The sequence below is a fragment of the Prinia subflava genome, chromosome 14 (assembly GCF_021018805.1).
Source record: "Prinia subflava isolate CZ2003 ecotype Zambia chromosome 14, Cam_Psub_1.2, whole genome shotgun sequence".
NCBI lineage: Eukaryota > Metazoa > Chordata > Aves > Passeriformes > Cisticolidae > Prinia > Prinia subflava.
In genome coordinates this window covers 12,924,647-13,498,193 of record NC_086260.1, presented here as the reverse complement: position 1 = coordinate 13,498,193, position 573,547 = coordinate 12,924,647, and the positions used below count along the sequence as shown (strand labels likewise).

The following is a 573,547-nucleotide window of genomic DNA, read 5'->3' as shown; positions in this document are numbered from 1 at the left end:
ATCAGCAGAGGTGACAGAAGCTTCTGTGGCTGTTGAGTTACAGGTGTGGCTGCAGGGAGGACTTTCCCAGCTCCTTTGGTGGATACTGCACACAAGCCCAGCTCCCATGGCAGGGGTGAGTAGTGTGTCCCTGCTGACCCCACGGGCTGAGCCCTGCTTTTGTGGGATCCATGCCTGGGAAATGGAAACACTTTCTCTTAAGGTCCTCTGAGAAGGGAGGAAAAACCTATATGAGACAGTAAGTCCATGGAAAAATCCAGATATCTGGATCAGTTGTTCAATGAACTGGACAGACACCATGGTGGGTGCCTGTCCCTCAGCCTTGTCCTGACACTCAGCAGCCGGGGCCTTTCCCTGCACATCTGGACACGCCGTGCCCGGCACAGCAGGAAGGGATCCATGGCAGCCTGGCTGCCCCGCTGCTGCTTTCCCGCCCTGCAGGGCTGTTTGCCAGCCTGGCCTGGCTGCAGCTTCTCCCCAGGCTCTGCAGGAAGGCATTTGGCATCAGCTGGCAGGGAGCCCAACCTGCACCACGGGCCATGCACACCCTCAGATCCCGGCAATTTCCCATTCTATGGGTAGATCCAGAGAGGCAGCACATTGGAGGAGGGTGGGCCCTGGAGCAGTTCCAACACCCTGGGCTTTTTCCTTATCCCCGTTTCTTTGACAAGTATTGCCTGGAGAAGTCCAGTACAGCATAGAGGAATTATGCCATGCAGTCTCAGGGGTTTGGGTACTGAGCAGTCCTGTGCCAAGGGGCCCCAAGGTGCCTGCAGGCCCAGCTCTGGGGAAACAGAGCCCGTCCTGGCCGTCCCCACCGTGCTGCAGCTCAGCAGTGCAGCACAGCACGGGCTCACGCTCCCACTGCTCCCACAGGTGCAGCCGGCACCACAACACCTGATGAAGAGTTGTGGAAAAGAATGAGAAGAGCTTTCTGCTGGGGACCACACTGCTTGATTAAGTTAATGGCCATTGTGGCTGGTGGGGCACTTTCCCTGACAATGTGCTATGCCGGAATCTGGTATTGCTGGAAGAGAAAACGGTGAGTGTTTTGCTGATCTCTGCCTCAAACAGCTTCCTGTAAAGTCTACTGTAGGCAGGGAGTATTGGCAGTGAGGCTGCTGTGCAGCTGGGGACAGTCAGTGGCTGTCCAAAGAGCTCTGCTGAAGGTTCTGCTGCTGCCCAATGCTTTCCTTGGGCTCTGAATTGCTGCGCCTTGTCCTGGGGAGCCGCTGGGGCTGCAGCCAGGGCTGGCTCCCACGGAGGCTGCCTGGCCAAGAGCAGCCCCAGGAGCAGCGGGCAGGGGCACAGCAAGGTGGGGAGGAGAAGGAGCAGGGAGCAGAGGGCCCTTGCAAGGCAGAGGCGCTGCGGGGCCGCTCGTGGCCAGGGACCCTGCCCAGAGCCAGGCCCTGCTGGCCGGGGCCTTGAGGGGCAGCTGTGCAGCTGGGCCAAGGTGTGCCAGCAGCTCCAGCCCTGCTGGGCAGCCGTGCCAGCTCTGGGCCCTGCTGTGCAGGAGGGTCCCTGTGTGCCACCGCCAGCTGGGGCCTCAGACACCTCCTCTCTCCACAGGAGCGCTTCTGGAGCTTCACCAGAGGAGCCAAACACCTCAGGCAGTGAGAACCTGCCCTATCATCGCAGCTCTTCCCGTCTGTCCCCGTCTGCTCTGGCGAGGCTGCACAAACGTCTGGAGCCCAATTTGACACACCCACGTCCTAAACGAGACCCTCTGCCCCAGAGCCCCCTCGTGCTGTTCTCTGGACAGAACTGAAGGGGGGCAGCCCCTGACCGCCTAGACAGGAGTTGGGCCATGTTTCCTGTTCAAATAAAGAAATTGAGTTGTCACAGCTATGTCTGAGTGTTTACCCTCAGCAGAGGCCCCAGGGCAGCAGCACTGGCTGAGCTCCGTGTGCGGGAGCAGCCGTGGATGCCCACGGTGTGGGCAGGAGGAGCCAGGCAGGGGCTGCTGTGAGCAGCGGCGGGGCCCCGAGGGGCTGGGGGAGCCCACGCTGAGCGTCCCTGGGCTGAGGGCACATTTCCCTCAGGGCCACCATCTGGGCCTGGCCCTCCTCCAGTGGCACGGCCCGAAAAGAGGGAAGCCATCAACTTAGTGCTTGCCTTGAGAAAAATGGAATGAGGCTGCACTGTGCACCAGCACAGAAGGAAGTCCACCATAGCCTGAGAGATGAGCTCAGATCCCAACAGAGACTGGGCCTGTGGCACCCTGGGATCCTTTACGAGCAGAGTGAGGATTTGGTCCCCAGGCCGTATCTGTTCACCCAGGGACACGTGGTGAACACACACAGGGAGCAGGCTCAGCCCCATTGCTCCTCCCTGAGTGTCATGTCTGGGCCCCCTAGAGCCATGCACAGGGTTTGGGTCACCTCTCGGTTGTGCAGGGGCCTGGGGACACCCATCAGTTTTGCAGGGAATTTGGGCATCTCCAGAGGTGTGCAGGGGGTGAGGGACACCAGTAAGTTGAGAAGGGGTCTGGTGTTTCCCATGGAGCCCAGAGGATTTTAGGGTGACTGAGGACGCCCCTAAGAGGTGCAGCGGGTTTGGGTCTCCCCTAAAGCATGCAGCTACCCTGATGCCTGTGTTGCATTATTTTAATAATTTATGGCATCAACACCTTAACTTTTTCAATATGGGCCAAAGGCCAGCACAGCGCACAGCACAGACTTGGTGACAGCGCAGCAGGGCCAGTGCTGCCTCCAATAGAATTTTGGACTTGTCATTGCTAGTGCAGGGAGAACCCTCAAATGTCTCACTTGTCCAATGTCATATAACTCAGTTCTTGTGAAAAAAACCCAGATTCCCCAAAGCTGCCTGGAGGGACATACTCCCCTCATTGGAAGACCACCTCTTGAGATCCATTCCAACCTCAGCCTTGAGGTCACAGCAGGCTCTGAGGTCACAGCAGGCTGTGAGGTGACAGCAGGCTGAGGTCACAGCAGGCTCTGAGGTCACAGCAGGCTGTGAGGTGACAGCAGGCTGAGGTCACAGCAGGCTCTGAGCTCACAGAGGGCCCAGAGCCCCGTGGTTGCACAGCACCACAGCGACCGAGCACTCGGTGCCTGAGCACAGCTGCAGCGGCAGCAGCGGCGGCGGCAGCAGCGGTGCTGACCTTGGGACAGCGGTGTCGGGACAGCGGTGGCAGCAAGAGCTGCGGGACTGGCAGAGGGCAAGGCACCATGGCCCGTGCTCTGCGCCTCTTCCTCCTGCTCCTGCTGGCAGTGGCCCTGCCTGCCAGGGCTGCCCAGGCTGCTCCGTGGCCAGCGCGGGGAGCAGGTGAGCCGGCGGCCCGGCTCCCCTTTCCCGGGACAGCGCTCCCTTCTCCCCGGGAAGCCTTGGGGATGCTTTTCCCCAGGGCTGTGGGCAGGGTTTCCTCTGTGGGAGCGAGGGAGCCCCTGGGGCCCTGGGCTGCTCCAGCTGCCCCTCCAGGGATGCTGCACAGGGCCTGCAAAGAGTGTGGAGAGTGACCAGAGGCAGCCCAGAGCTCCCCAGGCCCCTCTGCACCTTTGGCCATGTCCATTCACATCTGGCTGCCACGGCCTTACCCGACCCCCTTGCAGTGCCCAGTTCCCTAAGGCAGAAGGGGATCCCAGCACAGCATGAAAATGGTTCTCATCTCTGCTCCCTTTTAGACTGGGATGCTGGAAAGGCTTCTCCAGCACCTTGGCTGCATGAGGATTTGCAGCCCTGGAAGCCTCCTGCAGGTATGTTACCAATGTTCCTAAATGAATGATCATTGACAACCTGGCAGGAACCAGGTGACAAAAGCGTCTGTGGATGTTGAGTTACAGGTGTGCCTGCAGGGAGGAATTCTCCAGATCCTTTGTTTGTTCCTGCACAGAAGCTGAGCTCCCATGGCAGGGGTGAGTAGTGTATCCCTGCGGACCCCACAGGCTGAGCCCTAAATTTCTGCGATACATTCCTGGGATAATGCAAATACTTTGCATTAAGGCCCTCCAACAGGGAGGAACAAACCTACAAGACTCAAAAGGTCCCCAAAGACATACAAATACCTGCGCCAGATGCTGAGTGATCTGGAGAGACGTCGTGGTGGGTGCCTGTCCCTCAGCCTTGTCCTGACACTCAGCAGCCGGGGCCTTTCCCTGCACATCTGGACACGCCGTGCCCGGCACAGCAGGAAGGGATCCATGGCAGCCTGGCTGCCCCACTGCTGCTTTCCCGCCCTGCAGGGCTGTTTGCCAGCCTGGCCTGGCTGCAGCTTCTCCCAGGCTCTGCAGGAAGGCATTTGGCATCAGCTGGCAGGGAGCCCAACCTGCACCACGGGCCATGCACACCCTCAGATCCCAGCAATTTCCCAGTCTCTGGGTAGATCCAGTGTAGGGGCTGTTTCAATGAGGGAGGGAGGCCCTGTCCAGGCTCCAAAGCTTAGATGACTTCCTGAACCTTACCATGACTTGGACAGGCACTGCCTCCTGAAGATTCCACCTTCCCATTGGGGAACAGCCAAATCTGATCCATCTGTCCTCCTTACTTTCTCCAGAGATGCAAGCAGAGGATGTGCTGAAGGCGAGGTTTCCCGGAGGAAGCAGAGGCTCTGTTCCAGCCTCTGCTGCAGGAAGGGAGGCCATGCCAGGCACAGCCACAGGAGGTAATTGCTGTGCCTCTGGGCCTGGGCCCTGCTGAGGCTTGAGCTGCCATCTCTGCTGCTTGGCAGTGCCTGCCCTGCAGGGATGCTGCACAGGGCCTGCAAAGAGTGTGGAGAGTGACCAGAGGCAGCCCAGAGCTCCCCAGGCCCCTCTGCACCTTTGGCCATGTCCATTCACATCTGGCTGCCACGGCCTTACCCAACCCCCTTGCAGTGCCCAGTTCCCTAAGGCAGAAGGGGATCCCAGCACTCCATGGAAATGGTTCTGATCTCTGCTCCCTTCTAGATTGGGAACGTGACATGGACTATTTGGAAATGCTGGCGAACGGTGGTTTGAAGACCTTGCCAGATGCTGGAGGCAAGTTTGCAATGCACCTTCCTTGACAGAATCATAAGTGCCAGTGTGGCAAGAGCACATTTATATTAAGTTTCCCTTAGGTTCCTCTGAAGGTTGATGGATTCTGGAAACATTTCCCTTCTCCCTTGTGCAGCCCTGGGTGATCCCACAGGATCGCTGTCAGGGGCAGGAAGGAGCATTGAGCTGTCAATCCTCTTCCCGTGGGCAATGCCAGGGTGTCCTTGCGAGTGCTCTGTGCAGCCACGGAGAAGAGCAGGGAGGGAAGGGGTCGGGCCCAGGGCTGTGCCCCGGGGCTGTGCCTTGCCCAGCTCCTTTGGCAGCCCCAGGGAGCCTGAGGATCTCCTACAGTGCCACGGGAGCTCTTCTGTCCTGCCTTTCTTTGCAGCCAAACCTGTTGGTGAAGGGGATCTGGCGTCCCAACCCACGTTCAGGATTTTCTCTCTGGGAGATGGTGAGGGTAGGTGAAGGCCTTTCCCCCTGGCAGAGCTGCCAGCTCAGAGCCCACAGCTCGGCCAGGGGGGCATCGCTGCAGGTGCCAGGACAGAGCCGTGCCCGTGTGTGCCCTCGCCCTGCACCATCCCCTCAGTGCTCCTGTGCCTCAGTGCTGCCCGTGCAGATCAGCAGAGGTGACAGAAGCTTCTGTGGCTGTTGAGTTACAGGTGTGGCTGCAGGGAGGACTTTCCCAGCTCCTTTGGTGGATACTGCACACAAGCCCAGCTCCCATCGCAGGGGTGAGTAGTGTGTCCCTGCTGACCCCATGGCCTGAGCCCTGCTTTTGCGGGATCCATTCCTGGGAAATGGAAATTCTTTGCTCTAAGGTCCTCCAACTGGGAAGTACAAAGCTGCAGGACGCAAGAAACCCCATGAGCCATCGGCAGTCATGAGGCAAACGGTGAAGGACGTGCTGCAGGCAGGACAAGGTGGGTCTGTGTCCCTCAGCCTTGTCCTGACACTCAGCAGCCGAGGCCTTTCCCTGCACATCTGGACACGCCGTGCCCGGCACAGCAGGAAGGGATCCATGGCAGCCTGGCTGCCCCGCTGCTGCTTTCCCGCCCTGCAGGGCTGTTTGCCAGCCTGGCCTGGCTGCAGCTTCTCCCCAGGCTCTGCAGGAAGGCATTTGGCATCAGCTGGCAGGGAACCCAACCTGCACCAGGGGCCATGCACACCCTCAGATCCCGGCAATTTCCCATTCCAGCAGCTCAAGTGGGGCACCAGTTTTGAGGGAGGGAGGGAGACCCCTGGTCCACGCCAAGAACCTGAGTGTTTTCTTGATCCTTATCAATGTTTATGACAAGTATTGACTCCTGTAAAAGCCACCTTCAAAAACAAGGTTGGTTCCATCTGATCCAAGTCTTTCTTTTTCCAGAAATGAAAGGAGAGACTGTGCTGAAGACGGAACTTCCCGGAGGAAGCAGAGGCTCTGTTCCAGCCTCTGCTGCAGGAAGGGAGGCCATGCCAGGCACAGTCACAGGAGGTAATTGCTGTGCCCCTGGGCCTTGGTGAGGCTTGAGCTGCCATCTCTGCTGCTTGGCAGTGCCTGCCCTGCAGGGATGTTGCACAGGGCCTGCAAAGAGTGTGGAGAGTGACCAGAGGCAGCCCAGAGCTCCCCAGGCCCCTCGGCACCTTTGGCCATGTCCATTCACATCTGGCTGCCACGGCCTTACCCGACCCCCTTGCAGTGCCCAGTTCCCTAAGGCAGAAGGGGATCCCAGCACAGCATGGAAATGGTTCTGATCTCTGCTCCCTTCTAGACTGGGATGCTGGAAAGGCTTCTCCAGCACCTTGGCTCCATGAGGATTTGCAGCCTCGGAAGCCTCCTGCAGGTATGTTATCAATGTTCCTAAATGAATGATCATTGACAACCTGGCAGGAACCAGGTGACAGAAGCTTCTGTGGCTGTTGAGTTACAGGTGTGCCTGCAGGGAGGCCTTTTCAGGCTCCTTTGCTGGTTCCTGCACACAAGCCCAGCTCCCATCGCAGGGGTGAGTAGTGTGTCCCTGCTGACCCCACGGGCTGAGCCCTGCTTTTGTGGGATCCATTCCTGGTAAACTGAAAAACTTTCTGTTCAGGTCCTCCAACTGGGAAGTACAAACATACAAGAGGCAACAAGTCCGCAGGGGCATCCAAACACACCAAGAAGATGCTGAGTGATCTGGAGAGACGCCGAGGTGGGTGCCTGTCCCTCAGCCTTGTCCTGACACTCAGCAGCCGGGGCCTTTCCCTGCACATCTGGACACGCCGTGCCCGGCACAGCAGGAAGGGATCCATGGCAGCCTGGCTGCCCTGCTGCTGCTTTCCCGCCCTGCAGGGCTGTTTGCCAGCCTGGCCTGGCTGCAGCTTCTCCCCAGGCTCTGCAGGAAGGCATTTGGCATCAGCTGGCAGGGAGCCCAACCTGCACCACGGGCCATGCACACCCTCAGATCCCGGCAATTTCCCATTCTAGGAACACATCTGGAGGGGCAGCTGTTTCAAAGAGGGAGGGAGGCCCAGCCCAAATAACCTGGCCTTTCTCTTGAACTTTTTCCATGACTTAGACAAGCATTGCTTCGAAGATGCCACTTCCCCCATGGTAAAGGTTCCATCTGATCCAGATGTCCCTTTTTCTTTCTCCAGAACTGGACAGAGTGGCAGTGCAGAAGGAGGCATTTCCCGGAGGAAGCAGAGGCTCTGTTCCAGCCTCTGCTGCAGGAAGGGAGGCCATGCCACGCACAGCCACAGGAGGTAATTGCTGTGCCTCTGGGCCTGGGCCCTGCTGAGGCTTGAGCTGCCATCTCTGCTGCTTGGCAGTGCAGCAACACAGCATTACTTGACCCCCTTTCAGTGCTCATTTCCCTGTAGAAGGGTCTCCTAGCACAATATGGAATGGTTCCCATCTGTGCTTCCTTCTAGACCGGCATCGTAACTTGCATAATTTGGAAACACTGGTAAACCGTGGTATAAGGATCTTGGAGCTTGGTGAAGGTAAGTTATCAGCAACCCTTTCCTAACACAGTAATCACTGTTCAAGTGTAATCACCGTCAAGAATAATGTTCATGAGCCATGTGCCTTAAGATCCTCTGAAGTTTGATGGATCCTGGAAGTCTTAGCCTGGAAATTTCTACTCTGGTGCCCAACAGTGATCCCACAGGATCGCTGGCAGTGGCAGGAAGGAGCATTGAGCTGTCAATCCTCTTCCCGTGGGCAATGCCAGGATGTCCTTGCGAGTGCTCTGTGCAGCCACGGAGAAGAGCAGGGAGGGAAGGGGCCGGGCCCAGGGCTGTGCCCCGGGGCTGTGCCTTGCCCAGCTCCTTTGGCAGCCCCAGGGAGCCTGAGCTGCTCCCTCTGCCCCTGCCAAGCCCTGGCCCTGCCTGGGGCTGAGTTCAGAGCTGCTGGCAACTCCAGGGAGCCTTTCACCCCAGACTGCCCCACAAGGGACTCCTTCCACCTCTGTGTGGGGCCACAGCCAGCACGAGCTGCCCCTGCCCCTGCTCGTGAGTGGAAATCAGAGATGAGGGAGTGGCTGGGAGGGCACCAATCACCCAGGTGCACTCACTGCCACTGCGGCCTGAAGGAGATTCTTCAGCAGAGCCATGGGAGCTGTTCTGTCCTGCCTGTTTTTGCAGATGAACTTGTTGATGAAGATGATGATGAAGATTATCCTGTTGGTGAAGATGATTCTGTTGGTGAAGATGATCCTGATGATGAGGATTATCCTAACGATGAAGATGATCTGGATTCCCAAACCCAATCCATTACTGAGCCTCTGGGAGATGGTGAGGGTAGGTGAAGGCCTTTCCCCCTGGCAGAGCTGCCAGCTCAGAGCCCACAGCTCGGCCAGGGTGGCATCGCTGCAGGTGCCAGGACAGAGCCGTGCCCGTGTGTGCCCTCGCCCTGCACCATCCCCTCAGTGCTCCTGTGCCTCAGTGCTGCCCGTGCAGATCAGCAGAGGTGACAGAAGCTTCTGTGGCTGTTGAGTTACAGGTGTGGCTGCAGGGAGGACTTTCCCAGCTCCTTTGCTGGATACTGCACACAAGCCCAGCTCCCATGGCAGGGGTGAGTAGTGTGTCCCTGCTGACCCCACGGCCTGAGCCCTGCTTTTGCGGGATCCATTCCTGGGAAATGGAAATTCTTTGCTCTAAGGTCCTCCAACTGGGAAGTACAAAGCTGCAGGACGCAAGAAACCCCATGAGCCATCGGCAGTCATGAGGCAAACGGTGAAGGACGTGCTGCAGGCAGGACAAGGTGGGTCTGTGTCCCTCAGCCTTGTCCTGACACTCAGCAGCCGAGGCCTTTCCCTGCACATCTGGACACGCCGTGCCCGGCACAGCAGGAAGGGATCCATGGCAGCCTGGCTGCCCCGCTGCTGCTTTCCCGCCCTGCAGGGCTGTTTGCCAGCCTGGCCTGGCTGCAGCTTCTCCCCAGGCTCTGCAGGAAGGCATTTGGCATCAGCTGGCAGGGAGCCCAACCTGCACCATGGGCCATGCACACCCTCAGATCCCGGCAATTTCCCAGTCTCTGAGTAGATCCAGAGAGGCGGCACATTGGAGGAGGGTGGGCCCTGGAGCAGTTCCAACACCCTGGGCTTTTTCCTTATCCCCGTTTCTTTGACAAGTATTGCCTGGAGAAGACCTGTACAGCATAGAGGAATTATGCCATGCAGTCTCAGGGGTTTGGGTACTGAGCAGTCCTGTGCCAAGGGGCCCCAAGGTGCCTGCAGGCCCAGCTCTGGGGAAACAGAGCCCGTCCTGGCCATACCCACCGTGCTGCAGCTCAGCAGTGCAGCACAGCACGGGCTCACGCTCCCACTGCTCCCACAGGTGCAGCCGGCACCACAACACCTGATGAAGAGTTGTGGAAAAGAATGAGAAGAGCTTTCTGCTGGGGACCACACTGCTTGATTAAGTTAATGGCCATTGTGGCTGGTGGGGCACTTTCCCTGACAATGTGCTATGCCGGAATCTGGTATTGCTGGAAGAGAAAACGGTGAGTGTTTTGCTGATCTCTGCCTCAAACAGCTTCCTGTAAAGTCTACTGTAGGCAGGGAGTATTGGCAGTGAGGCTGCTGTGCAGCTGGGGACAGTCAGTGGCTGTCCAAAGAGCTCTGCTGAGGGTTCTGCTGCTGCCCAGTGCTTTCCTTGGGCTCTGAATTGCTGCGCCTTGTCCTGGGGAGCCGCTGGGGCTGCAGCCAGGGCTGGCTCCCACGGAGGCTGCCTGGCCAAGAGCAGCCCCAGGAGCAGCGGGCAGGGGCACAGCAAGGTGGGGAGGAGAAGGAGCAGGGAGCAGAGGGCCCTTGCAAGGCAGAGGCGCTGCGGGGCCGCTCGTGGCCAGGGACCCTGCCCAGAGCCAGGCCCTGCTGGCCGGGGCCTTGAGGGGCAGCTGTGCAGCTGGGCCAAGGTGTGCCAGCAGCTCCAGCCCTGCTGGGCAGCCGTGCCAGCTCTGGGCCCTGCTGTGCAGGAGGGTCCCTGTGTGCCACCGCCAGCTGGGGCCTCACACACCTCCTCTCTCCACAGGAGCGCTTCTGGAGCTTCACCACTGGAGCCAAACACCTCAGGCAGTGAGAACCTGCCCTATCATCGCAGCTCTTCACATCTGTCCCCGTCTGCTCTGGCGAGGCTGCACAAACGTCTGGAGCCCAATTTGACACACCCGCCTCCGAAACGAGACCCTCTGCCCCAGAGTCCCCTCGTGCTGTTCTCTGGATAGAACTGAAGAGGGGAAGCCCCTGACCGCCTAGGCGGAAGTTTTATGTTCAAATAAAGAAATTGAGTTTTCACAGCTATGTTTGAGTGTTTACCCCCAGCACAGGCCCCAGGGCAGCAGCACTGGCTGAGCTCCGTGTGCGGGAGCAGCCGTGGATGCCCACGGTGTGGGCAGGAGGAGCCAGGCAGGGGCTGCTGTGAGCAGCGGCGGGGCCCCGAGGGGCTGGGGGAGCCCACGCTGAGCGTCCCTGGGCTGAGGGCACATTTCCCTCAGGGCCACACCTGGGCCTGGCCCTCCTCCAGTGGCACGGCCCCAAAAAGAGGGAAGCCATCAACTTAGTGCTTGCCTTGAGAAAAATGGAATGAGGCTGCACTGTGCACCAGCACAGAAGGAAGTCCACCATAGCCTGAGAGATGAGCTCAGATCCCAACAGAGACTGGGCCTGTGGCACCCTGGGATCCTTTACGAGCAGAGTGAGGATTTGGTCCCCAGGCCGTATCTGTTCACCCAGGGACACGTGGTGAACACACACAGGGAGCAGGCTCAGCCCCATTGCTCCTCCCTGAGTGTCATGTCTGGGCCCCCTAGAGCCATGCACAGGGTTTGGGTCACCTCTCGGTTGTGCAGGGGCCTGGGGACACCCATCAGTTTTGCAGGGAATTTGGGCATCTCCAGAGGTGTGCAGGGGGTGAGGGACACCAGTAAGTTGAGAAGGGGTCTGGTGTTTCCCATGGAGCCCAGAGGATTTTAGGGTGACAGGACACCCCTAAGAGGTGCAGCGGGTTTGGGTCTCCCCTAAAGCACGCAGCTACCCTGATGCCTGTGTTGCATTATTTTAATAATTTATGGCATCAACACCTTAACTTTTTCAATATGGGCCAAAGGCCAGCACAGCGCACAGCACAGACTTGGTGACAGCGCAGCAGGGCCAGTGCTACCTCCAGTAGAATTTTGGACTTGTCATTGCTAGTGCAGGGAGAACCCTCAAATGTCTCACTTGTCCAATGTCATATAACTCAGTTCTTGTGAAAAAAACCCAGATTCCCCAAAGCTGCCTGGAGGGACATACTCCCCTCATTGGAAGACCACCTCTTGAGATCCATTCCAACCTCAGCCTTGAGGTCACAGCAGGCTCTGAGGTCACAGCAGGGTGTGAGGTGACAGCAGGCTGAGGTCACAGCAGGCTGAGGTCACAGCAGGCTGTGAGGTGACAGCAGGCTGAGGTCACAGCAGGCTGTGAGGTCACAGAGGGCCCAGAGCCCCGTGGTTGCACAGCACCACAGCGACCGAGCACTCGGTGCCTGAGCACAGCTGCAGCGGCAGCAGCGGCGGCGGCAGCAGCGGTGCTGACCTTGGGACAGCGGTGTCGGGACAGCGGTGGCAGCAAGAGCTGCAGGACTGGCAGAGGGCAAGGCACCATGGCCCGTGCTCTGCGCCTCTTCCTCCTGCTCCTGCTGGCAGTGGCCCTGCGTGCCAGGGCTGCCCAGGCTGCTCCGTGGCCAGCGTGGGGAGCAGGTGAGCCGGCGGCCTGGCTCCCCTTTCCCGGGACAGCCCTCCCTTCTCCCCGGGAAGCCTTGGGGATGCTTTTCCCCAGGGCTGTGGGCAGGGTTTCCTCTGTGGGAGGGAGGGAGCCCCCTGGGGCCCTGGGCAGCTCCAGCTGCCCCTCCAGGGATGCTGCACAGGGCCTGCAAAGAGTGTAGAGAGTGACCAGAGGCAGCCCAGAGCTCCCCAGGGCCCTCTGCACCTTTGGCCATGTCCATTCACATCTGGCTGCCACGGCCTTACCTGAATCCCTTGCAGTGCCCAGTTCTCTAAGGCAGAAGGGGATCCCAGCACAGCTTGGAAATGGTTCTCATCTCTGCTCTCTTCTAGACTGGGATGCTGGAAAGGCTTCTCCAGCACCTTGGCTCCATGAGGATTTGCAGCCCTGGAAGCCTCCTGCAGGTATGTTATCAATGTTCCTAAATGAATGATCATTGACAACCTGGCAGGAACCAGGTGACAAAAGCTTCTGTGGATGTTGAGTTACAGGTGTGCCTGCAGGGAGGAATTCTCCAGAGCCTTTGTTGGTTCCTGCACAGAAGCTGAGCTCCCATGGCAGGGGTGAGTAGTGTGTCCCTGCGGACCCCACAGGCTGAGCCCTAAATTTCTGCGATACATTCCTGGGATAATGCAAATACTTTGCATTAAGGCCCTCCAACAGGGAGGAACAAACCTACAAGACTCAAAAGGTCCCCGAAGACATACAAATACCTGGGCCAGATGCTGAGTGATCTGGAGAGACGCCGTGGTGGGTGCCTGTCCCTCAGCCTTGTCCTGACACTCAGCAGCCGGGGCCTTTCCCTGCACATCTGGACACGCCGTGCCCGGCACAGCAGGAAGGGATCCATGGCAGCCTGGCTGCCCCGCTGCTGCTTTCCCGCCCTGCAGGGCTGTTTGCCAGCCTGGCCTGGCTGCAGCTTCTCCCCAGGCTCTGCAGGAAGGCATTTGGCATCAGCTGGCAGGGAGCCCAACCTGCACCACGGGCCATGCACGCCCTCAGATCCCGGCAATTTCCCAGTCTCTGGGTAGATCCAGTGTAGGGGCTGTTTCAATGAGGGAGGGACGCCCTGTCCAGGCTCCAAAGCTTAGATGACTTCGTGAACCTTACCATGACTTGGACAGGCACTGCCTCCTGAAGATTCCACCTTCCCATTGGGGAACAGCCAAATCTGATCCATCTGTCCTCCTTACTTTCTCCAGAGATCCAAGCAGAGGATGTGCTGAAGGCGAGGTTTCCCGGAGGAAGCAGAGGCTCTGTTCCAGCCTCTGCTGCAGGAAGGGAGGCCATGCCAGGCACAGCCACAGGAGGTAACTGCTGTGCCTCTGGGCCCTGCTGAGGCTTGAGCTGCCATCTCTGCTGCTTGCCAGTGCCTGCCCTGCAGGGATGCTGCACAGGGCCTGCAAAGAGTGTGGAGAGTGACCAGAGGCAGCCCAGAGCTCCCCAGGCCCCTCGGCACCTTTGGCCATGTCCATTCACATCTGGCTGCCACGGCCTTACCCGACCCCCTTGCAGTGCCCAGTTCCCTAAGGCAGAAGGGAGTCCCAGCACTCCATGGAAATGGTTCTGATCTCTGCTCCCTTCTAGATTGGGAACGTGACATGGACTATTTGGAAATGCTGGCGAATGGTGGTTTGAAGACCTTGCCAGATGCTGGAGGCAAGTTTGCAATGCACCTTCCTTGACAGAATCATATGTGCCAGTGTGGCAAGAGCACATTTCTATTAAGTTTCCCTTAAGTTCCTCTGAAGGTTGATGGTTCTGGAAACCTTTCCCTGCTCCCTTGTGCAGCCCTGGGTGATCCCACAGGATCGCTGGCAGTGGCAGGAAGGAGCATTGAGCTGTCAATCCTCTTCCCGTGGGCAATGCCAGGGTGTCCTTGCGAGTGCTCTGTGCAGCCACGGAGAAGAGCAGGGAGGGAAGGGGCCGGGCCCAGGGCTGTGCCCCGGGGCTGTGCCTTGCCCAGCTCCTTTGGCAGCCCCAGGGAGCCTGAGGATCTCCTACAGTGCCACGGGAGCTCTTCTGTCCTGCCTTTCTTTGCAGCCAAGCCTGTTGGTGAAGGAGATCTGGCGTCCCAACCCACGTTCAGGATTTCTTCTCTGGGAGATGGTGAGGGTAGGTGAAGGCCTTTCCCCCTGGCAGAGCTGCCAGCCCAGAACCCACAGCTCGGCCAGGGGGGCATCGCTGCAGGTGCCAGGACAGAGCCGTGCCCGTGTGTGCCCTCGCCCTGCACCATCCCCTCAGTGCTCCTGTGCCTCAGTGCTGCCCGTGCAGATCAGCAGAGGTGACAGAAGCTTCTGTGGCTGTTGAGTTACAGGTGTGGCTGCAGGGAGGACTTTCCCAGCTCCTTTGGTGGATACTGCACACAAGCCCAGCTCCCATCGCAGGGGTGAGTAGTGTGTCCCTGCTGACCCCACAGGATGAGCCCTGCTTTTGTGGGATCCATTCCTGGGAAATGGAAATTCTTTGCTCTAAGGTCCTCCAACTGGGAAGTACAAAGCTGCAGGACGCAAGAAACCCCATGAGCCATCGGAAGTCATGAGGCAAACGGTGAAGGACGTGCTGCAGGCAGGACAAGGTGGGTCTGTGTCCCTCAGCCTTGTCCTGACACTCAGCAGCCGAGGCCTTTCCCTGCACATCTGGACACGCCGTGCCCGGCACAGCAGGAAGGGATCCATGGCAGCCTGGCTGCCCCGCTGCTGCTTTCCCGCCCTGCAGGGCTGTTTGCCAGCCTGGCCTGGCTGCAGCTTCTCCCCAGGCTCTGCAGGAAGGCATTTGGCATCAGCTGGCAGGGAACCCAACCTGCACCACGGGCCATGCACACCCTCAGATCCCGGCAATTTCCCATTCCAGCAGCTCAAGTGGGGCACCAGTTTTGAGGGAGGGAGGGAGACCCCTGGTCCACGCCAAGAACCTGAGTGTTTTCTTGATCCTTATCAATGTTTATGACAAGTATTGACTCCTGTAAAAGCCACCTTCAAAAACAAGGTTGGTTCCATCTGATCCAAGTCTTTCTTTTTCCAGAAATGAAAGGAGAGACTGTGCTGAAGACGGAACTTCCCGGAGGAAGCAGAGGCTCTGTTCCAGCCTCTGCTGCAGGAAGGGAGGCCATGCCAGGCACAGCCACAGGAGGTAATTGCTGTGCCCCTGGGCCTTGGTGAGGCTTGAGCTGCCATCTCTGCTGCTTGCCAGTGCCTGCCCTGCAGGGATGTTGCACAGGGCCTGCAAAGAGTGTGGAGAGTGACCAGAGGCAGCCCAGAGCTCCCCAGGCCCCTCGGCACCTTTGGCCATGTCCATTCACATCTGGCTGCCACGGCCTTACCCGACCCCCTTGCAGTGCCCAGTTCCCTAAGGCAGAAGGGGATCCCAGCACAGCATGGAAATGGTTCTCATCTCTGCTCCCTTCTAGACTGGGATGCTGGAAAGGCTTCTCCAGCACCTTGGCTCCATGAGGATTTGCAGCCTCGGAAGCCTCCTGCAGGTATGTTATCAATGTTCCTAAATGAATGATCATTGACAACCTGGCAGGAACCAGGTGACAGAAGCTTCTGTGGCTGTTGAGTTACAGGTGTGCCTGCAGGGAGGCCTTTTCAGGCTCCTTTGCTGGTTCCTGCACACAAGCCCAGCTCCCATCGCAGGGGTGAGTAGTGTGTCCCTGCTGACCCCACGGGCTGAGCCCTGCTTTTGTGGGATCCATTCCTGGTAAACTGAAAAACTTTCTGTTCAGGTCCTCCAACTGGGAAGTACAAACATACAAGAGGCAACAAGTCCGCAGGGGCATCCAAACACACCAAGAAGATGCTGAGTGATCTGGAGAGACGCCGAGGTGGGTGCCTGTCCCTCAGCCTTGTCCTGACACTCAGCAGCCGGGGCCTTTCCCTGCACATCTGGACACGCCGTGCCCGGCACAGCAGGAAGGGATCCATGGCAGCCTGGCTGCCCCGCTGCTGCTTTCCCGCCCTGCAGGGCTGTTTGCCAGCCTGGCCTGGCTGCAGCTTCTCCCCAGGCTCTGCAGGAAGGCATTTGGCATCAGCTGGCAGGGAGCCCAACCTGCACCACGGGCCATGCACACCCTCAGATCCCGGCAATTTCCCATTCTAGGAACACATCTGGAGGGGCAGCTGTTTCAAAGAGGGAGGGAGGCCCAGCCCAAATAACCTGGCCTTTCTCTTGAACTTTTTCCATGACTTAGACAAGCATTGCTTCGAAGATGCCACTTCCCCCATGGTAAAGGTTCCATCTGATCCAGATGTCCCTTTTTCTTTCTCCAGAACTGGACAGAGTGGCAGTGCAGAAGGAGGCATTTCCCGGAGGAAGCAGAGGCTCTGTTCCAGCCTCTGCTGCAGGAAGGGAGGCCATGCCACGCACAGCCACAGGAGGTAATTGCTGTGCCTCTGGGCCTGGGCCCTGCTGAGGCTTGAGCTGCCATCTCTGCTGCTTGGCAGTGCAGCAACACAGCATTACTTGACCCCCTTTCAGTGCTCATTTCCCTGTAGAAGGGTCTCCTAGCACAATATGGAATGGTTCCCATCTGTGCTTCCTTCTAGACCGGCATCGTAACTTGCATAATTTGGAAACACTGGTAAACCGTGGTATAAGGATCTTGGAGCTTGGTGAAGGTAAGTTATCAGCAACCCTTTCCTAACACAGTAATCACTGTTCAAGTGTAATCACGGTCAAGAATAATGTTCATGAGCCATGTGCCTTAAGATCCTCTGAAGTTTGATGGATCCTGGAAGTCTTAGCCTGGAAATTTCTACTCTGGTGCCCAACAGTGATCCCACAGGATCGCTGGCAGTGGCAGGAAGGAGCATTGAGCTGTCAATCCTCTTCCCGTGGGCAATGCCAGGGTGTCCTTGCGAGTGCTCTGTGCAGCCACGGAGAAGAGCAGGGAGGGAAGGGGCCGGGCCCAGGGCTGTGCCCCGGGGCTGTGCCTTGCCCAGCTCCTTTGGCAGCCCCAGGGAGCCTGAGCTGCTCCCTCTGCCCCTGCCAAGCCCTGGCCCTGCCTGGGGCTGAGTTCAGAGCTGCTGGCAACTCCAGGGAGCCTTTCACCCCAGACTGCCCCACAAGGGACTCCTTCCACCTCTGTGTGGGGCCACAGCCAGCACGAGCTGCCCCTGCCCCTGCTCGTGAGTGGAAATCAGAGATGAGGGAGTGGCTGGGAGGGCACCAATCACCCAGGTGCACTCACTGCCACTGCGGCCTGAAGGAGATTCTTCAGCAGAGCCATGGGAGCTGTTCTGTCCTGCCTGTTTTTGCAGATGAACTTGTTGATGAAGATGATGATGAAGATTATCCTGTTGGTGAAGATGATTCTGTTGGTGAAGATGATCCTGATGATGAGGATTATCCTAACGATGAAGATGATCTGGATTCCCAAACCCAATCCATTACTGAGCCTCTGGGAGATGGTGAGGGTAGGTGAAGGCCTTTCCCCCTGGCAGAGCTGCCAGCTCAGAGCCCACAGCTCGGCCAGGGTGGCATCGCTGCAGGTGCCAGGACAGAGCCGTGCCCGTGTGTGCCCTCGCCCTGCACCATCCCCTCAGTGCTCCTGTGCCTCAGTGCTGCCCGTGCAGATCAGCAGAGGTGACAGAAGCTTCTGTGGCTGTTGAGTTACAGGTGTGGCTGCAGGGAGGACTTTCCCAGCTCCTTTGCTGGATACTGCACACAAGCCCAGCTCCCATGGCAGGGGTGAGTAGTGTGTCCCTGCTGACCCCACGGGCTGAGCCCTGCTTTTGTGGCATCCATTGCTGGGAGATGGAAATACTTTCTGTTCAGGTCCTCTGAGAAGGGAAGAAAAACCTATATGAGATAGTAAGTCCCTGGAAAAATCCAAATATCTGGACCATCTGTTCAATGAACTGGACAGACGCCGTGGTGGGTGCCTGTCCCTCAGCCTTGTCCTGACACTCAGCAGCCGGGGCCTTTCCCTGCACATCTGGACACGCCGTGCCCGGCACAGCAGGAAGGGATCCATGGCAGCCTGGCTGCCCCGCTGCTGCTTTCCCGCCCTGCAGGGCTGTTTGCCAGCCTGGCCTGGCTGCAGCTTCTCCCCAGGCTCTGCAGGAAGGCATTTGGCATCAGCTGGCAGGGAGCCCAACCTGCACCAGGGGCCATGCACACCCTCAGATCCCGGCAATTTCCCAGTCTCTGGGTAGATCCAGAGAGGCGGCACATTGGAGGAGGGTGGGCCCTGGAGCAGTTCCAACACCCTGGGCTTTTTCCTTATCCCCGTTTCTTTGACAAGTATTGCCTGGAGAAGACCTGTACAGCATAGAGGAATTATGCCATACAGTCTCAGGGGTTTGGGTACTGAGCAGTCCTGTGCCAAGGGGCCCCAAGGTGCCTGCAGGCCCAGCTCTGGGGAAACAGAGCCCGTCCTGGCCATACCCACCGTGCTGCAGCTCAGCAGTGCAGCACAGCACGGGCTCACGCTCCCACTGCTCCCACAGGTGCAGCCGGCACCACAACACCTGATGAAGAGTTGTGGAAAAGAATGAGAAGAGCTTTCTGCTGGGGACCACACTGCTTGATTAAGTTAATGGCCATTGTGGCTGGTGGGGCACTTTCCCTGACAATGTGCTATGCCGGAATCTGGTATTGCTGGAAGAGAAAACGGTGAGTGTTTTGCTGATCTCTGCCTCAAACAGCTTCCTGTAAAGTCTACTGTAGGCAGGGAGTATTGGCAGTGAGGCTGCTGTGCAGCTGGGGACAGTCAGTGGCTGTCCAAAGAGCTCTGCTGAGGGTTCTGCTGCTGCCCAGTGCTTTCCTTGGGCTCTGAATTGCTGCGCCTTGTCCTGGGGAGCCGCTGGGGCTGCAGCCAGGGCTGGCTCCCACGGAGGCTGCCTGGCCAAGAGCAGCCCCAGGAGCAGCGGGCAGGGGCACAGCAAGGTGGGGAGGAGAAGGAGCAGGGAGCAGAGGGCCCTTGCAAGGCAGAGGCGCTGCGGGGCCGCTCGTGGCCAGGGACCCTGCCCAGAGCCAGGCCCTGCTGGCCGGGGCCTTGAGGGGCAGCTGTGCAGCTGGGCCAAGGTGTGCCAGCAGCTCCAGCCCTGCTGGGCAGCCGTGCCAGCTCTGGGCCCTGCTGTGCAGGAGGGTCCCTGTGTGCCACCGCCAGCTGGGGCCTCACACACCTCCTCTCTCCACAGGAGCGCTTCTGGAGCTTCACCACTGGAGCCAAACACCTCAGGCAGTGAGAACCTGCCCTATCATCGCAGCTCTTCACATCTGTCCCCGTCTGCTCTGGCGAGGCTGCACAAACGTCTGGAGCCCAATTTGACACACCCACCTCCGAAACGAGACCCTCTGCCCCAGAGTCCCCTCGTGCTGTTCTCTGGATAGAACTGAAGAGGGGAAGCCCCTGACCGCCTAGGCGGAAGTTTTATGTTCAAATAAAGAAATTGAGTTTTCACAGCTATGTTTGAGTGTTTACCCCCAGCACAGGCCCCAGGGCAGCAGCACTGGCTGAGCTCCGTGTGCGGGAGCAGCCGTGGATGCCCACGGTGTGGGCAGGAGGAGCCAGGCAGGGGCTGCTGTGAGCAGCGGCGGGGCCCCGAGGGGCTGGGGGAGCCCACGCTGAGCGTCCCTGGGCTGAGGGCACATTTCCCTCAGGGCCACACCTGGGCCTGGCCCTCCTCCAGTGGCACGGCCCCAAAAAGAGGGAAGCCATCAACTTAGTGCTTGCCTTGAGAAAAATGGAATGAGGCTGCACTGTGCACCAGCACAGAAGGAAGTCCACCATAGCCTGAGAGATGAGCTCAGATCCCAACAGAGACTGGGCCTGTGGCACCCTGGGATCCTTTACGAGCAGAGTGAGGATTTGGTCCCCAGGCCGTATCTGTTCACCCAGGGACACGTGGTGAACACACACAGGGAGCAGGCTCAGCCCCATTGCTCCTCCCTGAGTGTCATGTCTGGGCCCCCTAGAGCCATGCACAGGGTTTGGGTCACCTCTCGGTTGTGCAGGGGCCTGGGGACACCCATCAGTTTTGCAGGGAATTTGGGCATCTCCAGAGGTGTGCAGGGGGTGAGGGACACCAGTAAGTTGAGAAGGGGTCTGGTGTTTCCCATGGAGCCCAGAGGATTTTAGGGTGACAGGACACCCCTAAGAGGTGCAGCGGGTTTGGGTCTCCCCTAAAGCACGCAGCTACCCTGATGCCTGTGTTGCATTATTTTAATAATTTATGGCATCAACACCTTAACTTTTTCAATATGGGCCAAAGGCCAGCACAGCGCACAGCACAGACTTGGTGACAGCGCAGCAGGGCCAGTGCTACCTCCAGTAGAATTTTGGACTTGTCATTGCTAGTGCAGGGAGAACCCTCAAATGTCTCACTTGTCCAATGTCATATAACTCAGTTCTTGTGAAAAAAACCCAGATTCCCCAAAGCTGCCTGGAGGGACATACTCCCCTCATTGGAAGACCACCTCTTGAGATCCATTCCAACCTCAGCCTTGAGGTCACAGCAGGCTCTGAGGTCACAGCAGGGTGTGAGGTGACAGCAGGCTGAGGTGACAGCAGGCTGAGGTCACAGCAGGCTGTGAGGTCACAGAGGGCCCAGAGCCCCGTGGTTGCACAGCACCACAGCGACCGAGCACTCGGTGCCTGAGCACAGCTGCAGCGGCAGCAGCGGCGGCGGCAGCAGCGGTGCTGACCTTGGGACAGCGGTGTCGGGACAGCGGTGGCAGCAAGAGCTGCAGGACTGGCAGAGGGCAAGGCACCATGGCCCGTGCTCTGCGCCTCTTCCTCCTGCTCCTGCTGGCAGTGGCCCTGCGTGCCAGGGCTGCCCAGGCTGCTCCGTGGCCAGCGTGGGGAGCAGGTGAGCCGGCGGCCTGGCTCCCCTTTCCCGGGACAGCCCTCCCTTCTCCCCGGGAAGCCTTGGGGATGCTTTTCCCCAGGGCTGTGGGCAGGGTTTCCTCTGTGGGAGGGAGGGAGCCCCCTGGGGCCCTGGGCAGCTCCAGCTGCCCCTCCAGGGATGCTGCACAGGGCCTGCAAAGAGTGTAGAGAGTGACCAGAGGCAGCCCAGAGCTCCCCAGGGCCCTCTGCACCTTTGGCCATGTCCATTCACATCTGGCTGCCACGGCCTTACCTGAATCCCTTGCAGTGCCCAGTTCTCTAAGGCAGAAGGGGATCCCAGCACAGCTTGGAAATGGTTCTCATCTCTGCTCTCTTCTAGACTGGGATGCTGGAAAGGCTTCTCCAGCACCTTGGCTCCATGAGGATTTGCAGCCCTGGAAGCCTCCTGCAGGTATGTTATCAATGTTCCTAAATGAATGATCATTGACAACCTGGCAGGAACCAGGTGACAAAAGCTTCTGTGGATGTTGAGTTACAGGTGTGCCTGCAGGGAGGAATTCTCCAGAGCCTTTGTTGGTTCCTGCACAGAAGCTGAGCTCCCATGGCAGGGGTGAGTAGTGTGTCCCTGCGGACCCCACAGGCTGAGCCCTAAATTTCTGCGATACATTCCTGGGATAATGCAAATACTTTGCATTAAGGCCCTCCAACAGGGAGGAACAAACCTACAAGACTCAAAAGGTCCCCGAAGACATACAAATACCTGGGCCAGATGCTGAGTGATCTGGAGAGACGCCGTGGTGGGTGCCTGTCCCTCAGCCTTGTCCTGACACTCAGCAGCCGGGGCCTTTCCCTGCACATCTGGACACGCCGTGCCCGGCACAGCAGGAAGGGATCCATGGCAGCCTGGCTGCCCCGCTGCTGCTTTCCCGCCCTGCAGGGCTGTTTGCCAGCCTGGCCTGGCTGCAGCTTCTCCCCAGGCTCTGCAGGAAGGCATTTGGCATCAGCTGGCAGGGAGCCCAACCTGCACCACGGGCCATGCACGCCCTCAGATCCCGGCAATTTCCCAGTCTCTGGGTAGATCCAGTGTAGGGGCTGTTTCAATGAGGGAGGGACGCCCTGTCCAGGCTCCAAAGCTTAGATGACTTCGTGAACCTTACCATGACTTGGACAGGCACTGCCTCCTGAAGATTCCACCTTCCCATTGGGGAACAGCCAAATCTGATCCATCTGTCCTCCTTACTTTCTCCAGAGATGCAAGCAGAGGATGTGCTGAAGGCGAGGTTTCCCGGAGGAAGCAGAGGCTCTGTTCCAGCCTCTGCTGCAGGAAGGGAGGCCATGCCAGGCACAGTCACAGGAGGTAATTGCTGTGCCTCTGGGCCCTGCTGAGGCTTGAGCTGCCATCTCTGCTGCTTGCCAGTGCCTGCCCTGCAGGGATGCTGCACAGGGCCTGCAAAGAGTGTGGAGAGTGACCAGAGGCAGCCCAGAGCTCCCCAGGCCCCTCGGCACCTTTGGCCATGTCCATTCACATCTGGCTGCCACGGCCTTACCCGACCCCCTTGCAGTGCCCAGTTCCCTAAGGCAGAAGGGAGTCCCAGCACTCCATGGAAATGGTTCTGATCTCTGCTCCCTTCTAGATTGGGAACGTGACATGGACTATTTGGAAATGCTGGCGAATGGTGGTTTGAAGACCTTGCCAGATGCTGGAGGCAAGTTTGCAATGCACCTTCCTTGACAGAATCATATGTGCCAGTGTGGCAAGAGCACATTTCTATTAAGTTTCCCTTAAGTTCCTCTGAAGGTTGATGGTTCTGGAAACCTTTCCCTGCTCCCTTGTGCAGCCCTGGGTGATCCCACAGGATCGCTGGCAGTGGCAGGAAGGAGCATTGAGCTGTCAATCCTCTTCCCGTGGGCAATGCCAGGGTGTCCTTGCGAGTGCTCTGTGCAGCCACGGAGAAGAGCAGGGAGGGAAGGGGCCGGGCCCAGGGCTGTGCCCCGGGGCTGTGCCTTGCCCAGCTCCTTTGGCAGCCCCAGGGAGCCTGAGGATCTCCTACAGTGCCACGGGAGCTCTTCTGTCCTGCCTTTCTTTGCAGCCAAGCCTGTTGGTGAAGGAGATCTGGCGTCCCAACCCATGTTCAGGATTTCTTCTCTGGGAGATGGTGAGGGTAGGTGAAGGCCTTTCCCCCTGGCAGAGCTGCCAGCCCAGAACCCACAGCTCGGCCAGGGGGGCATCGCTGCAGGTGCCAGGACAGAGCCGTGCCCGTGTGTGCCCTCGCCCTGCACCATCCCCTCAGTGCTCCTGTGCCTCAGTGCTGCCCGTGCAGATCAGCAGAGGTGACAGAAGCTTCTGTGGCTGTTGAGTTACAGGTGTGGCTGCAGGGAGGACTTTCCCAGCTCCTTTGGTGGATACTGCACACAAGCCCAGCTCCCATCGCAGGGGTCAGTAGTGTGTCCCTGCTGACCCCACAGGCTGAGCCCTGCTTTTGTGGGATCCATTCCTGGGAAATGGAAATTCTTTGCTCTAAGGTCCTCCAACTGGGAAGTACAAAGCTGCAGGACGCAAGAAACCCCATGAGCCATCGGAAGTCATGAGGCAAACGGTGAAGGACGTGCTGCAGGCAGGACAAGGTGGGTCTGTGTCCCTCAGCCTTGTCCTGACACTCAGCAGCCGAGGCCTTTCCCTGCACATCTGGACACGCCGTGCCCGGCACAGCAGGAAGGGATCCATGGCAGCCTGGCTGCCCCGCTGCTGCTTTCCCGCCCTGCAGGGCTGTTTGCCAGCCTGGCCTGGCTGCAGCTTCTCCCCAGGCTCTGCAGGAAGGCATTTGGCATCAGCTGGCAGGGAACCCAACCTGCACCAGGGGCCATGCACACCCTCAGATCCCGGCAATTTCCCATTCCAGCAGCTCAAGTGGGGCACCAGTTTTGAGGGAGGGAGGGAGACCCCTGGTCCACGCCAAGAACCTGAGTGTTTTCTTGATCCTTATCAATGTTTATGACAAGTATTGACTCCTGTAAAAGCCACCTTCAAAAACAAGGTTGGTTCCATCTGATCCAAGTCTTTCTTTTTCCAGAAATGAAAGGAGAGACTGTGCTGAAGACGGAACTTCCCGGAGGAAGCAGAGGCTCTGTTCCAGCCTCTGCTGCAGGAAGGGAGGCCATGCCAGGCACAGTCACAGGAGGTAATTGCTGTGCCCCTGGGCCTTGGTGAGGCTTGAGCTGCCATCTCTGCTGCTTGCCAGTGCCTGCCCTGCAGGGATGTTGCACAGGGCCTGCAAAGAGTGTGGAGAGTGACCAGAGGCAGCCCAGAGCTCCCCAGGCCCCTCGGCACCTTTGGCCATGTCCATTCACATCTGGCTGCCACGGCCTTACCCGACCCCCTTGCAGTGCCCAGTTCCCTAAGGCAGAAGGGGATCCCAGCACAGCATGGAAATGGTTCTCATCTCTGCTCCCTTCTAGACTGGGATGCTGGAAAGGCTTCTCCAGCACCTTGGCTCCATGAGGATTTGCAGCCTCGGAAGCCTCCTGCAGGTATGTTATCAATGTTCCTAAATGAATGATCATTGACAACCTGGCAGGAACCAGGTGACAAAAGCTTCTGTGGCTGTTGAGTTACAGGTGTGCCTGCAGGGAGGCCTTTTCAGGCTCCTTTGCTGGTTCCTGCACACAAGCCCAGCTCCCATCGCAGGGGTGAGTAGTGTGTCCCTGCTGACCCCACGGGCTGAGCCCTGCTTTTGTGGGATCCATTCCTGGTAAACTGAAATACTTTCTGTTCAGGTCCTCCAACTGGGAAGTACAAACATACAAGAGGCAACAAGTCCGCAGGGGCATCCAAACACACCAAGAAGATGCTGAGTGATCTGGAGAGACGCCGTGGTGGGTGCCTGTCCCTCAGCCTTGTCCTGACACTCAGCAGCCGGGGCCTTTCCCTGCACATCTGGACACGCCGTGCCCGGCACAGCAGGAAGGGATCCATGGCAGCCTGGCTGCCCCGCTGCTGCTTTCCCGCCCTGCAGGGCTGTTTGCCAGCCTGGCCTGGCTGCAGCTTCTCCCCAGGCTCTGCAGGAAGGCATTTGGCATCAGCTGGCAGGGAACCCAACCTGCACCAGGGGCCATGCACACCCTCAGATCCCGGCAATTTCCCATTCTAGGAACACATCTGGAGGGGCAGCTGTTTCAAAGAGGGAGGGAGGCCCAGCCCAAATAACCTGGCCTTTCTCTTGAACTTTTTCCATGACTTAGACAAGCATTGCTTCGAAGATGCCACTTCCCCCATGGTAAAGGTTCCATCTGATCCAGATGTCCCTTTTTCTTTCTCCAGAACTGGACAGAGTGGCAGTGCAGAAGGAGGCATTTCCCGGAGGAAGCAGAGGCTCTGTTCCAGCCTCTGCTGCAGGAAGGGAGGCCATGCCACGCACAGCCACAGGAGGTAATTGCTGTGCCTCTGGGCCTGGGCCCTGCTGAGGCTTGAGCTGCCATCTCTGCTGCTTGGCAGTGCAGCAACACAGCATTACTTGACCCCCTTTCAGTGCTCATTTCCCTGTAGAAGGGTCTCCTAGCACAATATGGAATGGTTCCCATCTGTGCTTCCTTCTAGACCGGCATCGTAACTTGCATAATTTGGAAACACTGGTAAACCGTGGTATAAGGATCTTGGAGCTTGGTGAAGGTAAGTTATCAGCAACCCTTTCCTAACACAGTAATCACTGTTCAAGTGTAATCACGGTCAAGAATAATGTTCATGAGCCATGTGCCTTAAGATCCTCTGAAGTTTGATGGATCCTGGAAGTCTTAGCCTGGAAATTTCTACTCTGGTGCCCAACAGTGATCCCACAGGATCGCTGGCAGTGGCAGGAAGGAGCATTGAGCTGTCAATCCTCTTCCCGTGGGCAATGCCAGGGTGTCCTTGCGAGTGCTCTGTGCAGCCACGGAGAAGAGCAGGGAGGGAAGGGGCCGGGCCCAGGGCTGTGCCCCGGGGCTGTGCCTTGCCCAGCTCCTTTGGCAGCCCCAGGGAGCCTGAGCTGCTCCCTCTGCCCCTGCCAAGCCCTGGCCCTGCCTGGGGCTGAGTTCAGAGCTGCTGGCAACTCCAGGGAGCCTTTCACCCCAGACTGCCCCACAAGGGACTCCTTCCACCTCTGTGTGGGGCCACAGCCAGCACGAGCTGCCCCTGCCCCTGCTCGTGAGTGGAAATCAGAGATGAGGGAGTGGCTGGGAGGGCACCAATCACCCAGGTGCACTCACTGCCACTGCGGCCTGAAGGAGATTCTTCAGCAGAGCCATGGGAGCTGTTCTGTCCTGCCTGTTTTTGCAGATGAACTTGTTGATGAAGATGATGATGAAGATTATCCTGTTGGTGAAGATGATTCTGTTGGTGAAGATGATCCTGATGATGAGGATTATCCTAACGATGAAGATGATCTGGATTCCCAAACCCAATCCATTACTGAGCCTCTCGGAGATGGTGAGGGTAGGTGAAGGCCTTTCCCCCTGGCAGAGCTGCCAGCTCAGAGCCCACAGCTCGGCCAGGGGGGCATCGCTGCAGGTGCCAGGACAGAGCCGTGCCCGTGTGTGCCCTCGCCCTGCACCATCCCCTCAGTGCTCCTGTGCCTCAGTGCTGCCCGTGCAGATCAGCAGAGGTGACAGAAGCTTCTGTGGCTGTTGAGTTACAGGTGTGGCTGCAGGGAGGACTTTCCCAGCTCCTTTGCTGGATACTGCACACAAGCCCAGCTCCCATCGCAGGGGTGAGTAGTGTGTCCCTGCTGACCCCACGGGCTGAGCCCTGCTTTTGTGGCATCCATTGCTGGGAGATGGAAATACTTTCTGTTCAGGTCCTCTGAGAAGGGAAGAAAAACCTATATGAGATAGTAAGTCCCTGGAAAAATCCAAATATCTGGACCATCTGTTCAATGAACTGGACAGACGCCGTGGTGGGTGCCTGTCCCTCAGCCTTGTCCTGACACTCAGCAGCCGGGGCCTTTCCCTGCACATCTGGACACGCCGTGCCCGGCACAGCAGGAAGGGATCCATGGCAGCCTGGCTGCCCCGCTGCTGCTTTCCCGCCCTGCAGGGCTGTTTGCCAGCCTGGCCTGGCTGCAGCTTCTCCCCAGGCTCTGCAGGAAGGCATTTGGCATCAGCTGGCAGGGAGCCCAACCTGCACCAGGGGCCATGCACACCCTCAGATCCCGGCAATTTCCCAGTCTCTGGGTAGATCCAGAGAGGCGGCACATTGGAGGAGGGTGGGCCCTGGAGCAGTTCCAACACCCTGGGCTTTTTCCTTATCCCCGTTTCTTTGACAAGTATTGCCTGGAGAAGACCTGTACAGCATAGAGGAATTATGCCATGCAGTCTCAGGGGTTTGGGTACTGAGCAGTCCTGTGCCAAGGGGCCCCAAGGTGCCTGCAGGCCCAGCTCTGGGGAAACAGAGCCCGTCCTGGCCGTCCCCACCGTGCTGCAGCTCAGCAGTGCAGCACAGCACGGGCTCACGCTCCCACTGCTCCCACAGGTGCAGCCGGCACCACAACACCTGATGAAGAGTTGTGGAAAAGAATGAGAAGAGCTTTCTGCTGGGGACCACACTGCTTGATTAAGTTAATGGCCATTGTGGCTGGTGGGGCACTTTCCCTGACAATGTGCTATGCCGGAATCTGGTATTGCTGGAAGAGAAAATGGTGAGTGTTTTGCTGATCTCTGCCTCAAACAGCTTCCTGTAAAGTCTACTGTAGGCAGGGAGTATTGGCAGTGAGGCTGCTGTGCAGCTGGGGACAGTCAGTGGCTGTCCAAAGAGCTCTGCTGAGGGTTCTGCTGCTGCCCAGTGCTTTCCTTGGGCTCTGAATTGCTGCGCCTTGTCCTGGGGAGCCGCTGGGGCTGCAGCCAGGGCTGGCTCCCACGGAGGCTGCCTGGCCAAGAGCAGCCCCAGGAGCAGCGGGCAGGGGCACAGCAAGGTGGGGAGGAGAAGGAGCAGGGAGCAGAGGGCCCTTGCAAGGCAGAGGCGCTGCGGGGCCGCTCGTGGCCAGGGACCCTGCCCAGAGCCAGGCCCTGCTGGCCGGGGCCTTGAGGGGCAGCTGTGCAGCTGGGCCAAGGTGTGCCAGCAGCTCCAGCCCTGCTGGGCAGCCGTGCCAGCTCTGGGCCCTGCTGTGCAGGAGGGTCCCTGTGTGCCACCGCCAGCTGGGGCCTCACACACCTCCTCTCTCCACAGGAGCGCTTCTGGAGCTTCACCACTGGAGCCAAACACCTCAGGCAGTGAGAACCTGCCCTATCATCGCAGCTCTTCACATCTGTCCCCGTCTGCTCTGGCGAGGCTGCACAAACGTCTGGAGCCCAACTTGACACACCCACCTCCGAAACGAGACCCTCTGCCCCAGAGTCCCCTCGTGCTGTTCTCTGGATAGAACTGAAGAGGGGAAGCCCCTGACCGCCTAGGCGGAAGTTTTATGTTCAAATAAAGAAATTGAGTTTTCACAGCTATGTTTGAGTGTTTACCCCCAGCACAGGCCCCAGGGCAGCAGCACTGGCTGAGCTCCGTGTGCGGGAGCAGCCGTGGATGCCCACGGTGTGGGCAGGAGGAGCCAGGCAGGGGCTGCTGTGAGCAGCGGCGGGGCCCCGAGGGGCTGGGGGAGCCCACGCTGAGCGTCCCTGGGCTGAGGGCACATTTCCCTCAGGGCCACCACCTGGGCCTGGCCCTCCTCCAGTGGCACGGCCCCAAAAAGAGGGAAGCCATCAACTTAGTGCTTGCCTTGAGAAAAATGGAATGAGGCTGCACTGTGCACCAGCACAGAAGGAAGTCCACCATAGCCTGAGAGATGAGCTCAGATCCCAACAGAGACTGGGCCTGTGGCACCCTGGGATCCTTTACGAGCAGAGTGCGGATTTGGTCCCCAGGCCGTATCTGTTCACCCAGGGACACGTGGTGAACACACACAGGGAGCAGGCTCAGCCCCATTGCTCCTCCCTGAGTGTCATGTCTGGGCCCCCTAGAGCCATGCACAGGGTTTGGGTCACCTCTCGATGGTGCAGGGGCCTGGGGACACCCATCAGTTTTGCAGGGAATTTGGGCATCTCCAGAGGTGTGCAGGGGGTGAGGGACACCAGTAAGTTGAGAAGGGGTCTGGTGTTTCCCATGGAGCCCAGAGGATTTTAGGGTGACTGAGGACACCCCTAAGAGGTGCAGCAGGTTTGGGTCTCCCCTAAAGCACGCAGCTACCCTGATGCCTGTGTTGCATTATTTTAATAATTTATGGCATCAACACCTTAACTTTTTCAATATGGGCCAAAGGCCAGCACAGCGCACAGCACAGACTTGGTGACAGCGCAGCAGGGCCAGTGCTACCTCCAGTAGAATTTTGGACTTGTCATTGCTAGTGCAGGGAGAACCCTCAAATGTCTCACTTGTCCAATGTCATATAACTCAGTTCTTGTGAAAAAAACCCAGATTCCCCAAAGCTGCCTGGAGGGACATACTCCCCTCATTGGAAGACCACCTCTTGAGATCCATTCCAACCTCAGCCTTGAGGTCACAGCAGGCTCTGAGGTCACAGCAGGCTGTGAGGTGACAGCAGGCTGAGGTCACAGCAGGCTCTGAGGTGACAGCAGGCTGTGAGGTGACAGCAGGCTGAGGTCACAGCAGGCTCTGAGCTCACAGAGGGCCCAGAGCCCCGTGGTTGCACAGCACCACAGCGACCGAGCACTCGGTGCCTGAGCACAGCTGCAGCGGCAGCAGCGGCGGCGGCAGCAGCGGTGCTGACCTTGGGACAGCGGTGTCGGGACAGCGGTGGCAGCAAGAGCTGCGGGACTGGCAGAGGGCAAGGCACCATGGCCCGTGCTCTGCGCCTCTTCCTCCTGCTCCTGCTGGCAGTGGCCCTGCGTGCCAGGGCTGCCCAGGCTGCTCCGTGGCCAGCGTGGGGAGCAGGTGAGCCGGCGGCCTGGCTCCCCTTTCCCGGGACAGCCCTCCCTTCTCCCCGGGAAGCCTTGGGGATGCTTTTCCCCAGGGCTGTGGGCAGGGTTTCCTCTGCGGGAGGGAGGGAGCCCCCTGGGGCCCTGGGCAGCTCCAGCTGCCCCTCCAGGGATGCTGCACAGGGCCTGCAAAGAGTGTAGAGAGTGACCAGAGGCAGCCCAGAGCTCCCCAGGGCCCTCTGCACCTTTGGCCATGTCCATTCACATCTGGCTGCCACGGCCTTACCTGAATCCCTTGCAGTGCCCAGTTCTCTAAGGCAGAAGGGGATCCCAGCACAGCTTGGAAATGGTTCTCATCTCTGCTCTCTTCTAGACTGGGATGCTGGAAAGGCTTCTCCAGCACCTTGGCTCCATGAGGATTTGCAGCCCTGGAAGCCTCCTGCAGGTATGTTATCAATGTTCCTAAATGAATGATCATTGACAACCTGGCAGGAACCAGGTGACAAAAGCTTCTGTGGATGTTGAGTTACAGGTGTGCCTGCAGGGAGGAATTCTCCAGAGCCTTTGTTGGTTCCTGCACAGAAGCTGAGCTCCCATGGCAGGGGTGAGTAGTGTGTCCCTGCGGACCCCACAGGCTGAGCCCTAAATTTCTGCGATACATTCCTGGGATAATGCAAATACTTTGCATTAAGGCCCTCCAACAGGGAGGAACAAACCTACAAGACTCAAAAGGTCCCCGAAGACATACAAATACCTGGGCCAGATGCTGAGTGATCTGGAGAGACGCCGTGGTGGGTGCCTGTCCCTCAGCCTTGTCCTGACACTCAGCAGCCGGGGCCTTTCCCTGCACATCTGGACACGCCGTGCCCGGCACAGCAGGAAGGGATCCATGGCAGCCTGGCTGCCCCGCTGCTGCTTTCCCGCCCTGCAGGGCTGTTTGCCAGCCTGGCCTGGCTGCAGCTTCTCCCCAGGCTCTGCAGGAAGGCATTTGGCATCAGCTGGCAGGGAGCCCAACCTGCACCACGGGCCATGCACGCCCTCAGATCCCGGCAATTTCCCAGTCTCTGGGTAGATCCAGTGTAGGGGCTGTTTCAATGAGGGAGGGACGCCCTGTCCAGGCTCCAAAGCTTAGATGACTTCGTGAACCTTACCATGACTTGGACAGGCACTGCCTCCTGAAGATTCCACCTTCCCATTGGGGAACAGCCAAATCTGATCCATCTGTCCTCCTTACTTTCTCCAGAGATGCAAGCAGAGGATGTGCTGAAGGCGAGGTTTCCCGGAGGAAGCAGAGGCTCTGTTCCAGCCTCTGCTGCAGGAAGGGAGGCCATGCCAGGCACAGCCACAGGAGGTAACTGCTGTGCCTCTGGGCCCTGCTGAGGCTTGAGCTGCCATCTCTGCTGCTTGCCAGTGCCTGCCCTGCAGGGATGCTGCACAGGGCCTGCAAAGAGTGTGGAGAGTGACCAGAGGCAGCCCAGAGCTCCCCAGGCCCCTCGGCACCTTTGGCCATGTCCATTCACATCTGGCTGCCACGGCCTTACCTGAACCCCTTGCAGTGCCCAGTTCCCTAAGGCAGAAGGGAGTCCCAGCACTCCATGGAAATGGTTCTCATCTCTGCTCCCTTCTAGATTGGGAACGTGACATGGACTATTTGGAAATGCTGGCGAATGGTGGTTTGAAGACCTTGCCAGATGCTGGAGGCAAGTTTGCAATGCACCTTCCTTGACAGAATCATATGTGCCAGTGTGGCAAGAGCACATTTCTATTAAGTTTCCCTTAAGTTCCTCTGAAGGTTGATGGATTCTGGAAACATTTCCCTGCTCCCTTGTGCAGCCCTGGGTGATCCCACAGGATCGCTGGCAGTGTCAGGAAGGAGCATTGAGCTGTCAATCCTCTTCCCGTGGGCAATGCCAGGGTGTCCTTGCGAGTGCTCTGTGCAGCCACGGAGAAGAGCAGGGAGGGAAGGGGCCGGGCCCAGGGCTGTGCCCCGGGGCTGTGCCTTGCCCAGCTCCTTTGGCAGTCCCAGGGAGCCTGAGGATCTCCTACAGTGCCACGGGAGCTCTTCTGTCCTGCCTTTCTTTGCAGCCAAGCCTGTTGGTGAAGGGGATCTGGCGTCCCAACCCACGTTCAGGATTTTCTCTCTGGGAGATGGTGAGGGTAGGTGAAGGCCTTTCCCCCTGGCAGAGCTGCCAGCTCAGAGCCCACAGCTCGGCCAGGGGGGCATCGCTGCAGGTGCCAGGACAGAGCCGTGCCCGTGTGTGCCCTCGCCCTGCACCATCCCCTCAGTGCTCCTGTGCCTCAGTGCTGCCCGTGCAGATCAGCAGAGGTGACAGAAGCTTCTGTGGCTGTTGAGTTACAGGTGTGGCTGCAGGGAGGACTTTCCCAGCTCCTTTGCTGGATACTGCACACAAGCCCAGCTCCCATCGCAGGGGTGAGTAGTGTGTCCCTGCTGAAGCCACGGCCTGAGCCCTGCTTTTGCGGGATCCATTCCTGGGAAATGGAAATTCTTTGCTCTAAGGTCCTCCAACTGGGAAGTACAAAGCTGCAGGACGCAAGAAACCCCATGAGCCATCGGCAGTCATGAGGCAAACGGTGAAGGACGTGCTGCAGGCAGGACAAGGTGGGTCTGTGTCCCTCAGCCTTGTCCTGACACTCAGCAGCCGAGGCCTTTCCCTGCACATCTGGACACGCCGTGCCCGGCACAGCAGGAAGGGATCCATGGCAGCCTGGCTGCCCCGCTGCTGCTTTCCCGCCCTGCAGGGCTGTTTGCCAGCCTGGCCTGGCTGCAGCTTCTCCCCAGGCTCTGCAGGAAGGCATTTGGCATCAGCTGGCAGGGAGCCCAACCTGCACCAGGGGCCATGCACACCCTCAGATCCCGGCAATTTCCCATTCCAGCAGCTCAAGTGGGGCACCAGTTTTGAGGGAGGGAGGGAGACCCCTGGTCCACGCCAAGAACCTGAGTGTTTTCTTGATCCTTATCAATGTTTATGACAAGTATTGACTCCTGTAAAAGCCACCTTCAAAAACAAGGTTGGTTCCATCTGATCCAAGTCTTTCTTTTTCCAGAAATGAAAGGAGAGACTGTGCTGAAGACGGAACTTCCCGGAGGAAGCAGAGGCTCTGTTCCAGCCTCTGCTGCAGGAAGGGAGGCCATGCCAGGCACAGTCACAGGAGGTAATTGCTGTGCCCCTGGGCCTTGGTGAGGCTTGAGCTGCCATCTCTGCTGCTTGCCAGTGCCTGCCCTGCAGGGATGTTGCACAGGGCCTGCAAAGAGTGTGGAGAGTGACCAGAGGCAGCCCAGAGCTCCCCAGGCCCCTCGGCACCTTTGGCCATGTCCATTCACATCTGGCTGCCACGGCCTTACCCGACCCCCTTGCAGTGCCCAGTTCCCTAAGGCAGAAGGGGATCCCAGCACAGCATGGAAATGGTTCTGATCTCTGCTCCCTTCTAGACTGGGATGCTGGAAAGGCTTCTCCAGCACCTTGGCTCCATGAGGATTTGCAGCCTCGGAAGCCTCCTGCAGGTATGTTATCAATGTTCCTAAATGAATGATCATTGACAACCTGGCAGGAACCAGGTGACAGAAGCTTCTGTGGCTGTTGAGTTACAGGTGTGCCTGCAGGGAGGCCTTTTCAGGCTCCTTTGCTGGTTCCTGCACACAAGCCCAGCTCCCATCGCAGGGGTGAGTAGTGTGTCCCTGCTGACCCCACGGGCTGAGCCCTGCTTTTGTGGGATCCATTCCTGGTAAACTGAAAAACTTTCTGTTCAGGTCCTCCAACTGGGAAGTACAAACATACAAGAGGCAACAAGTCCGCAGGGGCATCCAAACACACCAAGAAGATGCTGAGTGATCTGGAGAGACGCCGTGGTGGGTGCCTGTCCCTCAGCCTTGTCCTGACACTCAGCAGCCGGGGCCTTTCCCTGCACATCTGGACACGCCGTGCCCGGCACAGCAGGAAGGGATCCATGGCAGCCTGGCTGCCCTGCTGCTGCTTTCCCGCCCTGCAGGGCTGTTTGCCAGCCTGGCCTGGCTGCAGCTTCTCCCCAGGCTCTGCAGGAAGGCATTTGGCATCAGCTGGCAGGGAGCCCAACCTGCACCACGGGCCATGCACACCCTCAGATCCCGGCAATTTCCCATTCTAGGAACACATCTGGAGGGGCAGCTGTTTCAAAGAGGGAGGGAGGCCCAGCCCAAATAACCTGGCCTTTCTCTTGAACTTTTTCCATGACTTAGACAAGCATTGCTTCGAAGATGCCACTTCCCCCATGGTAAAGGTTCCATCTGATCCAGATGTCCCTTTTTCTTTCTCCAGAACTGGACAGAGTGGCAGTGCAGAAGGAGGCATTTCCCGGAGGAAGCAGAGGCTCTGTTCCAGCCTCTGCTGCAGGAAGGGAGGCCATGCCACGCACAGCCACAGGAGGTAATTGCTGTGCCTCTGGGCCTGGGCCCTGCTGAGGCTTGAGCTGCCATCTCTGCTGCTTGGCAGTGCAGCAACACAGCATTACTTGACCCCCTTTCAGTGCTCATTTCCCTGTAGAAGGGTCTCCTAGCACAATATGGAATGGTTCCCATCTGTGCTTCCTTCTAGACCGGCATCGTAACTTGCATAATTTGGAAACACTGGTAAACCGTGGTATAAGGATCTTGGAGCTTGGTGAAGGTAAGTTATCAGCAACCCTTTCCTAACACAGTAATCACTGTTCAAGTGTAATCACGGTCAAGAATAATGTTCATGAGCCATGTGCCTTAAGATCCTCTGAAGTTTGATGGATCCTGGAAGTCTTAGCCTGGAAATTTCTACTCTGGTGCCCAACAGTGATCCCACAGGATCGCTGGCAGTGGCAGGAAGGAGCATTGAGCTGTCAATCCTCTTCCCGTGGGCAATGCCAGGGTGTCCTTGCGAGTGCTCTGTGCAGCCACGGAGAAGAGCAGGGAGGGAAGGGGCCGGGCCCAGGGCTGTGCCCCGGGGCTGTGCCTTGCCCAGCTCCTTTGGCAGCCCCAGGGAGCCTGAGCTGCTCCCTCTGCCCCTGCCAAGCCCTGGCCCTGCCTGGGGCTGAGTTCAGAGCTGCTGGCAACTCCAGGGAGCCTTTCACCCCAGACTGCCCCACAAGGGACTCCTTCCACCTCTGTGTGGGGCCACAGCCAGCACGAGCTGCCCCTGCCCCTGCTCGTGAGTGGAAATCAGAGATGAGGGAGTGGCTGGGAGGGCACCAATCACCCAGGTGCACTCACTGCCACTGCGGCCTGAAGGAGATTCTTCAGCAGAGCCATGGGAGCTGTTCTGTCCTGCCTGTTTTTGCAGATGAACTTGTTGATGAAGATGATGATGAAGATTATCCTGTTGGTGAAGATGATTCTGTTGGTGAAGATGATCCTGATGATGAGGATTATCCTAACGATGAAGATGATCTGGATTCCCAAACCCAATCCATTACTGAGCCTCTGGGAGATGGTGAGGGTAGGTGAAGGCCTTTCCCCCTGGCAGAGCTGCCAGCTCAGAGCCCACAGCTCGGCCAGGGTGGCATCGCTGCAGGTGCCAGGACAGAGCCGTGCCCGTGTGTGCCCTCGCCCTGCACCATCCCCTCAGTGCTCCTGTGCCTCAGTGCTGCCCGTGCAGATCAGCAGAGGTGACAGAAGCTTCTGTGGCTGTTGAGTTACAGGTGTGGCTGCAGGGAGGACTTTCCCAGCTCCTTTGCTGGATACTGCACACAAGCCCAGCTCCCATGGCAGGGGTGAGTAGTGTGTCCCTGCTGACCCCACGGGCTGAGCCCTGCTTTTGTGGCATCCATTGCTGGGAGATGGAAATACTTTCTGTTCAGGTCCTCTGAGAAGGGAAGAAAAACCTATATGAGATAGTAAGTCCCTGGAAAAATCCAAATATCTGGACCATCTGTTCAATGAACTGGACAGACGCCGTGGTGGGTGCCTGTCCCTCAGCCTTGTCCTGACACTCAGCAGCCGGGGCCTTTCCCTGCACATCTGGACACGCCGTGCCCGGCACAGCAGGAAGGGATCCATGGCAGCCTGGCTGCCCCGCTGCTGCTTTCCCGCCCTGCAGGGCTGTTTGCCAGCCTGGCCTGGCTGCAGCTTCTCCCCAGGCTCTGCAGGAAGGCATTTGGCATCAGCTGGCAGGGAGCCCAACCTGCACCAGGGGCCATGCACACCCTCAGATCCCGGCAATTTCCCAGTCTCTGAGTAGATCCAGAGAGGCGGCACATTGGAGGAGGGTGGGCCCTGGAGCAGTTCCAACACCCTGGGCTTTTTCCTTATCCCCGTTTCTTTGACAAGTATTGCCTGGAGAAGACCTGTACAGCATAGAGGAATTATGCCATGCAGTCTCAGGGGTTTGGGTACTGAGCAGTCCTGTGCCAAGGGGCCCCAAGGTGCCTGCAGGCCCAGCTCTGGGGAAACAGAGCCCGTCCTGGCCATACCCACCGTGCTGCAGCTCAGCAGTGCAGCACAGCACGGGCTCACGCTCCCACTGCTCCCACAGGTGCAGCCGGCACCACAACACCTGATGAAGAGTTGTGGAAAAGAATGAGAAGAGCTTTCTGCTGGGGACCACACTGCTTGATTAAGTTAATGGCCATTGTGGCTGGTGGGGCACTTTCCCTGACAATGTGCTATGCCGGAATCTGGTATTGCTGGAAGAGAAAACGGTGAGTGTTTTGCTGATCTCTGCCTCAAACAGCTTCCTGTAAAGTCTACTGTAGGCAGGGAGTATTGGCAGTGAGGCTGCTGTGCAGCTGGGGACAGTCAGTGGCTGTCCAAAGAGCTCTGCTGAGGGTTCTGCTGCTGCCCAGTGCTTTCCTTGGGCTCTGAATTGCTGCGCCTTGTCCTGGGGAGCCGCTGGGGCTGCAGCCAGGGCTGGCTCCCACGGAGGCTGCCTGGCCAAGAGCAGCCCCAGGAGCAGCGGGCAGGGGCACAGCAAGGTGGGGAGGAGAAGGAGCAGGGAGCAGAGGGCCCTTGCAAGGCAGAGGCGCTGCGGGGCCGCTCGTGGCCAGGGACCCTGCCCAGAGCCAGGCCCTGCTGGCCGGGGCCTTGAGGGGCAGCTGTGCAGCTGGGCCAAGGTGTGCCAGCAGCTCCAGCCCTGCTGGGCAGCCGTGCCAGCTCTGGGCCCTGCTGTGCAGGAGGGTCCCTGTGTGCCACCGCCAGCTGGGGCCTCACACACCTCCTCTCTCCACAGGAGCGCTTCTGGAGCTTCACCACTGGAGCCAAACACCTCAGGCAGTGAGAACCTGCCCTATCATCGCAGCTCTTCACATCTGTCCCCGTCTGCTCTGGCGAGGCTGCACAAACGTCTGGAGCCCAATTTGACACACCCGCCTCCGAAACGAGACCCTCTGCCCCAGAGTCCCCTCGTGCTGTTCTCTGGATAGAACTGAAGAGGGGAAGCCCCTGACCGCCTAGGCGGAAGTTTTATGTTCAAATAAAGAAATTGAGTTTTCACAGCTATGTTTGAGTGTTTACCCCCCAGCACAGGCCCCAGGGCAGCAGCACTGGCTGAGCTCCGTGTGCGGGAGCAGCCGTGGATGCCCACGGTGTGGGCAGGAGGAGCCAGGCAGGGGCTGCTGTGAGCAGCGGCGGGGCCCCGAGGGGCTGGGGGAGCCCACGCTGAGCGTCCCTGGGCTGAGGGCACATTTCCCTCAGGGCCACACCTGGGCCTGGCCCTCCTCCAGTGGCACGGCCCCAAAAAGAGGGAAGCCATCAACTTAGTGCTTGCCTTGAGAAAAATGGAATGAGGCTGCACTGTGCACCAGCACAGAAGGAAGTCCACCATAGCCTGAGAGATGAGCTCAGATCCCAACAGAGACTGGGCCTGTGGCACCCTGGGATCCTTTACGAGCAGAGTGAGGATTTGGTCCCCAGGCCGTATCTGTTCACCCAGGGACACGTGGTGAACACACACAGGGAGCAGGCTCAGCCCCATTGCTCCTCCCTGAGTGTCATGTCTGGGCCCCCTAGAGCCATGCACAGGGTTTGGGTCACCTCTCGGTTGTGCAGGGGCCTGGGGACACCCATCAGTTTTGCAGGGAATTTGGGCATCTCCAGAGGTGTGCAGGGGGTGAGGGACACCAGTAAGTTGAGAAGGGGTCTGGTGTTTCCCATGGAGCCCAGAGGATTTTAGGGTGACAGGACACCCCTAAGAGGTGCAGCGGGTTTGGGTCTCCCCTAAAGCACGCAGCTACCCTGATGCCTGTGTTGCATTATTTTAATAATTTATGGCATCAACACCTTAACTTTTTCAATATGGGCCAAAGGCCAGCACAGCGCACAGCACAGACTTGGTGACAGCGCAGCAGGGCCAGTGCTACCTCCAGTAGAATTTTGGACTTGTCATTGCTAGTGCAGGGAGAACCCTCAAATGTCTCACTTGTCCAATGTCATATAACTCAGTTCTTGTGAAAAAAACCCAGATTCCCCAAAGCTGCCTGGAGGGACATACTCCCCTCATTGGAAGACCACCTCTTGAGATCCATTCCAACCTCAGCCTTGAGGTCACAGCAGGCTCTGAGGTCACAGCAGGGTGTGAGGTGACAGCAGGCTGAGGTCACAGCAGGCTGAGGTCACAGCAGGCTGTGAGGTGACAGCAGGCTGAGGTCACAGCAGGCTGTGAGGTCACAGAGGGCCCAGAGCCCCGTGGTTGCACAGCACCACAGCGACCGAGCACTCGGTGCCTGAGCACAGCTGCAGCGGCAGCAGCGGCGGCGGCAGCAGCGGTGCTGACCTTGGGACAGCGGTGTCGGGACAGCGGTGGCAGCAAGAGCTGCGGGACTGGCAGAGGGCAAGGCACCATGGCCCGTGCTCTGCGCCTCTTCCTCCTGCTCCTGCTGGCAGTGGCCCTGCGTGCCAGGGCTGCCCAGGCTGCTCCGTGGCCAGCGTGGGGAGCAGGTGAGCCGGCGGCCTGGCTCCCCTTTCCCGGGACAGCCCTCCCTTCTCCCCGGGAAGCCTTGGGGATGCTTTTCCCCAGGGCTGTGGGCAGGGTTTCCTCTGTGGGAGGGAGGGAGCCCCCTGGGGCCCTGGGCAGCTCCAGCTGCCCCTCCAGGGATGCTGCACAGGGCCTGCAAAGAGTGTAGAGAGTGACCAGAGGCAGCCCAGAGCTCCCCAGGGCCCTCTGCACCTTTGGCCATGTCCATTCACATCTGGCTGCCACGGCCTTACCTGAATCCCTTGCAGTGCCCAGTTCTCTAAGGCAGAAGGGGATCCCAGCACAGCTTGGAAATGGTTCTCATCTCTGCTCTCTTCTAGACTGGGATGCTGGAAAGGCTTCTCCAGCACCTTGGCTCCATGAGGATTTGCAGCCCTGGAAGCCTCCTGCAGGTATGTTATCAATGTTCCTAAATGAATGATCATTGACAACCTGGCAGGAACCAGGTGACAAAAGCTTCTGTGGATGTTGAGTTACAGGTGTGCCTGCAGGGAGGAATTCTCCAGAGCCTTTGTTGGTTCCTGCACAGAAGCTGAGCTCCCATGGCAGGGGTGAGTAGTGTGTCCCTGCGGACCCCACAGGCTGAGCCCTAAATTTCTGCGATACATTCCTGGGATAATGCAAATACTTTGCATTAAGGCCCTCCAACAGGGAGGAACAAACCTACAAGACTCAAAAGGTCCCCGAAGACATACAAATACCTGGGCCAGATGCTGAGTGATCTGGAGAGACGCCGTGGTGGGTGCCTGTCCCTCAGCCTTGTCCTGACACTCAGCAGCCGGGGCCTTTCCCTGCACATCTGGACACGCCGTGCCCGGCACAGCAGGAAGGGATCCATGGCAGCCTGGCTGCCCCGCTGCTGCTTTCCCCGCCCTGCAGGGCTGTTTGCCAGCCTGGCCTGGCTGCAGCTTCTCCCCAGGCTCTGCAGGAAGGCATTTGGCATCAGCTGGCAGGGAGCCCAACCTGCACCACGGGCCATGCACGCCCTCAGATCCCGGCAATTTCCCAGTCTCTGGGTAGATCCAGTGTAGGGGCTGTTTCAATGAGGGAGGGACGCCCTGTCCAGGCTCCAAAGCTTAGATGACTTCGTGAACCTTACCATGACTTGGACAGGCACTGCCTCCTGAAGATTCCACCTTCCCATTGGGGAACAGCCAAATCTGATCCATCTGTCCTCCTTACTTTCTCCAGAGATCCAAGCAGAGGATGTGCTGAAGGCGAGGTTTCCCGGAGGAAGCAGAGGCTCTGTTCCAGCCTCTGCTGCAGGAAGGGAGGCCATGCCAGGCACAGCCACAGGAGGTAACTGCTGTGCCTCTGGGCCCTGCTGAGGCTTGAGCTGCCATCTCTGCTGCTTGCCAGTGCCTGCCCTGCAGGGATGCTGCACAGGGCCTGCAAAGAGTGTGGAGAGTGACCAGAGGCAGCCCAGAGCTCCCCAGGCCCCTCGGCACCTTTGGCCATGTCCATTCACATCTGGCTGCCACGGCCTTACCCGACCCCCTTGCAGTGCCCAGTTCCCTAAGGCAGAAGGGAGTCCCAGCACTCCATGGAAATGGTTCTGATCTCTGCTCCCTTCTAGATTGGGAACGTGACATGGACTATTTGGAAATGCTGGCGAATGGTGGTTTGAAGACCTTGCCAGATGCTGGAGGCAAGTTTGCAATGCACCTTCCTTGACAGAATCATATGTGCCAGTGTGGCAAGAGCACATTTCTATTAAGTTTCCCTTAAGTTCCTCTGAAGGTTGATGGTTCTGGAAACCTTTCCCTGCTCCCTTGTGCAGCCCTGGGTGATCCCACAGGATCGCTGGCAGTGGCAGGAAGGAGCATTGAGCTGTCAATCCTCTTCCCGTGGGCAATGCCAGGGTGTCCTTGCGAGTGCTCTGTGCAGCCACGGAGAAGAGCAGGGAGGGAAGGGGCCGGGCCCAGGGCTGTGCCCCGGGGCTGTGCCTTGCCCAGCTCCTTTGGCAGCCCCAGGGAGCCTGAGGATCTCCTACAGTGCCACGGGAGCTCTTCTGTCCTGCCTTTCTTTGCAGCCAAGCCTGTTGGTGAAGGAGATCTGGCGTCCCAACCCACGTTCAGGATTTCTTCTCTGGGAGATGGTGAGGGTAGGTGAAGGCCTTTCCCCCTGGCAGAGCTGCCAGCCCAGAACCCACAGCTCGGCCAGGGGGGCATCGCTGCAGGTGCCAGGACAGAGCCGTGCCCGTGTGTGCCCTCGCCCTGCACCATCCCCTCAGTGCTCCTGTGCCTCAGTGCTGCCCGTGCAGATCAGCAGAGGTGACAGAAGCTTCTGTGGCTGTTGAGTTACAGGTGTGGCTGCAGGGAGGACTTTCCCAGCTCCTTTGCTGGATACTGCACACAAGCCCAGCTCCCATCGCAGGGGTGAGTAGTGTGTCCCTGCTGACCCCACAGGATGAGCCCTGCTTTTGTGGGATCCATTCCTGGGAAATGGAAATTCTTTGCTCTAAGGTCCTCCAACTGGGAAGTACAAAGCTGCAGGACGCAAGAAACCCCATGAGCCATCGGAAGTCATGAGGCAAACGGTGAAGGACGTGCTGCAGGCAGGACAAGGTGGGTCTGTGTCCCTCAGCCTTGTCCTGACACTCAGCAGCCGAGGCCTTTCCCTGCACATCTGGACACGCCGTGCCCGGCACAGCAGGAAGGGATCCATGGCAGCCTGGCTGCCCCGCTGCTGCTTTCCCGCCCTGCAGGGCTGTTTGCCAGCCTGGCCTGGCTGCAGCTTCTCCCCAGGCTCTGCAGGAAGGCATTTGGCATCAGCTGGCAGGGAACCCAACCTGCACCACGGGCCATGCACACCCTCAGATCCCGGCAATTTCCCATTCCAGCAGCTCAAGTGGGGCACCAGTTTTGAGGGAGGGAGGGAGACCCCTGGTCCACGCCAAGAACCTGAGTGTTTTCTTGATCCTTATCAATGTTTATGACAAGTATTGACTCCTGTAAAAGCCACCTTCAAAAACAAGGTTGGTTCCATCTGATCCAAGTCTTTCTTTTTCCAGAAATGAAAGGAGAGACTGTGCTGAAGACGGAACTTCCCGGAGGAAGCAGAGGCTCTGTTCCAGCCTCTGCTGCAGGAAGGGAGGCCATGCCAGGCACAGCCACAGGAGGTAATTGCTGTGCCCCTGGGCCTTGGTGAGGCTTGAGCTGCCATCTCTGCTGCTTGCCAGTGCCTGCCCTGCAGGGATGTTGCACAGGGCCTGCAAAGAGTGTGGAGAGTGACCAGAGGCAGCCCAGAGCTCCCCAGGCCCCTCGGCACCTTTGGCCATGTCCATTCACATCTGGCTGCCACGGCCTTACCCGACCCCCTTGCAGTGCCCAGTTCCCTAAGGCAGAAGGGGATCCCAGCACAGCATGGAAATGGTTCTCATCTCTGCTCCCTTCTAGACTGGGATGCTGGAAAGGCTTCTCCAGCACCTTGGCTCCATGAGGATTTGCAGCCTCGGAAGCCTCCTGCAGGTATGTTATCAATGTTCCTAAATGAATGATCATTGACAACCTGGCAGGAACCAGGTGACAGAAGCTTCTGTGGCTGTTGAGTTACAGGTGTGCCTGCAGGGAGGCCTTTTCAGGCTCCTTTGCTGGTTCCTGCACACAAGCCCAGCTCCCATCGCAGGGGTGAGTAGTGTGTCCCTGCTGACCCCACGGGCTGAGCCCTGCTTTTGTGGGATCCATTCCTGGTAAACTGAAATACTTTCTGTTCAGGTCCTCCAACTGGGAAGTACAAACATACAAGAGGCAACAAGTCCGCAGGGGCATCCAAACACACCAAGAAGATGCTGAGTGATCTGGAGAGACGCCGAGGTGGGTGCCTGTCCCTCAGCCTTGTCCTGACACTCAGCAGCCGGGGCCTTTCCCTGCACATCTGGACACGCCGTGCCCGGCACAGCAGGAAGGGATCCATGGCAGCCTGGCTGCCCCGCTGCTGCTTTCCCCGCCCTGCAGGGCTGTTTGCCAGCCTGGCCTGGCTGCAGCTTCTCCCCAGGCTCTGCAGGAAGGCATTTGGCATCAGCTGGCAGGGAGCCCAACCTGCACCACGGGCCATGCACACCCTCAGATCCCGGCAATTTCCCATTCTAGGAACACATCTGGAGGGGCAGCTGTTTCAAAGAGGGAGGGAGGCCCAGCCCAAATAACCTGGCCTTTCTCTTGAACTTTTTCCATGACTTAGACAAGCATTGCTTCGAAGATGCCACTTCCCCCATGGTAAAGGTTCCATCTGATCCAGATGTCCCTTTTTCTTTCTCCAGAACTGGACAGAGTGGCAGTGCAGAAGGAGGCATTTCCCGGAGGAAGCAGAGGCTCTGTTCCAGCCTCTGCTGCAGGAAGGGAGGCCATGCCACGCACAGCCACAGGAGGTAATTGCTGTGCCTCTGGGCCTGGGCCCTGCTGAGGCTTGAGCTGCCATCTCTGCTGCTTGGCAGTGCAGCAACACAGCATTACTTGACCCCCTTTCAGTGCTCATTTCCCTGTAGAAGGGTCTCCTAGCACAATATGGAATGGTTCCCATCTGTGCTTCCTTCTAGACCGGCATCGTAACTTGCATAATTTGGAAACACTGGTAAACCGTGGTATAAGGATCTTGGAGCTTGGTGAAGGTAAGTTATCAGCAACCCTTTCCTAACACAGTAATCACTGTTCAAGTGTAATCACGGTCAAGAATAATGTTCATGAGCCATGTGCCTTAAGATCCTCTGAAGTTTGATGGATCCTGGAAGTCTTAGCCTGGAAATTTCTACTCTGGTGCCCAACAGTGATCCCACAGGATCGCTGGCAGTGGCAGGAAGGAGCATTGAGCTGTCAATCCTCTTCCCGTGGGCAATGCCAGGGTGTCCTTGCGAGTGCTCTGTGCAGCCACGGAGAAGAGCAGGGAGGGAAGGGGCCGGGCCCAGGGCTGTGCCCCGGGGCTGTGCCTTGCCCAGCTCCTTTGGCAGCCCCAGGGAGCCTGAGCTGCTCCCTCTGCCCCTGCCAAGCCCTGGCCCTGCCTGGGGCTGAGTTCAGAGCTGCTGGCAACTCCAGGGAGCCTTTCACCCCAGACTGCCCCACAAGGGACTCCTTCCACCTCTGTGTGGGGCCACAGCCAGCACGAGCTGCCCCTGCCCCTGCTCGTGAGTGGAAATCAGAGATGAGGGAGTGGCTGGGAGGGCACCAATCACCCAGGTGCACTCACTGCCACTGCGGCCTGAAGGAGATTCTTCAGCAGAGCCATGGGAGCTGTTCTGTCCTGCCTGTTTTTGCAGATGAACTTGTTGATGAAGATGATGATGAAGATTATCCTGTTGGTGAAGATGATTCTGTTGGTGAAGATGATCCTGATGATGAGGATTATCCTAACGATGAAGATGATCTGGATTCCCAAACCCAATCCATTACTGAGCCTCTGGGAGATGGTGAGGGTAGGTGAAGGCCTTTCCCCCTGGCAGAGCTGCCAGCTCAGAGCCCACAGCTCGGCCAGGGTGGCATCGCTGCAGGTGCCAGGACAGAGCCGTGCCCGTGTGTGCCCTCGCCCTGCACCATCCCCTCAGTGCTCCTGTGCCTCAGTGCTGCCCGTGCAGATCAGCAGAGGTGACAGAAGCTTCTGTGGCTGTTGAGTTACAGGTGTGGCTGCAGGGAGGACTTTCCCAGCTCCTTTGCTGGATACTGCACACAAGCCCAGCTCCCATGGCAGGGGTGAGTAGTGTGTCCCTGCTGACCCCACGGGCTGAGCCCTGCTTTTGTGGCATCCATTGCTGGGAGATGGAAATACTTTCTGTTCAGGTCCTCTGAGAAGGGAAGAAAAACCTATATGAGATAGTAAGTCCCTGGAAAAATCCAAATATCTGGACCATCTGTTCAATGAACTGGACAGACGCCGTGGTGGGTGCCTGTCCCTCAGCCTTGTCCTGACACTCAGCAGCCGGGGCCTTTCCCTGCACATCTGGACACGCCGTGCCCGGCACAGCAGGAAGGGATCCATGGCAGCCTGGCTGCCCCGCTGCTGCTTTCCCCGCCCTGCAGGGCTGTTTGCCAGCCTGGCCTGGCTGCAGCTTCTCCCCAGGCTCTGCAGGAAGGCATTTGGCATCAGCTGGCAGGGAGCCCAACCTGCACCAGGGGCCATGCACACCCTCAGATCCCGGCAATTTCCCAGTCTCTGGGTAGATCCAGAGAGGCGGCACATTGGAGGAGGGTGGGCCCTGGAGCAGTTCCAACACCCTGGGCTTTTTCCTTATCCCCGTTTCTTTGACAAGTATTGCCTGGAGAAGACCTGTACAGCATAGAGGAATTATGCCATGCAGTCTCAGGGGTTTGGGTACTGAGCAGTCCTGTGCCAAGGGGCCCCAAGGTGCCTGCAGGCCCAGCTCTGGGGAAACAGAGCCCGTCCTGGCCGTCCCCACCGTGCTGCAGCTCAGCAGTGCAGCACAGCACGGGCTCACGCTCCCACTGCTCCCACAGGTGCAGCCGGCACCACAACACCTGATGAAGAGTTGTGGAAAAGAATGAGAAGAGCTTTCTGCTGGGGACCACACTGCTTGATTAAGTTAATGGCCATTGTGGCTGGTGGGGCACTTTCCCTGACAATGTGCTATGCCGGAATCTGGTATTGCTGGAAGAGAAAACGGTGAGTGTTTTGCTGATCTCTGCCTCAAACAGCTTCCTGTAAAGTCTACTGTAGGCAGGGAGTATTGGCAGTGAGGCTGCTGTGCAGCTGGGGACAGTCAGTGGCTGTCCAAAGAGCTCTGCTGAGGGTTCTGCTGCTGCCCAGTACTTTCCTTGGGCTCTGAATTGCTGCGCCTTGTCCTGGGGAGCCGCTGGGGCTGCAGCCAGGGCTGGCTCCCACGGAGGCTGCCTGGCCAAGAGCAGCCCCAGGAGCAGCGGGCAGGGGCACAGCAAGGTGGGGAGGAGAAGGAGCAGGGAGCAGAGGGCCCTTGCAAGGCAGAGGCGCTGCGGGGCCGCTCGTGGCCAGGGACCCTGCCCAGAGCCAGGCCCTGCTGGCCGGGGCCTTGAGGGGCAGCTGTGCAGCTGGGCCAAGGTGTGCCAGCAGCTCCAGCCCTGCTGGGCAGCCGTGCCAGCTCTGGGCCCTGCTGTGCAGGAGGGTCCCTGTGTGCCACCGCCAGCTGGGGCCTCACACACCTCCTCTCTCCACAGGAGCGCTTCTGGAGCTTCACCACTGGAGCCAAACACCTCAGGCAGTGAGAACCTGCCCTATCATCGCAGCTCTTCACATCTGTCCCCGTCTGCTCTGGCGAGGCTGCACAAACGTCTGGAGCCCAATTTGACACACCCACCTCCGAAACGAGACCCTCTGCCCCAGAGTCCCCTCGTGCTGTTCTCTGGATAGAACTGAAGAGGGGAAGCCCCTGACCGCCTAGGCGGAAGTTTTATGTTCAAATAAAGAAATTGAGTTTTCACAGCTATGTTTGAGTGTTTACCCCCAGCACAGGCCCCAGGGCAGCAGCACTGGCTGAGCTCCGTGTGCGGGAGCAGCCGTGGATGCCCACGGTGTGGGCAGGAGGAGCCAGGCAGGGGCTGCTGTGAGCAGCGGCGGGGCCCCGAGGGGCTGGGGGAGCCCACGCTGAGCGTCCCTGGGCTGAGGGCACATTTCCCTCAGGGCCACACCTGGGCCTGGCCCTCCTCCAGTGGCACGGCCCCAAAAAGAGGGAAGCCATCAACTTAGTGCTTGCCTTGAGAAAAATGGAATGAGGCTGCACTGTGCACCAGCACAGAAGGAAGTCCACCATAGCCTGAGAGATGAGCTCAGATCCCAACAGAGACTGGGCCTGTGGCACCCTGGGATCCTTTACGAGCAGAGTGAGGATTTGGTCCCCAGGCCGTATCTGTTCACCCAGGGACACGTGGTGAACACACACAGGGAGCAGGCTCAGCCCCATTGCTCCTCCCTGAGTGTCATGTCTGGGCCCCCTAGAGCCATGCACAGGGTTTGGGTCACCTCTCGGTTGTGCAGGGGCCTGGGGACACCCATCAGTTTTGCAGGGAATTTGGGCATCTCCAGAGGTGTGCAGGGGGTGAGGGACACCAGTAAGTTGAGAAGGGGTCTGGTGTTTCCCATGGAGCCCAGAGGATTTTAGGGTGACAGGACACCCCTAAGAGGTGCAGCGGGTTTGGGTCTCCCCTAAAGCACGCAGCTACCCTGATGCCTGTGTTGCATTATTTTAATAATTTATGGCATCAACACCTTAACTTTTTCAATATGGGCCAAAGGCCAGCACAGCGCACAGCACAGACTTGGTGACAGCGCAGCAGGGCCAGTGCTACCTCCAGTAGAATTTTGGACTTGTCATTGCTAGTGCAGGGAGAACCCTCAAATGTCTCACTTGTCCAATGTCATATAACTCAGTTCTTGTGAAAAAAACCCAGATTCCCCAAAGCTGCCTGGAGGGACATACTCCCCTCATTGGAAGACCACCTCTTGAGATCCATTCCAACCTCAGCCTTGAGGTCACAGCAGGCTCTGAGGTCACAGCAGGCTGTGAGGTGACAGCAGGCTGAGGTGACAGCAGGCTGAGGTCACAGCAGGCTGTGAGGTCACAGAGGGCCCAGAGCCCCGTGGTTGCACAGCACCACAGCGACCGAGCACTCGGTGCCTGAGCACAGCTGCAGCGGCAGCAGCGGCGGCGGCAGCAGCGGTGCTGACCTTGGGACAGCGGTGTCGGGACAGCGGTGGCAGCAAGAGCTGCAGGACTGGCAGAGGGCAAGGCACCATGGCCCGTGCTCTGCGCCTCTTCCTCCTGCTCCTGCTGGCAGTGGCCCTGCGTGCCAGGGCTGCCCAGGCTGCTCCGTGGCCAGCGTGGGGAGCAGGTGAGCCGGCGGCCTGGCTCCCCTTTCCCGGGACAGCCCTCCCTTCTCCCCGGGAAGCCTTGGGGATGCTTTTCCCCAGGGCTGTGGGCAGGGTTTCCTCTGTGGGAGGGAGGGAGCCCCCTGGGGCCCTGGGCAGCTCCAGCTGCCCCTCCAGGGATGCTGCACAGGGCCTGCAAAGAGTGTAGAGAGTGACCAGAGGCAGCCCAGAGCTCCCCAGGGCCCTCTGCACCTTTGGCCATGTCCATTCACATCTGGCTGCCACGGCCTTACCTGAATCCCTTGCAGTGCCCAGTTCTCTAAGGCAGAAGGGGATCCCAGCACAGCTTGGAAATGGTTCTCATCTCTGCTCTCTTCTAGACTGGGATGCTGGAAAGGCTTCTCCAGCACCTTGGCTCCATGAGGATTTGCAGCCCTGGAAGCCTCCTGCAGGTATGTTATCAATGTTCCTAAATGAATGATCATTGACAACCTGGCAGGAACCAGGTGACAAAAGCTTCTGTGGATGTTGAGTTACAGGTGTGCCTGCAGGGAGGAATTCTCCAGAGCCTTTGTTGGTTCCTGCACAGAAGCTGAGCTCCCATGGCAGGGGTGAGTAGTGTGTCCCTGCGGACCCCACAGGCTGAGCCCTAAATTTCTGCGATACATTCCTGGGATAATGCAAATACTTTGCATTAAGGCCCTCCAACAGGGAGGAACAAACCTACAAGACTCAAAAGGTCCCCGAAGACATACAAATACCTGGGCCAGATGCTGAGTGATCTGGAGAGACGCCGTGGTGGGTGCCTGTCCCTCAGCCTTGTCCTGACACTCAGCAGCCGGGGCCTTTCCCTGCACATCTGGACACGCCGTGCCCGGCACAGCAGGAAGGGATCCATGGCAGCCTGGCTGCCCCGCTGCTGCTTTCCCGCCCTGCAGGGCTGTTTGCCAGCCTGGCCTGGCTGCAGCTTCTCCCCAGGCTCTGCAGGAAGGCATTTGGCATCAGCTGGCAGGGAGCCCAACCTGCACCACGGGCCATGCACGCCCTCAGATCCCGGCAATTTCCCAGTCTCTGGGTAGATCCAGTGTAGGGGCTGTTTCAATGAGGGAGGGACGCCCTGTCCAGGCTCCAAAGCTTAGATGACTTCGTGAACCTTACCATGACTTGGACAGGCACTGCCTCCTGAAGATTCCACCTTCCCATTGGGGAACAGCCAAATCTGATCCATCTGTCCTCCTTACTTTCTCCAGAGATGCAAGCAGAGGATGTGCTGAAGGCGAGGTTTCCCGGAGGAAGCAGAGGCTCTGTTCCAGCCTCTGCTGCAGGAAGGGAGGCCATGCCAGGCACAGCCACAGGAGGTAACTGCTGTGCCTCTGGGCCCTGCTGAGGCTTGAGCTGCCATCTCTGCTGCTTGCCAGTGCCTGCCCTGCAGGGATGCTGCACAGGGCCTGCAAAGAGTGTGGAGAGTGACCAGAGGCAGCCCAGAGCTCCCCAGGCCCCTCGGCACCTTTGGCCATGTCCATTCACATCTGGCTGCCACGGCCTTACCCGACCCCCTTGCAGTGCCCAGTTCCCTAAGGCAGAAGGGAGTCCCAGCACTCCATGGAAATGGTTCTGATCTCTGCTCCCTTCTAGATTGGGAACGTGACATGGACTATTTGGAAATGCTGGCGAATGGTGGTTTGAAGACCTTGCCAGATGCTGGAGGCAAGTTTGCAATGCACCTTCCTTGACAGAATCATATGTGCCAGTGTGGCAAGAGCACATTTCTATTAAGTTTCCCTTAAGTTCCTCTGAAGGTTGATGGTTCTGGAAACCTTTCCCTGCTCCCTTGTGCAGCCCTGGGTGATCCCACAGGATCGCTGGCAGTGGCAGGAAGGAGCATTGAGCTGTCAATCCTCTTCCCGTGGGCAATGCCAGGGTGTCCTTGCGAGTGCTCTGTGCAGCCACGGAGAAGAGCAGGGAGGGAAGGGGCCGGGCCCAGGGCTGTGCCCCGGGGCTGTGCCTTGCCCAGCTCCTTTGGCAGCCCCAGGGAGCCTGAGGATCTCCTACAGTGCCACGGGAGCTCTTCTGTCCTGCCTTTCTTTGCAGCCAAGCCTGTTGGTGAAGGAGATCTGGCGTCCCAACCCATGTTCAGGATTTCTTCTCTGGGAGATGGTGAGGGTAGGTGAAGGCCTTTCCCCCTGGCAGAGCTGCCAGCCCAGAACCCACAGCTCGGCCAGGGGGGCATCGCTGCAGGTGCCAGGACAGAGCCGTGCCCGTGTGTGCCCTCGCCCTGCACCATCCCCTCAGTGCTCCTGTGCCTCAGTGCTGCCCGTGCAGATCAGCAGAGGTGACAGAAGCTTCTGTGGCTGTTGAGTTACAGGTGTGGCTGCAGGGAGGACTTTCCCAGCTCCTTTGGTGGATACTGCACACAAGCCCAGCTCCCATCGCAGGGGTGAGTAGTGTGTCCCTGCTGACCCCACAGGCTGAGCCCTGCTTTTGTGGGATCCATTCCTGGGAAATGGAAATTCTTTGCTCTAAGGTCCTCCAACTGGGAAGTACAAAGCTGCAGGACGCAAGAAACCCCATGAGCCATCGGAAGTCATGAGGCAAACGGTGAAGGACGTGCTGCAGGCAGGACAAGGTGGGTCTGTGTCCCTCAGCCTTGTCCTGACACTCAGCAGCCGAGGCCTTTCCCTGCACATCTGGACACGCCGTGCCCGGCACAGCAGGAAGGGATCCATGGCAGCCTGGCTGCCCCGCTGCTGCTTTCCCGCCCTGCAGGGCTGTTTGCCAGCCTGGCCTGGCTGCAGCTTCTCCCCAGGCTCTGCAGGAAGGCATTTGGCATCAGCTGGCAGGGAACCCAACCTGCACCAGGGGCCATGCACACCCTCAGATCCCGGCAATTTCCCATTCCAGCAGCTCAAGTGGGGCACCAGTTTTGAGGGAGGGAGGGAGACCCCTGGTCCACGCCAAGAACCTGAGTGTTTTCTTGATCCTTATCAATGTTTATGACAAGTATTGACTCCTGTAAAAGCCACCTTCAAAAACAAGGTTGGTTCCATCTGATCCAAGTCTTTCTTTTTCCAGAAATGAAAGGAGAGACTGTGCTGAAGACGGAACTTCCCGGAGGAAGCAGAGGCTCTGTTCCAGCCTCTGCTGCAGGAAGGGAGGCCATGCCAGGCACAGTCACAGGAGGTAATTGCTGTGCCCCTGGGCCTTGGTGAGGCTTGAGCTGCCATCTCTGCTGCTTGCCAGTGCCTGCCCTGCAGGGATGTTGCACAGGGCCTGCAAAGAGTGTGGAGAGTGACCAGAGGCAGCCCAGAGCTCCCCAGGCCCCTCGGCACCTTTGGCCATGTCCATTCACATCTGGCTGCCACGGCCTTACCCGACCCCCTTGCAGTGCCCAGTTCCCTAAGGCAGAAGGGGATCCCAGCACAGCATGGAAATGGTTCTCATCTCTGCTCCCTTCTAGACTGGGATGCTGGAAAGGCTTCTCCAGCACCTTGGCTCCATGAGGATTTGCAGCCTCGGAAGCCTCCTGCAGGTATGTTATCAATGTTCCTAAATGAATGATCATTGACAACCTGGCAGGAACCAGGTGACAAAAGCTTCTGTGGCTGTTGAGTTACAGGTGTGCCTGCAGGGAGGCCTTTTCAGGCTCCTTTGCTGGTTCCTGCACACAAGCCCAGCTCCCATCGCAGGGGTGAGTAGTGTGTCCCTGCTGACCCCACGGGCTGAGCCCTGCTTTTGTGGGATCCATTCCTGGTAAACTGAAATACTTTCTGTTCAGGTCCTCCAACTGGGAAGTACAAACATACAAGAGGCAACAAGTCCGCAGGGGCATCCAAACACACCAAGAAGATGCTGAGTGATCTGGAGAGACGCCGTGGTGGGTGCCTGTCCCTCAGCCTTGTCCTGACACTCAGCAGCCGGGGCCTTTCCCTGCACATCTGGACACGCCGTGCCCGGCACAGCAGGAAGGGATCCATGGCAGCCTGGCTGCCCCGCTGCTGCTTTCCCGCCCTGCAGGGCTGTTTGCCAGCCTGGCCTGGCTGCAGCTTCTCCCCAGGCTCTGCAGGAAGGCATTTGGCATCAGCTGGCAGGGAACCCAACCTGCACCAGGGGCCATGCACACCCTCAGATCCCGGCAATTTCCCATTCTAGGAACACATCTGGAGGGGCAGCTGTTTCAAAGAGGGAGGGAGGCCCAGCCCAAATAACCTGGCCTTTCTCTTGAACTTTTTCCATGACTTAGACAAGCATTGCTTCGAAGATGCCACTTCCCCCATGGTAAAGGTTCCATCTGATCCAGATGTCCCTTTTTCTTTCTCCAGAACTGGACAGAGTGGCAGTGCAGAAGGAGGCATTTCCCGGAGGAAGCAGAGGCTCTGTTCCAGCCTCTGCTGCAGGAAGGGAGGCCATGCCACGCACAGCCACAGGAGGTAATTGCTGTGCCTCTGGGCCTGGGCCCTGCTGAGGCTTGAGCTGCCATCTCTGCTGCTTGGCAGTGCAGCAACACAGCATTACTTGACCCCCTTTCAGTGCTCATTTCCCTGTAGAAGGGTCTCCTAGCACAATATGGAATGGTTCCCATCTGTGCTTCCTTCTAGACCGGCATCGTAACTTGCATAATTTGGAAACACTGGTAAACCGTGGTATAAGGATCTTGGAGCTTGGTGAAGGTAAGTTATCAGCAACCCTTTCCTAACACAGTAATCACTGTTCAAGTGTAATCACGGTCAAGAATAATGTTCATGAGCCATGTGCCTTAAGATCCTCTGAAGTTTGATGGATCCTGGAAGTCTTAGCCTGGAAATTTCTACTCTGGTGCCCAACAGTGATCCCACAGGATCGCTGGCAGTGGCAGGAAGGAGCATTGAGCTGTCAATCCTCTTCCCGTGGGCAATGCCAGGGTGTCCTTGCGAGTGCTCTGTGCAGCCACGGAGAAGAGCAGGGAGGGAAGGGGCCGGGCCCAGGGCTGTGCCCCGGGGCTGTGCCTTGCCCAGCTCCTTTGGCAGCCCCAGGGAGCCTGAGCTGCTCCCTCTGCCCCTGCCAAGCCCTGGCCCTGCCTGGGGCTGAGTTCAGAGCTGCTGGCAACTCCAGGGAGCCTTTCACCCCAGACTGCCCCACAAGGGACTCCTTCCACCTCTGTGTGGGGCCACAGCCAGCACGAGCTGCCCCTGCCCCTGCTCGTGAGTGGAAATCAGAGATGAGGGAGTGGCTGGGAGGGCACCAATCACCCAGGTGCACTCACTGCCACTGCGGCCTGAAGGAGATTCTTCAGCAGAGCCATGGGAGCTGTTCTGTCCTGCCTGTTTTTGCAGATGAACTTGTTGATGAAGATGATGATGAAGATTATCCTGTTGGTGAAGATGATTCTGTTGGTGAAGATGATCCTGATGATGAGGATTATCCTAACGATGAAGATGATCTGGATTCCCAAACCCAATCCATTACTGAGCCTCTCGGAGATGGTGAGGGTAGGTGAAGGCCTTTCCCCCTGGCAGAGCTGCCAGCCCAGAGCCCACAGCTCGGCCAGGGGGGCATCGCTGCAGGTGCCAGGACAGAGCCGTGCCCGTGTGTGCCCTCGCCCTGCACCATCCCCTCAGTGCTCCTGTGCCTCAGTGCTGCCCGTGCAGATCAGCAGAGGTGACAGAAGCTTCTGTGGCTGTTGAGTTACAGGTGTGGCTGCAGGGAGGACTTTCCCAGCTCCTTTGCTGGATACTGCACACAAGCCCAGCTCCCATGGCAGGGGTGAGTAGTGTGTCCCTGCTGACCCCACGGGCTGAGCCCTGCTTTTGTGGCATCCATTGCTGGGAGATGGAAATACTTTCTGTTCAGGTCCTCTGAGAAGGGAAGAAAAACCTATATGAGATAGTAAGTCCCTGGAAAAATCCAAATATCTGGACCATCTGTTCAATGAACTGGACAGACGCCGTGGTGGGTGCCTGTCCCTCAGCCTTGTCCTGACACTCAGCAGCCGGGGCCTTTCCCTGCACATCTGGACACGCCGTGCCCGGCACAGCAGGAAGGGATCCATGGCAGCCTGGCTGCCCCGCTGCTGCTTTCCCGCCCTGCAGGGCTGTTTGCCAGCCTGGCCTGGCTGCAGCTTCTCCCCAGGCTCTGCAGGAAGGCATTTGGCATCAGCTGGCAGGGAGCCCAACCTGCACCAGGGGCCATGCACACCCTCAGATCCCGGCAATTTCCCAGTCTCTGGGTAGATCCAGAGAGGCGGCACATTGGAGGAGGGTGGGCCCTGGAGCAGTTCCAACACCCTGGGCTTTTTCCTTATCCCCGTTTCTTTGACAAGTATTGCCTGGAGAAGACCTGTACAGCATAGAGGAATTATGCCATGCAGTCTCAGGGGTTTGGGTACTGAGCAGTCCTGTGCCAAGGGGCCCCAAGGTGCCTGCAGGCCCAGCTCTGGGGAAACAGAGCCCGTCCTGGCCATACCCACCGTGCTGCAGCTCAGCAGTGCAGCACAGCACGGGCTCACGCTCCCACTGCTCCCACAGGTGCAGCCGGCACCACAACACCTGATGAAGAGTTGTGGAAAAGAATGAGAAGAGCTTTCTGCTGGGGACCACACTGCTTGATTAAGTTAATGGCCATTGTGGCTGGTGGGGCACTTTCCCTGACAATGTGCTATGCCGGAATCTGGTATTGCTGGAAGAGAAAATGGTGAGTGTTTTGCTGATCTCTGCCTCAAACAGCTTCCTGTAAAGTCTACTGTAGGCAGGGAGTATTGGCAGTGAGGCTGCTGTGCAGCTGGGGACAGTCAGTGGCTGTCCAAAGAGCTCTGCTGAGGGTTCTGCTGCTGCCCAGTACTTTCCTTGGGCTCTGAATTGCTGCGCCTTGTCCTGGGGAGCCGCTGGGGCTGCAGCCAGGGCTGGCTCCCACGGAGGCTGCCTGGCCAAGAGCAGCCCCAGGAGCAGCGGGCAGGGGCACAGCAAGGTGGGGAGGAGAAGGAGCAGGGAGCAGAGGGCCCTTGCAAGGCAGAGGCGCTGCGGGGCCGCTCGTGGCCAGGGACCCTGCCCAGAGCCAGGCCCTGCTGGCCGGGGCCTTGAGGGGCAGCTGTGCAGCTGGGCCAAGGTGTGCCAGCAGCTCCAGCCCTGCTGGGCAGCCGTGCCAGCTCTGGGCCCTGCTGTGCAGGAGGGTCCCTGTGTGCCACCGCCAGCTGGGGCCTCACACACCTCCTCTCTCCACAGGAGCGCTTCTGGAGCTTCACCACTGGAGCCAAACACCTCAGGCAGTGAGAACCTGCCCTATCATCGCAGCTCTTCACATCTGTCCCCGTCTGCTCTGGCGAGGCTGCACAAACGTCTGGAGCCCAATTTGACACACCCGCCTCCGAAACGAGACCCTCTGCCCCAGAGCCCCCTCGTGCTGTTCTCTGGATAGAACTGAAGAGGGGAAGCCCCTGACCGCCTAGGCGGAAGTTTTATGTTCAAATAAAGAAATTGAGTTTTCACAGCTATGTTTGAGTGTTTACCCCCAGCACAGGCCCCAGGGCAGCAGCACTGGCTGAGCTCCGTGTGCGGGAGCAGCCGTGGATGCCCACGGTGTGGGCAGGAGGAGCCAGGCAGGGGCTGCTGTGAGCAGCGGCGGGGCCCCGAGGGGCTGGGGGAGCCCACGCTGAGCGTCCCTGGGCTGAGGGCACATTTCCCTCAGGGCCACACCTGGGCCTGGCCCTCCTCCAGTGGCACGGCCCCAAAAAGAGGGAAGCCATCAACTTAGTGCTTGCCTTGAGAAAAATGGAATGAGGCTGCACTGTGCACCAGCACAGAAGGAAGTCCACCATAGCCTGAGAGATGAGCTCAGATCCCAACAGAGACTGGGCCTGTGGCACCCTGGGATCCTTTACGAGCAGAGTGAGGATTTGGTCCCCAGGCCGTATCTGTTCACCCAGGGACACGTGGTGAACACACACAGGGAGCAGGCTCAGCCCCATTGCTCCTCCCTGAGTGTCATGTCTGGGCCCCCTAGAGCCATGCACAGGGTTTGGGTCACCTCTCGGTTGTGCAGGGGCCTGGGGACACCCATCAGTTTTGCAGGGAATTTGGGCATCTCCAGAGGTGTGCAGGGGGTGAGGGACACCAGTAAGTTGAGAAGGGGTCTGGTGTTTCCCATGGAGCCCAGAGGATTTTAGGGTGACAGGACACCCCTAAGAGGTGCAGAGGGTTTGGGTCTCCCCTAAAGCACGCAGCTACCCTGATGCCTGTGTTGCATTATTTTAATAATTTATGGCATCAACACCTTAACTTTTTCAATATGGGCCAAAGGCCAGCACAGCGCACAGCACAGACTTGGTGACAGCGCAGCAGGGCCAGTGCTACCTCCAGTAGAATTTTGGACTTGTCATTGCTAGTGCAGGGAGAACCCTCAAATGTCTCACTTGTCCAATGTCATATAACTCAGTTCTTGTGAAAAAAACCCAGATTCCCCAAAGCTGCCTGGAGGGACATACTCCCCTCATTGGAAGACCACCTCTTGAGATCCATTCCAACCTCAGCCTTGAGGTCACAGCAGGCTCTGAGGTCACAGCAGGCTGTGAGGTGACAGCAGGCTGAGGTCACAGCAGGCTCTGAGGTCACAGCAGGCTGTGAGGTGACAGCAGGCTGAGGTCACAGCAGGCTGTGAGGTCACAGAGGGCCCAGAGCCCCGTGGTTGCACAGCACCACAGCGACCGAGCACTCGGTGCCTGAGCACAGCTGCAGCGGCAGCAGCGGCGGCGGCAGCAGCGGTGCTGACCTTGGGACAGCGGTGTCGGGACAGCGGTGGCAGCAAGAGCTGCGGGACTGGCAGAGGGCAAGGCACCATGGCCCGTGCTCTGCGCCTCTTCCTCCTGCTCCTGCTGGCAGTGGTCCTGCCTGCCAGGGCTGCCCAGGCTGCTCCGTGGCCAGCGCGGGGAGCAGGTGAGCCGGCGGCCTGGCTCCCCTTTCCCGGGACAGCTCTCCCTTCTCCCCGGGAAGCCTTGGGGATGTTTTTCCCCGGGGCTGTGGGCAGGGTTTCCTCTGTGGGAGGGAAGGAGCCCTCTGGGGCCCTGGGCAGCTCCACCTGCCCCTGCAGGGATGCTGCACAGGGCCTGCAAAGAGTGTGGAGAGTGACCAGAGGCAGCCCAGAGCTCCCCAGGCCCCTCGGCACCTTTGGCCATGTCCATTCACATCTGGCTGCCACGGCCTTACCCGACCCCCTTGCAGTGCCCAGTTCCCTAAGGCAGAAGGGGATCCCAGCACAGCTTGGAAATGGTTCTCATCTCTGCTCCCTTCTAGACTGGGATGCTGGAAAGGCTTCTCCAGCACCTTGGCTCCATGAGGATTTGCAGCCCTGGAAGCCTCCTGCAGGTATGTTATCAATGTTCCTAAATGAATGATCATTGACAACCTGACAGGAACCAGGTGACAAAAGCTTCTGTGGATGTTGAGTTACAGGTGTGGCTGCAGGGAGGAATTCTCCAGATCCTTTGCTGGTTCCTGCACAGAAGCTGAGCTCCCATGGCAGGGGTGAGTAGTGTGTCCCTGCAGACCCCACAGGATGAGCCCTAAATTTCTGCGATACATTCCTGGGATAATGCAAATACTTTGCATTAAGGCCCTCCAACAGGGAGGAACAAACCTACAAGACTCAAAAGGTCCCCAAAGACATACAAATACCTGGGCCAGATGCTGAGTGATCTGGAGAGACGCCGTGGTGGGTGCCTGTCCCTCAGCCTTGTCCTGACACTCAGCAGCCGGGGCCTTTCCCTGCACATCTGGACACGCCGTGCCCGGCACAGCAGGAAGGGATCCATGGCAGCCTGGCTGCCCCGCTGCTGCTTTCCCGCCCTGCAGGGCTGTTTGCCAGCCTGGCCTGGCTGCAGCTTCTCCCCAGGCTCTGCAGGAAGGCATTTGGCATCAGCTGGCAGGGAGCCCAACCTGCACCAGGGGCCATGCACACCCTCAGATCCCGGCAATTTCCCAGTCTCTGGGTAGATCCAGAGAGGCGGCACATTGGAGGAGGGTGGGCCCTGGAGCAGTTCCAACACCCTGGGCTTTTTCCTTATCCCCGTTTCTTTGACAAGTATTGCCTGGAGAAGACCTGTACAGCATAGAGGAATTATGCCATGCAGTCTCAGGGGTTTGGGTACTGAGCAGTCCTGTGCCAAGGGGCCCCAAGGTGCCTGCAGGCCCAGCTCTGGGGAAACAGAGCCCGTCCTGGCCATACCCACCGTGCTGCAGCTCAGCAGTGCAGCACAGCACGGGCTCACGCTCCCACTGCTCCCACAGGTGCAGCCGGCACCACAACACCTGATGAAGAGTTGTGGAAAAGAATGAGAAGAGCTTTCTGCTGGGGACCACACTGCTTGATTAAGTTAATGGCCATTGTGGCTGGTGGGGCACTTTCCCTGACAATGTGCTATGCCGGAATCTGGTATTGCTGGAAGAGAAAACGGTGAGTGTTTTGCTGATCTCTGCCTCAAACAGCTTCCTGTAAAGTCTACTGTAGGCAGGGAGTATTGGCAGTGAGGCTGCTGTGCAGCTGGGGACAGTCAGTGGCTGTCCAAAGAGCTCTGCTGAGGGTTCTGCTGCTGCCCAGTGCTTTCCTTGGGCTCTGAATTGCTGCGCCTTGTCCTGGGGAGCCGCTGGGGCTGCAGCCAGGGCTGGCTCCCACGGAGGCTGCCTGGCCAAGAGCAGCCCCAGGAGCAGCGGGCAGGGGCACAGCAAGGTGGGGAGGAGAAGGAGCAGGGAGCAGAGGGCCCTTGCAAGGCAGAGGCGCTGCGGGGCCGCTCGTGGCCAGGGACCCTGCCCAGAGCCAGGCCCTGCTGGCCGGGGCCTTGAGGGGCAGCTGTGCAGCTGGGCCAAGGTGTGCCAGCAGCTCCAGCCCTGCTGGGCAGCCGTGCCAGCTCTGGGCCCTGCTGTGCAGGAGGGTCCCTGTGTGCCACCGCCAGCTGGGGCCTCACACACCTCCTCTCTCCACAGGAGCGCTTCTGGAGCTTCACCACTGGAGCCAAACACCTCAGGCAGTGAGAACCTGCCCTATCATCGCAGCTCTTCACGTCTGTCCCCGTCTGCTCTGGCGAGGCTGCACAAACGTCTGGAGCCCAACTTGACACACCCACCTCCGAAACGAGACCCTCTGCCCCAGAGCCCCCTCGTGCTGTTCTCTGGACAGAACTGAAGGGGGGCAGCCCCTGACCGCCTAGGCGGAAGTTTTATGTTCAAATAAAGAAATTGAGTTGTCACAGCTATGTTTGAGTGTTTACCCCCAGCACAGGCCCCAGGGCAGCAGCACTGGCTGAGCTCCGTGTGCGGGAGCAGCCGTGGATGCCCACGGTGTGGGCAGGAGGAGCCAGGCAGGGGCTGCTGTGAGCAGCGGCGGGGCCCCGAGGGGCTGGGGGAGCCCACGCTGAGCGTCCCTGGGCTGAGGGCACATTTCCCTCAGGGCCACCACCTGGGCCTGGCCCTCCTCCAGTGGCACGGCCCGAAAAGAGGGAAGCCATCAACTTAGTGCTTGCCTTGAGAAAAATGGAATGAGGCTGCACTGTGCACCAGCACAGAAGGAAGTCCACCATAGCCTGAGAGATGAGCTCAGATCCCAACAGAGACTGGGCCTGTGGCACCCTGGGATCCTTTACGAGCAGAGTGCGGATTTGGTCCCCAGGCCGTATCTGTTCACCCAGGGACACGTGGTGAACACACACAGGGAGCAGGCTCAGCCCCATTGCTCCTCCCTGAGTGTCATGTCTGGGCCCCCTAGAGCCATGCACAGGGTTTGGGTCACCTCTCGGTTGTGCAGGGGCCTGGGGACACCCATCAGTTTTGCAGGGAATTTGGGCATCTCCAGAGGTGTGCAGGGGGTGAGGGACACCAGTACGTTGAGAAGGGGTCTGGTGTTTCCCATGGAGCCCAGAGGATTTTACGGTGACTGAGGACACCCCTAAGAGGTGCAGCGGGTTTGGGTCTCCCCTAAAGCATGCAGCTACCCTGATGCCTGTGTTGCATTATTTTAATAATTTATGGCATCAACACGCACCCACTGCTCCCACAGGTGCAGCCGGCACCACAACACCTGATGAAGAGTTGTGGAAAAGAATGAGAAGAGCTTTCTGCTGGGGACCACACTGCTTGATTAAGTTAATGGCCATTGTGGCTGGTGGGGCACTTTCCCTGACAATGTGCTATGCCGGAATCTGGTATTGCTGGAAGAGAAAACGGTGAGTGTTTTGCTGATCTCTGCCTCAAACAGCTTCCTGTAAAGTCTACTGTAGGCAGGGAGTATTGGCAGTGAGGCTGCTGTGCAGCTGGGGACAGTCAGTGGCTGTCCAAAGAGCTCTGCTGAGGGTTCTGCTGCTGCCCAGTGCTTTCCTTGGGCTCTGAATTGCTGCGCCTTGTCCTGGGGAGCCGCTGGGGCTGCAGCCAGGGCTGGCTCCCACGGAGGCTGCCTGGCCAAGAGCAGCCCCAGGAGCAGCGGGCAGGGGCACAGCAAGGTGGGGAGGAGAAGGAGCAGGGAGCAGAGGGCCCTTGCAAGGCAGAGGCGCTGCGGGGCCGCTCGTGGCCAGGGACCCTGCCCAGAGCCAGGCCCTGCTGGCCGGGGCCTTGAGGGGCAGCTGTGCAGCTGGGCCAAGGTGTGCCAGCAGCTCCAGCCCTGCTGGGCAGCCGTGCCAGCTCTGGGCCCTGCTGTGCAGGAGGGTCCCTGTGTGCCACCGCCAGCTGGGGCCTCACACACCTCCTCTCTCCACAGGAGCGCTTCTGGAGCTTCACCACTGGAGCCAAACACCTCAGGCAGTGAGAACCTGCCCTATCATCGCAGCTCTTCACGTCTGTCCCCGTCTGCTCTGGCGAGGCTGCACAAACGTCTGGAGCCCAACTTGACACACCCACCTCCGAAACGAGACCCTCTGCCCCAGAGCCCCCTCGTGCTGTTCTCTGGACAGAACTGAAGGGGGGCAGCCCCTGACCGCCTAGGCGGAAGTTTTATGTTCAAATAAAGAAATTGAGTTGTCACAGCTATGTTTGAGTGTTTACCCCCAGCACAGGCCCCAGGGCGGCAGCACTGGCTGAGCTCCGTGTGCGGGAGCAGCCGTGGATGCCCACGGTGTGGGCAGGAGGAGCCAGGCAGGGGCTGCTGTGAGCAGCGGCGGGGCCCCGAGGGGCTGGGGGAGCCCACGCTGAGCGTCCCTGGGCTGAGGGCACATTTCCCTCAGGGCCACCACCTGGCCCTCCTCCAGTGGCACGGCCCGAAAAGAGGGAAGCCATCAACTTAGTGCTTGCCTTGAGAAAAATGGAATGAGGCTGCACTGTGCACCAGCACAGAAGGAAGTCCACCATAGCCTGAGAGATGAGCTCAGATCCCAACAGAGACTGGGCCTGTGGCACCCTGGGATCCTTTACGAGCAGAGTGCGGATTTGGTCCCCAGGCCGTATCTGTTCACCCAGGGACACGTGGTGAACACACACAGGGAGCAGGCTCAGCCCCATTGCTCCTCCCTGAGTGTCATGTCTGGGCCCCCTAGAGCCATGCACAGGGTTTGGGTAACCTCTCGGTTGTGCAGGGGCCTGGGGACACCCATCAGTTTTGCAGGGAATTTGGGCATCTCCAGAGGTGTGCAGGGGGTGAGGGACACCAGTACGTTGAGAAGGGGTCTGGTGTTTCCCATGGAGCCCAGAGGATTTTAGGGTGACTGAGGACGCCCCTAAGAGGTGCAGCGGGTTTGGGTCTCCCCTAAAGCATGCAGCTACCCTGATGCCTGTGTTGCATTATTTTAATAATTTATGGCATCAACACGCACCCACTGCTCCCACAGGTGCAGCCGGCACCACAACACCTGATGAAGAGTTGTGGAAAAGAATGAGAAGAGCTTTCTGCTGGGGACCACACTGCTTGATTAAGTTAATGGCCATTGTGGCTGGTGGGGCACTTTCCCTGACAATGTGCTATGCCGGAATCTGGTATTGCTGGAAGAGAAAACGGTGAGTGTTTTGCTGATCTCTGCCTCAAACAGCTTCCTGTAAAGTCTACTGTAGGCAGGGAGTATTGGCAGTGAGGCTGCTGTGCAGCTGGGGACAGTCAGTGGCTGTCCAAAGAGCTCTGCTGAGGGTTCTGCTGCTGCCCAGTGCTTTCCTTGGGCTCTGAATTGCTGCGCCTTGTCCTGGGGAGCCGCTGGGGCTGCAGCCAGGGCTGGCTCCCACGGAGGCTGCCTGGCCAAGAGCAGCCCCAGGAGCAGCGGGCAGGGGCACAGCAAGGTGGGGAGGAGAAGGAGCAGGGAGCAGAGGGCCCTTGCAAGGCAGAGGCGCTGCGGGGCCGCTCGTGGCCAGGGACCCTGCCCAGAGCCAGGCCCTGCTGGCCGGGGCCTTGAGGGGCAGCTGTGCAGCTGGGCCAAGGTGTGCCAGCAGCTCCAGCCCTGCTGGGCAGCCGTGCCAGCTCTGGGCCCTGCTGTGCAGGAGGGTCCCTGTGTGCCACCGCCAGCTGGGGCCTCACACACCTCCTCTCTCCACAGGAGCGCTTCTGGAGCTTCACCACTGGAGCCAAACACCTCAGGCAGTGAGAACCTGCCCTATCATCGCAGCTCTTCACGTCTGTCCCCGTCTGCTCTGGCGAGGCTGCACAAACGTCTGGAGCCCAACTTGACACACCCACCTCCGAAACGAGACCCTCTGCCCCAGAGCCCCCTCGTGCTGTTCTCTGGACAGAACTGAAGGGGGGCAGCCCCTGACCGCCTAGGCGGAAGTTTTATGTTCAAATAAAGAAATTGAGTTGTCACAGCTATGTTTGAGTGTTTACCCCCAGCACAGGCCCCAGGGCAGCAGCACTGGCTGAGCTCCGTGTGCGGGAGCAGCCGTGGATGCCCACGGTGTGGGCAGGAGGAGCCAGGCAGGGGCTGCTGTGAGCAGCGGCGGGGCCCCGAGGGGCTGGGGGAGCCCACGCTGAGCGTCCCTGGGCTGAGGGCACATTTCCCTCAGGGCCAGCACCTGGGCCTGGCCCTCCTCCAGTGGCACGGCCCGAAAAGAGGGAAGCCATCAACTTAGTGCTTGCCTTGAGAAAAATGGAATGAGGCTGCACTGTGCACCAGCACAGAAGGAAGTCCACCATAGCCTGAGAGATGAGCTCAGATCCCAACAGAGACTGGGCCTGTGGCACCCTGGGATCCTTTACGAGCAGAGTGCGGATTTGGTCCCCAGGCCGTATCTGTTCACCCAGGGACACGTGGTGAACACACACAGGGAGCAGGCTCAGCCCCATTGCTCCTCCCTGAGTGTCATGTCTGGGCCCCCTAGAGCCATGCACAGGGTTTGGGTCACCTCTCGGTTGTGCAGGGGCCTGGGGACACCCATCAGTTTTGCAGGGAATTTGGGCATCTCCAGAGGTGTGCAGGGGGTGAGGGACACCAGTACGTTGAGAAGGGGTCTGGTGTTTCCCATGGAGCCCAGAGGATTTTACGGTGACTGAGGACACCCCTAAGAGGTGCAGCGGGTTTGGGTCTCCCCTAAAGCATGCAGCTACCCTGATGCCTGTGTTGCATTATTTTAATAATTTATGGCATCAACACGCACCCACTGCTCCCACAGGTGCAGCCGGCACCACAACACCTGATGAAGAGTTGTGGAAAAGAATGAGAAGAGCTTTCTGCTGGGGACCACACTGCTTGATTAAGTTAATGGCCATTGTGGCTGGTGGGGCACTTTCCCTGACAATGTGCTATGCCGGAATCTGGTATTGCTGGAAGAGAAAACGGTGAGTGTTTTGCTGATCTCTGCCTCAAACAGCTTCCTGTAAAGTCTACTGTAGGCAGGGAGTATTGGCAGTGAGGCTGCTGTGCAGCTGGGGACAGTCAGTGGCTGTCCAAAGAGCTCTGCTGAGGGTTCTGCTGCTGCCCAGTGCTTTCCTTGGGCTCTGAATTGCTGCGCCTTGTCCTGGGGAGCCGCTGGGGCTGCAGCCAGGGCTGGCTCCCACGGAGGCTGCCTGGCCAAGAGCAGCCCCAGGAGCAGCGGGCAGGGGCACAGCAAGGTGGGGAGGAGAAGGAGCAGGGAGCAGAGGGCCCTTGCAAGGCAGAGGCGCTGCGGGGCCGCTCGTGGCCAGGGACCCTGCCCAGAGCCAGGCCCTGCTGGCCGGGGCCTTGAGGGGCAGCTGTGCAGCTGGGCCAAGGTGTGCCAGCAGCTCCAGCCCTGCTGGGCAGCCGTGCCAGCTCTGGGCCCTGCTGTGCAGGAGGGTCCCTGTGTGCCACCGCCAGCTGGGGCCTCACACACCTCCTCTCTCCACAGGAGCGCTTCTGGAGCTTCACCACTGGAGCCAAACACCTCAGGCAGTGAGAACCTGCCCTATCATCGCAGCTCTTCACGTCTGTCCCCGTCTGCTCTGGCGAGGCTGCACAAACGTCTGGAGCCCAATTTGACACACCCACGTCCTAAACGAGACCCTCTGCCCCAGAGCCCCCTCGTGCTGTTCTCTGGACAGAACTGAAGGGGGGCAGCCCCTGACCGCCTAGGCGGAAGTTTTATGTTCAAATAAAGAAATTGAGTTGTCACAGCTATGTTTGAGTGTTTACCCCCAGCACAGGCCCCAGGGCGGCAGCACTGGCTGAGCTCCGTGTGCGGGAGCAGCCGTGGATGCCCACGGTGTGGGCAGGAGGAGCCAGGCAGGGGCTGCTGTGAGCAGCGGCGGGGCCCCGAGGGGCTGGGGGAGCCCACGCTGAGCGTCCCTGGGCTGAGGGCACATTTCCCTCAGGGCCACCACCTGGCCCTCCTCCAGTGGCACGGCCCGAAAAGAGGGAAGCCATCAACTTAGTGCTTGCCTTGAGAAAAATGGAATGAGGCTGCACTGTGCACCAGCACAGAAGGAAGTCCACCATAGCCTGAGAGATGAGCTCAGATCCCAACAGAGACTGGGCCTGTGGCACCCTGGGATCCTTTACGAGCAGAGTGCAGATTTGGTCCCCAGGCCGTATCTGTTCACCCAGGGACATGTGGTGAACACACACAGGGAGCAGGCTCAGCCCCATTGCTCCTCCCTGAGTGTCATGTCTGGGCCCCCTAGAGCCATGCACAGGGTTTGGGTAACCTCTCGGTTGTGCAGGGGCCTGGGGACACCCATCAGTTTTGCAGGGAATTTGGGCATCTCCAGAGGTGTGCAGGGGGTGAGGGACACCAGTACGTTGAGAAGGGGTCTGGTGTTTCCCATGGAGCCCAGAGGATTTTAGGGTGACTGAGGACGCCCCTAAGAGGTGCAGCGGGTTTGGGTCTCCCCTAAAGCACGCAGCTACCCTGATGCCTGTGTTGCATTATTTTAATAATTTATGGCATCAACACGCACCCACTGCTCCCACAGGTGCAGCCGGCACCACAACACCTGATGAAGAGTTGTGGAAAAGAATGAGAAGAGCTTTCTGCTGGGGACCACACTGCTTGATTAAGTTAATGGCCATTGTGGCTGGTGGGGCACTTTCCCTGACAATGTGCTATGCCGGAATCTGGTATTGCTGGAAGAGAAAACGGTGAGTGTTTTGCTGATCTCTGCCTCAAACAGCTTCCTGTAAAGTCTACTGTAGGCAGGGAGTATTGGCAGTGAGGCTGCTGTGCAGCTGGGGACAGTCAGTGGCTGTCCAAAGAGCTCTGCTGAGGGTTCTGCTGCTGCCCAGTGCTTTCCTTGGGCTCTGAATTGCTGCGCCTTGTCCTAGGGAGCCGCTGGGGCTGCAGCCAGGGCTGGCTCCCACGGAGGCTGCCTGGCCAAGAGCAGCCCCAGGAGCAGCGGGCAGGGGCACAGCAAGGTGGGGAGGAGAAGGAGCAGGGAGCAGAGGGCCCTTGCAAGGCAGAGGCGCTGCGGGGCCGCTCGTGGCCAGGGACCCTGCCCAGAGCCAGGCCCTGCTGGCCGGGGCCTTGAGGGGCAGCTGTGCAGCTGGGCCAAGGTGTGCCAGCAGCTCCAGCCCTGCTGGGCAGCCGTGCCAGCTCTGGGCCCTGCTGTGCAGGAGGGTCCCTGTGTGCCACCGCCAGCTGGGGCCTCACACACCTCCTCTCTCCACAGGAGCGCTTCTGGAGCTTCACCACTGGAGCCAAACACCTCAGGCAGTGAGAACCTGCCCTATCATCGCAGCTCTTCACGTCTGTCCCCGTCTGCTCTGGCGAGGCTGCACAAACGTCTGGAGCCCAACTTGACACACCCACCTCCGAAACGAGACCCTCTGCCCCAGAGCCCCCTCGTGCTGTTCTCTGGACAGAACTGAAGGGGGGCAGCCCCTGACCGCCTAGGCGGAAGTTTTATGTTCAAATAAAGAAATTGAGTTGTCACAGCTATGTTTGAGTGTTTACCCCCAGCACAGGCCCCAGGGCGGCAGCACTGGCTGAGCTCCGTGTGCGGGAGCAGCCGTGGATGCCCACGGTGTGGGCAGGAGGAGCCAGGCAGGGGCTGCTGTGAGCAGCGGCGGGGCCCCGAGGGGCTGGGGGAGCCCACGCTGAGCGTCCCTGGGCTGAGGGCACATTTCCCTCAGGGCCACCACCTGGCCCTCCTCCAGTGGCACGGCCCGAAAAGAGGGAAGCCATCAACTTAGTGCTTGCCTTGAGAAAAATGGAATGAGGCTGCACTGTGCACCAGCACAGAAGGAAGTCCACCATAGCCTGAGAGATGAGCTCAGATCCCAACAGAGACTGGGCCTGTGGCACCCTGGGATCCTTTACGAGCAGAGTGCAGATTTGGTCCCCAGGCCGTATCTGTTCACCCAGGGACATGTGGTGAACACACACAGGGAGCAGGCTCAGCCCCATTGCTCCTCCCTGAGTGTCATGTCTGGGCCCCCTAGAGCCATGCACAGGGTTTGGGTAACCTCTCGGTTGTGCAGGGGCCTGGGGACACCCATCAGTTTTGCAGGGAATTTGGGCATCTCCAGAGGTGTGCAGGGGGTGAGGGACACCAGTACGTTGAGAAGGGGTCTGGTGTTTCCCATGGAGCCCAGAGGATTTTAGGGTGACTGAGGACGCCCCTAAGAGGTGCAGCGGGTTTGGGTCTCCCCTAAAGCACGCAGCTACCCTGATGCCTGTGTTGCATTATTTTAATAATTTATGGCATCAACACGCACCCACTGCTCCCACAGGTGCAGCCGGCACCACAACACCTGATGAAGAGTTGTGGAAAAGAATGAGAAGAGCTTTCTGCTGGGGACCACACTGCTTGATTAAGTTAATGGCCATTGTGGCTGGTGGGGCACTTTCCCTGACAATGTGCTATGCCGGAATCTGGTATTGCTGGAAGAGAAAACGGTGAGTGTTTTGCTGATCTCTGCCTCAAACAGCTTCCTGTAAAGTCTACTGTAGGCAGGGAGTATTGGCAGTGAGGCTGCTGTGCAGCTGGGGACAGTCAGTGGCTGTCCAAAGAGCTCTGCTGAGGGTTCTGCTGCTGCCCAGTGCTTTCCTTGGGCTCTGAATTGCTGCGCCTTGTCCTGGGGAGCCGCTGGGGCTGCAGCCAGGGCTGGCTCCCACGGAGGCTGCCTGGCCAAGAGCAGCCCCAGGAGCAGCGGGCAGGGGCACAGCAAGGTGGGGAGGAGAAGGAGCAGGGAGCAGAGGGCCCTTGCAAGGCAGAGGCGCTGCGGGGCCGCTCGTGGCCAGGGACCCTGCCCAGAGCCAGGCCCTGCTGGCCGGGGCCTTGAGGGGCAGCTGTGCAGCTGGGCCAAGGTGTGCCAGCAGCTCCAGCCCTGCTGGGCAGCCGTGCCAGCTCTGGGCCCTGCTGTGCAGGAGGGTCCCTGTGTGCCACCGCCAGCTGGGGCCTCACACACCTCCTCTCTCCACAGGAGCGCTTCTGGAGCTTCACCACTGGAGCCAAACACCTCAGGCAGTGAGAACCTGCCCTATCATCGCAGCTCTTCACGTCTGTCCCCGTCTGCTCTGGCGAGGCTGCACAAACGTCTGGAGCCCAACTTGACACACCCACGTCCTAAACGAGACCCTCTGCCCCAGAGCCCCCTCGTGCTGTTCTCTGGACAGAACTGAAGGGGGGCAGCCCCTGACCGCCTAGGCGGAAGTTTTATGTTCAAATAAAGAAATTGAGTTGTCACAGCTATGTTTGAGTGTTTACCCCCAGCACAGGCCCCAGGGCGGCAGCACTGGCTGAGCTCCGTGTGCGGGAGCAGCCGTGGATGCCCACGGTGTGGGCAGGAGGAGCCAGGCAGGGGCTGCTGTGAGCAGCGGCGGGGCCCCGAGGGGCTGGGGGAGCCCACGCTGAGCGTCCCTGGGCTGAGGGCACATTTCCCTCAGGGCCACCACCTGGGCCTGGCCCTCGACCTCACGAGGTACATGGGGCTATTTTGGGGTCTCTGCCAAGGTGTGCAGGAATCCCTCGTGAAGCACAAAGGAATATTTATGGTGTCTCCTAAGGTGTGCAGGGATCCCTTGGGAGGCATGCAGCGGGGTTAAACTTGAGGGGTTTTCTTACTGTTCCCAGCCCAGCAAAAGGGACACTCTTGGCCGAGGTTTTGCAAAGCTGGGAGAAAGCCTCTTGCAAAGCCTTGGGCCCATCCCTAGAGACCAGTCAGGGCTGCTGGGGCCAGGCTGGGCCAGGCCAGGGGAGGGCTCTGGTGGGGAAGGGCCATGGCTGTGGGGTCTGACGGGGCTGCTGAGCTTCGCCATGGCCCTGTGAGCAGCCAGACACACAGTTCCAGCCACGGCCATTCACCGGGGCACAGGAGACACACGGGCTGTAACCGGGGCCATCCTTCTCACACTGAAGGGAGGCTGGCTCTGCTCATTTGCAAGGCACAGCTTACATCCCAGTTACCTTTGTGAACCTGCTGGGGAAGTGTTGAGGGGCAGAGTTCCAACCCTTCTCACTGTGAACTGTGGCTGATGGTGCAGGGCTTTTTAATTTTTTTTTGCCCTCTAAATCTGTGTTCTGGCCGAAGGTTGTTTGCTACTTGTCATTAAGCACATTAGTTTTGGAAGTAAAAATATTCGTTGAAATTAGTGTTGTCAGCACTGGCTTAGTTGTGAGAAACAACCTCCCACTTTTAAAAATTTAAAGATGTATTAAACCTTAACAAAGGATTGAATAAGGAAAAACTTCAGCTCCCACTGCACGGACCGAACCCACCATGAGCTCACCCACGAAATGGCTGCGCGGCATTTCAAACCCCTGGTAGCCCTGGCCCCTCCTACCGCCTGTCAATCATCTTCTCTTCGCCGTCCATTGGTGGAGGCTGCTTTCTTGCAATGTGATTGGGGGGCAGGCGTTGCCATAGTAACAAGCCCGCCCTCCCACATGCAGAGGCACGGCCCGCCCGCCATGTCCGGGCTGGCAGGGCCGGCCCTTGACACCACACGGGGGAAAGGGGCTGTGGGGAGAGCACGGGCCGTCCTAACAGCAAATCACAACGGAAATAAAACTTCTTGTGACATACACATAACATTCATCCCTTCATTGCTAGAGCCAGCCATGGCATTACCTGTCTGTAACACTAGTCGATCTTATAAAGCTCTTTAAAAAAAATCAGCCTGGGCAAAAAATGGTTTTTTATTTCAGTTGGGGTTTTTTTGGTTGTTGTTGTTTGGGGATTTTGTTTTTGTTTGCGGGTTTTTTTTGGTTCTTTGCTTTGGTGCTGAGACATAAGGGAGGAAGGGGCAGATTTTGTATTTTGCCTGTGAGTGTGCAGGAAGTGAGAAAAGAAAAGGAGTTTTTCACCAGCTGCTTGAGGAGCTTAAAAGCAATTGTGGTGTCCCTAATGAGGGCGTGAGGGCACTGCCAACAGCCTGGATTGTCCCCACCTGTGTTCCCCTTTTCACCACACTGCTGTGTAGATCCAGAGCCTTCTACCTCGGCCTGATGGTGCAAAAACCCCCCCAACATCCCTCAGTTTGCAAAAATAAAGGCTTTGTGCTCATTAATATGAAAAGCTGTATGGGTGGCCGGCAGCTAATGTTCTTTTGTTGCCTGGACCCCAGTCAGTCCTCACATCTGAACGACTGAGGCGGCCCCGAGCTGCTCTCAAGGCTGAGTTGATCAAAGGGACTGAAGCTCTGTTGACTGCAAATTCTCTAGGAAAACAAACACAGGAACTACGAGAATGTTGGTGACAAAAGCAGAGTGCAGAGTTGAATCTTCGAGGCCACCTCACTGCCGCCTCCCCCCAGCCTTTTATTTTTAATTTCTTTAATATTCTGAGTGCCAGTCCTTGCGTGAAGCGGGCCCTCAGCAACGAGCTGCTGGGGCTCCTCTTGCATCCCTTTGTGCTCCCAGTGCTTCTGCTCTGCTTTGGCTGCCAAACGTGTCACACTCTGTGTCTGTTTGCTGTCCTCCCAATGCACAGCCCGCTCCTGCTGCTTGGCATAGAAATACTCTGATTATTTTATTGCATAACTTACATCTTGCACTTCGTGTCACTGGATTGTGTTAATCAGGAGTTTCTGGAGCACATTTTCAGGCCTTCCAGCTGTAGTCCAAGGGAAGCTGTTTGTGTCTTGCATCACAAAATGGGTGGGTTTTTTGCAAAGGCAGCCCTTTACAAAGGACTTGTTGTGTGCATTGACATCCAAAGGGCTGCTTTCAAAGACACACAAAAACCCCACGAACAAACAGTAAGCCAACCAAACAACATATTAAAAAAGTACTTTATTTTAGCTGTTGCTATTTTCCAAGCTGGCCTCCTTTTCCACAGCAGTGTTTTCCTTTGGACAGAAAGACACTCTTGCCAAATGATGTGACTTAACAAAGAAAACAGAAGTTATACACAATGGATATATTGAAGCTAAACATGCAGAGTCCTGTTATCACAATCACCATAATTTATTTGTTGTTTATTTTTATGTCAGATTTTTTTCAGAAGGGTGAGAAAGTATCTCAGATCCCCTGGTTATTGTGGCCATAGCCACTTATTACCTGTCCTTTCTTATTATCTGTCCTTTCTCTAGTTTCTCTACCCATTTGTTGCTCTTGGATCTCTGCCTCCTTCACCTGATTTCTATATTTCTCTGCATTTGTGGGGGTTTTGTGTTGGTTTTGGTTTTTGTTGGTGGTTGGGTTTTTTTGCCTGTTTTGTTGGGTCACAGTTTTTGTTTTGTTATTTGTTTTCCTTTGTTTTTTCCCCACTTAACAGTAGGAATCAGCTTGTGATTTTTATTTGTAAGTTTTGAAGCACAGGTGTTGCACATAAAGGTTGTTTTTGTTTTTAAAGTCATCTCAGACACAGATCTGAAAGCTCCTGTGACTTTGAGGACTGTGTGCTCTCAGACAGCAAATTGTGCATGAATAGGAAACTTGTAGTTTCTATCTCCACTACACACAGCAAAATGTAAAGTGCTTGGAGTGCTACTAATTCTAACCTTTATTTTGCCTTATTTTGCTGCCATGCCATAAAATTGTGTCAGATTCATCCATGAACTTGGTTCTTGCAGGATGGGGTGTGCAAGGATGATCCCTTAGCGCATGTGTGGAGCTGCTGTGCACCAAGCCAGACACAGGACTCATCCATAGGCCAGCCTCTATCTGCAAAGAGAACAGGGAGCTGCAGCTCTGAGAAACTCAGGGCTTAGTGAGCAAAGATACCAAATCCATCATTTATATCAGTTACTGGTCAGGAGTATTTGCTGCTGATGGATTTTTATATTCCAGCCCAGAGCTGGAGAAAAAAAAGAACCCTGGCAGTTTGCTTTAGCATGAAGCGAAGAGACTCTTTTAAACAGGTTTCAGCTCTGCTCCTTGTTTGAATTAAAAGCAGAGCAAAACTCTTCTGTTGGTCACATCAAACAAACATAAGACCTGTACAGCATAGAGGAATTATGCCATGCAGTCTCAGGGGTTTGGGTACTGAGCAGTCCTGTGCCAAGGGGCCCCAAGGTGCCTGCAGGCCCAGCTCTGGGGAAACAGAGCCCGTCCTGGCCGTCCCCACCGTGCTGCAGCTCAGCAGTGCAGCACAGCACGGGCTCACGCTCCCACTGCTCCCACAGGTGCAGCCGGCACCACAACACCTGATGAAGAGTTGTGGAAAAGAATGAGAAGAGCTTTCTGCTGGGGACCACACTGCTTGATTAAGTTAATGGCCATTGTGGCTGGTGGGGCACTTTCCCTGACAATGTGCTATGCCGGAATCTGGTATTGCTGGAAGAGAAAACGGTGAGTGTTTTGCTGATCTCTGCCTCAAACAGCTTCCTGTAAAGTCTACTGTAGGCAGGGAGCACTGGCAGTGAGGCTGCTGTGCAGCTGGGGACAGTCAGTGGCTGTCCAAAGAGCTCTGCTGAAGGTTCTGCTGCTGCCCAGTGCTTTCCTTGGGCTCTGAATTGCTGCGCCTTGTCCTGGGGAGCCGCTGGGGCTGCAGCCAGGGCTGGCTCCCACGGAGGCTGCCTGGCCAAGAGCAGCCCCAGGAGCAGTGGGCAGGGGCACAGCAAGGTGGGGAGGAGAAGGAGCAGGGAGCAGAGGGCCCTTGCAAGGCAGAGGCGCTGCGGGGCCGCTCGTGGCCAGGGACCCTGCCCAGAGCCAGGCCCTGCTGGCCGGGGCCTTGAGGGGCAGCTGTGCAGCTGGGCCAAGGTGTGCCAGCAGCTCCAGCCCTGCTGGGCAGCCGTGCCAGCTCTGGGCCCTGCTGTGCAGGAGGGTCCCTGTGTGCCACCGCCAGCTGGGGCCTCACACACCTCCTCTCTCCACAGGAGCGCTTCTGGAGCTTCACCAGAGGAGCCAAACACCTCAGGCAGTGAGAACCTGCCCTATCATCGCAGCTCTTCACGTCTGTCCCCGTCTGCTCTGGCGAGGCTGCACAAACGTCTGGAGCCCAATTTGACACACCCACGTCCTAAACGAGACCCTCTGCCCCAGAGCCCCCTCGTGCTGTTCTCTGGACAGAACTGAAGGGGGGCAGCCCCTGACCGCCTAGACGGGAGTTGGGCCATGTTTCCTGTTCAAATAAAGAAATTGAGTTGTCACAGCTATGTCCGCGTGCTACCCCCAGCAGAGGCCCCAGGGCAGCAGCACTGGCTGAGCTCCGTGTGCGGGAGCAGCCGTGGATGCCCACGGTGTGGGCAGGAGGAGCCAGGCAGGGGCTGCTGTGAGCAGCGGCGGGGCCCCGAGGGGCTGGGGGAGCCCACGCTGAGCGTCCCTGGGCTGAGGGCACATTTCCCTCAGGGCCACACCTGGGCCTGGCCCTCGACCTCAGGAGGTACATGGGGCTATTTTGGGGTCTCTGCCAAGGTGTGCAGGAATCCCTCGTGAAGCACAAAGGAATATTTATGGTGTCTCCTAAGGTGTGCAGGGATCCCTTGGGAGGCATGCAGCGGGGTTAAACTTGAGGGGTTTTCTTACTGTTCCCAGCCCAGCAAAAGGGACACTCTTGGCCGAGGTTTTGCAAAGCTGGAGAAAGCCTCTTGCAAAGCCTTGGGCCCATCCCTAGAGACCAGTCAGGGCTGCTGGGGCCAGGCTGGGCCAGGCCAGGGGAGGGCTCTGGTGGGGAAGGGCCATGGCTGTGGGGTCTGACGGGGCTGCTGAGCTTCGCCATGGCCCTGTGAGCAGTCAGACACACAGTTCCAGCCACGGCCATTCACCGGGGCACAGGAGACACACGGGCTGTAACCGGGGCCATCCTTCTCACACTGAAGGGAGGCTGGCTCTGCTCATTTGCAAGGCACAGCTTACATCCCAGTTACCTTTGTGAACCTGCTGGGGAAGTGTTGAGGGGCAGAGTTCCAACCCTTCTCACTGTGAACTGTGGCTGATGGTGCAGGGCTTTTTAATTTTTTTTTGCCCTCTAAATCTGTGTTCTGGCAGAAGGTTGTTTGCTACTTCTCATTAAGCACATTAGTTTTGGAAGTAAAAATATTCGTTGAAATTAGTGTTGTTAGCACTGGCTTAGTTGTGAGAAACAACCTCCCACTTTTAAAAATTTAAAGATGTATTAAAGCTTAACAAAGGATTGAATAAGGAAAAACTTCAGCTCCCACTGCCCGGACCGAACCCACCATGAGCTCACCCACGAAATGGCTGCGCGGCATTTCAAACCCCTGGTAGCCCTGGCCCCTCCTACCGCCTGTCAATCATCTTCTCTTCGCCGTCCATTGGTGGAGGCTGCTTTCTTGCAATGTGATTGGGGGCAGGCGTTGCCATAGTAACAAGCCCGCCCTCCCACATGCAGAGGCACGGCCCGCCCGCCATGTCCGGGCTGGCAGGGCCGGCCCTTGACACCACACGGGGGAAAGGGGCTGTGGGGAGAGCACGGGCCGTCCTAACAGCAAATCACAACGGAAATAAAACTTCTTGTGACATACACATAACATTCATCCCTTCATTGCTAGAGCCAGCCATGGCATTACCTGTCTGTAACACTAGTCGATCTTATAAAGCTCTTTAAAAAAAATCAGCCTGGGCAAAAAATGGTTTTTTATTTCAGTTGGGGTTTTTTTGGTTGTTGTTGTTTGGGGATTTTGTTTTTGTTTGCGGGTTTTTTTTGGTTCTTTGCTTTGGTGCTGAGACATAAGGGAGGAAGGGGCAGATTTTGTATTTTGCCTGTGAGTGTGCAGGAAGTGAGAAAAGAAAAGGAGTTTTTCACCAGCTGCTTGAGGAGCTTAAAAGCAATTGTGGTGTCCCTAATGAGGGCGTGAGGGCACTGCCAACAGCCTGGATTGTCCCCACCTGTGTTCCCCTTTTCACCACACTGCTGTGTAGATCCAGAGCCTTCTACCTCGGCCTGATGGTGCAAAAACCCCCCCAACATCCCTCAGTTTGCAAAAATAAAGGCTTTGTGCTCATTAATATGAAAAGCTGTATGGGTGGCCGGCAGCTAATGTTCTTTTGTTGCCTGGACCCCAGTCAGTCCTCACATCTGAACGACTGAGGCGGCCCCGAGCTGCTCTCAAGGCTGAGTTGATCAAAGGGACTGAAGCTCTGTTGACTGCAAATTCTCTAGGAAAACAAACACAGGAACTACGAGAATGTTGGTGACAAAAGCAGAGTGCAGAGTTGAATCTTCGAGGCCACCTCACTGCCGCCTCCCCCCAGCCTTTTATTTTTAATTTCTTTAATATTCTGAGTGCCAGTCCTTGCGTGAAGCGGGCCCTCAGCAACGAGCTGCTGGGGCTCCTCTTGCATCCCTTTGTGCTCCCAGTGCTTCTGCTCTGCTTTGGCTGCCAAACGTGTCACACTCTGTGTCTGTTTGCTGTCCTCCCAATGCACAGCCCGCTCCTGCTGCTTGGCATAGAAATACTCTGATTATTTTATTGCATAACTTACATCTTGCACTTCGTGTCACTGGATTGTGTTAATCAGGAGTTTCTGGAGCACATTTTCAGGCCTTCCAGCTGTAGTCCAAGGGAAGCTGTTTGTGTCTTGCATCACAAAATGGGTGGGTTTTTTGCAAAGGCAGCCCTTTACAAAGGACTTGTTGTGTGCATTGACATCCAAAGGGCTGCTTTCAAAGACACACAAAAACCCCACGAACAAACAGTAAGCCAACCAAACAACATATTAAAAAAGTACTTTATTTTAGCTGTTGCTATTTTCCAAGCTGGCCTCCTTTTCCACAGCAGTGTTTTCCTTTGGACAGAAAGACACTCTTGCCAAATGATGTGACTTAACAAAGAAAACAGAAGTTATACACAATGGATATATTGAAGCTAAACATGCAGAGTCCTGTTATCACAATCACCATAATTTATTTGTTGTTTATTTTTATGTCAGATTTTTTTCAGAAGGGTGAGAAAGTATCTCAGATCCCCTGGTTATTGTGGCCATAGCCACTTATTACCTGTCCTTTCTTATTATCTGTCCTTTCTCTAGTTTCTCTACCCATTTGTTGCTCTTGGATCTCTGCCTCCTTCACCTGATTTCTATATTTCTCTGCATTTGTGGGGGTTTTGTGTTGGTTTTGGTTTTTGTTGGTGGTTGGGTTTTTTTGCCTGTTTTGTTGGGTCACAGTTTTTGTTTTGTTATTTGTTTTCCTTTGTTTTTTCCCCACTTAACAGTAGGAATCAGCTTGTGATTTTTATTTGTAAGTTTTGAAGCACAGGTGTTGCACATAAAGGTTGTTTTTGTTTTTAAAGTCATCTCAGACACAGATCTGAAAGCTCCTGTGACTTTGAGGACTGTGTGCTCTCAGACAGCAAATTGTGCATGAATAGGAAACTTGTAGTTTCTATCTCCACTACACACAGCAAAATGTAAAGTGCTTGGAGTGCTACTAATTCTAACCTTTATTTTGCCTTATTTTGCTGCCATGCCATAAAATTGTGTCAGATTCATCCATGAACTTGGTTCTTGCAGGATGGGGTGTGCAAGGATGATCCCTTAGCGCATGTGTGGAGCTGCTGTGCACCAAGCCAGACACAGGACTCATCCATAGGCCAGCCTCTATCTGCAAAGAGAACAGGGAGCTGCAGCTCTGAGAAACTCAGGGCTTAGTGAGCAAAGATACCAAATCCATCATTTATATCAGTTACTGGTCAGGAGTATTTGCTGCTGATGGATTTTTATATTCCAGCCCAGAGCTGGAGAAAAAAAAGAACCCTGGCAGTTTGCTTTAGCATGAAGCGAAGAGACTCTTTTAAACAGGTTTCAGCTCTGCTCCTTGTTTGAATTAAAAGCAGAGCAAAACTCTTCTGTTGGTCACATCAAACAAACATAAGACCTGTACAGCATAGAGGAATTATGCCATGCAGTCTCAGGGGTTTGGGTACTGAGCAGTCCTGTGCCAAGGGGCCCCAAGGTGCCTGCAGGCCCAGCTCTGGGGAAACAGAGCCCGTCCTGGCCGTCCCCACCGTGCTGCAGCTCAGCAGTGCAGCACAGCACGGGCTCACGCTCCCACTGCTCCCACAGGTGCAGCCGGCACCACAACACCTGATGAAGAGTTGTGGAAAAGAATGAGAAGAGCTTTCTGCTGGGGACCACACTGCTTGATTAAGTTAATGGCCATTGTGGCTGGTGGGGCACTTTCCCTGACAATGTGCTATGCCGGAATCTGGTATTGCTGGAAGAGAAAACGGTGAGTGTTTTGCTGATCTCTGCCTCAAACAGCTTCCTGTAAAGTCTACTGTAGGCAGGGAGCACTGGCAGTGAGGCTGCTGTGCAGCTGGGGACAGTCAGTGGCTGTCCAAAGAGCTCTGCTGAAGGTTCTGCTGCTGCCCAGTGCTTTCCTTGGGCTCTGAATTGCTGCGCCTTGTCCTGGGGAGCCGCTGGGGCTGCAGCCAGGGCTGGCTCCCACGGAGGCTGCCTGGCCAAGAGCAGCCCCAGGAGCAGTGGGCAGGGGCACAGCAAGGTGGGGAGGAGAAGGAGCAGGGAGCAGAGGGCCCTTGCAAGGCAGAGGCGCTGCGGGGCCGCTCGTGGCCAGGGACCCTGCCCAGAGCCAGGCCCTGCTGGCCGGGGCCTTGAGGGGCAGCTGTGCAGCTGGGCCAAGGTGTGCCAGCAGCTCCAGCCCTGCTGGGCAGCCGTGCCAGCTCTGGGCCCTGCTGTGCAGGAGGGTCCCTGTGTGCCACCGCCAGCTGGGGCCTCACACACCTCCTCTCTCCACAGGAGCGCTTCTGGAGCTTCACCAGAGGAGCCAAACACCTCAGGCAGTGAGAACCTGCCCTATCATCGCAGCTCTTCACGTCTGTCCCCGTCTGCTCTGGCGAGGCTGCACAAACGTCTGGAGCCCAATTTGACACACCCACGTCCTAAACGAGACCCTCTGCCCCAGAGCCCCCTCGTGCTGTTCTCTGGACAGAACTGAAGGGGGGCAGCCCCTGACCGCCTAGACGGGAGTTGGGCCATGTTTCCTGTTCAAATAAAGAAATTGAGTTGTCACAGCTATGTCCGCGTGCTACCCCCAGCAGAGGCCCCAGGGCAGCAGCACTGGCTGAGCTCCGTGTGCGGGAGCAGCCGTGGATGCCCACGGTGTGGGCAGGAGGAGCCAGGCAGGGGCTGCTGTGAGCAGCGGCGGGGCCCCGAGGGGCTGGGGGAGCCCACGCTGAGCGTCCCTGGGCTGAGGGCACATTTCCCTCAGGGCCACACCTGGGCCTGGCCCTCGACCTCAGGAGGTACATGGGGCTATTTTGGGGTCTCTGCCAAGGTGTGCAGGAATCCCTCGTGAAGCACAAAGGAATATTTATGGTGTCTCCTAAGGTGTGCAGGGATCCCTTGGGAGGCATGCAGCGGGGTTAAACTTGAGGGGTTTTCTTACTGTTCCCAGCCCAGCAAAAGGGACACTCTTGGCCGAGGTTTTGCAAAGCTGGAGAAAGCCTCTTGCAAAGCCTTGGGCCCATCCCTAGAGACCAGTCAGGGCTGCTGGGGCCAGGCTGGGCCAGGCCAGGGGAGGGCTCTGGTGGGGAAGGGCCATGGCTGTGGGGTCTGACGGGGCTGCTGAGCTTCGCCATGGCCCTGTGAGCAGTCAGACACACAGTTCCAGCCACGGCCATTCACCGGGGCACAGGAGACACACGGGCTGTAACCGGGGCCATCCTTCTCACACTGAAGGGAGGCTGGCTCTGCTCATTTGCAAGGCACAGCTTACATCCCAGTTACCTTTGTGAACCTGCTGGGGAAGTGTTGAGGGGCAGAGTTCCAACCCTTCTCACTGTGAACTGTGGCTGATGGTGCAGGGCTTTTTAATTTTTTTTTGCCCTCTAAATCTGTGTTCTGGCAGAAGGTTGTTTGCTACTTCTCATTAAGCACATTAGTTTTGGAAGTAAAAATATTCGTTGAAATTAGTGTTGTTAGCACTGGCTTAGTTGTGAGAAACAACCTCCCACTTTTAAAAATTTAAAGATGTATTAAAGCTTAACAAAGGATTGAATAAGGAAAAACTTCAGCTCCCACTGCACGGACCGAACCCACCATGAGCTCACCCACGAAATGGCTGCGCGGCATTTCAAACCCCTGGTAGCCCTGGCCCCTCCTACCGCCTGTCAATCATCTTCTCTTCGCCGTCCATTGGTGGAGGCTGCTTTCTTGCAATGTGATTGGGGGCAGGCGTTGCCATAGTAACAAGCCCGCCCTCCCACATGCAGAGGCACGGCCCGCCCGCCATGTCCGGGCTGGCAGGGCCGGCCCTTGACACCACACGGGGGAAAGGGGCTGTGGGGAGAGCACGGGCCGTCCTAACAGCAAATCACAACGGAAATAAAACTTCTTGTGACATGCACATAACATTCATCCCTTCATTGCTAGAGCCAGCCATGGCATTACCTGTCTGTAACACTAGTCAATCTTGTAAAGCTCTTCAAAAAAAATCAGCCTGGGCAAAAAATGATTTTATTTCAGTTGGGGTTTTTTTTGGTTGTTGTTGTTTGGGGATTTTGTTTTTGTTTGCGGGTTTTTTTTGGTTCTTTGCTTTGGTGCTGAGACATAAGGGAGGAAGGGGCAGATTTTGTATTTTGCCTGTGAGTGTGCAGGAAGTGAGAAAAGAAAAGGAGTTTTTCACCAGCTGCTTGAGGAGCTTAAAAGCAATTGTGGTGTCCCTAATGAGGGCGTGAGGGCACTGCCAACAGCCTGGATTGTCCCACCTGTGTTCCCCTTTTCACCACACTGCTGTGTAGATCCAGCGCCTTCTACCTCGGCCTGATGGTGCAAAAACCCCCCCAACATCCCTCAGTTTGCAAAAATAAAGGTTTTGTGCTCATTAATATGAAAAGCTGTATGGGTGGCCGGCAGCTAATGTTCTTTTGTTGCCTGGACCCCAGTCAGTCCTCACATCTGAATGACTGAGCCAGCCCCGAGCTGCTCTCAAGGCTGAGTTGATCAAAGGGACTGAAGCTCTGTTGACTGCAAATTCTCTAGGAAAACAAACACAGGAACTACGAGAATGTTAGTGACAAAAGCAGAGTGCAGAGTTGAATCTTCGAGGCCACCTCACTGCCGCCTCCCTCCACCCTTTTATTTTTAATTTCTTTAATATTCTGAGTGCCAGTCCTTGCGTGAAGTGGGCCCTCAGCAACGAGCTGCTGGGGCTCCTCTTGCATCCCTTTGTGCTCCCAGTGCTTCTGCTCTGCTTTGGCTGCCAAACGTGTCACACTCTGTGTCTGTTTGCTGTCCTCCCAATGCACAGCCCGCTCCTGCTGCTTGGCATAGAAATACTCTGATTATTTTATTGCATAACTTACATCTTGCACTTCGTGTCACTGGATTGTGTTAATCAGGAGTTTCTGGAGCACATTTTCAGGCCTTCCAGCTGTAGTCCAAGGGAAGCTGTTTGTGTCTTGCATCACAAAATGGGTGGGTTTTTTGCAAAGGCAGCCCTTTACAAAGGACTTGTTGTGTGCATTGACATCCAAAGGGCTGCTTTCAAAGACACACAAAAACCCCACGAACAAACAGTAAGCCAACCAAACAACATATTAAAAAAGTACTTTATTTTAGCTGTTGCTATTTTCCAAGCTGGCCTCCTTTTCCACAGCAGTGTTTTCCTTTGGACAGAAAGACACTCTTGCCAAATGATGTGACTTAACAAAGAAAACAGAAGTTATACACAATGGATATATTGAAGCTAAACATGCAGAGTCCTGTTATCACAATCACCATAATTTATTTGTTGTTTATTTTTATGTCAGATTTTTTTCAGAAGGGTGAGAAAGTATCTCAGATCCCCTGGTTATTGTGGCCATAGCCACTTATTACCTGTCCTTTCTTATTATCTGTCCTTTCTCTAGTTTCTCTACCCATTTGTTGCCCTTGGATCTCTGCCTCCTTCACCTGATTTCTATATTTCTCTGCATTTGTGGGGGTTTTGTGTTGGTTTTGGTTTTTGTTGGTGGTTGGGTTTTTTTGCCTGTTTTGTTGGGTCACAGTTTTTGTTTTGTTATTTGTTTTCCTTTGTTTTTTCCCCACTTAACAGTAGGAATCAGCTTGTGATTTTTATTTGTAAGTTTTGAAGCACAGGTGTTGCACATAAAGGTTGTTTTTGTTTTTAAAGTCATCTCAGACACAGATCTGAAAGCTCCTGTGACTTTGAGGACTGTGTGCTCTCAGACAGCAAATTGTGCATGAATAGGAAACTTGTAGTTTCTATCTCCACTACACACAGCAAAATGTAAAGTGCTTGGAGTGCTACTAATTCTAACCTTTATTTTGCCTTATTTTGCTGCCATGTCATAAAATTGTGTCAGATTCATCCATGAACTTGGTTCTTGCAGGATGGCGTGTGCAAGGATGATCCCTTAGCTCCTGTGTGGAGCTGCTGTGCACCAAGCCAGACACAGGACTCATCCATAGGCCAGCCTCTATCTGCAAAGAGAACAGGGAGCTGCAGCTCTGAGAAACTCAGGGCTTAGTGAGCAAAGATACCAAATCCATCATTTATATCAGTTACTGGTCAGGAGTATTTGCTGCTGATGGATTTTTATATTCCAGCCCAGAGCTGGAGAAAAAAAAGAACCCTGGCAGTTTGCTTTAGCATGAAGTGAAGAGACTCTTTTAAACAGGTTTCAGCTCTGCTCCTTGTTTGAATTAAAAGCAGAGCAAAACTCTTCTGTTGGTCACATCAAACAAACATAAGTTTAATCAGTCTGTGAAAGACAGAAGACTGTAAAAATTATTTTGTAGTACTTACAGTCTTCTAATTCAGCCATGGGATAATTATGCCATAATTCACTATATCAAATGTCTGGAAAAACCACTGCAAAAGAAGTTTTTTTAAGACTAAGTTTTTAAAAAGTGAATTAATTTCATAAACAAAACCATATAGTAAAAATCTAGTAAATCAAACTTCTGAAAGCCCTTTGATAATGGAGCCCTGCACCCCAGTCAGTGCAGTGCAGCCTCAGCTGTCCCTTTGAGCCCAGAGCTGCCAAAGGGTCAGGGCTGGGATGAGCCTTCACCCAAAACTGGCTCCGAGACTGATTGGGGATCAATCCAGAACAGGGCTCACACAAAGAGCAAAGTCCCAAGGCCAAAGCCAAACCTTCATCAGGTTGGATTTGTGTTAACACTGACTTGTAGAACCTTTGCTCATCCTCTAACATAAATTCTACACTGAAATTTCACATGAGCTACTAAATAATGACTTTCCTGTCCTGCAATTCATTGCCCAAATATTGTTGTGAACTTGCTGTGCCCCTGCCCGCTGCTCCTGGGGCTGCTCTTGGCCAGGCAGCCTCCGTGGGAGCCAGCCCTGGCTGCAGCCCCAGCGGCTCCCCAGGACAAGGCGCAGCAATTCAGAGCCCAAGGAAAGCACTGGGCAGCAGCAGAACCCTCAGCAGAGCTCTTTGGACAGCCACTGACTGTCCCCAGCTGCACAGCAGCATGACTACAAGTCAGGCTACCAATGCTAGGAGCAGAGTTTTAAAAAACTCTGGACAAAAATCAACAACTTACCGTCTCTTCTCATACAGCTTCCGAATCCCAAAATAGCAGCCTATCACGACAAGTGGCACAGTGAACAGTGTCACCACTGTGCCTATCATGCAGGACCTGCGCACATCCTGGGGGCAGACAATCCTTGGGGGGCGCACTGGGTCCTGTCCATATTTTCCTGTTTCATTGAGAACGTCTGTGGGAGCAATGGGAGCGTGAGCCCGTGCTGTGCTGCACTGCTGAGCTGCAGCACGGTGGGTACGGCCAGGACGGGCTCTGTTTCCCCAGAGCTGGGCCTGCAGGCACCTTGGGGCCCCTTGGCACAGGCTGTGCCACCCAACAGAGCCCAGAGGGGCGGGAGCAGAGCCCGGGGCCAGCGCAGCTCTTTGGGCAGTAGCTGCTTTGAGGGACAGGGGCCAAACCCATCCCTGAGCAGCCACTGCCACCCCCAGCCCTCCCTGGCCCGGGACAGCTCCCCCAGTCCCTGGGGACGGAGCCAGGCCCTGCCAGGACACACTGGAGCTTTGCTCTCCCCCTGTGCCCTTTCCCCACCATGGGCACCCCTTGCAGCCCCTCCAGGATTTGGGCTGTGTCTCCCATGGAAGGGCCCAGGAGGACTGCTCAGCCTGGCTGAGCCTGGCACTGCCATCACCTTCTGTGGCACTGTCTGGCATCTCCTCCTTTTGTGCACTGGAGGTTGGAACGGAAGCATTGCTTTCTGTAGGAAGTGCTGCCTTCAGCAAAGCCCTCTGATCCATCTCTGGAGAAAGGAAGAGGCACAGCTGGATCAGATAGAACTGTTCCCCATTGGGGAGGGGGCATCTTCAAAAGTAATATTTGTGAAAGACAAGGATAAGGATCAGGAAAAGGCCAAGGCTCTTGAGGCTGCCACAGGGTCCTCCCTCCACAAAGAGCCGCCCTTCCTGATCTTCCCGGAGACTGGGAAATTGCCGGGATCTCAGGCTGTGCATGGCCCCTGGTGCAGTTTGGGCTCCAGGGAAACAGATGTGAATGGACATGGCCAAAGGTGCAGAGGGGCCTGGGGAGCTCTGGGCTGCCTCTGGTCACTCTCCACACTCTTTGCAGGCCCTGTGCAGCATCCCTGGAGGGCAGGCACTGCCAAGCAGCAGAGATGGCAGCTCAAGCCTCAGCAGGGCCCAGGCCCAGAGGCACAGCAGTTACCTCCTTTGGCTGTGCCTGGCATGGCCTCCCTTCCTGCAGCAGAGGCTGGAACAGAGCCTCTGCTTCCTCTGGAAATTGCCATTTCCAGCACAGCTTTTCGGTTCAACTCTGGAGAAAGAAGAAGCACAGCTGGATCAAATGGAGCTGTTCCCCTTTCAAGGAAGTGGAATCTTCAGGAGGCAATACCGGTCAAAGTCACCCCTAAGGATCAGGAAATCATATAAACTTTAGGGATTAGCCATGGCCCTCCCTCCTCCAAACAGTTGCCATTCCCAATCTGCTCCTAGAATGGGAAATTGCTGGGATCTGAGGGTGTGCATGGCCCATGGTGTGGTTTGGGCTCCCTGCCAGCTGATGCCAAATGCCTTCCTGCAGAGCCTGGGGAGAAGCTGCAGCCAGGAGAAGGCTGAGGGACAGGCACCCACCACGGCGTCTCTCAAGATCACTCAGCATCTGATCCAGAAGTTCAGAAGGCTTCAGAGGTCTATGTTCTCCTTTAGCTTGAGTCTTTCCTTGTGGAGGACCTTAACAGAAAGTAGTTCAGTTTCCCAGGAGTGGATGCAACAAACCCAGGGCTTCTCCTGTGGGGTCAGCAGGGACACACTACTCACCCCTACGATGGGAGCTGGGCTTGTGTGCAGGAACCAGCCCAGGAGCTGGAAATGTCTTCCCTGCAGCCACACCTGTAACTCAACAGCCACAGAAGGCTCTGTCACCTGGTTCCTGCCAGGTTGTCAATCACTGTTCTATTCAAGAACATAGATATCTTACCTGTGGGAGGTTCCACTGGATCCAAACTATCTTCCAGCAAAGGTGCTGAAAAACCATTCCCAGCATCCCAGTCTAGAAGGGAGCAGAGATGAGAACCATTTCCATGGAGTGCTGAGATCCCCTTCTGCCTTAGGGAACTGGGCACTGCAAGGGGTTCAGGTAAGGCCGTGGCAGCCAGATGTGAATGGACATGGCCAAAGGTGCCGAGGGGCCTGGGGAGCTCTGGGCTGCCTCTGGTCACTCTCCACACTCTTTGCAGGCCCTGTGCAGCATCCCTGGAGGGGCAGCTGGAGCAGCCCAGGCCCCCAGGGGGCTCCCTCCCTCCCACAGAGGAAACCCTGCCCACAGCCCTGGGGAAAAGTATCCCCAAGGCTTCCCGGGGAGAAGGGAGCGCTGTCCCGGGAAAGGGGAGCCAGGCCGCCGGCTCACCTGCTCCCCACGCTGGCCACGGAGCAGCCTGGGCAGCCCTGGCACGCAGGGCCACTGCCAGCAGGAGCAGGAGGAAGAGGCGCAGAGCACGGGCCATGGTGCCTTGCCCTCTGCCAGTCCCGCAGCTCTTGCTGCCACCGCTGTCCCGACACCGCTGTCCCAAGGTCAGCACCGCTGCTGCCGCCGCCGCTGCTGCCGCTGCAGCTGTGCTCAGGCACCGAGTGCTCGGTCGCTGTGGTGCTGTGCAACCACGGGGCTCTGGGCCCTCTGTGACCTCACAGCCTGCTGTGACCTCAGCCTGCTGTCACCTCACAGCCTGCTGTGACCTCAGAGCCTGCTGTGACCTCAGCCTGCTGTCACCTCACACCCTGCTGTGACCTCAGAGCCTGCTGTCACCTCAGCCTGCTGTCACCTCACAGCCTGCTGTGACCTCATGGCCTTGGCTGTAGCCCCAGAGTGTAGCCCCATCTGTACTAAGGGACTGCTTGGACTGCAAATGTTTGGCTTCAGCAAAGGGCCGTGGCTTAGCAAAACCTTTGTTTTGCCTGCTGCCATTGCTGGTCAGGCTGTGCCCCTGGGGATGCTCTTGATGGCTTCCCTCTTTTTGGGGCCGTGCCACTGGAGGAGGGCCAGGCCCAGGTGCTGGCCCTGAGGGAAATGTGCCCTCAGCCCAGGGACGCTCAGCGTGGGCTCCCCCAGCCCCTCGGGGCCCCGCCGCTGCTCACAGCAGCCCCTGCCTGGCTCCTCCTGCCCACACCGTGGGCATCCACGGCTGCTCCCGCACACGGAGCTCAGCCAGTGCTGCTGCCCTGGGGCCTGTGCTGGGGGTAGCACGTGGACACTGGGGTGACAGCTCCATCTCTTTATTGCAACAGCAGGGCTGATCTTGGAAGCTCTCAGTCGAGGTTCAGCTGAGCACTTCCAAATCATTTCCTGGCAGAAATAGATGGCCAAATTTGCCCTTATCACAAGCGAACAGCGTGTTCCTGACACAAAGCAGTGCCCTTCTGGGGGTCAGGCACTCGTGCAGTGGTGCCGGCTGCACCTGTGGGAGCAGTGGGAGCGTGAGCCCGTGCTGTGCTGCACTGCTGAGCTGCAGCACGGTGGGGACGGCCAGGACGGGCTCTGTTTCCCCAGAGCTGGGCCTGCAGGCACCTTGGGGCCCCTTGGCACAGGCTGTGCCACCCAACAGAGCCCAGAGGGGCGGGAGCAGAGCCCGGGGGCAGCAGGAACCTGAGAGAGCCCCCTGCCCTGGAGCAGAGGGAGTTCTTCCAGGAGCAAAGATGGTGACTTTAAGAGACTCCCACTGTGCTCAAAGTTTGCTTCTGACAACTAAGAGGGGGCTTGCCAGAAATCCCATAAAATACCTGGGAAAAGGTTTTGGGTAATTTGGTTGTGACTAGGTACAAATCTCCAGTGGGAAAAGCGCCTCTGCGGGAGGCTGGGTGTCTCAGGGTGTGTTAGTTCTTCTTAGAGTAAAGACTACCAATTAAATGCATTTTGAATTTTTATTCTAGAACTGTAAAAATTGCCTAACTTCTACAGAATCCTAAACCTACTTAGAGAAAAACAGAACTAATGTGGGGAAAGGGAAAAAACATTTGGGGATTTCTTTCTATGAAAAAAATTCCTAAATCTAGCAAAAAAAAATTATAACAGCAGCTGCTGGGCTCTGGAGCATGGCTGCTGCCTGCTCAGCCCTGGCTGTGCCCAGACAAGGAGCTCTGCCAGTGCTGGTGGCAGCACCCCGACACCAGAGCTGAAGGGCAGGGGAGGTGTTCAAGCCCTTCCCGAGCAGGAGGGGCCGCCCTTCACTCCTGCCCGGGCACCAGGGGCAGAACCTTCGGTGGCAAAAGGTCCTGCTTTGGTTGGTGGCACGTCCACAGAAACCATCTGGTATTGCACCCGTATAGTGCTTGGGCAAGCACGATGGAAGCTACACAGGTGACCAGCTGAAGGCTGTGGCTGCCCTGGTGAAGCTCCAGAAGCGCTCCTGTGGAGAGAGGAGGTGTGTGAGGCCCCAGCTGGCGGTGGCACACAGGGACCCTCCTGCACAGCAGGGCCCAGAGCTGGCACGGCTGCCCAGCAGGGCTGGAGCTGCTGGCACACCTTGGCCCAGCTGCACAGCTGCCCCTCAAGGCCCCGGCCAGCAGGGCCTGGCTCTGGGCAGGGTCCCTGGCCACGAGCGGCCCCGCAGCGCCTCTGCCTTGCAAGGGCCCTCTGCTCCCTGCTCCTTCTCCTCCCCACCTTGCTGTGCCCCTGCCCGCTGCTCCTGGGGCTGCTCTTGGCCAGGCAGCCTCCGTGGGAGCCAGCCCTGGCTGCAGCCCCAGCGGCTCCCCAGGACAAGGCGCAGCAATTCAGAGCCCAAGGAAAGCACTGGGCAGCAGCAGAACCCTCAGCAGAGCTCTTTGGACAGCCACTGACTGTCCCCAGCTGCACAGCAGCCTCACTGCCAATGCTCCCTGCCTACAGGAGACTTTCTAAAGGAGCTGTTGGAGGGAAAGATGAATAAACCCTCACCGTTTTCTCTTCCAGCAGTACCAGATTCCAACGCAGCATGAAATTAAGAGAAGCACCAAAAAAAGCAAGTCTAATACTAAGTCTAGCCAGCAGAGTGGTCCCTGACAGAAACCACTTCCAACGCCCTTCTGGGGGTCAGGCATTCGTGCAGTGGTGCCGGCTGCACCTGTGGGAGCAATGGGAGCGTGAGCCCGTGCTGTGCTGCACTGCTGAGCTGCAGCACGGTGGGGACGGCCAGGACGGGCTCTGTTTCCCCAGAGCTGGGCCTGCAGGCACCTTGGGGCCCCTTGGCACAGGCTGTGCCACCCAACAGAGCCCAGAGGGGTGGGAGCAGAGCCCGGGGCCAGCGCAGCTCTTTGGGCAGTGGCTGCTTTGAGGGACAGGGGCCAAACCCATCCCTGAGCAGCCACTGCCACCCCCGGCCCTCCCTGGCCCGGGACAGCTCCCCCAGCCCCCGGGGACGGAGCCAGGCCCTGCCAGGAGCCAGTGCAGCCCTGCCCAGCTGGAGCCAGGGCTGGCTCTGGCCCTGGGCTGGCGGCAGGGCTCCCGCTCGGGGCTGCTCCTGTGCCTGGGGCTCGGGGCGCTCAGGGCCAGCTCCGGGAGCAGCTGCAGCGGGAGGGACCTTGGGCCACCAGGCCCTTTGCCAGGGGCTCTGAACGAGCTGCAGAGGCCTCGAAGCCGAGGCGCCTCCAGCTTTGGCTGCTGCCGGGCCGTGTGAGGGCAGTGCTGGGGAAGAGCTGCTGCCACACAGCCCCAGCGAGGCCTGAGGGCAGCACAGCAATTACCTCCTGCAACTGTGCCCGTGTCTGGCATTGCATTAGCTCTTGCATCAGGGGCTGCAAATGATCCAGTGCTTCCCCCAGGAAACATCGCCTCATGCATGGTCTTTTGGTGCATCACTAGAGAAAGGAAGAGGGACAGCTTAATCAGAGGGAAGACTTCCTGATTTGAGTGCTGGCACCTTCAGGATGTCATACTTGTCAAATACAGGGATAAGGTTCAGAAAATGTCCTGGCTTTTGGGGCTGGGCCAGAGCCCTCCATCCTCCAAACAGGCACCAGGCCTGAGGCACAGGAGCACTGAGGGGATGGTGCAGGGTGAGGGCACACACGGGCACGGCTCTGTCCTGGCACCTGCAGCGATGCCCCCCTGGCCGAGCTGTGGGCTCTGAGCTGGCAGCTCTGCCAGGGGGAAAGGCCTTCACCTACCCTCACCATCTCCCAGAGGCTCAGTCCTGGACGTGGGTTGTGAAGCCAGATCTCCTTCAGCAACAGGCTTGGCTGCAAAGAAAGGCAGGACAGAAGAGCTCCCGTGGCACTGTAGGAGATCCTCAGGCTCCCTGGGGCTGCCAAAGGAGCTGGGCAAGGCACAGCCCCGGGGCACAGCCCTGGGCCCGGCCCCTTCCCTCCCTGCTCTTCTCCGTGGCTGCACAGAGCACTCGCAAGGACACCCTGGCATTGCCCACGGGAAGAGGATTGACAGCTCAATGCTCCTTCCTGCCACTGCCAGCGATCCTGTGGGATCACCCAGGGCTGCACAAGGGAGCGTGGAAAGATGTACAGACGTCATCAACCTTCAGACCCTTCAAGGAAAGTGCCCAATGAGTGAGCTTTTTCCACAGTGACACTGATTATTCTGTCAGTAAAACAGAAATTCAGAACTTGCCTGCAGCATTCTCCAAGATATTTAAAGTGTCATTCAGCTGCACTTCCAAATCATCCAAGGCACGATACAAATCTAGAAGGGAGCAGAGATCAGAACCATTTCCATGGAGTGCTGGGATCCCCTTCTGCCTTAGGGAACTGGGCACTGCAAGGGGGTCGGGTAAGGCCGTGGCAGCCAGATGTGAATGGACATGGCCAAAGGTGCAGAGGGGCCTGGGGAGCTCTGGGCTGCCTCTGGTCACTCTCCACACTCTTTGCAGGCCCTGTGCAACATCCCTGCAGGGCAGGCACTGCCAAGCAGCAGAGATGGCAGCTCAAGCCTCAGCAGGGCCCAGGCCCACAGGCCCAATTACCTCCTTTGGCTGTGCCTGGCCTGGCCTCCCTTCCTGCAGCAGAGGCTGGAACAGAGCCTCTGCTTGCTCCGGGAAATGCTTCCTTCTGCACTGCCACTCTGCCCACTTCTGAGGAAAGGAAAAGGGACAGCTGGATCAGCTGGAGCTGTTCGCCATCGGGGTAGGGGCATCTTCAGGAGGCAGTGCTTGTGAAAGACATGGATAAGGATCAGGAAAATGCTCAGGCTCCTCAGGAAGGGCCAGGACCCACTCTCATCAAAACAGCCCCTACATCTCATCTGCCCATGGAGCAGGAAATTGCCGGGATCTGAGGGTGTGCATGGCCCCTGGTGCAGGTTGGGCTCCCTGCCAGCTGATGCCAAATGCCTTCCTGCAGAGCCTGGGGAGAAGCTGCAGCCAGGAGAAGGCTGAGGGACAGGCACCCACCACGGCGTCTCTCCAGATCACTCAGCATCTGATCCAGAAGTTCAGAAGGTTTCATAGATCTATGTTCTCCTTTAGCTTGAGTCTTTCCTTGTGGAGGACCTTAACAGAAAGTAGTTCAGTTTCCCAGGAGTGGATCCCACAAACCCAGGGCTTCTCCTGTGGGGTCAGCAGGGACACACTACTCACCCCTGCGATGGGAGCTGGGCTTGTGTGCAGGAACCAGCCCAGGAGCTGGAAATGTCTTCCCTGCAGCCACACCTGTAACTCAACAGCCACAGAAAGCTCTGTCACCTGGTTCCTGCCAGGTTGTCAATCACTGTTCTATTCAAGAACATAGATATCTTACCTGTGGGAGGTTCCACTGGATCCAAACTATCTTCCAGCAAAGGTGCTGAAAAACCATTCCCAGCATCCCAGTCTAGAAGGGAGCAGAGATGAGAACCATTTCCATGGAGTGCTGAGATCCCCTTCTGCCTTAGGGAACTGGGCACTGCAAGGGGGTCGGGTAAGGCCGTGGCAGCCAGATGTGACTGGACATGGCCAAAGGTGCCGAGGGGCCTGGGGAGCTCTGGGCTGCCTCTGGTCACTCTCCACACTCTTTGCAGGCCCTGTGCAGCATCCCTGCAGGGCAGGCACTGCCAAGCAGCAGAGATGGCAGCTCAAGCCTCAGCAGGGCCCAGAGGCACAGCAATTACCTCCTGTGAATGTGCCTGGCATGGCCTCCCTTCCTGCAGCAGAGGCTGGAACAGAGCCTCTGCTTCCTCCAGGAAGTTCCGTCTTCAGCAAAGTCTCTCCTTTCATTTCTGTAAAAAGAAAAACTTGGATCAGATGGAACCATACCCTGTTTTTGGAGATGACTTGTTCAGGAGTCAATATTTGTCCAAGACAGTGATGAAGATCAAGAAAACACCCAGCTTCCTGGGGTAAACCAGGGCCCTCCCCCCCTCCCTCAAAACTGGTGTCCCACTTGAGCTGCTGGAATGGGAAATTGCCGGGATCTGAGGGTGTGCATGGCCCGTGGTGCAGGTTGGGCTCCCTGCCAGCTGATGCCAAATGCCTTCCTGCAGAGCCTGGGGAGAAGCTGCAGCCAGGCCAGGCTGGCAAACAGCCCTGCAGGGCGGGAAAGCAGCAGCGGGGCAGCCAGGCTGCCATGGATCCCTTCCTGCTGTGCCGGGCACGGCGTGTCCAGATGTGCAGGGAAAGGCCCCGGCTGCTGAGTGTCAGGACAAGGCTGAGGGACACAGACCCACCTTGTCCTGCCTGCAGCACGTCCTTCACCGTTTGCCTCATGACTGCCGATGGCTCATGGGGTTTCTTGGCTCCTGCAGCTTTGTACTTCCCAGTTGGAGGACCTAAACAGAAAGTGTTTCTGTTTCTCTGGAATGGATCCCACAAAAGCAGGGCTTCTCCTGTGGGGTCAGCAGGGACACACTACTCACCCCTGCGATGGGAGCTGGGCTTGTGTGCAGTATCCACCAAAGGAGCTGGGAAAGTCCTCCCTGCAGCCACACCTGTAACTCAACAGCCACAGAAGCTTCTGTCACCTCTGCTGATCTGCACGGGCAGCACTGAGGCACAGGAGCACTGAGGGGATGGTGCAGGGCGAGGGCACACACGGGCACGGCTCTGTCCTGGCACCTGCAGCGATGCCCCCCTGGCCGAGCTGTGGGCTCTGAGCTGGCAGCTCTGCCAGGGGGAAAGGCCTTCACCTACCCTCACCATCTCCCAGAGAAGAAATCCTGGACATGGGTTGTGAAGCCAGATCCCCTTCAGCAACAGGCTTGGCTGCAAAGAAAGGCAGGACAGAAGAGCTCCCGTGGCACTGTAGGAGATCCTCAGGCTCCCTGGGGCTGCCAAAGGAGCTGGGCAAGGCACAGCCCCGGGGCACAGCCCTGGGCCCGGCCCCTTCCCTCCCTGCTCTTCTCCGTGGCTGCACAGAGCACTCGCAAGGACACCCTGGCATTGCCCACGGGAAGAGGATTGACAGCTCAATGCTCCTTCCTGCCACTGCCAGCGATCCTGTGGGATCACCCAGGGCTGCACAAGGGAGCAGGGAAAGGTTTCCAGAATCCATCAACCTTCAGAGGAACTTAAGGGAAAGTGTACGTGAGTGAGCTCTTGCCACAGTGACACTGATTATTCTGTGAGGAAAGGTTCATTGAGAACTTGCCTCCAGCGTTCTCCAAGAGTTTCAAGCCGTCCTGTAGCAGAGCTTCCAGATAATCCATATCCTGATACCAGTCTAGAAGGGAGCAGAGATCAGAACCATTTCCATGCTGTGCTGGGATCCCCTTCTGCCTTAGGGAACTGGGCACTGCAAGGGGGTCGGGTAAGGCCGTGGCAGCCAGATGTGAATGGACATGGCCAAAGGTGCAGAGGGGCCTGGGGAGCTCTGGGCTCCTGGTCACTCTGTGCCTCTGGTCACTCTCCTGATGATTCTCCACACTCTTTGCAGGCCCTGTGCAACATCCTGGCTGGGTGGTTGGACCAGCCCAGGGCCCATTGGGGGTCTCTCAGATGAAAGCGTGCCTATATCCCTGGGGAAAACTGCAGCAGGCAGTGCCACAACCATCCCTCCTTCCTTCTTTCTGTTGGGACAGCTCCCCCAGCCCCCAGGGACGGAGCCAGGCCCTGCCAGGACACACTGGAGCTTTGCTCTCCCCCTGTGCCCTTTCCTCACCATGGGCACCCCTTGCAGCCCCTCCAGGTTTTGGGCCGTGTCTCCCATGAAGGAGCCCAGCAGGACTGCTCAGTCCCCGGGTGCCCTGAGCCTGCTCGGGATAATTCCTTTGGGCTGTGCTGCTCTTGTCCAGGCTGTGCCCCACACATGTGGGGAGACAGAGAGTGCTAAAGGCAATCTTGCCTTTGATCTATCACAGCTGTGTTAATTACTCAGGAGTGGGAACAGCCTTGCCCTCACAGCTATGGGTGTGATAAAAGAGTGAGTTAGCTGGTTGGACTCAGGGGGAATCTGCTGGCTGTGCTGTGAGGAGGAAGGGACAGGAGGGCATGCAAAGGAAAGAAAGGGTGAGATATTGTACAAGGGACAGACAGGGTTAGGTGGCCGTGCTAGGGACAGGAAAGGGTGAGCTGGAACTGCTGAAGGAAGAGAGAAGGAGAGAAAGAACCCGAGCTGTGTGGAGCTGCCTATGGGAGGCTACACAGAAAAGGTATGATAGACTTTCAGATAACTAGGAGCTGATGCTTGAAGCCTTCTGAGATTGTAGCGAAGCACTCAAGTGTCGTGGCTGTCCGTACAACCACACTGCCAAGCAGCAGAGATGGCAGTTCAAGCCTCAGCAGGGCCCAGGCCCAGAGGCACAGCAATTACCTCCTGTGACTGTGCTTGGCATGGCCTCCCTTCCTGCAGCAGAGGCTGGCACGGAGTTATTGCTTCCTTTAGGAAATGCTGCTTTCAGCACATCCTCTCCATCGAATTCTGGAAAAAAGGACAGCTCTATCAGATTGAAGTGTTCCCTATTGGAGAGAGGGCTTCTTCAGTAGGCAGTGCTTGTCAAAGACATGGATAAGGACCAGGGATTCCTATAAATATTTTGGGTAGGGCAGGGCACTCCCTCCTCCAAAGACCTGCCCTTCCCAATCTTCCTGGAGATTGGAAATTGCTGGGATCTGAGGGTGTGCATGGCCCCTGGTGCAGGTTGGGCTCCCTGCCAGCTGATGCCAAATGCCTTCCTGCAGAGCCTGGGGAGAAGCTGCAGCCAGGCCAGGCTGGCAAACAGCCCTGCAGGGCGGGAAAGCAGCAGCGGGGCAGCCAGGCTGCCATGGATCCCTTCCTGCTGTGCCGGGCACGGCGTGTCCAGATGTGCAGGGAAAGGCCCCGGCTGCTGAGTGTCAGGACAAGGCTGAGGGACACAGACCCACCTTGTCCTGCCTGCAGCACGTCCTTCACCGTTTGCCTCATGACTGCCGATGGCTCATGGGGTTTCTTGGATCCTGCAGCTTTGTACTTTCCAGTTGGAGGACCTTAGAGCAAAGAATTTCCATTTCCCAGGAATGGATCCCACAAAAGCAGGGCTCAGGCCATGGGGTCAGCAGGGACACACTACTCACCCCTGCGATGGGAGCTGGGCTTGTGTGCAGTATCCACCAAAGGAGCTGGGAAAGTCCTCCCTGCAGCCACACCTGTAACTCAACAGCCACAGAAGCTTCTGTCACCTGGTTCCTGCCAGGTTGTCAATGGTTATTGCATGGTGGGACAGGGAGAACATACCTGCAGGAGGCTGAGAGTGCTTCAAAACTTCATTCAGCCAATCTAATGGAGAAGCCTTTCCAGGAACCTCATCTAGGAAGGAGCAGAGATCAGAACCATTTCCATGGAGTGCTGGGATCCCCTTCTGCCTTAGGGAACTGGGCACTGCAAGGGGGTCGGGTAAGGCCGTGGCAGCCAGATGTGAATGGACATGGCCAAAGGTGCAGAGGGGCCTGGGGAGCTCTGGGCTGCCTCTGGTCACTCTCCACACTCTTTGCAGGCCCTGTGCAGCATTCCTGGAGAGGTGTGGGAGCAGCCCAGGGCCCCAGAGGGCTCTGTCATTTCCACAGAGGAAACCCTCCCTAAGCCCCTGAGAATCTACACCAGGCTAGGACAAAATGTTCCCTCTTTTCACCTCTCCCTGGCCCGGGACAGCTCCCCCAGCCCCCGGGGACAGAGCCAGGCCCTGCCAGGAGCCAGTGCAGCCCTGCCCAGCTGGAGCCAGGGCTGGCTCTGGCCCTGGGCTGGCGGCAGGGCTCCCGCTCGGGGCTGCTCCTGTGCCTTGGGGCTCGGGGCGCTCAGGGCCAGCTCTGGGAGCAGCTGCAGCGGGAGGGACCTTGGGCCACCAGGCCCTTTGCCAGGGGCTCTGAACGAGCTGCAGAGGCCTCGAAGCCGAGGCGCCTCCAGCTTTGGCTGCTGCCGGGCCGTGTGAGGGCAGTGCTGGGGAAGAGCTGCTGCCACACAGCCCCAGCGAGGCCTGAGGGCAGCACAGCAATTACCTCCTGCAACTGTGCCCGTGTCTGTGTCTGTGATCTCCTTCTTCACAGCATCAGGGTCTGCAAATGATCCTCCGCTTGCTTTGGGAAAATCCATCTTCAGAAAAGCTTTTTCATCCATCCCTTCATAAAGAAAAACACAATCGTATCAGATGGGGCTGTTCCCCATTGGAGAGGCCGCATGTCAAGAGCCAGTACATGTCAAAGACATGGATAAGGATCAGGAAAAGGCCCAAAGTCATGGGGCTGGCCCAGAGCACTCTCTCCACACACCGGCCCCTACACCTGATCTGCGCATGGAGCGGGAAATTGCTGGAATCTCAGGGCGTGCATGGCCACTGGTGCAGGTTGGGCTCCCTGCCAGCTGATGCCAAATGCCTTCCTGCAGAGCCTGGGGAGAAGCTGCAGCCAGGCCAGGCTGGCAAACAGCCCTGCAGGGTGGGAAAGCAGCAGCGGGGCAGCCAGGCTGCCATGGATCCCTTCCTGCTGTGCCGGGCACGGCGTGTCCAGATGTGCAGGGAAAGGCCCCGGCTGCTGAGTGTCAGGACAAGGCTGAGGGACACAGACCCACCTTGTCCTGCCTGCAGCACGTCCTTCACCGTTTGCCTCATGACTGCCGATGGCTCATGGGGTTTCTTGGCTCCTGCAGCTTTGTACTTCCCAGTTGGAGGACCTGAACAGAAAGTGTTTCTGTTTCTCTGGAATGGATCCCACAAACCCAGGGCTTCTCCTGTGGGGTCAGCAGGGACACACTACTCACCCCTGCGATGGGAGCTGGGCTTGTGTGCAGTATCCACCAAAGGAGCTGGGAAAGTCCTCCCTGCAGCCACACCTGTAACTCAACAGCCACAGCAGCTTCTGTCACCTCTGCTGATCTGCACGGGCAGCACTGAGACACAGGAGCACTGAGGGGATGGTGCAGGGCGAGGGCACACACGGGCACGGCTCTGTCCTGGCACCTGCAGTGATGCCAGGACATTGACACTGCTAGCAAAGGCACACTGAGAACTTGCCTCTACCATTGCCTCCAGCATTCTCCAAGAGTTTCAAGCCCTCATCCAGCAGGGCTCCCAGATAATGCAAGCTGTGATCCCAGTCTAAAAGAGAGCAGAGATCAGAACCATTTCCATGGTGTGCTGGCATCCCTGTCTGCCTTAGGGAACCAGGAATGGATCCCACAAAAGCAGGGTTCAGCCTGTGGGGTCAGCAGGGACACACTATTCCCCCCTGTGATGGGAGCTGGGCTTGTGTGCAGTAACCAGCAAGGAAGCTGGAGAATTCCTCCCTGCAGCCACACCTGTAACTCAACAGCCACAGAAGCTTCTGTCACCTCTGCTGATCTGCACGGGCAGCACTGAGGCACAGGAGCACTGAGGGGATGGTGCAGGGCGAGGGCACACACGGGCACGGCTCTGTCCTGGCACCTGCAGCGATGCCCCCCTGGCCGAGCTGTGGGCTCTGAGCTGGCAGCTCTGCCAGGGGGAAAGGCCTTCACCTACCCTCACCATCTCCCAGAGGCTCAGTCCTGGACGTGGGTTGGGAAGCCAGATCCCCTTCAGCAACAGGCTTGGCTGCAAAGAAAGGCAGGACAGAAGAGCTCCCGTGGCACTGTAGGAGATCCTCAGGCTCCCTGGGGCTGCCAAAGGAGCTGGGCAAGGCACAGCCCCGGGGCACAGCCCTGGGCCCGGCCCCTTCCCTCCCTGCTCTTCTCCGTGGCTGCACAGAGCACTCGCAAGGACACCCTGGCATTGCCCACGGGAAGAGGATTGACAGCTCAATGCTCCTTCCTGCCACTGCCAGCGATCCTGTGGGATCACCCAGGGCTGAATAGGGGAGCAGGGAAAGTTTCCAGAAATCAACCCTGACTTGACCTTAAGCTCTCCCAGCTTAACACTGATTATTCTGTCAGTAAACAGGGAAATTCAGTGCTTGCCTCCAGCATTCGCCAAGATTTTCAAAGTGTCATTCACCACCCCTTCCGAATAATCCAAGCTGCGATGCACATCTAGAAGGGAGCAGAGATGAGAACCATTTCCATGCTGTGCTGGGATCCCCTTCTGCCTTAGGGAACTGGGCACTGCAAGGGGGTCGGGTAAGGCCGTGGCAGCCAGATGTGAATGGACATGGCCAAAGGTGCAGAGGGGCCTGGGGAGCTCTGGGCTGCCTCTGGTCACTCTCCACACTCTTTGCAGGCCCTCTGCAGCATCCCCGGAGGGGCAGCTGGAGCAGCCCAGGGCCCCAGGGGCTCCCTCCCTCTCACAGAGGAAACCCTGCCCACAGCCCTGGGGAAAAGCATCCCCAAGGCTTCCCGGGGAGAAGGGAGCGCTGTCCCGGGAAAGGGGAGCCAGGCCGCCGGCTCACCTGCTCCCCGCGCTGGCCACGGAGCAGCCTGGGCAGCCCTGGCAGGCAGGGCCACTGCCAGCAGGAGCAGGAGGAAGAGGCGCAGAGCACGGGCCATGGTGCCTTGCCCTCTGCCAGTCCCGCAGCTCTTGCTGCCACCGCTGTCCCGACACCGCTGTCCCAAGGTCAGCACCGCTGCTGCCGCCGCCGCTGCTGCCGCTGCAGCTGTGCTCAGGCACCGAGTGCTCGGTCGCTGTGGTGCTGTGCAACCACGGGGCTCTGGGCCCTCTGTGAGCTCACAGCCTGCTGTGACCTCAGCCTGCTGTCACCTCACAGCCTGCTGTGACCTCACAGCCTGCTGTGACCTGAGCCTGCTGTGACCTCAGAGCCTGCTGTGACCTCAGCCTGGTGTCACCTCAGCCTGCTGTGACATCAGAGTGTGCTGTGACCTGACCACACAATCCCTTCCCTGGGAAGAAACATCTCCCCATGCAAACTTCACCCGTATTTATCCAGCTCCAAGGGGAACAGATGTATATATATCTAATAAAGTAACTTCAGCTTTAAATAAAATCTCTTTATTTATCATTTTCATATGAAGTTGTAGTTAGAAAGAAGTTTTATTTTATACATTTAGTATAGTTACATTTAGTGAAGACATTAAGAGATGTTTTTAAGGTGTCAAATACTGGAAGTGCAGCGAATTCCTCCCTGATTTACATTCCTCAGTGCCTGCTGTCAGGGAGGGATCAGAAGGTCCTGTCCAGGGGGTGGGAGCAGATGTATGCCCTCTTCTCCAGGACCTGCTTTGCAGCTTTTTTAATGCAATCATCCAGGTTTTCCTCAGCATCTATGGAGAAACAGAGAAAAGTCAACTAAGGTACCATAAAGAGTTGTTCTAAATTTGTTTCAAAAAGTGTTTTTGAATACAAATCTAAGTGTGTGAGTGCCAGGAAGAAACGGAGCATTCTCTTCTAGAAAAGACAGATTATTACAGACTACTTCAGACAGCCAGTGCCCAACTGGTCAGTACTTCTCAAAGAGTCCAAATCCCTAATTTCTATCAGTTACTGGTCAGGAGTATTTGCTGCTGATAGATTTTATATTCCTCAAAAAGAGAACCCTGGCAGTTTGCTTTAGCTATGAAGTGAAGAGACTCTTTTCAACAGGTTCCAGCTCTGCTCCTTGTTTGAATTAAAAGCAGAGGAAAACTCTTCTGTTGGTCACATCAAACCCACCTTCTTTTGATCACAGTTTGTGAAAGACACAAGACACTAAAAATCATTTTAGAGTACTTACATTTTTCTAATTGAGCCAGGGCATAATTATTCTTGAAATAGGCTTCTGTGCAGAAGATATTTGTAAGAAGCACCTGGAAAAGGAGTAAAACTGAGTTAAAAATGGTGAATTTCATAAACAAAACCATATAGTAAAAATCTAGTAAATCAAACTTCTGAAAGCCCTTTGATAGTGGAACCCTGCACCCCAGTCAGTGCAGTGCAGCCTCAGCTGTCCCTTTGAGCCCAGAGCTGCCAAAGGGTCAGGGCTGGGATGAGCCTTCACCCAAAACTGGCTCCAAGACTGATTGGGGATCAATCCAGAACAGGGCTCACACAAAGAGCAAAGTCCCAAGGCCAAAGCCAAACCTTCATCAGGTTGGATTTGTGTTAACACTGACTTGTAGAAACTTTGCTCATCCCATAACATAAATGCCACAGTGAAACTTTACATGAGGTACTAAATAACTGCTGTGCTGCACTGAAATACATTGCCCAAATGCCGCTGTGATTTTGTGTTATTATTGTGATTATATTACTATAATATTATATATATTATTATTGTGTTATTATTAGTGATTATATGGAAAGAGCTTGGGAAGAACTGCATGGTGTTAACAGATGTGAGAGAATGAGCAGAGTTGTGATGAGGTTCTAAATGTCTCTGTATGTTTTGAAGAAAACAAAGTTAAACATGAAGTTAAACACGTTTAGAGTGCGCAGCTCAACAAGCAGAGCCCCTGAGAGGCTCCTGCACTCCAGCAGGCTCAGGCACGTTCTGCTGCCCTTTTGTGGGAGAGTTTGCTGCAATTCCCCACAAATGCAGGCTGCCTGCTGCAGGAGCACAGCCCCAGGGGGAATGGCTGCTCTCACCTCGTGGTCGTGGTTCCGGAGGCCGATGCTGATGGAGCGGCTGGCCCGGGAGATGGCCGCGGTCATCGCGTACAAATTGATCACCACATCTGCCACTCTCTTCAGCGCCAGCTGCTCCTCCACGATTGTCTGCCAGAGTGAAAACCAGTGTCAGCTCCTGCTTTCGCAGTCTGAAACTTTAACCAAGCATCAGTGTCCACACTTTGTGTTTAGGTCCAGCTTTATTTCGCATAAACAGGTCAGAAATTATCCGTTAGTTTTGGGTTAACTCAGCTGGACTTTTTAACAGTCTGCTTGTAAAATTGCAGAATTGCCTTAAACCACTTTGCTAAATGCCTGCAGCAGCAGGGTTTGTGCTTGCACAAGGAGAAGAAAACAGCCAATTCACTGAGGGTGCTGGTGCTTTGGTTTTGGTTTTAAAAATGTAACTGTCCATGACACTGAGGTCAGAATGTCAGTGTGTGTTCCCACTCCCAGTGAGAAAGTGGCATGTGAAGGAAGGGCTGGGTCCTGCCACACTCAGTCCCCTGCAGGTCCCAGTGGGGCCCTGAGGATAAACCATTCACCAACAAAGACAACACACAAAATAAACAGTTACCTTGCCAAACCTACTTAGCAGGCCCCTGACTGTAGTTCCAAAATAGTAAACATTTTCTTCAAGTTTTTTGGCACTCTCCTATAAAACAAAACAGAAAATACAACCATTTGAGTAGTTTTGTAACAGAAAAGCAGCACACCCCCACCCCTTTTTAAGAGGACACTGGATTTTCTCTTTTTCAACATTCATCCACTTTGCTGCTGAAAGCCAGACAGGCACTATTCTTTCTCTCAAACATGCATTATAATTTTCTGGAGTTTACTCTCGGTAATTTTCAGTATAGGCTTCTGCTGACAAAAGTCACTAACAGAACATCCCATGAAAAAGATACCTTATCTTTTTTGCTGTTATAACAGAACAGTCATGTTTGGTCATAAAAACCTTTTCCTAAATGATTAAGTAACTCATGTGTAATTCACAGAAATTCTTACCTGAAACTCTGTTACAATTAAACAGGAAAAACTCCTGTGTTTTGTAACTGACCTTACAACAAAGGGCAGCTATTACAGACACTTAAATATGGTGAAGGGCTCAATTTATACAAATTACAAATGGATCTAAACCTGGATTTGCTATAAACACAGGCTCAGAGCAGCCTTCATCCTCCCTTGATACCTGGACAGTAACTGTGACTTCTTACCCTGACATGCTGCCAACATGTGCTTACACTGGAAAATCTCAGTGCTCCTAAGCACACATTGTGGTTTGCAAACAGAGGGGATGGAGCTGTGGCAAGCAGCAAAGGTGTTGGGCTCACACGAGAGACAGGACCCCTGAGAGATGTTTAAATGTGATTTATTGCCTCAGTCTCACGAAGGAGTGAGAACATCTTCACAGCAGGAGAGAGAGCTCACTGTCCGTGGTCAGTGGCCACAAGAGCACAGGTTGCAGGGGTTTTTAAAGGTGAATCAGCCAATAAACTACTGTCACAAAGATTGTTTCTACTTTCACACCAATTGCTAATTAATTTGTGTCACATGTCTTGCTGCAATGCAGACTTTCCTAACCAATCATATACTGACACACTAAACTACCTGCTACTCCTTAAAACTTTTTACTATTTCTGTAACTACTTCTATATCCAAACTTTATAACCTTAAAACTCTCCACTACCTACCTTCATATATCTCTACTACAAACTCACATTGTTGCTTAGGTCTCTAAAGCTGGAAGCCTTTTCCAAGCTCTCAGGCCAAACCCTGTATTCATTTCCATGTTTGGGCCTGCATGCACAAGGATTTGAGAATTTTCTGTGCCTGGATTTCCCCCACAAAGGGAACAAACGTGAGACCTCAGCACTGAGGCCCTTACCTGGAGGCTGGGGTGCACCACCCCACGGTCACCTGCGAGCCCCAGATCCACCTTCCTGCCCAGGGTGTCCTGAACCCTGGTCAGGAACTCCCCCAGGGCCACTCCCACGTTTCCTTTCTTGATTGCTCTGAAATGTTGGGGAAAAAAACGGCTGTTAAGGAAATTCCAGGAGGTTCAGACATAACCAGCTGGAATTCCAAGTGCTTTAGCAAAATGCCTGCAGCCTGTCCATGAATTACCAAGTCTTGATTCATTTTGCTGTGAAGTTTGGAGAACAACTGTGCAGCCTTCAGAGCCATCAGCTGCTCCCCAAGACACCCACAAGGAGTCCCAGAGACCAGTGCTCAATATGCACAATGCAGCTGTAATATTCATTACTGGCCTTGAAAGAAATAATTACAGCTTATGCAAAAGTCTAAGATAAAATGCATTAAATGCTACAACTCCTGAATCTATGAACCATCCCATTAAAAAGACAAAGTAACACTGAACTTTGACAGACAATAAATGGAAAATATTGCAGGTTTTTCCTACAGTTTCTTCTGTTATCTCTAAAGTTATCAGATTCTGTTTAGTTTATTAAAAACTATTACAATAAATAAGAACATACTTAATTTTGTCAGTTAAGATCTTCCCTGCGTGCTGCATCCCTGTCAGTGCAATGTACAGTCTCAGGATTTCATTGGTTCCCTGGAAAAAACAGAAGGGAAAGTGAGACAGGTGGGTAACGAGGATTTACAATACTGAGTGTTTTCCAAGCAGGTCTGTTGTCCCCCTGTGCCCTTCCCACTGTTCCAGAATCAGGTGATGGCTCTCCCCACCCATAAACTGCCTTTTGCCTTATCTCAGTTGTAATTCTGATTTCATGGGGTGTTGCAGAACTCAGGCCCTTTATTATTAAACACACAAATGTATCCCAATGAAAAAGAAAGCAGACTAAATGCATTTTGAGTGAAGAAAGTTCTGCACTGTTCCAGTGAAGGAACATTTCAATAGCTGTAGAACTGCTCAAAATGAGCTGAGTTAAAATCAAGTCTGGCAGTGACTCCAATGTGCACCCAATGGATCACTGACAATCCAGCTTGGAAAGAGAACAAGCTTCAGAACCACCCTTTCTTCTAATATAAATGCCCATCAATAAGTTAATTAAACTTCTGAGTTCATCTTTTGTGAGTTTCCCTACTTCACTTGCGAGAAGCACACAAGAGGAAAGGTTACTGCTGTAACTCACACTGTGGTCAGTCTATAAAAGCTTATTTTATTACAGAGAACCACTACTGATATTCCAAAGAAAACAAGGTTAGTCCTGCAGTCTTACTCTGTCACAGACTGTGCAGCTGAAGGAACAAATCCTGGTCAATCAAAGCTTTCTGCTCACCTTTCCAGCAGGTGTGAGGTGCAGCCTGCAGGGAGAAGGGGATGCTGGCACTTGCCTCAAAGATGAGCAGGATCCTGGTGTCCCGCAGGTAGCGCTCGTAGGGATAATCCTTCATGTAGCCAAGGCCCCCGAGGATCTGCAGAGCCTCACTCACACACGCCCAGGCACCCTCAGAGCTGAACACCTGCAGGACCAGGGCTCAGTCACCACTGAGCAGGGCATAAATCAGCAATAAACACAGCACGCCCTGCTCCGGGGCTGCAGGACACTGCTGCAGTATTTCCTGTGTTACACCAGTCCTGTTAACCTGCAACAGCGTCCCTGTGGCTCAGGGGGTTTGGTCAAACTCAGACAATGCCCTCACAATGCACAGGGCACTCTCCAAAAGGGCACAGCCCAGGGAAAGGGCAGAGCTGCTTGGCTGGAGCCCAGAGCAGGAGTTTCTGCAGTGACCACACCACGAGGGACACCCTGGCAGCCACAGCCTGGATATTCCACAGGGTTTGTTCTGCCACCAGCTCCCTGGGGAAGCTGGCACAGCAGCAGCTTGGTCATGCTGGCAGCTGGAGTGTCACTGAGTGTCCCTGTGCTCCTGTGAGGCCTCCTCAGACCCCAGCTCAGGAGGGCTGTGGTATTCCCAAGCTGTTCCTGCAGCTGGAGTGTCACTGAGTGTCCCTGTGCTCCTGTGAGGCCTCCTCAGACCCAGCTCACGAGGGCTGTGGTATTCCCAAGCTGTTCCTGCAGGTTTTAGGTACCAGTCTGAGCCTGTGGCACACAGACAGAGCAGCAGCTCTCCTTTCAGCTGGCTGCAGTGCTTCTCTCCCCTGTGCCAGTGCAGCCCCTGAGCTCCAAGCTCTGCACACAGAGCCCTTCCCCAGCAGTGCCCACCTTGACCATGGCAGCCTCCACGGAGCAGTCGGGGAGGCCTGGCCTGTCCATCATCCCTGCAGTCAGGTAAGCCATGCTCTCCATCACGTAGGCCTTCACTGCCATCAGACAGAACTTCTCCTGCCACACAGCAACGGAGAAATCACACACAAATTCAGATGCAAAGGCCACAGTCAACACTCAAAAACCCCTGCAGTTTTAGTATGTTTAACATCATCAATTTAATCAATCAGTAAAAAGAACCACTTCAAAACAACAATGCATCAAAAATACTTCTATACATTTTTCATTCCACACATTGAAAAGATCAGTGGACACAAGTCAGCACCAGGTTCACACAAATTTCTAGCAAATCCTTTAAACCACTACAGCCAAAATACCCCCAGTGCAATCTATGCCCTGGCACTTAGCACAGAGATTTAGGTGTTCCATTTTTTTGTTACCTGAATTAATCCAAATTGGCTGAGTTTCTTATTGAATTGTTTCCTGGTACAAGCATACTCTGATGTCAGTTCTTTAAAGAAAGAAAAACAAATCCATCTCAGAAGGGCTGTGACAGACCATTCCTGCTGCTGGTGTCTTTCCCTGGATGGTGACACTCCTGTCAATGCCCTGGAACCCCCCGGCTGTTGTGAAAATCACCCTCACACTGATGGTGTTGATCAAGTCTGGGACCAGCCTGCCAAAGGCTTTGAACCACACGTGTGAATTTTCACTCTGAGAAAAGTAATCAGTTTTGGTGCTAATTGATTTGAGAGACTTCTGTTACTGTTTTGGCTAATTATTGGCAGAAACCAGTTTTATTCCTAATTACTGTGTGTAGCTTTGTGCCAGTTATTCAGGTGGGAGGTTCTAGGGGAGATTACACCTTCCAAAAGCAGTAGTGCAGAGGTTTTTTTCTTGGGAAGAACATTTTACCTCAGGGCAGTCCAACAGAGGCAATAACCTGCCACTCTATCAACTGAACCTACAGTTTATGAAAGGAAAAGATCTTTATTTCAAAACCTCTGCAAACAGGCTCCTAATAACTATTTTTCAAAAAGATTTTAGCGTTTTAAAGATGTCAAAGCATTCACAGCTCCCACTGTGAATGCCCTGCAGTATTTGCCCCAGGCAGAGCAGGTTCTGCTGGCACCCAAGTCACCCACCTATCAACTTCTTAATCATTCCAGCAGATGCACTGCCCATGCTAAATCTTCCACTGTTGAGGATATTCATGGCAACCTGGGAAGAAACAGATGGGGTTTAAGCCACATTCTGCTCCAGAATTCCTTGGATTTCACACTTCCAGCCCTGGGAAGTGCTCTCACATCAGCCACCACAGCATCAGCATTCCCAGGAAAATGCTTCAAAACTGGGCTTTTCCTGCCACCCATTACATCCCATTTTACATCTGAAGTAGAGGATCCAGTGACTTGGAAATAATCTCTGTTCTAATTACAAGAAGGTAAAATGTAGATAAAATGTATTTATCTGCAGCTGGTAAACAACATTCCAGCTAGACAGCACTGCTCCAGTCCATCAGATGAAGAAGAAAACCACAATATTTCTCCCTGCAGCTGACCTGTGATGGCTGCTCTCTGCCTCAGATTCCTTTCAGCAGCACACCACAGAAGGGAACAAGAATGGAGGTGCAGAAATGAAATACAGACCTACAATGTCCAAAAATAGATTTTGGAGCCTGGTGTTGTTTCTCAACATGGGTTACTCAGGTCAAAGTCTGTTAGGAAAGAAGTCACTGTCCTACATTTTAACTTGTCAGGAAGACAAAATTCTTCCTTTAATCTCTACTACATTAAGGAAAATTATTTAATTTAGCATTAAGGGTATCTTTCCTGGGGTGCTGCCAGCGTTTCCTTGTGCACCAATCCAGGCCTGGAGAAGCACCTGACAGCCAGGGCACCTTGGAGCTGGGCTGGCCCCCAGCCATTCCCTGTGCCACATTCCTCTGTCTCCCTTTCCACATTCTGCTGAGGAACCAGCACAGGACATGTCCCCCGTTCAGGACAGAAGGGTGGCTGAAGTCATTCCCTTTTCTGAGGGGTCACCACGAAAAACAACCAAAAGCCCAACAAGAAGAGAAGAAACACAAAATCTGAGGTGATGGCACACTGTGCCCTGTCAGGGGACACCAGTGACCAGTGGGGGAGGTGTCCTCCAGCACTCTGCAGTGCTCACAGCACCCACGAGGAAACTTCAGGGGAAAAAAGTCTCCTTCAGGCTTTTAAAAATCACCAGCAGTTATTCTCCACTGCTTACCTTAAATCCCCCTCCAACTTCTCCAATTACATTCTCTATAGGCACTTTGGTGTTTTCAAAATGTACTTCACAGGCTGAAACACAGAATTAAGTCTTGATTAAATATGACACAGAAATATTTAAAAGACATTCTGGAACTTAAGTCACTATTTGTAGGAAGAAATGAAGTCTTCATAATGCATTGTTCATGACAGAATTACACGTGCTTAGCCAAAGAAGTGAGAATTTGGGAAAAGGCTGTAATTGACATCAATCACTGAGGTAAAATATTAAAAATGTTATGAATGTGCACTGTGTAAACAGAGAACTAGAGTTTTGTCTTTATTTTTAGTTCTAAGGAACTGACTGAAGAGTCATCAAGATGGTGAAAAGCTGCCATCATTAAAAAGCTTAGAAGAGCTGAAGAAAGTGGACTTCTAGATTAAACCTGTTGGCTACTGAATCTCCTGGGGGATTTCTTTCACTGCAAAGTGAGCAAACTCCACAAAATGCATTTCTTATTTCACACCCTGCGTCAGGAAGGACTCCTAGGAAAAACCAGCTAAAGAAACATGAAATACATACTGTAACATGGAATAGGTATTGCTGTGCCTCTGGATTCAGATGATCTAACCAAAATAAACCATTAAACCATTAAAGCATTGCTGCAAACAGTTTTAGGTGACTCTTACTGTTGGAGCCTCGGATGCCCAGTTTGTCCTCGGGCTTGCCGTGGGTGACGCCGCCGAAGTCGCGCTCCACAATGAAAGCAGTGATTTTATCCTTCACCTGCCCGTCCTTATCCACCACCTCTGTCCTGGCAAACACTGTGAAAATGCTTGCCAGGCCACCATTGGAGATCCACACCTGTCGTGAGAGAGGGAGGATGTGTAGGAAATGAACCTGCTGATTTTGTGGGCACAGTTCCCAAGGGTTTGTAATAGGCTGGGCAAAGAACAGAGTGCTGAGAAATTGCTGCTCCTTCCCTTCTAGTGAGGGTCTGCTCCCAGTGTGAGCACATTTCTGAGGAGAGCTGACCATGTGTGCTAAGTTTAGAGCAACTTTAAAACCAGAATGCATTAATTAAAATCCACAGCGCATTTGCACAAAAGCTGGTACATCCTGCTGCTGCTGGCACGTGAGGGATGCAGGGGCAATGCACACTGGACAAACCCTGTGCCCAAAAATTAACTCTGATGAGAAATTCTCTGATCAGCCTCTCCCCCAGGGCAGTTCTCTTTGCACCACAAATGGATCAACAGCTGCAGATCAAGTCTGCAATGCATCCAACACTGCTGAACTCAGGACATGTCTAATTTCTTCAAGACTGGCTTTTGTCACTTTCTTTTAGCAGAAACATTCCAAGCAGCCCTATTTCTACTTAAATATCAAGTTTTCTTTTAAAATCTAGCCTGAAGAATGAAGAGGTGTCAAAATACAGGTTTAGGTTTCCTTTTACCTGAGCTGTCGCAGAGGGGGGTGATTTACTAACTAAACCAACCCTCCTGAAGCTGAACACACAAGTGGGTGATGGAGAAGGAACTTGGGGTGGTTTTCTAATTTTCTTACCAGGGGTTTAATGCAATAATTCCCTAACTAATAATTCCCTAATAATTTTCTATTTTCTTCGTGCCTAAACCAACAAGGGTTATCTTTTTGACATCTTTTGGAGGTTGTTCTCCTTTAGCTTGGAAATCTCCCAATTCCAGTCTGATGTAAAAGACAAGGACACTTCCTACACTTTTACAAACCCTTTCCTGCTCCCAGTCTGAGTGGGTACCTTGGAGCCATTCAACACGAAGTGTTTCCCATCTTCACTCAGGGTTGCTCTGGTCTGGATGGATGCAGCATCACTCCCACTAGAAAATAAACAAGTTATTAATGTTTAAAGAAATTAACATGCATTAAAAAAACAAAACTGCATGTTCTCCCTCTTCCCATCCTTTAAAAAGGACGGGTTCTTAAATAGCAGGAGATCAGTTTTAGCTTTTAACTAACACAGAAGCTCACTGGATTGAACAGCTCTAGAAGTTACCTGAGGGGACATTTGTGTTCATTACCATTTCATCAGGGTTATGACCTGACCAGAATGTGCAGAATTACACAAAAGCAACATTTTGGAGCTCACTTTGAGCTATGTGAACAAACAATGAGCCTGTCACTTAAGTAACACCCCAAATTCTCCCTTTTAGTTTTGGTAGCTCCTTCAATACAGGCTTTTATATTTTGAATAAGAACTGAAAGCATCCTAGAACAGTCACAGCACATCATTTCTGATGTAGCACAAGGCATCCTTTCAATTCAGGGGAGAAATTAAGTAAATGAATTCCTGGGATGGGAACAACAAGAATCAGGGATTTCATGGACACTGCCAAAAGGAACATGCTGGGGAAAGACTAATACACAGTCAGGAGTGCTCCTTTAAAAACTAAAACTAAAACATAGATTTCTATACTGAGGGCACAGGCCCCAGCTGGTGAAGATTTAAGCTCTGGAGCAGTGCAGGTGCAGCAGTGCAGGTGCAGCAGTGAGCCCCTGTGGGGGCACAGGCCCCAGTTAATGAAGATTTAAGCTCTGGAGCAGTGCAGGTGCAGCAGTGCAGGTGCAGCAGTGAGCCCCTGGGGCTGTGGGGGAATAGGCCCCAGTTAATGAAGATTTAAGCTCTGGAGCAGTGCAGGTGCAGCAGTGCAGGTGCAGCAGTGAGCCCCTGGGGCTGTGGGGGAATAGGCCCCAGTTAATGAAGATTTAAGCTCTGGAGCAGTGCAGGTGCAGCAGTGAGCTCGCTGTGGGGGCACAGGCCCCAGTTAATGAAGATTTGAGCTCTGGAGCAGTGCAAGTGCAGCAGTGCAGGTGCAGCAGTGAGCCCCTGTGGGGGCACAGGCCCCAGGTAATGAAGATTTAAGCCATGGAGCAGTGCAGGTGCAGCAGTGCAGGTGAAGCAGTGTGGGGCTGTGGGGGCACAGGCCCCAGTTAATGAAGATTTAAGCCATGGAGCAGTGCAGGTGCAGCAGTGAGCCCCTGTGGGGGCACAGGCCCCAGTTAATGAAGATTTAAGCCATGGAGCAGTGCAGGTGCAGCAGTGAGCCCCTGTGGGGGCACAGGCCCCAGCTAATGAAGATTTAAGCCATGGAGCAGTGCAGGTGCAGCAGTGAGCCCCTGTGGGGGCACAGGCCCCAGTTAATGAAGATTTGAGCTCTGGAGCAGTGCAGGTGCAGCAGTGAGCCCCTGTGGGGGCACAGGCCCCAGCTAGTGAAGATTTAAGCCATGGAGCAGTGCAGGTGCAGCAGTGCGCCCCCGGGGCTGGGACAGCCCACCTGCCCGGCTCGGTGAGGCAGAAGGCGGCGATGTGCTCCCCCGAGGCCAGGCAGGGCAGGTACTTGGCCTTCTGCTCCTCGGTGCCAGCGATCAGGATCCCCTGCAGAAACAAGCACACAGAGCTGCAGCAGCACCCTGGGCAAAGAGAGAGGCAGCTGGCAAGCTCCAGCATCTTCAGAAAGCTTCGTTTGCAAGTTCTGTGGCATGGCAAGAGACAGTTTCATAAACCACAGACTATTTTTGTATTATTTATCAGACATTAAAATATTTCTCATTAGCATTGTCTGCTCAGTTCCAACAGGAATTTTCTCCTGCTGTAACAAATTTAGTGTGGTCTCAAGTTTCTTTCTGCCATCCATCCTCCACCAAAAGGTAAACACCTATGGTTGTATTAAAGTTCAAAACTGACACACACTTGCTCTCACATGAGTTTTCTCTGAGCTCCCCAACACGCAGCCCCAGCCAGCCAAAGCTGCTCTCTTCTGAATTCTTTCCTTCCTCATCCCCCCAGCCCCCCGATACTCTGTTTCATTATGTCAATTACATCATTACATCATTATTTCAATTCTATTTATTCTAGCTACTTTAAACAAGTTTGGTCAGTTAAAAATAATACAACTTGGGATCATTTAGAGTAGTTTTCCTAAGAATAAATATCCCAACAGTAACTTTCTTATGTACTTCCTATCCAGCCTCTCTGTCTTACACTGAACCCCTGCCAGAGGCTGCTGGGGACTCCAACAACCCGACTGATGCTTCCCCAGTAATTCTGATTTTTTCCCCCAGGCCCCACATTTTCCTCTTCACCTTTTCCACGCAGTGTGTGCAGGAGCACAGGACCCAGCATTACCTTCAGCCCGATGGCCTGGTGAGCTGCCAGGGTCACTGCAATGGAGCCATCCAGAGATGTGATCTCTCCCAGACGTGCGTACATGGTGTTTGACAGCCCCAGCCCACCTGCAACAGCACCAGCCTTGATCTCAGCACAGTTAACAGGCTCCTTCCCCCCCAAAAAAAATCCATTTCAAGTACAGAAATCCAGGAGTGCAACAGCTTTAGCTAGAGAGTTACAAAAGTGACACAGAATGCACCCCTAAATGCACGGGGTTGTTCTTTGTGACATTTACTCACCATATTCCTCTGGAATCTGCATGCCAAAGAGACCCAGGTCCTTCAGTCCTTGTAAGGTTTCAGGTGGGATTTTTGCATCCTGATCGATTTTCTTTGAGTCCACTACAAATACAGAAGATTTTCTCATTTAACACTGTGTTTCTTGGTGCCCAGAGCAGCTGTGACACTGCAGCATTCCCCCAGCAGGGACAAGGTCACTGGTGAGACTTCTCACCCCCAGCTTCACAAGAATTTCTTCTTTCTGGCTCCAGCCTAACTCTCCTGTTTGTCCTCATGACATATTCAGGAAAAAGACTTGGAGGTGGGAAAAATCCAGCATTTATTTCATTTTTTTGAACATTTCTACTGGTTCTGCATGTGAGCAGATTCCAAGACTGGAATAACCAAAGTATTTCCAGGATTTTCTATCTGAACCAAGTCTAAGTTGTGAATACCAGAAAAGAAAAAAGCACATAAATGAGGTAGTTAGAAAATCTTGTTCTTAGGAGATTTTAGATTCTTGGGGGATTAAGAGAGCTGTTCTGTACCATGGCAGTGAAAACAAACAGGAATCATATTTTCTCCAGACTCCATCATATGACCCTTTTATTCCTCCCCTAAACATCAGGTTGTTTACTCCATAAATTATGTTCCCCCACAGAGCAAAGAATTAAAAAATGGAATTTAAATAAATTCTTTAATTACTGTCAGTGAGCAGCACCACAGTTTTACAGTTAAAATCCCCTGGACCTCACAAATTGTGATGTGTGACAACCACTGGCCAGTCAGTTTTAGCAGAGTAGAACAGTAAAAAAGGAAAAAAAGGAAAAAAAACCCCACAATATATGAAGTGGTAAAAAGCACAATTCAGCTGAACTAAAACCAATTTCAAATCCTATCTTTATCCCAGGATGCTGTAACATCCTTGGTTTTTTCCTGGTGTGGAGATTTAATTCTTCTGATCAGCACCCAAATACTCCCCAAAAATCCTATAAATGGACATGCTACAGAATCAGCATCACCATGTGAGCAGCAAAAAATGCATAAAATAAATTGTTTTAAGTATAATAATCTTGTTTAACAGCTATAGCTAAATAATTTTGTAATCTCTAAGTCACTTGCATGGATAAAAAAACATAATAATATACCTTCTTCATTGAAGAACTTTTCGACAGGTTCCACAAACTGGTTGATCTCTGCCAGTTCTTCCTTGCTAATTTCTGGGTAAGGAAAAACTTCTTCCTGAAATAGGAGAATCATTTAATAATTTTTAATACACAAATCATGCAGTTGAAATAAAAAAATATGGTTGATATGCCTTGCAAAGACTCTAGAACACTGTGCAAATTAAAAACTGTGGAAAATGTTCTGAAACAGAAACAGAGCTCCACAGGACCCAACTTTATTACACACCAAAACCAGAGCAGAGGGTGTTACCTGAGCAACAGAAACATTAGGGAGAAACCAACAGAGTTTTAAAGAACTACGAGGATGCAAAAATCCTTCACCACCCACGAGCTTCGTCAGTGTAACCCTATTTAGGGATGGATAAAAAATAAGTTTAATTTGTGTCAAAATCAATGAGCTGTTCTGTTTCCAAAGCTCAGCCTGTGAACTCTGTCCCTTGCAAACAGCCAGCACATTTCACCTGTCACTGCCTCGAGGACAAAGGGAGGGAGTGCCACCACTCCCTGTCACCGCCAGGTGTTCTGGCCATAAACTGGGAGCAGCACGGCCTGACAGGTTTGAGTTGGTAAAAAATCCAAGCAAGGAACACAAGGAGCGGGAGGCTACGTGAGAAGCACGCTTCTAATTTTTACTGCCTTTCCCCTTTTAAACAGAATTTATCTCTGTCCACACAAATCTGCTCACGATACTCTGAGCAATGATATCAGCGTCAAAAATTCAGGACCTGGGAAATGCTAGAGGTTTTCAGAATGCTGTTGTATTGAAATTTGAGAGAAGAAACACCCCAGACATATCTGAAGAGGTGTTTAACACCGTGGAGCCTGAGTGCTGCCTGTTGTAACACTTCACCTGACAAGCTCTGTTGCAGGAAACTATTGCTCAGTTCATTTCAGTGGATTTGAGTTATTCCTCCTTTCAGTTTACTTCACCCTGAGATCTCTGATAAATGCACACTCTAAGCCGTGCATTAACAAACCCTGGTTAATTACAGCATCTTAGCTTGTCCAGTGGCATCTCAAGGCACGAGAATTCCAGTCTTTCCTATCCAAACTCTAGGCAGAAATTCTCACGAAGTCTCGTTCCTCGAAGCACAAGCCGAGAATAAAGCGATGCGGGTTTGTGGCACGCCCAGAGCAGTGGCACACGAGTTAGCAGGGGGATCGCGGGGCTGGCGGGCACGGGGGCTGCGGCTCGGCACAGCTGCCGGTGCTGCTTGTTTGGGTCATTTACGCGAATTTACATGAATTTACACGGATCGCGTGCTCTGTGTGCGAAGGGACACCCGGGACGCCTCCCGGGCACCCGGTGCAGGGCAGGGAGCTGGGCAGGGGCTCCGGCCCGGGCTGGGCACAGGGCACGGGCCGAGGGCTCGCACCGACCCTGCCGCCGCGGGCATCGGCAGCTGGGAGAGCCCCGGGGGTGCTGCCGGCCAGCCCAGCCCCGGTCTGTGCCCCCGCCGTGCCCTCCCCGCCGTCCGGCGCTGCAAGGGCACGGCAGCCCCGGGCCGGCCTCGCGGACCCACCTTGCGCAGGGTGCCCAGGAACAGCTCCTTGGCGAAGGCGCGGCGGGGCGCGGCCGTGCGCAGCCCGCGGGCGGCGGGGCCGGGCCGGGGCCGGGCCCAGCGCAGGGCCCGCAGCAGCCGCACCGCGCTCATGGCCGCGCTCGGCGCTCCGCTGACGGCAGCGCCAGCGCCCGGCCCGGCCCCGGGGCGGGGCACGGTCACACGGCCCCGGCGGGCGGTGCTTCGCTCGTGGTGACCGTGGCGATAGAGCCGGTCATGGCTTGGCTCATCCGGCCCGGGGCGGGGCACGGCCGCACAGCCCGTGCGGGCGGTGCTTCGCTCGCAGGGACCGCGGGATAGAGCCCGTCACGGCTGGGCTCACCCGGGGCGGGGCACGGTCACACAGCCCGTGCGGGCGGTGCTTCGCTCGCAGGGACCGCGGGGACAGAGCCGGTCATGGCTGGGCTCACCCGGGGCGGGGCACGGCCGCACGGCCCCGGCGGGCGGTGCTTTCGCTCGCAGGGACCGTGGGGACGGGGATAGAGCCCGTCACGGCTCGGCTCATCCGGCCCGGGGCACGGCCCCACGGCCCCACAGCCCGTGCGGGCGGTGCTTTCGCTCACAGGGACCACGGGATAGAGCCGGTCATGGCTTGGCTCATCCGGCCCCAGAGCCTCACTGGGCAGCGTTTCTCTCGCAGGGACTGTGGGGACGGGGACAGACCCGGTCACGGCTTGGCTTATTCGCCCTCACAGCCCCACAGCCTCACTGGGCAGCGCTTCGCTCGCAGGGACCGCGGGCACGGCTCCAAAGCCGCTCACGGCTTCTCTCAGCCGGGTTCTCTCCGGTGCCCTCCCCTCCCGGCCCGGCAGCTCCTGCATGAGCCGCACCGGGAAACAGCTCTTGGTGCATCCAGGGTGCCTCTAAACGCCCTCCTGAGGGGAAGGCAGCGGAGCAGCCGGGGAGCAGCCCCGCACACCGGCATCGCCGCATCCCCGCGTGGATCTGCCGGGCTGCAAAGCGAGCGCGTGGAAATCGCCCCAAAATCTCCATCCGAGCCGAGCTCCCCCTGGCCCCTGTGTCGGGAGCCGGAGCAGGGCGGTGCCGGCAGCTCCAGCCGTGCCCTGGGCGGCCCCGCACGCCTCCAGCCCTTTCCACACATCAGAAGTGCCGGAGACAGAGCACCGTGCCTGCCCTGAGCGCTGCCCTGCACCCAGCGGTCCTTTTCCCCCGCCATCCCCCGTGCAGCAGGTTTTGTCTTTTTTAAAAAACCCAAGTGCCAAACCCGTGGGAAATTACCGAGCCCGCTACCCGGCACTGAAATCTGGTTGAGAAGCCCCCACTGCTCCCCTTCTGAACCAGAAATCGCGGGCAGGTTTGTGGCATCATCGCCCCACAGCTGCTGCCTCACCTGCAGGGGGCTGGGACACACACCGACACACAAGGGATTTCTGCGAGCTAAACTTCATTTACCAAGGGTAGAATTAATTTATTTGGACTATTTCTTTCAAATAAAACAAGCCCTTTACAAGGCTGCCGCTACTCTCTCATTTTAGGCATCTCCACGTCCACCTGCCCTCGTTTTGCTTTGGTCTGTGTGGAACTGCAGAATGTGACAAAGTGGCATTTACAAAAAGGACAAGTAAACACAGGCTTGAAAGAAAGGATTAACAGAGCATGGTAAAAACTGCTGGAAGAAAATGATCCAAGCAGTGAAAACAAGGCTGGGCACTTGGGAAGCACAGGGAAAAGATGCCTCATCAGGAGGTTCAAAGGAGCTGAAGCAGCAGCCAGCACACTCCACCCTGTGTGTTCATTCAGCAGGCATGAGGATGGCACTGTGAGCGTATCCTAAATAAACATCTGGGGTTTTCCAGTCACAGGGGTGGCATCACAGCCACAGCACAAAACTGCAGGCAGGCCATCCCTGGCACAGAGAATCCTCTGTTCCTGCACAGCCTTTCAGGGCTGTGTGAACCAGAGCTGAAATCACACTCCTGGCAGCTGCAGTTCTCTGCAGAATCTCCCCATCCAGACCTGAGACATCTTCAAACTGCCCTGCACACAACTGCACAATCTACTGGGAAAAAAAAAATCTGTATTTTTGCCTTCTGCTTGAGCAGCCTGCCCAGCCTTTTCCTTTCCCCACTTTTATTTATGACTCCTCTGCTATCTGTGCCACAGGTATTCATCCACGTGTTCCCGTCATTTGAGATTCCCTTCCTGGGCCAGCTAATCCCTCAGCTGTTCCAGCTCCTCATAACTCACATTTTGTTAACAACCACAACTCCCACAGTGATGTCCATTCCAGCCCATTCCACACACAAGTGGAAGAATTCCCTCCTGAGAAGGAATTAATGCAAGAGAAGTAAAGATCAGTAAATTACTACAATAAAATTACCCTTCAGTTTTCCTTTTTATTCTTCTGTATTTTTCCAGCAGCTGTTTAAAAATTGGTGTTCGAGAATAAGATGACCTGATAACATTTAGCTCTTTGAGACATAGATATTTTATTTACTGAAAAAGTGTTACTAAATTACTTTACAGAAACATTCACCAGGCTTTGCAGCCCTTCCAGGAAAAGACATAAAATTCCTCCTCTCTTTATGCAATCACTGTTTGCTCCTTTTCAACCTGACAGACGGTATGAAAGTTTTGCACTGACATTGATAATTGTCTTTCCCACAGGCATGTGATGATGTGCTCATTGCATCACCTCCTGGCTTGGAATATTGTTTTAAAAAGCTGATTCACAAACCAAATCCTGGGAAAGGTGAGGGCAGGAACTGGTATTTCCACTCTAGCTCCCAGTTACGTGCTGTGGAAGGGATGTGAGGTGTTTGAAACACAGATGTTAACACAGTCACTGCACAAATACATAAATAATTTGTCCAAGCTGTTGTCCATCCACACTTACTGGACTGTGGCCATCTAAGAAACCTCCTGAAAAATAAAGATACATTCTGTTAACAAAAGGGATTCCTTACAACTGCAGGTGGCACTTGCAGGGAAATTGTCCATCAGCTCTGCCATGTTAGATTAAAAGGAAGCACTAAATTGCCTCATGTTTTGAAGTATTTAATATTTTATTTCACATTTTAATTTTTTTTAACAGCCAGAAAAATTTAATTTTTTTAATTTTTTTTTTTTAATTTAATTTTTCAAGCAAGGGAGAATAGGCCAAAGAATGTACTGAAATCAAGTTTGTGCTCAGAGATAACCTGAACTCAGGGCAGGAAAGAAGCTGTTGCTGTGGGATTGCACCCAAGGAGCTGCAGCCAGCCTGGAGAGAGCTGTGTCACACTCAGGTGACAGGGACAAGGGAGAGGACAGGGCTGGCTATAAAAAGACCTTGCAGTAAGTGGATAAAGCACATCTTGGCACCATTAATGAGTACAGAAGGGAGATGGGTCCAGAACCTCTTTGCCAAAATAAACTTTATTACACTCTAACGTTGGAGAGAAGGAAGGAGCTCCATGAGCTCAGGACCATTTAATTAATAATTATCAGTCCAATAACTTGCTCCATCCCAGCTGAGGCACCTGTTTCTCCCTTTTCCCATCTGGGAAGAGGAACAGATGACCCAAAATGCCTTTTCATCAGTTTTTTTGCAAAATCATTCCAAATTCCTGCAGTCAGAAGAATTGTTCAGGACACGTGCCCTGTGGTTAACTACTAATGTTTAGACAGGTGTGTGTATACATATACATATACATATACATATACATATACATATACATATACATATACATATACATATACATATACATATACATATACATATACATATACATATACATATATATATATATATATATTTGCATGAAGCTACACTGGCAGTCTGCAAATATGTGAGCAGGGTCATGGAATATTGCAACAGCCCAGAAAGCTGCATGTTGCAGCAAAAAAAATAGGAAGAGCAGAAACAAAGTTTCCTCCCCCTTCAGGCATAAAATACACAAATGGCTTTTACAAAATACACAAATACGCAATACACAAAAGCGATTTTGAAAATTTACAGACTGGCATAGCAGAGGAATTAGCACATAATCAAGGACATTTTTAAAACCTGCTGAAAAGCCACAAAAATTCAGGGCTATAAACACCTGGGATGCATAAAGTCTGAATTGGAATATTCAGCATGTTTGTCACTGGGCTGGAAAAGGTTGCTGCTCTTCCAGACTCAGGGGTTGAAAGATAGCAGAAGTATCCCCAGCTCTGGTGATTGCAGGGATGTGTTTGGTTGGTTGATTTGTTGGGGTTTGGTTGGGGTTTTTTTGGATGTTATTTTTAATTACAGCAGAGTCATCATTTTGGAGCCCAGTGTAAGAGCTGAGGCAGAAGCAGAGACTACCAGAAAGATGGCAAGGACAATATACAGGATGAATCATTAAATACAAATGTTCTCTCTTGTTGGAGATGGACATAAAGGAATATTAATTAGCCAGCAAAATGAAGAAATAATCAGCCAAGAGCACATGGGGAGCTGGTGGAAGATGCTCACAGGGGCAGGCACCTCCCTGCAGGGTCCCACACTCAGCTGAGCTCTGCTCCTATAAAAAAATCACTACAAAATCTGGCAATGATTAAATGAATTCATTTCCAGCCCTGGTTCACTCTGATCCCACTGCTGAGTCACAGAACTGCTGCACAGTCCCTGCTTTTCCCACTTCCCTGGACACAAACCCAGGGCCCATTTCCTCATCAAAGGAGGCACTGTGCTGTGGCAGAGCTGAGAAGCTGCAGAGCAAAGACATTTCCATCTTACACTCCTAATATTTCATTTGCCTTGCAATGAATTTCCCCTGCTCATCTTGTTAAAGACAGATCATTTTTGCTTTGCTCATTACACAGCCCTGTCTAAAGCACTGTGTCCAAGTATGAAAAATAAATGGAAGCTCCAGTGGTGTCATTTCCCAGCAGAGCTGATCAACTGCACTCTCCTGTGGCTGCTTTCAGCTGCTGTGTCTCATGAACCATGCTGCTAATTTCACATCTCAGTTACTGCAAAAATGCTAAATAAAGGGGATTTTAAAAAAAAATTATCCCTAAAATTATGCATTTATTCACACATGGCAAAAATGATAAATCTAAACATTTTAAAAAAGTGATGGCTTCAAGTCAGCATCACCCACACAACTTTCATCTAAGTTGCTTAGCTGAGGAAGTACTTCCAGCAGAAATATTAATTGAAGATTTTCCTGACTTTCATCACCAGCCTCATCCTGCAGTTGATTTAGCTTTGCTGAGTAATACAGGATTTGGCTTTAATTCTTGAAATAATAGGAAAGAGAAAGAATGCCTACTAAAAAATACACCTAAAATGAAATATTTGTGTCATTTAGATATTTCTATTAGACTGGTTGTGCTATGTTGTCTTCCAGGAATTTTATGTCAACAAAATACAGCAGCAAAAATCGCTAAGTAGGGTAAAAAATCCAGAAAGATTCCTTTGGGAAAGGTGCACTTAATGCAGCTGTAACACAGGGTGGAGATGAATAAAACACTGCACAACTATTAAAATAAAATAAATATACACTTAAATACTATACCTGTTTTTATGAAATTCTGAATGAAAATCAATCATTACAGCCAACCGGAAAAAACAAAGTTAAGTGGAATTCATTGATTGTTGCGTCAACAAAAATCTGAAGAAAGACATGGATGAAACATTTAAAGTTCTTTGTTTTGTTTTTCTGTCCTTTTAATCTTGCATTTCTTTATTTCAACAAAAAATACAAAAAAAAACCACTTGGAAAAGAACTTGTTGCTAAAAAGCTGCTGTCTAGAAGAGCTTGAGTTGTTTATTGCATGACAACTCATTGCTGCAATCTGTGTGTGCACTGCCATGTGCAGACCTCTTGCCTTCTCAAAATGTATTCAAATTTTACCAATCCTAATTTCTAAACCAGGAATGGAAGTCTCAGTGAAGAACAGCTCTGCAAATTCTTCTGTTTCCAGCAGAGGATGTTTCTGTGGCACAGAGGCACTGTCACCTTCCAAGGGGTCCCACAGCTCAGAGGGTGGCACAGGGGATGGTGGTAACTGTGTACTTACCTATCAACACGAGAATCATTGATGAAGATGCACATCCTGAAATTAGAGCCCTCCAGAAACAGGTCATAGTTGACTATTCCCACAAAATAATTCAAGAATCTCCTAAAATTCATAGAAAACAGAAGCAAGCACAGTATTCAGTTTAATTGCCAGCTGAGCATTTGCTTGGCCAGGCTTTACAGACACTGCAGTCCCTGAAATGCTGGAAGTGCACCAAGGTCAGAACACACTGGGATATCCCACAGGTGATTTTCCAATGTAACTGCAGGGTGTAATTCAAACCCTGGGAAGCCAAAGGATCCTTCTGGGCTGGAGACTGAGCACACCAGCACAGAGAGGAGGAGTAACTGGGCAGGACTTGCTCAGTGCTGGGGTCCAGGGCTCCCTGCCCATGCCCACAGAGGCACTGCCAGCTCCTGGGGGTCCGTGGAGCAGCCTTGGCCCTGGCCAGGACAACGGGAGCCCTCCCCAGGCAGGGCACAAAGGCCCTGGGCAGGAGCTCCTGAGGCCACCCGGGCTCAGCTGGACACAGCCCCCGGGCCACAAGGTCTCAAACCTGTCAGCACTGTCCAGGGGTTGGGAATTGTCCACCAGGGCTCTGCAGGGCCTCCCTGTCTGCACATCTGGCTGCTGGGTCACTGTCACCCTGTCTGCACATCTGGCTGCTGGGTCACTGTCCCCCTGTCTGCACATCTGGCTTCTGGGTCACTGTCCCCCTGTCTGTCTGCACATCTGGCTGCCGGGGTCACTGTCTCCCTGTCTGCACATCTGGCTGCTGGGTCACTGTCCCCCTGTCTGTCTGCACATCTGGCTGCCGGGGTCACTGTCTCCCTGTCTGCACATCTGGCTGCTGGGTCACTGTCCCCCTGTCTGTCTGCACACCTGGCTGCTGGATTCATTGCTCTTTAGCGACTCTAGAACCAAATTTATTGCAGCACCACCCCAAGCTGAGTGAGCAGGGCCCCAGACTCCACTCACCACCTCCACCACCTCATCTCCAGTCCCCAGCCCCTCGGAAGGGAGCAGGATAATTCCACTGCCTCAGTGGGGCAGGACTGGAAGGGATTTCCTTCATTTCAAACATGAAGAGTTGAAGCTCTTGGATTGCACAAAATGAGAAACGAGGAGTTTTAAATGATTTATTTGATTTCTCCACATGATCACAGTTATAGTTTTACATCAATAGGGTCTGTTACTACTTACAAACAGAATGCATATTAAAATGAAAGCACTCCTTTCTTCCCCAGAGTTACAAAAGGGGTCTCGAGCCTCCCCAGAACAGAAGCTTCTTGTAAGCATAATGATTTTTGAAGTCTTTAACAGTCTGCATTCAAGACCTAATTCTAACAGTTTAATACAACTCAAAGCTGATTTAAGTTCCTAGCAGGAGATAGGCAACCTCAAAGTGACTGCAGACTGATAGTAATGCTAATTTACACACTATGTACAATTTAGAGAATACTCTATTCCCCCTACTGGTCCCATTTTCACCACCCCCTTTTCTCTTTTCCAATTTGAATCTTGTTATTGGTTCCACTTTTCTTTGAAATATATACACGAGAATCCATTTTGCAGGCAAGAAGTGCGATGGTATTTTACAAGGGAACAGCAAAATGCATGCTTAACTGCAGAAAACACACAGCTTCATATGGAACAGCAAGTCAACATCTAGAGATTCAGTGTTTAAATATCTGCTGACTCTTTCAGCTCATTTTATCAAGAAACAAGAGGCTTCTGCTGCATGCAGTACATGATGGGAAAATCATTCTACACTGTATGTTAGACTCTTTTCTTTTTAGCAATACAAGACGCACATTATATTAGGATGAACTTTGATTTTTTGGTTTTTTTTACATTGTTTTACATTTCATTCTTAACTTAAAAAAATAAAACCCCCAAATATATATTTGATTGTTGTCCCAGAAAAGATTTTTTGTGTTGTTGCCACACCTTCGTTCTTTCCATTTCCCTTTCATTTGTTCCAATCAGCATTACTGCTTTGCCTCATTGTTTATGGGAAGAGAGAACCACGGTCACTCTCTGCAGTTCTGTACCAGTTTGGAATTGGCAATGGCATCTGAGAAAAAACCCTCACCGTTCTACTCCTGCCTGCAGGCTGAAGAACTCTTTTTAATTCATGTTTTTGAGCCCAAGTGCTGGAATTTTCCTATTCTAGGCATGACCCACGCTACTCTAAGCAACTGTTGATCAAGGACGGAGTCAGAGAGGATTTTACTACACCCTAAACAAGCAGCAAAGGTCTGGAGACTTGTGCTGACACCAAGACACCTTTGTTTGGAGAACACAGAAACACACAGTCTAAGAAACAAAACAGAACAAAACTAGGGAAAAAAAAGTCAAGTCCACTGCTTCTCCTCATTGTCTGGAAAGAAGAGTTTCCAAATGCTGTGCTCTCACGTGAGCAGTTCTGGTTTCCAACCAGCCCAAATGATCTGTGATTTCACACTCTGCGTGCCCAGGGAGGCACAGCCTCTCCCCAGTGTCCCTGGCACCACGTGGAAATGTTTCTGTGCATGCACGTTTGTGACATCTCAACATTTTGGTTCACAAACACATTGATTGAACATGGAAAATCAGTGGTCAGGCACTCAACTGTGGCTTACTGTTTAAGTACAGAATATTTAAATGTAACTCTAATTTAAATGAATGAAAAGGGTTTTTAAACATAAAGCAAATGTGGATCTGGGAGATTTAACATCTTCAGTGTTAATCAACACAGCGAGTCAGATTTTCCTCTCCACTGCTACTGCATGTTCTGCCTTTATTCCATATACAGAATTTTACTTCCATCACGTCTCTGCATCTGAAACAAGCACAGACCCCGTCACCCAGTGAAGAGGAGCTTTCTCACCTCTGTTTTAATTAAAAGATGCAGTTTCTGAGAGATGTTTGCACCTAAATGGTTCTTTATCTTTTCTGGAACAACCTATAAATTACAGTTAGACTCTACTATTGGTACAGATGTATGAAGAAAAGCCTACATATTGAAATATGTTATCACTTTACTTCAACTAATATCAACAGTAACACTGATATATTTTGCAATTATACAATATGTAGAGTGTAGCCTCACACTAATAACATTAGATGACATGCAGACAGTTCTACTTTCCCTTATAAGAACAGTATATATTTTTGAAACTGCAAGGAACAGAGCCTCAGGGGACCCTCGAGCCCTCTTAAGGTAAGAACTTAGAACAGAATGAGAGATACAGAAAAATAATAATCACTTGTTTTCTTCTCATGGAGATCATTCCGAGGAGAAGGAGCGGAAGGGGAAAACGAATTGCACGTGTGTGAAACAAAGGTGGACTGCTGGAAACAAAAGGCTAAACTCTAGATTGCTGTATTTGCTCTCCGTGGAGGTGAACAAAGTGCTCAGTTTGCAGTTTTGCTGGTATTGTGGTGTCCGTGGTGTGAAAGGGAAAAAAATGACTGAACCTCTCCCATCCTCCCCACGCCAGAGATGCCGTGGGCAAGCCAACGTGACAGGTCACTCTGTTGCTCCCACGTCCTCCTAATTTGGGACACTTTTATTACTGTTACACAGAAACCCGACTGGTTGGAGCTGAGATTATTTTACCCATCTCTTACTGGAACTTTCTGCTCATCCTCTTCAAGGTTTGCTTTTAGGCTGGTACAGTTTTGCAGTAGTGATTCCTTTGTCTCTACTGTTTAGGTGTTAAGTCCTTGCAGTGGCTCAAAGTGCTGAAACTACAAAGTAGGCGCCATGGATAACTTTGTACAGGATTTGGGGATACAAATTGTAGAGAAATTTGCAAATGGTTTGGTTACAACACATAAGCAACAACAGCACAGCCTATTGTTATGTGATGTCTTGCAGCTAACTGGACTATGGAAGTGAGGGTTTGAGCATAAACTCAGCCTGCTGAGTGCTGGGTGCTTCAAACTAACAAATGTGATGAGTAAAAATGGTAAAGCCACTTCGTTGCTAGCACATGGCTACATGGAATTACAGATTTTTAATTTTTTTTAATATATATATATAAAAACCCTATACTAAATTCTAAAACAAACCTTCAAGTTTTAGAGCACTTCCACTGGAAACACTCTGGACTAGAATTCAGCTTCGCTGGGGGTAAAAATGAGAAATTATGGAACCAAAGTAGCTGAGAAGGATGGAGGTTTGCCATTTTCATGTTTGAGATGAATGTTTTTGCAGTGTTTACATGCACCTGGCGAACTCTTCCCGTGTGCTCGTTCAATCCATATGCTTACAAAAGAAATGTGGATCATGTAAATTCACAGTTATCACAGCCTTTAAAGTGTCTAAGAACTTGTGTGACCAATGCCTGGAGGTGCCCCCTGGTAAGAGAGCACCCTCCATTGCTACGGAATAATTACTGCATCTTAACGAGTTTGCTTACCTGAAATAGCAGAGCAGCTCTAATACTGATTACGTATGATATCATCGTGTTAATAAAATAAGGATTTATACAAAGCAGTATTGGACTACGACATTTAAATGCTATGTTACTTGGCACGTTTAGTAATGATTGCTTAGAAATCTTAACAAGTCCGGGGGACTCGTGATGAAAATATTGAAATGTTTGAAATTGGTTTCTAACGTTTAATGTTTTTGGTCTACTCTTTCATATGCTATTCATCTATTATACTGTCCTATCAAGTAAGTGGAATTCCTTGTAAAGTCTATATTGCTAGTTTTGTGGACTGAAAAAATTTTCTTTCCAAGCACAAATGTTAACTATACAGTATATATATATATTTATATGTATATATTTATATTATATAAAGTTTACTTACGTACTTTCATCAACCATATCAGGTCTACTTATTTTTTTTGCCCATTGAGAATAAAAGAGCAAGAATGCAACACTTGGTTCTGTCTCACTTTTTTCCCTGTTTTTTTCCATAGGCTAACTACTTGTTATGAGTGTAAAACTGTCCGGGGGTCGGGTGTAAAAGGTGGCTTTCCTCAGATTCAGCAAGCAGCACGTTTTCAAGGCAGGTTTGGACATCTGAGCTAACCAGCCGGTGGTGAACGTCTATCCGGTGGGTAAGTAAAACCAGGGTGGCCTGGGCTAACTGCAATTCTTTTATTTAGTACCGGCAAGCCTGGAAGCTCACTGAACCTAGGTACAAACTGACGCTGTGGGTTGTTGCTTCCCGCAGGTGCCTCTGCAGCCGGGTTTAAAACCAGAGCAGCGCCGAGGAGGGCGTGCAGGCCTAGACTATGGTGCTGATGCCGCTGTGTTTGGGCTTGGTGCCGGCGGGCGGCGGCGGCGGCGCGTGGTGGTGCGGGGCGTGGTGCGCGGCGTGGTGCGGCACGAAGGCGCCGTGGCCGTGGCCGTGGCCGTGGCCGTGGTAGGGGTGCGGGTGCGGGTGCGGGTGCGGGGGCGGGTGGTAGTGGTGGTGGTGGTGGTAGGGCGGCGGGTTCTGGTGGCAGTACGGGCCGTGGTGCGGGTGCGGCGCCGCCGCGGCCTCCGCGTGGCTCTGCGAGGGGGCCTTGCCCCTCTTGCCACCGAACAGGGACCCTAGGAGTGAGGAGGAGTTGGGCATAGTCTGGTGAGGGCGAGATGGACACTCTCGGGTTGATGTCGCTCTTCGGCGCATGTGAGGACTGCTAATGATGGACCCCTAAAAAGAAATTAATAGAAAATAAAAATTAAAAAAAAAATCTTCGAAGTGTTCGAAAAGGAACAAAAAAAATAAAAAGGAAAAAAAAAAAAAGTTCACACTGACCCACAAACTCCTCCTTTAGGGTTCACATGGGTGGATTATGCCAAAGAGTTCTAGGGGAAATTTTATCTCTGCCTTCCCTAAGTTGCCAATGGGGCACTCGTGCCCTTCTCAGGGGACGTTAAACACTGAGTGATTTTCTCTCAGTACTTTGACATCCAAAGACATGACTTTAAATTTTAAAAAATGTCACGGAAGAGTAACATGATATAAAACCTACGAGTGTGTTTTTAAAGGAAAAATACATCTTAAAATACTGCAAAAAATCACATACTTGCTTTTTTACCACAAAAAAGAAAAAAAAAAAGGCGCTACATTAAATTCAACCTAAAGAGTTAAACACAGAGCAGCAAATATTACAGTTACAGCTCAGATTTTAAAATGGTATTTAATCTTTATTTATAGTAGTTTTCCACTACTACAGTGACAGTGCTGCTTCTCAGGCCTACCTCTGCTACCTCTGCATTTTGTGTTAAATGGAACCGTACCATTTTTGCCACTAAGATTTCTATGTATTAGAAATTATTGTATTATTCTGACCTGTGGTCCAACATTCTCTATTATTTAGCCTGGAATTTAGTTGTTGGAAGTTCAGGGTTTATATTTTTAACGAGTCATGGGATGCAACAGTACTTAGGCAAAGTGTGCTAGATTTAAACTGCAATCTACCTAAAGCAAACACAAAATAAACACCAAAAAAACGGAGAAAAAAAAAGAAAAAATCTGCAAGCTGAATTCAGAGACATGAACAGTATATATAAATGGTTTGAAGATGAATGAAATCTCATGAAATCCACATTGAATTCACCTATCTGAATAATTTTTTTATCCTCCCATGCCCTATCTGTGCAATTCCATGGTGTCATGACTGCATACATTTAGCAATTGAACTCGAAAATAAGCAATGGGGATGGTTGAGCATGACAGTCAATAGTTGTAGCTAAATATCAAACAGCAAGAACAGTGTACTTGGTAACAAAGAGCAAGTGGGCTTTTAAGCTGGGACCAGACTGAAATGGTGGCAAAAGGACACATCATATCCATTTAACCATGCTTGCAGGAACAAAGGGAACAAGGTTAGCTCAAACCAAAAACGGCATTGCTCTAAAACAAGCTGTCAGTGCTTTGTAAGCTGGAAGAATACAGAGTGAGTAGCCTAGGCATGCATTTTATTCGTGGCAGGCAGGTTATATATATAAATATATATATATGTTAGAAGAAAAAAGAGCAAAAAAATATGTATGTATATAAAAGAAAGGTTTGAAATGCACATCATCACATCCAGCTAGACATCAGGAGCTTCCTACTTACTTCCATATTGCTGTCTAGCGATCCTGCACTGCTGCGTCGCCCACGCTTGCCTGCCCAGGACATGCAACAGCAGAGATTAGAGACTGCGACACGACCGGCGCCAGAGCTGCGGCCCCGCACAACCCCTCAGCTTTAGGGCCAGCAGGGACTGCAACTCTCTGCACCTGCCTGGCTTCTCAGGGCTGGAGTGGCAATTTGGAGGGTGCTTGTTGTTGGGGATCGACTCGCACGAGCGGGGGGTGATTTTGGATTTTTTGGTGGATTCGCACAATTCTTGAAGTTCGCGTGTTTGAGCAGCTGGGTTAGCGCTGTGGTTGTGATGCTGGGCAGCAACGGCTTTAAATGGTTTGGTGTCCTGGAATCTAATCGGCCATGAAGGGGTTTTTTTTTCTTTAAACATTGAGATATATTGTGGGGTGGCATTAACTGAAATGCAAAATTTAATGTTGAAGTATTCTGAACTTCAGTGTGGGGCACTTTGAGGGGCATCGTTTTTATCACTTCATCGGTTTTATCACTTCATCAGTTTTATAATTTCATTGATTTTATCACTTCATCGATTTTATCATTTCACTGATTTTATCGTTTCATCGATTTTGTCACTTCATCGAGTCTATCACTTCATTGGTTCTATCACTTCATCACTTTTATCATTTCATCGATTTTATCATTGCAATTTCAGCTTTGAACCTCAGTGGATTTCATACAATCTTCTTTCATGAGGTTTAGAAAAACTAAACTTAATTTTTGATCAGTAAATCTGGAATCTGTCTTGACATTATGGCTAGATTTTGTTTGTTTAGCTGTGCAGTGCTTTATCTTTAAGCATGTTGGATTTGTACTCCAACAGTCTCAAATTGCAAAGACTTTTCCCTAAACCCCCACGTGAAACTCCAGACTGTTTGCCTAAAGAGCCAGAACACCTCAGTGGCTGTCTAGGACACAGGATCCCAGATTTTCTTTCTCACTTCACAGCAGAGAAAATAGCATCTGGCTGCAGTGGAAACAGGGATTTTTAGAAGACAGCTCGTGGAGCTTTGTTTTGCAAAGTTTCAGAATACTTTTCTGGCAGGGTGTAGGAACAAATCTGAGCTTTGAGGAGGCCTCAGGTGCTCAGAGCTTCCCTAAAATCTGCAGGGCTTTAGAAACCAAAGCTTTCTCTGCACTCTCTCCTTGCTTTCCTGCAAGGCCAAATATCAAAGACAATCTCCACCCTGCACTGGTGCCCTGCTGCCTTCAGAATCTTCTACTCTGAGAGGTGGCTTTGGGGGAGAATGTCAGGATTTGAGCATCACTGAAGCAATTAGTGACATACCCTCACCACAGACACCCCAAATGCACCTGGGATCAGAACCAGGGAGCACTGGAACTGCTCACAGGACAACTCAGACTACCCAAAGGATCAGTATGACCAAAACCTACCACCTACTGGATTTATAAGCATTACATTGACCTGGTTGGTCACAGGACACTGCCCTGAAACAAGTTTCTCGTAAAAGCTACAGTTCCAGGCTACTGGAACATTTTCCCCTCTTATGAAGGGTTGCTCCCCAGTACAAACCCCTCTGCAGTGACATTAAATTGAGGGGAAGGTGTTTGTGGTCAAGGGGTTGTGTTTGACTTGTAAAATTCATTGGGATTTGGAACAATTCCCCTGGATGGGCTCTTTGTCAAAAGCTCACTGCTTTATCTCCTGCTGCAGTTTTAGCCTCAGCCAAACCAGAGCTCAACTATCTTATGAGCCCTCCAAGAAAACCTGGGTTTGAAAATCCCTTATTTTGACTGCTAGTCAGGCTTTGATATTTTTCTGCTCTGATAACGGGATTAGTACTGATTAACACTCCAATCACTCCTGCTTGCTGATGCAAACACACTGCGGCAGCCACCTCGAACTCGGCAGTCAGGGTTGCAAATAAGACTGACACGGGGCATTAAACGTGGCCAAAAATGAAGGAGAACACAACAATCCAATGCCTTTTGCATATGGCAGGAGTCACAGTCTGATCAAATAACCACGGACACAGTAAATACGGACAGAGAGCGACAGATGGAATTTTGCTCAGAATAACTTCAGGGCAGAGTAGTACTTGCAAAGCCAAGAACAAACAGAAAAATCCTGCTTAAAATGCCTGTAATTTCCTTCAGATAGGCACTATCACTGTCCAGAGGCTTCGTTCATTTTCTTAAAAACAAACTGAACCCAATTCTGTGCTGTCATGCAGTGTGATGGGAAGGCTACTCAGTAAATCCCCTGCAGCATTCCCCCTGCCAGTTTACTGTGTTTATTCCAGACTGTTCCCTGGTCTTTGGGACGGCATCCCATCCCAGAAATGCCTCCCTAGAGCTCCAGCCTTCACATGCATCCCAGGGAAATGGTGATTCTCGACTAGAACTGCATCTAAGATGTACTGGCAGCTGTGGTATAAAGCAAGGTGGTATTTATCAAATCTGAAGATTAGTTTTGCTTAATATATTATGCTTACTTTAAGTTTTTCAGGCTGTTAAAATGGGCTTTAATTGATTTTATATAATTAAATTTCAATTAATTTAACCTTATCTGTTAGATCTGAATAATCCCTGTAGGAAATATCTTTAACTTACACAAATGTAAGTTAAAGATATTTCTTTAACTTCATACATGAACATGCATTATATGGGGCCAAGGATATTACAAATTTTTAGTAGAAATAGGAAGTGATTACAAGACTTTTACAAACTTAACCATGCCAAAAGAAAACTGAGCTTCATTAATAAAAGCCATTGCACCTTGCAGAATGGATGTGTGGTGATCTCCCAGCTCAGGCTGCAGATCAGCTCAGGACAGGGAAATATTTCTCACTGCTGCTCTGTAGTTCTTGAAACTCTTCTGGGCCAGTGAGATAATTGATAGCCAAATATTGTATTATGATCTGGCTTTGTGTGTCTTGGGGAAAAAGTTTTAAATCAAATTACTCTCTCCAATTATTAGAGAGGCCACTTTTGAGGGGGAAAAGACTCTTTGTCACCTTGACGTTTTCATCTTGTTTTCTGTGTGAAACAGGTATAGTCTTAAGATCTCACAGTGAAATAGAATTATTTTAATCCTGGAAATACTTTTTGTTCAGTTTTGAAGCAATCTTTTTTGGTCTGTGGCTGTTTTAGACAAGCCCAGCTCCCAATAAAAGGAACCACTGTACCACTCTCACTTGGGCAGTACAGCCTGGCTGTGCCAGTTGTGGGATACTGGGGCAAACAAGTAAATTGCAATTTTTAAACCAGTTCAGTGTGTAAATATTCCCACCTTACAGTTTAGGGATGTGGGAATAAAGTCTGAATTCCACTATAAACTCAGTGTAAAAGCACTGGGTCCCCCAGCAACTCAAAGTGGCTGGAATTCAAATTAAAGAACCTAAAATCAGTCTAGAAAAGTGGGAGGAATGGAATGGGAAACACAACCAATCCAATCCTTCCTGCTCTGCTTTAGTGACCAAACCATTCGTCCTGTGGAGCACTGGCCATGAGGGGACATCACACTTTTCCCATCTTTCTGTAAACTCATAAAACTCAGCTTTAGATGCATTAAAATTTGTCTGGCTTCTAATATTTTAATACAAATTAAGAATTTCAAAGTCTGGAACAAATAAATTCAGTTCTTCCTTGACTATAGCTCAAGAAAGTGCAATATAAATAATACATTTCTCTTTGGAGAAAAAATAAAGCCCTAAATATTTTTGACATAATTACATCTTGGAACACTTGGATGCCACATTCTGTTTTATATTCCATGGAAAGAACTGTCAATCCACAAGGAACAACAGCATCTCTCAGAGAAGAGATCCTCAGCACACCCTTTCCAGCTGGGAGTTGAGCTGTTGTGGCAAATTCATGGGACCACCCTCAGGAAAGGATTCCTGATGGACAAATCCTGCTTTTCTGTGCATTTCCAGCTCAGGAGGCAGAATCAGCCAGGGTGTCAGCATTTGTCAGCTCTCAGAAGCTTCTGAATCGTCACTCAGAGAAATTTAAAGTCACTTCCCACAGCCTGCATTTACTGGGATGTCTGGGGGACCGCAGTGGATTTTCTTAAATAGTTCTGTCATGTACCTGTGCAGCCAAATGCTCTTCAGTCACATTCCCAGTTAAAAATTTGGGTTTGCAATGTTCACTGGACATTTACCTGCCTTCCTGCATAAATATGCAACCAGGCCATTTTCTCATGTTATTAGATTTAGATTCTCATGTTTGTTAGATTTATTTCTGACGAAAGGTAGAAAGGGTCTCTCTAAAAATCCACTTTCCTACAGCCCACACACTCCTGTTCCTCCTTCTTGTTGATCCTGTGTTTCATCCACAAAAGGACTCGAGGCAACCTAACTGAGTCCTGTTTTAGAGAAGCAATTTGGGATAATCACTGGGGTGCAGTATCTTCCTAGCTGAAAGAGATTTCTTTCCTTTTCTATGGATCACTTCTCCCGCATTAAAAATAAAATTAGCCTCACATGGAAACTATCCCCTGAGAGGAGGCAGGAAAGATAAGCATCATCTCCCTGAAGTCACTCCACCAAATAACAAAGCAAATAACAGGCAGGTCATTTCTCAAGTCAGTTGCACTGCACAAGACCAAACAGAAGCTCTCCATAATTCTCAGCTATTTCAGGTTAAAATTAAGTTTAGTTGGGTTTAACAAACTCATTGATAAACCCTGCAGTCTGTGAGTGATTTGTACTTTTTGTCATGGAAAAAGGTTATTTTCAGTAATAAGCATGCCCGTTGTAGGCATGCCCTGTGAAATGTGTTTGTGATTACAAATGCTGGTTTGTTGAATTAAACCCATAATATGAATTCAAATACATGGCAGTGTTTGAAAGAGAGGGATGAGTAATTCTGATGGAATGAAAAAATTAGTCAGAAATCACATTTGGGGTGCAGATACCCACTGAACTCACATATTAACAATATGGTAGTTCTCATTCTAATGAAATAAAACCGAAACAGAAAAGGATGATGGAGTATCCTCAAATCTGAAAGATAAGAGTGGTGAAGACTAGGGCTTGATCTAAAATCCACTGGAGCCGAGCAAGCACCAAGATTCAACTTCAGCCTGATTTTGGATCAAGGGCCTAAGTCTTTTTAATGAAGCACATGGAGATGTGAGTATGAAAGCCTAAACAGAGAAGAAAAGAATTGAAAGAGCTCACTCTCTACATATTTGTATGCACATACACATACCCACAAAACACAGGCTATCATTTTACAACCATTTTATTTATTGCAGCATAGCTAAAATATCTTATCTAGTTCAAGAAGGGAAATGGGTAAGAGGTGTCAACTACCAAAGATATACAGAATATTGAAATTATGACTACACTGTACATCATCGCTGCAGTTGAAAGAACAAAGCAGAGTATGCAACACAGCCTATGGACTAAAAAACAAATAGTTAAAAAAAGAGAGCTGCTACTGTCCCTGGAAGTACTTTCTGAACAGTGGACATGGTGTTCAGATAAGAGTTCTTATCAGTGACAGGAATCTTTAACACTGAAAGATTACATGGCTATGCCAGGTGTGAGGCAAAGCATCAAATAAAAACATGTCCAACTTCTCTTGGCTTGCTTTGGCTAAAAAAATCACACCACCACTGCTTTCCAGTCTTTAATCAGTTAATAAAACTGAAGACACATCAGTGGCTTTGTGGGCTATCAGCACTCTTGTCCACCAGGGCTTCTTTGGTTTTACTGCCAAGAGTACTTCACAACAACCTCTTTGTGCAAGAACTAGGAGCTGTGTCTGAGTTACAAACCAAGAGCACCAGGGACACACTGAGTGCCACAGCTCTAGAGTTTAGTGGGCCTTCACTCCATTTCATTCATCCAGGTGGTAGCACAGGTACACTTGAGCACAGAACACACAGAAAGCGCTCGTGACACAGAGACCAGGAGCCTTCCTTCCCTTTCTACGCCTACTCTATCAGGAGGAAAAAGCAAAGTAGATGAAAAAAAAAGAAAGGAAAACTAAGTGAATTATTCCTAGCACAAGTCGATCGTTTCTGTTTCATTAAAAACTTAGTTTTTCCTCTGTCTTCACTGTCCTTTAAAAGTTTCTATACCAACCTACAACGGCTTAAACGCTTTCAAACAGCGGCCGCTTAACAGAACAAGGGTAAAAAACAAACCAAATTAACCACGAGAGGGGGAAAGGAGCTCTTTGGGAGTGTGAGATCCCAACCCCGCTATTTGTGGAGGCGCAGGGCGAGGCGGTGGAGCAGCGCTGCATGCGGAGGGCAGGAGGAGAGCGGCGCTTACCTGCTTCGGACAGGTCCCGCAGGGAGGAGCTGAGCGCGCTCCGCTTGAGCCCCTCGCCGCCCGCGTAGCTGTCATCCAGGCACGGCCGCGGCAGCGTCCCGTTCCCCGAGTCCTTCTTCAGGCTGGAGCACTGCGACATGCTGGGCCGGACCACCCCCTTCTGCTTCTCCAGCTCGGCTGCAACACACACGGGCGTCTTTCAGTGGGGGTTTGTCGGGATAAAAGGAGCGAGAGCATCCCTGTGGCTGCAGGGGAGGGAGAGCCAGGGGCAGCTTCACCCCTCTAGCAGGAGCTGCGTGTGGAGCAGGGGCTCTCTGGAAAAACGGGGAAAAATTCCACGGAACCACCGACAAAATAGATCAGTTTGGACCACAGTTTCCTTATTGACTACTGGAATTGCAGCATGGAAATGAAGACAGATTCAATGAAGCTTACTGGAAAGGAATTTCAGTATGAAGTAAATTACCCCTAAAATTCTTGATGTAATTTATGATACCAATCCCAGATCCATCTGTCCTCTGTCCAAATTAGCCCTAAAATCTTACTGGAATTCATACTGCCAATCACAGATCCAGCTCTCCTCTGTCCACATTATCCCTAAAATTCTTGCTGTAATTTTTACTACAAATCACAGATCCAGCTCTCCTCTGTCCACATTATCCCTAAAATTCTTGCTGTAATTTTTACTACAAATCACAGATCCAGCTCTCCTCTGTCCACATTATCCCTAAAATTCTTGCTGTAATTTATACTGCAAATCACAGACCCAGCTCTCCTCTGCCCATTGTTATTTGCAGCTTGTCCAGGATAAATTCCACTGCAGCTACACTGCAGTAAATAGGAGTCAATGAACTCAGCTGGGGCTTAAGACATTATTAGGTTTTTCCTACTCCTCAAGGCAAAGTCATGGAAAAAGCCACATTATTTTGAACTTTCAGGGAGTTATACATGTGTTATACACATATTCAGAATTTCCTTATTTTGGTTAGCTGGAAAATGCTCCATTCTATGTACCTTTGTACTTACACTCTATTCTGTGCTTTTCCATTTCTTGAACTTCTGCAATTGATTCCCTCAAATCATCTGTAAACTTCTTCCTGTCCTGAGGATTTGGTGCATTGAAATTTATGAGCACTTTGATATCTGCTCCTGGAACAGCTGACGTGAGCCGAATGCCATTGGGATAATCTGGAAGAAAAAGGCAAGAAAAACTGAGCTCTGATTATTACAATTACTTTTCTTTTAATAAAAATACCCACCAAAACGGAAAGCTTTTTATTAATATTACCACAGAGGATACAAAGTCAGAGGAATAAAAGTCTGACAGCACAAAGTTAGAATAAAAATCCCTAAGGTATACTAGAACAGCTTAACTGCCAAATACTGAACAAATACTGAGAGATATCTTTATGTAGCTGCTACCCTTAAGGTACAATATATAATAATATCAAAAGAGCAGAAAAAAATGAAAATCTAAGAGGATAATTTTTTTTCATGGAACAGATCTCATCACCTACCTTATCCACTTGTGACCAAAATTTTGCTGAGTGTAAAGGCTACTTGAAGACATTTCAAATGCTACAAATTATTTTTCACTTTTAACTCACCATTTGCAGGAAGACAAACACACAAACACAAACAGGTACAGATGTAGTATTTTCTATTGGATTGTGCTCCCTGTACATCCTACTTTCCTTTTTTTCTTTTCAATAAAGTTAAAAGTACCTGTGAAATCACACACTGAAGAAGCAAAAGGACTGATTTGCTTTTTTCACCCTTCTTTTGACCTATATTATGGACTTTATTATTAAAAGCAAGATTTTTCAGGAAACTATCCTTGCCTCTTTTCTAGGTATACTTCTGAAATTTTAACAGCTGGTCAAAACTCTCCTGGTTGGGGCAGAAGGTTTATTTACAGAAAGATACTCAGAATGAAAATATGTTCTGCTCTAGGAAACAAATCAGTCTTTGCTTGAAGCACAGACCTGGAGCAATGGGTGTCAGCAAACCCCAACGTGTGCATTTTAACTCAGTGTTTTCTTTTACTCAGCTGCCTCCCCCTCTTGGTTTGCTAAAGCTCTCAAATATTTACTTCAGTATTTGAGCCCAAGCTCAAGGGCTCCCGTGTACTGAAACCTCCCTCCTCAAGAGCCAGCAGATGAAGTGAGGCACTCCCTCCCTCAAAGCCATGAGGTTTCAACAAGACTTCAACAAAAACTATTGAGAAACCAGTGCATGTGCTTGGCTTTTTTAGGGTACCTTAACTTTGGCTTTTTTAGGCTACCTTAACTTTGGCTTTTTTAGGATACCTTAACTTTGGCTTTTTTAGGATACCTTAACTTTGGCTTTTTTAGGGTACCTTAACTTTGGCTTTTTTAGGATACCTTAACTTTGGCTTTTTTAGGGTACCTAAATTCCCAGATTAAAGCTGCAAATAAAAGTGAAGCAAGTCCATTTACAGTCTTCAGGGGAAATAGAGCACCTGCCTCGAGGCTCAAATGGTCCTGAGGGGAGGGAGGGAGGAAGGATCTGGGACTTTTGCTGGGGTTTGCTGTCAACCTGACACAGAACAGCCACGGGGTCCCAGTGCTGGGTAGGCTCAGGTGGGATGTTGGGAACACTGGCACAGGGAATGCAGCAAACAGCTCTGAACCGCTCCAGGGGAAAGAATAAAAACGGTTACAAAACCAACCAAGGAAACCTGGCAACCCCAAAGTCACCGGGGCTGCCCCCACATATGAGCCAAGAAGGAATTTCCACATGACAAACACAAATTTTCTTACCAGAGGTACTTCTCTGCACTGTATTGATCAAGGAAATACCAGGAAACCCTCCCATCAGAATTTCCTGGTTTCAGTCACACTCTCTCCTAATTGGCTCCCCCTCTATATTTTGTTAGTGATTTTGACTGAAAATGGAAAATGCACTTCCCTTATGGCCTATTTATTTACTAGAGATATGTGACATTGTTTTCCCTTTTGGAGCTCATCCATCCCTCAACATAATTGACTTCTATCATTAAACGTCAATTCTTCTATCACCAGTGCCAGTCATTTGTTCAACCTCACCAGCAGCCAGAGCAATATTTTTGTTGCTTCTGCTTTAGCCACACTGACTTTTATTCCCTTGAAACCAGGGAACAGCTGCTCCACACAGAGTTACTGATGGCTCTGGCCAAAACAGCCCAAAGCTTGCTGGGGACAGGGGAGACCAAGAATATTGAATTTTACAAATCAATACTTCTCTTTCCCAACTGGAAAATTGTGCATCCCACCTAAGAGGCACCACTAAGTAAAATCTGTTCACTGATCCACTGCAGTGAATTCAACTCAGAAGCCTTCCTGAGGTGCCTCAGTTAAAATGCCTCCACTGGAAGGAATCCGATCCTTTACCTCTTGTTTCACTACAGATATTTTTATATTTATTTGATTAGTGTTTCTACTTAGCATGATAATATTTTATAAAATATATTTTATTTAACATGCCATCAGAGAATAATAAATCCTTCTATTGTTAGTAGAATCCAGGATTGATGTATTTGGCCTTCCCCTCCAAAATAGAATTTTATTTCATATAATGTGTTCACAAGAGAGAGAGTATGCATGTGTAAGCACAGAAATAATCTGTGAGCTCCAAAGCTGCTGTGAGCTCTGCAAAACCTTCTCTTTGGAAATCTCCAGAGGCTTTGACTTAGTAACAGCAATGGATTTTTAGGGAGCACATTCTCAAGGACAAGGCAAAACTAAGAACCTTCCATGTGAGAAAAGCACAGGAACTCCTGCAGCTCACCCTGGGCTGTGCTCAGTTTATCAGGGGTGAGGGTTTGGTCACAAACCATGAATTCAGTCAGGCTGTCTCCCTATGTACCACACAAATAACTCTGCTCTGCTGTCACTACTGATGCTGTATTTGGGCTTAGAAGCAGGATTTTAGCAAATTATTTGGGTTTTGGTCTGCTAAGAAGCACTAAAGGTAAAAATAATATGGGGCTGATGCAGACTGTAAGAGACATAAACAAAAGGTGTCAGAAAATGAGAGTTTATGCTTTGTATTTAAATTTGAGGTAGCATACATTATCTAGGCAGAGTTAAGCCATAGATCAGGAAAATAAATTAAATAGTGTTTTGAATTACAGATATCATCGTAAGAGTCATTATTTATTATCACTCAGTTCCAGCTAGCTGTACCACTGACTCAGCAACAGATGTGTTTGTTTCTTGGCAATCCCTTCATTCTTTACAAGCAATCACAAACATATTTGGGGAGATTTGGCTTCTGACTACATCCAAAACACTGTTTTCTATACTGACAGCATCTTGTTTTAAACTTTAGAACTAAGTTAAATCCAGAGCAATTTTATTCCCAAACTCAGAATCAAGTCCTGTCCATCCCTTTCACTTACACCATTTTTGTTTCATTTATGAACAGAGTGTCCTCCAAAGAGAGGAAATACTTACACTGGTTCTCAAAGAGAAGAACTTGCATTCCATAGAGGGAAAAGGACTGTCGAAAACTGTATGTGACAGAGTTCTTCTTCTTCTGAAAAATCTTGGTCACCTGAAAGGTATCAGATGAACAAAGTGAAATACTCCTTCTACCAAATGTGCCTGTGGAAAATTACTGCTCTGAAGAATCAGCATAAGAAAAACATTTTATTTAAAAGAAAGTTATAGATCTGTCAGAAGAAATGCACTTGTCATTTTTTCCATTTTTAAAATGCAACTGATGTATTTAATCTCCTGCTACTGAAAAAAACAAAGCTCTGCAGCATCATCTCTCTACAGCAGAAGGGTTAATATTTTATCCAGACACAAAGCTTTTGTGTTTTCTCTCCTCCAGAACTTTGCTTCTTGAAATTCCAAAACCAACAATAACCATGCATCCTTTCTGTGCTAGCAAAAAATGAAAATATGTTTAAGTCCTCTTTAAACCCCCCAAAATTTAGGTGCTACCACACTGACAAATTTGGTCTACATTATTTCCCAAACAGTTTGATAAAACCACTGATATCTAAGTAGTAAAAAATAGCAGAAAACAATGTTCCATCAGTTTCCACTCAAGCTCCCATTTACAACTCCTAGGTTATAGTCAGAAGCAAAAGGATTAATGTATTTTATTTAATTCCTGTGTTTAAGGTCTGCAGGTATGTTAAAAAACCACACACAATAAAACTGGGTAGATGAGGTGTGTCTTTTTCCTAACAGAATATGAAATATTTAGTGTAGTTCTCAGTTCTCAGGTAACAGCCAAGTGCATTCCAAATGGAGTGCAACAAATTTCCCTATTTTTAAGAGTAAATCAACCAAATAATTCCAAGCTGTCCTGAGTTCTGCGTGTCTGCTTTTCAAAAGACTGGGTCAAGTGAAAGTCTGTGAGGGCAAGTGCACACTAAAAAGTAAAGTCAGCTGTAAAATCTATTTCAACAGATCCTATTCCTATTGCAATGCACAAACAGATCTGGTTTATAGAACATCTGGGGAATACAAAGTAGGATGTAATTCTGGTTTTCCACAAGTACCTTGAATTCATTATTCATGGAATAAATAATGTCTCTGTTTATCCTTTAGGGCAATGGGTGAACTGAAGGTGAGGGTTTTTTCTCTATACAAAAGCTACTGCACCAAACACCTTCTTACAGAGTGCAGCCATCAATAAAAGGCTTCAGTTTAAAAGCAAATTATACAGAATTAAAAAAATAAGATATACATCTCTTAATCATCCCAGGATTGTTGGAATACAGGGAACCAGATATTTACTTTTAGGAATGCTCATGGACTTCATCATCAGTGATTTCATGGAGATATGATTCTGAATACCTCATTCCCTCTGCCTGGAAATACCTACCACTAGAAGATCATTAAATAAAAAGATTTCTCGTTGGTGCAATCCAAGCTTCTGAGGTTTATTGGGATCTGGAACTTCAAACAGCCTACAGTAGCAAACAAGCCTCCGGTGGGGGAGAGAGAGCACCTGCAATAACACAAAAATTCAGAATTCATGCAACAACATTCAGCCAAGAAAGAACATTTTTTTTATACACGGAATCTTTTTTCTCTAATACTTCAAATATTTTTACCTCTAAGCCCATTAGACCTTTTCATCAAAGGACCAACAACAGGAACATAAGGAGTTTATGCCACTAAGTTGCAGGACATTGAAACTTCATCAAAGTTCTTCTCTGAAATGCTCTCTAACAGCCTGCATCCCATACAGGATGGAAGCTCTACTGGGATACAGTTTTATTTTGTGAAATGATAGAAATGTGAAAGAAATTAAGATTAACCTGAGTGGAAGCTCAAAGCAAGGGCTGATTGCTTCCATGAGCATTTTTATTATCAGAAGAAAGGATGCAAAGCAAGTTTAACTTTTGTGAGATGCTGTAGGTTACTTTTGTCAGCCACTGAGTTAATTCAATTTGTTCATTCCCTAATACCAAGAAAACGGTGACATCAGGACAAAGCAAATGCATTTTCAATCTGCCTTATTTTCTCAAGCCAGCAAGAAAATCAAGACTGAGTTTCCATTTTCTTATTGGAAAAATCTGCTGAAGATATCCCTGAAGCTGCTGAGCGAGACTTAATTTCTTTCGAATGCAAATGATGAGATCTCGTTAACAACACCAAAAAAAATCCATAAACTGGTGCATTATAAGAACAGTTTTAGCTCTATTACTGACCATGCCTGTAATTTACATCTGGAATCAATATTTCCAATGTTCATCCACCATTCAGAAGTGAACTTTAACTGGCAGTATCTTTCCAGAGTATCGTTCAATTCTCAAATGCACCAGAAAGAATAAACACACCACGGCTCAGGTGGAAAGTGAGGTGCATGATTTAATGATTTGTTTTTTCTTTACTGGTTAATTTCTACAGTGATAATAAAATTTCAAATAAATAAAAAGTGTACTAAAAAGGCCTAGAAGACCCCAATAAATTAAGCAGCCTCTGGGAAATACATTTTTAAGAAAATCTTTGTACTTTGGAGAGTTTTTACTATAACACAAAGAAAATGTTGCCTGAAAGAACATCAGTAATTTAAAATTTTAAAATGGAACAGAATGTCTCGTTTCCAGTTTAGGAAAATGCTGCCAGTTACAATGATTGTAATTTTTGAAGGAGTAGGAGAGAAATACCTACACAACCAAGTCCATGGTGCAGAGATCCGATCTACAGTAGAAAGACACATACAAGTTGATTAAACTTCAGAGAAACACAGAACTGAATCATAGCAAGTAAACATGGCACGCTCTGACTATGACTAAATGCCTATAAAGTAAAAACAAATAGAGCTATCAATAAAGACTCTTGCCTGTTTCCTAATTTCCTTGCACACAGCTAGAAAGTCTCCCACCAGAAGAATCCTCCAAGCTAGGACTCCAGCAAGGGCATTGTTTTCTTAATCCCATTTAAATTACAAGGTCAGGATTAGTTTTAGGATTTGAATTGCCACATGTCTGGATAAAAAAAGAAACATGGAAAGAAAGCATCTCCCACAGAAGACTATATATAAACCTAAACCCCAGTTACAGAAACAAAGTTTCATATTAAGTGCCTGAATACTGCCTTCAGAATATTTATTTCCCTTCTTCTCAAAAATAGCTTTTATAAAAGTTTTGCTTTCTTTCCGCTGCTTCTCCAAAAAGATCTCCTCAGCACTTTCTTTACTAGAAACAGACCAAAATTAGATTTTTGGTGGTCCCTCACCCCCTTCCCCCATCCCCTAAGGCTTGTCTGAGAAGAGATTACAATTCAAAGCCCTTTAGCAGGAACAGGGAGAATCCTGAGATCCTCGTTCTTTTCCTCAAGAATAAGTCCCCCAGCCCATCAGACCCTGCTGCAGGGAATTTCCCCATGAGCTGAAAAAAACCAGATACATGGCTTCAAAACCATGCAAGTTTAGGGGTTTTTGCCTTTGTTCTGGGCTGTCTTTGTGACTGTTGACATGAAGGTTTGAATTCAGGAAGGCTGAGCATCCACTGGTCCCTCTCCACATCAGTTACCTTTTCTAGCATGGAAAATACTGGTCTTAAAATGTTGTGCTCCTTAAAATCAGAGGCAAAATGCTGTGGCCTTTCTTTTCTCTCTCCTTTTCCAACAGATGCCTTGAGGATTCACTTATATAGCAAAATATTTCAGTAAAAAGCTTATCTTTGGATGCTCAAACCCAGCATCAGAATCTCTGGTACCTGATTTCCAGATATGTCCTGAGATAAAATGACCCCATGTCTCCTTACAAATGCCAGGGCATAGGGGCAGCTGAGCAGGTGACAAAGATGCTGATGTGAACAGAACTCCTCTGTTACTCTTTTAAATGATGGAGCTGTAACTCAGAGTGTGAATTTTGAAATGCAGTTCTCTACAGTATCACATTAAGAAAGCAATTTGTTAGGAAATAAACAAGAGAACTGCCTAAAATGCAGATATTTCAGAATAGTAAAGCTTCACAATAAAGGATTTTAAGACTCCTATCATCACGTCACCCATGACTGCAAATAACAAAATTCATCTGCATGGATACTCCAGAATTTAAGAGAACCTTATAAGGAATTATTTTGACAGTTTCTGCCCTTTGCCATTTGTGGACCAGTCTGCAGTGGGGGCAGCACAGCTCTGCTGCCCTGCCCTGCCCGTGGCCCCTGGCAGAGCAGAGGGCACTCACCGGTTTCTTGCCCACGATGAGCTTCTCCACCTTCTGCACCTGGGACACGTGGTCCTCGTTGGTCTTCAGCTCGCGCTTGCGGATGCGCTCGTAGATCCCGATCAGCATCTCCCGCGGGATGTCCTCACCATCATCCACCCCTGCAGGGCCAAGCTCTGTTAGCAGGGCCTGACTGACACAGGGAGAGGACAAAAACCTGGGCAGCCTCTGTTCCAAGCTCTGTTAGCAGGGCCTGACCCACACGGGGAGAGGATAAAAACCTGGGCAGTCTCTGTTCCAAGCCCTTAGCACAAACCTGACCCACACGGGCAGAGGATAAAAGATAAAAACCTGGGCAGCCTCTGTTCCAGGCTCTGTTAGCAGGACCTGACCCACACGGGGAGACAACAAAAACCTGGGCAGTCTCTGTTCCAGGCTGTGTTAACACAGACCTGACCCACACGGGGAGAGGATAAAAACCTGGGCAGTCTCTGTTCCAGGCTGTGTTAGCAGGACCTGACCCACACTGGCACAGGATAAAACCCTGGGCAGTCTCTGTTCCAGGCTGTGTTAGCAGGGCCTGACCCACACGGGGAGAGGATAAAAACCTGGGCAGTCTCTGTTCCAGGCTGTGTTAGCAGGGCCAGACATGACCCACATGGGCACAGGATAAAACCCTGGGCAGTCTCTGTTCCAAGTTCCAAGCCCTTAGCACAGACCTGACCCACACGGGCACAGGATAAAACCCTGGGCAGTCTCTGTTCCAGGCTGTGTTAGCAGGGCCAGACATGACCCACATGGGCACAGGATACAACCCTGGGCAGTCTCTGTTCCCTGCCCTCCCAGCACTGCCTGTCTGTGGATGTTTGTGCTGGTTTTTCCCAGCTGCCAGCCAGCTCCTCCTGTGTGTCCTTGTGCTGCCTCAGCCAGGCACAAGAAGGGGTGTGAACATGATTTAAACACTGATTTTGGTCCAGAAGCTCGCTGCCCATACACCAAGACATTGATGGGAATCATCCAGGTTTGAGGGTTTTTTGTTTTAGAACTCTCACCTAAAACTAAGATATAAAAAGGCTGATTTCCTGTATGATTTTTTTTGTTTCATATTTCCTCTGTTTGGTATTAAAGCTACAATGAGTAAAATTCCTTTTTAGACACTAAAACCTCCATATGACATTCTCCTAGGAATACACCCCTGGGAGGACACGAAAGAACTATTTCATTTTGCCTCTCTCTCAATATTACTCAATGCTGTTCATTAAATAATTTCCTATGTGAGAACCTTATGAATGCAGAAAATCAATTTAACCAATATTTCCTATAAGATTTCAACAAGAACTAGTTTACTCTGAAAAAAACAAGTCAGCAAAATAGCCCAGATCCAATATTATTGTTTAGCACTGTGAGATTATCATTGGCATGGCATTCTAACAAATGCCACACTGTCTTGAATGCCTGATCCTGAATTTTTAATAGCAGTGGAAGGAGTCCAATTTCACTAAGTGACTTAACGCTGGATTTTCTGGGGACAGGGAGATGCGTGTATCTTTTTAAAATAGGTTTTAAAGCAATAAACTCGCATCTCCCATTCAGAAGCAAAGACAGAATATTTTGTCACCCACTACAACTCCTCCCATAAAAAATACAGTGATAAAATAAAATTTGTTTGCAGATAGAAGCAGGCAAAACCACCTCTGTTCTGTGCCACATGGCCAAGCCTTCCACAGCCCACCCTTTGTGATTTACAGCTGCAGCAAGGTAGCCTGATACAGAAATGCCTGCAATAACAAGAATTGCTGGCATGCACGCTGGAGCTCAGAGAGAATGTGCTGTGTCTAATTCCACAAATGTAACTGGAGCATTATGCCAGGAGATGCATATCAGGCCTTTGGAGTATCTGTGGATTTTACAATAAAATCTCAGAGCTAACTTAAACTCTGCTAAGCTGAAACATCTGCTAAGCACAGGTTGTTCATTGCTGCCCTGTATCAATCTCAGGGAATAAAATCACCAACCAGGACTTTCAAGATCTGAAATTCCAGAACACCGCAAGTATTTTGGTTTGACTGGTCCTAAAATGAAAGGTCCTGACAACACATCCATCCTCTCAAGAAAGAGGAGATAAAAATGACGAAATATTACACAATTAGTTCTGGTTTTGTTGTAGAGAAATGACTGAAGTCTGTAGGTGACGGGAGCATGAAGTTGCTCCCAGAGGCCAGTGGCAGGGAAAAGCTTTTGGGAGCGCTGCCCTTGGTGTCTCTTACCCCTGAGGTTCTTGATGAAGTCCTCCAGCTTCATCTTGCGCTCGGGTTTGACGTTGGGGCTGTACATGTCGGTGTTGAGGAGGATGATGGCGAAGGCCAGGATGAAGATGGTGTCGGGGTTGCGGAACTGCCGCACCACGCCCGGGTTGCAGATGCAGTAACGCTGGCTGGGAACACCAGGGGAGGCTGTCAGGGCTGGGAGCTGCTGCTCACATTCACCAAAGAACTCGGCTGCTGCATTCCACAGCCTCAGCAAGCTGCTGTGCCCTTTCCAGACACAGCTTTCCATCCAAATGTTTTCATAAGGCAACACTTGAACGTGCAAGGAGTCTGTTTCTACTTCCACTGTAACTTCACTTACTAGAGTAACTTCCATATCCCGTTTTTTTTAGTGATTAATACCCCAACACCAGGTAAGAACACAGCATTGATTTTGGCTTGCTGCCACGTGGTGATTCCACCTTATCCTGCCCTGGATGCACCTCTGTCAGTACTGATCAGTGACTCCTCTTTCTCCCACTGTTGTAGTGGTTAAGGAAAAGTTAGGAGTATATCTACCCTAAAAAGTGCATGGGCTTATAATTCCACTCATATAAACTACTAAATCCAAATATATTCTTAGAGATGTTCACAAATCCTTGAGGATCTTTTCAACTGATGCCAGAAAGAACTTCTGAGAAAGTTCTATTCATACAAATGCCACACACAAACAACACCAGCAAATGAAACTTCCTATTCCACACTTAGCAACCCGCCCCCAACCAAGACATGTTTGAAAGTGCAGCTCATGAGGACACTGCAATAATCAGGAAAGTAACTTGGATAAGGCCAAGCTCCCCAGTTGTGCAGTGTGACTGCAGAGCAGCAGGTTTCTGAGGGATTTATTTCACATCCTACCTGAAAGCTTCAATGAGCCGCTCCACCTTCTGGGCTTCTCCTTGGACACGGATGTGGGCCTGAAATTTCCTGAGTGCTTCATCCAGCTCCATTGTGGAGAAGTCCATCTCATCCACCACACAGCTAGGACAAAAACAGATTCACACCGTGTCTCTTCATTTCTAACAACACACTGCCAAAAGGAAGATTTCGAAACAGAAAAGCTTTTCCATTTTCCACAGAAAATCTATTTCTGACAGAGATTCATGGAACTGTTTTTTAAACTTTCAGCAGCAATTGCAATAATTGCAGGTAAGCTGTGAAGGAAGGTTGAAAATAACAGATCAATGAGAATATGCACATGTGAGCAGACCCTCGTGTTTTTTAACAGAAGAGTTGCTGGAATGATAAATATCTGACCATTGTAAGTGATGTACCACTGCCACAAATAATTATTAGTTCTGTGCTTCCAGGCCAATCAACTATCACAATGCCCCCAGTAATAATAAATAGTTTATACTGCTCAAAATATCGTATCTCAGACAGCCTGCAGCAGGCACAATAATCTCTACCAAATGGCTCTGTGTCTAGGAACGTTCTTAAATGCAGAGAAAAAAATAACCTTGTTTGGATACTCCCTTATTATTACTGTAACTCTCATCTCCCCATCATTTGCCATGACTTTCAGTTAACATTTATGGAGAAATAATTACTGTCCTGCTCTGAAAATACAGTGCTCACAAAAAATAAAAGGGAGTAATTTTAATCAGCAACATGAACTATGTCATTCTAATACTTTGTTTGAAGACTGCTTAAAGTCAGAGGCTTATAAATTTCCTTTAAGCTTAGCTTTTAGTTTTGAAATGACCAGACATGAATCACTGCAAGTTACAGCACTGTAATGCAGAAACCACAGAAAGCACTATCCACTTTTAAAAGCTTTTTCTTAAATGTATAGATATACAATGACAAATTACAGTAGCTCATATTTTTTTCCAGTAACACTGTAGCTAATGTAGATTAACAGCAAGTAATTTATTCCCCTTGCTTTTAATATTTTTCCTTTTATGCAAAAGCACAATGAAACAACGAGCCTGGCATTCCAATCCTCACCTAAACTTTATTATCACTTCTGCAATAATGCTCACAGGCTTCCCTTCGCAGAAAGTTACACTTTCCAAAGCCCTTTTCCCATTCCAAGGTGTAAAGCTCGTGTCAAAGCAGAGTCAAAATGAAGGAATTAGCACAGTTAGGGACCCCCAGGAACAGCAGAGGATGGGGAAGGGAATGAAGCAGAGTTTCTGTGAGCCAGCAGTGCTGGCAGTGCTCAGCTCTGCCCACACCATACTCACTCGAGCACGTCCCTGTTGAACTGCTTCTGCCGATTGCCCAGGAACTCCCCGATCATCTGCCGGCTGAGCCCCTTCCTCTGCAGCAGGAAATGGGCAACCCCCACGGGGGTGTCCGGCACAAAGCCCCGCTCAATCAGGTACTGCACTCCCTTCTCAGGCTTTCTGAGGAGAAATGACACGGCAAAAATAGGAATTTAGATTCTTTCCATTCCACCTGATCACATCTGCCATTTACAGTCAATCTATTGAATCACTTTTATCCAATATCCCAGCAGGATGGGCTGGTGTACCTTCAGGAGTGTGGAGCTGAATGCATTGCTCACTGCCAAGAGCTGACAGCTTTGAGACACATCTCTGTCTGTTTTTCCACATCCCCTGCTCCAGAACCCTCCCCGTGAGAAGCTCTGGATGCAAACAGCCTCCCTCACCAGGGAAACAAAGCACAACAGCAGCTCCTGTAAACTCCTGTTGCTGAGAGAGAGGTACCTTCAGAAACTGAACTGAAATCTGCTGCTGAAAAACAAAAAATAAAGAGTTCCCCTGACATCACCCCTGCCTGTGGCAAAAGTTAAAATTAATGAATAGAAACACCTGAAGTAGTGTCACTTGCAAGCTGAGAGTACAAAAAATAAGGGGGAAAATTACAATCAGTCAAGCAAAAAGAAGCAATTAAAAATGGTGTAGCTCCCATTTAATTGAGATTTTTTAGTTCCTTCCTTTAACACACCCAGTGCCCCAGATTTCCCTCCCTCAGACAAGCACCTTCCCAGTTTCTGCAGTGTTTTACATCTCTTTACACAGCTCCAGATTTAGCTGTAACCATTTTCACTTCCCAAAACAAAGCAAACCCAAACCACTCATTTTAACTTATTAAGAAGTGTGTGCTGGGGAGGAAGGTTGGGACAGAGCTGGCAATAAAATATATTGCTTACAAAGACAGAGGCTGCTTTATTCTCAAGTGCTGCAAAATCCCCCTTACAGCACACACCATGCACTGCATCATCCAGCAGTGAAACACAGCAGAAAAACATCACTCCTTTTAAAAATATTCAAGGGGAATCTTTAGAGGAACAGTAATTCCATTATCAGCTTTATTTTTTAAGGAATTATCCCAAAATGTCCACCTGTCAGAGTGGTGGACTGTGAGGTTTGCAGCTTGCTGGATGACCTGAAAGATATTTCCTTTAAGGCAAGCAAAATCCATCTGAGAGGACAAGGTGACCGTGCTATTTTTGTACAAGGTTGATCACACAACCATAACCCTTCCCCAGGGTTTTAATTGCAAATAACATTGCTAAATACATCATCATTCAGTTCTCCTACTCTTTTACATTCCCTTATTATACACTTAATACCCTATTAAGAATTAGACAGATCAGAGAAATATATATAATTTAATCAAAAGGGAGTTCTCAAATCTCAATTTCTTTGTGGCAAAGCATCAGGCTTTGTGGCTCTTTTCATCTGGAATAAGATTACACACACGGTCATCTTCTAAAATTAATCTCCTTCACACTAAAAAGTCCCTTTTCTCTAAATAATGTAATTGCCATGTTCATATGCTTTTAAACTGTATTTCAGAATCCTTAATCTTTCTAAATTTAAATTCACAGCATCCAACAAAGGCAGGAATGGTTGTCTCTATCCCCCTTGTTAGTGAGCTACATTTGTCCACTAAATTCAGAGTGATACAAACCCAGGCAACACTCAAAACCCACAGCTTAATCCAAAAATCACCTTTAATTGACATATAGAAAATGCTGGATCATTACTTGCTGTACTAAAAATCAACTTGAATTCCTACCACCTGCAGAAGCCTGAACATTTAAAATCATCACAAAGATGAAATAAATTATTTTTCATCAGCCCCTCTCTGGTTGTATAATTTTGTGTAAGTCAGGGTCTGCGCTTTCACTTAAGAAGCTTTGTCTCTGGTTTGGTAATATGAAGTCACTTGATTTAAATACCCTTCAAACCAGGCTGGGTGAGTGTCCAAAAGAGAGTTAAAAATCCATTTACAGGACACTGGAAGCCAAGAGCTCTTTTCTCATAGATACTCCCCTCATGCTGGAGTGAATTATCAGGGAGTTTTGCTGTCTGGGGTTATTTGAAAGCAGTCTAGGATTATTTAGAAGTAGTCCAGTTTGTTATGAAAGCTGTAACCTGGCAGCAAGAATATGAAAATAACACCTGAAGCCGCCAGCTGTAAGAATGAAGGCTGCTCATTCCCTGTTTGATCAATCACCTGGTAAGTAAGGGAGGTTCAGGAGTTTATTGTGTTTTAAGCTCCTTCCCACCTCCCACCAGGTGGGACATTATCTTATTCACAGGAAAAGTACTTACCAGAAAATGATGATTCTTCCAGAGTGTTCTCAAGTGCTGCATTTCCAAGGAAATTTTACTTCAGAGGTGAAGTTAACAAAAGGTTCAGAGAAAAATGTACTCAAGGGGGCCTTCCCTTTCTGCTTTTAACATAAGCAGCATTTTATCTCCTTTTAAAGTGAGAGAAACTGAAGAACTAAACGGGATAATGGAAGTTTAAGTCATCTCCAACACCAGAAATTTCAAATACCACCAAGTCTGAAGGAGCTGCTCCCTGAAAGCACCAAGAGGATGTGCAGGTTGTGGTGCTGACCTCCTGCAAGCCACCAGAAACTCATTTACTCCCTCCCAAGGTGTTTTTTCACCAGGTATCTGCCAGGCAGGTTTGAACAACACAAGCGGCCAAGGATTCTCTGCTGGCAAACCCAGCTGTTTTAAACTGAACAAACCTTCCTTTTCAAACCAAGGAACAAAAGGAACAAACCTTCCTTTTCAGCAAACCCTGGCTTTTTCCAGGTGTCTCACTGGATGCAGCAGGGACTGGGACACGCAAGGCTCAGGACTCAGGTGGGACAGGACACCTGCACAGGTTATCCTCATTTCTGTCTGCTCACATTGGGCACTGAGCATTTTGTACTTACAACTAAGAGTCTTTTGTGATTAGGAAAATTCCCACTGATGGCTTGTTAATTACACAGACCAATAACAGACAAGATAAGAAATTTATAAATAGCAATGGAGGAAGCAGCAGAAGCAGAGCAGTTATTTTCAGATTTGAATACATTAACTAATATCAAAATAAACCTTCTAACGTTAGCACCTTGCATAGTTGATGATGTACTTATTTAGAGAACTTCTGATATTTACAAGGTTGCTTCCAAAATAAGTTTAAAAACGTCTTGTCTCAACAAAACCCAACAAAACAACCTAAAATGAAGCAACAACAACAACAACAAGAAAAAATCACAAGCATCTACTGAAACAAGAAGAAAAAATCAACACCAAAAGATGTGCAAAGTTATTTCCATAAGATTCTCAGATGCTGATTAAATGACTAAGGATCTTGCCAGAAACTAATTAATAACAAGACATTTAGGGTGCTTTAAAGTGACTTCTAAGGGGGAAAAAAGTGATGGAGGGATAAATGCAAACTTCAAAATAACAGATCAAGCCAGTATATTTTAATAAGCTCATTTCTTAGAGAGTACTGGCCATATCCAGAAGTGCCAAGACCTGCCAGGGTTTGAGAAGACAGGAAAACCAGGCAGAGACAGCTCCTCCTTTGAAGAGGGGAAGGGTAAAAGCTGATTGACTTCCTAAATGTATCCAAACTGTTCTCTTTAAACCTTTAGGAAATATTGCTTGTACAATAACACTGCAGTGATTCTGAAAAGTGAATTTGGTAGAGGAAAGGCTTTTAGTTGGATTGTGGATGGTTCAGAGGGATGAGCAGAGGCTCAGCATGCCCTGGCTCCTGGTTTGGTGGGACAGGACAAACCCAGTGTGAGCTGGGTGAGCACTCCATGGCACTGCCAGCAGTCCCCTCTCCCATTCCCATTGCTGGTTTGGGAATTCCTGACACACTGAACTAGGGTAAAAAGGTGCTTGGTGTGGATTGGGTTTCTTTTCTGTTTCTTCTTGTTGTTGTTTTGGTTTTTTAGTGGGTTTTTTTTGGCAGTGTGGTTTGGTTTGGCTTGGTTTTCCTTATTGTTTTTTAATCCAGTCAAGCTCTCCCTATAGCTGCACCCTCATTTGCAGTATCCAAGGCACAGTGAGGATGAAGTGCCTGTGTCCACAGCAGCCAAGAGGAGAGAATGAATAACAAGCACTGCCTCAAAAAGAAACCTGCCACAAAACCACAGCACAAAGGTGAACAAAGCCTTGCCCATCACTGACTTGCTAAACATGTAAAGCTTACAAACACCCCAAACCACATGAAATCTTTGTATTTCCTTTTACAGCTCACACAATGAGAGAGCTGTAAAATGAGAGCATTAATTAACAAGCAAGCACAGGAGATTTCCAATAGCCAGCAATGCCAGAAGTATCATCTGAATTGAGGCAGGGATTTATGAACAGTGTAAATAACCATGAACACACTGCTCTAAGAGCTGACTGAGGCAAGGGGGCAAAGCCAGCCTGACTGAGAGTGAAGCTGGGGGAAACCTCTAGAACTGCAGGATTTCTGAAGACACACCTGTGTTTGTTGGTTCCTTCTCTCTGCTACAGGAAAACCGAGACAATTTGAAAACGAGCAAACCAGAAGTACAAACATTTCTTAGAGGCTGTTAGAAACCCACAAACAGGAACACTTCACAAACATACAGCTGCCAAAGAAATCTTTTCATGTGAGGGGTGGAGAGTTTAATGCAGCTATGATGCCAGTTCTCTTAAAAAAAAAATAATAATCTCGCTTGCCTTTGATACCAGCGATCTCATTTTGAAAATATTTACAGCTTTCACAAAAATAAGCATTACTTCAACATTAAAAAACAGGGAGGCTTTTTAAAAGCAAGAACCTAAGACTTTTCTTAGAGTCGTTTAAGAAGTCAAATATTTTTAAATAACCAAGCTGGCAATAACAAGCTAACATTCTCCTTAGTCTGGCACACAGCTCAGTTTTGTTTCTATGGTTGTATTTCTTGCTTTGCTTTTGCTGAAGAGCCCACTGCAGCCAAGAGAATCCCTAGCTCTATTTTAAACCTTCTGGCTAAGAAGGAAAAAACCAGTATCCTTAAAATACTACCAAAACTAGTGCCAAAACAAGTCACCAGAGTTCACTCCACAGCGAGGCCAAAGGGGATTGAGAGGAGGAAAATGAGAGAAACTGAGTGGGAAGCCTGAGCTGTGCTTTCCTCAATTGCACAGCTGTTTAATGAAGAGAAAGAAAAACTGGCTGCAAATTGCATCTTCTGGTAACTACAAGAAAAAATCCCTGGGTCAGGAAAGCAAGCCTGGAAAGAGCACATTTCTCCCCTCTGCATCCCATGGAAACGGGGAAACAGTTATTCCCATGATTTGGGCAGGAGCACTCCAGTTTGCCCCCAGTGGGGATGATTTCTCCCACATTAGGATATTAATTCTCTAAAATTCACTCAAGACCCCCCACTGCAGATGGGAATGTCAGGGCACACTTGCAATCACACCAAATTACCTGGAGTAACCTCTGTTCATGAGAAGTTAACTTCTACTCATGCCACTACGGAAAGAATTCACCAGGAAGTGATCTCAGTGCCCACTTTTGTTTGGTGGGGGAGTAAAATAAAGAGAGGAAACTCTGTAGATGTGTATTTTCATTAAATTGGGCAACCAACTTAGGTGGTTCTACCATTACTTTCTGCCTCACCAACCAGTTTCTCTATGGCATCATTTCCTAACAAGGTGCTAGGAAATTATACATTGAACATTATTACTGCTACTGGATCTGAAAAGTGTTGCCTGAATCAGAGGGTAAAAAGTGTATAAAAGGGTAAAAGGAGTATCAAAGGCACCTAAAGGCCCCTGAGCAGAAAGTCTGGCTCATTCTAACAAAGAAGGGAAAATAGAGTTTAAAGCTATTCCCAAAGAAGGATTTTCCTGTGTAAGAAGCATCATTCCTGAGGAGCAGAGTGGAGAGGCACACGAGGCACACCCCAAGCATTGGCAATGCAGTAGCTGGACATGTCCTTGCTAGTGAAAACAGCCCTGAGTCATCCTGCCACAGCATTTCCTACCTCCTCATTATTCCCTCTCCCGCTAGTGGGCAGCCTGCTTTTTTGTCCCCCCATCTCTTTCCTTCCTCACAAGAAAGAAGGCCATAAAAAGGAAATGTTTTAGTTAAACAAATGGGCCAAAACACTCGCTGAGGTTGCTCTCACCTCCTCTGACCCCACTCATTTCTCACAGAGCAGGGACAGGAGTTTGTGGCTGCCAGCAGAGCGAAACACACTCCACTTTGGGACAGGACATATGGAAAACTGGCTGCCTCTCTCAGAACTGTGTGCCAGGGCTGAGTATCGCCCTTATGTTTATGCAAGTGTTGTCAGGAACGACACTTAAGGATGACTGTGTGCTTTAAATTAAGGAACAGCCTCTGTCTTTATGTCTTCTCGTGTCCCTGCCCTAAATCCTCTTTCCACACCCTCACTGCAGTTACACCAAGCAGGAGCACTTCTGCTTCAAGTTCTGCAACTCTGATGAGTAAAACTGGGAAACTCTGACAGTCCCATTCCCTTTGAAAAGGATCCCTTTTGTGCAAGTACAGTTTAAAGATCTCCCGATTTGTCATTTACGATCTACAAAACCTCAGTTGGTAGATATGAACTGTTAGACAAGAAGGAGTCAATAGGAGCTTCCCTTTTTTTTTAACTCCTTTTCCTACACAGCCTTCGCAGGTCCCTATTCCACCTGTCCCCTGCATTCCTGCAAAGGCAGCTGGTCACATTTGTCACCCTCACAATGTGACCACTGGAGCTTTTTGGGCAGAAGGAATCCCAGCTCTGGCCCCAGAGTCCCCCCAGCCGCTGTGTGGGAGCTGCTCAGGCAGTGCCATTCCCCCATCCACGGCTCATTTTGCACAGGAGGCATTGTCAGGGCTCAGCTCCCATTCCTGGCACGTAGCAGGGAGGCAGGAGTGTGCCCGGAATGTTTAAGGGCAGCCGGAGCTGGAGGCAGGGATGAGGTAATGGCTCCTGCAGGGATCCAGGGCCGCTCACACTCAGCTATTGCTGCTTCCAGCAAAGCCACATTTGCTTCCAGCATTTGGGAAGGTTTATATTGCTTTTTTATGGCAATAACAGGAATCCCCGTGCCCGTATTTGAACCCGGCGCTTTAATTTACTATTGGGTCTACATTTCAGCTGGTTTGGATGGGATATAATTTATGCTAATCAAAGCACTTGTTTTGGAAAAAAAAGGAGGAAAAATGGCTCCTCCGGGAAAAAAGATAAAACATGCACAGAACAAAGCAAAACACACAAAGCTTTTTTTTTCTTTGGGTGTTCTCACTTAGGGCTAAATGTTTTTAGAAATAATGAGAGTCATACTAAGAACATTCTTCTCCTCTTACTAAGTCCTCGGCATGTTAGAGGACAAGTTACATGGAGTGCTTTGATTTTAATTTTTGTTGGAACTGTCTGCGCCTGAATAATCTGCAGTCCAGATGTTGCAACAACAGTAAAGTCCCTCTCAGCACACACACGAGGACAGCAAATGGCTCTGTTGTGAAATCCTGGCCAAGCCTCTTCTCTCCCCCTTCCTCCTTCTATCAAATCATTCAAAAAAATCACTGAAGATATTAGGGATCAGCTGGCAAAATAAAAGAATTGGTTCAAAGGTCAAGAGAACCAACTCAGTATGATTTACACCTTCTCTCTCCTACTCAATCTGTATTTACAAAGTTTAAAATAATTAGAAATGTTTCCAACAAGCTTTCAAACTCAAATTGAAAGGAGGACAGTCCGAAAGCACATGTTTAGAGAGCAGATGTTAGAATGCTGAATGGAGGTCATGAGACTGACTGTAAGCAATGCAGGGAGCATGTTCAGCATCCTAACTGACATTCATTACCAGCATGATGGGTGTCAATTGAGAACACCAGATTAGTGCACTTATTACAGAAGATAAATTAAGGACTACTTGCAAAACTATTTTTTAAAAACCAAGTAAATAGCACTTGGTAACTTTTAAAGGATTCCAAAGAGAAACCAAGCTTGCAGCGCTTTCTGAGTGTAACAGTACACAGGAATCCATATTACCTTCAGTCTCTACCTGGAGATGGAAAATGATGGAAACCTTATACCTCTGTTGAATAGTTAAAGCTGCTTTCATGGAAAATAAATAATGTGCCTTCTCACAAATATTATTATTGTGTGCCTCAGATTTCCAACAAGAATTTATCTAAAAACTGTAATTTGTAATATTGTCTTTGGTACAATCCCACCAGCACTCAGCAAATTCCTTCCATATCTGCTTATTAAAATAAAAAACTTCTTAAATTAATATTCCAGGGAATCTAGAAATGTCAGAAAAAGTCTGCTCCTGGAATTAGTATCCAATTCATATCAACAGTGGGTTTTAAATTGGAATAAAATCATCCCCACCGGGCAATAAAGGAAGCCAGTAGGGCTTTCAGAGCTAAAGATGATACATCATTGCATATTGCAAACAGATACTCAAGCCTTTTTATCTCTGTCAATAAATCCTTTGGGAGAACTTTGGAATAGCAGGAACTTTGATAATGGCCCGTTATAAAAGAAGCTACAGCAAACCCTTCAGCACAGAGCGTTGTAAGGCACTGAGGACACACGGGGAACAGTTCTCTGTCACTGCCCTTTCCAGGGAGGAAAAGAGGACAAAAGAAGGGAGGTGGGGGGTGAAAGACATTTGGGAAAATTTATTGTAAAATTATTGCTGGCCCAGGCTCTGTTCTAGCACTGTAAAGTGGTGTCACATTCATGTACCCCCAAGAAATACATGTAGGATTAGGATGTAAAGCCTAAACTATGCCCTGGCATGACGCTGAGAGCAGCGAAACAGCCCCTGAGCTGCACTTTGCAGCCTCCCTCACCAGCAGTGTCAGCAATCAGCACCAGCAGGACTGGCTCCCATGGCAAGGAACACAATGCCACGGGAGCCCTGCCAGATGGGAGGACCATTTACAGTGCCTCCAACAGCTGATATCCCAGAGGAGACACTAAACATGACTCCAGGCTCTGCCAGATTAAAAACTGACTCTCAGCAATGCCAGCCCTTATCTCCCATCTTTTATAACACCAGGCACAGCTGCAGCAGGTTTGCAAACCTCTCTGCTGCCGTCCCGTTCTGCTGACAGTGCTTTGTTAGCACAGAAGGTGTCTGTGCCGCGTGCCCACGAGTGCTGAGCAGGCACTGCCCTGGCCCTGGCCCTGGCCCTGCCGTGGCCCTGCCAGGTGTGTCACCAGGGCAGGGGACACAGAAACCCCGGGCAGCGTTAGCAACAACACACCTGGCAGGGCAGGGACCCAGAGGTGTCACCCACACTTGGCAGGGCAGGGACCAGAGCTGTCACCCACACTTGGCAGGGCAGGGACCAGAGGTGTCACCCACACCTGGCACGGCAGGGACCCAGAGCTGTCACCCACACCTGGCAGGGCAGGGACCCAGAGGTGTCACCCACACCTGGCAGGGCAGGGACCCAGAGGTGTCCCCCACCCGTGGCACAGGGCTCAGTGGCAGCCCACGTGTGCAGAATGCCAGCCCTGCACTGCTGACCCACGGGCTCCTCACACTGCTGAGGTTCAAGACACAGCTCTAGGTAATCTCTCAGAACCATCAGTGAGTGCATCAGCAGCAGGATGGAACCTGAAAATCCTACCAGCATGGGGTGCAGTAACTGGTAAACCTGGTATTTCCAGCCTGCAGTCAAAACAAACAGGAGAATGAAATCACAGCTCTTTTTTCGTTGTTTTCTTTCTCCTTGTTTTTGTTTTTAAAGCAGCAGTCAAAAGGCCTCTTGAAGCCTTGTTTATAAGCAAACCGGTCTCGAAGGCTGGATTTGCATTGGCAGGATTTGCAGCCTGCAAAATAAACCTTTCTAGGTAGTGTTTTCCTTCTGCCTGTGAGGGAGGAATGGTTTCTAGTGCAGTTCTTCCAGTCCACATCCCCTTCCAGTTCCACTGAAGAAAATGCCTAATTCAACACAGCTGGCCTGCCCACGGCTCCCTGGGAGCCGCTGCACTCTGGGCATGCACCTGCAGCCCTTCCTTTGGGGAGGAATGAATGGGACACACACTGCCAGCCCGCTGCCAGGGGGAATCACTGCTGCCATTCAGAGCCATGGCAATGCACAGAGCTGCTCCTCAGTTGCAATTTCCTTGGCAGAAATTATTCCATTTCGGGAGATTCTTTACCTTCTAGCTTACTGGCTACTACAAGCCATCTTCAGAAAGTGTGCTTTTCAGTGAAAAAAATGATTATGAAAAGACTTTTCGATGAAAAATTCCATCATCGAGTGATAATCATGGAGTCACGGAATGGTTTGGGCTGGGAGGGACCCTGGAGATGATTTATTCCAAACCCTCTGCCGTGGGCAGGGACACCTTCCAATAGCCCTCCCAGAAAAACTATTTTCAATTACCTGTAATTTTTTCCCAGTGTCCTGTGTTCTCCATTCTCCAGGGAACTTTGTGCTACTGATGTTCTGCATCTACAGCGATTAAGTGAACTGGATCACCAGCAGTGCTCAACTTTTACCCCACCCATAACTGCCTATCCTAACAAAGCCTCTGATAAGAAAACTGCACTTTGGCTACTGAAAATTGTTATTGAAATAGAAAAGCCAGAAAAGCTAAAAACTGAAATTTCCCCTGTGATGATAGTGACTTTCCATGCTTTTAAAATCTTCATCCCTGTAGCACTCCTGCTGAACAAAACCGAAGTATTTGCTACAATTCATGCACTTCTTTAAGGTTCTCAATTCTTTGCATTTCAGCCAAGCTTCATGTACTACAAAGAAAGGACATTTGTTAATTAAGGCTTGGGATCTTAATTTGCAAGGAAGATTTCAAAGACACAGTGAAATGAACCTGAACTCCTTGTAAAAGACATCCCTAAAATTTCCTCTGGTAGATGCAGACATTTGGAAAAAAACTTGCCTTCTTGTACTAGGTAAGTTCAAAGCCACTTCTTTCAGTGCTTCCTCCAGGGTGGAGCACACATCCTCCCAGGAGCTGCTGCCAACACTCCCACTGCTCCTTCATTTTATGATGGTAAATGTGTTGTGAAGATAACGTGGTGAAAAGACAATGAAGTGACACTGCTGCATTGACCTGACCACTGCACTGACCGTTCACCTCAACGTGCAATTTGCAATCCCACCTGATGCACTCACAAGAGACTCCTGAGCTTTCACAAGAATAAAGCTTTGAAGGTTTTCCAGCTCCCTTTTCAAAACAATTCACAGATTTAGGCAGCATTACACTCTATGACAGTTCAATACCTGACACTGCACATTAAAGAAAATGTCACAATCCTCAGATATGAAGGGCCACAATCCAAACCAAAGACGTGTGGAGTATGTGGGATATTTGGAGACTGCCTGAGAAATCAATAGAATCACATCGACTCAGCAGAAAGTAATGACAGTCTTCAGTTCTCACTTTCAACGCTGGAGGTAAAATGCAGTGGGGAAAAGGAAACCACACAGAGCAAAAGATGCCACTCAGAGGTGCTGCCTGGAGTTCTGCAGAGTCCTGTCCTGCAGCACACACTGCTGAGGAGTGCACATCACCTCATAACAATGCAGAAAACAGGTTTATCTCTGTGCAAGTCCATGCAGCAAGGTCACTTCGATCTGTTTCAAACAGCTGCCTCTGTTCCTGTCTGTTCCTGATGTGGATTTTTCACTTTCAGCCTCCTACTGATGTGTCACTAGCAGCACCTGACAGCTTCCAATGCTCTCATTCACCCCTGCATGCTGCCTGAGCACTTTTCCCATTCACTTTTTCTCTACACCCTTCTGCAGCTGATTCAAAAGACTCTTACCAAGCCTGAGGCTCACTGAGCACTGACTGCTGGAAGCTTAATTGCTGTTCAAAACCCAGGCAAACACCAAGTGTTAAACATCAGCCAACAGCACCAACACCTTCCTGCCTACCCGCCCTGCCAAGGATGTTATTTTCAAATCTTCTAAAAAAGAGCTAATTGATGTATTTTCCTACACATTCAACTTCACAAGCAGCGATCCTATGACTTGAATAATTCCAATTGGTTGGAAGCTCCCAGAAGGGCATTTTCACAAAGATTCAAAGCTAAACCTGAAAGTTTCTACAGCCAAACTTGGGGCTGTACTGCACAGCTCATGTGATTGCACCAAAAAAGCTTTAATTGTCTGCAATGATACAACAAATACATGAGGAACCACCAACCTACCAAACACATCAAATTGCTACCTGAAAAGGAGGCCTGAAATCACTCAAGCCGCAGGGAAAACATAGGAAAACTATCACTCACAGGCAGAAATACAAATTTTGTGATAGTGTTATGATAAATAATAAACATTCCTTTAGTGTAAAAAATATTCAGTGCATTGGCTTTCAGCATCACAGTTACAATGAAATCTACTGAACAAATTCCAGGCCCTGCCAGTGTTAAACAGGAAACCCATCATATGCTGCACGCTGTTTCTAATTCCCATCTGATGAGTTTTACACCACCTACGTGATTAGGGCAGGAAGAAACTGGAATTTTTTATAACTTAACAGCAAAAAATGGATCAGGATCAAGCCACCATATTTTTCCCCAAGAAAGGAGCTGGATTCATCTTCGATAATTTACTACCATTCCTATACATATAATTACATTTTTTCTTTTTTCCCGAAGCTGTTAAACTATGAAGATATCAACTTTAACTTGAACAAGAACAGTCACCACAAGCACCTTGTTTATTCACTGAAAGGTCAGTACCAGACACCAGTCTTACCTTACCCGATACAAGAAAAATGTTCCTGGTTCATCCTCAGTGACACAGAGAGGGAGGCAGGAACTGCTGTACTTACTTGTTAAAAAGATTCAGCCCAATCCTATAATGGCGTTTCCTGATAACATCGTTACTGAAGGCAGGGGAATCCCAGCTGTTGCGAGTCTCTTTGTGGTAGGTTTGTTTGCTCAAGGTTTGCTCCCTTAGGCTGTCCCTAGAAGAGGATTCTGAGCTGCAGTTTATTGTATCATTGGAGTTGGAAGTGCTGTTGATGCTGTCGTTGTCTCCATCAGAATAATCAGACTCCGACTTGCTTTGCCTGTTTGCTGTGCCATTGATGGCCAAGTGACTGTCTATGGGCCTAGGCCTGTGCCTGGCCTCCTGCTCCTCCCGGGTGATGATCTTGGCAGGAATGCTGTGAGGGATATGTTTCGGGCTGCCCTGCTGGCTGGTGATGCCTCGGTCATACGCGTTCTGTCTCTTTAGTGAGCCCCTCTCCGAGCGATCGCTCAAGTCCACCGAACTGTCACTGGGAGGCTCGATGGTGAGCAGAGGGAGGTGATCCATCCTCATCCTCTGCTCCTGACATTCCAGTGATGGGGTACTCCTGCAGCTCGTATCAGTGTCTATCTTATCATCCTTGTGGGTCATGGACCAGTACTCCTGGGAAGAGTTCACGGAGCGGAGCCTCAGGTCCGACTCCGTGCTGGACGGTCTGTCCACGGACTGGGAGAGCGGCAGGGGCGGGGACAGCTCCTCCTCGTCGATGTACAACGTGACATCGCTGTAGGACGCCGTCATCTCGTCCAGCTTCCTGTGATCCACATTGTGGATGGCCGGTTTGCTCGGGGCACAGCTCTCCCTCTCCATTTCCCGGCCCCTGACCTGCTCCGCACTCTGGATCTCATCCGAATGCAGGCTGCGGCAGTTGAGCGCGTCGTCGATGGACTCCGCCAGGGATTTCACCTGCCTGGAAAAAGCATCCTCCAGTTCTGTTATGGCATCGGTGAAATCAGTGGATGCTGCCGGGGACTTCATGGTAGCCGTCTCCGCGAGCTCATCGCACTCCGACGGCACCAGGGAGCCCAGCTTTGACCCATCGTTTGTAACAGACACTTGCTTCCCTTCGAAGTAGGAGCTGTGGACTTTCTCAGGCCCTTCAAAGGAAAACTGCATTCTCATATTGGACAGGACGATGCGCCTTGACATGCGATTCTCGGACATAGAACTGCGCAGGCGCTCGAAGTTCTTGTTCATCTGATACTGGCGGAAGGCGGTCTGGATGGTGCGGGCAGCATGTCTGGTGATCAGACGGCCCCCATACTTCCGTTCTAGCATCTCCACCTGCCACGGGAACACACCAGCCCTCGTCACTCCGTGCAGCTCGGGACAAGGGGAAAGTCTCACAAGAACATTTAACTCATAGTGACTTTAATATGCTTTGTATATATTGGTTTTGAAAGTAAAAACTCAGAACTCCAGTAATGAATGGAATAGTCATCTGCAAATTCCACCATAAAATACAAAAATATATTAATTCACCTCACAGATATAAGAGAATATCAGTTGCAATAAGTTCTTCCTTCCTTTCTGTAACAACAAACCCACCCAGGTTTCAAAATGACTCATTTTCTTAGAAAAATATTTTGCACTATTACATTCTAGTACGCTCCTGGAGCACAAAACCTCAGTTCCAAGAACTGTTTTTGCTTTTAACAGCATTAACACATCTTTTACACTTTTCTCCAGGAGGTGGGGAAGGTGTAGGGGACAAAGCAAAGCCGAGTTAAAAACCCCAAAGACACCTCCCAATTCACAGACACAAACGAGGCAGCAGAGCTCAAATACCTGCTTATCCTGTAGGTCTGAAGAGAGTTCATAGCTCTCCGACAGCGATCTGGAGCGTTTGATGGCCTCCTCCTCGGCCTGTTTGCGCAGGATGGAGGTGGAGTGCTGGAGCTTGGGCCGGCGGGCTCGCTGCTGGCCCGGCGCGATGGAGTAGAGCCCGTAGGGGTGCTCGTAGTGCTCGGGGCTCAGCGCCGAGCTGTGCGTTATAGGGCCCTGCGGGTACCCGGACGGGCTATCCAGGGACGTGCCGGTCTCGCTGCTGGGAGCCTCCCCCTCAACGCTGCACAACAAAAGAGAGAGACGGCAAAAGCCTCGGTGAGTCCAGCGCACCCCAACTCGACAGCAAACAGCACAGCTCGGCCTCAGTTTCATTCTGTGTAAGCATCCCGCAAGTTCTGTTATTCGCATGCAGGTGTCACAGGTAACGCGGCTTTCATGTCAAACACCACAGGTTCTGCTGCAGTTTTTACAAGTCTCAATCTGTCATGCCTGTGATATCTTTAGAGCGTGAGTAAAGAGGAGAATGGAGGTTTCAAGCACTATTTATCTTTATACGCTAATTACTAATAACATCCTGAGTAAGTCACTCTGTAAAATGAATAGAAACGTCTAATTTTTTATAAGACTGCTCATTTCTAAGCTTTTCCATATAAATTGACAGATGCTTATTTATGTCTTTCTTTGCTTTGACAAATTAAAGCAAGATTTTCTTACCCTTACATTATAATTTGACATAAAAGTATTACTTTCATGGAGATTGGGATTTAATGGCTCTTGAGAGCTACGATGTTTCTAGAAACTAAACTCGGGAAAACGTACTTGCAGGAGAAAACTAATTTATTTCCCTGCTAGTGAAAGACTGCTCCCATGGGACACTTTTGGCAGGTTTTGGAGTACAGCATCCCAAGGGACAGTGTTTCTAGCTAATGAAGGCAACATGGTTTCAGGTGAAGAAGGCTCAATAGCACCCATCTGGCAAAGAAACTACTTTGTTTTCACACAAATGCTATTATTGGTAAGGAATAAAGGAAAGGAAAAAGACCTTTTATATTAGAAGGGTTGCACACAATAGGTAACATTTTAAAACCGAGCCCTAGGTGTATTCTAAAGTACTGATGACTAATAGCAGTTTGTATTTGGGCTCTATTTGCAGGAGGGCACTCTCACATTGCAATATATGCACTTTCACTCTTCCATCTTTTCATGTTTCACAGCACTATTTACTGTCTGTCTCATTCTGTGTACACAGAGCATTGACAGAAGAACGAAATTTTACTTTTTTTTTTTTTAATCCCTCAAAAGACTCAATAAACACTTCACAGACGCACAAATACAAGCATTTGCAGCACTTCCCCTACCTTTTGTTTTAGGAAAGGTGCATTCAAACTCCCAAGAAGTAAAATTCCACATTCCCACCACGCCCTGTATTTTTCCCTTCATTCATACGTACTTAAAAACCAAAGCCCTCCTGCTGTCTCTCAGCTGTCCCTTCGAAAAACACAGAGCAATTTCTGAAAGAATGTTCTCCACCGATTGAAGAGCTGAGGGTTAACCCCGGCCAAACTGTCCCAGCTTGAACAGTTCGTACTTTTTAAAGGGAAGGAGAAAAAAAAAGCCCCTTAGATTTCTTAAAATGCTTCTATAAACATGTAAAACTGAAAGCAAGTCCTCTCTCTTTGCCCATCAAAATATGACTCCAACCAAAAGGTATTTTCAAACATACTTAACCCAAGCTGGAAATATTTGCAGTGTGCACACATTGCTTTTTCCAAAAAGGAAGCTGACAGGAAACTAATCCCTTTCCCTCCGTGATACAGCTGGCTTTCAACTTAAAAATGATAAACTATCCAGAGTTCTGCCGGTGACATTGAAACTGTGTAACCACCCGCTAAAAACAAACAGATCATTCTCTCTGAAACATCCATTAAAGACATGCTATGATACTGAGCTGCTTCACGTTCTCTCTTTAAACACTGCAGTTCCTTCCTCTGTTCTGCCAGCTGTAAGGCTGGGCTATTTTGGACATCACATCCTAGCTGCAAGTTTATTTGTGAGTACTTTCCATACAAGCATGGCAAATTTGTTTTTAACAGGAAGGCTGGAATTATCTTCTTATGGTCTGTTGACGTTTTCAGCCTTCCTCACCCTTGCATTGTGAGCTTTTTAATAACCCTTCCACACTGATTATAACCTCCTGTTGACATTTTAGTAACGCTACCTTCGATGGGTCCCTTGACCTTTTCCTCAACAAAAAGGCTACTGCCCTAATCAGAAGTTGGAAGGACATCTGCCCAGAGTTCTGACTAAAGTTAAGGGTTTCTTCTTAATTTTTAGTTTGCCTTCTGTACTTGTCCCAGATATAAATGTGATGCTTGACTGACTGTAATGCTTGATGTCATTTTTCTCGTGGACCTATTCCCTGCCACCTGACCTTTGAAGCATGGAATTACCTTTTACAGCAGGCACAAGAGCAGCCCTTCCGAGCAAACACACGTGCACAGGCTTTAAGGCTTCCCCCGTTCAGCTCTTCCCCCTCCCCAGGAACAGCTGAAGCTCCATATGAGTTATTTCATTAAAACCAAACTTCACTGGCAAAGAAAAGCAGCTTGCTTTCTACTTCTTCTACTTTACATATGTTTGGAGAAGAAGACTATGTCAACAAATATGACTTGTGTGAAGCTGTAAGGATGACAAGTTGGATTGCTGAACGGAGGGGAGCAGCACAGAGCTGGCAGAAACGCTCACTGAGCCAACTTCCATCATTCCCAGCAGGGTAACTGGAGGTTATCAAATATAAAACACTCATCTGTGAGAGGGGTGGGAAGGGCAGCTGGGGAACTGCAGATGTGCCAGCTTGACCCCAGTGCTGGGCAGGTCACGGAGCAGGTCACCCTGAGTGTCAACACAGGCCAGCCTGCAGATCAGGCCTGGCCAGCCTGGGCCTGGGAGAGGCAGGTCCTGCCCGACCAACCCGCTCTCCTCCCGTGACAAGGTGACCTGCTTTGGGCAGTGAGGGACAGGCTGTGGGTGTTCCCTGCCAGGACTTCAGCACAGCCTCTGGCACTGCTTCTCTCAGCCCTCTCCTGGAGGAACTGGCTGCTCTGGACAGTGCTCTGCTCCCTGGGTGGGACGGTTTAAAATCCCTGTGGCTGTGGCATTTGGGGACACGAGGCAAGGGTGGCCTTGGCAGTGCTGGGGGAATGGCTGGGCTCAGTGACCTCAGAGGGCTTCTCCAACCCAACAATTCTGTAACTCCTACACAGACTCAGAACAGAGCCAGTCACTGCAGGGTTACCACGCTGGGTTTTATCTACGCACTTACTAAAACTGCCAGCACACAAAAATGTCAAGGATTCTGCTCCAGGCTTGCAGCAAGAACCAGGAGAAGTCTCCCTGGGACTGAGGGAGTAACTGAGACACCTCTCCAGCACTGCTTCACTTCCACACCCTGCACACACTGCCTCTCTCCGATGGGTGGGAAACTAGGTGTATTAAGCACACTACAAAAATGGACAATGTAATATTGTCAATTATTATTACCTAGGTTTTTATTATATATACATATATCTATTATTAAATAAATGTTAATTAAAAGTCCCAACTGGAATTAGAAACAGCTTCTTAATAAAGGTCTCCAATTTCAGGCATCTGCTACCTACCAGACATGTCCAGTACAATTACAGATAATTTCATTGTTAAAAAAAAAAAAAAAACCAGTGGATTAATTTGCTTCATCTCCCTGCAACGTGCAACTGCATATTACTAGTGAGCCCAGCAATCTGTTGAATATTCTAATTGTGTAATATTAGGAGAATGCAAACCAGCTGAAATTAACCTAGAAGTCCAACTGTTTTATTGCAATCCTGTTTCAGCAGAAAATAGACATTCATTATCTGCCAAGCCAGAAGAAGTGAAAGGTTGCTTGCAAGTATTTTACAAAGAAGCAGAGAATGGAACAGCTAAAGAATGAAAATGAAATATTTAAAAATAATTAGTATTACTAATATGACTTTGCATGAACAGAAATTTAAAACAGCCATTGAAATACTTTATACAACTAAATTACTTGTTGGAACAGTGGCCAGCACTGACTGAACCAGGATTTTATCAGAAACTGAAAATTTCTCCCTGCATAAACCTCAGCTTGTAACAGTGTTAAAAAAACCCAGGCTGACAAAAAGGGGAGGAGCTGCTGTTGCTAGGAAAAGGTCCTGATTTTACAGTCATTTCCCACAATTCAGGGATGAGTTCATTTCAAGAACTACCTAATAAGAAGAAGCTCTGTCTCCTCATCCCCCTCCAGTTGTGTGGTTAGCCATGACCAAAGCAAAAACATTTCCTCTCCAGGCATTTACGCAGCACAGACCTGGCAGGTCTTTTCTTCCCTGGCTCTCATTTTACACTTTCAGTTATTACTTCTAATCCCAAAGGCTGTAATTAGCACCAGTACACTAAATCCACCACCATATTTTAAAACAATAACATATTATTCAGGATGTTTGACTATTTACTGTCATTCTTTTTCATTTTTATATTCACACCTTACTTTTCCTTCAAATCTTGCCAAACTATTAGCAAACAAACAAACAAACAAAAAGGCACAATAAAGATAGAATATTGAAAATAAGAGAACTTGAACATTTGAGCTTAAAATGGAAATCTTAAAAAAGGTCTGAATTCCAGTAAGGAGCAAACCCCAAGCTTTTCCATGAGCATAGATTTGTCTGTTCCACTGACTCATGGCTAAATGACCAGTGGAACTGCTGGTTTGGATGCAGAGGCACAAGAATTTATCTGTCAGACAATTTATACTATGAAAAACAGACGTTTTATAACCAGAAAAGCAGAAAGTCCCTTTCTTGCTGAGGCCCAGAACCTTATCTTTAGAACTATGTGCATATTAAAAGAAAGTATATAACAATAATATCACAGGCAAGGAATGATCCAGTGCAGCCTCTCACCCCAGAAACCTCCCAGTTTACAGGCAGTCAAGTGTCCCTATGCATTTTGAGAACTAAAATATGAAGATCATGGGAACATATGCTCACAGAAATCGTCCAAATGTTCAAACCAGTTTGCTGCAGATTTACTTTGGAACAAAGAAATGAAACATGTTTCTAAATAATGCAAATGCCAAACCCAAACTGCATGCAACATTCTAAAATAGAATCAAGAAGACCCTCCCAGTAGAACAGAGCAAATGCTTGAGAAACTGTTTTAGCAATGAGCATTCTCTGAAATCAGAATTATTTTCATCACTCTTTTAGAATGGACTTTCAACAGTGTAATATAAAGACATGAAATTGAAAACAGGCCCTAACAACTGGATAGGACACTCATGAGAACCAATCAGCATTATATTAATCCTGTTAAAAATAGTTTGGGACACAAAGAGAAGTATGACAATATAATAAGTTTGTGCTATTATATCTTTAAAGATTTTTCCATAGCATTTCAGATCCCTTGAAGCATGAACACAAATTCAAGGGTACACAGAATAAATTTCTTTTCTCCTACATTGTGGAAAGCCAGCATGAGTATTACAAATACAGCAACAAAAACATGCCCAGCTTAAAATTTTAGGCAGCACAAGATGATGAAGCCACTCAGCTTGGCCATGACAATCCAAGGGCTCTGTTCTCTGGGAAGCAGGGAGGTTTTAAAGCAGGGCTGTGGTAGGGCAGCAGTAAAACTCCAGGTAGTCAGCACAGCCTGGATTCAAAGTGAGCCTAATGAAGCATCGATACTTTATTTTATTTGTTGCAACAGTGAGGCATTTGCATGAGTGGTTCTTCATAACATTCCTCAGCCAAATCCATCTTTCTCTCACTTGCCTGCTTTTTCCTGGATCCATGTAATTTATTTCCCTCTTCAGGAAAAATGCATGTAAAGCTGGTTCCCTTTAAGTCACATCTACTCACAGAACAATTCATCAAACTTATCTTCTTCCTTTGTCCCAGAAACTTTTCTGTCCATAAACACCAACATATCCACAGCTGGAGTATCCAGATACCTTCTTGGGTCTCTGCCTTAAGATTTATGAGATGGATTTAAATGCAAACCACAGAGTGAAGCTTTTTGCATTAAAATCTCATTTCATAAATATCATTTCCAGTAAAACTTCTGCCTCACTCAAAAATAAATATTCTGTATAAATAGGTCCAAATGCCCAGGGAGGAAGAATTGCTAAGCATCTGTTTTACACCAACCATCCCCTTTTAAAATGTGGAGGTTAAAACCAGTCAGACTGCGATCTTAGCTCCTAATTATAGATTTCCACTTGAAATAGATCCAAATTCTCTACCTAGCCCAGAGAATGCAGACCAGGAGTCGCCCGTGGAATAAGTGGGTAACAGAGAGAAGCAGGATGGCAGCTGCTGCAGCAGCTGGCACGGCCAGACACTTCCAACACGACGGCTGAAACAAACCACTCAAATAGCAAAAATCTTTAGGCCAAATGTGGGCATTCCACATAGGAACAAACCTCTCCAAAAGTGAATTTCTTGCACATAACTTTGCCTTTACAAGTGCAACGAAGGCCTGATTTGAATGCATAATTTTAAGTGACACTTGCAAGCAGAACTCTGCTCTCCAGAGCTGTGCCTCCCCACACGAGCACTCCCTTGGCACAGGGTACACCCCACTGCTTCAAAGCTGCCTTGTGCTTCAGTACCTGTGGTGCTCTCTGCCATAAACAAGGAGGTGCAGTTAATTAAAGCTCTGATGTGTGCATTGTATTATCTCAAATTACCCCACAAAACGTTCTCCATTAACTTCTCAAAATGCAGAACAGGCCATATGTACTTCACACAAGCCATGGTTTAGCATTTTTCTCCACCTCCCAAGACAATATTCCCCACTGGAGCGAGAACATTTGAGTAGAAGTTTATTATTAGTACAGTTTGAACTAGAGCATAGTCCTTACTGCCATGTCTGGTTTGTGCTCTCTAGTAAACAGAAGTCAATTATATTAAGAACTTACACAAATCCCCGAATTCAATAAGCACAATAACATTAACAAACCAATCTACTTTCAAATATACCCTGCCAAGAGTTCAAAGCCATTATGATGGACAACAGCATTCACAGGCAGTGACAAAAGCTTTGATCCGGGAAAGAAATATTGACCAACGTGTTTTACTTCCAATGCACTCCCAATTCAACTGTTTCTGTTCAAAACAAATGAAACCTTTGAATGCACATCAAAGTAATGTCCCAGGTAATTCATCTGACTGAAGTTAAATATCATTGCAAGAAAAATCCAGACACCATTTGCATGTGTTTCAGAAGCAAACCCGAACAAAGCCGTCACTTATTCTGTAATATTCTGTGGTGAGAGAGCCAGCAACAGCAGCCTGAATCAGACACTCTGAGAGCCACTGAGGGTGGGCAGAGCTCCCCAGGCAGGTACCCCTGAGTCCCTGCAAACCTGCAGCCGCTCCCTGCTCCAAGCCCTGACTCCAAAATCACACAACAACCCCAGCGTGCATCCCCTGCACGCGGCCGAGCTGTAATTCTCACACAGCAACCCCATAAAAGGCATTCACAGAAAGGCTTTTTAGAAAGGGCATTTTGACCCACACTCGTGGATGCCATCAGCAGCAGCAGAGAGCAGGGAGTGAAAGATGAGAGGTTATTTTCTCCCCACCGAAGCAGAATGCAGGAATGAATGCACTGTCTCTTCTGACATGGAGATGGACAGCAGCGAGATGGAAATAGAGCGAAACAACAAGCCACCCATTTTAGGCAATACCACTTACAACAGGGTTAAGAACTAAGAATATCCCTTGGGGAAGAGCTTATTTGAGACTGCCTTCAGCTTCAGGAGCACAAGGAAGGTTACCCAGCTCTCTGATCACCTTTGTCTAACCGTGGCAGCGTATTGGCCATGAGACACAGGAAGGTACAGAGGGATCCACCCACCCAACCCTCCCCTGCTACAGGCAAAGCTGTATTTTATTGCCATTATTTAGCAAAAGCAACAAGGGGACTGGCAGCACCAACAGAACCTGGTTACAGCTTACAAATGTTCGCTTCTGTCTCAGGTAAAGTCAGCCAGTGTCACTTGCTGCCAATCTGTGTTAATCATTACCCAGAATATGTTTATTCAGCAACAACTCTTTAAAAAATGGGTATTATTAAAAGATGACTATAGGGGGATAATCTGAGGCTTGTGGCTCAAACCAGCCAAGTTTTAGGATTTTTGAAGTTTTCTATGGCCAGTTCTTTTTGATGTGTCAGCATTAGACACATGAACATCAGAAAATGTCCTGTATGCTTCAAAAGGAAGTTTTGTTTCTTACATGCTAACAATTCTAATGTAACTGTGGTGCCTGTGGGATGGATCACTTAACAAAATCTATGAAGGTCTGCCTCCCACTGCAGACTTTGTCCTGTCCCTGCTATGTAAACTTTTACACAATATGATAAGCTTGAAAAATTTGTGGAGTTTCTCAATGCAGCTGTAGTAGAATTTGACCTCAGCTATTTACAATTTATTTAGATACACCATCCAGCAGCAGAAATCCTCTTAATTTGGCAAAGCCACACTATATATGACATGTACTGAAGATAGCAAGATATTAGCACACATTCCACTGCCTATGAGATGACCTTCAGACACTGCTAAGTTTAAAAAGGAAGATTTAGTGCCTGCAGCTGAAAAACCCTGATTTGCACGCACAGCTGAAGCAGCATTTGATCCAATGCAAGAATCCTTGGTGTCCTGTGCCAGCCATCCTCCTCTTTCACCTCTTCAGCTGTTGTGTCAAGGCTGTCCCAGGAAAGGGTGAGAGAATGGCACTGCTGCTGAGAAATCAGCCTGCTGGCAATCAGGTCCTGGAAGAGATGAGCACTGATTTCCTCTTCCCAGTCAGGTCTTGGTGGATAAAACTCTTCTTTCCCCTCTTATATTCCATACATGATAGAAACATGAACTGCTTTGGAGATGCTTAACAAAATCCTGTTTAATGAGTCAATGTTTCAGGCCTGGGAATTTCATACCTAGAACAAAATTATTTCATCTTAGATGAAATAAACCTGATAAAGTCTGTCACTTGATTCATTTTAAGGTTTTGCCCCTGCAGTATTTGAAATGCTTACAAGTATGACACAGTACAGAGAGCTAGGAACAACTTTTGAGCAGACCAGTCTTTCCAAGTATGTCTGTGAGGGAAATTAGGGATTATCATAAACAAAGAGCACGCAGAGGGTCCATGCAGCAGAAATGACAACAAAACCATCTTTCTGTACTGGACACTGGACAGAGCACTAACAACTGTGTTCATTTAGACCATATTTAACTTCTGTAGCAAATGAATGTTGTACAAAAAGATCTATTTAGAACAACTAAAGGATTTCATTTCAACTTCTTATAATATATTATCATCTAATGAATTGTGCTTTCAAACAATGTCACAGATGAACACGAGGTACTTTGCTGTCTCTCTAGGATTTAAGAAATAGCTGGCCAAAATTATCTTGTTTTAAAATTAGAAAGGAACAGTTCAACTTCTAGTGGTTGATTGACTTCTCTCTGTAGTTACAGATAAAACTCACAAAATTACAGAGTGACACACTTTAAAAAGCCAATCCAAAAGGAGGATGGGCTGTTACAAGTCTGATCAGAGAAACCTCTCACTGATCTTACTGAATCTGGACGTATATATAATATAAAAGTCCCACTCCATCTTAATCACTGCACAAACCCTACATTTTGACTGCCAGCTGTGCTATGCCAAGTCTAAAAAAAAAAACAAAACAACCCCAAAAGAGAATGAAACTGTCCCAGGTTTCTCTACAGGAAAACAATGTAATTTCGAAATGTTTAAGTGCAAATGGGCATGGGAAACTCTCAGCAGGTAGGAAAGAAAAGGATGAGAACATGACACTTGTTCCTGCTCCCAGGGAAGCTCAGGGTGTTGTTACCCAGCCAGTGAGAGCAGGAGCTGGCCCTGAGCACTGTGCACACTCCAGGAGAGAGGTGGTGTAACTCACTGGAACAGGAGCACTGCTCACCTCTCTGTAATCACAGGCATCCTCATAAAAGGGAGATTTTATCCTCTGCTGCACACCCAAGGTTTATATCAGGGTGTGCAGAACATAGTGTTTAAGGAAACCAAATAATAGGAGATTTGTTGTTGGAAGTATGGGGCTTGGTGGAAAGGACAGTGTTGTAGATGATGCTTAGATTCAAGGCAATGTGTTCAAACACAGAAGGTATTTGCAGACACACTCAAATACTACACATAAATCTTCACTCTTGTAGAAACGAGACCTCGAGAGATTGCTCATAACCTCTAAATCAGCTAAAGAGCTGACAGATGCTTTTTCTCATTCACAAACTTCCTTCCTTTTACATTTCCTCCCCATTATGCTGAGTCTATACATTTTACAGCTCTTTCTGTCAGAGAGGAATTAAGTGTAGGCTTTCTGACTCACCTCCCTGATGACAATAAAAGAGTAACACAGGTAGCAATTCCTGCCTTGGAAATCTTTTACTGCACACACAGAGAAGAGGAGCAGTTTCTGGGCTGTGCAGGGCATGTTGCAGCTTCCTTTGGGTGCAGCACTGCCAGCTCCCAGAGCCACCAACACTGCACTGCCTTTCACTTCAGAGCTGGACTTGAGGATCCCTGTGGGTCCCTCCCAGCCCAGGAATATTCTGTGACAGCATCTGTGATGGGGATGCAGCTTGGTTTAGCTGGGGCTGCACATAAGGCTGCTCAACCACAAGAGAATGTGAGTCTAAAATAAACAACTTGGGTAACTCTTGGTCATCTCTAGGCTCTTCATCATGGCAAAGTTCACAGATCTTTCCACTATGGAAAAGTGGCTTTTAGGACAGGGGTAGAAGCCTAGTTTCTGAAAAAAGGGTCACCATTTGTGCAATGAAAATGTGATATCATGCAAAGATAGATTTTGAAAATCTTAACCAAAGACAGTGAGAAATGGTCTTGTGTAACATGCTGCACTGTGGTAGGAACACCTGGAATACTTCTCTTCTAGGTTAACCTAATCAAAAACACCTTAATGACTTTTTAATAACAAAAAAAGAATCCAAGTTTGTACCACGTTGTCATCATTTGGGACAAGTTCCATCAAGTCCAAGTAATCCTCTGTTCTCTCTCACTTCTCAAGGCATTAATGACTAGTATTAACAGGAGACTACCAGCTGGAAAGTCCCATTCTCTCAAACCTAAGAGTATTAAAATCAGTTCCTTCAACATCACTGTTATCTTCTAAACAAGACTCACAGAGTAAAACAGAAGAAAATATCAACAAAAACAATGAACTTTCTTTCATGAATCCAAGAACAGCTAAGATTATCTAACATTTAATACCTTGCAAAAAGGTAACTTTGAAACATGAGAATCACCCCAGACACTTCTAGAATGGAAACTCAACAGCCAATTCACAGCACATTATGATAATGAAGAACCACACAGAAAGAAAAATTATTTTATTCCTGACTGAGAACATAGAGTGATGTTAGACTGAGAGAAAACCTCTCCTTAGGTTGCAACACGACCAGAAGGAAGCTCAGGGATTTCTGCAGGCGTGTTCTCTGTACTCAGATCCCTGGGAACTGCAGCTGGATCAGGAACACTGCTGTCCCTCTCATTTGAAGGACGACTTCCTGAGCACAGTCCCCAAACAAGGAGGGAAACCCTGCCTCTGGTACTATCCTTAAAGGCAGGACAGCTTCCAGCTAAATCATCTGTTCCTTCCCATGGATGCACCCTCAGAGTTCTGTGCAGGCACTGACATGGCCTGTCCCAGCCTGACCATGACCATGGCAAGGAAGGGTCTCTCCTATAACCATTCCCACTCCAGGCTACTGAAAATCATCACTGCACTCGAGTTAAATCCAGTCCAGGCTCCAGCTGCCACTGCCATTTCTAACTCTCTGTGTGATCTGAGATGGAGTTGGGCCCGTTCTGCCATAAAGGTGGGGAGTGAAAATTAAATTGAAAGCAAACTGTGACTGCTCCTGTAGTGCAGAGTCAGGGCTGGCTGCAAACAGAAACCCATCAGCTCTGCATCCTTGCTGCCCTTGCCTTGTGTGAGGACGACTGCAAAGGTCACGGATATATTAACAAACAGAGGGAAGTTGGTTTTCTTTTTCTGTGCTCATGACACATCCGTCCTTGTTACTCCGGTGAGTTCTAGGGGAGACTGGGATTTTTTGGACTAAATAATGCAAGTATCTCTCAAAACAAGCTCAGGATTCTTTTTCTATGGCCATGCCCTGTATGTAGCCACTGATGTGAATGGAAGCCAAATCATAACTGTGGCATTTTGTTTGTGCTTGCACAGCAGAAGGCAACTGGGAATTGTGTCCTTTTTTTATAAGCACAAGTTTAACTGGGATGACACTGAACTACTGAAAGAATCTGATTAACAGATATAATACATCAATTTCCTGTAGTAAAGACTATCAAAGCCATCATTCTCATTTTCTGCTTCTCTCACAAGGACTAAACGGTTTGATTTTTTTAATCATACCAAAGCTTGTATTTTTTACTTTATTTTTATTAAAGACATCTCTACAATTATTTCATGAGAACGATTCTAGTCTTTTGTCTATTGTAAGGAAGCAAAAGGATTTATTTAGCTAAATTTGCATTCCCCTTTAACGTAATACTGGGGCTTTGTGCTACAGTGGATTAAAGCAGCATCTGTTCTTCTCTGGAAACCTGGAGTCAAATCACAGCACTGCAGTGAAGTTGCCATCCCTGTCAGTACCCTAAATGGAACCTAAATAAAATTCAAATGGATTCCCAGAAGACATGAGAAGGACTATGTAAGTAAAATATTTTTGATTAATAAGTCATGCTAAAAAAGTTCATGATCAGTAACTCTTTTTGCATAACAAAGATGCATGAATTAAACAAAACCTGTATTTACATAATTTTTGACATAAAATGGTAATATACAAGATACTAAAAGTGAACTTCCAAACACAGGGCTGATTCTGCTCTTGTAACTACACAGCCTTCTGAGGCAACAGAAATAAAGCAGCAAACTCAGGAATATGAATTTGGCGTGTGGCCCATAGCCTGTTTAAATACGAATGACATCTAAACAAAGCACAGTTCACAAAAGCAATGCACCAACACACTTTTGCCTTTGTTCTGTTGATCAGGCAGTGTCTGGGCTAGGGGCACATCCTCACAAATTTAATGTAATAAACAGAGCAATCAGGGCTCCGCCTTGGTTACAGTTTCTGAGGTCTCCTGCAGTTCTGTTATTAAATAAACATAAAAAGAAATAATTGATTGACAGCTGCTGTGATTAAAATATGCCTGACGCTGAAATTAATGATAAAATTACCATCGGGTCTAACAGAGGAAGAACCATGTAAATGCTGAAAGAGCAAAAACGTTGCATCCTGAAAGACCTTTATGAATTATGGTAAATCCTTGCAATGAAAAGATACAACAATCCAGACTCAGGCTGCGTTGATTCACCATTTTTTTCAAAAATTCAATATTCAAAAATACAATACCTTTAACCCTTCCTTGCCCCTCTCAGAATCCTGCAGGAACTGGAAGCCTCATGGCTCACTCAGAAAGCAACTCCTCACTTCCAGCACTTGTGTCCCAAGGTTTTGCTGGATTTTGAAGACCAGTGGTGTTAAATACCAAGGAACACAACTGAAATATGTGAGCAGCTCTTTAATACCCACAGGTAACATCCACAGGTGCTGGCATCCACCACCAGAGCCCTACCTACCTCCAGGCCAGCTTTTATTGTTCAGCTCCTTCTCCCAGTGCTCAGGGCAGGCACAGTTTGCAGGCATCATTGGAGCAATCACCCAAGTGTGCTAATCAGCTACACCATTATGAGATTTGCCTCTTCACAGAGTTGAAGCTTTGCATTGACATCTTTAGACTCCAGGGAAAACATCATCACTACAAAGATAAACTGTTCTTTCAAAGGAGTTGTTGCACCCAAAGTCCTTGCACCGTTCTTGAGGCCCTCAAAGGCATGAAACAATCCCAGCCTCCAAGCAGTGGAAAAGTAACCCGGTATTGGGAGAAACACTTTCTACAGCCATATGAACAGATTCTCTTGAAAGAATTTTCATTTTGCAAACATGAAATGGTCACAGGGTGAGGAAACTCATGTCAGGCCATGAAATCCTAAGAAATCACTTCCCATTTCTCCAGAGGAACACCCAGCACACCACTGGTGAAGGCACCTTCCCCAGCAGGGAAGGTCTCCTTGCCCAGCAGGCACTCCCTGTGTCCAGTCCCTGCAGCCTTCCAACACAAGACTCTAACAGGAACCACAAATCAGAGTTACTGTTCAACTTGGTATTTGCGCTTTTCAGGAGAAAAACAGAATCCTTGGGTTTCCTTGTCTGAAAGCTGCAAATTATTCCACGAAACTGAACTGCAGGTTGTTTATTAACCGCACCAGGATTCCCAGAGGGCTCCTGAAGGGGCAAAGGAACTGAATGCTGTTGATACACGGAGCATTATGGTTATCATGGTTAGCTCCAGATCTTGGATTACAGTATCTTGGATGATAATGAATTGTTTCAGATTACTAGAAATAGGAAAAATAAAGGCTGATGGATGACTTCACATGGGAAACCTGAACACTGAGGTTCTATTTAACCAGGAGAAAGAAAGCCCAGCTCACTATTTTGTAACAGTACTCTCAATATTTTTCAGGAACTAGAACAGGACATCTCAACTGCAAAACCAAATCCGGTACAAAAGTAGAAGTAAAATGGAAAACAGGTCACTTTATTCAGCATGGCCTGTAGTTCTCCCAATGCACCTGATAGATGTAATGAATTCTGTGTTTATATGAAAGATATCTGCCACAAGAATAGACACAGTTAAATACAACCGTCCAAACTAAGTACTCAGCAATTCCTCTTTTAGCACATCAGGCAGAATAATCAAGTTTAACTGAAAGGAAGTGCATAGCAATGTGCAAATGGAGGAAAAAAGTCTGAAACAATGATGAATAACAGAATGTTACTGTGTAATAGGCAAATCTGTCACTAAAGTAACTGTTATGAATTATGTTTTTAGCAAGCCATGCTAAGGTAACATCACTAATGCAAACATTACCGACTCCACACAGGAAACTTACATTAGTCTTTTCCTTAAGGGTAAAAAATGGGCTGAAGGATCATTAAATGTATGACTAAACTGCGCTATGAAACACTTTTTTTTATCAAAACCCATTTTGCCTTTTCTAGAAAAGCAACTGTTGCATTCATACATAGTTCCACTGAATCCAGTCACTTCCTCCTTTTATATTTTTCCACACATGCCCACGCCCAATTTAAGATGTTTTCTATCTTTAGCTGAACTGAATATTCCTTTAACAGTCGAACAGCTCAGGATTTGGCTGAGTTACTTGGTGGAATAAACTTCCACTATGGATCGGAGATAAATTCATTTTGCAAGTGCACTGCAAGTGCAGGATAACTTTTTTAGTTTATCATAAATCTACACACAGCATCACACCAGAAAAAGCTCGTTTGTGCATGGAGTTTTCAGGCAGCTCATGAACAGAACTCCGTGTTGCTGTACTTTTGACACGCGTTATTTTGGTAGTTAACGACATCATTACAATAGGGAATATATGTGTTAACATGACAAACCCCACTCGCTGTTTCTCCTGTGTCAGTTATTCAAGCATCTGTATTTAGAGGCCTTTGAATTACACTTTTTTTCCCCTTTTATTTTATTTTCTGGCTGAGGGCATGAGTGGCAAGTGTCGATTTACCCCTCTCAGTGTCACACACCTTCCCATGTAGCCAGGACAAGGCCGGGTGTCCGGCCGGCCCCAGGCACGGGGAACAGCCTGTACCAGAGCTCTGCAGTAAAACTCACACTGCTTTGACACAAATCATGTGATTCCTTGCTCTCCCGAAAAGCAGTGTTTACACACGGGTGTCTGGAGCGGCACACGCCAGGTCAGCTCACAGCCCGCTGCCACAGCTCCCGATTTATGGCTCTGCCTGTCACCCGCAGCCAGCGCAGCGAGCGGGGCCGCCCGGGACGCGGTTACACCACGGAGATGATTTATTTAACCCTCGGTCCCCGCACGGCACACAGAGCCTCCGCCTGTCCCCGCTCCCGAGCCGGGACACAGGGAACGAGTCCCGATCGCCGCGACCCGGAGACTTCCCGGGGACAACGGGGATGACCGCAGGGACAACCCGCAGGAACAGCGGGGCGATCCCGGGGATAACCCCCAGGGACAGCCCGCAGGGACAATAGGGGTGACCCCAGGGACAATCCCCAGGGACAAAAGGGTGTCCCCAGTGCCAGCCGGACCCCCGCATCCCATCCTCCCGCACCGCCCCATAGCGAGCCCGGGCAGCGGCGGCGCCGGCGGCGCGGAGCCCTTTGTGCGGCAGCGGCGGCGCGGGGCCACCCCGCACCCCTCGGCAGCGCTCACCAGCTGTCCAGCTCCAGCTCCAGCAGCGACTGGGTCCGCTCCGAGCTGCAGTGCAGGCACCACATGGCCGGGCCGGAGTGTCGGGCGGGGAGCTCCGCGCCACCATAGCCGCCCCTCGGGCCGCCCCGCCCCGCGCCCGCTCCCGCTCCCCTCGGCCGGCGGCGGCGGGGCAGGGAAGCGGGCACAGCGCACGCGTGGAGGGCGGGATTCCGGGGAAAGAGCGGCTCCGGGGGCTCCCCTCGCACCGGCAGCCCTCACACCCCTCACCGTGCCCGGGGCCTCTCGGGCTGGGCTCCAGAGGGCACAGTTCTCCGAGGGCCCCTCACTGTGCCCGGGGGTCTGTCGGACCGGGCTCCAGCGGGCACGGTTCTCCGAGGGCTCCTCTCACTCCAGCAGTCCTCACACCCCTCACCGTGCCCGGGTTCTCTCCGACCGGGCTCCAGAGGGCACAGTTCTCCGAGGGCTGCCCTCACACCCCTCACCGTGCCCGGGTTCTCTCCAACCGGGCTCCAGAGGGCACAGTTCTCCGAGGGCCCCTAACCGTGCCCGGGGGTCTGTCGGGCTGGGCTCCAGCGAGCATCGTTCTCCGAGGGCTGCCCTCACACCCCTCACCGTGCCGGGGGCTTCTCGGGCTGGGCTCCAGCGGGCACGGTTCTCCAAGGGCTCCTCTCACTCCAGCAGCCCTCACACCCCTCACGGTGCCCGGGACCTCTCGGGCTGGGCTCCAGAGGGTACGGTTCTCCGAGGGCTTCCCTTCCCACCCCACACCGTGCCGGGGGCTTCTCGGGCTGGGCTCCAGCGGGCACGGTTCTCCAAGGGCTCCTCTCACTCCAGCAGCCCTCACAACCCTCCCCGTGCCCGGGTTCTCTCCCACCGGGCTCCAGAGGGCACGGTTCTCCGAGGGCTCCCCTCACACTCCTCACCGTGCCCAGGGGCCTCTCGGGCTGGGCTCCAGCGGGCACGCTTCTCCGAGGGCTCCTCTCACTCCAGCAGCCCTCACACCCCTCACGGTGCGCGGGACCTCTCGGGCTGGGCTCCAGTGGGCACGGTTCTCCGAGGGCTGCCCTCACACCGGCACCCCTCACACTGGCACCTCTCTCACCCCTCACCGTGCCCAGGGATCTCGGGCTGGGCTCCACCGGGCACCGTTCTGCCCTCACACCGGCACCCCTCTCACCCCTCACTGCGGCCGGGGGCCCCTCGGGCCGGCTCCGGCGGGCACCGAACGGTGCCCGCCGGAGCCCGGCCCGAGAGGCCCCCGGCCCCCGACAGCAAAATATCAACACCCTCCCCACACCTCCATACCCTGTAATAACACAACAAAGCTCCGCTGGCCGATCTCTGTAGTTTATGGAAACTTTAGTCAAGAACTGAAAATGTCACTCAAGCGAACCGGGTGCCAGGAGGAGCACGGCGCAAAGCCGTGCACACGACATACCTCGTATTTATACATCCCATGAGGGCTGATGGTGGCTTTCAGGGTGTTAAAAAGAATCGAGGCAACTTTAAACCACCCTTAAACATTTGGATGAAGCGTGCGTTGTGCATAGTTTCCTAAGGAAGCATTAGGCATAGATTCCAATGAGCCTGGGTTTAACTAGCTTTCAGTGAAACTCAAACACGTTGAGGAAGGACACACCTACACCGGCTGTTTTAATAGGAATGTCACTGCGAGACTCTAACCAGAGACTATTTATGCCTGCTTTCAACATCTCATGGTTATCCGGGCAGCCTCTTCCCCGCAGAACGTCTGGGATCCACAACAACCCCACGTTTTTCTGGTCCTGACTCAATGCCTCCTGCATCAAGCTTCATCTCTACTTGTAAACAGAGACAAATCCAAAGCAGACACCAGCAGTTCCCAAAAGTCAGCTTCTCCTTTGGAAACCAGTTTCCATTTAGGAACCAAGTGCAGACAGTTTTAGTGTGGGCTGTGAAGGAGACAGGTTGGAAAGGGCGGCTGGAAAGCTCTGACCTCAAAAGCAGTCACAGAATTTTCTGAAGAATGTGCTTTTCTGAAGCCACTTCAAACACAGCCTTCCTTCTACAGATATGATCACACTAGATCAGCAAATAACCAAGCAATACAAACACATCCCATTCCAAACACTGCGTGGATAATTGTTACAGATGGCTTTCCCCCCATCAATGTCGAGCATCCAGAATTCCCAATTTAGTCTCGACCATTCTGGTACAAAGTTCTTGTGAGATCACTTCTTGTTTGAATATGTCGTTAAAATTTAAAGTAGAGATTAAATGCCCAAATCATCTACACATTTAAGATCTCGCATGTATTCCAACGGGGGGAATTAAACACAGAAAAACAAATTCTTGCTGCAATACGCAGACAACGTTGTGGTTTCCGAGTTGAGGCAGCCTGATGTAGTTATTTTTGGAGGGATTTTCCATGAATGTTTCAGCATTCCAAAACCGTTTTAGTTCAACCATAATCAATAGTGTACATTCAATTTTCCCTCAGATAACAATAACTGTAATCCAAACCGCACAATCCACCCTGTCTCAGGTGGTGATTTAGCAGAGATCTCTAAGTCTGTGACTTCTTAGGACAATTTTTGGTGGCATGTAGCTAAGTTTCTTTGCCATCCTGATGGCAGAGGCTGAACACACAGAGCTGATGTTTCAGGCCTCGGAAGACAGGGGCAGAAGAGGCTCTTCTACCAACACAGAGCCAAATGTGGGCTTCTGTAGCACTTTATTGATCTGCACCTTGCATAGAAAGCTTGGGCAGAACCAGTGGGATGGAGATTCCCTGTTGTCCTCCTGCTGCTATTTTGACACCTAACTAGCATTAGAGTTGCCACTAAGATATTGTAGATATATGGAGTGCAGCGTAAGGAGGACAAAAAATAACTTTTCATGTCCTACTATCCTTAATCCTGGCAATTTGTTGGAGCACAACTAACAGCTCAACACAAAGTGATCTTTGCTCTGTTAAACGACTTGATTTAAGCAAAAATGAAGGAACTGGGAAATCTCTCTGAAGAGGAAGTAAACAAAGATTTTTATGGCATGATTTTACAATCTCCAGAGCTGCCCAGAAGTTTGAGGGAAATAATTGTGAAGGAAGTGGGCTGGCTGACCACGGGAAGAGCTTATTGTGACAAGCAGCTCACTCACTGCAGCTGCTGCTTCATTCATTTTGGACCACTGCAGTTCCCAGCCAGTTGCCCAACAAACAGCACTCTCAAACTACAATATCTCAGCAGTGAATGACTTCCTCAGACCATTCAATCCTGCCCGCTAAAGCCAACCCTATTTTATTTCTAATACAGAAATAGAATTAAACCTTAGATTAAACACAACACTGAAATTTTGGGTTATCCAGTAATTTACATAAATCACTGCTATTTAATGTGTTAATGGCTAAAACAAAGTTTATAAACCCCCAGAGTGCATGAGACTCAATTTGTAATTATGAGCACACAGCAATTTGTACAATATGCCATCTAAATCTGCAGTAATTATGACCCTGCTTAAAGGGTAATTCCCAACTTAATCACATTTAATACACCATTATTTCCAAGATCTGAAAAGGCTGAAAAATAAGCATTTGTCTCGCATTTTGCTTGAATAAAATCAAAGGGTTACAGAGCAAAAAACAAAACAAAAAAACAAAACAAAACAAAACAAAAAAAATCCAACCCAGAAGAAACTGCTAGGGAGTAGTTTTCTTCCTGCAGAGTATAAATACAGCCATGCAGTATTGTACAATAAACTGCATATACGGGTCAAAATACCTGTTATTCCTTTCGCAGTGGGATTTGGGGGGATATTAATGAAAAAAAAAAAGCTAACCCATGTGGATCTCCCACTTTTTGCCTCCCATGGTGAATTCTCTGTCTCTCATGCTCTCCCTCCACCCATGCTTACCTGTACACCTAAAGCGAACCAAGTATTCAATAAAAATGATTGGGATAGATCAGTTTCAAGGATGTACAGCACAATCTTCTTTCGCATCATTTTCTTTGGGTGCACAGTGAGAATTATCAGTGAACAGTAATTGATCCTCTAACCGTATAAAACATTATAATGTTCCCACATGACCTGGAATTACACGGGAATTATTAAGGATGCCAGGGAATTCTTCAAAAGCTAACATGCTCCTGTACTCATCCCAGTTTTCTGCCCCCCAAAGTGGGAGGCACCTTCTCTCATACCGCATTTTCCGTGGCTCTGTACTAGATTATTTCATTTCTCAATGCCACAAAAATTAGCATAAAAACAATAACTACAACTTCATATTTTAAACTGAACTTATAAAGCCTTTAAACAAACACATCTGGGAAAAGGCTTTATGCTGTCAGTTGCAACAGAGTAGGCAAAACAATGAATCTTTGTACTCTTTTTTGCTCTCCAAAGAACAAATCCAAAGTCTATTTAAGGCAAAGGAAATTTTCCTGATTTCAAAGTGGTACTTTTCATCCATCTATCTCAAAGGTCCTCACCTTTACAAAACCTAAACAAGATTATTGCTGTGTGAATGATGGGAGTACTGAAGCATAAAGTTTATGAACCATGGCAGAGAAAATCAGAGTAACTTCTCTCACTTGCCTTGCAGATCAGTGGGAGAACTAAAAGTGAAACAGATCTATCTACACGTTCTGCTTCTTTATCTCCTCTCACAAAACATGATGCTGTGATCTACAGAGGGAGGAAAGATCAGTGTGTGTTATTGGCCCACAAAAGAAACCTTGCCAGAGAAAGGTTGTGCTCTCCAGCAAAGTCTCTCCATACCCTGGATAAAAGATTTGGATAAGAGCAGCAATTTTGGAACAAAAAAGGAAATTCCACATGATAACAAGGCTTCAAAATGCTAAGACACACTGATTTACCAAGGCTGGAGCATGCAAAGCAGGCAACCCTGTGAACTACAGCGAGTTACGAAGCACATATACAAAATCTCAGCACTGAGAGAAACAATGCCTAAAGAGGCTTAGACTGCAGTCAAACCATGAGATCAGAGCCAGGATTCCTGACTGAAAATTCCCTGCTGTCACTACTCTGACCTGGTTTTGTCCCTCAGAGTCAGCAGTTGATCCTACAAACCCTCACTTGTGCTAGAAGTTATTGTAAACTGTATTAGTGGTGCACTATAACACTGCCTGACTATTTACATCCACGGCAACCACACTGGGAAAAGTAACATTAGGCAGAGCTTTCTTGAACATGATTTAGGTGTCTCTCAGACAGCTCTGAAATGTTGCTCACGCTGCTTCTGAGCTGATGTCTTCATCCCTCTGTCCCTGCCTCTGCTCCCCACAGTGCAGCTCACAGCAAGACACAGTTTTGGTTTTCCACAAAATGAATCCATAACTAGATAACTACATTTCATTATAACACTATCGAGGGATTTAAAATTTCTCTTAACAGATCCACAGGCACACGGAACTTTTTTTTTTTTTTAACAAATACCAAATACCTCCCTTTGAAAAGAATTTAGCAGAGACTTTTCTGTAGCTGTCCCTGTTGCTGCCACTCACCCCAGCAGTGAAACGATACCTGAGGAGCAGAAGCTGCAAGAAAGGTCAGTGGTTCTTCAAGAGGAAACATTTCCTTTTCATAAATCCATGGACAGAAGGACAGTGGATGCTTGGAAATCCCCCAAAGGCAGTACAGAGGCTAACAAGGAGCCAGAGAGCCCCCTTAGAAGTTCATCTGGAAGCCAAGAAAGCCACTCTGTCCACCAGAAATCACAGACAGAGTGAAAGGGAAAGGGAAATCTCCAATCTGAATCTGTGGGGCAATAAAGGCAGGACTCTGTACCAGGAATACAAGGTGACTGCAATTATAACTCTGCTATAAAACTCCTTTGTGCTTTCCGAGTGAAATACCCACAAGGGTGGCTCCCTCATTGTCCTCACGTGGAGTGGCACCTCCTCTGTGGAATCCAGACTTGCCACAGCCCAGCACACACCTAAACATTTGCAGGTTCCCATGGCTGCATGTTTGGTGCCACTGCTGAGCCAGGGTGGTGGGCACCGAGCCCGTGGGGGTCAGGATGGAGAAACTCAGGATGTAAAGAACATATCCCAATGCTTTAAACCATCCGACCTCACAGAGGGAAAGCTGAAACCATGGGCTCCCCTTCCAGACTGCTACTTAGCCATAATAAAAGACTGAAAAAGTTAATTGTTACTGAATAAAATATCTTGCAAGGAATTTGGACAGAAAACACACATTGAGATGATACAAAGGATGCAGGTGGCAAATACACATTGGGCTAATGCTCTTGAACACCCTGTGTAAACCAACCAAACCCAAGTCATTCTTTTAAAATATTCCATACCAGAAGATTCCTCAGAGCTTCCTCTTTTTTCCTGCTTTCATTTCATGGCAGTAATAATGTATTTTCTGCAAAAAGCATTTCTTTGGGATTAATGGCAGCTGAGATTAACAATACTTAGTTATGCTGCATGTCATCAACCTCTCAAAAGCTCTCCATACCCAAGAAAAGCACGATTATGTTTACTTGATATTTAATGTTTTAGGGTTTTTTTTCCTGTTTGAACAATTCATTTACTGAGATGAGCAAGCTTCAGTGCACACACTAAAATCAAGTAGAAAGACACATAACTGATTTTAACATTTTTTAACTAATATTTTCTACTTCTAAAAAATACAGAATTGTGTTTCTTTGAACACATATGTGAAAATAGTTACAAACCCCACAGATAGTGACTGAGAGCTTGGGAACATAATTACTATTTAGCATTAAAGCGAATACTGGAGTGTTGCTGCTTTAGATTGTGGACAGAACTGTCTCTCCAGCAGTATTTGTGACATCTGGCTCAGGATAATGTGCTGCTCCCAGAGATCACGTGTGCAGTGCATGCCATGCAGAAGGACATATTTTCCATGAGTGCCTTTCCGCAAGCACCATTCGAAACCAAGGAATTTTTCTACTTGAAGCTCAGATTGTGTTACAGTTGTTTATTTTGATAGCAACCACCAAGTTCAAACTGTCAGTAAAATGACAAGCATCACTGCAATTCACATATATAAATAATAATTTTTTAAAATTACCAAAATACAATTTTAAAGAAATCACTTTTTCACTATCTGCATATTTAAACACATGGGTAAGAAGAAGGGTATAAGGGAGGTCTTATTATTTACCTAATGAAGTTAGATTTAAAGGCATTTCATGAAAATATTTTCATCGTTTCTGTATTAGTGCATGGCTGTGCAATACAACTACTTTTAAATCCAGAAAAATATTTATGTGCACTCCCATTTTGTCAAATCCATCAGCACTGAGATGCACTGTAGTCCTCAGATAGAAGACTTGATTAAAATGCAGGAATATTTACAGACCCTTCCTTTTGGCATTGCACATCCCCTGGCTGATCCTGCAGGTGACTGTGCCACCGCCAGTGTCCCTTTCCACAAAATGCAGCAGAGTGCAAAGGGTGGTCACCATGGAAAACCAAACCACCAAACCCACATCCCCCAGCAGGGATCATGCAGCAAAATGAGTTCTGGGTAAGGTTACCCTCTACAACACAGGACAGGGAACAGCTGCGTGTGTGACACCGCTGTGCTGAGAGAGCTCAGCCTCCACTCACTGACTGCAGTCCGTGGAGCACACTCAAGAACTGTGAAAACTCAGTCCTAGCCGAAAGTAACAACAAATGTTGACCTTTTCTGTGGCAATCTTTATAGCGAATAGAAACCTTAGTGGTGTAAACATAAATTAGAGTGGAAGCAAGAACAACACACCTTGGAGAAACACTCCACACCAACATGGAATGAAGAGCATAAAAAAGGGAATATTTTTGTTCCTGTTTCCTGACTGGAGCCTGGAGGGCAGCACAGCATGTCCCAGTGCCCTCTCTATGGAACGTGCTGAGCTCTCAGATCAAGGCTGGGCAGCTCAGGCTGCCTTCACAGGGCACCTCTGCCCATCCTGCCCGGGCCCTGGGCACAGCAGGGCTCACCAGGGCACCAGTGTGTGCCACTGTCCCTCTGGCTGCTCCAGCCAGCTCCCAATCCCAATCCCAACCTGAAAATACTCCTACTGTCCATCCCTCTGAACTCGGAACAAGAGGTGAGGTGTAAAAGGGTAGAATAACACTGCATTGTTGTTCCATCCACTGTTAAAGCAGAGGCAAGAAGCGATCAGAAAATACCAAATCCAAATGGCACTGCTGCATTTGACATGCAATGCCTCAGGGACAGAGAGGCAGGGCGTTATTACTGCAGAGTGACCAATCCAAGCACAAGGGGACAGGTATTTGTGGTGTGGCACCAGTCCTGCTGGTGTGCCAGTGCAGAGCACACAGATTCACACAGTGTGACACCCTCACACTGCCTTCTCCATCACACTGACCTACACAGCGTGGGGAAAAAGGACCAGGAAAACCCCTCTGTCCAACCCTTGGTCCAGATAACTAATTACATTTGCCAATATGTTAAATGGAAGGAGAAATGTGTGTCCCCAGTGTTAGATCTATGGGGAACAGCCAGATTTGCCTTAAATCTCCCCAAGGCACCATTAGCAAAATACCAACCGAGGAAACAATTTGCACATGGGTACACACAGTAGATCTTTGTTCACAGATGAACAGGATATGTTTTGGTTCCTTTTGGAAATGCTTAACTCCTGAATTTTATAATAAGAGATATACTTTGGCACAATGCAATACTGACTAAAGACATCAGGGTGCTGAATTTTCATCTTTTAAAATTGTTACTTATTGCAGTTTTGAGTCTGGTTAAAAAAGCAAAGGATCCCTCTTTTCTTAAAGGGAAAAGAGAATGGTTTCACTGAATGGCACACAGACAGGGCAGCCTGACCCACCCTCCTTTCACCTCCTCTGAAGGGGTAGTTCCACACACCACCAACCACCACCTGCCCCACAAGGGCATAAACCAAAACATATTTTAAATCACTGCCTTCAAAAGGCAAAAATGGAAAGAAAGAAAAAAAAATCAAAATCACATTTCTCACACTTAAACCAGAAAGGTTATTTTACAATAAATTATAGCACTGAAGTGAAAATTCACTTTTAACTTTTGATTGACCTTTTGTCCTTTCACAGCAAAATGTAATGAATTAAGTCTCATCTAAATCTTAGATAAAAAGAAAATTAAAATCCATTATGTTAATTAATTACACAGTACAATTAAGGGTAGGTATCCTTTCAAATGCAAACAGTTAATTTACAACTAGAACCACCCCAGGTATCCTAGGAAAAGCTGCTAAATAATCTGGAGATTAGGAATGGGAAGTAATTTGAAATGTGAATTCATTTGCTCTACCATCACATGTGCTTTCCTCCCCCCACGCCCCGGTCTAGGTACCCATGATACGAACTCACAGTTTGTATCTTGGCAAATAAAACTACCCTGAGGCAATAAAAGAGACAAAGAATGCATTGTAAATGGATGATCTTTGGCATCCAGCAAAGATTACTCAGTGAATCAGATTATATTGATGTTACTTATCTTCATCAATAGGAAACATACTCTGGACTCAAAGGGACTCCACTCCTCCTCCTCTTCCTACTCCTCACACACAGGGCTGCAAGAGCACTGGCAATTTAATCAATTTGTATTGTGTGTTATCTGACCAGAGAGAGTTCCTCCTTCTCTAGGGTAGAATTTATCCCAGCGTGCTCAAAGCTCTGTTTGCCGAGAAGCCAGAAAACTGAATTACAAGAACCACTTTATTTTGCTGATGGGATTGCAGAGGGGTGACTGGGGGCAGAGCACGGCCAGTTCCTGGTACCACGGCAGGGGATGATGGAGAGGAGGGATGCAGTTCCAGTCAGGGCTGTTCTGTGGAAACCACAGCACAAAGCTTTCCATCCTCATCAGCCTGAGGGGCTGACAGCACAGCCGAAGATGGAACAGGTTGTTTCAGGGATGGGGAGCCATCCACAATCCTCAGGGGGTTTCTAGTATGAGCAACATTTTATGGCCTGTGGATCTGAGCTCCCATCCCAAACCAAAGTTAAAGCTAAGCTTAAGGTGTAAACTTGGCTATGGATAAGAGACCACAGCAGGGAAACCAAAGAGGTGACACAACCTAACACCCAGTCACCAAAAACCCCTTCTCAGATGCTGCAGGTATTTCTTTCTTGAACAACCACAAGGATAAATTTTAGTCTTCAAATCCTCCCCTATGAATTCTCCAGCATTTATTAGAGAACATCACCCGAGTATGATGTACAGGGAGCAGGTCCCTGTAATCCATTTACACTCCCAGAGGGACACAGAGAACACTTCATAGTATCAACCCCCCCATCACATTCACCACGAGCATTGCTTTGGGCCTGAAGCCTGTAACATAAAACCAGCACACTCAGGTTTGCAGCCCCACTGCAACAAAGGAAACACTGGAGGAGAAGCACTTCCATGTTAATTATCAACTAAAAACCCCGGTGTTTAACTCTAGGAAGAGAAGTCTGACTTGCTAGAGACAGAAGAAAAACGAAGGTAACTGCAGCTCAACAAGAAGTGTTGGAAACCTGTTCCATTTCCTTGATTGGGTCACCAGCTTGGATATTATGCCATCTTTCGTTTAAATTATGAATTGCAAAGTAATTGAAATGTGAAGTATTGCTCAATCAGTTTAAAATTTAATCTCAAGAAATTCAGTCATACTTGATTTACCATTACTTTTCTTCCTCCCAAAAATACCACCAAAATCAGAGAAATTAAGAGCTTTTAATCTTGCAACTCTGCGTATCTGATACTCTCAATGGACAACACAAAATCCTCTCGTTTTTACAGGGAAATGAGCACAAAATTTACTAAAATAATTGCCCAAGCAGTGGAGTGTGTCCAAACTGTATCAGCTGCTTGCTCTGCTGCCATTCCAGGAACTTCTCTGCCACATCACTCCACAGGCTTTTGTTACCCACCACAATGAGTTTCAACAAGTAACTCAAAACTGGCAGCAAAGATGCACCTTTATTTACATGGTTCTCCTCCCACACAGCGTAGACAAAGCATCTGCCTGTGCTCAACAGAAATGAGATCATTCATTTTGCTTTCAGCTTGCTTATAAAGCCGGCAGAGCCTGTCCTGATGTTCTTTAGTAATGTATTCTTACATTTATTTTATATTAAGTATCTACTTACAGCACATTCCAGCTGTTGGGGATGAAGGTATGGATAGCAGGAAGGCGTTTGTTGTACTGTGGGTTTTTTTAGTTATCAAATTACCTTTCACCAATGGAGAAATACTCAAAGCATCCCTTTTTCTACTGCCCCAAACCTCCCCCCAAACCCAGAAGGAATAAAACAGCCAAACAGTCCAAGCTGGAGTTATTTCCAATGGATTCTTTTTGAAATTCCCAGCAAACAAGTACATTTTGAACAGCGTGGAAAGATCACCTGATAGAAATCCTAAACTCTGATTTTTTTCCTGGAATGGATACTGCCAGTGGCACCAATGGAGGCGTTCCCAAGGGAGAAGGAGTTTGAAGTTCCTGCCATTGTCATTCAATGACACAGAGCTGAGAGCTGGGATTTGGGGTTTGGTCAAAGCACTCTCACTTTCACACACCACAGGAGCAGCGCAGTCCTGTGTTAGGGCTGTTGAGACCAAGTTCTAAGTTAGGATTGTTGAAAGGGAGAAGCACCATTAACACCGAGGAAAGGTGTTAATGGTGACATTACCACGCTGTGGCAGAATAGTCAAGGCTGCCCTTCATCTACACCTCCCCTAAAACACGACCTTGAGAGCTCTGACAAAAACCTGCCTGTCCGCAGACCTGAGTTACAAACATAAGCAGAGCAAAAAGAATCCCAAACATTCAAAATGGAGCACGCTGAATTCAAACCTCACAGGCACTCGCTGCAATATTCCATGCAGAATCAAAGGTACACTTCAGAGGAGAAATCTGCTGAAAATCCCTGCATATGCTGTCCATGGCATAATGCTACAGTGGTGATGGCACATACACCCTTCAATTATTACAATTCTAAAAATGAAGGATTAATTATTTATAACCCGATAAAGACCAGACACATCTGCAAAGTTTTCAAATAAAAATAACTTCTTGTCTGTGATGAATTTTATCACACTAAGAAAATCAGTATATAAAAATATCAGGGATTCATTCTTTACTCAGACTAAATCCAACTGCATGCCAGATTTTCTCCATCCACAATAGAAATAGTTTTCTCCCTTAGAAAACTCAGCTCTGTACTAAGAGGGCTCCACATGCCCATGTCCTCACACACTCAAACGCCACAGAAAGCATTACATGAGCTCATCTACAAGTATGAGGTATGAACAGCAAAACGGAGGCAATGAGCTTTCCAAAAAGTTGAGGGGGTTTGATTTTGGAGAAGATATCCCTGCATTTATGCTCCCAGAACATGCTGACTCACATGTACAGCTGCAGCTGGCAGAACAGCATCTCCCTCGGAGGTGACAATTCCCTCTGTTTGTGAAGGAAGCAGAGGAGATCTGACTCCGCATGAGAGGAAAAGCAGCAGAATTCGGAGCTAAAAGCAGCTAAAAGGCTGGCTGGGGTCTGGTCAGCACAGGCAGAGCTCTGAACAGCTCTGCTAGAGGAGAGCAGTTTGGCAAAATCCCAGATGGGGAACGAACGCCTGGAGCAAGTCAGACTGCGAGGGAAGCACCCGGAAACACTGAATGTTCCGAGTCTGCACCGTTCAAAACACAATTTAATCCATTTACCAAAGCCATTAGAACGTTTCCCTCTGGGTGAAAGACAAAGGCACAAACAGCATCTCCTCTTGGCTCGTTTCTGTGAAGTGTGGTCAGACGGACTCGCAGCAAGAGGCCAGACAAAAACGAGCATGAGGCTGAAATTAAGTCTTCCTGGCTGCTCTGGTAAAAGAATTGAGGATGTAATTTTTATTTTAAGTATACACTGTTAGTTGGTGCATTAGCCGTGTTTTGAAGGTCTCTCTTCTCTGCACTGTTGTCTCTTGTGGACCCTGGTGGGTTTATAAGAACCAAGCCACCCAGGCTCTCTGCTGTGCTGTCAACACTGCAGTTACATAAACCTGATCCATTTAATTTGTTGTGCTCAAAGCTACTGCAGCCAGTTTGGAAACAATACTGATATTCCATGGGCTCAAACAACAGCTCCGAGGGAGCACAGCCTGCCCAGCAGCTGCCACAGCCTGGCATGGGGAGCTGGGGGATGCTGATCTTTACCATTATTGCTCTATTTATGGCTAAAGCATAACATACACCAGGTATAAACCCTGAATCTGTGTGCAGCTCTTGGGAACTGCTCCTAAAAAGCTGTAAATCTAAAGCTCTGTAAGCAGAAAGCAATCTCAAAAATGAGTGGAGGTTTGCTGGGGGACACAACCTCTTCATCTGATTCTATTTAAATGGTACAAAATAATATGGATTTTCCAATTAATTATAGTAAAACAGATAAAGATTATGATTTCCAATAAAAGGCTCAACATGGATGTATACTTTTGGTTTGGAGAATGGAAAGGCTGCAGTATAAATAATCCAAGTGACCTTTCAGGTTGAACCAAGCAACACAGTGCCATAATTCCTCATGCAGGATAAAACCACCACAGAGCTGACAGTAAGCAGAATAACCTGAGAGGTCTGAGACAGCTGCTGGAACAAAGATTCTACTGAAATAGCTCAGTATTTATACCCAGTTCCTGTAAGAACATCAGAGATAAAACATAACCACCTCTGCTTGACAAAAGAGGAAACAATTGAGCTTTGAGAGGCACGTCTCTCTCTGCTGCTCTCTGTTCATGCAAACCTGGCACTCGGCGTTAAAATCCTGCCGCCAAGCAGACTGGTTATTATTTCACCTGACACTGCTAAAGAGCATTTAGGTCAGTCTGCACAAAGAGGCAGACCTTTCCTGATGCCAGCTTTTGGCACTGTGGGACTTTGAAGGGTCTCGTGACGGAGCTGTCATTTCCCACCTGGCAGAACTGAAGCTCAGCTGACACACCACGCATTTCGCTGACGTTGTGCTGGTTTAGAAAATTCAAAGCCTATCAATATTTGCTTTGGGAAATGTTTCTCCTCAAATCTCTCAGATGCAGCTTGCTAGAACTTCCTCCTGCTGGCAAGAGAGCATGGTACAGTCACTGCCACAATGATGAAATGAGGGCCCTTCGTGTTCACAGACAAATTTGCAGTGAAATCATCCTGCTGCAGTGTGGGGAAACACAGAGCAGCTTTCACAAAGCCTTCCCTGAACAAAAAGGTTTAAACATCTTTAGGGTCTTTGCCTCACCCTGAGATGGAGAGGCTATTCTGGCTGTATGAATACACATATGGATAAACAAGATTTTTAGGGCATGAGACCCCAAGAAGATGATTATTAGCAGCCCCATTCAGCTGGTTTTTTCCAATATGGTTTGTTTCAGAGTTGCTCTGGATAAACAGATGAATAATGAAACAGGTGTGATCCTGCTGAAGCAAAAGTAAATGAAATGAAGGCAGAAACACAGGAAAATGAGACAAAAACCACAGTAAATGCATTCAGCAATGTCCAACACTTAAAAACCTTCACAGTTCCACTGAAACTGCAATGGCTGTTATCAGCCACCAGCTGGGAATCCCAACTGATGAGAGTCAGAACCACTGTGCTATTTTGTTCATATTTTCCAAACAACAGAAGGAAAAGCGTGAATTTCAGAAGATTAAGAAACACATCACGTTGTAATTATTTTGTTCCTTCTGTGTGTAGTAAAAGCTAATGTTTTTTTTTACTGCATGTTCTAACTCAGATTTTGTATTCGCTATATCAAGGCACTCTGTAAGGAAATATAAAACCTACATTACTGTCTTATGTGCAAGTCTATTTTGTTGAAGGATTTATAAATATTAACAAGATAAAATTTACAAATGCAAAAGACACCATTTGCAGCTGTAAATGTTTAATTCTGAGGGAATAGGAATAACATTTTCATCTTCATGCAAGTCATGAGCTATATTAGGAGAATTCTGATGCACAAAGTGTTAAAATCGCAGGATAAGCCAGTCGTGATCAGAGGTAATTCAAAGTCTTTCCTGCTACCCCTTCTAGTCTCAGTTCAGTGTATGACTTTTAGGTCCAAAAAATCTGCTTGGTGTTGGTAGCAATTCTGGAAAGTAGAAGCCCAAATGATAATATTAGTTTTATTAATTCAATATCCTCTTCCTCCAGGTCAGTAGTCACTCAAAGACAACATTTTAAACGGCTAAATGGGAACTTATGCCGTAAACTACTAAAATATAAACTCCTTATGAAGAATACTTCCATCATGGCAAAGGGATAATGGAAGGCCTTTGTTATCACTGCAAAAAGGAGTGTTTGTTTTATTTATTTCTTCACTCTCACTAGCATGAGGTGTGGGGATGGTTTAGTCCCTTGCCTCTGTCACTTAACACGGGAGTTAGGGAACGACAGCACTGAAAGAGGAAAGCATTCAATATGAAAGGGAAGGAAAAAGAAAATTCTCCCGTGTAATCAACCTGCCATTCTGCCCAGGCCAACTCCTGCACCATCAGCAGTAAATACCTGCTGATTTGGCACGTCACCCAAGTGTCATATCAGCCCTGAAGAGAATTTGTTGATGAAGGTATTTTCCAGACCAGTAAATAAACAACAACATCACAACCTATTTCTCAGGTATAAACACCCAGGCAAAGGGAAGATGAGCTGCATATTGTGCTATTAAACTCCTTAAGCACAATTTACAGCTGATTGCTTTTCACAGTGGGGGAAACCCATCCCTCCCCAAACAGCTCCACGCTTGATTTTTCCATCCAGCTTCCCCAGGCTTTAATTGCCTGCTCAGACTGGGATGGGAGGCTCCAGCAGCACATTGAACAGGGGCAGCTCACAGAAATGTGCAGTTTGAGGGCTTTGCTGCAGGCCAAGACTTCCAGGGAGGGAAAGCCTCATGTGTTCTGTCCCTCACTAAATACTGGTGCACCATGGTCATTACAGAGAGGCCTGGCAGTCTTTTTCCAGGTCCAAAAGGCAGCTTTGACTTCTTAGTTCACAAACAGAAGAATTGAAATATGGTGTTCTAACACACACTATAAGGACTGCATTTATGAGGTGGTGGATGCCCAGAATCCAGTTGGCTCTTTGGCTCCAGTCATTTCACCACAACACAAAACACTGCAGTGGGGTCTAGAAACTGCTGGAATTACAGAGTCCTCTTGGCCCTGAATCGCCATGGTGTTATGCTTCAATCTTTTACAAGTAAATAACCCTTTATTGATTAAATTGCTTTTAAACCCAGTGCTTTAGTCCCTTGATTTTAAGTGCGCACATGTAGTTTTGCAGACAGACACAATATGCTTGGGATTTTTTTATCTCTACAGAATGTACTTGCACTCAAACCCCAAGGGTGAGGGCAATGAGACAGCAGTGCAGGCTAGGATGCAACAGCAGTTTTAAATTATGCTACAACTGACTTGAGAGCAGCATGTGAAGCAGTGTCCTTACAACAGCTGAAAGGTCTTTAATGAACTCCAGAGCAAAAACATTTACTCCTAAATTTTCACTTAAGCAGGTGCCCAAAATGGTGCAGTGCCCACTGTAAACAGCTCTGTCCTGTGAATGATAACAGACAGAAATCATTTACAAGATAACCAAGCTCCACAATATGTGCTGTAAAGACTGCTTGGTTATTTATGCTCACATATTCTCCTTTACCCCATGTGTACATACATTCCCAGCTCTCAACATCTCTTCACCTGCATCAATTCCCCAGAGCCCCAACGCCTGTCATTACCTCCAGGTCGTGTTTATCTTCAGGTCAAGCCTATGATAATAAGCAGCACTTTCTGCAGCAGTTTTGTATTGTTAATCTGCTCGCATTACCTTCAAAACAAGCTGTAAAAGTGCATTTAAAAGCCCTCGCCTCAAATTTATTTACACAGCATGGATATATACTGGAATAGAAACTGAGCAAGGTCTCGTCTGGCTTTCTGGAAGGAACAATAAAACTGCCCAGTCCCCGGGGTGAGATTAGGTTTTCTTTATGATCCTCTGTCTAGGAGGTACTCCTGTTTTTACAGCCCAGCACAGTGAGGACGAGATGATTTTGGATATGGGCATTGCCACACGTCAACCCATTCACAGAAGAGCCAATTTCAGTAAAACTGAAATATCTCCTATTCTTTGCCCTGACCCTCCCTCCCACCTGCACGAAATAAATTCTGTGGGAGCCAATTCATGATGTAGGGGAAGAAAAGGTCACATCTCTGTTTTGAAAGCCTTTCCTGGACCTCCTCTCTTCTCTACACATGCTGGTATTTTTCTCTGCCTTGGAGGGGCATGGGGAGAGCTCAGCTGGTCAGAGCAGGGTGCTGGTAACACCAGCTGTGCCTTCAATCCCTGGATGGGACATTCTCTTCACTTAAGGACTCAATGGTCCTTGTGGGTCCCTTCCACTCAGAATATTCTGTGTGAATCTGTGAATCTTGAGCCAGGTTTCTGTGAGGGACAGTGGCCACTTCCTCACCTCCCTCCCCAGGGCAGGCAAGTGGAACAGCTCCACGTGATCCAGGCTCCTCCATGGGGAAAGCACTTTTTCTCCACCCAGCAGAGCCTGCAGTAATTTCAGGAATCAGGAACAACAACTGGACCCCTTCTGCCTTGCAGGCATGACCCAAAGACAGGCTGAGAGCTCTGGGTGTCCAAAGCAAATCTCAGCCACGCCAAGCCCTCTGTGGGTCACTCCTGGGGGCCAGGGGCTGCTCGGGGCTCGGTGTTTGATCATCCCAGGGGGCTGCCCTGGGTGGGAGCAGCTTTCCAGGGGTGCTGGAAAGGGCTCCTCCAGCCAGGCAGTCTGCCTGAACCTGTTATGCAACAGGCCCACAAACAGTTCATTCAGCACAGCCCGAGGATTAGTCTGGTTCAGCTGGACACTCGGGGCTTAATCCTGGCCAAGCAACAGAGTGTGGCAAAGGCATTCCTCGGATTTGCTGACGGGAAGAGTCTGCGGCCAGAAGCCAACCAAATATGTGAGCTCTCAGAAAGCAGCATTTCCTCAGACACTCAGAATGTGTCTTCTCTATTACCCCTCACAGTAATCACATCAGGCAACTCCCCGTCGGGCTGTCACGGAGCGCCAGCTCGCTCCAGGAAAAACGTGGAAGGTGGCATTTCAGTCCTATTGCAAATGACAGCTCAGGGTCAGCAGCAGGCCACGGCTGAGGCGAGCTGAGAGAGGAGAATCTCTCAGTGCTGGCACTAAAAAGGGCTCTGCCTCAAATTTTACTCGCAGTCTGCTCTGAAGCAAAGCAACAGTTCTGCTTTCAGTGAGTAAGGACGGTGTTGTCTTGGCTGCCTGTCCGTGTAGGCACATTTAATTATCGCAGATCCACAAAAGAACCAATTATGTTCCAAATTAAACTCCCTCTCTTGTTCCTGCCCTTTAATGTGCTGACAAATAAAAGCATGAAATGATTTGTATTCATCATCAGGATGGCTGCGAGAGGTTCAGAGCTTGCAGATGCAACCAGGCTGGGACAAAAATGTTCGTGCTCAGGAGGGAATTTTAATTGCAGATGTTTCGCACAAGGCAACGAGGGACCTGTGTGCTGAGGCTGCAAGGAAAAAATACTCTGAGGAGTCTCTTCCAATTTAAACTAAATTTATAGAATTAAAAAAAAAATGATGCTCATTGGATTAGGATTACATCACCACCGAGCCAAGACCTCATCCCTCTTGGTGATGGTGATCTCAACCACAAAACTCACTACTCCACCCTGCTTTGGCAAATAAGAAAGCAATTGTTTGGAGCATTTTATGGATATTGAAAATATATTTCCTCATAGTCTGGCTAAAGAGTTATTTTCTCTTTTTTTTTGTGATAAAAATGAATAGAAAAAGAGCTTCAGTTATTAGAAAAATGCATTTCAAGTCCCCTAAGGATGTTTCTGGAACCTTACTGAGAGGGATCAAACCTGCATTTGTAAAGTCCTGCTTCAGATCTCTATATTAAAGAATAAACATATGCTACTCTAACCAAAAATCTCTCCCTCTAAATTTAAAGGTCCATAAAAGTGCAGTACTCTGGCAGCCAAACAAAACAGGTATTTTCACACAAAGAAACCCTTCTTGATCGTTTTCTAGAGAGCCTTGGCAGAGCTAAAATTGGTCCTGCACTGAAGGGAAATTGCCTGGTGGCTCCTCCACGCTGACAAGGCAACTGTGCCATGGGGGTGGGAGGTAAAGGCTGGTTTAAAATGAATTGTTAGCGTGGGAGTCAGCCTGCAAATGAAGTGAGCTGATGTGCCCAGGTGTAAACATCCCCTGGAGGCCCTGCTGACCAGGGCTGGCTCACACAGGGGCTGCTGGGCTCTGCAGGAACCATTCCATTCCAGCTTGGAACACAAAAATGTTCATCCAGTTAAAGCCTCTGTTCCAACAGCTGGCAGCTTTTGTGGTTTCTTCACAAAACTGGGGCCACACAGCCATGAAACCCTGTCCTTATTGCAGAGCTGCAGGCTGAGCTGAGCTGCCCCAGGTCAGGAACCATCCCACCAGTGTGCAGGGACAGAAACCTGCTCGTTCTGCACCAAAAGGCCGTGTAAAAACCTTTACATAAAATCATCTTTGCTGGCCAGGCCTGACCTCCCCAGGCTCAGCAAGGGTGTCTGACACTGGGGCTGTCAGAATTGGGCAGATGAAGGTCACACTCAGAGAAGGGAGTTAGATCCTGCACAGGCATAATTCAGTGCCACAGAAATGCCTTGCAGAGCTGCTCCACCATTCTCCAGCTAATAGGGTGGCTATTTAAAGAAAGAAGGCTCTTTGCAGTGATCCAATCATTTGGAACACGACTGCTGTGTGACCAGCTTTGGTCACACGTTTTTCTATTCTTATTTAGGGAACCGAGACCATCTAGTTATTTCTGCACAACTGAAGGGATCAATTAAAATATTCATTCCCATTACTTCTGATTCTCTAGCACACTTGCAGACAGAGCACCTGCCAGCACCAGACCACAGCCAGCAAAATGCTCAGGAAGGGCTGAATAGTTTGGTATGAAGTCTCAAGTATTTTCATTTCACTTCATGCCCACAAGCCTTTCTTTCTTTTACATTACAATACGAGGCAGTCTCTTCTCTGTGCTGTCAGGACAGTCACAAATTAGTGTCTCTATTGCTGGTGAAACAGTGCTGTGACAACTACAATCAGGCAAGGCAAGCTCTCTCATTAAATGTTCAGATGCATGAAAACAGCCAGGAATTTTTTCCTCTAGGAACTGCAGGGATTAAAACACACCAGTCTGAGACTGTGGAAGATCACATGTAAGAGCTCCAGATAAGTGTGGGAGATGCCCACAACAGCCCCTCAGAACTTCACTGGTTTTGTTGATATTCAGGCTGCAAAATAGACTGGGAAGTACAGACCACAAAGTGTCACAGAGCCAGTGCAAATCCCCCTTCTCCAGGAATGGCAGCTTCTGCATTTCCTGGCAGACTGTCTCTGGTGGCTTAAGGACATAGATGAGCTCATTATTTGACCATTATTTGTAGAGGGACCCACTGCTCCAGACAAACCCCCCAAAGCCCTTCCCCCTCTCCCAGCTTTTCCCACTGAGGTACCAGAGGTGTGTCCCAGCAGGGCAGGTTCTCTGCACACCCTGAGCAGACAGAAACCCTTGGGCAGCACCTTTCAGCATCCACCAGCCTGAGGCTTGCCCTGCTCAGCCCTTGGGACAAAGCCACAAACCAGGGTTGGATCATCCTGTGCTTGAAAACCATCAACATTTCTCCCCTCAGATACACGTCCTTGTCTTCTGTTCTGCTTTCAGCTGCCTCAAACTGCATCTCCCACCCCTCAAATTCAACGCTGTGGGGAGAGCAAAGTGTGCACTGAGGTAATGTTCTAAACAGAGCTCAGCAGGAACACCGAGCCACCCACGAGGGGGCTGCAGCATCAACCACTTGTCCCCCTCCCGCTGCCCTCTGGGGCTGCTTGAGACCACCCTTGGTACCAAAACCAGCCAAGAAACATCCTCAGGGAAGGGTCAGCCACGCTGAGCTCGATCCTGACAGTCTACAGTCAGACAAGGTATGAAGGGGTAAAGTAACAGCACAAACCTGGGGAGGAGAAAACCTCTTCCAACCCAGGAATTGATAGAAATAAATTTGAGAGAATCTCACTGGGATCTCCATTGAGGCAACTGCAGAGAGAACTGGTCCTGCACAGGAGCTACATATTAAAATATGGATTTTTTCTGATGTACCTCAGTAACATCATCACTGGCCTCTGCTTTTGCCTCCATTTCCTGATATAATCCCAAGGAATTTGCCTCAGGTGGAACTCTGGAGAGAGAAGACCAACAGCTCCTGGGCAGCTGGAGAACTGAGACCAATGAGATCATGATAATGGTACATGTGCAGGAGACCCCCACACCACCAGATCTGCTATAATTGTACATTTTTAGAAAAAAATCGTTCCATGGCATGTATTTTTTCACCCAATTAACTATGTATTTACAGTTAAAAAACCCTTCCTTTTTCAAAATTTTGAAGCATGGAAAAAGAATAAAGCCAAACTGTGCCTATAATGCACAGACTTTAGAAAAAGTGTACAGAAAGCGTTAATATTCGATTTTCCACATCTGACCTCCCATTTCACATTTCACAATTTGTTACTCCAAGTAACCCAGCTCTATTAGATACAAGCCTAAATTTAATCCAGAGCACCCAGACAATCACTACACAGCCTGTGAATCTGAGAGACAGAATTTACTCAATTCCATTTTAATTTCTATTGTGTGTAGAAGTGTTTAGAGTGTGAGCCTTGCTAAGAGATGACAGAATATCATTATACAGTAATTCAAATGCTTTCAAGACTGCTGAGAAACCTCCACTATAATGACAGGCCTTGTGAAGTGAGTAAGAAATGCTGTTTCATCCTTTCTAGAACCTCTAGGATAAGAAAATTCATATAATAAGATGATATATTTACAGCACACAGGTTAACCTTTAAACTCGCTGTAATCATATTATCCACAATGGGATCAGACCTGCAGCACTGGCATCACATGGTGCTTCTGAGCTGAGATTTTGTTTGGTTTGCTGTGAGAAGCAGAAAATTTGGGAGGACATTCTTGCAAGATGGCATCGTTCTCCTTGTCCTCCTCTCAAGGGTTCTGGAATTCTTTAGCAGGGCTGAACATCAGCTTCTTTCAAAACCACTGAGCTCAGGAAAGGGGAAACAGCTTGACTTAGTATTTTTATGCCAAGATAAATAAGAATGTCAGAGGAAGTGAACGTTTTAGAAGATTGGGTAAACATACCCTGCGAGGGTGGCTCACTTTTCCTAGAATGTTCAAACCCCCACACTTTTTTCATACAAAAATATCAGCTGGAAATGAAATCTCCTCATGGCACAATTCCACTGTGAGCACAAGCAAACAAAGGAATGCAGCCTGTGCCCAAGATCACGTTTGGCTCCCAGCAGACCCAGCTGCTTTTCCCCAGAGCCAGGTTTCTGCTCTTGCCATGTTCTTACCATGATGTGTGTGGCACCCACTGGCTGCTTTGTGCTCTCCAGCCAGCTGAAAGTGGGATTTAGCAGAGCCAATCTTCTCTGGTTCAGGCAAGAAATAAGTCAGTCCTGGCAGTAACCATTATATACAGCTTTATCTATTGAATTCTGAGCAACAGATAAGGGAGACAGAGCAGCACCATGATGATAAATCAAGGTACACAGTTCTGCAGTTTTCCTTCAGAGAATAAATGAATGAATGACCTCATCATGGATTGCCCTACTCCAGTACCAAACTGGAGACCTGAAGGATCGTGCCAGGATATCCTTCAGAAATATATATGTATCTCAAAATTGTGTTAACCTTGGGTTTGAATGCTGCTTTCCCATTTACAGACAAATAGTTTTCAAACTGAAACAAATTAATAAAACTCCACTTCCTACATATCTGCGCTGTCACACCTGCACTGTGGCTGCAGTTCCTGCCCTGAGCAATGGGAGGCTCCCAGTCCAGGCTTCCAGAACAGCTAATAATGGCAGGCTCAGGAACACTGGCACCAAGTGCCAAGAGGGGCTGGAGAAAGGGACAAACCTGCTTGTTCACAATCCAATTTAAATCTAAGGCTACATAAACAAAACAGCTCTCCTCATTTGCTGGATTCCTTGAAGAAGTCCTGTGTGTTCCACAAGGAACCAGCTCGTCCAGGCAGCAGCAGCTGGGTCTGCTTTGCTGGGTGCTGGAGCCTTTTTCAGCGGGCACAGCGATTCAGAGGAGGTATTGTGAGCAGAAGGACATGCAAGAGGATGATGTAACCGTACCCAGAGTGCTGTAGGGAAGCTGGAGGCTCACACAAATATCTGGAGCTTGCCAGAGAGGAAAGCTTGCACAGCAAACACAACACAACTGCAGGCTCAGGGGGCTCAGCCCTGCTGCTGCTCCCGACCTCCCGCACCAGCTCTGTTCTGCCTCAAAGCAAGGCAGCAAACACTTCTGCTATTGGTATGCAAACATGCACACCAGGCATTTGCTTTATTTCAGCCTTCCCACACCTGACACTGCCGTAACAAACAGCTTGTACCGGGATGCAGAGAGCTCAGCAATGTGAACTGCTCGAGTTTTGTTCCCTTTGCATACTAACACTCCGTATTCTCCTGCAGCTGACAGCTCCCTCACTCATTTCCGCTGATGGCTGAGCTCTGGAGCCAAACAGAAGCTGCACATAAATCTCCTCTGAGGTTTTCCTTATCTCTCCACAGAAACAGTGGGTGTGAAGGCTGAACTGGAAAGCTGGGCCTGGGCTTTGGTTCTGTACCCTACAGGAATGGGGACAACAGCAGAATCAGAGCTCCTGATCTGTGAAGGCTGGAGGCAGAGGGGTGCAGGCATCCAGCCAGGGATTGCTGCTGCTCAGAACTGGACTGGGACTCCAGGGGTGGAACTTCTGGGGAATACAGAATTCCAGCCCTCGTCCTGCTGTGGAGCACCTGAGTGGGCACTAGTGAGGGAAGCAGGTCCTGTGCCCTTCTGTGCCCTGCCCATCCTGCTGCCTTCTCCAGACCTGTCTGGAAGGTGAACCCTGCACTGACAGGGGCTGCTGAGGCTCTTGGACACGTCCAGCTCAGTCCTGCACAGCCACCCCGGGGAGCTCCACACCCCCATGGATCCCCCTGGATCCCCGGCTCCAGGCTGGCTCCTGCAGCACCACCTGCTCCAAAGCCTCCCTGTCCCCCCTGGGCAGCTGGGCCACCCCACAGGGCACCTTCCTGGGCCCTCAGGGCTGTGCAGGGGCAGCTGGAAGCTCCGGATGGTGCTGAGCCAACACAGCCACGGTTCCTGAACCACGGAGAGAGGAGATGAAAGCAGCAGGAGCACTGGGAAGAGGCAAAGTCCAGGGTGGGATGAAGTGACAAACAAATGGCACTTCAGAGGAGCCCCATGACAACGGGCTCACAGCAACACACAACAGGAAGGGGAGGGAGGAGGGAAGGAGAGCAGGGTGAAATTTAACCCCGCAATTATTTTCTTTGGCTCATTTCCTTTCCAGCCAGCCTTCCACACTTGGATCAGCAGGTTCATGTTACCATCACTGACCCCCCAGCAATGCTTTAGAAATTCATGTGTGCCACTGATTTAGGAGCATAATGGCCCAGATGAGCTCCTGTCTGGGATACAAATGCCTTATGCTCAGACACCTAAACCAGGGTGCTGCTCTGCCCTTCCCATCTCCCACCTCATCACTTCTGTTACTGACAACAGAATGAAGTTTTGTTTTGTTTTTTCCATTGAGCTGTTCATCATATTAATCAAGAGATACAAAGCATTATGGTTATATTAACGTGTCCCACAAATAGTATCCAACTGGTAAGGTCTGGTTACCAGGAAATATTTTGCTGTGGCCCTTTGCTGGAAAGAAACACATCAGAGGCTACCCTTCTTTGGCAGCAGCTATCAAACAAGGAAAAAGAGAGCAGTGGCTAAAAGGAAATACAATTTTTTTCCCCCTTTTGGAACTGAATCCAAGAATATTCTCTGGGTGAAGCCCCGTGGAAGGGGCACACAGCTGAACCAACAGCCCTTAGTGCACACTCTGAGTAACATAACAAACACACTCCAGGCCACTTTCTCCAGCCACACTCTTTGATCCTGCCTTCTCCTCTGCTGATTGCTGCCTTGAAGTCTGTCTCAACTGATCCAGATCTTGGCAGAAATCTTTGGGAAATACTGCTGGAGTGGCCAATGTGAGGATGAAAGCATCTGCCTCGAGCTCAAGGAGGTCTTCACACCAACCCCTCTGAAGCTGTGGGGGTTTTGTCCTTCAGTGTGACCCCACACAGCTGTGCTGCTGATGCTCTGTGCACAGTGGACTTCAGCACTGCTTGAGAAAATTGGGAGGACTGGGAGAAGTCCTTTTGCTGAGTGTCCTTTCCCTGAGTGTCTGCAGACATTGGCTGTTTCTGCTATTTTGGCTGCTGTGCTCCTTATGGAGCTCGGGGCAGGGCAGCTGTGCCCCCCTGGATTTAACAGCACCCAGGAGGAGCAGGATGCAGCCAGTGCTGCCTGAGGAACACCAGGGTACACCCCCTTCAGCCCTCCTGCCAATTCAGCACTGCCTGCAGGACACTGAGGGGAGCTCACCTCCAGAGCTGGGTGTACCCAAAAGAGCTAAAAACGTTTGCTGTGTTCTGCAGATCTCATGTGCACACACACCAAATCACACCTGTAAAAATGTATTTATCTCATTGATCAAGCCTGTGAAACTCATCCTGCTTGTGCTCCCAGGCTGCTGGGAGAGCTCAGAACTGAAATGAAGGTTTCTAAAATCCAGCTCTGCCTCTAATATCAACTTTCCCCTGCAGCTGAACAAACCGTTCTCTCCTTTCCTCTCCCTCAGTCTTTCCATCTGGAAAATGAAGACATTTGCATCTGTGCTGTGGGTGCCTGTGCTGTGCATTTCAATCAGCAAATGTTTATAAAAATCATTTCAGGAGGAAAAACTACGTAGCTCTGATTGAATACATTTATTTATATTTTTGTAGAGCAAAACAAAACCCAGCAAAGCCCACAAACCCAGGATCATTCATCAAGGACCCGATCCAGAGTCCATGGAATTAATTTTCCTTCAGGTTATGGCACAGACACCTCAGGCCTGATATTAAATATGAAGGAGTTCTTATTGCAACTCCAGATCTACCAGCTATCACAACAGACAAAATGGTAACAGGCAGCAGATTTAACTCGCCTTCCACTCCTCCAAACCACATCCCAGTCCTGGGCCTCTGAATGCCACCACACTCAGGGACTGGCAGCTCCCTCATCAGCAATTCGTGCTGGAAAAGGAACTCCCCCCCGGACAGCATCCCCTGGGTACCTGTTCCACTGCCCACATCGGAAAACTTCTAACTGAGTGCCCAAAACACTTCCTAAACTCCAGGCTGCTCAGTCCTCACGTGTACAAGGTCTGTGAAGTTTTTTTCAGAGACCTAAAGGAATGAGGAGCCTGGATTAAACTGAATTTCAGCAGGATTTTTCACTTTGGTGAATGCAGCTGTTGGAGGAAGCAGCCAGCTAAGCTGTTTCTTGCAAGAGGCACAGATATACAGTTTTGCCTTGCTGAAAAGCAATTTTTTTAAAAGTTGTTTCTTTTCCTGTCATCTCCCCCCTCACGCTTCAGGAAGTGACTTTTTTTTCACCTTCACGAGGTGAATTTTCCAATGGGCACAGCACAGCAGCCTGGCAACCCTCTGTGCTTTGCCAAATCTCAAGTTCCTGCTTCTGAAAGGGTCCCCTCTAACAAATGCAGAGGCTTCTGCCTGGGAGAAGTCTCAAAGCAAGATCCAACTTGTCTGCGTTTCTTTCCTTCCCCAATAAAAATTCTCTCCTGGAAAATGTGAATTTCCTTCCGAAGGTTTCCAGTTCCCTGCAGAGTGGGGAGGGAGTGATGTCCAAACACCGGGACCAGCAGCACCACTGCCCAATTTACCAGTTTAAACCTGCAGCTGCCTCCGTGTCACCCAGCTCCTGCTGCCCTTGCAGAGGATGCATTTCTGCTGTGACAGCCCTGCCCTTCACAGGCCAGGGTTTTAAACAACGGTGCCCACCCATGGAATCCCCCCCAGCAAAGCCCTGGGTGCCAGCAGCACCCCTCCCCTCCCTGCCCTGCCCAGCAGAGCCCCCTCTGCTCCAGCAGCAGGCAGGAGCCCCAGGGATGCTGAGCAGCCTCAGCCCTGCCCAGGAGTGCCCAGCTCTGGTGTCACACACCCCAAACAGCCCCGGGCTCGTCCCAGCCCTGCAGCAGTGCCCCAGCTGTGGCACTGCCCCCTGTGCCCTTGCCCAGCCTCCAGCAGTGTCTGCAGGGAGCTCTGGGGCTGTGCTGCCTCTCAGCTCTTCTCTTTTCCAGAGCTCCTGCAGGGCACGGCTTCACTGGGAGGGAGACCTGCCTCCAGAAATTCATCATTTCAGCAAGAAGGACCCAAAGGCCCCCAATTCCCCCCAATCTGTGTATGGAATATCAGACTTTCACACCCAGCGTGCACAGTCTTTACTGTCCAGGTTACAGGAAAGCCAAGAACATGCTCTGGATCTTCAAATACCTGATCAGGTATATAACCACAAGCACAAATACTGCAATTCTAATGATATGCATCTGTAAATGCAAGACCTCCGTTTTTCCTTAAGCTGCAGACCAGTATCTTTTAGTACCGTTTAACTGACAAAGCCTCCTGTTTTAACTTACTTATTAAAAAAAAAAATTAGAAAAAACGTGCAGATTATTGCTTTCAAATGGTACTATGTTTAAAACCAGATGATAATTTAGTGGGGGGGGGGGGGGAAAGGTCATTTTTAGTGGTATTATGCAGTATTTGTCTCCCCCTCAAGCACATAAAGAAGCACAAAGCAGAGTTTCTCTCTTGCTGGCGGGACCCCTGGATGCTGCACACGGATGAGGTGAGTGAGCCACCCCTCAGGAGCCCAGCACAGACCCTGGCAGGCCCTTCCCAAAGTCCTGCCCTGGCAGAGGAGAAGAGCAGTGCCCGCATTCCTGGGCTGCCCAAAAACACAGGAGAAGGGGAGAGTTCAGACCTGCGGGCAGCTGAGTGTCCCTGTGACCTTCTCCAAGTGGCAGTGCCTCAGCCCAGACACCCTTTAAGGCACCTGACACCTCCCAGTCTGCCTAAAGACACCCCAGATTTCCATGGCACCCCCATTCCAGCCCCAAACCTGCTGCCAGTGAACCCTCACCATGCACAGGGCCCAAATTCCGGGGCTCACACCCATCCCTGCTCCCCAGCACAGAAACTCTGCTGCCAGTGATGCCAGCGAGCACACGACAGCTCCGGGGATTTCTCTCCTGTTCCTGAAGATTCCCATAAAACAGCGCTCTGCCTATGAATCTTAACTTTAACTCAGCTTATGACTTCAGGGGGGTTTTCATCCCTTTCCTTCCAGGTGCATGTGGAAATCAGGAGGTCCATAAGATCACCATCTCCCAATCGAACTGCTGCGTAAAGCCTGACAGCATCAGCTGTGATTCCATGACTTTCTGACAAGCAGCTCCTCCAGACCTTGGTTTTTAAACGGGGATCTTGTCACTTCCTGCCCTGTGCTGAGCTCTGATTCCTGCTCCCCTTGCTCCGACCATTCCGCAGCTTTCAGGGAACACGGGCAGACCAAACCCAAAGCAGCCCCACCTAACTGGTACCTGGCAAACCCAGCAGCCATTAACACCTCATTAAAACAAAAATATATTAATCTACTATCACTAATCTAATACCTCTTAAATCCAATGACTCTGACAGGAATTAGCAGAACTGTTGTAAAAATGTATTAAACCCAAGGAATGCTTTACATATACTAAGAGCTATAAAAAAATAAACGAAGCCCCCCAAATGCCAACCCTTTCCCCTCGAGATGCCCCAGCCAGCCCTTACATAAGGACAGAACACCTATGGACACAGGCAGTGCCCGGGAACTCTGCTGAGAGTCCATCCTCACGCCTGTCCCAGGGATCCACACCTTCCCAGGGACTGCACAGCCAGGAGATCGATCTTTATCAACCTGAACCACACTCACGGTTTGCATAAACCCCTCCTTCCCCAACTGCATAGATTGCAGCGATGGAACCGAAACATTCTGCTCCCTCTGCTGTAGGACTGTTTATTGTTCCGATGATTTATTTAAAGGCAGATACACAAAGAAGGATAAATACATCCAGCAGCAAAATCAACAGAAATTCACCCGAAGGGATTCAGGGTGGGCACGGGCTTGATTGACTCAATGCAAATAAGAAACCTGAACCTCCAGCCTGGAATCAATGCGAGCAATCTACATAACACAGCACATCAGCTGCGATGATTAACACCCTTATTTTTCTGCTGAGAACTTGATATGCATTTATAAGGATGAAACACGACATTCCCTTAATTCCAGCAAGTCAAACGAGTAGCTCTGCCTCGAAAAGCCTGGCTCTCTGTCATTACCGGGGAAGCAAAACCTTTGTACTTGACTACTTCAGGCTTACCAGAAAGCCGTAGAATTAGAAATCAGAATTAGAAAATGTCATCTGCTGCACCCCGAACGCCCGCGTTCGCCTCTCCCCCAGCCCAACACACGCACAAACAGAATTTACGAACAATTCCCCCCACCGCCAGCCCGACACACATTAAATCATCCCCGTAGCGAAGCTCCTGCTGCAGCAACTTCTGCACTGCATCATTCACCTACCTCTGACTTCATTGTTCGGCGGGCCGCGAATAAATAAACCCGAACAGCCCGGCGGAGCCGAGCCCGCTGCCGCTGCCCTCCGCGGCGGATGCGCAGCGGCAGCTCCGGCGGGCGCTGCCGGGGGCTGCGGCCGGGGCCGGGCGGCGCAGGGCTGGGGGACGCAGGGCTGGGGGACGCAGGGCTGGGGGACGCAGGGCTGGGGGACGCAGGGCTGGGGGACGCAGGGCTGGGGGCTGGCCGGGCTCCTGTGCAGCTCAGCACATTTGCCGAGCATGGTGCGATGGGCCGGCCCCACCGGCAGCCGCGGCCGCAGCCCCGCGCAGCTGTGCGGGAGCAGCCGCACCGCAAGGTCAGCGCCCCGCCAGCCCTGCGGCGCCCGGCGAGGAGGGAGGGGATGAGGGATGGGGATGAGGGATGCTGCTGCCGCTCCCCGCCACCTCCCGAGCTCCCTGCTCCTTCCCAGGTGATGCTCGCCTCCTGCGCTGCGCTCAGCCCAAAATGGAGTGGTTTTATTCTTAGCAACTTGCGGCTCGGGATTTGGAACAATACCGGCGCAGGCAGGAGCGGCGAAACGCTGTGGCGTAACTTTCACGCCCAAGCAGAAAGTATTTTGTCTGCTGATTGTAATTTTATCGATGATGATTTCTCCTCTGGATCATCCTCTGAAACACCCCTGAAGGAGGCAGAATGTGTAGCAGCCCCTCCGAGCTCCCACGGTATTCGTGGACCCTGCCCATGGCCTTGGACAGCTTTGCACGGCACTGGGAGGGCTGAGGCTGTGATGAGCTCACTGGAGGAAGGCACCCATCCTCCTCCCAGCCAGACCCCCAGGCTCCAAGGCTTGTTTTACACTCTGGGAACCTCTCAAAAATGTATGGGTCAGGCTTCTCCTGCTCCCAGAGAAAACAGCTTCACCCCACCTCTTCTCTTGTGCAGAGCCACGTCCTTTAGCACTGAAATGCCTGCTCTGTGCTTGTGCTGCTGGGGCACGTCAGTGCAGCTCAAACCCAAGCCCAGAGCACAGCTCAGATCACTGATGCTTCTGGGTGCAGGCAGCCCAAAGTAATTCAGGGTTTAAAATCATGGATTTCATTAAAAGTATCTCTGTTTAGGCTATTTCTGGTCACACTTGAGTGCAGTTTTCACATGTGCTCTTTAGCACGGTCTCAGCACACACTCTTCCAGTGATGCTCACCAATTGTCATGGTTCAAACAGCAGCAAATGACACGCATGTGAAGAAAACAGTAACCCAAGATCTGCCCAACCAACTGCCAGATCTTTCCCACTTTTGCAGAAGAATCCCTTGAAAAAGGAGTTTTTTTAACAAGAATTTGCCCACCACTTTTCTGGAGCTTTGCAAATGGGGTGGCGGGTCAGGAGCTTTATGTCAGGAGTGTAATCCACAGAAATAGCATCTGAAGAACCACATGCAGCCTCTCCTACCTTCAGACATCTGTGCAGCACGTGTGGTGATGGCACCTGACTGCACAATCCTGCTGACTGCGTTGAGCCAGAGGGAGGGAAGTGCCCCTGTCCCTGTCTGGGATGGAAATATCACGAGTTCAGCTGGGCTGGACTCAGAGCCCAAGGCTTTTACAGCCCTTTTCTCAAATCTGAGAAAGGGTTTCTGTGAACTGCTTCAGTTCCTACTCCTCTGATGATAAGATCTCTGCATTTCATTCAGCTCTGTTTGTTTTCTGGGCTGGCACCTCTAATGGTGACTTGAAAAGTACCTGGAAGGGACTGGAAGCTCTTCCAAGGACTGGGAAGCAGGGCAGAAGTGTGACTCAGGATTGACAGACGAGGTGTTCCCCTCGTGGCAAACCCTCCCCAGCTCCCTGATAACCAGGGGCTGCACCAGGCTGTCAGTCCCAAACCCCTGCACCAAACCCACTGGGTCATCTGCTGGCTGCTCCCTCTCCTTCCCTGATTTTTGTCCTCCTCGGGGCCAGGAAATCTTTCCAGTTTGCTGTCTCCGGGGTGCTCCTTCCCACAGCCCCTCCTGTCACCCCGAGCTCTCGGTTCTCCTCTGCAGGGGGACACGGAGTGGATACTTTTAGGAGACACTTTTAGGGGATTTTAGGAGATGCTTTTAGGGGATTTTTCATCCCTTTGAGGAGAAATGGCATCTCATTTTAGGAGAAATATGGTGTTCCAAGGGCGTGGGAGCTGTGAGGTGTGTTTGGGACAAAGCCTTGGGCCACCAGGTGAGCTCCCTGCAGAGCCATGGCCACGAGCACCTGTGCTCCAACACAGGAATGTGGCCACACAAAAACAGGAAGGTAATTCAGCTGGGAAGGGAAGAACACAAACACAAAGGCTGCAGGAGCTCCCTGGTGTGCTGGGCTGCCGTCTCCTCCCCTCACCCTTCTCAGGTGCTCCTCTGGCACCAGCCCAGGCTCTCCAGTGCAAGCAGGATCCGTGTCCTGTCTCCCTGCGTGAGGTCTCTGCTGGATGACAGCGTGTCCAGAGAGACCCTTCTGCAGAGACAGCCTCTGGGACAGGTTCCCTTCCTCATCCTTGCCATGCAGTCTGGCACTGAGCAGCACAGACTCTCTCTTCCAGGGTTCAAGGTCAAAACACACCCTGCCCAAAATCTCAGACATCTTCCCAGTGACTGAGGCACCTCCTGCATCCTCCTGGAATGGCAAAAAAACCCCTAAAAATCTGAGTGTGCTGCCTCTCCAAAATCAGAGAGCTATCAATGCACACCAGAGGTCCTTACCAGCCTGCTTCAGCTTCCCCTGAGGAAAAACCGGAGATGATTTCCACTGCCTTCTGTTAAGCACTTCTGAGATTTTCAATGCAAAGATGCTGAATAAGTGCAAAACGTTATTGAAATACATATTGGTAAGAGCAATTTCCATCACTGTCACCATAATTAGAATAAAGCCCAAGAGTATCAAGGCTGCCTGCTTCCAGAGCAGCTGGAGCTGGAGGGAGGGAGAGCAGAGAGCTGGCTGGGCTGGCTGGATCCATCCTCCTGCTCCAGCAGCCCCCCGAGCTGCAAACCTGAGCCCGTTTCACTCTGGGAACAGCTTGGTTCCTCTGTGTTATTTTTGCTGCACTGCTGAACCTGTTTGGGGAGATGGAGGAGGTCATTGTTTCATAAGAGCTGATTCACTTCTCCTTATGTTTTCATCTTGAAGCCTCCCAGCAATTCTGTGGGCTCAGCTCCTTTGGAAGCACATCAGCTGTGATGTCACCACGAGCATTTTGACCTTCAGAGGCAGAAAACCCCCAGGGAGGAGCTCACACACCTGGGACGAGGCACAGGTCAGAGCATGAGGAGTCCAAAGGGGCTCTGTGGTCCCAGGAAAGGGAGTTTTGGCAGAAATCCTGATAAAAGTTGTGGAATGACACTGGAGTGGCTGCTTTGCTTTAAAGCCGTGTCATTTGCACCTTTTACATGAACTAAAAGTCTAGCACCTTCTCAGGAGAGTTCTCCCTCAAAATCAAAGCAGACAAAGCTCATCATCACGTAATTCTGACCTCACTTTTCTTTACCCCTGGAAACTCAGGGAAATACTAACAAGCATTTCTCAGAATTACCCCTGTCCTAAAGCAGGCCTACAGACGAGATGAAAGTGCCAGGAAGCTTTGCCATGACTGGCTGCAGGCTGCAAATTGCAGCTCAAAGGGCATCAATCTGAGCCCTGCATCCTTCCTGCTGCTGGGCTCACACAGCTCCTGTGCACAGCTCCCATCCTTGTGCCTGCCACCTCCAGGAGCGTGGCATGTGCCAGTCTGGGCTCTGTTCATGCAGCCACGGAACAAAATCCCCCACCCCAGAGCACCCAGCCTGGGCATTTTCTGTTTTAACACAGCCTGAGGAAACATTTCCAGGCTCCTCCTCAAGGAGAGGGTGCTCTGTGACAGCACTGCCCTGTCTCCAGGCAGCCTGGGAGCCGAGGCGCCTGCAGTGCCATCAGTGATCGTCGTGACAAAGCCATTCCAGCAGCCCCTCCTTCCCTGGGGAACCCCAGTCCAGGACATGGGACCGTGCTCAGACAGTGCCTTGGTTCTCCAGGACACTGACTGCAACCCAGAGCAAAACCAGCCCAGCCTGTCCAGTTCAGCACTGCAGTGCTGCCCTGGGGTCACCCTCACTGGATTTAACACCCTGCACGGGGATGTGAGGCTCCAGGGCCTGGCCAGGAGGGTTCTCCAGCCCATAAACACAACTGCCAAAGGTCTTGGCACCTTCATGAATTCATAAAACCTTCCCTACATATTCCATAAACATATTAATAAACTCCTGCAAATGTTACCTGCTGTGTGCAACAACTCTGGCCTCTGAGAGTTACAGGGGTCAAAATGAAATCACTCTTGAGTAATTCATTTTCACTACAATTTTTTCACCATAATCTCACAGGATTTAATTTTTAAGATAAATTAAAATCATGGGGTTTTTTTTTTTTCATTCTGGACTACTGACTGCCAAAACACAGCTGAAGGAGCACCTATGTGCTGTCAGCCACAGCACCATTTCAATCACCTTTAGAATAATGCCCAGGCAAGTGTTAAGAAATTACAGCCCAGAAGGCTGGGTGGAATTCCTCTGGAATTAGAGGACAGATAGCAGCTTTAGCTTTATTGCTGGCAATGATTTAGCACCAGCAATGGAGATATGCAAGAACATCAAGCCAGATGATTTCACTGCTGCTGTCTGTGGGAACAGTGATGAATCCTGTAGCTGACACCTTCCAGCTCACCTGCAAAGAGGAGAAACTGCTGGGGACTGAAACAAAGCTCAGCCAGTGCTGAAAATCTGAGAAATACAGAAATACGTTCCCTGTGTATATTTTAATTTTCACCCTGGCTATTTTAGAGGCAGAACAGTGAGTGAGGGGCTGTGGGGCAGCTGCAGCAGAGGCTGGAGCTGTGCTGGGGTCCCAAGCACGGCTGGGTGCTTGGCATTGAGCTAAGAGCACACTTATTTTCAGAGATAGCCTTTAAATATTTTTCATTACATGACTCTGTTGTATATTTATAGACTTCTATGTATATTTATATTTTTTATAAATGAGTTTATATATTTTAGAAACTATTCTGTATGGGTTTGTCTTTTTAGAGTATGCATGTTTTTTGGTTGTGGTTTTGGTCTGTTCTTTTTATTATTTCTAGTTTGGGCCTTGGTTTATACTTTTTTTAGATGGCAGATGCTGATATTTGGTATTTTAATAGCAGGGGGTTTATCATATGTTCATTGGATGTTATCTTGATTAAACAGATAGTTAACTTATAACTATATTAGCTACTACTACTATGTCTAAGCTTTTGTTAATAGTAGAAATAAAAGCAAAGTTAATCTAACATTATACATATGGCATTTACCTCAATATCTGCAAAAGGCCAACAATAAAATGTGTATTTCTAACCAGGTGCTTCCAGCAGCAGGTGAGTCAGGCAAACCCTCCCCTGTCTTGCTTAGACAGAGAGGCCACTGGCACATGACAGTTCCCCCAAGAAAATGAGGTGATTTTGATCCCTTTTCCCAGTTTCCAGTTATTTCATCTTTGCCTTTTTTCTCTCCTGCACTTCTGGTGACAAAGAGCCAAATCTTAGTTTAATTTCTAAGAGCTCTCCATATTTAACTGCAGTTGGTTAAGGCTTCCCAGCACAGACTGTTCATTTGTATCTCCTCAGAACTGGTCCAAAATGCAAGTCACAGAAAATCATCCCTGGGACCTGTAGCCCATGAAAATACAGTCGTGACTGATATAAAATTTTAATACTTGACTGTGACTAACTGAGATAAGCATATTACAAAGAAAGAGGTTCATAATAAAATTCATTTTCCAAGGTCCATTTTGCAAAAAGCAGCTCATCTCTTCCTCACAGGGAACTTGGACTTGAAAAAAGGGTTTTGAATCTGAATCATTGGGATTTGCTTTCTTTGTTATTGAGATTTTCAGCCTTTTTTTGTTCTTAGCTAATTTTTCAGAAAAAAGGAGGCTCAGATGCAGAACAGCCCAAAGGAAAAAAACGCACAAGGAAAATATTGGCCTACAATAAAAAGGAAATTGAAGTTTAACAGAAATTTTTCTACATTCTTACAAAGGGAAACAACTGGAGCAGAGGGACTGGGGGCTGGACTGTGCTCAGGTGAGAGCCTCTACAGGGTGCCTTTAATCAGTCTGTGACTTTCAATCCTGGATATGATAATTCACTTCAAATAACTTTAAATATCCATTTTCTCCCCCTCCTAAGTAAAGAAGAGCTGGTTTCTTTCCACCTTTACAAATAGGAAAAGCTGGGGAACCAGAGCTAAAGAAATGCATAGGAAGTATCAATATTTGAAATACCTTTCCTTCCCTGTACAGTGGGGGTGTCTTTGGTTATGACTGCTCAGAGCTCTGGTGAATCGAGTAGAGAGCTGGATCATGAAAAATGCTCGAGATACCCAGCAAAGAGGAATTTATCCTTTAGTTTGGAACCAGGTCAGCTCTAAAAACCCCTCCTGCTAAAATGCCAAGTGCTCAGCTGAAGGATGGAAACAGAAAGAACAGTGCTAAACTTCCTCAAAATAGTTCCTAAAAGTTCCTAAAAATAGCTGTATTTTTAGAGGGTATTTATGTGGGGATAAAGGTAAGGTTGGTCTGGTGTCCTCCCTTATGTCAGCTCCCTGCACTTTGCCACAGACCTGCACCCCAAATGCCACGAGGGATCCTTCACCCCATCCCAGCCTGTGAAGGACACGAGCACAGCTCTTCCAAAAGGCCAGGGAACATCAGGGCAGCTTTTCTATTTCTGTCTCCAAATGGTTTTCCCGTGGCCTGGGGAAAGAGCTCACTCCCAATTAACTCCCCATGACCTGCACCTTCACTTCTTACAGAAGAGGTGAAGCGTGGCAGCAGAAAACAGAACCAGACTATCACTGCAAGATGGGAGAAAAGGGAAATTAAAAAATCTTACTGAGCACGGTTGTGTGAAGAGCTGGCACAGCCTGTCCCTATCTGCAGCAAACGAGCAGCATTCATCTTCGCTCTGTGCTCCTCAGCAAGCTTTTCCACTGGGGGGTGAACTGGAAAAGCAGCACCTTGGGAATGTTTTCCCAGGAAGGAACTGTTCTGTTGGATGCACTGAGAGAGGGAATCAGCTTTAACTTGGTAGGAGCAAGCTGAGGTCATGCCCAAGGACACATCACACACACCCTGTGCATTTGGAGTGTGTGGTGCCACCAGCAGCAGGGCTCAGCACTCCCAGAGGTACCAAACTCCCCAGGACCTCCAAGGGATGGGGTTTGCCCCTTTTTACAATGACTTCCTGATGTAAACAGTAACAGCCAGCAGGGTTCAGCTCAGGGTTGAAGTAAACCAGTTATTTTTTACCATTAAGACATTCAGAATGAATGATGAGGTGTGAGAAACACACAGTGCCCGTTTTCAGTGATGGAGCCCTGTGGCACCAAAAGCTGAGGTAATGCTGGAGGAACTCCCCTGGGGAACAGGGCACTGGAATGGGAGGCTCTGAACTCTGCCCACAAACTGGGCTTTTTTTAGCCCAAAATGAGATTAGTTTGTACTTCTGGAAAGCAGGTGCACACTCTGCCCAAATCCCAGCTAAGTGATGTCATGGTGGGGCATAACATCAATTCACAGCAATATCCAGAACACGCAGAGCTCAGGTCCTTGCAGGGTGTGCCCAGCACCTCATCCTTCCAAGCCACCTGTGATGTGCAGGTCTGGGCCCTACAGAAACCCAGGAAGGTACAAACTGGACATTTGGGATTGTGCCTTTACTCTAAATGTACAAACTCCCCCGGCCCCGGGGTGTCAGCAGGTCCTTCCCCAAGGGCTGGAGCTCTGATGGCATTTACACATCTTCACTACAGCTTTATTTATTTAATGCTTTATTTATTTAATGCTTTATTTATTTACACAGGTTATTGCACTTTGACAGCTGGTGAACCCTGGCCTCGGGCAATGGAAAGGGAGAGTTTGGTTTGCCACTGGAGGAAATGAGTAGAAAGCACAAAAACCATCCCCAAACCCCCAGCCAGGGCTGACTGTGCAGCTGAAGGTGCCAGTCCCAGGACCCTGAGCCCTTTGTTTCCACCAGCAGTGGAGGATGGGGCTGCCCAACCTGTGCTCAGCCTGTCCGAGCTGAAACTGCTTCCAAAACACCCCAGCCTGTGAGTTATTAATGAGTTAATAATGAGTTATTAATGGGTTATTAACGAGACTGTCTGGACAGAACACAAACCAGCAATCTCGGCAGCAATTTGTCCTGGTACCTGACAACAAATCCTCCATACAGAGTCTCCAAAGGGAGAACCACCAAAATCCTTCAGCCTTCCCAAACGCTGGGAGACCCAGAGCAGGTCACTGTCTCCAAAGCTCCACCTGCCTCTCACCAGCTTGCTGAGCTGCACAGAACCAGTTCCTTGGGAGAGGATTCCCACTCAGGGTGGGCTCCAACCCCAGCCACAGGCTCTCTGCTTTACATCCAGCCAATACCTATTAAAATTAATATTACCTGTTAAAATCACCTATTAGCTAGCCACCTAATACCTATTAAAACACTGCTTGCTTGGACTCTCCTGACCAAACCATCCCAGAGCTGTCACCTCTGGCCCTCTGTGTCACCTACAGATTGAACAATGATTGCTGTAACAGAATATTAAAATTTATCTAGTGCAGCATCCTTAAGATTCCACTTAAACCCAGCTGCTCTGCAGTAATTCTGATTTACAGCCATGTTTGGGGAACTATCAGAATTATACCAAAAGGTTTGGAGAGCACTGCCTTGGACCCCTGGCACCCTGCACAGACCCACAGCAAGCCCTGAGGCAGAAGTTGAGTCTGTTCCAATTCAGGTCCATAAATGTCCCATCAATTACAGACCCAGGCCAGCAGAATGAAGTTGCATTCTGGCTGCTCCACACTTCTGTCAAAAATCAGTAGCAGGCTCCCACACATTAGCAATTGTCTAAATCATTCCTTTCCCCTCCAAGATGAAAATTGCATTAACTTGCACTGCTCTGGCTTCTGTTTTCCCCATCCCCATAAAACAATTAATTACATGTTGGAGAGAATTCCTTGGCCCACTCTCCTGGAAGCATTTGGATTCAGCTAATCCAGATGTGTTGCTTGGACAGGTGCTCTTTGTCTTGTGGAAAGCAGAAAAGAAAATATTACTCCATAAGAAGTGAAAACATTTCCTCACCTGGCTTCCAAATAAACGAGCTGAATTCCCCCTTTTCTGCCTTTAGTGACAAATTCACCAGCTGCAATTAATGCCATTCAAATTCTTTTTGCATCAATAATCACAATATTGCCCTGTAATTTGCAGTGCTGTGCTTATCACTGGGAGCAGGCTCGTGGATAATGCATTCCCCAGAGTCACCTGCCTCTCCTCCATGTGCTGCACTCGGGTTTTTATAGGTGCTTGCATCACCCTCAGCCCCACGAGCAGCACGGGCTTTGATTTGATCCCAAATTAATAATTAGCACTCCCTCAGCCAGGTCAAACCTAACCACAGCAGTGCAGCTCACAAAGCACCCGGCCCCTCCCTCAAAAATCTCAACTTGGGGCTCCTCAGAGGCATCAAGGCTGCAGGGCTGACTTGTGGCAGAGGAAATTAACCCCTCCTTATGCTGATAAATTGAGATTTATTTTGTTATTATTTCAGATCAGATGACAAAAGGAATCCTGGGTTAAATTTTAAGCGAATTTAAGCACTAACCGAGTCTGTTCTGGTTTAAGGCCACCACAACCTTTGTCCCTGGTTAAGGACAGAGCTGGAACTGGGTTTTTGGAGGCTGGAGGGGTTCCCTGGGTACTGGGACCACCTTCAGTGCCCCTGCCAGGCAGCTGGGCCTGAGCCCCTCCTGCTCCCACACACCCCTCCTGAAATCTGGATCAATTTATCCCTTTTGTCTCCACTGGAACACAAATTCCCTTTTTCACCAGAAATCAAAGAACACAGAACACACATTGTACTGTCCAAATGATCATCCAATTTTTTTGCATGTATGTTCCAAAATGTTGCACTTGCCTTGCACAGAACCTCCTGAATGTGTGATATAGCAGTGCCATTTCAGCTTTTCTAATTTTCCAAGTACATCAACACTAAATGGAGCCTTCTGCAAGAATGAAGCCTATTTTGTAGTACTAAATTTTCAGGTTCTCGAGGTCTCCTGAGTGGGAGTGAGGGCAGAACAGAGGATTTTCCATGAGGCCAGCAGAGCACTTTAATGGGACATTAAAAGCCTGAATAATTCCCCCAGCCAGGGACACGGGGGTACTGAGCAGGGCTGACTGTCTCCTTCAATTATCTCTTCAGCTGTGCCATTTCACACTTAATATTCCTGCTAAATAAAGAAATTCCCCTTAGATGCCACAGCATCTTCCTTTAATGGTGCAGCTGATGCACTCACTGCATTTTAAACTAAAAACAGCCCTGAACCAACCTCAGCCCTCCCCAAACCTACCAAAGGTCACACTTGGGTGCCAGTTTTGGCCTTGAAAGTTTTCAAGTTTTCCCAGGGATCTGCTCAGCAGCAGAACTGCCCTGCCCTGCCCCAGCAGGCAGTGTTAAATACACTTTTTTGTTTTATTTCAGCCCCAAAACTGCTAAAACCCACCCCAAACCCAAGAGAGCAGTAGCTGATGAGGCAGCAGCAGAATCCCAAATTTCCATTGCTGCTAAAACATCTGCAGCTTTATCACACAAAGGTTGTGAGAGCTTGCTCACCATAACATAAAGAATTTAATAGCCCAGAAATCACATAAGATATAAAATCACTGCTTCATTGTTAAACCAGTGATTTTATTTGTTTTTTTGCCTAGAAATCACGTCAGATATAAAATCACTGCTTCATTGTTAAAGCATAAACAATCTCTGCAATCCTACAATCTCTGGCTGCAGTTTGCATTTGATGATTGTTTGCACATCACATCTGGAGCTCTGGGACCAAGGAACTGAAACCCCCCGTGCTTCCAGGGTCTGACATTTCAATACTGCCTTGATAGAATTTCCAAACTGTTCTTTGGGCTCTCCAGCTGTGCTTGGGAATACTGGAGGAGGAAGGAGGGATACTTTGAAGTGGGGAACAGATATAAAATCTATTCAAGCACAGGGCAAGGGCTGGGAAAAGCAATTATCTCAATGGCTCAGTTGCAAAGCATCAGGAAATATTTTTTTTGGGGGGAAACCTATCCAGGCACTGCGTGGGTTAAAAGGAAGACTATTAAATAGCAGGAAAATTAAAGCAAAGACAAGAAAGAAACGTCTCCTGCAGGTTATCTCCAGGCACTGGAGGCACTCACACAGTGAGAGCAGCCACAGGCAGAGCTGAAATTCTGTCCTGCACTTGAGATTAGAGGGGAAGGTGTGGGAAGTGGTACAAACCCCTACAAATGCATTTTCCACAGAAGGATGAGTACCCTGTGCTGCTCAGGACTGATCCTGGCTGAGCACACTTTACACTGGGCAGGGTCATTTCCAACAAATGCCTGTCCTGGGCTGCAGAACACAACAAGAGGGGATGCCACAGCCCCTCCTGCCTGCCCTCTGCCTTTGTTCCCCACCCTGCTGCACTACACAGCTAATCAGCTGCTAAAACTGGTTTTAATTTGGCCTGCAGGACAGATTTCTGTGCGTGCAGGCTGAGGGAGCAGGGCTGAGTTTCTATTAAAATGATGGAGTGCTTCAGCAGCTGCCCAGGCAGCCCTGCAAGCAGCCAGAGTTAAACACATGCATGGCTTTTGTTTCTACAGCCAAATTAAAAAAACCAATCAACAAAGCAAGCCCCAGACCTGGAGGCACCATGTGCAGAGCAGGCAGGACCCCTTTTGGGAAGGGAATTGTCAATTCACATCACTCTGTTCACCTGCTCACAGGGCTGAGCACTGCAAAAGGCACTGAAAATCTAAAATAAGTGGAGTTCCTTGGTGTTTGAAAGGGGGAACAGGGGTGGGGGACAGGGAGAAACTGAAGGGGGGAAAAAACCAGAGATTTCTAAAACTCACCCGTTCTTCCGTGCAGATCAGCAGAAGCCAAAGTGCTCCTATGAGAGTTCTTATTTCCATTCCATTCCTCTATCAAGTTCTTAATAGATTCAAACTTCAATTTCTTTCTTTTTTTTTTTTTATTTTTAATTCTTCCTTCAAAGCTAATTTTGGGTAAATAATTTAAAAGCCTGCGAGCTGGAGGCCATGTGAGTCCAGCCAGGCTGGGAAGGCAGAGCTGGAAAGCTCTTTGGAACCTCCTGTCAGCTTTAAACATCACTCCTGAAATTAAGCACGTTAACTATAATTAAAACAGATTATCAGCCACCTGTGCTGAGGCTTTAGCAAGGTGCTTGGCCAGGGCACTGCCCCATGAGAGTGAACCCAGTCCACAGGGAGCTGTGGAGGGAGAGGGAACTCAGCTGGCAGCGGCTGGAACTGCACGAAGGGCTGGGTTTATAAAGATGTGAGAGTACCTGGGAGGAGGAACAGCACAGAACTCACCGGCCTCAGGCCCACTGCTGAACAGCTCCTCACAGGCAAAGAACTCCTTAAACACGCCAAAAAAATCTCTATATATATCTATATAATATAGATATACATATATACACACACCTGTATAAAGCGAACTACCTTATATAGGTGTGTATATATATTTATACATTACACACAATATATAATACATCTGTTACATGTTTCTATGTATTTTATACGAGTGTATCTATTCTCGTTAGCCCAGCTTTGCAGTTACCATGCCTTTGTTTCTATGCCAAGCCCAGGTGTCTCCTCAGAGCCACCTCTCCCCTCCCAGGGGCCTCCAGAGCAGGGTGGTGGCAGGGACTGAGGATCTGCTCCTAAACCTGCTTAGAGGAGCTAAGCAGCCCTGCACAAAAGGAGGTTTTGTCTGCACCAGAGCATCCAGCTTTGAGTTTGCTGGGGCATTCAGCACATCCCAAATCCAATTGCTTAAGCAGCTTTCCGTGGGATCTCGTCTGCTGCACTGGCTGTGCTCCTGCCCCTGAGCCACACAGAACAGCCAGAGCGAGCAGAGGAAAAGCTGCAGGAGCTTTCCCTTGGAACAGCCACCCCAGGAATGCTCCTCTGGGTCAGCACCCTGCTGCTGCACGCTTCTAATCGAATCCATGCCTGGAATGTCTGAAACCAAAAGAGATGTGGCAGAAATCAGCAGAGAAGAGCACAAAATTGGGCAAATGAGCCGAAATTGGTACCTGCAGACAAGAAAGAGGATTTTGTACACATCCTGTTAAACCAATTCCTCCAGCTCAGGGCAGCCCAATCTGTTTGTGGTGCCACCTCCCCAGTTCTGCACAGTCAGAGCAGACCAGGTCACAAACCCCCTCATAAAAGGAACATTTCATTGCTGCTGCAGCAAGAGCTCCAGTGTTGGCTTCATTGTGAAAACAAACACAACTGAAAACTGTAAGAAGCAGAATCATTCCAAATCCCACCATTCTCAGGGTGCATTTGGTACCATTTTCCAGGTTCACTGGTGTCCCCTGAGGGCAAATGTGAAATCCTGGCTGAGTTAGTGGGAGTTTCCCCTCTGACCCTCCATGGCATCAAAGCAGTCCCTTAAACTGCATTTTCATTCACCTGAACCACATGTGAATAACAGGTTTATTTAGAGATGGATCACAGCAGCTGCCAGGAGGAAGATTCCTCCCTGCTCCTCCTCCCATGTGCAGACACAAACAGCGAGCACAGATTGTCACAGGGCACAGCAAACGTCCTGGCAGAACCCCCAGCCTTGGCATAAACGTGCAAGCCAAGGAATTTCACACAGGTTTATGCAAGTTTCAACTTTAAAAGTGGGGATTGGTCGATTTTTGTTGGGTTTTTTTTTTTTCCTCTTTTTTTTTTTTTATGTTGGGCATTTTTCCTTGGTGCCAAAGCAGAATATTGCACCTTTCCAACACAAATCCACAAAACATCTAAACCAGCACTTCTCCAAAACATTTAACTCAGTTTCTAACCTAACTTCGAGTTTGAGCTGAGGTTTTGAAGGTATTTTGAACTCTCTGCACTGTTTGGGAATGCATCACTTTGACCTCTGCACTCCATGCAGTGTCCATCAGATGACAGAAGAGCACTGATGCAATACCCAGCTCCTGCTCAGACCTCCCTGCCAGACTTCCCAGAGTCCAGAATCTCTTTCTGTCTTGCTTTCTGCTTATAAATAAGCACTGAACCACAGTGTTTGGGGAATTGGAACCAAGAGAAACTCCTACCATGCCATCTTCCAAAACTCAGAGAGGCTCTAACATCAGGAATTAGAAATAAGTCCTCATCTCCATGAAAAAACCTCACTCTGCAATATTGAGGATGATTTTAAAAATACACAATTAAATCATGACACCACCACATCCATTACCACAGACGGGCTTGGGAGGAAGGGACCTTAAAACTCATCTTGTTCCACCCCTGCCAGGGGCAGGGACATCTTCCACTACCCCAGGTTTCTCCAAGCTCTGTCCAACCTGGCCTGGAACATTCCCAGGCTGTTTAATTGCAGAACAGAATAAAAAAACAACCCCAAAGACAGCAGCTGCATTGCTGTATTTTTATTTAGCTACCAGTGATGATAAACTTCACAGCCAGGCTGTGCTTCAGCAGTGCTGAACATCAAAACTGTTTGAAATTTCTATTGATCAACCTATAAAATCATACAGGCTTTAACTACCCACAGGAACAGTAGAAGTAAATATTAACATTTATCCTCATCGTGTGCCTTTTGTGCCTGTCCTTTTTCAGGGCACCCCTGGAAACTCCAGCTGCAGAAAAGGCTGGGAGGGGGATGCTGAACAAAGCAGTGAACAAACCCCTGCCCTGGGCAAAGCTCCCTCCCAGCTCAGCAATCCTGAGGAAAAGCCAATGGACAAACCACATAAATATTTGATAGCAACATAACAAACTGCCTTAATACCTGAGGGGTGAGGGGAAAGAATTAAAAAATCCAGGGCACATGTGAAGATCTCTGGTAGATAAAGTCATGTCCTGACATCAACCAGCTGGGATCTGCACCCTGGAGCTGCTGGACAGCATTTATTGCCTTAGCTGGTTAATTAGAAGGATCTCCAGCTTGAAGAGGAGGAAACACATGAAAAATATTGCCCAGAAGAAGCACAAGCCTCAGTCAGAGACTTTTCCAGAGCCTGTCTTCCATTCAAGAACTAACAGACTTATATTTGTTTGCACATGGATTGATTATATTAAGGCTTTCACAGCCTCTGCAAGGCATTACTTTGTGACACAGAGGTTGGAGGGGGGGAAAAAAAAGCTCCAGCAGCAGCGAATTCCCCAGACACACCACAATTTCATTCAACAGAAGTAATTACTTTAGCAAATGTTGGTGGATTTTAATGCCAGGAGGAGGATTCCAGGTATTTTTAAAGCTTGTCAGCCCAGCTGATACCCAGAAACATCTCAAGTCAGTGTGATGTAACATTGACACAGCATTAATCAGAAAAATGGGCTGTTTCTCCAACAAAAGGATTTTAACAAATGCCACATTTCGTTTTTATTAATATATTTGGAGCTGGTGTCATGTGGTCTCTAGATTTCCCCTGGAGATACAGATTTGAAAAGTCCAGAGGGAAATGATAATTCTGTGCGCTGCTTTGTTGACATATGAGCTCTGAAATTACCACTGGAAAAAAATCCCAAGGTCTGCAAAGATAATTTCACAACCCAGAGTGCTCCTAGCCCCGTGCTGAGGAGTTTTAAAAGCTTTTTGAAAGGAAAGTTATGAAGAATGTATGACCAGCACAGATTCGGGCCAGATTTGAAGGCCATTTTTTAAAGCACTGAGCAAAGTTCATCTCCCTTTTTAATGAACATCGACTGCTTGGACAAAATGTTTCCCTCCTTTCCCTCCCAGCAGAGTCAGGCACAGTGAAATCCATCTTTTGTGCTTTGACAGACATGAAAAATTAGAGACAGAGATGGAAAAGGCTGAGACTTCCTTCCAGGTCTCTTGTTTTCTTAGCAGCCCATCTGTTCCAGACACATCTGGACATCAGCACCCCAAGGACGTCCACGGCTCCTTGAAAAATGAGGGACACAGCTCCTCTTATTCATCATGGCATGGAGGGGGCAAAGAGCATGTCCTGACCCCAGCACCCCAAAATGAGAGCTCATGGCTATTGTGGGACATACTGGAGGTGAGAAGGATTTCAGGGAGCTGTGGAAGCAGAAACAGAAAGGGAAGAAGAATTTAGAATTAGCTGCAACTGCAAAGCTTGAAAGTAGGAAAAGTTACAACAGTGCAGCAAGCAAGGACATGGAACAACAGTCTGAGTCTTAGTCTGGCTGGCATAGATCTTGGGACTGCACAAAAATATGTTTAGCAAGACAGTATAAAGTTTAATAATGGAATATTGTTTATTGTTAATAGAAAGCACACAAGCAAGCAGTGTTTGAGGCAGGTGTACATGCACTTTTAGTGACTTTTTAGGCACACATTTCAGGAAGCCCACTCCTTCTAGAAAAGCTCCAGTGTTTCCCTGGTTTGGAGGAAATTGCACTGCCAGCCTGTTTTTATGTGGATTCCTTTCCTCACCAGAGATTGTCACAGTCACAAAACCAGCGTGTGGGGACCATGGGATGAGAGGACACAGGACAGCAGGGCAGGGACACAAAAGGCACTCACAAAATGTCATTTTCACCCTTTCCAGCATCACTTTTCCCTCTCCATCCCATGGTTATCCCTAGGAACACCAATAAAACAGGCATTAAAGGGATTAGTCTCCCTTCAGGCCTGGATTTGGGCTACTGTGCAAGACTCAATCACCTGAGCAACAAATCTGCTCGAGCACTTAGAACGTGCAGGTGGAATAACTGTGAAATGCAGAGGTTCCAGAGCCTGGGAAAAGGAGAAACATCTTGGGACAAGCCTTTCAAGAGGCTGCCTTGAAGGTCTGTGCTCTTCTCCGTGTGTTTGTTTTTAAGGAATCAACGCTGGACGTCTGGAAAGAAGTCAGGCATTTATCTGCATGCGCTGGCCCCTTTCCTCCACAAGTGTTTGTTACATCAACGTCAAAATATACAGACAGTGAGGCTCTGTCATCAGGTCTTTGTGTCCATGGCCAGAAAACCCCACAGCTGAGCACTCCAAGGCTCTTTGTGCTGAAATTCAGGGCTGTGTGCCCACTACAGCAGCAGGGCTAAGCTCTCCTAAATATCCAGATTAAGCAGTGTGCCTGATTTTCACTCATTCTGAAACATCAGGAGATGATTTCAAACAGATAATAAGGCATGAATAGATTGATCTGCCCCAATCTCATTGATTTGGTGGAATAGTTCATTCTTGCTGGTTTAAACATGGAAGAGGATTAAGCCATACGAGCATCTGCTGATAAGAACACCCCTTACCTGTGCAGAATCCCTGTGCAGCAGTCACAGTCCTTTTGTGACACCCAGCAGTTCCAAGGGAATTGGAACTGAGCTTTAACCCTAAGCTGAACACACAAGACTAAAAATACACAATTCAACACACAGTATCTCCTAATTTAATTGTGAAACTTCTGTTAAATCAGCCTCCATTTCTTAGGAACAGAATAAACCCTGCAATGGCAGCGTGGGGGCTGTTTTGATAAAGGGCTTTTATAAAGGCTTTTTTATAACTGGATCTGCCAATAGCTATTGCTCCTGTGCCCTTCTTCCCAAAGGCAAGCAGGGCTTGCTCTTAGATAAGAGCATCAAGGCAAAGTACAAATGTGCTTTTATCTTCCCAGAGGCATCAGAAGCTCAGCATCTCCTTCCCACAGCTCCCTCTGAAGCTGCCTGGATGCCTCGGCCGCGCTTCCCAGCTGGACCCTGAGATAATCATGGGACCATTCCCAGCCTCACACAGCCCCACGATGGCTTGGGCTGGAAGGGGCCCTAAATCTCACCGTGTCCCACCCCCTGCCAGGACAGGGACACCTTGAGCTGGGCCAGGCTGGTGGCAGGACTGGCCCCGGGCACTCACTGCCCCAGCGGCTCTGAGAAAGGGCCAGGGAATCATTTCATGGTCAGAGGAGGGACAAACATTCAAAGCACCTGAGACAAAGGGATCCTCACCCAGGGCTGCGGGCAGCAGAGGAGACTGCAGCCACACTGTCCTTTCAACAGGGAAATGTGTTATCCACAGGGCTTGGAACACATTCCAGAGCTCCCGAGCAGCACAAAGGTCGCATTTCCCTCTGCACCAGCCTGCACTGGCCCCTGCCTTTCCCTCAGAGCCTGCCCAGAGCTGGAGATGCCTCCTGCCCTGGCACAGCATGGCATCCAGGCTGCACTCCTGCCCTGGCACAGGATGGCATTCAGGCTGCACTCACTCCTGCCCTGGCACAGGATGGCATTCAGGCTGCACTCCTGCCCTGGCACAGGATGGCATCCAGGCTGCACTCACTCCTGCCCTGGCACAGGATGGCATTCAGGCTGCACTCACTCCTGCCCTGGCACAGGATGGCATTCAGGCTGCACTCCTGCCCTGGCACAGGATGGCATTCAGGCTGCACTCCTGCCCTGGCACAGGATGGCATTCAGGCTGCACTCCTGCCCTGGCACAGGATGGCATTCAGGCTGCACTCCTGCCCTGGCACAGGATGGCATTCAGGCTGCACTCCTGCCCTGGCACAGCATGGCATTCAGGCTGCAGGTGCAGGGGCAGGCTCAGCCTGTGCCCTGCCATGGCAGCACAAGGTGCTGGCACTGCCCAGCTCTGCCCCGGTGCCACTCCGGGTGCCACAGGTCCTGCAGGGCCACACGCTGCCTCAGCTCTGCCTAAACGCTCCCATTTGTTAAATCCTAATTTCTTAAACCTTAAATCCTAGGGAATCCTGATTTCCAAGGTCTCTTTGGAAAGGTGGCTTTACTTGACATCCAGCCACGGTGAGGTGGCTCTCAGGAGTGGGGACACAAGTGTGCCTGCAACTCAGCCCTGATGTGGCAAGGCAGCATCCAAGAGCACTCCTGTGTTAGAAAACCAATTTGTGTGGAAATAAATGGCTTTCAGGAGAGCTGAACAGAATGCTCCGTGTCAGGATGCAATTCCCCTGTGCAATTCCCAGCCACAGAGCTCTCCCTGCGCAGAGCAGACCGTGAAAGTGCCCCCTGATGCCATGGAGGAACATCACCCCTCGCTCTGCCATCACCAGCTGGGGAGAATTCACTGAGTGCAGAACACCACACACGCTGCTGAGACTTATCCAGAAGCCCAAGGCAGGTGTGACTGACTCAGGAGCACATTTAATTATCAATTGATCTGCAGCTCTGCACCCCAGCACAGCCAGCGTGGAAATGCAGCAGCCCTGCCTTGCCCACCGAGCTCTGCTCAGTGTCATTAACCAGCCGGGAAATACGAACGTGACGAGCTTTGGGTTTATTTTAATTTATCTGTCTGTTCCTGCAGCTGTCACGAGAGGTTCATTAAACAGCTCTGGCACCCCCCAGCAGTGGTGAGCACAGGAAAGCCCCCAAGAACCCAGCCCCACTTCAGCCTCCTCACACACTCAATACCTGTCAGGCAGTTAATTACACCCTGAATTATTGTCTCTGCTAAAGACGGCTGAACGGGTGACACTTTGCTTACTGCACGGATTCCTGCTGGTTTTATGATTACTGTCAAAGAAAATGATTAATAGGCAGATATTGCATCGAGGACAGCAAAAACACAGCAAGAATTTGAATTTATACCTGTATAGCAAAATGAATTCCTGTTAGGGAAGGAATCAAACTCTTACCAGGCATTTAAGCAAAAGACTGTTTCCTTAAAATCATTTCACACCCCACGTTTTCACACTACAATCAATCCCCAGCACAGATGTTAATGACATGATTCATAAGCTTTACATTGATCAGTACTCACCAATTCCTAAAACGTCATCTGACTCCTTCTGGAAAATGCATGATCTTGTTAAAAGCAGATAAGCTCAGAGCTTTATGTTCTCCCTACCTAATTTGCCTTACAGTCCACTGTAAAGATAATCCTGTTCCAACTGAAGAGCAGGGAATGCTCCCGTGTCATTTATTTCTTTGTACGTTCAGAACAAAAGGACCCAAGCTGATGGGCTACTTCAGGAGTTAAAAAAATACCAAAAATACAAACAACTGAGTAATTGAAGGACAACAGCAGCAGCAGCAGCCTTTCAGAGCAAACCTGAATGCAAATTTCGAGCTGTCTGAGGAGACCAGGAGCAGCAGGAGCAGCAGTGCAAGCAGCACAAAACTCAAGCTAATTCTGCCCCCAAAGCTGCCACATCTATTTTTACCATATGCCTCACCTCCAGAGAGCTTTAAAGCACCAAAAGCTGCCTTGAAGGGAATGAGACTCCTCCACCACCAGACAAACAATTCTACCAGCTCAGCAACCCATGGTTCTGCTCCAGCGAGCCCTTTGGAAAGGTCTGTGTAAATAAATAATAAAACAGGCTGTTAACTTCTCTGGGCTGCCCCGGATTAGGTTGCTGACTTCCAGGGTTTCAGAGCATGTCATTAACCCTGCACCCTGCAAGCACAGAGCCTTGGCAGAGTCCAGCCAGGGCTGCTGGCAGTTCCAGCCAGACTTTGATGCAGTAATTTTAATGCAAAGACATTAAAACTCAAAAGGGTGCTGGAAGTTGATTTGATTTTTAGCTACTTAGCTAAGCTGGCTCCTGGTCCAGCACACTCAGCCTCTCAGGGGAGCAGCAGGAGTTGGAAATGCAGCTGGTGCAGGCAGCCTGCAGCCTCACCCTGCTGCATCACTGCCACAGTCCCGGAGTCCTGCTCGGGGTGGGGACCGCTGGGGACACCCAGTCCAACCCCCTGGCCCAGAACGCCTCCTGCAATTCTCTCACCTGTCCCAAAAGGCACCCGGGGAGCTGCAGGAGCAGCAGAGCTGTGCTGACAGTGCCTGCTCAGGGCAGAACCCTCCCCTCCAGGGCCCTGTGCAAAGAAACACCGAAATACCTGCCAGTATTGCAAATTCTGGGGCTTTACACCAACCCTCGGGCAAGGATTAAACTGCAGTCACCTGCTGGCTCCACCCGGCCCTGGCTGTGTATTCTGAGCTTTTATCCACAGTAATGCAGAGTGCAAGACAAAAAGAGCCCACAGAAGTACCGAGTGGGAGCGTTTTAATGCGTGCTCCCAACACAAAGAGAGGCAGGAGAAGCTGATGGGGTTCTGGCCCTCTGCTCTGAGAGGGCTCTAACCCATAACCAGTTGCAGCTCAGTGAACTTAAACCAAAAACTTCTCATTTACATGAACCATCAGATCGGAATAATCCAGCCGTGTAAGCACCCACCCACCCCCGCTCGGCTGGAACAGGCAACATTTAAATGCAGCTAAACAACTTCTTAAAAAGAACAATTCAAAGCAGAAGCCAGCAGTGTAATTCCCCCCTTGAACAAGGTGGAGGAATTAATGCCACGGTGATTCCCTCTGCAGCTTCCCAGGCACAGCAGGGCACACACTCACCCAAATGAGTTATTTGAGGATGCAAATAAATAAAATAGTTTATTTTGGGATGTGAGGACACGCTCACAGCCCCCTGGCACAGCGTTCTGAGGACACCAAGCCCGAGCCAGCCCGGCCATGGTGTGTTCACTGGCACTGGGAGCTCAGCACACATCCCCTGAGCAGCGTGGGCTGCCAGGCTGAGCTCAGCTCCCACCAAGGCCAGGCTGGGGTACCACAGCCCCAAACACAGCACTAAAGCCCCAGAAACCAGCCCTGCCTGAGGGGCACAGCGCTGAGATGAGTAACAGTGACTGGTGCTTGGATTTGTCCTGGAGCCTCTCAGGCGCAGCCTTTGCAGATGACAAAGAAACCCACCTAGGAACTGAATGCAAAACCAGACAGCTTGTGGAGATAAATGTGCATTTACTGGGGTCGGGGTTTTCTTTTTAATCTTAGAAATTAATTTTTAGTAATTCTCATTAGTGTTTAAGCCACAAAATAGCTACGGGAAAATCACATTGGTGACAATGAAAGGTGCCAACCCCACTGCTTGCCACTGTAACAACACATAACAGATATTTTCCTCTTCCAGACAAATTTCACAAGCATTAACCCTGCAGGTGCCAGGAGGAACAGCAGGGGTGGGTGCTGGGGTTGCCATTACAGGAGAAAGCTGACAAGCACAAATTGAATATCTGATTATCCACCCCTCTCTCTGCTCACACCTTAGGTGCTGATGTTTGCCCACAAACTGCAGAGCCACCCATGGCCAGCCCTGGCTCCCAGCCCACACTCCTGCATGACCCCAGGGTGATCTAGAGCAGTCTGGATGCTCAGAGCTTTTATGAACAAGCCCCTACCCAAGTTAGATTTTATGTGCTCCAAGCTTCCAAATTTTCTGAGCTGAATGCCGAGCACCCCAGCTCCAGCAGCTGCCCCAAACGCCAGCAGAGCCCACAGGGGACCCTGTCAGTGCTCAGGGTGTTGGTTTGCTTTGATGAAATCACTGCATTGTCCCATCAGTCTTCAGGGAAAAAAAAAAAAAAAGGCCAAAGCAGACAACTAAAAATAAAGTATGATCAAACCAAAATGGAAAATGTTTGTAGCAGAAGGAAAATAAGGGAAGGAACTCCCAGACAGCTCAGACTGAGGACTAATTCTTACTTTTTCCAGATGTGTGGAGCACTAAGAAGAAACCATTGACCGTTTTCCTCCATTACTTGCACTGGAACTTGAAGATGCAAGCTGAAAACTATGTGTTACACTGCTATAAACCCTGTAATTTATTCTCTGTGGGCTGGGATGTGCTGACTCAGATGGCTCCAGGCTCCAACCACTGAGGCCATGCTGGAGCTGCCTGGGACAGGGACATCACCAGGAGCCCTTCCCCACGCAGGACCTGCTCCCATCCCTCTCTAGCACTTGTTCCTCTGCCTTGAAGCTGCCAGGACCCTACAAACACAAGGGCCAGCCTGAACACACTGACAGGCAATTTCCTGACGGGGTGTTTGCCTATCCCCACCCATGGGGGGTCACTGAAGTGCAGCTCTGACAGAAATAAACGATGGCAGAGGCTTCCCCAGGTCTGTTCCAGGCTTTGCCAGGTTTGGGGGAAGCCTGGCACCTGCAAATAGGGGAAGGGGAAGGGGAAGGGGAAGGGGAAGGGGAAGGGGAAGGGGAAGGGGAAGGGGAAGGGGAAGGGGAAGGGGAAGGGGAAGGGGAAGGGGAAGGGGAAGGGGAAGGGGAAGGGGAAGGGGAAGGGGAAGGGGAAGGGGAAGGGGAAGGGACAATCATCCTGCAGGCCACCAGTGCCGGGACAGGAATGGCAGCTCTCCCCCTGGGAACACCAGCTCTGTGTGGTGTCCTGGGGCTCAGGGATTAATGACCCTGCTCTGTGCTCTGGGGGCAGCCAGACCCTGCCTGTCCTGCCCAGAGCAGCTGTGGCTGCCCCTGGGTCCCTGGCAGTGTCCTTGGAGCAGCCTGGGACAGTGGGAGGTGTCCCTGCCCATGGAATGGGGTGGATGATTTGGGTTTTCAGGGTCCCTTCCAGCACAGACCATTCTGGGATTCTCCCCTGCTGTAACCTGGCAGCAGCGAGGCTTCACTGGCTCAGAGGAATGAGCTCTGGAAGGACACAAGCTCCACCTTAAGTGCAACAAGCTCAGCTTTGGCACAACAGCAAAGAAATCCCTTTGTCCTTTTAACTTGTGCAACTGTGCTCTAGGAGCTGGCCAACAGCAGCCCCCGAGCAGGGGAAAAAGGCACCATTATTTTTAGGCAGTGCAGTGGATTTCCACACCACCCTGTCCTGCTCTCCCTAAGCTTATTCCAGACTCCCCCAGGCCAAACCCTTTTCCTCAGCACTGGTGTTCCCTGTCCTGCACACAGCCATGACCCTGCAGCTCCAGCACACACACACGGATGTGGCCAGCTCTGCCCACAGGCCATGCAGCCCAGGCAAAACAGGCAACAAAGACTCACTCAGATATGTTTTTCTAAAGCTGCTGCAGTCCAATAGAAACAAGGCCAACCCTAAAGGCCAATTTTCCTTCAGGAGTGGGGCTGTTTTCTCAGGCAGGCATGAATCCCCCATTCATCAGGGCTGCAGGACAAGCGGCCCAGTGTGGTGGAGGCAGGGACTGGTGCCCAGTGTGGGGAGGGCAGGGAGGCTCCCACCAGGGCAGGGCAACACCAAAAAACTCACTGAGCTGCTCCAGAGCACAGCCAGGCTCACTGCAACCTCCAGCAAGGGCTGCACAGGCTCCAGAGCCTCCCACTGAAGGGAGGAGAGGCAGAGAGGGAGAAGGGCTGGGACAGCCACCCCTGGGTGGGGAAGAACGGGAGCCCCAGTGGGTGCTGGAGTCTCCCAAAACACAGGGACAGTTTCTGGGAGGTCTCTGAACTGTGTCAGAAAAGCAGCTCAGGGTGGTAGAGAACTTTTTCCACAAAGGAAAACTCGTTTTTTTAGAATTCTCTTTAACTTCTTGGCGCTGCTGCCAAAGAAAGATAGGATCTGTCAAAACAACCAAAAACATTCATTGAAAATGCTCCTGTTACTCTACATTTCGCTGGCTGTGAGAGCCACCAACAGCGCTATAAATAAGCCCTGCTGTGAATAACTCAGCTAATATTCAACCCACCCTAGGCAGGGTAAGGTCACTGATGAAATAAAGAACGGGCTGTTTACAGGACATCACAATTTGCATGTCGGACTCCGGGAAATTCACCACACCCGAGGCCTCTGAGGAACTTTTAAAGTCTGCTCTGGTAGGATCAGCCACGCTCAGGGCTGAGGGTTTGCACAGGATTTGTGTCAGAGCAGCACCGGGGCTGGGATGAACATCTGGGCTGCAAAGAGTGCACTCATGGGCTTCTTCAGGATGCCCCTCTGCTTCTAAACCCAGATCACAAATAAAATCATTTTTATCTTCATCGAATCCTCTCTTGGGCATTAGTGCCAGTTTCTGTTATATTGACTCTGCTGGGAGCTAGGGGATCTCTCAGCTTTGTTTCGGTACCCTGATGATAAAACGCCTTCCACAGTCTCATTCTGAGTTGTAATGAAAGCCCATGCAGGAATTCAGGCTCCCTAAGCGATTTCCTCAGCCCGGAATAATTATGCAGTGTGAAATGCAGTAATTACTTGGATTACATGACCTCTGCAGGGGAGCTGGCATGGCCAAAGGTACCACTCAACCCACACAGCTGTGTCCCACCAAGAAACCAAGGCCCGAGCATGGGTAACTATTTAAAAATATATTTAAAATTCGCTGTGAGGATGCACAACCATCAGGTGTCTCTCTGAGCAGCTCCATTCCTGGAATGAGCTCTGAGGAATCCTGGGCAGCCGCTCTTGGCAGGGAGCAGAGTCCAACACGCCGGGGCTGTGCCCAGCCCGGCTCAGCACCCACAGCACCACGCCAGCCTGGAGACACCAGACACTGAATCCAGGGCTTCATCCTGCCCCAAAGCCACCTTCTCTTCACCCCCTTTCCCCACAGGTGATGCTTGCAGAGCGCCAAGAACAGCTGCTCAACCCCTGGATTTGACAGCACAAACAGAAAATTACAGCAGGCAAGCACTCAGAAGAGGAGCAGAATTTTCGGATTTTCACTCGCTAAAACAAAGTTTCCTTCATATTCCTATTTTCTCCTGCCTGTAAATGAGACAGAAAACTTCACGTGCCTGGAAGATTTCTTTTGCCATAACCCTGTCATTTTCTTTTTGCACGTCCAGTGTAAGGCTGAGGAAGGGGAGCCCCATCCCACCCTGGCAGGCTGTGAGGGCTCACTCTGCAGTGAGCCCAGCAGGCAGAGCCAGGCCCTGCAAACCCCCCTGAGCCGTACCTGATGGTCCTGACAGAGATGCAGTACTTCCACATCAGGTTCCACACGGCACTGCCATCCTCCTTCATGGCTTTTCCCGGAGCAGAGGCAGCGGCTTCCAGGCTCGGCAGCACAGAACAGGGAGCACAGCCCGGGGCTCAGCCCAGCCCGGGGTGAAGCTCAGCACAGCCCGGGGTGAGGCTCAGCACAGCCCGGGCTGAAGCTCAGCACAGCCCGGGGTGAGGCTCAGCACAGCCCGGGGTGAAGCTCAGCACAGCCCGGGGCTCAGCACAGCCCGGGGTGAAGCTCAGCACAGCCGGGGCTCAGGGAGCACAGCCCGGGCTGAAGCTCAGCACAGCCCGGGGTGAGGCTCAGCACAGCCCGGGGTGAAGCTCAGCACAGCCCAGGGCTCAGCACAGCCCGGGGCTCGGGGAGCACAGCCCGGGCTGAAGCTCAGCACAGCCCGGGGCTCAGCACAGCCCGGGCTGAAGCTCAGCACAGCCCGGGGCTCAGCACAGCCCGGGGCTGAAGCTCAGCACAGCCCGGGGCTGAAGCTCAGCACAGCTCTGATTCACCGGCTCCCAGCGATCCCTCCGACCTCCACTCCAGGAACTCCGAGGGGAGGCAGCTTGCCCATCTCCAGTCTCGGGTTACTCCTTTCTCCGTGATTTATAAGATTCGCTGTTTACATTACTCGCGAGCCAGAGGAGATTACGGGACGCAGTTCGGGAAGCTCCGTGTTACACCCGCTCCAAGGCACAAACCCTACCCGGGCAGCACCTGCAGAAAGTTCTTCCCGCTTATTCCACTTTAAAAAAAAACAACAAAAAAAACCCACCCAGCGCAGTAACAGTGTCCCAGAAAATCCCTTAGCAGACCTGTGGCTGCCAACCCAGTGCTCACTCCATCAAATGCCTCGGGCTGGAGGAACCCTCAGCTGCTGGCAAAATTTTTTGTGCACTGTAATAAACTTTTTGCTGCCAAAAAAAGAGTAATGAGTCACTTTCCAAAGCTGGATTTGAAGGCATACGAAGAAGTCCTGGCTTTCAGTGGTATCAGCTGTGACACTCAGCGTGGAAGTGACAGCAACAATAAAGTGGCAAGATCTGATTAAAACAAAACTCCAAATTAACCAACCAACCAAAAAACCCCCCAAAAAACCCCCAAAAAACTCAAAAAATGCCCAAATCAACCACTCCCCCGCCCAAACAGATTATGTATGTGTAATTCTTTTGCTGTGCTGAGTAAGTTTAAACACACAGCATTTATTGCCAAAAGTTTCAATGAATTGAAGCCTCAGCACACGCTCACACGGCAAAAACCTCAGAAAAAAGGACTGTTCTTGTTGTTGCAGAGAGGAGCCCTTTAAATCCTGCCCTGGCATCCCCAGGACCACCCTGAGAGTCAGAGGGTTGCTCTGACAGACTGGAGTTCCCTCAGCCCACACTCCCTTCCCTGCAGGGTCAACAGCACCATTACCAGGGCCCTTCTGCACCAGAGCCATCACATACATGTTTATATTAGAAAACTTAATTAAGCAAGAAACCCAGTTCAGGCTGTTTCTTCACGGAGCAGGAGCATTCTGTGATTAACTGTGTGTTTGCTGCTGCACAGTTCCATTTTCTCCAGGGTCTTGTGCCTGCTCCCCCTGTTTGGAATACACTGTGCTTGGGGAGTTCTGCTAATTGTTCCTGGAGCCAGCTACTGATGGTCCTTAGGAAAAGCCACACCAAGTTCCACAGCTCTGTACATTTAAATCAGCTGGATTAATGAGGGAAAATGACATTAGAAAACTTTTATACATCTGTTCCTAACATAATCACAGAAACCCATTTCAGAGCTGGAAAAAGCTACGTAAGTTCAGGCAGCCCAGCAGAACCCTGTCCCTTCCCTTCCCTCCCTGATTTCAGAGATGGAGTGCCTACAGGAGAGATTTTCTGGGTTTTGTACCCTGTACACTTGCAAGGTTTCACCTGGCATGAATAAAGCCATTCTATAAAGAGTGTGGAAGCAGCAGTTTCTTTTCTGTGCAGCACAGAGGTATCAAACTGCACCCTCAGTTGTGTCAGCTCCCTCTCTTTGAGCTCAGTCCTGAGCCCTCCGTGTAATTGATGGATTTAGACTAAACCCTCCTTGATTCCCCTGCAGTCCCAATATTTTGACAGCACCAGCATCTGCAGCAATAGTGTTTTTATCTGTCTCTAAAGATAGATTCAGTGCATGGGATCTACAAGAGAGCAGAGTTTTCATCACCTCCTTCAGCCACGTTTCTAAACTCTGTGCACAACCAGTGACCAAAGGAACTAAAATAATGTGGGAACACCACGGGGCAGAGGTGAGATAGTGCAAGGGGACTGGGTTTTGATTTGGTTTGGTTTTTACATCATTGCTGCAGCATTTCCCATGAAAACCAGACCATTAAATAGTGTAGAGGGTATTTCAGCTCCCTAAATCAACAAATCCAGGTAGCTTCTCCTCTAAGCAAGCAGGGAACACTACTATTATTACTATTACTAATATAAATATTATTAATATTAATATTAATTGATATTAATATTAATGTTATTGTTGTTGTTATTATTATTCTTATTCTGCAGGAAATACATAGCATTTAATACACATCCAGAAAATGCTGCACACAGTGCAAATCCTATCATGAGCTAATAAAAGTCATAGTTCAGTTCTGTGGTTAGACCTCTGCTGTAAGAAAGTGCTATTTATTGTGCTGCAAATACAAAGAAGGGGTTGCTGTGAGATGCTGCTTGGGGTGATATTTGAGGGAATATTCAACCCCACAGCATCCTGGAGGGCAGGGCCTGGCTGGAAGTGCCGGCAGCACCAGGGAATAGCTGCTGATTTCTGAGAGGAACTGGCTGGTGATTAATCAAACCTGATTGTCTCTCATGCTGGGCTGCCTCCTCCAAAAACAGCTCCTCGGGAGCACAGTCACCCAGGGGCAACAGAAGGGATGGCCCAGGGAAACTCGACACATCAGCTGTTTGTTGGCAGCCAGAAACCCTCCCCGAGGACCAGAGGGGCTTTTCGAGGAGTGTGGGACAGCAGGGCCCTTCTGTGGGGCTGTGCACTGCCCTGCCCTTGTTCCAGTGCCACGCCGAGCCCCAAACAAGGCACACATCTCACGTCAAGTGATTTCACTGCTCTGAAGCCTTGTCTGCGTTCCCTTCAGGACAAGCAGGACGAGCCCCGGCAGTGCCCTGGGCATGGATTTTCCCCTGTGTGCATCCCCCAGAAGCTCCAGCCAGCGCTGCAGGGACGCTGCTGTCCCACACTCACCCTGGCTGTGGCTGAGAGCTCCGTCCCTTATCTCCTCCCCTCAATCACACAGATTCCATTCGCAGCACATCACTGCCCCCACCCCGAGCTCAGCTCCCCGCACACATTTTCTTATTTGCTGTTTTTTTCTTCTCTCTGTAAACCTTCACTAGCTCTGCCCTGCTTGCAGAGCCCACAGCAGCTCTCCCTCTCTGCAGCCCTGTGTGTCTGAGCCGGGGAACACAAGCCCTGGAGCCCTCCCAGTTTGCAGCTGGAAGGTGCCAGGAGAAGCTCCCAACACCTCTTCCCACTTCAGGACAGTTTTTCTGAGCCCAGCATCACTGGTGGCCACACCAGAAGCCTCAGACCACAGAGAAAGCGACTCTGAGCTCTGCAGAACATTTTGCATCTCTTTGAGGAGGAAATCCTGAATTCAAACAGCCGCAGCCACTCATGCAGAGATGATGCTGTGGCCTTTGGGAGCTGAGGAGCAGCTGCAGGAGCGCCCCCTGAGCTGCAGGCTCAGCAGAAAGGCTCTGCCCAGCTGCTGGGGCTGCAGGGGAGCTGCAAGTGCTGATGCAGGAGGGTTTGCACCAGGGCAGCCCGGAACACCAGGACAGACACACAGCTTTGGTTCTGCTGGCTGGGCTCAGGAGCAGCGAGCTGCTGCAGGGCAGGGAGGACAACTGGAGAATCAATATCACAGAAATGCTGGGAAAAAAGCACCAAGTTTGTCAAAGCCCTCAACTTGGCCACTGCCAAGCACATGCCACCCGTTTTGGGGACAATAATGGGATTTTCTCAATGGTTTTGGTTCCTAAGGGAACCCAGAGCAATGCAGAGCAGCTGGAAGTCCCTGAAAACCCCAGAGTTGGGGGCTGGGAAGGGAAGAAGAAGCAGAAGAGAATCACAGAATCATTTTGTTTGGAAAAGCCCTCAAAGATCATAAGTCCAACCACTCCTCACCACTGCCAAGGCCACCACTCATCCCTGTCCCCAAGTGCCACATCCACACATCTTCTAACTCCCTCCAGGGATGGGGACTCCCCTGCTGCCCTGGCAGCCTGCTCCCAGTGCCTGACCACCCCTTCAGTGAAGAAATCTTTCCTAAAATCCAACCTAAATCCTCCCCTGGCACAGCTCGAGGCCATTTTCGAGGAACGGGAGGCTTTTAATCTATTTTCTAATTTTCACACTGGAAACAAAGCTGCTGCTGGCAAAGCCACCACAAGGGACATAAATCACTCCAAGTATTTAAAAATGCTGGAGCTGGGGTTCCTTTACAAGTTGTAGGTGGTGTGTTACTTTTAAATGCTATTAATAGAAAGGCAGGGCTTAATTGGGAGTCTCACACTCCATCACTGTCCCCCCTCAGGAGATCCATTCCCGTTTGGCAGCAGGGCCTGCAGGAGGACAAGCAGAGGGCTGGGGGGTGCAGAAGGGAGAGGAGCCCGGAGAGGAGCAGAGCCAGGAGGATGGAGCTGGTTTGGTTTGGGGTAAAGCTGCTCTGGGGACTGCATCCCCTCACCCAGGGAGTGTGAGGTGAGCTGAGCCTGCCCCTGCGCCCAGGCCCAGCCTAAGGGAGCTGAGCACAGCCTAAGTGAGCTGAGCACAGCCTAAGGGAGCTGAGCACAGCCTAAGGGAGCTGAGCACAGCCTAAGGGAGCTGAGCACAGCCTAAGGGAGCTGAGCACAGCCTAAGGGAGCTCAGCACAGCCTGAGTGAGCTCAGCACAGCCTAAGGGAGCTCAGCACAGCCTAAGGGAGCTCAGCACAGCCTAAGGGAGCCCAGCACAGCCTAAGAGAGCTCAGCACAGCCTAAGGGAGTTCAGCACAGCCTAAGGGAGCCCAGCACAGCCTAAGGGAGCTGAGCACAGCCTAAGGGATCTCAGCACAGCCTGAGTGAGCTCAGCACAGCCTGAGTGAGCTCAGCACAGCCTAAGGAAGCTCAGCACAGCCTAAGGGAGCTGAGCACAGCCTAAGGGATCTCAGCACAGCCTAAGGGAGCTCAGCACAGCCTGAGTGAGCTCAGCACAACCTAAGGGAGCTCAGCACAGCCTAAGGGAGCTCAGCACAGCCTAAGGGAGCTCAGCACAGCCTAAGGGAGCCCAGCACAGCCTAAGGGAGCCCAGCACAGCCTAAGGGAGCTCAGCACAGCCTGAGTGAGCTCAGCACAGCCTAAGGGAGCCCAGCACAGCCTAAGGGAGCTGAGCACAGCCTGAGTGAGCTCAGCACAGCCTAAGGGAGCTCAGCACAGGTAAAGGGAGCTCAGCACAAGGTCCCTGCCCTGCTGCAGCCCCAGCAGAGGTGACAACAGCTCAGGTCCTGCCAGCAGCAGCCAAGGCTCTCTGTGCTACCAGGCCTTTCAAAAGTTTTCTGACCAACAGCAAATTGTGAAGAGCTTACAGACATCTGCATAAAGCAATCACTGAAACTACACGTACACCTTCTATCTAACAATAGGTGCTTGTTTTATATTTCTTATTGCTCAGGAACTTTTGATACTCTTCTATAAACAAAGCACTTGTTATTAAACTTTTCTATTATCTTGCTTAACATATTTTTCTACTTGCTAAGGCCTGACTGCACACAGCTCAAAAACAGTCTCATTGTTCTGTGTCCTTATTTTTGTATCCTTTTAACTTTAGGCCTACATCCTCAGTGCTATGCAAGCTCTCTGCTTTTTCTCTTCCCCACAGGTGAGGAACACAATTTGCCTGTTTTTCTGAAGCTGCTACCACAATGAAATGGTTCCAGACCAGGATCTGACAGCATTTCTGTGCTGATGCACGTTACATTTGTAGGTCATTTGACAAAAGGAAACTGTGACTGCTGGAGCCAGCCTGGTTTGGGTTGTCAGTGCAGTCCCAGACCTATTTTTAACTTAGGTAGCATTCCCCTTAGACAACAGCTATTACCAATTAAGGATTGCAGGGAGTCATACAAACAGATGGAGTTTAAATTTTCATCTGATAAAGCATTCTGGCTTTTTGGACAGCTCAGGGCATCTTTAAACCTCCAACCTGCAGCCAGCCAACGTTTGGACGTAGGAGGTTTTAATAAAATATCTTCACGTGTTTTCTTTGCTGCATTCTCTCCCATCCCCTTTGAAAGGTCCTTTGCTGATTTTTCAGCAGCATTCCTCAGGAAATGCAAGCCCCAGCGTTTCCTGGGAACTGACATGCACACGCCAGTCCTGCTGGGGAACAAAGGCAGCCTGGAGCTGGCATTTTGGGAAAGGGCATCTCCCCTCAGCCCCCAAAGCCTGCAGAGTCTGGGATCCTTGGCACAGCCCCTCCAGCACCCTCCAGGCTGCAGTTCTGAGAGGCTCCTGGGCTGTCTCCAGCTCCCTGTGCTGTGGCTCAGTGCTGGACAGCGATCAAAGGGAGCTCAGAGAGCTCCAGCTCCCCTCTGCAGGGCACCGAGCCAGAGGCACCATCAAATGTGAGTGCCCCAGGGGCTGCCCATCAGCTGCATCCAAATACAGGAGAGCCTGGAGGGGAAGGGAAAGCCTGGCAAGCTCTGTGTGCTCCAGGGATCCAGCTAAAGGGCAGGAACCCCAAATACAGGAGAGCCTGGAGGGAAAGGAAAGCCTGGAAAATTCTGTGTGCTCCAGGGATCCAGCTAAAGGGCAGGAACCCCCAGCACAGGCACCCCAGCTCCAAAAAATCCCAATCCAGCCTTCAAAGCTGCCTGTGGAAGGTTAAAATCTGTGCAAGAGTGAGGAAGGGAGAACCTGAGGGCTCACAGATGGCTTCTGGTGGAGAAATGGAAAGTTTTAGGAAGGCTGGAGAATTGATGTCATGGAGACTGCAGAAGGGCAAGGGAAAGGTGGGGAAAGACAGAAGAAAGGCAGGGAGGGAAAAGGCAGGGGAGAGGAAAGGAAAGGAAAGGAAAGGAAAGGAAAGGAAAGGAAAGGAAAGGAAAGGAAAGGAAAGGAAAGGAAAGGAAAGGAAAGGAAAGGAAAGGAAAGGAAAGGAAAGGAAAGGAAAGGAAAGGAAAGGAAAGGAAAGGAAAGGAAAGGAAAGGAAAGGAAAGGAAAGGAAAGGAAAGGAAAGGAAAGGAAAGGAAAGGAAAGGAAAGGAAAGGAAAGGAAAGGAAAGGAAAGATGCAGGGGAAAGGCGGGGAATAGGCAGGGAAAAGGCAGGGAAAAGGGAGGGGAAGGAAAGGGAAGGGAAAGGGTGAGGAAAAGGCAGGGGAAAGGCAGGAAAAAGGCAGGGAAAAGGCAGGGAAAAGGCAGGGAAAAGGCAGGGAAAAGGCAGGGAAAAGGCAGGGAAAAGGCAGGAAAAAGGCAGGGAAAAGGCAGGGGAAAGGCAGGCACACACCAAGAACTGTCAGGTCTGAACCCCAGCTTAAGCCAGTCCCAGCTCCAGGGGCAGGCTCAGCCCAGCAGGGTGCAGGGTTTTGCTCAGCCTGCCCAAACCCCGCGCACACCTCGGTGAGCCAGAGGTGAGGCAGGCAGAGCAGAGGCTGAATTTCGGTGTGAGCAATGAACACCTGCACAAAGGCTCCCTCAGACACACAGAACCATCAGTGACACTGCAAGGACGGCTCCCGCCAGCCTGGCAGGTATTTGGTGCATTTTCATTTCAATTTCTCCACTGGGAATCTCCTCCCTGAGCGCAGAGAAATCCTCTGATGGCTTTTAAGGCAATTCTTGCTGCTTTGTGCGCTTCTTTGAGGGTTTGCCCCTCACCATTTTTACCCTGGCTGTGGGAGCAGTGCAGTGTGTGCAGGCTGTGCTTGCAGAGGGGTGGGTTTGGGAGTGGGGGAAGCTCTCAGCTGCTCTGCAGCTGCAGCAGCATCGCCAGAGGATGCTCTGGGGAGGGAGCAGCTCCACAGGCACATGACTCAGCCCTGCTCTGGATGAAGTCACTGTCAGTGAAAGCAAACTCTGTTTGTTTCCACCAACATATATGGTGAACTCCAAAGGCAAGTTCAAGGCAAAGCTCCAGTGATTCTCCCCAGCCTGCTCTTGTTTTAAGATGCTGGGAAGGAGCTCGGTTTAAGTGTCACAAGCCCTCTGACATCACTGCCCAGCACCGAGCACACGCAGCTCCCTGCCCTCATGAGCCAGAACCTCCAGGGGTTTTCCCTTGCTCCCTGTTCCTGAGGTTTGGGATTAGTGTGCAGCCATCACCCCCAGGAATATGGGACCACAGGAGGGCATGTAAGTCTATCCCCCTTTATTCCATCTGTTTTAAAAGAATGAATTTCATTATGTAATGACACACGACCAGGGAGCTCTTTACAGCTTTTTTTTATGCTGCTTTTCCCTTAAAGGGAGCAGCAGCACTGCTGTGTGCAGTTACTCAACACATCTGAAGCCACCTCAGAGCCCCAGAGCACAGCCCACGCTGGCAACACCAGAAATGAGGAACAAAGCCCCTCAAAGCACATTCTTTTTAACAAAGAGTTAACCTAAAGGATGGCCCTGACACAGATCATTTCCAGCCCCTGTGCTGCTGTCTTTGAAACAGCATCTAAATTAAGGCTGGCCCTTCCTTTCATGGCTTCAAATGCTACACATTTTTCTAGGATAAGAGAGTGGGAGAGAGGATGAGCACAGAGCTGCAGGTGCAGTGTCAGAGAGGCTTTGAGGGGCTTTGCCACTCAGATACTCTGATATCCCAGGGTGGCAGCAATAGGCTGCTCCTAACAAGCCAATTCATGAAAGCATTCTCATTTATAATCAACACTGAAACATCCTCATGGGAACGAATCATACACCAAAATACAGACCTCTTCTGCCCAGAGATGGGCTCAAGCACATGATTCAACCTACCCTGAAGCACGGTGCTGGAACTGTGGGTCCCAGCTGAGGGGTGGCAGAAACAATTCCAGCTAATCCCTGCCTTCAAAGGGCCAGCCACCTCTCCCTTTGCTCATTCCACTGGGGTGGCTCCTAACAAATGGCCCTAATTGTTCTGGAAGGGACTCGTGCCTCCTTTAGAGACACCAAACTGATGAAGGAAAAATTGAAAATGACAAGAAATTATTTAAAACCTGTTTTGTTTGCCAAACAAGGCATTCCAATAAACCAGCCTCCACAAGCTTGGCACTTGCTTTATGTTTTTTTGAAATGCTCCTGTTTTAGCCAGAAGAGAAAAGACATTCAGGGAGGGGGAAATCTGCAGATTACAGCTGCCCTCGGTGCCAGTCACACATTTCCTCACCTTCTGCTTGATCTTTAATGCAATGCTAATGGTAACAATTTCTTGCCTGGGCTATTACCCACCAGCTGGCAGCAGCACAGCACGAAGCTTCCCCCCAGGCTAAGGAAAATCTCCACTTTCACAAGCTAAACCTGGAGTCACAGGGGTTTACAATAATCCTGCAAGTAAAGCATGAGGCGTTCACCCTGCAAAGCCCACGGAAACCTGGCAGTGATTTGCTCATTTTACACTTTAATCTGCCACAGAAACACATCCCAGCACCCTCAGTGTTTGTTTTCAGAGGGTACCAGGGGTTCTGACCAAAATGCACTCGGTGTTATTGGCAACTGAGGAGCACTGAAATCTCATTTTCATCCATCATTGAATCACCAGACATTTCTTGGAGCAGGTTTCTACCCCAGCCCTCCCAGTTTCCTTTATGCACTGTGCTGCCACTTGGACAGATCAGGCTGCTGGTTCAGGAACACCTGGCTGGAGGCATCAGCACCTTGCAGTAACTTTGTTTTGTGAACTCACCTGGGATGGGCAAAGCCCTGGTTGCTGCAGGTGCTGCCAAATTCAAGGAACAGACTGAAAGGGGTTGGTGGATCTCTCCCAATCTCCCCCTGCCCTGGCTGTGTTAAAGAACAAACTCCAGAGAAGCTCTCTCTGTGCTCGTGGTGGCTGCCCTTACCTGGCATCTCTTTAGCAGTGCCACATGCCCAGCTTGCTATTTTGGAGCTGGATTTTTTACCCTGTGTACATAAATAAACTTGAAAACCTGTCCTAGTTTTCCTTCCTGCCATCACCCAGGCTGTTTCCTCACAGTGCCCCAGCTGGCACTGCAGCCACAGCAGGGAGGGGGAATGGCTCATTGTCCTTGTCCTGCACCTCTCCCAGCCCCACAGCTCCGGGCAGCGGGGCCACCACCAACCCAGCACACCCTGCATGGAGTTCTCTTCAAGCCCAGGGGTTTCACTCTCGTGGAAGTGGAGCCCAGAGCAGGATAAAATCACACCAAAAATCAGGATTGTCCAGGCAGCAGAGCCAGAATCACTGAATCATTAAGGCTGGAAAAGCCTCGAAGATCATCCAGTCCAACCATTCACCCAGCCCTGCCAAGGCCACCCCTGCCCCACGTCCCCAAGTGCCACATCCCTGGGTTTTCTGAACATTTCCAGCAATGGGAACTCCATCACTGCCCTGTTCCAATGCTTGGCAACTCCTTCCATGAAGAAATTGTTCCCAATATCCACCCTGAGCCTCCCCTGGCCCAGCCTGAGGCCATTCCTTGTCCTGTCCCTGTTCCCAGAGCCCGACCCCCCCTGGCTGTCCCCTCCTGTCAGGAGCTGTGCAGAGCCAGGAGATCCCTCCTGAGCCTCCTTTGCTCCAGCCTGAGCCCCTTTCCAGCTCCCTCAGCCCCTCCTGGGGCTCCAGACCCTTCCCAGCTCCTTTCCCTTCTCTGGACACAAACTCAAGAATTCCCTGGATATTAAAACTGGAAACAGAGCTGGACATCCCACCACGGAGCAGCAAGTCACAGCTTCCACAGCAACCAGGAACATTTTCCACAGCTCTGAGCACTGACTGCAGCTGAAAACCAGAGCCAGGCAGTGCACAGAAGGAAAGAGCACGGTCACTCCATGGAAATGTTACCCAAGGCCTGTTTTGGTTATCTGTTACCTCATTTTGGTACATAAAAATAACAAATATATACACAGGGCACACACAGAACCTCCCCATTGCCCCTGGGCTCTTTTCCAAGAGCATTTTAAACAATTTACAATCAGTAATAAAAAGCAATTGAAAGTCTCCAGAAAGTTTCTTTCTTTCTTTTTCAGATGAACTTCCTTGCATTTAAGGTTTGTTATTCTGCAGCACCTGCTTTTCGCACTTGTTTGTGCTTTAACCAAGAAATTATTTTGTTTCCAACGTGAGGAAGTCGCAACTTTCCTTCAATTTTCTTTTCTTCTCAAGCAGATGAGAACAAAGTGCTCTGTGTGACACTGAAGTGCTTAAGGCCTGGTTTCAGTGCTGCTCATGCACACAGAAGACTCGAGCACATCCAGGTTTTGATGGCAAGTAAATTAATTCCCTGGAAGGAAATAAATGGGCAGCCCTATTGCAAGGGTTTCCATTAGGAGATGTAGAATAACCCCCCAGCAATTCATTTGCCACAAAGCTGGGATTTTGCCAGGAGCCCAAGACAGAAAGCTCGAGCCTTGTATTTATTTGTGTCAAAACAGTCTGGCTACATTTCTATTATTTTATATGGTTTCTCAGCAAGGAAAGCATCACAATGGGCTGGGACTGGGTTGGGAAATTTTTGGCTTGGCAGTGGAATCTGTGAAAAGCTGCAAGGAGAGGAGGATAAAGCTGTCTTTTGAAACTTCCCAAGCCCATGGTCACAGATGAGGGTCCCGTGCTACTCAAGGCAGGAAGTGGGGGGCACCCCTGAAACCCTGAAAAAGATTGGAGCAGCTCCCTTTTCCAGCCTCAGTCGCTGCATGAAAAATTCAAGTGCAATTAGCATTTCGTACAAAGCACTTTCTGTAGGCTGACAATAGGTAGCCAGGGCAGAAAGTGTACGTAACAAGAACGGAATCCTGGTTTGGAGAATGGCACGGGGGTTGCTCACAGCCAAGGGATCCCCACCTTCCCCCCAGCAGATTCAAACCCACCCGATTCCCTCTGCTCAGCAGCGTAAATCAAGAGCAGGGAAAACGAAGTTCAGATTAAAAAGCACCAGGGTAAGTTCAGGGACGTGCTAAATGGAATTGCTTATTTTGCTGTTCCATTAAATAGGCAAGCTCAATGCATCTGACACCCAGACCTATTCTTCACCATCACCATTCACCATCAATCACTGAAGCTGGTGCCAGAGCTGCCTGAGTGGAGTGCCCACTGCTCTGAACCACTCTGATGTGCACTCTGTGCCGCCAGGGAGAGGAAAGATCAACTATTATATTGCTAAATATCTCTGGAAAATAAAGGGTCTGCTCTGCATTACATAAATTCCCACGACATTTCAATTAATCTGCCAGCGTTGTGTGCAGTGTGGGCACTACAGCACGAGCTGCTGTGCCCAAGGATCAAATAGCAGGGCAGGAAAAGTCCTGAGTCTGAGGTGATGTGACCTAAAGCAGAGGTTAAACCCAAACAGCGCCTTCACCTTCACATCTGCATGCACAGAGACAACAGCAGCTGATAATTAATGCAATTAAAAAAACAAAACAAAACAAAGCAGCGTTACGATCTTTGTCACAAGTTCTCACTAATTGCCTACCACTCCCTTCTCTCCTCTCCCAGGGAGCCCAAGAGCGAGGAAAAGCCCTGGTGGCATCATGTGCTGAAGAGCACCGCAGAGCGAAGGTTTTTCTTACCTTTTATAGAAACCATGGAGAGGCTGGAGACACAGAAACTGCCAGTAATCCAAGCAGAAGGCCTTCAGCTTCAGCATTTTCCAGCCCTCCGCCGCCGCGCTCCGCAGCGGGCTTTTGGCGACACGGGACGCGTTTGGTCAGGGCTTGAATGGCCCGGGGGCGGCGCGGCTGCCGGGTGTCCGCATCCCGGGCTGGGCTGGGGGCCGGGCACCCCGGGCACCCCCGGGCACCTCCGGACACCCCGGGCACCTCCGGACACCCCGGGCACCTCCGGACACCCCGGGCACCCCGCACCCCGCCGGGCCGGCCCCGGCTCCCAGCACCGCACAAAGGATCCGCGCCCGGAGCCCGCTGCCGCTTATCGCTTATCGCTTATCGCTTATCGCTTATCCCCCGTGCTGCGGGATCTCCGCTATCACACACAAACCCCGCTACTCCTCTCGGCTGCTCTAGGCCATTCTGAACGCCCCCCGGATGAGCAGCGTGGGGAAATTCCAGCTGCGGGCTCTGACGGAGCCGTGGAAAGCATCCCCAGAGCTCGCAGAAGTTCGGAAGATGCAGGCAGCTATCGCGATGGGCTCTGACACCCCTGCCCGGCACCCAGAGCAGGGCTGTGATCTCTCAGCACAGGGGGCTGCTGGCGCTCGCCCTTTTCCCTTTCCCCCCCGTGAATCAGCTCCTCCTGCAGCAGCACATCAGCTCCATTGTCTGCGGCACCTCGGGAGCGGGGGGCTTCTGTCAGGGGAGGGGAGAGGAGCGGAAAAAAGGGAAAAAGGAAAGAAAGAAAAAAAAAAAAGGCGGCAGGCAGGAGCGCAGAGCCTCCCGCTCACACAGCAGATTGTGCTTATCTGGTTCCCCCCGCGCTCTGCCAGCGAGCGCAGGGGGGAGGATGAACCAACCCCGAAGAGCGGGGCGGCAGCGGGACAGCCCCCGGGCACGGACGGACAGACGGACAGCGGGATGGAGAGACAGCCGGCCGGACAGAGGGACAGCCGGCCGGACAGAGGGACAGCCGGCCGGACAGAGGGACAGCCGGCGGAGCATCCCGGGGGATGCTGCAGCCGCAGCCGCTCCGGAGCCACCCCCGAGCCGCGGGCAGCGGGCCGGGAGCTGCTGGGGCTGTGGGTGGCAGAACCGGCAGCGTTCGCCATCGGAACCTCTGCTAAGCACCATAAAAGCGGGCTGCTTTTGTTCTGAGAAGACAGGAGCACAACATTTTTTAAAATTTTCCATCTTTTACCGTGGCCCAATTCTACCAACTCCCTCCCCTCCTCCTCCTCCTTCCTCTCTATCCCAACGTGAACGCCAAGGGTGAGAATCCTGGGATAGAATCACACAGGGAAGGGTTCGATTAGAGATTAGGTGGGAATTCCTCCCTGGCAGGGTGGGCAGGCCCTGGCACAGGGTGCCCAGAGCAGCTGTGGCTGTCCCTGGATCCCTGGCAGTGCCCAAGGCCAGGTTGGACACCGGGGCTGGAGCAGCCTGGGACAGTGGGAGGTGTCCCTGCCATGGCACGGGTGGGATGGGCTGGGATTTAAGGTCCTTCCCAACCCAAATCAGTCTGGGATTCCATAAATCTCCTGGGATGGAAGCGACCTACAAGAATCATCCAGTCCAAACCCTGGCCCTGGACATGCCAAAATCCCACCCTGGGCATCCCTGGGAGCTCCTGGAGCTGTGGCAGCCTCGGGGCCATCCCTGGGGAGCTGGGCAGTGCCAGCACCCTCTGGGGTAGAACCTTCCCTGAGATCCAGCCTGAGCCTGCCCTGGCCCAGCCCAGCCCTCCCCTGGGTGCTGTCCCTGGGCAGACAGGGGAGATCTGTGCCCACCCCTCCCCTTCCCCAGCCTCACAGGATACCCGGAGTTAACAACAGCACAGAACTGCTCCATTGCAACAAACAGGACTGGCACACGAGAACTGCAACAGCAATTTATCTTAAAAAAAATTATATATATAAAATTTTAAAAGTTGCTGTTGTTAAGTAAGAAGTGTCCTGAGGGAGACCAATTCCAGTGTCCAGTTTGCTCCAAGTTTACTCTTCCAGCAGCTACAATTTGGCTGTTTCTCATTCTGTTTCCTTTCTGAAAATCACCCCCAGTGAACATCTAGGCTACAGCTTGCACTGCTCTCCAACAGGTACAGAAGAACTCAGGAGTTCAACAGTCACAGCAAGAAAACCAAAAGCAGAATCTGATGAAATGCTTCAGAACCACTGTGGCACTTGGACAAGTGTTTAGAACAAAGCCAACCAAACAAAAACCCAAACAAACAAACCATAAACACCCCCCACAATCCCCTCCCCAAAAAGCCACAAGAATTTTAGTGCTGTTTAAAAAATACACAAAGAAAATCAACCCCCTAAGCCTCAACCTGAGGCTCTTGTCCATGTGCACCTATCTAGTCCCCAAGTGCCTGGATAATAAGCTATATTTAGGGATCTATAGAAGCTATATTTAGGGGTTCTGGTTTTACTCATTGTCACTGTGCAGCTACAGAAGTGCCTTGCATCTTCTTAGAAAACTGCCTCGTGTAAGTTTAATTAAATGAAATTATGTTTGAGTAAGAACTGGCAGTTTCTTTGTAAAGTAAAGAAATCAGTGGGTTATGCTTAAACAGGGTCACACTTTGTGTGGTATTTCCCTAAAAAAGCCTTGTACAGGACAGGAGGTGGGAATGATCAGATCATGAGAGAAGCAACTTGCAGGAAACAAAAGTGTTGGATTTGGGCCTTTAAGAAAATAATTCCTTGTACAGATTCTCTTTCAAGTACCCCTTTCCTTGTGCTGCCTGCACTTTTTTGCTGGGATTTCTTTCAGAGCAGCAGCAGAGCAGCAAACACAACTGGATATCTGTGAGAAGCAACATCAGCCCCCAACACCAAACGCTGCCAAATTCAAGCCTGTTTTTCTTACTGCACTCGTATTCCCTTGGGCTTCGTTAGCTTGGCAATTTTCAAGTCACTGATGCCATCACGGGGAGGATATTTAGATTTTCTTATCAACAATCTTTCATCCCTGCTTTTCATCCCCAGTTCTCCAGGGTGGTTTTAGCTCAGAGGAACTGAGGGAAGGCCCTGGGGACCCAGTGGCTGCTGGTGAGCCCCAAGCCCTGGCACTGCCTCCTGCCTTGGGTTTGGTGCTGCCAAGGTGGTAACAGGGAATCCTTTTTCCTTTGTTTCCACAAAAAACAAAAGAAAAAGAAAAAAATAAAAGAAAAAAAGAAAAAAACACAGGGAAAAAAGGAAGAAAAGAAATCGAGCTTTCTCCATTGTAACATTTTTGTATCTGAATTTTTTGACATTCCAAGAAAAAAAGAAGGATAAAAGAAAGGAAAAAATGGTTACATCCCATAACCAAGGCCAGCTATTCCCAGGATCACAGAAAAAGGGGAAAGGCAGCCCAAGACAGGCAAGCTCAGGAGACGCCAGCCAAAGACTTGATCCTGAAATGAGACTTTTCAGAAACTTCCCCTTTGTCTGTTCACGTTGCAAAGCAATTTCTTTCTCAGCATCATACCCTTTCCAGAAAACAACAACAAAAATCCTATTTATCACCTTAATGATCTCTCTCTGAGCAGTGGCTGGGAGCACAGGAGCCCTGTACCCATGGATTTCCTGACAGCATCCAACGCTGATTATCCCACCCTGCTGCAGAGAAAATGCTAATGAGCACTTTGCAAATGAAAAGCCCCACGCTCTCAACACGTTCTTGGTTTTCGCTTGTCTTCCAGAGGAAAACAACAAAGGAAATTAAGCTTCATCTCACGCTCAGCCGGGACATAGAACCGGTTCTTTCAGAAAGGCATTTACGGAAACCTTTGACTTGGAATTCCCAGGCCTGGCACAAGCAGGGATTTTGGGATGTGCTGCAGCTCCAGCGCTGGAGCCGTGAGCAGTTTGCTGAGAATTTCTGCAGCCTCTCAAGAGTTCAGCCTCTGACGAGGCTTTCAAAAACAGCCACTAAAAAAGGGGCCAAGTGGAAATCGAAGGTTGCACCACCTCCTTTTTTAGGGGTGGTTTTCTTGCCAGCCCCTGGAGCTCTGAGGCTGCAGGAAAACAATCCACTGAGGGATAAAATAACCCCAGCATGGAGCCAGTGCCTGCTGGTTCCTGGTGTACTGCCTTCAAAAGCAGAGCAGGAAAATTGACTTGTCTGGTGACAGTCCTTCACAAAACACTAATACTGAACTGCTGTTATTTACTCAGTTAAACTTTCGGAGTGATTTTCCAGGAACATTCCTGAAAAACATTTCACTTCCCCAGAAAAACAGCGTATCCCTCTGTTTAGGTGGAGCACAGAAACTGCAGTAGTTAAATTGTTTTCCACAAGTCTTTCAAGACTGCAGGGTGAAATACTCCCACAAAAATTCAGGGTAGCCATTCGTGTATTGTGGAGCTGAGGAATTTCACATTCAGGAATACGGGACAATGTGGAGATTCCACATTCATCCACGACCCCCTGCACACACCACGTTACACAGTGGAGGAGCAGGGCTGCAAACCAAGGGTTTGGGCAAGCAGAGAGATGCTGCCCCTCCTCCTGGGAGGTTTGGGGCCTGGCTGCCCAGGGGACACCCAGCACACAACGCCCCTGGCACCGGGTGCTGGGCGGGCAGTCAGTGACCTCCACATCAAAGCTGGGGGGAATTCCTGGGCTGCTCGAAGAGTAAGGCAAATGTTGATGTTCAAGGCTCTGGCAAAGCTGCAGTCCCTCCCTGCCCCTCGCAGGCAGCCCTGGGTGCCACCCCTGGAGCATCCCTGCCCCACCAGGGCAGGTGGAGGAGCTCACACAGAGCCCTCGGCCTTGGGGACACCCTGGGGACACCCCAAGGTGCTGGTGACAAGCCCTGCAGAGATGCCCAGAGAGTCAAGACAGAAATCAAGGTCTCTTCCTTCCATATGGGCTGGAAGGGAGCTCTGCTGCCTAGAAACCTTCCAGAAACTCAAAACAAAGCTCTGGCTTCAGACAGCTCTCAGAGCCCTGCACACCCCCACAGATGAACTCTAACCACCACTGATCCCACCCTTTATTTCTGGTTATTAAAGCCACTCAGCTGCCAAAGTATCCGTGGAGAAGGGCAGGAAGAGCTTTGCTGTTCTCCTAACGCTGACTGTCCTTTCTGCACATCTGTTCCCTGGGCTCACACAACCCCTGGCTGATCCATTTGCCACAGAAAATGACAAAACCCCCCCAGATATCTGCAGAGCTCCAACATTTAAATGTCCAGCTCATTTAGAACAGGCCTGGCAGTTCAACCCTCCAGAAGGGCCACATTAAAATCGAGATATTAGGGAACAAAATCTTTCCAGATGCCAGCTGAAAGCTGACAGAGGCCAACTCAAAATATCCAGAATAAATCCTGTGCAGGCTATGAGAGAAATTGTGCCAACCAATATACACACACATAAAAAATGCCAATTTTTACATGTTTTCCTCTTTATATTGGACAGAACCAAATTTTTCACATTAACCTTTACTCTTCCCAGCACTGAGGGGAAATGTCCCTTGTGATGGGGACAGGAAATTTGTGAGCAAAAGGCAAAAAAGAGTACCCTGACTAGGAAATACTTGACAGGACCCTGAGTGTGGCCATGTTAATTGGTGCATCCCATTTTCTGACTTGTTCAAAGGCCAATTTGCTCAATGGGTTCATGAGAACACATCCAGTAACAAGAAGTCTTCCATTACCTTCCATTGTACTTCAAAATAATGGCCTTAATTCTGTCTAATTACAGCTCCAGAACAGAATTATTTGACCTGCTGCAGTGGGCTAGACAGCAAATGCTCTTCCCTCTATAAGTATTTAACACTAAGAAAAAAAATCACATTTTTATCTGATAAAGTCTCAGCAGTTTCCTTCCGTTTCTCCTCTGTCATTGTTTCGCTCCAGATTTTTAAACTTCATCAAATTATTCAATTTGTAGTTAAGGAGTGGCATTTTTACATCCCAGTCTGGTAACCCCCAGGTATTATTTCAAGCCCACTCCTCAGCATTCAGAATTATTTACTGCATGCATCTAATTCTTCCATATTCTTCACTGATACCCTCCTCCCATGGCAAAAATACTCAGTGGAAGAAAAAACAGTGTAATAAAATCAATTTCCAGCCTGCAGTAAAGGTGGCAGCAACACCTGGCTCTGGTAAATCACACACCAGCATCACAATGCTCTTGTTAAAACAAATTTGCAGAGGAGCAGAGCAGGGGGAAGTTGGGATTTTTCCTGCATTGTGCTGCCAGACAAAGGCCCAGTGTTCCCATCGCACTGGGAATGGGACAGAAGTACAGTGGGGACAGAGCCTGGCCCAGGGCTGAGGACAAAGGAATATCACAGCAGAGGGGGCTGCTAGGAAATGGTACCAAGGCAGATGCTTCACTTTCAGAGGACTTTACACTGGATAACAACGGAAGATTAATTACAGAGGGGCCTTAATTTGAATAAGGTTAAACAGAACAGCTCCCACCGTTGTGTTCAGGCAAGGTTCAAACGATAGCACGTGGGAAAAAGTCACATCCCCAGCCCAGATCTCCAGAGGAAGACTTGTACCCAGCCAGCCGAGAGGGAGGGACCCTGCCCCAGCCTCATCAAAGGCTCTCTGTGCCTTTGATGCACTTTCAGTGTGCAGGATGAGAATAAAAGATGCAAGGATTTGATATTCAGTGTTAACAGGGCCAAGCATTTCTTTCTAAATGGAGCGATCAAAGTCAAACCCCAGTCCTGGCAGTGCCTCCTGTGGCAGAGCTCTCTGAAGGGTGGGTGCTCTCACCAAAATGCTGAGCTGAAACACGAGTGACACCTCCAGAGCAGCCCAGCCCTGCCAGGACAGGAGGACAGGCCAAATACTGGCAGCAGGAAGGTTATAAAAACCTGAGACAGAGGTGTTTGTGCACAGACACACCCTTCTGTCCCTCCCCTTTGTGTTCCTCCCAGAACAAACCCAGGGGTTGAAGCCAGAACTCAATTTCATTTGGAAATCCCTTAAAAAAGCCATTTATCCTCTCTTAGGAGTATCCAGCTCTGAGGCCAGTGCCTCTGCTGGCTGTGCACTGCAGGACAGAGCTGTGTGAGGAGCAGCTGATGCAGAACAGGACATTTCTGACACTTCAAACCCACAGCTCTGGTTACAGTACCTGAGTGGGTCAGTGGAGACGCTGCTTCCCGTTTCCAGTGACGTCCTGGGGTGACAGCAAAAGAATGAAATTACAAAGCATTAAAGTACAAACCAAGCTAAAAGCATGAACTAACCAAAAATTCTATGTCCTTAAGTATCAACAACTTTACATTCCCTTCCTTCTTACATTTCAGAGTACTTAGCATGCCATTAAACATGAGAGTGAATAAAAATCCCCAAACAACAAACCCATTCCTAGATTAGAGAAGGGGGAATTAGAGAAACATTTGAGTAAGTCACAACGTGGTCAATTTTCAATATTCCAAAAGCACTCCATCCTGTATCTGAGGGACTTTTACACTCTGGGGCTTTCTGCTCCCTACCCACAAAGGGAGCTGTGGAGTTGTCCTGCAGAATTATTGCAGCACAAAGTTCAGGTAATTGTAAGGATGGGGAAAGTTCTCTAAATCTGTGTATTTCTGAGCAGCAATATTTAACATGCAGTGTGGTGTAATTACCCTTGCTCTCCCTGAGCATGACTCCAGGTTTATTATAATAATATATATATAAAACACAGAGTTATATTTTTAGGGTGAAGCCAGCTTTTTTCACAGGCTGTAATAAAACATCAGCCAAAGCCCCATCATTTTTAAATTGTTGCTTGCACTCATCCATTTCTATCCCTTACACAAATGGCCACAGATCAGCCTTTGCTCACAGAGCCATAAACATGGGCAGTCTGTGGAGGTTCATAAAATTCACATTAGAACTGCATTAATTATATTTACAGCGGCCATTCATAAATCAATGGCAAATCATTACTTTGAATCCCAAGATTCCTAATTTATTTACAAAAATAAACAGGGTGGTGTGAAGGGAGGAGGCAAGAATTAGCTGTACAGAGGTGGAAATAAACCATACTGTCCAAACAGCTTTAACTAAAGCACTAAAGCTTCAGACCAGCTCTGGGGAGCTGCTGCCACCCTGCAGTCTGTGTGCTGCCCCAGCCCAGGCTCTGAGAGCAGCCCTGAATTTCGAGGGGTGTCTCACACACGCTGCCTTTGTGCCTGGGTGTTGCTTTGCCCACGGAAAAGGGAGAACTTCATTTACCCATAATTAAGTCTCCAGTTTCCCCCCGTGTGCTGTGGAGGTGCCAGCCTCTCACCCAGCGGGGTTTGGCCCTGCTTTCAGCCAATTCTGGAGCTGGGAGTGCCCCTGTCTCAGACGTGCCTTTGTGCAGGGGATGTGCTGTGCATGCTGAGGAGATGCTAATGAGCACTGATTAACCCCAGCCCCAGCACACCCTGGTGGCACTGAGGACACCCTGATGGCACTGAGCACAGCCTGGTGGCACTGAGCACTCCCTGATGGCACTGAGCACACCCTGATGGCACTGAGCACACCCTGGTGGCACTGAGGACACCCTGATGGCACTGAGCACATCCTGGTGGCACTGAGCACTCCCTGATGGCACTGAGCACACCCTGGTGGCACTGAGCACACCCTGGTGGCACTGAGCACATCCTGATGGCACTGAGCACTCCCTGATGGCACTGAGCACATCCTGGTGGCACTGAGCACATCCTGGTGGCACTGAGCACACCCTGATGGCACCGAGCACACCCTGCACAACCCCAGGAGCAGGGTGACAGCTCTGGTGGGATCCTGCTGCTCCTCGCTGCAGTCGGGCACCCCAGGGACCCCCAGCACCCAAACCCTCCCTCAGGACCTTCAGGAGAGGCACTTGTATTCCTGTGTACAAACACACCCAGGAAAGGCACAGCTCTCAGCACAAACGCCCCTCTTGGGGTCATAAACCTCATCAAGGCTCTTAATTAAAGACCCCCAGGATGAGCCCAACCCTTGCCAGGTCCATCGAGCCGTGTCCCCCCAGCTCCACATCCAGATGTTTCCTGAGCACTCCCAGGGGTGCTGATCCCTGCACTGCTGCTCAGCCCTTCCAGGGGAGGAGCTCTCCCCAATATCCCCAATACCCAATATCTCCCCAATACCCAACCTAAACCTCCCCTGGTGCCACTCCTGTAGAGCTTTCTAGGTGAAGATCAGGTACAGGAACAGCAGCAAAGACAGCAAAAGCTCCTGGAGGTGCTGTGGAGAAATTCCCTGGTGAGAGGGATCCCCACACGGTGGGGAGAAAGATGGAAAACAAGCCCTACAAAGGAGGGCTCACCCCAGAATTGTTACAGCCATTAGGGTTTGTATTTTCTGCCTTTTTACCTGGCCACCCACCCCAGACTCAGCCTGGTGCTGTGGGAAACCTCAGCAGCAGTGTGACAACACAAAAACCAGTGTTTAATGGCCACAAAACCCCCAGCAGCAACAGGAGAAATCAAGTGTAAATTCTACTGAAAGATCTGGATTTAGGGTACAGAAGGTTAGTTAATTCTTACTGAATTTACAGAATAGTATAATCACATCATCACTCTCCCTCCTTCTTTCCAGCTAAAATCCCATTTAAGTGTTTTGGTTTCTTTCCAAACTGCTCAAAGATGGAAAGTTAATTTAAAACAAAAATAACCCAGATTCTGAACACAATGTCATTAAACCTGCAGCAAACCAAGTATCTCATTGCACACAGGGTCACTTCAGGAATGATAAAAATACATCTCATTTAGGTTACTTCAAAATAAGGTTTGTTCCTTTTGCTTTGCTTTTTAACAAATTAACTGCACAGGAAAATAAAATACTGCACTGCTGTGAAGAAAGGGGGCAGGAAGATCTAAAAATCCTATTTATTCCTAATGGGCTCAGGACATTTGTAGCCCAGAAAGAAGCACAGACAATATCTAATGATGAAGCCATTAAAAAGATATTGTTAGATAGAACAGACTTGTCTATATATGTATACTTTCCATTGGTATTAATGAAGATATTTTGAAAAATTCCCAAAGTACCATTAACTGCAGACCTGTGCCCAAGGCTTTGAGTGAGGATGGAGCTGAGGCAGAGCACAAAGCACAGAAGTGCCTGGAACGATCAGGGAATGCCCCAAACCACCCCGGGGGCTGCTCTGCATCTCCTGATTGATTCCATGGAGTTTGCAAGGTCCTCCCAGGTGGGCAGAGGGGAGATGTGCCCCAGTCTCTCTCAGCTGGACACATCTCCTCCTTGTGAGCACATTCCTGACATTTCAGGGAAGAGGCAGAGGAATGGTGGCATGGGCTGAAACACAGTGGGATCATTGACTGCTAACGTGGTCAGCATGAGACCCCAGGAATGTGTGTGATTGTTGGCAGTAACCACTGCTCTCCAGGCTACAAGGATTCCCAAGGAATGGATATCCACAGCTCCTGGGTGAGGAGCCTGCCTACAGCTTCATCTGTGTCCAGCAGCAATCGAGACCAGCCCTCCTCTGCAGTGCATCATGCAGCAGAAAATACAAATATTTCCAGGAAATCATGGGTCTGACATTCAGGCTTTGGGTATCCACAGACAAGAACTGTAAACACAATTCTAGTCAAGAGCTCTGTCCTGGAGCACAGAACAAGGCTGCAGCTCCCGTTACTGGCACTGTGTGGTGAGCAGAGAGCTTTCCCAGCAACTGGGTGTCCAAAAGATGATCTTGTTCCACAATGTCTGAGCAGATTGCAGGTTAGAAGATTGAAACACACAATTAGCCCTCGGCATCTTCAGCCATGATACAAAGCTCTGGCTTATTTTGCCTTTTTTTTTTTTTTTCCTTTTTTTTTTTTTTCCTTTTTTTTTTTTTTTTTTTCCTTTTTTTTTTCTTTTTTGGGGGACTAAAGAGTCTGTTTTTTTGTAAATACAAAAATCAGTATAGCTGCAGATTGTTTTGGAAATAGTCTAAGATGGAGCTCCTCGTACTGAGTGCCAGGGAGGGGGCAGGAGTGCACACTGGAGAGCTGAGAAGCTGCAGTGGTGACAGCATGAGGAGTGTCACTGACCTGGGGCTGCCACAGAGCCCTGCAGCCCCTGCCTCCCCGTGGGGAGCAGGGACAGGGGGAGTCACAAGGGTTTGGGACATGTCCCTGTCACTGCAGCAGGCCCCAGGGGGACACAGAACCCACAGCTGTGCTCTGGCTGCCGTGGATGGGCAGGACAGGCTCTCCACAGCCCCGGCTCTCCTCTGGGGATGGAGGGCAAAGCCCTGAGCAGGTTCTGACTGGGCTGAGTGGATGATGCTGGGGGAGCCCCTCACTGATGGCTCAGTCCAGCTGCCGTTTCTCCCCAGGGTCCCCCGGGCAGCCTCCTCCACCCTCCGGGCTCAATTTGCCTGGATAATGCCGGGCTGGGCAGCAAAGTCCCTTCCCATCAGTGCAGATGGCTGCGACTGCTTCATTAGCTCTCACCAGAGCACAGAGGAGACCCCAGCACTGCTCCCTTACTGCTGGCAGGGCCCACAAATAACCACACAGCACAAGCACACATCGTGCAAGCAGCCAGAAAAATATCCAATTTGAGGAAAGCCAAGATATTCCTCTGGCACGAAAACGCGCAGTGGTGACAGACGAAATAATTGCAGTTGAAGCAAACCCCCAGCTTGATCCCAAATAAAGACTGCTTAAATAGATCATCTTCTGGCTCAGAAGGGAGATTCACTTGGAGCAGCAGAGTACAAAGATGTGCTGTCTGCAGACAGCAGCTCGGAGGGGTGTGAGGGGAAAGGCAGCTCTGAGCTCTGTCAGAGGCTCGGTGCTCGCAGCCCTGTGCTGCTGCAGCCCTCTCACACCCAGGGAAGGAATGCAGGAGAATGCATTAAATATTTAAAACCCTGTCTGGGGTGTTGCTCAGCGAATAATTGCTGCTGCTTGGCACAGTTTCTTCCTAGGAGCTGGCAGCTCAGGGAAGAAAGGGAAACCTGCTCACTGCAGGCTGGCGCTGTGATGCTCCACATGTTCACATGAGAAGGAGGGCTAAATTATTTCTTTATACTCCAAAGTGCAGCTCCACCAAATGGGAATCTTCACCCTTGCTTGAGGATGCTCTGGCACTCCATGGATCCCATCTCAGTGCTCCGTTTGGAAGGAAAGCCCAAAGCACCCAATGCCAACAGGCAGAAAGGACAGAAGGCTCATCCTCAGCCAGGACAGCCCATTCCTCAGAAACAAAGCTGGACACGATAATCCAGCCAGTCAAAGAAAATCACCCCTTCTCTTCCCTTGGCAGAGATCTGCCAAGCCATCAGGGAGGGCTGGTTCCCAAAAACCCCAAAGTGCCCGGAGCTCCCCAAGGAACCAGCAGTGGGAAATTCTCACTTGAGCACACGGGGCAGGAGCTGCTGAGGAGCCTGCTCTGCCCCCAGAGCTGGGGGCCCTGCTGCAGCTGTGGCTGGGAGCCCTGCAGCAATGCAGCTCTGCCTGCAGCGATGCAGCTCTGCCTGCAGAGCCCTCAGCACGGCTGCAGCGATGCAGCACTGCCTGCGGCGATGCGGCTCTGCCTGCGGCGATGCGGCTCTGCCTGCAGCGATGCAGCACTGCCTGCAGCAATGCAGCACTGCCTGCAGCGATGCAGCTCTGCCTGCAGCGATGCAGCTCTGCCTGCAGCGATGCAGCACTGCCTGCGGCGATGCAGCACTGCCTGCAGCGATGCAGCTCTGCCTGCGGCGATGCAGCTCTGCCTGCAGCGCCCTCAGCACCGCTGCAGCCTGCATTAATTAATGCACTCACATCACCCAGGTGAGCCAATCCAGCCCTGCAGGGACCGAGGGCAGGGCAGGGCGTGCCTTGCTGCTGTCCCCTGGCCTTGGCACTGCCAGGGGACACTGCCAGCCACGGTGGCCCCACGGGATATGCTGATGCTCGCCGTGCCACAGTCCCCTTCCCTGGGACACGGCACTGGCACTGCAGGCACGGGGCACTGCCAGGGCAGCCGGGATGGCTCTGGCAGCTGCATCCAGCAGGTGCAGCCCAGCCCTGCCTCACCACAGGTCCAAAGGCAGAGCAGCCCCACTGCAGAGCATCCCTGCGTGAGCAGGAACAGCACTGGCAGCAGCAGCTGCTGGGACAGCCCCTGGAAACACACCCCAAATGAAGCCCCTGGGACACCCCTAAAAACACAGCCCAAATGAAGCCCCTGGGACACCCCTAAAAACACACCCCAATGAAACCCTTCTGCTGCACAGACAATCCCAGAGCTGTGCTCAAAGAAGTGGCACTGCTCACCCATGGAATGGCAGCTCTCAGGGGGAAGGGCCCTAAAGGACACCATGGAAATTCCTGCTTCTCATTTTCTCTTCTCATGCAATTTTGTTCCAAATATTTTAATGAAGCGTTTAGACAAGGAACTATTTAAACACGTCCCTAATGCCTGCCTTAGAAATAAAAAAGCTTTCCTTGCTTGGGGCTCTGGTGAATTGCAGTCCCAAAGCTGGGAATGTGCTGAACCCCTGGCTGGGTCTGAAGTGCTCCCAGCAGTGGAACTGGAAAGCAGCTCCCAGCTGGAGAGCTGCCAGTGCCTGTGCTCAGGGCACAGCCTGTGTGCCCAGGTCACCCACACTGCAGTGTGCCCAAACTCGTTTTTACAACGTGCTTTCCAAATCAAAACACAGTGGCAGTGTCTCAGAGAGGTTTCAGATCTGTGAGAAAAGCAATGTCTAGGAAACAGAGCCCAACATGATCCCAAAACCAGGAGGAAACAGCCAGACCAGCAAGGCTGGCTTCATTCATTTCAGAACACCGTGCAAAAGGGAAATTGAATTTCTGCGCAGGGACAACAGAATTACATTAACTAAAAGCCATTTCTTGCTTGCAAACCTGGGGCCTGCATTCCTAGAGCAGTCTGCAGCAGTAACAGTGGGGGACCTGGAGAAGCAGAAACGCTCTGATTTCTGTTTTGCACTAACACACACACACTGTACACTGAAAATGTCACGTGAAAAATTAACTTCCAAAAGCTGCCACGAGCTAAATTAACTCCAACAACACCTAGAGGTAACTGGCCCTGCTGGTTAGGATTTCACTGCCTTCTGCTGGGTTTCCCAAAGGAGCTGCAAGCCCCCAAGCCCTGAACTCTGAGGGAAAAAAAAGTAACTTTATCAGGGACCTACTCCAATGACAAGAAGCAGTTTAGAATTTATTATCTGCTGAACATCTACCCAGCATTGTTTTTCAAGGTGCTATCTTGCCAGAGGAACTGATTTCATATTAAAATATTGCAGTGATGTGGTTTTGGCTTTGTTAGAAGTGAAGCCCATCATTTAAATTGCACTTATTCCCAGAGTTACACAAAGATCAGATGTTTATTAACAAGCTTCACTACTATTTGCAGCTCAAATTTAGAACCTTGAAAACAAAACCAACCCGTACATGCGACATGGGAATTGAGGTTTTCCAAAGAAGGAAGAGAAGGAGGGCTGTGATGGCAGCAGCCAATTGACTATAACTCAGTTTGAAGACATTAAAGCTTCCAGATCTATGTTTAATCCCCTGTGAGGCCAAGGTCCAGCCTGCTGATGTAATCTGAGAGCTGAAGTGTTTGAAAATGTCTTGTTCAACAACGTGGCTGGACAAACTTGCTCTCCACCAGGAGCCCTCAGGGGTGTCCCTGGGCAGCAGCAGCTTTCCCTTTCTGTCTGTGCATCATCTGCACAGACAGGGATCCCGTGGGAGCCACAAATCCCACATCATGGGAAAGGTTCCTTGATGAGTGTGAGTGGAGCCCTGGGAGTACCTGAGCCAGGCAAACTGCTCTGCTCTGGGTGAGCAAAATCCCAGCAACAGCCCAGAGAGACCCTGCACAATTCCCCAGGCCAGGACCCACCCAGGGACCACAAACACCCCAGTCCTCCAGCCAGCCTCCCATCTGAGACCACCCTGCTGAAAACCAACAGAAAACAAAGGCAGGTGAGTAAACCTGAGCTGGAGGTGTGATTTGTGTCCTGTTGCCAGCTCTGTCACTCTCCTCCAAAAGCAGCTCCCAGCAGCTCTGGGCAGGTGATGCAGTGCAGGATAAAGACCTCCCCAAGGTGAGCACACCACGAGCACACCCCAAACCGGCCACACTGCATCACACCCTGGGACAGAGACCCCCAGCAGCATCACTGGGAGCTCACCTGCTCCTCTTGGTGGAGTGCTGCAGGTGGGTTTAAGCACACTGACAGCTCCTGCTGGCACTCAGGGGGGCTCAGGGACACATTCCACCCCACTTCTCCCCTGCTTTTCAGGCCAGAGGTTTGTTTCTCACCTTCCCAGCAGCAGCAGCCCCTGCGTGCCCAGCTCAGAGTGGGAGCTGGGGCAGCTCCCTGCACATCCCACAGGGCAGGAGCCTGTTCCCCCCCAGAGCCACGGGCAGCAGGAGCCCAGCCTGCACTGCCAGGGCTCATTTATCACCTGCCAGGACAAACCACTGCCCCCTGCAGCTCTCCAGAGCCATCAGCATTGCCATTTCAGAACTCACAGCTCTTCCAGCCTCTTTCAATACACCCACACCCAATCAATGAATATTCCCCAGCATTTCACAGCAGCAGCACATTACAAGACGCTGTGGATCAATGAGCATCCCTCTTTTGTTTCCCAGGAAATGTTCAGAATTACACACGCTGCTAAGTGGATTCAAAGACCTTCAATCCATATGCTGCTTCCCTGTTATTCAGCAAAGCTGCATTTATTATCTTAATCTCATCATTTCTCAAAAGGAAAATTGACAGAGATATTTCAGATAAGCAGATTCAATGGCTTAAACTCTAGTGCACTCTATCAGTCTGTCAGAGGTTATGATGCCTCTTTTTAAAGACAGAAAACAACCTCTATCACTCCACATGCACAGTCAATGTTTCAGTGATCCTCCTCCTCTACAGGCTGAAAGCAGGGTTGGATTTTTTTTTAAGCACTCTGGAAGCAAAGGCTTACAAACCTAAGTTAAATAACAGCAATCAGCAAGCTAGCACAGAGTCCAAACCCAGCTGGAGCTACGTCAGCAGCTCTGTGGCCAAACAACAAAACTGGGGTCAGTGGTGTGTGTGCTGGGAAAGGGATGGGCAGCTACAGAGCAGCCCTCAGCTGAAAGGAAACAGGATTTCCCAGTGTGCTGGCAGGTTACTTTTATCAATTTACAGCAATAATCATTTTCACTGCCCTGAATTTTGCTACTCAAAGGAGCCAGTTGAAACCACAACAAAATGAGCATGAGATTTACACAGTTCAAGAGCTCCCGAGCGCTCCCCATGCTCACCCTAAATTCCAGAATTGACAGTACAGCAGTTCAGGGTGCCTGTGCACCCATGACAACTCGTGCAGCTCCAGTGCAGACTCAGAAATCAGGATGTGCAGCCCCAGATGCATCCAAAGGCTCTGGCTGCCCTCTGCATGCAGCTGGATGTGTTTGGAGGCCAACCACACCTGGAAAATGCTCTGTGTTTCCACACACACAGAGGCTGAAATGCTTTGGAAAAGCCCTCAAAACACAAAGAACGTGCAAGGAAAATGTCAAAGTAAGCTTTAAGTGAGTCTTCCCCATTCCCCAGTTTTACTCAAAGACCATTTCATCGTTTCACTTTTCCACCCCAGAGAATCAGGTGGAGGGAACACCTGGCAGAAAGGTGCACATCTGCCTGCAGGAAGCAGCTTTAGAGGAGTTCAGCTCCAGCTTTAACCTGCACAGCCCCACATTTCCCCCTCCAGGTTACAGATAAAGCACCTTACACAGACTCACACAAAAACTGCCTCCCAAATGTTCCTGCTCCTGCCTAAGGTAACCTTGGGCTTTCTGCAGGGGGACTGAGTGCTGCGGCCAAGACAGGTCTGTAAATGAAACCTGAAAGCCAAGCTCAGCTTTCATTTGGCCTCATCTGGAATGGAGTCACAGACCTCCTGCTGCTCCACTGCACACCTGAACCTCTGCCTCCCTTCATGGCTCTTTGATCATCCTCAGTCTTTGATACAAACATCAAATGAGTGGATAACACCGATTTGCTGTTTTCAGCTCTGCTGCTGAAAGCAGTGGCTGCTTCCTCACCTCAGCCCTGTGTCCTTCTCTCCAGGCACTGAAGGAGCCAAGGACGACTCCTGCCCACATCTCCCTTGGAATCCAGCATGAAATGAAACACAAAACTTTCAGCGAGCTCCCTCAAATCAAAGAGAACCATCTGAAGAGGATGACTTGATATTAAAACCATAAAGAGTGTCCTGGTGGGCTCCTGAAGGGCTCCAGGCACGTGGAGAGCACCTCCACCCTGGGCTGGGTGCTGGAGGCACCTCCAGCACTGCAGGAAGCTCAGAGTGGTGGGCACAGGTTGTGTTTTATCTTCTTTTTGCCAGGGTCAGTGTTAAATGCTCAAGATGGTGTTTTGTGTTCGGACTCAGATATTTATTAATTCTTATCTACATTACAGTCTCACAGACCATGAGTTCTACAGCACTTCCAGCTAACAAACTAAAAATGGAGCTGTATCCATCTTTCTACAAGGCCTTTTAAGGATAAACTGTCCAATTAAGAGATGACACCTAAATTATTGTTACTTTTAACCCAATAAAAACCACCCCTGGCTGCAATGAGGACTTTTCTCCCCAATTACAAAACACCACCCAGAGCCGTGAAGGAGAAGATGAAAAAGCAGGACTGGCCTCTGCCCTGAAACCTCCACCTTGCTTTATAGAGATATTCCTGTATTCTAAACCCTGAAACTCTGAGTTTTGCACCCTGTGCTGTCACACACTTCTATCCAAACCCCACAGCCACAATCCCAGAGCTGTCACTCAATTTTGGAGCCTTCTCCACGGCCTCAGGTCAATGCAGGGTTTGCCTGGGGGTCAGTGCCTGGCAGCACAGAAATTCTGGAATTCCCAGTGCAGGGTCCCAGCAGGCACAGCTGAGAGTCACCCTTACAAGGATTGGAGTGGCTTTAATCAGACCACCACGACCCCACAAACAAACAAACAAACAAACAAACAAACAAACAAATAAACACAAACTGGTTTGTCAGGGCCATCTGCCACGGCCAGTGCTGGCACAGACAGCTCTTGATTAATACCAGCCCTCCTTGGGTGACAGAGGAAAATGATTGGAGTAACATTTCCTGATCGAGATGAATTATCTCACCACCCCAGCCCCTGGCAGAAGCGTGTGGTAAAGCAGCAATTACAGCTAATTGAATCCTCCATAAAAATGGAGTTAATTGAAGGGAGCAAGATGGATTTCAACGCTGTCTCATTTTCAGGTGTGCAATGCTCCAGTGACTGGCTCGGAAAAAAAAGAATTCAGAGGTGAATGAGATGTGACATACTTTCTTTAGGATAAAATGCTTACATTAACGGGTCATAAACTGGGTTGATTTTATGCATTTGTTCTAGGAATGCATCTGCCAAAGATCATTAAAGGCCAAAGAGCACACAAATAACATAAAAAAAGCTAAATACTTGAATGGGTATGGAACAGGAAGGACTTGCTTGAAGCACTAGAAATTAGAAAGGGGCATATTTTCATTAGATTGTTTTGTACATTTTCACTTGAATATGGGAAGTAAACATAAATCAAAGAAACAGCTTTTGGTTAGTTGAAATTCCAGCTTCCCAGCTTGTTTAGCAAATAGAGATAATTAGTTTCAAACCCTCCCAAACCTCAGGTCTGAAGGGAAAACAGCAACACCTGCTTTTTAGAGAAATGACTGAGCTGGAGCATCAGTGGTACCCAGAAAGGAGCTTTGCTCATCAGGGGTGTGGAGCTGCCTCCCTCCCATGGACGGAGCCAGGCAGGAGGGATTTACCGGGAAAGCTTTGGGAAGGCTGTACTGGAGCTCCCTCTAGCCCCCACGCCAGGAAACAGTCAATTATTGCAAAAAATTCCTCCCCAAACAAATTCCATCAGCACCCGCACGCAATCAGAGCTCCCACAGGGGTCTGGATTTTGGGGCTGGATTTTCTGAGAACTCCCCTCGAGGTGAGAAAGGAATTAGTGCTCCATGTCAAAATGTCCCTTTGGCAAACAAATATTCCAGAATCCAAACGCCCCCCTTGCCCAGCTGGGGGGCTCCAGAGGGAGCTCAGCCTTTCCAAGCAGGGAATTCCAAGCAGCCAAGCCCCCTCTGTCAGTGACTGTCCCAGAGCTGCTTCACTGCAGGGCATTGCCACCCCTGGGCACCTGCTGGAAGAAAGAGCTGCCATAAATCACTTTATAATTCACCCTCCTGGTGAATCCTGAGCTGCCTGGAGTGGTGGCAATCCCTGTTCCATGACACAGCTGCTGCCCTGGCTAAGGGAGCATCCTAAAACCATCTGAAAACCTTTAAACTATTAAAACCTTGACTGCAGCCGTGTTGAGAACTACACCCTGCTGCATTTTTCAGGGGAGTCTTTCTTCTCCAACATTACACAGTATTTTCCTTCAGAGAGTTAAAATCTACTGTGGGAGATGAATCTCCTAATTTATCTCAGTTGAACTGGTTTGGTTTTGGTTTGTTGTTTTGTTTTTTTTTGCTCCATCTAGTGGTGCACAGAAATCCATCCTGTTCCAGCCCAGAGTGTCCACACGCTGCTCTGAGCTGTTTTAATAAATTCCCACAGCTCTTAATGGAGAGAAAATAATGCAAGTGCAGGAAATAACAGCAAGGCAGTGGTTACTCTGCAACGCTGGGGTCTCACCCCCCTATTTCAGGCAGAACCACCCAAAAGCTGAACGTGTTTGCAAAGGAGGAGTCCAGACAGCAGGAAAAAACCAAACCAGCCTGAGCCTGAACGGTGCAAGTGCCTAAAGGAGCCAAAGGAGAAATTCTCCCTCTGAGCTCCCCAAAAGCAGCAGCTGTTCTTCAGCCCTCTGAGTTCAGGGAAGGAGAAAATTAAGGAAAAAAAAAAAAAAAAAAAGAAAAGAAAAAAAAAGGGGAAAAAAAGGAAAAAAAAAGAAAAAAAGAGAAAAAAAGAAAAAAAAGAGAAAAAATGGGAAAAAAAGGGAAAAAAAAGAGAAAAAAAGGGAAAAAAAGAAAAAAAAAAAGGGAAAAAAGAAAAGAAAAGAAAAATGCCATTTCTACTTTGCCTTCCATCCCAGAATGCACAATAAGACAGACTTCACTCTTCACTAAAACAGTGCAAATTCACCCAGGAATGGGATTTTTTTCTGCTGGCACCTTTCTCTGTTTTATAATGGACAGGCAGCATTTTAGGTCATCTAATTGTGGTTAACCAAGAGAGCCCCTACCAGGCTCTGCTGCTAAACCCAGGGATGCACAGCATGTTTTATTCAGCCAGCCATGATTTATTCAGAGAGGGAAATGTTTACTCCTGCATTTCTGCCTTCCACTGCAGCAGGGAAGGTCAGCGCTCCGTGTGCTCCTGAAGAGGAAACGCCACAGTCCAGGGACACTCCAGCCACAAACTCAGACTGCTCCCAAACCCCTAATGACCCCATTTCCCCTTCCCTGGAAAACCACTGGATAAAACACCCCACACCAGTGTCCTGGGACAGCCAGGATCGCTGGTCAGGCTTTGCCTCCCTTTTCTCCTGAGACTCATCATTAGCTGCAGCCCCTTTCAGGATAATCCCCCGCTGGCTCCTCAGGCTGGGGGGTTTAATTTGCAGGGTGGAATCAGTCCTGCTCCTTTGTTTCCCTTTGCACAAACAGATAAAAGGTTCTCATTGCAAGATTGGACAGAGCTTCCCCTCTGCAAGGGAATAATTACATATTACAGTGCTCCGGAGTTCAGCTCACTGAGGAGAGAGTGGTAATCACTGTTTATGGCTGGGAGGGAGATAAGCAAATCAAAATAACAGAAATTCCACTGTTGCTGTCTTTGGGAAGCAACTCTGAGGAACTCTTAATTACAGAGCAAAAGACCCAAATGATGAGCAGTGTTCAAACATTTCAGTGTTTCGCCCTGCCCAGTAAACACCAGAGCACTTCCAGGGATACAATAACCTGCAGTCATCCACCACACTACTGTTTGCAAACATTATTTTGAAATTTTACAGAGGGAACGAGTGTTCTTCCTCTGTACTGTAATGTAAAAAGTGTGAAACTAAGAACATTCAACACCAAAGAACAGCAGCAGCCACAGAGTGTGAGCAGTGAGCAGAAACAATGCAGAAAAACCTGCAAAATCACGAAGGCAGATTATTCCTGTGCCAGCAAATCCCTCCCCAGGGCTGGGACACTGCACAGTCACAGCCAAGGCAAGCACAAGGAAACATTTCACAGCAAGGATAGAGACAGTGGATCAGACCTCACAGAAGAGCAAATAACCTGTATTCTGGTTTTATAGAGACTCCTTTGGGGGGAAAAAAGCACATTGCAAAGATGAGAGAGAGCCTCAAGCTGCCTTCACAGCTCTTCCCTCCTTGATCCTGGTGATTCTCCTTTTATCCCATCCTCAAAGCCACACACAAGTACAAATAAATACCTGATTTTCACCCTATATCAAGCCACCTCTGCCTTTACTCCAGCCCCAGACAGTGGGGAGTGATATTTTACCTCACAATAGCAACTACAGATTTAAGAATTTTTTCTCCTCTCCCAGTCCTTCTTCACAACTATTTTCAGGGTAGCAAACACCACTGCAGAGAAATTCTGTTCCCTGGTGTCTCTGCTTGCACTGGTTAAGTTTGGAAGACCCAAGCAGCAGAAATGCTCTGGTTATTTTATTTTAGAGGCACAGGACGTGTCTGGGGAGGTGTGACCAACCAAGGGCCCTGTGGGCAGTGGGACACCCGTGGACACAATCTCATTTATCCAGCTGCAGTCGTGGGGGTGCTCAGCTGCAAGGTCACTCCTCCAGTGACAGCCTCGTGCACAGCTTTGGGAGAAATACATTCACTGGGGAGGAGACAGAAGCACACGAGCAGGGTCTGGTGCTGTGGTCCATCCAAGCCCCCAGAGAGGCCAAGGGAAGGAGAAGACAGAGCTCAAAGCAGCTGAGGATGGGAGCAGACATGGAGAGAGGATCTGCTGCCACAACAGAGATGTGCTGGCTCCTCAGAACCAGCAGGAAGGAAAGGAGGGAGCGTTCCTCCCCAAAATGTGTGCATGTCCTAGAGAGGCTTAAACATGCTGAGGTACACAGCCAGGCAACTGCAGCTAGAAATCAGATCCCTATTCAACATTTCTGTGGTAGGAAATGTCCATGAATAGTCATAGCAGTACTGAAAAGAATTCTGAAGTGCAGCTCCTTCAGATCTGTCCTCACCTGGGACTGAGCCCTGCCTGGAAGCAGCAGGAGCAGGGATGTCTCTGTAACATCCACAAAACGCACAGGTTCTGTTTGCCCAGCCTGGAAACAAACTCAAACCAGCCTTACAGAGACTCTCACAGCAGCTGCCCTCCCACCCCACACCTGGGAGAGAAAAAATCCCCTGGGGCTGTCCCTCCACACCACACACAGCAACAAAACTCACACCGCACCTCAGGACTTAGGTACCGTTTATTTTAGTTCAAAATAAACTGTGCACTTGAGGAATCTGGGGTTTTTTGTTTACAGCTGGCGTGTGTTCTCAGCACTGGGCAGGAGGAGAGAGCTGTGGGGAGGCCTGGAGAGGAGGCACTGCTCAGACACGGGGTCCCAGTCCACGCTCAGCACAGAGGGAGCAGAGCAGAGGTGGCTGGGCAGGAGCACCCAGCGAGCCCCGGCTTCGCTGTCATCTCGAGGATGGGCTGCTGGAGCCCGAGGGTGGGCAGCAGAACTGGTGCAGGACACTATCTTCCCTGCCGAGGAACGGGGCAAGAAAGAAAAGAGACAGAGGAAGAGAATCACAGGGAACAGCATTAGGAAAGTTCAGCTTGAAATCTGATTGCTTTTTGTTCTCAAATCCACAAACACTGTCAGCTGTTTGTAAGCACCACCAGGTAACCATTTCCACCTCAGAGACAGGACTCTCCACAAAGGGAAGAACCAAACCCAAGGGAAGCCCAGCGAGCCAAGGCCAACTCAAACTCTGAGAAAAACATTGCCTTGAAAGGGCCACTTCTGTTTTTCCCGTTAGAAAAATTACATTAGGCAGCCATATACATAGCCAGCCTAATGTGGCCATGGCCCCTTCGTTTTTAACACACCCAGAACTCCCCACGGGTATTTTCAGTGCCCACGTTCTGCTGGAAGTGCAGAACAGATGCAGCCCCCTCTGTGGGCAGCTCACACACAGAAATGCTGGTGGTGAGCACTCTGCCCTGCCCTGCCCACCCTCCCCGGGCAGGGAGAGCTCTGTCTCCAGGAGGAGTTGCCAGCATCATGAATGGTGCCACGAGGCAGGAGCAGTTTGGAATACCCACATCTGTAATGCTGGAAGTGCTTTATGGCAGGGAAGGAGGTGCTGGCCTAGCAGGAGGCTCCAGCCACTTCTGAACCAGTGACACAACCACGAGGGGCCTTTCCCTTAGAGAAAAGAACAGGCTAGAGGAGGAGGATGGAAAGGAACACAATGAGGGAAGAAAAACAAGAAAATCCCAAACCAAATTCCAGGCCACTCTGCCAGTTCTCCCGGTTGTGCTCAGGAACACAATCCACCATTTGCACTCCCTGCATCACGTAGGCATCAAGTGGAAAATTACAAGTATTACTCTAATTATGCCAGCTTTCCTTTGCCATAGGGTGTGAGCACAGATGCCTTATGTAATCAGCTGAACCTCACACTGACTTAGGGCAGGATTTGGTCACAGTTTGGATCTGGTTTGCTCTGTCCATCTGCATCCTGCCTCTCTGGGCGACGTGCTGCTGCTCTGGGCCGTGCTGCTCTCACTCCTTTGCTCAGTTTGGAAATAAAAATACCATCAAGCTTTTATATCACTGCATGTTCTAGAGAGTGCTTAAACATGCTGAGGTACACAGCCTAACTGCAGTTAGAAATCAGATCCCTATTCAACATTTCTTTGGTAGGAAATGTCCATGAATAGTCATAGCAGTACTGAAAAGAATTCTGAAGTGCAGCTGCTTCAGATCTGTCCTCACCTGGTTCTGAGCCCTGCCTGGAAGCAGCAGGAGCAGGGACTCTGCTGTGGTGTGGGATGTCTCTAGAGGTGTTTGTAGGGAGGGCACAACAAGTATTTGCTTTGTGTCTCAGGGAAGAGCACAGTGCCCAGCAGTGGGAAAAAAAATAAACTGGGAGTTGCAAAGTTCATTTATCTATAAAGAGGTATTTCTCATTTTAGGGGTCTAAGCTATTTCCCAGTTTTCCCTGGCTGTGCTAGTGTGCAAGAATTCCCCCTGTGCTCTTGAGAAGAGTTAAGGAAAACCAAACCACTCTAATACATGATAGAAGCATCTGAAAGCTCAGCATTGTTCAGGGGGGGCTCTGTGTTAACCAGTTATGGTGGCAAAAGAGCTCCAAAGCCTCCCAGGGGCTCAGACAGAAAGAACCAGCACAGTCAATCCTTCTATCATGGTCCACACTGTGGTTTGCTGCATGTAAGCCAACATTACCTGGTGAAACAAAGATTCCACATTAAAATGTCACACAAGCACAGTATTTTCAGAATGATGGTTTTACCTCCCAGAGGTGCTGATTAAACATTAAGCAGGCAGAGACTGCAAGAAAATGATGGGATTTCTTTGGTACTATAACATCCTTTGCATTATCATTTTGTTTTCACAGGTCTCACTGGGGAAAAAACAAAAAGAAAAGAAAAATCTCTAGCTTCACGATTTAAAAAATGGTCTTTGGACATGATAAGGGCATCTAATTTGAGATTAGAAGGATGGAGGGTAGAGGGGATGGAGACAGGAATGAGTGACAGCCAACATCTCATGCAAATCAGAGCGAGGACATCACAGTTATGAACAAACACAGCAGATGGGAAGATGCTCAGACATCAGTGGTGAGCAGATCTGTCCAGAGCTGCAGTTTGCACACATCAGCCCATCCCACACCCACGCAGGGAATGCAGGGCTGGAGGTCCCCAGCACGGGCACTGCTGTACACGGAATTTTGGTGTGTGTGAGGGACCTGCACAGATGGGCTGAGGGTCTGACTGAAGCTTGCCTAAAGATGTGTCACAGAATCCCAGACTGGTTTGGGTTGGGAGGGACCTCAGAGCCTACCCAGTGCCACCCCTGCCATGGCAGGGACACCTCCCACTGTCCCAGGCTGCTCCAGCCCTGTCCAGCCTGGCCTGGGACACTGCCAGGGATGCAGGGACAGCCACAGCTGCTCTGGGCACCCTGTGCCAGGGCCTGCCCACCCTCCCAGGGAACAATTTCTTGCCCATATCTACCCTAAACCTACTGTCTGTCAGTTTAAAGCCATAGAAAACGTGCTTAGAAAATGCTGGGAGCAAACCTCCTCAGACAGGACACAGAGGGGTTAAATCCCCTTCTCTGGATGCCAGTTTGTCTCTGGGCTCAGCTCAGATCCCAGGAGATCAAGCAGAGGCTCAGCAGCTGGGACTACCTGGGTTTCAGCTTTTGGAGGCCCCTGGGGTGTCCCACGTTTCCTTTCCTTTGTCCTTCACACCTAAAATCTGCATTCCAATGATCTCTGACAAACCCAGAGAGCTCCTGACACCTGCAGCCTCCAGCTAGGGGCCGTGGTTCTCCAGGCTCCCCTGGGGAGGCAGGAAGGGAAAAGCCAAGCTGCAGACATTGCTGGGCTCGTTTTTAATTCCCAAACAGAAATAACCCCAAAAGAGCAAGCAGAGGAGCATATGGGCTGACTGGAACCCAGACAAGTATCTAGCTGGAAGGACACAAGCTCAGGCTTCCCAAGACTGCCCTCTTTATAGGGGAACGCAAGAGAACTTGTATTATTTCTGTCCATTTTAAGCGTTGCAAAATGAGTGAGGGATTACTGCAATAGCTGCAGTTATTAAAAATGCATTATTTCCCTATTAACAATTCAAAACAGATGCCAAAGATCGTCTCGACTGGAAATAAAACTGCTGGAGTGAATAAAACATCCAGCAATTAGCTAACAGCAAATCAGAGATGCTCCAGATTTCACTGTAGTGCATTCATTAATTGCTTCTTTCAGAGCAAATTGAATTTTTAATTCTGGGCTACAAAATTAATCCCTCTGTGTATTTTCTAAATAAAGCCTCAAAACTGAAGCCAGACCAAAGCATCCACGTCTGTTAGTTTTGTTTCTAACCATTTCTATTTATAAATTGATGAATGGGATGACTAAAAGCCAAATTTAATGCCATTAAGTGTATGTAGAAATGCACAGCCCAATCCTGTTAGGGCTCCAGCAGCTCATTTTCATTCACAGCAAGGGATCCCCACGTGCAGGTCCTGTACAAAACCAGGTGCATCATTTGCACTTGACTCAGAGATTGCAGTTGTGGGGATGGCAGTTTGGATAAAACAACTTCAGAAATTGAAATTATGGGTAACCAAAGCCATTCCCTCCATGAGGATGACAGTAACAGCCTGGCACAGCAGCACATCGTGAGCAGGGACACGCTAACATCTGTAACTGGAAATTAAACCCTATCGAATAAAATCTTCCATTTTGCAGCTCTTTTTGTCCTTCCCAAGAACAGAGGGCTGGGGACGGAGGATGCTCAGTGTCACAGGGGACCTGTGGGCAGTGCAGTCCTTGCTCAGAGCAGGGCACAGCCACTGGTGCCCCACGGAACAGGGCAGGGCTGGGGACAGGCACCTCACTGCCTCTGCTCCAACGCCTGGCCAAGCTCAGGCTGAAACTCCCTCTCTCCCTACCTTGTATCTAATTGGAATTTTCCTTCCTGCAGTTTGTTTTGGCTGCCTCTTGTCCCTGGGAGAGACTGGTGCAGTTTTTCCATGCTCTGTGCCCAGAACCCCAGACTGGTCTGGGTTGGAAGGACCTCAAAGCCACGGGCAGGGACACCTCCCACTGTCCCTCCCAGCCCTGTCCAGCCTGGCCTGGGACCCTTCCAGGGATCCAGGGACAGCCACAGATGCTCTGGGCAGCTTCTCTGAGTGTGCCACTTCTTTGAGTGAAGAATTTTTCCCTGCTGTCCAACCTGAGCCTGACATTCCCTCTGCTCCTGTCCCTGTTCCCTGGCAGCAGAGCCCCCTTTCCCCTGGATGCCAGGGAGTTATGCAGAGCCAGAAGAACAACAATAATAATAATAATAACAATATTTAAACAATATTCCCCCTAAGCTCAAACTTCCTTGAGAGGAAACAAGGCCAGGATGAGCTCCCTCCCACCCCCCAGTCCTGAACCATCAGCTGAGGGTCCCACAGCCCAGGCTTGGGCACTCTGAAAACTGCACAGCCTTTACAAATCCAGAGCAGGCAATTCCTGTCCTCACTGCACAAAAAAAGCTGGAGCAGTTCAGGGTTTTTCACCCACCAGGGTATGCTGCTCTAAGCTTTAATTCCAGAAGAAATATCACTGATAAAAATAAAACCCTACGAGGAGCAGGACACTGAGACACTCACGGAACAGCTGGTTTTCCCATCAACATCCCTACAGGAAGATCCTTAAAATTAAAGCACTGCCAGCTAAGGACACAGGAGAACTAAAAGCCTCACTAAAAAGCAAGCAGGGAATCCAAGAGTTTTCAGGCCCTGCTCCTCCCCAAAGGAATATTGAGCTGTCTTACAACTCAGCTATGGACTCACTACCACCAAATAAACGATGGGAGAAAATAAACCAAACACACAAACAGATGCTGCAACACAAACCAACAGGGTGAGTGCAGGCATGCATGGGCAGAGGCAACGACAGGATGAAATACCCAAACCAGAAATATGTTTGTGCATTTACAGATTTAGGATTCATTGTTTGCTTTTGTCTTTCCTCATTACCCGTGCAAAGTGATTTTGATTTCTCAGCACCAGGCTTCCAATGTTTTGATATTAATATTATTCATGAGCTGGCAATTATCACTAAGTCGATGGCTAACAGCAGAAGTAAAAATCCAAGACAATATTTCCCATGGCATGCACAGTTCTTTAACAGTTTTCACATTTGCAGTGACTTCCACCAGCTGCCCTTTGATGCTTCTCTAAGATGTTACAATAAACACTGGCACTGAACTATGGGGTGTAATTGCTGCTCTCCACATTGGATCAAAGAGAACACAGAGAGAGTAAAGGATCTATGTTAAAAGAAGCATTTTGAGCTGGAAAACATGGATTTTGGGGTGTATTTGGCTGTGTTTAAAACCCCTTATTTCAATCAAATGCAAGGCAGTGCTGAGCCCAGGGCAGGTCCATGCCTTTAACCTGCAGGGGTTAAGCACATGGATGGACTGAATTCCTCAGCTACCCTGCATGGGATAGGCAGGGGTGGAAAACAGAGTGTTGCTCAGAACAACATCAATGTCCTCCATAAATTATACAAATATTTCAGCATATTTGTCATGTGAGAGCTAAGCCTGCACCTCCCTTCTCCCTGCCTTTGCAAGCCCAGGGAGCTGTGCCTCCTAAAGCACACGACACTCATTTTACTGAGTAACTCCAGAGTGCCTCAGAGAACTCCCTGCAGTGCTGGTTCTGCTCACAGCTACCCTGCAAGACGTCAAAAATATCGGATATTTATTCCAATATCCTTTTTTTTTTTTTTTTTTTTTCCTTTTAAAACTTAAGCAGCTCTTGCTTGTCTGGTGTCAGATGGCAACACCAGCTCCCTCCAGAAGGCAGCAGTGTGTGGAGCATGTCTACTCTTACCTGTACTCTGAGTGTGTGGCAGGGACAGCTAGCTGGGAATGGTACAATGGAGCTGGACAGCAAAACTGGTGCAGAGTATTTAAAGACCTACGACACAAGGAAAAACACAAAGTCAAACCACCAGGCTGAGGAAGGGGCTGCTGAGGGGAAAGGCAGGTGCTGGCAGGAGTGTTGGCAGCTCACGAGGACGGGGACAAATTTGAGGCACAGCTGTCAGTGCTGGATCCCGGGGGACAGAGGGGACAGTGCCAGGTTTTAAATGCACACATCAAAATGACGGTGAGGAGCTGCTGCAATGAAGAGTCAATCAAAGGTTTGCTGCAGGACTGAGGTCAAATGCCAATTCCAGGCTTGGGGCTTGCCCTGCCACGCAGAAGCTGAAACACTGAGGGTTAAACCCCCATGGAAATGAAGCTTTAGGCTTGCATCTTACTCTGCACCAGTCAGGCTGTTCTCTCTTCATGGAATTCAAGCACAGTGCTCGGAGTGAGGAGGGAGAATGCAATGGACATGGACACAAAGCGCTCTTCAAGCCCAGCAAGTGCAAACATATTGCAAAATAAACCATTTGAAACGGTGGAAGGACCCAAGTTTAACCTGTGTTTTAAGCAATATTCAGACCTGTGCAATAGCAGTTTAATCGCTATCATTTGTTCAAAGCGTAGCAAGAAAACAAAAAGAACCTTTACAGCACAAAGATATTCTGCACCCCAGATCATCAGGTTGGTATTGTTTCACTGAAACAAAGAGGAGTCACAAAACCAGGGGGAAAGCCTGGAAAATCTTTAAGCAGCACACAGCACACGTTCCTGGTGTTTGTGCCAGGAAACATTAAACAAGGCTCAGCACAGCAAGTCCTCCGTGATAAATCCACCTAATCAAATTTCTCAGGACACAGCATTCTTCTAGGAAATCATAAAAAATAAATCAATATCTCCTAGCTCTTTGAGTGGGCACCTGTGGAAGAGGGAGCCATTAAATGGAAAATGCTCATTTAACTTGGGAGCATCCCACCTGACAGCTGCCAGAGGGTGCTTGTGTGTGTTTGTGTGCACAAATGCACTTTTTAACCCCCCATCCTTCTCGTGGTGTTTTGACAGAAGTCTCAGAAGATTGATTTTGATTCTTCTGCATCCCTGAGGCTTCAAGTGAATCCTGTGAGGTCACTTGCTTACGAGATCAAACACAGTGGTTAAGCAAAAAGAAGTCAGGCTTTGCTCAGGAAGGAGTAAGTTACTAATCCTTAGGAAAAAAGACAAGGTCAGCCTGTTCTGATCCCTGCTGCCAGCACGGTGTCAGCAGCTGCATGGCCAGGATCAGCTGGATTTTCTGTTTAAAGGTGGTAACTCCTGCAAACTCCTCGAGCTTTTGGAAATACAGCACAATCCAGACAGGAGACACCTCCCCTGCTAACACTTTCTTTTGAATTTTTTTGTGTTTTCCAGGGGGTTTGAAGGTGCCCCCGGAAAACACAAAAAAAATCAAAAGAAAGACGGAGAACACCACTGAAAGCCCTGCTGGGCCATATCAAAGCAGCCAAAGCTGGGTTTGCTGACAGGAGAAACACCCAGGATGCCACAGAAGCTGCTGCACTGGGTCCTGGGGCAGCAGGCTGTGAGTGCAGGGCACGAGTCCCACCCTGGGCAGGGGAGCTGCTCCCAGGGAGGAGCTGCTGCCTCCTGCCTCGGGATACCTGGGTTTTTCCAGGAGAAGCAAAAAAAGGAATGGAGGAAATCATTAGGACAGTGCTCCAGATTCCATTCCCACCACTGTTTTATTTCCACACAGACCTCTCTTTCTTCAGAGAATTGGCCAGTGAGATATGAAAGGACATGAAAGAATCTCTCTGGATTCAGCTCTGCTCTACAAAGCCTTTTGAACAGAGCTTGCTCCTGGCTCTTCCAAAACGATTCTGCCCACGAGGCTCCAGGAATCTGTCCTGCTCTGACCTTCCTGGGCTCCACAAGAACCTGAACAGGGAAGAGGGAAGCTCTCCCAGTGCTCTTGGTAGGGTCTGTACTCCCCTGGGCAAGGGCTGGGCTCAGGGGCTCCCCTGCCCTGAGTTCATTCCCAGGTGCAGCAGAAACACAACAGAGAGCAGGTGGGAAGTGCCAAAGGCCCTGCAGGGTCACAGGGGGGAAGGAGGTGACAGGGCTGGGACTGAGGTGCCACCAGGTCACTGCTGTCCAACACACCCCCCTGGATGCTCAGGTGGGGCTCAGTCCCACCACAGACACAGGAAACACCCAGAGCTCTGGGCTCTGCTCCTGCTTTGAAAATTCAGGAATAGCCCAACTCTGTTTGGGTTCCTCCTGATCTCACTCTCAGTGTCAGCCTGACAATGGTGAGGCTCAGTTTGCAGCCCATGACTAACACTAATCCTACCCAAAGCAATGGGGTAAATCTGCTGATGTAATTTAAGATTCTCATGTGGCATTTTGTGCCTTCATTCACCTGCCAAAACAGCCTGTGCAATCATTTACCCTGTGCAATACACCAGAGAATGTTTAAAGTTCCACTCACATTTTTTCTTGTTTGGTCTGGTTGGAGTTTTAATTATTTTTAAACTTCATAGCTATATGTTGCAATCAGCCTTCAACACAAGTTTGCATCCAAGCTAGAATTCCTTTACTAATTCTTAACACCTAAAGACATCAGAAGAAATCCATTTCAATCATTTGGAGGAGAATTAATCACTTCTCCCGTTCACAGTCTCACAGACACTCAGCCCTGTGAAGATTAGTTTCCACATCTGCAGCTGATGTTCTTCAAAGGATGCTTCAGGATTATGGAGAGAGCACAGGTACCTCAGCACCAGCACAAGTGACTGAAGTGACAAATGCTGGCAATTTCAGTTTCTGTGCAATGGGAGTTTGGCCATTTCCCACTGCAGGCCAGGCTCCTTCCAGCTCTCCCCCTGTGAATCCCTGCACAGGTTCTGTGAGGGCAGATGAGCCTGCCAGTAAAACCAGAGCCTACCCCTGACATCTCATTCCCAGGAGAGCAGGAGAAATCCACTCCCAGTGGAGCACAGAGCCAGGCTGTGCCTCTCACTCCTGAGGAAACCCCACTGTGTTTGCATTACAGCCCACCCATTTTAACAGCACTTTCCTGTCCACCAGCAAACAGAAGTGACCATGCTTTTTAATCTTCTGGTTTTACAGCCTTGCTCAGATGTACAAATAAAAAGAATTTGATTCCTGGTCATCACAGAAAGCCACAACTATTTTCATTTTTTCTTTCATTTTCTCTCGCAGTCCCCAGCAAGCTTCCCAAACTCAGCAGAGAATTTCCTCAATATTGGTTCTTGAACAGCCTGGGAGAACAGAACACGAGGCCATTAACCTGGAATTGCTTTTGCTCTGACAGGTTTCCTGTGCTGCCACTCTGTGCTCGGGGCCAGCAGATGCTGCTGGCAGGAGGGGCAGCCTGGGGGCAGCCTGTCCCCTCCCTGCACAGGACACACACCCACCCCTGTTCTGCTGCTGGGGAATTTTCAGCAGGTGCAGCCCTGTGAGAGAGTCAGAATTATTAAACCACCACTGTCTGAGCTGTTTCTTCAAACAGAAACCCCGAGGCTGAGGGAAACTGGAGCAGGAGCCCAGCTGGAAGGGGCCTTTCTGGAGCTGAGGATGAGGCTGGGGAGAGGAGCTGCTCAGCACCTCCAGTGCCCTTTGCTGCTGCCCTCTCCCAGAGCCACCACTCCATTCACCACCCCTCCTCTGGTCTGAAACAACACTCTGTTCCCCTCCATCTGCCAGGATTATCCCTTTCTTCTGGCACTCTTTTCCATAAAGTGCGTGGTGCAATGAGTGTGTGGAAAATATGATCCCAGCAGAGGCTGGGGCCCCTGGATACCTGTGTGCACCCATCCTTCCAAAATCAGCCTGGGAACAGAGGAGGGACAGGCAAATCCACCCCTATTTCAGCCCATTCCCTCCATGCCTGCTGAGGCAGCCAAGAGTGGTTTGTTTGATTGGGACTATTAAAAGGAATATCTGAATTTCCCAGTGGTTTATCCTGATAAGGAGTAATGTTATTTTACAAGATGAAATTTTCATGTCGACCCAGAGTTATGGCAACAGCTGAGATTAGACAAGACTGTAATTAAAAACTAATAAAGTCCATCCTGTTCTTGTTTAATAAATCCAACCATTACTTTCATGAGGAACAGCATTTAAAATACAATCAAAAGGATATCCAAAGAGGCGATGAACAGTAGAAGTCATAATAATATGGGCTCGTGTCAACTCCAGCTAAATGCTTGCTAATTAACAAGTTTATTAACCTGCTAGAAGGGCTTCCAGAATGAAACCCCTGACCCAGGCCAAAGCACAACTTTTTGGAAAGCAGAGAAAGCAGCAGGAAGCTTTTCCTGGCAGCCCCATTGTCCCAGCCCAGGTGTGAGTGCAGCTGTCTGTGGCTGTGGCCACTCCAGGGTGATCACGCACGACACATTCATTCCCACTTCCAAGGACAAATCCCTACTGTTCTTTTCCCAGAACACACATGATTTTGGCCTTTGAAGCAGCCTTGAAAAAACCTTCTCTTTTTTCCTATTCATTTCACCCCACTGTATGTCCAGCACCTCAAGGAGAGGCTGTGGTGGCACACAGAAAATGTTATTTTGGGTTTGTCAGTGTTGTTATTATTAATTAACTTCCTGGCACACGCTCCTTTGGAGGGCAACCCCACAACATTAAATGCTGCTGTTGCTTTTCTGGTTTCATACAGAAAAACCTCACAGTTCCCAGCAGGGACCACCACACCCTGCAGGAGAACCACCACTCCTCCCCTCCTTCCTTCACCCCCTGTGCACAAAATGGCTCTTTGGGCACCAGGGAGGCAACAGGACAGGTCCTGGCAGGTAAACACCGGTGTAATCACCCTGCACGGAGCTGGAGAGTCAGAAAGCTCACCCACACATCACCAGCAGCACAGCCATATGCTGCAGAGCTGCTCTGCTGGCATCCCCCTCCTTCAGCTCTGCCTCCCCTTCCATGCAACACTCAGAACCTGCTCAAAAGCATTCCAGAATTCCATTTCCTTTCCACAGAAATGAAAGATGTTTCCACCAGCTGCAGGGATGGCCAGCAGAACCTGCAGTTCCCAACCAGCAGCACACACAGTCCGGAGCTCAGACAACTGAATTCTGTTCCAGCACTCATCAGCTCTGGTTGTCATCAAAGTGATTTAATAGCAGCGTTTGTACCCGGCACAGCAGAGATGCGGGCTGGAGCTCCTGTTTGCAATAATGCCTCCCTTTGTGTGCTCCCAGCTCAAGTGCCCACAGCTGGATTTTTCAATGGAATCATCAGGCACACTCTCACTGACCTCTCCTCCATCAAAGGCCTGCAAATAATCCTCAGCTCCTGGGAGAATGGCACCACGGCAGGCCCAGCATACCAAACAGGGAACAGCCTTTATTCTGTCCCATCCTGGAACACAACACTCATCAGCACGACAGAGAATTATAAATAATTATTATAAACTTTTTGTTTTGCTTTCATGAAAAAGCAGCAGCAGCCTACACAGGCAGGCAGGAGGGATCCTTCTGCACCCCTGCACAGTCTGCAGGCAGCCTCCAGTCCTGGGTTAGCTGGAACTAGGGTGATTTTAATTAAGACTGTTAATATGTAGACGCTGGTAATTAGAGAAGTTTCCTTTTCAGTCTCACTAGAAGCCCATCCATGGTGCAGGGTGATGTAGAATGAGTCACAGGACTCATGAGATGCACTGGTGTCAGTTGTGCTTACTGGGAGCTGTCAAAATCTTAAGAAAAGACTCCACACAGTCCAAAGCCAGAAATTAGGAGCAAGGAGACATGAGAGAAGGAAAACATCTTTTAGATTAAATCAGAGAGTGGATATATTCACCACATCTTTTCTGTGTGTCCCACACCATTAAATCAGGTCCCAGAAATCCTCAAGAAATGGCAGTACAGAACACAGCCACATCTATAACCTCACAGAGCAATAACCATGGCAAACCCAAAGCTGAGCAGTGCCAGTCAAACATATTGGATTTGCAGCTGATGAAAGAGGCAAAACAGCAAAGTACAAAGAATGAAATTACCCAGATCCACTGTGAGAGATTTACAGCACAGCAAATCCTGTTACTTTAAACAATGCTCCAGTGACATATGTTCTATTCAGTGCAGCAGCTGAAAAAAATGCTTTCACTAATCCAAGTAGTGTGACACTGTTGTTCAGCTTTTTTTAGAACAGCAACAACCAGGCTTTCTACGCTTCAAGGTGAAAAAGATATATTTATCTTATAAAAGGTACTTTCAATGGCAAAGATCTTTGGCATATATATATATATATTACAGGAATGCTGACAGAGTTGTTATATAGGTTTCATCAGATAACTTACTCAAGCATCGAAGAACTGGTGTGTAACAGTTTAACATACATTTTCAGTATTGAGAACCCATTAGTTTTAAAGAACATGAAGGTTTTCTACGTCCATGTGTTCTGAAGAGTAAGTTCTTAAAAAAATAATCCCAGCTCACATTTTCCTCTTTCTAACAATCAGCATCAGCCCTCTTACACAGGAGTTAAAATACAGAATTATAGCAGGAGGCAGAATCCACATCTTGTTTTCTACAGCAGCGTGCTGAGGTGGGTACAAGACACTAAAGGTGTAAGCAGCAAAACAGGAAAATCCCACACCAGACAGGTCTAAAATAAGACTGCAACCTCACTGTTACAGACAGCAACATGCAGGGATTAAATATCCCTTACCCCACGAGATAAGCACTGCATGAAATCCATTCTCTGCTGGGAGTTACAGAACCCCCAAATCCCAGGACCCAAATTAAGATGGAGTCCAACCTGACCAGAACTGTCCTCCCATGGATGAACACACAGCAGGATGTTTCGAGCTGGTCCATGCACACCTGGAAGGCTGCAACCTGTTCTCCAAGTTTACTTTTCTTATTTCAACTTCCTACAAAAGGCTCCATGTTTATTTTGATTTTAAAACATATCAACCGTTCACCCCTTCGGCACAACACAAAAAAGCTAAAGAAAACTTCATGAAAAATTCTAATACTCTTCTGTTATTCTGTTTGAGGAGTTTGGCTTTGAATGGTTTTATTTACTCTGCCTGTGTGTGGATGCTGCTGCTGAACATGGAGCAGATTTACTCAAATCAGGGCACTCAGAGGCACTGCTAAAACAACTGGAAGAGGCTGGGGATGACAATTACATGTATTTCATATGCAGGATCCTCTGGGAACCCCAAATGTAACCCTAAAGGGAGCAGATGTTTAACCAGGGTCCAGAACTACAAACAGAGGGACAGCCGTTCCAAGCCCCTGGGCTGGGAGTGAGGACAAATCCAAGGGCCATCCCTGCCTGGTTTGTGCTCTTTTTGGGGCAAACCCCCTGTGTGTCCCATCCATCCCTGCCTGGTTTGTGCCCTTTTTGGGGCAAACCCCCTGTGTGTCCCATCCATCCCTGCCTGGTTTGTGCCCTTTTTGGGGCAAACCCCCTGTGTGTCCCATCCATCCCTGCCTGGTTTGGTCCCAGTTTGGAGCAAATACTTTGTGTGTTCCATGCATTCCTGCCTGGTTTGTGTCCATTTTGGGGCAAACCCTCTGTGTGTTCATCCATCCATCCCTGCCTGGTTTGTGCTCTTTTTGGAGCAAACCCTCTGTGTGTTCATCCATCCATCCCTGCCTGGTTTGTGTCCATTTTGGGGCAAACCCTCTGTGTGTTCCTATCCATTCATCTCTGCCTGGTTTAGTCCCAGTTTGGAGCAAATCCTCTGTGTGTTCCTATCCATTCATCTCTGCCTGGTTTGTGTCCATTTTGGGGCAAATCCTCTGTGTGTTCCATCCATCCATCCCTGCCTGGTTTGTGTCCATTTTGGGGCAAACCCTCTGTGTGTTCATCCATCCATCTCTGCCTGGTTTGTGTCCATTTTGGGGCAAACCCTCTGTGTGTTCCTATCCATCCGTCCCTGCCTGGTTTAGTCCCAGTTTGGAGCAAATCCTCTGTATGTTCATCCATCCATCCCTGCCTGGTTTGTGCTCTTTTTGGAGCAAATACTTTGTGTCTTCCATCCATCCCTGCCTGGTTTGTGTCCATTTTGGGGCAAATCCTCTGAGTGTTCCATCCATCCCATCCCAGAACTGCTCTCCAGGGTGGCTGAGCCCCAAGCTACGGGCTCAGCTCCCACCAGGGGCTCCTCAGCCCACAGGAGAATCAGCTCCTGTGTCTGAACTCAACCCTCCAGAAATAAGAGGATGATAAATGCTCCAGGGAATAACAGTCAGTGAATGCACCTTTGTGTTTTTGATCAGCATGAACGTGACAACAAAAATCACAGCGGCGTTTTGCCTCCCCGGCACGACCCTGCTCAAGGCTGCACTGCACGTCCTGCTGTTTGTATTTCTGCACTGAGAAGACAGATTGCACTTTAATATGACAAAGCATTCCAACAAAATGGAAGAGAGATCCTTGACTCATCACAGACAGAATTCCTAGCACCCTGCATTGCTGCTCGGATGCAAAGTGAAGAGTTTCCTCGTTTTTTCTCCCTGCTAAACACAGACTACTCACTCTATTGCGCTGTATTTTTAAATACCCACATGCACAATCATCATCAACATCATCATCTAAACATGTCTAATATCCAGAGCATTCATCTGCCAAAAAAGGTAACACCCTAAAAATGGTTCATGGAAAGAAACCTACCCAACAATAAACTGATCACTACTCCCACTTCTGGAATCCTCAACACAGACATCAGAGACGTGCCGAGAGGTGAAGAAGGAAAAGGTACTCACAAATAACACCTTCTGCAAGCCATCCTGGAAGGGGGGTGGCCTTGGGATTTCTATTTTCTTTCGCGCAATCTGAGGTAGAAAAGCTCTTTCTCAAGGAAAAAAAAAGGTTGTAAAAAAAAAAAATCACATTCACAGCTTTTGCACGCTCATTCAGGCTCAGCCACGGTGGAACATCACGGGTAAGTAAGCTGGTGATGTAACCAGCATCAAACACTGCATCAGATAAACCCAAAGGCTCTACAGGGTTATATTTTGCAAAGCCAGAAGGTTTTTCCCAGAGAGGAGGTTTAGCAAGCACAAACCAGCCACGCTGTCCTCACATTCCTGGTGGGCTCGCTTGCTGCTTCCAGAAAAAGTCCCCAAGCTGTATTTATTATTCAACTTCATCACCAAGAAGAAACAATATGCTTTCTCATTTGCTATTTAGACGGGAATATCAAAGCACCAAATGTTGCATTTTCGAACGCACCATCTCTGCCTGCTCACTGTAGTACAGTCCAAACCAAGAAAAGGCCATTGGTCCTTTTATCTCCATGGAAACAGCAGCATCTGTGAAGACGAACGTATTCCCTCCTCACTGCAAAGTCAATTTATAGTCACATACTATGACATAAACTGATAAGACAGCAAAGCTAATCAGCAACTCGGAGAAACAGCAACCTAAACACGAGATTAGGCTCTTGCTCAGGAGAATATTCCTCTGTATGTGGCATTTCTGCTGTGAAAACTGCAGAGTTAAGAAGCAAATCAAGCTGTTGCTGTGAGCTGCTGCAGGTTGGGGATTAGTGAACTTCCCAGTTTGGCTAATGAGGAGAGTGGCTGAGTATTTTATACAATTAGCTTCTGGCTTGGAACTCTAGTTATATCCTACTGCATGGGAAGAGATTTAAATAAAGTTGCATTTTGCAAAAAAAAAAAAAAAATTACTGAAGAATTATTACTCCAGTGTTACCTTTTCCCTGCAGAAGAGCCGTCATGTTTAATGGCAACAGCAGAGTGAGAAGTTTCACAACTCCACAGGCGACTGCCTCCCCATCTCCCCCTTTTTAGCACCACCAGTGGTGCAAACACTTCAGCACCATCCTGCTTGTGCTCCACGAGCCTCCTCTCCAGGGAAATTATCATTTCTCCAGGCCTGATGAGTCACCTCTGCTTGATTTTATTCCCTGGTACTTTGTAAAAGAGAAAACCAAAGGAAAAACGAAACCAGCAGACCCCACGGAGTACCAAAATGTGCATTTCCCTCTCCTCCCCTGCATCCTGCCCAGCTCTGATGCTCAGCACTCAGCCCTGACTCTCCCAAGCCAAGCTTCCTCCCTTCCTTCATGAATCAATCTAATGAGCATCTGCTCACATTATTAACTTAAACACACACCAGAACACCCTGATGAGGGCAGCTCTGTTGCCATGGTCAGGGGCTGAGCTCCGTGGCCAAGTGTCCCATTTCCAGAGGGACAGGGGACACTGGGCAGCCCAACCCTCCTGCTGCACCCACACAGCTCCCGGGGCTCGAGGGGAGCAGGAACTGACAGAGGTGCTGCAAAAGTTAAAAATATAAATAAATAAAAATGGGGGAGGCAGGAGATCTTTGGGCCAAACTGATTTGCAAATGAATCAGGTATGAATTAATTGCAGCCTCACTGCACCTGAAGGAGCCAACAAGAAGATGGAGAGGAATTATTTTTAAAGGGCCTGGACTAATGGGACAAAGGGAATGGCTTCAGACTGACAGAGTGTAGGGTTAGATGGGATTTGGGAAGGAATTCCTCCCTGTGAGGGTGGGCAGGCCCTGGCACAGGGTGCCCAGAGCAGCTGTGGCTGCCCCTGGATTCCTGGCAGTGCCCAAGGCCAGGTTGGACAGGGCTGGAGCAGCCTGGGACAGGGGGAGGTGTCCCTGCCATGGCAGGGTGTGGAACAAGCTGATTTTTAAGGTCCCTTCCCACCCAAACCAGTCCCTGATTCCATGGTTCTGTCTAGCAGAGGTGCACTTGGGTTTACAAAAGCAAATCTGATAATAATTTGTAGAACTGTCAGCGCAGCCACAGCCCTCAAGTGCCACCAGCATCTGCCATAGAATGCAGCAGGAAACCAGAGGGGAAGCAAAGGCCCCAAAATTCCCCATTCCCCCCCATAACTGTCCTGCAGGGCTGGGATCCAGCATCAACAGGTGCTCCAGCAGGATTCATCATACAAAAACCACAATTAAACCAATATCCACTCGCTGTGGTGCTGCCCCAGGCAGCAGAGGGGGCTCCAGGGAACCCAGCCTGCTGTGGCCATCCCCAAAGCTCTTTGCTGATGGGGCTCCCAAAACCTCCCCTGGGACCTGATCCTGGAACTCCAGCCCTCGTGGGCTCATGGCACAGGGCAGGCTCCTGAGCACAGTGTGCCCAGGCCACTCTGGAGGCCTGGATTGGAGCATCCCTGCCTTACACACAGATGTGCTACCCTGAGAGGCACTGCCATGATCACAGGTTCTGTCAGCTTTGAAAGTTGAATTATCTTTTGCCCAAATTAAGATAATTCAGAGAAATACAGATTTAGATTAGTGTTTTTTTCTGGTGCACAGCCTAAAGGTATCTTGCCTTCCAGGGAAGCTTTATAATGATTCAAGTGCTGCTTCATTTTTAGCAGATACCAAATACAGAGCGCTGGAAAAGTACAATTTCAAAAGGTGCTTGTGTGTCCTGAACTCGCACGTCACGGCCACCAGCACCTCACAGAAATGATAAATGCCTGCTAAGGAAACAACACCATTCCATAAAGAATCCCATAAAACAGCTTTCCAAGCTAGTGCAAGGTCAGGCAGCTCAATCACCAGCAGCAGCTGAGGAAGAGAATATACAGGCTGGGCAGCCTGGTGCATTCTTCTGGCTGTAATTCCAGTTTCTGCACAGGTCTGACAGTGCACAGGTCAAATGAAAAGTGAGGAATGACCTGCCCAGGTATTCAGGAAGGTCCTCCCTGGATGATAATCAATCCACATCACGGAGGACAGGATAACAGGAAGACTTTCAGTGCGTGGCATTGTTGCTTGTGTTTGGGACAAGCTTTCAATTCACTTCTAGTTTTTGGTTTCATGTGCCTGGATAAAATAACCGAGGAAACAACTATCTGGCTCTAAACCCACCTAAGCTCCACAGTTTTATTCAAGATAACGGGCTCATTTGCATAAATTCTGTTAAACACTGGTTTAGCCAACAAATCTTCAGCTCAGTCTCCCTCAGCTCTCCCCTGGAACAATGGGAGCTGGGCTGATGAGTAAGTGTGGGATAAAGTCTGCCCACGTCTGTGTCTTAGCAGAATGAACTCAAACGCTTCACAATTGATTGAGTACTACAAAGTGAGGAGTTAGTAACTGCTCAGGCTGTTTAGCCTTAGCTTTTAACTTAAAAAAGGCTTTACTTTATCAAAAAATTGCAGTAAGTAGGGCAGAACTGGGGACGCCGGGGCCGAGTCCTCCCCAGCACTACAAAGTCAGCTCAGCACGGCTCTTGTACAGTCACTTGATGTCACTGTGAGAAAAGAACTGGACATAAAATGCCCAAGTCATTATCCCAGCCACTGCACAGCCCAGGAGTATCCAAGGCAAGGATCTGATCCCCTGAAGTGCCAGGGAAGAGCTCCCCAGGCCTCAGCACGGCCAGGCTGTCCCAGTCACGTCCAGAGGTGCTGAGTGCTCTGAGCACCCTGGCAGCAGCAGTGACCTGCACAGCACAGAGCCAGCTGTCCCCAAAGCCCCTCTCCTCTGCTGAGACCCCCCTCTGTCCCTGCCTGTGAGGAATAACAGATCCTGAGCAATCCTGAACACACTGCACGCCTGGTTTTGAATGGGGACCTGGATTTATCTCCAGGCTTTGAGACAGAGCAGCAAGCAAAGCCATTTGTCACCAGTGATTGCATTTTCGTGTTTATTATTAACAAGTTGGTCTCTGCAGGATTAGGTAGCTTCACTGTTGATTCATTCCAGAAAACCAGAGCAAAGGCAGTTTGTGGCTGATGTTCTGGGTGAGGCCACAGGGGACACAGGGCACATCCTGCCCCTGCCCAGGAGGTCTCAGACCATCTCAAACACAGGATGAACACTCAGCTCCTCCTCCCTGCTCCTGTCCCACTCATCCCAAAATAAAACTTTACTCTGCCTGGTCCTGACACAGCCCCCAGACTTTGTTATTTTGAGTTTAGGAAGCGAAAGGGGCTCGATGAGTGTTCCCCTCACCTATGGACACACACAGGACACAGAGCTGACCACCGTGGTGCCCACACAAGCAGCTTGAGAGACCACTTTTACAGGAAAAGCTTCAATTACAGGCAAAAAACTCACAAATATTCACTCTCCCACCTGAGCCAGAGCCGTGTCTTGGAGCAGCCTGGCATGGTGAAAGCTGTCCCTGCCCAGGGGTGGCACTGGATGGGTTTTAATGTCCCAAAAAACTCCATGTGTGAAATCCTGTGGGGGCTCCAGGCAGCTCCTGAGGGGCAAGGCTGCCCCAGGCATCCAAATCACATCTGTGGCCCCTCCTCGTCAAGGCTGGTGCCACCCCTGAGCCCCAATTCTGTGATTATATCCTGGTTATTTCTCTGGGCACTGGCACTTTTAATGCACAGAACGTGTCTCAGAGTCAGAGCTGATGCTTTGATCTGACAGGGAGGATGCAGCTCTGTGCCCCCCTCCCTGCAGGCCCCTCCATGGAACATCCCCTGGTTTTACTGCTCTGATAAAACACTGAAACTCAAAGCAAAACCAAACACTTGTAGAAGAACTGCCAAAAATGTCTCAGGCCAGAGTACAGTAGTTTCATTTTCAATCACGTTTTGAAATATTTCTCATGAGCGTTTGTAGTTCTGTCTGAAGCCTTGGAATGATTTTTTTCCTACTGTTTATTTTAGCAAGATGCCCCAAAGCTTTCCCTGGAAGCTGCTTCTAAATTTCAGCTTGGTTGTTACTGATGAGTTGATACACATTTGCCTGTGTCGAATTTCCTCTGCAAGAATTTTATCCCTGTATGTTCTGAGCTTTATATAGATGCTAAATGCATTTATCAAGGATATATCTTACACACTTTCCATTTACCCTTAATATAGTTACAAGTAGTTATTAAATCTACTTCTCGACCAAAATGAGGCCTCAGCTAAGCATCATTTCTGTAGCTGCTGAATTAATTTTACTGTCTCTCATCATACACACACAAAAAAATCCCTTGCAAGTATTAAACAATGCTGGCAGCAGTTAGAATTGTGGAAAAGGCTGTGTGTTATCACTCACAATAAATCCTTTCTCAACTTGTACCCTGACATTACTATTAAAACATCCTTTGTTTTCTGCTAAACAGCTTGAGCTCCAAGTAACAAACTGCTTCCTTTTAAGCTACACTCTGCTAAAACAAGGCCCTAAACAGGTATTTGTACCTCCTCCCACCATGCACAACAACTGCTTTTAAAGCCTTGGAGAAGTAAAAATCTTTCCCACCCAAACTCAAATAATTTTGGAGCCTTCAGTCGGCCCTAACACAAACTTCCACCAAAAATGTTAAAATGCTTTGTATTAAATTGATCACCTTAAAAAATTTCTGTGCTAAGGCTTTATGTGACAGCTCTCCAGACCCCTTCTGGCACCTGTGGTTGGTGCAGCTCTGCCCTGCTCCTGCTCATCCAAGCTCCTCAAGCTCCTTTGTGCCTCTGGAGACAGGATCACTCCTAAAGTAACCTCAACTCCCAGTTAAGAAATGGGTACAATTTTGGTAAAATCCTGGCTGCTGTAAACCCCACTCTGCAGTGGGGACCTGGGCAGCAACCCTGCCTCTGCAAGGCTGGGAAGGGGTTTTTAATTGTTTGGGTTAATTTGATGTTTATTTCTTCCCCTGCTCATCACAAAAGTCCAAAATACTTGTGGGATTAATTCCTTCATCCTCTGGACAAGGGAGCTGAAAATGCAAAATCCAGGATGGATCCTCCTGCATGGACCTTTCAGCCGTGAGCTACAGCACCAAGAAAGGGCCAGCAGCAGGAGAAACCCTAATGAGCAGGAGAAGCCCTAATGAGCAGGATGTAATTAACGCCTGCTCATCCTCTGGTCTCTAAGTGAAGCCATGCCTGCCACCAGAAGAGCTTTTACAAACATTAGCAAATTAATGGGCAGTGTCATCATTAATCACTGCAGAAGAGGTAAGAGGAGAAGTCTCTGGGCCAGGACACCACGTGTCACTGACACTGCAGATGTTTGCAGCCTTTAATGTGTTTTTCTGACCTAACCCAGAATTACAAAGTCATTTACCCAACAATTAGCCAAGCCAGAAAAGCAGTCAACTGGGCTGCAAATGGATAAAAGAAGTTCAGAAGTGTTTCCTACATCCTTGGTGCATGTTAATCATGTATTTTATTCCCAGTTTTAAACTCTGACTGCAGCTGCTGTTCAATGGGTCTTACATAACACACCGACATTAAATTTATTTGTTTCATCTTTTCTACATAAAAATAAGCTGGGATTTTATGATTATTCCTTTGCATTTATTTTCTGTGAAGGCATTTTAACTATTTTGTCCTTAATTGTTGCAATAAAAATCCAGCTTAAGCATTTTAGATGAAGCAAAAATCACAAATTAACGATCATTAAATTAGTTTGGCAACCAGACTCGTGGCAGATTCTACAACAAGAAGCTAAAACTCCATTTTAGTAACAAGACTAGCTGGAATATTTGCACCAGAATTAATAGCTAGATGTTCAGCAGATCAATTTTATTAATTAAACAGGCAAGACTGAAGACAACTGCTGTCAATAAATCTGTCAGTATGGTAGTACAGACACCAGTACAGCAGTGGCACCTCCCTCCACAGGGTAAATAAACCAATCCCAGCTGGATATTCCAGGGATGCAGAGCAGGACGTTATCATGGGATTTTAACTCCCTACAAGCTGATGGGAGAATATGAGGCTGAGATAAAGAAATCCCAGCTGAGGTCTGGAGTCACCTGGTTCCCATGCCCAAGGGACACCTCTAAGTCAGTCATTTGTTTTTAAAAATGTATTTTAAACTTAAGAGGAAGGTCAGCAAAGGGATTTTCTGAAATGTTCAGCAGCTCCTAAGACATGGAGTGACACCAGTGTGGTGCTGGTTGCTGATGCAGGGTCAGCAGGTCAGTGAGTTCAAGTAAGAACAGTTCAGTGAACAATCACAGAATCCGGGATGGTTTGGGTCAGAAGGGACCTCAAAGCCCATCCAGTTCCACCGTGGGCACCTTGCAGTGTCCCAGGGCTCCAGCCTGGCCTTGGGCACTGCCAGGACCCGGGGGCAGCACGGCTGCTCTGGGCAGTGAGGGATGGAGGAACGCAGGGAGAGAGGAGCTCCCAGCAAGGCTGCACTTGAAGCTGTGGCTTACAGAGGGACAGCACTGGGATATCCACAGGGGATTTCTGGGGAGCAAAAGCCCTGCCAATCAATCAATACATGACACACACACAGAACTGTGTGATGGGCAGGAAAACCTCTGCCCATGGAAAAGCATCTGGAATATTCTCATGTGTCACCTGCAGAAGAAGCAGGGGACAGACTTTCCACAGCCGAATCTGCAGAATTGTGGCAGATGTAAGACAGGAACTTTCTGACAGTTCTAAGACAATGGAAGTTTTAAACCCCCACTTGTACTGCCCGGAACACTCAAAAGCACCAATATTCAATGTACACTCTCAGCCCCTGCATTCTCCTGCAGCCAGAGTGGTTTGAGATGAGTCAGCTGAACACCACAATCCAAACAACATGTGCCAATCCAACATGTGCCAATCCAACATGTGCCAATCCAACATGTGCCTCAGCACGTGCTGCTCAGAGCTGCAACACAACCCCACAGCGCCGTGCTCTGAGCCATCCACGCAGACACCTTCCCCAGAGCCCACCCACGGCACCAGGCTGCTCCCCTCCCTCCAGCCAGCTCCTGGGGGGACACAGAACTTATCCTGTCCCTCAGAGCCTCTGGGGAGACCCCAGCCCATGCTTGATGCACCTCAAATCCAGAGGCATTCAAGACTCAAAGTTTCTTTCCACCAGTGTTTTTCCACTACGTACTAATACATTTATTTAAAAGTTAGTTAAATTCACTAACACTCTTTAGGCTCCAAATTATACAGAACTGTGGGCAGTGGTAACTTTGGAATATTTTGGGTTTTCCCTCTCTGGTAAAGGATTCCCTGCTAATCCTCTTGCTCTTCCCCAGCTTTTGTTCATTTTTATAATGCAAGTTATGATTGGGATAAAGCCTTCATGCAAACCACAACTCCCAGCACTACCTGAAACACAATTTTATCCACCAGAACTCTTCAGTTTAATAATAATTTCAATGTCAGTTTAGTAATAAGTTCACCTCTAAACCAAGTCTGTAGAGGTCAGTGCTGGTTCTCTGGAGTTTCTCATACAGAATTAGGAGGGCAGGAAGAGACCTCCAAGATCAAGTCCAACCTTTGATAAAAAACCCCACTAAGCCACATCTCCAGTGCAACCTCTGCTCGTTTCTTGGGCTCTTCCAGGGATGAGGATCCCCCCTCTGCCCTGGGCAGCCTGTGCCAATGTTTAACCCCTCTCCTGCTGATATCCAGCCTGAACTCCCTCAATTTGAGGCTGTTTCCTCCTGTCCCTGCTCCCTGGGAGCAGAGCCCCTTCCCCCTGGGTGTCCCCTCCTGTCAGGAGTTGTGCAGAGCCACAGGGTCTCCCCTGAGCCTCCTTTTCTCCAGGCTGAGCACCCCCAGCGTGCTCAGGCAGATTATTTTGGTGAATTAAGAGCCAATGACAGGATCAGCTCTGCATCCTCTCCTGCAGAAGCCTCCACACACCCAGCCCTGGCGCAGGGGGGCTCGGGGCGCCACGGGCAGCAGCACTCGAGCTGCACACAGAGGAGGCTCTGTGCCTCTCCGAGGAGCTCTCAGCACACTCTTGTAGACACAAAACCCCCTCGAGTGCCCTCTGGCAGCTCCTCTTGCTGGCCAGCAGCTGCTGCTGGAGCCCGGCCAGCCCTAGCCCAGGGCTGCTGGCCGCTCGCCACGCGGGCACCGCTGACCTTGGGAGTGCAGGGCCCTGCAGCTGGGCCTGAATAATCCTAAAAACATCCACACCTCGGGTTCTTCTAGGACATCACCTACTGCACCTCGCTTTTATTCACACTGGCACAGCTCTCTTTGGTCATAAATATTAAAAGCATGTTTAAGAGATTTAAATGACCTTTCAGACCAGCACGAGCCATCAGGACAGCGCCCAGCACGCCTGTGCTGCTAAATCCCCAAAAAAGGCACAGTGCAGCAGACATCCCTCTCCAACCTGAAATTTGGGATACTGAGCAGTTCAACCAAGGGCAGCACCCTGAAAAGTCTGCAGGTACAGGGTCGAGCCACGTAACTTTTCATTATTCTTTTATATGCAGAAATGGCTTGAAATAATGCCAGAAATTCTGATACTAAGCCTGAATAATTAATACAGGAGCAATCCTGTGTGTTTATCCCATTTCAGTTCTCCTCCACAGACAGCAGCTACCAGCAGTGCATACTACAAGAAGTGATTTTGGGAATTAAATATAAAATGCATACCGAAATGCATACCAAATTTTGAGTTTAGTGTACACATCAGAACTTTTTAGGGCATAATTAATAACACAATTAGAATATATCACTGTGATCTTTACCCTACTTGTCATGAAATTCAAAATAAAAACACTTTCAAAGCAATTCTTATACAGAGTGCACAGTTCTATAGGAGCAGAAACCACAGAAATATTATAATGAATTCTAACCATAAGCTTTTTGAACAGCAGTTTGTCTAAAGCAATTGGGCTCTTTTCCATGCAAATATCTGAAAATAGAACAGCAGGTTATGAAACAATTTGGTGTAGATTTGTGCTGTGGATCACCAAAGAACACCCTCAGCAGGAACCACACCATGGGGACACACTTCAGTTTGGTGAATTGAAAATCCAGCACTCAGCTTCACCATTTATTATTATTAAAACAACCAACCAGAAAAAAACAAAAGAAAACAAAAGAAAACAAATAAAACAAACAAACAGCCTCACCAAAAATCCCAGAGAGAACTTTAAAATATTTTTTAAAAAGCAATGAATATTCAAAGTTCTTGACCTTTGTTTCTGACATGGGCTCTCGGAACAAAAGCCTTGATAAAACAGCAGTTCCTGAGGAATCTCACGCTTGGCAAGGGCAGATTTGTCCAGCAGAGCCCACCCCTGACAGACCCCAGGGAATGGGACAGAAAGGAGGAAATTGGGGCTGTTTGGCCTGGAGGCAGCAGCAGCTTTGGGGTACCTGGGAGGAGGAGACTGCGATGGGGACTGGGACAGAAGCCAGACTGGGACAGGGAATTCCTGACTGAAAATTCCTTTTTTCCCCCATGAGGATGACAAAGCACTTGAACAGAGCCCCAGGGCAGTTATGAAACCTTCAGCTTTGGGGGTTTCTCACTGCACAGCCCCTGAGCAAACTGCTCCAGTTGCAGGTCTGACTTTGAGCAGAGGCTGCAGTGGATGCTGTCCAAGGTCACTCACACTGAACAGTTCTTTAATCATGTTCTGATACCTCCCTGTTCCCAAGAACTTCCACTTCACTGAGTCCTCAACCACAGGAGCACCTCAGAAGTTAATAAGCCTGGGTGCACCTTTCATCCATGACTGGTTTTGAAATCTGAATGGACTCAGTATCAAGCACCTTCTGGGACAGAGCATTGCAAAGTTCCACTCTGCTTTACAAGAAAAAAAAATACTTCTGTTTCTTAAACAGCCTCATTTGAGCTCAATAGCGGTGAAAGCTGTAGATTCCAGGACAGGGTGAATGACTGCTTCTCACTGTCTCTCTAAAATCCTCAATTCTTTTGAGAGCCTTGCCCCACACAGTTGTCCTTTGCAAACAACAAAGACCAAACAAAATTGTTTTTCCTGGCAGGTTCAATGTTTTTGCTCCTCACAGGAGGAGGATGATTGAAGGCCTGTTAATAAAAATGCTGGAAGGAACTTTACCAAGCAGATTATTGGGATGTGGCTTGCAGACATCAGTGCCTTTGGGGTTCTCAGTGCTCCCCTGGGCACGGGGAGCAGGGCAGTGTGCCACTGTCACCAGCCAAGAGCGAGACAGATGGCACTGGAGGCAGCACTGGAGCTGCAGCAGGTAAATCTGTTCTCTTTGCAGAGCTGGGGGATGTCAGCTGAACTTCAGAAAATCCTCCCTATTAATCCCAGCTCCGCCAGCCACAGTAGGGCAGGGCTTTTCTTTTTAAAGATGCTTCAAAGAACAGTTTTGCTGCTGGAAGAAAAGTTAATTGGCTTCCGATTTACTGAATAATAAACTAGACATTTCTTGTAATGTTTGCTCCAGAAAAATGCTAATTTTAGCCTGACTTAAAATGCAACCAAAATTAAAATCTAGAACTAGGTGCAAATATGTCAGACCAACCAGCAGTAGTTTTCTGACAATGTTAATACAATTATGATGGACTATCCTGGACATGTGACCCTCAGCCTCATCAAAAAGCTGTTTCTCAGTGATAGTTTTTCTTTATGCATAAGAACTCATGGAGAAAACAGAAAAAGAAATGAATTCCTCCTATTTAGGGTTGTATTTCAGAAAATAAAGTGGAGCTGTGGCCTTCTAGGCTGCAGGCTTTGTGAGAGAAGCCTGTGCCTGTGGATGGGCCCAAACTGAGAGCTGACACACTTAGGATGGGAACGTTCAACTCAAAGCTCTTTTAAAGTCTGCAAGACAGTCTAAATCTTTCCGTGCTGAGGAAGATTACAAAGATACATGTGGATTGCTTATATAGGACAAAATCAGCATTTCCTGAGGCTGCTGGGAGAGATCCATGGGCAGAACAAAGGCGGCAGCTCCCGAGGCAGCTCAGCAAGCTGAGACATCCTACAAAAAGCCCTGCTCAGTGCTGCAGCAGAGGGGGACAGGGATGAAGGTCACACCTTGGGAGGGATGGCAAGGCAGGAGAGGTGGGGCTTTTCCTTTAAATCAGCACTGCAGGTCCTTCCTCTGAGGGGGCTGCACGAACTGGGACACAAAACCCCAAGTAAACACAGAAAGAAAGTTCCACCAGCCAAGGCTAATGGGGTCAGCTTAGGCACAATAAATGCCTTCCATCTGGAAAGTTTCCTAGCCCAGTTTGGAGTTTAATAGACGTGGATAACACGGGTGTTTTTTATTTTGTAAGCAAACAGCTGAATATCTAAACCTACAGACTCAACCCCAAACTGTTACAAGCAAGAGAAGTTTTCCTGAGTGTTTGGTGCAGAGTCCAAAGCCTCACTGCTCAACCCCTGACTCAGTGTAGGCATTTTGGGTTAATGGTTGGACTTGATCCTAGAGGTTTTTTCCAACCTTAATGATACTGTGATTTCCTCAGTGATCTGTCATGAGGTCTTTTTTATCTTTTATGGGAAAAATCTTGCTGGGCTTGGGACTAAATTTACAAGCTCTCCTTCCACCCTCCCTAAGTCACACCAGGTTTTCCTCTGTGAGGCCAAAAGAGGAGCTGGATGCTGGCAGAAGCACAGCCATCCACCCTGGGAGAAGCCACAGCCTGCTCAGCCTGGGGAAGAGAGGCAAAAGGAGAGACAAAGGCTGTGCCATCAATCCTGAGGCAGCTACTGAACGTTCTGCCTGCTTGAGTTTGGGCAAGGAGGGCTTTGGCAAACGAGGAAACTTAAATGCCAAGAGTGAGTCATCCCTGGTAAGCAGAGCACAACAGACTTGCCAGCAGCTCTGAGCTGATCTCTGCTTTCTCAGTGTCTGGTGAACACTTCAGTACCAGTCTGGGGAGCTTCTCCAGAAGGAATAATTAGAGGCATGCATGTAAGGGAGGCTTTAAAAATAAAAATAGAACAGCGGCAAGTTATTAATGTAGGTGGTTCAGATTTTAGTCTTTAATTTAAACTGAAGGTTAGTGGATGTGAAATAATAAGTCTTGGAACTCCCCACAGTGCTATTGTTATTCCATGACAATAAAGTGGGAAAAACAGAGGGCTGCATTTTAATGCAGGGCAACGTGTGTTCCAGGAATAGTCATGTTGCAGTAATATATATTTGTGTTGAGGGAGCAGGTCTGCACAAAACGCAAAATGATTCAAAGTGCAATGGCTCTGCTTTGTCACAATCAGAGAGGAATCACCCCCTTGCTGTAACAACAGGAACTGCCTTGGGGAAAAGCCAGCTGCTGGCCTGGGGCAACTCTGGGGCACCAGGGGCACTGCCAAGGCCCAGGGAAGCCCAGGTTCCTCCTCTCAGGAGGATGGATTTGAACCCTAATTCTCCCTGGAGCCACTGAAGGGATGAGTTCAGCACCTCGGGAGGGGCCAGATGGCCTCGGAACAGCTCACGGCGAGGAGAGAAACGGGCTTGGAAATGATCTCTGCTGCAGACAAACCCCAGCATCCCCTGTTTCTGATAAACCAGGGCATCCCAAAACCCCATGGCATCCTCTGCTCCTGACAGACCACAGCATTCCCTGCTCCCAAAATCCCACAGCATTCCCTGCTCCTGACAGACCACAGTATCCCCTGATCCCAAAAAACAACAGCATTCCTTGCTTCCAACAAGCCACAGCATCCCCTGCTCCTGACAAACTGCAGCATCCCATTCCTGACAAACCAGAGCATTCCTTGCTCCCGACAAACCACATCATCCTCTGCTCCCAAAAAAACACAGCATTCCCTGTTCCTGACAGACCACAGCATCCCCAGTTCCTGACAAACCAGAGCATTCCCTGTTCCCAACAAACCACATCATCCTCTGTTCTGACAAACCAGAGCATCCTCTGCTCCCAAAAAAACACAGCATTCCTTGCTCCAAACAAACCACAGCATCCTCTGCTCCTGATAAACCACAGTATCCCCTGTTCCTGACAAACCAGAGCATTCCCTGTTCCTGACAAACCAGAGCATCCTCTGCTCCCGACAAACCAGAGCATTTCTTGTTCCCAACAAACCACAGCATCCCCAAAACCCCAGCATCTCCTGCTCCTGACAAACCAGAGCATCCTCTGTTCCTGACAAACCAGAACATTCCCTGCTCCTGACGAACCCCAGCATCCCCCCAAGCCCAGCATCCCCCCAGGCCAGCATCCCCCCAGGCCAGCATCCCCCCAAGGCCAGCATCCCCCCAAGCCCAGCATCCCCCCAAGCCCAGCATCCCCCCAAGGCCAGCATCCCCCCAGGCCAGCACCCCTGTTCCTGCCCCAGCCCTGCTCCCTGCCCGCAGCTGGCCGGGCTGCCCTCGCTCAGCCCCGCAGCAGATGGATCCTGCAGCGCAGAGCCGGCTCTGCTGCGCCGTGAGTCACCAAAATGAGTCAGTTCTCACCCGCTCCCTTCAGACACTGATACAACATGGCACAAGTCTGCCTGGCTGAGGGGGTTATTTATAGCAGCCTGACTCACTGGCTAATGAGAGCTGCCTCGCTCAAATTAAACGCTTGGTGCGAGGGCCGTGCACAGATCCCAGCTCGGGGCTGCACCCGAGCACCTCACACTCCCAACCTCACACTCCCAACCTCACACTCCCAACCTCACACTCCCAACCTCACACTCACATCCCAACCCACACACGTGATCCACGCCTTATTCAGCACTTCTTATCAATGACATGTGCCTGTCCTTCCTCAGGGCCATGTCTTTTGAGGTGTGTTTGGATGACCTGAGATAAAACTTAAGAGCTCTCACTATTTCTCATTACTCCTCAAGCAGCTATTGCCCAGAAGCTTTATTTTGGGAATACAATCTATTAACAGCACCAGACCTGGTTCAGGATCAAGCCCTATCCTAACTTCTTGGAGGCAACAACCAAAATGATCAAAACGGGAATTTTTAAATAAACATAAAAGGATGAAAAGGACCAAGCTTTAGGCAAAAGCTCATCCTTTTCTCAGTGCTTCCTACCCTGAAGTATCACAGCCCAGACTGATTTAAAAAGCTGATGGTAACAGTATTTCCCTGCACGGGGTTACAAAGCATTCTGATAAACAAACAAGCAAAAAGTGGACCCTGTTATCATTTCTATGGGATCCCTTTCTAGATGAAAATAACACCCATAAATGTCAAAAATGCAGTTTAAAACCTTGCTTCTAAATAAAAATCAGTTGCATAGCAAGCATATGTCTGTCTAAATCTTAAGGGTTCAGTGAATGCATTAGATAAATGCAGAATTTAGGGCAAGGTTTCAAAGTTTTCAGTGGCAATAACTCAGCTCATATAATCCAGGACCATTCATTCATGATCATCCTTGCTACCAGAGGTTAATAAAAATCTGTGACTCCATTTTAGAATGAATAGCTGTACATAAAACGATGAAACCTCATAGATTAAGAGGTGAATGAGTTGTTTAGAGATAGAAGAATTCAGCATGATATTAGTGCAACTGGCTGGGCAAAAATCCTGCCTTTAGGAGGTGCAGTCCCTGCAGAAGGATGGTGCAAGGAGAGAGGTTTGCAGCAAACAGAATACACTAAAAATCCATCTGGATGCAAAGGTAGAAGGTCTTGGAGTTCAGCTTCAGGTTTGTTTGTTTTGTTTTGTTGTTGTTGTTGTTTTTAATAGCTTACAGATGTCCAGTACAAAGACTATCTCACCATGTCCTCAGTGTGGTTATTTTTGGTGGTCTCAGAATTAGAAATGTGGTTATGAAAGGGTTTGCTGCTTCTGCTCCACTCCCACCCTCCCTTCTCCTGCTGCTTGGAGCAGGATCAGATGTGGAAGCATTTTGCTCTAACAGAAGCAATTCCCATACCAATGTGCCTGTGGAGGTTTTTACAAGTACTCACTTTGCACTGCTTAAGAGAGTATGAAAACGTCAGATATTTTCAAACCAGACTGGGGCAAACCCACTGTATCAGAATAAACTTCTACCCCTGGTACCAGAGATCCTGAACAAAACAGACACAGCCTCTCAGAGACTGCTGAAGAGCTATTTCCCCCTTTTCAGTACCAAAAGCTGCTGTTGAAGCAGTTCTTTTGTTCAGCTGCTGATTGAAGGCTATTCACCGAGCCCATGTTCTTCTGAAGTTAAACAACCTGGCAGGTTTCAGTAATAGGTGTTTCAGAGGAATATTGTCACATCCTCTAAACACTTCTCTAACCTATAGCAGATTTCTTTTTCTTCCTCCACAGAAAGAGATCTCAGCAGAGTCTATGGCAAATATTGTAGTCCACCGGTTAAAGTTCATTCTAAAGAATAAAGCTAGATATTCAGCAAATCATCCAAATGTGAAGCTTCAAAGCCCAGCCTGTTTAACTGAAGGGTATTTATGGTGTGCATATGCTCCACGATCCCAGGGATCCTATTAAACTTTTTATGAGTTGAGTATTCTCTCACAGGAAGCATCTGCCGAAGGGAGGCAGATGAACAGATTGTTTTCTGCTAAAAACAATGCTGCTTGAAGCAGCACTCCATCAAAAATAGCCCTGCTGGTGAGTCAGCAGCCGGGCCCCTTGTTCGGGGGGTTTTGCTGAGACAGCATTTGGAATTCCATCATTTTGTCACCCCAAACGCCGCGCTCCCAGCAGGCACGTTCCATTAAATTCCTGCGGTCCATCAAAGCCAGAGGTGATGGAGGCAGAGAAAGGGGCGGATTTGGGGAGGCTGGGCCCTGCCGTGCCGGGGATGGCATTGCCACGGTTCGAGCAGGATCCAGGAGAGGGCAATGTCTGCCTTCGGAAGAGATCCCTGCTCCTGAGCGAACAGCGCTGCTGCTGGGAGAACCACGGCCAGCCCGCGGACGGGACCTGGGGAGATCCATCCATGGCCGGGGAGATCACAGCCAGGAAAATCACAGCCAGCCTTCGAACGGGACCTGGGGAGATCCATCCATGGCCGGGAAAATCACAGCCAGGAAAATCACAGCCAGGAAAACCATAGCCAGCCCTCGGCCGGGACCTGGGGAGATCCATCCATCGCCTCCCGCTCACTGCCAGCCCGAGTTACCGCACTGAGCGTCCCGGGGCACAGCACGAGTGACAAAACCCACCCTGCAGGGCAGCACCTCGTCCTTCCTCCCGAGCAGATGGCCAGAGACCATGTACCAACAGCCTGCAAACCCAAATTTTAGTTAACTTGACACAAAAACCTTCTGGAAGTTATCCCAAGTTGCTATCCCACCACTGCAGCGTTTCTCCTCGCCAGGGACCATCCACCAACAGCCTTCAAACCCAAATTTTAGTTAACTTGACATAAAAACCTTCTGGAAATTATCCCAAGTCGCTACCCCAGCACTCCTGTGAGCTCTTCTGGTAATTTGAGGCTCTCACCAATGCCCAGGGAAACACAAGGAAATGATTCCTCCTGTTCATCAGAAACCAGCAAGGAACGAGCAACAGTGCCTGCTTAAAAACTCAAATATTTTCAAGCAACCCATCCTACGAGCTCCTCCTGATCACGTAGGACAGGCCCAGAAAGCCAACACAGGTGAATTAAGCACATTCACCCATCTCTCACCATTTTCTAGGACCAGTTTGGGCCTTCTCAGACACCCAGAAATGTTTTTAGCACAGCAAAAGTGGGTACATCAAAACATTGCTTCAGAAACAGTAAAAGGTCTGAGTGATGATTTTATGAACTAGGGTTGGGAAACTTTTAAGTCCGTTCAGAAAATACTGCTTGAAAGTGCCATGAGAAAACAAAACAAAACAAAACAAAACAAAACAAAACAAAACAAAACAAAACAAAACAAAACAAAACAAAACAACAAAACCCTGAGGAAATTAAGGAAAACTACTCCTATTTATGAAAACACCTAGAAATTCTGAGGACTTTTGAGATTTAAAGATGAAAATATTTTCAAAATTCATACAATGGCAGGACTCAGTCAGAAACCCAAGACCAGAACCAGCTGTGGGAGATCCAAAGGAAACTTTTGTTAAACTAAAGAAGAGCAGCAGACCCAGTTGTGACCTGATGGATGCCAAGGGCTGCAGTGTTGGTCCAATTCCTGGTTAAGCTCTGCAAACCAACCCTTATGCTGCCTTTTCCCTATGGAAGGATAGTCCCTACATTGAGACCACCAGATTTTGTCAGCCAGGATGGTTTGTTTGGGGTTTTTGTTTGGTTTGGAGTGTTGTTTTGCAGTGTTTTTTTGGGTTGGGTTATTTTGTTCTGTTTTTTAAAGCCTCTGAAACCCAAACTCTCCAATGTGTGACTGCAGTAGAGTGCTGAGAGCTGCCTTGAGACACCCCAATTGCTGTAACTGCATTATAAAAATCGATCCCTTTTCACAGCACAATAAACCATCACCGTGGTGCCCTTGATGCATTTCAGAGGCTGAAAAAAGTGTTGTAAAGAGTGATGAACTTCAGCTCCTTGAGGTAATAAGTTGTTGAATGCAGCTACAATGGCCTAAAATGCAGCAAAACTTCATGTATCAAATGTGTCAACTACACGTGTATCAAGTGTCCATCTTCATCTTCGCTCACTTATTTGTAATGCCATAAAATAGATCAGTATTATTCTTAAAAATTTGTTTCCCAGGACAGAGAAAAGGCTCCTGCAGTGGAAAAGCAGCATTTCATCAGCAGAAACAGCACAGGTAAGTAGGGACTGGATGGAAATGGGGCAGTCAGAAGTTCTAAGAAACGCTGGCACAGGAACAGCCCTTGTGAGCTGCAGCCAGGAGCAGGGACAGGGACTTCACACTTAGTCCTTAGCTCGAGTTAATGGATATCAAACAGTCTGAGGGAGCCATGCCCTGCTCCCTTTCTTTGGAAAAGGAGCCTCAATCCATTACCAGCCTCAGAACTGCCCGCAGACACTCTGCAGCTGTGGTGAGCAGCAGAAAACTCATTTATTCCCTCAAATTTATAATGAGCATTCACTCATGTTCTGGCAACAGCATCTCCCAGGCTTCTGCCACAGGAATATGTGTGCTGGATCACCCTAAAGCTCATCCAAAGTTCCCTTTTACATTCATGTTTTCCATAAAACACCATTTCTTGACCAATAAATGGCTTTAGTTAATGCCACTGACCCAAACTCCAGTTCTATAAAATTTCAGTAAAGCTTTTGTGCAGCTGAACGTAATTTAGAATTCATCAGTCACTTCAAGTATTTAAATCAACTGTGTGAAAGTAATGAAGCTGAGGTGTTTATTTTAATGCCAAGTTAGACAATATGAATATTCCTTAGAGGGTTTTCTGTGCAGGGAGATAAAAGATTGAGAGCAAAGGCAACGAGAACTGACCTATGGTGCACATAACTTGAACATGTGTTTTTGACACGCCTCAAGTATGGAGAGCTTCCTGGAATGACATTCAGAGGAGCAATAAGCAAAGGGAAAGAACAAGGAATTTAATTTGATAGAAATCTTCACCGCTCCATTGGGTACAGTTGTGGGAAGTTTGGGCTTCTGACCCGGCTCAACATCCATCACAACGAGACAGCAAAAGATAAAATAACATCAAAAAGAAATTACTGTGTACCATCCTTCCCCAAAAGCATCACAGCACCTCAAAGCCCCTCCCAGGGCTTTGCTCATCTCCAGGAACTCAGAATTTCATCTCCACAGTGATACAAGAGGGGAAAAAAGAGACACCAGCGTGTAAGGCAGATGGGATCAGTGCTCCTACAGAACCCTTCAAAGGCAGGGTGAGCCCTGCAGGAAGATGTGTTTCTGCCCAGAAGGAGAGATGTTTGATCCACCAGGTTACAAATTGCTGGGAGAGGATCTGGGAGGTGTGGGATTCTGACCTTTGTGTCCATACATCACACACGATCAAGTGCTGGGAGAAGCGTGCCTGATACCACAAGGTTTTTCTCCAATTTTCAGTTTTTCTCCAACCCATGCTGGATATGGCTCACTGGGGGAAAAAACTCACCTAAAAATAGGAGAAAGTTCTTTTATCCTGCTGTTTTCCAGCCAATTCCTTTGGAGTGGGGCCATCTCCCTGTACTAGGAAAAAAAAGAGCTCAGCTCAGTGCATCTCCAGCTCTGCAATGTGCTGCTGGGACAGGTGATTGACTTGAAATACTGATGCTGCCTCTGGCCAAGATTTCCATGGTAAGAGAATTATAGATCTGAGATTTTAATTACTCACCTCTTGTACTATCAGTTTTTTATACCAATTTATATAACGGTGAGCCACACAGAAATATTACCATATCAGATATAATAGCTATACAAATATCTGAGTTTCTATTTAGCATTAGAAATCAAAGGCTTTTTTAGAGGTTATGACAAGCTCAGCCTAACTAGGCACGAAACAACAAACCATCAGGGGCATTTAATTTCATTTTTTAATAATTTACATTATGTTTTTTTGCATGTGCTGATTTCTGCTGCCTTCACAAGTGCTTGCAGTGGGTTCTCCAGTTGTTACAGCAGAGGACAGAAACCCCCACAGCCTGCAGATGGCCAGGGCAGCACCACTTTATGGTCTGTGGCTCCCAATCCGTATGGACCAAACTCCAGCTTTCCCTGGGTCACCACTCCCACAGCTTGGAAGTGTTAAGCTCTTAATGCTTCTTTTCCTAAGCCAAGCGTTCCTGCATTGTTTGGATTTTCAACGACTGTAATTAGCTCACGTAGCGCTACAAATTACACATAAAAGCAGGGATATTCCGTATAACGAGGGGTTTTAGTGCTGCTAAGGAGCCGGTTGGATAAAAGCTCTCACAGTGCTGGGACAGACTGTGGGCTCCTGCTTCTCCTCCAGCCCAGTTTGCATCATCCAAGTGCCCAGCAGTCCCCTGAGGTGTGGGAGACATGACCCCCAGCAGTTCCTTGCCCTACCATCAATAAGCTGATATTTAAACATCAGGGTGACAAACTGTTTTTGAAAATCCACATGACAGAAACATTTTCCCAGTTTCTTTCTTTGGACATGAGTGGCACGGCCGAGGTCTGGGACTGGAAGATGTTGACTCCACCTGCAGTCGTGGGACAAGGTGCCAATAAAAACCTTCAGATGGTCACCTTCATTCACATCACCACCTTTTATTTTTCTTCTCTCTCCAGAGAAGCCCCAAACCCTTTTAGGACAGGTCCAGGGCAGGGCTGCAGTCACTGCCCTGGGCCAGGGAACAGCAGCCAGTGCCCCAGGGGCTTTCCCCGATGGAAGTGATTTTACCTTCCCTATTTTAATGGTTAATGCCATTAATTAGGTGACTGCCTCAAGTGAAACACGGATCTGGCTCACCCAGACAAAAATCTGCTCTGAGCAAATTATCTGCAGGCAGATTTGTTACAGACCAGTGCAGGACTGTTGCACCCCAGCTCATTAGCAGATGCTGATCCCACTAAGTAATTAGCAGGTTTCTTTAGCTCTTAATCCTCCCCTGACACATAGCAGAGGGAAATATCCATGGGAAAGACACGGCAGGGGTGGGGATGGGGAGCTCCGAGGGAAATTAGACGTGAATTTGGCCCTCCTTAGCTGAGCTTGGTGGAAATGCTGGGTCCTTGTGGCAGCACTGGAGAGCAGGGCCTGGGAAGGACATTCCTTCAGGGGTCAGCAAATCCAGCAGCTCATAAACACCTTTGCACCAAGGACAGAGGGCCAGGAAGGGGCTGCTTGGGTTCATTAGGGATGAATTAATTGTGGCCTTCCAGTACCTGAAGGAGCCAACATGAAAAGATGGGCAGAGACTTGGGACAAGGGCCTGGGTGACAGGACAAGGGGGAAAGGCTTCACTCGGACAGAGAGTAGGGTTGGATGGGGTTTGGGGAGGGAATTGTTCCCTGTGAGGGCGGGCAGGCCCTGGCACAGGGTGCCCAGAGCAGCTGGGGCTGTCCCTGGATCCCTGGAATGTCCCAGGCCAGGTTGGACACTGGGGCTTGGGTCACCCTGGGACAGTGAGAGGTGTCCCTGCCATGGCAGGGGTGGCACTGGGTGGGGTTTAAGGTCCTTCCACCCCAAGCCAAGCCAGGATTCTGCAATCACCACAGCAAGGAGCTGCTCTGCAACTGCTCCAAGACCACGAGATTTATAGAACTTCACAGAATGGTACCAGCTCCGTCTGGGGATGCTCAGAAATGGTACAAATCAAAACTGAAGGCAAAACTGCTGGGCAGACACCCTAGGAGCTCTACAAAATCCAGCACCCTGCTTTGAAAGGAAAAGCACATTTCAGGAGCCTAAAGCAGCCACAGGAGCCGCAGGGCTGGGAGGAGTTTGCCCTGCTCTCCAGGGGAAAGCTGCCGGGCTCTGGGCAGGGATGGAGGCTCAAAAATTTACCCAGGCCTGGAGGGTACAACTTCCCAGGGCAGCTGGAAAGCAGCAGGAGCAATTCCTCTGGGCTGGGACAGGAACAATCCCTGGCCACTGGCTTGGAATTCTCACAAGCCTCGGGAGTTTTCCACGCCACCACCCCAAGCTGACACTCCTGAGCCAGCCCCTTAAGCACTGCACACTCAGAGAACTCCTGGCTAAACACATCTGCAGTTCATTAATTAATTCATTACAGCTAAAGGCATGAAATTCCTGCTATAAATGCAAAATCAACTGAAAAACCAAGCAACCCCCCTCACTGGCTGTGACTTGTTGAATATTGATCAAGAATTCCCTGTTATTAGCATGTATTCACTCTCAAAGGCCCCAGCTCCTGTAATTTGTGATAAAATCAGATTCCTGTGCTCAGCTGCAACATTCAGCTCCTGAACTGATGGGTGCCAAGAACAAGCTTTTATTAATTAAGAGACAATATCCCCAGCCCCATTACAGACCCCCAGAAAGGCAGGTGGGAACTGTTCCCATCAGCCCTAAACCAGGTTACCTCAATTGCACAGATAACTAAATTTTTTCCTCTTCAAATGATGCTGGTGAGTTGATTTTTTTTTTTAATTTTAAAAGCAGTCAACCAATGGTACTTGAAACCAGTTTCATTCAGACAAAACAAGTTCCTATAAATATTAATGGTGTTCATTTTATACTCCATGTAAAACAAAGGTGTTATTTGCACTTTAAAAAGCAGTTCATTCAATCAAGTCTGTTGTAATTGAATAATTCAGCTTTAGTAAACTCTCCCTGAAGTGTGAAAAGTAACACAAATCTCAGTGCCCCATCCTCTCTGTGGAAAGAGACTCTGAGCCTTTCCCTTTCTGCTTTCCATCAGTGTTATCAGCTCTCCATTAAAGGGATCTATAGCTTCCTCCAGTCAATATTTTCCCGCTATCAACTTCTCTTTCAAGAGCCTTAGAAATTCCTGGGAGCAGTACAATAATTCCTTCCTTTCTCACAGGCACAGCTGAAACAACCACGTGAGAGTTTATCTTGGAGTTACACTGAAAATTAAATGAGGAGTGTCTAGCAGGAGGGCTTGAGATGGGAGATAATCAATGCAAAGCCACTGGAAGTTTAATAATTTATTGTTTAAACAAATTCATCCTGTCGATGCTGATGAATGAAGGCAGGTGATCAGGACCAAGGTGTTTTCCTTAAAAACACCCAGGCACCCCTCACCCCCTGCCACCCATTTCCAGCAATTTTCAATGTTGATTGCCTTCCAGAAGATGGCAATCTTACAGCCATTGACAAGTTTTAGATACCTGTCACTGCAGGCTCTTCATCGATTTGATGCACAGTTGGCCCCAGTTATTTATTTGAGTTTTACTGCTCACAGTAACCAGTAAAGCAGTAACCACAGGGCTCAGAAAGCTGCATTCTTGAGGAAAGCAGGGAAAAACCCCAAGTAACAGTGATCTGACATTATTTATTCATAGAGCTGCACTCACACCTTCGCCCTGTGAGGCCCCACTCATCTCCAGAGCCGGGTTTAAGTGGAGTCACCTTGGCCTAACCTTGTGCAGAGTCAGGGAAAGAGCAGGAGCCAGGCAGGGTGCAAAGGGCAGGAGGGAGCAAAGGGATGAGCAGTGCTGCATCTGCAGCATCTGCAGCACGGACAGCAATGCAGCACAGACAGCAATGCAGCCAGTGCTGCATCTGCGGCACAGACAGCAATGCAACCAATGCTGCATCTGCACACAGACAGCAATGCAGCACAGACAGCAATGCAGCCAATGCTGCACCTGCACACAGACAGCAATGCAGCCAGTGCTGCAACTGCAGCATCTGCAGCACGGACAGCAATGCAGCCAGTGCTGCATCTGCGGCACAGACAGCAATGCAGCACAGACAGCAATGCAACCAATGCTGCATCTGCAGCACAGACAGCAATGCAACCAAGGCTGCATCTGCACACAGACAGCAATGCAGCACAGACAGCAATGCAGCCAATGCTGCACCTGCACACAGACAGCAATGCAGCACAGACAGCAATGCAGCCAATGCTGCATCTGCACACACACAGCAATGCAGCACAGACAGCAATGCAGCCAATGCTGCACCTGCACACAGACAGCAATGCAGCCAATGCTGCACCTGCAGCACAGACAGCAATGCAACCAAGGCTGCACCTGCACACAGACAGCAATGCAGCACAGACAGCAATGCAGCCAATGCTGCATCTGCAGCATCTGCAGCACAGACAGCAATGCAGCCAGTGCTGCATCTGCACACATACAGCAATGCAGCACAGACAGCAATGCAGCCAATGCTGCATCTGCAGCATCTGCACACAGACAGCAATGCAGCCAATGCTGCATCTGCACACAGACAGCAATGCAGCACAGACAGCAATGCAGCCAATGCTGCATCTGCACACAGACAGCAATGCAGCCAATGCTGCATCTGCAGCACAGACAGCAATGCAGCCAATGCTGCACCTGCAGCATCTGCAGCACAGACAGCAATGCAGCACAGACAGCAATGCAGCCAATGCTGCATCTGCACACAGACAGCAATGCAGCACAGACAGCAATGCAGCCTGGAGGCAAAAGGGAAAGGCAGGTCCAGGGAAAGCCACGGTGAGGAGAAGGAGGCAGATCAAACCACTGCACACTCATGAGCAGCAGGAAAACAGAAGAGTGTTTCCCAAGAAAAGGAGGAAAAGGCAGAGCTGCTTGTTACAACAGCAGACAGAGAAGCACTGAGAGACAGCAAGAGGGAAAAGCAGGAGTCTGAGTCCCTGGAAAGCTCCAGGGGCTGACAGACACCTTCAGAATCTGGAAATATTCAAGAGAATTTTGAAGGGATGGTACGGGTCAAGCTGCAGTGAGATTTCCCTGTCCTTTTAAAAAGTTAAAAACCATGATGCTTTCAAAGAATGCTATTTTTATACACACCAAATGGATTTTAAAGTATTCCAGGAAAGTGAAGTTTGCTCTTATGTTCAAATGTGTTTGTTCAAGCCTCTGAGAGGCACAACCATATCAGTTCTGATAAAACAAGATGTTTTATACTATTTTTACTAATAGTAAATAGTAATAGTAAAATAGTTTAACTAACAATACTACACATTATAGTGTTTTAATGTTATAAAATTATATATATATAAAAAAATTATAAATTTATATATAAATATATAAAATTCTGCTTATGCTTTTCACCTTCCCCATGAAACCATCATCGACAGGGAGGCAAAACCCCTGCACGCTTAAATCTCTACATTGGTAACACCAAAAGCAAAATTCAGAGTTTCCCAGGCCCTTTTCCTATCCAAAACTTGTACTTGCCATATTACACGCAGTAGGAGAGGCTTCCAGCCTTTCCATATTCTAATGTGATGAATCACACTGCGTTACTGAGCTACTCTCAGAAGTAATCTAAGCTTTAGAATAAAATCACTGGCTACAGCAGCCCGAAGAGGAAGAGAAAAAAGATCAATAAAAGAGATTCACTGGAAAATAAGCTTCTGTGAATGAGGAGAAGCAATTTAGTGTCAGGAGGAGCAGATCTTTCATGTGCTCGTGCCTTTGTAACAGGTTACTTTAAACTTCCTTTCTAGCAGGGATCAGCAGCATCTGAGGAACCTCAGTGCCCCCACGAGGGGCTGGCAGGGCCCCGCTCCTGGGGAAGCCTGGCAGCTTCTCCTGCAGTGAGGAATGCAGCCTGGGCACGCCTGGAGCTGCTGGAACAGGCAGGGTTGGACTGGGACACACCAGCAGGGTCATTTTGGCTCGGGATCAGGGCTGCATCCCTGTCTCCATCCCCACATTCCTGTGGGATCGCTGCACATGGACAAGGCTCACCTGCAAACCCACCAAGGCTGCCTGGGAAACTCACACCTGACAGGGACAATTCTGTGGTAGAAGCTGAAAACCAAAGGGAACCCCCCCTCCAAACCATCTTTGATCCCTTGATTTGGCAGGGCCAGGGCTGGTGTGCCTGCAGGAGGCAGGGATGGCAGGGAGCAGAGCTGCCACCACCCCGAGGTGACAAACAGGAGGAGGCAGACACAGAGGAGTGAGGCTCCTTCAAGGTGGGGCACCCAGCTCCCAAAGTGAGCCTTGGGAAGGAGAGACAGCGATCATCCTTCAGAAACAAACAGAATTCAGGGCAATGGCTCATGCTGCAACCCTCTGAGGCAGGGATGGAGTGAGAACAACCCCCAAAAGCCACAGCAGGAGGGGCTGAGACAGGGCTCAGCCCCAGCAGAGGTCAGGGCTGGATGTGCCAGGCTCCTGCTGGAACCTCAGCCCCACTGCTGCTCCTCCATCCCAGCAGTGGCTCAGTTTTCCTTGGAAGCAGTGAAGGAGCATCAGGCACCTCCTCACTGCCAGGGGATCCGTGTTCATGTGTCCCCTGGGCAGCCCAGGGCAGGCTGGGGCTCTGGAGGAAGGGGTTGCACTGGGGACAGGAGATGCTTCAGATTTCTGCCTCCTGCTCCTCAGGACCCCTCACTGCTGCCAGGGAGCAGACAGAGAGCACATTCCCAACCCAGGTTTGTCTCAGTGCTGGAATCCAAATTATGGAGGAGCCCATTATTCTGTGAGTGGGATGAGGCACAGGCCAACCAGAAAGTGGAAATTAGTCTAATGGCAGAAAAGTGTTTTCATTAGAGAAATGCTTCTAGGAAAGAAGATAGGCTGAAATGAGCTGGATGATTTGAAAGCCTGTTTCAAATTTATTCAAGTTTCTCAGATGGCTTACTGTTTTCAGCTCTACCACATCACTAGAACAGTGGGGTTTGATTTTCTTTTTTTTTTTTTTACATGTTATTTTCTTACTTATTTCCCTGACTTTTATGCAATTGGTTCTGTAACTGAGTATGGCAGGTGACTTTCTCCCCTTGGCAACCAGCACAGGAGTGGGCTCTGCACATGTTTTGGTGCTGAGGAGGTGTCTGTGCCCAGTTTTCATCCCAGCACTCCTCTCCAGTGACTTCTCCAGCACTGACGCCAAAGCTGGCTATTGAACTGCACCCATGGTAATGAATTCTAATTTTAGTGCCACCCCTTTCTGACCACCAATAAATCCATGGTGCTTTGTAATCCAGAGCTGGGATATGTTCCAGCATGACAGAATTTGGCACTTTAAAACCATTTCTGTACCTCCACCCCAGCTGTCAGTACCATCAATGTTTGGCAGATGGAAAAAAAAAAAAAAAATCTACCTGTGTGTTTCAGGGTTAGGTAAAGCCTGTGGGATGGAAATTCCAGCAGCAATTCCCTTCCAGGAACTGCAGGCACCACAGCCCAGTATGGAAATGTGCAGAAGGAACACGAGCTGGGTGTCATCACAATGAGCTTCAAGGGCTCAGCCACTGGAAATGGCAATTCTGCTTCAGGAAACCACACTCCCTGAAAATCCTTCACTTGCTCCTTGTGTGGCTTTTATACCAAGACAAAATTTTAATTCTAATCGCTAGACACCCCCTCTTTTCTTCTTTTGAGCCTTTTGAAGATCAGTTATACAGAAAGATTGTTTCATTAGTCTGCAGGCTGTTGTCCAACTATTCCTCAGATGCTTTCTAATCTAATTGTATTTCAAAGAGCTGCCAAAAATATGAATTTTATTCAATTCGAGTAACAGATCTATGGATCCTAAACTGTGCCTTGCTCTGAATCCTCCTGTGATGACAATTCTTACCTGCTGCTTTCATGGCAGGCAGCACCCACCTGAAATTTGGGGCTATTCCTGAGGAAATTGTTACAGCTGGTGTCAGACCAAGCTGACATGGTTTCAGCTTCCATACCCTCAGGCACCTTCCAATTAGAGTCAGGCAGAGAAGAGTGGCCCTAATTTGAAATACAAACTGATGAATAACTGGGTCTGAGTGGGGGAGCTCAGCCCTCTGCCAGCACTGGCCAGGCTCAGCTCAAGGGCTGCCCTGCCCTGGGGACACAGGGGGTGCCACCCCTGCTGCTGCCCTGCCCTGGGGACACAGGGGGTGCCACCCCTGCTGCTGCCCTGCTCCAGCTGCAGGGCTCCAGGCACAGGGAGGATGCTGGCTAACAACATCCTATATATATATATATATATATATATATATATATACACACCTATACCTATACTGGGTAACACAGTAATAGCACAGAGCACAGGAAAAGCATAATTGTATTAAACACTTGAGACAGAGCATGATACTTGTCCCACTTACACACATTTCCAGCCCAAGTCACTGCTCTGTAAACAGAATTTTGATTAATCCCACTGAGGATTCTCTCCCTCTGATATATATTCTGCAGCTCTCTGTGATATTCCAAACACTCAGAGCTGTTATATTTATATGAGGAAAGCTCAATTATTTATCGTGCTCAGCCCCTACCTTACCTACTTTGGTAAATGAAAACCCAAAATATCTGACACTACAAACCCCTTCTTTTTTGAGCTGCAAATCCCAGAGCAGCTGTTGAACTTGTCATGCCTGACACCCCCAATGATGAACAGGCAGATCTCTCTCTGTTTTGTCTTTTCCATCCAAAATACCAGCAAGTGACAAGGACAGGAGTGAGAGATGCTGCTGATAATTGGTACAGGATTTGCAATGAGGATTTAGTTCGCTTCTGCCCTCCCTGCTGCCCTGAGGAGGTGACATGAACTGGGCTGTTCATGACTGTGCTCACTCCCAAAGTTTGGTTCCAGCTCTGAGGCTCTTCCTGGGGAGCTGAAGGGTGTCCTGCTCCTCCCCAGGGCACCTGGAACAAAGGAATTTCACCGAAATAATTCTACCTCACAGAATCCCAGCACGGGTCAGGCTGAGGGGAGCACAGGGGGCAGCTGGTGTCACCTCCCTGCCGCAGCAGGGCCATCCCAGGGCACAGGAGTGTGGCCACACAGCTCTGGGATGTCCCCAGGGAGGAGAGTGCCCAGCCTCTCTGCTCTGGCACTGCCCAGGGCAGAAGCTCTGGGGGAATTGCTGGGCTCAGTCCCTGACTGCTCCTCTGCTGCCATTCCCCCACGCTGCACTCTCCTGGCAGCATAAGGAGAACACTGCATTCAGTGCTGTAAAGAAAAGTCCTTGTTTCCAAAGTACAATCTAAACTGGAACTCCTGCAAATTAAGAAATGCTCTAATTAATATGCTTTTAAGTCGCTGCATGCTGAGCCATCACAAGCTTTGCATTTGTGGGAGGTTACCCAGGCAGGTCTCGTTAGAGTGGAAATCAAACCTTCATCTCCAGCCTGCCACCACAGCATCACCCTCGGTCTGATTTAGCTATTCATGGGATTAAACCCTTCCTCTTGAATTTTCTTTGAACCTCTTTGCAGCTTCTTGTAAACTGAAGAACATTGAGTCCCTCCTGAGTGTTTTCTGAGAAATAGCAGCACTTCATGCCATGAGAGAGATGGAGGTGACCAGGGTTAACAAACACTCGGCTGATAGAACAAAATGAATCAGAGGCAGGCTTTTGTACCTATCACAAGAGAACTGATCTTTCTGCAAAAGGACAACAGCTTCATTTGAAGCCGTTCATTTCAGACAAAAATTATCCAGATATGCTCAAAGTCTCCTTCTTCCCAAACTTCCTTTTGCAAGTAAAAAAGGGAGAGGATGATGCTGGGCCACAGTTTTAGAAGCCTGAATTGGGGTAAGTATTTCAATTTATGCTGCTTTTAGGCAAAACTGCAATTTGCAGTGTAACCTGTGCTCTTGGAAGAAGTGTTCTGGCATAGGTCTTGAGGGAAAAAATACAGATTGCTGTAAATTTGAGATTAAATATGGGTTTAGCAAAGAAAACTGGAAAGGAAGACTCATGGAGCAAGAGAGCTTCCAGAGCCAAGCACTTCTTTCCTAGGTTGGAACTTGGGCATCCTGAACTGACACCAATCCCTGCTCCCTGTGTGCCACAAAGGATCCCAGAATCATTTCCCAGATTCCTCCTCCCTGGTAAGATGGGGAAAGCCTCCATCAGTTTTATAAAGCTGTGCACAGCAGACTTTATAAAGCCATGTACAATGCACAGAGAGAGGACCACAGTGCTGGCAGCAAAGGACTCACAGGATTATTTTAAGGTATTATCTTTTAAAAAATATTCCCTGTCCCCCAGATGGAAATTCTCAGTTCCAGCCCAGTGGATCTGGGTCTTTGCTGAACCTTCTCCAAGGCCTGGTTTATGCAGTGGCCCATGCAGGCAGGGAAGGGCTCATTCCACTGCACTCAATCCCTCCTGGCTTTGAAATGAGCTCCAGAATTTGGGGCCAGCTCCCCAAGAGATTTAACATGCACAAGAATTATGTGTTTGCATGAAATCTTCACGCACCCCATTTTGCAGAAAATATCTGTATTTTCAGCAGCATTGCTGAACAGTAAATAAACACCGTGACCACACTGTAATACCAGAGGCTTTGGATACTTGGTGGCACAGCTGTGAGCTGACCCATTTTCAGGCCTCTGAAGCTAGAACTGCTTGGCAAAGAGGCAGAAATGTGTGCAGACATATCCTGCAGCACAGAAACAGAGTGACCCTGGTGAAAAGCAGCTGAAGCCCAGGAGAGCAGGCTGAGGCTGCCCTGGTGGCAGGGACAGGTGGCTGCAGCAGCACAGGAGCTGTGACAAGAGGCTGCAGAGGCTCCACATTCTCACCTTGCTGGAAGTGCCCAGGGCACAGGTGAGTCACTGTCCCTGCAAGTGCCCAGAGCCAGGTGGCACCTGGGGACAAGGGGCAGGGGTGGCCCTGGCAGGGCTGGGGGGGTGGTTGGACTCTATCCTGGCGAGGCTGGGAAAGCCTCTGTGATTGTGCTCTTCCTGTAGCTTGGGTTTTCCTTTGAGCTCTGGCAAAGACCCTGCTGCAGGCCACATAATCCAAGCTAATCCACGCCAGGATACTGCACCAGCACCCCTCCCCTTCCCTGGGGTTCAGGAAACTGAAACCCAGCAGCTCCAAACTCCAAACCAACCCTTCCTGCTGGATCACATCAGGGTCCTTGGCCTTGCACAAACACAAAGCTCCTGGGCCAAGGAGGGAATGGGAAATGCAATGGGAAAAACACACATTTCATGTGACCAGAATTCCCTGAGGTGAGGCAGCAGTTTTTAAGGCTGACCCACCACAGTGCCAGCCCCTGTGCCCACATCCATCCCCAAACCCTCCTGGCACAGGGAAGCAGAAGCCCTGGGATGCAGCAGAGATGCAGCAGCTCCTGCCCTGTGCTGGAGACACTCAGCTGGACACAGCACTCCTGAGGGAATCCTTTCCAGCTCCTTCTGCCCCGTTTCCTCAGGACCTCTCCCAGCAGGGAGCAGGGTGCCAGGCTGCTCTCCCTGCACCCCTCGGCGGGAGGGAGCCCTCCTTGGGAATCAGATTGCTGCTCTGGCTTCTGCCTTCCCCCGAGGGGCTCTGCTGTGTCCCAGACACACAAACATCGTGTGCCAGCCTCAAGGTTTGTCCCAGCAGCCTTCCACAGACAGGTCAGAGCCCAGCAGGGCTGGCTGGTCCCTGCACACAAATCCCTGTCCCAGCAGCTGATCCGAGGTGGCACTGAGTGCACAGCACCACGGGCATCCTCCTCACAGAGACACAGCAGTGCAGGATCTGCCTGGAACCACAGCCCCATCCTGCCTCACACAGGAGAGCTGTGCCACCGTTCCTCAAGCTTGCTACACTGAAATATTAATTCTGAAGCTGAAAAGCAGAAGGTCCTTGGAGAAGGTCTGAGGCTTGACCTGGACCACGACCAATGCTGCTGTTAATACAACTCAGAGGAGCCCCAAACACATCCAGGTGATCCCTGTGGCTTCCAACAGTCTCAGAACACCTGAATGAGCCTCAAAATCACACCCAGGCAGGTGAGCATCAGTGTTTAGCACAGTGGCCACATCCTGGTGCCAGTGGCTTAGGAACTGCTCCCACAAAAGCAGAACTAATTCAGCAAAGCCATTCCAGCCCCACACACAGTTATTGTGACAGATGTGGCAATGTCCATGCAAGCCCACAAAGCTGAGCCTGCCTGAGAGGGGCAATATTGCAAACGGACATCCTTTAATTTAATACAGACACTCCAGGGCACAGAGACTCAATTAAACAACCCTCAGGCACTGAGGGAAATACCCTGGATGGCTTCTCCATCACAAGGCTTGCACTTCCCAGCACTTCAGATTGCTGCATCCAGAGGGAGGAATGTTTTCCTTAGTTCAGTGATAGACTCTCCACAAACCCACGTTCACAGTGCTCAGGTGGCTCTGAGAAAACACAGGAGGATGGGACAGAGACAGGACAAACACAGCTCCTCCCCAGCTGCACCTGGAATATTTCCCACGAGCAAAACTTGAACTTTCCCTCCTGGTTTAGATGTCTGTCAATATGTATCAAAAAGCATTCTTGGGAAAATTTCATTGATTTTTCACATAATTTTTCTTTTAATCCTTACATTACAACAGCAAAAAAAAAAAAAAAATCAATATAAAATTCTTTTATTTGTTTTGCCTTTGTTGAAGGATGGGAGAGAGGGAGACTCCTCCCAGTGACATTCCAGGTTATTGCCAAGCTAACCCCAGTTATAAGCAGCAGGTAGATGAGGCTGCACATTGCTGGACAAGAGCTGCAGGAAAAGTCCTCAGAGACATTTTCTGTATTTGCTATCAGCCAAAAACAGAGCAAAAACTGCTTCTCCTGCCTCGCATGAATTTGGTATTGAAATGTTTTTCTTCATCCTAAAATCACTCTCCTGATGTTTTGCCTACCCACTTTTCAGCCTCAAAGTTAACATTTCCATATATTGAGTTTGGGCAGTGGTGCACAGGACTAAAGCACAGCAGTAACACTGAGGACTCTGGAGCTCCCTGCCCTGTAACCTAAAAATTCCCAGTGCCAGAGGCTTCTCCAAATCCTTCAGAACCTCCCAGCTTGGCAGCTCCTCCTCTGGGTGGATGGAAGATTTATGGCACTGGGATTTACAACACTTGGCCCCTGCATATCAGGCCATTTATTCACCATAAGGGAAATTCAGGAGCTGCTCAACACCTGACAGTTGCAGCACAGAACAATTTAAGAGAATTAAAGACAATTTCTGTATTGAGTTAAGAACCATCCAGGCAGTTGAGAATTGCACAATACCAGAAGATCAATGGTGAATTTTGTATCTCATCCTCTGCAAAGAACAACGTGGCCTTTGCAAAGTCCAGGAATAGCTAAATTTAACACAGAAGATAAGAAGATGGGGGTTTTTTGTAATTTCTGCATTCAGTCCCAAGTGTTACCATTTGATATAGTTATAGGAACATTATTTTTGTGCACTAGGATTGAGCTACCCAGAAATAAAACCTATTTTGCACACGAGAACCAATAAAAGCCACATCCTGCTGAATCCTACAGAGGGTTTTGCCCTGCCTCCATCTAAATACCATCTCCATAAAACCTTCCCCTTTGCTGCTTTTACAACCAACTCCTTCCAGTCACATCCTTTACTCAGCTGTGCAACAGCAGCTTCCAGGCTGGCTGGGTCGTGCTGCACAACCTTCCCCTGGCTGCATGTGAGACAGGGAGAGAGAGGATCTGCTTGCCAAGCCTCTCTTGCTGGAGTCCTGACGCCCACTAAAGCCGTGGCTCAGGAGGGAGAGCCTGCTCTCTGCACAATTCCTTGGCTCTCAGAGCAGTTCCAATGCTGTACTGTTAAAATCCGTGTTGTAATAAAGGTCAAGCCTCATTTCAATGCCACGAGCAGGTGGCAGTGCCCCCGTTGTGCTCCACACACAGCACAAGGTCCCTCAGCTGGGCTAACAAGGCCAGCCTGGAGCATTCCCAGAGCTGCAGCAGCTCTGCAAGCAGTGCCCCACAGCCTGCACGTGAAATATCTCCGTGTGCAGTGCTTCATCCAGGACAAAAAACTGCACCAGGGCCACCATTCAACATCTCCGAGTTAATTTGCTGGGGTTTTTTTAGCTCTCGAGACCATTTCCCCTCCTAAAATGCCTAAATGTGAGCAATAGTGCTGCAGCAGCTGAAACCTTAACACATAAATACAGACTGTTTCCCTTAAATATGTACTTAGGTTGTTTTCTAGACAATTAAACTTCTCAGAGGAAAGTATCAGCTGAAGAGAGCAAATATTTGAATGATATTCAGTGCAAAAAACGATGACTAACGGAACAGAATGGTGTCATTTCGAGAGCTGCACTTTACAATCATCATTTTGAGCAAAGCAGGGCACAGTGCTACAAACCACAGGGTCCAAACCCAATCAGGTCCTGCTCCTTCACAGAGATTCTGCAGCCTTGTGGAGCTGACAAGCTCTTAATTCATTCTGCCCATTTGAAAAAAGAACAACCCCAAACCATAGCTGGTTACTGCTGCAGGATTTGTAGCCATGAATGCACCACTCCAAGGCAATTTCAATCCCTTCTTGGATCTGGGTTTCTCAGAAGCCTGAGGAAATCAAATCCTTCAGGAGCACGGCAGCTCTGCCCTCCTCCAGCATTTGTCTCACGAAGCAGGAGGGGATGCCTGGCCTAATTCCACTTTTATACAATTCCATCCCAATCTCATTTGCACGAGCACAGAGCAGTGCTTGAAAAATCCCATCAAAGACAAAGTTAGGCAGTGTTTCACATATTAATTTGTGTATTAAAGTGGAAGATGAAACCCCTCTCGCCTCATGGCTTGACTGAGAGCAAGTGAAGCTTACACCACGCTAGCAATCAACCACTCATTTCCAAAAGGAGCAGCAGGTCCTTCCCAGCATCTCTCCGTGGATTTCCACCTCACAAATCCAACTACAGCTATCTCATCGAGCTCACTTTGGGGATGACACAGTGTTTTTAGAGATAAATGCATTTCAGGTAGTCAGGGCTGCTTTAAGTTACCCCCAGCTCTCCCCAGGGCTCCTCAGGGAGCAGCTTCCCCCTTGCAGGAGAGCTCAGCCCAGCCAGGACTGCAGGGGATGATCTGGGACAGTCAGATCAGCCCTTCCAGACCCCAGGAGCTCACCCAGGCGACCTCTGAGCACCTCTGCAAGGCCCTGGGGCAGAGCTCAACACGTGTGTGCTGAATGCCTGCACGGAGGCACCGAGTGCTGTGCTGTGAATTCAGGCTCACTGCACACGTCTGAACAGCTCTGGGAAAAGCAGCAGGCAGGGCAGGCCCACCTGGACAGGTAAAACCAGCACACAAGGGAGATGTTCACAAGGGCAACGCTGCTTTCCTTGTATTCCAGAAAGAAAGGGGAATTTCAGCAGACAGCAGCCTGTGAATGTACCTGGGAACTGCATTCCCATCAGAAAGAAAATTACTTCTAAGCTTATTTCTGAAATATAGTGCAGATTTAGGTGTTGGCTGTATTTTTTACTGTCATACGCTATGGAGAGATTCCTGCAAACCATATTAGAAGTGTTTACCCAGGTTTTATTGCTTAAAAACATGATTTAAACAAAAGCAACAGCGCAAATTGAAAGGTTATTGAAGACTTCTGAGCCTTGAGTATTCGTTTGCTTACCCAATTTCTGGCATACTTTCATTCTCTTAATCTCATTGAAAGTCCAGTAAACACATTTCAGGTAACAGCTTTTCCTATGGAATTACAGCTGTTCCTTCACTTCAGAAAACAGGACCTTTGGCTATAATTTAAAACATTATTACTAGCATCCTTGTATTCATAATCAAAGTGATAACATTAAGGTTTAAAATTTTCATTCTACTGTCTACTAGCTGTTCCACATGACTAATAACTTCTATTTTCTATATAAAACACAGCAGCTTTGGGGCTCTTCATGCACCACGCTCAGCTTCAGCATCATGAACGTGGTTTGTTGAAAAGAAAAATACAATAAATGGTGCTCAAACCCCCCCAACCCATCAATATTCCCACCACAAGAATATTAAAGAGAAAAGAACTTTTTGAGACAGCTTAGGAGTCTTAATGAGTGGAAATAAATATATGTTGTTCATCCAGTTCTGTAGGGAACTGCCTAAAGCATCAAAACCATTTGACCCTCTAATGCCAGGGCATCCCACCCAAACCATTCCCAAATCCCAGCCCACCTCCCATGGCTACAGCAGCAGTTCCTCCCTCCTGGCAGAAAATGGGCCAAAGGAAAGGGCTGGTACAGTCCCTGCACAAAATGACACCAAAAAGCCACTTCACATACTCAGCACCAGCCTTCCCCCTCTGCTCAGCATTGCAAAGTGGGAACTCTGTGCTGTGATGTTTTCAGGCTGCACCTTCCACAGCAGCAGAGCTGTGCTTGTACAAGCAGGAGCTTGCACTGAACCAGTTCCTCACCAAGGAATAAATACACTCCCCCCTCCCAAATCCAGTTATGTAACAGGACACAACAGCAGCATCATCAGTCTTACCGACTTAACAGAGATCTCTGGGATTGTGAGATGGGAATTAATTATTCACAAACACGTCCTCGTTAACTAAAGCCATTATTACCCACTTACGCAGAGGGCTGGGGTTTAATAAGCAGTGTAAGCAATGCAAATGGAAAATTCCTCAGAGATAGCTCAACCCTGAGAGCTGCTCCCAGAGCCAGCCCAGCTCCTGGTGGGACGTGCAGTAAGGGAGGTTTCCCCAAACCCACCCCCAGTGAGGGCTGCAAAGGCACTTCCACAAGGAGGATTTCTCACTCAATGCATCAAAAATCATCTACCTAAATCTGAAATGCACCTCTGTGCCCTGGTCTAGGGAGGGTGTCCCTGCCCAGGCAGAGGGGCTGTAAGGAGAGGAGCTTTGACCCCAAACCAGTCTGGGTTTATGACTCAGGAAACTGCTCCTCAGCAAGAAACATTTTTTTAATGATTCCTGAATGTAAGTGGTTAATATTCATTCCAAATCTCCAAAATCTCAGAGCTGCCAGCTTCAAATTTTGTTGTTGTTAATTAGCAACTCTCACAGAACAGACTGGGAAACAGGGGCAGGTTCCAGTGCTGGATAACCCCCTTTCCACAGCACAGAGAGCCAGCATTGTTTCATTATTCATCAGAAGGTGCTGAGGAACACAGGGTGTGATATTTGATCAAGCAGCAAGCTTCTAAAAATATTTTCAGTTCTATTTATTGGGAACTTGCTTCTATTTTTTCCCCTTTGCATAAACCACTTGCATGGCAAGGTGCAACACAAGCCTGCAGCCAGTGTCATCGACATGCCAAGGAGGAGGAAAAAGCTCAGAGAAATCATTTATGTGGCAGAAATCCCACAGCCTTTAACAGGGAAAGGAACTCTTTATCCAAACACATTCCCTGGGAAAAGAGGAAGGGTGAGACTCCCTGCCCTGCAGGGTTTGTGACAACTCTTTGGGATGCCAGTTAAGGAAGGAACACAGGAGAAAGTGATTCCTGAGCAAAGTCACTGCTGAAGGGGGGAAAAGGGGAAAGGAAAGAAGGGGGAAAGAAAGGAAAGAAGGGGGGAGAGAAAGGAAAGAAGGGGGGAGAGAAAGGAAAGAAGGGGGGAGAGAAAGGAAAGAAGGGGGAAAGAAAGGAAAGAAGGGGGAAAGAAAGGAAAGAAGGGGAAAGAAAAAAAATAAGGGGGAAAGAAAGGAAAGAAGGGGGAAAGAAAGGAAAGAAGGGGGAAAGAAAGGAAAGAAGGGGGAAAGAAAGGAAAGAAGGGGGAAAGAAAGGAAAGAAGGGGGAAAGAAAGGAAAGAAGGGGGAAAGAAAGAAAGAAAAGAAAGAGGAAAAGGGATGGGAAAAGTTGCCCCTCCAGCCTTAAGACCAGAAGGAAATCAGGCAGTGATTGGGATAGATCTGCTACCTGCCAGCAGCCCTTACTGACCCCTCAGACAGGTTCTGAAATCCTCAAAACTTGGGCCAAGTCAGAGAGGAAGGAGGGCGTGCACTGTGCTCCAGCTTATTTCTCCAGATAAACAGAAAGCCCAGCACAATCTGGTGATAAAAGGTTCTGTGCACCCCCAAAGCAGCCCTGCTTCCCCAAAAGCCACCCACAGGCACCCAAGGGGAACTCACAGCCAGCAGGGCTTGATGACAAGAGTCCTAAAAGGCAGAGGGGACAAAACCTGATGCTATTACAATTCAGCAACAAATAGACACCATTTTATTCTCTAATAACATATGGAATATATTTAACATAGATATGTTAAGCATATCTAACCCAGCTAAAGCTGTACGCTCCCAGGTATTCAGATGATGAACCCAGGGGTTTCTTTTTGAGGAGATTTTCTTAGGGACCTGCAAATCCCTTCATTTTTAGGCTAGTGCCACCTCCCTCTGGGCTGCAGACACCCATGGCTGCCTGCAAGTGTCCACCTGAGCCTCCACAGACACTTGGAAGGTGCTTAACTTTTACTCCATGTTCACATCAAATGAGAAATCGGAGGAAAGAATAAGACACTTCAAAGAAATAAATTCTGGCTTGGTTTTTAGCCAGTTTCTGAAGTTGTTTCTAAGCCAGCTTAAGGCACACGAAGTGGCAGTGAATGAATTTCAGCTGCACAGTGCCTTTTTAAGACTGAGGCACATCCATTATGAAACTCTAAAAAGCAGCAATGGCAAACTCTGCTGTGTTTATCTCTCCACCTGACATATCAAAATACCCACTTAGGATCAGCAAAGCACACAAAAACATCCACAACAGCAGAATTTTGCTCTGTGTTAGGAATACTTGCCCTTATTTCAATGGCAAGTCTCACTAACACGACTCTCAATTGTGTGCCCTTTTTTTGAGTATTTGTGACACTGCAGCCCTTCCTGCCTGTAATGAGAAGAAAGGTGAGATGTGCGTGGGATTTAAGTGCAGTTCAGTAAATATTTGGCAACAGGCTGCTGTTCCTGATGCATTAAACATCATCACTTCACACCACAGCTCCTCAGAGACTGTTTGGTCAGGACTGTCGAGGGACACACTTTGGAAGGGAATTCCTAATGAGCAACTGCATCCCAGCACTCACAGCCATCTGCTTTCATTAACCTTACAAGGGAGATGATTTATTCATCATAAAGATATTAAAATGCACTAGGCCTTCTCTTATCTCGAGGTATTTGTCATTGTTTTGTACAGAAAATGGCACTCAGGAGGCAGTGTGAAGTCACAGTCACTTCTCTTTAATTACAGTTTACAGTTAATTGGCTCCAAGGGGAGAGGCTCAAAGGGACTGTGGCTGAACCAGGGCGTTGAGGGCCACAGGTCTCACCCCAACAATAACAGGTGAAATCCCATTTTCCCTCACCCCTTCCCCTGTGCTTGGCTACCTCCTGCCCTAAGCTGGGTCACAGCCCCCAGTGCTGCTCACACAGCTCCCCTGTCCTCAAGAACCCCAAATTCCTAACAAAATTCCTAGTAAAGATCAGGCAAAATCAGTTAAAACCAACTCACCAAAACTTTGAATCAGACTGGTTTGAGTTGGGAGGGACCTTAAAGCTCATTTTATTCCATGGGCAGGGACACCTTCCCCTGTCCTAGGCTGCTCCAGCCCCAGTGTCCAACCTGGCCCTGGGCACTGCCAGGGGCAGCCACAGCTGTGCCAGGGCCTGCCCACCCTGCCAGGGAACAATTCCTGCCCAAATCCCACCTAAATCTCTCCTCTTTCAGCTTAAATCCATCTCCCCTTGTCCTGCCCACATTCTGTGGTCCTCAGTGTGACTGAGCTGATGTGGAAGTTACCTGAGGTCAGCTGGTTATCAATAGCCATCGATGCCAAGTTTATAATTTCCTGCCAATTTGATTTTTTCTAAACATTTTTCCATCTTCCTGCCATGGACACCCTGCCCCATTTCACGCTCTGCTGACCCCTGGAAGTGCAGGCATCTTTCATTATCACAGACATGGAGGTGACAGAATGCTGATGGTCTGTGCTATCTTCCTTCCCAATATTACCCAGTAAAACACCTCTTCTGGAGACACAGTTCAAAAATCCTATTCCTTTAATGTGCACACACACACACTCACAAAATCAGTGTCCACCTTTTGTTCCTAATTTAAAGTATTTGCTGTTTTGTCCGATCAGTTTTTCTGCTTACTGCAGCCTCAGTTTAATCACTGGGTTAAATTACTGATCAATCATCTGAATCACAGATATTTTACAGCACAGGACCCTCCAACAGGATATTCCCAGCACTCCAGGGCAGAGCAAACCTTCAAGTGATTCATTAATAGCTTTTTGGATTCAACTGTGAGTTCAGGGACAGAGAAAAAAAATAAATTGGAAAGGATATTGAGATTCTTGCCCCGTTGCTGTTCTGGTGGAGCTGTGGAACAGCTTCTCCCTCCCTGCCCTTCACACTGCTCTGCCACTTCTTTTTTGTCCCCATTTTGCAGTCCCACCCTCTCTGACCTCCCAATGCCCAGAGGATAAGGAAAAATGCCTTGAGACTGCTGGAAATTCTGTGGCTTTGAAGTAATTACAGGTGGGAAGAGCAGAGAGGAAGGGCTGCAAACACCTGTCTTAAAATCACTGTCCTAAAAATCAGCTCCACTCCCCTCTCACAGAGTTCACTCCAAGTGCCCAAAGCAATAAGGAGCTTTGAGATACTACCCCAGCTATGGTGCTAAAGCTTTTTTTTCTAATTAAAAAACCCCAGCAGGCAACCACAAATCAAGCCAGAAACAAGCAGCACAAGTCTGCCTTAACAGATCTCCAGGGAGAATCTTCCCCTGACACTGTGATCCCCCCTCCAGGGAGCTGCAGGAACAAAAACCCCAAATAAGTGGCACCCCCAGCTGTTATTGCAGCTAATGCTGCTGCTTTTCTACCCTTCAGCATGGTACAAGGCATTTTTAATCCAGACACATCCACATGAGTCACCCTACAACCCCAAGCAGGTTATTCCAACTCCATTACTGGCACCCCAAGCTTTTCACAATAATATAGACACAGAAAACCAATTTCTTGGGCTGGGTTTTGGTGTTTTTTTCCCTCCTCTTTCCATTTCTTTCACTTTTAGAATCAATACTTTCTCCCAACTGCTGTTAAAAGTGTGAGTGTTGAGCTCTGTGTGCCTTTCTGAGGGTTTGGCTGATGGTTCCTGTCAGTGCTGGGCACATTTACATGCAAGACAAAGTCAACCAGGCCCAGTGGAGAAACCACTCTGCTTCCAAAGAAATTACAAGTAAGGTGCTACAACAACACTTTAAAGAAATAATCTGAATCTGGAAAGCTAAAAATATCTCTCTGCTCTAAAAAGGCTTGGCCATTCAAACCTTTATGCTTTCCTTTCCTGGTGTTCCAAAAGGCAAATCCACCTCACACCACCTCTCAACATCCCAATTTTCATCTGGATTTTTACCAGCAGTTCACTTAAGCATCCCTTAAGTGCACATTAAGTTTTAATGTGAAAGGTGCTGCATGTGCACAGCAACTGAAGGGTGAGAGCTCTACATAAAAAACTCCATTTTTAAACTCACATCTCCCCACAAATGAGCATAACTGACGAGCTTCTGTCTCCTAATGAGAACTGTTCACAGCTGCACGGGATCCATGTGGCTTACACAGATGTTTGACCTCCATCAGACAGGCAGGAGTTAATTTGCTTTTCTAATGCTACAGGAAAACAAAGATGCTCCATCCAGAGATCTCCCAGCACTTGGGGAATTCGCAAAAGGAAGGATGGGTTTAACTGGAAATAGCCCTCGGGGGTCAGTGCTGACTGCCCACTGCTTAGCTGTTACATTTCAGAGGAAATCTCCTGCCCAGCACACCCTGCACGGCTGTTAGGAAAGGAGAGGACAAAGCAAGAGCTCAGGGTTTGCCTGGTAGGAGCCAGAAATTAAAACTCCTCTTTTGCGGGTCTGGCTAAGGGCACTTATTTTCTACTTGCATAATTTTATTTCCTAATATTGCCCACTTGTAGCTGGCACTGAGAACAGCCAAGTTTCAGGAATCACATTGTCCTCTCTGAATAAAGAACCAGTAATTAATTTACAGTCTTATTGTACCTTTCCACCCTCCTTCTACTGTTAATTATCCACTGCCTAATAGCCTCCTACATCCTTTCAAGGAGTAGATCTCAATTTTGCCACTGGCTAAGTGCAAAAAAATATTAAGGAATAATCAGCTTTTATGATTCTCATCTAATTCTGCACCTTTAGGAGTGACCTGTTCTGGCTGAGAAGCCAAACCAGGATGTTTGGCCTCCGAGTGATAATTAAAAAGCTCATTACTGAACCCCATTAACGACCTCCCTGAAAGGCTCAGCCCAGGAGGGGCTGGGTGGGTGGTGAGGGAGGGCAGTGCTGGGGAGGACAAATGTCCCTGGAATTTGTGTGGGAGCAGCTCCCCACTGAATCCTGTCAATGAGGAACCTGCTCCTGCCCAGCCCTACAGGACAGGCTCTGGGTCTGGGGGTATTTCAGGTGTATTTTCACAGCCCAGGCTCTGGGTCTGGGGGTATTTCAGGTGTATTTTCACAGCCCAGGCTCTGGGTTTGGGGTATTTCAGTTTCACAGCCTGGGCTCTGGGTTTGGGGTATTTCAGTTTCACACCCTGGGCTCTGGGTTTGGGGTATTTCAGGTGTATTTTCACAGCCCAGGCTCTGGGTTTGGGGGTATTTCAGGTGTATTTTCACAGCCCGGGCTCTGGGGGTATTTCAGGTGTATTTTCACAGCCCAGGCTCTGGGTTTGGGGGGGTATTTCAGGTGTAGTTTCACAGCCCAGGCTCTGGGTCTGGGGGTATTTCAGGGTGAAGTTGAAATGGTCTCATGTAAATCAGAATTGGGGTCACTTTTGGAGGGCACAAGGCAAGGAAGGACTCTGAGCACGGTCTGAGGAGAGTGCTCAGCACTAAAGCACACCTGGGAGTGCTAAAGCACACCTGGGAGTGCTAAAGCACACCTGGGAGTGTTAAAGCACACCTGGGAGTGTTAAAGCACACCTGGGAGTGTTAAAGCACACCTGGGAGTGTTAAAGCACACCTGGGAGTGTTAAAGCACACCTGGGAGTGCTAAAGCACACCTGGGAGTGCTAAAGCACACCTGGGAGTGCTAAAGCACACCTGGGAGATCTCTGCACTCCAGCTCTGCCACCCAGGGGGCTGAAGGGGAGAAGGACAATCCTGCACCTCCCACATCAGGTCTGTAATTCTGCCAACAACCTCTCCAAAAAACAGACACAGCAAGGTGAAGAGTAACCCTGAGCTTTTGCTCTGCCTTGCTCAGCACATGTTGACACTGCTTCCACTACAAAATGAATTCAAGTAAAAAGGAAAGACAATTACGTTTGAGCTCCCACTCTTTTTGCCTACACAGCCCCACTAATAAACACATACAAATGTCTGCATCTGCTGTGGAGCTGAGACAGGAAATTGGAAGAATATTTTTTTCAGTGTGATTAATTTACATGGAGTAATAGGTATTGAAATGCCTTTAGAATTCTCAAAAACTTCCTGGAGGCCCTTAAATACTTAAGTTATTACTCGTATTTAACACTGACATAAAACAGGACTGCTTCTCACCAGGCCTTAAGTCAACTATTTCTTATGAATGTGGATTTGGAAAAGTGACTTCTTTGCCTTTCAGATAAAGGTGGAAACTCCAAAAGAGATGGGTTTGGCCTATAAAGGGAGCTCTATTGGTGTTATCAGTGTTAAGTGCTCTTTGCCTGGCTCCCCTTCAGCATCCCAAAGCATTTCCCTGCCCTGTGCACACCCCTCAGTGATGCCCCCTTTTCCCAGGTCTTTTCCTGGGTTTCTCCAAGGTCTGTCAGCCAGGCACTTCAGTGGTTCTGACACCTACATCCAGCAGTGCCAACCAACCCTCAGCTGCAGGATTTGTGGAGTGCAGCACATTTCAGAGCCACGGGTTCACCAATTCCAGGGCAGTGCACAGCCACAGCTCCTGAAGGACAAAGGCTCATTGACAGGAGATGAGGGGCATCAGAGCAAGGCTCAGACACCCTGCTGGCCTTTCCTGGCTGCTCTGTGGTGCTCTCAGAGGGTGCTGCCCCCTCTGCAGGGGCACACGCTGGGCAGGAGGGGATTCACCAGCACCTCCTTTCAGAACAACGGCGGCAGAAAGAGATAATGACAAAAAATCAACAGCCCAGGCAAGGCAGGCTTGTCTCAGCACGCTCTGAGCACATAATAAATGACAATGGGTGAGCTGCAAGCCTCATCCTCACTGCAGAGTGGAAACCTCCCTCAATTTATGCATCAAAGCAGAAGGGTTAGGAGAGGGCCAGCGGCTGAAATGAATTCTTGCTGGATTTCTGATCCCTGCTCGAGCACAAAGGGATGGTTTTCACCCCAAACAGAATAATGGTAAGTCATCTTAATTCATGCACGTGAGGGGCTTGCAGTGTCCAGAAGGGAAGGGTGTGATTGATTTCAGTTCAAGGTTCATTTTAATGAGCAATATGCTCCCACCTTTACCACTTCTAAACATCAAATTTGCTTTGTACAATAAACAAAAATAAGTGAAGAAACTCAAGGCCTGAGAATACCCAGGGAAGATTTGCTAACTGTGCTCTTGGAACACTTCAAATCATGGCTCTTGGGTATGGGATTCACCATTACTGCACCATACACAAGGAGGTGAAATAAAACTTGATATAATAACATAATAATAATATTATAATTATATTATAATGTATAATAATATATTTAGGAATATATAATATTAATAATATAATCATAAATAAGTCAGGTCCTACTTATCTTCTACAGACTTGTTGTATGGTAAATGTACATAATATTTCACGCAGCTCTATTAATTTTAGCTGCAATCTCTATTTTTGTGTAGAGATACTGCTTCTTGAATTAAAATTCAGAGAAGGAAATCTTAGTCCCCTGGTACAGTTAATTATTATAAATAAATTGCAGGGGTGTCCCAAGTAATGTGTTTGATTTAATCAACGAAAAGTTAATGAGGCCAAATTGATGCAGAAGTTAGGCAGGACTAAGCTGACAGGGATTTAAAGATCTGTTCAGCCCCGGAGCCTGCAGGATCAATGTGGGATTGGAGCATCCCCTGTGGGACAGGGAAAAGCTTCACTCCCTGCTCCTCCAGAGGAGCAGCTCAGGCTGGGGCAGAGCAGGGAGGCACCCAAGGTTTCAGCTTCCACTCAGGGAGTTTCACTAAAATCTCACAGTTTACAGCCTTCACTGAGCTTTAACAACCAGGAATCTCCTGCAAAGCCTCTCTTTTACTGCCTTTTGTTCATCTTTGAGGAGGGGCAAAATCTACAGCCTCACTTAAAAACCCCACTTACAACAACACAGGCAGAATTTGAAACCAACACAATATTTGGCTGCTGCACTCACAAATACAAATGAAGCTTTAGTCTTGACTCCAAGTATTTATATAATGCATTTTGTGGTAACATGAAATTTTCTTTTTGTTTTTATGTTTTTATTAATTGTTCTCAGCTTCCCCAACACACAACTGGTTGACGACTTCTGCCATTTATTGACAATTACTTACTGGAACACTTCCAAAAGCATCATTAAAACAGCTCAGATAAGGAACTGGATACCTGAATCACAGTTAATTCCTAATCCAAGGATCATTCCTGAGTTACATGCAGGCATAAAAAGATTAGGAAAGCAAAAAATAAACAAGGGCCTTGAAATAATCAGATGATTTTCACAGATCCTTTTTTTTTTTGCTGCATATTTTCCTGTTGGATGGAATTAATCTAACCATGACCACCTACATAAAGCAATGAGAGCAGGAAGGAAAGCTGGGGAAGTTCTGCCTTTTATTTAAGTTGTCAGTGTGCAGAACACTGCAGGAAAATTGCTTTAGCTCCAAGTCCTATCTATAAATGTCTCGTACATGAATTCTTTTCAAAGAAACAAATTATGTGCGAGGAAGCAGAGACTTTTTTTCCACCAGTGCATAGAGGCAACTCCTCAGCAGAAGTGCCTGTCTCCTCCTCATGATCCCAGCAGTTTGCACATGGATTTCCAATAGCTGCTGCAGAGGATTTTCAATGTTCTGTGGAGAAATTTGCGCTGCTTAATTCTGTTCCTGAAGTCAGGTTTCATTCCTGTCCTCACAGGGCTCTGTGAGTAACACTGCCTCTCCATGACAGATAAAGAAATAAATAGAATAACTACTTTAAGCCCTTAAGAGAGCTTCATACCCTGTTGTTCTCTGGAACTCTGCCACAGCCACAGCGGGGATGGAGCTGGACCAGGAGATCCTTGTGGGTCCCTTCCAGCTCAGGATATTCTGTGATCTCAAGTGGTTCTTTTTGCTGTGTCCCAGTTCTGATTCCCAGGACTGGGACCCCTCAGGCAGCTGAAGGAGGGGGAAATGCACATTTCTCCTGGCCACAGCACAGACAGGGGAAAAGCCCTCGAAGAACATTACAGAGCACACAGAAGGCATAAATCACCCCACACTTCCCCTTTTGTATACTCCTATTCCAACCCCAATGTTCACACAGCTTTTCCTGTGAATTCTAACAGAACAGAACAAAAGCAACCTGAAGGGAATGGCAAAATGGAAGGAAGCTCAAACACTTTATCTATTCCAAAGCACAATCCTCCAGCACTGCCAGCCCCGGCTCCCCGACCTGAGCTGTGCTCACGTGCTGCTCACTGAACAGCCTTATCTCACAGATAACCAGAGCAGCCCCTCCAAGAGCTGGGGAGAAAAATGAGCTGTGCTGAATTAATGTGGAACCACTCACACGGCTTTGTCTTCCTGAGACTGCAAATTCCACCACGGCCGGCCCGGGAGGATTCAGTCAGTGCTGGATCCATCCATCCATCCCAGCTGTCTGATCCACAGGAATAACTGGGCAAACCCTGGCAAGTGCTGCTTTACCCACACGGGTGGCACCCACAATTCAGCAAGGCTTGACTCTACTTTTCAGAGGGAAAATCAGAATTGCAGCAATTCAGAACTCAAACTATTCACGAGATGCATCGCCTGATGTAAAAACTGCATCTGCCTGCAGACACCTACCTGTGTGCACTCAACTCCTGCCAAAAACTGCAACAAAAATCCCTTTTCTCCCTGTAATTCACCCACTCACAATGCTCCTGGACTTCCTTGAGGACTGAGTCTCAGGGAATGGTATTGAGAGGGGGAAATTGAGTTCACACAGGACATTTTTGTACAACACTCTGGTGGTGCTGTGGCTGTGACAGAATCATTGGCAGCACCTGAAGCCAAAGCCATGAAACATCATGGTGGGCCTGAAGAGTCTCAGTAAGAAATCCAGAAAAAAACACAAATCCACATGAAGAAGCACAGAATTATGGGCACCTTTTGAACACCATCAAACCACCAACACATCCCTCCTGCTCACCAGCACACGCAGCTGAAGTTCCACAGACAAGACACTGGGACTGAAATACGGAAATCTGGTTGGCTCTATGTTTTATAAAGTTTTTTTGGGAGGGAAGAAAAGGATTTTTTTAACATCACAAATGCATCATCGCTGTTAAAGATGACATAGAAGCAGTTCTGACAATTTGATGAATGTATTACTGTCCTTTCATTCTGAAATTCAGATTAAACCTTCATCATTTGAGAGCCACTGGAAGCTCCACAGCCATCTCAGCTACCAGAAGCTGTTTCCATATGTTTTATTTCTGTTAGCAGCAATAAAACTAATTTAAACTAACATCAGGAGACTCGTCAGATTCCACTCCACTGGACAGGGTCAGCCTGACATTTATGTAAAAATCTATTGGAGGAAAATTTGGGGGGTTTTAAAATTCCTAACAAGAGATGATTTTGCACATTTTGAGGACTGGTGATAAAACTGTAGCAGAGTCATTACAGAATGATTAAAACCAGCCAGAAAAGGCCATTTTTACATATAGACACTGAGTCATTTAGATGGCACAGCAATACATTCCAACTTGAAAATGACTTTTCCCAGTCTCTCTGTGTTTCATTGTACTGTGCAGGTTCTCAGAGAGGAGGCTGAGTCACACAGTTCAAGCAGATTTTCTGGGAGTAAAACAAAACAAAAAGTTCCTAAACTCTGCTTCCTGCTGGACTGTCTCTGGTGCTGCATCCCTGCAGTTTGTCAGGGTTTGTTCCACTCCTCCCACTCCACCCAGCACAGAATAAGGCTGATATTCCACACTTCTCTCCCGCTCTAAAGTAAATTAGACAATTATTTTTCCACTTAACCTAACGTGCACCTCTACAAGGAATCAGCCTTTCTGTGTGATCCTCCACAGACACAACCCCACACATCCTCCTCCTATTACAGACTGGGAAAGATCCCACTTTTCCTTTAGTTCAAATCACTAAATAGCTAAATAAATGTAGTTCAAACAGCTAAATGACTTAGCTGATGTTTCCCCCATAATTAGCACTTCAGCTGCCCTTTTTTCTTTCTTCTTTTTAAATTAACCTTCAGCCTTTTCTCTCTTTCTGGGCCTATTTCATAGTTCTTCAGGACACCACAACTTTTTGGCCACAGCCTTGGCACCTCTCAGCTCAGGAGCCATGAATGCCTCTCCTTTTGTGCAGTTTTGTTACAGCTTCCTTCACTTTGTACCTTTTTCTCTCCTTTAATAGCTCATAACTAGGAAGGAGCAATGGAAAGAAACAAAAACCCCAAGGTCTTGTTTCTGGGCAGGTCTCAGAGGTTTGCTCATCAGAGCTGCTCCTCTGCACCTCACACTGCTCAAGTCCTCCCCTCTGGTGATTTTTAAACACACGAGACCTGTGCAGAGGGAAAAGGAACATCTGCTGCTAAACCTTGAGACAATCTCTGCAAACTTTGACAGGACACACTGCACACAGACATCTTCATCTCGGCTGTCACGTCACACCACTAAATATCAAAATGCCTTGTAAAACAAATTGCATTTTCTCCTGGAAACATGTGAACAAAGACAGCTAATTAAAGCAGCCCGTCACACTGACAGCTCCACATTGTACATGTGCATTACACCTCAGAATGCAAAGAGTTCAAAGCAATCTGCCCATTTTAATAGATTTAACAAATACCTCGCCTTGGAAATTACCTGGCATTCACCAAAGGCAAACCAAAGTGAGTTTATTACAGTACAACTGTGTTATAAGCAGAAAGAATTTTAAGGGCTTGTATAACAGGATAATTTATTACTTTTTGTCACAATGAGAAAGCCAAATTAAAGAAACAGTCAAGCTGATTTTTGGTGGTTTTAATGTATTATTTGGAATCATATTGCTTTGCTGTGTCAACCTTGTCTGCACAGACTCTGTGTTTTCTGCATTCCACAGCACTATAAAACATCTTGTGGATGCAATTTCCTCGTTACAAGCAGCTCTAAAGCCACTGAAAACAAATCCACCAGGGCAGTATCCTTTGCAACTGAGCACCAGTGTAAAATTCCAGGCACCACTTGCACTGGATATCCCATTCCAGCATGAAAACCAGCAGGTACTGCAGGGCAATCCCTGGCCAGGAGCCTGGTTACCCTCCCAGCTGGGACAGACCAACATCTCAGTTTATCTGGAGTGATCCCTTTGTCCTCAGTGGCTGGGACTCAGCCAGTCCTAACCAACACTTCCATTTACTGACCACACACACAACCCCTCCAATGCCACCCCTGGTGTCCGTGCAGGTGACAGAGACAGGACACTCATCCCTGCCTCCTCACCTGCCTGGGCACCCCTGAGTGCCTCTGGCAGGGCAGCATTTGGATCTGCTGCTGCTTTGCAGGTAACTCTGTGAGCAGGAATGAGGAGACTGAGCCCTACTCCCCACACTGCCCTGAGCACTGCATTTGAGATCATTCCATTCCATCTTCATTTGCCAGAAAGAAAGGAAAGCAGCAGGAAGCAAATTAACCACAACATAAAGATGCTGCCTAAACACAGACAGAGCACAGGGAGCTTTTGCCCAGTCAAGGCCACAGCTGACCAGGCTGTTGTGCAGGCAGAAACACAAAAGCCCATCCTCAGTGGCATTTCACCTCAGAGAAAATGCAGTTTAAGAGGGAGGAGAGAGAATTTACACTAAAAAAGCATTTCAGGAGCGTGGCTCTGCCTCCTGCTTGATTGCCTGCTACTGCATCAGTCTGGTTAAAATCAGAGAAGCCTGGAGCAGCCCTGGAGCAGCTCAGGCTCACACTGAACAAGAGTTAATTCCCTGGACAGCCTCAAACCAGGATGGTACCAGCACCCCGGGGCTCAGCCTGGCTGCCCACGGGCTCTGTGGGAACAGGGGGTGCTGGCTGCCACCACCACAGCCCAGCCCGTGTGGCACTGCCAGGGCCCAAAGGGGCACCAAGCCCCAGCAGAGGTGGGAATGGCCCTGGCAGTTCCACCAGAGCCCTGCCCTGCCATTCCAGCACATTTCACTGACTGAAATACCCCAGTGCATGGAGGCTGCACTTTGGTTTCAGGCAGCACCAAAGCAGAGCTGAGGTCAGCAGCTCCCAGCCCTGCCTGGGCACTGCCCAAACCCCCCAAAGGTGCTCTGCAAGAGAGGAGCTCCTCTGCCCCCAGAGGCATCCAGGGATGCCACACACTCGTCCCTGGGAGCAGGACAAAGCAGAGAGAGCACTGGGGCTGAAACATCCCCCACTGCTGGGACCCACCCGCCAGGGCCACCACTGCAGCTGCCCAGCACTGCCCCTCCACAGCCTGCCAGCACTGGCACCTCTGCTGGGAGCTGGAAAGCCAAGGAATGAGTGCAGTGGTGCCCACAGGCACCCCAGTGCAGCCCTGGGATCTGATCCAGCCCAGTTGCTGTGTGTTAGACAGATTGCCAACCTGCCCTGCACAGCTCGAGCTCTGCTCCCTCCACACTGGGCCTGAATTCTGTCATAAGAACAAAGATTTCAGAGGAGCTTTAATCCTTTCCTACAGACTTCTGGTTTTGTGGTATCTGACTGTTCTGCAACTCACCTGTTCCTGGGACAGGCTGCACACCTGTGGGTGAGAGCTGGATTTTAATTCTGCCAGGGATTTCAATCCTGCCTTTGCTTTGGGGTTTTGCAATCAACAGACACAGTTGAGATACAGCCTTAAGATGCAGAGTCCTGACAGTGCCCAAACCACACTGCAGGGCACTATGGTGAAGCCAGAGTCAATATTATGAACCTTATTATCACAGATCAATAGTCACACTGCTGGAGAATCAAGGCACCTGCTTAATGGCAATGCTCTAATGAATATGGAACACTTTCAGACTCGAGGATGGAATTTTCACATCCCAGCCCTGTTGAGAGCACTTTTACAAGCTCTACAAGCTTGACTCAGCCACGTTTGCAGAGAGGTAGGAATAAAAACCACCCCGAGTGTAAAACACCAAGTGAGCAAGCTGGAAGTAAAGTATCTGATAATTACATGGAATTCTGCACAGCGTCTGAACCTTCCAAATGGAGAATGAGATTGTGATAATGAGTCAGTGAAGGCTCTCCCTGCCAGGTGAAAAAGGAGAGACTGCCCAGAAAGCCAGAACAACTCCATGGACTTCCCCCAGCACAGGGGCTGCCCAAAAACTGGCAGGCAGCTGGCACAAGCTTCCCCAGGGCACAGGAGCTGCCAGTGGGAGCACCAGGAACAAACCACAAATCCCCTGTAGTGATCCAGACTAACCCCTCACTCTCTAACCACACTGCAGAGAGAATCATCCAGCAACTTACCCAGGGGAGAAACCTTTACTCCAAACACCAATGGCATGCTAAGCACAACCAATAATGCCCACAGTTAAAAACAAACTCTATTTCTATTTAATGCTTTTAAATAAAAATATTTTCTTAGAACAAAGACATCAAGATCATGTACACATACCTGAGGCTTCTTGAGCTGTCACCTTCAGACCTGTAAAGCAATACACAAATACTTAGGGCACAGTTATTTCCAGCATTCATAATTCAAAAGCTGTGAACCTCCTCAAGTATTCTCTCCCTCTGTACTTCAGTGAGAGTCTCTAGACCTTGGACTTTTTCTGCTAAGAAGACTCTTACAAAATAAATACATCTACTTAGGCTTGGAGGAAATCTATTACAAGTTAAAACCCAGTTAACAGCTGAGGTCAATAATTGCAATATTAAAACAGGTGGCACCCTCTGAACCCTCCATAAAGATCTCCCTCAAACATGCACAGAGATTTATTTTCCATCCTTGCAAGTGGAAAGCAACACTCTGACACTATTCTAGAAGCAGATTATTTTGTACATTTTAATGTTTGTCTTCATCTCTTCTTCACACTTCAGCTGAAAAGGTCACAGGCAAATAGGTCTGGACTCCAACACTCAGCCCCATCAGACACTCAAAAAGGCCAAGGTTGGCAAATAAAGGTAATTTAAAATCTTTAAAACCTCACGCTTTTCTGAACTTCAGAAATGTGTAAGAGGGAGGGATAGGATGTAGTAAGTTACAGAGGGGCAGGTTTAAGGTGAGATAATTTCACCAATCAAACTTGGAACAACGCCTCTCCTCTTTCCCCAGCATTTTTTAAGCAAAGAAACTTAATTCCAGATCACTCACACTGAAAAGGATTTCACCTCCAAGGAGAAATGGGAACATTAATAACATTCAAATTTCACGACCAAACAAAAATCCAGAAGAAAACAGAACCATTTGCCCAATTCCTTTCCTCCTCACCCCAAAGCTGCCTCCTCAAAGCCAAGGGGAGTTCTTCAGGAGCTGAAGAGCAGGTTCAAACACGGCTGTTTAACAGAGACAGCAACATCAAAGCAGCTTTCCCAACAGGGCAGTCCCAGAGCTGAGCCCAGCCCTGCACCCCTGCAGTGATGCAAAAATTAATGAATGCAGTGCTGAGGTTCCCATGCTCAGCTCTCAGCAACTCCACCTGGCAGGGCACACACCCGAGCTGGGAAAGATGCTCTGAGACTGCTGTGCTTTCAAACTCTCAAACAAGGGGACAACTGCCTCACTGGGGTCTTCATTTCCTGCCTCTCCCCTGGAATAACAAACTCATCCAACAGGGAAAATGTCCCTCAAAGCACCCCCTGGCCCTGGGGTGGCAGCAGGCACCCCCAGCCCCCATCACTGCAGCCCCTTCTCCTCTCAGCAGAGTCACGAGGGGTTTTCAGGGGCTGGGGGTGATCTCCAGCTGATCCCCCCCAGGCACAGGGGCCACCAGCCCTGCTGTGCTTCCAGGAGCCCCAGAAAAGCTGGGAAATCTCACAACTACCAAATCTGCATCTTCAGGGCTGAGATCCACTCGAGTAAATCCCCAAGAGTTGTTCAGAGCAGGTCAATTTTGCTCCAGGAATGAGTAATTGATGAGCAGGGCTGAATGAACACAGTGCTGAAAGAAGCCTCTGCTCGTAGCTTGAGATGAAGCATTCGATTTTCTTTAAGCATTCTTTAAAAGGCAGGATTGGGATCGATATTTAATGTTTCTGCTCACACGGGAAGCATGTGCTGGGCTCTGGGTTAGGGGTTTTTTTAGTTTTGGCCCAGACAAAATAAATGATACTGGCACTGCTGAGACACGGAGAAAGGTGAAAAGGCTTCTGGCAGTATCTTGCATTATTTATTTCAAGGTAGGCCTTAAAGGAAAAAAAAAAACCCCACAAAACATAGAGTATCTTCTGTGCTGTAGTACTTGGAAGAGCACAGATTCCATTTAGATACCTGAGTTGTATCACTGATGAGATATAAATGTCAGGCAACGTTCTCCAAGATTTCTCCTCTCAGCCCTGGATGGTTTCCAAGATTTCATTTTGAGTAGAACTACACATTACAATATTACACTCCTAGTGAAGCACAAGTTTGTCTTCCTCCTGACCCCAGGAATTTTATTCTCAGTAGGAAACACAGTGAAACACATCCTTTTGAGATTGTTACAGCCAAGAGAAACAGAAATTATTTTCCTACCACTAGTAACTACTGTAATTTCATTGCAAGCAGAGGAACAGATACCATCATAATAAACCTTGAACCAAAAAGCAAATGTGAAGAAAAACAAAACAAAAAAAAACAGAACTTGATTTTACATGAGGCTGCCAACCAAAGTGACCATTAAAACCCTGAATGATTTTTGTTTCACTAAGTACTGCCATCACCACCTGTCAGGCCATATCCAAAACGTGGATATTTCAGAAAACAGCTCCACTACATTCCCCAAATGATTTCTCTTTGTCACCACGATCCTCCAATAAAAACCCCAAGCAGGAGAACAACAAACCAACTATCCTGGCTTCCAGCTGCTGACTGGGTTGGCAATTTTCCAACCAACCATCCCTGCTGGGAGGTGTCAGCTCCAAAAAACTGGGAGCCATTTCCAGGAACAACACAATCCCAAAGACAACACTGGGAAAAGCACGAGCTGGAAAAGCCCCTCAGATCAGGAATGAGAGAGGTTCCCGTTCACTGAGGGGACAGCAGGACCTCACAAACCCAGCAGCAGCAGCAGAGCTCCTCCAGTGGCTTTTCCTCATTCCAAAGACTTCACCTCACACCAGCAGGAAACCTTCAATCCTCATTATTCCCCCCAAGAGCCACAATAAACAAGCTGAAGGTCCTGTGGCATCTGATGTGTTGTTTACACCCAAAGCTGCACTTGGAACAGCACAAGGTAAAGCTGCTTCCAAAGGCAGCCTCAGGACCAGCTCCCCTCTTGCTCATTAAAGTAATCATTTTCCAAATTAAACACTGCTCAGAACCACCAAGGTGTGTGATATGGACTGAGACACTCAGCTACCCCTGCAGCAATCCCAGCTGAGCAGATACTTTATCTGGGCAGTGAGTTATGGCCATGCCCTGTAAAATTATACAGCAAGTAATTTTAACAGTGTTAAAATTCCATCTGTCTGGGATTCGTGTTCGGGGGTGCAAACTGTGGTACAAAACCAGGCAAAAGCAGAAGTGACACCTTCCTGTAAGAACCCACGAGTGGACAGGGCTTTAAATAGTTCACAGAGCCACCCCTGTGGAAGGAATCCCACTCAGATCTCACCTCCTTGGAGCTGTCACTTCCATCAGAGTAAAAAGAACTGGGGAGAAGCCAAGGTTTCTAACAGCATGTCAAACATCCACTGCATAATCAGGCTCCCTCTGAAAGGCATCTTCTCACCAGCCACGAGAGCTGATGTTATTGTAGGAGACTCTCAGACTATACAGTAACCACATATTAAAGAGCGTTCTAATTCCATTTTGTACAAAAGGAGAAGATTGAACTGAATCTTTACACAGCAGTACCAGGCTCAATGCATTGGATTAAGCCTGAACGTGCCTCAAAACCAAAAGTGCACCTGGCACAGGCTGTTCCTTTGTGGTGTATTAAATCTTTCAGCATCTGTAATGCAGAGGAACAGAGCACCTTCAAGGGAGAGAGCTCCAGAGAGGATTCATTGATGGCTGCAGAAAGGGAACTCCCTGTGTGGGGAGCAGGGAACAGTGCAGGTTCTGCAGGTGGATGTTCTGAGCAGGGTTTCAAACCCTGGCAGATGTTGCCAGGAAACCTCCAGCCCCATCCAAAGGCTGCTAGAGCTTTCCAGGATTTTCATTTGAGCCTGCTGGGTGTGAATGATGCTCTGTGCCCCTGTGGATCCCAGCAGATGTGCAAAGCTCTGCCAAGGAAAGCAGCGCTCTCCTCCCAGGAGTGTGGGAAGAGCAGCCCCAGGAATGGCACGGAGTCGTGTTGGAATAAACCTCCCCAGCCCAGACACACTGTCCTGCCTGTACAGCCGTACTTCAGGGGTCTGGAACAGCACCACAGCACTGCCAGCACTGCATAAACAGAATTATTTGGGTTGGAAGGGGCTTTAAAGCCCATCTCATTTCACCCCTGCTGTGGGCAGGGACACCTCCCACCAGGCCAGGCTGCTCCCAGCCCGTCCCACCCAGCCTACATCCAGCAAAGCTGGATGGTTCTCCAAAGTGGAGGGAAATACATCTCCAAAGTAGAGATTTTTCCCAAAAACTGCTGTGGCCAGCAAGGCTCTGTGTATTAGGTGGAGTCAAAAGATTCCACTGGGCTGAAGACTTGAAAGAAGTGGTAAAAAACCCAACAAGAACTGCCCAGTCACTAGCACTTTAACAAGGTGAGATTCAGGATGAGACAAATGATGAACTTCACCCCTAATTAACCCCCTTCAGCAAGATTCTGTCACTGTGCACAGCAGGGTGAACCCCTTTACATCAACACAATTAAACAAACTCACCACAGCCCCCCACAATACCCCAACCAAGCCATAATGGAACCAACCTCACACTAAGGTCCCAGGACTCCTGGCAACTTCAAGATACAAAAAAAACCTGTTTCTCTGATTCCCTGTCTTTAAACACTGGTTTGATGCCATGATGAATGTTTTGAAAGCCTTCTGGTTCATTTGTCTCAGTGTCCCACACACTGCAGCTCCCTGGGCACCAGTCCACTGCTCCCACCCTCAAAAAGAGCCATAAATACATTCTGAGTGCAGGGAGCAGCAAGAGCTTAGATGTGATGATTTCCCACCAAGCCCCAAACAGGGGCAGATTTAAAAGTCATATCAGCAGTAGGTACAGGCTAAATTTGGGCTGCTGCCTGGACCATGATCTGGTGGCAGCTCGAGCATGGAAGGACAGCACCTCCCACGTGGAAAGGCATCATGCAGACGAGTTAATGTGAGCAAACCTGTGAATCACCCGCCCAGAAACCCAAGGTCACTTATGCAAGATGCATTTTCAGGCCCCATTTTGAAAGCAAAGGCACACAGGAGGTGCCCAGTTCCTGCTGTGTGCTGGGGAAAACCTCCAGGCACTGCTGGAGGCACTTTCTCCAAACCAGAGCATCCCCAGGAACAGCCACACGGGGCAAGGAGCTCTGCTGGGCTGGGGAGGAGGCTGTGCTAAGGCTCTGTGCTAAGGCACAGCACAAGACCGACTGCTTAAAAACAATCTGTTTGCTAAACTGGCTGGATTTTAGACCTACAGCCACCAATTAACCATGTTCGATGAGACAGCACAGTATTTCACCCAGAACATCATTAATCACATTCTTCTTGTCCTGATTTCCTCCAACTCCCATTAAAGAAAGTGACTTTTTAGGCGTCTCAAGTGACAGCTAGCATTGCATGAGCCCTTTTAAAACCCAGGTTTACTCTGTGCAGACTGCATGCACCTCTGTTTGTGCAGAGCCTCAGCAGCATCCCCCACCCCAGCTCTGGGAGTACACTGCTCCAAAAAGAGAGCACCAAAAGCTCTCTAGTCCTTACAAAGCTCTTACACACACACCAGGCTGAGAAAACAGCCCTTTTTTTAACCTTTAAAGTGAATTCCAACTGTGAGCCTGGACAGGAACACTGAAAAGTGCCACTTCCCCAGATTGCACTTCTCTCGTGTCAAGCCCAAGCAGACACGTCTCAGCCCACAGAGGCAGCACTGACCTCCCACAGATAGCTCAGGGCATTCTCCACTCCAGCCCGGCCACCTGGGCACAGCCCTGAGCTCTGGGGAGCCCTGCCTGGGCAGGGAGTTGGCCTGGGTGACCTCCAGTGGCCCCTTCCCACTGGCACCATCCTGTGATGCTGTGATAAACACCATGGAAATGCAGCTCCTGGCACATGGCCTCCATAACAAGCTTGTTATATCCATTCCTGGACTGCTGACAGCCACTACTGCCCAAGAACTGTCCCTTCCAAACTCTCAGAGCTCTCTGAGGAGGGATTTGCAGGAGCCCAGCCTGATGTCCCTGCCCAGGCACTGCTCTGTGCCATATGCTCCGGGCTGGAGCACAGCCCTGCCCACGCTCACCCCCCACAGCCAGCACGGGCTTTTTACTAACCTGGGCCCTCCTGATGCCTGAAAATAGCTTGGAGCAAGGGCCAGGCTCCAGAGCAGGCAGTCTGTGCCTCCCATCAAGGTCACTGGGGCCATCTGTGCCCTCGGCAGGGCGGGAGCAGCCTCCCCCAGCAGGGAACACCTCCCCTGCAGCATCCCCTGGGCACCTGGACCTGCCCCAGGCCACCACAGCCACCAGCAGCAGCTCCACACACGGGAAACTCAGCACTGCAGGGCTGGGGATGTGCCTGAGCACAGGAACCCCTGGGAGACGGGCAGGGAGGGGATGTGACACTGCCCTGACACACCCCAAAGGGCAGGGAAGGGAGGTGCCCCTGCCCTGACACACCTGGGGCAGCCCAAAGGGCACAGAAGGGATATGCCCTGCCCTGGCACACCCCAAAGGGCAGGGAGTGGATGTGCCCCTGCCCTGACACACCTGGGGCACCCCAAAGGGAAGGGAGGGGATGTGCCCCTGCCCTGGCACACCTGGAGCACCCCAAAGGGAAGGGAGGGGATGTGCCCCTGCCCTGACACACCTGGAGCACCCCAAAGGGAAGGGAGGGGATGTGCCCCTGCCCTGGCACACCCCAAAGGGCACAGAGGGGATGTGCCCCTGCCCTGGCACACCCCAAAGGGCAGGGAGGGGATGTGACACTGCCCTGACACACCCCAAAGGGCAGGGAGGGGATGTGCCCCTGCCCTGACACACCTGGGGCAGCCCAAAGGGCAGGGAGGGGATGTGACACTGCCCTGACACGCCCCAAAGGGCACAGAAGGAAGGTGCCCCTGTCCTGACACACCTGGGGCACACCCCAGAGCAGCTGTGCTCCCAACACAGACGAGCTGAGCTGTGTTTTGCTGCTGCCCAGAGTGTTTGGTGTCACCTCTGGAGGGTGGAGCAGAGCCCAGCAGCTGCTCTGCCCCGTGTCACAGCACTGTCACCACTTCTGCCCTGAGCCCCATCCCTTCACCTGCACTGAGAGGCACAGAAGATGGGATTGTGAGCAGTGGGACTGCATCCATCCCACTGATGGCACGGCATGGAAACACAGCCAGGAGCAGGGGCTCTCCCAGCTCCCCAGGGCTCCCCTCTGCAGCAGCTGGGGAGGCTCTGGGGCAGTGAGAGGCTCCAGGATAAGCCATCCCTGCCTCAGCCCCTCCTGATGAAGCCAGGAGGCTGCACAGAGCTGATGAGCTCAGCCACAGCACTGCCAAAGGGCCAGATGGGAGGGAAGCAAATATTTCGCTTTGACAAGCGAGGGGTGATCTTAAAGCCAGCACCAGAATGGAGACTGCATCTCAAGTGGTAAAATATCACTGAAATTGCCTTGGTTTATGAGCTCTCAAAACCATTGTACCTCTTTTCCTTGTGCCCTCCCCTTCAATTGTTTATAATTTGCAACAGCTTTTAAGAGAAAAAAAAAATCAGAAAACAGAAAGGCTGCCCTCCATTCTATTTGAAAAAAACTCATTCTTATTACATTTATCATTTTACAAATGAGTCAATTCCTTATTTTCCCCTGGAGCTGAAAGTTTCCAATCCAGTTATTTCTGCACCTCTGACCTGCAGCTTTGTCTGTCCCTGCCCCAGCTCAGGGAAGAGCAACTTCACAACCAAAACCCTTTAGATGTGTCTTTCCAGCTCAGTTCATTAGCTGGGGTGTGGAGTGGGTTTTTAACAGCTGAGGGAGAGAATTGCAGTTTAACCTCAGAAGCACTGAAGAGCTGCAGAGCACAGTTTTAATGTCTAAGTGCACATCAGAAATCTCTCTGCACCATTGCTGTCACCACCTATTTCCCACGGGAGGACCAGGCAGTGTTAGGCAGCATTAGCCCGTGGCCATCCCCTGTACTGAGTGGGATATTGAACACAGAGGGCTTTATTCCATCCTAAATTAAGGCTGAGCAGAAGTGGAGAGCCACGGGACAGGATTATTTCAGATCTCTCTCCATTTCCAGGTAAGGTCTTAAGACGAAAGAAAAATCTCTCTAAAACTGAGGCTTAAACAAGAAGCTCATCCTTTTATCTTACATTCAGAAAAAGTGAGGCTTTTCAACAATCGTGCCTCCAATTATGGTCCCTTTTAGAGACCCTTCCTGCCTCCAGCAGCAGCTGAGTGGTTCTCAGACTGTGAAGAGACTCACAGCAGAACACTTTATCATCAATTCAGCCTCTCAACATGCAATCACCAGGCACAAACATTTAGGAAATGATGGAATCAAGTTTCATCTTTCATTTGTATTGAGTATTTCCATGTTCCTGAATAAACTCCTCTGCCTGCAGAGGGTTGTTGTCAAAATGTGCTTTGGACACACGTGGGATCAGAGAGTTAAAGGCCAAGAGCCTTCAACAACAATGAGACATTTTCTGCACGTGAAATTTATGTCCTTAATCCTCAGGCTTTGGAGACCATCACAGCTCCCCCCTTATCTTTCATATAAGACAAGATCTATGTTTATTCCATGAGGAGAAAGAACAAGCAGTGACACTGATGGGGACAGCTGCCATCAGCCCTCCACCCCAGGAATTCATCCACTGACCCAGCAGGAATTACAAAACCCACCCCAGAAACCTCCCTATGCAATTTAAACTTTATGGATGAAATCTTCAGGGTAACCCAAGTCCAATTTCCAGAGGCATCTGCTCATTAAATTCCACACAGATTATGAGAAGTCTGAGTGATTGGCCACTAAAACAGCAAAGATATTTCTTAGAAAAAACTAATGGTGCTTCTAGAGAACACAAATTGAATTGAACAGAAAGATGTAAGGAAAGTATTAAAGCCTCACAAACTCAGACTCTGAATTAACCTCACTGGCAGTGCTCAGGGTGGTGCCAAACACGAAGAGAACCTGGAACATTTGGAGCCCTAGAGCCTGTCCTCAGGGGACACAAAGAGAACCTGGAATATTTGGAGCCCTAGAGCCTGTCCTCAGGGGACACAAAGAGAACCTGGAACATTTGGAGCCCTAGAGCCTGTCCTCAGGGGACACAAAGAGAACCTGGAACATTTGGAGCCCTAGAGCCTGTCCTCAGGGGACACAAAGAGAACCTGGAACATTTGGAGCCCTAGAGCCTGTCCTCAGGGGACACAAAGAGAACCTGGAACATTTGGAGCCCTAGAGCCTGTCCTCAGGGGACACAAAGAGAACCTGGAATATTTGGAGCCCTAGAGCCTGTCCTCAGGGGACACAGAGAGAACCTGGAACATTTGGAGCCCTAGAGCCTGTCCTCAGGGAAGCTGCTGTGACCTGCACAGGGAGGGGCCCTGGCACCACTGAGGAGCTGCTGGACTCCACTGATCATTCCTGGTGCAGGATTTAAAATCCCACCCAGTGCCACCCCTGCCATGGCAGGGACACCTCCCACTGTCCCAGGCTGCTCCCAGCCCTGTCCAGCCTGGCCTGGGACACTGCCAGGGGACAGGGGCAGCCACAGCTGCTCTGGGCACCCTGTGCCAGGGCCTGCCCACCCTCACAGGGAGGAATTCCTCCCTAAGGGATGTTCAAGCCCAATCCCTCTGATGACTGAGTTCCCCTGCCCCTGGAGCCAACCTGAGCCACTTGGAAATTCCAAATGCCACACGAGTGCTGCTGCCATTGCTGTAACTCTTTCTCTCAATTAAGACTAAATTAGAAAACCTGAAAAGATTAACACAAAACCAAGTGTGTGTTCTACTGCTATAACTCACCAGACACACTGCATAAAGAACGGGATTTAAGTCTTCAACTTGTTTTATTTCAACTCTCAGTTAAATCTGCAGAAACACTGTAATTTGTAACTATTAAGTCTGCATGCAGAAGCTGCAAAAACACCCAGACAATCCCACAGTCAGGATTCTTGGCTTCTCTCTGGATGCCTGGAGGCCTCAGCTTCAATTATAATGGCTGTACTTACAGCTAATGGTTTTCTTGCTATTAGTCAGCTTCCATCTGTCCCACAACCTGCAGTGGTTACTGGCACAGCCACCCCCATAGAAAATGTCCTTCCTCTGAGAATCTGGAGGTTACAGTTTCTGAAATTGTGTTGGCACTGAATGGAGCAGCACAGCCCAGCTCTTCACTTCTGGAAAATGCCTTGGAGGGGTTTTGGTGGGCGTTTTTTTTGTTTGCTTTTTTGATTTTTGGGATTTGTTTCTGTGAGGTTTGCTGGTTATTTTTTGGCGGGGCAGAGTGGGGAGAGGCAGTGTTTAACATGGTTTGTGGGGTGGCTTTTTTCCCTTCTTAAAGTCAGTCCCCAAACACAGGCTTCAGTACCATCACAACTTTCAGAGTTTTACCACTAATCCATTCAGCTTTTCGGAGCTTTACTTCAAATACCTTCTTTATCCCCCATAAGTGTTACTCAAACACTCCCTGAGAGCTCCCTGCACTATCAGCTCTACCTGGTTTTCCCTCAATTCACAGTTTGGTATTTTCAATTGCCTCTTGACATTGCCACATCTTATTTTTGTCCTTTAGCTCAAAGCACTCCCCAGCAGCTCACAGTGACCAGGGCACAACCAATGAGTCTCCACAGGTTTTGCTGTTGAATGAGGGGGTTTTGGTGTTTTTTTGTTTGTTTGGGTTTTGGGGTTTTTTTAATCCTCAGAGCATTGCAAAAAATAAATTTTGTGTCACTGTTCACGGTAACACATCTCAGTCTTGGTTTTTGGTGGTATAACCACCTTAAGTGAAACAGATCCTGTCCATCCCCATTTGCCACTAGCAAGAAAACAGTCACAGTTCTGGACCTTTGAGGTGAGTTCTCTCTGCACAAAACCACTCCATAACCTTTTACACTCCTCCTGTATTTAAAAAAAAAACAAAGGAAAACCCCAGGATGGCAGCTCCATCCCTGGCAGTGCCCAGGCCAGGCTGGACAGGGCTGGAGCAGCCTGGGACAGTGGAGGTGTCCCTGCCACGGCAGGGGTGGCACTGGGTGGGCTGTGAGCTCCTTCCACCCAAACCAGCCTGGGACTCTGTGGCTTCACTGAGCGTTATCTCATCAAGCTGATTCCCTGCATTTTGACCCATCTGCCCCAGTTCAGCTACAACAACCCAGCTGAGAGACTCCAAGCTGTGGTTCCCACTCGGGGAGTGACCTGGAGCTTGTCTGTCCCCCTGGCACAGGGAGCAGGGCAGGGCTGGGCAGGAACCTTTGCTCACCCCTCACAGGGAGGTGCAGGAGCCCAGCTCCCACAGCTGTGCCCACTGCCACCTTCTCTGAAGGATTTTTACCACCCAGACGTTTTGTCCCAGCATTTCCCCTCCTTGCAAGAAGCATTTGTTCATCACAGAGCTCTGGAGCTCCAGGACATCCCACCCCCAGCATCTCACTCTGGAGATACCACGGCTGATGCCATTTGTCCTCCTCCTTATCTTCCTCCACCTCCTCCTGTCCTTGAGCTGCAGTAATGGAAGATTCTCACTGCCAGGAAATCCAGGTGCCCTCTGGAGCACTGCTGAACCTTCCCAAATTCACTGCAGCATGTGCAGCCCCCTTCCCTTCGATTTCTTACCCAAGGACTCAGGAGCTCTGCCCTGGATTTCCAGCCCCAAGCATTTCCAGCTCCCCTGCTGCCACTTTTCAGTCTCTCTGTGCTCTGTCCCATCAGCACAAAGCAGGGCCTGCTGCTCACACTGCACACCCATCCTTGGTAAGGGCACACTGGCATGAAAAAGGCTCCACTGGAAATAAAACAGGGCTGGGAGGGAAAAAGCAGGTGTGGGACCAACCTCAGCCATGTCTGAGCCGTTCAGAGGGAGCACTGGGCTGGCTTTGTGCCTCCTGCTCAAAACAACAAATGTGGGTTTATTTGGCTGTTGTCAAAGAAGTCTATAAACAAATGAATTTATTTTTAGCTGTGCTTGAGCTGCCAGCAAAATTAAACAACACCCAATGAGTGGTACTGGCACAAGCAAATGAAATGATGATAGCATTTATCTGGCACTCAATATATTAATTACTTAAGCAGGCTTTGCCTGCTCAGGGGTCAGCACTTGGAGCGTGTAAGAAATTTAATACCTTCAACTCAGTAAACCAACACCAGTTTAGATTCAGTAGGTGCAGAGCTGGGGAAGAGCATCCCTTTGGATGCTCATCCATCAAGAGCCTATTTTTATAGTGCTCTGACATTACAGAAGCAATAACATTCCACTCATGGAAACAGCTGAGCTCAAAGATCAAACATTGATGATACTCCAGAGGCTTCTTTACATAGATATTGAAATTTAAGATTCCTTTCCTTTTACAATAAATCAACTGTCCCCACCTGAACAGTCACTCTGGTTTGCGAGCTGATTTTGATGGATCACTGCTACCTGGAGCAATGAGTTCCCACACAAATCTCTCCCCACAGAATGCAGCTTTTGTGGATAATGACAGCAGAGCCCAGCCTGGACCTTCAGAGGTGGCCCTGGAGCCCTTCTGACCAAGGACCAAGGACAGCAGAGCTGCCAGCAGAGCCCGTGGTGCTTGGGAACCCCTCTGTGCCTGCAGGCTGCACACAGCGTGTGCTGCTCAAAGTGCCCAGGGACATCTCTGCAGCCCCAGGTCCTGTGCAGCACCCCCAGGACAGCTCCTCCCTCAGGTCAGCACCAGCAAACATCAGGCAGGCACCCCTGCAGTGGCAGCAAGCTCCTGAGCACTGCTGGGCACTGGGGAGCTGGCAGGGGACAGGGACAGGACATTTCTGTGGTGGCAGCATGTCCTGCTCATCATCAGGGTGTAAGAGCTGGGCCCCCATCAGGAGGTGCAGCTCCTGCACAAACCCAGCAATTTTACCTCAAACCCCGCTGGAGCTGCTGCTCACGACAGCAGGCAGGACATGGTGATTCCCATGGCAACATCAGCACAGAGTGTTCCAGCTCTGCTGAAAGCTCTTGGTCTTTCCTGGGGCAAACGAAGCTTTTCCTGCTGCATCCTCATTGTTACAATTATTTGAGCTGTGCTGAGGAGTCAGGAACCTGCCCATTAGTGGTGGCCTGGAGTTTTTTAGCCTGAAACAGAGATGCTTGTGTTTGAGATACTACACATGGAAATTTCCTGCCCACCTCCTTCCTAGGCAATCAGTGGAAGGTTAAAAGGCAGTTACTGGATGAAATTAGTCCCTGGTTTAGGTTCTAACAGAACAAAGATTGGCTGTAAATTGAATAAACTGGCACCATTACAGGTACATTCAATTTCTCAGGCCATACCCCGTTTTAGATCATTCAGACTAAGACAAAGAGGAGACCCCACTAAAAAATTTATGAAGTAATACGGTATAAAAATGCTCACAGAGTGGGAAGATTTGTCTGCACTTTTTCACTCACAGCCAAACATTCTACCACAGGTTGGTTTTATCATTGCACTGACTGTAACTCTGAGCTGGGAAAATTACACTGACATCACTACTGACTGCTGGAGGAAATCACAGAAATGCTGGAGCACTGTAGTAGCTTTATCCTGATTCCTCAAATGATGGCAGCAGCTTGAAAAGCCAAGAAAGACAGCAGAGAACTTCACCTGGACAAACATCAAGGTAAGGGCTCATTACTGAAAATTCTGCCCCAATCTCCAGGTCAGGTTTCCACAGTTCAGTGTCTGGGAGAAGAGACCAGCGAGTGTTCACTGAAACTGGGATTTCAAAATGGTCTGATGGAGCTTGAGAAAGTGGCTCCTGAGCCTGGCTCTTATTTAGTGACTCCAAATCTGTACAGAGATGAGAACGTTCCAACACAAGCTTATGAAAAAAGCTGAATTTTCAAATACATCCCAGTGACTTCAGTGGAGATACTCCATTCCTCAACACCCCCTTTACCAAGTTTTAGCACTTCAAAAGCAGCTCCAAGTTATTCCAGCTCCAGTTCAGCTCCAAGAGCCTCCACCAGGATTTTCTTCCCCTGCTCCCAGTATTGACAGCAGAGGGGAGGGCTGTGCTGGGTTCCTGTAAACAAGCAGGATGCACTCCCTGTCACTCCCTGTCACTGCCACAGAACGGGAATGGAACCCTTGCAGAGCCTGATTTCCCTGCTCTCCATCAAGGACGCCTTGTCACACACACCTACAACGTTATTAAGTCGGATGATTTCATTCCTGACATTTAAACTCAAAAATTAAGCTTGTAAAAGACTTGAAACGCTCTTGTTTGGGCCTCGTGAGTGAATTCAGAGCTGCAGGTGATGGCTGAGGATGTGTGAGGAGATGAGAGCACTGCTTTCACATCCTCTGAGTAAGATCATTCATAGGCAAATGACTCCCTGAAATCCCCACAGCCCATTGGAGACAAGGCATAATTTCCTTATCAAGGTTAGAACACGTCATTACACTGATGTTTGTTGATCGTTTCTGCTTTCATTTCAATGTGCACAAACTCCCCACACAGAGCAATGTTAAATTCTACCACATAATAGTGCTTAATTGCCTCTACCCTGAAGAGAAGGCAGCAAAGGGGCTGCATTCATCACTGTTTGTCAGGTAGTCAATAATTCTATAGAATTCATTTGAAAGAGAGAGACAAGATATTCCATTAAGTGTTGATCTTAAATTTCCAGTATTTAAAGGTTCATTTTTTGCGTCTATGCAAACAATAATCTGAACAAATGTGTACCTAGCCAGTGATTTTTATCCCTCTCAACACCTTCTTGTATTTATCATCCATCTGCTGTTCAACAGCCACATTAAAACCTCTGCAGAGGCCTTAGAGGAAAAGAAAAATCACAAAAAGAACATTGTAGAGGCAGCAGGGCCTGCAGGTTTCCCCGTGGCTGCAAATCCAAAGCCCCGCCAGGACTTCAGGGGGGCATGGAAGGGGTTAAGTCACACTTCTGCCTTCCTGATCTCCAAATTCCAAATAAAAATTCACAGATTCTTATTCAGAAAACAACTGACTGAGCTGGAATGTCTCTTCCCTGAGGAATTCGTGCAAGGTGGATGTGGTGAGGACAGAGCCAGGACAAGCTGGACCCCAGCTCAGGATCCATCAGACTGCACAGGCAAGACAGGAAGATGCAGGGACACTTTCAGGGAATCAGGGACCTTTCAGGGATTCAGGGACACTTTCAGGGATTCAGGGACACTTCCCAAAGATACCAAAGGCAGGATGTTTGTTCCATTTGCTTCCAGAGACAGCTCAGCCGTGCTCTGCTGCAGCCACATCTGCAGGAGGGAAAAGCTTGAAGAAGAAACTTCAGGACTTGGACACTGATGGACACTGAAGATATTGGGGATAACTCAAATTATGTCATTAGCTAAAAGCATTAGTAAAGAGCCCTCCACAGAAATCTGCCACTTAATAAGGGAAACACCTTCAACATCTAATGAACAGGAATTACACAAGTTACACTGCACTTACTTCTCCACTCCCCAGTGCAAAGAGTTTACTCTCAGGTAGTCCATTATGACCTACAGAGCAGCTGAACTGTGTGTATCAGGTCAAAGGACAGCAAAAATCTGCATTATTCCACAATTACAGACATGACAGCCTCAAGCACTGTGGCAAATATTGCCTTTTAAATTCATTTCTGCTCCTTTCTCATCCTGCCCCCTTTTTCCACTCGCAGGCACTGCTGAGCCACAACTTTCTGTGCAGTTTGGGAGCACATCTGGACCCCAGCCAGCTGCAGCTCACTCTGTAAATCCTGCTCTGTGCCTCACCTTTGGCTGCCACCACAGCACCGTGCCCATTCCATCCTGTGCTGCCACCCCTGCTCACACAGCAGCACCCCAGGGCTGCAAACCAGACAGCAACAACCCAAACTCCTCCTGGAAACCTGACACAAAGGGCTGGAGAAAAATCCAAACCTGCCACAAAGGGCTGGAGAAAAATCCAAACCTGACACAAAGGGCTGGAGAAAAATCCAAACCTGACACAAAGGGCTGGAAAAAAATCCAAACCTGACACAAAGGGCTGGAGAAAAATCCAAACCTGACACAAAGGGCTGGAGAAAAATCCAAACCTGACACAAAGGGCTGGAGAAAAATCCAAACCTGACACAAAGGGCTGGAGAAACGCTGCAAAAACTCCTGCTCAACACATGCCCCAAGGCAACTGCTCCAGGAAAACACGGCAAAACAGCCAGAAACTCTGATGGAGTCTGTTCTAGGAATAACTTAGGGATGAAAACACTGAGCACAAAAAAGAAAAAAAGCCACCTGGCCGTGCTGCACACCATCAGGGTGTTTGTGTGCTCAGAGAGGCTGAAAAGAGAAATTCAGAACCCGGAGAAGTTCCCCCCTTGAGCAGCTTTTTCTCTGTGCTGCTGTCCTTCCATCTCCCCCAAAAGCACATCAGGCCCTGCTCAGGTGCCAGAACTCCTTGGCTGTGGCAGGTGCAGGGCCACGGGTGACACACGGGTGACAGATGCTGCCACCCCACGAGAAGTCTTTGCTCATCAATTCTGCAAAGCTGCCCAAAGCCACACAAGGGCAGGTGCTGAGCCCAGGCCCTGCTCCATCCCCAGCCCTGAGCTCTGAGTTATTCTTCCAGCAGTGCCAATGGTTTTATCCCACAAAATCACCAGAGCATCTCTGCTCTTCTCAGGATGCTAATGGTGGGAACAGATCACAGATCCACATGAAGAACCTCCTCAATGAATGAATTATTCAGGTGCTCAGCTCCTGCCGTGTGTGTGTAAGCCAAGGAAAGGTGCCCAGGTGCCCCCTCACTGTCCCCGTGCCACAGCAGGAGCTGGAGAGGCTCCAGCACAGCCAGGGCTGCTGAGGGCAGGGGGAGGCATCTCCAGCTGCTGTTCCACAGCAGAGGCTCTCAGTGGGCTGGAAGGTCTCTTCCAACCCAGTCATTCTGTGAATTCTGTGAATTCTGTGAGGCACATGCCCTGTGCTGCTGGCTGAGCTCAAAATCCCTGTCCAGGTGAGCAACCACTGCTGCCATCAGCCCAGAGCACAGGGAGGTGAGAAACCAGAATAAATAAATACCCCTGGATAGCCCAGAGTGATGCCAGGACCGCTGCTCCAGGCCACCTGGAGCCAGGAAAGGCCAGTGCTGCTGCTGAGCACAAGGATGTAAAATGCAATAAATACCACCAGAAGCACAGAGCAGTTTGTGCTGAGTATTTATGTGAGTGCTTGCCACCCTTCATAAGTCAGAGAAGGTTCTCACCCAAGGCCAGGAGAGCCCCACTCACACATCTCCAGCTTTACTGCCGTGCTGGAGGACAGAACAGAGGTGAAGCTGAACTGAAGTTGGCTATAAATTGCTTCCCTACAAAATAAAGGGGAGTTCTGAACCTCAGGAACTGCCTCCCCCCTCTCATGGCTCCCTGAGAGCTCTGCTCAGGTCTGTGGGATGGAGAGGGGTGCACAAACAGCTCAGGGAATCATTTATGTGACAGCACTGCCAGAACTTCAACCCTTCATGGAATCACAGGGCAGTCAGGGTTGGAAGGGAGCTTAAAAATCCTCTACTTGTGTCCCCCTTGCTGTGGGCATGCCAAACATGCAAAGCATTTCTCTTTGCCTAATAAACATTCACTTCAGTGAAGAACTGAGGTATGATTTTACAAACTTGCAGAAAATAAACCCCAAACCTCTCTGCCCATGGTAATTCTGTATCCCATCATCAGTTTGGTACTCAGGGCAGCAGGGCACAGCCTCATCCCCCTCACAAGCCTTGTCACGAGTGGTTTCCCCTCTGGGGCTGACCCAGTGCTGGTGTAGCCAGGGATCCTCCCAGCCCCGTGTCCTGCACGACTGGGGCAAAGAGAGATGCTCAAATTCTGCATCAGATCCTGCCCTGCTCCCCTCCCCAGGCATGGGAATAAATCCACCTCCCAGCCAAGACTGAACTGATCCCAGCACAGAGAAAAGCATGAGGACCGTGCATGCAGCAGGATTGATCACAAAGACGCTCCCCAGGATGAGTCACAGGCTGAAACACGGGAGCCAAATTTTCCATTTGCACTGTAGAAGTTATCCATCAGGAAAACTGCCTTGTTCCAGGGCACTGGGGAGGGGTTCCACAGAAAATGCCATTGCATTGGTGTTCTTAGAACCAGTTTTGTCGTGGGCTAAAAAGCTTCAGGTGTTTGAATTCAAAGATTTAGGTATTTAATCCACTGGAATTTGGAAATGCTTTTTGGGCATTTGCAGCACACCCAGAGCTAAAGGCTAGAGGCACTGCAGCTGGAAAAGCTCCACCAGCACCAGGAAAACCTCCTCCCTCTCAAATTAATACTCAGAGCAGTCCATAACGATATTGCTGGAGATCTTCAGTCAGTTATGTGACCAAAAATCCACCAAGCCTAACTCCAAGTGCTTCCCCCCTCCTACACAAGCACAGTCCCTGTCCCTCCTGCACTGGGTTTCCTGGGAAAAGGAGGGGCTGGAATGTGTCCAGAGCCAGCACCAGGAACAGCCATGCCCTCATCACACCCTGTAGCCAAGGTAAGAACATGTCAAAGTCTCTCACTGGCCATTGTCTGATAATCCCCCATCACCTGATGCTACCAGGAGATAAACCCCAGCACCTTCAGGACTCATTTCCCACTGAAGCTCTGTGCACACAGTCACTATTTCCACTGAAATTCTGTGCACACAGTCACTATTTCCCACTGAAATTCTGTGCACACAGTCACTATTTCCACTGAAGCTCTTTGCACACAGTCACTATTTCCACTGAAACTCTGTGCACACAGTCACTATTTCCCACTGAAACTCTGTGCACACAGTCACTATTTCCCACTGAAACTCTGTGCACACAGTCACTATTTCCCACTGAAGCTCTGTGCACACAGTCACTATTTCCCACTGAAACTCTGTGCACACAGTCACTATTTCCCACTGAAGCTCTGTGCACACAGTCACTATTTATTTCCCACTGAAACTCTGTGCACACAGTCACTATTTCTCACTGAAATTCCGTGCACACAGTCACTATTTATTTCCCACTGAAACTCTGTGCACAGTCACTATTTATTTCCCACTGAAATTCTGTGCACACAGTCACTATTTCCACTGAAATTCTATGCACACAGTCACTATTTATTTCCCACTGAAACTCTGTGCACAGTCACTATTCCCACTGAAACTCTGTGCACACAGTCACTATTTCCACTGAAGCTCTGTGCACACAGTCACTATTTCCACTGAAATTCTGTGCACACAGTCACTATTTCCCACTGAAATTCCGTGCACACAGTCACTATTTCCACTGAAGTTCTGTGCACACAGTCACTATTCCCAAGGCAGCAGCCCCTCTGCAGGTGATGTCCCACCTGTGGTCTGTGTCTCCTGCCTGCATAACTCACTCAGCTGCCAAGGGTTCAGCTCCAAAACAATTCAAGGTTGGTGGCTATTTTGGGTAAGTGCTGAGGAGAGTTTTGCCACAATCATGAGTAATGTTCTCTCAGTGTCTGCAGCAGACTAATTTCCTGGCTTGGTTTATTCTCAACACCATAACTAAACCCAGCAATACAGAAGCACAGAAGTTATTTATCACACATGGGAGACTTCAAATGAAACACCCATTCGGATTTATGCACAAAGCTGAAACACTTTTTCATTTGAAATAACAAAAGATTATTTTGGGGGGGTGGCGGGCAGAGAAGAGCAAATTTGGGTTTGTTATTTTTATGTTTTGTGTTTGTGTTTGGTTTTTTTTTCCCGGCAGTAGACAAATGTAAAACTTGTTTTCTCAGTACAGTACAGCTGCAAAGGCCAAAAGGTGCTGCCCCTCCTGCTGACCTGGCAGAGGCTCTGCACAGGAGCTCCAGGACAGGAGAACATTTCATCACCTTTGCCAGGGCATTTCTTGGCTCTGCACCCCCAGGTCTGGCTGCCTTCTTGCCTCCCCCCAATTCACTTCCCTGGGCACTGGTGGAGTCACCACCCCTGGGAATGTCCAAAAACCATGGATGTGGCACCTGGACATGGTTTAGGGTGAGCAGGGTGGTGGTGCTGCGTTCCTGGTTGGATTTGATGATCCTGAAGGACTTTTCCAGGTCCCTGTGGCTGGAGGGCAGGACAGGGTCTGCACCTGCAGTGACAGAGGAGCTGCAAGTGCAGGCTGTGGACACAAACACCAGTGGTAGCCTGACAAAGACATTTTCAAATGAAGATGTAAATCATCCCAGGTTTCTAAAAATACCTGGATAGTTCTAACCACAAGCTGAATGCATAAAATTAAAGTCTGATTTATCAAGAGTATTCCCACAGTCAGCACATCTACTCCATTAAAAATCCAGCTCATACATCAGTGTCAATAATATCAATGTCCTCCATAACTGAAAGAGTTCATTAATTACCCTCACAGAAAATGATCATTACACAAAAGGCACGGGCTTATGGTAACCATTGACCCCACCAAGACTCCTCATTTTGTCTTCACAATTCAGATGACAAGAGCAGCCCTTGCCCTATGATCGGGTATTAATCACGGATCTGTTATAAAAATGAGCTTTCTATTGAACACTGATGGGCAGCAAATAGCCTCCTATGGCTTAGCTACAAATTACTGCTGTAAAGGATATTCTGATTTATTCCCCAGCTGTGCAGCTGGGCTGGGTCATCACTGGACTCTGCTGCTGCACAATGTTTTCTACCAAACACCTAAAGCTGTACCTGAAATCTGCACAGGAAGGGGAAAGACACCCAAGTTCTGCTCTCATCTTAGCCAGGTTTTTAATACATTCCCAGGGCAGAAAGGAAAAGCTGAGCCTTCCTTTGAGGGACTCTTTTGGGGAATGCAGAGCTGCAAACTCGTGGGGCCTCACTCCAGGAGCAGGCAGTACCCAGGGCATTTGGGATAACCTGCTGGCTGCCTAAGGAGTTGTCAGGAGGAGTAAGCAAATAAATAAATATTATAACATCATAACCATCCCAGTCTCTTCTCAATTAACCACAGCTCTGACTCCAGAGCCCCACAGCCCAGAAGGGGAAGGATCCTGAGGTGGGGGAGACACCTGGCTCCACCCAGACCTGCCAAGGGGGGCTTTGGGCAGCTCTCCCTGTCTGCTGGCACTGGGAATTCACTGCAGGCAAGGAAGCAGCTGGGAATGTGAACTGTGTCCTCAGCCAGGCCAGGCCTGGGTGCTGACAGAGCTGGCACCCCACAGGAGCTCCTCTCACTCCTCCTAAAGAGATTCTGCTCCCACACCCCACACAGTGCATTGCACTGGGTTGGGCTGCAAGGCAACCATGGAATCATCCAGGTGGGAAAAAGCCTTTCAGGTGGAGTCCAGACATTCACCCAGCACTGCCAAAAACCCATCAGCTCTGATCCAGCATCCCCCAGGAACAGGATGAGCAAACCCAGCAGCAAAAGCGAAACCACATCAGCGTTCCTCTGAGAAATCCAATGGGGATCCACTTTCCCCTAAGCAGTTTTCCAGTACTTGAAGCTGAGCACTTCTGGAGAGCCCTGCAGAGATTTTACAGAGCTGCTCAGATCCCTGGGGTTCCTTCCAGCTCAGAACACCCTGAGATGCTCTCAAATCCCAGCCTTTGGGGAACAGCACTGGAAGGGAAAACAGGAGCAGGTGCCCAGCCCAGGAGGACACCTGGAGCTCTCCAGGAGCAGAGAAGGAACTGGAAAAGTGAATGAGGAGCAAAACCCATCCCCACCCCAGCAGAAAACCTGGGGCCCTCCCTGTGAGCTGAGAAATCAGGATTGAGCAGGAACAGCCATGAGCAGCCAACAGTCCCACAGCAAGGATCCATCAGAGGGGCAGGAGCAGCTTTAGAAAGTCACTGGTGAATCCTAGATTTTTCCCAAATATACCTTTAATTACTGCAAGTCTCTATTGTCCATTTTAAAAAAATGAGCAAGCAAAAAAAAAAAAAAAGCCAAATATTTCTCCCAAAGCAGAATTTCAAGGAGTTTTTCTGTTATTTAATTAGAAACCTGTTTTGCTTGGGAAACAAAAAAGATGTCCTCCTCACTGCTCAAGCAAGGGAGGAAAAAAACCATATTTCCTTATTATTTCCCCTTCGAAACAGTTCATTTACATGACAAAGAGAGATTATTTCAAGTGAGCAGTAAATTAATTTCTAGCAGACAGCAAAACCTGTTAGATTTAATCTCAAAACTCACAACCCACGATTTCATCTCCGTTTTAACCCAGGAGGAAAGAAAACAGAGAGCAGGGCACCAGAGCTGGGTGGGTCTGTCTGGAGAGGGACAATGCCCACGTCCCCCTGGGTCAGGGACAGGGTTCTTTGTGTGCCAAGGAGGCAACTCAGCACCAGGAGCAAAACCTGCTCCCTGGCACCCCAGGAGTGCCATCCTGTGATTCATTCAGCACCCAGAGGGGCTGCCCATGGACTGCTCCATGCCAGGCAGGCACAGACACAGCCCTGTGTGACAGGGACTGCTTTACATCTGTCTGTTCCCAAGCCGACACCTCCTCCTGGGAAAAACGCCACGGGGATGTAATCCAGGAAGGATTTAACAGCAATCTGTCCCACTTGAGAAATTATTTTGGGAGAATGTGGCACATGGATGAAAAACAACTGTTACCAGAAGTTCTGGAATAGATTAAGGACGTTTTTACAGGCAGGATTGAACATGAGCTATTTCAGCCATGGGGCCAGGAAGCTGCTCCTTCCCCAGGTAATGCCATGTGACATTCTTCATTACCAGCCAGAAAATAATCAGCACAGGCTCCTCAGACCCTCCACAAAACACTGAACTGAAAGACAAATTCACGTTTACTCACAGGCACTGAATATCTGACAAGAAGCCTCTCAGAAAACCAACACCTACAAACTTTCCCATGTCCTCAGCTCTCACACTGCTCAAACCAAATTTTCTTTTCATCTTTATTGCACTTACAGCTCCACTGCACCATACATTTGGAGCTGTTGAATTATATTCACACATGAAAGTGCCAGAAGTTCTCCAGTGCATGGTTTCAGGCAGAATTCCCAGCACAAAATCCAACCACAACCAGCACAAGCACTGTCAGTGCTCAGGAATCTGTCCCATGGGAAAGCAGAGTGTAATTAAATAGAGATTTACCTGGCCCTTCATGTGCCCACCAGGGAAGTCAGCACAGAGCCCCAATAATCTGCTTTAGAGTCATTTGGTGCATGTCTGTGGTGCACATGAAAAGTCAGACAACTTCTTCCAAATCCTAAAGGACACTTCTGTGGGATGATGTTTACAGTGTTTCTTATCACTGTGTTATTAAGCATCTAATTTTCACCCAATTACTTCCACATTAAAGTAATATGAATTACACCAATTGCTACTAATTATAAAATTATTATATAAATGATATAATTTCTACTGTGGTATAAATTAATACCAACTAAATAAAGCAGTATTTATCCCTGTCACTGACTCCAGGGGGCTGCCCCCACACAGGGGATTCAGGAAGCTGCTGTTGAACATTTCCAGTTTTACCAGGGGCTAAATGAAGTCTCAGAGCTGGTGACCATGGTTCACACAGACCTGCTTTCCTCCTACTTCACATCTTCCTTAATAATCCCTTTAAGAGCTCTGCACTTCCCATCTCCCTTCCTCCAGAATTGCTTTTGTTTTAGCAAACTTTTGTCCACCTATCTTTGTTGGTTACCTAAAAACTGATTTTTACATTTTACCTGCGGGACACACCCTGCAGAGATGCTCCAAGTAAGGGCACTCTGGGAACCTTTTCCAGCAGACACAGAATGGAAACACAGCCAGTTCAGCTGAGCTGGCAAGCCCTGAATCCCACAGCCTGCTCTCCTCAGGAGGATGGAGCAGCTCCAGTGTGGTGCCCAGTGTGGAAATGCTGAATAATTGCCCTGTTTCAGTGTCTCCTGCATCCCCTCTGCTCAGCCAGCAGGAGCAGGAGCCAGCAGGAGCCACTCAGCTGAGAGCCCAGAGGTGGAGGATGCCTGAGGGATCCTGCAGGACTGCACACCACAGGATGGGATGACTCTTCCCACCCCTACACACCCAAACGAAACCAATATTGCAGTATATAAACTAAAACCGGTGTCTGCAGTATGTGGGAGCTCAGCAGCAGCCAGGGAATTTGTGCTCCCCGTTTCAGACACTGCCATAAATGGAATAAACCATTCCAACACCACAAGTTCTCTCTGTACCCCGGGCACGAGGTGCACACCCAGAAGTCCAGCAGGAGCTCACAGTTAGGTCAATATTAACAATTAATTGCTGTTATCTTCCTTCTCACATGACAGTGAGCTCCAGTTACTGATGTCCCTCCTGCTGAAACACTCCCCAAAGATGTGTAAGGTCAGATAAAGGGTGGGAAAAGGCAGTGCATGTGGGGGATGAGAACAGCCCCGAGGGAGCCAGCTCCTCCTACAGAAACCAAGAGCATTTGTTAAAAAACAGCTATTTGGAAAATAACATTTGGGTTTGCTGGGTGAACAACAATTGCTGCTCGTCAGTGAAACAGCAGCACATAAAACAGAGCTTCATCTGAGAAGCAATTTCTTCACTACTTTCTAAAAATTTACTTTTAAGTTCCAAGAAGTTTAAAGTTTTGAAAGGCCAAGGAGAGAACTCTGTGTTTATAAATTAGTCAGCACTGAGGCTTTGAAAGCCCCGAGGAGGAAGATCCCAAACACAAATCCCAAAACATCCCAAGCTGATCAACATCCCCCTAAAGGAGACAACCCCGAGTGGCCCTGGTGAAGCTCTCCAAGGAAGGTCTCAAAGCCACAGGGACACAACTCTTGTCTATTTGGTTCTACAAATGGTTGGGGTTTACTCAAAATTGATGGTTCACCCTGCCCACACACTTCCTACAAGTCAAATACCCTCTTCAGGAGAAAGGGAAGAAGAGTTTAAACATCTTCACAGTACTGCCAATGTGCATTATTTTATTAAAAACTGGTAAGAGGCATTTCAACCACCAAAGTGGGCTGAAAAATCCAAGTAGCCTTTAACTTTGCTTTGTTTTAAGTCATGAGGCTTTGCAGCTTCAGAGAGGTAGAAAATGTGGCAGCAATCGCTTATGTTTGCAGCATGTCTCAGGTAAGGGAATGAAAACTTTGTGGGAGAAAAGTGCATAAACAGACAGAAGTGTAAACCCCTAGAAAAAACAAACCAGAAAACCTCCATGACTATAACAGAAGGTTTGATTGGATTAAACCCACCATGAAAATAGGATTGCTGGGTTAACATATCTATCCATTTATGCTGAGAGAAGAGAATTCCTCTTCCCTCCCATCACTTTTGACAGCACAGAGGAGAGAATCATCTCACTTGCTGCTGACAGCCAAATGGTGCTGAGGATGAGATGTGGAAGCACTTGAAGTGCTTTGAGCTGAAGTTGAGGTGGTACCACACACACTAGTTCTGATCAAGATTTTCTGCCTAAAGAAGTTGCAGTAACAATTCCTAAAATTGAGGTTTTTTTCTCAGAATTGTTGCAAGCTCTTTCTTCCAGCAGACACCAGGTGTTTGAACAACACTTCTCCAACAAGTCACCTGAGCCCCATGAACTGAAAATGTGTTTATGAGCAGATCCCCCTTCATGATGGCAATTCCCATTTGCTTGCTGCTAGCAGCTGTAAAAGGATCTGCTCTGCAGTAATTGGGCTCTGAACTAGCTCAGACACAACTTTCCAGCCTACTACCAATAACATTTATTTTATTTTTAAACGTGCAGCCAACGCTGCCTTTCACACCAGTGCAGAGAAGGGCACTGGCTGAACTGTTCTAAACTGCATTTTACAAATCAGGATGTGATAAATTACACATAGGTGGGAATATTCACTTTAACTCTGCCCACAACACTCACTAATGCTGCCCATAAAGACTAAACATGCTTTACATGCTCTCAAACACCTCTGCTGTTCATCACATTACTAAAAGCTGTCTTGGACAGCAATTCCCCTTCTGCTCCAAGTAAGGCTCTGTCCTTCGAGCAGCAAAGCAGCAGCACTCGCTGCAGAGGCACATTTATATCTTTGATTGCACATTTAACTCCCCATTTGTTTCTCTAGTTTATTTCTCTGTAGCTCCTCTAAGTGAAAGCCAGGGCTCTGAGGTGTAAATTGCCGGTTAATCACATTCACGGATTATGGTACAACCTAATAAGGAACTGCAAACATGGTTAGGGTCAGGAGTGCCTGTGCAAGCTGCCTAACACCAGGGCTGCTCTTCTGGCAAGAGCAAGGGTGAGACTGCTCAACAGGAGCTCAAGTTTCTATTTCCAAAGGCAATCATCAACAGAATTGCTGCTCAAAAGTTGCCACAGTGGCAAAAAGCTCACAGTTAGTCCTCCTTTATCAGCTCAGAATAAAAAGAGAAAGAGTCTATAGTGGGGTTACTACTACTCCTTCCTTTTATGTGTAAGGCCAGACCTGCAACAGCCTGTTTAGCTACTGAACATCACCTGAACAATACCAGAGAGCACCTGCACAAAAGGTATTTTTACAAATCCTTACATGAAATAGAAGTATTGGGGAATAAAGTTAACTCAAGTCATTAATAATCAAATCATAAAGTATTGGGACATAACTGTCTGAAATGCAAGCTTAGAAGGCTGAGGAGAAAAAGCGCAAACTACTCAGAGGCAGGAGAATTTTGTGTGGGATTCATTTCAGTCCCACATTTCAGCCCCTTTGCTGTGCAGGGCCAGCTGCAGCAGCCCCACCTCATCTCCTCAGGGAGACCTGGCTCTGCTCCACCGCTCTCTGCCAGGACTCCAGAGCAGGCAGCACAGCTGGATTTGCCTCTGCCCTCCCTCACAACCCACGATTCACTGGAGGAAAAGGCATTTTTGCTTTTGGGGGCTATTTTTGGGTTGGAGTGAACCCAGCTCTGAGCTGCTCTCCGCTCAGCCTCCATGCAGGGAAAACTCTGCAGGCAGCACCAGAACCCAGAGCAGGGCTTCCCATGAGTGACCCTGCTCCAACACCTCTCTTCCCCCCAGGAATGCACTGGTGCCTGCTCACAGCGGGTGTGAGGCTCTCCCCAGGGAGGAGCTCTCAGTTCTGGGGGTGATTTCTGCCACCTAAGCCCCCGTCCCAAGGAAGAGCTCAGGTCTGGGGTTTGACACTGACATTGCAGCACCAGCCAGGGCTGGTGGGACAAGCTCAAGGCACAGGGCACGCACTGCTAAAGACACAGGCAAGCCTTCCAAAGCAGACTGTGCCAAGGGGAATGGGTTATTCCATGCCTCATCCACCGGGAATTGCTAAATGACCCCGTAGAGCACACAGCTAGCACCAGCTGGCAAAGGAAGATTCCTGAAAGCAGGATGAGGAAAGTTAATTTTTCCTCTGGTTTTAAGGAGAATGAAGATACCAAGTACACACTGCTGCAGAGGACCCCTCCAAGTGCCAGGTAAAAAGGCAGGACTCTCAGAATGGGCAGCTGAAGTCACAGCCTGTTCTGAGATGGCCAGGCCAGCCCTGTGTGACAGCAGTGCTAGAACAAGGGGAATGCCTTTGAACTGAAAAAGTCACTTTACATTGGATATTAGGAAGGAATTCCTCCCTGTGAGGGTGGGCAGGCCCTGGCACAGGGTGCCCAGAGCAGCTGTGGCAGTGCCCAAGGCCAGGCTGGACAGGGCTTGGAGCCCCCTGGGACAGTGGGAGTTGGGTTGTACCTGGATCACCTTTTAGGCCCTTCCAACCCAAACATTTCCATGATTTTGTGATTCTGTGTTACATTCAGTTCACCCCAGGCACAGGAGGGGAAAGGCATGAGGAAGACTGAGGGTGAAGCCTAAGGCACTGTCTAAAGTTAAACCAGGGTGCTTGCATCCCCCTTTTTGTGCTGAACAAGGACACACATATGGCTTTCCACGAGTTTCATAACCACAATCCTGCAGACATTTTACTTCCTGCTTCAGAAAAAGACACAGAGCCTGTGGGGAGGGTGCTGCAGAGCAGGGATGGATCTGTGAGCTTCATTCCAGGCACTCCATCACTGGGGCACCACAGCTGAACACTCCCAGGCACGGAAAACACATCCAGGGTTGGTGTTTTTGCCTGTAAACCCCACAGATTCACAAAGCTGACCTGAAGCTGCAGTTCCAGCTCCAGCTGCTGGAGAGGCTCCAGGGCTGCCCTTCCCACTGTACCCAAGGCAGCACAGGAGGAACAGCAGGGGCAGCTCTCAACAGCTGCTGCCCTTCAAAGTGCCCTGCAAAAACCGAATTCAAACTGGGCAGGGGGCTTCCCCTGCTTTAACTGAGAGCGACCCAAACACCGGTGGGGTTGTGTGGTCACTCTCTCAGCCCAGTTTTTCAGGATAATTCCTGTTTTCCTGCTGAAGCAGAGCCAGGGAAGGATCCTGGGGAAGGAGGAACCCCTCGAGGGAGGCCCGTTATCCCCAGGCTGTTCTGCAGGGAATGCTCCCATGCAGGAGCTGCTGAGCCAGGCTTGGACTGCTCAGCCTGGGGCTAGGGCTGGGCTTAGGGTAGGGTTCAGAAAACCACAAAGCCCAGGGCACAAACCACCCTGCAGCTACAAAAGGCAGCCAAGGGGAACACAGGACTGCAACCACATCGCTCCCTCCACGCTTTCCTGCCTGGCACCAGCTAAACCCTCATGAGGTTTTTACTGCTGCACCCAGGGTTAGGGTTACACCCAGGGTTAGGGTTCAGGAAACCACCAAGCCCAGAGCCCTGATCCAGCACAGACACTTCTCAAAGCCCCTGAACCCGGGCACCAAACTCACTGCAGAGGGAGAGAAGTGAGCCACAGGACCAGTGGACTCTAAGCACATCTGATCTCTCATCTTAAACCTCCTTCCCCATTCCTTTCTCCACATCTCCTGCCTCCCAGGCATTTGTTCAAAAACAAGGTGAGTGTCTCTCACGTGCTAGGGCAGAAACAGAATTCCATGAAGTGTCTCTTCCTTCCAGATGGATATTCCAAGGCAGTTTGTTCCCCTGGTGATGGGCTCCTACCTAGATGAGGAAAGCCATCACCTAAGGGATTTCCACACAGGACCACGACTGAAGGGGACATAAAAGCACATTCTGGTTCCAAATCTTTTCCACTTGTTCACAGGCAATGCCTCAGGGAGGTCACCTTTTCCTACTACAAAGAATCAAAGGAGTTACAGCACCCACTGTTACTCCAAGTGCCATTTAACCTATACCTGCATAAATAAAATTGGATTATATTAAGAGAATTTAAACAGTTTTCAAATGCATCCAATTTTCAGCTTAAAAATCAAATCCCACTTTATACAATAACCTCAGCTATAATTACACAAGGATATAGAAAAATCACAGTCATTTGTAACACAATAATAATTTTTTCTTCCCTCCATGACCCTAAGAATCCTTACTGTGGCAGTAGCTTTTTCAGGAATATCATGTCCTATGGAACAGGTGGAAGAACCAAGCATGGAAACCAAACTAATACCAGATTAGCAGGGATTGCTTACAAAGAAAAACAATTTATGCATGGGTTAAAAGATTAAACAAATTTTATGCTGAGAGATTGTTCTGGTTATGTTTTCTTTTTTGTTTTAATAAGAGAGGGGGAAAAGGAATTGTAGAATTATTGAAGTTGGAAGAGACCATTTGGCCCAATGATGGACCCAGCAGTGCCAGTTCCACGTCCTCTTCAGCCCATCTTTCAAACAGGCTGCAACCACAAACACTCAAAGCTGCTGCTTTCCTGAGGACACTGAGAGGTTCAGCTACAAGCTCAGAAATGAGAGTCTGGTTTAATGCAGCAAAGCTCCTGACTTGTTTGCCAGGGTTGCTTTTAGGTTTCCTCTCTTCAGTGTCTTTAAACTCCTACCACCACCAAAATAAAAATTAAAATATAACTGTTAAGCTTTTGGGAGAAGAAGGTAGATCTGTTATCCACTGCTGGGAAGATTTCCACCCCACCCTCCCACGCTTCCAAGGCTCTGTTCCTGCTCATCCAGGCACAGCTTAAGCACATCCAAAGCCCTTCCCTGGCTCAGGCTCACGTTGGGCACAGGTAGAGCCACGGGTGAGCTCCTGGGGCAGCCAAGGAAGCCACCCCCAGACACAGCCTGGGCAAATGGGATCAGTCACAGCTCATTTGGACACAGCCCTGTGACGGGCTGAGGAGCAGCTGGAGATGGACACACGCCCCTTCAAAGAGTAATTACAGCAGGAGCGCCCAAAATCCACGGGAAGTTCCCTCTCAACAAGGACCAAATCAATTTAAATTGCCCTGGTTCCACTTGAGTCACAGTTAGAGCAATTGAATTATCCTCACCTGATGCAGAGCGTTCACTTAGGAGCTTTGCACGGGTTGCAGATGATGGTATTTAAATAACTTTGCACCTGTGCCCTGGGATTGCTGGTGAGCTGAGGGGACACAGAAATGGGTCACCATGACATAACACCGAGCTCATCACCCCACTGCCCCCGGGAGCCTGCAAACACCCACCTGGATGAGCCCTGGGTCAGAAATTGCTGGAGATCACCTGAGCCAGGGCACCCCTGGCTGCTCCAAAGCCTGCCAGGTGTGATCCACACCCTGGGGTGGGCCAGGGAGCAGAGGGGACAAAAAGGTGCCACGAGCTGAGCGCTGGCATCTGATACAGAACAGATGAACTCACTTTATTAAGCTGGCTACTTAATAAAAGTCTGTCTCGGCAAATAAAAAATGAGACTTCAATGCTGTCCCATTAAGGGGTTATTTTGTGTTTCAGCTGTAAGTGCTGCTGAGGATTTACTGGTTTTTAAAAGCTGCACTAACCCCAGTGCTTCTGCAGAACAGACCAACTGCAGGGGAATTTAGGAGCCCTCTCTGTCAATCCTGGGCTTTGCAGTGAGGAAATCAGCAGCTTCTCTAGAAATCAACTGAACTGAGTCCCTGTCCTCAACGTGGCAGGGTCCTGGCAAAGACTTCAGCAAAATGTTCTGTTTCACAAATAAAAACTCACTTCTGGCACTTCACTGCAAGCCAAACACCTCTCCCCAGAGAAGCGTGACAATCTGGTGTGTGCCACAGCAAAATCTATCAAAAACACAGCCTGAAAGTATCCTCTCAGTAGGGCTGGGATTCTAAACCACGACTGTGGGATGTGGAAGTTCAAATAGTCAATACTGTGGGGTTTGACAAACATTCCCATTTCCTGTGTAACAATCTTTACCCTCTTTTTCCCCAGTCTTTAACTTGTGCTTTGGAAGGTGACTGAACTCTCCAGCTCCCTGTCACAGCAGTGTGAACATCCCTTGTTTTATTAATTCCATGATGTACTGAAATGACAGCTCTGGAGAGGGAAGCCTTGAGAGCTCTTCCTGCACGCTCCCCACGCAATTATTTTAAAACTCTTCCCCAGCTGCCAGCTTCTCCTCCTGACAGCTGGCCCGGGCTCCCTCCTGGCCACAGCCTGGCTCCCCTCCACAGAAGATGCAGCCAGAGGCTGAAAAGATGCATTTGGAACAGGATGCAGAGATTTGAAGCTCTTTACAACTGGTTTATTCTCTTTTCTCCTTCAGTTCAGAGTGCACCAGCATGCTTCTTGTCTGCTGAATGCTCTGCATGGGAGGAAATAATGGTGCAGAGCCCTCGGGCAGATGAACAGGGGCAGTGCCAGCATTTCTTGGTTATCCATGGAAAATACACACCCTAATTCAGCAGAGCCCTGAAATGCAGGGCTCCCAGTGACTTCATTCAGTACCTGTGTGCAGTTTAAACGTGTCTGAAGGGTTAGCAAAGCTTAGCCCTGCCTGATGCTGAGCTCCAAATGAATTTGGCCAGACAGAAAGTGAACACTTAGAATCAAACTGCTGCAGGAACTGCACGGGAGCATTTATCCCTAACAAGGCACACTTGAACTTACAGCCTGCAATTCATCAGCCCCAGCTCCTTTAAAGCCCTAAGCATTATCTTCACTGCTCTAAAGGAAACACAGGAGAGTTGGGAGGTCAGCCCCACCTTTTGCTCCCCAGAAAAGCCCCTCCAGCAGAGCAGAGCACCCTCGGTCTGCCATTTCAGAGTGTATTAAATTATTCACACACCACCCCAATTTCAGAGGCAAAGTGGGTTCCTAAACACCTTTCCCAGGCAAGTGTTAATCCTGGGTTATTTGCAAACGTCCACGGTGGGATTCCAGCACAGCTCCACATTCCCCCACATCAAGGACAAACCCCTGCTCTGTGACTGACAAACAGCTCCCCTCTTCCATCTGCAGCTCCTGGAGGTGACAGGAAAGTCAATCACCACTCTACCCCTAAAACTCCAAGCGACACTAATGCAGGGCTGCATGAAGAACCCATTTTTGCCAGGCCCCAAAATGTCCTTTTCATGCTTCTGAAGCAGGAGCTGCTCCCACACTGCTGACACTCAGCCTGCTGATCAACCCTGAGAATGCAGAGAACTCCCTGCAGTGTGCACTAATTACCTCCAGCATCAATTACAAGCCCAATAAAGCCATTTGCAAGGAGTGACAGTCAGGAGCTTGCTAGCACCTGATGTCATTCAGCATTATTAAATTTGCAATCCATCCTCATCCTGTGTTGAGCAAGGCAGACCACAGGTAAGCTGATTTACCACGTCAGGTTCCACTTCATGGCCCTAAACTCACGACCTGGAATCAGGGGGAGGGTCTGTACACAGGCACATAAAAGCAAGTTCATCATCTACCAGAACACACACAAGATAAAAAAGAATCATTTGTTCAATATCAACACTCTTCTTCAGATTTACTGGGGTAAGAGAACTGTAATCTGTTCCAAATAAAGCTAAGTAAACATCTACAAATAAAAGCTACTATATTTATAACATATTTATTTTCCTGATCTACTGTACATGGGTTTTATAATATGCTACACCTGTAAGAACACGGCCAAACCTGAGAAGAGGCATCAGTGCATGACAGTCTCAAACAGATCAGGGAAAGAGGACCCAAAGAACATGAGGGTAACCTTCAAAAACCAAGTTCACATCCAACAGGACCACAAGAAATTAGGAATTAGAACAGAGTGCCCTCACTTTATTTGTTTGGGCAGATAGATGTTAGTTGGCCCAGTGCTTGTATCAGCAACAGAGTCTATAAAGCAAGCCCAAAATTTCAGTTCAGAAAGGTGATCCCTCCCTGACAGGCAGAAATATCAGAACACCTCCCTGTGTGCTGCAGTGTTTGAGGGGGGAATGGCAGAGAAAAGGAGCAACAGCCTCGGTTAATTCCTGACACTTGGAGCCAACCCTCAGAACCGAGCAGTTCAACAGTGAACAGGACACAAAGGCAGGTGTAAAACCAAGCCTGGAGCTGCTCCTCTCCCCAGAACACACTGCCCAGCCCTGGTGGCAGGGGCACAGAGGCAGTTTCTGATTTAGGATTAAAAATACCAGAGAATGTTTTCCAAGCAAGAGACATTTAGTCACAGACACCTTTTAATTGCTTTTCACATGGCATTTCCAGTTGGGTTCTCTGAATCCCTTTTCTGGAGGGAGGAGAAGAAAGGGGGAAGTCCTGAGTTTTCCAGGCGAGCTGTTCTCCATGGATTTCCCTTCCTTTCCTAAAGAACGAGCTTTTCCTGAATGCCAAGGCCCCAGCACCAGCTGGTCCCAGCAACCAGCACTGGTGCTGTGAGTGGGTTCTCTACTCCTTCATGGAGCTGGAATTCCACAGGGTGTGAATGGCAGAGCCCCCCAGGAGAGGCACAGAGCCTGCAGCTGCACCCCGGGATCAGGGCTGAGCCCCCCAGAGCCTGCACAGAGCCTGCACAGAGCCTGCACAGAGCCTGCAGCTGCACCCCAGGATCAGGGCTGAGCCCCCCAGAGCCTGCAGCTGCACCCCAGGATCAGGGCTGAGCCCCCCAGAGCCTGCACAGAGCCTGCACAGAGCCTGCAGCTGCACCCCGGGATCAGGGCTGAGCCCCCCAGAGCCTGCAGCTGCACCCCAGGATCAGGGCTGAGCCCCCCAGAGCCTGCACAGAGCCTGCAGCTGCACCCCAGGATCAGGGCTGAGCCCCCCAGAGCCTGCACAGAGCCTGCACAGAGCCTGCAGCTGCACCCCGGGATCAGGGCTGAGCCCCCCAGAGCCTGCAGCTGCACCCCAGGATCAGGGCTGAGCCCCCCAGAGCCTGCAGCTGCACCCGGGATCAGGGCTGAGCCCCCCAGAGCCTGCACAGACCCTGCAGCTGCACCCGGGATCAGGGCTGAGCCCCCCAGAGCCTGCACAGAGCCTGCAGCTGCACCCGGGATCAGGGCTGAGCCCCCCAGAGCCTGCAGCTGCATCCCGGGATCAGGGCTGAGCCCCCCAGAGCCTGCACAGAGCCTGCAGCTGCACCCCAGGATCAGGGCTGAGCCCCCCAGCCCTGCAGCTGCACCCCAGGATCAGGGCTGAGCCCCCCAGCCCTGCAGAGGGGAGGATGCACAGCACAGCCCAACCAGCCTCTCGTGGCCACTCAGGAATTCTCCTGGCAGCTCCAGCAGCAGAGGAAGGGCAGAGTCAGCAATTTAATGAATATCCTGTGCTTTGTCAGCAGCACTGGCCACTGACAGCTCAACCTGCCACCCCTCCTTAGTGCTTCAGGTTGATCCATTTACTTAATTATAAACAAGAGATCAGACAGCAATTCATTTTGCCTCGTTGGGAGGTGGGGGGGGGGGTTTAACTTTTTTTTTTAAGTCACTAAGCCCAACTAACAGCAAACTTTGTGCTGCGCCCTTTCCTACTGCAGTGCTAAGATTTTTTCTCAGAATAAATGAATTTTCTTTAAGTTCTTTGTGTGCTTTAAGTGTTGTAGAGTAGCAAAACCCTTCTGAATTAGAAGAGCAGCCACCCCCAGCTGCAGGTAGCTCCACTCAACTCTGTCCACTTGCTGGACCTTCCCAGACTTCAAAATAAATACTATCAAAATAAAAGAAACGCCAAGAAAACACAGCTCTGAGAACACAGCTGCCAGTGTACCTGAATCACTGTAAATATCAGTTGTAAAGTGTTCTCCAAGAACAAAACAAAACACCTTCAGGTTGAAGTATTTAAATACCCACAAGCAGAAGGAAATCCAGCTGGTAAATAGAATGTGGCTGTGCAGGAAGACTGTTAAAGGCTTTCTAAGGTAAAACTGTATTTGGATAATTCCTGAAAAACCCAAGCTCCAATGGACTGCTTAGTCAAATACACTGTAGATATTATATTAAAATATATATATTTTTTAGACAAAAACACAAACATCAACATAAAATCTCACTGTAGCTCATTTTCACTGCCTCAACTCCTAAGTTGTGCCATATCACTCTTGGTTGCAAGGCTCTAAAAGTCCATTTCCATGAGGGGACCAAGAGCAGCTGGAGCATCCCAGCCCCTGCAGGCAGGCTTCGTGTCCCAGCCCAAAAAGGCAGCGGAGAAATGGCTCCTTTCCCTTCTTCAGAGCCAGAAAGTTCCAGAATCCCAGCCAGGATGCTCCCAGGCTCACGGTAAGAGGCAGATAAACCCCTTAAAGCTCATTTTCCAGCCTCACCTCGGCCAGCCCAGCCTGAACGAGCTCCTCAGGCAGCCCAGGGTGAGAGCAGAGGGATGGGATGGGATGGGGGATGCTCCTGGAATGTTCAGCACACTCAAACTGTGCAACCACCACGGGATGTTGTGCTGGGTGAGGAAGGACAAAGGGATGTCGGCAGCTGTTTTGCCACGTGTGGTTGATTGAGGTAAAAACAAAGCACAAGTTGTGAAAAGCCACCAGAATCGGAGATTTTTGGTGCATTTCAGGGATTTTTTTGTTGTTGTTTTGGGGGTTTTAGTTGGTTAGTTTGTTTTTTTCCATGGGTTTTTAATAAAAACTAGCATGCAAAGGGAAGCTTTCCAAGGTATAAATTGCTGTCCACTTTTATGGACCATAAACTACTTTTATGAAGGGAAATAGGATTATTTTTTCCTTGCTATCAAAGTGGGTGAGCAGGGCTGGGTTTTTCAGTTGCCTTAAGTAAGGTTGCAGTGCTGTGTTCCTTCAGCTCAGTCTGCAGCATGAAAAATCCCATTGTCAGAGGTGCAGAACATAATCCAGCCCCCTCAGAAACAGCCTTCTCCAGAGCCACCAAAGCAGCAAACCCTAAAGCAGCTGCTTTCCAGGGAAATACCACAATTAATAGTAAATGAGTGGTGCTGTGCAGCTGCCTGCTGCTGTTTGTCATCCTGTCCTGCCAACAGGGAGCCTCCAACGTGGGCTGCGATGCTCAGCACTGGATAATGGCCACATGTAAATAAAAATACCTGCAAAATCCGTGGGTAGTGAGACAGCAAAAGAACCAGACATCGGTGTCAAGTTGGCAAATAAATGTAAGGAGCTCGCATGCCCGTGGAGGAAGTGAAAAGAAAAGCCCGTGCAGAATCGTCATGTGAGGCCAAGCTAACAGATGGAGCCCAAATATAAACTCCTGGGAGGTTAGCAAAGCTAAGCAAAGCCCAAGTTAAATCTGGGAGGGCTATCTGGAGTGCTCTTGGAGGAGCTAAGCAGAGGGAGGATGGCAGGAATCTTCCCAAAGCTCTCTTCTCCAGCTACAACTGAACACGGAGAAGGGGCTCTGCTCTAAAATGAGGAAATGCCCCAAGAGCACCAGGGCTTCCAGCAAGAGCCTCAGCCTCTCCATCAGCCATGACACTGCTCCCAAAATCCTTTCATCAGAGAAAAGGGCTGGTCAGTGGAAAGAAAAATTCACAAGAACAAAGCCCCTTGCTCTCCAAATGCTGCAGAGTGCAAGGGGAGATCATAAATAAAGCAGATAAATAATTCAGTCTGCTCTCTTTGGGGATGTGGTATTTTGACACAGGATTTTTTAAACACTCAGGGCTAAAAGAACAACTTGCTTTTCTGGGCACCCTGTGCCAGGGCCCCACCACCCTCCCAAGGAACAATTCCTGCCCAATCTCCCATCCATCCCTGCCCCCTGGCAGTGGGAGCCATTCCCTGTGTCCTGTCCCTTGTCCCCAGTCCCTCTCCAGCTTTCCTGGAGCCCCTTCAGGTCCTGGCAGGGGCTCTGAGCTCTCCCAGAGCCTCCTCTCCTCTCCAGGTGAGCACCCCCAGCTCTCCCAACCTCTGTTCTTTACAATAAAACTTGCAACTCAAGGAACAATAATCCCCTGGGAGGTTTGGAGCTGCAGAGCAGCAGCTCAGGCATTCACCCCTTCTTTATCCACACTCCTCAAGTGCATGGGCAGAGCACCAGCCCCTCCACGCTTGGTATCAAACACAAAATCAGCCAGGAGAGAAGAGAACTGAGCAGCTTTGACAGCATCCCAAGGTTCCCCATCCCCAGGCACTGCTGTTGATTTTGGCTATTTCACATCCCAGACAAGAGCATTGCTGCAGCTCAGGGTCTGACTCCTTTCAGACAGACAGCTAATTAGAGATTGAGCTTCTCCATCTCCCAGGGATCGAACACATGGAGATCAAGCCACCCCACACTGACACTGCTCTTCAGAAATAACAGCAACCTGCTTAAGTTAAAGATATTGTTGATCCTGACAAAGAGTTCTAGTAAAACTCACTCCCTTTGTGGCAGAAAGTCACAAGTAGCACATTTGAGTCTTTCCTATTACCTTCCCTGCCTTAAGGAAACTCCTCCAGTTGGTGCAGGTAATATTGCAGAGTGGACATCAGCTATTAAAGCAGAAGGAGCAGCTCTGCAGCAGGCAGGAGATCCCTACCAGCAGAGTTTCTCCTCCCAGGTAACTCCCCACCAGCCCACAGCACGCAGCTGAGCTGAGCACAAGCAGCAAAAGCCTGTGCTCGGTTGAGCAGGTGACACAGATCTGAGATTTCTTGTTGGCATTTCGGCTACCAAGGAGCAGGATGGCTTACAAACTGGCTAAATGGCCTTTCTAGGTCCTTCTGTAAGAGTTTTAAGGGGAAGCTTGAAGGGTTTGGCTCAAAAGGCTCTGAGTGTTGAGCCTGTTCCAGCCCAGAACTGTCCCTGGGGAAGTGGAAGCAGCTGTGATTGCTGGTCAGCCTCCTGTGGGCTGGAATCACCCCCAAAATCACTGAGCAGATCACACCAGCTCTGTGGCATTTATTATTTCAACTGCAGGCTGCTGAACAGCCCCTTTACACAATCTATTCCTAGAAAGAATACCAGAGCATAAATCAACATAATGCACAAAGACGGACCAAGTTCCCGACCTGCACAAGCTGAATTACCAAGCACAGCCCTGGTGACCTTTGCCAGGCACCTTTGTGAAGTTAGCTCAGTACGTTGGTGGTGCCAAGGCTCACAGCATCGTTAGCAGCAGGGAAGTGTGTTCCCAATTAAATCCTGTTAGCTGCTAAAGGACTCCTCATCTCGTTTTGAGATGTTTAATGATTTCCTCCACTCGCAGCAAGATGACTCAAACAGCCTAAGAGGATCATGCCATGCCACACAGAAACCACCTCTGCCCCTCTCCCAAAGCCTGGGGAGCACCTGTTTGAAGATGTTTGATGCCTGAAATTTTATCTTTGCTGTATTCCAGCCCCTGCGCTGCCCAGGGTGCAGCTCTGAGCTCACACTCAGGGTCACTCAGCTCTGCACACAGCAGGGACACAAAACAAATCCTTCTCCTGCTGCACACCAAGGACAACTTTCAGCCCCAAAGCACAAACAAGGGTGGCTGCAGGGAGGAACAAGGATGGGACCTCACAGCCTGGAGCTGGAATTGGACAATTAAACTCCAATGTGGAAATGGACCAAGACTTATCAAAGTGTGAGACCTCGTGACCGCTTGGCCATTTTGGGTGTAGCCCTGGCCAGGCTCTTGTCCTGCCCAAGGTATGTCCTTAAAGGCTTTTAATAAATATCTCCTTTATTCTCCAGCTCTGCCCAGTCTCTGTTCCAGGTCAGCCCTCCCAAGGCATCATGTTCACACAGAAACAGTCACTTAAAACAGTGGCAGTGTCAGGAATAAAGCCACGGGATCAGACCACACACCCACTCCCTCAGCAGACAGCTCAGACTGGCACTTAATTCTCCAGCAGGGTTCCCTACTCCAGAGTAAAATACTCAGAGGAGGCCCTAAGAGTGCCCCCAGTGCTCAGAGCCAAGTGAGGTCAAGGAAATAATGGGTTTTTCATGAGCAAGTGGAGGTGAAGATCATGGCTTATGTCAGCAAGTTCTGGTGATGTATCACATTACATAATAGGGAAAGCTCAGTGCTGGGAAGCACTTTCCTCAAGGAGTTACATAACTCTGCCATGTGTTTGAAAAAAATCATCCTGTCTTGCTTTCAGAGCAAGCAGGAGAGAGCACAGACAAGGCTCAGCCCCCCGGGCAGGAGCTGCCCTCATCAGATGCATTTGGGTGGAGATGAGACACTGGAGGAAGTTGTCAGATGGGTGAAAAAAGGCAGGTGAGGGGAAAAAAAAAACCACACAAACAAAAAACCCCCCAGCACATTAAAACACCCCGTGAGATGAGAGCCTGATGTCTATTGTGGAGTACCAAGAGCAGCACCAGGGATGAGTTCCAAGACAGGCACGTTTCTACCACCCTAAAGTTGTCACTATAGTGAAGGAGAGCAGAGAAGGCAGGAAAAAACACCCAAACCATGATAGTTTTCCAAGCTTTTTCTGCTTTTCCAAGGATTGGTGGCATCCTCCAAGGCATGAAGTGCCCCTGGAGATGCTGAGGTGTCCCTGATCCCCTGGGATGGATGTGTGCTCACACACCCTGAGCTGCTCCCCCCTCATCTCTGCACCCTCAGCTCCCACAGCCCTGCCCAGGGACAGGAGCAGGTCTGGGGGGACACAGGGACACCCCAGAGAGAGCACAGCTTGCAGAGATCCCCTGGTCCTCCAGCCTGAGGCTGCAGCCACCCCCCACCCTAATGCTGCAACACCTGTGCCCCACCAAACCCCTGTAATCACAGTGCTCTCAAGAGATTCCAGCAAATCTCCTGGTTAGGATTAAAAACAACCTGTGCTGCTCAGCACAGAATCCAGATCTAAGCCCAGCCATTCTCTTTTTTAAGCACCACAGGCCAGGAAATCTGCAAAGCACAACACTGGCAGCTGGGGAAAGCAGGAGCAGAAATTAAATTTCCCTGCCTCCCTCCTTCAGTTGCAGTCACCTGCACATCAGGCCCTGATTAAAGATTAAAGCAGCACGAAGGTGAGCTCCATCTACAGCAGGACATGGTCACAGGAGCCTGGCAAGCTGCGTGCCACTAGGAATAAATATGAGCAGGAGGAACTCTTGACCTTTGATTCAAGAGGTCTCTCCTACCTTATGTGAGGTAGTTTTTATCACCCTTTTAGAATTCCCTTGCAATGCAGGCCACGAGCAGCTATTGAATTCCATCCACAGTCTCAGATCGCTGCCTTCAAAGCTTTCCTCCCAAGCCATTTGGAAGAAAGGTCACAGGGAAGTTCTTCCACTGGTGATTCTCCTCCCTGCCACGCCTGGCACAGCCACAAACACAGCCCCGGGGCAGGGGCAGTGCTCAGCACTAACTCTGTGCTAGCACTGCTGCCACAACCTCAGCAAACCTGAAACCAAGTCAGCTCTCTCCCTCCCTCAAAGACAAAGTCATTCTTTCAACCCTTGACAACCTCAAGCACGCAAGAAGTGGTGGACTCAATTAAAAGCTTAAAATAGAACCAAGCCTGAACACTGAATATAGATTTTTTTCCACCTTATTCTAATCTAGCTGGTTCATTTGCATTAGATCCCAGCCCTCCCCTTACACAGCAGGGCCTCACTCGTTGGGTCTCAGTCAGGGAGAGCAATGCCAGGAAAGGCTGTGCTAAATGAAGAGGAAAACCCTGCAGGAAGGAGCCACGGGAAGGGTCAGACATCCCCAATTCCTGGAATTACAGCCTGCCCCCTCTGTGGCATCACACACCCAAGTCGTGTGCATCAATTGAGATGCAAGATGGTAGAGGCTACTTTTGCCTTTTGAAAGATCAGGACACTGTGTTTGTTTGTATCAGTGAATTTTACCAAGAGTTACACCGAGGGTTTGAGAATCCCCACACACAGCCCTGCCTAGGTGAGGCAGAAAACCAGGCTGGAGGGACAGAGCCCAGCAGAAAGGACAGAGCCCAGCAGAGAGCCAGGCTGGAGGGACAGAGCCCAGCAGAGAGCCAGGCTGGAGGGACAGAGGCCAGCAGAAAGGACAGAGCCCAGCAGAGAGCCAGGCTGGAGGGACAGAGCCCAGCAGAGAGCCAGGCTGGAGGGACAGAGCCCAGCTGAAGTTCTTTGGAGTGCACACAGCTTCTCCAGCTTGAAGCCAGGATCAAATGCAGAAAGGTGGAGTGCAAGGAAAAGTCAAAATACACCTATTCTCCACGACACAGAGCCACTAATCACAACTCTCAGTGGCAAATAAAACCCCCGGGGATATTTCTACAGCTGTGGGTTCCTTCTTTGCTGTCACTACAAGGACTTACCACAGAACAGCCCGGTCTGCTCACAAAGAACACCACTGCACAGGCTGCAGAAAGGCAGCCTGAAACTCGGGGCACACACACCCCAAGCCGTGCTGCCACTGGATCCTGGCACTCGAGTCAGGAATTTAAAATAACCCTCCATCAGGGTGCTTTGGATTTGAATATCAATGCCTAAATTTCCAGAGGAACTCACAAGGAGAGCATCAGGGGAACAAAGGACCATCAAGCAGAATGCTCCTGAGCCAGCTGCCGCTCTGAATTCCGTGGTGGATGAAGGTGAAGTGGCTGCAGCAAGGTGAGCAGCAGGGATGAAGAAGGAAAGCTCAAGGCTTTGCAATCCCCCTCTGGAGCCTGCCCTGGGCACGGGACTCGGGGCCGCTCACATCCCCTGCACTGCCAGGGACCTTCCCCTGCCATTCCCTGCTCTGAGCACGATTCCAGCACGGCACCAAGGAGAGAGCCCAGCAAACACCCACTGCAGCAGCCCTGGGGCACCCAAGGGCGCAGTGCTGTGCCTGGCCTGCCAGGAAACCACGCTAAAACAACATTGCTGTCTACCACCATCCAATACAAGTGGATTTGCTTTCTTTTCGGTTGTCAAAAAACAAAAAAACCCCTTAATTCTAGTGAAATATAACTTTCTAAATTCAGGAAACCATACCAAGAGATCAGCGCTGCAGATTGATGGGACCTGAACTGGAAGACAGTCGTTTGTCTGGAATGACTCACATGCATCCCTGACATTTTGCTGTATTTCCTGGACCATTAATAGCACACAGAAGACAACCAAACAAGATTTTCTACTCCCCACGCCTGAGCAGAGAACCATTACACTCACAGAAGAACAATGAGGAACAAAATGTTGCTGCGGTGAACCTCTGAAATTGAGGGAACCCGGACCAGCCAAGCAAAGAGAGGTCGTGCCCACCTGATGATAAAGTATTTATTTATATTAAAGTGTCCCATTTCTTACCTGTAACCAGCTCGAAGAGGTGCTGAGCTCTACCCAGCCCAGCGTTCCCCATTTACACCTCACTAATGACTGCACCCCGCCACGTCTGTGTCTCATTAACAATGATCATTAACAGCTGCTCTGCTAATTGAGCTCACTCAGAACCTCCAGGACGGTTCTGTGCTTACACAGAGCTCTGGGGCCTCAGCCCTGTCCCGGGTCCCCAGGTTGTTTCCTTCTGCACTTTTCCCACCTTTTCCCTTTATCACTGTACGTTCCTTTTTTCCTATAGAAGCTTTTCTTGCTGTCCCTGCTGTCCCTGGCCAGATTTAACCCCACCAGGGTTTCAGACTCCCCAGAGTGATCCCTGTGAGTTCAGTCTGCCTGTGCTCCCCACAGCTCCGTGTTCGTACCCAAAAGGGGCAGTCAAAAGCTCCCAAGTCACTGCAGTCAGTGTGAGCCAGGAGAATCCAGCCAAGCTGGAAAACCTGACAAACATCAGCTCCCAGCTGCATCCCCAGCCCTGAAGAAGGCCGGGAGCCTCCTTCCCCACCTTCCCCTGCTGCTTCCTTTGCCTCAGTCGAGAATGAAGTGAATTCACACTTAGTAAATCTGAATTACTGCGGTGCAGTTACAGATGTATTACATGCATGTCTTTGTCTCCACTTGCGTCTGCCGGGGAAGCCTGACTAGAAATCTTATTAACATGCAAATAATGTATATTATATTTCAATCAGTTGCTATAGAGAGCTGCTCAGTAGCAGCATTTTTCTTATCTAGCACAGCAGTAGGACTCAGTCTACACAGATACCTCGCAGCAGAATAATTCCTTCCCTACGAATATTTTAAAACGGCACCACTTGAAAAGTTTTCCCTCTGCACTTTCAGACAGAACTCAGCTCACGAGGAGCCCTCAGCTGCGTTCACAGCAGCCTCTCCGAGTCTGGGAGATGCGGGAGGAGCGCGGGTGTTGCCATTAGAGACGGGCTCCAGATGGGGATGGGAGTGAGAGCAGCCGGGAGCGGGCGGCACAGGGAGTGGGGATGGGGATGGGACAGGGATGGGGCAGGGATGGGGATGGGACAGGGATGGGGATATATGGACAGCCCCACTCCCCACAGGACACAACAGCAGGGAGAAACCCCACCCCCGGCCAGGGGTTCAGCTTCTTTCAGCCGGGAAAGCTGCTCCCTGTCCTGCAGCGTGTCACCCTCTTCAGGTGTTTTGGACACTTTGCAGCAGACTCAGCCCTGGAGCCAGACTGGGAGAGCTGGGGGTGCTCACCTGGAGAGGAGAAGGCTCCAGGACAGCTCAGAGTCCCTGGCAGGGCCTGAAGGGGCTCCAGGAGAGCTGGAGAGGGGCTGGGGACAAGGGACAGAGGGACAGGACACAGGGAATGGCTCCCAGTGCCAGAGGGCAGGGATGGATGGGATTTGGGGCAGGAATTCCTGGCTGGGAGGGTGGGCAGGCCCTGGCACAGGGTGCCCAGAGCAGCTGTGGCTGTCCCTGGATCCCTGGCAGTGTCCCAGGCCAGGCTGGACAGGGCTGGAGCAGCCTGGGACAGGGGGAGGTGTCCCTGCCGTGGCAGGGGTGGCACTGGGTGGTTTATGGTCCCTTCCTACCCAAACCAGCCTGGGATTCACTCTCTGATTTTATCATTATTAGTTTTTCCTGCCACAAACCACACAAACCACATCATTAAGCTCCAACAAGTTGTTTTAGAGCCACCAAGGCAGCCAGGATTTTAGGAGGCTGGTTTCTCCCAAGTGTGCTGTTTTACACAACATTTCTCACCCGGTGTCTGAGCTGCCCATCAGGAGATCATTAACTCTGACTTGCCCGGTTTAAAAGAGCCATCAGTGCCCCTGCCCACTGTGCCAAGGGCAGAGAACAGCTCAGCAGGAGGGACTGAGGACACACTCCTCTCCTGCTCCTGTCCTCAGCCTCAGGGCAATGACCATTAACAGCAGCAACTCCTATGCACATTTCTGGTCAGCAAACCCAGCATCTCTCCCTCTCAGCAACAGCTGAGAATTCCAGCATTTTAGGAAATGCTCTGGAGAGGAATTCCTGGCAAGGAATGTGGTGAAGAAAGCAGCCCAGGGATGCACCATCACATCCATCTCTTCCAGCCACGCTGCTCTGCTGCACCACAGCCTGCTCACACTGTCTCCATTTCCAATTCAGCAATTCTGCTGAGAAAAACAGCGCAATTAGGCCGGGATACGGGCAGAAAGGAATGATGACAACCTCGTTCACGGGCTCGCTGAGCTAAGATGAAAGGCAGGAGGCTGGCAGGTACAGCCTAAAAGTATCTGCAGGCTGCAAAACACACACAGAAAAGGTGCAATTAACATAATAGAGAGGGTCTGAGTCGGAACGATGGGATCAAATTAGAATAATGCAAGTGTGGGCTGCACATCAGGAATTACTTCTGACCTGCAAAATCCACTTACCTAAGCAGCTTCCCACTCACCTCCCTGGTGCCTGGCACGGGATGACCTCCCTGCACCTGCACGCAGGAGCCCGGGGCAGAGCACAGCCCCAAAGGACAAACACAGCTCACCTGGGACAGCCTGCCTGCTCTGGGGCAGCTCTGCCCCAACTGGGGCTGGGACCCCAGCTGAGCCCCCCAACTGGGGATGGGACCCCCAACTGGGGATGGGACTCCCACCTGAGCCCCCCAAACTGGGGATGGGACCCCAGCTGAGCCCCCCAACTGGGGATGGGACCCCAAAGTGGGGATGGGACCCCAGCTGAGCCCCCCAACTGGGGATGGGACCCCAAAGTGGGGATGGGACCCCAAAGTGGGGATGGGACCAGCTGTTCCAGCTGGGAGTGGGGGACTACAAAGCTGGGAAGCTCAAGAGCTGTGTTCTGTGTCAGCACAATAAAAGGCTCCACTGGAGGAGGATTCCAGATCCAGCGAGTCCTGGTAATTCTCTAGGACTGCTCTGCTCTGAATGGGACATACTGACTTCAAGTTTTGAAGCCGTCTTTAAAGCTATTGTGTTACAGGATGAGTTACTTTCTGCTACACTGGTTTTTCTCTCCCAAAACAACAGGTATTTCTGCTGTTCTCTTTCTGGACCATGTTCTCCCTCCTCCCCCACACTTCCCAGGAACTTTATTGATACCAGCACTCTGCTCTGTCCTCCCTGTGCTCCTGGCACAGGTTTAAACCATGCCTTGGTCTATTGATTGTACAGCACACATCAGTTTTCAAATGGATTTGTCTTTACGTGTTATCATTTAGTTTAACGTTTAGCAGATATTAAGTACAAGGATTTGCCAATATTTCAGAGATCCAAAATAATTTAGCTGAGTTTAGTTAGCAAGTTCCCATCTTCTCACACATCCTCACACTATTGATTTCCTGCAGCCTGCCAGCAGCACAAATGCCTGTTCTGAGGGATGCTCACCCCTGTGCTGCTGTCCAAATCACACTAACGACCCCAAAATGAGAGCTTCAAAAGCAAAAAGCACTATCCTCAGCGTGAAACCCTCACTCTCAGGGCTCAGCAGTCCCACCATTCCAGTCACGGATTGAAAATTAAGTGAACAGGGTTCTCTGGAGTTATTTGAAGGTGCAAGTTTCTACCCAAAGCTGGAATTGCACCATCCCCACCTGCCCCAGGGCTGACAGGACACACAGCACCTGTAGGAACAACCTGCTCATCCTGGACACAGCCTGTGCCTCCCACATGGACACGTTCCCCTGAGCCCAGCCAGACAAACACGAGGGGGTGATGCTCTGGTGAGAGCTGTGCTGGCACCGCAGGATTGCAGCCACAAATCCCCAAATCCACAAAGCTCACTTCCCCACGCTGCTGCTGGAGGGGCAGGGCCGGCAGCAGCGCTCCAGGGAGGCAGGGAAGGCAGAAGCTTGCCCAGGCAGGAGCTGCCCTCAGCAGCTGCTGGTACCTCCACTCCAGCACAGCAAACACAAACACGCTGCTGCTCGATCTGCGTCATGCGAGCAGCCTGTCTCAGCAGAGGACATCTCTGGAGGGATGCAGGGAGGGGAAAAGGCCCAGCCCTGCTGTCTGTGGAGGAATGCAGTGCGTGGCTGAGGCTGTGTGCAGGGCAGCTCCGCGCCCGCAGCCACAGCCCGAGTCACAAGCTCGCTGTATGTAGGACACAAGGCAGCCTTCACATGTGACTGTCACCAGAGCAACAACTTGAGCCACGCACTGCTCCCGGCACACCTCGCCCGGACCCAGAGGGGCTCCAGGCACTCGGGGGTGCCTCACAGCCCCGCACTGCCGCCCCAGAGAGCAGAGCCAGCCCCGGGTTCATGGAAAAATAAACCAGCCAGGCCAGGTGCAGAACGCAGCCAGAGATGCAAGCAGCAGCCCCTTCAGCCTCTCTGTCTCACCAGACAACTCTGCCCTCCCTCCTCCTCCTCAGCCTCTCCCCAGGCACTCTCCCGTGGAAAAGCAGCACAGTTTTTAACTTGACTGGGATAAGAACAAGCATCCCTCCCTAGGCTGCGAGGGGCCAGTGCTGAACTCTCAGACACACAAACAGTCCCTGTACAGATGTGAGAAAATGCAGCACATTTGGGTTTACACCCCCCAAAAAAAGTGCATTATCGAATTAGACCGAGGAGCTGAGCTCCAGAGGCTCCTGCTGCTCCTCAGACGTTAAACGAAGCGGATTCATTCAGAAGCAGCCTTACGCAACTCAGAGTTAAACACCTTAACGAGTTAAACACCTTTGTTATCTTCCTGCTGCTGATTCACCACATGTAACAAAGCCTCGTTATCAACTATCCTCAGTCCCACCGCTGCACTGGAATGTTGATTTGCTCTCAGCAAATCATTATAAAATTAGCGAGACCGCCCTCGATCCTTTTTCTGGTCTGTCCTTGTAGGAGAAGGAACACACCTGCACCTGCTCACCCAGCCCTCTGCTCCTCACTCCCTTCCTCCATCAGCACCTGCCACAAAAGAAACTTCTTTTCCACTCTGTGACTTTCTGGAAGTGCATAAACCAGATTATTTTTATATATTTATATACATATTGGACTGAGTGTCTTTCAGAAGTCTGTCTCAGAGCTCATCAACAGTTCCCCTCCTCACAAGCTACAGAATTTCTACAGCTACACCAGCTTTTCCAAATTATTTAAGCAGTCTTCACCTGTATATTCCTTCCACTGCACGAACTGAAAACTTTTAGGACTTGTGGGGATTTTGTTGTTTGGTTGTCACAGTTTTTTACTATCTTTTATTAAGTATAAGACCTGACCACAACCTTATTATCTCGTATAACTTTTCCACACTTCCTTTTATACAAGTTAACCACATCTGGCCATGAGGAGCCCCTGTCAGGGAGCCACAGCCACCTCACACGGGGAGCTGGGGCAGGGCAGGAGTCCAAGCAGTTCAGAAAAAGTGTTCAAGATAACTTCTCAAAGCCCTGGTGCATTTGACTGAGAGAAGCCCGGCTTCCTTTAAAAAGGATCCCATTCTCTTTAGCTTTGAAGCACAGCAGTGTCAGGAGGGGCAGTGGTCACTGCCCATTTCAGCATCACTGGCACCGAGCTTCAGCACACAAGGGATCCTCATGCCCCACCCAGACATGCCAAGGTGAGAGGGACAATTCGGTGTGAGGAAAGTGGGGCTGAGCTGCTGACAGCAGAGCTACAGACCCTGGGACCTGCAGGCTGGGCTGTCAGGAAGCTGAGGGCACCGTGGCACCGGGAGAAGTCTTTAAACAAGGGTATTATTCCCTATTTGCCAGCTTGGAGACTTCCTCCATCATTTGTATCCAGCCAGAGAATAAACTGATGCCATGGGTGGCTCCTGTCCCTGCTCCTGGACAGTGTGGGGGCCTCAGGAGCCACAGCCCTGTGCCAGGGCCACACGTGTCACCCAGCCAGGCAGGCAGGGCCACCTGCCGGGAAGAAGGGGCTCCCTCCCAAGGGAGGACAATTTTGGGGGAGGAGAGGGGACAGCAGGACCGCTCAGATGAAGGGGCCCTGGAGCTGTGGCTCCCCAGGCAGGCACGTGGGCCAAGGGCCAGGCCAGATGCACAGGGCTGGCTCCCAGCTCCCCACTAAGCCCCCAGGCTATGCCTCAGAGCAATACAACTCTGCCATAAATATCCCAGATTAATTCTGATCCCAGCATCAAATCCACTTAAGAGACTTAAAAGCCTCCGAGTCCCCAGAGCTGCCTGCCCAAGGAGGGCTCTGCAAATGAGTCCTGGGCTGCAGAGGAGAAATATTATCAAACAAGGCAAGCCATTTGTACAATTTTTGGTAATGTCGTTTGCAAGAGACAAATGGGACAAGATAGCTGAGTTGACATCTCGTACTAGAAGCACAGCCACAAAAATCCTCGGGTACTGGACATGGATACACAGGATGGGATTAGTGTAAATATTCCATGTTTTCTGGAAACTGCTCTTTCTCCTTAAGGGATTGATTGATTGATAAATGACAGCATGCTCTCCAGTTTATTACAGGAGCTATTTACTTTGAGAGAGACATCTCTGTTTATAAAAAAGCCTAAAGTGATTGCGCCAGCATCACAGAAAAAAACCAAACCCTGTTAACAGGGACGGCAAGAGGGGTGCTGGGGAGGCAGAGCCACTTCCCTTGCCAGTCTGCTCCCTGGCCAGGGGCAAGGCTTGGCAAAAGGAGCAGGCAAAGGGGACACCGAGTGACCAGAGACCCTTCGGAAGGCTCCACGGCAGCACTCTGAGGAACGCGCTGCTCCGGAGCACCAGCACCCCCCGCTCCGAGCACGGCAGCGGCAGCAGCAGCGCTTCCACCGTGCCGGCACCCGGGCAGCTCCGGGAATCCCTGCCCGACACCGCTCTCCGGAGGGAGATGCCCGGGCAGCTCCCGACCGAGCCAGCGGCTCCTCCGGCAGCGGGACGGGCACTCCGGGCATCCCGCCGGATCCCGAGCACCCCGGGCATCCCACGGCCGGATCCCGAGCACCCCGGGCATCCCACGGCCGGATCCCGAGCACCCCGGGCATCCCGAGGCTGGATCCCGGGCACCCCGGGCATCCCACGGCCGGAGCTCGGTCCGGGCTCGCCCTCCCTCGGGCGATGCCGTGTCTCGTGTCCCGTGTCCCGTGTCCTATATCCATATCCGTATCCCGCATCCCGGCCGGGCGCCGCCGCCTCTGTATTTATTTATACCGCCGAGGAACCCGAGCGCAGCGGATCACAAACAGCCCATTGTGCTGTGTGCAGCAGCGAAGTGGGCTCGTAATCCCATGCATGCTTTTCCCACTCCGCTCCGGGAAAGCCGAGCCTTAAATACTTCTCCAGAAGTAAAAACACGCCGGGAAAGCGCCGGCATCAGTTCTGGCTATTCCCGAACCCCGGCTGCTTCGGAACCGCGCAGCTAAGCGGCTTTCCCAGCGCTGGCAAACGCAGACGATTAATTACAGCTTAGGGAGGCTGCAATAGATGCGGCGGCCGGAGCGCAGGCGGCCCGAACGGGGCGAGCTGGCGCTGGCCCGGGCCAGCCCGCCGGTGGCGAGCGGCCAATGTTTACTGACCCCTGGCCGGGTCACTTTCGATAGCGGCCGGAGCCGGGGCCGCTCCCGGAGCGCCGCGGGCATCTCCCGGGGGCCAGCGGCTGCCCCCGCGGCCAGCCCCGCTCCCAGGGCGCTCGGAGCGGCGGGAACGCGGCGGGAACACGCCGGGCACGGCTCTCCCCCAGCCCGGTACCGCGCTCTGCCCGGGGCATCCCCCGAGCGCCGCGGGCCGCCGTGGCCGCAGGGCCGGCCGTGGGCAGGGCGGGCGGGGAGCCCCGGCTCGAACCCCCGGGACCCCGGCGGGGAGCGAGCGAGACACGGCACCCGCTGGGGCCGGGGCAGAGGCCGCGGCCACCCCTGCGCAGCCCGGGCTGTCCCCAGAGCCCCCGGGGCACAGCCCGCAGGGAGCCCCGCTGCTCGCAGCTTCGGGCGGCCGGAGGCAGCAGGGGAACGGGAAGAGAAACCCCGCCAGGGAAACCCCCTCCGCGAAAAAGGGGCAAAGAAAGGCGGGCAGCGCTTACTTCTCGTGCCTGGCGTTCTCCTGGATGGCGCTCAGCACCCCCGGGGGCGCGGGGGGGACGCCCTGCTGGAGCCGGCATGTGGCCAGGTGCCGGTGATGCTCGTCCTGCAGGCAGGCGTTTTCGTGGTACAACTTGGCCACTTGCTGCTCCAGCTCGTCTATCCTCCGCTTCTGCTTCTCCAGCAGCTCCTGCTGCGTCTCGATAATCTTGTTCAGCTCCTTCAGGTACTCGGCCGCCTTGCTGGGGTTCTCGGCGGGGCTCTCCATGGCCGCCCCGCACCTCCGCGGCGCGGGGGGGGGCAGGCTCCGGCCAGCGCGCTCCGCTGGCAACTTAAGCGAGAGGGGAGCAATAAATACCCCGGCGGAGAGCGGCGTCCCCTCCTAGAGCCGCGGCCGGCCGGGCGGGCGGCGGCCCCGCGCCGCCATTGCTGCCGCTCGGCCCCCGCCGCCCAGCGAGGGCAGGGCCGCCGGCCGGGGGAGCCGGAGCCGCCGCCGGAGCCGCCCGGAGCCGCCGCCGAAGCCGCCCGGAGCCGCCCGGGCCGCGGCGCCGCTGGCGCACGGCGCTGTCCCCGCGGCCGTCCCGCCCTGCCCGCCCGCAGCCGGGCTCTCCCCGCCCGCAGCCGGGCTCTCCCGTCGCCTGGCAGCGCCCGCGCCCCCGCCGCGCTCGGAGCCGGGCATGGGCAGGGGCGCGGGCCGTCCCTGCGCCGGGCCCGCCGCTCCCCGCCTCCCCCGCCGCGGCCGCCGCCGCCGGGATGCGCTTAAGTAACGGCGGCCGCTCCTCCCGGGGGCCCGCGGGGGCTCGGCGAGCGCCCCATCCCCGGCTCCGCATCCCCGGCTCCGCATCCCGTGCCTGCATCCCGTCCCCGCATCCCGTCCCCGCATCCCGTCCCCATATCCTATCCCCGCTCCCCATCCCCGCTCCCTGTCCCCGTCCCCGCTCCGGCCCCGCTCCGTCCCCGCTCCCCGCGGCGGGAGAGCCCCGGGAGCGGTGCGGGAGCGCTCTCGGAGCGGGCCCCGGGCGGCGCGGGGAGCAGCGCGCTGTGCGCGGGCGGGCGGGGACCCGGCCTGCGGGACCGCAGCTGTCCCCGCCACCCCGGGGGCTCCCGTGGCGGGGGTGGCAGCGGGGGTGGCCCCCCGAGCCGGGCGCCCCAGCAGCACGCCCCAAGGCAGGGAGCAGAGCCCGCCGCCTCTCCCGTCAGCATCCCTGGCGTTAAAACCTCTGTCGGTGAAACGCCGCTTCCCGCTAAGGCTGCAGCAAGCCAAGAAAAGTTGCCGAGGTTTTGGGTCCTGTATCATCCCAAGTGTGTGTTGGGAATGCTTGTGAGAAGCGGGAGTAGGAAAGGGAAACGGGGAGATACTGCAGGAAGAAGATAGGAAGGTGAAGACGTGCTTTACTCCTCCCTTCCTCTCTATGTCTCCCTAATTTTTTCCCCCTCATTTTTCTACGTTTTCTCTCCACCTTTCCATTTCCCAAGTTTACAACTAATAGAATTTCCTCAGAGGGGCTGTTCTGCCGTCACCGACGCCCCGGCCCTGGGTGGTGGGGTCAGCTCCTGCTCGCCCTTGGCAGGATGCGCCTTTCCGTGCCCGCTCCGGGGCCTGGGGACCGAGCCCGGCACGGGCTGTCCCGGCTGCTCCCTCCCGCAGTCAGGGGGAAAAGGGCCGCGACGGGAGGGCGCAGCCCCGGGCAGAGCCCTGCGGCACTTTCCAGGGGCATTCTGCCCTCAGGCAGAAATCAGTTATCGCCAAAACTGGTGCGTTTGCTCTGACACTGGTGCAGCGAGGGGCTGTTGTGACTGCCGAGGTGACTGAAGCATGAAAGACTCATTTCCATCCCTAGTGGGGATCCTGACTTCACAGACACGTCTTTAGCTGCTCTCTGAAGAGACCAAGCCTCCTTCCCAGCAGCTTGATTAGTATTTTTGTGGGAATTCTTGGAAATATTTTTTTCCCGAATACTATTAGTTCAGAATGTATCTGCTCAAGTGCAGTTTCCTCTGCTCTGGGTGGAGAGAGCAGCTTATCACGGTATCTCACTGAGGCAACCTGCACGGGAGCAGGTAGCCAGAGCATTTGTCAGGGGTTAAATCAATAAATACAGCAAGTGAACTTGCTTCTTGTATGCAAAATAAAATGCAAAGCAAGACACCCAGAACTCATTAAAGTATGCGCAGGCAGTAGAAGCTTATTAAGCATTTCACACCAGGACAGTGGAAGTGGAGCAGCAGAGCTCCTGCAGCCAGGGTCTGTCCAAGCTCCCCTTTTTGGCAGAAATCCCCGAGCTCACGGGCCCACGAGCCCTGCTGAGGAGGCAGGAGCTGTGATAAGGGTGAGAGTTTCCTGCTCGCTTTTCCCTGCTGCAGGAAAACGCCTCCATTCCTGGAGGAATGGAAAGCTGTGTCTGTGGGTGAGCTGGGCAGGGGCTCCCTGCCCCTGCTCCTCCTCCTGCCCCTGCTCCTGCCCCTTTCTCCTGCTCCTGCTCCTGCTCCTGCCCCTGCTCCTGCCCCTTTCTCCTGCTCCTGCTCCTGCTCCTGCCCCTGCTCCTGCCCCTTTCTCCTTCTCCTGCCCCTGCTCCTGCCCCTGCTCCTGCCCCTGCTCCTGCCCCTGCCCCTGCTCCTGCTCCTGCCCCTGCTCCTGCCCCTTTCTCCTTCTCCTGCCCCTGCCCCTGCTCCTGCCCCTGCTCCTGCTCCTGCCCCTGCCCCTGCCCCTGCTCCTGTCCCTGCCCCTGCTCCTGCCCCTTTCTCCTGCTCCTGCTCCTGCTCCTGCCCCTTCTCCTGCTCCTGCCCCTTCTCCTGCTCCTGCCCCTGCTCCTGCTCCTGCCCCTGCCCCTGCCCCTGCTCCTGCTCCTGCTCCTGCTCCTGCCCCTTTCTCCTGCTCCTGCTCCTGCCCCTTCTCCTGCTCCTGCCCCTGCTCCTGCTCCTGCCCCTGCCCCTGCCCCTGCCCCTGCCCCTGCCCCTGCTCCTGCTCCTGCCCCTGCTCCTGCTCCTGCCCCTGCTCCTGCTCCTGCTCCTGCTCCTGCCCCTGCCCCTGCTCCTGCCCCTTTCTCCTGCTCCTGCTCCTGCTCCTGCCCCTTCTCCTGCTCCTGTCCCTGCCCCTGCTCCTGCCCCTGCCCCTGCCCCTGCTCCTGCCCCTTTCTCCTGCTCCTGCTCCTGCCCCTTCTCCTGCTCCTGCTCCTGCTCCTGCCCCTGCCCCTGCCCCTGCTCCTGTCCCTGCCCCTGCCCCTGCCCCTGCCCCTGCTCCTGCTCCTGTCCCTGCCCTTTCTCCTGCTCCTGCCCCTGCCCCTGGCTCCTGCTCCTGCTCCTGCCCCTGCTCCTGGAGGGTTCTGTGCCTGCTTTAGGGGGGTTTCTCCCCCTAACGAGCCCCCCAGCCTGCCCTGCCCTGCTGCCTGTGCTTTCCCACAGAGGACACGGGGTGCATCAAACCTGCAGGCAACCCTCTCCACAGGAAACCTGAATTAGCCCCAAAATACCTGAAACACTCAGACATGCCCTGGGCTTGGCACCTGGAGCCTGAGCCGTGTTCCTGGCGGGTTCTGGATGCTGCTGCTGCTCAGCACTGAGAGAGGAAGGAGGACTCTGTGTCTCGGGTTGTCTCTGCCCCTCCAAAAGCCTGAATGCTCCACCAGGCTCTGTGAATTGACAAGGAGAGGTAAACTTAGAAGATAAGCATATTCATAGAATCAATAATATATTCAATCTCTGCCTGTGAAGAGACAGATTGTAAAAGCAGACCCAGCTTGTTCAGATTTGCTCAGTTAGAAAATTAAGTGACATCAAGCCTAACCTTTTAAAATATGAAAATCATCGAAATAGCATTCTTATTACTTGCTAACATCCTACCTCAGACTGGCCCTTCCCATAAGCTACGCAGCACATGGTTAATTCTTGCCTGGGAGAGTGCCAGGGAAGATTTGAATATGAAAGGGAATGTTGCTCATTCAGTAAGTAGGATTCTCTTACTCATTTATTATTGGCAAGAGATAAATCACAGAGAGGTTGGGGCTGGAAGGGACCTCTGGAGGTCATCCAGTCAACTTCCCTGCTAAAATACCCCATAACCTTCGGAAAAACCTTGAAGTGTCTCGAGTTTTGGTGTTTTCTGGCAAATCAGTGCCCTGCAGAGGACCCATTTGGAGTGTTCAGAGTCTGCTCCAGACTCAGAGTCACATCCCTGGTGCCCACAGGCTCCTGTGCTGTTTGATGCCCACCAGAGATCAGCACAGCCCTGGTCCTTGAGCCTGCCAGAGCTCGAGGAGGGTTTGGCCAAGGCTCTCAGGGAAGCCCAGGGTGGGATTGTTGGGATTGTGCAGGGCCAGGGGCTGGCCTGGCTGGTCCCTGAGGGTCCCTTGCAGTTCTGTGTCTGTCTGTCCTGTTCTGAGAGCCTGGCTCTTGCACTCCTGCCCAGCTTGGGTGGTTTATCAGAGGTAAATTTATAGTTCTGTGTAGAGGCTGAGCATGAAATGTCACTGTTTCAGAAATGGTTTGGTGTGGCTAATAATGCCATGGGTGAGCAAACAGATGAAATAAATTTTTTTCAAAGGAAGATAAGACCAGGAAAAAGCCTGTGATACATATTTTTCTATGTAAAATTAATTAGGTCAGTGCAATATAAAAAAACAAGGATCCAGAAGTCATGCAGTGATTTGTGCTCAATCTTAACTCTGCCCTCCACCTCTCTCTTTTAAAATTCTCTTCGAAGCCACTTCTTTCTTGGCTGCATTTCTCTCTTAGTTGCCCCCCAGCCCCCTTAAATCTCTGCCTCACTTCTCAGTTCTGCTCTGTGTTTAGACACGAAGGAATTTTATCCTGCTATTCAAGTTTATCCTGTTTTTAGAATTTATATGTACATCACAGAACTCACAAATGGATTGGGTGGGAGGGACCTCAGAGCCCACCCAGTGCCACCCCTGCCATGGCAGGGACACCTCCCCCTGTCCCAGGCTGGTCCAGCCTGGCCTTGGGCACTGCCAGGGATGCAGGGGCAGCCACAGCTGCTCTGGGCACCCTGTGCCAGGGCCTGCCCACCCTCCCAGCCAGGAATTCCTTCCTAACACCTCATCTCAATGTCTCCTCTTGCAGTTTTAGGTCCGAGCCCCTTTCACAGCCTGTATTTCACTGTGTGTCCCCTCCTTGTGTCCAAGTTCTGCTCTCATTCTGTGCTCACCTCACAGCCAGCAGTGCCTGCTCCCCTCAGGCGGGAGCAGCTGGACAGTACCAGGAAAATCAACATTTGCTGCTCTCCTTGGAGATTCCTGGGGGAAAGCAGGAAATGGGAATCCACTGCTGACCGGGACCGGGGCCCCATAAACCAATAATGCCTGTGAGGTGAGACAACAAAAAGGAGAAAGCACAGCCATGAAGACCTGAAATCTTTTAGGAGCTGTGATGGTTCTGTTTTCTTCCCTCTCCTGGTTAAACACAACCCACTTTTAAGACCTGACATCTTATTCCTCTTAACAGTTTATCTGATTTCTACTTAAAGGCATGAAACTTCCTCATGCCTGTTCCTGCCACAAATCTTTGTCATGATAATCTCTTGTAAGAGATGATCATGTTACACTTTTTTCTTAGTTAAATTGAGTGTATTTAGACTTGATCTATGTACCTGGACCCCTCCTCTGAAAGGGAGAATGCCTGCCCCACTCTCAGGAGCCTCCTGGCTTGCTCCACCCCACAGTGCCCATCTGGCTTGGATGGCACTTGGAGAATCAGGCTGTTCTTACCCTGAGCAGCTCCTGAAGTATTTGAAGTGCCCCAAGCTAAGCATGGTAAAATTACAGGCCATATTTGCAGGTATCTCCACAAGGCAGTGGGAAGTTCAGTTTTAATTTTCTGAGTGGACCAATCATTACTGTTTGTAGGAATTGCCTTTTGATTTATGAAGGAAATGATAAATAGGCTCCTCCAGGTCCTGTAGCTGAATCTGGAGGTTTGCCTGCAAAGCGTGGTCCAGAACCAATCCAAGTATGCAACTCAACCAAGCCTTCATTCTAACGCACCTTTCATTAAAGATTTCCTTTGAGCTTTTGTTGGTTCTGTGATTTCTGCTTCTGTATCTTGTTTTTGTAAGAGATATCAGGGAATGTTAGCAGGCAAAACCCAAATGAGTCCTCTTGTGCAGGGTCCTTGGGAAAGGAAAATAAAAAGCACTGTTAATGTAGGGTAGCCAGGAACTCAAACATAGCAGGGATAATTTAACAGGGATAAATAACAACGATATCAGTGCACCCCTAATAAAAAAGGCACAAATTAGCAAGGAATGCTTTGCTGCTTTGGGGAAAGAGGAGAATTCAGGCTGGGTTTTGAAGGGATGGGTGTGCTGGCCTCAGGGCTGGCTGCCAGCTGTGCTTCCCTGGCACAAGGAAGGGTGGCAGTGACACCAAGGGCAGGGCTCTGGGGGACCCAGCCCACACTCGGGGCTCTGGGGCTCTCCAGAGAGAACTCAAACAAGAGCAGAACCAATTTCGCTGTGAAAGTGGGAAGTAATTTTATAAAAGGGACTAAATGGAACTTATAACTCTAATTTAGCAATAAATATAATGAAATTTGGAGTACGGCGCTAATTCAAGAAGTTATTTTATAAATTATTTTTTTTTCTTGGTGTTTAAGCTGAGGCTGAAGCCAAACCAGAGCTGGAATCAAGGACACCTTTTATGAAAACATCACATTTTAAGTTGTGGGATGAGCTGTGGCTGAAGGAGAAGAACTCTTGCTGTGGTACCAAGTACGTGGGGCAAGAGCAGAAAAATGCCAGAGGAAAACACTTCCCATTTCATCCAGATGAAAAACACAGGGACAAAAACCACAGCCTTGGCACCAGGGTAGGAGGCTGAATACTGAAAGAGGAAACAAATAAACCCCTCCCAAAATGAGAGCTCCAGAAATTCCCTGGAAGCAAGGAGAAGTCACAATGCTGAAGCAGCTGATTCCATGTCCCATCACAGCTCCCTGTGGTTCCATGATTTCAGTGCAGTGCGCTGCTTTTGTGAGTTTATAAAGCACTAAAACATCAAACAGCAGCATTTCAGTGGAAAATAAAAGCCCAAACCAAAGTTTTCATCATTTCTGAACCAAAAAAACTTAATAGGCAAACTTGCCCATGGAGAACTGTAGAGGTTTCTCTGTGTGTTTTGTTGGGTTTTGCTTTTAAAAATCCATTAAATAATTAATTACCTAGGCTGCCAGAGTCAAATTTGCCCACTATTTTCCATTTTAAGATGCTTTATTCCATTTTGATTCCATACATTTCCATTCTTTTTCCGTGCTTTAATTGGTCAGAGTCAGTTTTTCCATGCTTACCATATCCAGGCTCAGACTGAATTATCTTGGCAAATTTCAGCAAACGCTGCTTTTCAGAATAAGATTATGAGGAAACATGAAAACCAGATCATATTCTGTTCTTTTTTAAACATCCACGGGAACAGAAATTAGAGAAAGGTCAGATGAAGCAACTGTGATACAGCACAGAATCTTCAGAAGTATGGATTTATTTTCACAGAACCGTAGGATATTTCAGAGAATATCCTGAGCTGGGAGGGACCCACAGGGATCATCCAGTGCTGGCTCTGCACAGACGCCCCAGCAATCCCACCCTGAGCATCCCTGAGAGCCTTGGCCAAGTTTTTTTGCCACAGGTATTTCAGGTTGGACACCTCCACTGCTGAAACCCAAGGATTTTTATCATGAATTTCTTGTTCTCTTTTCACATCTGTAACTGGAATGCTGCTTCCAGGAATGCCAGGAACAGAAAGTCACTGCATGGCACAGTAATATTTTTTACTTTAGGAAAACAATTCTGCCTTCCAAGAGAAGTTTAAATTAAAAAAAAGAAAAAGGGCGAGACATCCTGAAAAATCAGTACCTAATCATAATTCCAGTATGTATCCTGCTCATTCCACCTGAATCCAAGGGATAAAATCACAGTTTGACAGCAGGGCACACCATACTGTGGATGTCTTTGTCATCAACAAAACTTGAAGGGAAAATATCTTGAAGGAAAAAATACCTATTTTACTCATTTCACATGAATTGCAGCAGCCTATAAATCCTGCAGGCTTGGGTTCCCCACCTTTCCTGCACTTTTTATTGGATATATTCCTATGGTTTAATGGTGATTGGAGCATTTCACCTGCTTTTCCCAATTGTGCAGCACCCCCAGCACAGCTGCACTATCTGCTGGCAACACCAGCGCACAAAAATACATTTTAGGGCATCATAGCAGGTAGAAAAGGGCAATGTGGATTCAGGCAGTCAGTAACTAAAACAGGGCAAGAGGAAATGAAGTTGTGCTATGATGAAAAGGGAATGTTTTTGATCCTGTGGTCACTGAGGTACTTTTGTAGCAGTGCAATTAGAGGAGCCCAGGTTTGCTCTGGCTCACTGTATTTCATCAGTCTGCAGTTGTTCAGATTTCCACCATGTCCTTTTTTTCTTGAGAGAAACTGGTAATATATCACCCTATATATAAATATCCACGTGTGAAGAGAAGGAGAAATAACATTTCATTTGTACAAAAGGAGGAAAAATCACCCCCCAGCTTTATCGCTGACAACAGCTGAGGGAAATTCAAGTTCTTTCATTTTATTTGCAGCAAGACTTAAAAATAGATCTGCAAATTCAGACTGGAAACTCTTCTATCCTTTTCCAAAAAAGAAAAGCACATCACAAAATGGACAAATCAATTCCAATTGCTTCTTGCCCAAAGAAACAGCACTAAACCTCAAGGTGTCTTAGGTAAAGATCCCAGATCAGGAAATGAAAAGCTGAACAAGAAAACGCTGAGGTCAGGCAGGCTCAGCCTTTCCTTATCCCTTTTTTATCCCCTCTTTCTCGAGCTGCTGGAGGCACACGGAGGGCTGAGAGGTGCTGCTGCTGGGCTGCAGTCACAATTTCAGCCTCAGCAGCTCCTCCAGAGCTGGCCCGGTGTGTGCAGCTCCAGCCCCCCTCCCTGGGCAGCCCCAGAGCCAGGGGTTCAGCTCTGGGAGGGTTCAAAGGTAACACGGTTATTTCTGTCCAAGCTTACGTGGAAAAATGTATTTGCCACTTTATGATTGCCAAATATTGCAATTTTTTCTGGTCTTGCATAAGCAAGGGCTGCGAGATACTGTGAAGGAAGGGGGAATCCAGCCCCAGGGGATGCTGTCCTTGGGGAGGAGGTGGTTTTTGTTGCACCTTTCCTGGTACTGATAAACCCCTCACATTAAAATGCTCTCATGGACACGGTGCAGCCCCAGGGCCACACAAACAGCTCTTGCTGTGAGTCCAGCCTGCACCTGCATCAGGACTCCTCAAATGCATCGATCCCACTCCCTTTGGGGAGCTGAGAGAAATGCAGTCACTTCTGGAAGCTTTTCCAGCTGAAACACTCAAAAACGGAAAAAAGAAAAAATAATGTACTTGCCTTTGGAAGCTCTGGGGTTCTCTCAAGAGGAGCCTCTATCACAGCCGGGAAATTTGTCACAGGGAATGACAAAGCACTGTGGCAGCAAAGTGCTCAGTGAACACTTTCGTGGGGGATTACAGAGGGAAAAGCTTTCCTAAGACAAAGGATCCTCCAGAACTGCCCCTGTCAATGAGTAGCTGCAGGCAAAAGCAACTTGATTCACTCCAAGGATGAATTGGAACTGCACTCGAAAGGAAAAGTAAAGAGGGAAAGTGCAGCCACAAAGAAGAGATGGAGATGTGAGTTCTGGAAATGAGTACAGAAGGAAGGAGCTGCATTTCTCACAAGTCTCTTTGTGGTGTTGCTTTGTGAAAATGAGTCCGGGTCCTTTACCCAGGGGAGGATAATGATCTGAGCCAGCTCTGAGAGCAGCAAAGTGTTAATCAGCTGCTGGGAGCCTTCCCTTGGGCAGGCTCTCCCAGCACAAGGAGAAACTCCACATCAAACAAGCCTTTAGTACAAATGAGGAATGTTGTTTATTCCTGGGCAGGGAGTGAGCCTGGAGCCTGTTAAAAACAGGGGCTGGGGTAACTGGGAGCTGCTGAGGGCTCTCCTGAGCCCAGCTTCCAAAATGAAAGAACTCCAACTCCTGCTCCAGGACATTCCCCGAGGAGCAGCGACCCCACAAAGACAAACTTGGCCATGCTTGGGTTCTGTGGGGTTTGTGCTGCCCTGCAGCCCCGGGGAGGATCCCTGAGAGGCCACCCCTGGCAGGAGGATCCCAGAAATGTGCACAGGAATGCTCTGGGGCTCCTTGGGATTGCCCTGCACCCAGGCCAGGCAAAAGCTGTGAACGTGTCTGCTCGCAGAATCCAGGGCAGTGAAAGTTCCTAAGGACCCAGACATGGGGGAAGAGGGACCTGGGATCCATCTGTGCTTCCATCTGTGCTTCCAGCCAGGAGCAGAGGCCAGCAGAGGCTGCAGGACCTGACCTGGGGGACATCCCCCCCCTTGTTGGGGGGGCTCCCTGTGTTTGTGACCCTCCAGGGCTCAACCCCAAAGGGAGGGCTTGGATTGAGGAAGTGTTTTAGCTTTTAAAACCCCTGCCCCACTCCTCTGAATGGGCATTGATTTCCTTTTCTTTATAAGAGTTTTGGTCCTCAACCTGCTCAGGACACTTTCTTTTCTCTGTATTGACAACAAAGTGAATTTCTATCCTCAGAAATGCCTCCTCAGCAGAGAAGGTGCAGTTTAAATTATGTGATAAATCTGATCCATCCCCACGTGGAACAGCTAATCCTGATCTCCAGAGAAAGCTTTTTCTTGTTCTGAGCTCTGTATTCCATTGTCCCATGTAATCAAGAAGTATCCTCTGTATCTGGAATTAATTCATGTGAGTAGCTCTTTACTGAGGCACACAAGTGGCACTAATCAAATACTTTGGGGTGAGTGATCTTGAAACCTGTCTGAGGAGTTGTGTGACAGGGCTGGGAACTGGAACTTGGCTGTGCCTGTCAGTGATCCCACATTTAAAAGTGTCTCACTGCTTTTACTTGCTGAGTTACCACAGGAAAAAGATGCATTATTAATGTTTGGCTCTGCCTTTCACCTGGAAAAGATCTTTTCCAAAAAGGAATGTAAGGAGAAGCTCTCATCACTGTGTTTGCATTACTCAGATCTGTTGAGGAACATCGTTCTGCCATTACTTCAATGTGTGGCCTGGAAAGCCTCTTCCACACTGCAAAAAATTCACTTTGCAGCTGCATTTTCTCAGAAACTGCCTGTCAAAAAGTCATGCCTGTGTCATTTCGGGGTTTGATGCTGGCTATAAGTTGACAGTTGAAATAGATCTCGAGGAATTTCTGACACAGACTGAAATAAATGCATCCTTGGGAACAGAAAGAGCTTTCAAAAAGGTGCAGCTACGCCTGTGAGTAGTTTCAACTCATTCCTTTTTGACTTCTGTTATTGTCTGTTGGTTTTTCCCCCCTTTAAACTCCCAGAATTTCTGCCACTGCCTTTGCCACACTTGCTGCAAGGGCAAGCGTGGAGCTTTTACCCAAAACAAACAGGCTCCAAAGCAGAAGCAGAGCCCAGGAAATCACACAGGCCTTTGCCTGGGTGTTTGTTCCCATTTCAGAGAGCTCCTGACAAAAAGGGATGTGTCTCTGTCATATTCAAACTCAGCAGTGAAGCACATAAAGGTTTCAGGCTTGCTGCAACCACAGCTGTAACCTGACTGGAGTTTTTTTTTCTCCTTTTTCTTTTTCCTTCCTTTCCTCGCCTCTCCCCCCTCCCTCTTCCTTCTTTCCATTCTCCCCTTTCCTCTTCCCCGTTTTTATTTTTAATTTTCCCTTTTATTTTACATCAGGAAGGTGCTGATGACATTATTCATCACGATTGCACTTCAGAGCAGTTACAGAATCCTGTGAACTCAAGGTCAGCGAAACCGTAATTCAGACACTCTGCTCCTCATCTTGCTCTGCTTGGTGCAAAATTAGGGAGAATTCTTGACAAGGTCTGCACATCCCCAGCATTCCTTCTCAGCTGATGGCAGGGAATGTGCTGCTTGGTGAAACACTGCATATCAGCTCCCACAGAATCCAACTGGCAAAGAAAGCGGGCCCTTGTTATGCAAAATCCTTGTTTGTAAACAGTGTTCTGCCTTTAAATTGATTTCCATGCTTTGCCTTGGAGAGCTCCTGCGCTGATTTTCCCGACAGAACCCACCACAGGGGCCATCTGGTGGCAGCAGCACATTGAATCTGCACAAACCTGATGGGAACGATCCAGGGGTAAATTTCCAGCAGAAGGCAAAGGGGTCTCACCCTGCACTCCTCTGAAGGGGATATGAGTTTTAACACACTCTAGGTTGGAAAAATTCCCACTGACTTGGAGGGAAACTGTAACTTCTTCCACGGCTGTCATCCCAAGATAAATGTCAGTACAGATATTAGAATGTAATCTTTTTCTATTTGATATTAAAAATTAAAATAGTTTCCCTTCCTGTCCCTGAGCCATCCCCATTCAGGGACTTTTGCTAATGGACTCTTCAAGGCGTTCTTGGAGGGAGGAACATCTTCTCCTCACTGCAGGGAAACCCCCAGGACTGCACTGCTGTGGTCAGTGCTGTCGAGGGGCTCGTTTGGCACCCACAGCTGATTACAGATCCCCCAAACCTTCAGGCCTTGGAGCCAAAACTTCAATAAATTTCATGCCTGAACCATCATTACTGTTACCATTATGAAAAGGTGAAAAATCCTTTGGGAGAACTGTTTGAGATTCAGCCTCTCAAGGTAAATTTAAGACCTTTTTTCCCCGAGAATGTTTTCCTGGGGTATTTTGGCTGTGTCTCTGCATATCTGGCAGTAGAGTCTCCTGCAGCACTGTAAATCCAGGGCAGTGTCACCAAGATGGGTCCCAGATCCAAGTTCTTTCAGTTCCCATGTTCTGTGCTTACCCCAGGAGGGGCTGCCCAGGCTGGGGCAGGCAGAGGCTGCCTGGCAGCCTTTCCTCTGCTGGGAAATCCTTTCAGGAGGAGAGTTGGATAATCAGGATTTGCTTTCTCCCCTGTCTCTGATGTCAGCTCCTGAGGCAGAGCTGGCTAAGGAGCAGTGTTGTGTTGGGTTACAGCCCTCCAAAGGAGCTGCCTCAGGGCCTGTGGGGGCTCTGCTGCTACACAGACACCCCTAAAACCATCCTGGCAGAGCCCTTCAGTCACTGGACGACACCCTGTTCAAACAGAACTTCATTTGGAACTGAAAAGCTCCTGTTCCAGCTCTGCTTCTGTCTGCAGAGCCAGCAGTCAGCATCAAGCAGCTTTTCCTCAGGCAGGGTGGCTGCTGGTGTCACCCCAGGCTGTGTCACCCGTGTCTGTCCCTGCACTGCAGGGGTGACAGCCCTGCCCTTGGTCCCCTGAAGCCACCTGAGCTCCCAGGGCTGGCCCAACACGTGCAGACACCAGAGACTGACCCCACCCCAGGGAATTGTCACTGGGGGACCAGGGGAGCCCTTCCAGCCCTGCCCATCCCAGGTTCTGCTCCCAGCTGCTCAAGACAGTGAATGTGCAGTTGTGTCCCAGCCTGTCACCCCTGGGTGATACCAGCTTCCAGCTTTCCACATCATGGCACAAAGTGGCTCACAACATTTGTGTCTGGCCCAAGAACACCAAAGGAAATAGAAGTGACCTCCAGCATTTGGTGGAAAATTGAAGGTGCAAGCTATTTTTATTCTCATGCTTTTATGGATCCAAAGCAATCAAAAAAGGATGGTCACAGACAAGTGTGATGTAAAGGACAGAAACAAGCTATGGACAGGACCAGAAGCCCATCCTTGATAAAGCCTCTTTCAGTAGCTGAAACAACAGCAGGGATGAAGTCATCCCTGGTGCCTCAACAAGTGCCCGTTGTGCTGTTCTGTGAATCACCCCAGAACCTGTAATTTCCACATCAGAATGTCCCATTGCAGGGCAGGGAGGAGGGACAGGGAGGAGAGCACAGGGAGCTGAATCAGGCACTGCCACAGCAGAGAACTGGGCCAGCAACCCCACGGCAGGGCTGGGGCTGCTCCCGGGGTACCTGCTACAGAAAACATCCCTGAGCCCTCGGGCTCCACTCCCCATCCCTGGGCACCCTGACAGGGCCAGCAGGCTGCTCCAGGTCAGCATCCCCTGCTGGGACACGCCTGGGGCAGGGAGGTGGCACTGGGATCCCTGCAGTGCTGCTCCTGCACCCAGCCAGCCTTGGCTCTCTCGGTGCCTGGCTGCAGCTTCCCCCTGGAATCCAGCCATGGAATCACTGAGTCAGTGAGGCTGCAAGGGCCTCCAAGGTCCTCGGGTCCAGCCTGTCCCTGGGTGCTCCACACCCACTGAGTGACACCGTGAAGTGCCACTTCCCCTTGTTTGTGGGCTTGGTCCGCTCCCACAGTGAGGTAAAGCCATCATTTATGTGCAATCCCGTGCTGATTTTCTGAGCTGAGGAAGCAGAGAAAGCCCTAATGCTGCAGGAAATTCAGGGTTTGCCCAGCATGATGAGGATGCCTGTGGACAAAGAGCACCAGCACTAACACTGAGGGATGGAGCAGGGAGGGTGAAATCCCCACGCCAGAGAAAAGAACAAAGTGTAAGGTTAGGACAACACAAGGAAATTCCAGCACATGCCACTGAGGCTTTCTCTTGAAAGTTTTTGAAAATGTGAAAGTTTTGAAAGGTTTCCCCAGAGCCTCATTCCTGACCTGCTGTGAGATTCCTGAGACTCTGAGCTGCTCCTGTGGGGAGGGAATTCCCTGGCTGCAGCACCTGCAGGGGGGCAAGGAGCACCCTCGTGTGCAGGAGCTGCTTCAGGACACACACACGCTCTGAAAGGGCTGAAACAAGAAATTTCTGGGCTTTACAAGCTGTGCTCCAGCCAGGAGCCCTCAGTTCTGCCATGGACAGCTCCAGAGCTGGCCCTTCCTCAGCCCCAGCTCTGCTGTATGGATGCACTGCTGTATCCACAGCAATTCCAGGGGATTGCAAATCACCTCCTCATTCTTATTTTAAAAATCATCCACAGAAGAGTTCTTACACCTTTGTAAAGGCATGAAACTGTGGCTTTCTGCAGAATAGTTCATCTACCTGCTGTAAGCAGTAAATGGGTGGGAATCTGTAATATTTATGTGTTTTACTAGGGGAAAATGCAAGATTCTGAAAGTCATTACATTTTATATGTATGATCTGTATGAATAATTTGACCTGACTCACCACTGGTATATACAATCGCAGCAAATGAATTTGCTGTATTGTGTAGTTTGGCACAGTAAGGTAAAAAAATACCTCCACCTGAGCAGCATTTCTTAGAATTTTAACAAAGCAGTAAATCTTGAACAATCCCTGTTTTTCCAGTGGATGTTTTCAAGGGCTTCATTGTGGCAGGAAATGCTAATGTTATGAATGGATATGCACTAACATTACTCATGCAATGTGCTTTTTAAAACGTGATTTAACATAATGGAAATCTCCTAGAAAGGTAGATATTAATTTTCAAAAAACTCTGATCATCCATTTAAATTAAATGCACACCAGTTCATTCCTCAATGCATAATGCAAACTTCCATTTAGAAGACAGATGCCATAATTTACCCAGTGCAGAGATCCTCAGCTAATGTAACACCTCTGTTTCAGGCTGCAGTAAAACTGTCTTAATTAAGGAAACGCCAACAGATTAAAATGTTCTCATGGTTCATAAAATATTTTAGAGGGTGGCTTGGCAGCATTAGTACAAATGTTGTGAAGCCTGGTGTGTTTGAAGCTTATGCTCTGCACTTAAATTCAAAAACAAAAGATGCTGTGCACCATGGAAAGAGATGGCAATGTCAGGTTCCTGTTGGCAAAGGTTGATATGTGCAGTTATTGGGATTATTTACTGGTTACAGTGGGTTCCTATGGGGCCACACCTCAGGGTCACCACTGAGTTTCTGCTGTGCTTTCACATCTCCACTGGGTCCCAGCCACTGAAGGAGCAACAGCAAAAATTCATCTAAAGGCAGGGATGAAACTGGAAGGTTAAAGGAGCTGAGAGAGGGCTGGGTGAAAGCCAGAAAAATTTACTCTAAGAAGGAAAAACTTTCCTTCAGTTCAAACAGTGCACAGATAATGAATGAGGGGTTTGCAGGGGATGAATCCACAGCACAGCACCTGACCTGACTGTAAACAACAGACATTCACACGGGCCAAACTAATTTCATTTAAGCCACAGCTGGCAGCAAAAAATCTACATAACTGGGGGCTGTTGCAATCAGCACTGAAGTTTTGGGTGAGCAAATCAATTAATTATGCATCGATTTTCCCAGGCATGTTTGCTCCAGCAGTGCACAGCTGTGAGCTTGGCTCCGCAGTGCTGCAGCATCTGTTGGATATTCACATCCAGGCTCCTCTGGCTCGAGGCACGGGCACAGGAGGGAACAGCTGCTTGCAAAAAGCCACAAAATCACAATGTACCTGCAGAGAGTGTTGGGCTCCAGCACTGCCCAGGGCAGGGAGGGCACCCTGTCTGTTTGCAATTAGGCAAGAATCATAATAGGTGCCCATATTAATCCAATATATTCATATATATATATATAAAAATACATTAATTCATGTATTAAGAGAAAAGGGAAATATGTGTCTTTTTTATTAATTAATGCTGGATGTTGCTGACTAAAGCAGGAAGTAAGTGGAGATAAGTTTTCCTTCTTATTTCTTTACAGGAAAATCTGTCTGCACTTACCCATAAACTGACACACAGAGTTCTGTGTTCTGTGAGTGTGATCCTGTGAGAAACACAGTTCCCTTTTGCACTGAATCTGTCAAGTCTCATTGATTTGAACAGTCTCTGAGGAAATCCAGCTCCTTGCCAGGCCCTGCCCATAGAGCATGAGGCTGGAACCTGAGCACAGAGCTGCTGGAGGAAGCACCTGAAAAGTAGCTAAAGCTAAGGGAAGTGAGTGAAAACATCAATTAATGGGGAAGTGATGACTGGACAGGGATAAAATAGAGAGGTTAAAACCGATGTGATGTTGGAAAATGAGACTTTCTAGTTAGGATTCAAATATCTGTTACATGGGGCTTTAATGAAGTTTATGCCCTGGCAGTGCTATATAAATCTGGAGCAGAAGACAGATTTAATCCCATTAAATATTTGTCAGGGATTTAATGTAGTGGATAATATAACAGGGACTGTTGGACCTGGCATTACAATTACCCATTTCCACCAGGGTCCAGCTGTGGCTGCAGGCACAGCTTTGCCTCAGGCAGGACTCAGGGACTGGGCTCAGTTTTGTTTTGGGATCCCAGGCAGGCTCTGCAGCTGCCCTGGGTTTCTCAGCTCCTCTCTCTAAACCAGCTTTGCTCCCTCCCTGCACAGATGGCCCCTGGAAATGCTGTAACAGGAATATTTCCATAACCTTCCTCTTGACAGAAACTGGCTAATGTGATCTGGTTCTGTGTGTTTTCTCCATTCAGGAGCAGAATATCAGCAGCAGCCTCCTCAGAGTGAGCCAGCTCCTGCCAAAGCCACCTTCCTTTGCTGAGGCAGTGCCAGACCCTGCTCCTGCAGCCCACTGCACTCAGGATCTCAAATCTGTTAGCTCAGGGAATGCCTCTCTTCCACAATGCTTGCACATTTTATTTTCTCCTGTCAGCCCAGCTTTTACACATGGCTGAAGGAAAGCCAGATAAATAAAAAGGGTTTGAGCTCTGCAAACGTGGGAAACTTTTGTTATACCCAAGAACTTGGGATGGACAGGGCCTCACTGGATTTCTTTTCATTCATTCAGAATAATTTCTATTCTTTGGTTGGTTAGTGAGTTGGCGTTTGAGGCCTTTTTGTGCAGTCTGTAGCAACTTCCACCACACAGCAGATGGAAACTGCTCTTTAAGAATGCCCTGCTGCTCTGCCCTCAAAAACGTAGAGTGTCTGGCTCATTACAATCATCTCTGTGGCAATTAAAATGCTGGGAATTCAGATATGTGGTTGTTGGCGTTTTGTATTTTTTTAAATACAGTAGTTCTCAATTAACTAATTAAAGCAGAATAATTAATTCTTCAATGTTTCTTATTGTCTTGTTTAAAACTTTTTAGCAGTCAGAGCTGAAAGAACCCTTGGTGACTGAAGAGCACTAAGAAGGGCACAGTCCATGGCTGGAGTGGGTGGCTTCAGTGCCATTTATTTGAGGAACACATCTAAAATTAGTATTTCCAACATGGGCCAACCCATAAAACTCCTGTTGTTTTCACTTGTACACAGTAAAAGTTGGGTTGGTGACGTTTTCATGCTGTGTTTTGTGGCCACTCATCAGGTGATGTTTTCTGGCTAACAATGGAAGGAAGTGAAATAAAAATGTGTTATCATGAACTAGAAGTGTTTGGGAAATTCATGCCAAGTTTCATAGGAAGATAAATCATACCCAGACTGTCCAAGCCTACATTTTCCACTGACAGGCTATCAGCATCCCAGGAAAAGTGAAATTACTGCTATCTGTTAAAAGCAAACCCACATTTTTATTAGTCCTTTCTCAACAGATGTAACTCAGCCTTCCCAGGATCTGCAGTTGTGTAAGAGGCAAAGTCAGACAGAGAAAAGCAAATTCCTCCTCTCAGGGCGAGAAACCCTTGCTAGGGCACAGGGAAGCCCACTTTTCCTGTTTTTTAAGGAGGAATGGAATGTTGCCTCCTTGCCTGTCCCTGGCAGCTCGGGGAGCACAGGATCTGCAGAGGAAGGACGTGCTGAGCCTCAGGGGTCCCCAGGGCTTCCTGAGCCAGCAGCAGAGGAGCAAACAAATGTCATTTCCCTCCTGGAGCCGGGCAAGCAGGGGCTCAGCAGAGCTGCCCAGGTAGGGCCAGCTCTCCACGATGTCCCCATGGCAGTGCCAGCTCTCCAGGGATGTCCCTGTGGCAGTGCCAAGAGGGGATGAGAAGCTCTGGACACCCCTCAGATCTGGTGCTGCCCTTGCTGCCCTTCCCCTGATTGCTGGTCTTGGCTTGCCCCAAAGGTCCCTTACATTTTCTACCTCAGCCATTCCCATCAGAATTTTCTCTTGATCTGATGGGAAATGTTCCCTTTCTCTGGCTCCAAATCCCTCCCTTTTCCTCTGATCCCAAACATTTCCCTTCAGCAGGATGAAGCTCTGATTTTAATATTTCTCATGGTGAATGGGATGGGAGGGAATGGGGCTGTTCCCAAGGAATGATCTGGAATTTGGGTCAATTCTTTTTGAAGCCAAAAGATTCCACTTTAATTCACGCTCTGAACTGAGTCAGGATCTTGCACGTGGCCCAAAGTACGGCATAATTATGACTAAATGTAGCCCTTTTACTGCAGTGAAACCTGTGGGTATTTCATTACACAGTGAATATTTATCCAAATTCCCACAGTGAGAGACAGACCCCCTTGAGGACTGGAGATTCTCACTGGGGTAACACATTCCCCCAAAAGCTGGATGTGAACAATAACCAAGCCAGAGCAGGCAGGCTGCCATGGCAGTGGGGATGTGTTACAGCATTTTGTCACACAGCTCCACTCCTGGAGAGAATCAGGCACATTGAGAGGAATTTCTGATGGGTACAGTCTTTGTTTACAGTCATAACTTAAATAAAAGGCTTTGGGATCAGGCTGTGCCAGTGTCTCTGGCACCCAAAGGGTGGCCAGAGCCCATGGGAAAACAGGCAAATGAGGGATGTGAGCTGTAATTCCCAGGAGACAGGGGTCTTGCATTCCTGAAAGGTCCAAGTGTAGCTTTATCAGTCAAAAATTAATAGTTTTAATGACTTTATCAAAAATTAAATTCCCACGGAGAAAGACACAACAAGTGCATTGTGTAATCAAGACTATCTTTTTGAAAATTCTACTTCCCAGTCTGTGAAATGCCTAAACACTGGAAAAGGCAATTAAGAAATATAACTCATGCTTACAAGGGTTATAAAAGGCTTTGAAGTAATTTAAATTTCAATCTCACAGTTCAGCAAATGCACTCAAAAAGCTACAAAGGAAAAAAACTCTTGGATAAAAGGTGACAAGTTCATGGTAAGTATCATCATTAAACACAAACGTGTCACAAACAAGAAAATTCAAGTGCAAACTCAAGTGAAAGAGAAATGGCTTTTTCTAGATAGCTTAGTACAAGCTGTCACAACAGTTCCTTTGTTTAAAAGATAATCTAAGAAAGATGAAGATTCCAAGCAAACTTGGAATAGCTTATGTGGAATCCAGTGTTTCCTGCATGCCTGAAGTGGAATATTGGGAGCAGCACGAGGATATTTGACAACTGCAGCAGCCTCACCCTTGCCAGCAGAGATAAGGGCAGGGCCAGAACTCTGGGGTCAGACTCACACTCCTGGTTAAAGCACACCCTTGTTGCTAAAAACCAGTTTAAACCTAGAGATAAACATGTCATTTTGTCAGCCAAGAAAGACATTAGGTGTGAGGAGTCAGGAAGAATCAAAAGAAAGACAAAACCATACACATGATCACAAAAAGTCCTGAAAGCTCAAATTACACCAGATGCATACAAATGAGCAGTATTACTGAGATAAGACATTCTTTTAGAAGGGAGATAACACTATTAGTGTAATTACTGACTGCCTGGTCCAGCACTGGGAAAGAATTAAATACATTACACTTCTGGATAAAGCCAAAGCAATTATGAATTTCCAGTTCTTTCCAGCTTACAGAACTGTCTGGTGGCTCTCTCTAAACGGGTCTAATGCAGCAACTCCATTCTGGTATCAATGCTGTTCCAAGCCCCAGGAATCCCTCAGCTCTTCTGGCTGCAAGGCAGAATAAAGAAATCCCCAAACTGCCCGTGCTGATTCCTTTTGCCCCTCCATTCCATCATTTTCCTCCCCACTGATCCCTGTCCAGCACTGCTCCTCTCTGCAAAGCCATGATGGCAAAAGTGATGGACTGAGCAGCACTCCTGCAAAGCAGGGCAGCAGAGCAGGGTGCTTTGTTCAGGCTCTCAGTGCCTGCATCAGAGCAAGCCTGGAGTCACTCACTGCAGCTCTGCTGGCTCTGACACTCTGCTCTCAATCTTCAGGAATTAGGGGGGTTTGGGTTTGGGGGCTTGGGGCTCCCAAGCTTGGAGCTCTCGTGCAGTGGGGCCACAGTGGTGGGGTTTCCTTCTCTTTGTGCCTTGTCACTGATAAAGTGGCCCTGTTAGTGGTGACTTACAGCCTCTGCCACGCTTGGCACATTTCCTGTTGCTGCATGTGTTATTTGTTATCAAAGAAAACTGCAAATTTGTCCAGGTGACAAAGCTTGTAGGGCAAATCTGTCTCCTCCGTGCTGGAGCCAAGGTACTTCTGTCCCTGCCTTGTTCTGCTTTCAATGCAGTGACATTTTTGTGAAGGGACAGAGCAGTGCAAAGAAGTGAAGGGATGCAGGGGCAGGGTGGGAACGGATTTGTGCTGGTGGAGCTTCCAGGACCCGCTCAGTTTTCACCTGCACCCAGCATCTGTTCCCCCTGTCCCCCCCTGCTCTGGGAGGCTGGGGAGAGCCTTTCAAAGCCCTGTTTGAACACAGAGCAGCATTTGCAGACTCCTTCCCCGTGTGCCCTGCCTGGGAGCAGCGCTGCCTCCTGCCTGGCATCCCCTGGGGTGGGCAGGAGCCCCCAGCCCCCGTGCTGGGACAGCAGCAAAGGGGCAGCTGTGGCAGGCAGAAAAATTAGAAAAGAAAGGCTTAAAAAATCAGGCCTGCTATATTAAATTAATCAATCTATTAAATTACATTAATATATTAAATTAATATAGTAATTAATATAATAAATTAATTAATATAGTAAATTAATAGCTACCCTGTCATTTCTTCTAAGCACAACTAACAAGTAATCTGTAAGTTCCTATATAAAGCTATTCTGAGAATGAGAAGTTCTTTTAACACAACACTTTATTCCAAGAGGGAAAAATCAGTGCACCTGCAACAACAAGGGATTTGTCCCATGAGAATCAGTAAAGAAAATATGTAAACAACCCCAGAATAGATGGATTTGATAGACAAGTAAAATACCTTTTACTAACCAATAGAGTAATTAACAAGAAAGCTATTAACCAATTAGAAGTTGCCCTGGAGGTTTGTAAAAACTATAAAATACAGCATGGGGCCATAATAAAGAGATTTTTGAGCCTTCTGAACTTTTACTGCTCCCCTCTGAGTGTCCTGGCCCCCTCCACAGCGACAGGCAGGGACTGGATCTTTACCCAGTCCAGCCTTACTGGAGTTCTCTTCCCTGCCCATGGAGTTTGTACTGGGAACCCTCCCTGCAGAGGAGCTGCCACAGTGCCCAGACAGCAGAGGAGGAAGAGTTTCTGTCATGGAGAACTGCAATAAGCTCAGAGAAAACTGAAGGGACACAGTGACAGCCTCCAGAAAGGAATCTGACAGAAAACATTATTAAAGCATCAAACCCCCGCAGTTTAGGAGTGTGGAAACCTCGGAGGGGAAGGGGGCAGGAAAGTCACCTCAAATCCCTTTTTTTGGGCCAAGCAGCTGCAGACACTGGGGATGCTGTGTAACAACTCCTGCCCTTGCCCTCACTGTCACCTCCTGGAAGCACTCAGATGCTGGGTTTGTGCTTGGCTCTGTGTGCTCACACAAAAGATCAGGAAAAGCTGAGAAGTGCTTCGTGCAGAGGAGCCCTGAGCACAGACTCACCTGGAAATGTTCTCTGCACAGCCACCCCTGTGTCTGGAGCTACCTCCCAAAGCATGAACACTGAGCAGCACTCAGATTTCTGCTGGGCAGATCAAAGGGTTATCCCTTCAGGAAGCCTTTAAAGGGAGCTTTAAAGAACTGGAATACCTTGAGGGAGTGGTAAAGAATCAATTTAATTACTGGTTTATAGAGAATTAATGGAATATGCTTGAGTAGTCAAGTGTAGTAGTTAAAAGATCATTTTGACAACTTATCAACATATTTACAATCATCTGCAGCCCTGCTTTTAGGTATTACATGCTAAGAGAGGCTTTGATTTTGTCACTCCATGACTGAGACATCTCACACACTTCACTCCCCTGACTCCATTTCTTCTGGGAAATTGGAAATCTTTTGACAGAAAGTCCTTGACAAAAGCTAACTATTACTTCACACTAGTACCCTTGATTTCCACCACTTTCTGAACAGAGTTTGGAAACTTTGTGTTCTTTAAACATAAATCAGATGCCTTCAGGTTATCACACTGCTTTACAGAATTATTTAATGAATTATAGCAGAAAATAAAAACAGGAGTCAACTCAGAATTTATTTTTACCACCAGTGACTTATGTTATTCACACAGAATTGCCAAAGAAATGCATGCAGTCAGCTAAAGCCTTGTTGGACCACGTGGGTTAATGTCCCTGCTCTGGCAGCCAAGCAGAACCTGATTTTTTAGAACAAATCATCCAGAGTGCTCAGTTCACTGTTATCCATTTTATTATATTTTTGTTCATGGTTCCTGACCACTTGTGTTAGAAGTCCACTAGAGTTTGCTTCAGATATTTTGGATTTTCATTCCAGTATAACAGAGCAAACAACAACATTAGGACTTGAAAATAAGCACCAGTGGAAGGAGAGGATGAATCAATGACCAGCAGTGGACTGAGGACAGTGTGCAGCAGAACCTGCTGCTGTTTTACACTGTTTGCCATCAAAAGAAAACCCTCCCACTCACACTGGGGGGAGCAGAGCAAGGCCTCGTGTTTGGAGATGGAGAATGTTGAGTGCCCTCTCTCCAGAGCCTCTGATCACAGGTGACCCACCCTGCACACACCCAGCACCAGCTGCCCTCCCTGCAGCTCCAGGGCCAAAAGCTGAATCCTCCCTTCCTCGTGTGCCAAACAGCCCCAGAGCCTCCACCAGGAGCTGGGCACCCACAGGGACAGTGGGATATTTTTATCACAAAGGGTAATAAAGAACAAAGGCCATAACCTTGGCAGATCTCGAGTGCTGGTGCCCCATGGAGAACAGGAAGCAGACTGGAGAGGGTCTGGTTTAATCAGGATGTGAAGCCCTTTGTTTCTCATGCCATTAACCTCTGCACTTTTTATGGTGCAAAGCCTCTGGTGGCAAAAGCCTATTATATTAACGTTTCATTTCAATTTTATATTCCTTTTTATACCAGAAGTTAGTAAATGCAATTCAGTTTAACATAAAGCACCTGACCAAAGAGTCTGTCTCCAATCAAATCTGTATTTACACTGTTGTCCTCCCACCTCATCAAATAAAAACTCCAAAGAGAAGAGAGAACTTTCCTTTTCCTCTCTTTAACAACATCCTGAACTTTAAAATAGTTAAGTGATCCTCCATTTCCTATATAATCACTGGCACTAAATGAATTTATCCTTATACATCCTGGACACAGATTCCTACACTCACATTAAAATAAAGATTTTTGTGGTCTCTCATTTCCATCCTGCCATTTTTCTTTTCCCATAATGAGTCAAATCAAAGAACAACAGAGTTTCTGCCTGTTTTCTCTTTATACACCTTTCCCTCCCTAGGGCTCCACGTGCCTGACTGCAATTCCACAGCTCCTGCACATCCAGGTGCCTCTCCCTGATTTCTTATTAAGGTTCCTCTTTTGCCCATCCCTGGGAAAGGCCAAGGGGCTCACAGCTTCTGGAATTAACTCTGGTTCTAGACCAAAAAGCCCCTGGTCTAGACCAAAAAAAAGGAGAATTGAGGTTTCATTGAAATGCATCATCCCAAGAACATATCCTCAAACTCTGTCTCACCCAGACAACTTTTTTTTTGTTGTTCTTTTGCTGTGTGACACTAACATTTGCTCCAAATCCTGCCTCCACTGCCTGGGCCCTGCTCAGAGCCCTCCCTGCAGGCAGGGACACCCAGGGCTGAGGGCCCCTCTCAGTCTGCTCACCTGGTGTCACTCATGCAGCTCTTTGAAAGCAGAGGACTGCTATCTTCAGAGAGACAAAATAAAAAATCCATGTGCAAACCCTCCAAAATGAGAATTTTCTACTTGGCCCACGTTACAGCAGCCCTCTAGTCAGAGGACAGAAATGAGCTGAGACACAGAATTCTTGTTCATCACAGCATGGAAAGGACCCTGGTTTATTCCCCTTTACAGCTCAGCCATCCTGGCTCCAACCATTCCCTGACTCTGGCTGCAGCAACTCCTGCTGTGGGCTTCCCTTGCAGCCCCTGACTGCAGGGATTGGTGTGCAGGGTCTGAATGCAGCTTTTACCCAGCCAGACTGTGACTGCAGGGATTGGTGTGCAGGGTGTGACTGCAGGGATTGGTGTGCAGACTGTGACTGCAGGGATTGGTGTGCAGACTGTGACTGCAGGGATTGGTGTGCAGACTGTGACTGCAGGGATCGGTGTGCAGGGTGTGAGTGCAGGCTTTACCCAGCCAGACTGTGACTGCAGGCTTTACCCAGCCAGACTGTGACTGCAGGGATTCATTTGCAGCCTCTGACTGCAGGGATTGGTGTGTAGGGTCTGAATGCAGGCTTTACCCAGCCAGACTGTGACTGCAGGGATTTATTTGCAGCCTCTGACTGCAGGGATCGGTGTGCAGGCTGTGACTGCAGGGATTGGTGTGCAGGGTCTGAATGCAGGCTTTACCCAGCCAGACTGTGACTGCAGGGATTTATTTGCAGACTCTGACTCCAGACTTTTACCCAGCCAGACTCCAAATGCAGGTTCTAACAACAGCCCCTACCTGCAGACCCCGACTGACCTGACAGAGTGATTCTCCCTGTCCCCAGGATCCTGCTCCATGATTCTCTCCTTCCTGCCCCTCAGGGCTCCTCCTCCATGCTGATCCTCCCCTCACGAGCTCACCCCCTCCCCTTTATCACCTTTATCTTTATTGGATACAGCTGTGGCTCATCAGGGCCGGGCTGCATTGTTAATTAATACAGCTCTGGCTCATCAGGGCCGGGCTGCATTGTTAATTAATACAGCTCTGGCTCATCAGGGCCGGGCTGCATTGTTAATTAACACAGGTGTCACTGATCAGGGTGAGCTCTCCTGTGTCCCTTCTCCTGCAGGCCCACAACGACGGGAAGGTGCTGCCTCATTTCACCATTGAAATCCTCCCTTTGAGGCAAGCCAAGCAGCAAGAAGGGGGCACGTTTTAAATGCAGATTCATCTTGTCACAGGGCACGGGCATCCAGGACAAACAAAAACCTCAACCCCGCTGAGGATCCCAGGGAAGGGAGAAGAGCAGGTTCCACACTGAATGCTCATGGGATTGAGGATTTGGGAACAACTTCCCAGTTTGTTTCTGAGTTGGCTTTGGATCTTTTCTGCATAAAACACAACTATGTTGAAATCTGGCACTCAGGAGATGATGTTTGGAAGAATCTCCACAACCCCAGCTTATTTTTAATATAATACAAAAGACAGCTTAAAATGAGCTCAGCACAGTACCTGCAGGGAAAAAAGGCACCACGAGACAAAGCCAGGAACTGGCACCGTGTCAGCTGTGCCCTGGCTCTGCACAGCAAGGGACAGCGTGACCAGCTGCCAGCTCTCAGCAGAGAGCCACTGATGAAAAACTCCCCGCTCCTCCTCATTACAGGCAGCTTTTGTCACCACAGCAAAGTTCTCAATCTGCAAACCAAGTGTCACCATGGCACAAAAACCCAGGGATGATACCTGCTAAAATCTAAGTCTTGTTTGTTCCTCCCACAGTCAAGGTGCTTTTGGCAAGTGGCTGGTGTTTACACTGACTCCTATTTTCTGAAGCAGATGAGCAGCCCAAGGCAGGAATTACGGTTTTAGAGGACTCAGGGAAGCAGGTGGAATATTTATAGCTTGTACCATCATTTCCAAGTGTCCCTGGCCCTTCTCATGTCAGCAGGGCTGCAGAGCAGGTCACAAAGGCTGGATGTCCTGTTTCCCTGGCATTCAGCCTCCTCTGGATATTCTCCTTTGTAACAGGAATCTTTTCTTCCATTTGCTCCTTAAGACTCAATGCCTAAAGAAGAGCTTGAGTGCCTCGTGGTAAAGGTGTTTTATTAAAACTTCTACCAAAACTCCCATCGGAAGGCAGGATAATTTAATGCCTTTCTTTGTTATTCTGTTTCATCTGAAAGAATCCTGCCTGTCACCTGGATGCCCCTGTCATGACCCTACAGTCACTGATGCATTTGGGATGGGATATTTTTGGTACAAGTCCATCATTTGACAAAACTGACCTTTGGCTTGAGGACCTGCTTTTGGGAAGGGTCTCTTTTCCATTTTTCCAAACTGGGGGTGGCAGGAGAGCACCACTGCTCCCTGAACTGCAGCCCCTGGGTTCCAAATTATTGCAGTCATGCATAGTTTTCATCTAAAAACACCCAACAGAGGACCACAGTCCAGACATGGGTTTTCACTGGTGTTGCTGCAGCAGTGCCAGATGCTCCCAGGCCCTGCTGCCCTCTGCCTCTCCCAGCAGGGTGGGGATGGCAGCAGTGTCTGCAGCCAGGATCCACTGCATCCCCCCTGCTCCAGTGCATCCCAGGCCAGTGCCAGCGGGGCAGGGATGAACAGCTGGGCACGTTTAATACCTTAAACCATGGCCATATTTAGTGCCTTAACCCCTGCAGCTGTCTGCTCACTGTACGGGAATCAGAGACTTCCATTGGGGAGGATTCTCCCAGTCAGGATGGGTTCCCCTCCCTGCCAGCACTGCCTCAGCTGCTGCAGAGAGGCATTGTGTTTAAATTCCTCTTGGCTCTTCATTTCCCAGTGAGCTGCAGGAGAGCAGTGCTGTCATTTTTTATGTTCTTGACATTCTCTGATAGGCTGCTATCAAGGCAGGCCATGCATTTCTAAAGATACAGGGCTGGTTTGATCTCCCTCCAGTGTTTATCATTAGGAAAGTGGGGTTAGGAGGAAACTTCCACGATTCTGACACATACCAAAAAATTAATCAGAACCAGAGCACACATTTACACCCAAAATCAAAACATAGGAAATATAAGAGCCCAGAAAACTACGTTAAGGAAATGGCTGGATAAACATCTGCAAATGAGCATGGACAGGATGATGCTTTCACTTGAAACAGTTCAATCAGAATCAATGAAAACATTTCCATTGATTTCAGCGAGAAATTAATTAGAATTCCAGCAGCTTTGGACAGGACTACAGCTAACTGAGGCCAAGAGGTTGATGTTGTGTGCTGACCCATGTAGAATTATGCATTACAAATATGAAATCATGATTATATGCATGTGAAATATAGATTGTTATTATATACAATGATATACTCGGTATCAGGGTGCAGATCAGAACATGAAGCCTACTTCTACCTCAGAAAACCTGTTTATTCTGTTCACTCTTCACAGTGGGCAGGAGAGCGTGGCTCTTCCATTCCCCAAATCTCAGCTGTAAAAACAAATCCCAGGCTCTTGGTTCCAAAGCTCAGAGACACTCTGCTCTAAGAGCAGAAAGGTGAGAGCCATGGAAGGTTAATAATTTACAGGGAATGTTTCAGTGCCTGAGCAGTGTTTATGCACATTGTACCTGGAGGAAGGAGACATCCAGGGTCTTCTCACAGGGCTGGGGTTTTATGTGACAGACATTGCTGTGATGGAAGTGTCAGTGATGTGCTGTTAACTGCAATAAAATTAAAATGTGAAGGCAGTTTTGTGTCCCAGGCCAGGCAGGACTGGGCTGGAGCAGCCTGGGGCAGTGGGAGATGTCCCTGCCATGGCAGGGGTGACACTGGGTGGGATTTAGGGTCCCCCCCAACTCACAGCAGTCTGGGATTCTGTAAGTGAGAGAACTCCACTGAACAAACCCCAGCTCTTTTAAGGCTCTGCCTGAGCCGTGTGGGCACAGTGGTAGGACAGGAACAGAGGGACAAAGCTGATGGATGGGCACTTCCACACTGCTGAGGAATTCCCGCTCTGATTCCCAAAATAAATATGCTCTGTCTGAGAAACACCTTGATTTCTAGTCAACAACCCTCATCACTTTCCTTTCTAGATCTTTTCACTGAGATACTAATGAGAAAACTACATTTTACTTCATGCATTATAGATGTTTTAATGTTCCTAAAATAAAACTCTACACAAAAAAAAATTGCAAATGGGAAATACCAAATTATGAGTAAGTGTTCACAGAACACTGTGGGGAAAAATAGATCTGGAGTTTCTGGCAGCTCAGAGTAAAGCATCTGATGGCAGACTGTGTTAGGAGGAGATCTGTACACATGAAATAGGAAGCAATTATTGCATGTGTGCTTGTGGAGGCAGGGCATCCTTTGGAGTGCTGCATCTCGGGTTTGGGGTGGCAGAGAACATGCACTGCTTGGAATCCTAACCAGAGGAGAGAGCTCGGGTTGTGCTGGGAGAGCAGAGAGCACCAAAGTCAAGTTTTCCAGGCACTTCAGTAAATACAATAGTGATTGTTCTGCGTGGCAGCTTTATATCCCAGAAGAAAATGCAAGGTGGATTCCAGGCCAAGCCCATCCCCTCCAAAACCAGAACTCCCAGCTCTCTTTCCCTGTCCAACCACGAGCTGAGCAGGGCCAGGGGTGCTTCAAGGTCCCAGGAAATCTGGGACACCCATCACGCTTGCTGCTGCCAGGGAGTGCTCCAGCAAACCCAAGACACTCCTTGCCCACAGCTTTTAGGGGTGAGCTTAAATAAAGCACCTCTCAAGAGCAGTCTGGCTTTACCTGATCCTCCTCTGCACGGCAGGCAGGGCTGAGTGGTCACTCATGGTCTGTACACTTGTAATTTTTATAGAATCATGGAACCATTAAGGTGGGAAGAGCTCTCTGAGGTCAACTCCAACCATTAACCCAGCACTTCCAGCTCCAGATATAGCCCAACCTAGATTAAGCAAAATTATGATTTTGGAACCCCCAGCAGAAATCCATCCTTGATGAAAAGGAAGATAAATGCAAATCAAACAGGAAAACTAATGAAGGTTATATTACACTAATCCCAAATAAGTAGAGAAAAGGCCATTCAAAGCAGAACTTGATGCAGCAGCACCGTGGAGATCAGAGTGCTGACACATCCTTTGGCTTTAACATCCTGAAGAGGACACGGGCCCTTCCTCCCCTGTAATGAAAAGCTTTCATATTTCATGAGAGCTCTATTTGGAGCCCTCAGGCAGGGAACACCACCTGGGTGCTTTGCAGTGCCTGTCCCCAGGTCTGGAGCACTCAGCAGAGCACACAAAGTCTCCCTGAGGGTGCTGGCACTCTGTGGGCTGGGTGTTGGCACTCCAGATGCATCTGCACAGTCTGAACTTTCTCTAACCTTAAAAAGGATTCAATGCACTTATTAGCAGGGTAATTCTAAAGTTCAAAGAACAACAAATACCGATTTATCCTGCTAGCTTCCCAAATGCCTCGTAATTAAGATTATTTGTTCCTCGCATGCTTGCAGAGCAGCTCTGAGCAGTGATCAGGCAGAGGCAGGGGACATTCCCCTGTGATGTTCAGGGCTGATTAACACAGCACCAGGTTTGTTTTGCTGGCACAGGGCACACCACAGCAATAATGAGCATTCCTGGCAGTGGCACGCAGGGAAATGTCCTCAGTGCAGATCTCCTACCACAAAGCTACAGCAGGTTCTCCTCAGGGGCTTGGACACTTGCCAGCAGAGCAAAAAACATCCCCAGAGTTAAACTGGAGTTCAACACCCTGCAGGTGACCGTGTTTTCAAACCAGTCCCTTGTGTCTTGTCTTGCTCAGCCCAGCTGGATGGGGGCACCAGGGAGATCTTCCTCTGCACCACACAAGGCTGTGATCCTGAGCAGAACCCTCCAGACACTCAGATACTGCCTGTGAATAAAGCTGGGTAACAGAGCAAGGGGAACAGGGTGGGCTCCAGCTTCCTCTGCATCGCTGCCAGAGACCAGGCAGCAATCCCTGCACCCACAGGGATGCAGCTCCTGGGTGGCTGGGATGGCATTCTGCACCTCCCCGCTTTGCCAAATTCAGTGTACAGTTCTGCCATGCCTTCCAGACCAGAGGGCATTGCCCACATCCCTGCAGCCTGAGCCTGGCCTCTAAGAGTATTTCTGGAAATGGGATATTGAACTATTTTGTGTCTCAAGGTCACAGCATTTAGTTTCAAACACTTTTCATCAACTGCCCCAGAATTTCATGTCTTTTTAAAAAAAATATTTTCTCTTCATATTATCATTTCTATGCAGTGCTCTAAAACTTATTTTGTGAGATTGCAACCTGGAGGTTTTATCACTGACTTACAATGAGCCAGACTTCTCCACTTCGTCTAAGGTTACTTTATCTGCGTGTGTGTATTTACAACATCCATGTGGGAAGTAAATATTTTCTCTCAGGGTCCTTTTCAGCAGCTCTCCCCAGTGCTGGAATTATTTCCAAGGTTAGCAGAGATAACAACTCACAATCTAACAATAACAACCCAGGCCAGAGCTGCTGGCAGTGTGTGCAGGGCACAGCCAGGCCTTGGAGCTGGGTGTGCTCGTGTCCCTTGCACACTGCTCTGTGTGCCACAGATTTGTGTGAGGATGATGAGAGCCCTGCTGGGTCACGGTGTCTGCACAACCAGACACCCACATTCCTGCTGGGGATTTGTCAGCAGGAGCTGCAGGAGCTCTGAGGTTGTGATTTTGTGTCACAGTGGGTCAGAACCAGGGGTCCCACAGAGCCCCAGGTACCTGAGCTGAGGAATTCCCATGGGCCAGCCCAGAATCAGCCCAGCATCCCAGCCAGGGAGCAGCACAGGTGACACTGCTCTCCTGAGAGGGACAGCCAGCCAGCAGCTCTCCCTTCCCTGCTGGAGCATCAAAAACCAGCCCTGCATAATGCAAACATCTGCCCTGTTCTGGAAAAGGGTTCTGCACTCCCAGTCAGATTAACCTCCACAAGGATTTTACCAAAGGACAGCTAACGTGGGTTTGCTATCTGGTAGGAAACACTGTGGTTCTCAGCAGTGAAATCAGAGCCCAGCTTCCTCCTCCTCCTCCTCCTCCTCCTGCCTGTGCTCTCAGCATGTGACACAGGCTGTGCACACACCCATCCTAAACACTGAGCCCTAAACTGCAGTAAAGAGTTTACCTGTATCTCCTTCTTAAGATAAACCAAACTGGGGAAAACACGGCAATTACATCCTCATTAAATTTATTACTGACACTAACCCTAGTCCACCACACGCTGGGGAGCCTTTTGAACTGCTGCCCTTCCCTCTGGGCAGACCCTTTACTCTGCAGACAAGGCTGCTGAAATCTGTGCACTGTTACCATGCCAGGACTTGTATCTATGGTTTTGGATTTTTTACTGTTCTAGCATTGTCCCCTCATCCAAGTGGGTTAAAAAGTGCACAGACAAAACACAAACTCCTCATCCTCCGTGGCTGACTGCAGCACAGCAATGATGCTGGCTCAGGAGCTGTTATGTAAGTGCAGCTCGCTGTGGCAGTGATCTCCATCCCAGGCACCTCCTGCTGCCCTGTCCCTGGGCACAGACACTGCCAGAGCTGAGCAGGGCTGCACCTGGCAGGGACTGGCACTGCCAGCCCCAGGTCTGGACCCATCCTGCAGGAGCAGCCCTGCAGGGAGCTCTGACACTGCCTGGGGTGTCAATCCCCTCAATTCTCCCTTCTCATTCCCAAAATAAATATGCTCTGTCTGAGAAACACCTCCTGCAGGGAGCTCTGACACTGCCCACGGTGGGAATCCCCTCAATTCTCCATTCTGGATTCATCCTGCAGGGAGCTCTGACACTGCCCAGGGTATGGAATCCCCTCAGTTCTCCCTTCTGGAGCTCTGACACTGCCCAGAGTATGGAATCCCCTCAGTTCTCCCTTCTGGAGCTCTGACACTGCTCAGGGTATGGAATCCCCTCAGTTCTCCCTTCTGGAGCTCTGACACTGCCCAGGGTATGGAATCCCCTCAGTTCTCCCTTCTGGAGCTCTGACACTGCCCAGGGTATGGAATCCCCTCAGTTCTCCCTTCTGGAGCTCTGACACTGCCCAGGGTATGGAATCCCCTCAGTTCTCCCTTCTGGAGCTCTGACACTGCCCAGGGTATGGAATCCCCTCAATTCTCCTTCTGGAGCTCTGACACTGCCCAGGGTATGGAATCCCCTCAATTCTCCCTTCTGGAGCTCTGACTCTGCCCAGGGTGTCCATCCCCTCTGCCTGGGGCAGGGAGGAGCCCTGGGCTCTTCTCCCCCCATCCCAGGAATTCACAGATACAGACAGAATTCCCAATACAGACTCAAATTTTAGGCAATTAAATATTTTTTTCTGGATCTCCTTCTCTTCCCAAAGCCCTGATCAGCCCTGTGCAGGTCCATGCCAGCCTGAGGAGCTGCCCACCACCCCATGGCCCAGCAATGCCTCTTTTCTCTGCTGAAATCATAAGAGCTGCCATTCCAATAAATTGTTTTACTGGCAACAGGGGAAATGCTCTGTTCCAAATGATGACTTCAGTGCTAGCTACACACTCAGCTTTGTGTAGCTCTGCTCCTCTCATTATTTAACTATATTGCTTTATTCTTGTCTAATTATAATTGCCTACACTTTTAAAAAATAATAATAATAAAATTTTGTCCTGGTTTTTCCCTGTAGTCCACCAGATAGCAATTTTCTGCTGGATTAAACATCTCAATATCCTACCAGAATATGTACACATCAACTAATTATTAGAAAAAAAGATTTGTTGTTTGGGCTTTAAACATAGCAGGAGCCTTTTGAATTACAGACTAAAATTTTAGGCAATTAAATAATTTCTTATGGATCTCCTCTTCCTAAAGCCCTGATCTAGTACACAACAGCAGCACACTGAAAAGCTTATGCATTTGAGCAGAAAAACTTTAAATGGAACTAATTAACTAGGCATAATTTTAGATATATATTCAAGTTTTTGGATGAATCAGGCACAACATTTTTGGTTTCTAAATCTAAATAAATGGGGAAGAAGCCAGCAGAAAATAAATACATATACCAGCTTATCCCAGATAACAAGTTTTGATGCTTAAATGGCTCAATACTTAAATATCATTGTGAATGGCTGTCAAACATCACATTCACAAACATATTTTCACTGGAAATACATAATGCTGCTGCTGCAGGGTACCCAGCAGAATCAGATTCCCACTTCAGGGGTGATGAGCACATCAAGATGTGCTGATTAAAAACAAACCAAAACAAAAACCAGACTAAAGCTTTATTCGGGAGAGTTTGGATATGGGCAGTTGTAGAGTGCAGGCTCTGAGGGAGGGCACTCTGCTCCTCCTGGAGCTGCTCTGGGGCTGCAGCCTCCCATAAATCCATCCCTGGAAAGCAAATACAGCTCTCTACATGGGCCTCCTTAGCCTGGGAGTGTAACACTGGAATTCCTGCTGCCAAAGCTGTCAATTAACACGTGGAACTGTGGAATATTGGAACCCCAGAGTGGTTTGGGCTGAGGGGGCTCAAAGCTCCTCCTGTTCCCTGGGCAGGGACACTTTCCCCAGCCCTGCCCAGCCTGGCTGGGGACAGCAGCAGTGACTGAGCAAAATGAGATTATCTGAGAGTGCAGACACCAAAGCAGTGCAAAGCCTGTTAGGCAGGAGCCTGAACAACAGGCTAATCAAAGTGCTAAACAATTTCATGTAAATTGATCATCCAGTCACTCACACGAGGGACAAGCACACCAAGACATCTGAGGATCTGAAGTACTCAAAGAACAGTGACCCAGCAATTACCTGTTCTCACAGACAGCATTCCTGGGGCTCACTGGCACTAAAAGGATTTTAAGTTAGTAGTCTGTATTGCTTGAATTCAGCTGCATAATGTGCTGGGTTTTGAGTAGCTGCAGGTGCCGGGAAAAATATTCACTTTAAATATTTTATTTATCTGGAATGAAACAACCTAAAAAATTAATAACAGACTTAGCAGAGCCCTATCTGTTCAGGCAGATGGAATGAGAGACATTTATAATGATAAGAGAACTCCTGAAGCACAACTGAACACCCAGTACTTGAGTGTCTCAGAACTTTATGGTCACATTCCAGCAGCAAAACAAAGTGGCTCACACAGAGATTCACCATTCAACCTGAAAGATGATGCCGAATTTAAGACAACTTCAATTTTTAAGTTAGATTACTCCCAGGAAACCTGCCTCTCCCAGAGCTTTATTCCACACATGCAGGCTCTCATCGAGCTGGGAAATGAGGACATCATTTCCTTTGCCAGTCTCACTGTGTGATGCAGACCCACTGATGTAGTGAAAGTTTTCTTCTGCTTTCTGGATCTCATTTTCATGCATTGCCCAACACCTTCAGTGCTGTGCTTCTGGGGCTTCTTCTCAGAAACTGAGAATTTGTTTTACTTTCAGAGATTTTTGCCTTCTTATGTACTTTTACCTAAATGAGAATTCTTTAGGAACTTGTTTTAGGAGACTCTTTCCTTCCTCTCTCATCAAAGGTCAGCTCCAACTGTTTCTAAATTTTGGCTTGTTAGTGTTAACTGGAACTATTTCAATCCTCCACAAGCCTAAAGCCTTCATCTGGTGAGCCTGAGAGGCAAAAAGCTTTGCTTTCTCCTGCAGAATTTAATTTGGAAAAATGTGAGCTGTACAACTTGATATTCACGTTTTATGGAATCATAGAACCAGAGAGGGGTTTGAATTGGAAAGGACCTTTAAAGGTCATCTAATCCAAATCCCTGCCATATAGCACATAATATATAATAATATAATATAATGGCTTGTATCATCTAATGGCTTGCAAAATCATATGAAGAAACATTTTTGTGAGTGCTCCACCAACTCCAAAATCTCAAAGATGACACAAATAATTTTAAAAGCAGCAGGACTGAAAGTTCTGTGCAAACACAGCAGGTGACACACGGAGTCCAGGCACCTCCTGTGGGGTTACCTGCACCAGGGGTGATGCTGGGACCACCACAAAGCTCAGCCCAGTAAAACACAATTGCCTAATCCCAAACTCAGATTCCCAGGATGTCTCATTCAGACAAGTGGCATTAATACTTTGCTGCTGACTGCCCTTTCTAAAACCATGACTGCCTCAAGAGCTGGTTTTATTGCTAATATTGTTTCATTAGAAGAAAGGCTTCACCTTGAAGATTATTTGGCAAGATGAATGGGAAAATAAATATTTAAGGTCCTATTCAACAGTGGGTTCTATATATAAAGTGGTTTATTTTGTTGCTGAAACCAAAGAGATTTTATTCACGATAGCAATCACTAATCATAACAGCAGGATGCTATTAGATAAGCCCACATGCAAAAGCCAGAATGAGCTGTGACACATCTACAATAGCATTCACAAAAGGCATTCTGCTCTGTAATTCTGCCTGCTTTGTCACAGGGCTCATTCAATGACTTTTAAAATGACATTTGACAGATTTCATGAAAATATGTGTTCATCCCAGTCCACAGTCCAGCTCTGTCACAACAGCTGCACCTAAAACCTCGTGGGCAAATCACCCAGAGCACAGGGAAGGCTTCCCCTGGCAGAATGCTGAACTCCTTCACTGGGGGCTCAGTGACAGGGGAGCTGAATGAGGTTGCAGAGATATTTGAGTGAGTCTGAAGGATGTGAAGCCATCATGGTTGGGCTGTGAGTGTTACCACCTAAGAGCAAGTGCCATTTGCCATCAAACCCGAGTTTCCAGGGCTGGGCAAGGTGCTCCTGGGCCATTGGATCAGCTCACTGCTGAGGCAGAGGGAGCAGAGCTGCTGGCAGGGGCCTGAGGAGCAGAGCCAGGGGATTTGTGCACACAAAGATGCTCAGTGCAGGCAGGCCAGGCACAGGTGTAACAGAGGGAAGGAACAGAGCACACTCTGGGGGCTTCTGAGATAACAGAGTGGGGCAGGCACTGATCTCTGCTCTCTGAGCAGGGACAGGACCCGAGGGAGCAGCTGAACTGTCCAGGGCAGGTCCTGCCCTCTTCCCCCAGAGGTGAGCCCTGCCCAGCTCCCATGGCCTGGGGCTGCCAGAGCTCCAGGAACACCCCCAGGGATGCCCAGGGTGGGATTCTTGGGGTGCCTGTGCAGGCAGGGGTTGGGCTTGAGGATCCCTGGGGGTCCCTTCCTGCTCAGGATTTTCTGGGAATATAATTTTTATCTAAAGTTCACCGATATCAGATGTTCCACAGTTACACTCAAACCTGTGGCTCAGGGTAATTCCCAAATGCCCAAACACGCTGCCTGTCCCTGCCCTCCTCCATTTAGGAGGGAAATTTCACTGTCCAGTGCCTTCTACAGCACCTGCCTCTGTGACCCACTGCTGGAACAGGAGCCCCCTCGGGAAACACCAAAAACACCTGATGTATTTCCACCCTACTTCTGCTGGGTTTCATGGAACAACAGTTCCCCTTATGTCAGTCCCACTGCTTGATAAGCACTGCATTAAAGGAGTATTTACACTTGTACCCAGCTCTGCCAGCCCTGAGGCTGGGTCACTCACCTGGCTCAAGGACACAAAGCACTTCACACCTTTCCTAAACAGAGAGAGCCTTTCCTAAAGCTGAGAGAGTCAGGGTAAAAGGAGAGAGTATTATGAAGCAGAGGGAGGGATTTGTGCCATCACTGCTGAGGATACGAAGCTGTGATTTGCTAAGTCAGATCGTGGAGTGAGCACTAACAGGGTTCTGTGACCTTGCAACTCAGCACTGCTTTTTAACTCACTCATAATTCTGGCATTTTGCACTGACACTGTAACCCTAAATCTAAAATCAGACAGGAGAGTGATCTGTACCTGTCTGCTTTTAGAAGCACATTCAGTAAAGCTGGAACTAAAACGAAATTGCTGTATCATGTTTAATGCCCAAACCACATTCAGCTGTCCCAGCACTCCCAAGATAGCTCTGAGTAAATTGTTAATAGTTTAATGAAATAATTTGAGAGTGGTAGCAACTATCTACTTCTTCAGTTATATCAATTCATGGATCTCTTCCTGCTGAAGGAGGTGGAACCTCGTACCAGAGACACAAAAAAAATCTCACAAAGGTCACATTTTTTGTAGCAGAGGAGGAATATGGAAACTGCAGCAGTGGTGATGATCATTATCCAACACAGAAATTCTTCTTAGAGCCCCAGCGTGCCAGTGATGCCTTCTGGAAGCAGCATGCCCAGAGCTAAGGAGCCAAGGCACCAAAAACCCCAGTAAGAGCAACAAAACCCCCACAAAACACTCCAGCTGACCTTTGAACATCTCCTGTAGACCAACATTTCTCCAACACTATCAAAATAATCCTTCAGTTCAGCTGCTTGTTTGGAATCCACTGCTGGCACTGCAAGGAGGATGTTTGGCCTTCAGTGTTTGCATACTTGCTGCAAATGTTTCTTTGTTTGGCAATTTTATTAATTTTCCTCCCATGCAAGAACCAGTTGGCAGGGAGAAGGCACCAGCTGGGGTCAGATGCTCAGGACAAGAGTTCTTTTTTCTTCACAAGAGATCCTTAACTGTGCTAGAATCAAAGGCTGCTTATTTCCATTGGCCAGTCCTAACCCAGCATGAAATGAAATATTAATGTAGGAAATGAACAGACCCCCAGATATCCACCAGGACACGGCCACAGCTTCAGCTCCAGAGGTGACTAGTGAGGCATGAGGAGAGAAAGCTGGAAAAGATAAACGTGTCTGGGAGCAATGACCAAGCACTGAGGCCAAATCAGCCTCATTGCTGGTAAAGGCTGGATCAGAACACTGAAACTCCAGGATTCTTAATATTCTTAATATTCTTCTAAGGAGAGCTTGGACCCAGCTCCCACTAACAAGAGCTAATTGGCTTTTAGACAAAAGGATAACTGAGAGCAGCCTTTTCCTTTATTTTTACAAAACAAAACAAACAAAAGAACAAAAAAGCACTTTTGGTAAGTTAGTATTTCAAATAAGCTTAGCCTGTTTGATGGCCTGGTGTCTTCTTAGCAACATTTTGGGAGATGTAATTTCTTTGTTATCTTTATACATTTTGAAAAATAACTCATTTGGTGACTCTTCTATTTATGATTCACTCATAATAACACAGGTGACTCATGCTGTCAAACTACAAGCTATTACTTTGGAAAATTATTTTTTCCCCTTCCTTTTGGATAAAATATGACAATTGTCACTATTTTGTTACTAAGGGCAGCTTCCTACTACTTAAGAGTACTACTCAGAACTTTATTTCCTCAGTAAAGCATATGCCACAAAAGACAAAAGCATCTCCCACCTCTTGTCTCTCTCACAGATGAATACATGTGAAATAGAGCAATTATTTAAAACTACTTCCAGAACTTCTGAGCTTGTTGATCAGTAAACTGAATTTCAATCCCCAGATTTTATCTAGACACTGCTGCTTTTGTTTGATTTAAAGGTACTCACTGTAAGCACGTGCTGGCCTAAAATAATTTACTGGGGCTGCCCTTGGCACGGGCAGCCTCGAGTTCCCCATGCAGGGATCTCTGGTCTGACCCTCCAGGGAGGTTTTGTGGTGCTTTCCCAGCCAAAGTGTGAGGATGTCCCCAGGTGGGGACTGGCTGGCATGGAAATGAAATTAAAAAATGAACAAAAGGTCACCAGAGAGACCCTGGCACATCCATAAGCACCACAGCTTGAAATAAATCTATTTATGCTAAATGCAAAAGTAAGGCCTGAGACGAAGCTTTGAACTGAGCAGAGAAAGCAGCAAGTGCAGCTCAGCCACACCAGTGCTCAGGAGGGTAGAAATGGCAGGAAACAGAAACAGTTTATTATAAACTATTCATAAGCTATATATAACTATAAACAAATATTACATAAACTATTATATAACTATAAATAAATAATAGCTTATTAATACACAAAGCTCTGGCCACCTGCAGAGGTGAACACAGCACCTGGGGAAAAAAGAGATCTGGTACATCCACAGCTCAATGCAATGGTGATAAAGAGGAATCGAGGAGAAAAATGAGTTTCCCATTCTTGTTTTAATTTTGCAAGCTTCAGGAGAAAGTCCTAGGAAACGATGTGCTTAATTTACACAGAGAAGTTGTCTCATCCAAGTTAACAGATGAAAAATGAACCCAACTTTACTCAAACTGAAAATAAAGCAGAGGGGTTTGAATTTTGCCAATGAAACAAATAAAAAAGAGTATTTATTGTCACCCAAAGACCTCATGTTAGACAGCCATAACTTGCTAAATACTGTTTTTTCCAGCTCAGAAATGGATACATTTCCTAGGAGAGCACAGGGGTGGTGCTGTGGAGGAGACAGGCTGGAGTTAAGGCCAGCTATAACCCTAAACTTGAAACTGATACAAGGAAGGAACAGCTGAACAGGAATGGTTTCCATCAAACCACCAACACTCCACAGACTAACACAGAACCACAAAGGTAAATGCACAAACAACACCTCTGCTTGCCTCACCACAAAAATAACATTTGAAACAAAAGAGAATTCACTGGAGAGCACCTACCTTGTGTGAAAAGCAAACATTATCTATCTCCAGGGCTCCTGCAAGGAGAGGAGAGCTGCAGTGCTGGGACAGGAGACACAGCCCAGCACAGCTGCAGGCAATGCACCACAGCCGCAGGCAATGCACCACAGCTGCAGGCAATGCACCACAGCTGCAGGCAATGCACCACAGCTGCAGGCAATGCACCACAGCTGCAGGCAATGCACCACAGCCGCAGGCAATGCACCACAGCTGCAGGCAATGCACCACAGCTGAGCCTAACTGGGGAAACTGGGATGGGGAAACTGCCCAAGCTTCCCGGGGAGCCCTGAACCACCAAACCATTGGAGATGTTCATGACATGTCCTCATGGATGCCAAAATAAATCAACAGCCCAGCAGGGAAGGTGTGAGTGCCTTCATCTGCACACAAACGCAGGGGTCAGCCAAGAGCTGGACTGACACCTGTACAGCTCCATCCCTCCCAGAGACAGCAGAGCTGCCAGGAAAAGCTCCCTGAGGAACCACACTGTAACCTGGCTGCCCAGCAGAAAGAGCTGCAGGGAAAAGGTGTGTGCAGTGCTTCACTCATCATCTGCCTTGCTCTTTAAAGGGGCTAGAGAAGAAACAAAGATTAGGCTGATGCTGTATTAGCTTCAAGACCAATCTTAACCTAGCCCTGCTAACAATGGCTGTGAGGACAGCCCAGGGCATTGGCTCAGTGATTTCACTACTCACTGCTCAGGTTTGCTTCTTTTAGTTGTTAAAACAAAAACCTCTCGTGCCTGTACCAGCACGAGGTGATGAACCCACACCAAATCTCCTGCTGGATGGGAAGGGACTGAGGCTGGGGCTGGCACTGCTTGGCCACCTGAGAAATTCAGACATTTCCCCTGGGCTGGCACTGCTTGGCTGCCTGAGAAACTCAGACATTTCAGACCTGGACCTTGCACAGACACTGGGAACAGACACATTCCCAGCAGCCCTTCTCCCTCTCAGGGGAGCAAACAGTCAGGAAACAAGCAGTAAGTGAACGGGGGGAAAATTCAGCTTTAAATGCAAACCCCCAAATCTCACTTTATTTACAAAAAAAAAAAAAAAAAAAAAAAAAAAAAAAAAAAAAAAAAAATATTCTTTACACTGGCACCAACCTGCTCAGAAAAATGTAAATAAATCCCCAAAGCCCCTGGCCCAGGAATGACCCCACAGGTCAGGGGAGCTCCTCAAGGCAAAAGCCTGGTTGTTGCTTGCAGGAGAGGTTGGCTCGTGACTCACACCAGCTCCCTACTTCAATACTTTATTTTTTCTTGCCAGGAGACTGCAACTACTTGCCTAAAGAAAGAAAATAAACAGCGAGCATTTGCCAAAGTACTCCCACCACTTGGAGCAGTTTGTTTTTCAGAACATTCACTGCCAGACTTCTGAGTGGGAAAGGGAAGCAACAGGAGAGCAAAATCTCTCCTTTAATCATTTCTGAAGGGCTTATCACAGTAGCACTGAGATATTCATAGCCCTTTAGTTTCTTGCTGAATGGAAGTGGAAAATGATCACATCTTTCCTTTAAAACCCAAATGAACAAAATGGGAAGTTTGAACAAATCTAGAAAATTAGGAGCTGCTTCTACAGTCATCACTGATTTCAACAGGAACTGAAGATGCTTAGTGAAAACTGAGAGAAATCCCTGACAGCAAATAGTGGTTGAAAAAGTGTCAAAATATTTAAAAACATTACATTGTCAATAAAAGTGAAAATTAAAACTGGAAAATCATGATTGCAAACACTGAGGGGCTGTGGGAAGTGCAGTTCAAACAACAGCCCAGTGCTAAATTCTAAACAGCCAAACCACAGAAAATCCATGAACAGCAAAGAAAAGGGAACCTTTAAAAGCTTTATTAAATAATATAATCCAGTGCTATATTCTGAACAGCCAAACCACAAGAAAATTCAAAACAAAGGAGTCTTAAAAAGCTTTAATACAGATTCAAATGATTATCTACATCCAAACTGACCTTTTTAAGTAGTACTAGCACTTAAGGCACAATTTCCCCAAAACTAGGCAGCAAGTTAAACAAGGCTCAGTACAATTCCATGTAACAATCCCTCTGTTTGTAACACTGAGTGAAACCAAAACTCTACGCCATGCACTGGGTCTGCATTCCATTCATCCATTTGCCTGCATAGTTCTGCACACTAAGCATTTTGCATGGAGTATTTTGTTATTTCACTTTCCTTATGGTGCTTAGGAAAGTTCAGACAGCCAGAATATTATTCACAGTTAAAACTGGGATGCTTGTTGTATGTAAACAAAACCCTTACCTGATAGCTGCTAAACTCTGCTTACAAATAAAAGTGACTGGGATGTGATTATATCCTCAAAAATAAAGGATTCCTACCAGAAGAGAGGTCACTGAGAAGGCACATGCTTTCACATTCCCAGTCCAAAAAAGTGCTCACAGTACCAAGGAATACTGCAGTTGTACCCAAAGGAAGCCATACTAAGTTCTGGGTTTCTTTTTTTTTCCTTTTTAAATTGTTGTTGTAAAAATATTTCCAAATTATTCACAGTTGTTCCAGCATTTCTCATGCTACACCAGCATATTGTTTAAAAATCAGCATATTAAACCAGCTGATGAATCCCAGTGTAAGGCTAAACGTAAGAACACTTATCAGTGCAATACATTCCTGAGTTTTTGGAACGCAAAATAAAAACTAGCTCTTCAAAATATACAATCCTTCACATTTTTGGCTCATATTTCGTCTGTTTTTCTAATTTCCCTTTTTTTAAAAAAACTCATTAAAAAGAAATCTAGTTTTTACAAAAAGTAAAAAAATTGTTATCACTCCAACTTAGATGTAACTTCTAGTGGCTTGAAGAGTGCAAGAAAGCCAGATTAGCATAAACACTGCTTTCTGTGAGGGCAGCAACACAGATAAAACAAGCTTTTGAGAATTGAAGCACTGACAGAAAAAAATAAACTCAAAGAGCCCTAAAGACTAAAAACAATAAATAAATTAAGGAGCTAGCTGTATTGCAGAGCGAGCTTGAGTTAGATCCCGACGGCTGCAGCTGCTGAGCTGGCTAAGGCACTGCACTGTGCATTTGTGGTGTTTTTATTCCATTTCCAGCAGGAGCAGCAGGAGCAGTGCCCCTACCGAGAGGCGTAGCCCGTGCTCCAGAGCGTGGCCGAGGGGCTGGGCTGCCTGCTGGAGCCCTGGGAGCTGAAGGAATGTGCAGGGGACACCACGGGACCTGGAACGGGCAGGAGAAGACACAGTCACCCTCAGGAGCACCGGGAGAGGACAGCAGTGACTGCTCCCCATCTTCTCTGGCACTGCCAGGGAAGGTGACATCCACCCAAAGGGATATCGTCCCTTCAGCCTGGTGCCTCTTGAAAAGGTGTCCTGCAAGTATCAAACACTGGGGGCCTTCCTGCTCAGCACTTTTAAATCTGAGGGGGGCACAACACATTTCCCCTCAGCAAGAGATGTTCACTTGAATTTGCCTCATTTTATCTGCAGCATCAGGCACTTGTGTTTACAACCAGGCCTGCAGCCCCCTGTATCTGAAACCCATCTGTGAGAATGGGAATTATTGTTCATTGCCAATCTTGGTTACAGACCTTCCTACACTCAATTCAGTGCCATGGCCAGACTAATCAATTAATTCACTTCCTACTGCTGACAGCTGCTTACTGTTAGGGGTGAGCTGGAGACTTGTCCTTGGGTGGAACACGGGCTGATTGTGCTGTCCATTGGGAGAGAAAAATGCATGGTAGGCTGCAAGACAGTTGAAAAACAAACCAAAATCATTTCAGATGGCAATCATTCCTTTCCATCTTACAGCTAACATGTTGTAAAAAGATATGGGAAATAAAAAAACAACTTGTGCAATCCTTCCTTCTCTTACCTATGATCATAACAGCTGTCCCTGCTAAGAGTGCAAAAAGGGTGAAGATCATCACCTGGTAAGACTCAACAAACTGCTGGAAGAGACTGGCTTCATCTGCAGAATTGAGTAAGAGGAGGCAATGTTGAGTTAAAAAGGGCATCTTCTCCTATCTGCTGTAAGAGTTAACCCCATAAACATCAGAGAAGCTGAAGGTTTCTCCTGGCATACAGAACTTACATCTCATGGCTGCAATGGTCCTGTCAGTCAGGTAGATCACTGTCACTGGGATGGTGAGGGACTGGTCTGTCATGGGGCTGGACACAGTCAGAGTAGTGGACAGGGAGCCCTGGCTGGGCACTCTGGGGTCAGCCAGGCTCACAGTGTACACCACGTAGCTGGGCAGCCCGTAGGACTTCTCCTTCTGCAGCACCTTCACTGCTGGGGACTCACATTTCACCTGCACAGAACACCCAACCTGAGACAGACTGCTGGGGACAGACAGCACATCCCATCCCAGGAGAGCTGCCAGCCATGGTGAGTCCAGACACAGCAATGCACCCCTCCAGAGCATCAGCTGCACCTTTACATGACACCTGCAGCATTTCCCCTGCCCACTGCCAAGGGTGCCCCCTCACCTGCCCCTTCCCCAGCTCTGGGCTGACCCCTCACACAGAGCCTTCCTGGGCTGTGGGAGCCATGGGCACTCAGTCACACACAATAATTGGGTGAGACTGCCCCTGCCACAGGGCTCAGGCAGGTTTCTGCCTCCTGGCCCACGAGCTGTTCACACATGCCAGGCTGAGGCCAGGTGAGCCTGGCACACCTGCACCACCCCAAACCCCAGGGCAGGTGAGCGAGTGGCACCCCCTGGCAATGCCCTGGAACAGGAGGGGCTCCGGGGACCCTGCCAACCCCAACCACTCCAGGATCCTGTGAACAGTGAAACCAGAGGAGGAGCACATTCCAAGAGCAGCATTTCCCCATCATCCCAGGGCAGGGATGGCAGGGAGTGCCCTGCACTGGCGAGCTGCGTGTGACAGCTCCCAAAGCCTCCAGCAGTGCTGGGGCACGTCCTCACCTCCAGGCTGTCCAGGATCTCCGTGGCACCGAAGATCTTGAGCACGGAGCTGCCGTCCTGGTTGCTGAGCAGCATCTCAGCCTGGTCGGCGTAGAACCAGCGGTTGAAGGGCAGCTCTGCTCCCAGCTGCTGCCCGGGCCCTGCACCGCCGCGCAGCGCCGCCGTCACCCGCAGCAGCGCCCTGCTCCTGCTCAGCTGCCTCAGCTGCTGGTCCGACAGGCTGTGCATCCTGATGGAGCACGTGTAGTGTCCTGCAGGAACACAAACTGAGGCTGTGCATCCTGCTGGAGCACGTGTAGTGTCCTGCAAAACACAAACTGAGGCTGTGCATCCTGCTGGAGCACGTGGAGTGTCCTGCAGAACACAAACTGAGGCTGTGCATCCTGCTGGAGCACGTGGAGTGTCCTGCAAAACACAAACTGAGGCTGTGCATCCTGCTGGAGCACGTGGAGTGTCCTGCAGAACACAAACTGAGGCTGTGCATCCTGCTGGAGCACGTGTAGTGTCCTGCAGAACACAAACTGAGGCTGTGCATCCTGATGGAGCACGTGGAGTGTCCTGCAAAACACAAACTGAGGCTGTGCATCCTGCTGGAGCACGTGGAGTGTCCTGCAAAACACAAACTGAGGCTGTGCATCCTGATGGAGCACGTGGAGTGTCCTGCAGGAACACACACCAGGCTGTGCATCCTGATGGAGCACGTGGAGTGTCCTGCAGGATACACCTCGCCTGTAGGGGCTCCTCTCCTGCTGGGACATCCTCAGGGAAAAGCTAGAAAGGTGGAGAGGTGTAGCCCTGATTTCATGTTTGGGTTTGTGAAATTTCTTTCCCAGGAGATTTGTTGTACACAAAAAGAAATGTTTTGCTGACAGTATCTTTGTTATTCACTCCTTTTAGAGGAGGCACTTCCCGATGGCCCCTCTGGCTTGACCAATGTGGCTGTGGTGATGTTAACTGTGCCCATCCAATCAGATTGGTCTCTGTAAATAGTATATAAAGAAATCCTATTTTTGAATAACCTCTCTCTCCAGCCTTCTGAGCATTCATGGAGTCTGTGTGGTTCATTCTGTGTCCTACAGTGACAGTGAAGCTCAGCCAGCGGCGTGATGAGGCACAGATGGGTTGGGACAGTGTCTGCTGAGGCAAACACCACAATCCCAGCACTGCCACTGCAGGATTGCTCCTTGTCCCAAACTGAACATCATGGAAAAAGCACTGTGCTGGTAACTTCCAGTCACATTTTATTTTAATATGCCACTGAGGCTCAGTTCCACTTTGAACATAACATTTATGCTAATGCTGAAAGGCTTTTTTGAAAACAAGACTGAACATCCTATTGCATATTCTTTTCAACTAGTGCTAAAATTTTAGCCAGCTACCATCACCATCATCAAGTCTGTGCAGATGTAGTTTATTTATAAAAGCTCCTTTAAAAGTTATATACTCACCGTGTTTCTAGTCTCATATGGGACCAATTAATCTGTTATTAGCAGCAAGGGTAGCAAAAACTTCCCAGAGAATGGAAGATAAAAAGCATCAGTAACAAGGAGAACTTGCCAGGTGCATATTTTCCCCTTATTTTCTTCTCCTAGCTAAGTAAGAGAGGGTAGAATGCAGGCTAGAATAGGGGTTTACACAATGGGTGCAGGGATGAATCGAACAGATAATTAATGTTCTTTATGTACAGTCCCTGGTGGATTGGTTCTGTTCTAAATGACATTATACTTTCAAAGCAGTAACACATTTTGTAGACTTGTACAATTTCCAGCTCCACAGTTTCTAGCAATTTCCCCCTTTTTCAGACCCAGCTCATGATGTTTTGGGGGTACATTCCACTTTTGGAATAGTCACTTGAGTGCTCCTTTGCTGCTCTGACTTACTATGAAAACTCTGAAAAACATCAAGTGGGACTGCCACTGACTCCTGGCCTTCTCTGAAAACCAACACAAGATTTTGTCACAGGCAGAAAACCCACTGAAACAAGAAATGTCCATGTGAACAACTCACTGAGGCCTGAGGTCCTACACAGCAAAGCCCAGAGGAGAAAAAAAAGCTTCAGAAGGAAAGAAAGGAGGTTTATATTGGATATTAAGAAGAAATCCTGCCCTGTGAGTGAGGGGAGGCTCTGGCACAGGTGCCCAGAGCAAGGCCAGGTTGGACACTGGGGCTGGAGCAGCCTGGGACAGTGGGAGGTGTCCCTGCCATGGCAGGGGTGGCACTGGGTGGGATTTAGGGTCCCTCCAACCCAGCCCATGATGCTGGGACTCTGTGGAATCTGCTGGGCCAAGGAGCTTGTGTTTGTCTGCAGCTGGCATCTTGTCACATCTTACCTGAAACTGCATCAAATCCAGGTTCTGCCACAAAAATGTCCTGTGCTGGGAAGTCAAAGGCATCACTGTTGAAATCGAGGTGGCAGCTGATAATGGACTGGGGTTGTAACTCAGCAATGGCTTCAGTCTGAGCAGGTGAACACTCCCCTAGAGGGAGGGAAAAAGGATCTCTAATTAATTACAAAATAAAATTGTAACTAATTAATTTGAATTAATTAAAAGCAAAATCATGGCTTGTAGTATTGGGTTATTCTACCACCTTCTGAAGTAGTTTTACAAGGTTATGAAGATCTTGAAACAGTTGGAAATCACAGACAGTGTCCTTGCTCAGGTCTAATCCCAGAGAGACAGCAATGAAAATTTTATATGTTGTGGGGTTTTCTTGACAGGAATAATTTATTTACAGGAAAGAATAAGCTGGAGAGAATTTTCTGCTCAGATGTCTCCTGAATAACTTATACAATCCTGGGAGCCTCGAGTTAGATTTTAGTATCTGGCAAGATGATTTTTTGGTAGGCTAATAATTTACATATGGCAAAATAAAATACTGTTGGAAGAAGTGCTAATTGTTAAGCTAAAAGCTAAAAGGATCTACAATCACACAAAATACAGCTTATTAAATAGAGGACACAATATGATGCTTAATCTTTCTATTGATTCCAACTGGTGATAAGCTCTGTAAAAGATTTAAGAATGGTAACTAAGTAAGAAAATATAACAACTCCAAGAAGGCAACTGCAATTAAACATAAAAGCAATTAGCTGACTGCCCATTAACTGTTGTTTATATGATCAAAAATGGTGCTTCTACTGAAATCCACTGATTTTATTAGTTGTGAAATATTAACAGTGCCCCAGAACACCTTCCAAATTCTGTCCCATGGCTCCTAGAGCTGCTGGGACTCTAGAAAGGCATTTGGGGTTCCTTAAACAACAAACAAAAGCCCCATAACACAAACCAAAGCATCATGAATCCATCAACACACAAACCATCAGCATAAATATTTGTTAATCATACCTCTCAAATTTTTGTTTGTTTCCCCAATAGAAACTATGACTTTAGAGGCTGCCACTCCCTGCAGGCTTGCCTGCAAGCCACTGACATGCATTGCTGTGGTCCTCTGGGGGGCATTAATCACGATCTGAGAAAAGGATGAAGCACATTGTCACCAACAACTGTTTCAACAAATAAAAATTAAGGCAAAACCAGACTGGATTGGTTGTGAAGACTCCACGAGGTGAAGTTTTTCTTTGAAATCCCACATTTCTCTAATATTAGAAACTGCCTTTCTAAGCAATTTAAGCTAGCAAAAACATTTTGTCTTCCTAGCCAACCCCCAGAAGTTAATATGCATAAAGCTCTATGTCTAAATTTAATTTAAAAAGAATGTCTAGTGCTTATGCTGGCTGATGCAGTGGATTGTGTCAACAGTACAATTGCATTGCAGATAAACAAAATAATTTAACGGAGTACTTCTGATCAGTGATGCATGGCACAACGCTTGAGCCATGTTCCTGCTGCCATCTCATCCTGCAGTGAGGCTTCATCTGTAACTGCAGCCACACTCAAAACCTGGTTAACCTGGAAACAACTCAGCCAGCAAAGAATCACAATGTACAGTAAGAACAGCAGAGGTGAAAAACCAAAATTGTTATGCTACATTTTCCTCCTTAGCACAGATGTTTAAAAAAACATGATCTTTTTGGACACATACCAAATACTTCCCAACCATCTGCATTTCTAAAAGAACGTTTCTAAATATTTATAACAACAACAAAAATCCCCTAGCACACAGACTGGTGAGGGTCCAGCCCAGAGCAGGCAAGCTGAGCAGGAGGGGAGCAGTGCCTCACCTCTCTGTAGGTTTTCAGTAACCCGGGGATCTCGTAGTACACAGTGACCACCCCAGGGTCCCTTGCCAGCGCCACGCCAGTCTTGGAGTCCACCAGAAGGAGAGCACTTGAGGAGGAGCTCCACACGCCTGGCAGGCCTGGAAAACACCACGGGGCACTGCTCAACACCCTGCTGCCAACTGCAGCATTTCCTGGGCACTCTGGTGTGTGTGAGTGGCACTGCCAGGCAGGGCACACACCTCCCATGCCCAGAATCCACTGAGAGTGGCACTGCCAGGCAGGGCACACACCTCCCATGCCCAGAATCCACTGAGAGTGGCACTGCCAGGCAGGGCACACACCTCCCATGCCCAGGAACCACTCGTGTGTCACTGTGTGCCACTGCCCAGCAGTTCTTCTGACACAAGCCCATTAATACCAACAATCAAACACAGTGAGTGAAGGCAGCCCTGACTCTGCAGGAGCTCCACAGAAGCAGGAGCTCCACAGAGGCAGGCCTTTCCAGCGAATGGAATAGAAATGTCTGAAGTGTCACACTCAGGAATTCAATAAAAAAGACATACTGCACGGTGCAACTAAAATTATTATTAAAACCTGTTTTTACCCTTAACAAGAACAGCGACATTTGATTGTGAACGAGCATGATAAATTATGCATGCAGTTTTGCTAAGGGTGAACCAGAGGCACGCTGGCCCCATGGAATGGCTGCCAACCCACCCAGCTGGAGGCCACTCACCGTCCTGGGCCGTCAGCGAGGTCCTGAGGCACAGCACGTCCCCCACCACCACGTCTGGCAGCTCTGGGAAGATGGCATGCTGCACAGGCAGGGGGATGTAGTCTGCAGTGCCACTGTGCTCTGCATCCCACACCCGGAGCAGGGTCAGCCCCACGTTCACAGTCCTGACCACGAAGGTGTTGTTGGCGGCTCCCTTGGCGATCTGCACGAAGTCGTCTCTGCACACAAACAGAAGTGCTGCTGCATGAAGGCAGGCTTGGTAATGCCATTATCTCTAAAATAGGGGAGGTATCCAGCTCTTCAGATGGCTGGCTGCTTGTTTTCAGCAGCAGCCATCTGAGGAAGTCCAGCAAAGTAAGGAAATGGTAAAAATTATTTAGGTGCCATGGAGGCAAATTGCAGTTCTCAGTTGTCAGTACGCTGAGGAAATACCAAGATTGTAATTATGCATGAAAACTGCTTCCTAATTGTGAGACTTGTAGAGCTTTAGAATGACATCATCTCTCTCTTTTCCCTTCTCTCAAGGGAGTTAGGAAGCCAGGAAACCTGAACACAAATATGCAACTTCCCAGACACAGCAATGCCATTGGAGTGCCAGTTCTGGTATTTACCCAAATCCAGCAAGGTGCTCTGCAGGGAACAAGCCACATTTCAGTAACACCATTAGTGGTGTTTTACTGGAGACCACAGGAGGCTGCTTCACAGCATTTATCCTGTGAGGCAGAGACCAGAAGGCCTTTGGAGGCTTGTCCCTGCTGCAGGAGGTTGTACAAGCCTGTGTGAGGAGACAGCCCTGATCCAGAACGTTCCCCTTACATAAGCCCTCAGAGGGTCAGTGAGCACAGCACTGGGACAGGCTGGGGCTGCTGGATCAGGTTCCTCTGGGCCACTGCTGCGTGCAGGGGGATGATTCAGAGTCACTCAGAGCACAGCACAGCTCCTGCAGCCCCGCTGGGACCTGCTCATCTGGGCAGCTTTCCATGCCTAGGGAATATCGATTGCTAGCTGCAGCTCTCCTTCCTGCCACTGCCTCTGCAGGCTGCAGAGACAAACCCCTGCCTGCTAATCCCTGCCCAGGCTGGATCTTCACTGGGTATCTTTGGAACAGCCTTTGTTCTGTGTGTGTTCTTTGGAACAGCCTTTGTTCTGTGTGCGTCTGGCCTTTTTTGCCCTCTGTGATGACCACCCTTGGCAGGTACCCACCTGTTGGTGGCAAAGTTGAGCACAGCATTGTGTGAGTGGAAAGTATCCCCAGAGTTATCGTGGAAATGGACTGTAAATGTCAGAGTCACACCCAGGGGCAGGGCCAGCAGTGCCTCCTTGTTCTGGGAGAGCAGAACGGGCCTCATGGAGATCCTCAGGTAGGAGATGGGGCAGACCTGGAAAAACATCAGCAGTGAGCAGGAAAATTAAATTGCTTTTTACAATGCCCCTATAAAAATAATCTACAAGAGTTCTTATTATGTAAATATTCAGAGCTGCCTTTATGAGCCATCTGCACCCAGCCATATGCCAGGACTAACACGTGAGGCTGTCACACTCAGCATCTCCAGTGCCCAGGCTGAAAGGGGCCCCTGCCACTGCCCAGTGCAGCCCCCAGCCAGGCTGGGACACCCAGGGCCAGCTGCCAGGACCGTGTGCAGCTCCTGGGCATCCCTGCATGGGGACTCCACAGCCTGCTGCCATCTGCTCTACAGCCACCCCAGGAGAACGTGCTGTCCTGCCGTGCTCTGCCTGCTCTCAACCCTCACAGCTGATATTTCTTAGCCCTTTTCTTCCAGTACCCTGGGAGCTGAAACAAGCAATAATCATGTAGAAACATGCACCACACACAGACTTCAGGGAACACAGCACTGTGAGTTCAAACTGTTAAGGTTCCTTGGACGTGCAAGAGAACAAGTGGCCCCTAGACCTCTCTGCTAATAATTCCTGAAATAAAGGGTGCAGTTCATTGCCCAGGTATCGAAGGGTAACTCACAATGTAAGGGGATGGGATGGTCCCTGGTGCCCAGCTCCTCTGCACAGGGTGACAAAGCCAGGCTGCTGCAGGCAGAGCTGGCAAACCCTGCGGGGTCACAGGCTCAGCTCTGCTCCCTCAGTGCCTCTCCTCAGCCCAGACAGGAGCTGGGAACTGCTCCAGACTCCTTAGGAGAGTCTGCTCCTCTAGATTAACCATATGTGCACACCCCCACGTTTCTGCACTAACACTCCAGGGAAGAAAGGTTTTCTGAAGACAAAGACTTGACAACCTATTCTTTTGGCTTTTAAATAGCATATCACTATTCTTGATTAACTTACGAGCAAAATTACCCAACAAAAGTAACTACATCTGCTCTTTTTGTTACAGCTGTTGGAAAATAAATAATGGATGGACAGTGGAAGAAAACCCCCTCTAATATATTGAGAAAACTACTTTAAAAGAAGGCCTCAAGCTTATCTTACAGAAAAATCCCTTTATTTTCCTGACCTAAGAGGCTCAGCTAAAACATAAAACTCTGCAAACTGAAAATGTACATGTCAGAACTTGAAAAGGAAAGGACAAATTTGGCCTCAAGCAAAATACATCTTTGGTGAATCCAAAAAAGAAGAAAAAAAAAAAAAGAAAGTGGCTGTAGTATCAGTATATCCCACTGCCTGCTCCACAGGCTGGCTCCATCAGTTAAAATCTCCATGCACACAGATCTCAGCCCAACAAGCTGTGGTTACAAGCCAACAAAACCCCCATTTCCCTGACAGATTATCAAGCTTGCTTTACTTTAAAATCTCAGCAACTGTCCCACCAGGGACAGCTGCTAAATTTAATATTGATGAAAACAGCCTTTTACTGTTAAAGCATTGCAGGTTTTGAAGTATTTTTTTTTTAATTCAAGAAAAAGTAAAATAAAATACTGAGTGCAGCAGGCCCAGGGAAGTGCTGAGCTCGGTCCCACACTAAGCTCACTGTCACTGCTTCTTCCCCACCTTCCCTGACTTATGTAAGAGCTCTTCTTTGAGCCAAGTTCAAGGTCTAAGTGTTAAGTGATGCTGCTGCAGCAGTTTGGTTCCTAATTGTGTACACTTGTAAACACAGGAGCTTATGAAAGAAGGACAGAGTGAAGGAGAGCTGTGCCTGAGAATGACACCATGGATGCAGCTCATCTCCTGCTCTGTCACAAGTTTTCTGACACGACCTTCGGCACGACCTCTCAAGCTCTCTCAGCTCTTCAGCCACAAAATGAACTGTGTTCCCTCACAGGGTTAAAAATAGCATTTCCATAAAGGCACTGCAGTTGTTGTAAGTACAGGAAAACAGATGAGCTGTACAAGGTGCTGAAGTGAGATAGGTCCTGCTACAGAGAGCAGGACCATCCTGCCTGATCCTGAATACAGGACAGCCTCCCCCAGGGGATCAGGCTTCAGTCCCACTGGGTGCTGACTAAATGGCATTTGAGCCACCCCCAAAGTCAGCAGATGTCTTTCCCTTGCCAAAGGGAAGGAACAAGGCCACGTGTAACAGAGCTGGGGGATTCACTGCCACCACCTCCCAGCAGGGGTGGCTTTAGTGACACTGGGCCCCCGTTTCTTGTTTCATCCTCCTCCCAGGAGGACAGATCCACACCCTGTCCTACAGGCAAAGCTGAACATCGTGGGAAATACCACAGTTCAAATTCAAAAAATCCACCAAGCCACTTCAGAGTGACTACAGGAGTTAAACCCAGAAATAACTTAATCAATTGTACATCTTTCTCCTTTGGCTGGGACAGAGGGAAGATGCTGACAGTAAAAAGGGATAGGAGGAGCAGTGGATATCTCAAGGCTCATGCTGCCAGAGGCAGGAAATTCTTGCCTCAAGGATTTTCTGAACAGGGATGATGGGCATACACTCCCTGGTGTCCCAGGAGCTCAGAACTCTGAATCCCTACACTGCTCATTTTCCAGAAGTGAAGTCCAGGAAGTGCAGCCAACAATCCCTGTTGCAGCAGTGAAGATGCACTTGAGGAAAGTGCAAAGGAAGAGAGCTGGCAGTACCTTCACAGCAGCTATGAGGGTCTGGTTGATGCCAAAGAGCTCCTGGGAAATCACCTCGATGGTTGACGACCCGATCACAGACCCCGAGACAAGGAATCCTCTCTCATCGATCCTCACCACAGGGACTCTGTCTGGCCCATCCAGGACACGGTAACTCAGGGAGGCCACTCGGTCCCTGGAGGAAAACAGCAAGTAGGGAACCCCTTCAATGTGTAAAACCGCATTTAGGGTCTCTCCCAGCACAAACCGTTCTGTGATTCTGTGAAACTAAGGGTTCCCTCCCCCTAAAATGTAACTGCCTCTAAAACTTTGCCCTCAGTGTGTGTCCTACTGCCTCTATCTGCCCATTATTATGCTGGGAAAACGACATTTCAAGTCTGATATGAGTCTAAAATGTCAGTCTTTGAAAACAGATTATGTAAAAAGACTTTCTCGTTTGGAAATGACATTTTAATCTGAAAATCCAGCCACAACCTCTGTGTGAGAAATACACAGAATTATATTCCACAAAGCCTCAATCACCCATCAAAACCTCTACAGGAAGCAGGCAGCAGGATACTGCTTTACCTGGCTCAGCAGCTTTTAAAGAAGGGATCTGGAAGTTCCCAACAGGGAATGAATTTTCCAGCTACAATCTAATACCAGATTTGACAAAGCCCGAGGGAGCAGGTAAGATACCATGGAGCAGCAGGTCAGTTGTGTATTAAATGGATGTACAGTGATCCTGGGGGACTGAAACTGCTCCATTAAACACAACTGCCCTGCAGTTTGGATACAGGGGTCACAGCATGGAAACTGAGCACTGACCTGTTGGTCTGCAGTTTAATAAAGGAATTTGGAGACATTAAGATCTGCTCTGCTTCTGCCTCTGGAGTGACTAGATGAAGTTTTTCAAACACCTGGAAAGTAAGAGGCATTTTGGCCAACTGTTGTGTGCAGACAGTAATTTACTTATTTAATCTTCAAAGCAAGCAAACAAAACCAAACAGAACTGTAACTTTCTTTCTTCTCTTGTATAATATATATGGTAAAACAAGACAACTGAACAGGAATATTTGAGAATGGGAGAGCCACTATCTTCTACAAGTTATTCTGAAGAGCATTTCTTTCCAGGGCTATGGCTAAACTAGTAAGCAGCATGAGAACAGAAGATTTCTCAAGGGAAAATATGTTGGGAACCCCATGTTCACCTGAGTTACTTTAGATTCCCCCTGCCCCCATAAGCACATGACCTGAATGAGCCCAAATGAAAAACATTATACAAACAAGAGTAAGGGCTCAAAGATAAACCAAAGCTGGAGCTACTCCTGCACTTCAAATTCCTCACTTCAAACACAGACTTTAAGCCATTTCTGAAGGAGATACCTAAACATGAATTGTGAAGAAAACCATCCTACCTGAATCTGGATTTCGTCAGACAGTTCTCTTGCCATGTTGTGGAACTGGTTGGCTGCAGCATCGAGGACCTTCACTACAACCTTCAGGCCTGTCCTTCCCTTTACTCTGCCATGAACATCTACAGCAAAGTTGTAGTTTGCAGGAAGCTGGAAGGCAGCCTTGGACAGGAGGAAGGGATTAAAGTTTGCCTCATGGAAAGCCCAGACATTGGCACAAAGGAAACAGCACAGCCAGTGCTGACAAGTGATGCTGGATTTTGAGGCAGTGGGCAGCAATATTCCCTGCACTGCCCTGATGGGGCTGTTTCCTTTTCCCAAGCTGCACACACATGCACTACACACACACTTTACCTCACTGTGCCTTGTCCTGACATCCAGAGTGTCCCTCTTGGTGACAGACCAGTGGAACGTTAACCCTGGCACAGCATTGCCAAAGGAGAAAGGAGTCTGGGTGCTGGTGATGCCCATGACATAAACTGGCATCTGCAAAGAGAGAAACCAGCCAGCCCAGTAACGCCAGCATGCAAACCAAACACCTGCCCACAGCAAAGAGAATGAAACTCAAAATGCACTGATCAAGAGAGGGGGTCTCTTATGAAAAGTGGCTCCTCTCAGAGCTGCAGTGGTGTCAGCAGATGACGTGACAGGAATGGGCACAGCCTGCAGGTCCAGCACGGGCAGGTGACAGAAGCCCACCCCACACAACTCACCTGAGTGCCAACCTTCATTCGAGTAATGGGTGCCCGGATCCTCACAGCTGCCAGCTGCACCACCTCAACCTCCACCTCGTCCTGCAAGCAGGAGGGGAACACACTGTGAGCACTTGTCACACAGAAACCACTGGCCTGGTTCCAGAGAGCCTGAAATCATTTCAGGCTCTAAAATCACCATTTTGCCTTCATCTGATCACTGTTGCCACATGATTTGTATGACATATCAGAGAAAAAACAGATGGACAAATTCAGTAGGACTGTAAAAAACTACAAAGGATTAATCTTTGATTGATAGGTATCTAAAAATGGTCCCTAAATTGAAAAAACAAATCTGCTCCAAATTACTGATGACATGAATGATAGAGCTGAGAGGTGAGAGACAGCAGTGGACAAGATCACAGGGGCCCAGCAGGGATGAAGAAACCCAGGAGGTAAAGGAAGACATGGAGAGGAGTTAGAATGAAATGAGGATATAGAGCACCAAATGGGACACCTGAGAATAAAAGGACAATTGTGACTCTGATATCTCCTCTTCATATATCCGGACATTCCTAACAGATTTTATTCCCTCTGTACAGTGGGGAGGAAAGGTCAGACCTGGAGCTCACTGGGCAGCAGATAAACCTTTCAAGTTCACCTTGCCTCCTGTCACACCATCAGGGCAGACTGCTGCCCATGCATTAAAGAAGCAGAGACTTCTTGATATTTTATTTTTTCAACAAATGACTTTGTGTCCTCTTGGACTGTGCTGACACCTTTCAAGCAGCAGAGCTTTGTGGTTCACAGCAGCTGTGCTGCCTGCAGCTCAAAGGAAGGAGTCATAAGATCTGGCCTGAGTTCTGCTGCTCTGAGTCTCATCCAAGTCCCAGGGACTTGTGCTCCCTTGCAGGCCCTCACCTCCCTCACTCTCAGCTGCAGGAAAATCTAAGGACACAGATTCTGATGGAGGAACAGGGATTCACTGCTTGCACCTCCCAGATGGGTTCAGACCACAGCAGGGATGACAGTGCTCGACACAGACTGCTGCAGCCCAGGAGACAACGTGGGGTTTTTGAGCAACAGCTGCCCTCTGGCTCCTCCTGACCTGAGAGGGAATGCAGGCAAGGACAACCTTCTGCTGTGCTGGAAAGGCTTCTGTAGATGGGCATGAGTACATCTTTTCTATATGCACTAGGCAATCCTGACGATACCAGACTGGCCATAAAGCCTCCCTGCTATCTGTGAGACTCTGCTTTAAGGCACAGCAATATTTACCTACCTGTTCAAAGTACCCCTGTGCCAATACCTGTGTCAGTTCAGAGGCCAGGCAGTAAGGAACTCTGAGTTTTCATCTTCAGGAAACCAGAGAAGTGCACAAGGTAACAGAAAGACTCTGTGCCCCCTTTCAGAGCCAAAGCCATGAGCCAGAGAGCCCCTGCCAGCCCCCAAGAGCAGCACAAACATTACCTGGGACACTGCCACAAGCTTCTCTGTCTCTGCATCCACAGCCTGCAGCACCCCTGTCACCACCCCAGTGCCAATGGCCACTCCTCTGAGCAGCCCAGAGCTGTTGACTGATGCAATGTGCTGGTTGTCCATGGAGAAGATGATGTTGGAGAGAGGCTGGGGGCCTCCTTCAGCAGTGATCTGTCAGAACAGCACACAGCACAGTTACTGAACCCTTCAGAGGGCTCCTGTGCTCACATCACAGGGCACAGCCTCCCTGCTCAGCACCACACTGACTTCAGTGCTGCCTGCCCCTTCCCGGGGCAGCTGAGGGATTGTTCCCCCTGCACACTGGTCCAGGATGCCAGCCTGGGAAATGCAGGAGCTGAGCACAGAAGGGCCCCCTGTGCCTCACAGTGTCACAGGCTGATGCTACCTCCACTCCAGAAAGTTTCAGAGAACTTTACCTCCCTTTCTCCTCAGCACCTGGTGCAGAGCTCTGCTCTGTGTTTCACTTTGTACAACAAGCCCACCCTGCCAAATTTCATGGAGCTGACAGATTTACTCATGCTGTGCTGGTATTTAACACCAGAAAAGCTGACACTCCATTAACAAAAGCAAATACAAATCCTTTGATGAAAAGACAAATCCTTCAACCCAGCAATAAAGCAAAAAGGAAGCTGGCTAAAAAATTACTTCATAGGAGTATTCACCACAGAAACACACAGTGGGCTGGCTTGGAAGGGACCTCAAAGCTCATCTTGTTCCATGGCAGGGACACCTCCCCCTGTCCCAGGCTGCTCCAGCCCCAGTGTCCAGCCTGGCCTTGGGCACTGCCAGGGATGCAGGGGCAGCCACAGCTGCTCTGGGCACCCTGTGCCAGGGCCTGCCCACCCTCACAGGGAACAATTCCCTCCCAAAATCCCATCTGACCCTGCCCTGGGTTGGGTTTGAAGCCATTCCCTGTGTCCTGTTACTCCAGGCCCTTGCCCAAAGTCCCTCCCCAACAATCCTGTCTGTCCATTCAGTGGGAATGCAGATAAATATATATACAACTTGAATATCTACTGCTGCAAATCCAGTTATGAATATTCTTTTTACAGCAGAAATTACAAAATAAAGAAAATATGTAAGAAGATGCCTCACCTGAATCATGGCCCCAATAATTAGGGTCACTTTCCTTGGCAGTAGTCTAAATGGGGGAAAGACCTGAAAACAGAAATATGAATACTTATGTTCAGGATCCTTCAGTCAGATGAATTATGCCACAAAACAGTACAAGTGTAAATCTGAGTCTTTAGCTGCTTAATCACAGTAAACTGAGCATGCAGAAATGTAACTCATCATCTGCAGTTAAACAACCCTGAAATCTGACTGGCATTAGGTCAGCTCCCAGACAGAGGAATTTCTGGCAAATTGATTACTGTAACCATAATTTAAATATTCCTGTTCCATTGCAGCACAGACTGGCTTTATGCATGTATCTCATCTAAATGATTTACCTCAATCTGCTGGGGAGCAGAGTTGATTCTCTGTCCTCTTCTGTCAGCCACAGAGGCCACCAGGCTGGTCTGCCCGATGGTCACCCCACGCACCAGGAATGCAGCAGTGTGGTCATCCAGAGCCTCCCGCAGGGGGCTGCAAAGAAATCCAGCCAGGAGAGACATTCCATGAGTAAAACACAAATATCTAAGCAAAGGACTCCGTGCCCAGCAGTTCTACCACAAGGCTGTGACTATGGCTGAAGCAAAGTTAAAGGAATTATCTCATTTTTACACATGATGGCTCTTTGCAACCTGTGCCTTATTGTAACACTAAATACCTGAAATGAAAATGAAACAAGTGACAGACACAATGAGTTTGATGACATCAGATGTGCCTTCCCCTGACACAACCTGCCAAGTCACTGCCTCCAAGATGCAGAAGGCTTCAGCAGACATCACACTGGAGGAATGCAGTCCCATTCATCAGTCAGCAACATCCAAGCTGTCAGTTCAGGCAATTTCCCTCACAAATAATATTTTTTTTCCTTTTAACAGGTAACGAAGACTTCACAAAAATAAAATAAGTAAAATCTCAGCCACTATATATTATCATGCCTCCAACCTAGTGCCTTTATTCGTGGTTTTTGCTAATTCTTATTTGCAGATTAATTGCAAAAATCCATTAACTTACACAAGTGAGACAAGCTGAGATGCTGCTCTGAGCCTGAGATCCATGACAGGGAAGTATTTTGCCAGAAAAGGTTTCTTTGAATCATCCAGAACTCTGACATAAGCCTTAACTGTTTTTCCAATCTCCACCTGAAACAGACCCATCCAAGTTGTTTTGCATTCAAAGCACTCTTATTCATTAGCAAAAACATTTTCATTTTATTTTGTATTACACTTGTAGTAGGGTGGTGGAGATAGAGCCCCAAGGTTAGATTAGCACTGATTTTAAAGACTAATCCCTGCCAGCTGGAGTTAGTGTCAGATGAAATGAATGAATCCAGGTCCTTCAGCTGGCAAGGGCATAATTAAAACATCCAAAAGTATCAACACTTCTTTTGTTTAAGGCACACCCAAGCTGGCAAGTGGAATGAGCTGGGCTTTTTTCTGTTCAGTTTTAAAACCTGACATATGGAAAATGACCTTGGGGCAAAACCTATTCCTAAAAGACTTGCTCACATGCACTTTAAACAGGAGGAAATGTAAATTAGCATGTCCATATAAATTATGGATTAAATCTGCTGTGTAAATGCAACAGTTGAGATTGCTGCCACACAGAATATGAACAGATACCTGATACTCTGAGACATATAACCTAAAGAGATAAATTTGGGAGGGAGAAACAGAGACACAGGGAGGTCATAGTTGTTTCTCTGTTGTAGCATCTCGTCCCTGCCTGATGCTGTGCTCAGGACCAGCACAGGGAGTCAGGGCAGCCCCCAGTGCTGCTGCCAAGGCACTGACCTTGTCAACAACTCGCACATACAGCTCCTGGATATCAGAGACATGAATTTCAGCTTCAGCTGGGGCAGGGAAAGCCAGACACAGGTCATGAATCATTACAGTCACTGATCCTGGGAGCAGAGGCTGCACCTGCAATGCCAAAAGAAAACTCCATTATGGCACTTCTTTTGTCTCTTGTTCACAGGATAAAATCTGTATCGCTTTCAGGGCAGGATGCAGAAATCTCCAAGCTTAGACACAGAGGATTCTTCCACCAAAATAAAAATCAAGCTTAAAATGTATGTAAAAAGTATCATGCTACTGAGCTAGTGCAAACAGCCCCCAGGCACCAAGTGAATTAACAGCTCTTCATCTGGAACAGTCTGGCATCTTGTTATTCTCCTGCCATCGGGAGAAAAAGCACACAAATCATTTAGAGCAACAAAACTTTTCTTAGTGGAGTGAAAACCAAAGTGATAAAGGAAACAAAATCGAGGACAAAGATTTTGCCTGTAGCATTGGTATTGCTTCCTGTAAGGTTTGTACTCTGTTACTGCTTTCCATCTGAGCAGCCAGAACCTCGAGGTAGATCCTGGCAACAAAGAGGACTGACAGATCAGGTATTTCTTTAACACAACTATTATTCCATTAATTTTAAAGAGAGAGAATGTTACACTTCTTAATGGATAAAGAGAATAAACCAATGAAGAAAGAGACCTCTGGTCACAAACACAAGCCCTCAGAACTCAGCACCCATCCCAAAGTCTCCTCTCCCAAGGCCATGCACACCTTGCTCCCATCAGCTCTGCAGCTCTCCTGTGACTCCCTGACCTTGCCTCAGAGCTCAGGACATCCCCAGCTGTTCCCCTCCCCTAGGCCAGGGACAGCAGTGAAGCTGGGTGTCCTGTTCTGTGCTCTGAGCTCTGAACAAGGGGACAAGGCCAGGCCCCCCAGGGCAGAGCAGCTCACTGAACTCTCAGCACCACGGGAGTCAGCACAGCAGCAGTGGGGAGGGCTGACATTTTGTTCTTTGAGGGCACCACTCCTACTTCTGCCTCGAAATAGAAAGGGATGTGAAGTTTTAATAAAGGTCAGCTTGCAGAACAGCAGCAGTTCCCAGAGAGGGTGGCTAATGCAGGGCTGGGCAGCAGGGCAGGGGATGTGGCAGGGGAGGGAGCTGGAACAGAGCTCAGCTGGGCTGGCAGACCAGAGAGGAAACAGGGAAAAGGGCAAGCAGGGCTACTGCAGCTTTTAAAACTCTTCCTGTCTCAGCCACCTCTGCTGTTCTCCTCTCCCATTAAGTGTCCAGTGGCTCCCAGTATCCAGGGATATTGCACTGGTGACCACTCTTCACTCCTCCCTGCTACCACCCACCCATGCCCACAGAAGCTGCTGTGTCAAAACCAGAGGGAGAGAATTTCTCCTTGGCAGCCCCACTGAGAAGCCTGGGAATCAGTGCTCTGGATAACTTGAATTTAGTACCTCAGAAGAGTTTAGTGCCAGCTCCTCCTCTGTTCCCCTGGCTGCCCTGGCACCCACGGTGGCAGCAGCCTGACAGAGCCTGCTGATTTCCCAGGCCATCCTGCTGCTTCCATGGAAAACCAGGGCTGCACTGGGGTTTAACCCAAACACAGCACACAGGCTAACAAACCTCCCAAATGTGTGTGGGGTTGCGTTTTTAAAAATATGTTAGAAGTGGAGTTTTCTCTCGGTTAATCTGACAGGCAGTTAAATCTCTTCCTACACTTCACAAAGCCTGTCTTGCTGTCACTGCTCCACTCCTCAATTCCAGATGAGAGCACTGAACTTATCTCGTGTACATCAGTTAAACCCATCAGGGAGACCTGACTAAAACACTATTAAGAGTTTGAACAATGTGTTACATACAAAAAACTCCTCATCTCCTCTACTTTTTTCTCACCTCTGTGCCTGGTTGGAAAAAATATTCCCACCTCACACTTACAACAGGTACAGACAATCAAAATGTTTCACAAAATCTTTTGATATTCTAATTTCCACCCGAGTTATCATTATTTCACAACTTTATCAGCATTACTTCTCAAAAGACAAATCTGCAAATTATACATTCATAAAAACCACTCTTTAGAGCAACCTGTTTCATTTGCAGTTCTTGCCTAATGAAAGCAGCAATGCAAATACACAATTTTATTGTTCTTCACTGCAGAATGCATTTCATATCCTGGGCCTGGTGAAGTCAAGCACACCTGCCCTTTAGTGGCAGCTTCTAGTGGAAATGTGCATTAGAACTTCATACAGAGATCAGAATAAACTCTTTAATAGATATGCATGCACAAAATCAGGACTGTGATTAAAGAACACCCTGAAACTGCACTAGAGGATAGAAGAATTTGAAGCTTTCAGGAGTACTGGCCTACAGCAAATACTCCAATATTACTCTGGAAACCAATTATTCTTATATGTAGCTTGTGAATAATTCTGCCACATTATTCTTCATGGTGTGTTTGTGAAATCAGGAACACTTTACTGCAAAGTTTTAATGGGTGAAGTACTTGGAGCTGGCTTTTATCTTATACAGAGAACACAAGTGCATCTCAGCTGTAATGAAACAATTTCCTGTAACTGAGACTACACCTGAAAGTGCCAGTGCAAAGAACTCCTGCCTGAAACACGACTGTGACAGGCAAACACATCCAAAATGCAGCTACTGCCTCTCTATCCACACCTGCTGAAGGTGCCCAGGAGTGCTGAAGCTGCAGAACAATAACCTGGTTGCCAAAAAGTTGTAAAATCACAAAATACAGCACTCACCAAAGCAACTCCTTGAGTCTCCTCATGTGTCACTCTTACAATATTTGGCACACTGGTGTTAATGAAAAAATATCCAGAACCTTGCTGGATGAGAAGTTCTGCCTGCAAAACCAGAAAAGCATCCAGAATTAAGCCTGTCTCTTTCCAGTAAAGCTGTCTCCCCACACACTTCTGTCATGTGTGATGTTTTGCCCCCTGCAGCTGGAGAGCAGCAGAGCAACTCCTCACCTGGACGTCAGGGTGGTTGTAGATGGAGGCTGCAGCAGGGCTCACCTTCACATCTTCCACGAGCATCAGTTCAATGGTGGCAGGCCCTGGGAGCACAGCTTCATGCTGCAAGGAACAAGGCCAGCAGTTACAGCAGCCAGGCAGAGCCCTGCCAGTGCCCTGTGTGTCAGGGAGGGGTTTAAAGCAGGAACCCAAAGTTACCAAGCAGGCAGAGCCCTGCCAGTGCCCTGTGTGTCAGGGAGGGGTTTAAAGCAGGAACCCAAAGTTACCAAGCAGGCAGAGCCCTGCCAGTGCCCTGTGTGTGTGCAGGGAGGTGTTTAAAGCAGGAACCCAAAGTTACAGCAGCCAGGCAGAGCCCTGCCAGTGCCCTGTGTGTGTCAGGGAAGGGTTTAAAGCAGGAACCCAAAGCTTAGAGCACAGGCAGAGCCCTGCCAGTGCCCTGTGTGTCAGGGAGGGGTTTAAAGCAGGTACCCAAAGTTACAGCAAACAGGCAGAGCCCTGCCAGTGCCCTGTGTGTGCAGGGAGGGGTTTAAAGCAGGAACCCAAAGCTCAGAGCACAGGCAGAGCCCTGCCAGTGCCCTGTGTGTGTGCAGGGAGGGGTTTAAAGCAGGAACTCAAATTTACCAACCAGGCAGAGCCCTGCCAGTGCCCTGTGTGTGCAGGGAGGTATTTAAAGCAGGAACCCAAATTTACCAACCAGGCAGAGCCCTGCCAGTGCCCTGTGTGTCAGGGAGGGGTTTAAAGCAGGTACCAAAGCTCAGAGCACAGGCTGGGGCTGTGAGATGCCCACAGGATCCAGGTGGCTCAGTCAATCCTCCTGCACAGGGATGGGCATCCCCAGGGCTAACCTGCCCTGCACCCCTGGCCAAGGCAGAGCACAAGGCTCTGCAGGATCAGTGAATGATGTCTGACAAGCACTGGGTATCAGCTCTGAGCCACGGCCTGAGTTCATACACAATGGGAAGGCAAACACACAAAGTTTTCTACCTCTAACTCATCTTTTCATGATTCTTCTTAGCAGGCCACCAAGAGAAAGTCTTCCTTAAATGTAAGTACATGAACACTGGACCAGATGCAGGTTTAATCACTCACTCATAACAACATTACACCTGCCCTCTTTGTTCAACATCACTACCTTTTGCTGGTTTTCTTCCCTAGGCTGAATATCTACAAACTAAATATTTCAGGGAGTGGCTAATGACTTGTAAAATGAGAGCCTGGGCTTATGGCTGGCACTGTATAACAGAGGAGTCTCTCAGGAAAAAAAAAGGGAGCATTAGTCAGAGCCCAGACTAACATATGGTCCATATGAGGAATCAGTCAGCTTTTGCTTTGCTCATGCAGAACTTTCCCACCCAGCACTGCAGGGGCAATAATCCATTTGGTTTCCCCATTGACAGCTGCATGAAGCACATGGCTGCTTAGAGAAGGACAAGCAGCAGAGATTCACCAATTCATTAAAAACCAACTAAAAACTTCTCTGTAATGCCCTTGCCCAGATGATTAAAAACTCCCAAGGACTTGAATAGATCTGATATGCACAGCAGCACCTAGTGCAGAAGCAGGAAAAGCCATGAACCAGCACAAAACCACTGCTGCATGAGCCAGGCTCCACCATGGAGGTGCCTCACTTGCACAGTGCTGTGTGTGGAGGAAATCAATCCATCCCAGGAGCACTGGGCACTAGCACAGGGAGTGGCAAATCCCCCCAGGTGCTGTTACCGGAATCTGGGCTCTGGCTGCCTTCAGGTGGGGCTGCTGGAATCCAGTGGCAGTGGCAGAGATGGCAGCAGTTCCAAACTCATGGTCAACCACCACAGTCTGTAAGCCTAGAATGCAACAAAGATGAAAAACACACTTAGCTCCTCTAGGATCGCTCCCATCAGACAAGAACTTTCTCTCTCAGACAGGTTCTAGACACTGGGCTTGGTTCCTTTCTTCTCCTCTCTTTAACAGTACACACTAAAAAATGCACATTGATGTTAAAATGAGGTATGACTGCAGATTACAGTAATTTCTTTAATCAATCTCAGACATTACCAAACAGATTTAATCCTGACCTTCACACAATGAAATGCTCATTTCAACCCACTCATACCGTGCATTTTCTTCTGGCCATTCCCCTCTTCCTTCAGAGTCGGCTCCATGGGCAGCTCGGGCTCAACACGAGCAATGGCCTTGTTTGTGGATTCCCACACAACACTAAGAGAGCTGAAGTTGTCAAATTTCCTGCCTTGCTGGTCATAGGCAGCCAAGTCCAGTATTGGACTGCGGTAATTGGAAACAGGAACCTGCAAAAGAAGGAATATTTTGAACTGAACAGGTACAGGAGGATTTTTAATCATTAAAGAAAACGTGTGCTGAGTTCCACAAGGTTTGTTACAACACCAATAGTAAGGAATGTTCATTAAAGTGAGCCATCAGTGCAAGGCACTAAGCTGTGCTCCAGGAGCCCTGAGATTGTCTCAGCTGGTCAGAGCGTGGTGTTGGATACACCAGGTGGGTTCAAGCCCTGTATGGGCCATTTAGAGCTGGACTCCATCGTCCTTGTGGCTCCCTTCCAACCCAGAGCATTCTGTGAACCTCTGAACTCCAAGGGGCTTCTCCTGGAGCAGGGGTTTGGGGGTTTTTATCCAGTGAATTACCTTAAAACAAAACCCCAAACCAACAACAGCAAAACTGAACCACAGCTCAACGAAATTGCTTTTAGAATTCAAACAAACGATGACAAACACTGCTGTTTGTTAAAGCTCAAATGTCTGCTGTTGTTCTGGTGAAGTGCATTAGCAACAGCAGTGCACCAAGGCAGGCTGACACATAATGGAGCCAAAAAAGCAGGTGAGCTCTGAGGTGGCTAATAATACACAAAAATCTCCTTCTCCTCTTGTTATTACATAGAAGCTCTTTAAAATGATTCATCAACTGCATTTTTAGAAAAGGAGGATGACTTTTACATTTGCCTGGGCATATTAACACAACAAAATGTGGTTTACTCAGCAGCCAACACGTGACAACACTCATTAGGAATAAAAACAGAATGGCAAAGTTCTTTATGCCTGATAATCTACACAACTCCATTGTCCATTTACTGCAGGACCCCCAGGCCTGCTCTGTGCAGGAGCTCCCAAGGGCACCAGTGTGGCCACAGCTGCAGTTACTGCTCCTCCTCTTGCAGCAGCTCAGATATTTTATTTCACACTGATTTTCCAGCTGTAAACCTTCCCCTTCTCCTCCTGTCACTTCCCAGGCTCACCACTTGCTTGTTCTGCTGGAGCAAAGGGCAGGAGAGATCAAGCTGAGGGCTGCCATAAACAGGAATCAGAGTCAGCCAGGAAGGGACAGCACAGACAAACTTCACCACAGCAGGCTCCACCACTGGGAAAGGGTTGGTGACTGTGGGGCTGTTCCCAACTGTTAAGGTGATAACCTGGAAACAGCAAACAAGGGAAGAGTTGAGTTCAGGCATGCTGCATTTCCACAGGTCTCAGTTACACTGTGGTATCAGAATGAAATGGAAAAATACAATTCTTGGGGATTTACACATTATTAAGACATAGGAAGATGTAAAAGGGGGAGAATGTTTCAAGAACAGTTCTTTATCACTATAAAAGGATTGTTCCTGGGAACTCTTCCTAGTGTTCATGTTCATTACTATCAAACTTGATTCAAACAACAAACCTCTTGTAACTGAACAAGGAAACAGCAGGTGCTCTTGCAGAGTGAGAATAGAAGAGCCCAAAGGCAATATTTACAGTCACTTCAGTGTGTTTAAAAACATCTCAGCTTTTCTTTTGCATTCCTTTTTTAGCCTTCAGCAAAATGAATTGGATATAAAGCCAGAGAAGGCTGAGGCAGCTCTGGTCACCTGCCTCACCCCCTCCTGCACTGGTGCTGGGCAGGGCCACGCAGGTGGGATGAGCTGGGGACAGCCAGCCCTGCACAGACCTGGCCTGCTCCCCTTAAATCTGCACTTACAGAAACAGCTCCACTTTGCAAAGAGTCCACTGAGGAAATCAGGAGAACTTGACAGCCCAACCAAAATGCTTGGGCCTTGCAGAATTGCAGGAGGAAAACATTATATCAAAGCTAAAAGCTTCATGGGCTGGGGAGGCTGAATAAAGCAGGAGAAGTCACTTCTGTGTGTTGGAGAGAATAAAAGAAGGTGGAGAATGAGCACAGCCACGCTCACCAAGGCTGCACAGAGAGCAGAGCAGTCAATTCCTGTGGGTGCCATTTGTTAGAATAAACAGAATTACCCTGGAAGGTAACACAGTTAAGAGGAGCAGGTCAGACACACCAGTCAGCTGCTCAGTGACCCTCTGCTCTGATCCTGCTCATGCAAACTGAACCTGCACTCATCAGGATGTTCAATGCATCCCACGACTTGGGTTTATACTGCAATAAACCCACCATAAACTGCTTTTTAACATAATGTTGTGAAATGCTCCCTCTCAAACCTGCATCACAACGCACAAACAATGCACTTACCCAAGTTCTTTACTGGCTCATTATAAAAACATCTTGCTGCAGAACAGGCATATGGCACCATCAATCTGTCTGGAGGCAGCTCTCAGTGCCTGAGGGAGGGCAGCACCGAGCCCTTCTGGCACCTACCTGCTCTCCCAGGCTCCTGCACAGCACCCTGACCCAGTGCTGGTTGCTGCTTCGAGGTGTGGGAGGCTCCAGTAAAGACAGGGCAATGCTTTCTGCATCCTCAGCAGCCACGTTCCTGAAGAACCTGGAGGGTTCCTGGACCCACGGCCTCGGTCCTCCTTCAAACAACATATCCTTGGAGGAACCCAAAGTCACCAAAGCGACAGATGGCGGATCAATGGCCTGCAATCAATAATTTATTAATTAAAAATGAATCATCTATTTACACGGTTTGGTTGTGCTCTGCAAAGTAAACTTCCTTCTGAATGAACAGCTGTACTGGTTCCTTGGACAAGGCTGTGATTTCTCCCATGCAGTGGTTTGTCAGCACACTTAGAGAAAAACAGAGCTGCATCAAAATCCACAAGGATTCTGTCCAGCTGGATTAGGTTCAAAGGAAGCCATGGATCCAAAGAGAAGTTTTAGCTGCATTCTAATCACATCTCTCTCAAGAAGAATTACAGCAAAAGGGAGATCCTTAATATATTCTTCTGAGCACAGAGAGATAGTATTCTGCTACACTTTTAAAGAAGCATTTAAAATGAACGAAATAATGTCAGATTGTACTTCCACTTGACAGTGCTCTCTCCAGAACAGCTCTGTGTATGTAATTATTCTCCTACACAAGTTTTACTTCAAACCTCTCTAACAAATTCTGCACTGACGTGCATCCCTGGGACAGCCTGTGCTGTTCACCACCACAGCAATTAACCTGACATTTAGCACACAAAAACCATTTCCAGTTTGTGTTTCACAACATCATATTACAGCATTATAGCCCCAGATTTGTAGGATTTGCACTAGCATTTCCTCCGTACTGGGGGAAAGCTGCAGCCCAATGCTCAGCCTGCAGTCAGTGCTGGGGGAGGTACCACAGCAGCCTCTTCTGTATTTCCATCTGCTGGCCCCGCACTCAGCCTTGTGCTGGTTTTCCTCACTGAACCAGCCAGCTGTGGAATGTAAACCCCCCTCAGCTGGGTTTTTCAGCCCTGTTCCTTACCTCACCTCTCCCTGCCATGCCAGGGTGTGTCAGGGCTGCCCCAGGAGCAGGAGCAGGGGAAGCAGACTCACCCTCAGCGGGACGTAGGCGGCGATGGCGATGCTGGCGCTGAGGCGCACGGCCCCGTGGCTGTACACCACCACCAGCCTGGTGTGCCCCTGCAACTCAGCCTTCACTCTCACTCCGCTGCAAAAATCAGCAGTTGGCTTAAGTCTTCCTGTCAGACAAATTAAAAACACACAAGAGCTTATTTGGAAAGAAATGGCCAGGCATGTTCATCAAATTCAACATGGCTGTTTGAAGGGAGCCTACCAGAAAGAGGGAGAGAACTTTGTACAAGGACATGTAGGGACAGGACAAGGGGGGATGGCTTCAAACTGAAAAAGGAAAGGTTTGGATGGGATACTGGGAAAGAATTCCTGGCAGGGATGGTGGTAGGACCCTGGCACAGGGTGCCCAGAGCAGCTGTGGCTGCCCCTGGATCCCTGGCAGTGCCCAAGGCCAGGCTGGACAGGGCTGGGAGCAGCCTGGGACAGTGGGAGGTGTCCCTGCCATGGCAGGGGGTGGGACTGGGTGGGCTTTAAGGTCTCTCCAACCCAAACCATTCTGCATAAAAATGCAAATATAAAAATTGTAAATAAAAAATAAAAAGCACCTCTAAATAAAACTACTTGGGTGCCCTCCCTTCTGAAGTTTGGCACCTCTGTGGGGATACTGCACAGAGCCATGGACCCGTGATTTAAGGGAGAGGTGTGACTTGGTGACACCTGTCACCAGCCTCACCTCCCAGCCAGGGAGGGGGTCACAGCACCTTCAAGGGGGCTGAACACGGCAGGGTTCTCCAGCTCCACGGCGAGCTCCAGGTGTGAGCAGTCACTCAGGGGCACCAGCTCCGCCCCGTCCGCGCCGCTCTGGCCACTGATCCTCAGGGGCAGCTCCAGCACCTGCCCCACGTGCGCCTCCACCTGGCACGGAGCGAACTCCAGGGCGCTGGGCTGGCTGATGAACACCTGCCCGAGGGAAGGGACAGGGACAGCTGTGTGCCACCGCTCCGTGCCACAGCCCTGTGCCACTGCCCTGTGCCACAGCTCTATGCCACTGCCCTGTGCCACTGCCCTGTGCCACAGCTCTGTGCCACTGCCCTGTGCCACCGCTCCGTGCCACAGCTCTGTGCCACTGCCCTGTGCCACCGCTCCGTGCCACAGCCCTGTGCCACTGCCCTGTGCCACAGCTCTATGCCACTGCCCTGTGCCACTGCCCTGTGCCACAGCTCTGTGCCACTGCCCTGTGCCACCGCTCCGTGCCACAGCTCTGTGCCACTGCCCTGTGCCACCGCTCTGTGCCACAGCCCTGTGCCACTGCTCTGTGCCACTGCCCTGTGCCACCGCTCTGTGCCACAGCCCTGTGCCACTGCTCTGTGCCACTGCCCTGTGCCACCGCTCTGTGCCACAGCCCTGTGCCACTGCTCTGTGCCACTGCTCTGTGCCACCGCTCTGTGCCACTGCCCTGTGCCACAGCCCTGTGCCACCGCTCTGTGCCACCGCTCTGTGCCACCGCCCTGTGCCACCGCCCTGTGCCACCGCTCTGTGCCACTGCCCTGTGCCAGTGCCTGTGCCACTGCCCTGTGCCACAGCTCTGTGCCACCGCTCCGTGCCACAGCTCTGTGCCACTGCCCTGTGCCACCGCTCTGTGCCACTGCCCTGTGCCACTGCCCTGTGCCACTGCCCTGTGCCACCGCCCTGTGCCACTGCCCTGTGCCACTGCCCTGTGCCACTGCCCTGTGCCACTGCCCTGTGCCACCGCCCTGTGCCACTGCTCCGTGCCACCGCCCTGTGCCACCGCTCCGCTCCCACACCAGCCCAGCCTTCCTCTTACTGCTGCTCCTGGCATTCTCTCTCCTGCTTCACCGACTTGGAAGGGTGGACTAAGCTGTGTGCTCTCTCCAGCTGGGAGAGGTTTAGTGTCTATGAAAGAACCCACTCACACTGACCACAGATTTCATAACAATCACGGTGATCAAAGCTTTTATTTGCAGTATCTTAGGTGCTTAATCTTCTGCAACTGGCTTCAGGATACCAAACCATATGGCACAGAGTTAAAACTGTGATCTGTGTGGATTAACTACTCCTAAAACTACTACTGCTAAAAACTTGTCCACTGAGGTCAGTAAACAGACCTCTGAAGAGCTGTTCCACAAAGAGAGCAGCTCCTAACACAGGAACAAAGGCATTCAAAAATAACCTATTCAGATTGTGCAACACACTGCTCTGAAAGCTCACATGGACAGAAGGTTTCTGTCTTCAGGCTTTGACTTGTGTTTGAGGATAAGAAGTTTTAGCTGAAAAAAAATCTTCATTCCTGTGGCTGGTAACTGTTGCACTGCTGAAATGCAGCATCCTGGGTTGCTCAGAGAATTATTTCAGAGAGAGTGTGTAAGCCAAGTTCTGAACAGATTTTAATTCATGTCACAGCCCTCCCTTTGGGGCCACCAGGTGAACTGTTGCTGCATTCTCCTCACTCCACACTACACACTGATCATCATGACCTAAGAACAGGGGATGGTCTGCACAGACACCACAAAATCCCTCTTGGGAGCTATGTTCTTCACTGCCATTTTCTCCTAATTTTCCTAAAATATTGTCTTTTCTTGCCCAGCTTAGGTATCTTGAATTAGTCTGCAGCACTGTACTCACTTCAGTTACTTCTCCAGACAGAAATGTCTTTGCACACCCTGATAACAACTGTCACCCTTTGATATCAAGGGAGAACACCCACCTATCACCCTAGAGAATGAATTTTTAGTTTGGTTTCTCTGCTTACATGGCCAGGAGTCAATTACCATTTGCTTCTTGCACTCAAAACTTCCAACAAGGAAAAAAAAAATCAGGGAGGAGCAATAATGGGAGTGAAGTTGATGCACTGGACAGTGTTGGAATCCCTAAAGCACAAACTGAAACTAATCACTTAACCTGCCACAGGGCAGGAAGGGGAATGCCTGTGGCACTCTCAGCTCCTTTGCTGTTCCAAAAGCCATACTGAAGAACAATCAGTGAAAAATAAACCTCTCACCCTCATTTCTCCATAATGCAGCGGATTCCGCACGTCAAATGCCTGAATAATGCTGACCCCAGCATCACTGCCCGTGCTCATCACTCCTTTGACTGTCACTGTGGCCACTGCCTGGCTGGAGGAGGACCAGCTGAAGTTGCCACTTCCACCCTGAGCCTGGAATACAGAGGGAAAAATCTGTCAAACGTTTTATCAAGTACGTGGTTCTCACATTTCACAGCTTTGGATATCTTGCCTTTGGATATCCTGCATGAAAACCAGGAATGCACTGAGAATGGGACATACAAATAAAATAACACCTCACAACTTAATAAGCAAGATGAAATAGAGATGACAAGATTGCTACCCTTCATTCATTTTAATTTCAGCTTCTTTTTCACTCCAAAATAAATGTCAAAAGTTCCATCAGAGTAAAACATGGGTAAACATTGGAGCAATTTTTAATGTATATTGTTTTCATTTCTTTAAAATCCTCAGCATTTCCTTTGCCCTATTTCATAATTAAAAATGAACAAGATGATAAATCTTGTCTAGAGGGCCAGTGTGGAAAACAAACAAATCTAAATTATGCAGGAGCTTAGCTAGTGATTTTTACCAGGAAAAGAGAATAAAAAGAAAACGAAGAGGAGGGTCATTTCCCTTCTTCCTTCCTCTGAGCACGTGCACACCCTGATTACAGAAGGACACAGACAAATGAATGAGTGGGGAGTGGTGTGTTACAGGAGATGCACAGGGTGTGCTGAGAAAGGCTACAAGAATGAAAGAGCTCAGCATATTTGTAAAGGTATTTCTGTTGAAACAAGGAGATGAGCAGAAAACACAAACCAGAAATACCCAACTCTCAGTAACTGCATGAAGCCTCACGTCCTTGCCATAAACCCCAGACACCTCACTGCATTTTCCCTCTCTGGCAGTGGGTCTGCACCGAGGAGAGGAAGGGTAAAGCAGCCTCCCCTGCAGCCTGACCATTCCCCAGCCTGGCAGGGACTCACACTGCTCCCTGGGAGTGCTGCCCTCCCCAGGAAGCCCCAGGAGCTCAGCCTGGCACTGCACCTCCCGTGTGGGGACTGAGGGAAGGCAAGAGAAACCACCTCATTAGCAAAAATATGGGCAAAGCAACCCCCAACACACCAGACAGCTGACAAAGGGAAACCTGCCAGGCATTCTGATACCATCTGGAGGGAGTTACTCCAGCTATAAACAGAATTTGGCTAGATCCAAAAATCCCTTTCAATTTGTTTTCAGAAAAACTTTATTCACCCATTTGAAACAGCCTGAGTGAAGCTATGGAGTGGGAGGCAAACCCTGATGGAGAGGCAGGAGCAGCTGAGCTCTGTGTGTGCTGCTGACAACCACTGGTATTGTGGGATGCAGAGACCAGAAGAAAGGTCTGAGTTTCAGCAAAATTTAAATCTTGGGAGAAAAAAGTTTCTATGCTTTTATTGAAAAACATGAGAGTGAAGTAAGAATAGCGACACAATTATTGCAGTACCATGAAGGAATGTTCTCTAGTGAGATACTTCATTATATATGCAAGATAAGGTGAGGTAAGAATAGAACTGAGAGAGGTAGGAAACAAAACCACATTTCCTTTCCCTTTCTGGGAAAACTCCAGCAGAATTATGATGAAGTACTGAAAATGCAGATTTGTACTAAGAATTTTTACCACACTCTGCTGGTGTGGTCGGGAATAGCATGAAGTAAACCAACACACAAGCAGAGATGCAGGGTTTAACTCAAGGAGTTACCTTTAGATTGACACTGGAGAATGCAATTTAATCCCAGCGAGACTGACTCTCTCCATGGAGGCACTGGATCAGTAAGGCTGGAAAAAACCTCTGGGATTATCGAGTCCCCCACTGAACCACATCCTCAGGTGCCACACCCCCACGATTTTTGAGCACTTCCAGGGATTGGGACTCCACCACGGCCCTGGGCAGGCTGTGCCAGTGCTTGACAATTCTTTCTGTGAAGAATTTTGTCTAATATCCAATCTCCTCCTGTCCCTTATTACCTGGGGGAAGAGCCTGGCACCAAGTGCCTGCTGCCTATTTGGATATTGTTTATTTAAGACAGATCCAAACCTGAGCACTACTTTATGCCAAAAGGGAGAGGCAGGACCTGTGCATTTAACACTCAGTGCAGGGTCAGAGTATCACTGGCCTAGGATAGGAGTCTGGGCTGAGAAAACACAACTTTCTGTTCCTGACTTAGACTGGAAATACTGGGTACTGGAACACAACCATTTGCTTCATGAAGCATAAGGAACAACTGACAGCTTGGGAGCAAAGGCACACCTAAAAACCATGGAAAGATCCCTTCTGTAAATGAGCTGTGGCCTTTGCCTCCCTGGAACTCTGTATTAGGAGCACGAGGTGTGTGGCCAGTGAAGAATACTGATGTCCAAGGCTGGCAGAAAGCTGCTAATTAATCCTGCCGTGCCCTTTTTGCAGTCACTTCACACTCCCATTCCTGTTTCTGATCCTTGCCAGCAAAGGGCAGCCTCTAATGATTGCTGTGGAGCTTTGGATACAGGATGCTTCCTGGAATTCCAAACCACCCCAGGCACAGGCGAGTGGTGCACGCATGAGGGAGAGAGGAAGGGAAGACAGGAGGCAGCAATCAGTGAAGGTTTCATGTTTGTTGGTTTCTTGGTGCTTTTCTTAAACTGTATATTAATTCCTGTAACAAACATCCCATGTAGTTTCTCCAAATTGCATTTTGGATGCCACCGTGCCTGCAGTATCCAAACCCAACCCCACCTCAGGGTGCCAGGCCTCAGTGTGCCACCCCCTGCCCCTGGGTACTCCTCTGGCATACCTGGATGGGGTACTGGTAGACTCCTGCTTTTGGCTGCCAAGGAAACATCAGAATGCTGGGTAAAAGAAATATTGGAACATAGATCTCCACGTCCTGCTGGTTTTGCACTGGAACTGGTAAAGTATGAACACCTCCATCCTGCAAAGTGCAAAGGCACAGTGTTATAAATGGCACCACAGAGCTCCCAGAGTTCATGTTTAGTCCTTAGGTACACTTGAAAACATCTCAGAGAGCAAGGAAAACTATTCAGGATCATTTATGAACAGAGTTCCTTGTGAGCAAACAGCTCCTGGCAGCAAAGTGTGCCACTGTATTAGAGGAGTGCTATTGCTATGGAGATCCAGGTGCCCACGTTAATTAAAAAGGCAAACAGCAAGAAGAAATACACTCCTTCACTCTCCTGTTTTGAGACCTCATTTGGAGAACCAATCTGGAGGCCCCACACCTGTATTTTCTCTTTGCTCATCCCACTGTGTACAAAATTCAGCCTGAAAGAGGCATTGCTGAGCCCTCCCAAACGCTGGCCTTCACAGCTCTGCTGTCACTGCAGAGCACAACCTCTGGCACTGCTGCTGCACTCCTGAGGGACAAACAGCTCCCAGGGGTGCCTCTGCACTGAAGAGAACATCTCTGGCACAGAGAATGACCGTGGCTTATCACATTCAGGGAGCTACTAAACCCTGCTCAAGGAACCACTGAAATGATTTCATAGCAAATGGGTTGAAGTGTTGAATTTCCAAGCAAAGAAGCCACTCACTTCCACACCACGTGCCCTAGTTAGCCACACATTCAGCAGCCTGCCCAACCAGCAGAAAGTTAATGGATATTAATTTGGAGAAATGTGCAGGCTGATACATTTGGCAGATTGTCATTCCAAGTTTAAGGTCACTTACCCACTGATAGCAAACTTCCCCAATGTAACTGACTGCAGAACAAGGCCAGGGTATGAGAGTGCTGCTCCTACCACAATAAAGTGTAAAATTCCCTCAGCCTGTGAGAGGCCCCTTGCCCAGCACAAGGATCTGCCACGAGAAAAGAAATCAGTGCTGTGCACCACTGCCTGAACAGGAGCTTGCCACGTGCTCGGGAGCAAAATCCCACAGCCTTTATTTAAGCAAATCCTCTGTTGACTCAACTGACAGTTTTCATGAAGAAAGGATTTTAGAATTTTGTTCTTAATCTGTTCAGAGACAGCTCAGGCCCATGTCATTCTTAGGTTTCCTTTGCTAGGAAGTCACCAGTGCACAGCTCAATCATTTTTAGGCCTACCAGTGAAGCAGAGGGGTTTTCACAAGGACACACCTGATCAACTACTGATGTCAGAGCAGCTTCAACCGTGGTCTGACCCGCCTTCACTGCCCTCACATAATGGTAGGACCCATTCAGAGAGGACTGCAGCACCTCAAAGTATTCTTTGGACAGCTCTGTAGTAATTCTGATGTTCTAAAAGCAAAACAGGAATTAGAAATTGCCACAGGTAACTGACATCAATGAAGGACAGACAGCCATAACCATGCAACAACGAGTCAGTGAGCAAGCCACTGTTTAACAATGGTCCAAAGACACATTGCTGAAACTGATAAGAGATTCCAATAATTTCACATGAATCACACAGTGTGCTTTATTTTTAAAAAGTAACAACAGCAAAACAAATGGAAAAGATGAAAAGGCAAGAAACAACATGCTTAGTACTGTGCTGTCTCAATGTAAATAAGAAACCACTCAAATAATTCCAAAGCAAGTCAGGATTTAGGAGACAGTCAATGAAAAGTATCTAAACATTTCAACTTACATCAGACAAATACACCTTATTGCTTGATTTATCATACACGTCAATCGTAATTTCATAAAGTCTGCCCGTTTCCAGGACCCATCTGTCACCTGGATGAACTGTAAATCCTGCAAAACAGCAAATATCGAACAGGACAAACCAACAGCCTCTTCACCTAATGGAGAAAAGCATTTTGCTTCTTGTGCCCACGCTCTGCAGATGAACATTCATTATTTTAAACTGCTGACTACAGAGATAAAAGAAAATAAGTAAAACCTATTTCACGTTGAGCTGCTTTCACGAATAAAATTACTTTTCTGTGAAAACTAACACCAAAGGGAAGCGTGGAGATGGAGCATGAGATGACAGGCACAGGGCCAGAGGCTGCGTGAAGCAATCAGGAGGATTGCAGCAATACCAACCCAGATATGCAGGAGGTACCACATGGACAGTGCTGTTGGGCAGCCTGGACACCCCCTGCATGCGGATACCTGAGGCTGGGTCAAGGAACACACGGGCACTGCCAGTCCAGAGCAGCATTCTCCTGGCACTCCTCGTGCCTCTCTGGCTGTTCTAAAGCTGATTGTACTCTGCAAGTAAACATTATCCCCTCTTCACTGCAAGACAGTGATACTTTGGAGAGATCTCACTAGAGAACGTAATGATTGAAATATAAAAATTAAATAAAGCCCCATCACATTCCCACAGTGACTGAGGGGAACAGACATGATTTAAGTGATCTTTTGCCAACCTAATCTGTTAGAGCATTCCAAGGCATCAGACAGCTCTGCTGAGACTGAATTCACAGCAGTGCTGCTTTCCACGGCTCCCCCAGTGCTCCTGATTTCCAGACTGGTGGTCCCAGTGGGGATAACTGGATCATTCTGTGTTGCCAAGGGGGCAAAGCTTTTCTCCTGCCCCAGCGTGCTGGCTGGAGGGGCATTCCCAGGGAAGGATACTCCTGTGCACCAGCACCAGGTTGGTGTGGCCCTGCTGCAGTGCAGTCACGAGGGATGTCTGCTGGTCCAGCTTGGCTACGGGCCGGGAGGGATCTCCCTGGGGGTGGAGGACGCTGTTCTGGAGCTGCAGCTCGTACTGCTCCGACGGCATTGCAATCTCTGCGGGTCAAACACAACACAGGAACATGAAAAGCAGGCGTGGCTGCGTTTGGCTGCTGCTAATTATGGCTGGTTATTTTTTATTGGTGCTTAGTGCATAAATTAAATCAGTAGTTTTAGTGTCTTGTAAAAACAGCACTTTTGTCATCACATCAACACACACACAAAAAATGAGCTTCTTGGCCAAGTTAATGTCTGTGAAACTGCAATTCCCAGCTAATATCATCTCACTACTTAGACCTCACATTCAACTGATTTCCAGCTTCAAAAGAAAAAAAAAGCAAAAGAGAGAAAAGCAAAAAAAGAGAAAGGAGAGAAAACTCAAGGCACTGCATTTCAAAATGGGCATAAAGCCAGCTAACCCACATTTATAAAGGCTTCACTTTGTGGAGCAAATCTATTTGCCAATAAAACATTTTCTGTTAGAAAAATTACTAATCTAAGTTTGATTTAAGTAAGAAAGTGAGTCAGTTCCTTAGTGACTGTCAGCATCTACAATGACAGTGTTAGCTCCTATTTTAAGTTACCCTTGTCTTTACATCCTTGACAAATCTGCAAGAGTATATTCTTAACAGTCACAATTTTTTTAACTGAAAGAACTAAACAGTTGTATCACTGTGTGCCTTAGGAAAACAGTATTAAACATTAACAAAGTAAACACAATTAATATTTCTCAGCAGTTAAAAATTCACACAAAGCATTAAAAAATAAAAATAAACGAGAACAGAACAAACCTGTGATCTTCCCTTGCCTCAGTTTCTGAACTCTGTACTGAATTGATGTTCCTACCAGAAGATAAATGTCATATACTGGATTTAAAAGGATGTTTTCCAAAATAAGCAATCTGACTTCTGCAGGGTGGACATCCTGTTGGTAGAGGGGCCAAGAAAAGTAACCACATTAAAAGCAGCTCATTTGCTTGAAACAGACCATGCAGCAGGAACTTAGAATCCAGAAGTGAAAAACATTACTTCCTGCAATTGGCTTTTTATTTTCATCTTGAATTTTTGTCACAGCAGGGCAATGCAGGGGACAGTGAATGGTACACACAGTGCAAAAATGAAGAAAAAAACTATGTCTGTATGAGGATCATTTCAGAGAATACAGAAAATCTTGAGACAGATACTCATTCAGACATTCAGAAATCCATCTTTCCCCCCGACATTCAGAAATCTTACCTTATAGATGCTTTCCTGAAGTCTTGCCTTTAATTTAGAACTCCCTGTTTTCATTCCAGACACCAGAATGGTATCTCCTTGCTTGGCAACTTTTTCCATTTCCAATATATAGGAAGGTGGGATGTAAGTGGATTCTAAGAACTTGAGTATACTGAAAGGTGAATCAAAAAGTGAACAGAAAATTGTTAACCAACCTTTGTAAGCCCACAGAGAAAATACCACCAGCATCTATTCCCAGCCACTTCCATTTTTAAGCCAATTTAAGATGTTTGCCTGGGACCAGATATCCAAATTTTACTCATTCTTTGAGGTATCTGCAGCTAATTTCTGTGACAGATAAGTTTGTCAGAAGCTTGCTAGTGAGCTATCAGAAGACTGCACATGTTGTCTACAATGACCCCTCCAGTTTACTCAGTAGGTGAGACTGCAAAAACTCTCTGTATTGTGGCAGAACTGATGTGCAAGACCCAAAGCTGATGTTTATAAAAGCAACAGCTCAACAAACCCAGAATGTAACTCTGACCCCTCTCAAGAAACCAGGATGTGTTTAATAAATTACTGTGAAAATTATCTACAAGCAGAAGACTTGTAGTAACTGTAAGAAACTTCAGTGAAAAGTGGCAAAAGAGAGGGAAGGAATTTGCCACGAATGGGCAAATGACAGGAAATTTTGGAAAGAGGAGCATGTTTTACAGGGTGTCACCTTCTTTATGTTGGCTTCATGTGCACTTTCACAGTAAAACCAATAGAGCCATATGGAGAACAGTTATAGATATTAACATATTCATGACAATTTTGATTTATTCTGCAAAGCTGTACCACCTGTAGAACATAGTTATGCTAACAGTAGGGCATGTATCAATATGAGTTTGGTTAAATTCACATCAGCAAATACTTATACTGAAAGAAAAAGCTCCACAAGTATTAGGACTTGGGATTTCCAGTCCCACTAAGCCACTCATCCTGGCTCTCAGGGGTATTATGGGCTTCACAGGCTTTCCCCAGCTAATGCTGCTTCTCTAAGGCTGCAAAATCAGTTTGTGTTTGCCCAGAAGCAAAGTCTTTCCTGCTCCCCACACTGCACCTGCAGTGTATTTGGAGTATCAGTTCAGGGATGGAGTTGGCTGTTAACCTGTCTGCTCTGTGGAGAGCTGCTTTCCCCACAAGGAATCATCCCATTCCAACCAGAGCTAAGTGCTCACCGACACCTGGAACTCAGCAGGTTTGCAGAGCTCCTTTCTGAAATGGAAGGGGACTTATTTCCCTTAAAAAGCTAAAAATAAAACTCTGCTGAAATCCTGAGACAACAATCTTAGTGATAAATCTTCTTTTTGCATGAGATGTTGCAGCAAGATCAACAACTGCATCTGTTTATTTCTAATTATTGCATCAGGGCTACCAGAGCTGCTCACTATCAGTTAAACTAAACCAAGATTAAAGCACCCAGGCTGTCGAGTAGGTAGATGCTTAAAGAAAGCCAACATGTAACAAGTGACCCTTAACATTATAATTTTAGGCATCAGTTCAGTAAACTGCCTGGATGTGGGGAAGTGTTTTTACACCCCAGACTGAGCAGAGAGCAGAGGAAATGCCTTCACCGTAGAGCGTTGTGTGACTCTGAGAAGCCATCGGCCTCTGGGTCCTTCACCACTGTCCAGTCAAACACCAACCCTGCCAGAGTGCTGAACGTGTTTCCTGCAAATAAAACAACCAGATCAAAACAGAAATAGAGAACAAGCATAGAGCCTTCCTGGAACACAAACCATGACTTATTTCCCTGAGAAATTTCTCAATTTTATCCCTACAAGAGGAACCATGGAGCACCCTTGAGTTTACACAAACACCAAGCCATGAATCCAGCACAAATAGGATAAAAACAAATTTACTTTTCATTATTAACATATCCCGCACTTCACCTGGCATTCATGGTTTACAAACACAGGTGGGAAGGGCTCAGTAAGTACCCAAAACAATTAATTCAACCTTTTATAGCTGCTTGACACATTATTTCCTTCCAGTAGTTGTCCTAAAAGTCCCTTGCTTGGTGTGTTGTTGGTGTGTGTTCCAAAGCATGGAATTCTTACCAGATCATGGCTCTTTTTTGGATGCTACAGACTACAAAAAGCAGAAGTTTTCTGTTTCTATTAAATAATAATGCATTCAGTCCAAATGTGATGACTCCTATGAGCCTAAATGGTGCCCCCCAAAAGTCATTGTTTGTGTAGAAATTAACACACTGAGTCTCAAACACCATCTCTGAAATTCCTGCTGGATACCTGACTGGTCACAAAAACATCCTTTTGAAAAATTCTTTAGACTACCTCACCTCAAAAGAAGAAAAAAGGACAACTTCACAATGTATTATCCAGAGAATGTCCTTAAAATTCCCCATCTGGCTTCAAACTATCAACTGCATGACAAATAAAGCCAGTGCATGCATCAGACAGTTAGACCTTTCAGTATATATTTAATCTCTACAAGCAGTTCTCTTACCTTCTGAATCCAAAGCATGAATTTTGAGCTCCAGTGGTGAATCCTCAAGGTAGAGCTCTCTCGTTGTGGACACAACTTGGATGCCATGAATTAAATCAACGATGGCATCACAGCGAAGCACTTGTCCAGTCACTTGAAGAGACACCAGAAAGAGCACAAGAAATCACAACTCTGCACGTACCCATCAAGAACAACCATGAGTCAAGATGCACCTCAAATTCAGCCAGTGACACCAGACACCCACACTGAAGGAAATGAAACTTGGTTGGGACCTCGATGGAGAAACTCCTGGTCAAACGGTGGCTCAGCAAGCAATAAAGCAGTTCCCTGCTCACTGAACTGCAGAATGGATCTGCAGAAACTCTGATTTCCACCTGCACTGGCAGCTACAGGTGGGGTCTGAGTGCTTCTGCAGAGTTGCTACAGTGCTCTCATGTCCCAGAGGATTAATGACTTTTACCCAGACACAATAAACTCCCATAAACTCCTTCAGTTAGTGGCTGCGTGGCATTTAATTGGCCATCTGGTTTTGCCTCTCTGTCACTATAAAAACTAGCCAGGTATATTGCATGACAAACACAAAAGCACCTTCCAATTTTTTCAAATGCAAGGCATCTGAATTTGCATTAATCATGTTTATTAAATACTTTTTTATATTTCAGTGACCCCCTCTATGTGTGGATTTTGAGGGGCAGGGTGGTTTAAGAGTTACCTTTTTGGGGGTGCATCATTAAAACACTAACATTTATCTAAGGGAAGTTCAAACCCCCGCCCGCGGGCAGTCTGCAGTGACTGTGCACAGGCACTGAGCTCAGTCTGGGCAGCTCCACTCTGCGCTGTGTGGAGTGCTGAGGATGCAGGGTTTCCATCCTGCCCTGCCCACACTCACGTGTGTCCTCGGCGGAGATGATGGCAGTGAGGCGCGTGGGCTGCGACGAGCGCGCCTGCACCAGCGCCCGGCGCGAGCAGCGGCAGCCGGCCTGCCCCAGCGGCTCGATGCTCGCCACCTCCGGCCGCGTGGACCACCTGCGAGGGACGGGGGGGTCACACAGGGGCACAGCTCTGCCCCAGAGCCACCCACCCCACCATGGGCACAGCTCTGCCCCAGAGCCACCCACCCCAGCACGGGCACAGCTCTGCCCTAGAGCCACCCACCCCAGCACAGGCACGGCTCTGCCCCAGAGCCACCCACCCCAGCACGGGCACAGCTCTGCCCCAGAGCCACCCACCCCAGCACGGGCACAGCTCTGCCCTAGAGCCACCCCAGAGCCACCCCAGCACGGGCACGGCTCTGCCCCAGAGCCACCCCAGCACGGGCACAGCTCTGCCCCAGAGCCACCCCAGCACGGGCACAGCTCTGCCCCAGAGCCACCCACCCCAGCACGGGCACGGCTCTGCCCCAGAGCCACCCCAGCACGGGCACAGCTCTGCCCCAGAGCCACCCACCCCAGCACGGGCACGGCTCTGCCCCAGAGCCACCCACCCCAGCATGGGCACGGCTCTGCCCCAGAGCCACCCACCCCAGCACGGGCACAGCTCTGCCCCAGAGCCACCCACCCCAGCACGGGCACAGCTCTGCCCCAGAGCCACCCCAGCACGGGCACGGCTCTGCCCCAGAGCCACCCCAGCACGGGCACAGCTCTGCCCCAGAGCCACCCCAGCACGGGCACGGCTCTGCCCCAGAGCCACCCACCCCAGAAATGCACCCGGGACCTGCTGCAGGGCCAGCGGATGGCTTTGGGAAGAGCTGGATGGCAGCGGATGACTTTGGGAAGAGCTGGATGGCAGCGGATGACTTTGGGAAGAGCTGGATGGCAGCAGATGGCTTTGGGAAGAGCTGGATGGCAGCAGACGACTTTGGGAAGAGCTGGATGGCAGCGGGTGACTTTGGGAAGAGCTGGATGGCAGCAGATGACTTTGGGAAGAGCTGGATGGCAGCGGGTGACTTTGGGAAGAGCTGGATGGCAGCAGGTGACTTTGGGAAGAGCTGGATGGCAGCAGCTCCTCCAGGACCCCAGGAGGGCTGAGGATGGGAAAGCCCAGGCAGAGGAGGGGCAGGCAGCTCAGTATTCTCCCCACCATGAATCAAACAACCTTCCCCTAACCCCAAGGAGCAGGCCAGGGCATGACTGAGCAGAGCCCAGCTCTCCCTTCCAGTGTGCCAAAAACGTCAAGATAAAGCAACAACAAAAGATGAAGAGTTATTAAAACCCAAGCTTTTTGAAGGTAAATCTGAGCCAGCAGCAATACACGTGTGAGGCTAGCTGCAGAGCCACTGGAGTGTCCCAGCAGCCAAAGCCCTGCGGACCCCCCGTGCCACAGCCGGTGCCAGCCGCTCCTGCCTGGCCACAGAGAGAGGCAGTGCTGGGACCCAGCCCTGAAACAGCTCCGTGCCCAGGATCAGCTCACAAGGGCCCTTTGAAGGATTAAAACAATGAGAGCAAGCACTGTGGGTGACAAAGCTGCTTGGGAATTGCTTCTTTGGACGACGAGAGCAGCTCTGATGAAACGCTGCGCAATAAAATGCAACCTACACCGGGCACTGCACCCCTCCTGGTAAAGAGGGGGAAGCGGGGTGGGTTTGGACTCCTTTTCTGGAGGATGTACAAAAATGCCTGCCTGGGATGTGTGGGGAAAATTCTCTAACCCAGCAAGGAGCAGGACGGAGCTCCAAACAAACAGCAATGTCACGTATGCCTGAATCCCCAGACACAGGTTTTACCTCCTTCTCTTACTGGCACAACAAACAAATTCACACCAGTGAAAAGCAAAATTTCTCCTTAACTAAAATTGTATCTATTGAAAAATAACACATCACACCGCACTCAGTTATCTGGGAGGTAACAGCAGCAGCCCAGGTGAGCACAGACCCTTGTACCTTGTAGCCACCGTGGTAAAATTCCAAATCCTGTTTCTAACCTTAAGCTCCCAACAGTACTTTGATTACATAAGGAATAGTTTTAGAGGATTTTGAAACAACAGTACCAACTGCTGACCCAGAATTTCAAAGTATTTTATCTGATTAAGGAAAAAACAGCCCACAGCAGTATGCAAAGGGTAATTTAAACACCAATTAGAAGCTTAAACCTGAAAATTGTTTGTTTATATCTCTTCTATATATGTAAATGATGTACACAAATACATGCACATTTTTTATAGTGGAGTTTACACTGTTTCTAAAATAACATGATTTTCTGTATTAGTAGCACACTTAGCTTTACTCTAAAAAATTAAAAGATTTTTTAGAGATTAAGAGTGAGTAATTAGTTATTTTGCTGTTGTTCTCAAGCAACTATCAGTTTTCCAACATTTCACAAGTTTCTTTAAACAACACTAGCATTCATAACAAATAAGGCTTTTCCTGTACTTGGCTGGTTTTGAAGCTGAGCATGTGCATTTGACTTAGTCTGCATGCAGGTATTTTATATGCAGGAAATCGACTTTTATTTAGCTCTTTACACTGCTTAATATTCTCAGCCATTAGATTTTTTGTTATTAATTTGAGGGTTTTGCATTCTTGCAGTCTGGAATTGATTGTGTTTACAACACAACGGGGGTTTCACTGTGGTTTGTATTTGTTCTTTTAATATCTGACTATGAATTGTAATACAAAACCACTGTGGTTAGCACTAATAGCAGTGTTGTAAACTGAATCTAATTACAGGATACTTTTCAGACTAGAAAAGGGGAGGAACAAAGATCAACAAAAATTAAATTTTAACTATAAGCTTACATATATTCCACAATTTTGAAGGAACTTTCAAGCTTTTACAGCTAAAAGCCAGTCACTGCAGCAGGGAGACTGAGATTAGACACTATCTGGCTTCTAGCAGTAGTTTAAGAGGCAGAATATCAACTGAATGTCTTCTTTTAATACCAGTTTTACTCAAGTGGGCCTTTCTGAGGCTTGGTTTCCAATGGATTTATATTCAAAAATAGTAGTAGTGTAGTAGAGTAGTGTTTTTTCCAGCAGAACACAGAAGTATTTGGTGACCCCTGTATCATTCAGCAATACCAAAAGCACATTCTGCTCACAGCTGCCCAGAGGCAGGGCCGAGCACAGAGGGGCAAAGGCATTAATCAGCCAGGCTGGAGATTACAGCAGCACTACTCCGGGATCACTGCTGGGGAAGGAAAAGAAACTTCAGCTTTAAGTGACAAAACCTGCAGTTTGTATCCTCTGCCAACTCCAGCAGCTCTTCAGCAGGGTGTCAGTGTGTGACATTGAGAGCTGGGCTTGTCAGAGGGCAAAATTAGATCCTGAGGAGCCAGCAATGGGAAGCATTTCTGGCACCAGCTCTGCATCCCACGCCAGCGCCTGCAAGGAACAGCAAGGCAGGGAGGAAGCACTGGAAAGAAGAGTGAGGAGGGGAGGGAAAAAAAAGCTCACAAAAGCCCCTGATTCCTGCTTCTCTCAGAGTAAAATCCTACTCACTGAGGAATGAATGGCACTGGCAAAGAGGCTGCCAGTCCTCCTGGCACTTTCTGTTTCATTCAGGGTTTCCATCCCCCTCTATGTGGCAAGATTGTATCCCCACATCCACCCAAAGCCAGGCTGCCTTCTTTACTGCCTGCTCTGTAACACCACATGTCAATACCCCACTGGATTATACTTCATTTATTGATCAGCTGGTTCAAAGATCAGGCACCTATTCCTGTTTCTCTCCCTGGCAATTCTCCCCAATGTTTTATACTGTTCTGCCAGCTCTCCAAACACAACTCAGCTGACTGAGTATGCAAAAATCCACCTCTGTGGAGCTGCACCACGACTGATCTGATCTTTTAGAATTTTATCAGGCATTTGGGCAGATGTGTAGTCAGAGGGAAAGTGGGTAGTAAAAGTTTCCAAGAGTTTGGGAAGATTGGACTGACCAATACACCAGAGTTATTATATAGTCGTTCTTGGGAATAAAAAATGAGCAAAAGTCTTAAAATATTTATTTCATGGGTGTTCAGCAATGAAAAGTTGCGCACAATCAACAAGTCCCTAATCCTTCTGTCTGCCTTAGCAGGCAGGTGATGCTCAGACTGAGAAGAAGCTTTTTTCAACACTAAACTTGCACTGATACTGACACATCAGCTAAGAGAAACAACATTATTTCTTGTGCCTCCTGGGCTCTGCCAGAACACTTGGACAGACTCACACCCCTGCTCTGGTTCTGAGCCAGCCCTCTCAGGTAACACACACACACCTGAGCCACAGCAGCACAGCCCCTCTCACCTTACAAGGACACCTCAGCCCAAGTCTGAGCTTGTGCTGGCACTGCCGGCCTTCAAAAGGTGTCATTTGCTATCAGATGCTGCGGTACAACCAGAACAGCTCTCCCACATTACAAAGCCCCTGTCCCCTCTCCAGACACAGGGGGCTGAATCTGACCATTTCCATTCAAATCCCTGCTTCCACACACACAAACACACCCATCATTTCTCCAATGTGAGGAAGAGTCACTCCTCAAGCCATTGCATTTGGTACTACCTCAGTTCAGCAGCCCCTCTGCAGCACCAGCTCCTTCTGACAGAAGCACAGCAAACCTGGCAGCAGGTGCCTGCGGTGCTGCTCCTCCACACCCATTTCTTTCCAGCCCCCCCAGCTGCAGGCCTGCAGGGACACGGATGCAAGGGCAGAGCCCCAGTGCCACTGCTCAGTCACACACGCAGCACTGCTGCTTCCTCTGCAGGGTTGGTGAGCACACGTTGAGTCTCACAACCACATCCTGCCAGGCCTCGCAAAGCAGAAGTGAATAAACGCCCATTTACAACCCTGCCACACAAAATGATGGCCCACAGAAGGTCAACGAGGTGTAGTTTCCTTAATTCTCAACCAAAATTCATCTCTGAAGGGCAGAGGGAGGGGATGGAGAAGGATGTTGAAGCCTGTCTGCATGAGGGATATGAGTCACTGCACAGTGGCAAGCAGCACCAAGAGAACCTGCTCTGAAGTGCACAGAAATCACCTCCATTAGAGGGATGAATCAAATCTGGCATTTCTCGGGAGAACAATCTTACATCTTGTCATTTCTAGACTTCAGTGAGATTAGAGACTCCATGCTTCTGACAGCTGGACAGACCTGGCACGTACAGGAATGGCTGCAGCCAGCCCAGCATCACCTAACAGCTCACTGCAAACAGGAAAGAGTCTGGACTTCCAGATTTTACTACTGCTTTCATGAGTTTTGGGGCTTAGCTTGCGCAATGTACTTTACCTCACACACCAAATCCTTTTAAAGACTCAGTAGCCTTCAAAAATTAGAGCAAGGAAAGAGAAAAAACCCCACACTTTTCACTAAAATGGTCCATCAAAAATTAAATTACATGACCATAAGCAGCTCATCTACTAACTTTCGTTTAGCTGACTTCTGGATAAAATTAATTACTGCTTTTCTGCATATGCATCCTCAAATATGTAACCTGTCACAGACCAAACGGGTGTACCCAGCCCAGAGATGAGAAATGTAGAACCAAGCACAGAAACTGAGAAAGAATGAAAATATAGCTCTTTAAGATGTATTTCAGTAACTGCCAGATGCAAAACAACAACTGAAAACTGCTACACACATCCATCTGCCACACATGGAAGTATCATCCTAAACACACCTCAGCTGCTGCTTTTTTTCAGGTGGGCACCTCCTGCTCATTACTGATTAAGTCGCCCTTCTGGAGCATTCAGAAAGGACAAGGAGCTGGCAGCATTTGTTTAACATGAAGATTACATACAATGAGCTGTCTAAATTCGCACACGCTGTGGGATTTGCCTTCAGCCCCGGTGCTCACCGCTGCCCGGTCCTGCCCCCGTGCGAGGCAGGAGGGGGCTCCCAGCTGGAAGTTCCTGAGTACATCCCACCTGCTCACCAGAGAAAACAGGGAAAGCTGTCACACCTAAAACTCCACTGTCACATGAAGTACTCCGAGTGCTGTTACCTACACTCACAGCAGCAGGGAGAGGATCCCGACTTAGCTACAACTCCCCTTATGCCCACACCCTGAGCTCCAAGCTGCCAGGAGCTTCACTGCTGGCTACAGCAAGAGAAGGGGCATCCCTCCAGCAGCAGCAGGAGCAGGAGCAGCAGGGGCTCCGGGCACTGTCCCCGCACACGAGGGACCGCGGCAGTGTGCGTGGGGTGGCACTGCGGGAGTGCGGGCACCAGGGCGGGCACACGGGGGATGGAGGCACAGGGGACACTGTACGGGGAGAGGCAGCTGGAGTGTGTGTGGGGTACTGAGAGAGGCAGCTGGAGTGTGTGTGGGGTACTGAGAGAGGCATCTGGAGTCTGTGTGGGGAGTAGAGGGAGATGCAGGTGGAGTGTGTGTGAGGGGTGCAGAGAGATGCAGGTCGGGGTGTGGGGGATACAGAGAGATGCAGGTGCAGTGTGTGTATGGGGTGCAGAGAGATGCAGGTGAAGGTGTGGGGTACAGAGAGATGCAGGTGAAGGTGTGGGGTACAGAGAGATGCAGGTGCAGTGTGTGTATGGGGTGCAGAGAGATGCAGTGTATGTGAGGGGTGCAGAGAGATGCAGGTCGGGGTGCGGGGCACAAGGAGAAGCAGGTGCACACGTGTGTGTGGGTGCACACGGGGTGTGAGGCACATGTCGGGCACGGAGCCATGGCGGGAAGCTTCCTTTGCAAGCAGGGACCTTGTGCTCCGGGCCCGGCCTGCAGATACTGCCCTCTCCAGCGGGTTTAACCCCCGCTGCACAAAATAAACAACCTTAGGGATATTCTCCATGTCTGCTCCCGCAGTGCCGGGCCGCCCAGACCGCCCCGCAGCGGGGTGAAGGCGGCGCGGCCGGGCCCGGCTGCCCCGGCGCGGGCAGGCCCGGCCGCAGGTGCCGGCGGGGGGAACGGACGGACAAAGGGCGGCGGCACCTGCACTCACCATCGGTAGCAGCCCTCGCTGGCCTCTAGCGTGAAGTTGACGCGTGTGCCGCGGGTGAAAGGGAGCAGCACCTTGGGGGTGTTGAGCTTGGAGGAGGCGGCGAGGTGCAGGAGGAGGAGGAGAGGCAGCGCCCCGGGCGCGGGGGGAGCCATGCTGAGCACGGCGGGACCGTGCGGGGCGCGAAAGAGCGGCGGGAGCGGCGCGCCGGGCCCGGCGGCGGGCGGGGAGCCGGGGGCAGGGCCGGGCCTGGCGGGGGCAGGGCCGGGCAGGACGGCCCGGGGGCAGGGCAGGAGCCGGGGGCAGGGCCGGGCACAGCCGGGGGCAGGGCCGGGCACAGCCGGGCAGGACGGCCCGGGGGCAGGGCAGGAGCCGGGGGCAGGGCCGGGCAGGACGGCCCGGGGGCAGGGCAGGAGCCGGGGGCAGGGCCGGGCAGGACGGCCCGGGGGCAGGGCAGGAGCCGGGGGCAGGGCCGGGCAGGACGGCCCGGGGGCAGGGCAGGAGCCGGGGGCAGGGCCGGGCACAGCCGGGCAGGGCGGCCCGGGGGCAGGGCAGAGCAGGGCCTTCCCCCGCCCTCCGCCCCCGGGCCCGCACCGCCCTCCCGCGGGGGAACTCCGGCGGCGCCAAGCGCCAGGCGCTGTTTGCTTGCTTGAGCAACCTCCCTTTCTCCGGGCCGTGACTCCAAGCACCTCACAGCAGTCGTGCTCCAGACCCTTCGCCGGACAGGCTGCAGCCCCTCAGTGTCTGTTGTGTCGTGGGTGCCAAAACTGACCGCAGGATTCGAAGCGTGCTTCACCCGAGCCCGGCAGAGGGGGCGGTCACTGCCCTGGTCCTGCTGCCACACCAGCGCTGGGACAGGGCAGGTGCCATTGACCTGCCCGGCCCCCTTCACGTTCCCCGGGCACACCGGTGCTAACAGCCAGGCTCAGCTGCAGTTCACTCGTTATCAAAGCATCTCAGAATGGTGTGGGTTGGAAAGGACCTTAAATCACCGACTCCCACCCCTGCCATGGCAGGGACACTTCCCACTGTCCCAGGCTGCTCCAGCCCCAATGTTCAACCTGGCCTGGGACACTGCCAGGGATCCAGGGGCAGCCACAGCTGCTCTGGGCACCCTGTGTCAGGGCCTGCCCACCCTGCCAGGGAGGAATTTCTTCTGAACATCTAACGTCAAACACTCTTTCAGTTTGAAGCCATTCTCCCTTTTCCTGACACCCCAGGCCATTGTAAATAGCCTCTCCCCATCTTTTTTGTCAGTCCCTTAAGGTTTTGGAAGGCCACAATGAAGTCACCCCAAAGCTTCTCCAGGCTGAACAATCCCAGTTGTCCCAGCCTTTCCTTGTAGGAGAGATCCTCCTTGTGTGGAGGATCTGCCTGTCCTTACCTGTGACACAGGGATGTTACATGTATGCATCAGGAGAATGGATTTCAGGGAGAGCACAAACATCTTGGAGTAAAAACCATTAAATCCTGCCCAGAAGATCAGCTGCTGTCCAGGGACACCACCCAAGAGTTTACCCGGCTCTAATTCAGGTGGTGTTACAGAAGTTAACCAGTTCTCATTTATTCTAAGCAAGTAAACTTATACAGGGCATTTTCTCTGTGTAGGAGCACTTTTTGCACTATTTATTCAGCTCGTGTTTTATTTATCAGCACCTCAGCATACTGTTCCACTTTCTGTCCCAGAGGAATGTGTGCTGCTGGACAGTTCACTTTTCCCTGAAGCATCTGTGTGTGTATTACTCATTTTCTGATTGCACATCGTGAAATTCTGTGGTCTGATTTAGAGAAGAGCTGAACTTTGCAGCTACAATTTAAGTCAGTAGGAGCTGGCCCTAGAAAGATATGTGGTGTTAAAGGTGTTGGCAAATCAAGCCCTTGCACTTTAAATTGCTCCCCAAAATACTGAGGGTTGTTTATTTCCTTTACTTTTTCCCTCAATCAGGCCGGAACCTTTCATTGTAGGCATTTTAGGAAGATAAGTTCAGTAAAGACTGAGATGTTAGGGAAGAATGTGATAAAATTGCCCATGACTAAACAGCACAAAGTGTTTACAATTAGTACAATTACACCTGAGTAAATAAGAGGTAGATAGTATCTTGCACCCTGTGTTGAGGATGAGGTGAGGAAATGTCTGTATGCCAGTACTTCCTAGCTTTAAAAGCAGCAATCTCAGAACTTATTTTCTTTCTCCCATCAGTGGTGGTGATGAGTATTCAGTGTGAGAACAATAATTTTCCAGTAACAAATACTTCTTAGACTTGAGTTATTTTCATAAGGACCAGCAAGGTGCAGTTAGGACCTTATTGATGAAACATGAAGTGAAGTACTGCAGGTAAACATCCAACACATCTTTCAGAGCACACAGAGCCATTTTAAGAGCAGAGTAAGGCAGGAGACATTGATGAGCAAATCTGCAGTTCCCATTCTATGGTAAAATGACAAAGTGAATTTGGTGCTCTGTGTTGAATTGGAAGTCATGCACTGTAGCACTGTGCTAGCATTTCTTAGGCCAGAGGAGGGTGAGGGAGCAGCCAGGGCAGCGTGTGCTCTGTGAGGAGCCCCTGACATGAGGGTAGAGTCACTAAAACATCAGGGCTGACTTAGCAGTGATGCTGCACTGCTCTGCTTTCCCTTTCCTTCCCTCTGACATCCACAGGAGCCAGCACATCCCTCCTCCCAGCACAGACAGTGCCAACCCCTCCTCAGGCTTCCCTGGAGTGCTGGAGCACTGGAACAGGATACACACCCCGGGAACCTCGGGGAATTTTACAGACATATCAGGGTACACACGAGTGAGGCGATAAAGGACACAAATGGAAATGTCTTGGTCACAAAGTATGCGATTACAGAGCGATAGAGGGAGTGCTTTAATGAGCTGCTTAAGGAGGGAGATAGGCAAACAATAAATAGTTGTTCCCTAAGAAGCTGAGCCTTTTGTGAAAGAATTTCAAGAGATTTTTAGAGGCAATCAAAATACATGCAATAAATAACAAAACACCAGGGGCTGATAATGTTTCTACTGGAATATGAAACTAAAAGGGAGAGTATTACTGAGAGATTTTACAAACTCACTTGGTCTGAAGACCTGGAAACACTGCCAAAGAACCGAAGAGACACATACTCAGATCACATCTTTAAAAGCTGTCCATTTCTGAGGGAAATATATTTTTCATAAAGATAGAAAAAACTTCTATCAATATATTATGAGGTGATCTATTGGCAGTGAAATACTTTTAAATCCTTGTTCAAATAAAGGAAGTATTTGAATGGCACAGTGGTGAAGGACCATCTGGACATGAATCACCTGGCCTCATTTTCAGGCATTTCATATTTTTAAATGACTGAGTAATTTAAAATATTTTAAAGACTCATCTTCAAAACAAAAGAAACCCCCTCCCCAAGACAACCCAAAAGCAAACAACAAAGCCAACTCTGAATAAATGCAACTCAGAAGGTGAAAATTCAGCAAAATGTTAAAGCAATGAGGTGTGGAGGGCTATTTTAAAGTGTACTGGGCGAGGCTGACTGAAACCAGTTCCAATCCTAACCCCTGTATTTTCTCTGCACTTGTGTGTTAACAGTGTAGGGCCAGCTCTGTGAAGCTCCAGCAGCTGAATGCATGAAGTACAATTTACCTGTAAGGAGGGTTTCATTAGGCTGAAAGAACCAGGGCTCCCCCAGTAGAATGATGAAAAACATTCTCCATTATCGCAGTCCTCAGCCTCTCAAATAAAATAATATTTGATTTAAAGGCTGAAGAATGACTGACAAGCGCTAGTAATACATTTAATGAAATGCCTGTTCCTGTAGGGATGCAGCTCTGGTGGGGAAGAGAATGGGGAGTTGCCTACATCGTGCCGAGGAGGAGATGAAAAGGGCAGGTCAATAGACTTGACAAACAAGGTGGTCTGGGATTAGTAACTTTAGAGCAGAATAACAGTGATGGGCCTCTTTTTTTGACTGATGCTGTCTGTGTTTATGCTGCAGAGCAGAACAATATCCTGCAAAAATCACTGGGAAGGATGGTCAGCTTCCTTCCTCCCTGTCAGGCTGCTGCTCCACTTGTCTGCCCTAGCCATCACTGAGTTAAAGTACATGTATTTCCCGACTGACCAGCTCAGTGGCTTTCATTGCTGGCCTTTCTTCTGTTAAATTTGCTTCCACGCCTGCAGCTGCAGAGCCTTGCAAAGTATCTCCACCAAAGGAACTTCAGTCAAAGAAGTACGTAAAGTACCTGATATATTAAAAGGTACCTAAAAACCAACAGCAGAGGAACAGCATTTCAGCTGGTGTCCCTGAGCACCAGCAAAACTCAGAGAATCCCACAATGGTTTGGGTTGGGAGGGAGCCTCAAGCCCATCCCATCCCGCAGCTCCCACCAGCCCAGGCTGCCCCAAGGCTCTGCTCAGCTGCTGCTGCTGCTGCCTAAGGGAACTGAGCTGCATTACCTCCCCATGGGTACTAGAGACTGACAGAGGACAGAAACAGCCCCTTTGCAGTTATTTCTTATCACTTCCTGCACCAGTAATCACGTTCAAGTCACTGTATTAGACTTTTGTATCTTCGTGCACCCATGGAAGGTTTTATGAGAACACCCTCCCAGCCTTACTGCTGCTTTCTGCAGGGGTAATGATGGATTGGCAGCAGCTCTACCACCAAACTGTTTGGTTATCCTGCCAGGATTCTCCTGCCACGGTGTTAGGCCAAAGGAAGGCATAAATGTCCAAAATTAGGGCAGGCAGTTACTGGTGTCAAGGCAGGAATATCTAAAATTGATCGAGGTTGAGTTCCTTCAGGTTACTGAGACAAGAGCCCTTGTATTTAGGGAATGGGTAAAATAAGAGCCAAGCCTGCCTTTCTTTGCACAGCCTCATCTGCCAGGGATGCTGCGGGAGTTCTCAGTGTGTCCCAGGTACAGCTGGGTCCCCACAGGGAAAGGCAGCTCTTTAGATCCCTGTTCCTATCAGATAAATCCATTTGATATGCAAGACTTTCCCAGATGGTATAAAACCCCAAGACCTCACTAATGTATGCAGGATGGGTCTGATAACATTGAGATTATGAAATGGCAGCATCAGATAAAAATAAACGGTTTTCACTTCAGAGCTTATCTACCTTTCTAATGTAAATTTATGGTTATTAAAGGAGGTTATTTATAGGTGTCTTTTCAAGCTGTTACGTAACAGTGCTTCTGCCCTGTGCCTTTGTACACAGATAGAAATCACATTAATGAGCTATTCACCCAACAATTCAATGAATGCAGGAGTGAGGAGAATTCACAAGATGAGACAAGCAACAAACAAAAATCCCAGCCTTTGTTTCTGCTTTAAATACGTCAGGGAAATTTAGCAGAACACAGAAGTCTTAAATCTTGAAAATAATGAATACAATATATGAGGAGGCATGTGAATATGTTTAATGACTTAGTTAATAGTACTAACAAAAGTGAATTTGGTCTTTTCAAGGTTACTTGGTTGCAAATTATGCTATGTACACCTCACAAATCTTAAGTAGGCAGTCAAGTACAATAATTTTGAGTCTGTTTTAAACATTAACACTCTTCTGAATGGGTTTGCTATTTTTTATGCATTAAACACAAACATTGGACAGCATATAAAACTCCATCATCTCATCTATTTTTCCCATTCTCTTTCTGTAGAAGTCCTCTGATCTCATTTATCTCAGCACTGGCAGTGATCTAGAGGGTTCTGTACCTAAACAAGGATCTCCCAACTTCTCCATCTACACAGACACTAGAAATTGTGCATTTCAACTGTAAAATTGCATTCCTTCATTTTAAATAATTTTTTCATCCTAATATATACATAAGTACTAAAAATTCAACTCCTCCTGCCAACCTTGAAGAAACCTAAATTCTGTTTATGTGCACAGTGAGTCCTTCAAAGGAGGCCTGACTTCCTGCAGTGGAAAAGCAGGAGGTGCTGCAATACCCCACAGAATATAACAGATCATGGACACACTGCACTCAGGTGCCCTCGTTTCTATGATGCTTCCTAAAATCCTTCCAGGGTCACTTTTCCGGGTAAGCCACCTACCAAGCAAGTTACTGGGGGGAATGGAATATTCAGCATTGAAAAATTAGATTAATTTATGGAGCAAAAAAGTTGTCTTTGATGTGAATTTGCGACTGCAGATTTGTAACAAATAAAAAGGTTAAATACAATGTCCCTGAGGCAAATTCATTGCAGATGGTGAGGCACAGGATGGTGATTTTAAAGGTCAGGCATTTTGTAAACTCTTCTAACCTGAGTTAAGGAATCTGCTTTGATAGAACTTATTGAAAACTTTAGTAAAACACAGCAGATTTCCCAGAGAACTTTATGGTATCCCATGGAAAGGCCTATTTGTTTAATAACACAGGTTTAGTGTAATAAATTTTTAATTAAATGCATTATTACACCTGCACACTTTCTGTGAAGGTTTGTGCTAGGAAAATTTGGTCTCTCAAAATGTTCCTGCATGAAGGAGGTTCCCTTCAAGAGCATGTGAACGTTCATTAACATTTTTCTATATTCTTCTACCTCTTTGGGACAAACTTCAAACAAGATATTTTTTACTTGGAAGACACTAATTAGAGTTTTTAAAGCTGCTGTATAAATCACACACTTTTTAGATGGTGAAGTGTTGTAGTTCCAGGAATAACTCTAGACTTTCTGCTGAAGTTTATAACACAAATTTTTAATATATTCGTTTTTATAACAGTGGCAGAACACTAAGAAACTGCCCTTTTAATGTGGCTTGGTGACGTTTGTTCCAAATACATTTTTTGCTTTCAGAAATGTCCACTCCAGATACTACACCAAAGTGTCAGAGAAATTCGTGACTTTTTCTGATATCCAGAAAAATCTAAATGACTTTGACAAGGCAGCGTGTCCTGCCAGCATGATTACAGCTACAGTAGTCATCAGTTTGGTTCATCTTGTTCATCTTTGACTTCAGGCTTGATTAGCTATAAATGCTTACCTTGTCCCCTCTGCATCAAAAACCCAAACAAGCTTTGATGTTCCAAGGATATTCCAGCCAAGGCACTTTTAGCAGTTTCATGGGGGAAAATGCTTAGGGTACTGTTTTATAGTTCAGTGATTCCATGAACAGAAAGAGAAGCAGGAACACAGAGGGAGTTTTCCCCCCTTTTTAAAACTAGATTTGGGTTTTCCTCACAGAACCTGTTTTTTCCCAAGATGCATTAAATTCAGTGAAAATCACAGGTACTTGCATTTGCAAAGTTTTGGGAGGGGTTTTGGTTTGGGTTTTTTTCAGTTTAGGAGTAAATCACAAGTCATCCTGATTTTCCCTGTCAACATTATTGTGCTCATGCAAAGAGTTTTAATTCATTAGGCTGTCAGTTTTCAATTCACTAGGAGGTTAATATTAGTATGTCCCAAGGATCTGGACTGTAGTTAGCATTTAATACACTCATTCATTATCCAGAAAGGCAGAAATGAGGTGCAGGACAGAAAAATGAGGTCAGCAGGATTTGCAGATGACAAAATTATTTATCTCCCTAAGAGAAGGCTGTGCTGAACTTCATGGGAACAGAACTGGACAAATTGGCAGCATAATGGTTGGTGAAAGTCAGACATTGACAAATGCAGGGGAGAGCAGGGCAGACTGGCAAATGTGAACTGCCTGTACCCAGGGCCCTGTTCTAACTCCTCACTGACTGCTGAGGGAAAAAGAACACCCAGCACAATTACAGACCCTTCACAATGCCCAGCAGCGTTCAATCGCTAAAGAAGGTGGTGGAATACAAATAGAAATAGCCTAGAAAAGACCGAAATAAAGTGGGAAAGCATTTGCTCCTGTTTTCCTTTGAACTTTACAATAATCTGAGGTCATTCCCTCTCACCTGAGATCTGTCACAGGAGAGGGCCATGTCTCTGCCCATCCCTAAATCCACTGCCAGGTGCATTTTGCTGCTGAGACAGGAACCTGTGAAGGTTGTTTGATCTGGGTATCAGTGCCTGTAGTGCCATGGTGTGCCTGTTCTGGGTATCAGTGCCTGCAGTGCCTGTTCTGGGGATCAGTGCCTGCAGTGCCTGCAGTGCCTGTTCTGGGGATCAGTGCCTGCAGTGCCTGTTCTGGGGATCAGTGCCTGCAGTGCCTGCAGTGCCTGTTCTGGATATCAGTGCCTGCAGTGCCATGGTGTGTCTGTTCTGGATATCAGTGCCTGCAGTGCCCCTGGGGTGCCTGTTCTGGGTATCAGTGCCTGCAGTGCCCCTGGGGTGCCTGTTCTGGGTATCAGTGCCTGCAGTGCCTGTTCTGGGGATCAGTGCCTGCAGTGCCCCTGGGGTGCCTGTTCTGGGGATCAGTGCCTGCAGTGCCTGTTCTGGGGATCAGTGCCTGCAGTGCCTGCAGTGCCTGTTCTGGATATCAGTGCCTGCAGTGCCATGGTGTGTCTGTTCTGGATATCAGTGCCTGCAGTGCCCCTGGGGTGCCTGTTCTGGGTATCAGTGCCTGCAGTGCCCCTGGGGTGCCTGTTCTGGGTATCAGTGCCTGCAGTGCCTGCAGTGCCTGTTCTGGGTATCAGTGCCTGCAGTGCCTGCAGTGCCTGTGCTGGGTATCAGTGCCTGCAGTGCCTGTGCTGGGTATCAGTGCCTGCAGTGCCTGTGCTGGGTATCAGTGCCTGCAGTGCCTGCAGTGCCTGTTCTGGGTATCAGTGCCTGCAGTGCCCCTGGGTGCCTGTTCTGGGTATCAGTGCCTGCAGTGCCTGTGCTGGGTATCAGTGCCTGCAGTGCCATGGTGTGTCTGTTCTGGATATCAGTGCCTGCAGTGCCCCTGGGTGCCTGTTCTGGGTATCAGTGCCTGCAGTGCCTGCAGTGCCTGTGCTGGATATCAGTGCCTGCAGTGCCTGTGCTGGATATCAGTGCCTGCAGTGCCTGTTCTGGGTATCAGTGCCTGCAGTGCCTGCAGTGCCTGTGCTGGGTATCAGTGCCTGCAGTGCCTGTGCTGGGTATCAGTGCCTGCAGTGCCTGCAGTGCCTGTGCTGGATATCAGTGCCTGCAGTGCCTGCAGTGCCTGTTCTGGGTATCAGTGCCTGCAGTGCCTGTTCTGGGTATCAGTGCCTGCAGTGCCATGGGGGTGCCTGTTCTGGGTATCAGTGCCTGCAGTGCCCCTGGGTGCCTGTTCTGGATATCAATCAGTGCCTGCAGTGCCTGTTCTGGGTATCAGTGCCTGCAGTGCCTGTGCTGGGTATCAGTGCCTGCAGTGCCCCTGGGTGCCTGTGCTGGGTATCAGTGCCTGCAGTGCCTGCAGTGCCTGTTCTGGATATCAGTGCCTGCAGTGCCATGGGGGTGCCTGTTCTCCCCCCAGAAGAGCTGCTCCCCACAGGGTGCCAGCAGTCTGCTTTTATTCCTGTGTGACGTCCCTGTCACATCCACATCCACCTGTCATTCCACTCCTCCTACCAGCCAACAGCATGGCACACCAGGATTTATTTAGGAATGTTTCCTCTTGGGATCCTGGGAACGTTTGTGTTCTCCTTTCTCCCCATTTGCCTTTCTCGTTGGGTGTGGGTCCTTCTGAGTAAGTTCTCACTCTCTCAGAGCAGTTCTCACTCTCCCAGACCAGTTCTCTGCCCAGCACTGCCAGGGGGTGATGAAGACACAGGAGGGTCCCCTCAGAAGTTCAAGAGCATCTCCCATGCTGGGCCTGGAGCCAGGCTCAGTCACACAGGAATCCTACAGGACTAAAGATTTTTGTCAGATAAACTCTGCTCCAGCAGAAAACTGAAATTTTAACTTTTCCTCCAGTGGAAGGGCCAAACAGTTCTGGTAGTAACTCAGACCCAAAATCTGTTTGTCAGCAGATTTTCATGCAATTCATGATTTTTTTTTTCTCATTTTAGTTTACTTTTAGTTTAGAATGTTAATTTTTTTCTCATGTTAGAAGTTTGTGAAGAGTTGTGGGAAAAAAATCAGAAGGTTCTCCATATAGCCCAATATTGGCTAATTTTACAATCAGAGTTCTACTTGAAATTTATAAATCTTTTAAGCACCTCAGACTGTAAGAGCCCCCAAAGTGCCACTCTGATTTATGTAACTACGTATTTGATATAATTCATAGAAAGAGGAAAAAAGCTTTAAAGCAATTCTGCACCATGCTGTTTCTCTCTGTGAATTATTCTCCCTGTATTTTTATGTAATAGTGTAAATTAATTATAAGGATGCCAATTTTAGCTCTGTGTTCATCAAATAAAATTACAAAGAGAGTCCCACGAGTACACTGTATGAAAGCTTACATTTTTTAAAATATTTAAGTTGTAGAGAAATTAATTTTTTCCTTATTAGCTCTCATTTCACAAACAGAATCTTCTTTGTTCCTAACCAGCTGCTATAACAGCTTTGAGCCTTTAATTATTACTAATTATTGACTAAAAATTTATTACTATTTGAAAGTTGCAGCCTTTTGGCTCTAACTAATGAATAGGATGGGGCAAAGAAAAAAGGTACTGAATTATTCACTAACATTTGGTTTAATTACAATCAAGTGACCCTTTCTAAATTGGAAAGCAGTTGGTGAAAAGCAGAAGACAAATGTCATTTTTTTTGTATAAATAATGAATTTTAACACCAAATTAAAAAACAAACAAACAAGGAAACAAACAAACAAACAAACAAGGAAAAAATATCCGCCCTACACTATCCATTCTAGAGCTTTGCAATAAGATGTAGTTTCTTGTGAGTTCAGAACACGTTCTGTTTGACCCTTCTGGAGTTCTCTTTCAGATAGGATGTTGCACCTGCTTAGCTTTAGGGGCTGTAATTCTATTCCACTAAAAAAATTCTATTCCACTATAAAAATTACACTGAAAACTCCATAAAGGGTTTCTCCTTCCAGCATATGCCTGATTTTCTTCATGCAGTGATCAAAACAGATGAGTTATACTGCAGGGCTGTGTGCAAGAACAACATTTGCAAGAAACTGTATTTGCTTCAGAATTCAAATGTGAAGCAGTATCTCAGTCACTTAACTGTGCTCTTTTTTTAATCCTGGTTCTTCTTATAAAGGACATATTTTAATTTAAAAACCAATTTGGTAAAGCATAAGATACTCCTTCAGTGCAAACACCAGCTGTAAGGATCTAACATTTTTTTAACTTTCTAAATTCTTTTAAAAATGCATCTTTCAAATTACAGGTGCTCTGCACCTCAGCACATTTCTGCACATTCTTATCCTTGGACAGAGCATGCCCTCCAAATGCCCATAATTAAATTGCATCTTTTGCTGTAAATTCACCCAGACTTGCAAGATGAGAGTATCTGAAGTAGATGCATGGCCTAGAGTTCACATCAGCCTGCCTCAGCTTGCATTTTAAACAGTAAAGTGCAGGCATTTTGGAAATATTGTCCTGAATCCTGGAGAGGTCACATTGGTGTGTGTGCTGCCAGGGCCAGACATGCCCATCCCTGCCTGCAGCCAGCTCTGCCCAGCTCCAGGAGAGAAAAAAGGCAAGGCCAGTGGAACACAAAGCGTTCTGCACTGCCAGCACACAGCACCAGCCTCTGGAAATGTCACCCAAACCCAGCCAGGGGAATCACACCCTCCATCTCTGGAGAGAGGGGTTTGCTGGAGTTTGTTCCTGAAGATCTGTAACCTCAGGTACCTGTTAGTTCATCTCAGATCCAAAGCGTGCAGGGAGGTTTTGTGAACTCTCTGGAGGATGCTGGCACCAAACAAACAAACAGAGCGTTTACAGTGGAATAAAAGTAATCTGTGATGACTGATGTCGTGCCTCTGGCCTTCAGCTGAAACACACTTGAAACTGTGAAAAGGTGCCTCCCCAAAGGCTTGGTTGTCTTGGAAATTTAAACAAATGAAGCATACTGCAAGTGTTCAGATGGGCTTATGTGAAGGTGGCTTCCAATCTGGGTTAATTTGGCACTGTGAAGAGGGAAATACTGGATTTTATCTCCTTATAAATCCCTTCAGAAGAAAAGAAACCCAGAACGCTATTTGTTTTCTTTTTCACCAAATGCCACTGTTCAGTCATGCAGATATTCAAATAAACCAGTAACAGCTTTAACCAGCCAGAAGATAGGCTGCTAGAGAACACACAGTTTGATTTCTCCTCATTATTCAAGAGCGTGCCCTGAAACATTACCTACTGCATGTAATTCAACCCATGCTCTGCTGAAGAATAATTCAGTTCTTTTTCTGTCACATCCACCTGTCCAAGACCCCCCACTAGTGAACAGATTTCAACATTTCTGCAAGCCAGAAAAGTTGTGGTGGTCATAGTTAATTCTGCTAAATGCACCAGTGGACAATGGAGCCTGTGCTGATTTTAGAGCTCGGTGTGGATAGAAAGTAAGGCCATTCAAGCCACTCCTTTCAACATTGGAGGAAAAAATATTATTATGCACTCCCTGCTCTGCCTGCAGCCTCTGGCAACAACAGTGCTCTGGGTGCTCAGGGAAGACCCCACTTTCCCCTTTACCCCCTGCATCAGCTCACAGGGAAAAAAGGAGGTGCAGCTGGAGGGAAGCACTTGTCCAGTCACTTGAAGAGACACCAGAAAGAGCACAAGAAATCACAACTCTGCACGTGCTCATCAAGAACAACCATGAGTCAAGATGCACCTCAAATTCAGCCAGTGACACCAGACACCCACACTGAAGGAAATGAAACTTGGTTGGGACCTCGATGGAGAAACTCCTGGTCAAACGGTGGCTCAGCAAGCAATAAAGCAGTTCCCTGCTCACTGAACTGCAGAATGGATCTGCAGGAACTCTGATTTCCACCTGCACTGCCAGCTACAGGTGGGGTCTGAGTGCTTCTGCAGAGTTGCTACAGTGCTCTCATGTCCCAGAGGATTAATGACTTTTACCCAGAGACAATAAACTCCCATAAACTCCTTCAGTTAGTGGCTGCATGGCATTTAATTGGCCATCTGGTTTTGCCTCTCTGTCACTGTAAAAACTAACCAGGTATATTAAATGACAGATACTGTCATACAAAAAGGCTTTGCATCTTTGGAAGTGCAAAGAATCTGAATTTCCTTTCATAATTTTCAGTGCATACTTTTTATACTTCAGCCATCCCCTCTATTTTTACTTTTATTTAGTTTTGTTAAGAATTACCCCTTCCCTGAATGTATCATTGTCGTGGTTTAAAGCCAGGTAGAAATTCAGCCCCTGTTCCTATTTCCCCAACCCATCAGGACAGAGTGACTCAAACAAGCTTCCCTTAAACCCACAGGGCAGGCTGTGTGCATTTATAGAGGTGAATAATTCTAACCGGAGCAGTAGAAAAGACCAGGCTGTCACAGCAGAACTTAACTCACTTTGACATAAATCTCTTCATAAGAAAAAAATAATAATTAAACCGGAGAGAGCAACAAATACTCTCCTGATTTGTACTGATTGGAATGAAAGCTGAGTGGGGAAGCAGAAATGGAAGCCTGGAACACTCAGCAGGTGAGCAGGCAGGGAGATGAATTGCTTTTACCTGTTATTTTGGTGATTTTTCTGGGACTAAGAGAAGTAAGAAAAGTCTCTGCTTCCTGCTGCTGCTTTAAATCACCTCACACCCCAAATCAAGCTGGTATAAACTGCCCTTAAGGCAGCACTAAGGCAAAAATCGGTGTAATCAGGGTTCCTAAATGAGAAGGATGCTAATTGCTGGTCATTGGCATCCTTCAGCTGATGAGCAGCCTACCACCCTGAGAAATGAGAGAGGTTTAGTAGTGCTGTGTGATCAGAACCTCTTTGTCAAAATAACTGCCTGTGGAATAAAAACAACCAATGAGCTGCTCCTTACACATTAAGAGGAGTTTTCCTGAGATGCTTGAAAAATATGTTTTTCTTTTGTTTTGATTGCATTTATTAGTCATATGGAAGATGGTGATAAAAACAGAAGGGATTAGCTTTATCTGAAATTTATGAAGGATCCCTGGCTGTCAAGCTTTCTAAAAGGCATTTCTTGATATCACCTCTACTATTTTTATATATAAATATATATATATTTTTATCTGTATCATGGTTCCTCACCAGTAGGAATTTTTATTGCCATACAACTATGAAATGTTATCTTGTTCTCAGGAAAATAAACACAAATCACACGTGGGAGTGTGACCAGCAATCTGTGTCACATTGTGGGTGGATTCTGACAGCTCCTCTGGCCATGCCAGAACACCCCAAAGTCCTGCTGCAGCCACTCAGAGCTGCAGGCTCTTCTCTGGCACTCCTTTTCTTGCTGCTGGGGATTTCCTTCATCCCTGCCTTCCTGGGCACAAGGCAGAGCAAGAGCTGTGGCACAATCCTGTCTCTTCTCTCTAATTTTTGTGAGCATTACATCCAGTTCTGGATCAATAGTAATAAAGTCAATAAACAAAGCCAGTTATCTGATAATCTGTGCCTGAATTGTGCTGTGATAGTTGAGAACAAATAAAATGTCCCATCTGATTATCACAAGACATACCTATCTAAACCTGAACACCTCAGGCGCCAGTGAGGAATTTTAGCTGAAGGCCTTTGACTCTGAAGGAGTTTCTGAATCGTTCTGAGCTTAGGAAACTCCAAAGCTTGGAATAACTCCAGGTTCTTTAGTCCTGGTTTACATTGTCATGGTTCCCTTGCTTTTCTCAGCTGTGCTCAGGTGAACACCAGGAATGAAACTCCTCCAGGTATCTCTGGAGGCACTGTTAGAGTGCAATTTATGAATCTAAACCCAGCACAGAAATAAGAAAACAGTGAAAAGCAGTAATGGATTTGGAAATGTCTGGAGTATGTTTTGTGTCGTGATGGTTCTTCCCAGCAGCCACACCTCATTTCCTGAGCCCTGGGCCTCTCTTGGGGCAGCAGAGGCGTTGCAGAGGATGATTGTGCTGCTGGGAGCAAAGTCCCTGCTCTTGGCTGTAAGTGCTCAGTATCAAGCTGGATGAGGCCCTGGGCAAGCTGATCCAGTGACTGACAGCCCTGTCCATGGCAGGGCTTGGAATGTGGGGATCTTTGAGGTCCCTTCCAACCCAAACCAGTCTGGGATTCTGTGATATCTTTAAACATAAACCTGCATTTCCCTCCCCAGCCCCACTTTGATCTTATGCAGCAATGGTCAAAGGAAAAGGTGCTGAAGGCCATCGGGAACAAAGAATGTCCTGAAAGCTGAGATTTAACCTTTTCCTGCTAGTCTAAGTAATAGTGTACTTTTAACCACTTTCCAGTGTTTATTACACTTTCCCCATCAGCTGAGTGAATGTGCTTCTTTCGAATATACTTGGAAAAGGTGGGGCAGAAATGTGGATTGCGCTTCACCACTTGCATATTATAAACACTAAATATCACTCAGATTATCAAAGCACTTAAAATCAGAACAGGTCAAATATCAACTGAATGTTCTCAGCTGATCACGCTGAGTATTAGATGAAAACCATTTCTGTGTACCCAGTTGTTCTTGGGACTGAAAACTGTACATGTTCTGCACAATCCTTTTTATTTGGATAGATAACAATAGAGTTCAGGTTGTTTCTGTAATTGGCAATGAAGTTGCAAAATTTATTTATCATGGCTACATTTTTAACTATCCTCTGGAAGAATGGTTAAAAATTAATCTGGAGATTAATTTGATGCAGCAGAGAATGTGTTATTAATTAATTTAATTTCTCCCCTGTGCTCATGTTCAGCCAGAGAGTAGCAGGCTGCACCTCTGAAGGGACCTGCAAATGAATCACTTGTTTGAAAATTCTTTTTGCTTCAGAAAGCACCTCATTGTATTAAACACAGTTTTCTCAGTTTGATACTGACTTGCAGATGTTTACAGAGTGTGAGAGAAAATCAAGTCTCATGGCTTCCTCCACTGGCCATCAGCTCAAGGCACTGAGTGAATCTGAAATGGACATTCAAAGACTATTCTGGAAAAACCCTTGCAGGGGTTTATATCATCTGAATTCTGTTGCAATAGCCCTCATCTCTCATCTTGAAAATTGCAGGCACTGAAGGCACAGAGCACTGGTTTGTGGATCACAAGTCGTTTAAGAAGTGAGGATTTCAGTTAGGTGTAATTCAGAGAGGGAGATGGCCTTAGGCTAATTAGAGTGAAGATAACACTGTAAGGAAAAGAATCTTATCTTTAAGGAATATTCAGGCCTTACATTTCCAGTGGCTCTGAGCAAGGGAAGAAAGCTGTATCAGTTTCTGAGCTATAAAAAGCACAGACCTTTTTCTGCTCTGCTGGATTACAGGAATCAGTAATTTCACATTTTCAACACATCACCAAAGAAAATGCCTGATCTCAGTCATGTCACCCCATGGTAGATCAAAGGCCGCAGGATCAAAGAGATTAAAGTAGCATGGGCTCTCAGATTATTATTTCCTGTTGGAAAAACACCAATTATGTTACTGAAGAAATTCATGTAATATATTACTATTCAGATTTTTTATAGAAAAATCAAGTCCCAGTGTAAATAAAAAAAATCCCTTTTCTCTCTGTTCCTTTACAAGTGTTTCCTGATTTTATTGACAGATTTCTTGGTGATACCTGTTTCAAAAGCCTCAACTCAAAGAGTTTTGAAGGCAAACTATTAGTGACATGGCTTTTATGTCAGTCTGGAAGGTGCCTTGGCCTTTAATGATGAATTGCTAAACGATATTTAGCATCTCCGAGCTGATTCACGCAGTGCTTTTCCCTCATGGAGGACAGACCAGAGAGCAGAGAGAATTCAGGAGTAGCTCAGCTGCCTCTGTGCAGTGCAGGGGGAGAGCTGCACGTGTCAGGCCTGATCAGATCCGCTGGGGTTATCCCAACTTCTGCAGGATTCCAGCTCCAGGCACTACGGGGGAACTTTCAGGGATGTCTTACTGTGGGTTTGCCCAGCTCTTAATTTGGCATCACACTGCTTCATCTGCAGGAGGCAACCCAGCGGCTTTGCCAGTGACCCACAGTCCCAACTTTCTTTGTGGCTTGAATTTCCTACCACTGACTTTAGCCCATAATTCCACTGGTTTTTGATAGGGAAAATCCCTTATCCTGTTTCACCATCCATTATGTTTAAGTGATTTCACATTTCTTTACAGAAGTGAAGTGCAACTTCTTGCAGTGGGCTCTCAGGACAAGACCTGGAGGGGCTGGAGCGTGTCCAGAGATGGGCTGGAGCTGGGGGAGGATCTGGAGAGGCTGAGGGAACTGGGGAAGGGTCTGGAGAGGCTGAGGGAGCTGGGGAAGGGTCTGGAGAGGCTGAGGGAGCTGGGGAAGGGTCTGGAGAGGCTGAGGGAGCTGAGGAAGGGTCTGGAGCCCCAGGAGTGGCTCTGAGGGAGCTGGGGAAGGGTCTGGAGCCCCAGGAGTGGCTCTGAGGGAGCTGGGGAAGGGTCTGGAGCCCCAGGAGAGGCTTTGAGGGAGCTGGGGAAGGGGCTGGAGCCCCAGGAGAGGCTGGGGGAGCTGGGGAAGGGTCTGGAGCCCCAGGAGGGGCTCTGAGGGAGCTGGGGAAGGGTCTGGAGCCCCAGGAGAGGCTGGGGGAGCTGGGGAAGGGTCTGGAGCCCCAGGAGGGGCTCTGAGGGAGCTGGGGAAGGGTCTGGAGCCCCAGGAGAGGCTTTGAGGGAGCTGGGGAAGGGGCTGGAGCCCCAGGAGAGGCTGGGGGAGCTGGGGAAGGGTCTGGAGCCCCAGGAGGGGCTCTGAGGGAGCTGGGGAAGGGTCTGGAGCCCCAGGAGAGGCTGGGGGAGCTGGGGAAGGGTCTGGAGCCCCAGGAGGGGCTCTGAGGGAGCTGGGGAAGGGGCTGGAGCCCCAGGAGAGGCTGGGGAAGGGGCTCAGGCTGGAGCAAAGGAGGCTCAGGAGGATCTCCTGGCTCTGCACAACTCCTGGCAGGAGGGGACAGCCAGGGGGGATTGGGCTCTGCTCCCAGGGAACAGGGACAGGAGGAGAGGGAACGGCTCAGGCTGGGAAAATCCAGGATGGATATTAGGAGGAATTTCCTCATGGAAAGGGTCGTCAAGCATTGGGCTGCCCAGGGCAGTGGTGGAGCCGCCATCCCTGGAACTGTTCCAAAACAAGTTATGACATCCAAGAACCATGGAAACTAGCCTCGCGGCTGATTTTTAATTTAAGTAATAGATAATATTAATGAAAATGAAATAAGAACATGGTAGAAGCCCCCTGTGGAGGGCTGAAAACGTTAACGAGCTCTATTTGCAGCTCGTTAACCAAACACTCCAACTCTAATTAAGTCCCACGTACTAAGTAGTCAGGAAGAAGGAAGAAAGGTAGATATGCTGGAGGAATACTGAGGTGAGCACACACAGGACCAGAACAAAAGAAATGTTAATTAAAAGATAATGCCAAAGAGATAGGATGTTTTCATGGTATAACAGCCTCCTGCTGCTAAGTAAATACCAAGGTGAAGCCCAGGCATCCATCAAAGCTGAATGCCAAGCCAAAGCCAGCGTATTTTAAGAAAAAAGACATTTATCAGGGACTCTCGTAAAGAGACATTACTCCTCCAGAGGAACGAGTGCTTCTGGGCATTTATCCCTGGCTTCATAGATACTGCTCCCATCGATGGACCGTTTTTCATGACATTATTGATTTAGCTGTACAACTGTGCACGAAATATTTGCTGTATATACTCAAGCAAGATTAGTTAACTATGCTTAGCAATTGGCTTTTGACTTGAAGCTAGGTTATTTTTCTTGTGCGCCCGAATTCAGTGATGTTGTCCCTGGGGTGAATCCTGACCTGTCAAAACCACCAGCAGCAGTTCCCCTATTGTTAGATACGATCACTATTTCACCTTTGTTTTCTTCATCTTGCTGCAGACCTACTAGGACCTAGCCTTTTTTGTTGTTGTTGGTTTTGTTTGTTTGTTGTTTGTTGGTTTGCTTTGTTTTGTTGTTGGTTTTTTGTGGTTTTTTTGTGATATATATATATATATATATATATTTGTTTTGTTTTGTTGGGGTTTTTTGTTGGTTTTTTTTGTTTGTTTTTGTTTTTGTTTTTGTTTTTTTTTGTTATTTAACGGATCCACCGTTACTTTTGTTTTAAACGAGGATCGCACCTTCCTATCCGAGCACCCCGTTAGTGCGGGATCGCTGCGTTTCCCCAGCGCCCCCGCATTAGCCCAGGCTTGTGCCGCGCCTCCCAGCGCCCCTTCCAAGCGCCCTGCGGGTCTGGGGCTCGCAGATCCCGCCTGTACCGTGCCCAGCCCCGGTCAGCACGGTGGACACGGTGCAGATCCCGTGTACCGTGCCCAGCCCGGGTCAGCACGCCCGGCACGGTGCAGATCCCGCCTGTACCGTGCCCAGCCCGGGTCAGCACGCCGGGCACGGAGCAGATCCCGTGTGCCGTGCCCAGCCCGGGTCAGCACGCCCGGCACGGTGCAGATCCCGTGTGCCGTGCCCAGCCCGGGTCAGCACGCCCGGCACGGTGCAGATCCCCTGTACCGTGCCCAGCCCGGGTCAGCACGCCGGGCACGGAGCAGATCCCGTGTGCCGTGCCCAGCCCGGGTCAGCACGCCCGGCACGGTGCAGATCCCGTGTACCGTGCCCAGCCCGGGTCAGCACGCCCGGCACGGTGCAGATCCCGTGTGCCGTGCCCAGCCCGGGTCAGCACGCCCGGCACGGTGCAGATCCCCTGTACCGTGCCCAGCCCGGGTCAGCACGCCCGGCACGGTGCAGATCCCGCCTGTGCCGTGCCCAGCCCGGGTCAGCACGCCCGGCACGGCCCGGCAGCAGCGCACGCTCCCCGCCGGTCCCGCCCCGCGCCCGCCCCGCGCCGGGCGGAGCCGCGGCCGCCCTTCCCTGCGCGGCCCGGCGGAGGCGGGGATGTGAGTACGGGCACGGGGGACGGCGGCGGGCCACGGGCACCGGCACCGGGGACAGCGGCGGCTCTGGGGGCGGCGGGAGGGCCCCGCTGCACTGCCCGGCCGCGGAGCCGCTGGGCCGGACCGGGCCGGGCCGGACTGAGCCGGGCTACGGGAACGCCCCGAGCCCCCGCGGGCCCGGCCGGGCCCCGGCCCGGCCCCGCCCCGCCGGGAGGAGTCCCGCGGGGAACGGGGTGTCCCGTGGGGAAGGGGTGTCCCCCCGGTAGTGGCCCCGGCTCCGCCGACCCCTCCTGTCGTGCAGCCCCGCAGGGCCGAGGCTCCAGGCCGCGCCGCCAGCCGGGGCTGTCGCAGCCCCTTCCCCGCGGGGAGGGCCCGGGGAAGCGCCGGGGAGCCCCGGCCCGCAGCGGGGGCGGTGTGCAGGCACCGGGCTGCGGGTTCTGCTGAAAAACCTCCATTGTCCTCGTGTTTCCTTCGGTTTGCTTCTAACAGGGTTCTGAAAGGGCATTTTTGAGCATGTTCAGACTGGGAATAAGGGTGTTTCTGTTTGTATTGTTCACCTGACAATAGACTCTTGTGTCTTGCACGGCATGTTGCAAAGCCCTTTCCGAACTTTAAATTTCGGGGAGCAGGAGCGCTCGGGGCAGGGCTCAGTGCAGCTTGAAGGCGACCTGCAGTGGTGGAACAGGCGGGGTGTGAGCACAGAACCCCTCCCAGCCGTGGCCTGCCTGCTGACCCACGTGTGCACACGGGTGTCCACAAACAATTGGTGTTTGTAAATACAGAGCACACCACTGCCGGGTTTGTGAATGGCGGGGGAAGGAGGCTGGGAGCTGGCTCTGCTGTGTTTCCTGGTGTTGGAAAATACAGTAACTTGGAGGGAGGAGCTAAGCAAAGTATTGGTTAAGGGTTATGGGTGTGACATCTGGAGCTAAGAGCCTGTGCTCTGCAAATAAAAACCTAAAGTCTTATCAGTTTGCTCAGATGGCCACAAAACAGTTTGTTGATTTCTAGGAAAGGAGCATAGAAATCTTTCTGAGCTTCTGTTGTTAGAAGCATCGTGGTTTGTGTTTTGATACAGAATTTGAAACAGGAGTCTGGTTGTGCAGGTGTTGAAGGTTGTGTTGTCTGCAAGCTGGGTGCACCTTTGAGGGCAGAGGTGCTGATTGGCACATCTGGAAGGACACGGGGAGAGACCCAAATGTTTCCATTTTTCTGTTGGACATACCACCTTTAGGAAGGATGCAGTTGGTACTGGGTGGTGCTGGGTTTCAGTGCTGCTGAATGTGTTTGGAAGCGGTGGCGCTGTGTTGCTTGGCCAGGCCGCACAGGACGGAGCTGTACGAGGAGCCCCCGCCGGGATGCTGGCCCATCGTGTACTCCCCGGAGTACAACATCACCTTCATGGGCCTCGAGAAGCTGCACCCCTTCGACGCGGGCAAGTGGGGGAAAGTCATCAACTTCCTCAAAGGTAAAGTAACAGAGGTGCCTCTGACACCAAGGATTCCATAAAACCTAAAGAAACCGGTGTGGTTAGTGCAGGCTTGCTGGGCTTGACACTCCTGAATCGCATTGTCCTGCAGCCTTGTGCTTCCCTGGCTCCAGCCCCGGTGCAGCAGCCCTGGGGCGTTCCTGGGGCTGTGGAACACAGGGGTTAATGCTGGGGTGCTGCAGGTGCAGCTCGGTTACTCAGCCTGCACTGCACACTGGGCTTCTCACGCAGGAGGGAGAAGTGCAGCTCTAGCACTTGAATCCATTCCTTAGTGGCCTTATCCTATTGCTCTGATGGTGTTTGGAAACAGCTTTGAGGCCCTCTGGTACAGGCAGAGCTTTTTATTCTGCTTCTAATTATTGCTGTTTGAACCATTTGGAGGACACAAGTAGAAATGATTCAGGAAATGCAAATGTAAGACCAGGGGCAGGGTCAGGGCCTGTGAAATCTTAGCATCTCCTCATTTAAAGCACAAACTTGCTCATCAAGGGTAAAAAAAAAAAAGGCTTTTTCTCTTGCCAGGATAAAGGCTGTTGGTTGTCCCAAAGCCAGGCCTTTTCTGTTTATGTGGTCTTAATGAGTCCTTCAGCTGATGATCCTTTGCAGTTTAGGATTGCCCTTCCCACTGCAGGCTGACTTGTATTCCTTTTAACTGAGGTCAAATAATTTTAACACTCTTAACAATGCACTAGCTGAGTTTTGGCTTTTTCCTCTAACAATCTTAATTTAGTCTCGGATTCCACAACAATTTTCCTAAGTAATCAGAACCTTTGTCTTTCTGCTTTTTCTGTGTAAAGTCTTTTTTTACTCCAGCTCTTTTCTGTGTGACCTGTCTATTCCAAGGTGTCCCAGGCTTTCACAGAAAATGATTTTTCCCAAGTGTTTGCTGTCCTTGCTGCGAAAGGAGGAAGAAGCCTCTTGGTTTGCTCTGGCTCTGGAACAATTTTGGCACCAGCTGCCCTCCCCTGTGTCAGTGAGCAGATGAGCAGGGGGGATCTCTGCAGAGCCCCCTCCTCCTGCAGGAGGAGCCTGTGGCTCTGTGTGACACCAGGGCATGAAGGAATTGTTCCTCAGGCCTCAGTCAGGAGAATCAGAAGCCTGCCAAAACAAATGTTGTTGCAGGTGCTGTTCTTGTATAACACTTCAGAGCAACGTCTCTCACATTTCCGAGTTGTTTTCGTTCTCCTCCAAGTATAAAATTTAAGAAGAGATACAGGCTCAGAAGCTACAGCTGTGCAGCAATTAAATCTCAAAATTTGCCTGGGAAGAGCAGTGGGATTCCTTATAATTGTTGTTTGGAGTGATGATATGCACTCATTCTGAATTCTTGGGAGTAACTTGCTTTTATAAAACTAAGTTTTAAAATAATCTTTGGGTCTCTAAGGGAATGAATTAATAGCTGCTCATTGTTTTTCTTGAAATTATATTGAGGTAGGGGGTGACAGAAATATCCTAGTTAAGCTTATTTGCTTCCATGAACACTCAAGCCATTACTTTGTTTTGAATTTTGACTTATTACTTTATTCTTCTGTGGTTTAGGGGATTGAATCCTAGTATAAACTGTGGGATTTCTTTAAGCATGTTAAAATACTGGTGACTATTTAATGGTACAAGCACCAAGATGTGCCCAGTGCACCAAGAGTGCTGGGGATGTGGGGAGCTAAGCAGTGCTGTGCAATGCCAATTGTTATTTCTCTCCTGTTGCAGAAGAAAAACTAATTGCAGATGACTTGATTGTGCAGGCACGGGAGGCGACTGATGAAGATCTCTTGGTTGTTCACACCAGGCGCTACCTTAATAAATTGAAGGTGCTGTACCTGTTCTTGTGTTTTTCCAGCCAACTGTCCAGAGCGAGTGTCAAAGGCAGTGATGTCTTGTACAGTTGTTTAAAATCAGCCTTACAGCTGTGGAATGGTGTCTGTTGATCACACTGATAACATTGTTATTGAGAATAATGAAAAAACCACAGAAATATTGGGCACTTCATACTGCAGAGGGGTGGAGGGGAAAGAGGGTCTACATATTAAACAGGTGAGCTGAAAGGATATTTCAGGGAAATTAAACAGGGAAAATTAGAATGTCTGAGATGCCAGTAATATTCTTGGTAGTGTCAGGGTTTTAGTGTTGAGCAGTGTGAGTTTTGTTGTACTCTGGTAAAATACAGTTCTGAAATTGAAAACACAACAGAAACCACTAACACGGGGTACCTGATTGGGTGTTTTCTAATGCAGGGATTGCTTTATGGGCTTTGGGGTTTTGTGATCTGGACAGAGCATCAGTGTGGGGTTCTGTGGTCGGTCTGTTTGGGGAAGGTGCTGGCTCCATGCTCAGACACTGCCTGGATCAGTGTAAGGGCATAACCAAGCACGGTATTTGTTGTGAAGGTTTGCAGAGCCAGCTCACACAGGACAGCAGGGGGGTGAAGAACATTCCTTGTGTGTTTCCAAAGGAAACATCTGCTTGTTTGACTTCAGGGTAACTCTAAAACATACACGTGAGATTTCTGGTTCTGAATCTACCCACTCATCTGGAATTGGGTAGTAGGTGAGTGCAGGTGACATTACTTTTACTTGGTAACTCTGCTTGGAGGGCAGAGAATGGATTTGTAACAGAAAAGAAATCTTCCATTTCATAATTCAGAATAAGTTATTTTGAGTCACCCATGCCTTTCCAGAGTGGATGAGTCTTGGATTGCTATTTCTGGAATGTTTTATTTTTCTGTATAAGTGATCTGTTATTTGTGTGAACTTTTTCACTCTTAACTGCTTTTCTGACTTCTCTTATGCTTCTTCATTCTGTGCTATGAAGTTACATGCAATTTCATGCATCATTACATTTGATATTATTGCAGCTATTCTTGATATTGAACTTTTAATTCCATAGAACCACCCACCTCTTTTTACTGAATCACTTCTTTGAAGCTGGGTTTAATGTGCATAGCTCAGATTGGAATGCCATCATAATATTTTTAGTACCCATGGGATGGCTTCACAGGGAATTGTCTGTAAAACTTGTGGTCGAGACCAGCACTGTTGTGTGTATCCAGATGGGATTAACTGGGTGTCTCCTCCCCCCTTTTCTTGAGAGGATATTTCCTGCAGGTGTGGGAACTGGGGGTGTTGTATTGGTCATGCCAGCAGATTCCTGCCAAGCAGCAAAGATAAAAGTGCATAGACATGAAAAAGCCCTGTGAAAACTCTTTTTTGCTTTATCCAAAGTCTGCTGTGCTATTTTTCTTTTAAATCCAGACAAATACGTATAAATGGTATAGTTTTATATTAGATCAGCTCAGAACACTACGAAGTTACTCATCTTTCTCAGAATGCCCAGGTCTCCTAAAATAATGGATCACTTGAGTGTTCCTTTGGAAGCTGAACATGAATTTGGTAGAAAGTTGCCTGCACTTGCAAGAGTAGCTGGTGATTGGTGTCTCAGCAGCAGCTCACAGGCCAGCCCTGTGTTGGGTGAAGAGAAACAAAAACGTGTGCACAAAGTGCTTCTGCTGCTGGAGATCAGCTCTGTGTTGGCAGGAAGGGTCTCCTGTTTCCCTCTCAGTCCTTAAAGCAAAGTTTGGCCTTTTGAATTGAGGTGATTCCCCCTCAGTTACTCCTCTGAAGAGTTTAGGTCTCCAGGGTGATGGCTGGACTGTGGGTAGTTTGCTTGCAGTACTTTTCCACTTGCTGTCTTTTTCTAGTGTTATGTAAAATAATGAATTTCCTGCGTGTCAGCATTCTGAACTTTGGGAAGGAGATAGGCAATGAGGTAGAGCCAGTTTCAGACTCTGCCTTTCCCTTTTTATTTATGAGAAGTTCTATGGTAACATATGTGAGCAAACACTGAAATGCAAATGCTGAGGATAAAGCTGGTCTGGGAATTTATTGTGGGAAATGCTGGAAAACAAAACCAGCACACTCAAGAAGAAAACATAAAACATTCCACAGATTTTCAGTTACTAAGTGGAGAAGCATTTCCTTCACCTGTAGCTGCCTTCTTGAACCCCCAGACTTTGCTCCAAGTTTACTCCAGATCCCCCATCTGTTGGGAGTTCCTAATCCCAGCTCAGCACCAGTCCCAGGTGTGGGCAGAGAGTGGCAACAGGAACGGCCCCAGCGAGCCAAAACTCCACCACACCTGCACCTCTCACCTCCACTGAAAACCTGCAGCTACAGGGTTTTTGGGTTGAGTTGTGATTGCTCCCACTTCTCCCTGGTGACATCAATTTTACTTTAAACTTCATTAAAACTTCCTGTGTGATTATCATTCACATTTGAGGTCAAATATATGCAAGTGTGACCTTTTCATATCCATTTTAGAACAACAGGATTAAATATAGCTTTTAATAATGTGCGTGTTCAAAAGCTAAAACATCTTGCAAAGGGACTTTATCAAGATTGACTGTACTAAAAAATAATTAAAGCACCTTGTGATGGACAACTGATAAGATGATAACAGAATAACGTCTTGCAAATATAAAAGTAGAGGGATTTTGAAATTAACTGTTGGCAAAATACAGTTAGGACTTCAGCACTCCATGAACAATGCCACCCCTTCACCCAGCCAGTAGCACCTGGTAATTGAAATCTTCTAACTGGGAAGTGACTCTGAGCATCAGAGGACCCTGAGAAGGGGATGTGATTGCCTTTATTCAGATTTCCCTGCACACCCTGCCAGCTGTGAGCAGCTCAGGAGTGGGCAGCAGTGCCCTCAGCCTCGTTACAGTTCCTAATTGCAGAAAACAGGCTCTGTTCAGACTCTTTGTTTGTGGTGGTGTCCTACTCCTCAGTCCCTCGCTGTTTCAGGACTGCTTGGACAGGTGTACTCTTGCTTGTGACTTAGGCTTTGAAATATATTTAGCAGTGTTATCACTGGTAGCAGTGTTAGTGGAAGTTCTTTGAAGTAATCAATGTGTTTGCAAAAAAAAAAATTTGCATATTGCAAATATTTTGTGTTCTAACCTTGAAGACTTTTGAACAAAATGTTTCCTTGAAACATTTTCCAGAAGTGTTTAATATGCTAAATAAATTTTAATCAGTTCTCTATGCTAAAGTTTGCACTGTGTGTTCACTTAAGTGTTTGAACTTCTTAGTTCAGTTGTCTGTTTGTTTGTGTTTGCTTTCTCCTTGGTCTATCCTTTTGATTCCACACAGGAATAGATATTTTAGGTTTGAACAATATATCAAGTGTAGCTGAAGGACATTTTACAATTCTTCCTCCAATCTGAGGGATATTACATTTTCTGAATGTAATACTGCCTTCCTGAAAAATTGCTGATTTAATACAGTTTGATACTAAAATCTGGAAAGTGATGGTTCTCATAGCTAAAAACTTGAGGATGAAACTACTTGGAATAAAATAAAATAATAAAATATATTTTACCACTAATGAAAACTGGTGTGGTCACTCCCATCTAAAGATATTAAAACTCTTCCTAAGGACCTGTGAGCACCTTTTCAGTAAAAACTAGAGAGAACTAAGTGTCATCATTAAACCAGACTGCATTAATTGGAACTCTCTTTTTCCCTTTGCAGTGGTCATTTGTTGTGGCTACAATCACAGAAATTCCACCAGTTGCCTTTCTTCCCAATTTTGTTGTTCAGAGGAAAGTTCTGAAACCTCTACGAACCCAGACAGGAGGAACAATAATGGTAAGGTGCTCTTTGTCCACTTTTCTTATATTTAAATTGTTCATCAGACAGTAAACCTGGGAGTTTGGTGTTTGTACCTCAGATTGTCAGCATTGGGCAGTGCCAGACACAGACACAGGGTTTATTGCAACTCCTAGATCTATAACTTGAAGGTGAGTTAGGGAAATACAAAAGTTAAACCAATTTTTAAGGACTGTTTGAGGATTTGGATTCTGAAAGAACCTGCTAGGTTCTGGCTGAGTCTTTAGGTGGATTATGGTGACAGGCCAGGTAACAAAGGTGCTGCCTCCTTCAGTAGGCATGAACTGGCAAAAGCAGAGGTGGGGAGGAGGAGGGAGAAAGAATTTCTTGTAGTTCAAGGTGCTTAAAAAATACTTGGTTGTCACTCAGAGCAAGTCCTGCTGAGCAGGGATCTGCAGTTTCCTCTCATTACAGCCACGCTGTCACTGCAGGGTTGTCACAGCAATGAAGGGAATGGTCTGAGAGGAACCTGGGAAGAGTTCAGAGCCTCCTGATGCTCTGCCTGGGTATTTCTTGACAGGAGCTTGGTGTTGTGAAGCCTCCTTCAGCCTGGTTGCAGCTGGGCTGTGCTTTTCTCCAGTTTGGTGATGTTTTTCACTGTGCTTGTGTGATCTTTAACTCCCAGGGTGTGTTCACCAGTTAGAGATGTGCTCAGGCAGAGGAGGCTCCCACCAGTGCTCTGGTTTTTCTCACAGCTCCTGAGACACAGATGCCACTCCTGGGCCCCTTGGGATTCATACTGAGCCCATGTGCTGTTATTTTTACCTTTTTTTCCATTGTGGGGAAATAATGTACTTTAAAAGCAATTTTGATTCATCAGACAATAAAATTTGTACAGTACAAGTCAGAAGTGCCATTTTCTGCTATTCCTGATGGGCCTGTTTATTACAAAAATTCCTGTTGAGTTTCTCTACTTTTTAATGATATTTTAGCAATCTGGGAAGATTGGGTTTTGGTGAGGAATCCCTAGGAAGTGTGATAAATCGCAGATAATGTGTTCTCCCTGGGACTTAATGGGTTTTATAGTTCAGAAACTGCAGTCTTTCCCCAAGATCTAATTTGTGTAAGTTGGCATGATCATAGCAGGATCATGTTTGCCATCCCAGTAGTTGTCCTAGTACTGAATTAAAACCGTTCAAATGTAAATATTGGTTATAAAGACTGTCCAAACTTCATTTTGGATATGATGTGGAAATTTTTCTTTCCATGACTACAGACAAATATAATCAATTTTTAAATGCTTTCTCTCCCCATTTTTTTTCCCCACTTGTAACTAGTAATATCTTTAAGTAATATTACTTTCAACAGATCAGTTAAGGAATGCTGCATTTAAACACTTGTTTGACTCTCCCTGGCCAAAATAATCAGGATTTTCAGTTAAAATTCCATCCTTTAAACCTTGTATATCTCTTCTCTGTCAATACTTTCCCTTCCCTGAATGTCATTTGAGTTCAAAGGAGAGATACAGGCACATTTGCCCTGTACTGGAGGGGAAAAGATCAATAATATCGTATACCTGCATGTTCTATCCTATAAAGAATAAAAAGTTCTCAGGACACTTAACACTGGTGCCATCCCCAGCTGGAGCTGTGGTGTTTTATGTCTGTGTTCCAGGATTTGGAGCTTACATTCCTCTATCTGTGCATGAACAGGGAGGACATCAGGAGCCTCTTCCTCATTTTCCCTCTTCCCAGCACTGCACTTTCCCTTTTCCAGGTGCCAGAGAAGGAAATTCAGATGGCACAGCAAATACTCCTTCAGCTCCCTAGGCTGAGGTAGTTTTGATAAGTGTTGTACTCAGGGATCTGGGTCAGTGCCAGAAGATCTGAGAATTCCAGGGCAGGTTGGAATGCCAGGAGTGTTTTGGGGTGGAAGCAGACATTAAGTGTTGCCTCATTCATTTATGGAATTCCAACTGTATTTATTTTTTTAAGGCAGGGAAGCTTGCTGTGGATAGAGGCTGGGCCATCAACGTGGGTGAGTACAAATTCAGCAATACCCTGAATAGTGTGTTAAATGCATCTGATTTTCATTTCAATCCCTTTGCAAAGCCCATCAATGTTTAGAGTATCTGCCTTGTGTTCAGTGTGCAGCTTTTCACCCCTTTTTCCTGCTCAGGGGGTGGTTTCCATCACTGCTCCAGTGACAAAGGGGGAGGATTTTGTGCATATGCTGACATCACTCTGGCCATCAAGGTAAGAGCTGCCCTTAAACCTCTGTTTTCTGCTCTTTGTGCAAATGGAGGAGAAAGCCACATAAATTCCCAATTTACATCCTAACAGGAGAAAATGAAGCCATTTCCAGCTGGGCAGGAGTAGGGATGTGGAGAGTTGTAAAGAGGAAGGGAAGAGTTGCAGGGGTCAGAATTATCAATGTAAATAGGCACCGCTGTAATTGCAGTGATAATGTTGTCCTGCAAAAACCACTCCAAATCAAACCAGATGGGTTTCTGATATCCTCAGTGATAATTCTCCTGGCCTTGCAGGTGAACCTGGCCATTCCACATTGATTTCAGTGGTTACAGTCAGGACAAATGCAGAGGCAGAAATCCCCTCTTTGAATCAAGCTGCACCGTACAGGGCTCAGACTGGTTCAGATTCATGAATAAAAATGTGAGTGACTCCAAAACAGTCACCAAATGGGAATGAATACATTTGGTATTTAGCTGTTGAGTGGCTGAAGTGAGACCCTTCTGCAATTAGGGCTTATTTTTATCAAATGAGCTACGATATATTTGTATACTAGAATATTTATAACGTATCAGTAATAATCAAACATTAAAAGAGCTCTAATGATTGCAGCACACCATGTGACATAACATCCTAATTTCTGTACATGGTAATTTGCAGAAACATAACCCACAGTGTTCTTTTTTCACCTACTATTAAAATACAGATTGAGAAATTACAGTGGGTGACAGTTTGTACCAAATCTTTGGGTTTTACTACATTAAAGATAGCAACTTAGCAAAGTTAAGACTCAGAGCAGTAAAAAGCATTTTTTTTTCCAGACGGAATAAGAAATGAATTGTGTCACTAAAAGTGGCTCTAAGGCATGCAGTCCTTACAGCAGCTTTTCCCAAACACTGAATTTTAGGCTGTTGCAGTTGGATGCTGTCACTGGTACCACTCCAGCCTGTGGCAGCACCATCAGCTCTAATCCCTGGGTGGGCCTGGCCTCTCTCTTATATCTGGTGGAAATGTACAGTTTTGTGGGGGTTTTCTGTTGTTTTTTTGTGTTTTGTTTTGGTTTTGTGGGTTTGGGTTTTTTTGTTTGTTTGTTTGTTTTCTTTTGTTGTTGTTTTTTTGGGGTGTGTGGGGTTGTTTTTTTTTTTAAAAAAATTATCTTTTTATGTCAACCAATGAGATGATTTTATTAAATCTAGGAGAACCATGTGTCAGTTTATTTGGTGACAGAAACAAATAGATGTGCCCTACATTCACATTCCAACAGTCTTGCACTGTGCAATCTTTGAGTCTCCAGTTCAATCTGTCACCTAACTTCATAAATGTCTCCATGTTTTTCCTTGCTTGTATATCCAGTTCTTATTTGAGAGAGTACCAGGAGTGTCTAGAGCCACAATTATTGATCTGGATGCCCACCAGGTGAGTAGTTTACCTGTATTCAGTGCTGCAGATGTTTTGCTTGAAATACAAATGTGTGATAAATACCTTTTTTTAATACAAACATTAAATCACAGAATACAAACTTATTCAGAGGTGATGAAAACTGCGAAGAGTTGATTCTTCAATTGTTTCTTAAGCCAGTTTAACAGAATTAACCTGAGTTGCAGCTCCATCGTGTGGCTGCCTGTAGAATCCTGCTGCGTTGGCCTGGCAGGGATGAGAATCGAGGATCCCTCCAGACAATCCCGGCTGGTTCTGGGTGCCTGCTCCCTGCAGCAGCCTCTGCAGGGCAGGGATTGCACCCTCAGGGCTTTAATTCTGAGCCTGGCTTAGGCTGATGAGTAAAGGATCCATCCCTCTCCGCCTGGGGGAGTGATTGACTGTGGAGATCAAATCTCCGCTTCGGTGGCATTTGCAAAGTAAATCCTGAAAGGACAGAAATGGTATTTTTAGAAAGGCAGTTAATGCACCAAAGTGATGGCCAACCCGAGGCACGTCAGGTGATTTATTATGTGTAAAGAAACCATTTTTTCACAGCTCCGTGGCACTGAGGAAGCCGAATGGCTGCACATTTTTAATCTTCTCTCATTTCTCTTGTGTCCTAAAATCACCAGGATAGCAGGACACAGATGATGCAGCAGAAAGATGTTTTGTGTTCATGGTTCTCTTCAGCCTCTCTCAGGCCGTGGATTTGTTTTGTGCTATATGAGGATGGTTTGCTTTGGTTTTGAAAGATTCTTGGAATGTATTTTGGTTTTCAGACGTGCTGGTAGTCTCGGGTGCACATTAAAACACCTGTTGCTTCCTTTCTTGGGGGATGAGAGGTGTCTGAAGTAGCTCAGCAGATCCTGCTTAAGGATGCAGATATTCTCATCCTGTGACTGTTCCAGTTCTTAGTGCAGTGGTGATTTTCACCTCTCATAAGGAAATGGTTCCTCCAGAGGCTTTCATATTCCTGGGCTGTGTGCATGAACTGTTTGTGGACCAAAGATGCTGAAGAAATAAACAGAGTTGCCACTTTGTCAGCATAAAAACTGAATTACAGCACATATATCTATGGAAATGTCTGTTTCTGTAGTTCAAGTGAAATTCTGGGGATAAGGGCTGTGGTCCTGTGTGATACACTGATTTAAACAAGATTATCTTAGTGATTACTGTGGTAAAATTATTTCTATATTAGTGAAAATAAGTGAGAGCCAAAAGAATATTATTTAAATTCAGAAATGGGGAATTATTCCAAATCTGAGTTTTCTCTCAAGAGTCCTTCTTTACACCCAGTACAATTTTTTGTAGGGAATTTCTGGTGTTAAACTGTTGGGTTAGTGTTAGTAATTTTTCCAGGGAATACTTACCTCACCAAGCTTGAGTTATCAGGAAAGCTGTAGTCTGCTTTACTAATTTATTAATTCTTACATAAGAATACTCCGTATTCCTGCAGCAGTTCAAAGTGACTTTTTCTTGCACAGTTGGAAGATGACAGATCTGCTTGGTGGTCACAGTTGCTTTTGTGATGCTCTTGAGGACAATTAGCTTCTGATTTTTGCTTATTTTTCTTACATGTGAAATGAGATCCATGCAAATTACCTTCAGAGAGACAAGGATTTTATTTGTGCCAATACCTGCAGTCTTCAGACTGATCCTGTCAAGCCTCCCAAAACTCCATACCTCAAAATAATCTTTAAGACTACAAATAAGAATGACACAGGAGTTGTGAATATTAGAGCTTTTGTAGTGTTAATTACTGTAGAATTTGCAGTGTATTTAATTCTGTGTTGGCATGCTAGGAGTAGCTAACTGTAAATTTCCTTCAGGGAAATGGCCATGAGAGGGACTTTATGGATGATCCTCGGGTTTATATTATGGATGCATACAATAGATATATTTATCCAGGGGATGGTTTTGCTAAACGTGAGTATAATTGAAATTCATCTTCCCAAATGTACCAGCCCTACTGTGTTGTTACATAACTTCTTTATTTACTCTAAGCTTCCTTGCACCACCCTAGATTTCATGTTTTATGTTTAATTTCACATCATTTTCGCTGCTCACTGTGGTCTGTCACACAGTGTTCCTGCTGTAGCGTTTCCCTCACTCCAGGAGTGACTTTCTGGAGTGCAGGGCGTGGGGAGGCAGCAGTGGGTGTTGGTGGCAGTTTGTTCCAAAGCTTGGAGCAGCCAGCTGAATAATCCTTTGATTTGAAGAGAGGTGATGGAAGTTCATCTTTCCCTTATGTTACATTTATGGGGAACTCACTGAGGATTAGCTGACAGAGTAAAAAGGTTTAATGCTCTTTTGAGAGTGAAGTTACCACATATTCAGGTGTTGCCTTGCCACTAGGCAGTGTTTGCTGAGCGTGAAGGAAACAATCTGCATGTGGCTGTGACACAGGGTGGGCAGCAAGGCCAGTCAGTTCCTCTGAGCCTGAGTCCTCATTCCTCCAGCACTGCCACCACTGACCAGTGTCCCCAAAGGCCACATCCACACTGAAATCCCTGCAGGGATGGGGACATCCCCCTTCCCTGTCATCCCCATGTAAAGAGCTGCTGCTGGATTTGGTTGTGGTTTGTTTACCCCTGCTGTGATGTGTCTGTTGTGTCTTGTGACCTGCCACAATTAATCAGTGGGGCTTTGATAATGGTTAAATTGGAATGCAAAAGCCTCAATTTTATTTGGTCTTTGCTTCTGTTACACTGTCATTTATTACAGGCTTAATTTGTTCACTGAGTCAGGGGTTCTGCTGTTGGATTCCCTCAGTGATGCTGTTGTTCTAAAAAACCTACTGCATTTGGATTCTTGACAAGAGTTAGGTGCAGTGCATTGCACTGCTGGCTTTTGACTGGTAAAGATATTAAGAACTGTAGTATTTCAAGGTTTCAAGCTAAAAATGACCATCTAAAGCACACCATGTCTGGAGGCAGATAAATTGCAAGCAAATGTGGGGGTTTTCCCCCCAAGAAAAGGCTCCCTTTATTCATATATCACATGGCAGCATTTGAACAGATGGATTTAGACCAAAACAGAGCCAGTCCTTGTTGGCGGGTCTGAGGCACTGAGTGCAGAACACCCTGAACACAGCTCTCCCTTTCTGCAGTGAGGGATGGGGTGCAGGGCTGGGCCACAGCCAGGTGAGCATGCAGCTCCTTGCAGTTTGCGTAAGAATGGCTAAATAGGATTTTTGTGGCTAAATCCTTAAACCCTTTCCAACAGGTGACCAGGCAGGGATCACAGGGGGAATCTCTTTGAAGAGAGGCAGAGGCTTGAACATGAGATTTTAACTCCTTAGGGTAAACCCCAACTGATCACTGTCTCCTTGGACTGCCTGTTTTTCCCATGTTTTATTGCAGGAACCTCTTCTACACATTTTTTGCCCCATGCAGTTCATTAGGGAAGGGGAAAAAAAGAGCAGCTCACCTTGGCCATGCTGAGCCATAAGAATATTGAGTCCCTGGGGGAGGCAGTGTGGAATTACACAGGCTTAGGAGGAGAAAGGATGGATGAGGAATAGGACTGGGTCACTGAAGGGTAAGCAGGGAGGACTGAAACTCAGAGAAACCACAAACAAAAATCTGTGAAACTAATGTTGATGCAATATAAAATAACAGGATGAAAAAGAAAAGCTTCTCTGATGCTGCACAAGGATGGAAAGCAGAACAAAAGGCAGCAGCCACAGGAGTAATTAAGTGTCATTCTGGGTTGAGTGCATTCTTGCACACCTGGTGGGGGCTGAATCCACCTTTGAGGTGTGAGACTCCACATCACTGAGTGTGAGGCAGAAGTGATACCTTGGAACAGCTCTGGCATGGCTTTGATTAATTCAGAGGCAGAGTCACACATTCCTCCATAAAAGCACCCAAAAGTCGGCTGCATAACCTTGGATTTCTTTCCTTTACCTTCTCAGCCTTCATTTTCTACTTCTATTGCTTTATTAGAAGCATTAGAAATAATTTGATTTAAATTAAGAATTGATATTTGCTCTTCTGGTAGGATTACAGGGTAAGAACATTAAATTGAAAATGCTTGGGGCAAAGCTGACTCTTGTTATACATTCATAAAGCAGTTCACATAAATTCATGATCCCTTGCTGTGAAGTTTTGAGTGTTGTGATAAAAATAAAACATCTTCATAATTTCTCAGTGATATTTATCTTGTTTTCCCCCCAGCTGTTCCCTCTGCAATAGCAGTTCAGTGTTTTCTTTGCCTTATGCTTTATTTAGGTTACTTTTAAGTTAATAATTTTCTTTATGATTTCTCTGCTGATTAGTAACTGGACTTGCAGATCAGCTGTTTTTCAATAACATTTTCCATTTGCATCTCAGTTTAATTTTTTTGCCCTGCATCTAATTTTCTCTCTTCAGTGGAATATTTTCAAGGTCACTGTGCTGAGAAAACAAGCAGTTGAATAATTTTCTTTAATTCACGTTTCCGTGAAAACGCAAAGCATTGCGAGAGCTCCCCGAAATGTCATTTTTTCTCTCTCTTACCTAAATTGTGCATTTTCCTTCAAAGCGGTGCTTTGTTGACGGAGCAGTGCTTGCTGTGCTGTCCCCCAGGTGCCATCAGGCGCAGGGTGGAGCTGGAGTGGGGCACGGAGGACACGGAGTACCTGCAGAAGGTGCACACGCACGTGGAGGGAGCCCTCAACGAGTTCCGGCCCGACATCGTCGTCTACAACGCCGGCACCGACGTCCTGGACGGGGACCCCCTGGGAGGGCTGGCCATCTCCCCCCAGGTGTGTGACACAGGAGGGACAGTGCCCTGGGCACTGCTGGCACACACACACACCCCTGGGAGGGCTGGCCATCTCCCCCCAGGTGTGTGACACAGGAGGGACAGTGCCCTGGGCACTGCTGGCACACACACACACACACACACACACACACACACCCCCCTGGGAGGCCTGGCCATCTCCCCCAGGTGTGTGACACAGGAGGGACAGTGCACACACACCCACCCCTGGGAGGGCTGGCCATCTCCCCCCAGGTGTGTGACACAGGAGGGACAGTGCCCTGGGCACTGCTGGCGCACACACACACACACACACACACACACCCCTGGGAGGCCTGGCCATCTCCCTCCAGGTGTGTGACACAGGAGGGACAGTGCACACACACACACACCCCCCTGGGAGGCCTGGCTATCTCCCCCCAGGTGTGTGACACGGGAGGGACAGTGCACACACACACACACACACACACCCCTGGGAGGCCTGGCCATCTCCCCCCAGGTGTGTGACACAGGAGGGACAGTGCCCTGGGCACTGCTGGCACACACACACACACACACACACCCCTCCCTGGCCTTTCCACCTGCTCTTCCCTCCTGTCTTTCCCTGACACTGAATATTTTTGTTGTGCTGCTGCCTGTTCCAGTATCGTTCATCTTCTCTCTAAAATACTCTGATTGCCAACACCCAAACAGTAACCAGAGAGATGTGGATATTTTCACACTTCACCTGACTTCTATTTTCCCTGCTTGGTTTGTTCTCTTTGGTTCTTTTTTCCTCTCACATGACCCATTTTGCAATGTATTTCTTTTGTCACCTGCCCCCAGTGTGTGTCTTACACTTAATTTCTTCTGTAGCACTCCCAGCTGTTTTAAACCACCCTCATGGTTATAACAATTTTGTGCAGCCTGGCTGTGTGTTCTTAGCAAATGAACAGTTATTTTCCTCTTTTTGATCCTTTTCTTTAGACACCATTTACTTTTTCTCCCCAGCTTGGTACCAGACTCAAATTTCAGTTTATTCTGTAAAGCTTCATAGAAGTCTTCACCTGTCTGCTTTTCGTAAACAAAAATTTACAGTCCTCTTCTTTCCTCCCTAGGCTTTAGTGATTCCTTCTCTGACAGTTCCTCTCTGCTATCTCTCCCCTGTTTCACATTTGGGTCTCTTTAATGGCCACCAGATCAATACAGAGAAGTGCTTGTTTGATCTGTGAGCTCTCAGATTCCCCTCTCTGAGCCACCACTTGATCTGTTCAGTGTTAATTCTGCTCAGTTCCCTTGCATGAAGGAGGAGCTGAGGGGTTTGGGCTTGGCTGGGACCTTGGAGAGGAGATGGCCTGAGGAGTGAGGTGGGCTTTGGTGAAGCAGAGCCCTCTGGAGAGCAGTGGCCACCAAGGGAGGTGGCAGCATCGTCACAGGGAGATACTTTGAGATTTGCCTTTAAAAATGATCCAAAGTTCTGCTCTTTGAGAAGGAGCAATGTTAACTGCCAAGAAAAATGAGCTGCTGTAGCTTACTGGCTTCTGTGCAGACAGAGAACGTGAGGATGGGGGAAGAAAGGTGAAACAGCTTCCCTGGCCATGAGGAGGGGTGAAAGGGAGGGACAGAAACAAGAACAGCCTTCAGTGCCTGCTCTGAGGGCAGGGCTCTTGTCTCTGCTGTGCAGCCTTGCAATCCCAGTGCTGGAAGGGCACCGTGCCTGCACAGCCCCTCTGCTCCAGGTCCTTAGTCCAGGCTGCAGTCCCACTCCTGAAGATGCCATTTGTATCTGAGCTGCTGCAGTGTTAGTTGTGCTCAGAATGGGCTCCTCAGAGTGCTCTGGTGATGCTTTCTGGTTCTTGAGGCTGTAGAAAGGCTGTGGTGCATCAGCTGAGTGCCTCTTCCCTTTGTTTGGAAGTGGGAGCTGTGCCAGGCTCTTGTTCTGCACAGAAATGTGGGAATGAGCCCGTGTTTCCCCCTCAGCTCCTCCGGGCTCCCCTGGAGCTGCTGGGGCACTGAGGCTCCTGTGAGCAGGGGTTGCTTCCAGTTCTGGGGTGGGATAATGGTGATGCATCCACTGCTGGCTCCCCAGGGCCCCACAGCTCCTGCTGTAATTCTGTTGCTTCCTTTAAGGATCTGTTTCTAATAGAATTCTTCAGTTTCCTTTGTCTTAACTGTTCATTTGTTATTCCTGGTTCTTTCACAGGCCTGTGTCAGACTGTGCAGTGAACAATACTCTTGGATGGTTTTACAAGATCCTTTTTTTCTGCTACATTTGTGTTTTATTCTTTCCCTTTGCCATCTGTTTGTGGTCTAATTAATGGCAGGGTGTTATTTCTTGATGTGCTTCCACTCTTCCTGTATCAGCCTGAGCAGTGTATGTTCATTTTGAAATGCTTCTGCTGCTGCTTCCTGAATTTTTTGTATTTGTATTTGATTGCATCGTGATGCCTTTTCCCTTCTCCAGCTCTGCAGTTGTTTAAGTTTTGAGCTGTCCATTGTAAGCTGTTGTCAGTTGTGTTGCAGGTTTTTTGGGTTTTGGTGGTTTTTGTGAGGAGTTGTAATGAGTTGCATGTATCTGGAAGTCTGCTTTTACAAAAGTAGATTTTAATTCTGTCCACCCTCATGTGTTTAATTGGAACCCAGAAGAGACTCACTCTGCTCTTGCCTGGATTCCATGACAGCACAGCTCCTCTTGGTCAGCAGTCTTTGTTATTTTTCAGCTCCATACCCTTCTCTCAGCAAGAAATTACTTAGAATTTATTTTCTTTCTATGGATTTACCATTGCTTACATTCTGCAACTTCTCTTTCAGCCATAGATTGTTCTAGCACTAACCACAGGCTCTTATTGCAGAAACTGGGACTTCAGACTCAGCCAGTGATTGTGAATGTGTAAAATTTGATTTGAATTTTAGATTCTTCTGTAGGATTGTGAAATTTTGATCAAGTTACTAAACTTCTGACAGAGGGTGCTGTGCGAGTTGAGCACAAACTAAAGCACTGTGATTTCAGTCTTTCCTAATCTCAATTCCTCACCTGGGAAATAGGGTGGACACTTGTAAAATTTGCAATGAGTTTAGACTTTCTGGCCTTTGAGCTGGAATTCTTGTAGGAATTTGTACTAAGGACTTTCTTCTGCTGTGTCCTGTAAAACAAGGCAAGTATACTGGATTTGCTGGGGGTTTGGGGAGATGGTGTGGTTGGGGTTTTTTTAATGATTATGCATGCAAACCAGCTAACAGGACTTCTAGATGAATTTTTAATTGGTACTGTAAACTTAAGGCTTAAAGCAAGCTTTAAGTGCTTGCTTAAACACTTAGCAAGCATCCAATACCCTAAATCCATAAAGCACAGGTTAGAACTGCAGCATCATGTTACTACTGATGCCTAAAGAGGCTGCCTGGAACAGAGGCTAGGCAGAGTTAATGGATTAAGGTAGGGATTTATTAAAAATAAATACATTTTATTTATTTAAGGCCTTCAAGGGATACACCTTGGGCAGTGCAGGAGCCTGGCCAGGGCTACACGCAAGGTGGACACAAGACAGACAACCGGTCACGAGTTGTGACACTTTTACAAGTTTTGGTCCATTTAGATATTGGGGTTAATTGCCCAATTACAGCTCAGGTGATGCAGTCCCATCCTCCCAGTGTGCTCTCCTCAGTTCCCTGTTTGCACTTTGGGGCCTGAAGCTGCAGTGGTGTCCTTGGGCTGGAGAGGATTGTTTTGTGTGACTGAGCCGTGAGGAGCACTGGCTCACACTTCATGTGAATTCAGAGTTACACCAATGCAGGATCTGGACAACACGAGAGCTGACACTGCAGGCCTCAGCATCCCTTCTTTTCCCCGTGGTGCCCCTGCAGGGCATTGTGAAGAGGGACGAGGTGGTGTTCAGGGCCGCCAGGAGCCGCGGCGTGCCCGTGCTGATGGTGACGTCGGGCGGGTACCAGAAGAGGACGGCGCGCATCATCGCCGACTCCATCCTCAACCTGCACAGCCTGGGGCTGCTGGCCAGGCCCCGGCCAGCCTGCGCCCTGGGGAGCCCCAGCCTGCAGCACACGGCCTCAGGCTCTGCCCAGGACCCCAGCAGCCCGGCCCTGCAGTGACACAACCCCCACGCAACACAGGGTCACTCCTGAATTTATCTCGAGCTAAGGCTGCGCATCCTTTCCAGCTAATTGAGATATGCACTCAAGGGTGCTGTCCTCGTGTCTAATTGTGCTGTAGAAAGCCTAATTTGCTTCTCTCGCTGTGGGGTCTGTTATGTTGGAAGAACTATGCAGTTGGCATCCAAAGACTGTCCCAGACCTGTTTCAAATGTTGCAGCATGGTCTAAGGTGGGAGAAATACGGACTAAAGCTACTGTTTTGTGGGGTTTTTAAATACTGCATTTTATTTATTGCTTTTAAAATACTGTTATAAAATGAGTTCTGTGCAGAATTCAACTGCCGGTTTAACACTAAAGGGAAGTGCAATACTGTAAAATCCAGGGCAGTTTGTTTATGGCTTTGAGGCCATAGACAGTTAGAAGGAATGTTTGTAAATTCGTAGTTTATTCCTGTTGTTGATAGTTACTTAAATCTTGCTCATAAACACCTTATGAAATAGAATATGAAACACCTTTGGCTCCATGTGCAAATGAGCCATAGGGCTCCCCATTACCAGGCTGGTGTTCCTAACGAGCTCTGCATGTGACAGCAGCAGTTCCTGTGCACTCAAACTCACAGATGGAGAAACTGCAGCCCAGTGAAGGCTGATCTTACAGTTCTCAGCAACCCTGCAGAAAAAAAACTATGTAGAAATATAGGTTGTCTTATTATTGCCAGCTTGCCACGTATAAAACGGTGAGGAGTACATTTAAATTGTTTTTCCCCAACTAGTGCTGTGTTTTTCACCTGCTCAGAGAGTAATGGTACTTCTAGCTGCAGTCATAGCTGGTAAGCAAATCCTTCATTATTCTTGTTCATCGAGGAAGGCAGTGACATTTCTACATTAAGATAATGTGCTAACTTCATATGGAGCTTTTAGGAGAATTTGGGAACAAAATAGTGCATTCAAAGCAAATTCAGTTGCACTGCCTGGGAAGTTTGGCTTTGTTCAAGTTGGTACATTTTGCATTAGGTTTGTAGCAGTGGATTGTAAATGTACTAAACTGTATATTTTGCAAGAGCTTTTATAACTTTCACTGATTTGTACTACAGGTTTTACGTTGTGTTTAGTTTGGAGCCGTCCTGTGAGGGAGCACCAGGATTTTCCTTGTAGTAGAGTTGTTGTGTAAGCTGTTTAAGGAATGTTGAATTCTAATTATAATACTTACCTCATTTAGTGTTCATGTTTAGATCATGGGGTTTGTCAGCTGTAGGAATTGCACAACTGCTATAAATACCTGCTTTAAACCAGACCTGAACTATTGCACTAAGCTTGAGTTATTACACTGGGATTAAAGAGCACTTTTAAATTTCTTACTAGAAGGACCATCAGAGTACGACTAATGTTGAGATTTATTTTTTCTATACTGTCTGACATTACTGAAAGATGTTGTTATTCTTTCATATAATTTTTATAAAATTCTAGGTTACATTTCTATGAACTAACCCCCCATCATTGCACCATATGGTCTTTCCCCAAACATTTGCTGTTTGTGTTAACATGTTTCTATAATTTTCCCTCAGTGGAGATTAAAATGATGTTGAACAATGCTGACTGATGTCTTGTCACTTCACATGGATCTTTGCTGTCAGAAAGTTTGACTGGAGCAGTTTCTTGGAAAGACAAGAAGATTTTTATTTTATACTTAAAATGTGGTTGAAACTACAGTGAGTCTCAAGTAGTGCAAGGTTTGTCAACAGCTCCTCTGGGTGTTCAGTGGTGACTCCTTGAAGAGAGTTGCAAGTTTTGTGTCCAAATAATGTTTAGGATGTCGTTGTAAGGGGTTAAAGCCACTTTCTACTTCCAGGTTCTACTTCATTACCTTCCTTGTAAATTCTAAATATTTTAGTATTACAGGTGTTAAACTGGTAACTGAGCTTCTGATAAGGCTGCAGTGGTTTTAGAGGCTTTGTATAAATCATTGTCTTTTCAGAGAGCTGAATGTTTGCAGCAGAGCCTGCTGCCTCTCAGACTCACCTGGGAAATTCCTGATAAGCAGCAGATTGACTGCATTTCAGTGCTCATTGTAAAGTTACAAATGGAAAACGCATCACTCCTTCATATTTTCAAAAATTTGGTGCCTTAATACAGAAAAGGAAGAACACTGCGTGTGGCATTTAATCTTTGAAAGTTCCTGTATTTTACCAGATATATATATATGGTATTCTGTGCTTTAATTGGGTTCCTCTGCTGCAATAATCTCTGTTAGATGAATAAATCAGTGCACAATGCTTTCAAAAGATGCAATTATTAATCATGAGCTGTTTGTAAATGGCTGGTCATGTAGACTATCACAAAAATCATGCACAAGAGAGGGACATGGCAGGGGCTGAGGAACTGGAGTCTGAGAGCTGGAGAAGGTTTGAATTGCCAATAAATAACTCATGGAAGGAGAGGGAGGCTGCAAATCCTAGAAAATAATAATTATTTTTTGCCAGAGGTTTCCAGAAGAAATTTGGTTTGACCTGTATAAAAAAGACACACATTTCACCAAACCATTTTGGTGTTAAAAGCCATTTCATCTGTGTACATTTGCTGAGAGTATTTTCTCCTGAAGTGCAGAGCTGTGCTGCAGATGACCAAGATGCACAATTTCCCAGTGGTTCTTTACAAACACAAGCAGAGGCAGTGAAACTCTGGGTTTGACTGTGGGAGCTAAAGAGGAAAGTAGCATTCTGTTGGTATTGTATGTGCACATCTCTTTATTCTGCACTGCATGGTGATGGTTTTACAGATTTCTCCTGCCACCAAGGATTGGATTAACTCCTCCTTGCAGAGCGAGGCTGGTGAGGAAATTTCTTGAGCTTTTTTCCACCAAATAACCCAGACCCAGCATTCCCAGGCCAGTTTACAGCTGGAAGTCCCAAACATGTAAGTACAGCACTGAATTTGGAGAAGAATACAGGCTTCATGAGCTTCCCCTGCTCTTTGCCCATTCAAGGCAAACAATAGTCTTGATTGTCCTGAAGATAAAATCTGGGAGAGAATGTGTCTGATAGGAATAAGGCTCCTAATGAAGCATGTGATGGTTGAGTTGTCAGCTAATTATCTTTTCCATCTGTTACCTAATAGAATTCTGCAGCACTGGGATTTAAGGTTTGTCAAGTTTTGCTGTCTTTCACTCTAAACGTGGACATGTCTGCCAAGGCCAACAATGAACTGAGCACATTAAGATAATAAATCTCCAGTGAGCAGCCTGAGTTATTTACATTGGATGAACAAGGCTGCAAGTAGGACTGGGGTGTCTTTTGGATTGCTGGAGGTGAGAGTGCTTTAAGAGTTGAATACTTTTATATTCAGCTTTAGCTGTGGGAACGTTTGAGCCTGAGATGTGGAAGAATGCAGACCTTTCAAAATATGGTATGTGAGAAAAATGTATGATTTAGTGTTTCCATTTCCATAGAGGAAATAGCAATGCTCTGTTTCAACCAAATGATAAATTTCCTTTAAACTTAGTCATATGATGATGAGGGAAACAAATTCCCTCTCAACCCCTGTCAGAGCAGCTGAGGGCAAAGTTGGATGCCTTAAAGCCACCTGCTACCTACAGGACATGGTTCCATTAGTCACTGAGAGGAGGATTGCACTTTTCCTCTTTTAAAAGGCTTTTTTAACAGGCTTAGAATAAGAGATAGAAGTGTTTGTCAAATTCATTAGAAATGATTGGAATCTGAATTGGGTTTGTGGTCGCTGCGCTGTCAGACCCATTGTGAGCATGACTCAGTCTTGGACAAACCCACACCTTTTCCCTCAGCAGAGAATTGAGGGGCAATATCATCAGTGTTTCTGCTTTTGAGCTGTCTGGCACTGTTGGAAATTGCAGAATCCCAGGCTGGTTTGGGTTGGAAGGATCTCAAAGCCCCTCCAGTGCCACCCCCAGCCATGGGCAGGGACACCTCCCACTGTCCCAGGGTGCTCCAAGCCCTGTCCAGCCTGGCCTTGAGTGCATGAGGTTCAGCATTACACATCCTTCCAACCTCACCTCACACAGAAATGTGGCAGGAAAAGGCATTTTGGTTGTGCTGTTACCATGGAATGCATCTTGAGCTCTCTGTGTAGCACTAAATATGGAAATCACTGCAAAGAGCCTTTGATAGGACCTGGAGGATAGTGCAGAATCATCCCTGGGTGCAATCAGGGCTTGGAATAAGTACAGCTAAAGCAGTAATCATCACTGCTGCCTTTACATCTCTTGAGCCTGAGGCAAAAAAGATCTTTGGGTGCTTCTTGGGGTGTTAACAGTGTGAGGGGGATGCCAGGGAATTCGTGGCCAGCGAGCTGGTCAGTGTTGGAGCTTGTGGAGCCGTCCTGGGCTCTGCTCAGGATCACCACCTGCAAAGAGCTGAGCCCGCAGGGAAGAGTCCTGCTGACAGTGACTGCCAGGAGTCTGCAGCGCTGCTTTCACACACGTTTCCTCCTGCTCTGTACAGGGGATGCTTCAGTCCAGTTGGGTTTCTGTAGAGATTAGGGAGACTCAGTTACATCTTGTTGAAGCAGATGTTCAGTTTCCAGTAGCCCACTTAAAACCTGCTCCCACCAAAGTGTTCTTGTTCTCAGCTCCGTGGGGTGATCTGTGTGCTGAGGGTCACAAATGTCCTTCTGTGGGCTATGGCAGGAGCAGGCAGAAGTTTGTAAGGATGATCCTGTCAGGAATGTGCAATCCTGGATTAGCATCACCTCATAACACAATGCAGGTTTATTGAACAGGTACAGTAATGTAAGAGATGTGGTATTAAAATGAAATCCTTTAAAATTGTATTGCACTTACAGCAGATTAAGTGCTCTGCAATGAACAACCCACAAGTGCTCAGTTTAAAAGCATTGAGCTACTGTGTAAATCCTTCCATGAGCCCTTTCTTGGTCCATCTCATTAATGCAACATAATTGTGTGGCCAGGCTTGTTTCCAGATCTCCTCTGGCCCTGTGGCAGTCTCACCATCATCAGGCTCTCCCTGCAGGGCCTGGTGAAAAAAGATGGCAGTGGGAAAGATGAGCAGTGTTTGTAGGCAGCTGAGGGAATCCCAGCTGCTCTGGTGGGGCTGCATAACTGCAGTGGGAAATGCAGCGAGCCTCTGCGTGGGAATGCTGTCAGATGAACACTGGCATCGTGTGCAGGGTCACTTCTAAACCCTCCTGTCTGGCCTTGCTGAGCTCCTTGCTCCTTGTATTGTAATTGGAGTAAATATCTCTTGAATGCATGTTGGATTTGGAAAGCTGATGTGGCTCAATTAAAATGTGATTAGGTTTTCTGTCTCCACTGTAGAGGCTGTAAGTGCTCTGGAGAACCATTTAATGTTGAGGGCTGGCCTGCTGCTTTTGGCTGAAATGCAGCTCGAAATATGCAATGCTCTGAGAAATTCCAGGACTCCCACTAGGTCAAAAGATTTTCTCTCAACTCTAGCATTTCATCAAGTTCCCTAGTAACATGTCTCCATGTATCACAATCCTTATTGCTTGGAAAGCCACCAACTTCATAATGAGCTGAGTTTTTGTTACATGTGCTGGACAACATTCTCTAGGTAGAGAGGTCTGATTAGAACAATTTCCATCCCTTCTGATTTCAGACAGCATTTGTGTTACATGCTCTTGTTTTACTGTGTGTTATGTGCTTTGGGTGAGGTTAATTTAGTTACACGGAGTATTTATCTAGTCTAATTCTATTAATTATAGTATGTTTAATCAACCTGGGGTAATATGTCCAGGATCCAGTCACTTAAATCTGGGCTGAAGCAGAAATGAACTGTACTTTCAGGTGTGTACTTTGCATAAATCAAAATGTTGTGGACAGGACAAGAGATCCTAAAAATCCCTGAGGTAGTCATGTTGTGGTGGACCATGCTGGCTGGGATTCTGTCATGTCTCACTTCAGTACAGCAAACCTTTGGGAGAACTGTGTCCAGCTTACTATGGACTGTCACTTTCCTGGGGAAAATACAGAAAGGTTCACGTGCCCAAGGTGAGACCTGCAGTGCCCCCGTGCTCCAGTCTGAAACTGGCTGGCAGCACAGCTGAGTCTCACCCAGGCCCCTCTTGGCTTTGGCACTTGTGATGAAGCTGTTCAGAGACAGCCCAATAAATGGTTTCATGACTCATTTTCAGCTGGAAGAACAGCGTGATTTGCATGTGGAACCAAAAACCTCTTCCTTTGTTTATCTGCCCAAAGATGCTGATAATACAGTAGTTTTAGAGTAAAAAAGGGCACTAATGTTCCATGGAGTCTCAGTGTACTCAGAATTTATGACTCCATGATGTGCTGGGCCCCCTAGACCTCACTTATTCTAGATGTGCTCGATTTGAGCTGATTTCAGCAGTCTTCATAGGGAGTGGCTTGATGTTTTTTATTTGAAGAGAATCTTGGGAAGGAGTTAGAACATAGTGTGTTCTGGGCTCCCAGCAGCTTGTCCATGCCTATCCTGTTCCTGCAGCAGTGCTGTGCTGACACTGGGAGGTGTCTCTGTGTCCTCATGGCTCCTTAAAGAAAGAAAAGGTCCTAACCTTGCAAGTGGGGCATCAGAACGTGCTGGCTGGGACCCAAATGTCTGAAAATACTGGAGCACTCGGGGCTTATTGTAGTGCATGCTAAGCACCTCGGTGGCTTCCTGGAGCCCTCCTGCCCCGGGTGGCCAGGGGCTGTGCAGGAGTGCCTGGGGGCTGTACAGGCTGCCCAGCTCCTGCAGAGCTGGATCCACTGGAGGACACTGTTACTGCTGGGAGGATGAATCACCACAGGTGTCAAGTGCAGATGCTGGGGTTGCCTTCACTTCATCCTGGATGAGATGGGTGTTGTGTTTTGCACCGTCATGGTGACAGTGCTGCCATCTGCTCAGGCTCTGCTGGGAGCTGCAGGGGAGCCCAAAGGCAGCTGGGCTGCCCCACCCCGGGGACAGGGAGCCCCTGAGCTCCTGCTCAGAGCTCGAGGGCAGCAGAGCAACCCTGGAGGAACAGACACTGCAAAACTCAGAGCTGAGCTTTGGCTGCCAGAGGGTCTGGATGGGAAAGGACAGGCTGAGGGCACTTGTCTTGCCCAGCTGGAGAAGGGCAGACTGAGCTCAGAGCTCCCCGGGGCTGCAGCTCCGCTCTCTGCTCTGGGACAGGGACAGCACCCAGGGAGCAGCTGCAGCTGGGCCAGGGGAGGTCAGGGTCTAGAGGATTTAAACTCTGCTGATTAAATTCCAAGATGAGCAAATGCATTGGGATCCTCACAGTGGTATTGTTTAGATGCTGAAAAGATAAACCAAAAACCACTCATTTAGTAATATTTTAGACGTTATTTTAGGTGTCTGCCTTTTAATATCTTTTGATGTATACTTCTAAAGTGTTTTATCCATGCAATTATAAATTTCTCTTTTGCTTTAAATAAAGCAGAACTAGGTATTTGATATTTAGAATCCTCATAATGGTTCTTGGAATTTTTCTTTGGATGAGGATTTTGGCATGGATGATACTTTATGAAACAGTCCCAGGTCTGGATCTCATTCATCACAGATCTTGAAAAGAAATGTCCCTTGGCTTTTAGATAGGGCTATGGAATTTTGCAAAGGATGAACTGGAACTATAAAGTGTACGCACATTTAAATATAGGTTCTTTTAAATATGCAGAGCTTCCATAAGAATCAGGTTTGTACACATTACATTATTTGTAAGTGTAAATTAAAAATCTGTTATAGGCAATGCGTTATAGAATAACAGAATCCTAGAATGGTTTGGGTTGGAAGGGACCTTAAATCCCATCCAGTGCCGTGGGCAGGGACACCTCCCACTGTCCCAGGCTGCTCTAAGCCCTGTCCAACCTCACCTGGGCACTGCCAGGGATGCAGGGGCAGCCACAGCTGCTCTGGGCACCCTGTGCCAGGGCCTCACCTTTATATTATGCTGGTTTTAAATATGCCAGAATTTGCCAAATAAACTGATTTCCTTGAATTGATTCTGTTCAGATCAGGCATGAAAGGAAACCAAAGTTTTTCCTGTATATTTGTTTTTTGTAGCTGGCAGGTGGTTGTCCTTGCAGAGTCTGCAGTGGGGTGCTCACCACAGACCCCATCTGTGGCTGGGGCTGGCCCTGAGCCGGGCTTTGGGCAAAGGGGCAGCACAAGGACAGGGGTGAGGGGGAGCGGGCAGGGTCCTCGACTGCCTGCTGGGAGAAGTTCTGTCTGTCTGATCTCGGTGCCTCAGTGGTGAGAAGGTGTTTATGAGCTGTGCTCTGTCCTGCTGCACCTCAGAGCTGCTCCTGCTGAGCTCAGACTTACACCTTGTCACGCTCAGGGCTTGTCACGGGGCTGCAGTGTGCTTACTGCAATCAGAGCTCGCCTTAGACATGGAGCTGGGATTACAAAGTGCAGTGTTGGGTTGTGTTAAAGTAACTGAGCTCATACTAGCAAAGCCTGGCAGTTCTGACATGGAGCCTTTCGATTTACACCGTCTTTTGCCTTGGGCCTGACCTAAATCCCAGGCATTTAGGGACAAGAAATGAATTAAGTCTTGTCTCTCCTCAGACCAAATTCCTGGCCTGTGCTGAGTGCACCATTAACAGAGCCAGCAGCGGTCATGTCTTTGCCTGAGACTGTCATAAATTGCATTTATTAATGGCAGATTATATAAACTTCAGCCAAGTCTTTATCAGCACTTAGGCCAGACACCAGATAAACAGTTGGCTGCAAGTCTGCTCTAATAAAGCTGCACATGAACCTTGAACTCAGTGTTGTGGTTTAAACACGTCAAGAAATGAGCTGGTTGCTCAGCAGTGTGACTGGACGCTCCGTGCAGCCCAAGCAAGGCTGCTGTGGCTCCTCTGCTGAGGATGCCACCCTTGGCTCTCTGTGGGGACTGTCCTGGCTCCTGCCCACCCCCAGTGTCCCTGCAGGTGAGGATGAGCAGCACAGGGGCTGCCCCGAGCCCATCCCCAGTGTCCCTGCAGGTGAGGATGAGCAGCACAGGGGCTGCCCCGAGCCCATCCCCAGTGTCCCTGCAGGTGAGGATGAGCAGCACAAGGGCTGTCCAGAGCCCATCCCCAGTGTCCCTGCAGGTGAGGATGAGCAGCACAAGGGCTGTCCAGAGCCCATCCCCAGTGTCCCTGCAGGTGAGGATAAGCAGCACAAGGGCTGTCCAGAGCCCATCCCCAGTGTCCCTGCAGGTGAGGATGAGCAGCACAGGGGCTGTCCAGAGCCCAGCCCCAGTGTCCCTGCAGGTGAGGATGAGCAGCGCAGGGGCTGCCCCGAGCCCAGCCCCAGTGTCCCTGCAGGTGAGGATGAGCAGCGCAGGGGCTGCCCAGAGCCCGCACTTGGCTGTGCCTCCCCCGTTATTCCTTGGGCTGGGTTTCCCTTCCCCTCTGGCCTGCCGTTCCCCCTCAGAGGAGCTGGCCTTTGCTGCCAGCTGTACTCCAGGAAGTTCCCCGCTGCTGGGAAGAGATTCCCAGCTCAGGACATGCCGGAGCTCCCAGGACTGTGCTCCTGAATTAAAGCAAAGTGACAACACATGTATGTCATGTTTGCTAGGGGGGTGCAGCAGCTCTGGCAGTCAGGGAGAGCAGTGCAGTTTTCCTAAGGTTTTTTTTTTACCAAGACTTTGAAATCCTTTTTGACATCTGCTCTTTATTACACAACAATATAACTGTTCTTTTAGGAAGAGACATTTTTCATTATTCATTTCTAAGTTAACAGACGCATTTCCAAGTGCCTACACTGACTGTGAGGGCTTTGCTTTCAGGTGATTTGGCCATACAGCTTTGTCTGACTCCAGCAATGTTTTCTGTTCCATGTCTGCATTTACCTTGGTCATAACTGAAAGCAGATTTTGATCAGAGGGACAGGGTTTGGTTTTTATTAAATAAATAGTTTGACTGTCTGAATGAGTGACATGAAACTCTGGGAAGAAATCTGAACCTCACAGCCCCTCACATCCCAACTTTATCAACAGAAGCCTCATGTTTGTTCTTTGTGGGGACAACATCGTTGCTTTTCCCTTCCCATCCCAGGGATCACACTGCGTTTTCTTCTTTAACATCCAAGTCAAAAAGGATGTGAACTTGGTGGGGTTTTAAATCAAAAGTAATATGGGAGGATTTCAAGCAGAGGGAGGGAGCACTGAAAAGCTGCCCTCTGTTTCCCCTTCCGTGCCAGCCTGCACTCGCTGTGTTTGTGTTCCTGCAGCAGAGCTCAGGCTGGGGCTGCTCTCTGGGCACAGGATGCTGTGAAGGGACTGTAAGGGCAGCCTGTCCTGCCCTGAGTCTCCAGCAATCACTGCAACACTGGCAGTCCTTGCATAGCAGGGAAAACAATCCGGGCACCTATTGCTGTTTTTTCTGTGCCTGACTCCAAAGTTATGTCTGCATCAAACTGATATTAAAGGCTGCAGTTTCAAGGGATAGTAAAGCCAGTGTTGCACTCTGAGAAATTACTCCACAGTCTGAGTTGCTGATGTCGTTTAGCTAATTTACAGCTCATTGTGATGATGATGATGATATCATAGAACATTGACTCTTTTTTTCTCCCCCCAAATAAAATGATGCTATTTAGCTTCTGGAAAAAAGAACTGTCAAAGATGTTGTTTGGCAGTCATGCAGTGAGAGGAGGTGGGGACAAAGATATACCCTGGAGGGATGTGCTGGTGAGCTCCAGCATTTTAAACAAGCTTCTTTGATACATAGGTTGGGCCCTTTTCAGTATTAAACGGCTCCACAAAATAGTTTTCCAGGCAGTATGCTGGCCAGAAAGGTTTTCAAGCCCATGGGAGTTTAGCCTCCATAAGAAAGGGAGCATCAGTTCCTGTGCCAGGTGAAACATATCATCCAAAAGCTATACTTGTGTTTAGAGAAGCCAACAGCCCAGTGTAAACAAGACCATAAAGCCTCGCCAGCGCTGGGTGTGGCAGAGCTGTTGGGTTTTACAGCAGTTCCAGGGCACTGCAGCAGCTGCAGGAGAGGGCTCAGCACAGGCTGGGGGCACAGAGGGCAGCAGGAAGCTGAGAGAGCCCCTGCCCTGGAGCAGAGGGAGTTCTTCCAGGAGCAAAGATGGTGACTTGAAGAGACTCCCACTGTGCTCAAAGTTTGCCTCTGAAGACTAACAGGGGGTTTGCCAGAAATCCCATAAAATACCTGGGAAAAGGTCTTGGGTAATTTGGTTCTGAGAAGGTTCAAATCTCCAGTGGAAAAAGTGCCTCTACAGGAGGCTGGGTGTCTTAGGGTGTGTTAGTTCTTCCTGGAGTAAAGACTACCAAGTAAATGCATTTTTAATTTTTATTCAAGAAGTGTAAAAATTCCCTAACTTCTACAGAATCCTAAACCTACTTTGAAAAAACCAGAACTATTAAGGGGAAAGGGAAAAAACATTTGGGGATCTCTTTCTATGAAAAATATTCCTACATCTAGCAAAAAAAAAAAAGATAATGGCAGCTGCTGGGCTCTGGAGCGTGGCTGCTGCCTGCCCAGCCCTGGCTGTGCCCAGACAAGGAGCTCTGCCAGTGCTGGTGGCAGCACCCCGACACCAGAGCTGAAGGGCAGGGGAGGTGTTCAAGCCCTTCCCGAGCAGGAGGGGCCGCCCTTCACTCCTGGCTGGACACCAGGGGCAGAACCTTCGGTGGCAAAAGGTCCTGCTTTGATGGGTGGCACATCCACAGCAACGAGCCGGTACTGGACACGGATCGTGCTTGGGCACCCATGATGGCAGCTGCAGAGGTGTCCACCGGATGGCTGTGGCTGCTCTGGTGAAGCTCCAGAAGCGCTCCTGTGGAGAGAGGAGGTGTGTAAGGCCCCAGCTGGCGGTGGCACACAGGGACCCTCCTGCACAGCAGGGCCCAGAGCTGGCACGGCTGCCCAGCAGGGCTGGAGCTGCTGGCACACCTTGGCCCAGCTGCACAGCTGCCCCTCAAGGCCCCGGCCAGCAGGGCCTGGCTCTGGGCAGGGTCCCTGGCCACGAGCGGCCCCGCAGCGCCTCTGCCTTGCAAGGGCCCTCTGCTCCCTGCTCCTTCTCCTCCCCACCTTGCTGTGCCCCTGCCCGCTGCTCCTGGGGCTGCTCTTGGCCAGGCAGCCTCCGTGGGAGCCAGCCCTGGCTGCAGCCCCAGCGGCTCCCCAGGACAAGGCGCAGCAATTCAGAGCCCAAGGAAAGCCCTGGGCAGCAGCAGAACCCTCAGCAGAGCTCTTTGGACAGCCACTGACTGTCCCCAGCTGCACAGCAGCCTCACTGCCAATGCTCCCTGCCTACAGTAGACTTTCTAAAGAAGCTGTTGGAGGGAAAGATGAATAAACCCTCACCGTTTCCTCTTCCAGCAGTACCATATTCTAACACCGCATGAAATGAAGAGAAACACCAAAAAAAGCAGGTCCATCATTAACTGTAGCCAGCCGAGTGGTCCCTGACAGAAACCACTTCCAACGCCCTTCTGGGGGTCGGGCACTCGTGCAGTGGTGCCGGCTGCACCTGTGGGAGCAGTGGGAGCGTGAGCCCGTGCTGTGCTGCACTGCTGAGCTGCAGCACGGTGGGTACGGCCAGGACGGGCTCTGTTTCCCCAGAGCTGGGCCTGCAGGCACCTTGGGGCCCCTTGGCACAGGCTGTGCCACCCAACAGAGCCCAGAGGGGCGGGAGCAGAGCTCGGGGCCAGCGCAGCTCTTTGGGCAGTGGCTGCTTCGAGGGACAGCGGCCAAACCCATCCCTGAGCAGCCACTGCCACCCCCGGCCCTCCCTGGCCCGGGACAGCTCCCCCAGCCCCCGGGGACGGAGCCAGGCCCTGCCAGGAGCCAGTGCAGCCCTGCCCAGCTGGAGCCAGGGCTGGCTCTGGCCCTGGGCTGGCGGCAGGGCTCCCGCTCGGGGCTGCTCCTGTGCCTTGGGGCTCGGGGCGCTCAGGGCCAGCTCCGGGAGCAGCTGCAGCGGGAGGGACCTTGGGCCACCAGGCCCTTTGCCAGGGGCTCTGAACGAGCTGCAGAGGCCTCGAAGCCGAGGCGCCTCCAGCTTTGGCTGCTGCCGGGCCGTGTGAGGGCAGTGCTGGGGAAGAGCTGCTGCCACACAGCCACAGCGTGGCCTGAGGGCAGCACAGCAATTACCTCCTGCAACTGTGCCCGTGTCTGTGTCTGGCTCTGGCGTTGCCTTAAATCCTGCGGTAGGGGCTGCCACAGAGCCACTGCTTCCACTGGGAAGGGCCTCCTTCTCCACAGACTGTTGCTTCATCACTTGAGAGAAGACGAGGGACAGCTGGATCAGATGGAACTATTTCCCATTCATAGCGATCACTTCTTCAGAAAGCAACGCTTCTCAAAGTCATGGACAGGGCTCAGGAAAATGTCCTGGCTTTTGGGGCTGGGCCAGGGCCCTCCCTCCTCCAAACAGGCACCAGGCCTGAGGCACAGGAGCACTGAGGGGATGGTGCAGGGCGAGGGCACACACGGGCACGGCTCTGTCCTGGCACCTGCAGCGATGCCCCCCTGGCCGAGCTGTGGGCTCTGAGCTGGCAGCTCTGCCAGGGGGAAAGGCCTTCACCTACCCTCACCATCTCCCAGAGAAGAAATCCTGAACGTGGGTTGGGAAGCCAGATCCCCTTCAGCAACAGGCTTGGCTGCAAAGAAAGGCAGGACAGAAGAGCTCCCGTGGCACTGTAGCAGATCCTCAGGCTCCCTGGGGCTGCCAAAGGAGCTGGGCAAGGCACAGCCCCGGGGCACAGCCCTGGGCCCGGCCCCTTCCCTCCCTGCTCTTCTCCGTGGCTGCACAGAGCACTCGCAAGGACACCCTGGCATTGCCCACGGGAAGAGGATTGACAGCTCAATGCTCCTTCCTGCCACTGCCAGCGATCCTGTGGGATCACCCAGGGCTGCACAAGGGAGCAGGGAAAGATGTACAGACGTCATCAACCTTCAGACCCTTCAAGGAAAGTGCCCAATGAGTGAGCTTTTTCCACAGTGACACTGATTATTCTGTCAGTAAAACAGAAATTGAGAACTTGCCTGCAGCATTCTCCAAGATATTTAAAGTGTCATTCAGCTGCACTTCCAAATCATCCAAGGCACGATACAAATCTAGAAGGGAGCAGAGATGAGAACCATTTCCATGCTGTGCTGGGATCCCCTTCTGCCTTAGGGAACTGGGCACTGCAAGGGGGTCGGGTAAGGCCGTGGCAGCCAGATGTGAATGGACATGGCCAAAGGTGCAGAGGGGCCTGGGGAGCTCTGGGCTGCCTCTGGTCACTCTCCACACTCTTTGCAGGCCCTGTGCAACATCCCTGCAGGGCAGGCACTGCCAAGCAGCAGAGATGGCAGCTCAAGCCTCAGCAGGGCCCAGAGGCACAGCAATTACCTCCTGTGGCTGTGCCTGGCATGGCCTCCCTTCCTGCAGCAGAGGCTGGAACAGAGCCTCTGCTTCCTCCGGGAAATGCTTCCTTCTGCACTGCCACTCTGCCCACTTCTGAGGAAAGGAAAAGGGACAGCTGGATCAGCTGGGGCTGTTCACCATCGGGGTAGGGGCATCTTCAGGAGGCAATGCTTGTGAAAGACATGGATAAGGATCAGGAAAATGCTCAGGCTCCTCAGGCAGGGCCAGGACCCACTCTCATCAAAACAGCCCCTACATCTGATCTGCCCATGGAGCAGGAAATTGCTGGGATCTGAGGGTGTGCATGGCCCGTGGTGCAGGTTGGGCTCCCTGCCAGCTGATGCCAAATGCCTTCCTGCAGAGCCTGGGGAGAAGCTGCAGCCAGGAGAAGGCTGAGGGACAGGCACCCACCACGGCGTCTCTCAAGATCACTCAGCATCTGATCCAGAAGTTCAGAAGGCTTCAGAGGTCTATGTTCTCCTTTAGCTTGACTTTTTCCTTTTGGAGGACCTTAACAGAAAGTATTTCAGTTTCCCAGGAATGGATCCCGCAAACCCAGGGCTCATCCTGTGAGGTCAGCAGGGACACACTACTCACCCCTGCGATGGGAGCTGGGCTTGTGTGCAGGAACCAGCAAGGAAGGTGGAGAATTCTTCCCTGCAGCCACACCTGTAACTCAACAGCCACAGAAGCTTCTGTCACCTGGTTCCTGCCAGGTTTTCAATCACTGTTCTATGCAAGAACATAGATATCTTACCTGTGGCAGGTTCCACTGGATCCAAACTATCTTCCAGCAAAGGTGTGGAAAAACCATTCCCAGCATGCCAATCTAGAAACAATCACAGATGAGAATGATTTCCATGGAGTGCTGGGATCCCCGTCTGCCTTAGGGAACTGGGCACTGCAAGGGGGTCGGGTAAGGTTGTGGCAGCCAGATGTGAATGGACATGGCCAAAGGTGCAGAGGGGCCTGGGGAGCTCTGGGCTGCCTCTGGTCACTCTCCACACTCTTTGCAGGCCCTGTGCAGCATCCCTGGAGGGCAGGCACTGCCAAGCAGCAGAGATGGCAGCTCAAGCCTCAGCAGGGCCCAGGCCCAGGGGCACAGCAATTACCTCCTGTGACTGTGCCTGGCATGGCCTCCCTTCCTGCAGCAGAGGCTGGAACAGAGCCTCTGCTTCCTCCGAGAAGTTCCGTCCTCAGCACAGTCTCTCCTTCCATTTCTGGAAAAAGAAAGACTTGGATCAGATGGAACCATACTCTGTTTCTGGAGATGGCTTGTTCAGGAGCCAATACTTGTCGAAGACATTGATAAAGATCAAGAAAACACCCAGGTTCCTGGGGTAGACCAGGGCCCTCCCTCCCTCAGAACAGGTGCCCCCCTTGAGCTGCTGGAACACAGGGAAATTGCCGGGATCTGAGGGTGTGCATGGCCCGTGGTGCAGGTTGGGCTCCCTGCCAGCTGATGCCAAATGCCTTCCTGCAGAGCCTGGGGAGAAGCTGCAGCCAGGCCAGGCTGGCAAACAGCCCTGCAGGGCGGGAAAGCAGCAGCGGGGCAGCCAGGCTGCCATGGATCCCTTCCTGCTGTGCCGGGCACGGCGTGTCCAGATGTGCAGGGAAAGGCCCCGGCTGCTGAGTGTCAGGACAAGTCTGAGGGACACAGACCCACCTTGTCCTGCCTGCAGCACGTCCTTCACCGTTTGCCTCATGACTGCCGATGGCTCATGGGGTTTCTTGGCTCCTGCAGCTTTGTACTTCCCAGTTGGAGGACCTGAACAGAAAGTGTTTCTGTTTCTCTGGAATGGATCCCACAAAAGCAGGGCTCATCCTGTGGGGTCAGCAGGGACACACTACTCACCCCTGCGATGGGAGCTGGGCTTGTGTGCAGTATCCACCAAAGGAGCTGGGAAAATCCTCCCTGCAGCCACACCTATAACTCAACAGCCACAGAAGCTTCTGTCACCTCTGCTGATCTGCACGGGCAGCACTGAGGCACAGGAGCACTGAGGGGATGGTGCAGGGCGAGGGCACACACGGGCACGGCTCTGTCCTGGCACCTGCAGCGATGCCCCCCTGGCCGAGCTGTGGGCTCTGAGCTGGCAGCTCTGCCAGGGGGAAAGGCCTTCACCTACCCTCACCATCTCCCAGAGAAGAAATCCTGAACATGGGTTGGGATGCCAGATCCCCTTCAGCAACAGGCTTGGCTGCAAAGAAAGGCAGGACAGAAGAGCTCCCGTGGCACTGTAGGAGATCCTCAGGCTCCCTGGGGCTGCCAAAGGAGCTGGGCAAGGCACAGCCCCGGGGCACAGCCCTGGGCCTGGCCCCTTCCCTCCCTGCTCTTCTCCGTGGCTGCACAGAGCACTCGCAAGGACACCCTGGCATTGCCCACGGGAAGAGGATTGACAGCTCAATGCTCCTTCCTGCCACTGCCAGCGATCCTGTGGGATCACCCAGGGCTGCACAAGGGAGCAGGGAAAGGTTTCCAGAACCATCAACCTTCAGAGGAACTTAAGGGAAACTTAACAAAAATGTGCTCTTGCCACACTGGCACTTATAATTCTGTCAAGGAAGGTGCATTTCAAACTTGCCTCCAGCATCTGGCAAGGTCTTCAAACCACCATTCGCCAGCATTTCCAAATAGTCCATGTCACGTTCCCAATCTAGAAGGGAGCAGAGATCAGAACCATTTCCATGGAGTGCTGGGATCCCCTTCTGCCTTAGGGAACTGGGCACTGCAAGGGGGTCGGGTAAGGCCGTGGCAGCCAGATGTGAATGGACATGGCCAAAGGTGCAGAGGGGCCTGGGGAGCTCTGGGCTGCCTCTGGTCACTCTCCACACTCTTTGCAGGCCCTGTGCAACATCCCTGGAGGGCAGGCACTGCCAAGCAGCAGAGATGGCAGCTCAAGCCTCACCAAGGCCCAGAGGCACAGCAATTACCTCCTGTGGCTGTGCCTGGCATGGCCTCCCTTCCTGCAGCAGAGGCTGGAACAGAGCCTCTGCTTCCTCCGGGAAGTTCCGTCCTCAGCACAGTCTCTCCTTTCATTTCTGGAGAAATGAAGAGGCACAGCTGGATCAGGTGGGGCTGTTCCCCATCAGGGAAAGGCATCTTCAGGAGGCAGTGTTTTACAAAGACAAGGATAAGGATCAGGAATCCCTAAAAAGTTTTGGTTAGGCAGGGCTCTCCATCTCCAAAGAGCCGCCTTTTCTGATCTGCACATGGAGCGGGAAATTGCCGGGATCTCAGGGTGTGCATGGCCCCTGGTGCAGGTTGGGCTCCCTGCCAGCTGATGCCAAATGCCTTCCTGCAGAGCCTGGGGAGAAGCTGCAGCCAGGCCAGGCTGGCAAACAGCCCTGCAGGGCGGGAAAGCAGCAGCGGGGCAGCCAGGCTGCCATGGATCCCTTCCTGCTGTGCCGGGCATGGCGTGTCCAGATGTGCAGGGAAAGGCCCCGGCTGCTGAGTGTCAGGACAAGGCTGAGGGACACAGACCCACCTTGTCCTGCCTGCAGCACGTCCTTCACTGTTTGCCTCATGGCTTCTGATGGCTCATCGGGTTTCTTGGCTCCTGCAGTTCTGTACTTCCCAGTTGGAGGACCTTAGAGCAAAGAATTTCCATTTCCCAGGAATGGATCCCACAAAAGCAGGGCTCAGGCCATGGGGTCAGCAGGGACACACTACTCACCCCTGCGATGGGAGCTGGGCTTGTGTGCAGTATCCACCAAAGGAGCTGGGAAAGTCCTCCCTGCAGCCACACCTGTAACTCAACAGCCACAGAAGCTTCTGTCACCTCTGCTGATCTGCACGGGCAGCACTGAGGCACAGGAGCACTGAGGGGATGGTGCAGGGCGAGGGTACACACGGGCACGGCTCTGTCCTGGCACCTGCAGCGATGCCCCCTGGCCGAGCTGTGGGCTCTGAGCTGGCAGCTCTGCCAGGGGGAAAGGCCTTCACCTACCCTCACCATCTCCCAGAGGCTCAGTCCTGGACGTGGATTGTGAAGCCAGATCCCCTTCAGCAACAGGCTTGGCTGTAAAGAAAGGCAGGACAGAAGAGCTCCCGTGGCACTGTAGGAGATCCTCAGGCTCCCTGGGGCTGCCAAAGGAGCTGGGCAAGGCACAGCCCCGGGGCACAGCCCTGGGCCCGGCCCCTTCCCTCCCTGCTCTTCTCCGTGGCTGCACAGAGCACTCGCAAGGACACCCTGGCATTGCCCACGGGAAGAGGATTGACAGCTCAATGCTCCTTCCTGCCACTGCCAGCGATCCTGTGGGATCACCCAGGGCTGCACAAGGGAGCAGGGAAAGGTTTCCAGAATCCATCAACCTTCAGAGGAACTTAAGGGACAATGGCACACGAGTGAGCTCTTGCCACTGTAACACTGTGAAAGGAAAGGGTTATTGAGAACTTGCCTTCAACATCCTCAAAGAACTTGAAACAATCCTTCACGATTTCCAGAATAGTCCTGTCCTGATCCCAATCTAGAATGGAGCACAGATGAGAACCTTTTTCAGGGCATTCTGCTTTAGAGAACTGGGCACTGCAAGGGATTCAGGTAAGGCCGTGGCAGCCAGATGTGTATGGACATGGCCAAAGGTGCAGAGGGGCCTGGGGAGCTCTGGGCTGCCTCTGGTCACTCTCCACACTCTTTGCAGGCCCTGCGCAGCATCCCTGGAGGGGCAGCTGGAGCAGCCCAGGGCCCCAGGGGGCTCCCTCCCTCCCACAGAGGAAACCCTGCCCACAGCCCTGGGGAAAAGCATCCCCAAGGCTTCCCGGGGAGAAGGGAGCGCTGTCCCGGGAAAGGGGAGCCAGGCCGCCGGCTCACCTGCTCCCCACGCTGGCCACGGAGCAGCCTGGGCAGCCCTGGCAGGCAGGGCCACTGCCAGCAGGAGCAGGAGGAAGAGGCGCAGAGCACGGGCCATGGTGCCTTGCCCTCTGCCAGTCCCGCAGCTCTTGCTGCCACCGCTGTCCCGACACCGCTGTCCCAAGGTCAGCACCGCTGCTGCCGCCGCCGCTGCTGCCGCTGCAGCTGTGCTCAGGCACCGAGTGCTCGGTCGCTGTGGTGCTGTGCAACCACGGGGCTCTGGGCCCTCTGTGACCTCACAGCCTGCTGTGACCTCAGCCTGCTGTCACCTCACAGCCTGCTGTCACCTCACAGCCTGCTGTGACCTCAGCTTGCTGTCACTTCACAGCCTGCTGTGACCTCAGAGCCTGCTGTGACCTCAGCCTGCTGTCACCTCACAGCCTGCTGTGACCTCAGCCTGCTGTCACCTCACAGCCTGCTGTCACCTCACAGCCTGCTGTGACCTCATGGCCTTGGCTGTACCCCCAGAGTGTAGCCCCATCTCTACTAAGGGACTGCTTGGATTGCAAATGTTTGGCTTCAGCAAAGGGCCGTGGCTTAGCAAAACCTTTGTTTTGCCTGCTGCCATTGCTGGTCAGGCTGTGCCCCGGGGGATGCTCTTGATGGCTTCCCTCTTTTCGGGCCGTGCCACTGGAGGAGGTCCAGGCCCAGGTGGTGGCCCTGAGGGAAATGTGCCCTCAGCCCAGGGACGCTCAGCGTGGGCTCCCCCAGCCCCTCGGGGCCCCGCCGCTGCTCACAGCAGCCCCTGCCTGGCTCCTCCTGCCCACACCGTGGGCATCCACGGCTGCTCCCGCACACGGAGCTCAGCCAGTGCTGCTGCCCTGGGGCCTCTGCTGGGGTAGCACACGGACACTGGGGTGACAGCTCCATCTTTAATGGAACAGCAGGGCTTGGCCAAGCCATGCCCTGGCAGGAGGGACCCACCCTCAGTGTGGGCCACAGGGCAGGACCAGACCCTTCAGGGACACAGGGACTTGTTTTGGGTGGTGGCAGCACCTGCACAGCAACAAGCTGGTAATGCAGTTGTGACAGGGACATCGGGCATGGAGATGTGAAATCTCTGGTGTTCCAGACTGAGTTATTTGGCCGGACTTGTGAAGCTGCAGAGGAGCTTCAGCTGAGGTGAAGGAGGACGTGGCTGTGGCTGCAGCTGCAGCTGGCACACAGGAACCCTTTGTACAGCAGGACATTTTCACTGTGCTCAAAGTTTGCCTCTGAAGACTAACAGGGGGCTTGCCAGAAATCCCAGAAAATATCTGGGAAAAGGTTTTGGGTAATTTGCTTGTGTCTAGGTACAAATCTCCAGTGGGAAAATACTTCTGCAGGAGGCTGGGTGTCTTAGGGTGTTTTAGCTCTTCCTAGAGTCAAGATGACCAAATAAATGCAATTTTAGTTTTTATTGTGGAAGTATAAAAATGTTCTCAGTATTTCAGAATTCTAAATCTGTCGCTCTGTTCTTCTAAAGTTCTTCTCTCATCTGAAGTCTACATTTTAGGAGTCAGAGTTCTCAGTTTTTCACGTAAACAAAAGTCTATATTATTTTTACTGTCCTGTTGTTTTGCATTCCTTTATAGAAGAGGAGAAAAGTTGACAGACTGCTGCGTTGACCAGTAGGATTGAGGAGGTGGTAACCCCATCCTCCCATGCACAGGCAGTGTCAGAATTGTCTAAATATAAAGGCGAAAATTAAACTTGCTCTCTCTCTTTTCTCCTGATCTGAACCTTGTGTGTGTCTGTGTCATTTATTCATGTTGTATGGCGACATAAAACTACTGTGAAAAATCTTAAACTACAATGAAAATAGAGAAGACACGATTGGGGATTTCTTTCGGTGCTGGTGGCGGCCCCCTGACAGCAGAGCCGGAGGCCAGAGCTGATGCTGCCCTCAAGGCCTGCCCTGGCAGGAGCGCTGCACCTCCAGCCCGGGCTGCAGAGCAGGGCCAGCACCCTCCGGGCCTGAGGCTGCTGCTCCGCGTGCTGCTGCAGCCTGTGCACAGCAATAAGCTGGCAGTACTGCTGCGGCAGGGACAAGGACACGTGCATGGAGACGACAGAGAAATGTGTGTGTGGCTGCAGCACAGGGCCAGGGCGTAGCGAGGGTCTCGCTGTGCCTCGGCGGCCCCAGCAGAGCCCGGGGCCGCGGGCCTTCCCCGCCGGGGCCTGAGGCACCGCCCGGCCCGGCCCGAGGAGGGCGCGGCGGCTCCCGAGTTTTTCTGCAGCAAAGATTACCACTTCCATGCAGATTTATTTTTTATTCTAGAAGTAAAATAATAGTCTAGAAGTAAAAAAATAGTCTAACTTCTACAGAATTCTAAACCTACTTTGTAAAAACCAGAGCTATTGTGGGGAAAGGGAAAAAACATTTGGGGATTTCTTCCTATGAAAAAGATTCCTACATCTAGAAAAAAAAAGATAATGGCAGCTGCTGGGCTCTGGAGCGTGGCTGCTTCCTGCTCAGCCCTGGCTGTGCCCAGACAAGGAGCTCTGCCAGTGCTGGTGGCAGCACCCCGACACCAGAGCTGAAGGGCAGGGGAGGTGTTCAAGCCCTTCCCGAGCAGGAGGGGCCGCCCTTCACTCCTGCCCGGGCACCAGGGGCAGAACCTTCGGTGGCAAAAGGTCCTGCTTTGGTTGGTGGCACGTCCACAGAAACCAGCTGGTATTGCACCCGTATAGTGCTTGGGCAAGCACGATGGAAGCTACACAGGTGACCAGCTGAAGGCTGTGGCTGCCCTGGTGAAGCTCCAGAAGCGCTCCTGTGGAGAGAGGAGGTGTGTGAGGCCCCAGCTGGCGGTGGCACACAGGGACCCTCCTGCACAGCAGGGCCCAGAGCTGGCACGGCTGCCCAGCAGGGCTGGAGCTGCTGGCACACCTTGGCCCAGCTGCACAGCTGCCCCTCAAGGCCCCGGCCAGAAGGAGCGCTGCACCTCCAGCCCTGGCTGCAGAGCAGGGCCAGCACCCTCAGGGCCTGAGGCTGCTGCTCCGCGTGCTGCTGCAGCCTGTGCACAGCAATAAGCTGGCAGTACTGCTGCGGCAGGGACAAGGACACGTGCATGGAGACGACAGAGAAATGTGTGTGTGGCTGCAGCACAGGGCCAGGGCGTAGCGAGGGTCTCGCTGTGCCTCGGCGGCCCCAGCAGAGCCCGGGGCCGCGGGCCTTCCCCGCCGGGGCCTGAGGCGCCGCCCGGCCCGGCCCGAGGAGGGCGCGGCGGCTCCCGAGTTTTTGCAGCAAAGATTACCACTTCCATGCAGATTTATTTTTTATTCTAGAAGTAAAATAATAGTCTAGAAGTAACAGAACTCTAAACCTACTTTGAAAAAACCAGAACTATTAAGGGGAAAGGGAAAAAACATTTGGGGATTTCTTCCTATGAAAAAGATTCCTACATCTAGCAAAAAAGAAAATAAATTATAATGGCAGCTGCTGGGCTCTGGAGCGTGGCTGCTGCCTGCCCAGCCCTGGCTGTGCCCAGACAAGGAGCTCTGCCAGTGCTGGTGGCAGCACCCCGACACCAGAGCTGAAGGGCAGGGGAGGTGTTCAAGCCCTTCCCGAGCAGGAGGGGCCGCCCTTCACTCCTGCCCGGACACCAGGGGCAGAACCTTCGGTGGCAAAAGGTCCTGCTTTGATGGGTGGCACATCCACAGCAACGAGCCGGTACTGGACACGGATCGTGCTTGGGCACCCATGATGGCAGCTGCAGAGGTGTCCACCGGATGGCTGTGGCTGCCCTGGGGAAGCTCCAGACGCGCTCCTGTGGAGAGAGGAGGTGTGTGAGGCCCCAGCTGGCGGTGGCACACAGGGACCCTCCTGCACAGCAGGGCCAGGGCGTAGCGAGGTTCTTGTCGTGCCTCGGGCGCTGCTCGGCAGCCCCAGCCGAGCCGGGGCCGCTGCCTTCCCCGCCGGGGCGTGAGGCGGCGCGGCCCGGCCCGAGGAGGGCGCGGCGGCTCCCGAGGCCCCGGCCGGCCCCCGAGGGATGGGCTCCGCCCGCCGCCGGCCCGCAGCACGGAACGCAGGCTCTGCACAACCCCTGCCCGGAGTGGCCCTTGGCTGCGCTGACAAGACTAAAACCCTCCTCCAGTTTAACCCTGCTGCACGCCTCCTGAGGGATCCCTGCACACCTTAGCAGAGACCAGAAATATTCCTTTGTGCCTCATAAGGGAGCCCTGCCACCTTAGCAGGGGAGCCCTAAATATCCCTGTGTGCCTCACAAGGCATCCGTGCACACCTTAGCAGGGAGCCCAAAATATCCCTGTGTGCCTCACAAGGCATCCGTGCACACCTTAACAGGGAAGCCCAAAATATCCCTGTGTGCCTCACAAGGCATCCGTGCACACTTTGGTGAGACCCCCCCAGCTGCCTCCTCTGCCTCACAAGAAGAATCCAGCCCCCTGCCCACCCTTGGAAGGACTCTGCTCCTCTCCAGGCCTTGAGGGCAATCACTAGAACGCCACATAAGTCATGAGGAACTCAAAACCCCTGCCAGCCTTACAGGGGTCTCCAATCATTTGTATGCCATAGAAGAGACCCCAGATCCCTTAAGAACCTCATGAAGAACCCCAGCCACATGCACCACTTACAAAGGACCCAAACCGCCACATGTCTTACTGGAAAACCCAGTCAGCATTCCCCCTGTGTGCGTCACAACAGACCGCAGTCATCTGCCAGCCTTACAGGGCTCCCTCAGCACCTCCATGCCATAGAAATGCCAGGCCTGCCATTAACTCTGGCCAGCGGCGTGTTCCTGACACAAAGCAGTGCCCTTCTGGGGGTCGGGCACTCGTGCAGTGGTGCCGGCTGCACCTGTGGGAGCAGTGGGAGCGTGAGCCCGTGCTGTGCTGCACTGCTGAGCTGCAGCACGGTGGGGACGGCCAGGACGGGCTCTGTTTCCCCAGAGCTGGGCCTGCAGGCACCTTGGGGCCCCTTGGCACAGGCTGTGCCACCCAACAGAGCCCAGAGGGGCGGGAGCAGAGCCCGGGGGCAGCAGGAAGCTGAGAGAGCCCCCTGCCCTGGAGCAGAGGGAGTTCTTCCAGGAGCAAAGATGGTGACTTGAAGAGACTCCCACTGTGCTCAAAGTTTGCCTCTGACGACTAAAAGGGGGCTTGCCAGAAATCCCAGAAAACATCTGGGAAAAGGTTTTCGGTAATTTGGTTGCGACAAGGCACAAATCTCCAGTGGGAAAAGCGCCTCTGCAGAACTCTGAGTGTCTAAGGGTGTGTTAGTTCTTCTTAGAGTAAAGACTACCAATTAAATGGATTTTTAATTTTTATTCAAGAAGTGTAAAAATTCCCTAACTTCTACAGAATCCTAAACCTACTTAGAGAAAAACAGAACTATTATGGGGAAAGGGAAAAAACATTTAGGGATCTCTTTCTATGAAAAATATTCCTACATCTAGCAAAAAAGAAAAAAAAGATAATGGAAGCTGCTGGTATCTGGAGCATGGCTGCTGCCTGCCCAGCCCTGGCTGTGCCCAGACAAGGAGCTCTGCCAGTGCTGGTGGCAGCACCCCGACACCAGAGCTGAAGGGCAGGGGAGGTGTTCAAGCCCTTCCCTTGCAGGAGGGGCCGCCCTTCACTCCTGCCCGGACACCAGGGGCAGAACCTTCGGTGGCAAAAGGTCCTGCTTTGGTTGGTGGCACGTCCACAGCAACCAGCTGGTATTGCACCCGTATAGTGCTTGGGCAAGCACGATGGAAGCTACACAGGTGACCAGCTGAAGGCTGTGGCTGCCCTGGTGAAGCTCCAGAAGCGCTCCTGTGGAGAGAGGAGGTGTGTGAGTCCCCAGCTGGCGGTGGCACACAGGGACCCTCCTGCACAGCAGGGCCCAGAGCTGGCACGGCTGCCCAGCAGGGCTGGAGCTGCTGGCACACCTTGGCCCAGCTGCACAGCTGCCCCTCAAGGCCCCGGCCAGCAGGGCCTGGCTCTGGGCAGGGTCCCTGGCCACGAGCGGCCCCGCAGCGCCTCTGCCTTGCAAGGGCCCTCTGCTCCCTGCTCCTTCTCCTCCCCACCTTGCTGTGCCCCTGCCCGCTGCTCCTGGGGCTGCTCTTGGCCAGGCAGCCTCCGTGGGAGCCAGCCCTGGCTGCAGCCCCAGCGGCTCCCCAGCACAAGGCGCAGCAATTCAGAGCCCAAGGAAAGCACTGGGCAGCAGCAGAACCCTCAGCAGAGCTCTTTGGACAGCCACTGACTGTCCCCAGCTGCACAGCAGCCGCACTGCCAATGCTCCCTGCCTACAGTAGACTTTCTAAAGAAGCTGTTGGAGGGAAAGATGAATAAACCCTCACCGTTTTTTCTTCCAGCAGTCCCATATTCTAACACCGCATGAAATAAAGAGAAGCACCAAAAAAAGCAGGTCCATCATTAACTGTAGCCAGCCGAGTGGTCCCTGACAGAAACCACTTCCAACGCCCTTCTGGGGGTCGGGCACTCGTGCAGTGGTGCCGGCTGCACCTGTGGGAGCAGTGGGAGCGTGAGCCCGTGCTGTGCTGCACTGCTGAGCTGCAGCACGGTGGGGACGGCCAGGACGGGCTCTGTTTCCCCAGAGCTGGGCCTGCAGGCACCTTGGGGCCCCTTGGCACAGGCTGTGCCACCCAACAGAGCCCAGAGGGGCGGGAGCAGAGCCCGGGGCCAGCGCAGCTCTTTGGGCAGTGGCTGCTTCGAGGGACAGGGGCCAAACCCATCCCTGAGCAGCCACTGCCACCCCCGGCCCTCCCTGGCCCGGGACAGCTCCCCCAGCCCCCGGGGACGGAGCCAGGCCCTGCCAGGAGCCAGTGCAGCCCTGCCCAGCTGGAGCCAGGGCTGGCTCTGGCCCTGGGCTGGCGGCAGGGCTCCCGCTCGGGGCTGCTCCTGTGCCTTGGGGCTCGGGGCGCTCAGGGCCAGCTCCGGGAGCAGCTGCAGCGGGAGGGACCTTGGGCCACCAGGCCCTTTGCCAGGGGCTCTGAACGAGCTGCAGAGGCCTCGAAGCCGAGGCGCCTCCAGCTTTGGCTGCTGCCGGGCAGTGTGAGGGCAGTGCTGGGGAAGAGCTGCTGCCACACAGCCCCAGAGAGGCCTGAGGGCAGCACAGCAATTACCTCCTGCAACTGTGCCCTTGATTGTGTCTGGCTCTGGCGTTGCCTTAACTCCTGCAGTAGGGGCTGCCACGGAGGCACTGCTTCCACTGGGAAGGGCCTCCTTCTCCACAGACTGTTGCTTCATCACTTGAGAAAAGACGAGGGACAGCTGGATGAGATGGAACTGTTTCCCATTCATAGCAATCGCTTCTTCAGAAAGCAACGCTTCTCAAAGTCATGGACAGGGCTCAGGAAAATGTCCTGGCTTTTGGGGCTGGGCCAGGGCCCTCCCTCCTCCAAACAGGCACCAGGCCTGAGGCACAGGAGCACTGAGGGGATGGTGCAGGGCGAGGGCACACACGGGCACGGCTCTGTCCTGGCACCTGCAGCGATGCCCCCCTGGCCGAGCTGTGGGCTCTGAGCTGGCAGCTCTCCCAGGGGAAAGGTCTTCACCTACCCTCACCATCTCCCAGAGAAGAAATCCTGAACGTGGGTTGGGAAGCCAGATCTCCTTCAGCAACAGGCTTGGCTGCAAAGAAAGGCAGGACAGAAGAGCTCCCGTGGCACTGTAGGAGATCCTCAGGCTCCCTGGGGCTGCCAAAGGAGCTGGGCAAGGCACAGCCCCGGGGCACAGCCCTGGGCCCGGCCCCTTCCCTCCCTGCTCTTCTCCGTGGCTGCACAGAGCACTCGCAAGGACACCCTGGCATTGCCCACGGGAAGAGGATTGACAGCTCAATGCTCCTTCCTGCCACTGCCAGCGATCCTGTGGGATCACCCAGGGCTGCACAAGGGAGCAGGGAAAGGTTTCCAGAATCCATCAACCTTCAGAGGAACTTAAGGAAAATGGCACATGAGTGAGCTCTTGCCACAGTGGCACTGATTATTCTGTCAGTAAAACAGAAATTGAGAACTTGCCTGCAGCATTCTCCAAGATATTTAAAGTGTCATTCAGCTGCACTTCCAAATCGTCCAAGGCACGATACAAATCTAGAAGGGAGCAGAGATGAGAACCATTTCCATGCTGTGCTGGGATCCCCTTCTGCCTTAGGGAACTGGGCACTGCAAGGGGTTCAGGTAAGGCCGTGGCAGCCAGATGTGAATGGACATGGCCAAAGGTGCAGAGGGGCCTGGGGAGCTCTGGGCTGCCTCTGGTCACTCTCCACACTCTTTGCAGGCCCTGTGCAGCATCCCTGCAGGGCAGGCACTGCCAAGCAGCAGAGATGGCAGCTCAAGCCTCAGCAGGGCCCAGAGGCAGAGCAATTACCTCCTGTGACTGTGCCTGGCATGGCCTCCCTTCCTGCAGCAGAGGCTGGAACAGAGCCTCTGCTTCCTCCGGGAAATGCTTCCTTCTGCACTGCCACTCTGCCCACTTCTGAGGAAAGGAAAAGGGACAGCTGGATCAGCTGGGGCTGTTCACCATCGGGGTAAGGGCATCTTCAGGAGGCAATGCTTGTGAAAGACATGGATAAGGATCAGGAAAATGCTCAGGCTCCTCAGGCAGGGCCAGGGCCCACTCTCATCAAAACAGCCCCTACATTTGATCTGCCCATGGAGCAGGAAATTGCCGGGATCTGAGGGTGTGCATGGCCCCTGGTGCAGGTTGGGCTCCCTGCCAGCTGATGCCAAATGCCTTCCTGCAGAGCCTGGGGAGAAGCTGCAGCCAGGCCAGGCTGGCAAACAGCCCTGCAGGGCGGGAAAGCAGCAGCGGGGCAGCCAGGCTGCCATGGATCCCTTCCTGCTGTGCCGGGCACGGCGTGTCCAGATGTGCAGGGAAAGGCCCCGGCTGCTGAGTGTCAGGACAAGGCTGAGGGACACAGACCCACCTTGTCCTGCCTGCAGCACGTCCTTCACCGTTTGCCTCATGACTTCTGATGGCTCATGGGGTTTCTTGGCTCCTGCAGCTTTGTACTTCCCAGTTGGAGGACCTTAGAGCAAAGAATTTCCATTCTCCCAGGAATGGATCCCACAAAAGCAGGGCTCAGCCTGTGGGGTCAGCAGGGACACACTACTCACCCCTGCGATGGGAGCTGGGCTTGTGTGCAGGAATCAGAAAAGGAGCTGGGAAAGTCCTCCCTGCAGCCACACCTGTAACTCAACAGCCACAGAAGCTTCTGTCACCTCTGCTGATCTGCACGGGCAGCACTGAGGCACAGGAGCACTGAGGGGATGGTGCAGGGCGAGGGCACACACGGGCACGGCTCTGTCCTGGCACCTGCAGCGATGCCCCCCTGGCCGAGCTGTGGGCTCTGAGCTGGCAGCTCTGCCAGGGGGAAAGGCCTTCACCTACCCTCACCATCTCCCAGAGGCTCAGTCCTGGACGTGGGTTGGGAAGCCAGATCCTCTTCAGCAACAGGCTTGGCTGCAAAGAAAGGCAGGACAGAAGAGCTCCCGTGGCACTGTAGGAGATCCTCAGGCTCCCTGGGACTGCCAAAGGAGCTGGGCAAGGCACAGCCCCGGGGCAAGCCCTGGGCCCGGCCCCTTCCCTCCCTGCTCTTCTCCGTGGCTGCACAGAGCACTCGCAAGGACACCCTGGCATTGCCCACGGGAAGAGGATTGACAGCTCAATGCTCCTTCCTGCCCCTGACAGCGATCCTGTGGGATCACCCAGGGCTGCACAAGGGAGCAGGGAAAGGTTTCCAGAATCCATCAACCTTCAGAGGAACTTAAGGGAAATTTAATATAAATGTGCTCTTGCCACACTGGCACTTATAATTCTGTCAAGGAAGGTGCATTGCAAACTTGCCTCCAGCATCTGGCAAGGTCTTCAAACCACCATTCGCCAGCATTTCCAAATAATCCATGTCACGTTCCCAGTCTAGAAGGGAGCAGAGATCAGAACCATTTCCATGGAGTGCTGGGATCCCCTTCTGCCTTAGGGAACTGGGCACTGCAAGGGGGTTGGGTAAGGCCGTGGCAGCCAGATGTGAATGGACATGGCCAAAGGTGCAGAGGGGCCTGGGGAGCTCTGGGCTGCCTCTGGTCACTCTCCACACTCTTTGCAGGCCCTGTGCAACATCCCTGCAGGGCAGGCACTGCCAAGCAGCAGAGATGGCAGCTCAAGCCTCAGCAAGGCCCAGAGGCACAGCAATTACCTCCTGTGGCTGTGCCTGGCATGGCCTCCCTTCCTGCAGCAGAGGCTGGAACAGAGCCTCTGCTTCCTCTGGGAAGCTCAGTCCACAGCACAGTCTCTCCTTTCATTTCTGGAAAAAGAAAGACTTGGATCAGATGGTACCATACCCTGTTTTTGGAGATGGCCTTTTCAGAAGTCAATACTTGTCATAAACATTGATAAGTATCAAGAAACACCCAGGTTCTTGGTGTGAACTAGGGGTCTTCCTCCATCCGTCAAAACTGGTGTCCCACTTGAGCTGCTGGAACACAGGGAAATTGCCGGGATCTGAGGGTGTGCATGGCCCGTGGTGCAGGTTGGGCTCCCTGCCAGCTGATGCCAAATGCCTTCCTGCAGAGCCTGGGGAGAAGCTGCAGCCAGGCCAGGCTGGCAAACAGCCCTGCAGGGCGGGAAAGCAGCAGCGGGGCAGCCAGGCTGCCATGGATCCCTTCCTGCTGTGCCGGGCACGGCGTGTCCAGATGTGCAGGGAAAGGCCCCGGCTGCTGAGTGTCAGGACAAGGCTGAGGGACACACACCCACCTTGTCCTGCCTGCAGCACGTCCTTCACTGTTTGCCTCATGACTTCCGATGGCTCATGGGGTTTCTTGGCTCCTGCAGCTTTGTACTTCCCAGTTGGAGGACCTGAACAGAAAGTGTTTCTGTTTCTCTGGAATGGATCCCACAAAAGCAGGGCTCATCCTGTGGGGTCAGCAGGGACACACTACTCACCCCTGCGATGGGAGCTGGGCTTGTGTGCAGTATCCACCAAAGGAGCTGGGAAAGTCCTCCCTGCAGCCACACCTGTAACTCAACAGCCACAGAAGCTTCTGTCACCTCTGCTGATCTGCACGGGCAGCACTGAGGCACAGGAGCACTGAGGGGATGGTGCAGGGCGAGGGCACACATGGGCACGGCTCTGTCCTGGCACCTGCAGCGATGCCCCCCTGGCCGAGCTGTGGGCTCTGAGCTGGCAGCTCTGCCAGGGGGAAAGGCCTTCACCTACCCTCACCATCTCCCAGAGGCTCAGTCCTGGACGTGGGTTGTGAAGCCAGATCTCCTTCAGCAACAGGCTTGGCTGCAAAGAAAGGCAGGACAGAAGAGCTCCCGTGGCACTGTAGGAGATCCTCAGGCTCCCTGGGGCTGCCAAAGGAGCTGGGCAAGGCACAGCCCCGGGGCACAGCCCTGGGCCCGGCCCCTTCCCTCCCTGCTCTTCTCCGTGGCTGCACAGAGCACTCGCAAGGACACCCTGGCATTGCCCACGGGAAGAGGATTGACAGCTCAATGCTCCTTCCTGCCCCTGACAGCGATCCTGTGGGATCACCCAGGGCTGCACAAGGGAGCAGGGAAAGGTTTCCAGAACCATCAACCTTCAGAGGAACTTAAGGGAAACTTAACAAAAATGTGCTCTTGCCACACTGGCACTTATAATTCTGTCAAGGAAGGTGCATTGCAAACTTGCCTCCAGCATCTGGCAAGGTCTTCAAACCACCATTCGCCAGCATTTCCAAATAGTCCATGTCACGTTCCCAATCTAGAAGGGAGCAGAGATCAGAACCATTTCCATGGAGTGCTGGGATCCCCTTCTGCCTTAGGGAACTGGGCACTGCAAGGGGTTCAGGTAAGGCCGTGGCAGCCAGATGTGAATGGACATGGCCAAAGGTGCAGAGGGGTCTGGGGAGCTCTGGGCTGCCTCTGGTCACTCTCCACACTCTTTGCAGGCCCTGTGCAACATCCCTGCAGGGCAGGCACTGCCAAGCAGCAGAGATGGCAGCTCAAGCCTCACCAAGGCCCAGAGGCAGAGCAATTACCTCCTGTGGCTGTGCCTGGCATGGCCTCCCTTCCTGCAGCAGAGGCTGGAACAGAGCCTCTGCTTCCTCCGGGAAGTTCCGTCCTCAGCACAGTCTCTCCTTTCATTTCTGGAGAAATGAAGAGGCACAGCTGGATCAGGTGGGGCTGTTCCCCATCAGGGAAAGGCATCTTCAGGAGGCAGTGTTTTACAAAGACAAGGATAAGGATCAGGAATCCCTAAAAAGTTTTGGTTAGGCAGGGCTCTCCATCTCCAAAGAGCCGCCTTTTCTGATTTGCCCATGGAGCGGGAAATTGCCGGGATCTGAGGGTGTGCATGGCCTGTGGTGCAGGTTGGGCTCCCTGCCAGCTGATGCCAAATGCCTTCCTGCAGAGCCTGGGGAGAAGCTGCAGCCAGGCCAGGCTGGCAAACAGCCCTGCAGGGCGGGAAAGCAGCAGCGGGGCAGCCAGGCTGCCATGGATCCCTTCCTGCTGTGCCGGGCACGGCGTGTCCAGATGTGCAGGGAAAGGCCCCGGCTGCTGAGTGTCAGGACAAGGCTGAGGGACACACACCCACCTTGTCCTGCCTGCAGCACGTCCTTCACCATTTGCCTCATGGCTTCTGATGGCTCATCGGGTTTCTTGGCTCCTGCAGTTCTGTACTTCCCAGTTGGAGGACCTTAGAGCAAAGAATTTCCATTTCCCAGGAATGGATCCCACAAAAGCAGGGCTCAGCCCATGGGGTCAGCAGGGACACACTACTCACCCCTGCGATGGGAGCTGGGCTTGTGTGCAGTATCCACCAAAGGAGCTGGGAAAGTCCTCCCTACAGCCACACCTGTAACTCAACAGCCACAGAAGCTTCTGTCACCTCTGCTGATCTGCACGGGCAGCACTGAGGCACAGGAGCACTGAGGGGATGGTGCAGGGCGAGGGCACACACGGGCACGGCTCTGTCCTGGCACCTGCAGCGATGCCCCCCTGGCCGAGCTGTGGGCTCTGAGCTGGCAGCTCTGCCAGGGGGAAAGGCCTTCACCTACCCTCACCATCTCCCAGAGGCTCAGTCCTGGACGTGGATTGTGAAGCCAGATCTCCTTCAGCAACAGGCTTGGCTGCAAAGAAAGGCAGGACAGAAGAGCTCCCGTGGCACTGTAGGAGATCCTCAGGCTCCCTGGGACTGCCAAAGGAGCTGGGCAAGGCACAGCCCCGGGGCACAGCCCTGGGCCCGGCCCCTTCCCTCCCTGCTCTTCTCCGTGGCTGCACAGAGCACTCGCAAGGACACCCTGGCATTGCCCACGGGAAGAGGATTGACAGCTCAATGCTCCTTCCTGCCACTGCCAGCGATCCTGTGGGATCACCCAGGGCTGCACAAGGCAGCAGGAACAGGTTTCCAGAATCCATCAACCTTCAGAGGAACTTAAGGAAAATGGCACATGAGTGAGCTCTTGCCATAGTGATGCTGTTAAAGAAAAGAGTTATTGAGAACTTGCCTTCAACATCCTCAAAGAACTTGAAAGAATCCTTCATGATTTCCAGAATAGTCCTGTCCTGATCCCAATCTAGAATGGAGCACAGATGAGAACCTTTTTCAGGGCATTCTGCCTTAGGGAACTGGGCACTGCAAGGGGTTCAGGTAAGGCCGTGGCAGCCAGATGTGTATGGACATGGCCAAAGGTGCAGAGGGGCCTGGGGAGCTCTGGGCTGCCTCTGGTCACTCTCCACACTCTTTGCAGGCCCTGTGCAGCATCCCTGCAGGGGCAGCTGTAGCAGCCCAGGGCCCCAGGGGCTCCCTCCCTCCCACAGAGGAAACCCTGCCCACAGCCCTGGGGAAAAGCATCGCCAAGGCTTCCCGGGGAGAAGGGAGCGCTGTCCCGGGAAAGGGGAGCCAGGCCGCCGGCTCACCTGCTCCCCACGCTGGCCACGGAGCAGCCTGGGCAGCCCTGGCAGGCAGGGCCACTGCCAGCAGGAGCAGGAGGAAGAGGCGCAGAGCACGGGCCATGGTGCCTTGCCCTCTGCCAGTCCCGCAGCTCTTGCTGCCACCGCTGTCCCGACACCGCTGTCCCAAGGTCAGCACCGCTGCTGCCGCCGCCGCTGCTGCCGCTGCAGCTGTGCTCAGGCACCGAGTGCTCGGTCGCTGTGGTGCTGTGCAACCACGGGGCTCTGGGCCCTCTGTGACCTCACAGCCTGCTGTGACCTCAGCCTGCTGTCACCTCACAGCCTGCTGTGACCTCAGAGCCTGCTGTCACCTCAGCCTGCTGTCACCTCACAGCCTGCTGTGACCTCATGGCCTTGGCTGTACCCCCAGAGTGTAGCCCCATCTCTACTAAGGGACTGCCTTGATTGCAAATGTTTGGCTTCAGCAAAGGGCCGTGGCTTAGCAAAACCTTTGTTTTGCCTGCTGCCATTGCTGGTCAGGCTGTGCCCCGGGGGATGCTCTTGATGGCTTCCCTCTTTTCGGGCCGTGCCACTGGAGGAGGTCCAGGCCCAGGTGGTGGCCCTGAGGGAAATGTGCCCTCAGCCCAGGGACGCTCAGCGTGGGCTCCCCCAGCCCCTCGGGGCCCCGCCGCTGCTCACAGCAGCCCCTGCCTGGCTCCTCCTGCCCACACCGTGGGCATCCACGGCTGCTCCCGCACACGGAGCTCAGCCAGTGCTGCTGCCCTGGGGCCTCTGCTGGGGGTAGCACACGGACACTGGGGTGACAGCTCCATCTTTAATGGAACAGCAGGGCTTGGCCAAGCCATGCCCTGGCAGGAGGGACCCACCCTCAGTGTGGGCCACAGGGCAGGACCCTTCAGGGACACAGGGACTTGTTTTGGGTGGTGGCAGCACCTGCACAGCAACAAGCTGGTAATGCAGTTGTGACAGGGACATCGGGCATGGAGATGTGAAATCTCTGGTGTTCCAGACTGAGTTATTTGGCCAGACTTGTGAAGCTGCAGAGGAGCTTCAGCTGAGGTGAGGGAGGACGTGGCTGTGGCTGCAGCTGCAGCTGGCACACAGGAACCCTTTGTACAGCAGGACATTTTCACTGTGCTCAAAGTTTGCCTCTGAAGACTAACAGGGGGCTTGCCAGAAATCCCAGAAAATATCTGGGAAAAGGTTTTGGGTAATTTGCTTGTGACTAGGTACAAATCTCCAGTGGGAAAATACTTCTGCAGGAGGCTGGGTGTCTTAGGGTGTTTTAGCTCTTCCTAGAGTCAAGATGACCAAATAAATGCAATTTTAGTTTTTATTGTGGAAGTATAAAAATGTTCTCAGTATTTCAGAATTCTAAATCTGTCGCTCTGTTCTTCTAAAGTTCTTCTCTCATCTGAAGTCTATATTTTAGGAGTCAGAGTTCTCAGTTTTTCACGTAAACAAAAGTCTATATTATTTTTACTGTCCTGTTGTTTTGCATTCCTTTATAGAAGAGGAGAAAAGTTGACAGACTGCTGCGTTGACCAGTAGGATTGAGGAGGTGGTAACCCCATCCTCCCATGCACAGGCAGTGTCAGAATTGTCTAAATATAAAGGCGAAAATTAAACTTGCTCTCTCTCTTTTCTCCTGATCTGAACCTTGTGTGTGTCTGTGTCATTTATTCGTGTTGTACGGCGACATAAAACTATTGTGAAAAATCCTAAACTACAATGAAAATAGAGAAGACACGATTGGGGATTTCTTTCGGTGCTGGTGGCGGCCCCCTGACAGCAGAGCCGGAGGCCAGAGCTGATGCTGCCCTCAAGGCCTGCCCTGGCAGGAGCGCTGCACCTCCAGCCCGGGCTGCAGAGCAGGGCCAGCACCCTCCGGGCCTGAGGCTGCTGCTCCGCGTGCTGCTGCAGCCTGTGCACAGCAATAAGCTGGCAGTACTGCTGCGGCAGGGACAAGGACACGTGCATGGAGACGACAGAGAAATGTGTGTGTGGCTGCAGCACAGGGCCAGGGCGTAGCGAGGGTCTCGCTGTGCCTCGGCGGCCCCAGCAGAGCCCGGGGCCGCGGGCCTTCCCCGCCGGGGCCTGAGGCGCCGCCCGGCCCGGCCCGAGGAGGGCGCGGCGGCTCCCGAGTTTTTCTGCAGCAAAGATTACCAGTTCCATGCAGATTTATTTTTTATTGTACAAGTAAAATAATAGTCTAGAAGTAAAAAAATAGTCTAACTTCTACAGAATTCTAAACCTACTTTGTAAAAACCAGAGCTATTGTGGGGAAAGGGAAAAAACATTTGGGGATTTCTTCCTATGAAAAAGATTCCTACATCTAGAAAAAAAAAAAGATAATGGCAGCTGCTGGGCTCTGGAGCGTGGCTGCTGCCTGCCCAGCCCTGGCTGTGCCCAGACAAGGAGCTCTGCCAGTGCTGGTGGCAGCACCCCGACACCAGAGCTGAAAGGCAGGGGAGGTGTTCAAGCCCTTCCCGAGCAGGAGGGGCCGCCCTTCACTCCTGCCCGGGCACCAGGGGCAGAACCTTCGGTGGCAAAAGGTCCTGCTTTGGTTGGTGGCACGTCCACAGCAACCAGCTGGTATTGCACCCGTGTAGTGCTTGGGCAGGCACGATGGCAGCTACACAGGTGACCAGCTGAAGGCTGTGGCTGCCCTGGTGAAGCTCCAGAAGCGCTCCTGTGGAGAGAGGAGGTGTGTGAGGCCCCAGCTGGCGGTGGCACACAGGGACCCTCCTGCACAGCAGGGCCAGGGCGTAGCGAGGTTCTTGTCGTGCCTCGGGCGCTGCTCGGCAGCCCCAGCCGAGCCGGGGCCGCTGCCTTCCCCGCCGGGGCGTGAGGCGGCGCGTCCCGGCCCGAGGAGGGCGCGGCGGCTCCCGAGGCCCCGGCCGGCCCCCGAGGGATGGGCTCCGCCCGCCGCCGGCCCGCAGCACGGAACCCAGGCTCTGCACAACCCCTGCCCGGAGTGGCCCTTGGCTGGGCTGACAAGACTAAAACCCCCCTCCAGTTTAACCCTGCTGCACGCCTCCTGAGGGATCCCTGCACACCTTAGCAGAGACCAGAAATATTCCTTTGTGCCTCATAAGGGAGCCCTGCCACCTTAGCCGGGGAGCCCTAAATATCCCTGTGTGCCTCACAAGGCATCCATGCACACCTTAGCAGGGAGCCCAAAATATCCCTGTGTGCCTCACAAGGCATCCGTGCACACCTTAGCAGAGAACCCCCAACTGCCTCCTGTGCCTCACAAGAAGAATCCAGCCCCCTGCCCACCCTTGGAAGGACTCTGCTCCTCTCCAGGCCTTGAGGGCAATCACTAGAACGCCACATAAGTCATGAGGAACTCAAAACCCCTGCCAGCCTTACAGGGGTCTCCAATCATTTGTATGCCATAGAAGAGACCCCAGATCCCTTAAGAACCTCATGAAGAACCCCAGCCACATGCACCACTTACAAAGGACCCAAACCGCCACATGTCTAACTGGAAAACCCAGTCAGCATTCCCCAGGTGTGCGTCACAACAGACCGCAGTCATCTGCCAGCCTTACAGGGCTCCCTCAGCACCTCCATGCCATAGAAATGCCAGGCCTGCCATTAACTCTGGCCAGCGGCGTGTTCCTGACACAAAGCAGTGCCCTTCTGGGGGTCGGGCACTCGTGCAGTGGTGCCGGCTGCACCTGTGGGAGCAGTGGGAGCGTGAGCCCGTGCTGTGCTGCACTGCTGAGCTGCAGCACGGTGGGGACGGCCAGGACGGGCTCTGTTTCCCCAGAGCTGGGCCTGCAGGCACCTTGGGGCCCCTTGGCACAGGCTGTGCCACCCAACAGAGCCCAGAGGGGCGGGAGCAGAGCCCGGGGCCAGCAGGAAGCTGAGAGAGCCCCCTGCCCTGGAGCAGAGGGAGTTCTTCCAGGAGCAAAGATGGTGACTTGAAGAGACTCCCACTGTGCTCAAAGTTTGCCTCTGACGACTAAGAGGGGGCTTGCCAGAAATCCCAGAAAACATCTGGGAAAAGGTTTTCGGTAATTTGGTTGCGACAAGGCACAAATCTCCAGTGGGAAAAGTGCCTCTGCAGAAGTCTGAGTGTCTAAGGGTGTGTTAGTTCTTCTTAGAGTAAAGACTACCAATTAAATGCATTTTTAATTTTTATTCATGAAGTGTAAAAATTGCCTAACTTCTACAGAATCCTAAACCTACTTAGAGAAAAACAGAACTATTATGGGGAAAGGGAAAAAACATTTGGGGATCTCTTTCTATGAAAAATATTCCTACATCTAGCAAAAAAAAAAAAAAAAGATAATGGAAGCTACTGGTATCTGCAGCATGGCTGCTGCCTGCCCAGCCCTGGCTGTGCCCAGACAAGGAGCTCTGCCAGTGCTGGTGGCAGCACCCCGACACCAGAGCTGAAGGGCAGGGGAGGTGTTCAAGCCCTTCCCTTGCAGGAGGGGCCGCCCTTCACTCCTGCCCGGACACCAGGGGCAGAACCTTCGGTGGCAAAAGGTCTTGCTTCGGTTGGTGGCACGTCCACAGAAACCAGCTGGTATTGCACCCGTGTAGTGCTTGGGCAAGCACGATGGAAGCTACACAGGTGACCAGCTGAAGGCTGTGGCTGCCCTGGTGAAGCTCCAGAAGCGCTCCTGTGGAGAGAGGAGGTGTGTGAGGCCCCAGCTGGCGGTGGCACACAGGGACCCTCCTGCACAGCAGGGCCCAGAGCTGGCACGGCTGCCCAGCAGGGCTGGAGCTGCTGGCACACCTTGGCCCAGCTGCACAGCTGCCCCTCAAGGCCCCGGCCAGCAGGGCCTGGCTCTGGGCAGGGTCCCTGGCCACGAGCGGCCCCGCAGCGCCTCTGCCTTGCAAGGGCCCTCTGCTCCCTGCTCCTTCTCCTCCCCACCTTGCTGTGCCCCTGCCCGCTGCTCCTGGGGCTGCTCTTGGCCAGGCAGCCTCCGTGGGAGCCAGCCCTGGCTGCAGCCCCAGCGGCTCCCCAGGACAAGGCGCAGCAATTCAGAGCCCAAGGAAAGCACTGGGCAGCAGCAGAACCCTCAGCAGAGCTCTTTGGACAGCCACTGACTGTCCCCAGCTGCACAGCAGCCTCACTGCCAATGCTCCCTGCCTACAGTAGACTTTCTAAAGGAGCTGTTGGAGGGAAAGATGAATAAACCCTCACCGTTTTCTCTTCCAGCAATACCAGATTCCAACGCAGCATGAAATTAAGAGAAGCACCAAAAAAAGCAGGTCCATCATTAACTGTAGCCAGCCGAGTGGTCCCTGACAGAAACCACTTCCAACGCCCTTCTGGGGGTCAGGCACTCGTGCAGTGGTGCCGGCTGCACCTGTGGGAGCAGTGGGAGCGTGAGCCCGTGCTGTGCTGCACTGCTGAGCTGCAGCACGGTGGGGACGGCCAGGACGGGCTCTGTTTCCCCAGAGCTGGGCCTGCAGGCACCTTGGGGCCCCTTGGCACAGGCTGTGCCACCCAACAGAGCCCAGAGGGGTGGGAGCAGAGCCCGGGGCCAGCGCAGCTCTTTGGGCAGTGGCTGCTTCGAGGGACAGGGGCCAAACCCATCCCTGAGCAGCCACTGCCACCCCCGGCCCTCCCTGGCCCGGGACAGCTCCCCCAGCCCCCGGGGACGGAGCCAGGCCCTGCCAGGAGCCAGTGCAGCCCTGCCCAGCTGGAGCCAGGGCTGGCTCTGGCCCTGGGCTGGCGGCAGGGCTCCCGCTCGGGGCTGCTCCTGTGCCTTGGGGCTCGGGGCGCTCAGGGCCAGCTCCGGGAGCAGCTGCAGCGGGAGGGACCTTGGGCCACCAGGCCCTTTGCCAGGGGCTCTGAACGAGCTGCAGAGGCCTCGAAGCCGAGGCGCCTCCAGCTTTGGCTGCTGCGGGGCAGTGTGAGGGCAGTGCTGGGGAAGAGCTGCTGCCACACAGCCCCAGCGAGGGCTGAGGGCAGCACAGCAATTACCTCCTGCAACTGTGCCTGTGCCTGTCATTGCCTCCCTTCGTGCAGGAAATGCCGCCTTCCAGAGAGCCTCTCTGTCCATCCCTTGAAAAAGGAAGAGGCACAACTGATCACTTGGAACCATTACACATTGGGTAGGTGGCCTATTCAGGAGGCAATACTTGTCCAAGACATGGATAAGGAGCTGCAAAAGGCCCAGGATTTTCGGAATGTGACAGGGCTCTCTCTTGTCCAAACCACCACCCCTCCTGATCTGCCCATGGAGCAGGAAATTGCCGGGATCTGAGGGTGTGCATGGCCCGTGGTGCAGGTTGGGCTCCCTGCCAGGTGATGCCAAATGCCTTCCTGCAGAGCCTGGGGAGAAGCTGCAGCCAGGCCAGGCTGGCAAACAGCCCTGCAGGGCGGGAAAGCAGCAGCAGGGCAGCCAGGCTGCCATGGATCCCTTCCTGCTGTGCCGGGCACGGCGTGTCCAGATGTGCAGGGAAAGGCCCCGGCTGCTGAGTGTCAGGACAAGGCTGAGGGACAGGCACCCACCACGCCCTTTGTGCAGTTCCTTCACAATTTGTTTCAGGATGTCATTCGACTCAAGTGATTCCTTCTGTCTTCTGGGTTCCTTGCTCCTAGTTGGAGGACCTGAACAGAAAGTATTTCCATTTCCCAGGAATGGATCCCACAAAAGCAGGGCTCAGCCCGTGGGGTCAGCAGGGACACACTACTCACCCCTGCGATGGGAGCTGGGCTTGTGTGCAGTATCCACCAAAGGAGCTGGGAAAGTCCTCCCTGCAGCCACACCTGTAACTCAACAGCCACAGAAGCTTCTGCCACCTGGTTCCTGCCAGGTTGTCAATGGTTATTGCATGGTGGGACAGGGAGAACATACCTGCAGGAGGCTGAGAGTGCTTCAAAACTTCATTCAGCCAATCTAATGGAGAAGCCTTCCCAAGAACCTCATCTAGGAAGGAGCAGAGATCAGAACCATTTCCATGGAGTGCTGGGATCCCCTTCTGCCTTAGGGAACTGGGCACTGCAAGGGGTTCAGGTAAGGCCGTGGCAGCCAGATGTGAATGGACATGGCCAAAGGTGCAGAGGGGCCTGGGGAGCTCTGGGCTGCCTCTGGTCACTCTCCACACTCTTTGCAGGCCCTGTGCAACATCCCTGCAGGGCAGGCACTGCCAAGCAGCAGAGATGGCAGCTCAAGCCTCACCAAGGCCCAGAGGCACAGCAATTACCTCCTTTGGTTGTGCCTGGCCTGGCCTCCCTTCCTGCAGCAGAGGCTGGCACGGAGACAACGCTTCCTCCGGGAAACTTCGCCTTCAGCAGAGCTTTTCGGTACTTCTCTGGAGAAAGTAAGTTTTACAGCTTGATCAGATAGAACCAATCCACAGACCGGAGGTGGCATTTCCATCAGGCAATGCTTGTCAAAGACATTAATAAGTATAAAGAAATCATATAAAGTTTTGCGATTAGCCAGGGTGCTCTCTTCTCCAAACAGTTTCCATTCCTGATCTGCCCATGGAGTGGGAAATTGCCGAGATCTCAGGGTGTGCATGGCCCATGGTGCGGTTTGGGCTCCCTGCCAGCTGATGCCAAATGCCTTTCTGCAGAGCCTGGGGAGAAGCTGCAGCCAGGAGAAGGCTGAGGGACAGGAACCCACCTTGTCCTGCCTTCAGCACGTCCTTCAGCATTTGCCTCATGACTTCAGATGGCTCATGGGGTTTCTTGGGTCCTGTAGCTTAACAGAAAGTATTTCCATTTCCCAGGAATGGATCCCACAAAAGCAGGGCTCATCCTGTGGGGTCAGCAGGGACACACTACTCACCCCTGCGACGGGAGCTGGGCTTGTGTGCAGGAACCAGCAAAGGAGCTTGAAAAGTCCTCCCTGCAGGCACACCTGTAACTCAACAGCCACAGAAACTTCTGTCACCTCTGCTGATCTGCACGGGCAGCACTGAGGCACAGGAGCACTGAGGGGATGGTGCAGGGCGAGGGCACACACGGGCAAGGCTCTGTCCTGGCACCTGCAGCGATGCCCCCCTGGCCGAGCTGTGGGCTCTGAGCTGGCAGCTCTGCCAGGGGGAAAGGCCTTCACCTACCCTCACCATCTCCCTGAGAGAAAATCCTGAATGTGGGTTGGGAAGCCAGGTCATCTTCATTAGCAATTTCAGCTGCGAAGAAAGGCAGGACAGAATATCTCCCATGACATTGCTGAAGAATCTCCTTCAGGCCACAGTGACAGTGAGTGCATGTGGGTGATTGGTGCCCTCCCAGGCACTGTCTCCCCACAGCCCTGGGGAAACGCATCCCCAAGGCTTCCCGGGGAGAAGGGAGCGCTGTCCCGGGAAAGGGGAGCCAGGCCGCCGGCTCACCTGCTCCCCGCGCTGGCCACGGAGCAGCCTGGGCAGCCCTGGCAGGCAGGGCCACTGCCAGCAGGAGCAGGAGGAAGAGGCGCAGAGCACGGGCCATGGTGCCTTGCCCTCTGCCAGTCCCGCAGCTCTTGCTGCCACCGCTGTCCCGACACCGCTGTCCCAAGGTCAGCACCGCTGCTGCCGCCGCCGCTGCTGCCGCTGCAGCTGTGCTCAGGCACCGAGTGCTCGGTCGCTGTGGTGCTGTGCAACCACGGGGCTCTGGGCCCTCTGTGAGCTCAGAGCCTGCTGTGACCTCAGCCTGCTGTCACCTCACAGCCTGCTGTGACCTCAGAGCCTGCTGTGACCTCAGCCTGCTGTCACCTCACAGCCTGCTGTGACCTCAGAGCCTGCTGTGACCTCAGCCTGCTGTCACCTCACAGCCTGCTGTCACCTCACAGCCTGCTGTGACCTCAGAGCCTGCTGTGACCTCAGCCTGCTGTCACCTCACAGCCTGCTGTGACCTCAGAGCCGGCTGTGACCTCAGCCTGCTGTCACCTCACAGCCTGCTGTCACCTCAGAGCCTGCTGTGACCTCAGAGCCTGCTGTGACCTCAGCCTGCTGTCACCTCACAGCCTGCTGTCACCTCATGGCCTTGGCTGTACCCCCAGAGTGTAGCCCCATCTCTACTAAGGGACTGCTTGGATTGCAAATGTTTGGCTTCAGCAAAGGGCCGTGCCTCAGCAAAACCTTTGTTTTGCCTGCTGCCATTGCTGGTCAGGCTGTGCCCCTGGGGATGCTCTTTCTGAGGAGATCCATGCCCAGATATTCTACTGTAATAAATAGAATCACTGAATCTCAGAATATGCTGAGTTGGATGGGACCCACTGTGATCATGCAGTCCAACTCCTGGCCCTGCACAGGAACATCCTCAAGAGTAACACCATGTGCTTGAGAGCATAGTCCCAATGGAGCTTGAGCTCTCTCAGACTTGGTGCTGTCCTGAGGTGCCTGCTTCAGTGCCCAGCCATCCTCTGGAGAAAAACCTTTTTCTCATATCCAATCTAAATCTTCCCTGACACAATTTGAGACCATTCCCTATCCCTGGGTACAAGAGATAGAGATCTGTTCCTGCATTTCCTTCCTGTGAAGAGGAAGTCAGAGACCTCGATGAGATGTCCCATCAGCTTCCTCCAGGCAACAGAGACAGAGTTCTCTGCTGCACTTCACACAGCTTCCCCTTAGGCCCTTCACTATCTTTATTGCCCTCCTTTGAATGCCCTTTCTCACACTGCAGTGACCAAAACTTCACACTGTATTCGAGCTGAGGCTGCCCCAGTGCAGAGCAGAGTGGGACAATCCCGTCCCTGGCCCAACTGGCCATGCTGGGCCCGGTGCCCCCCAGGAGAGGGATGTCCCCTCTGGCTGCCAGGGCACTGCTGACTCCTACCCAATTTCCATCCACCAGGATTCCCAGGTCCCTTTGCACAGTGCTGCTCTCCAGCATCTCATTCCCCAGCCTGTCTGCACACCCAGGGTTGCCCCATCCCCAGTGCAGAATCCAGCACTTTCCCTTGCTGAACTTCACTGGGATGGTGAAATTGTCCGGGTCATGCCCTCAGCCCAGGGACGCTCAGCGTGGGCTCCCCCAGCCCCAGCCCCACCACTGGTCACAGCAGCCCCTGCCTGGCTCCTCCTGCCCACACCGTGCTGGCCCTGCACACAGCTTGCCCTGCAGAGTGCCCCCAGAGCAGCTGTGACCATTGAGTTACTGCTGTCTCCATACTGACAGCTTTATACACAAGAGCTTGCCGTCCTGTGGGCCTGGTAATGGAAGGAAAACACTCTCCTCCACTGCTGTCTGCTTTCTTTTCCTGGTGCTTGGCTGCAGGGGCAGGGGAGGGAGGGTCTGCAGCCCCCGGGGCAGCTGCACCCTGGCCATTGCCTGAGGCGGTTCCTCTCTGCTGGGGAGGGAGAGCCCTCCAGGGCTGGTGCCCAGCTGGCAGCAAGCAGCACTGCTGAGACACCCACTTTGGGCCTCTCCTCTTGGCAGTCTGTGCTGTCCTGCTCCTCCTGGCCCAGCATGAGGCTGGGCTGGCTCAGCATGTGCGGCTGCTGAAGCCAAACTCCTCCTGCTCACCTTGTGGTGCCGAGAGAATCGAGAATCGCTGCATGTGGCTGCTGCCTCCCAAGGAGGCTCCTGGTGCAGGCACTGCTGCAGCATCCCTCCTGAGCAGCCTTCTGGTCTTGTGTTTGGGGGGTGGGATCCACCCCAGGGCTCTGCTCTGACATGGGGTACCTTGGCTAACTCCAGGATCTCTCCCAGGTCTCCTTCCTGAGCTTCATCCCATGGCTCACCCCAAGGGCCAGATGGGTATCAGGAATTTCACAGCCTACCATTGGTGACTCGTAGTCAGAATGCACATGAAAACTTTAGTTGTGTTTCAAAATACCAGATGCTGTGTTGTTTCCTTCCCACTGCGGATTTTCCATCGCCGCAGCCTCAGCCCCCTGCAGCCTGCCTGCATGTCCTCCCCATGCCACTTCTGCAATCCCACTCATGCAGGTCCCCCTGGTTCTTTGGGCAGCTCTTTAGGCCCCTGAGGCCCATTCCTCCTTTTTTTGGGAGCACATCCGAGTGAGAGATGGTTCAGGGACTCAGCACAAGACCTCCAGCAGCAGCGGATGGTTCCTGGGCACACTCGGTGGCCGCGGGCAGTTGCCCGTGGCTCTGGCAGGGATGTGGAGGGGAAGCCATGCAGGGCAGCAGCCCCCACGCCCAGCCCTGCCCACGGGGGCTGCAGCCCCTGGGAGTGGAGCAGCAGCTCCTGGTATGGCAGAGGCAGCAGCGGGGGCAGCGGCCGGGCAGCGCAGCACACACTGCACACATCTACTGCAGGGATATGTTTGCAATATTGTGTACACGTACACTCCAAATTGAAAAAATTGGGTAAAGTGCAGCTTAATTTCAGAGGCACTGGGGAAGAATTATTACCACTGCTTTCCTGGTTGATTTTTGGAACCTTATACTTTTTTAAAAATACTTTATAAAAACAATCTCTGAGTCTGGAAAGGGAGTTTTTCAATCACAAGGGTTCTTGCTCACTCCAGGAAAAGTGTAATTCAGTGTACCAGAGAGATTTTCTCTTAACACATTGCTGATGTTCTCCTGCTGCCATTCATTAGTAGAGATGGAATAATTTCTCACTGTTTATGTTTGATTTTTGTTTGGAAACAGTAGGAGAAAAAATGTGCCCACTGTGAAGATTTGGTTCATGCAAGTCAGTTATTATTTCAGCTGCAGAATTTGAGGGAGGAATTCACAGAGGTTTTCCCAGGCAGAATCTGGTGCTGGTGCTTGTGCCGTTGGGGTCTGAGCGGGCTCTTTCCTAGCACAGCTCACCATGCTGAGCTGCTGGGAATATCTGATTTGTTTGATGGTTTTTACTGACTAAGAGCAGCCAGGAATCGTTTAACAGAGCCTAAACCAGATTTGTTGGTTCCTCTGAATCAACTCAAACTGTGGGTGTTCAGCCTGGAGAAAAGGAGGCTCAGGGGAACCTTCTGGCTCTCCACAACAGGAGGATGGAGCCAAGTGGAACTCTGATCCCAGAGAACGAGGGACAGGACAAGAGGAAATAGCCTCAACTTGCACCTGGGGAGGTTTAGATTGGAAATGAGGGAAAATTTCTTCATGGAAAAGGTTGTAAAGCATTGGAACAGGTTGCCCAGGGCAGTGGTGGAGTCCCCATGCCTGGAAGTGTTCAAAAGACATGTTGATATGGCACTTGGTTTAGTGGTGAACATGGTGGTGGTCGTTGATGGTTGGACTTGATGACTGTAAAGGTCTTTCCCAACCTTAAGGGTTCTGTGATTCCATGATTCTAAACAACCCAGTGATAACATAACATAACATAATTTCTCTCATGAAATGACTTGGTTCACTCTCTGATGTTTTCTCCCCGTCCATCCTCCAATACGTCTTCCAGCACATGGAAGGAATAAACCAGGTGTGAAAACTGGAGAAGGAAAATGAGCCCACAGCACTTTCTTTGGGAAGGAAACAGAAGATTCTGCAACTTCCAAGAGGGGAGGAGAAACAGGAAAAAGGTTTGAGAAGCTGAAGTAGTGGCAGAGGTACCAGGGAGAAGAAATAAGAGGAGGGAGAAATGGTTTGTGGCTATGAATTGCAGGGCAGGCGGAGGACACCAGTGACACGAACAATTTGGCACCTCCTTGCCATTAGGCAGCTGATCCCAAAAGTCCATCTCTGCTCAAAGGGCATGCACAGCCTGGCTCACCCAGCACGGGGGCAGGAAGAGCACGAGGAGAGTGTACAAAACTACCTTCGTTCTGTTGTGTGTTTACAGCAGGTTTTGCAGCCTGTACTGAGCTCCTTGGTCCTGGTTGCACTGTTCCCAGACACCAACACCATTAGATCAGAGGGAGCTGATTTAATCAGTTGTTAAAATAGTCAGATCATTGATAAGGACCATTTTAATTTTGCTGCTGCTGCTCAGAAGGCAGAGGATTGGACTGAAGCCAGAGCTTTTGAGGAACAGCCAGATAGTGACAGGCAGAACCAGGAAAGGATAACGTGGCACCACCTCCGTTTGGGAAGAATTATTTGCTCAGCAGAAGCCCAGCTCCAGAGCAACATCCCTGGAACCTCTGCAACACGAACAGTAGGGAGTTCATTCATACAGCAAAAGATTTCCTGGCCTTATTTACCCTTCCACATTCACTACACCTCTTCATTTCAAAAGCCACCATGGGAGCACTCTGTGCCGGAAGACTTGTCCTTCCTCCGCTCCTGCTTTGCACCAAGATGTTCCCTGTTCTGCTGCTGCTCATTGCACCTTCTGGCTCCCTACCACTGAAGGAAAATAAATCTGTTTACAAGACACAAACTGCTTTGTGTAAACCACAGCCTCGAGCTGCCGGCTGCGTGTTCTCCCAGCCCAGCAGTGCCTCCTTCCCCCAGCACAGAGCTCTCTGTTAACGCAGCTCCAGGGGTGTGTTGCTATTAGGTCATGTCACCGGGGACTGGAAAGCACCAGACTATGCCCTGTGTCTTAAAAATCCAGATGTGTGATGATTATCTCATGATAGCCATCAGAGGTCCTGTTGGAATGATATTTCTAATAATTTAGCCTTCAGGAGTTCTTAGGCTGGGATCAGCCTGTGCTTGGAGCTAGAGCAAACTGTGCTCAGGTCTGCTGTGTGAAGCCGTCACTGAGGTCCTGGTGCTGCCTGTTCCCTGAAAAGATGGAGCTGTCACATTTTCCTGAGTCCACATGGCATAACCAGATCATTTCTAGTTGGGAAGATGGATAGCAGTGCTCAAACCACTAATATCACTAAATAGAATTGCATGAGATTAAATTAGCATACTTTTACTGCTAATCATACCCCCCCTTTTTATTACCTGATTATATGGTAATAGTTGTTACAGTTCTTTCCTGACATTTCTTCTTTCTGTATGATAGAATAGATGATATGTTGATAGATGATAGATGATGAGTTGATCATCTTGGGGCTGCAGCTGCAGCAGGGGTGGAAGCACCCGGGGAAATGACTCACCTCCCTGGGGCCAGACGTGGATTTTGACCCAGCAAACCCGAGGAACACTGACATAAAGGTGGAGTGTTGTGTTATTCAGGGAACAAAATGTCACAGCAAATGACTGCCTCGAGTTTGGTGTGTTTCTTCATAGACTTGTGAAGTAAGTATGAAGGAAATGTCCTTAGTGTTTATTACAAAAGGTCAAGTGTACAAACACCAGCAGCTGCAGGATGCTGTGGTTACACCAGGCAGTGCCCCACTCTGCTGTTGGGAGTCCCTAGCCCCAAACAGAGCTTGCTCAGGCTGGGGAAGGTTTCAAGAGACAGCAGAAGGCTCCCTTCTTCTTTATGCTTCTTAAAAACCCCTCCCCTCTTCCCACTAAATGTCGCAGCACGGCTGCATGCAGCTTCCAGTAGCACGATTTCTTGTTCCCGTGCTGGTGCCGAGCTGGCAGGGCCCCGCAGGAGGCATCTCTGTGAGCAGTGGGATTTGCACTCTTTGCAGTCGTGTCCCAGGACAGTCCTGGCACTGCTGACACGTTTTCCCTCTGCAGTTTGCAGTGTCAGCAGCATCCAAACTCTTGCAAAGCAAAGCTTGTTTAAAGGATGAGTTTAGTCTCGGTGAGCTTCCAAGGACTGCTCCCTTCAAGCAGCAAATGCAGGGGGGGCTGAAGTATCCCTGTGCCCTGCGAGTTCCAGACAGAGCTTGGAAAACACGGAACTCTCCCCAAAATGTCCCTATGAGCAGACATTTCTTAGGGACTCCTTCCTGGAGCTGGGAGGTGGGAAGGAGGAGGCTGGAATGGCAGTGGAGGGTGGGTTTGTGGCTATCCCACTTTAGCAGTTTCCACTGTCCCCCACTGGCCTTGCAGGAGTTCTGCAGCTTCTCCCCGTGAGAATACCCCATGGGAAACCCTCTGCCCCTGAGCAGAACTCAGCAGTAATGCACAATCTCTCCCCTTCCCAGAAATCAGGCTGTGTGAGTGTGTTTGCACATGTGCACACGCCAAGTTTTAGCCCAAAGAGAGTTTTATACCTGACTTACAACGCACTGAAATAATTTTATTATGGAAGCAGTGACATAACTTGATAGTAATGCACACACACCACTCCAGTGCCAGGGGTTTATGAGGCTTTTATGAGGTGTGTGTACAGGAGGTCACATCCCAGCACAGGCAGAGCTGGCAGTACCTGGCTGGGACCCTTCCAGCAAGGGCTGGTGGCCCCTGGGTGCCTGGCAGCACTGAGGAGATGGCTCCCCACACAGCAGGCCTGGGAAAGGGATAAGGACATGAATGAGTTCAAACATTCAAACAGCTCATGGCAATGGTTGGCAGGAGCTCCTTCACCTGAGAAATCCTTCCCCTTAGCTGTGATGGGCAACAACAAAACCAGTTTTGTGGTTGTAGCTGTTGACCAGCTTCAGGTGAGTCCAAAGCAGAACTCCTCCTCCAGCCCCTGGCGAGGATTATCTGCTCTGCCCTGTGGCCCACTGGCATCAGAGCCTTGCAGCAGTGCGTTTCTGCTGCCACGGGCCATGAAATGAGATGTCCTGGCTGGTGCAGTCGTGTTTGAGGGAGCTGGGACACCTCTGAACAGCCAGGTAACCCTGGAGCATCCCTGGCAACCAGGTACTAATTAGAATATAAAATTTTATCTGCAATGATCTTGCATTACTGCTGTAAAGAGGATAAAATCTTTCATTACCCTATGATTTCTGAGTGTGCAGAGTCATGGCTAAAGCTGGGCTGGAGACAAGAAAAAGAAGTTTTGGCCAATTGGCCACTAATTCATGTGTGGGTGGCATTCAGCACCCAAATTGCTTTGCACAATCAGTAAAGGTGAGGGGTTATTGTAAACCTGAAAAAATGTGTTTGTGCTACAGCACCTGATTCCAAAATTTTTCTAGAAAAGGACAAATACACCTTTGTAAAAAACTGTGTGGTTTTTATTGCCCATCCCTCTACTGTGTGAGAAGCTGCCTGGAGAGCAATACTCGTTCAGCTGATGTTCTGAAGGGATTGATTCAGAAACGATGACACAAATGCAATATGAGCAAAACAGCAGCTTGTATTTATAGAATCATGGCCTCACAAGGGCTGGAAAAGGTCTCCAAGGTCAGAGAGTCCAGTCTTTGACCTAATATCTGCACTTACCTGATCTGCAGGGATCTCTGTGCTGCCATTTTTAGTGAGTTCACCTATGGAGTTTATGGGGTGAGCACAGGAAACAGAGCCCAGATTTGACACATGAACAAAATATGTGGGATTTAAAGCTCTCCACAGACCTCGGGTCATCTGTGCAGCTGCTCTCCTCTTACCTGGGACCAGCTCCTGTGAACACCCCAGAGACACAGGATTTCAGCCTCCAAGGACCTCTCTGACTCCCTCATGTGTGAGTCAGAGGGCCCAGGTCAGCTCTCTGCTGCAGGGAGCTGGCAATTCATCTACTGAGCACTTTCCTGGCAGTGCAAGAGGTAAGAATAGGAAAGGTGGATAGCAAAGTCCAGCTTCATCATTTCTAGTAAGATCAGATGAAAATGCCAAGGAATTATTTTGTTTAACATGAGAATACATGGAATAGTTTTAATATTCAATATGATTAATTCACAACAAATTCTAAGTAGATTAATTATACATACATCATGTTCCTTTTCCCAGATGATCATTTATCCAGGCAACTCTGCAAACCAACAATTAGAGCAGCATTCCCAGTGCTCTGATAATATTCTCTGGTGTTCTCAGGCTGCTCAGCTGAACGATGGATGGGCTGTGCAGCAGCCGAGCATGGCTGTAAAGCGTGTGGAATGATAAAGCATCATGCAGGAAAGCCTGGGGCTCCTGTGCCAAAGGAGTTTCAGAGCAAAACGTCCAGTAAACTGGTGTTTCCTTGCTTCCAGCCATTTCCTCCTGGCTCTTGAGTGATGGCCAGAGGATGAGGCTGGTTGTGGCCTGGTTTATCTGCAGTTCCAAAGCAGCACATCACCCCTGATCCTGTGAGGGAAGCCTTTGGGATCCTTCCAGACATTAGCTTTTCCCAATTATTAATCTAAGCGTTGCTTAATTGCTACGTCTCCTACTTTTAGGTAATACGGGCAGGTGTGAAGGAATGCTGTTCAGACACAAACTGGTCCCTTCTCAGCTTCAAAGGGCAAATAGAAATTCTCTCCCTGTTGCCTCTCTCAGGCTGTGGTGACACCGGTGGCTCTTGCTGAGCTCCTGCCAAGGCTGCAGCCAGGGCACAGCCCTCTCCCAGCTCCTGCTGGGCAGCAGGAGCACTGTGGGACTGGTTTTGAGAGCTGTCTCCCGAGAGGAGTGCAGGCACTGTGTGCAGGAGGAACCCGTGGTGGATTCTGTGGGTCATGTTTCAGCAGACGTGTGCTGCAGAGTGAGGCAGTTCCTGGTGTCTGTAACCAGGTACTTGGTCAGATGTTAAGAAGAAATTCCTCCCTGTGAGGGTGGGCAGGCCCTGGCACAGGGTGCCCAGAGCAGCTGTGGCTGCCCCTGCATCCCTGGCAGTGTCCAAGGACAGGCTGGACAGGGCTGGAGCAGCCTGGGACAGTGGGAGGTGTCCCTGCCATGGCAGGGGTGGCACTGGGTGGGCTCTGAGGTCCCTTCCCACGCAAACCAGTCTGGGATTCTGTGATTATTCTGTCTTTATTTTCACTTGTGAGCAGATTCCAAGTCTACAGTGGTTTCAATGCCTGCATCACACACAGGGCTGCTCCCTTGTCGTGTGCACTGGAGGAGATGGAGAGCTCACAGTCCTGCTGTCCTTTCTCCAGGAACTATAAACACCAGGCTTTTCTCAAGTTTTCTATTTTCATTCTATATTTTTATAATTAATTCTGTTGCTCCTCAAAATCTTGCCTAATTGTCAGTCCTGGAATAAGCCCCATTCCTCTCGGGTATGGTGGGAATATGCAGAATTTCTGGCTGCCTTGATGCCTGGAGGTTTTGGGCTCAGTGAGCTTATGCAGAGCTGTGCTCATGCTGGAGGTTAAACTTTGTCTTTAAAGAGTCTGCACGATCAGCAAGGAGGATTTTAAGTTCCCCACAGCAGAAGCTGTGTCCATTTGGCACCGACTGCCATTCCAAGGCAGGCTGTGAAGTCTCCAGAAGAGTTTGATGATGCAGTGTTAAAACAACTTTCTGCCAGTGCTGGTAACCTGCCATGGCTTGGCTGAACTACCTGTAGCTAAAGAACCACATATGAATTTGCATTTTCAGAGGGAATTTCCTGTGAAGTCTGAATGCACTTTTTTAGTGACAGCAGCCTATTTGACACTGCCTTGGCTCACCTGAAGCGCTCTTGGCTTCCACTGAGTGTCCACGTTCACATTGTGGCTGTTGAAAAGTTTTCAGAGAAGCTGTTCTGTGTTTTCCAAGAAGGTGTTTTGAATTCTCCACTAAGTGCTAAGCAGAGCTCTGCTGTGCTGCCATTTTTGCTGATGTTTCAAATGGTTTATTTTTGTGCTATGATGAATTTTAATAATTGCTATAAGTATGTTATTAGTCAAAATGAAGGAGAAAGAAACCCAATTATTAAACTAGACTGCTGTGACTGGAATCTATAGCTGATATATTAAAGCCCAACTGTCATGCTTAATAATTAACTCAACCCACTGGCAATACTGGAAAAGAAAATGAACATTAATAATGAGTTAACTGATCATTATTTCTCTTCCCTCCTGCCATTAGAACAATATCTTGCAGTATATCAATTAAACAATAATTTTACATCATATACGCTGTGTGCTTTCGCCAGTGCTTTGCTACCTCCTGCTTTCCCAACACCATTTTATGGAATTAGTGCTTTTTTCCAAGTCTTCCTTTGCTGCCTTGGGCTGTGTAAGGCCTGAGGGAGCCAGTCCAGGGTGCAAATGTTACTCAAAATGCCCTGTTTGCACCTGAACCAAAGAGGGATGACCCACATCCCCACTGGCACATCCCTACTTGTGAGGACTTTCTGAGCACTCTGGGGCTTCAGGTCCTCACTCAGCACAGCTCACCCTCCTGCTGCAGCCAAAATCTTGGCTCTGCTGTGGAGTAAATGCCCCCCAGGCTCAGCTGTGCCCCTCTCTCAGGAGAGGATTGGGTCGGGAGACAGTTCTCTGCACAGGAAAGCGCTGCCCTCCCTGAAAGGTGTGCTGCTGTCACCTGGAAAGCCCCACCTTTGGTGGAGTGGCTTCATGACCAAGATTTCCCCCAGATTATTTCAGAAACCTGGGCTCTTTCAGGGGTGAATGTTCTTGCAGGGAGGATGGATAGGCTCTCCTTAAGCAGTGCCCTCAGTCACACGTGGGAGCAACCACGAGGGACTCCTTTTAATTTGGATTTTGTCTCTGCATCTTGGCAAGCTCTGCCAGCTTCACCTTGCAGTCCTTACAAAAAGCACCACTTGGGTTCTGAACCTGCTGATATTTGCAAGGGAGTCTGAGAAACAGCAGAAACATTGCAGAAATTCAGAGTGCCACCTGAAGTTATTGCAGAGATGACGATTCCCTGTGTGTGTGGCAGAGGAGAACTGCCCTCTGAAGTGTTTTGAGGTCTTCAGTGCCCACCAGAGAGCGTGGGATAAGCCAGATCCCTTTGTACACTTACCTTGTTGTTTGATTTCAGTTTTTATTTGAGGAGGAGCCCAAACTCTCCAAACAAAAACCTGGACTTAATGACGTCAATAAGAGCTTATCATATACGGGGCAGTGCCCACAGTGTCCCCAGTGGGCTGCAGGGATTGATTTCTTTTGTCCTTGCTGTTCCTGATGTGAGGGCTGGCTTTAAACACAGCTGTGTTTGGGGGATGGCTGAACTTGAAAACACCTTTGGTTTTTGCCCATCCTCCACAGAGGCAGCATGGGCTTAGGCAAAAACATTCACTTCCCACTGCTGGCCTTTGCATTCCTCCACCTGCTGTCCCTGCTCCCCTGGGCATGGTCTGTAACCCTTCCAACCCAAACCAATCTGTGATTCCCTGCTCCTGGGATTCCCACTGCAGTCCCAGTTCATCCCTCCTGGAGTCCCAGTGCTGCCAGGATCCACACAGAGCTCCAGTCCCAGTTCCATCCTGGAGCCCCAGCACTGCCAGGATCCACACAGAGCTCCAGTCCCAGTTCCCTCCTGGAGCCCCAGTGCTGCCAGGATCCACACAGAGCTCCAGTCCCAGTTCCCTCCTGGAGTCCCAGTGCTGCCAGGATCCACACAGAGCTCCAGTCCCAGTTCCCTCCTGGAGCCCCAGTGCTGCCAGGATCCACACAGAGCTCCAGTCCCAGTTCCATCCTGGAGCCCCAGTGCTGCCAGGATCCACACAGAGCTCCAGTCCCAGTTCATCCCTCCTGGAGCCCCAGTGCTGCCAGGATCCACGCACAGCTCCAGTCCCAGTTCATCCCTCCTGGAGCCCCAGTGCTGCCAGGATCCATGCACAGCTCCAGTCCCAGTTCCATCCTGGAGCCCCAGTGCTGCCAGGATCCATGCACAGCTCCAGTCCCAGTTCATCCCTCCTGGAGCCCCAGTGCTGCCAGGATCCACGCACAGCTCCAGTCCCAGTTCCCTCCTGGAGTCCCAGTGCTGCCAGGATCCACGCACAGCTCCAGTCCCAGTTCATCCCTCCTGGAGCCCCAGTGCTGCCAGGATCCATGCACAGCTCCAGTCCCAGTTCCCTCCTGGAGTCCCAGTGCTGCCAGGATCCATGCAGAGCTCCCATGGCCAGGTGAGAGCAGCTCCAGCCCGGCTGGGGAAGCCCCAGGGCTGGGGATGTTGTGTCCAGGAGGGCAGAGCTGAGCTGCCTCCAGAGCAGCAGCAGCAGCCCCTGCTCTGCAGGGACTGGGGCAGCTGAATCCATTTCCTGAAGGATGTTAAGCTCCAGCTCAGGGTTTCAGGCTAGTCCAGGAAATCTCCCCGTGAGCTTGCCCCAGAGTTCAGCTGCTCCCGAGCACAAAAGCAGCAGGAAAACGACTTCCAGCCCTCACCTTGGTGCTGGCAATAAAGCAAGTGATGAAATACCAGAAAAGCACCTATGAAAGAAATAATCTTGCAGCTTGAGAAGGAAAAATAAAGGAAATCCCTGGACTTAGGAGTTGATTGTAGGACTGAGAAAGGAGGGAGTGCTGCTTTTGCATGTGAAAGAGACATCAAAGTATCTTTAGATGGAAAAGGGATAAACATTCTTTGCAGAGAAAACTTGCCCAAATGTGAGTTAGCTGTAGCAATGGTGGGAGCAGTTCGGTGTGACTCAGAGCATGGAGGGCATTTACTCACCCAGTTGCTTTAGATAAATCCCCCTGATGCAGACCTTATCTGACACTTTTCATTTTTCTATATTTACCAGGAACCAAAGTACAAGTCTCTACTCCAGGAGCCATTGCCAAGGAGATGATTATTCATTAACTCTGGGTAAGGAAAAATGGGCTTAGAAACATCTAAGATCTCTGGGGGGAGTCTCTACATTAATTTCCTGTCAAATTCCTGTTGGTATTCTGTCTAAGCATTACTCCAAATTGATAATGCAAAATAACTAGAAAGTAGCAGAAACCCCAAGGCAAATATTGCCATTTTTAGCCCGAATGGGTTTAACTGGTTTTGTTCTGTGCATCCTTTGTCTCTGATATGTGAACTATTTCTGGTGCTGCTACCTGAATAATTGACTGTGCACTTCTTAGAGAGAGTACAGCTAAAGGACATTTTACCTCTCAATTAGAAATGGTGGAATAATAATTGCTAATAATGTGTTTGGTTGATTTTTGCCATCATTGTTGAGCATATATTTCATATTAATAAATGCCTTCATTAGTAGATCAGTGTCATAGAATATAAATAAATGATTTGGGATGCTTCCCCCCCATCAGTCACTGAATACATTTTTCTTGACTATTTCTATTCATTAAGCCAGCTGCATTCCATGAAGAAAACAATATAAACCCAGTTAAGGAAAGGACTGTAATGCTTTAAAAATCCACAGGGAATATTTCTCTCATATCAGCATTTTCATAGCTGTATTTTTTAACCTGGAAACGCCGTGCCCTGGCTCTAATTTGAGAAACCAGCAGAACCTTTGGGATGAGCAGCTCTGGTGGGCACAGAGGGGCTGTGAGAGGGCAGAGCCTGGGCTGAGGGCTCTGGAATGAGCCCCTGGCTCTGTGGGGCTCTGTGAGGTGCCTGCAGGGCAGCACAACCTGAGCACAGCCTCTGCTGAGGGAACATTGTGGAAACTTGGCCTGTTAGGAAACACAGGAGGTGCTGCTGTCTCTGCCTGCCCCAGAGCTGGACTTCAGCATCCTTTCCCACTGAAATCCCCCTAATAACTGAACCAATTAATGCCTGCTTGGCACTAAGAGTTTTAAGCAACAACATGCTTGTTGCTTACATCTTGGGAGAATGTCTCACCCTGGCAGCAGTCTCTGAGTACCCACCAAAACACCCACTACCATTTTTCCCACAATTAAGTGGGAAACCTTTGAGCATTTAACATTATCTCCTATAAATTCTCCACCTAATCATCCAAAGAGGAGCCAGCATCATTTTAATGTTTAAGCAGGAATAATTTCCTTTTCATTTCAGGAGTCTACTCCCTCGTTTTTATTCCTGTGACTAATTGATCATGCATTCCTTGCTGATAAATGCCCCTTAGTCTGGCTGGTGGCAGGAATTAATGAAACCATAAATTGCACGTAGTCTGTGGTGATTCTTCCCTTTGCAGTCTGTCTGGGAGACGAAATTCCTTGGCAGTGCAGTGTGTCAGGGGATGAGAATGCCTTTGTTCTGGGGAGAGCTGCAGCATCCCAACCACTTCAAAGGTGGGTAAGGAGTGAAGGGGGGTGAAAGCTCTGATCTGGTGTGACACAGCACTCCCTAGCACTGCACTGCAATGGTGGAGGTGGGTGAGAAGGAAAAGGGTCAAATCCACAGCACAACCCAAACCCATACGCCTCCAGTGTCATCTGCATTCAGTTTAATTAGTTTAACTTGGTTGGAGATGGTGGAAAAGAAGCAACAGTCTCATTAAAGAGCAAACCTTGTTTATACCCATAGTGAGAGGGAGCAGAGAGGAGTTGAGCATCATCCCTCCAAGTGTTGGACGGGGCTTGGAGCACCCTGGGGTGGTGGGAGGTGTCCGTGCCCATGGCAGGGGTGGGATGAGATCAGCTTTCAGGTCCCTTCCCACCCAAACCACCCCATGATTCTGTGATTCATCCCAGGGCTGAGCCATATGCATTGATGTTTTGTTGCTGCAGCAGCTCCCTGGCAGCTCTGAGAACCCCAGCACCCAAAACAACTTGCAGGGAAACCTCTCTTGGCTTGCAGTCATCAGGGTGAACACTGCAACAACGGTGGCTCCCTGTGAAATGCCCTGCTGCTGATTCCTGCTGTGTGCCTGGAGCCAGCCTGGCCTCCCAGGCCCTTTGTCAGGCTGCAGCAGAGCTGCTTGCTGATATCCAGAGATGCAGAGATTGCCCTGTGCTCTCCTGCCAGGGCAGCCCCTGCTCCTGCGGCACCTCCAGCCTGCAGCTCCAGGCAGAAGGGGCTGATCCATGGTCACTGGGCAGCTCCGTGTGCCCCGGGGCACGGGCACGTCAGCCAGGAGGACCCCGTGGCTGAGGGGAAAACAGAAAGGAAAAGAGGAAAGAGAATCAAACACAAAGGCCAAATCCACTCCTGCCTGGTAAATGCTGTTTTGGGATCTCTAACTCCACTTGGGGCTCCATGGAGTGGTGGCTGAATGAACTTCCAGTGTTGTATCACAGAATTGAAGTTGAGCTCCTGAAGGCATTTCCTGAACTACTAACTCAAAAGAAATTACACAGCTTTTTTTTTTATCATGAAAAATTTTCTCTTACATCTTTCTCATTCCCTAGGTACAATAAATCTGATGTAAAACTTGACAGGAACGTGGAATGTTGCCCAAAGGTGGTGGCTAGTGATGAAATACCACCCAGTGCCTTTTTCTCCCCAGAGATTTGCAGGTTGGACTGGTGCACATGTACACAGTGTGCTCTTACAAACTGCTGTGGTTTGGGCTTACGTAGTGATGCTGGGTTTGCATTAAATTTTTAATCTGTTCTCTATGTAATTATGCTCTATGTGGTATCACGTTATTTCCAACTTGGATTGCTTCAATCATTTACTGAATGTACTGAAGAAATTCTATTTACAACTTTCTTGAAAAATCTGGAGAGGTTTTTGCTGCTATTAATGGCCCCTGATATAATATCACCTATGAGACACAAATTCTATCTAAGCCAATGTTCAAGTCAGTGACAAAATCAATGGGTGTTTAAAAAAAGAGGTTATTCTGGTCTGTGTCTCAGGAATATCAAATAACATTCCATAAACAGACAGCATTTCTAATTACAAGTTTGTCCTGGGTCACTGCTTTTGAAAAGATCTTTTCTGGGATTGACAAACCAGGGAAAAGAGCAGCCAGCTGCCCAGAAAGGGCTGAGAGTTGGCTCTGCCAACCTCTCACCTTGGAGAGGCCACATTTACTGGGTGCTTTATGAGGGGCTCAGGATTTGCAGCAATTCAATTTTTTTTTTCTGCTAAGGTTTTTATAAGTTTAAATAGGAATGTTTCTCCCAAATTTATTAAATCACAATCAAAACTTAAACTCAAGTTGCTGGGAGAAGGGAGGTTCTTCACACCTGAGAAGTGGAGGGGTGAATTTCTGATCTGTGATGTAAATCTGCTGCAATCCTCGGTTATTTCTGGGTAGTGCCTGCCAGAGGACCTTGCTGACACCTTCATTTGATGATGGTAACTCCTGGATGAGCTTCCCAAGCAACAAGGCAATGGCTGTGCTGCTCCCCACTCTCACCAAAGGCAAACTGGCTGCTTCAAGGATGACTAAAACAGAACAAATACTTAAAAATTCTAAATATGAGTGAGAAGAAATGAATTACATAAAGTAAAAAGCCAAATTAGCATAACATTAAGGAAAGTGTAAATTTTGTATTAGAAACATCTTCACAGATGGACATATCAGGCTGTCACAAAAACCAGTCAGAAGTTTCAACAGATGAAAGGCTGGATGAGTTGTTGTTACGAGCCAACATTTGATAGCTTGGATGGGAATTTGGAAGACAAGCCAGGGATACACTATCAGCCCATTGTAGTGCTGGACTAAAAGGGCTCTTGATAGGTTTTTTTCCAAAGTGAATTAAAGTGGGAGGCAAACCGGCTTGCCAAGAGGAATAGTTAGCAATTAATGAAAAATAGCTTTGCTCTTTGTAGGCTTTACAGATGCAAGGATGGGACAAACATTTCTTTGGCCCTGGTTCAGCAGGTTCACGGGGGTCACACAATTCACAGCACAGAGCTGTGGCCTGACCTGGGGAGAGCAATGTGCTGGAGAGCTGGGGCCACAGCAAAGCCTTTGATCTCTGTGTGTGCCTGCCAGTTGGCCACTGCTGTGTCAGAAATGCCTCTGCTGTCGGGGGGAATGTGAGTGTGATAAAGGAGAATTTCCGAGCCTGCTGTATGCAGAGCTCCAGCTTCCTCCTGCCTCCAGAATGTTCTGTGCCTCCAGAACCAGCCACGCTTCTCTGTGCTCCACACACCACATGGAGAAACAGGCAAAGCCAGGCTCAAGGAGCCTCAGACGAGCTGGATTCAATCATTTGTGGCCACAGAACGTTTCCTCTGGCTGCACAAGGAGCCTCTCATCATTTCCAGGGCTCAGCTGCCAGCAGTGCCAGTGGTGGCTGTGTTGTGCCAGGGCTGCCCACAGTGCACCAAGGGAAGGTTGGGGAGCTGAGGGTGCCCGGGGTCTGCAGGGAGACAGGAGGCCCAAAAGCCCTTTTAGAAGAGCTTATTTTGATGAACCAGGCAGCATTTCTCTGAGGAGCTGAGCAGCGAGGAAGAAGAGGTGCAAAACTGAAGGCCAAGGTGCTGCAGGTGTAATGAGGTGCCAGCAGCGTCCCCAGGGCTGGAGCTGGGAGCAGGGACAGAGCAAAGGGATGCGTTCCCTGCCTGCAGCCAGGGAGGAACATGTCCTGCTGGAGGGGAAGCAGCCCAGGGGCACGGAGGGGGAGGAGAGGGGCAGTTCTGGGGAGAGTCTGAACCCTCCTGGGGGCTGGGAGGGCTCCAGAGCAGCCCTGCTCAGTGGGGAAATGGCAGGTGAGGAGCTCTGCTGGGAGGGCAGCAGCAGCTCTGGGAACGAGGGGATTGATCTGACTGTCACAGTTCTCTGCTCACAGCAGCCTCTCCTCTCCAGTCTGCTCCAAGCAGCAGCCTGATCCCTGAGATCTTGCAGAGAGCTGTTCCTTGGAAAGGAGAACTAGACCTGACAGCCCTGGACTTTATCAAGAATATTCCTGTCATGTACAAGTTAGAGCCACCTGTGGACGAGTGGAAAAGAGATGGGTTCTATTTATTTATTTGGTTGGTGGGTTGTATTTTGTGAGTTGTTCTCTGTTTGCTGAAGTGCCTCCCACTCTGCCTTGGCCTTGTGACCCTTTGTGAGTGGTTACACCAAAGGATGGGCAAGAAGCCCCTCCTGCCTCTTGTGAAGCCCCACTGGAGTTCTTTCCTGCACAGCAGCAGCATGAGCCATGAAGGAAGGCCCCAGCATTTCTGAAACCCAGTCCCAAGGTGCTGGAATGTCTTTCCATTGCACAACAGCATGGGATAGAGGTGGAGCAATTCTCTCTGTGGCTGTCCAGGAGCTGCATAAACCACATTTGTTTTTCACACCACATAAGGATTTATGGGAAATGTTGACGTGGTCGTGTCTGCCTGTCAAGGCTACAAGAGCAGTTTCAGCATTTTTTTTTGGCACAGCTCTTTAAAATCCAACTGTTTACTGACTTGTCATCTCTGTCTTACAGTAAAAAAAGGGTAAGTTTGTTTTGCACTTCAAGGATGTATTCAGATAATCTCCTCTCCTTAGTTATGAATAAAATGAGGTGTGATTTTCACATGGATATATTCAAACTGCAGCTACCAGCCTGTCCCTCATCTTCCAGGAGCAATGCCTCCGGCTCACACACTGATTTAATATTTTTATGGCTTTTTATAGCAATTTTCTTTCCATAACAGGTACAGAAATCTGAGCATACATTCCTGTGTACTGTGTATTGCATTATAAACAGGAACTCATTTCTCTGGGCATTAAATTCAGTTTACAAAACAATGTTCTTACTGCAGCCAGGACTGCCAAGCAAAATATTTGCGTATTTACTGCTCTGAGAGCCTGGCAATTGGAGTGGGATGGGTGGAAGCAGAGCCACAGCATTTACCTTTGTTAAGCAGCAGGAAGATTTTATACATTAAAAGCCTGGGAAGGGTCGAGAAGAGAGGGCTGAGGCTCAGGGTGATAAATGTCTGGGAGGCTTCCTGTAGGGACTTGGGTTACAGGAGCCCCTGGGTGAGGGTACCCAGCTGACAGACACTGCCAGGCTGGGGAGTGTGCTCGTACCAAAAACCAGCAGGGTCAGGACTAAACATGCCACTCATTAAGCAAGCCTCTGAGGTCTTCTGAGATCCAAAACCTCCTCAAGTCCGAGGAATTCCAATTAGGAGGAGGGTTTGAGTTGAAAGGAATCCTGTGGTTTGACAGGGCAGAAGCAAGGAGAGCTAGAAATCCCCAGGCAGAGCTGGACTGCATGGGCAGTGCCTGGAGATGCTGCTGCAGAGACGATGTCCGTGTGCCTGTGGGCAGCTGTCTGGGAAAAGTCTCTTTGCAAATTCCAAATCAACACAAATAACTTGTGTGAGAGGGTTTCAGGAGCCGTGCAGCCTCCTGTGAGCGGGTTTTGTGCCACGGGTGCCTGGGGAGGATCCTGTCTGTGACACTCCAGGTGAGCCTGCAGGGTCCAGGGCAGCCTGAGCTGCTCCAGTCACAGCCTCTGCCTCTTCACACGGGCACCAGGCACCCCCAGGGTCCTGGGGGTACTCGTGAAAAAGGTGTTTGGAAAAACTTGACAATATGAGAGTATACTGGAACATTTCTTGGATCAGGCTGCTGCATTACTCATGCATCATTCATTCTCCAAATATTAAGGGAACATTTCCTACAACGGGGCTGTGGTCTGTTAGACACAGAGCAGCTTGCTCAGGTTAGGCCATGATGTCAAGCAGGCCTTGGCCAGGCAGCTCCGGGGCAGGAGGGGAGGGGGAAGCCCAGGTGGGGCTGCTGGTGTGGGGACGTGGCTGTGCTCACACGGTGCCCATCTCACCCTGCAGGCTGTGCTCACACGGTGCCCATCTCACCCTGCAGGCTGTGCTGTGCACGTCTCGCCAGCCCCACTGCAGCACCTCAGTGTTGTGCTCACACTGCCTCTGCCCCGGGCAGGATCCCCTGTTGTCACACACAGCAATTTAATGCTCTTTTTGGCACTACAGAAGGCATTCCTCCTGTAACTAAAGCCAGTGCTGACTTTGCCTGAGTTTGCAGAGAACGTAGTACTGATGGCACGGGCACTGCAGAGTTGCTACCTCTGGATTTCAGTTCCTGCCCTTCTGGTGACATTCTCCTCTTTCCTGGGCTTAGAGCTGCCTGGCCCTTTCCCTGCACTCGTTACTGCTGTGCCAGGAGCACAGACAGAAC

At 49.7% G+C, this 573,547-nt stretch overlaps 4 protein-coding genes across 14 annotated transcripts; 1 reads left to right on the top strand and 3 right to left on the bottom strand.

Annotated features, from left to right (window-relative positions):
- Positions 1 to 96,987: 96,987 nt before the first annotated feature.
- Positions 96,988 to 113,093, bottom strand: ACAD9 (acyl-CoA dehydrogenase family member 9). Its single transcript, XM_063411944.1, has 21 exons — positions 113,088 to 113,093; positions 112,878 to 112,983; positions 112,579 to 112,811; positions 112,130 to 112,459; positions 110,568 to 110,661; positions 109,441 to 109,542; positions 109,160 to 109,266; positions 108,309 to 108,409; positions 106,775 to 106,853; positions 105,687 to 105,861; positions 105,016 to 105,089; positions 103,905 to 103,980; positions 103,200 to 103,270; positions 102,757 to 102,876; positions 101,924 to 102,052; positions 101,101 to 101,180; positions 100,491 to 100,617; positions 99,180 to 99,257; positions 98,582 to 98,710; positions 97,731 to 97,803; positions 96,988 to 97,281 (listed from the first exon to the last, which is right to left on the bottom strand). The coding sequence occupies exons 1-21, from the start codon at positions 113,091 to 113,093 to the stop codon at positions 97,181 to 97,183; spliced, it is 2,391 nt and encodes a 796-aa protein (XP_063268014.1). The 3' UTR covers positions 96,988 to 97,180.
- Positions 113,094 to 123,324: 10,231 nt separating this feature from the next.
- IQSEC1 (IQ motif and Sec7 domain ArfGEF 1) lies at positions 123,325 to 383,671 on the bottom strand. 11 transcript variants are annotated; one of them, XM_063411968.1, is made up of 17 exons: positions 383,222 to 383,660; positions 333,099 to 333,128; positions 272,480 to 272,566; positions 251,011 to 251,055; positions 159,240 to 159,519; positions 157,471 to 158,735; positions 144,635 to 144,796; positions 143,304 to 143,426; positions 142,407 to 142,573; positions 140,161 to 140,300; positions 138,639 to 138,668; positions 137,344 to 137,469; positions 135,957 to 136,056; positions 132,526 to 132,687; positions 131,500 to 131,676; positions 125,219 to 125,268; positions 123,325 to 123,805 (listed from the first exon to the last, which is right to left on the bottom strand). In XM_063411968.1, exons 1-17 carry the CDS (start codon positions 383,485 to 383,487, stop codon positions 123,395 to 123,397), a joined length of 3,621 nt encoding a protein of 1,206 aa, XP_063268038.1. In that variant the 5' UTR covers positions 383,488 to 383,660; the 3' UTR covers positions 123,325 to 123,394. The 11 variants fall into 11 exon arrangements, with proteins under 11 accessions (XP_063268038.1, XP_063268039.1, XP_063268040.1 ...); XM_063411969.1 differs by lacking the exon at positions 333,099 to 333,128; XM_063411970.1 differs by lacking the exon at positions 251,011 to 251,055 and having other exon boundaries at positions 383,222 to 383,659.
- A 41,622-nt stretch (positions 383,672 to 425,293) lies between these two features.
- NUP210 (nucleoporin 210) lies at positions 425,294 to 473,014 on the bottom strand. The gene is made up of 40 exons (XM_063411484.1): positions 472,774 to 473,014; positions 465,790 to 465,926; positions 464,901 to 465,032; positions 464,006 to 464,102; positions 462,408 to 462,558; positions 461,964 to 462,096; positions 461,071 to 461,229; positions 460,534 to 460,602; positions 460,133 to 460,239; positions 459,643 to 459,783; positions 458,341 to 458,478; positions 455,521 to 455,676; positions 453,263 to 453,461; positions 452,523 to 452,668; positions 451,413 to 451,634; positions 450,052 to 450,225; positions 448,897 to 449,089; positions 448,521 to 448,627; positions 446,799 to 446,903; positions 446,571 to 446,672; positions 443,802 to 443,930; positions 443,023 to 443,150; positions 442,350 to 442,485; positions 441,994 to 442,056; positions 440,869 to 441,048; positions 439,420 to 439,500; positions 439,061 to 439,192; positions 438,710 to 438,868; positions 438,120 to 438,211; positions 437,313 to 437,487; positions 434,508 to 434,683; positions 433,305 to 433,522; positions 432,569 to 432,705; positions 431,733 to 431,856; positions 430,716 to 430,862; positions 428,386 to 428,636; positions 427,545 to 427,764; positions 427,326 to 427,421; positions 427,112 to 427,195; positions 425,294 to 426,668 (listed from the first exon to the last, which is right to left on the bottom strand). Exons 1-40 carry the CDS (start codon positions 472,923 to 472,925, stop codon positions 426,568 to 426,570), a joined length of 5,649 nt encoding a protein of 1,882 aa, XP_063267554.1. The 5' UTR covers positions 472,926 to 473,014; the 3' UTR covers positions 425,294 to 426,567.
- A 19,578-nt stretch (positions 473,015 to 492,592) lies between these two features.
- On the top strand, positions 492,593 to 513,730 carry HDAC11 (histone deacetylase 11). The gene is made up of 9 exons (XM_063411389.1): positions 492,593 to 494,012; positions 495,741 to 495,841; positions 499,562 to 499,678; positions 501,634 to 501,676; positions 501,818 to 501,894; positions 503,242 to 503,304; positions 505,137 to 505,233; positions 507,876 to 508,054; positions 511,891 to 513,730. Exons 1-9 carry the CDS (start codon positions 493,826 to 493,828, stop codon positions 512,131 to 512,133), a joined length of 1,107 nt encoding a protein of 368 aa, XP_063267459.1. The 5' UTR covers positions 492,593 to 493,825; the 3' UTR covers positions 512,134 to 513,730.
- The last annotated feature ends 59,817 nt before the right edge of the window (positions 513,731 to 573,547 follow it).

What these genes read in the sequence shown, in the direction of transcription:
- ACAD9 (XM_063411944.1), bottom strand. An exon ending in GCAGATTCCAGAGGAATATG is followed by an intron (nt 109,267 to 109,440) that starts GTGAGTAAATGT and finishes GTGCTGTTGCAG; the next exon opens with GTGGGCTGGGGCTGTCAAAC. An exon ending in ACCAGGCCATCGGGCTGAAG is followed by an intron (nt 108,410 to 109,159) that starts GTAATGCTGGGT and finishes TTGTTTCTGCAG; the next exon opens with GGGATCCTGATCGCTGGCAC.
- IQSEC1 (XM_063411968.1), bottom strand. Translation starts at nt 383,487, where the DNA reads ATGGAGAGCCCCGCCGAGAACCCCAGCAAGGCGGCCGAGTACCTGAAG. An exon ending in GCCACACACTCAGAGTACAG is followed by an intron (nt 251,056 to 272,479) that starts GTAAGAGTAGAC and finishes CTGTCACCCCAG; the next exon opens with GACGTCACTGGAAACGGGAA. An exon ending in CTTCATCAAGAACCTCAGGG is followed by an intron (nt 140,301 to 142,406) that starts GTAAGAGACACC and finishes TTGGCCCTGCAG; the next exon opens with GGGTGGATGATGGTGAGGAC.
- NUP210 (XM_063411484.1), bottom strand. Translation starts at nt 472,925, where the DNA reads ATGGCTCCCCCCGCGCCCGGGGCGCTGCCTCTCCTCCTCCTCCTGCAC. An exon ending in ATAAGGTGTATTTGTCTGAT is followed by an intron (nt 459,784 to 460,132) that starts GTAAGTTGAAAT and finishes TTTTGCTTTTAG; the next exon opens with AACATCAGAATTACTACAGA. An exon ending in CAGCCAGAGCCCAGATTCCG is followed by an intron (nt 446,904 to 448,520) that starts GTAACAGCACCT and finishes TGTTCCTTGCAG; the next exon opens with CATGAAGCTGTGCTCCCAGG.
- HDAC11 (XM_063411389.1), top strand. Translation starts at nt 493,826, where the DNA reads ATGTGTTTGGAAGCGGTGGCGCTGTGTTGCTTGGCCAGGCCGCACAGG. An exon ending in ACATCACTCTGGCCATCAAG is followed by an intron (nt 501,895 to 503,241) that starts GTAAGAGCTGCC and finishes TTGTATATCCAG; the next exon opens with TTCTTATTTGAGAGAGTACC. An exon ending in AGGGGATGGTTTTGCTAAAC is followed by an intron (nt 505,234 to 507,875) that starts GTGAGTATAATT and finishes GCTGTCCCCCAG; the next exon opens with GTGCCATCAGGCGCAGGGTG.